General features: G+C 43.9%; 2 protein-coding genes and 1 long non-coding RNA gene across 5 annotated transcripts; 2 read left to right on the top strand and 1 right to left on the bottom strand.

Annotated features, from left to right (window-relative positions):
- Positions 1–53,814: 53,814 nt before the first annotated feature.
- Positions 53,815–379,054, top strand: LOC121535151 (ephrin type-B receptor 1). 3 transcript variants are annotated; one of them, XM_041841921.2, is made up of 16 exons: positions 53,815–54,082; positions 127,641–127,705; positions 202,842–203,523; positions 277,270–277,425; positions 296,212–296,547; positions 316,831–316,955; positions 333,367–333,529; positions 343,296–343,404; positions 344,142–344,206; positions 348,768–348,956; positions 351,118–351,365; positions 354,859–355,074; positions 372,689–372,838; positions 376,754–376,947; positions 377,078–377,233; positions 377,852–379,054. In XM_041841921.2, exons 1-16 carry the CDS (start codon positions 54,019–54,021, stop codon positions 377,964–377,966), a joined length of 3,033 nt encoding a protein of 1,010 aa, XP_041697855.2. In that variant the 5' UTR covers positions 53,815–54,018; the 3' UTR covers positions 377,967–379,054. The 3 variants fall into 3 exon arrangements, with proteins under 3 accessions (XP_041697855.2, XP_041697856.2, XP_041697857.2); XM_041841922.2 differs by having other exon boundaries at positions 348,834–348,956; XM_041841923.2 differs by lacking the exon at positions 296,212–296,547.
- On the bottom strand, positions 192,779–194,182 carry LOC121535152 (C-type lectin domain family 10 member A-like). Its single transcript, XM_041841924.2, has one exon. It carries the CDS (start codon positions 194,176–194,178, stop codon positions 193,078–193,080), a length of 1,101 nt encoding a protein of 366 aa, XP_041697858.1. The 5' UTR covers positions 194,179–194,182; the 3' UTR covers positions 192,779–193,077.
- Positions 379,055–380,525: 1,471 nt separating the features above from the next.
- LOC121535153 lies at positions 380,526–384,900 on the top strand. The gene is made up of 2 exons (XR_005994718.2): positions 380,526–381,697; positions 384,601–384,900. It is a non-coding gene; the product is annotated as an uncharacterized LOC121535153 (long non-coding RNA).
- Positions 384,901–576,716: the final 191,816 nt, after the last annotated feature.

Consider the following 576,716-nt stretch of genomic DNA (forward strand, 5'->3'; position numbering starts at 1 on the left):
GGGGTCCTGGATGATCTGGGTGTTCAGCGTGGAAAGTGGCCTTGAGAGCGGGATCCAGTATGTCCTTAGCAGGGATCCAGGACCGTTCCTCAGGTCCATATCCCTCCCAGTCCACGAGATATTCGATGCCCCCTCGTCTCCGTCTTGACTCCAGTATCTCGTGGACTGTATAGGTGGTGTCCTGTTCATCCTCCAAAGGTGGTGTAGTAGGTTGTTGAGCGATTGGGGGGTACATCGGGCTATAGTGGACAGGTTTCAACAGGGAGACGTGGAACGTAGGGTTTATCCTGTAGTGTCGAGGGAGTAACAGACGGTAGGTGACAGGGTTAATACGTCTCAGTACCTTGAAAGGCCCGATGTACCTGGGTTGGAGCTTCTTGCAGCTCCGTCGGAACCGCAGGTCTCGGGTAGACAGCCACACTCGTTGCCCGGGTTGATAAGTGGGAGTAGGTCTCCGGCGTCGGTCGGCGTAGGTCTTTTGCTGTTGTGAGGCCTGACTGAGATGTTGATGGGCCGTCTCTCCAGACCTGCGCACTCCGACGGAACCACTCGTCCCACAGCCGGTACCATCCCGGGTGCGGTATCCCACGGGAACAGGGGTGGTTGATACCCTAGAACACACTGGAAGGGCGTTAGACGTAGGGAGGTGTGAATGAGTGAGTTCTGAGCATACTCTACCCAAGGAAGGAATCGGCTCCACTCTTGCGGCTGCCGTGAACACTGTTGCCGTAGATATTTCCCAATTTCCTGGTTGAGCCGTTCTGTCTGCCCATTGGCCTGGGGATGATATCCGGAGGTGAGGCTCACCGAGATGCCCAAGCGTTCGCAGAAGGCCTTCCATACCCGGGATACAAACTGGGGTCCCCGGTCGGAAACAATATCCTCCGGAACACCAAACTGCCGGAACACCTGGTTAAACATAGTCTCAGCCATCTGAGTGGCGTTAGGTAAACGGGTCATGGGTACTAACCGGCACATCTTGGAGAATCGATCGATGACCACGAGAATTACAGTATGGCCCTCTGATTTTGGAAGATCGGTAACAAAGTCCATAGCAATGTGCGACCGGGGTCGTTGAGGAGTGGGTAATGGCATCAGCTTACCCTCCGGTAGTGCACGAGGTGCCTTGGACTGAGCACATACTGGGCAGGATAATACATAGTCTCTGACATCATCTGTGAGGGAATCCCACCAGTATTTTCGGCTGATGAGTCGTGTAGTTCGAGTGATTCCGGGATGACCAGATCCCAGCGACGTGTGGCACCATTCCATCAGTTGAGGTCGAAGCGGAGCTGGTACAAACACCTTAGACACCGGGGTTTCTGGAGGGGCTGGTTCCGCTTGTAGGCTCTCCTGAATAGTGTCATCGATAGCCCACCTCACAGGACCAGCATGGCAACTCATGGAGAGGATAGGTTCTGGTTCCACGGGTCTTTCCGCGCGCTCGAACCGTCGGGAAAGCGCGTCCGCCTTACCATTCTTGGACCCGGGGATATAAGAGACAGTGAATCGGAAACGGTTGAAGAATAAAGACCACCTTGCCTGTCGGGAGTTCAGTCGTTTAGCACTGTGAAGATACTCCAGGTTGCGGTGGTCCGTGAGCACTTGGAACGGATTATCTGCTCCCTCCAGCCAATGTCTCCACTCCTCCAGTGCTAACTTCACCGCCAGTAATTCACGATTTCCCACGTCGTAGTTCTGCTCGGCCGAATTCAGCTTCTTAGAAAAAAAAGCACAGGGTCGTGATTTAGGCGGCTCACCTTGGCGCTGGGATAGCACGGCTCCAACTCCAACCTCCGAGGCGTCCACCTCCACGATAAACGGCAAGGTAGGATCCGGCTGACATAAAATGGGAGCGGTGGTAAAGCATTGTTTCAACGTCTCAAAAGCACGCACTGCCCCCTCCGTCCAGTTTAGACCACGACCCTTGTTGCTGGTCATCGCCGACAGGGGAGCTGCGGTTGTGCTGAAATTACGCACGAACCGTCTATAGTAATTGGCAAACCCTAAGAATCTCTGGAGCTCTTTCACCGTCTGGGGTTGAGGCCAGTCTCGTACAGCTTGCACCTTGGATTCATCCAGTTTTACCCCGTCGGGAGTGAGTATGGCCCCAAGGAAGGAAATCGTAGTGACATGGAATTCACTCTTTTCGGCCTTCACAAACAGAGTGTGTTGTCGGAGTCGGTCCAGAACCTGTCGTACATGGGACACATGTTCACTCAGAGAGTTAGAGTAGATTAGGATGTCATCAATGTACACTATAACAAAGCGATCAATCAAGTCCCTGAAAATGTCATTCATGAACGCCTGGAACACAGAGGGCGCGTTGGTAAGTCCATAGGGCATGACACAATATTCGTAATGTCCTCGATGGGTGATGAAGGCGGTCTTCCATTCATCCCCTTCTCTAATGCGCACCAGATTGTACGCACTCCTGAGGTCCAGTTTACTGTAGATGGAGGCCTGCCCCACCTGCTCGAGGGCTGCTGGAATCAAAGGAAGAGGGTAACGATTTTTAATGGTAATATCGTTCAAACCTCGATAGTCTATACAAGGACGCAGTCCGCCATCCTTTTTCTTAACGAAGAAAAAACTGGATGCGGCGGGAGACGTAGATGGGCGAATGGCCCCTTGCTGTAGTGCCTCATCAATATACTTGCTCATAGATTCTCGTTCCGGCTGTGACAAAGGGTAGATTCTTCCGCGAGGAGGTGTAGCCCCGGATAGTAGATCAATTGCGCAGTCCCAGGCCCGATGCGGTGGTAACACGGTAGCCCTCTCCTTGGAGAACACCTGCGCGTAATCCTGGTACTCTGTTGGAACAACAGTAGACACCGCACCCTGCGCATCCTCCACAGTAGACGTTTTGCAAGGTAAATTGAGGCACTCTGCCCTACATACCTCACTCCAAGCAGTGATATCGCCAGATTTCCAGGAGATGACCGGATCATGGGTAACGAGCCAGGGGTGGCCGAGAACTAGCGGCTCCCGTGGAGCGGAGATGACGAACAGAATGATGTTCTCATGGTGCAGGGAGCCCACTTGTAACTTTATTTCCTCGGTACGGTGCGTAATGAACCCAGTGCCCATGGGCTCACCGTCTAGCGCGTTGACTCGCAGGGGAGGTTGAATTGGGATAAGTTGAACTCCCAATTCCTCAGCGAGACCCACATCCATAAAACTGGCAGCCGCCCCGGAATCAATAAGACCTTCCAACCTGCGCACTCTCTCTCCAACAGATAAGGTAACTGGCACATACAGTTGTTTAGATGTAATGTTGAAAACGTGAGTCTCACTCACCGGTTTGGCAGTTCCGAGGCGATATTCTGGGGTACGGTTTGGTCGTACCGGACATTGCCGAATGAAATGACCCGACTGACCACAATACAGGCATAGTCCGTCTTGCCGACGTTGTTGTCTCACCGAACCTTGTAGGGGTGACCGTCCCAGTTGCATGGGTTCCTCCTCAGATTCTCTCCTCCGCTCTGTCGATTGCTTAGGACCAGTGACCGAGGGCTCCCGGACTGTGGATACCTTGTGTTGCACTATCAGATTATCAATAGAGATGGCTATGTTGATAAACTCATGTAGCGCAGTGATATCGCCCCGACAAGCCAACTCAGTCTGTACTTCTTTGCGCAGCCCTCTTCGGAAAACGGTGAGCAAAGCAGTCTCGCTCCATCCGCTACCGGCTGCTATAGTACGGAACTCTAAAGCGTAGTCGGCTACTGTGCGACGGCCCTGCTGAAGTTCGCATAGTTGGTCTCCCACGCTACGCCCAGATACTGGGTGGTCGAACACCTCTTGGAACAGTCTCTTAAACTGAACTTCCGCATTCAACTCGGGGACCTCAGCTGCCCAAAGCGCAGTAGCCCAATCCAGTGCTCTTCCCGTTAGCAGAGAAATAATGAAATCCACCCTGCTACGGTCATCGGGAAACATAGTACGATTATAGGACATATACAGGGACATCTGGAGTAGAAACCCCTGACATTTGCCAGGTTCCCCGTCGTACCTTGTCGGTAGAGAAATCGGAGGTGCATGACGAGGACTGACCGTGCTCGGGGTGGTGCCTTCAGCCGCACCAGCGTTGAGTAGCTGCAGGAGTTCATCCATCCGTTTCTCCTGTATCTCCCATCGCCTCTGTAATTCCGCTGGATCCATGGTTGAGGCGAGGTATTCTGTAATGAATACTCGGACAGAGTGGTAAGATCCAATCGCAGAATTGCGATGCTTTATTAGAGTACAGACAAGGGAATAGCTTAATCGTGGTCGGGCGAGCTGTGGTCAAAACCGGGCCAGGCAGAGACAGGCAGAGGTACCAAGGGAGCGGGCGTAGTCGTAGTCGAGGGCACAGGCACAGGATCAGAGTACGGTAATCACTGGGATAAACAAGCAGAGGATTAAGCAATTTGGGGAGTCAAACAACGAGGCACAGGTCGGATACACTGGTAATCAAAACAACAAACTCTCTCTCTCTCTCTCTCTGAACAAAACGCTTAGCAAGTCACAATGGAACAATACCTCGCACCGACTGAACTTCTGAGCACACCTTATATTCTACACTAATTACTGACAGGTGTGCTCAGAACTCAGGTGAAACAGATCGAGTCTGATGACTCCCCCTCTCTGTAGATCGGGGAAGTGTCAGACTCTGTCTAGACCCAGCCAAACCCCGATCCCTTACAATCATTTCTTTGTCAGTGGGCAAACGTACAAAATCAGCAGGGGATCAAATACTTGTTTCCCTCACTGTATGGCATCTTGTGGGCGAGCTGTTTGCTAATGTCAACATTGTGAACGAAGTGCCCACTGGTGGCGGTGGGGTTATGGTATGGGCAGGCATAAGCTACGGACAACAAACACAATGGCATTTTATTGATTGCAATTTGAATGCACAGAGATATTGTGACGAGATCCTGAGGCCCATTGTCGTGCCATTCATCCGCCGCCATCACCTCATGTTTCAGCATGATAATGCACGGCCCAATGTCACAAGGATCTGTACACAATTCCTGGAAGCTGAAAATGTCCCAGTTCTTCCATGGCCTGCATACTCACCAGACATATCACCCATTGAACATGTTTGGGATACTCTGGATCGACGTGTACAACAGCATGTTCCAGTTCCCGCCAATATCCAGCAACTTTGCACAGCCATTGAAGAGGAGTGGGACAACATTCCACAGACCACAATCAACAGCCTGATCAACTCTATGCGAAGGAGATGTGTCGCGCTGCATGAGGCAAATGGTGGTCACACCAGATACTGACTGGTTTTCTGATTCACGCCCCTACCTTTTTTTTAAGGTATCAGTGATCAACAGATGAATATCTGTATTCCCAATCGTGAAATCAATAGATTAGGGCCTAATTAATTTATTTCAGTTGACTGATTTCCTTATATGAACGTTAACTCAGTAAAATCTTTGAAATTCTTGCATGTTGCGTTTATATTTTTGTTCAGTGTACTTCACCATCTCCTATCAGACTGGGATGAGCACTGCAGTTAATATTATAAGAGATTATTTTGCCTGTAACAGGAATCCTTAAATCCTTTCCCAACCGGTCTTTTCTCTCAGCGACTCATTACATGTCAGTGTACAGTTTCCATATCATTACAATACAGCTATTATACACCGTGTTGACAGTAAACTGGATTGGAACGCTGTGTACGTTTCACTGCCTTGGGGTGGTGAACTAATAAAACCCATACAGTCTGATTGAATGTGAAATTCGCTTTGCCATTTTGATAGCACTACAGTCCTCACCTATGAAATATTTTGATTCTGATATCTATCGTATTTACTTGAATGTAAGAGAGAGAGAGAGAATGAGAGAGATATAACACAAACAGTAGAGCTCTATGGGACATCCCAGACCTCACCACCATTTACTCCCAAATCGCCAAAAGACACGTGACCAGAGAGAGAGAGAGAGATGAAAAACTCACTGGGCACAGATGTCAGTTCAACGTCTAGTTTTGTTATACATTTGGTTGAGTTGTCAACTGAATTTAATGTGAAATCAACAAAAAAAAGTCACCATGTCATTGGATTAAGGTTAAAAGTTGGGTGAAAAAAATACGAAATGCCCTTACGTTGATTACTTTTTTCAAGTTTTCCAAGTTGATTCAACGTCATCACATAGATCTTTTGGGTTGAAATGACGTAGAAACAACGTTGATTCAACCTGTTTTGCCCAGTGGGAAGAGCGAGAGAGACAGGAACACAACACACGTCAACACATGCATCCGCTCAGTGGATGGTGTCCAAGGTGACATGTGCTATAAGGTCTGTCTGGTGAACAGGGACTAGCCGCTAGCTTTGCTGTGTGCTAAGTGGTTTGTCTTGTCTGTGTGGATGGACACTGAAGTGGCCAGTCAAGCCACTCACTTTCCGTTCATCCCCAAGGGAAGTTTTACCACATTTGACTAATCTATGATGCTCTGAGAGACTGACAAGTTCTAGTTCATAGAAAATGTCCTCTTGGTATTCCTCTGATAACCCAGGAGAAGAAAAACGGGTGCTGTTACTCATTTTAACATGGAAGAGCTTAGATACAGGTTCATGAGCATAGGTACACTGAGTAAATTTGATGAACAAATCTCTGAATGTAACCTAACCAGCTCTATATCTCCTAGTGAGAACATATCAGTGCCTCCAAGGACAGATACCAGGACAGATCCACACTGACATTGATCACAGCAAAGAAAGACATTGCTTGATGTCACATCACCAAAGGAATTTGAAAGAGCCAGACACCAGTTGACAGTCTATCTCATTCTGTGGTGTAAATAAATAATTCTAAATCCTTTACACTGAGATTTACCACACCAGCTCCATACCCTTTGGTTCATTTTCTCACAGACACATGAGACAATCAGTGTGTGACCCTGGCCAGGCCCAAGGGAAAGTAGTATACACTATTTTGTCCACAAGTAGGTGCTAGACAAGACATAGGGTTGCAAAATTGCTGTAACCTTCCAGAAATTCTCAGGTTTTCCAGAAATCCCGGTTGGAAGATTCCCAGAATCAGTAGGAAATAAGCAGGAAATCCGGAGACTTCCAACCAGGATTTCTGGAGAACCAGCAAATGTTGGGAAAGTTACCAGCATTTGCAACCCTAGACACTCATGACAGGGTCAAGCTGAGTCTTCTAAAGCCTGCATAGATTATTTGATAGGAATGCATGTCGGCTCAAACCACATTCTGCTACAAAACATGATTAACTGCAGGTTTGTTTATTAGATATAAAGATATTCAGGTACTGATAATAATACCTTCCCACTAATTCTGTCTAGCTGTATTGATTACTGACTGCATATTATGATGATTGGACATTCAGACAGGAGTACGCATTCATGAACACGTACACACACATGCACAACTGAGGCAGGTACATACGCACGCAAACACACACACACACAAACCCCACCCTCTCACACACTTTATTCTCTGCCTTGCTGAATGGACAACCTTGCCGGCAGCTTCCCCTTTCGTTCAAAGTGCTTTCATGAGTGACTGACTCACCACAGTGCTGCGGCCTTCATATCTGAAACATCAGCTCGCCAGGCCTAAACAATAAACAATAAAATCTCCACAGCTCAATACCGACTAAACTCTCTCTCTCTCTCTCTCTCTCTCTCTCTCTCTCTCTCTCTCTCTCTCTCTCTCTCTCTCTCTCTCTCTCTCTCTCTCGCTCTCTCTCTCTCACTAGCCCTCTCTAACCACAGGACCCTAGTCATGCTGATAGACTTGAGTGTACTGGAACTTCAAGAGTGGATTATACAAGTGTACAAGAGGATGAAGGATTCTACCCTATTAAATGAGCTACAGTGGGGAAAAAAAGTATTTAGTCAGCCACCAATTGTGCAAGTTCTCCCACTTAAAAAGATGAGAGAGGCCTGTAATTTTCATCATAGGTACACGTCAACTATGACAGACAAAATGAGAATATTTTTTCCCAGAAAATCACATTGTAGGATTTTTAATGAATTTATTTGCAAATTATGGTGGAAAATAAGTATTTGGTCAACAACAAAAGTTTTTCAATACTTTGTTATATACCCCTTTGTTGGCAATGACATAGGTCAAACGTTTTCTGTAAGTCTTCACAAGGTTTTCACACACTGTTGCTGGTATTTTGGCCCATTCCTCCATGCAGATCTCCTCTAGAGCAGTGATGTTTTGGGGCTGTTGCTGGGCAACACGGACTTTCAACTCCCTCCAAAGATTTTCTATGGGGTTGAGATCTGGAGACTGGCTAGGCCACTCCAGGACCTTGAAATGCTTCTTACGAAGCCACTCCTTCGTTGCCCGGGTGGTGTGTTTGGGATCATTGCCATGCTGAAAGACCCAGCCACGTTTCATCTTCAATGCCCTTGCTGATGGAAGGAGGTTTTCACTCAAAATCTCACGATACATGGCCCCATTCATTCTTTCCTTTACACGGATCAGTCGTCCTGGTCCCTTTGCAGAAAAAACAGCCCCAAAGCATGATTTTCCACCCCCATGCTTCACAGTAGGTATGGTGTTCTTTGGATGCAACTCAGCATTCTTTGTCCTCCAAACACGACGAGTTGAGTTTTTACCAAAAAGTTATATTTTGGTTTCATCTGACCATATGAAATTCTCCCAATCCTCTTCTGGATCATCCAAATGCACTCTAGCAAACTTCAGACGGGCCTGGACATGTACTGGCTTAAGCAGGGGGACACGTCTTGCACTGCAGGATTTGAGTCCCTGGCGGCGTAGTGTGTTACTGATGGTAGGCTTTGTTACTTTGGTCCCAGCGCTCTGCAGGTTATTCACTAGGTCCCCCCGTGTGGTTCTGGGATTTTTGCTCACCGTTCTTGTGATCATTTTGATCCCACGGGGTGAGATCTTGCGTGGAGCCCCAGATCGAGGGAGATTATCAGTGGTCTTGTAAGTCTTCCATTTCCTAATAATTGCTCCCACAGTTGATTTCTTCAAACCAAGCTGCTTACCTATTGCAGATTCAGTCTTCCCAGCCTGGTGCAGGTCTACAATTTTGTTTCTGGTGTCCTTTGACAGCTCTTTGGTCTTGGCCATAGTGGAGATTGGAGTGTGACTGTTTGAGGTTGTGGACAGGTGTCTTTTATACTGATAACAAGTTCAAACAGGTGCCATTAATACAGGTAACGAGTGGAGGACAGAGGAGCCTCTTAAAGAAGAAGTTACAGGTCTGTGAGATCCAGAAATCTTGCTTGTTTGTAGGTGACCAAATACTTATTTTCCACCATAATTTCCAAATAAATTCATTAAAAATCCTACAATGTGATTTCTGGAGAAAAAAATTCTCAATTTGTCTGTCATAGTTGACATGTACCTATGATGAAAATTACAGGCCTCTCTCATCTTTTTAAGTGGGAGAACTTTCACAATTGGTGGCTGACTAAATACTTTTTTTCCCCACTGTATGTAAGTGATGTTATGGAAAAAGAGGTTGATGAGGTCAGTGATTTGCGTAGGCTTCAAGTACTGCACTTTTCAAAGCAAGTTAAGTACTGTAGTCTACAATGGAGTTTCAAGATGCTGTGCCCACTTATGAACAAGCTATTCATCTCTTTCCGTCCCTCCTCAACTCAGAAGGACACTGTTACATTGTAATCATCATTGCAGTTCATTGCAACAGGTGCATGGGGGTGTGGCTACAGCTGTGACCTACAGTTGAAGTCGGAAGTTTACATACACCTTAGCCAAATACATTTAAACTCAGTTTTTCACAATTCCTGACATTTAATCCTAGTAAAAATGCCCTGTCTTAGGTCAGTTAGGATCACCACTTTATTTTAAGATTGTGAAATGTCAGAATAATAGTAGAGAGAATTATTTATTTCAGCTTTTATTTCTTTCATCACATTCCTAGTGGGTCAGAAGTTTACATACACTCAATTAGTATTTGGTAGCATTGCCTTTAAATTGTTTAACTTGGGTCAAACGTTTCGGGTAGCCTTCCACAAGCTTCCCACAATAAGTTTTCTTAGTTTTCCATTCCTACTGACAGAGCTGGTGTAACTGAGTCAGGTTTGTAGGCCTCCTTGCTCGCACATGCTTTTTCAGTTCTGCCACACATTTTCTATAGGATTGAGGTCAGGGCTTTGTGGTGGCCACTCCAATACCTTGACTTTGTTGTCCTTAAGCCATTTTGCCACAACTTTGGAAGTATGCTTGGGGTCATTGTCCATTTGGAAGACCTATTTGTGACCAAGCTTTAACTTCCTGACTGATGTCTTGAGATGTTGCTTCAATATATCCACATACATTTCCTTTGTCATGATGCCATCTATTTTGTGAAGTGCACCAATCCCTCCTGCAGCAAAGCACCCCCACAGCATGATACTGCCACCACCGTGCTTCACGGTTGGGATGGTGTTCTTCGGCTTGCAAGTGCCCCCTTTTTCCTCCAAACATTACGATGGTCATTATGGCCAAACAGTTCTATATTTGTTTAATCAGACCAGAGGACATTTCTCCAAAAAGTACGATTTATGTCCCCATGTGCAGTTGCAAACCGTAGTCTGGCTTTTTTATGGCGGTTTTGAAGCAGTGGCTTCTTCCTTGCTGAGCGGCCTTTCAGGTTATGTCGATATAGGACTCGTTTTACTGTGGATATAGATACTTTTGTACCTGTTTCCTCCAGCATCTTCACAAGGTCCTTTGCTGTTGTTCTGGGATTGATTTGCACTTTTCGCACCAAAGTACGTTCATCTCTAGGAGACAGAATGCATCTCCTTCCTGAGTGGTATGACGGCACCGTGGTCCCATGGTGTTTATACTTGCGTACTATTTTTTGTACAGGTGAACGTGGGACCTTCAGACGTTTGGAAATTGCTTCCAAGGATGAACCAGACTTGTGGAGGTCTACAATTCTTTTTCGGAGGACTTGGCTGATTTCTTTTGATTTTCCCATGACGTCAAGCAAAGAGGCACTGATTTTGAAGGTAGGCCTTGAAATACATCCACAGGTACACCTACAATTGACTAAAATGATGTCAATTAGCCTATCAGAAGCTTCTGAAGCCATGACATAATTTTCTGGAATTTCCCAAGCTGTTTAAAGGCGCAGTCAACTTAGCGTATGTAAACTTCTGATCCACTTGAATTATAAGTGAAATAATCTGTCTGTAAACAATTGTTGAAATAATTACTTGTGTCATGCACAAAGTAGATGTCCTAACCGACTTGCCAAAACGATAGTTTGTTAACAAGAAATTTGTGGAGTGGTTGAAAAACGAGTTTTAATGACTGTGTATGTAAACTTCCAACTTCAACTGTATATCAGATAAATCACTCCATCATATCTCCAATCCTCTGATGTAGGATCAGTTTTGCTTTTTGAAATCATAATGAATAAATGGGGGGGGCCTGGTCCTAGATCAGCACTCCTACTCTGAGAATGTCTGTGAATAAAGGCCCAGTGTTTGATACAGTTATGAACTCAGTTGATTGTTTCAGTCCTTCATTCACATCTGTCTTTGAGAGAGGGTTACAGTGTAAACAAACAGCCTTGAACTGTAATACCACAGATTCATTACTGACTCAGAAATCCCCTTCAAATCTCCTTTAAAACATTAACTTCTGAGTCAAGAGATAGGGACATAGATAGAGAGCCAAAGGAAGCAGTTTTGTCTGCTTTGTCTCTTGGCTCGGATGTGTGATATTTCTCCTTTAATATGTCATGTAATAAATGTTTTACGATAACACATGTTTATAGATCACATTTAGGGAATTCCAATGACTGTCTGTAGGTCATTTGGTCAGTCTGTCTGTCACACACACACACACACACACACGCACATTCTCTCTCTTTCTAGATGACACAGGTCATATCAAGCTAAGTGTTGTTGATCCAGCCCTCAGCTTAAGCTGGCGTCAGAGAATGAAAATAGCCTCATTTGTTTTCTTTATCAAAGATGTAGTTTTACTCAGTAATTAATCTCTCTGTCCTGTTCCCTAACCATGAGTCATCATTTGATCATCTATGTTTCATGTAATCAATCTACCATGCTATCTCTGTTCTCGTTTCCAAAAGAAATGCTGTTGACCTTGAGTTGTATCGTCTGGGAGGTAAATTAAATCTAGTCTATCATCAAGCCAAGATCTCTGTCCAAAACTTCCACCATATTGGATCGTAGGTTTTAAACTGTTTTAGTCCTGGTTTGAATGATAACTCCGTCAACCACATTGACACTGATGTTCTTAGCCATTTATGTACCGCCACCTTGTGGCTGTTTAAGTTCATTACAGCATCCCTGAACAGACAGAGTGTACCTTGAAGTGCCAAATACAATCAAAGCCAATGCGGGTGAAGCACGTTTTTTTAATGCATTACCGGTATGAGGGTAGGAAGGGTTCAGGGTTGAGGGGTCACACCGTGGGGGTCAGGGGTCAGACAGTGGGGTGAGGGTTGACTTTGTCCAGTCCAGACACAGCCATTTCAAAGGTGTGCATGACCAGCAAGTCATGGTGTCCTCTTCATTCTACAAAAAGAATGACAGAACTGTCATTAATGGGGCATACAGCTACTTGTAGCTGTGTTATAGCTTAGCATAGCTACATTCGTTCTACAGTAGTGCCGCCCCTTACTGAAATTCATATAAATCAGATTAAGCCGCACAACAGTACTACCTTTAATATGACAATAGTGAGGTCTCACAGGACAGTCATGTAGAACTTACAATGGTCTCTGAGACCAGTAGCTGGCACAGTCATTTGATAGTTGTCCGCTGGGACAGAATCCTTTTTCTGTTTCCTGAGTCAGAGGGAGAAAGGAGCATCATCAATACAGGACAGTGTCAAGCAATGCTTTTGTTTAATTTCTTTTACTTTCAGGTATTGAGAGGGGAGGAGGGGAGAGAGGGAAGAGAGAGGGGGGAAAGAGGGAAGAGAGAGGGGGAGAGAGGGAAGAGAGAGGGGAGGAGGGGAGAGAGGGACGAGAGAGGGGAGGGGGAGAGGGGAAGAGAGAGGGGAGGAGGGGAGAGAGGGAAGAGAGAGGGGGGAAGAGGGAAGAGAGAGGGGGGAGAGAGGGAAGAGAGAGGGGAGGAGGGGAGAGAGAGAAGAGAGAGAGAGAGAGAGAGAGAGAGAGAGAGAGAGAGAGAGAGAGAGAGAGAGAGAGAGAGAGAGAGAGAGAGAGAGAGAGACATGTATTACTGCACCAGAGGACTGTTGCCAGACACATTACTTCACTACATGGGACTGGAAGGGAAGGGGGAGAAACAGTGGGAATGATAAAAAAAAAGTGTGTGTGTGTCTGTGTGTGACTGCACACGTACACACACACATATGTAACAGTATTGCCTGCATGGTGATGTTCACAGTCCCAGCTCATACACTCATTGGTTATTCATCAGGTGACATTACCACTGGGACATGTGTGTGTCTGTCACATGCCTGTCATGTAAGTCAGCCATGCATGTTTCTGCAGGCTACAGCAACTTAATACAAAATCTGTTGTAATCCATCATATTCCTGATAATTCTGCCTCCTGTGTTTGAGCCAGTGTGTGTGTGTGTGTGTGTGTGTGTGTGTGTGTGTGTGTGTGTGTGTGTGTGTGTGTGTGTGTGTGTGTGTGTGTGTGTGTGTGTGTGCGTGTGTGCGAGTGTGCGAGTGTGCGAGTGTGCGAGTGAGCAAGTGAAGCTTATTGTGTGTGTGTGTGAGTGTGTGCACACAATGTGTGTGCATGCAGTGTGTGTGTGTGTGAGTGTCTGTCTGTCTGGGTCTCAAGTTGTTGGTGGATATCTAAAAGCAACATTTGAGGAGCCTGTGGAAGTCTCAGCCCCTCGAATAAGCTGGTCCCCAGTGGCAGTGCTCATTACTGTGTGTGTGTGTTTGTTTGTTTGTGTGCGTGTGCATGTGTGTGAGAGAGAGAGAGCAAGAGAGAGAGAGAGAGAGAGAGAGAGAGAGAGAGAGAGAACATGAGGGGTAAACTAAACAATGTCAGCAGAGAGAGTAAAAGAGAGTCTGACTTTAATGGTCAAACATTTTAACACTCAAAAAAGTCCTGACATTTCACGAAAACAAAGCTGTGTGTGTGGTGAGAGAGAGAGAGAGAGAGAGAAAGAAAGAGAGAGAGAGAGAAAGCGAGAGAGAGAGAGAGAGAGAGACCAAAAAGGTAAACCATTCCTTTAACGGTATTCCATGACAAAATGTACTGATTACTGCCCCAGGGAAGTGGCAATCTTCCCTTTCTCTCTGGGTGTTATTATCTGTAATTGCTGTAATTTCTGTTTGTCCAATTCTCAGTGAGTTTGTGCAGTGTCACCTCCTGTCCACTGGCAGGCAGTGAAGAACAGCGGGATGAGGAATGCGTCACTGCGGATGGTGCTGCAGGACTAGGGGAATCAACAGCAGAAGCAGCAGTACACAGTCTGGGCCAGGGTATTGGGGAACTCCTATATAGGACAGAGATGACGAAATACTACTATTTAGAATATTATGTTATAATATATATTATCAATATGGAAAATGGTTTGATCATATTGATGGCAGGTAGCCTAGTGGTTAAGAGTGTTGGGCCACTAACTGAAAGGTTGCTGGTTTGAATCCCCGACTAGGTGAAAAATCTGTTGATGAGCCCTTGAGCAAGGCACTTAACCCTAGTCGCTCTGGATAAGCACATCTGCTAAATAACTCAAATGTAAACATAAAAAAAGTATATTCAGTGTGTTAAACACTACAGGTATGAACAGTGAGTTGAACAGTCAGTTGAACAGAGTTGAACAGTCAGTTGAATCTTACAATACTGCATGATTATTCTCTATCATTGTACACAGGAGAGGAAAAACTACAGGTTCCACAGCAGTAGACTGTACTGCAGGGATCATTAATTAGATTCAGCCGCGGGCAGTTTTTTAAAATCTTGAGCGTATATAATACAGGATATTTTCCAACACAGATACAGTGGGGAAAAAAAGTATTTAGTCAGCCACCAATTGTGCAAGTTCTCCCGCTTAAAAAGATGAGAGAGGCCTGTAATTTTCATCATAGGTACACGTCAACTATGACAGACAAATTGAGAAGAAAAAAATCCAGAAAATCACATTGTAGGATTTTTAATGAATTTATTTGCAAATTATGGTGGAAAATAAGTATTTGGTCACCTACAAACAAGCAAGATTTCTGGCTCTCACAGACCTGTAACTTCTTCTTTAAGAGGCTCCTCTGTCCTCCACTTGTTACCTGTATTAATGGCACCTGTTTGAACTTGTTATCAGTATAAAAGACACCTGTCCACAACCTCAAACAGTCACACTCCAAACTCTACTATGGCCAAGACCAAAGAGCTGTCAAAGGACACCAGAAACAAAATTGTAGACCTGCACCAGGCTGGGAAGACTGAATCTGCAATAGGTAAGCAGCTTGGTTTGAAGAAATCAACTGTGGGAGCAATTATTAGGAAATGGAAGACTTACAAGACCACTGATAATCTCCCTCGATCTGGGGCTCCACGCAAGATCTCACCCCGTGGGGTCAAAATGATCACAAGAACGGTGAGCAAAAATCCCAGAACCACACGGGGGGGACCTAGTGAATGACCTGCAGAGAGCTGGGACCAAAGTAACAAAGCCTACCATCAGTAACACACTACGCCGCCAGGGACTCAAATCCTGCAGTGCAAGACGTGTCCCCCCTGCTTAAGCCAGTACATGTCCAGGCCCGTCTGAAGTTTGCTAGAGTGCATTTGGATGATCCAGAAGAGGATTGGGAGAATGTCATATGGTCAGATGAAACCAAAATATAACTTTTTGGTAAAAACTCAACTCATCGTGTTTGGAGGACAAAGAATGCTGAGTTGCATCCAAAGAATACCATACCTACTGTGAAGCATGGGGGTGGAAACATCATGCTTTGGGGCTGTTTTTCTGCAAAGGGACCAGGACGACTGATCCGTGTAAAGGAAAGAATGAATGGGGCCATGTATCATGAGATTTTGAGTGAAAACCTCCTTCCATCAGCAAGGGCATTGAAGATGAAATGTGGCTGGGTCTTTCAGCATGACAATGATCCCAAACACACCGCCCGGGCAACGAAGGAGTGGCTTCGTAAGAAGCATTTCAAGGTCCTGGAGTGGCCTAGCCAGTCTCCAGATCTCAACCCCATAGAAAATCTTTGGAGGAAATTGAAAGTCTGTGTTGCCCAGCGACAGCCCCAAAACATCACTGCTCTAGAGGAGATCTGCATGGAGGAATGGGCCAAAATACCAGCAACAGTGTGTGAAAACCTTGTGAAGACTTACAGAAAACGTTTGACCTGTGTCATTGCCAACAAAGGGTATATAACAAAGTATTGAGAAACTTTTGTTATTGACCAAATACTTACTGGATTTTTTTCTCTCATTTTGTCTGTCATAGTTGACGTGTACCTATGATGAAAATTACAGGCCTCTCTCATCTTTTTAAGTGGGACGAACTTGCACAATTGGTGGCTGACTAAATAATTTTTCCCCCCACTGTATAATAGTTGACTAAAATATAATCATTTTAAACCTTGATAATGATCACATATCTCTCTATTATGCGTGGGAATACTTTGGAACAGATTTCCAAAATTAAAATCATTTGGAGCTGATTTGTTGATGTTTTTACAGTCTTTTATGTCCAACAAGTAAACATTTAATAAAAACTACTCCTTCATAATTTATAAGTAGACAGGATACTTTGGAACACTACCTTGTACCTAGGCTACAGGAAATGGTTCAAATCGGTTCAAAATCCACTGTGGAATATATTGAACATTAAAATTAATTGTTAAAGAGCTACAGTGAGGGAAAAAAGTATTTCATCCCCTGCTGATTTTGTATATTTGCCCACTGACAAAGAAATGATCAGTCTATAATTTTAATGGTAGGTTTATTTGAACAGTGAGAGACAGAATAACAACAAAAAAATCCAGAAGAACGCATGTCAAAAATGTTATAAATTGATTTGCATTTTAATGAGGGAAATAAGTATTTGACCCCCTCTCAATCAGAAAGATTTCTGGCTCCCAGGTGTCTTTTATACAGGTAACGAGCTGAGATTAGGAGCACATTCTTAAAGGGAGTGCTCCTAATCTCAGCTTGTTACCTGTATAAAAGACACCTGTCCACAGAAGCAATCAATCAATCAGATTCCAAACTCTCCACCATAGCCAAGACCAAAGAGCTCTCCAAGGATGTCAGGGACAAGATTGTAGACCTACACAAGGCTGGAATGGGTTACAAGACCATCGCCAAGCAGCTTGGTGAGAAGGTGACAACAGTTGGTGCGATTATTCGCAAATGGAAGAAACACAAAAGAGCTGTCAATCTCCCTCGGCCTGGGGCTCCAAGCAAGATCTCACCTCGTGGAGTTGCAATGATCATGAGAACGGTGAGGAATCAACCCAGAACTACACGGGAGGATCTTGTCAATGATCTCAAGGCAGCTGGGACCATAGTCACCAAGAAAACAATTGGTAACACACTACGCCGTGAAGGACTGAAATCCTGCAGCGCCCGCAAGGTCCCCCTGCTCAAGAAAGCACATATACAGGCCCGTCTGAAGTTTGCCAATGAACATCTGAATGATTCAGAGGAGAACTGGGTGAAAGTGTTGTGGTCAGATGAGACCAAAATCGAGCTCTTTGGCATCAACTCAACTCGCCGTGTTTGGAGGAGGAGGAATGCTGCCTATGACCCCAAGAACACCATCCCCACCATCAAACATGGAGGTGGAAACATTATGCTTTGGGGGTGTTTTTCTGCTAAGGGGACAGGACAACTTCACCGCATCAAAGGGACGATGGACGGCGCCATGTATCGTCAAATCTTGGGTGAGAACCTCCTTCCCTCAGCCAGGGCATTGAAAATGGGTTGTGGATGGGTATTCCAGCATGACAATGACCCAAAACACACAGCCAAGGCAATAAAGGAGTGGCTCAAGAAGAAGCACATTAAGGTCCTGGAGTGGCCTAGCCAGTCTCCAGACCTTAATCCCATAGAAAATCTGTGGAGGGAGCTGAAAGTTCGAGTTGCCAAACGTCAGGCTCGAATCCTTAATGACTTGGAGAAGATCTGCAAAGAGGAGTGGGACAAAATCCCTCCTGAGATGTGTGCAAACCTGGTGGCCAACTACAAGAAACGTCTGACCTCTGTGATTGCCAACAAGGGTTTTGCCACCAAGTACTAAGTCATGTTTTGCAGAGGGGTCAAATACTTATTTCCGTCATTAAAATGCAAATCAATTTATAACATTTTTGACATGCGTTTTTCTGGATTTTTTTGTTGTTATTCTGTCTCTCACTGTTCAAATAAACCTAACATTAAAATTATAGACTGATCATGTCTTTGTCAGTGGGCAAACGTACAAAATCAGCAGGGGATCAAATACTTTTTTCCCTCACTGTATATAGCCTGAGTATAAAACTACTGTTTCAGATTCAACACAACACTCCACAATTGTCTCATAAAACCAGAGATGTTGGATAGAGCAGAAAAGACTCAAACCTATACTTAAATTCAGGAAGTCATATTTGAATAAGAGGAACTGCCTGACAGATGGGGCAGTGCTCTACCTTGTGGGCGAGTTGTGGCTGTGCCCTCACTACGTGAGTGACGATGGTAGAGAAGGCTGTGTTTGCAGGGGCACGGGCATGTCGTCTCTGAACCCTGGTTACTGATACAGCTCCACCAGCTTGGGCACGCCTTCCTCAGGCTGAGGGTTAGAGAGAGAAAGCAGATAGATACACATTATATCTCAGCGGGCTCAATTGGAAAATGATGTAATTGGGACTTCCCATGCCCACTTTGGCTTGCATTGCTATTTGAACACTAACACAAAAGACCAACATAAAATCCCATTTGAATTCTCAGTTTAATTCAATCTGTCACAAGGCTTTTGAATATGCCAGTTACATATGAGTTGAATTAAGTTTTGGGTCAGAAGGGCCGAAACCATTAATTCCATTATGTATACAGGATAACACCATTGACTAGTCAGCCTCAGGGTGCAGGCTACCAGCTCTCAATGATTATTGCTAGAAACACAATTTACATAATAGGCAGTTGACATTTGGGTTTCACAGGCGATACATCACGCCTCATCATTGTGACCTCTAACCCCTGACCTTTTCAGCTGGCATGTTGCTCAGGCGGTTCTGCAGCCACATGGAAGAGTCCTTCTGGGAGGTTAGCTGTGTGAACTTTGACCCCGCCTTGTGTTGCCTGTCTGGAGAGTGGAGAGGATTATTTAACCCTGTGCTAAACCAATAGACAAACAAAATAATGGCTAATTACCTTTGACTGTGCTTGAAACCATAAGAATGCATAAGCTTTGTTTAAAATGTCATGAACCCATAGTAAGAGGTGTAAAGAAGCTAATTACAACTACTCTTGTCACTGTAATCTAGTAACTTTCCAGAGTACTTTTTTTTCTTCAAAGTCAGTCATTTTACTTTCAAGAAAGTAACAGTCCACCCTGGTGAGTGAATGAAAGAGGGAATTTGTGAGTGAAAGAGTTTGTGTGAGAGAAAAAGGGAGTGTGTGAGTGACTCAGGGAAAGTGTGTGAATGGGTGACTGAGTTTAATGTCAGCCAGTCCCATGGACAAGTAACAAGTAACAGAGGGGTGAATGAGGGATTGAATGTGTGAAATAACATGTTTATTGAAGTATACCGAAGTCTGGCAATTTTATTTTGTATGCACTTTATTTTGTATAGCTTTTTTATTTATCAATACATTTGAATTGCTTTGATTGTTTGATTTCTTTTCAAATGTTAATAGCATATTTTTGACAAATTGTTGTTGTTTACATACAGATGTGCCTTGTTGCAACTCATAAAATAAATGAACTGTATCTTCATTTCCTTTCTTCCTTTGTCAATGTAATGGAGAAGATAATATGACTGTAAGTCGCTGTAAATGAGCTACTTTTGACATTTACTTGAGTAGTTTTTTTACACCAGTAGTTTTACTTCTACATGAGTACAATTTAATTAAAGTAAAAGTAGCCTACTTCTAACTGAATAGGATATTTCACTACTCTTTCCACCCCTGCAGCCATAGAAAGCCAAGCTTCCACACCTTGGCCCTCTGCAATAGCAGCTAGGTGAGTATGCAGCCCGTGGTCATAAAACACAGACAGCATCCAGTTCATGAAACAAATACTAACTATGAGGTGTGTGTGTGTGTGTGTGTGTGTGTGTGTGTGTGTGTGTGTGTAGCTATACACCGAATGGCTCTCAGGAGTGAAGAGAAACAGCTTGGAGGGAGCAGATCGACGGCAGTGGATGTTTAACAAAGCAACTCAGCAGCTTTCGCTGTGTCGGTGTTGTAACACAGGGGGCAAGGTGTCACATTTTGACTCAGGTAGCACACATCACACCAGGTAGCCCCCAGCAGTAGGCCCTGCTGTAGTGGAGGGAACCATTATCTCAAAGCCTCTAGTTTCCTCTAGTTCCCCTCGCAGGCACACCTTTGACTGGCAGAGGCTAACCGTGAGGTGTTTCACACAGGGAATCAAATCCAGAAGCTAATGGCTGTGTGTGTGTGTGTGTGTGTGTGTGTGTGTGTGTGTGTGTGTGTGTGTGTGTGTGTGTGTGTGTGTGTGTGTGTGTGGGTACACTCTCAGAGCTGAAGAGGGGAGGTAGACGGGCAATCCTTGTACTGAGGTTCCCCATGGAACCCACCAAACAAGCTGTCACACATCATTAAGGCAAAACACAAAGTTAAAATGTAACACTGTATTATTTCAATATTTATCAGTAATATCATAACATAACAATGAGGTAATTGGAGATAAGTGTGTGGGATAGTTTGGGACACTTGTGGACCACAGGCTAAAGTACATCACTACGATTGTGTAAACTATTTCACTTAGGCATACTGAATGTGGACACTGCATGTTTTCAATAGGCTAGGTTACTTGTACAAAGGATACCACGATGGGCGCGCACAGCTGGCTGATGTCCGCCATAGTTTACCTCTGCCACACTTGCTGCTACCTCACCTGGCACCGCCGCAGTGGACCGAGAAACACGACTGCAGTCACAAAGAATGCGCATGGCGTCGTTTCAAGTTCTCCATAAATTGCAGAATAGATGAAGACGCTTACTTTCAAATAAAATCTAGTTGTATATAGTTAATTGGGGTTTACAGAAGGGAAAATGAAGGAGGCTTTTATATATAAAATAACCTATGGGTTCCTATTGGTCAGTCTATGTCTGAACACAATTGGTCAGATTTTTGCAACTCATTCACTAATCACACTGCACATTGCTCTGCCCAGGCGTTGCTGACGCATGCCAGATCTTACAATGCCTAGAAAGGCATTTTACGTATCAGCTAACAAAATAATATGTTATTGCAATCTGGTGCCCGACGGCACAGTCCATGATGTGGCACGCAACCATTGGTTGATGCATGCAGCGTCTGAGCAGGGGAATTCCCATTGGGCGCGTTCCTCTAACCAGGCGTTGCTGACCCATGCCAGATCTTTCAACACCTAGATAGGTACTTTAGGTATCAGCTCACCACATCATGGTTGCGTTCCCATGCTCAGCCGTTGCATGCATCAACAAATGGTACAGTGCCACGTCATCGAAAGTGTCATCGACTGACAGATTGCTATAACGTCCACTAAAAAGTATTTGGACAAAAGTATGTGGACATGCCTTCAAATTTGTGGATTCGGCTATTTCAGCCACACCCGTTGCTAACAGGTATATAAAATAGAGCACACAGCCTTGAAATCTCCATGGACAAACATTGGCAGTAGAATGGCCCATACTGAAAAGCTCAGTGACTTTCAACGTGGCACCGTCATAGGATGCCACCTTTCCAACAAGTCAGTTCGTAAAATGTCTGCCCTGCTAGACCTGCCCTGGTCAACTGTATGTGTTGTTATTGTGAAGTGGAAACGTCTAGGAGCAACAACGGCTCAGCCGCAAAGTGGTAGGCCACACAAGCTCACAGAACGGTACCGCCGAGTGCTGAAGCGCGTAGCGCATAAAAGTTGTCTGTCCTTGGTTGCAACACTCACTACCAAGTTCCAATCTGCCTCTGCAAGCAACGTCAGCACAAGAACTGTTCGTCGGGAGCTTCATGAAATGGGTTTCCATGGCTGAGCAGCCGCACACAAGCCTAAGATCACCATACACAATGCCAAACGTCGGCTGGAGTAGTGTAAAGCTCGCCGCCATTGGACTCTGGAGCAGTGGAAACGCGTTCTCTGGAATTATAAATCACGCTTCACCATCTGGCAGTCAGACGGACAAATCTGGGTTTGGCGGATGCCAGGAGAAAGCTACTTGGCCGAATGCATAGTGCCAACTGTAAAGTTTAGTGGATGAGGAATAATGGTCTGAGGCTGTTTTTCATGGGTCAGGCCCCTTAGTTCCAGTGAAGGGAAATCTTAACGCTACAGCATGCAATGATATTCTAGACGATTCTGTGCTTCCACCTTTGTGGCAACAGTTTGGGGAAGGCCCTTTCCTGTTTTAGTATGACAATGCCCCCGTGCACAAAGCGAGGTCCATACAGAAATGGTTTGTCAAGATCAGTGTGGAAGAACTTGACTGGCCTGCATAGGGATGAATTGGAATGCTGACTGCGAGCAGAAAGCCTTCCCAGAAGAGTGGAGGCTGTTATAGCAGCAAAGGGGGGACAAACTCCATATTAATGGCCATGATTTTGGAATGAGATGTTCAACAAGCACGTGTCCATATACATGTGGCCACATAGTGTATGTGGTTTGCTGATACATAAAATTCCTATCCAGGCGTTGTAAGATAGGCATGTGTCAGCAACACCTGGGCAGAGGAACTTGCCCCCTATTTGTTGGAACAATCAACAGTCGATTCAAGTCACAGAACCATTGGTTGATGCATGCAACGTCTGAGCAGGGTAATGCCACCATTGTGATTGGTCCTGACCTGAACCCATAGGCCATTTAAGAAATATGCAAAAGTCTCCTTTTGTCTATCTGTAAATTCCAGGTAATACCATAAAGAATTGCTGACATGCGAGAGGAGTTTTTATCAACTTTTACAACCCTTCTGAGAGTTGCTGAATCTTACAAGATATTTAATTAACTTTTACTACACTTCAGAGAGTTGCTGAATTTCCAATACACTTTTTTAACCAAGCAAGAATGGTGCAACTAATTCCATGAAAGTTTAGCGGACGTTTATTTTGGAGAAAACAATCTGTGCAGTGCATGCGCACAGCTTGTGTGGGAAGAAAAACTACCAAGTAAACAAGTGAGGTGTTAAAAACGAATATCTATCCATTGACGATTTGTTTGATTAAAAGTTACCTGTGACATCCACCTGCCTAGCTGTACAATCCCTTTCCAATCCTACTGTCCCCTTGTCAAGTTTCCCATGGCTGTCCCTTTCCACCAGCTCGTTACAAAGAGCTCTACGTATGGAACGCACAAGCACGTTACTGAGGAAACCCTGTGACGCCATCCAACACACACACATTCTTTGTACGGACATATACTGCAGTTGTATTATACATTCAAAATGCATATATTTAGCAAAGTACATAATCAAGCACACAGGTTTAAGAAAAATAAATATATAATACAATTACAATTTTAAAAAGTAGAGGTCTTATCATATCAGGTTAGGTATGTTTCAAAGGTCCAACACAAACATTACAGAGCTTCCAAGTGACAGTGAGTAATCATTATATTTCCCATGCACACAGTGCCTTCAGAAAGTATTCATACACCTTTCTCACCCATCTACACCATTCATACCCCATAATGACAAAGTGAAAACATGTTTTTAGAAATGAAATACAGAAATATCTCATTTACATAAATATTCACACCCCTTTGCTATGACACTTCAAATTAAGCTCAGGTGCATCCAATTTCCTTTGATCATCCTTGAGATGGCACTACAACTTGATTGGAGTCCACCTGTGGCCAATTCAATTGTTTGGACATGATTTAGAAAGAAACACACCTGTCCACAGTTGAAAGTGCATGTCAGAGCAGAAACTATACCATGAAGTCAAAGGAACTGCCCGTAGATCTCCGAGATAGAATTGTGATAAGGAATATATCTGGGGAAGGGTATAAAACAATTTGTAGTGTGTTTAAAGTTTCCAAGAGCACAGTGGTCTCCATTATTGGGAAATTGGATGAATATGGAACTACCCAGACTGCATGCCTGGACTTCGCAAAAAGGCACCTGAAAGACTCCGAGATCATAAGGCAAAAGATTCTGTGGTCTGATGAGACAAAAATTGAACTCTTTGGCCTTAATGCAAAGTGCTATGTCTGGAGAAAACCAGGCACAGCTCATCACCCGTCTAACACCATTCTTACTGTGAAGCATGGTGGTGGCAGCATCAGGGGTGCTTTTCAGCAGCAGGGACTTGGAGACTGGTAAGGATAGAGGGAACATTGAATGGAGCCAAATACAGGCAAATCCTTCATGAGAACCTGCTTCAGAATGCAAACGACCTTACACTGGGGGTGGCGAAAATGTATGTTCCAGCAGGTCAATGACCCCAAGCATACAACCAAAGCAACGCTGGAATGGCTTCAGAACAAAAATGTGAAAGTCCTTGTGGGGCCCAGCCAAAGCCCAGACTTGAATCCCATTGAAAATCTGTGGAAAGATTTAAAGATTGCTTTTCACCGCCGCTCCCATCTAACTTAACAGAGCTTGAGAAAATCTTAAAGGAGAAATGGGAGAAAATCCACAAATCCAGATGTGCAAATCTGATAGACATACCCAAAGCTGTAATCGCCGCCAAAGGTGCTTCTACAAAGTATTGACTCAGGGGTGTGAATACTTACAGTATATCCTCCCTAACCAATAAAAAGTTAAGCTTCATAAATGTCTCACATCTACAGTATAGCCAGTACTTTAATTACTGCATAATTTCACCCCATTTTGTTCTCTAAAATAGCCAAATGTATCCAAAAAATAGTGATACTGAATGACTTTATTGTTTTTGTTCTCAATTCAAAATGAAACCTGTAGCTAGATAGATACATTTAGTTCCCTCTGCAGCCAGTGGTTTCCTTGGCAACCCACATTCATTTGCCATTGCCCTTGACTGTCTGTGTATCAGACATCTATTGTCTCCAGACACCTTAAATGTGGTCCTGTAGCCTACAATCTTTCACCTGTGCAGGGAACATGCTAGACATGTAATTGTTGGGGCTGAGTGGTGGTGACTGAGCTTGTGTTACACACACACACACACACACACACACACACACACACACCTCTTCTCTCATCTCCCCTTGTCCCATTAGAAGTGTCTGACAGGTAGGAGAGGGAGCTAGTCTACAGTAGCAGTGTTTTTCATCTCTAACAACAATCACCTGTACTGCAGCTGTCAGCCATTATTTTTGGAAGCAACAGTGAATGTTGGAAAACAAGTGAAGAGTTTCTTTCCAAAACGCTATATCCACACATTTTTACACATTTGTGTTTTTTCATCAGAAATGATTGCTTATCGGTACCTTCATGTGTCTGTAAAATATTACTGTTCTCAGAATTTTTATACATTGATTTTAGGTGTGTATGAATGTGTTTTTTTTTGCACAATGCTATACATCCATTGTTTAGTTGGAATGGAATGTTTGTATCCTGTATATTTGACTGTGATTGTGTTTGTCTCACCTTACTATCTTATCTGATGAATGCACTTACTGTAAGTCGCTCTGGATAAGCATCTGCTAAATGGCTAAAATGTCAAATGTAAATGTTTTACATACAGATCTCATATTACTGTATTAAATAAAAAATAAAATAAAATATTGATGTCACATATTTATTTATTTACAGTTATTTAAAAAAAAATGTATTTATTTGTTACATTTGACTGTGTAAAACCTAGCAGTACTACTTTTTTCTCTGAGAGTGAGGCGGATATATACCATTTCGCCAAAAAACATTTGTCTCTCTGAAATGAAACCATCAAGTGATAGAGTTTAAACAAATACATGTCTGTCATTGAACAACCCCATGCCATTATTAGATAGTGAAAAACCCTACCAATCTCTTTCATCATTTCTTTAAACAATAAAAGCTAATTCACCAACATTTCTGAAAATGGATACAGTATATAGCGTTTTGGAATGAAACTCTTCAAGTGTTATGCAGGAAGTGTAGAGAAGTTTTTATGTATTATATTGCATGTCTGGGAATTTTACCCCCACATAAAGTTGGTTTGTAGGCAGAGCATTTTCAATTTCAAAACTGCATTCAAAGGATGAACAGAAATGCAGATGATTTAGCCTAGTGTTGTGGTAGACTGGCCAGACGGCAGACACACCTGTGTTGCATGTCTGCCTGGGTATGTCATTTGCATTCACTAATACACTGTTTACCTTTCTGATGCCTGCAGCTGTCACCCCCCCCTGAATATTCAGAATACCTATTCTGTCCTATCCTATGGACAGGATGACACAGTTATTTTTTAAATAGTCAATCATTTGAGATTACATATTTTAAATCTCAGTATCTGCAAACATAATTGTATTAATTGCATATAAATCTTTCTAAAATAAAAATTGTTAGAAAAGAATACTACTTAAAAGACAATCTGTGAGATCTGTAAGAGATGGGTTCACATCCCCAGATGTCAAAACAGTGATCCGTCTATTCACGGATCACTGTTTTGACATTTATTGTCTGACAGGAATGGGGATGCTCAGGGCCTGTGTGTGTGTGTGTGTGTGTGTGTGTGTGTGTGTGTGTGTGTGTTATGCTGTCAGGTAGCCTGTGACACACCGATAATGGCATGAGCCATGTCCAAAGGCCATGTTTATTGATGTGATGATGCATGCTAGGAGAGACGATCGCTCTTAAAGGTCTGTGTGTGTGTGTATGTTTGGACTGAATATTATCTCTAATCTTTCCTTTTATCCCTCATGACCACATCCTTACACTTATCCATCGAAGAGCAATAATCAAACATCTCAAATTATCAACGTCAAAGAAACACCAATACCTCAATACCCCAGTAAATCAGTGCAGCTGTTAATGGGTACTATAGCTCTTTGCAGTCAGTCAAGCCCAAAGTGTTTTGTATTCAAATCTTGTCCTGATGTTTCATTTGCAGGGTTCTGCAAGATTGACTTGACCTCAGTTTCTCTCTTTCTGTCTGTTTCTCCGTCTCTCTATGCCACAGACATTTATCCCATCTATGTGAATTGGATAGGGTTGGAGTGTTCTCCACAATGCAGGTTGACTGTCAGGAGACTAGGGGTTTGTTCCACATGGCACCCTACTCCCTATGGGATTTGGTCAAAAGTAGTGCACTATATAGGGGATAGGATGCCATTTGGGACACAACTAGTAGTGAAATGTCACAGAATACAGGGGTTATAACAGGTTGATCAGACAAAAGGGATGGAGCTAGATCATGTTTAGGGGTAAACGGGTAAAGGAGAGAGATCCTAGAATATGAGATGTGAGAGGAATTTAGGATCATGTGGAAATGCTGTCGTACATCCAACATTATTCAGTAGTTGAATGAGATCCCAATTAACCTAAAGTCCATAATCATAAAAAATTATTGTGTCCTCATTATAATTATCAAGCATAAATCAGTCATCAAAAGTCATTCCTCTTCCTGATGAATGTGCGTGATGTGTAATGTCTCCCCTCCCCAGTGTTATGTGTTGGTAGTATTGATACTGCAGGGATGGTGTGTGTGTGTGTGTATGTGTGTGTGCGTGTTTGTGGACATATTTAACTATAGTAAATCAATAAAAATTAGACCAACTGGGGACATTTTGTTAGTTCCCACAAATTCGAATGCTATTTCTAGGGGGTTTAGGGTTAAGGTTAGGTTTTGGGGTTAAGGTTAGGGTTAGGGGTTAGGGAAAATGGGATTTTCAATGGGACTGAATTGTGTCCCCCCAGAAGGTTAGTTATACAAGACTGTGTACAGTGGGTACACTGCCGATTTTGCAGGTTTTCCTACTTACAGAGGTCTGTAATTTTTATCATAGGTACACTTCAACTGTGAGAGACGGAATCTAAAACAAAAATCCAGAAAATCTCATTGTATGATTTTTAAGTAATTAATTTGCATTTTATTGCATGACATAAGTATTTGATCACCTACCAACCAGTAAGAATTCCGGCTCTCACAGACCTGTTAGTTTTTCTTTAAGAAGCCCTCCTGTTCTCCACTCATTACCTGTATTAACTGCACCTGTTTGAACTTGTTACCTGTATAAAAGACACCTGTCAACACACTCAATCAAACAGACTCCAACTTCTCCACAATGGCCAAGACCAGAGAGCTGTGTAAGGACATCAGGGATAAAATTCTAGACCTGCACAAGGCTGGGATGGGCTACAGGACAATAGGCAAGCAGCTTGGTGAGAAGGCAACAACTGTTGGCGCAATTATTAGAAAATGGAAGAAGTTCAAGATGACGGTCAATCACCCTTGGTCTGGGGCTCCATGCAAGATCTCACCTCGTGGGGCATCAATGATCATGAGGAAGGTGAGGGATCAGCCCAGAACTACACGGCAGGACCTGGTCAATGACCTGAAGAGAGCTGGGACCACAGTCTCAAAGAAAACCATTAGTAACACACTACGCCGTCATGGATTAAAATCCTGCAGCGCACGCAAGGTCCCCCTGCTCAAGCCAGCGCATGTCCAGGCCCGTCTGAAGTTTGCCAATGACCATCTGGATGATCCAGAGGAGGAATGGGAGAAGGTCATGTGGTCTGATGAGACAAAAATAGAGCTTTTTGGTCTAAACTCCACTCGCCAAGTTTGGAGGAAGAAGAAGGATGAGTACAACCCCAAGAACACCATCCCAACCGTGAAGCATGGAGGTGGAAACATCATTCTTTGGGGATGGATGGGGCCATGTATCGCGAGATCTTGGTCAACAACCTCCTTCCCTGAGTAAGAGCATTGAAGATGGGTCGTGGCTGGGTCTTCCAGCATGACAACGACCCGAAACACACAGCCAGGGCAACTAAGGAGTGGCTCCGTAAGAAGCATCTCAAGGTCCTGGAGTGGCCTAGCCAGTCTCCAGACCTGAACCCAATAGGAAATCTTTGGAGGGAGCTGAAAGTCTGTATTGCCCAGCGACAGCCCCGAAACCTGAAGGATCTGGAGAAGGTCTGTATGGAGGAGTGGGCCAAAATCCCTGCTGCAGTGTGTGCAAACCTGGTCAAAACCTACAGGAAACGTATGATCTCTGTAATTGCAAACAAAGGTTTCTGTACCAAATATTAAGTTCTGCTTTTCTGATGTATCAAATACTTATGTCATGCAATAAAATGCAAATTAATTACTTAAAAATCATACAATGTGATATTCTGGATTTTTGTTTTAGATTCCGTCTCTCACAGTTGAAGTGTACCTATGATAAAAAATTACAGACCTCTACATGCTTTATAAGTAGGAAAACCTGCAAAATCGGCAGTGTATCAAATACTTGTTCTCCCCACTGTATGTGTTTGTGTAACGTGTGTGTCTGTGCGTGTGCATGCGCGCATGTTAGTAGTTTATTCTCTGTCATAACAAACCTATGGCAGCTGACTGAGTAAGGTTTGACAGAAGAGAAGAACATACACACACACACATACACACACACATATACACACACACAGCAGCCAGATAATGATGCTCGTATACATTCAGTATTGAGGAGAGAAGCTTATCTGTGTTAGCAGGTTGATTTATGGTAAGTAGATGTGGAATCTTGAAACAAATGAAAATGGGCCAATGACTTATTCATCAAACTGTGATACTACAGCAAATAATGGTGCCTCAGTCTCTGTCCAAGCATTACATTACATTCATAATAGCTGGGAGAAATGGGGGATATCTTTCACTCTCTGTCTCTCTCTCTCTCTGTCTCTCTCTCTCTCTCTCTCTCTCTCTCTCTCTCTCTCTCTCTCTCTATTTATCTCTCTCTCTCTCTCTCTGTCCTGCTCTCTCTCTCTCTCTCTCTCTCTGTCCTGCTTCTCTCTCTCTCTCTCTCTCTCTCTCTCTCTCTCTCTCTCTCTCTCTCTCTCTCTCTCTCTCTCTCTCTCTCTCTCTCTCTCTCTCTCTCTCTCTCTCTCTCTCAATTAAATTCAAAGGGGCTTTATTGGAACGGGAAACATATGTTTACGTTGCCAAAGCAAGTGAAATAAACAATCACAAATTAACAGTCAACAACATTAAACACACAAAAGTTTAAAAAGAGAAAGACGTTTGAAATGTTATATTATTAACTATGTACAGTGTTGTACAAAAGGCAAGGGGAAACAAATAATCAGATAAGTATGCCCCTTTCTTATCGCAACAGGTCACACATTTTCCTGCGATGATTGCACACTGCAGTATTTCACTTAACAGATACAGGAGCTTATCAATATTTGATTTGTTTTCAAATTATTTTGGGGTCCTTGTAATCTGAGGGAAATATGTGCCTCTTATATCATATGTGGTCCTCTGTAGCTCAGCTGGTAGAGCACGGCGCTTGTAACGCCAAGGTAGTGGGTTCGATCCCCGGGACCACCCATACACAAAAAAAACAAATTATGCACGCATGACTGTAAGTCACTTTGGATAAAAGCGTCTGCTAAATGGCTTATTATTTATCGTACGTTTGACATCTCTCTCTCTCTCTCTCTCTCTCTCTCTCTCTCTCTCTCTCTCTCTCTCTGTTTCTGTCTCTCTCTGTCTGTCTCTCTGTCTTTGTCTCTCTCTCACACACACGCTCCCTCACTCACTGACATAGACAATGTGATATAGAGAGTTAGATGAGGCTGCTCCTCTATGTCACCATCTCTGATCCCACAGAAAAATAATCCCTGTGTTTCTAGAAACAATCCAGTCTTTAGAACCAGTGGCCATAGTTCCCTCCAACCCTCTATTTTGTAGACACTGCTCTAGCCTTAGACCACATTTGTATTCAGCCCTGGCTCTAACACTGTATCATCGATGGCAAGGCCCGAGCATCCCGCTGAAGATAAATGAACAGGCCGAACAGAACCTAATAACCACTCATTCCACCGCCACAGAGGTCTGGGTACGAGCGCCATCCTCCATTCTCTGTCTTCTGAGCCTGTGTGTTTGTATATTGAGTTGGACATTTTATTTTCATGCATTCATAATGGATCTATCATCACCAGGCCAACTGGCCCTCCTGCCCAGCCCCCACCCACTCACTCACACCAGTAGCAGTGCTTTTGTTTTCTCTACTGCCACACCAGTCTGTTTAATGAATGTATTTTGTGTTGTGCAGTGTATGAACGTGACATTACCAGCAATACACAAGTATTTCCCATCTAAGGTGATATAGAATTCGTCAACATTTTTGGCCTGATCGTGTCCTCCTCAGAATACTGTCAGTCATGTTGTTTTCTGGGATTTGGTATTGGGATATTATTGTTTTATTTTTTAAAAAATGTAGGGGGTAGATCAGCTTTAATATTGCAGATAGATTGTAACTTCCATCAATGTAATTGTCTGCATCACTTCCAATCCCCCATATGTCATTTTTTCTCGCGAATATATATATATATATACACATCACTTCCAATCCCCCATATGTAATTTGCTGGGAGAAATGGGGGATACAGTGCCTTGCAAAAGTATTCATCCCCCTATGTGTTTTTCCTATTTCGTTGCAATACAACCTGTAATTTAAATGGATTTTTATTTGGATTTCATGTAATGGACACCAAATGGACACCAAATTGGAGAAGAGGAATGAAAAAAATAACTTGTTTCAGAAAATTATATAAAAACATAACGGAAAAGTGCATATGTATTCACCCCTTTGCTATGAAGCCCCTAAATAAGATCTGGTGCAACCAATTACCTTCAGAAGTCATATAATTAGTTAAATAAAGTCCACTTGTGTGCAATCTAAGTGTCACATGATCTGTCACATGATCTCAGTATATGTACACCTGTTCTGAAAGACCCCAGAGTCTGCAACACCACTAAGCAAGGGGCATCACCAAGCAAGCAGCACCATGAAGACCAAGGAGCTCTCCAAATAGGTCAGGGACAAAGTTGTGGAGAAGTACAGATCAGGGTTGGGTTATACAAAAGTATCCGAAACTTTGAACATCCCAAGGAGCACCATTAAATCAATTTTTTAAACATTGAAAGAATATGGCACCACAACAAACCTGCCAAGAGAGGGCCGCACAGCAAAACTCACGGATCAGGCAAGGAGGGCATTAATCAGAGAGGCAACAAAGAGACCAAAGAGAACCCTGAAGGAGCTGTAAAGCTCCACAGCGGAGATTGGAGAATCTGTCCATAGGACCACTTTAAGCCATACACTCCACAGAGCTGGGCTTTACGGAAGAGTGGCCAGAAAAAAACCATTGCTTAAAGAAAAAATTAAGCAAACACGTTTGGTGTTCGCCAAAAGGCATGTGGGAGACTCCCTAAACATATGGAAGAAAGTACTCTGATCAGATGAGACTAAAATGTAGCCTTTTGGCCATCAAGGAAAATGCAATGTCTGGCGCAAACACAACACCTCTCATCACCCCGAGAACACCATCGGTAGGGACTGGGAAACTGGTCAGAATTGAAGGAATGATGGATGGCGCTAAATACAGGGATATTCTTTTGAGAAACTTGTGTCAGTCTTCCAGAGATTTGAGACTGGGACGGAGGTTCACCTTCCAGCAGGACAATGACCCTAAGCATTCTGCTAAAGCAATACTTGAGTGGGTTAAGGGGAAACATTTAAATGTCTTGGAATGGCCTAGCCAAAGCCCAGACCTCAATCCAATTGAGAATCTGTGGTATGACTTAAAGATTGCTGTACACCAGCGGAACCCATCCAACTTGAAGGAGCTGGAGCAGTTTTGCCTTGAAGAATGGGCAAAAATCCCAGTGGCTAATTGTGCCAAGCTTATAGAGACATACCCCAAGAGACTTGGAGCTGTAATTGCTGCAAACAGTGGCTCTACGAAGTATTGACTTTGGGGGGGGGGGGTAAATAGTTATGCAAGCTCAAGTTTTCTGTTTTTTTGTCTTATTTCTTGTTTGTTTCACAAAAAAAAGGATTTTGCTTCTTCAAAGTGGTAGGCATGTTGTGTAAATCAAATGATACAAACCCTCCAAAAATCCATTATAATTCCAGGTTGTAAGGCAACAAAATAGGAAAAATGCCAATTGGGGTGAATACTTGATACATACACATACATACATATTCACATACATATACATAAATATATATACATATTCCTTTTTTAAATATATTTTCCTTTATTGCTTTCCAACCCCACCACCCCTACCCTAATTGGAGTAAACTAGTGAACAACAATGCTTCGGCCTCTACTTCCAGCTTATACATACTAAATACATTTTATGGACACAGTCAATTTTACAATAATTCTATTTTGTTTGTTTTTACTCCTGATCTTCCTCTACCCTCAACCTCAGCGATCATTTACATGATGTCCATCCGGTTAGCTTCTAAATGCCATATCTTTCAAACTGTGCTCTTTCACAAAAGTTCTCCACCTATAACCTATATACTTATTATGGACACAGTATGTTTTACATTATTTATTTTGTTATTATTAGTTATTAGTCCCAAACCTTCAGCTCCATTCAACCCCTCCCATCTATCTCTTAACACCATCCATATTGGATTTCTATTTGCCATTTGTTTCACAAAAGTTCTGAACCCTTCTATTCTCTTTGTTTCTACAGATTGTAAATTGAATTTTTTTTTTTGTTGCTAAAAGTATTATTATATTATTGATCGATTGACTATGACTTTTCAGATCACCCAGTAGTGCTATCTGCAGGGTTAGCTCCAGGTAAATATTGCAATCCTTCAGCCATTCCTGGACCTGTGACCAAAAGCAAGCTACAAATGGATAGTACCAAAACAAATGATCTAATGATTCTGTCTCTTTGCAGCAAAATCTGCAGAGCTGGGAAGATTGTATCAGTTCATAAACAATTTGCCATGAAATCGGTACATCAAAAATCTCTTCCCAACTATTTTGCAATCTATATGGGACAGCTGTCAATCCTTTCGTCCTTAAATGAAACTGGTATACTTTTTTATTCATCACATCACCAATTATAGTCTTAAATGCAGGGCCGACAGACAAGTTCCTTACTTTTCACCCTTCCACTTTCCTCTTCCATTTTTGCGGTAATGCTGCAATTATTTAGATGTAATTTTGGGTAGAGCAGATATTTCCACATAACTCCACCAGTCCTACCTATGATATAATTAATGAAGATTATACCTTTTTTAAACATTTTAAAAAATATATAATGTTTTTTTATCAATTAGTATATTTGAGTTTAACCACAATGTTTGTTGCATTATTTGTTCTGTCGTTTCTGGAGGATTAAATTGAAATTGCAACCAACTTTCCATGGCTTGTTTTAGAAATAGTGATATTTGGGAGATTATTTCCTTTTCAAATAACTGAAAGTGAGAGGTTTGGGTAGTTAGCCTATTGGACTTGGTAATGGTAATGGTTAGGTAGGTATGTGGTTAAGTGCAACATCAACCTCCAGCTAAACCACTGTATTGTATTCCGTCCCAGGTTTCCATGCAGAGCCGATCAACAACAACAGTGATTTTCCATCTTAGCTGACTGCAGCAGCGTTCTCTCTCATGGGTAGGTAGGAGCCAACCCAGACAAAGAACAGAACAGGTGGAATGAATGAAGAGGAATAGAAAGGTCACGGAACATTGGTCTATTTCAAAGGTGATGTGGACCGACCATGCTGATGTTTACAGGTCAAAAGAATGATAAATGTACCGCCCTCACACAAAACACACACAACACAAGATGGAATCAGTGTGGATCCCTGAACACACATCAAGGAAAAGGATTCTGTGTGTTTTGAGCTATTATTGTGGGGTTTGAATAATGATATCATGAGTTAAGCATTATATTTGCAGACAGTATGTATGTAATGGTTTATTGTACATCTAGTGCAGATGATTGTCTAGATGCATCTACTAAGCTGTAGCTTAGCAATGGAAAATAAAACCTTGACAACAAAACATTTGATTTATGGACACACACAAGCACACAAACACACACGCGTTACCTTTGTGTAAACCAATGTGTTTTTGCAGTATTGGACTCAAGCTCTTGAGCTGGAGTGGATGAGTGCTTGTGCTGCTGCTGTGTGGATCATTATCGCAATACGTAGGTGTGTGTGAGTGTTTGGTGTCATTGTGTGTGTAGCAGAAGATGTCTGTATATGTGTGTGAGTGTGTGTGTGTGTGTGTTTAGTTGAATTGTGTGTGTGGTTGTATCTACTTTATATATCCACTATATGACCAAAAGTATGTGGGCACCTGCTCATCAAACATCTCATTGCAAAATCATGGGCATTAATATGAAGTTGGTCCCCCCTTTGCTGCTATAACAGCCTCCACTCTTCTGGGAAGGCTTTCCACTAGATGTTGGAACATTGCTGTGGGGACTTGCTTCCATTCAGCCACAAGAGCATTAGTGAGGTCAGGCACTGATTAGGCCTGGCTTGCAGTCAGTGTTCCAATTCATCCCAAAGGTGTTTTATGGGGTTGAGGTCCGGGCTCTGTGCAGGCCAGTCAAGTTCTTCCACTCTGATCTCAACAAACCATTTCTGTATGGACCTCGCTTTGTACACGGAGGCATTGTCATGCTGAAACAGGAAAAGGGCCTTCCACAAACTGTTGCCACAAAGTTGAAAGCACAGAATCGTATAGAATGTCATTGTATACTGTATCATTAAGATTTCCCTTCACTGGAACTAAGGGGTCTAGCCCGAACCATGAAAAACAGCCCCATACCATTATTCCTCCTCCACCAAACTTTACAGTTGGCACTATGCATTGGGGCAGGTAGCGTTCTCCTGGCATCCACCAAACCCAGATTCGTCCGTCGGACTGCCAGATGGTGAAGCGTGATTCATCACTCCAGAGAACGCGTTTCCACTGCTCCAGATTCCAATGGTGGCGAGCTTTACACCACTCCTGCCAACGCTTGGAATTGCGCATGGTGATCTTATGCTTGTGTGCGGCTGCTCAGCCATGAAAACCCATTTAATGAAGCTCTCAACCAACAATTATTGTGCTGACGTTGCTTCCAGAGGCAGTTTTCAACTCGATAGTGAGTGTTGCAACTGAGGACAGACAATTTTTACGCACTTTAGCACTTGGTGGTCCCATTCTGTGGTCCTCTGTAGCTCAGCTGGTAGAGCACGGCGCTTGTAACGCCAAGGTAGTGGGTTCGATCCCCGGGACCACCCATACACAAAAAAAAATGTATGCACGCATGACTGTAAGTCGCTTTGGATAAAAGCGTCTGCTAAATGGCATATTATTATTATTATTATTATTCTGTGAGCTTCTGTACCACTTCGCAGCTGAGCCGTTGTTGCTCCTAGACGTTTCCACTTCACAATAACAGCATTACAGTTGACCGGGGCAGCTCTAGCAGGGCAGAAATTTGACGAACTGACTTGTTGGAAAGGTGGCATCTTATGATGGTGCCGTGTTGAAAGTCACTGAGCTCTTCATTAAGGCCATTCTACTGCCAATGTTTGTCTATAGAGATTGCATGGCCATGTGCTCGATTTTATACAACTGTCAGCAACGGGTGTGGCTGAAATAGCCAAATCCACTAATTTGAAGAGGTGTCCACATGCTTTTGTATATATAGTGTGTGTGTGTGTGTATGTGTGGATATGTGTCGCATGTCTATAATGTGGAGGAGGATGTGGTCCTGCTCCAGCAGCATCATTGTTATAGTGCCTTGCATGGAAAGGACATACACAAAATAGTCTTGTTTCAAAAAATTCAAAAAAATAAATAACGGAAAAGTGGTGCGTGCATATGTATTCACCCCCTTTGCTATGAAGTCCATAATAAGATCTCGTGCAACAAATTACCTTCAGAAGTCACATAATTAGTTAAATAAAGTCTACCTGTGTGCAATCTGTCACATGATCTCAGTATATATACACCTGTTCTGAAAGGCCCCAGAGTCTGCAACACCAATAGGCAAGGGGCACCACCAAGCAAGCAGCACCATGAAGACCAAGGAGCTCTCCAAATAGGTCAGGGACAAAGTTGTGGAGAAGTACAGATCAGGGTTGGGTTATAAAAAAAAATATCTGAAACTTTGAACATCCCACTGAGCACCATTAAATCCATTATTAAAAAATTGAAAGAATATGGCACCACAACAAACCTGCCAAGAGAGGGCCGCACAGCAAAACTCACGGATCAGGCAAGGAGGGCATTAATCAGAGAGGCAACAAAGAAACCAAAGATAACCCTGAAGGAGCTGCAAAGCTCCACAGCGGAGATTGGAGTATCTGTCCATAGGACCACTTTAAGCCGTACACTCCACAGAGCTGGGCTTTACGGAAAAGTGGCCATAAAAAAGCCATTGCTTAAAGAAAAAAATAAGAAACATGTTTGGTGTTCGCCAAAAGGCATGTGGGAGACTCCCCAAACATATGGAAGAAGGTACTCTGGTCAGATCAGACTAAAATTGAGCTTTTTGGCCATCAAGGAAAACGTTGTGTCTGGCGCAAACCCAACACCTCTCATCACCCCAATGTTTTTCATCGGCAGGGACTGGGAAACTAGTCAGAATTGAAGGAATGATGGATGCCGCTAAATACAGGGAAATTCTTGAGAGAAACCTGTTTCAGTCTTCCAGAGATTTGAGACTGGGACGGAGGTTCACCTTCCAGCAGGACAGTGACCCTAAGCATTCTGCTAAAGCAACACTCGAGTGGGTTAAGGGGAAACATTTAAATGTCTTGGAATGGCCTAGTCAAAGCCCAGACCTCAATCAAATTGAGAATCTGTGGTATGACTTAAAGATTGCTGTACACGAGCGGAACCCATCCAGCTTGAAGGAGCTGGAGCAGTTTGGCCTTGAAGAATTGGCATAAATCCCAGTGGCTAGATGTGCCAAGGTTATAGAGACATACCCCAAGAGACTTGCATCTGTAATTGCTGCAAACGGTTGCTCTACGAAGTATTTTGCTTCTTCAAAGTGGTAGGCATGTTGTGTAAATCAAATGATACAAACCCCCCAAAAATCCATTTTAATTCCAGGTTGTAAGGCAACAAAATAGGAAAAATGCCAAGGGGGGGCTGGGGGGAATACTTTCGCAAGCCACTGTACCTCTTTTCCTACTCTTCTCCTTCTCCACGGTGAGGATAATAAAAAGGGATTGATTGGATTGGGCTCCAGCCCTCCTCTGGAGCTGGCCCAGAGGGTCAGAGGTGACAGTGCTGGTACTGGGGACAGAGGCATGACAAATAAGAACTAGACAAACCTTGGAAATCCACTGTGGCGCACCTGGGCCAAGCAGTCGAGAGCTCGAGACACTGTCCCGCTCCACACCACACCATTAAAAATGACAAATGGAGCTTCTGTCGACTCTGACTCGAGAGTCATTTTATGTTGCCATGATATTTTCAAAGGGGTTCTGCTGTGTTGTACTAGCTTAGTTCATTAGAAGCATCTCAGAGGGAAAGGGAGGTTGTTAGCTGTCAAGTCTTTTTTGTATTTTATTTTTGTTTGATACAGGGTAGGAGGGAGGATAAGGGAGGGGGAAGATGGAGGTAGGAGAGATGGAGGATGGAGGGAGGGAGGGCCAAATTCAAGATATAGGGGGATGGAGTTGGAAGGCAGGTTGAAGTTAGATGAAGCAGGCCTTCCCTGGAAGACCCAGACAGAGGCAGGCTAAAGCAGCAACACTGTAGCAGCTCCACCACAGCCCTTCAACTCCCGGGGGAGCGTGCTGCCTGGACTGGAGTTGTCATTGGGCCTGAAAATTCTATTCTGGTCTTACCCAAGCCCGGTGACCTAAAGCCCGCACCCTGGTCCGACGTCACAGAAATATAATGAGCCCGAACCCAAAAAAAGACAGATTTCTAGAAACAGTAGGCTCTATATTGATTTAAACTGGTGTTGAGAACAATGTGACAAAGGCGGGTGGCAGCAGAGTGAGGAGACGAGATAACAGCCCTTGTGTTAGAAATGATAGGAGAGAGGAAAACTCTTAGTTATTATGAACTGAATTACCGAATAAAGTAGGCTAATGCAATTGAAGGCATGTACAGTTGGAAGTCGGAAGTTTACATACACCTTAGCCAAATACATTTAAACTCAGTTTTTCACAATTCCTGACATTTAATCCTAGTAAAGATTCCCTGTCTTAGGTCAGCTAGGATCACCACTTTATTTTAAAAATGTGAAATGTCAGAATAATAGTAGAGATAATGATTTATTTCAGCTTTTATTTATTTCATCACATTCCCAGTGGGTCAGAAGTTTACATACACTCAATTAGTATTTGGTGGCATTGCCTTTAAATTGTTTAACTTGGGTCAAACGTTTCAGGTAGCCTTCCACAAGCTTCCCACAATAAGTTCGGTGAATTTTGGCCCATTCCTCCTGACAGAGCTGGTGTAACTGAGTCAGGTTTGTAGGCCTCCTTGCTCGCACATGCTTTTTCAGTTCTGCCCACAAATGTTCTATAGGATTGAGGTCAGGGCTTTGTGATGGCCACTCCAATACCTTGAATTTGTTGTCCTTAAGCCATTTTGCCACAACTTTGGAAGTATGCTTGGGGTCATTGTCCATTTAGAAGAAACATTTGCGACCAAGCTTTATCTTCCTGACTGATGTCTTGAGATGTTGCTTCAATATATCCACATAATTTTCCTTCCTCATGATGCCATCTATTTTGTGAAATGCACCAGTCCCTCCTGCAGCAAAGCACCTCCACAGCATGATGCTGCCACCCCCGTTCTTCACGGTTGGGATGGTGATCTTCAGCTTGCAAGTAACCCCCTTTTTCCTCCAAACATGACGATGGTCATTATGGCCAAACAGTTCTATTTTTGTTTCATCAGACCAGAGGACATTTCTCCAAAAAGTAAGATCTTTGTCCCCATGTGCAGTTGCAAACCGTAGTCTGGCTTTTTATGGTGGTTTTGGAGCAGTGGCTTCTTCCTTGCTGAGCGGCCTTTCAGGTTATGTCGATAATGTAGGACTTGTTTTACTGTGGATATAGATACTTTTGTACCTGTTTCCTCCAGCATCTTCACAAGGTCCTTTGCTGTTGTTCTGGGATTGATTTGCACTTTTCGCACCAAAGTTCGTTCATCTCTAGGAGACAGAACGCGTCTCCTTCCTGAGTGGTATGACGGCTGCGTGGTCCCATGGTGTTTATACTTGCATACTATTGTTTGTACAGATGAAAGTGGGACCTTCAGGCGTTTGGAAATTGCTCCCAAGGATGAACCAGACTTGTGGAGGTCTACAATTTTCTTTCTGAGGTCTTGGCTGATTTCTTTTGATTTTCCCATGATGTCAAGCAAAGAGGCACTGAGTTTGAAGGTATGCCTTGAAATACATCCACAGGTACACGTCCAATTGACTCAAAGTATGTCAATTATCCTATCAGAAGCTTCTGAAGCCATGACATAATTTTCTGGAATTTTCCAAGCTGTTTAAAGGCACAGTCAATTTAGTGTATGTAAACTTCTGACCAACTGGAATTGTGATACAGTGAATTATACGTGAAATAATCTGTCTGTAAACAATTGTTCGAAAAATTACTTGTGTCATGCACGAAGTAGGTGTCCTGACCGACTTGCCAAAACTATAGTTTGTTAACAAGAAATTTGTGGAGTGGTTGAAAAACGAGTTTTAATGACTCCAACCGAAGTGTATGTAATCTTCCGACTTCAACTGTACATTATCAAATTGTTTCTTATACTGAAACTCCCAAAGTCATATCCAACTGTTATACTAAATTTAGAGCATTAGCCGTGTGTGGTCAACTAGATGATAATTTCAGCACGTTTTTTTTGTGCGATTTTATGTATTTATTTATTTTAACAATACAAACATAAACATACAAATGACATCATACAGACACTCACAAACATCCACAACATTACCCCTGCCCAGACCCACCTGCTCACACCCACATCTCCAGTGCCAGCACCGTTTTGACTGGGACAGTGCCATCGCACTGCTTTGAAACAAGCTGGGGAACTCATCTAGATAAATCAATGTCAGATTTTTGTTTTCACTTAATCCGCTTGGACATTTGGTAAGCCTACAATTAGGCTGGGAAAATGTTAGCTAAGTTGAGGTGAGTGCTCATGATCATCTTTATTTTAGTTTGCTCATATATTAGCACTGATCAGTACATTTTCTAGCATGTTACAGTATGTAGCTTAACAAGTGGATTTTGCTCTTCACTTGAGTAGTAGCCTGTCCTACTGTCGACCAAAATAAACTTTCACTGTATATCCGTCTGTATATCCGTCTGTATATCCGTCTGTATATCTGTCTGTATAGGCCTATTTGGTTAATTAATCTCTGGCTGGGCAAAGAAGTGGAGGTGGTAGCTCATTTATTTGTTTGCTCATCTATCAATGATCAGAATCATTTAGCATGCAATAATGTAGACTAAATTAAGTGTATTATTTTGCTATTTGACTTTTGACTTAATCTATCCACCATCGAGCTGTGCCTGTGTGTGCTGTTTTATCTATCTTAATGTAATTTAGCCTAGATCTGTAGAAACTATGAGAATAGAAAGGTTCAGAACTTTTGTGAAACATCACCGCACATTTGAAAAAATATGGCAAATAGAAATCAAAACTGGATGGTCTTCAGAGGTAGATGGGAGGGGTTGAGGGTAGCTGAAGGATGGGACTAAAAACAAACAAAAGATAACTATTGTAAAACATACTGTGTCCGTAAAATGTATATAGTATGTGTAAGCTGGAAGTCGAAGCCTAAGTGTTGTTGTCCATTAGTTTACTCTAATTAGAGGAGGGGTGGTTAGGGGAAAATAATAAAGGAAAATATATTTTAAAATATATATATTTTATATAGCTATTTACAAAAAAATATATGGGGGATTGGAAATGATGCAGACAATTACATTGATGGAAGCCACAATCTCTGCTATATTAAAGCTGATTTACCCCCTAAAACAAAATACAATACAAAAATACAAAAGAATACTAAAAATTCAATAATAATAATAATAATAATAATAATAATAATAATAATAAACAGAAAAAACTAACAAATTAAATAAAAACATTTTCCAGCAAAAGTACAGCAGAAATACCCAGACATCAGTGGTATAGTCGTGGTGCATGGAGAATTGGGTATACCCTAATTTTGCCAAAAATATTGCAAGACACACCAAGAAGGAGAGTGATGGAGTGCTGCATCAGATGACCTGGCCTCCACAATCCCCCGACCTCAACCCAATTGAGATGGTTAGGGATGAGTCGGACGGCAGAGTGAAGGAAAAGCAGCCAACAAGTGCTTAGCATATGTGGGAACTACTTCAAGACCGTTGGAAAAGCATTCCAGGTGAAGCTGGTTGAGTGAATCCCAAGAGTCTGCAAAGCTGTCATCCAGGCAAAGGGTGGCTATCTGAAGAATTGATTTGTTTAACACTTTTTTGGTTACTACATGATTCCATATGTGTTATATCATTGTTTTGATGTCTTCACTATTATTCTACAATGCAAAAAATAGTAAAAATAAAGAAAAACCCTTGAATGAGTAGGTGTCCAAACTTTTGACTGGTACTGTATATATTTTACCTTTTATTTTGACAGGGAAGTCATACTGAGACTAGGGCAGCATTTCTCAAACCTGGTCCTCGGGACACCAAGGGTTTTTGGTTTTTGCCCTAGCACTACACAGCTGATTCAAATAATCAACTAATCATCAAGCTTTGATCATTTGAATGAACTGTGTAGTGTTAGGGCAAAAACCAAAATATGCACTGCATAAATACATCAAACGTATATACACCATACAATATACAAAACATATTAAGAAAAACAGACACATTTATCAACATAGAGGTCTCTGATCATTTCTCTGAACTGACCCAGGGGGACCAGAACATCTAATTTTAGAGATCTCTGTAAATTGTTCCACATAAAGGGCACAAAAAAAACTAAAAGCAGCTTTACCCAACTCTGTGGAGACCGAAGGTTATCCAAGCCTGCAACTGGGTTTGGTAATTCGTAACTCTAAATTGAATTAATGATGATAGATACATAGGACATTTTTGCATGAGTGCTTTGCAAATATACATACAAAGAGGTCCAACCCACTTTTTGATACAAAACACAATGGTGAGTTCTATAATCATCACCAGTAATAAACCTAAGGGCACAATGGAAAACATAACCTAGTGGTTTAAGTGTAGATGCTGCCGCATGCATATAGATCATATCCCCATAATCGAAGTAAGTGGCCTGGACAATTTCCTTCCTATTAACAAAAGTCAGACATGCTTCGTTTCTGTAAAATAAACCAACTTTGAACTTCAATTTCTTCACCAGCTCAATGACATGTTTTTTGAAATGACAGTTTGTCATCAAGCCAGATACCAATATATTTGTAGGAAGGAAGAAACTCAAATCTGGGATATGGGACCTAGAGAATAGCATGGATTTTGTTTTGTTTGTATTTAGTACTAACTTTAGATCCAATAGTGACCTCTGCGGTGCTTGAAAATCTGATTTCAAATTTGAAAAAGCTTGGCCAACCAATGGAGCAATGGAATACTACACTGTATCATCTAATATTATTATTTTTTACAGCATTGCGAATATTATTTATATAAATTGTAAACCATAGTGGGCCGAGTATCGGACCTTGGGGCACCCCTTTATGTAACTCAAGGAACTCAGATTTGGCCTCATCTACCTTGATGGCCTGAGTTCTGTCAATGAGATAATTATGAAACCATCGGCAAGCATCAATACCCAACCCTATCAAGGACAGCTTCTTCAACAGAATAACATGGTCTATAGTATCAAAAGCTTTTGACAAGTCTACAAAGATGGCATTACAATTATTTCTATCATCTGAGACATTTGCAATATCATTTACAACAAGCATGGTAGCCGTAGTGGTACTTTGTTTAGGTCTGAATCCGGATTGATTAACATTAAGAATAACATTTACAGATAGAAAATAACGTAGCTGTTTGTTGACCAGTGATTCTAGGATTTTTGCAAGACAAAGGAACCTGGAAATGGGTCTATAATCACTACTATCCCCGCCCTTATGGAGTGGCAGCACAAAAGCTGCTTTCCACACTTTTTGAATATTTCCAGATACTAAAGTTACATTTAAAATGTGTTACTGAGCCAGCAAGGAGGGGCGCTGCATACTTAAGCAAAGACAGGTCCAAATTGTCAGTAGCTAATAAGGCAGCAAGAACTTCTGTTTCTGTGAGTTGCCAAAAAGAAAAACCCTGACTACCATTTCCAAAGTCACATGAGGTTGACTGATCAACCATTGAGGCAACTGGAGGCTGTATGTGGGAAGAACAGTCAACTGGAGGCTGTATGTAGGAAGAACAGTCAACTGACTGGCCAAGACCAGTATGACCACCATTTCTTTCAAATAAGAAACCAGCTGAGATAAAATGCTGATTAAAAGCACCACAAATCTTAACTTTTTCAGTAATGATGCAGGAGTCTAAAACTACTTGCTTAGGCAGGGAAGTAGAGGAATTGGGTCTTTCTATAAATAAAGGGGCCAATGTGTGACATCAGGGTCAACATTTCAAAATGGTTTGATATACATTTAAATATGATGTGTAGTTACAGGGATAAGAGTATAGATAGGCGTAATGAGACCATAACTCTTAGCAAATAACAAAACATCTACATGTCATTCAAAATGTCACATGAAACAAGGACACTGCCTAGTAGCCAGGTCTGTTTGTGCTTTAGTCAACTTCTCTATCATTTATAGCCATGCTAAACCTTCCAGAAGAATAACAAGATAAACAACAGCATTTATATACAGTACTGTATGTTTAAATAGTTGATATAATGATTTAATGCTATAATATAATACAATGGTTCTGTCAACAAAATCATTGAAAATAATAATAACCAATAATGAAATCATTATAATCAGTAAACTCTTCAAGCAGTGTGTGTGTGTGTGTGTGTGTGTGTGTGTTAAAACTAGACATCACATTATTGCTTCCTCTGTCCTTGTTTCCTCCACTCCTTGCCTCTCCTTGGAAGTACATTGTAGCCAGTGGGGAGGAACCTTCCCTCCTCTCCCCCAATGTGCTTTGAGAGGGAGGAGAGGAACGGAGGAAACAAGGGGAGAATCTCAATTGCATTTCCTTCATTCCATAAATCCTCTCTCCTCGCCTCCTTTTCAAAACCCATTGGATAAGAAGATGAGAGGGGAGGGACCTCTGACCCTCTCATCCAATGGGTTATGAGAAGGAGACGAGGAGAGAGTATGCAACGAATCAAGGAAATGCAATTGAGGACAGAGGAAGCAAGTATTTGACAGCTATGATTTTTTTGGGGTAGTGCCAGACTGACTGACTGACTGACTAAGCTACCATAATACCCATGGTCTGTACAGAAACAACCCCTAGCCCCTACTGCCCAGAGTCTAGACACTTGTGGAGATCAGAGAGGTATTGATGGGTGGTGACATGGTGAGAGCTCCACCTTACCCTCTGATAGGCTTGGTGGAATTTTGGCAGTATTGCTTACACCTGTCCAATTCTCTCAGATCTCCACAAGTGTCTAGGGGTTGTTTCTAGACAGGACCCCACAACCCTTTGGGTGTGTGGTGGACCTACAGCACGACACTTGAGGCATTGGTTGGATGTTTAATTCCATTGCTATACACACACAGATTTGCACAGGTGTAAGCTGGACACACCCACGGCACCCTATCAGGCTGATCAGACAGGTCTGGATAGCTGGAGACCTGCTGTAAACAGTGAAAGGATATACAGTATTTACATGTGTACTATTCACACCCTTGCTCCATTCCAGCTAGTTAGATGTGCTACCACTGACTAACCATAGCTAAGGGAATGTCTCTAGTCTAGAAATATATACTGTTGTTTTGGCTGTGTAGCCTCATTTAAGAAGATTACCAATGGTTAGCTAGGTAGCTAGGATATATCAGTCAGCTAACCATTTATAGTAACAGCAGTTCATTAATAAGTCAATACACACTAAATCTTATGCAAAAATTTAGAAATCTTACCTTATCTTGGCACTGTGGCACAGTATGTGCAACTATTAATCAATTAATCAATAGATAATAGATTAATAGAATGGAGTTAGAAGGGTGACCTCCTACTTTGAAAGGACATGAAGTGTTGGTTGTGCACTTGACCAGGCATTCCACATTTGTGACTCGATTCAGGAAACTAGGCGTATGTCGCACATCACTACTTCACAGGAGAGGCATTTGAACATAAACATTAATGTTTTTATCAAAATGTGGTTTTTGGCAGAAATGCCTTCTGGAACATGTGATCTTTCATGTGCCTTAGTAACAAACTTGTATGCCATCTGTAAATACAAATAAAATGGTTAAATTATGAGCCTAGTTGGTTTAGCCACGGAAAAAGACAGGAGCCTTCCCACTAACCATGATTGGCTGAGATAATGGGTGGGCCGGATATGCCGAGAGATTAGTTCGGATTGGTCTGCCATGTAGCATGCTTCTGTCTATAACATGAGCTGCTCAGTATGTGTAGGTAATCCTTTGTACCACAGCTTTTTTGAAAGATATCATGAAGAACTGAAAAAGTGTTGCTACTGGTCTACACTTTCTGGAGGAAGATCGTTCCATGCTGACTCTGAAAATGAATCAGACTTTTGTTATATTAAAGTTACTCTTTCTGTTTGAATCATTGAATTTTGCAATCACATACTGTACATTATTTTGGATATGTGTGCCCATGAAAACTGTTTTCACACCATAACATAGGGAGATATGAAACGTTACGAGGTTACAGTACACTTCCGAGATCTCCATACAACAAAGAGTCCATCAGCAATATCCAGGAATTTCACAGGATTAAGGTTAATGTGTAATTCAGTTGTTAAATGCTTAGTATATGATATAAATGTAAGGAAAGAAAGGTAACGTTTTATGTCACACAATTTTTGCCAAATCAGTGAAGACTCCAAGCATGAGAAAGGGTTTAAACATAGGTTTTGATTAAACTCATGAATTATATTGAATGTATCTATGCAGTGGCGATTTTTGCATGTACATCTTGGTGGGCAATCCGTATTTCCGATTAAGACATTAATGAGCGAGCTAAGATGGATGTAGTCAATATAACTATTTATTCAGCACTTCTGAAATGTACAGTGACAGAATTCAGAACATGGGCCATTCTTACAGTTTTCTCCCTGTACACCAAGTCAGAACTGTAGGATAAATAAAGGGGGCATATAAGCAGACAATGAAATCTCTTACAATATTCGATGATCACATTTCTCTAAAACAGGCTATAGGCTACATGTGCACCACCAAGTCAGAACAGTAGGCTAAGTCCTGAGGGGGAAAGGGACCAAATTATTAGGGTGAGGCACATGGGGTACTAACAGCTTACTACACAACACTTAGTATTACTTTCTTAGCTACAGTATACATGTCTCCCTGGCATAATATATCATTTATGCAGCAGCATACAATACATTTTGTTGTGCACACTTGAACAGGAAGGTGGCGTGGCGGACCATCTTGTGGGCAAATTTTGTCATCAAACTTTGTCAACAAAGTCTGGCATTCTCTGGATTTATGGGACTTTCAAAACAACTGGGAACTCAGAAAAAAACAAGGTTGAATCATGACGTCATTGATCTTCAGGTCAGAGCTCTAGAAAGAGGCCAGAGTTCCCGACTTGGAATTCCGAGTTGGATGACCGTTCAAAACGTACTTACCCAGTCGAAGATCGTTTTTTTTCAGTTCCCAGTTGTCTTGAACTCACGGAAGTCTGAGATTTCCCAATTCTGAGTTTCCACTTGTTTTGAACGCGGCAGAAGTCATGCTGGATTGACAGCATGGCCAATGTATTCAACCTTTTCTGGCCCACGGTGTTGCGTGTGAATGTTTATCCTTTTAAGCTTGGAAAAAAGCTCCTTTCAGACAGATGTTTTAAATCCTTAAACCCAGACTTGGACCACACACCCTCTCCACCGAATAGCAGGCAGGGGAAGCAAAATAGTGATCGCTTCCAAACCACTCATTGTTGAATTTGCGATTTCAAACTTGTGTGATGTTTATGTCCAATGAACGAAGAGCACCGATATGTTTTATCTATAATTTCTCTTCATATGACAAGGATTGAAAAAGATTTGCCAGTAGATTGTCGACGTGATTCATTATGATGACTTCTTGTCTAGCTTGCTAGCTAAGATTTTTTAAAGTATGATGTTGACATGATCAGTCCAATCAAAGCTACTGTAGATATAACGTGATTTGACATCATTTTGTCTGTGGCCAATGACCTTGAGCCTTCTATAGCAACACCCAAGGGGGCTTGAACTGCCTAGCTCTCCCTGTAGATACTGCGGCAACCTAGTGTCCCCATGAGTGACAGAACACTGAGGCTCTGCCCCACCTGTCCTGAATGACGGGTCACCACTGTATCTATGTTCCCCCTTTATATCTTACTGTATACACATGAAAAAAAATGGCTAATTATTATGAATGACTTCATAACAGCTCCAAACAGTTGTTGTCACGTTCGTTTAAGGACGGGTCAGACCAAGGCGCAGCGTGAAATGCGTACATGTTTATTTAAATGATAAACACACGACAAAACAACAAACCAACAAAACGTGACGTCCTAAGGCTAAGCACAAAACAAGCCTCCACACGGAACAAGATCCCACAACCCATGATTGCCAATAACCTGCCTAAGTATGATCCCCAATCAGAGACAACGAGCGACAGCTGCCTCTGATTGGGAACCACACCGGCCAACTAGATCTACACATACTAGATCATTCACATAGATATACACAACATAGAATATTCACACCCTGACTCAACATATAAGAGTTCCCTGAATCAGGGTGTGACAGTTGTCCACTACAAGAAATGTTCACTTGTACCCTAGTTTATAGAAATACCTAATTACCCCGCTTCAGTGAATTAACAGTTTTCCAGAATTTAGAGGGATGACTAACAGAGTTTGCCATAGCGCTAAGGAAGTAGTTTGATTTTGCCTGTTTAACTGAGGCAGTGCACCTATTTCTCAATTGCCAAAATAGCTGCCAATCAGCTAACGAACCAGTTTGTCTAGCCTTGGCCCAGGCTTGATTTCTTATCAAGAGGAGGTCTGAGAATACAGGAGAGTACCATGGATTAGTTCGGTTTTTGACTCTGAGTTACTTGAAAGTGGCATGTTTATCAGCCAGAGAGGTAAAAATGGATGAGAAAAATTCATGCGCCAAAACAGGGTCTGGTATGCAGCTGGTAGAAAAAGCTCTGAATAATATACTCTGAACAAAAATATAAACGCAACATGGGCCCATGTTTCATGAGCTGAAATAAAAGATCCCAGAAATGTTCTATATGTACAAAAAGCTTATTTCTCTCAAATGTTGTGCACAAATTTGTTTACATCCCTGTTAGTGAGCATTTCTCATTTGCTAAGATAATCAATTCACCTGACAGCTGTGGCATATCAAGAAGCTGATTAAACAGCATGATCATTACACAAGTGCACCTTGTGCTGGGGACAATAAAAGGCCACTCTAAAATGTGCAGTTTTGTCACACAACACAATGCCACAGATGTCTCAAGTTTTGAGGGAGCATGCAATTGGCATGCTGACTGCAGGAATGTCCATCAGAGCTGTTGCCAGAGAATGAAATGTTCATTTCTCTACCAACATCACTTTAGAGAATTGGCAGTATGTCCAACCGGCCTCACAGCCATGGACTACGTGTATGGCGTCTTGTGGGTGAGCGGTTTGCTGATGTCATCAACGTTGGCGGTGGGGTTATGGTATGGGCAGACATAAGCTACGGACAACGAACACAATTGCATTTTATCGATGGCAATTTGAATGCACAGAGATACCGTGACGAGATCCTGAAGCCCATTGTTGTGCCATTCATCCGCCGCCATGACCCCATGTCGCAAGGATCTGTACACAATTCCATGGTCGGCATGCTTACCAGACATGTCATCAACAGCCTGATCAACTCTATGCGAAGGAGATGTATCGCGCTGCATGAGGCAAATGGTGGTCACACTAGATACTCAATGTTTTTTTTCATTCACACCCGTACTTTTTTTTTAAGGTAACTGTGACCAACATATGCATATCTGTATTCCCAGTCATGTGAAATCCATAGATTAGGGCCTAATGAGTTTATATAAATGTTCCTTATTTGAACTGTAACTCAGTAAAATATTGGAAATTGTTGCATGTTGCGTATTTTTCGGGGGGTTTAGTATATTTCTATGTTAATATTACTATTCTTGTATAACTTTTCTTGGCTGTAGTCTTTGCCACATTATTTTGGTATGCCTAGGCTATTTCCTCTATATGGGGAATGGCGATCGCTACAGGATCGATTCAGGGCCCTGGCCTAAACCACATAGCCTGTCCCTAAAGTTATTCTATCGAGAAGCACAATAAAGTGGTTAAACTGTACAACTCATGAGACATGGGAATAAATTCACAAATCTCGCTGTGAATGCGAATATTAGGAGTCAGAGAACAGAGCAGAGTGCGGAGCTGTCCAGTGCTGAAATCTTGATCCGAAGTTCACGGGCTCAGCCAGCGCTGGCTAAACCGCATTACCTGCCATTGCTGAATACTATAGGCCTGTGCTATGGTTTCCCACTCGCACTTTTCAAACCCATATTGGCAATTATTTTTGTGTTTGTGTAGGCTACTTTGTGCATGATTTCTCTATTGTACTACATAATTGATAAGGCGTATACCTCCACTATACTACTTTGATATGCATCAGTGGGGATTAAGAAGATTTACGCAATGAAAAAAAGTGGGTATAAGGCATATACTGTACCTTCGTATAACCTCCATTCCCTACATACTTAAGTGAAAATTAGTGCAATCACATTGCATCATTTAACATATAACACCAGACAAGTGTGACCAAAAAACCCTTGACAAATAAGCCCTTTATTATTGCCAAGTAGGAAGCGCAAGTGCGCAACTACAGAACCGCTTACAACAACACCGCTAACAAAAAAAGTATAATGCATAATGAAATGAAATAAACAACATGTCTATCACCTACATATTCACAGAGAGAGAGAGAGAGAGAGAGAGAGAGAGAGAGAGAGAGAGAGAGAGAGAGAGAGAGAGAGAGAGAGAGAGAGAGAGAGAGAGAGAGAGAGAGAGAAATTCTACAGCAGCAGACATGTGCAGTAATCCAATGGGGAAAATGATACTGTCACAAAATAAGGATAATGGATGAAGTGTTCAGTCCGACAGTCCAACCTGATGAAATAATCAATATATTATCCGATCAGATCCCACTCAAATCAATATATTATCCGACCACTCCCACTCAAAGAAGCGACCTACAGTACAGGCTCAACAGGTGGATTCAGGACCATGGTCAGCGCATCGGCCGGACATCAGCTCTTCACTGGATCAGAATATGCGCAAACAGCTTATTGCATTATTGCACAAACAAGCAAGAAAGAATAGAAAGCCCTGAAAGTGTTTTCATTAAGCCCAAAAGTACACACTTTTTGCCATGTGAAAACAGCCACACACAATACAATATACTATATATTGAACTGTACGGCGGGTATAAAATGAATAGCTCACTTTGAATAAGCAAATGCTACTGTATAGGCAGGCATTCAGGCATGAAAACATGAAATCATTATACATAATACCACCGCTGGTATGAATACAATAGCTCACTTTGAATTAAACACATATACGCCTGTCTTATCAAGGCAGGCATGAACACATTAGGCTAAATCATAAACAAACAGTATTTAGACTTGGTGTTGAAGATGAAGATTATTTCATCATAGACCAGAGTCACTGAGTTCCATTTCAATGGACAACAGGGCTAGATTGTTGAGACGTGCAGTCAGCATGCAAGATCAGAGCGATGTTTTGATACGGCCTGTAGTGGAGAAGAGTCTCTCAACACTACATGAAGTCATAGGAAGGGTGATGATGGACCTTAGTAGTCTATTGATGTTAGGGAAAAATGCCAGGGCTGCAGCTGTCCAAAACTTCAACAAGAGATGGGAATTCCTGACCTCCCCCCACTTTCCGACGCAGTTGCTGAATAAACACGTTTTAAATGTCTGGACCCATGAGTCTAGTGTTTTTGGGCAGCTGCTCTAGAAGATTTAGAATTTTCTGATAATATTTTGAAATGAAAGTGCCCTTATTAAAGAACTCTTCGCCCTCCCTATGTCCACGTACTTCTGTGTCCTGTTTATCGCATTACACAACAATGTCCAGAACCACTTCATATTTGTTGTGCAGCAGGAATAAAACAGTCAGGTCAGAAAAGGAGATGCATGCCCTGCAATTTTATTACGATTTATGCCTAAAAGTAAATAAATATATTAGGCGACATGCTGCTATGCGATCTCCTTACCAACCAACGGCAAATGCATCTGTTGTAGTCTATCATTAGGCTTATGTTTTATTGTTTTGTTAGCCTACCATTATTATCATTCCCCCTGCATCAAACACCTCCATTTCCCCAAAAAGAAATATAATTGCTTGCAATACAGTTGATCAACCATTAGAAGTTGTGCATATGCATGGTCTGAGATTTGCGTGGAGATACGCACACTTTCAGTGTGTTCAAATGTTCAAAATGGATAAATGCCAACCTTTGCGGGAAAACTGGTGCACACAAGGTTTAGTCTTTTTTTGTGCGGATGCACCTTTGATAAATGATGCCCCTGGCGCCGCTGGTGGCTGCAGCTGCTGCTGCTGCTGAGAGCAGTAGTAAAAGGTGTGCAGACACTTCTTAATATATCGGCAAGCCAGAAACCCGCCCGGCCCAAAATCAATTCTCTGAATTTGAGTCCGGCCCATATAAGACTATCGGGCCCTGTCGGGTTCGGGCTTAGAATGAGAACTCTATGCTGGACCAACCAGCCCCAGCCAGGTGTAGGGGTTTGGGGGTTATTGATTATCACCACCCCCTCTTCCAGATCCCGGTCCCCCAGCACATTCATAGGGAAACAACCCTTTGTGTCCCCCATCTGTTGCAGCATGTGCACTCATGATCTCACAACAGGATGAGGGTGTGAGGAGAGGGGCAGGGAGAGGGAGATCTAACTACCATTAGGAGATGGCTGTGGACCTTTTGCCAAGGCTACTAAGACTAGTCTGAATGCAAATGAGGTCTGGGGTTCTGATGAAGATAACAGGGGAGGGAGACTGCCAAGGCACGCGCCGGCCGTAAGACACTGGGGTGGAGGAAGGTTCATGAGGAGCGAGGAGTGTGTGTGTGGCAGACAGAAACCCAATGCCGTTTCTCCCCCTTCTTCCTGAAATGTACATTTCACATTTGAACACTCTCCCCATTTTTATGGAATGGACTGGAGTGAGGAATGTGGGGAGAATTCCCTTTAGCAAAATGCAAACACTAATCCAATGCTTTTTAATCTTTGAAGTGAATGGGAGTGAATAAGTGTACTCTTTCATCGGAGAAAGGGGGTCAACGCATTTGGGGTAGAGAGGGGAAGATCATGGGAGAGAAGAGGAGAGAGAGAAAGCTGAGAAATGGAGGTCCTTTATATTTTTTGGGGGGAAACATTTAATGTAATATCCAATCAATACCAATTGGTGGTGCTATTCTACTTCGCTGAGGCGGCCGCGGTTTCAAACAGGTCAGGGAAAAGTTTTGTGTTTTCACAATGCAGGGAGGAGCAGACCAGTGGCGATTGGTTAGCGATTTTCACTTTTCAATCTGTGATTGGCCCTGCCGCTTTAGCGGTGTGTGAGGAGGTTGTCTCGCCCCCCTCCTCCCGTCCTCACTACCCCACTCCATCCCCTACACTCGGCGGGGTCCTACACTGGTTGTCACATACTCTTTACAACGGCTTGAAATGTGACTCTCACAACACGGGTTTACCGACTGGAATATACCGCTCTGTGACAACTGAAGGGATTTTTTGTGCGGGCAAATCCTGCGTGGTTCTCAGTGGATATAGGCTGTGTGGACTATACATTTCTGCCATGACTGTGGATTTGTTTGCGGTTTTATGGGTCATCATCACCACCACGGTTTCTGCGATGGAAGGTAGGCTAAATGATTGGAATTATCGTTGTTTTTATGGTAGGACTATGGAACGAAATTGAAAAATGCTACGCGCTGGAGCTCTCGCGCTCTCTTTCCCATGGAACGTCACATTGTATCCGTCAGAGCGAGCGCCCTGTGCTGTCAGAAAGAATACAAGGGATGCGATTCACGTGGACCCTGTCAATCCCTGTCCCGTTATTTTATTATTTGTCAGAATTGGATGGAAGAGTAGGGGTCTGTGGTGGTCTGGTTCTTCTGGGCTGCAGACAGTGCAGTTAGACCATGTCCTGTTCTCCCTTTGAATAGATGTATCCTGGCCATAATGTTTTCTTTACGCAGTTAACATGGGGAATAAATGCTATGAGGAGCCTACATTTATTTGTTTTATTGGGGCATGTTATTGTGCCATGAGAGAATTGTTCATCTTTCTAGGCTAGTCTTCACTCTTAGAAAAAATGTTCTGGATAGAACTAAAAAGGGTTATATTGCTTGCTTCATATATGGCACCCCTAAAGCTTCTATATTGAACAATTTTGTTGGGTTCTTTGATCAGAACCCCAGGGATCCTTCTTCATTGAACCAACATTGTTTCCGTTTCGAACCCTTGGGTTATGGACCCAATTTCGGTTATATATCGAACCTTAAGGGGCGCCATATATGAAGCAAGCATAGAACCCTTTTTGGTTCTATCAATAACCTTTTTTTCTAAGGTTGTACATCAGTTTTGAAACACTATCTGTGACTTAACCCTCCTGTTGTCCTAGGGTCAAAATGACCCGCCACTGTGTTGAACCAACTTTATTTAATTTTTATATTTTGGGGATCATTTGTGAGAAGGAGGCAGTGATACTTTCTTTAAAGTCTCACTGCCTCCTTCTCACAAATGATCCAAAAAATATAAAAATTAAATAAAGTTGGTTCAACACAGTGGCGGGTCATTTTGACCCTAGGACAACGGGAGGGTTAACCCGGAGAGATGCTCCTCTACCGGAAAGTGTTGGCGCCTGAGTGTAGCTCTCTCCCCTCACAAACTCCGTATGTTATTCGGGTCACGTCCTGTCATAGGCGAATAATTAGTTTTTAGCGCCCTCCGAGCAGCAGTAGGATAAATAACGGGCGATTTTAAATTGGCGGAGGGATTTGATAGATGGCTACTCAAACTGTTTAGCGACAGTAATGACTCCGCCAGATCAAACGATGCTGACTTGGTGACTATGAGGAGTGGTGGTGAGGCGGTTCCAGATCAGGACAATTAATACAATACGATCAATTTCTCTCTGTCTGTCTGGTCCTCTTTGGCACACAAATGCGCACAGACATTTGTGTGCCAAACAGACATCAGCATCAGAAGCTAATAGCCTATCTGAGCGTTTAACATACTTTCCATTTCCTGTGTAGAACCAGAGGGACCAGAGCACTAGACATCCAGAATGTGATGCATGCATATTATGGTACAGCCTATTGAATATGGAAAATCTCCCTTTGCTTTCGTTGCTCACACACTCACCAAAGCAAATGGTCTGGTGTGGTTCACTGCTTAACATAAACAAGTGGAATTAATTAAAGACTAGAACGTGAAGTGGGCGTTACATGATCATAGTATCTCTGTTTCATCTTCTTCTTTTCATAATGATTACAACTCTCAGGCTGCAAGGGTATCTCAGTGTTGCTACGTAATTCAGTGGTGGCTGACAGCTTGCTTGTTTATATTCATCGTATTCTATCACACACACACACACACACACACACACACACACACACACACACACACACACACACACACACACACACACACACGTGACCCATTGAACATCTTATCAGCTTCCCAAATCCCTGACAGTAGCTCTAAAGGTCTCTCCAGAAAGACAAAGCTGGCTATTGGGTTCAACAGATGGGTATGGGAGACACACTAGGTTACCCGGGCAACACCAGGGCTGAGAGTGATTTCCTTGTTTAGGCTGGTTAATTGAAAGGAGATTGTCTCAAGGGCAGGTTAAGATGTTAGCTGATCTGATCTCTAATATGTTGCCCTCTCTCTCTCTCTCTCTCTCTCTCTCTCTCTCTCTCTCTCTCTCTGTGTATGTGTTTGTGTGTGTGTGTGTGTGTGCGCGTGTGTGTGTGTGTGTGTGTGTGTGTTTATGTGTGTGTATGTGACAGCATATGGCCCTGGCCACATTATCACTGGCCAGATCCGTGTCACCCTTAATCTGATTATCTGCCCCGTAATCACAAACAATGTGACAGAGATCACTGTTTTTGTGTGTGTCTGGGGGGCACCACTGACCATGTGGACAGATTGGTAATGATTAATAGAGTGTAGCCCCCCAACCAGTCTGCCAAGGGGAAGGGCTACTGCTGTGTTTGGGGGTCTCCCTAAACATGTTACTATAGCTATGATAGGTTCAGGTTGGATGTCATGATGCTATATTATTGAGCTACAGCTGGACATACTTTGCTACTGCAATAGATTTCACCTATCCGACTGACTGATAAACCTCTTACTGTGGTTGTCTCTATCCCCTGTCATGCTCTGTCATCTATATGGCTGACGTCCGCTCGTATCTCTCCTCAACGGAGCGAGGGATGGAGACAAAGTGGAGGGTGAAGTGTGAATGGCTAGACAGATGGATAGTTTGAGGGCTTTGCTTAGAACACTGCTCCACCACAGTTCACAATGCTCTAGTAAGCCATGATAATACTTGATGATAGTTGATGGAAACAGCACGTTGCTTTCAATTATTTTGTTTTAAGCCTTCCCCAAACCATAGCCCTAACCTTAACCACTTGGAATTAATACCTAAACTTAACCCTTTGAGTTGTTTCTGTTTTAACCCAGTGACCATGCTGAATTAACCCTGTAACTACGCAGAATTAATGCTTCAAAAATAGACGTTCATCCATAATATGTCGAATTTCGAAGGGAAACTATGAGAACTGGTTGGATAAATCACCATGCACCTTAGCTGGGCGGAAGGAGAGAGGAGACAGGAGAGGAGACGTATTTGCATGTCATTAGAGAAAAAATACGTGCAATGTCCCATTTCTCCCCTTCCTCCCTTTCTCTCTGTGTTTATTTGTTCATTCATTTGTTTATTTGGATCCCCATTAGCTTTTGCAGAAGCAGCAGCTACTGTTCTGTGTATCTGTGTATCATTATTTACAACAGCAGTGGTCATTTTCCACCAAGTACAGAGACATCACTTATTTCTGTTTGCCCTTAAACCAATGAAGCCTGCTTAGCTGACTAGGAGAGAGAAAGGGATGGATGGAGGGAGGAGGAGAGAGTGGAGTAGATAGATGGAGGGGTAGTGAGTGAAAGAGGAGGGGAAGAGAAAGAAGAGGGGGAGAGAAAGGGATGAGGGACAGAGAGAGGACATGAGTTGGAGGGAGAGAGGAATAAGGGAGAGAGGGAGGGAGGGAGATAGACAGAAAGATGGGGAGAGAGATGGAGAAAGATCGAGAGAGACAGAAAGAGGGGGAGCAGGGGGAGAGAGAGGGAGAGATGGATGAGGTGACAGGGAAGCACCAAACCCAAACCCACTGGAACCAACCAGATCCTCCATTAACTAGCTGGGGACTGACTGCTCTGGTACAAAACACATTCATCAACTAAAGCAGGAACCAGAGAGAACAGGGAGAAGGAGAGGGAGAGACAGAGGGTGAGAGAGAGTGAGTGAAAGAGAGAGAGAGAGAGGGCAGGAGCAAAGGCAGTGAGAGAGATGAAAAAAGGAAAGAGTATGTTTGTCAAAGAACAACCATGATCATGAAGTCATCCATTTCTAAACAGGCCAGTGAGTACACGCTGAGGCTGATGATAGCACATCCAACAACCTGTGTGTGTGTGTGTGCGTGTGTGTGTGAGAGAGAGTGAAATCTCCAACCCAGAAGACAATAGGCGTGTATGTAGTAATCAGTCCCAGAGGTGTTAAATACCAGTGTTGGTGTAATGCCACCTCCCCAGTGGCACAATGGATTAGCGATTATAACAATTATTTCATGTTTATGCATAAGTAGCTAATAATGATTCGCTTCAAGCACCATAACAACTGCCAGTCAAACCAACACATATTCTGCGTCATATCAGTTCCCAGTATAACACTGACCCAATTCCCTCTACAGAGTATCTGTATGGTATCTGAATAAGAAGAGAGCAGCAATAGAGTAGATTCAGCAAACAGACAGGCTTTTGTGTAATATAATTGACTGTTTTTGTGTGTATGTGTTCGAGAGGGAGAAGAAGAGCGAGAGAGAGACTGAGAGAGAGGGAGCGAGCCCATGACCCCATCTGTGATGGAAAGAGAGAAGTCACTAATGGATGTGTAGATCAGTCCTCACCTCTCACTCCCTCTCTCCAAATGGATAACTGTAAAACAGAAAGAGAAAAACAGCCCTATTCTGTATGGAAAGGAGAGGTGAAACACAGTGGCACATGTAATGTGGTGTGTGTGTGTGCGCGAGTGTGTGTGTGTGTGAGAGAGAGAGAGTGTGTGTGTGTGTGTGTGAGTGTGTGTATGGGCCTGTATGCACCTTCGCTACAGGGCTAGTGCTGATTTGCTGACCTATAATGATGTGTGAAGTAGAATGCAATTATCTGTGTGAAAATATGTGTGAAAATATGTGTGAAAATATGTGTGAAAATAGCCCCCTAGCCTATGCTCTAGCCCTGCCACTATAGGCCTTGTGGTTATGGTCTGCCTCTAGCCCAGCCACTGTGATGACTGAGACCATGATGACTGAGACCATGATGACTGAGATCATGACTGAGACCATGACTGAGACTGTGATGACTGAGACCATGACTGAGACCATGATGACTGAGACCATGACTGAGACCATGATGTTATGGCTCAGTGGAGCCAGTCTCCCATGGCTCTGACACCCCACAGGACACACACACACATGCATGCACACACACACACAAGCACACACACGCATACACACACATACACACACACAGACACACATTTTCCCTTTCAGAGCTCACCTTACCCCAGAGACATCCGAGCCTCAAAACAGCCAGATGGTGGATAGGAGTTGGTGATGGTGGTGGTGGGGGGATGGAGTGGAATGTGATTTGTGTGTGTGTGTGTGTGGTGGTGCGTTTGTGTCCGCTTGCATGTGTGTAATTGTGTGTTTGTGTGGGAATAGAGACTCTGGTTCTTACTACATTACATGTTAATGGTCTTGTCATGACTGTCACGGGCTCCTGCGTCCTGATTCGCTGTAGAGATGCTATCTCTGTGGAATGTTGTGCTTTACTGGTCTCTTTTTACGCTCACCAGCCAGCCCTGGTGGATGACAACAAGAGATAGACCAGCCTTATATAACTAATCAACCAACTGTCATAACCAAAGGTTATGTAAACCAAAGCTTGCCCGCTCCATAGCAAGCTGCTCTATCCGCACTGATTGGTGAAGTAATTCAATGTTGAGCTAAAAGTAAAAACATTTGATTTTAGAGGTTTAAAAAGAAAATAAAGGAACTATATAAACCAGTATTTTTTGGGGTTCGAACTGGTCCAGAACTTTATTTTGCAGGTTGGAACAGTGGAACGGAAAGAAAAAAATGATGTTTCTTTTCAGAACTAAATAATTGGAAAATATTTTTGGTCCCAACCCCTAGTCATAACACTGGATAGACTGCCTTATCTAACCAATCACACGTCTTAATACTGGAAAGACCAGCTCATCTAACCAATCACATGTCCAAACATTAAAAAGACTGCCTTCTCTAACCAATTACATGTCCAAACACTGGATAGATCTAACCAATCACACATCTCAACACTCATTTGTTGCTGGACCAGCAGCATTCGTGACCTGTATGCAAAATGTATTTTCGTAGGATAGCCGGAGGCAAAGTCATGAATATTCACGAGTTATGTCGGTTGATTGGTTAGCTAGCCTCCTAAATGCAGTGGTCAGTGGATAAACTGACTATGAATTGAACATATTTGTCTGAAAACTAACTAGTCACCAGTTATTGTTGCTCATGGTGTTATCATGTCTAACAAGTTGGCTCACGAGTCTAGCTGGCGGTGTCATTTGGCGTCCACGATTAGCTAAATGTTAGCTAGCTAGTTGACTACTGCCTGGCCAGTGTGAGCCAGCATGCTAGCTAGTCACGTTTCAGTCAGTAGTTATCCTTCTAAATGCGGTTGTCACTGGATAAACTAGCTATGCTAGTTGAACATATTTAGGTGAAAACTAACTAGTAGCCAGTTGTTGTTGCCCATTGTGGAATCATATCTAACCAGCTGTAGCCTCTTCGCTATAGCCGAGGAGAGAAGAGAGAAAGAGAGAGAGAGGGAGGGAGGGAGAAAAGCAGAAAGCATTTATTATTGAGTCCTGTTTCTCCTTATTCCAACAGTGGACATACTCCTGGGGCCTCCACGCTTACAGAACAACTAGATACAGTCAGCTTCCCAACACAGCCCACCTATTTCGCAATGCTAGCTCAACAATGACCACGTTGCTGGCTTCCACTACGGCAATTTCTCTTCTCTTTCTACTATAGTTAGGCTTGTTTTTCCTTTTTTTCTGAGGAGGACATTTTCTCCTTTCTCAACCTCCAGCCTTTGAATAATTTGTTGTGTACTTCCTTCTTCCCTTCTTCCCTCCATCTCCACTGTTCTTTCTTTCTGTTAAAAATATGCAGTTGTGAAGTTTTAAAAGTTGTGTACCCCCTTCTCACCACTCCTCCCTCCTTCCCTCTTTCACTCTCGCTCTCCCTCTCCCTCAAAACTCTCTCCGTTCTTACTCCCCCAGAAGTGAAATATGAATCCGTTTGGGTATTGACACAGGCAGCGGAAACTGGCATGCCAGAGGAAGAACAGAAAAAAAAACCTGGGTATGATTGGAGTAGTGGAAGGAGGAGAGGAACAAAGGACTGCATTTATTATCCTCTTAATGAAATGGTTGTTGAAGGCAGGGCCATAATGATTTAATTTGACGGCTTAGCCCCAAGGCTTAGTCCTGGGGATCCTGGAAGGGTCCGGGGGGGATAGAGAGAGTGTTGAGGGGAAGGAGAGAGGGTAGCCTGGGGGAGTTTGGGGGGTGTTTATGGGGTATGGAGCAGAGTTGGATGTTGTTATAAAACTTGTTTTATGGGTTAGAGTGAAGATATTGTCTCTTTACATCAACTTGTCTGAGCTACAAAAATATGTTTCGCACTCCACTGATAAGTCGACTAACACACTTCACACTAGTGCACTACAGTGCTTGCGAAAGTATTCACCCTCCTTGGCATTTTTCCTATTTTGTTGCCTTACAACCTGGAATTAAAATGGATTTTTGGGGAGTTTTTATCATTTGATTTACACAACATGCCTACCACTTTGAAGATGCAAAATATTTTTTCTTGTGAAACAAACAAGAAATAAGACCCCAAAAAAAGAAAACTTGAGCGTGCATAACTATTCAACCCCCCCAAAGTCAATACTTTGTAGAGCCACCTTTTGCTGAAATTACAGCTGCAAGTCACTTCAGGTATGTCTCTATAAGCTTGGCACATCTAGCCACTGCGATTTTTGCCCATTCTTGACCAGAGTACCTTCTTCCATAGGTTTGGGGAGTCTCCCACATGGCTTTAGGCGAACACCAAATGTTTTTTCTTATTTGTTTCTTTAAGCAATGGCTTTTTTCTGGCCATTCTTCCATAAAGCCCAGCTCTGTGGAGTGTACGGCTTAAAGTGGTCCTATGGACAGATACTCCAATCTCCGCTGTGGAGCTTTGCAGCTCCTTCAAGTTATCTTTGGTCTCTTTGTTGCCTCTCTGATTAATGCCCTCCTTGCCTGGTCCGTGAGTTTTTGTGGGCGGCCCTCTCTTAGCAAAAAAAAGTATTTTCAATTTACAATCTGTAGAAACAATGAGAATAGAAGGGTTCAGAACTTTTGTGAAACATCACAGTAGAGTTGAAAAATGGCAAATAGAAATCCAATATGGATGGTGTTAAGAGATAGATGGGAGGGGTTGACTGGAGCTGAAGGTTTGGGACTAATAACTAATAATAACAAAATAAATAATGTAAAACATACTGTGTCCATAATAAGTATATAGGTTATAGGTGGAGAACTTTTGTGAAAGAGCACAGTTTGAAAGATATGGCATATAGAAGCTAACCGGATGGACATCATGTAAATGATCGCTGAGGTTGAGGGTAGAGGAAGATCAGGAGTAAAAACAAACAAAATAGAATTATTGTAAAATTGACTGTGTCCATAAAATGTATTTAGTATGTATAAGCTGTAAGTAGAGGCCGAAGCGTTGTTGTTCACTAGTTTACTCCAATTAGGGTAGGGGTGGTGGGGTTGGAAAGCAATAAAGGAAAATATATATTTTTTAAAGGAATATGTATATATATTTATGTATATGTATTTATATGTATGTATGTGAATATGTATGTATGTGTATGTATCAAGTATTCACCCCCCTTGGCATTTTTCCTATTTTGTTGCCTTACAACCTGGAATTATAATGGATTTTTTGGGGGGTTTGTATCATTTGATTTACACAACATGCCTACCACTTTGAAGAAGCAAAATCATTTTTTTTGTGAAACAAGCAAGAAATAAGACAAAAAAACAGAAAACTTGAGCTTGCATAACTATTAAACCCCCCCCCAAGTCAATACTTCGTAGAGCCACTGTTTGCAGCAATTACAGCTCCAAGTCTCTTGGGGTATGTCTCTATAAGCTTGGCACAATTAGCCACTGGGATTTTTGCCCATTCTTCAAGGCAAAACTGCTCCAGCTCCTTCAAGTTGGATGGGTTCCGCTGGTGTACAGCAATCTTTAAGTCATACCACATATTCTCAATTGGATTGAGGTCTGGGCTTTGACTAGGCCATTCCAAGACATTTAAATGTTTCCCCTTAACCCACTCAAGTATTGCTTTAGCAGAATGCTTAGGGTCATTGTCCTGCTGAAAGGTGAACCTCCGTCCCAGTCTCAAATCTCTGGAAGACTGACACAAGTTTCTCTCAAGAATTTCCCTGTATTTAGCGCCATCCATCATTCCTTCAATTCTGACCAGTTTCCCAGTCCCTACCGATGATGTTCTCGGGGTGATGAGAGGTGTTGTGTTTGCGCCAGACATTGCATTTTCCTTGATGGCCAAAAGGCTACATTGTAGTCTCATCTGATCAGAGTACCTTCTTCCATATGTTTAGGGAGTCTCCCACATGCCTTTTGGCGAATACCAAACGTGTTTGCTTAATTTTTTCTTTAAGCAATGGTTTTTTTCTGGCCACTCTTCCGTAAAGCCCAGCTCTGTGGAGTGTACGGCTTAAAGTGGTCCTATGGACAGATTCTCCAATCTCCGCTGTGGAGCTTTACAGCTCCTTCAGGGTTCTCTTTGGTCTCTTTGTTGCCTCTCTGATTAATGCCCTCCTTGCCTGATCCGTGAGTTTTGCTGTGCGGCCCTCTCTTGGCAGGTTTGTTGTGGTGCCATATTCTTTCAATGTTTAAAAAATTGATTTAATGGTGCTCCTTGGGATGTTCAAAGTTTCGGATACTTTTGTATAACCCAACCCTGATCTGTACTTCTCCACAACTTTGTCCCTGACCTGTTTGGAGAGCTCCTTGGTCTTCATGGTGCCGCTTGCTTGGTGGTGCCCCTTGCTTACTGGTGTTGCAGACTCTGGGGCCTTTCAGAACAGGTGTATATATACTGAGATCATGTGACAGATCATGTGACACTTAGATTACTGCAGGTAATTGGTTGCACCATATATTAGTTAGGGGCTTTATAGCAAAAGGGGTGAATACATATGCACGCACCACTTTTCCATTTTTTATTTCTTATAATTTTTTGAAACAAGTTATTTTTTACATTTCACTGCACCAATTTGGACTATTTTGTATATGTCCATTACATGAAATCCAAATTAAAAATAATTTTAAATTACTGGTTGTAATGCAACAAAATAGGAAAAACGCCAAGGGGGATGAATACTTTTGCTTTCTGTCTATGAAGACTTTTCCCTCCTGTCTGAAGCTATTAAAACCTCAGTCCCTATGGTCAAGGCTTCACACATTGTTAGACACCTCCTCATCTCCATACACTGCCATGAGTGTCAAGGTGGAGTGTGTAGCTGTGTGAATGTGTGCATTTGAGACATGCACTCGGTCCCTCCTTTGATGTGTGTGGGGTAATGAGTGTAGGCAGAGAGCTGATGGTCTAGTGCTGTGGCCTGTCCTATTATTAATGACTTACTGCCTACTGACTGGTCTGGGATCAGCACGTAGAGACATATTTCACCAGCACTGGACACATTTCCATGCCCTTCTCTACCCTTCTCCTTCTCACTGTAAATGTAATCTCTTATTAAAGATATGAGGATAGGCTGGGGAAGGGGAGGGAAATTAAGGTGTGTGTGTGGAGTGGGGGAGGGTTGAGCCCAATGCTGCGTGACCTTGCGCAACGCTCAAACCCTTCCCCAGGCGGACGGTGGTGCCCTGTGCTGTCCAGCAGCGTCAGGTCTGGGTGAGAAGAGAGCATTTTAGAGGTAATTAACTATCGATTCTAACCAGAAAGACTAATGAGAAATGAGTGAACACTGCCCTGATGAGACCGAGATGCCTGATTTGCCGAGCTCCAACAAGAAGAGGTACTGGGCAGGGGAGGGTAAGCAACTTCTTCTAAAGGTTAAAGGTGACTTCAGAGATTCCTTCTTTCCGTTCATTATCTTACAGTAGCAGGCAGAATAAGTGGCAACCCGTCAATCAGGGCAGGTGGGGCAGAGCCTAAACATTTGGCATTAATAAGTGTCACATATCAGTTTGCAAACAATCAAAAAGAATAATAATTAAAAAATACATTGAGTTAATAAAGCTGCATACAAACATGGTCTTTTTTGATTAAGGCATCTCCAAAATGCAGGTGTTTCAGCCTAGCTCAGTGCTTTCTGTGGTGGTGGGGCAGCCAGCGGAAAATACGGAGTGTAGGAGTTGGTAATGTTCTCTAATTGCGCCGTGATTGGCTCAGTGTTCTGTCACTCATGGGGACACTACGTCATCACCAAATCTAAGGGTAGAGCTAAAAATTCAGGCCCCTTGGGTGCTGCCATAGAGTTACATTAGAAGTGCCCATCCAAGAAGGCTCAAGGTCATTGGCCACAGATAAAATGACCTCAAATCACATTATATCTACAGTAGCTTTGATTGGACTGATCATGTCAACATCATACTTTCAAGATCTTAGCTAGCAGTCATCACCATGAATCAAGTCGACAATCTACTGGCAAATCCTTTTTAATCCTTGTCATATGTAGAGAAATAATGAAGAGAAACTATAGATAAAACGTATAGGTGCTCATCGGCCATTGGACATAAACATTACACAACAAGTTGGAAATCGCAAATTCAACAATGAGTGGTTTGGAAAGAATCAGTGGCTAACTGCAAGCATTGCAAAGCAATCACTAGCCTGCTATTCAGTGGAGTGGCTGTGTGGTCCCAAATCTGGGTTTAAGGGTCTCTTTTCCAAGCTTAAAATGATAAACATTCAACATTGGCCATGCTGTCAATCCAGTATGATTTCTGCCGCGCTCAAAACAACTGGTAACTCAGAACTGGGAAATCTGACTTCAGTGAGTTCAAGGCAACTGGGAACTCAGGAAAAAACGAGCTCTGACTGGGAACGGTCATCCAACTCTGAATTATAAATCGGGAACTCTGACCTCTTTCTACAGCTACGACCTGAAGATCACTGACGTCATCATGATTCTACCTTGTTTTTTTCTGAGTTTCCAATTGTCGTGAAAGTACCATAAATCCAGAGAATGCCAGACTTCGATGACAAAGTTTGATGACAAAATTTGCCCACGAAGGACCGCCGCACCACCTTCCTGTTCAAGTGAGCACAGCACAACAAGGTGAGTCCAAAAATGTATTGTATGCTGCTGCATAAATGATGTAATATGCCAGGGAGATATGTTTACTGTAGCTAAGAAAGTAGAACTAAGTGTATGTTGTGTAGTAAGCTGTTAGTAGCCCATGTGCCTCACCCTAATAATTTGGTCTATTTTCCCCTCTTAATTTTCGCCTACTGTTCTGACTTGGTGGTGCACATGTAGCCTATAACCTGTTTTAGAGAAATGTAATCATCGAATATTGTAAGAACTTTCATTGTCTGCTTATATGCCCCCTTTATTTATCCTACGGGTCTGACTTGGTGTACAGGGAGAACACTGTAAGAACGGCCAATGTTCTGAATTCTGTTGCTGTACATTTCAAAAGTGCTGAACAAATAGTTATATTGACTACGTCCATCCTAGCTCGCTCATGTCTTAATCAGCACAGTATGACAAGAAGCCCCTAAGGATAGTGAGTATGGAGGTCAGAAGTGGGGGGGACATAATTATATAGCTATATATGTTTTTATCCAGTCGGATAAACACTCCAAGCAGCCTACCCGACCGCTCGGAGGCGTCCGTATGGTCCTAAAGCACACCGTTGCCTTGTTTTGTATCATATTCCAATGATATAACTGGGGGAGACACAACTGCAATTTCAGAATGTTGGGGGGACATGTCCCCCCCGTCCCCAGTGAAAGTTGTGCCCCTGATAGAGGTCACATATCATCAGTCATTATCACTGTATAATGATGTTTTCTTCTACTGTACAGTACCTGTCAAATGTTGATCGTAGCAGACATTGAGACAAGCTGAACAAGGCCTGTTTCCTTTTGTTCCGAGGGAGGGGTGGGAGAATGGAGGGATGGAGGGTTGAAGGGGCCTGAGTCTTGAGTAAAATTGGCAGCTGTGCAGAAGGTAGAAAGCGAGTGAGAGGACGAGAGAGAGAAAAGGGAAGGAAAGACGAAGAAGGGAGAGAGAGGTAGAAGGACACAGAGAGAGAAACGGACGGCTTCATGTCTGCCGGCCCCCTGGTTCTCTGATAACGATGTCTGCTCAAACAGCTGTCAGCCCGCTATCAGACATGCCAGTGTGTGTGTGCTAGCCTCATCTGAATGGGAATCATCAGAGCCTCCTGACTGTGTGTGTATGTGGAGGGAGTGTGCTGTGATCAGCTCTCCACTGTCCTGCTGGGCACACAGAGATGTGAAGAAGATGGGGTGAGTGTGCTGTGATCAGCTCTCCACTGTCCTGCTGGGCACACAGAGATGTGAAGAAGATGGGGTGAGTGTGCTGTGATCAGCTCTCCACTGTCCTGCTGGGCACACAGAGATGTGAAGAAGATGGGGTGAGTGTGCTGTGATCAGCTCTCCACTGTCCTGCTGGGCACACAGAGATGTGAAGAAGATGGGGTGAGTGTGCTGTGATCAGCTCTCCACTGTCCTGCTGGGCACACAGAGATGTGAAGAAGATGGGGTGAGTGTGCTGTGATCAGCTCTCCACTGTCCTGCTGGGCACACAGAGATGTGAAGAAGATGGGGTGAGTGTGCTGTGATAAGCTCTCCACTGTCCTGCTGGGCACACAGAGATGTGAAGAAGATGGGGTGAGTGTGCTGTGATCAGCTCTCCACTGTCCTGCTGGGCACACAGAGATGTGAAGAAGATGGGGTGAGTGTGCTGTGATCAGCTCTCCACTGTCCTGCTGGGCACACAGAGACGTGAAGAAGATGGGGTGAGTGTGCTGTGATCAGCTCTCCACTGTCCTGCTGGGCACACAGAGATGTGAAGAAGATGGGGTGAGTGTGCTGTGATCAGCTCTCTACTGTCCTGCTGGGCACACAGAGATGTGAAGAAGATGGGGTGAGTGTGCTGTGATCAGCTCTCTACTGTCCTGCTGGGCACACAGAGATGTTAAAAAGATGGGGTGAGTGTGTGAAAGGAGGAGAAGAGAGGGGGCGGGGTGTTTGCAAGATGTACCTCAGGAAGAGGGAGTCCCGTGGAAATATGGGAATGTTGTAGGGTTGGGCAATATCAAGATTTTCATACCTCAATTTCTGTACCATACTGGGGTATACAGTATTACTAGAAGTGCACACAAGGGGCGCTATTTTAATGTATTATTATTTGTATTCATTTTTTTGACGCACAAAATAATTTAGGCAACAGGGATCTTGATCCACGAGGGGATTGAATGTTTCCTATCTTGGTACCAGTCATTTTAGATAACATTCCACTCCATGCCATTGCCAAAGAAACTGGCATTTCGGCAATCTCAACGATCAATATGCAGCTGGATTTACGGTGGAGTTTCTCATTGGTAGTTGGAAATAACATTAACATTTTCTGTGACAACATGTGGAGCCTCGGAAATAGAACTTGAATTATAACAAAGTCAAAAACAAACATTTAGCTGTTAGCTAGGCTAGTTGGTGTATTTGAGGCTTGAAATCAAAGCAAATAGGTTTTGTGGTTGGAATTCCAGTATGTATTTAGTTTTAGAATTTCGTTTTGAGCTAGCAATTTCAGAGCTGGATATAATGTATTTGACACATATTAGATTTCTTATAGTTATACTTAACTTATACTGTAGTTATAAGCAGTGGCGTAGCATGCACCCCTGCAGCCCCTGAAAAATCATACCGTCGGTATTTCAAAATACACCGGTATACAGTATAAACAATATATCACCCAAGCCTAGAATGGTGCCTTTGTGTTCAGTCAGCATACAAGTCTCTTGTCACAAACACACACCCACACACACACCTTCCTCACCGCCCCCGCCCACCCGCCCCTACTATGCCCCCCTCACACACACACACACACTTTAATGGGGCCAGTGAGAGTAATAAGGTCTGATGATATTTATGCGTCTCACCTCCATGCTTTCTGTCTATTAAGTATTTCTCCCTCCTGTCTGAAGCTATTACACCTCAGTCCCTTTGATCAAGGCTTCACACATTGTTAGATACCTCCTCATCTCGCTACACTGTCATGCGTGTCTAGGTGGAGTGTGTGGGTGGGTGTTTGTGTGTGTGTGTCATTGCAGACAGTTTTATAGTACAGTATCTATATCAGGTGAGCCGAGACAGCGGGTCTGCAGACATTTGCTCTTACTACAACTGAGGTGTCTGCTATTCCTGTGACGATGATATCCCTCTAATATAGTGGAGAGAAGTGGATGAATTAAACACATTTTATACTGTAGAAGTGTGTTTATAGGGGGTCTGCTCTGTTCTTGGTTCTAAGTGGGTAGAGAAGTGTAGGCTGGTTCTGTTTACTCAGTAAGAGTACCCAGTCTGTGGCCTTGTGTCTGGAGCTGTGCTCCCCCAGGCTCAAATTGTGTTTGCTGAGGCTGTTTTCCACTGTGTTACTAGAGCGTGGCTGAACGTGTGTGTGTGTGTGATTGTTTGTGTGCGTGTATGACAGGGAGTGTGTGTTATTGAAGTGTGGCCGTGTGTGTGTGTTAGAGAGAGAGTCTGTGTGTGTGTGTGAACATTAGTGGCGCAGTGGTCTATCTCCCGAGTGGCGCAGTGGTCTAAGGCACTGCATCGCAGTGCTAGTGCTAGCTGTGCCACTAGAGATCCTGGTTTGAATCCAGGCTCTGTCGTAGCTGGCCGTGACCGGGAGACCCATGGGGCCCAGCGTCGTCCAGGGTAGGGGAGGGAATGGCCAGCAGGGATGAAGCTCAGTTGGTAGAGCATGGCGTTTGCAACGCCAGGGTTGTGGGTTCGATTCCCACGGGGGGCCAACTGTAAGTCGCTCTGGATAAGAGCGTCTGCTAAATGACTAAAATGTAAAATGTAATTAACAGGTCTCCACTGGGGTAGGGTAATAACCATATAGCGGTACAGTTTCCACCACACTGAGGTTAGCCTGTCAACACTACTCCATGTCTACACTAGTCCAAGCTGGTTTGAGGTATTTAGGGAAAAGTTGGTAAAAAAAATAAAATAAAGGTAACCCTTTCCAGTCTTTTCCTTCCGAATTTCCATGAATTTCAATTTGATGTTTGAAATTTCAGTTGAAGTATCTAGGACCAGGGGTTTTACCTGAACACATGGCCTGACGAGGGAAAACTCCGGCCAAAGCCATATCCCACCTGATGGCTGTGGTACCCATGCTGTGTGATATTCAGCAACATACTACATTAAGAAATTCCAATTGATACTGGGCCAACCATATGGTGTGGGATTTGAACCACTTTTATACTGTGTTTGATTGACAAACAACAGATATGACATTCTGTTGTTTTAGTGAGTTGTGTTCTCAGATACACAGACAGACACACGGCAGATTACAAATCTACCTTCAATCTGATATATACAACCCCATCCATCACACACGCACGCACACACACACACACACACACACACACACACACACACACACACCGTCTTCTAAACAAACCACAACGTTAACGACATCCGTCACATTGCTCCCAGCTGTGATCCATGATATAATCACAGTCATACATCTGTCTGATTCATAATCAATGTCTAATATACAGAGAACGAACAGAGGAAAGATAATAAATAGATGAGAGAGAGGGAGTCAGTGAGAGAGTCAGAGAGAGGGAGAGAGAGAGGGGGGGAGGGAGCTGCAGAGAGAGAGAGAGAGAGAGAGAGAGAGAGAGAGAGAGAGAGGAGATGCAGAGAGGGAGAGGCAAAGAGAGAGAGAGAGGGATAGAGCTGCAGAGAGAGTGAGAGAGAGAGAGAGAGAGAGAGAGAGAGAGAGAGAGAGAGAGAGAGAGAGAGGGGGGGGGGATGCAGAGAGAGAGAGATGAATAGAGAGAGCGAGAGAGAGAGAGAGAGAGAGAGAGAGAGAGAGAGAGAGAGAGAGAGAGAGAGAGAGAGAGAGAGAGAGAGAGAGAGAGAGAGAGAGAGAGAGAGAGAGAGAGAGAGAGTGAGAGAGAGAGAGATGCAGAGAGAGAGAGAGAGAGAAAGAGGGAGATGCAGAGTGAGCAAGAGAGAGAGAGAGAGTGAGACAGAGAGAGAGAGAGAGAGAGAGAGAGAGAGAGATGCAGAGAGAGAGAAGGGAGATGCAGAGAGAGAGCGAGAGAGAGAGAGAGAGAGAGGGAGATGCAGAGAGAGAGAGAGAGAGAGAGAGAGAGAGAGAGAGAGAGAGAGAGAGAGAGAGAGAGAGAGAGAGATGCAGAGAGAGAGAGAGAGAGAGAGAGAGAGACAGCAACCTTGGGGAAATCCTCTGCATTATCATTCACAGCAGACTAGTTAATTTCCTCAGTGAAAACAATGTACTGAGCAAATGTCAAATTGGCTTTTTACCAAATTACTGTATGACAGACCACATATTCACCCTGCACACCCTAATTGACAAACAAACAAATGAAAACAAAGGCAAAATCTTCTCATGCTTTGTTGATTTCAAAAAAGCTTTTGACTCAATTTGGCATGAGGGTCTGCTATACAAATTGATGGAAAGCGGTGTTGGGGGAAAACATTATAAAATCCATGTACACAAACAACAAGTGTGCTGTTAAAATTGGCAAAAACACACACATTTCTTTCCACAGGGCTGTGGGGTGAGACAGGGATGCAGTTTAAGGCCCACCCTCTTCAACATATCTATCAACGAATTGGCGAGGGCACTAGAACAGTCTGCAGCACCCGGCCTCACCCTACTAGAATCTGAAGTCAAATGTCTACTGTTTGCTGATGATCTGGTGCTTATGTCCCCAACCAAGGAGGGCCTACAGCAGCACCTAGATCTTCTGCATAGATTCTGTCAGACCTGGGCCCTGACAGTAAATCTCAGTAAGACTAAAGTAATGGTGTTCCAAAAAAGGTTCAGTTGCCAGGAGCACAAATACAAATTCCGTCTAGACACCGTTGCTTAGAGCACACCAAAAACTATACATACCTCGGCCTAAACATCAGCACCACAGGTAACTTCCACAAAGCAGTGAACAATCTGAGAGACAAGGCAAGAAGGGCCTTCTATGCCATCAAAAGGAACATAAAATTCAACATACCAATTAAGATCTGGCTAAAAATACTTGAATCAGTTATAGAACCCATTGCCCTTTATGGTTGTGAGGTCTGGGGTTCGCTCACCAACCAATAATTCACAAAATGGGACAAACACCAAATTAAGACTCTACATGCAGAATTCAGCAAAAATATCCTCACTGTACAACGAAAAACACCAAATAATGCATGCAGAGCAGAATTAGGCCGATACCCGCTAATTATCAAAATCCAGAAAAGAGCCATTAAATTTTACAACCACTCAAAAGGAAGCGATTCCCAAACCTTCCATAACAAAGCCATCACCTACAGAGAGATGAACTTGGAGAAGAGTCCCCTAAGCAAGCTGGTCCTGTGGCTCTGTTAACAAACACAAACAGACCCCACAGAGCCCCAGGACAGCAACACAATTAGACCCAACCAAATGATGAGAAAACAAAAAGAGAATTACATTGACATTGGAAATAATTTACAAAAAATACAGAGCAAACTAGAATGCTGTTTGGCCCTAAACAGAGAGTACACAGTGGCAGAATACCTGACCACTGTGACTGACCAAAACTTAAGGAAATCTTTGACTATTTACAGACTCAGTGAGCATAGCCTTGCTATTGAGAAAGGCCGCCGTAGGCAGACCTGGCTCTCAAGAGAAGACAGGCTATGTGCACACTGCCCACAAAATGAGGTGGAAACTGAGCTGCACTTCCTAACTTCCTGCCAAATGTATGACCATATTAGAGACACATACTTCCCTCAGTTTACACAGACCCACAAAGAATTAGAAAACAAATCCAATTTGGATAAACTCCCATATCTATTGGGTGAAATACCACAGTGTGCAATCACAGCACCAAGATTTGTGACCTGTTGCCACAAGAAAAGGGCAACCATTGAAGAACGTACACCATTGTAAATACAACCTATATTTATGTTTAATTATTTACCTGTTTGAACTTTAACTATTTGCACATCGTTACAACAGTGTATATAGACATAATATGACACTTGAAATGTCTTTATTCTTTTTGAACTTTTGTGAGTGTAGTGTTTACTGTAAAAAAAATAATGTTTAATTCACTTTCGTTTATCATCTATTTCACTTGCTTTGGCAATATAAACATATGGTTCCCATGCCAATAAAGCCCTTAAATTGAAATTGAATTGAATTAAGAGAGAGAGACCACTTTTCACTTTTCACTTTGTTTTTCTTTTCCTTTTTCCTTTTTTCTCCTCTCCATGAGTCTGTCTATCCATAATGGTTTGGATGTGGTGTGTGATGTTTTTCAAAGGAAGCACATTTCACAACGTTACCTGAACCGCAATGCAATTGATTGAGAACATCTGCAGAGATATGCAAGGCCACTTTTCCTCACTTTAACCCATCGATATTAGTGGAGGAGAGGTATCTACTTTCATTCAATCATTGACAGGTGTCTGAAAGTCTGACAGGCCTATACTCCTTATGCCCCCCCACACACACACTTCTATGACCTTGTCCTAAGTCAACAGCATCATATGGCTAAGGACATTGTACACATCTGAAACCCTCTGTTTCACTGTGAGATCTCATGGCTTAGATAAGACCTGTATTGAGTGTCTCTATAAGTGTTTTCATCAGTGTCCATATGGTTGTATTCTAGCCTAGTTTGAAATGGAAGAGTTTTAAGAGTGATTTTGACCTCAGGGTGGATGGATGGGAGGTCTAGACAGCTTTCTGTTCAGTACATCAAAGTACTGGAGAGAAGCTGAAACCAGGTGGTCTGTTTTTAATGGAGGCCCTTTATACGTTTTATAATAGCCTCTATTGAAAGTGAAGGAGGACTCTTAAACTGTCTGTCTGGCTGGTGGTCTGTATGTCTACATACACTAGGCTCTAGTATTCTATACTCACGCCATCTCAGATCTGAGTAATCCATAGAGATGAATCTATCATCGGATGCTTTCATTGGGTTGCAAAGAAATGCAAACAAACACACAACACAAATATGAAATGGTCAACCTCCAAGAATATGCACGCAAGGAAGCGTGCTTGCACACACACACACACACACACACACACACACACACACACACACACACACACACACACACACACACACACACACACACACACACACACACACACACACACACACACACACACACACACACACACACACACACACACACACAAACACACACACACTGTTTGCTGAGGTTTAATGGTATCTGAATGGTATGATGGAAGGAAGACTACAGAAATGTTTTATTCTCTTCCCATTGGTGCTTTATTAGAGAAGGTTATTCAGTGGTATACATGCCAGGGCATATCAATGGATTGTTAGGAAGTGTTGAGTGATGGGTCTTATCCTGCCATAAGTACACTAATGCAGTAATGGGACCTTAGTGGTGGTAGGGAGGGGGTTTGTCTGTATGTGAATTTTGGCTCTCATTTGTTCACACAGTGTCTGCTATGACCAGTTTTGTGACTCCGGGTCCAGACCACCCCGATGCAGGTAAATCTAGTTTAATCTCTGTCTAAGAAATATCAAGAGCAGAAGTAGCATGTTGGGACAGTTTCTATTTACAAGAACAGGCCAATTCGATGTAAAACGTCAATAACATTCCATAAAATGAATCTTAATGTCTGAATTGAAAGTGGTCCATTGGGTTTTAGTTAAATACAATCTAAGTGGAATGATAAATTAGCACTTTTTTTGTTGATTACGTACAGTATGCATCTACACACGCACGCACGCACATGCACACACACACACACACACACACACGCACACCAGCCCTCGGACATGCACAGTAGATCAGATCATTAAAATGAACCACCATTTCCTCTCTAACTGCTTTGCATCCCGATGACATCAGCACATTTCTAATTGACACATAATTGGGTATAATCACAGGATGGGTAAGCTATCCAATTAAAGGAGCCTGCCGGCTGCAGCATGCCATTCTCTTTAAGAAGCCTGTGTTGTTATTTTCTGTTGGCCGTACTGCTCCTTTAGGAAGATAAGAGGCATGCTGGTGTAATGGGATCTCGTCTGTTTGCAAAGGAGGAAGGAAATTGTTTGGAGCAGGAATGCTGTTGATTTGTCTTGGAGTGAGTGTATGCGTGTGTCTGTGTGTTTGTGTGCAGGTGCACGCCCGTATGTGCACGAATGTGCATGTGTGTGTGGTTGACTTGTCTGGTGAGGGTCAGTAGAGGAAGCGCCTGTTTTGCTTTGAGACAGATCCACACTGAAACCTGATATTTGTATCCTCTCCATTCTACCATGAAACTACCTCTAATACCCCCCCAAAGCCCCCATTACCTCCTGCTCCCAAACAACACAATAGGCTTGATGACAGGGTCAACTGGGGAGGAAATAGCCCAGGATAGAGCCGGGATAATGGGAATATTCTGGGATAATTGGGGGAATATTCTGGGATTTTGGAAGCAGATTTAGGGAAGCAAAATTGTTTTTCTCTGCAGAGCGATGCCCTTAATTATCTCCTAATCTTCACTGTTGACTTAGGACTTTAGTTGGAAGTCCTGTGTGTGTGTGCGCAATCCTGTGAGACATTGAGGGTGTGTATGTGTTTGAGTGTGTTCAACAGCCTGTGAGACAGAGTGTTTGTGTGTGTGGTGTGGTGTGTGTGTGTGGACAGCGAGGGTGTGTGTGTGTGTGTGTGTGTACAGGGTTTCGTTGGAACCCTGTCCAGCAGGTTGTTGTGTCTCGCTAGCTTGTCAGTCAGATGACTCACTAACTGTAAGTCGCTCTGGATAAGAGCGTCTGCTAAATGACTAAAATGTAAAATGAGTTCATTAGAGGTGTCTCAGTGAAATCTGTCCCCCCTCTGGTGTGTAGGGAGGTGTCATATGTTACAGTGAAATTTGTCCCCATCTCTGGGGCATAGGGAGGTGTTAGGTGACCTGTTAATGATCCCTCTCTCATCACCCTGCCATTAGCTGTCACTGGGGGCATATGTAGGTTCCAACCATGTCCCAATGGACCATAAGCCGCATAGGACCACAGCACAGCAGATTCCTATGTACACCACCTGTACTGGCCTCTCGGCTCTGTGAAGCCAACAAAATTGCTCAGGGCAACTTTTTCAGCAAATAGAATTTCAGCAAAATTGACCTAAGATCAGAATGTGTGCAGCCTTATCCTATTACTCCTGGATCTGGGAGATGTCTCCAATCTAGCTCTGTGTGGATTCCGCTATGGTTCCATTCTAGATTCTTTCAGGCCAGTCACTGGCTTCCATACGGACGCCATCTTGGCTCCATGTTGTTCTCCAGTGCCAGGGTTGGGTAATTAGCGCTTCACCAGCTGAGAGCGACGCCGCGCCGGGTACCTGTCAGCACCGCTTCACAGTACTGTCTTTGAAGGTGTGTGGTGTGTGGTTTGTGTGGTGTGTGAGACGAGGGTAGAACAGCGAGACACCTGCTTCGCCACAGGGGGTGACACCAGGCCCCAGCGAGTGGAGTGTGTGTGTCGGTATAGTAATGGCATGTTTTCATGTCGGATCAGAGGTAGAGCAGCTTTACTAGGGATTCAGTTATTCATAAACAATGTAGCAGCATGCCTCTAGGGATATCTTCATGTATTCTAAAACTTCATTTTATGCTTAGTTGCTTACCACCAAAAACATGTAGTCAGAAAATAGGGCTATAGCACATAATACACATCTTATACCCAACTATAAAAGTATATGCAGCCTTTTGGGCCTGTATTCATAAAACATTTCCCCCTTGTCGATGTAATCTTATTTATTATGATCTACAAGGCAAAACTGATCCTAGAGCACTCCTACTCTGAGACGCATTATGAATATGGGCATTAAAAGTACAATGTTCATACCATTGGAGAAAATAACGGTAACACTTCATATGAAGGAGGAAACAAAGTACTTTAAGCATATGTTTTCGTTTCAGTCGCCTCCATCTCCTCTAACTGAAGCTAACTGTAGAGATGTTTTTTCTATTGATAATGTAAAATTAACAGCCATACAGAAAGACTCATCTGAAGGTGAAATTACAGAGGAGGAACTTCTGGATGCAATTAAAGACTTTAAGTCCTGGAAAACTCCAGGGTTGGATGGCATACCACTCGAGGTATACCAAACCTTTTTTGATATACTCAGAGGACCGTTATTAGCATGTTTTAACCACTCCTATGTAAATGGTAGCTTATCAGACACCCAAGAAGAAGGTCTGATTTAATTATTACTGAAACAGGATACAAGTGGAAAATACAAAGATCCAGTCAATTTAAAAAATTGGAGGCCCCTTACAATTCAGTGTTGTGATGCAAAAATTCTAGCAAAATAAATAGCTCATAGAGTTAATAAGGTATTGTTGGACATTATTCAGTCTAATCAGACAGGTTTTTTACATGGAAGATACATTGGAGATAATATAAGGCAAGTACTGGAAAAATAGAACACTATGAAAAATCTGGGAAACCAGGTCTGCTATTCATAGCAGACTTCGAAAAGGCATTTGATAAAGTACGACTGGGGTTTATATATAAATACCTGGAGCATTTCAATTTTGGAGAATCTCTTATAAAATGGGTTAAAATCATGTATAGTAACCCTAGGTGTAATATAGTAAATAATGGCTATTTCTCAGAAAGTTTTAAACTGTCAAGAGGAGTGAAACAAGGTTGTCCACTATCGGCATATCTATTTATTATGGCCATCGAGATGTTAGCTATTAAATTCAGATCCAACAATAATATCAAAGGATTAGAAATCCAGGGCTTAAAAACAAAAGTGTCATTGTACGCTGATGATTCATGTTTTCTTTTAAATCCACAACTTGAATCCCTCCACAGCCTCATAGAGGATCTAGATACATTTTCTAACCTCTCTGGATTACAACCAAATTATGATAAATATACTATATTACGAATTGGATCACAAAAAAATAAAAATTGTACATTACCATGTAGTTTACTAATAAAATGGTCTGATGGTGATGTGGATATACTCGGAATACATATCCCAAATGAAATAAATGATCTCACTCCAATACATTTTAATAGAAAGTTAGCAAAAATAGATAAGATCTTCCTACCATGGAAAGGTAAATACCTGTCAATTTGTGGAAAAATCACCTTGATTAACTATTTAGTATTATCCCAGTTTACCTATTTGCTAATGGTCTTGCCTACGCCTAGTGAACAGTTTTTTAAATTATATGAGAAACAAATATTCCATTTTATTTGGAATGGCAAGCCAGACAAAATTAAAAGTGCCTATTTATATAATGATTATGAATTCGGAGGACAGAAATGATTAAATATTAAAGCATTAGACCTATCACTAAAAGCTTCAGTCATACAAAAGTTATACTTAAATCCGAACTGGTTCTCTAGCAAATTAGTAAGATTGTCTCACCCAATGTTCAAGAATGGTATTTTTCCCTTTATTCAGATTACAACCTCACACTTTCAGTTATTTGAAAAGGAAATCATCTCCCAAATATCACTATTTCTAAAACAAGCCATAAAAAGTTGGTTACAATTTCAATTGAATCCTCCAGAAACGACAGAACAAAAAATGCAACAAATATTGTGGTTAAACTCAAATATACAAATAAATCCCCAAAAACTTTTTTTTGACTAAATGTTTAAAAAAGGTATAATCTTCGTAAATGATATCATCGGTAGGACTGGTGGAGTTATGTCGCACATGCAGCTAACAAAAACATATGGAAATGTCTGCTCTACCCAAAACTACAACAAAATAATTGCAACATTTTATATAATCATTTAAATTGAAAGATTATACGTTTTGTATCCGGTGTCGTTTTGCGTATCAGTTCATAAACACTATGCCATGGGATCGGTACGTCAAAAATCTCTTCCCAACTATTTTGCAATCTATATGGGACGGCTGTCAATCCGTTGGTCCTTAAATGAAACTGGTATACTTTGTTAGTTATCACAGTTTTCTTTAACCAATTATGTTCTTTAATGCAAGGCTGACAGACAAGTTCCTTACATTTTCCTCTTCCATTAAAACACAGACAAGACCATTATTAAAAACATTAATTTTTCTGTGTTTTCAAACCAGTATGGCTATAATACATTATTTATATACTATAATCTTATAAGTCATTATAGTGAATGATCTATAAAACCTCATACAAGCATTATGTATGTATGTACTTCATTGAAAGTGTTACCAAAATAACTTATAGTAAATCTCAAAAAAGATGGGCTCTTAAGTGGCATACATTGCATCAGCACTCTGATTCCACATGCATTTGATCAGTCTGAAAGGTGCTTTTATCTCCGCAGTGGGATTGATGTGACACAAAAAGGTGGACAGGGCATTGAGGCGCATGGTGAAACTGGGGATACTGTAGTTCTGTGTGCCCTCTGGGAATAGTGTCAGCTTGTCCCTGTTATCAAAGCCCCACCATGTCAGAACACCTGCGTTTGATCAAGCTTCATATTCAATGCCCTCTGGTCTCTCCCACTGTCTGAAATCCATAGTTCTTTGCTGTGAGAATGAGGATGACAGAAGGGCTGATTTGTGTGTGTGTTTGTGTGTGTGTTTGTCTGTGTATGGGGGTATGGGTTTGGGTCTTTGGAATGTTGTTTTCCTGACCCCTCCATCACACCCACTCCCTCTCTCTCTCTACCTGCCCTCTCTCCCTCTCTCTCCCTGCCCTCTCTCACCCTGCCCTTTCTCTCTCTACCTGCCCGCTCTCTCCCTGCCCCCTCTCTCCCTGCCCTCTCTCTCTCTCTCTCTCTCTCTCTCTCTCTCTCTCTCTCTCTCTCTCTCTCTCTCTCTCTCCTTCTCTCCCCTGACCCCCCCCTCTCTCTCTCTCTCTCTCTCTCTCTCTCTCTCTCTCTCTCTCTCTCTCGCGCTCTCTCGCTCTATCTCTCTCTCTCCCTGCCCTCTCTCCCCCCCTCTCTCTCTCTCTCTCCCTGCCCTCTCTCTCTCTCTCTCTCTCTCTCTCTCTCTCTCTCTCTCTCTCTCTCTCTCTCTCTCTCTCTCTCTCCCTGTCCTGTCCTCTCTCTCTCTCTCGCTCTCCCTTTCCCCTTCTACCTCGTTCTCTCCTGTACGATATCAGTCAGACAGAGTCACCAGTGTAATGTGTTGCATGTGAGCGAAGCCTCTTTACTGACGAGCAGCAGCTGATCAATCAAATGTATTTATAAAGCCCTTTTTACATCAGCAGATGTAGTGCTTATACAGAAACCCAGCCTAAAACCCCAAACAGCAAGCAATGCAGATGTAGAAGCACGGTGGCTTGGAAAGGCAGGAACCTAAGAAGAAACCTAGAGAGGAACCAGGCTCTGAGGGGTGATGACTGTTGAAAGTAGCCCACGTTGCTTAAATAAGCCCTGCTGTGTGTGTGTGTGTGGCTATGTGCTTGTGTGTAAGACTGCTAATGTATGTGAGTGTGTGTGCGCACATGCACGTGTGTGTGTGTGTCTTAGTGAGCTGATGAGTACTGACAGATGCCCATGTTGCTTAAATTAGCATCTAGCCCGGGTGCACCCTATGGATGGATGGATGGATATGGAAGCACACAGTGTGAGGCTTAGTAATCCATGTGTCTTTCCTATAGCATTTCCTATAGTTTATCCTGTCCAAGTTAATCATGAAAAATTGCTTCCCGTTTCAGCCTTTGATGTCTTGCAAAAAAAGATATGCTTTGACTGTCCTAATAGTTGAGTTTCTTCATTTATAATGGTTCGACTGGTTCTTTGTGATAGGGTGTTGTTGAGACCTGTTGAGCCCAATAGGGGTAAATTCCATTCCAGCTTCCACAGTCCAATGACTGTTCTCATTCAAACGGTTGTTTGCGAGTCTTAAGCTTCCTGTCACATGGCCGAGCTAGTGTCATTTGTCAGTTTTAATTGGTGGATCTTTTCTCTGTATTACATTGATGACATACAGTAGATCTACAATAGTGATTTCACGGGCCAGTCATTTAGGATATTCTATGCGATTGAGATATGATCTAGGCTTGCTATTTCTGTGCGGTGAACATTGGGTTGGTTTGCTGATGAGAACCAGTGCGGAGCGAGTGTGTGTGTATGTATTGGCAGAAAGAGAAGCTAATGAGTTCTTTCTCGCGCTCTCTCTCTCTCTTAATTCAATTCAATTTCAATTTAAGGGCTTTATTGGCATGGGAACCATATGTATATATTGCCAAAGCAAGTGAAATAGATGATAAACAAAAGTGAATTAAACATTTTTTTTTTTTTACAGTTAACACTACACTCACAAAAGTTCAAAAAGAATAAAGACATTTCAAGTGTCATATTATGTCTATATACACTGTTGTAATGATGTGCAAATAGTTAAAGTACAAAAAGGTAAATAAATAAACATAAATATAGGTTGTATTTACAATGGTGTATGTTCTTCAATGGTTGCCCTTTTCTTGTGGCAACAGGTCACACATCTTGGTGCTGTGATTGCACACTGTGGTATTTCACCCAATAGATATGGGAGTTTATCCAAATTGAATTTGTTTTCTAATTCTTTGTGGGTCAGTGTAATCTGAGGGAAATATGTGTCTCTAATATGGTCATACATTTGGCAGGAAGTTAGGAAGTGCAGCTCAGTTTCAACCTTATTTTGTGGGCAGTGTGCACATAGCCTGTCTTCTCTTCCTACGGCGGCCTTTCATAATAACAAGGCTATGCTCACTGAATCTGTACATAGTCAAAGATTTCCTTAATTTTGGGTCAGTCACAGTGGTCAGGTATTCTGCCACTATGTACTCTCTGTTTAGGGCCAAATAGCATTCTAGTTTTCTCTGTTTTTTTGTAAATTATTTTGTGTTTTTGTTTTCTCATGATTTGGTTGGGTCTAATTGTGTTGCTGTCCTGGGGCTCTGTGGGGTCTGTTGGTGTTTGTGAACAGAGCCCCAGGACCAGCTTGCTTAGGGGACTCTTCTCCAAGTTCATTTCTCTGTAGGTGATGGCTTTGTTATGGAAGGTTTGGGAATCGCTTCCTTTTAAATGGTTATAGAATTTAACGGCTCTTTTCTGGATTTTGATTATTAGTGGGTATCGGCCTAATTCTGCTCTGCATGCATTATTTGGTGTTTTACGTTGTACAGTGAGGATATTTTTGCAGAATTCTGCATACAGAGTCTCAATTTGGTGTTTGTCCCATTTTGTGAATTATTGGTTGGTGAGCGGACCCCAGACCTCTCAACCATAAAGGGAAATGGGTTCTATAACTGATTCAAGTATTTTTTGCCAGATCCTAATTGGTAGGTCGAATTTTATGTTCCTTTTGATGACATAGAAGGCCCTTCTTGCCTTGTCTCTCAGATCGTTCACAGCTTTGTGGAAGTTACCTGTGGCGCTGATGTTTAGGCCGAGGTATGTATCGTTTTTTGTGTGCTCTAAGCAACGGTGTCTAGATGGAATTTGTATTTGTGCTCCTGGCAACTGAACCTTTTTTGCAACACCATTATTTTTGTCTTACTGAGATTTACTGTCAGGGCCCAGATCTGACAGAATCTGTGCAGAAGATCTAGGTGCTGCTGTAGGCCCTCCATGGTTGGGGACAGAAGCACCAGATCATCAGCAAACAGTAGACATTTGACTTCCGATTCTAGTAGGGTGAGGCCGGGTGCTGCAGACTGTTCTAGTGCCCTTGACAATTCGTTGATATATATGTTGAAGAGGGTGGGGCTTAAGCTGCATCCCTGTCTCACCCCACGATCCTGAGAAAATAAATGTGTGTGTGTTTTGTCATTTTTTACTGCACACTTGTTGTTTTTGTACATGGATTTGATATTGTCGTATGTTTTTCCCCCAACACCTCTTTCCATCAATTTGTATAGCAGACCCTCATGCCAAATTGACTCAAAAGCTTTTTTGAAATCAACAAAGCGTAAGACGACTTTACCTTTGTTTTGGTTTGTTTGTCTATTAGAAGTGGTTAGAGTCTATGGATTCTTCAAATAAATTTAGCTGATTTCTGACGTGCTGTTCCTTCTTTTTCCGTATATATTTCTATATTGTTTTAGTGATTCACCATAGTGAAGGCGTAGGCTCAGGTTTTCTGGGTCTCTATGTTTTTGGTTGGATAGGTTTCTCAATTTCTTTCATAGTTTTTTTTTTTGATTTGATAGGGAAGCTGAGAGGTCAAATATACTGTTTAGGTTTTCTACTGTCAAGTTGACACCTTCACTATTACAGTGAAATGTTTTGTCCAGGAACCCCCACCTCTTTAAGGAATACCTGGGATAGGATAAAGTAATCCTTCTACCCCCCCTTACCCCACCCACCCCCCCAAAAAAAAAACATATTGTAAAGTGGTTATCCCACTGGCTATAAGGTCAATGCACCAATTTGTAAGTCACTCTGGATAAGAGCGTCCGCTAAAGCTATCTGCCGCCCCATCCATCTCCTCTATACCATGTTTCTTGTAGGATGACAATGTCTGTATTTCTGATTTCTTTGGTGAAGTCCAGGTTCCTGATCTTTAGGCCAAAGGCAGATGACCTCAGGCCTTGCATATTCCAGGATGAGATAGTGAAGGCTTTGTGCTCCATAAAGTGTCCAATGTTGTTAGTCATGTGGTTTGGCCTCAGACCAGTAGGTGAGAGCAGTAGGTGTGAGCAGAGCCTGCTGAGCATCTGGTACATGCCATTGGCTTGGGCTAGTGTTAGAGTGGGGGTTGGCCTGTTTGCCTGCTCATGGCCTGGGCGTATGTGTGAGTGGGGGGCATGGAGTGGGCAGGAGGGGCATAGGTCTGATCTGAGGGGGTCTAAATGGGGTGTAAGCATGGTTGACATGGGGGGGTGTTGATTGGTTGGGGTGGGGGTGTTGATGTGGCTGGTGGTGCTGTGGTCTGGATGTAGGTCCTTTCGGCGTGGGTCCTCTATGTGTAGGTCAGGGTGAGTGTCTCGCTGGTCTGGGCGGGGTGTTTGTTGATCTGTTGCTCCTGTGTGAGGTGTTGGGGCTGCGGTTGAGGGCAATGTCCTTTAGGGTCCGGGGCGAAGGTGGGCACTGCTGCCTTGTATAGGTGGACCTGGTCGTAAAGGCTGTTCAAGTCTAGGGTGGAGTGATGGGCCAGGTAGGCATTTGGTTTTGAGACACAGTCACGGGAAATACTTGCGTTTACCCGCTGTATGGTACTTCCCGTTTGAGTCCATAAGGAGTAATATCTGAGGCTTGTGTATGTCCTCAGTGGATGTGGGTGGGTCGTCAAGAGGGCTATCAGGGTGGCTGACGGGGGGTGCTCAGAGGGGGTGGGATCCCCTGGTCTTGGGGTTCTTCATTTGTTTGTCCGGCTGTGATGTTGAGGCTATGGTCAGGGTCTAGGGTGGACTGTTCTGCTGTGGTGTCGAGACTTTGGTTAGGATCTGAGGTGGGCTGTTCTGCTGGCTCATCCGTGGGGTAATATAATGAAGTGGTCTGGTCTGACACGCTTGGGGTGGGGGTATCTTTCTCAAGGGAGAGCTTCTCCTGCTGAGCTATTTCTTTGATTAAGTGAAAGTCCAGCTGAAACTGTTTGGGGTTGCCCTGTACCAATACTGTTCCAGACTTGTACAGATTTATATTGCCTGACTCAGAGTCCTCACTGTCTAGTATCCTGAGTTTCCACCCATCGCTAAAAGGCCTCTGCATTTGGGTGGGGTAGGCTGTGGAACTCTCCTGCCATTGTTGGGCTCAAGGACTTTGACACCTCTCGCTTCACACCTCAGTGCTAATTGAAGTTGCAGTCAGATATGTACTGTCCTAGCAAGCTTGGTAGCCTTAACTTAGTATTCAGTCTTTATAAAGTAAAATATATAATTGTAGTGTATTTTTCTTCTTGGTTGTAAAAGTAGCTTCAGACTAAACAGTACTCACTCAGTTCCAGGTTGGATGGTGTTTTCAGGTTTCTGTTGTTTGTTTGGCAGAGCATTTGCTGTATAGGATGGAAGCGTGTGTGTGTACTGTATGTACATATGCAGTTCAACTAAACTTCTCCAGATACAACTACCCGAGTCTCTCTCCAAGCCTCCATCTCTCATACAATATTGATGCCAGTTTCCTTTTATTGTGGGTCTCCAAATGCCATCATGCTAGTGTTGATGATCTCTCTCTCTCTCTCTCTCTCTCTCCCTGACCTCTCTCTCTCTCTCTCTCTCTCTCTCTTTCTCTCTCTCTGTGTGTCTGCAGGCAGTAGAAAATGAATGTGGATGTTGTTTGGAAAGGTGTTCAGTGCAGTTGCAAAACTGCCCGTGGTAAGAACAAGAGTGAGTCTATTATTATTTTCTCTCAGAGAGAGAGAGAGAGAGAGAGAGAGGAGAGGAGAGGGAGAGAGAGAGGGAGAGAGAGAGGAGAGGGAGAGTAAAGCTAGCGGCCTAGCGCTGTGGTAGCTAGCGTCAATCTGCATGTGCTGCAGTAGAGGGGTTGGGGAGAGAACTACTGTACATGCAGAGAGTTCATCATCATAACTCTAGCCGCTCCTTTGACAATGGTCAGCGGGGGAAACACACACACACACATACACACACACACAAAGGAACGCAAGCGAGAACGTGCACACAAGTGCATGCACGCAAGCATGCATGCACCACATTGACAACCTATTCTCTTCAGCAAATGCAACAGCAAGGGAAGAATAGCAGAGATTCAGCAAGAAGGAAAATATAAGGAATAAAGCATGGGCTCATCGTGCTGACTGTCTATTGCATTCAATCAAAATGAGCAGGCAATCTCTATTATATAATATAATACTGTTATAATAACATAATGAGATTTGAGCGTATATTCCATCTCATCTAGCTCCATATAGACATCCTGCTTTCTTTCTTTGTCCCAAGGCACAGACAGATTTAGGCCGCGTCCCAAATGGTACACTATTCCCTATATAGTGCACTACTTTTGACCTGAGTAGTTTGGGCCCTGGTCAAAAGTAGTGCACTATATAGGGAATAGGGTGCCATTTGGGGCAAACACAAAGATCTACTTTATCCCTATAGTCCCCTACAGAGTTCAACCATTTCTGGTTTTAATCGTGGAGTTATATGAAAGGCCCACAGGAGGTTGGTGGCACCTTAATTGGGGAGGGTGGGCTCGTGGTAATGGCTGGAGCGGAATAAGTGGATGGTATCAAATACATCAAACACATGGTTTGATGCCATTCCATTCGCGCCGTTCCAGCCATTATTATGAGCCCTCCTCCCCTCAGCAGCCTCCACTAGAAAGGCCAGACTATGAAAAGAGATGAGCTTGTATAGAGATTGTACTGTATAGAGATTTAGGGGGGATAGTGGGTCAAGTCTGACTTGGCAGGGGGCAGATAGGATTCTGGCTCTCAAAATGCTCACAACTAGATTTGTGTGACATGGAATGCTGTTGGTGGAGCCTCACGGGTCAGAGTGAGTTGACACATTCGTGGCAGAAAGCCTATTCGCTACTCTGATTTACAGTGACCTGTCCAATCAGTGGGCTTGTAAGGAAGACACACACACGTGTACACACACGCACACGTGCACTGACACAGACACCATGGCCACCCCCTCCACACAGACACGCACACACTAGAAGATCTAACAGTATTGTGAGACTGAAACTCCTGTGTCTCTGGTTACGAGTTATAGCTGCCCATCTTTGTCATATATAACTTTCCCTCCCTTTCCTCCATCCCTCCCTCCTCCCCCCTCCATCCCCGCCAGCCCTCTCTCACACCTGACACATATTTTGCCAAGAGGAAGCCATTATAGCCAATAAAACAAGTTGCTTGGCTCGGTGCCCGTGTCTCTGTATATAAGGAGGATTTATTGAGCTTTCACCATGTTCCCCCCCACCCTGCAATCAGCCAGCCCACTACACTACCATATTTCCAGATGCAAAGAGAAACAGGAAGGGGGAGGGAGGGAGGGAGAGAGAGAGAGAGAGATTCTGTCACCAACCAAGGAGGGCCTACAGCAGCACCTAGATCTTCTGCACAGATTCTGTCAGACCTGGGCCCTGACAGTAAATCTCAGTAAGACAAACATAATGGTGTTCCAAAAAAGGTCCAGTTGCCAGGAGCACAAATACAAATTCCATCTAGACACTGTTGCCCTAGAGCACACACAAAACGATACATACCTCGGCCTAAACATCAGCGCCACAGGTAACTTCCACAAAGCTGTGAACGATCTGAGAGACAAGGCAAGAAGGGCCTTCTATGCCATCAAAAGGAACATGAAATTCGACATGCCAATTAGCATCTGGCTAAAAATACTTTAATCAGTTATAGAACCCATTGCCTTTTATGGTTGTGAGGTCTGGGGTCCGCTCACCAATCAAGAATTCACAAAATGGGACCAACACCAAATTGAGACTCTGCATGCAGAAATTTGCTAAAATATCCTCTGTGTACAACGGAAAACACCAAATAATACATGCAGACCAGAATTAGGCCGATACCCGCTAATTATCAAAATCCAGACAAGAGCCGTTAAATTCTATAACCACTTAAAAGGAAGTGATTCCCAAACTTTCCATAATAAGCCATCACCTACAGAGAGATGAACTTGGAGAATAGTCCCCTAAGTATGCTGGTCCTGTGGCTCTGTTCACAAACACAAACAGACCCCACAGAGCCCCAGGACAACAACAACAACACAATTAGACCCAACCAAATCATGAGAAAAAAAAAAGAGAATTACTTGACACATTGGAAAGAATTTTCAAAAAAACAGAGCAAACTAGAATGCTATTTGGCCCTAAACAGAGAGTACACATAATTCCTGACCACTGTGACTGACCCAAATTTAAGGAAACTTTGACTATGTACAGACTCAGTGATCATAGCCTTGCTATTGAGAAAGGCCACCGTCAAGAGAAGACAGGCTATGTGCACACTGCCCACAAAATGAGGTGGAAACTGAGCTGCACTTCCTAACCTCCTGCCAAATTTATTAGAGACACATATTTCCCTCAGATTACAGAGATCCACAAAGAATTTGAAAACAAACCCAATTTTGATAAACTCCCTTATCTACTGGGTGAAATGCCACAGTGTGCCATCACAGCAGCAATATTTGTGACCTGTTGCCACAAGAAAAGGGCAACCAGTGAAGAACAAACACCACTGTAAATTCAACCCATGTTTATGTTGATTTATTTTCCCATTTGTACTTTAAGTATTTGCACATTGTTACAACACTGTATATATACATAATATGACACGTCTTTATTCTTTTGGAACTTCTGAGTGTAATGTTTACTGTTAATATTTATTGTTTATTTCACTTTTGTTTACTATCTACTTTGGCAATGTTAACATACGTTTCCCATGCCAATAAAGGCCTTACATTGAAATTGAAATTGAATTGAGAGGGAGGGAGGGAGGGAAGGAGGGAGGGGGGGAAAGAAAGATGGATAAATAGAGAGTAAAAACAGCTGGTAAATAGAGAGAGGGAGAGAGACCATTTTGTGAAACAAAGATAACATTGACAACTTTTTGAAATAAAGATTTGAGTGTTGGTGTGTGTGTGGCATGCATTTAGTCTCACAGGGAAGAAGAGAGATAGGAGAGAGAAGTGGTTCTCCAGAGATGCTGAAACTGTGCTGTCTCTGCTTAATTAGCCTTGTGTGTAAACAGAACACCCCTCTGATCTCAATTGTCTCTCACACACACACACACACACACACGTATGCATGCTCACACATAAAGCAAAACAACAGTTGATTCAATTAAACATCTCTCTCCCTTTGAGTTGTAAGGTTTGAGAGGTTCTGCCTCTCCACATCTTATTAGGATTGTAATGATTGACAACAAGCTATTTGCTTCCTCCTGATCACCCATAGTCCACTGTCCCCTTACCTTGCTCTTTGGGGATTTCAGGTCATGCTGTTAAGCACTTTGTGACAAATGCATTTGTAAGAAGCGCTAGATACAAATTACATTTGATTGACGGATTGATTGCCTGGCTCCTGGCTGCTGGCAACCTGGCTCCTCTGCATTAAGAGACTGGGGATGCTGAGCTGGCCCTCTGGCCCCAGAAAGCAATCAGAGCCCTTGGAGAGAGGAAGAGAAGAGAGAGAGAGGGGTCGGCCAGGAGGAAATTGAGGGCAGTGATTTAGCAGTAGATGAGGTGATGTCGCTATCATTGAAACACATTTATAGGTGTGAGGCGGAGGGGTGTGTGGGCACGAGAGAACGAAAGAGAGAGATGAGAGAGAAGTGTGTGTGTACTGTATGTGTGTGAGAAAAAGACAGAGAGAGAGAGAGGTGTGGGTGTGTACGCCATCTCGTGTACATGCTCTTTTCCCGCCTAAGATTAACAGACCGACGAGAGAAGTGTTTGTGTGTGAACTAGAGCATGTTGTTTTCTCTCACATTCCATTGCTCTCCATGTGGATTCAGTCTCTACAAAGTGGAGTGAGCAGCCTCTACCTGTTGCTAAGACAGAGGAGAGGGAGTAGTCTGGAATCACGGTACATCCGATGAGACGCATTAGTTAAAGCCTGAACACTGGCATAGACTAGCAGCTCACAAATCTCTCTGGTCGTTTAGGAGGCCCTGTTCACACACACACTGGCACGTATACGTACGCATGCAAGCACACACTAATCAGCCTAATTAGTGACTGAGGAATAGAAGGATATGTCTGCTTTGCTTCTGGACATCTGAGTATACGTCTGGTCGCCCCTGATGTATAGACCCCAGCCCTGCCAAGCTCACACACGCACACACACGTGCACACACACAGACACACATATACACACACGCACACAGACACACTGCCAAACTCTACGTGGTTTACGATGGAATACAGAGAAACTAGGAGTGAACCTGCTTCTTTCTAAGAAACAGTACACACACACGCACACGCACACGCGCACACACACACACACACACACTCCTCGGTAACCCATTCTATGGAGAATGGATTAGTGCTGGCAGTGGAAGCCTCATTCTAATAAATCACTCTATTATCTAAAGCGATTGGCCGATACAGCGCCTCATTTCCTGTCTCAGAGAGGCGAGGACGGACATTAAACCCACGCTTCCTGCTGTACACAATGCCCTGAGTAGTGACATGTGACAGACCCACTGTGTGTTAGTGTGTGTTTGACAGGCATAGTCAGGAAATATGCATGTTCGTCCCTGGGGGTAAAGATAGTTGGCACGCAGCACACTCCAAGAAGTCTTAGTCAGTTAGACTTATGGCACTCTCATTCAGGGCTTCACTTTCAGTCCCACAATAACACCCATATTTGTGAATCATTGCAGCCATTTTGTGCCAAACTGCCTAACCACATTCTCATCAGTCACTGTGGTGGAGACATGACGAGTTGTGAATGCCAGTTTCACTAACTCTTCTGAGCTGTGTGGTTGTGTTTAGCTGTTATGTAGAGTTGTGTAGAAACTGTACTGCATGCCAGTGGTCTTCAATTCCGGTCGTTGGGGCATGTTTTTGTTTGAGGTGTGTTAGTGCTGGGCTGGAACAAAAGCCTCCACGCCCATTAGGTTCCCAGGACCAGGATGTGGAGCAGGCTTTGCCATAATCATGTTTCTGGTGACATCACAGCGCCGCCGCCAGGAAAGTTGCTTTGGCTCAGAACACCTGTGTCCCATCACTACGACAACCGGGTCGGGGGGCCTGCATTCGGTTGATGGAACATACTCTGACAAGCCAGGTGCCCAACACACACACACACACACACACACACACACACACACACACACACACACACACACACACCCCGCTGAGGCACAGTGGGAGCAGCTCATGATTAAAAGAGCCCATAGAAATCAACATCTTCTAGTCCTGCTAGTGAATATTAGCCTGAAATAGTGTGTTTCTTGGATGGGTTCTGAAAATGGGTGTGTCTTCTGTATGTCATCTCTAGATCTGACATATGTGAGGGGATGTGGACGTTGGAGGAGAACGAGAGTTGTGATTTTAGCAGAGGAGTGAGAGTTGAAGGGAAGAGAGAGGGGGAGTGAGAGAGGAGAAAGACAGAGGGAGAGAGAAGGCAGGGGGGGGGGTAAAATGAAAAGAGGAAAGGGAGACAGAGAACATGTGCAGTGGGAATGGTAGACAGAGAAGGAGAGATAAAGGAATAGAAAGAGACAGAGAAAGACAGAAGAGAGGAAGAGTGAAAGATAGCGGAAGTGGGTTGACAAGACTGGTGTGAAGGCAAAGATTAAAGTGTGTTAAGTAATGTGTGTTTGTGTGTGTTCATGTGTGTCTCTTTGCCTGGAGTCCCTGTGCCCACTAAGGGACTGGTGATGCCAAGTGATGCCCACAATCCTCTGCCCGTCGCAACAGAGTGACTCAACACCCTGCATGTCACATTTATATAACACACGCACACACACACACACACACACACACACTCCAGAGAACACCACCCACCACTTGGCCTACAACAGAGCGGACTGGCTGTCTCAGATCTGGTTATGACAAAACCTGCTGTGACAGACATTTGGGAGGAGTGGTGTTACGTGAAAAGAGGTCCCCTCACTACCCACTAGAATAGATTATGTTGCTCTGAATACTTCAGCTCCCCTTAGGCTGATGTGGCTGGGGTGGGATAGGTAGAATACAGTGTTTAGCTTGCTATAGTTTTCATCCCTTGTGATTGCTTACACTAAAATTATACAGTGGATTATGGACTGTGGGTATTCCCAACTATTAACTGGCAACTCCAGTATATTCCATTAATCCACAAGTGTGTATCATCCCCTCACACAGAGCTATCGCAGACAATCCTGAGGCTATGGCTGAGGACAGGAACAAGTACAACAAGTCCCGCTATGACCTCTGCAGAGTCATCAAATGAGCAAAAGTACAATATAGGAATAAGGTGGAATCATTTTACACAGGCTCTGACGCCCGCCGTATGTGGCAGGGGCTACTGACCATTACAGATTATAAAGGAAGACCCAACCGTGCCTCTCTACCAGATGAACTCAATACATTTTATGCACGCTTTGACAATAAATCAGGTCAACACTCGCAATGCCGCGCGGTCGGACGGTATTCCAGGGCGTGTTCTCAGAGCATGTGCAGATCAGCTGGCAGGCATATTCATGATAATTGTCAACCTCTCCTTGTCCCAGTCTGTAATCCCCACATGTCTTAAGATGACCACCATCATTCCTGTTTCCAAGAACTCTAAGGCTTCATGCCACTATGACTACCACCCTGTAGCACTCACATCTGTAATCATGAAGTGCTTTGAAAGGCTGGTTATGGCACACATCAACTCCATCATCCCAGACCCACTCAATTTGCGTACCGCCCCAACAGATTCATAGACGACGATCTCAATTGCACTCAACACTGCCCTCACCCACCTAGATACGAGGAATACCTATGTGAGAATGCTACAGCTTCATTGACTACAGCTTAGCGTTCAACACCATTGTCCCTTCCAAGCTCATCACCAAGCTAACAAAATGACTACCCGGACTGAGTTGAACCTTTTTATTCGCATCACCTGTGAATATGTGCTCTCCGCTCTCTCTCATAGAAGCTTCTAAGTAATGGCCACTGTTCTCAGGTGAGTGTGTCTAGGTGGAACAGACTGTGCTCAGGTGGACCTTCAGGCTGAAGGGGTTTAGTCTAGGTGGTGGGGAGGAGGATTACTACCAAACCACTGTTTATGTCTCTTTACCTTTAATCCAAGGAGTCAGACACACAGACAGATAGACACACACACACACACACACACACACACAGAGACAGACAGACAGACATCTGATCCGTTAAGCAGCAGTAATCATTCAGGATGAGGATTTCATTCTGGAGATGGTGTGGTGTGAAATTATTTGTATCTCCAACTGTCTGTTAGCCTACAGTGTGTGCATGTGAAATGTGTGTGTGTTTACAGAACGTTTCAGAAGTCAGTATGAAGAACTAGTTGATGGTGTTAGCTATTAGCACTTTCAACGCTACCATACAGTACATGTACCACCCGGGCATGGCAGTCCCATAGAGCCTACCTTAATTAGACCACTCTAACCCATACACATACACACACACTTAAACTCTCTCTTCTGCTCCATTGAATAGAGTGTAGTGTGCAGTGGGTATTTAGCGAGTCAGAGAGCATCAGTCCCAGGTCTAATCCACTGGTTCCTGTTGGCGTGAAAGACAGATGAAAGACAGGGATTAACTAGCCAAGGTGAACACGGCAGGAGGCAGGAAGACAGGAAGAACACACGGAAGAAAGGGAGGAAGGAAGATAGTATTCCAGAACCCTGCAGGATTCCACCCATCTTGAAGAGAATGCAGATGAAAAGTGGTTGTATCCCATATGGCACCCTATTCCCTACATAGTGCACTACTTTTAACCAGAGCCCTATGGGTCCTGGCCTAAAGTAGTGCACTTAATAGGGAATAGGGTGCAATTTGGGACACTGCCTCCATCTTTTGTAAAGAGCTAAATCCTCTTATTGTTTCGCTTGATTAAGCACTGTCTTTTTCTCTTCATTATTCAAACTTTTCCCGAAGAAGAAACGTGTTGGAGCGATCTGTTCAAAACCAAGCCAGTTCACTGATAGGTCCAAATTACTTCCATAAAAGGGAAATAGATAAAGGATTCACTGAAATAATTTGTATTAATGAAAATACCAATGATAGTAACGGTGCCATTAATTAACGGTGCATTGGGTTTTCTTATGGCTTAGAGAGATACAAAAATATATTTCGCTACTACCTGATACCCTGTTCGCTATAGAACATGACTGTGGTGCTAACGCTAGGTAATGCTAGCTTGCCCAGCAGATAGCGACCAGACACCAGCTATCTACAGCCAGAAAGATATCTGGCTGAATTTAATGCACTGCTTAAATGCACATGCTCGATCAATAAACAATTATTTCTCTCTCTCTCTCTCTCTCTCTCTCTCTCTCTCTCTCTCTCTCTCTCTCTCTCTCTCTCTCTCTCTCTCTCTCTCTCTCTCTCTCTCTCTCTCTCTCTCTGTTGTGTAGATAAGCTAATGTTCTTTTACCCTCTACAAACACATGATATGTTTGTTTTTACAACAGACCAGTTTCATATCAGATGGCAGGCAGACAGACAGGCAGACAGAAAGACTGACTGGCAGGCAGAGGCAGGCACGCAGGCAGACAGACCTAGATAGGGCCTTAGAATTTAAGTAAAGTAGACTAAAAGCAAACCTCTTGCCCTCAATCAAAAGCCACTTCTCAGAAAACCAACCATTTTTATAACAGCTCTTTCAAAGTGGTCTATCACATTAACATCACCTCCCAGAGCTGTGAATGTATTTACTTAGCATGTGTGACAAGCTGAAGAGCTTTCCTATCAAAACAAAATTAGCCTAGTACATCAATGGAGTTCAGTGGCATGTATTCATGGAGGCCAAGGGAAGCCAGGCTTCCCCAAAACATGTACCAAGAAAAACTAAAAAACATATAAAATAATTCGCAAGAGGTTGAATATATCTCAATGGAGAAAGCATCCGAGCGAGCGAAACAGCGCCCCTCTGTCTCTGAATGTGTAGCCCATCTATCTGATGCTGTCTGGTCAAAAATAGTATGACATTGTTGCCGCCCGTAGCATTGAATGCAAGGGAAGCCAGGAAGCATTTGACCTCCCTTGAAAAAAAAAGGATAAAATAATAGCCAATCAGCGTTGAGCTAAACTGAGTGAGCTCAACTGTGAATGGTCCTGGCACACCAAGAACAAGTGTCAAGGGAAGCCACTTTGGATTTGGCTTCACACCAATCACATCACATCAAAAGCCAAACGTCATTGACAGAAAAAACTTGAATTGTTGCATCTCGTTGTGTTGTTGTCCTCCAGTGGCTAGCTAGCTAGCTAAAATTGGACTTTTACTAAATTAGCCATGGATGGAGATAGGGATTTGGACTTGTGGGTACTTAACTCTCCGTACTGGCCAATGATTATAACGGCGATTCTGATCCAACCATAAATTCATACATTGTGCCCCTGGCCTGAGAGGATGGAAATTCAATATGTAGCTAGATGTAGTAGGCTAATGTTAACTAGCTGGCTCAACGTTGCCCATGAAAGGAATTTAGGCTAGCGAGCTAGCCTTTTCGCCAGGTAGCCTACGACAACAAAAACTAAAAGCGTGTGATGTATGACCGAGCTATAGACCGTTTCGGCAACATGAAAGAGAGGAGGATGGCATTGACGTTTCTCTGTAAGTAGGCTGAATCAGCTTGTTTTTTCTACTTGCTCGAACGCACGCACACACAGAGAAATCAGAACCATGGACAGCCACATCATATTTAGCTTACATTGATTGGACCAAATCGTTTTTGGTATCTTTTAGTTGTCACTGTATTAGACTAAGTATAGGTGATTATGCTGAAATGTTGAAGTTGAAAGGGTGTTGGGATAGTACAGGCTGCTCTTGTTTTCTTTGCGACTTGCGGTAACTCTCCGTGGTTCTAAATCAATAGTTGTTTAGTAGTCCGAAAATGTTGGAAATATTAACTTGCTTGACCATGCTGTAGGTCATGTAACTGTTTGTTACATGCAATATGCTTTGTGGACTTCACCGGTTTTGTGATGAAACAAAGATGTGGTTGAATTTATTCTGCTACTGTGTCTTCTTATTGTCTCGGCCTTAGGTATATATCAGGGCATAACAGGTTACAGCGGGGGAAAAAAGTATTTAGTCAGCCACCAATTGTGCAGGTTCTCCCACTTAAAAAGATGAGAGAGGCCTGTAATTTTCATCATAGGTACACGTCAACTATGACAGACAAATTGAGAGAGAAAAAATCCAGAAAATCACATTGTAGGATTTTTAATGAATTTATTTGCAAATTATGGTGGAAAATAAGTATTTGGTCACCTACAAACAAGCAAGATTTCTGGCTCTCACAGACCTGTAACTTCTTCTTTAAGAGGCTCCTCTGTCCTCCACTCGTTACCTGTATTTATGGCACCTGTTTGAACTTGTTATCAGTATAAAAGACACCTGTCCACAACCTCAAACAGTCACACTCCAAACTCCACTATGGCCAAGACCAAAGAGCTGTCAAAGGACACCAGAAACAAAATTGTAGACCTGCACCAGGCTGGGAAGACTGAATCTGCAATAGGTAAGCAGCTTGGTTTGAAGAAATCAACTGTGGGAGCAATTATTAGGAAATGGAAGACATACAAGACCACTGATAATCTCCCTCGATCTGGGGCTCCACGCAAGATCTCACCCCGTGGGGTCAAAATAATCACAAGAACGGTGAGCAAAAATCCCAGAACCACACGGGGGGACCTAGTGAATGACCTGCAGAGAGCTGGGACCAAAGTAACAAAGCCTACCATCAGTAACACACTACGCCGCCAGGGACTCAAATCCTGCAGTGCCAGACGTGTCCCCCTGCTTAAGCCAGTACATGTCCAGGCCCGTCTGAAGTTTGCTAGAGTGCATTTGGATGATCCAGAAGAGGATTGGGAGAATGTCATATGGTCAGATGAAACCAAAATAGAACTTTTTGGTAAAAACTCAACTCGTCGTGTTTGGAGGACAAAGAATGCTTAGTTGCATCCAAAGAACACCATACCTACTGTGAAGCATGGGGGTGGAAACATCATGCTTTGGGGCTGTTTTACTGCAAAGGGACCAGGACGTCTGATCCGTGTAAAGGAAAGAATGAATGGGGCCATGTGTCGTGAGATTTTGAGTGAAAACCTCCTTCCATCAGCAAGGGCATTGAAGATGAAATGTGGCTGGGTCTTTCAGCATGACAATGATCCCAAACACACCGCCCGGGCAACGAAGGAGTGGCTTCGTAAGAAGCATTTCAAGGTCCTGGAGTGGCCTAGCCAGTCTCCAGATCTCAACCCCATAGAAAATCATTGGAGGGAGTTGAAAGTCTGTGTTGCCCAGTGACAGCCCCAAAACATCACTGCTCTAGAGGAGATCTGCATGGAGGAATGGGCCAAAATACCAGCAACAGTGTGTGAAAACCTTGTGAAGACTTACAGAAAACGTTTGACCTGTGTCATTGCCAACAAAGGGTATATAACAAAGTATTGAGAAACTTTTGTTATTGACCAAATACTTATTTTCCACCATAATTTGCAAATAAATTCATTAAAAATCCTACAATGTGATTTTCTGGATTTTTTTTTCTAATTTTGTCTGTCATAGTTGACGTGTACCTATGATGAAAATTACAGGCATCTCTCATCTTTTTAAGTGAGAGAACTTGCACAATTGGTGGCTGACTAAATACTTTTTTCCCCCACTGTATACAGCAAACAACGGAATTATCACAACACATAGGTTGTAATATGGCTTTCTTTCCAGGCTTGGCTTCCCCAGTGCTTTCACCCACGCATCGCTACTGATGGAATTTTATATAATGTATGTCAAAAGAACACACTCACTTCAAATATCCTATAATTTCTCAGTTTACAATATATATTGAGTGTATTTTTTCCAAGATACTTCAACAGTCAAGCTTTGTAGACAACAGGTGTAGACCAACAGTGAAAGGCTTATTTACGGTTCCTTTTCCAACAATGCAGAGTTAAAGATACATGTACTATTTCAAGATGGAGGGAATATACTACTGTGTCATGTGAGGACATTACCAGCACCATTACCCACATCATGAACACAATGTTCTTTTCGATGGATGTAATTTAGCCACTCCAAATGCAAAACACACACACAACAAGCAGGCAATATCCTGTGGATGTGCTTTTATTTTAAGCCAATTTAATTTGTCAAGACTTGAACAGAAATATAATTACCTTGATAGCATCGTCTTCTTGCATCTACCCATGATGCAAAGCCTGCCTTTAATATTTCTCAGATCTTCTCCAAAGGTGTTAAAATTTGCTTGTATGTGTGTGTGTACGCGCGCATGGGTGTGCACGTGGATGTGTGTCTACAGCTTGAGTGTTACTGAGGAAGATACAGCGTGACTGTTGCATGCGTTTGATGCTCATCATGCTCGTCTGCTGACATGTTGTCACGATCGTAGCATTTACTTGGCTCATCGCGCTTTAGCAACTCCTTGTGGCGGTCCGGGCACCTGCAAGCTGACCTCGGTCGTCAGTTGAACAGTGTTTCCTCCGACACATTGGTGCAACTGGCTTCCGGGTTAAGAGAGCGGGTGTTAAGACGCGCGGCTTGGTGGGTCATGTTTCAGAGGACGCATGCCTCTCCCGAGCCCATTGGGGAGTTGCAGCGATGAGCCAAGATCGCAATTGGATATCACGAAATTGAGGTGAAAAGGGGGTAACTTTTTAAAAATAAATGTACATTTGGCGTATAATTTTACAGCAAGAAATGTTTAATTCTGCAGGAGTTAATATTAAAGGTTATGTGAGAGGTTATAGACCTACAGTCAGATTTCAGTTTTCATTTAACCCATCTGAACAGTAGCCTACAGTTCCCTTGACGTGCCATTTTGAATTCCCCATCTTGTGACTGTCAAATGTGTATAGCGCCTCACAATCATCACACATAACATAGCCGGCACTGCTATCATCCTCTTTTACCACTTCACCAAATCTTTCCCAAACATTAGGCTACTGTTCTGGCCCTCCCTTCTATTTATTTTCAACTCTCCATTTCGCAGCTTTTGTCTTATTGAATTAAACTCCGACATTGTCCTTTTTGCCTCAATGGATCGATGTAAACTTTTTCTGGCGATTGGCGTGTAGACTATTTGGCCCGCGTAAAGTTAGGCCCTAAAGCTTAGGCTTACGCACTAATGCCAGATAGCCAAAAATAATGAAAGAAAAACCTCACTGTAGCCTATAGATACAATGATACATTTATGAATTTTTTTTATGCATTGTTTTGTCTTTATTCAACCCAACACAATATTTCATAACCCTAAACCCGCCCGCCCCGCGGATATAACCATGGGGACTGTAGTTTATGAGTCAACCCACGCATCACTAACGTATGGTAACTTATGATCAAAAGTCTATCTGGAGATTCGCAATTGTGTCTCTGTCTGTCTGTCTGTGTGTGTGGGATCTTGCCTGTGAGAGTGTGTGTATGATCCTGTGTGTGTGTGTGTGTGTGTGTGTGTGTGTGTGTGTGTGTGTGTGTGTGTGTGTGTGTGTGTGTGTGTGTGTGTGTGTGTGTGTGTGTGTGTGTGTGTGTGTGTGTGTGTGTGTGTGTGTGTGTGTGTGTGTGTGTGTGTAGACTGTCGCAGCCGGCCGCGACCGGGAGACTCATGGGCGGCGCACAATTGGCCCAGCGTTGTCCAGGGTAGGGGAGGGAATGGCCGGCAGGGATGTAGCTCAGTTGATAGAGCATGGCGTTTGCAACGCCAGGGTTGTGGGTTCGATTCCCACGGGGGGCCGGTATAAAAAAATATGTATTCACTAACTGTAAGTCGCTCTGGATAAGAGCGTCTGCTAAATGACTAAAATGTAAATGTAACTAATCCATGACAGCATCAGTCATGGGTGGGGGAATACCCTTGTGTTAAGTATCCTGTTACCGGGCAGATTTACCTGGAACTGTGCAAATCATGCCTGGTATTGACTGCATAAACATAAACTCCCTTTGTTCTCTAACTTCGGTGCTTATACAGGGAAATTCTTCCCCCAGTATTTAGAACACATGTCAAGATAGGCATCACAGGCATCATATATTTTCATGGACATGAGAGCCATAATGTACACAATAATTCAGTACTCTGGTTTCAACCCGCAGCCATTCCACGGTACCTTCCAATAAATGTAACGATGAGAAGAATGTTGCGTGCGTCCCAAATGACACCCTATTCCTTATATTGTGCACTGCTTTTGAACAGAGCCCAATGGGCACTGGTCAAAAGTAGTGCGCTATGTAGGGAGAAGGACCCTATTTTAGACAGACCCTTGTATTTTTCATCTGTGCTTACGTTACATACTATAAGGTATTATGTAGCATATGCTGTAAGAATGTAAAATGCAGCATGGCCAGCAGTGTATTAGAAGTTGAGCAATATACTGACATTTTTATAGGAGAGACCATAAAAGGGCCAGTAACTCAAGAAGCATAATAAACTTCATATGCTTTGATTTTTCTATATTCTTCGTAATAGGGAACATGCTTTGAGTTTCCCTCTTAGTTTTTACAATGGTGAGTGCCACTGGCACTCACATACAGTATCAATCTAATGCATCTATGTGCTCTTTGACTAAACGAGCGTCTCTTACATGGACAAGCATGAATGGGCGCACAGCAGGGACGCACACACACACTCTCAACCACACACACACTCTCTCTCTCTCTCTCGCTCACACTCACACGCACACACACACACACATCTGGCTAGCCCAGTTTCCATCATTTCACACTTTTTCACCGGCTTTCCCGTTCACCCCTGTGGCCATAGCTCTGTCTCCACCAATTCCATCCTCACCCACCCCATCCCAGCCTCTCTCCTCTTCCTGCCAAGTGTATGTCAGGGCCTAGAAAGGCCCAGCGTAGCTATGAGTTATGGCTACCCAGCCTCCAGTCCCATCCATCAGCCCTTCATTAAAATCCAAATCACTTTTTTCACACACAGTCTCCCTCTCCCTTTCCTTCTCCCCGGCTCAACAAGTGCCACGTCTCACAATTTTTCCGCCCGCACAATTTATTAGCCAGAAGCCTGTTGTTAAGAGAGTGCTGCTGTCTGTATGTAGCCCTGCTCGGATTTGAATAAACCTTTTATTAATGGTAGATTTAGCTTCCCTAGGGGTGGGGGGGTGGGAGGGGGCTCATCAGAAGGGCTGCGTTTTCTATTGTGGTTGAAGAAGAGCAAGGCAGACAGTGGGTATAGGCAATTAGGCATACACCTGAAGGAAGAGAGAGGGAGAGGGATGAGGGTGGAAGGAAGAGATAGAGGAGGGGAGAGAAGTCAGAGAAAGACTGAGGACCAGGAGAGGAGAGGAGGCAGAGAAAGGAAGAGAGAAATGTAGAGAGAGAAGGAGAGAGACACTGGTTGCCGGCACTCTCTGTCGAATTAAGCTCTTCAATGGCCTTTTCCTGTTCCTTTGTGTTGCCGCTATCTGGCTAGCCGTGTTTTTCACCAAGCACAATGGGACACAAAGAGACGTGGCCACTGCTCTTCCCGGCTCTGTCTTGTTAGTCATGTCAATCGCCGTCGGCAGATTGGAGCTGAGGCGGCGCAACTGGAATGTTCAACGGAGCCCTGGCCCCATTCTCTGCAGTGGGAAATTAGGTCTCCATTGTGGCTCAAAGGCTGCCAGTAGCTTAAAATGAACACGGCACAATGTAAAGGCCAATACCTCAGCTAAATTGCCCAATATACCCTTGTGTGTTATACAACACTCTCTCTGTTAGACTACTCTTGAAACTACTCTTCCAAAAGACTCCCATGTCATTTATTTCTCGATTAAAGCGGTGTAAGCTTTAATTGTCTTAGCGCCGGAGTGATTCTGTAGCCGTATGATTGCTGTAAGCGAATGGGACTGCCTTTATGCCGTCGATAAGCTCGATAAGCCCGTATGGTATTGATTTCTGGAACAATGCACGGTAGCTCACAGTCAATTGCTTTTCTAGTGCAGTTATTACTGTATATAATCCTACTAGCAGACTGCTTGGGGGTCATTAGGTCAATCGAGTGAATAGTGTTTATTCAAGTGGTCAAGTGGTCTTAACTCATACTCTGCCTCAAACCCATTCTTTGCCAATTTTGGAAAAAATTATAATCAGTTTTGCCCAGTTCATAACTACATTGAGTGGTTATTTTGTTATTGGTAATGGAGACCTCTTTATTTCTCCAGTTGGCTACACTCATTCCATGAAATATGACATATAACCTTTTCCTCTGGTAAATGTAATGTGTACCACAGAGACAGCAGCAGGAATGTAGGAGTCATGTGTTGACTTGTGAGAGGAGTAGGAGGCAGGCGGTGTCACTGTTATTCTTTCTTTGAATTTGACTTAGCTAATAACCCCCCAATAGACACACACACTGTACACACACAAGAGCACGCACACACACACACACTGTACACACACACTGTACACGCACACACCCCACACCCCACACATCCTCAGGAGTAGTCATTGAGAAGCAGTATATGAGGCAGTGGGTTATCCATCCCTGTGTTGGCTCAGCGCAGGATGGTGTGACTAGGAATAGGCCAGGAGGAATGAACAGAGATGGACTTAACTGGCTTTACTGAGGGAGGTGGAGAGGTAGTAGAGGAGATGAGATGTGGGGTGAGGAGAGGAGAGGAGAAATGTAAATGTAAGATGATGAGAGGAGAGTGGGTTCGGGAGAGGCAGAAGAGAGGAGAGCCAGAAGATAAGAAGAGAAAAGAAGAAAAGAGGAGAGTGGCAGAAGAGAGCTGAAGAGGAGGTGAAAGGTGGCTGGGCTGTAATTTGTTTCGGTTCTGCTCCTCATCGCTGTGTCTGGGTCAGGCTGTGGGTCAGTGTTTCTGGGCCAGGCACCCAGAGGAGAGGGCAGTTCACCTCTGGCCTATACTGCTGAGCCTACTGAGTCTAACGTTTGGTTCCAGTCCAAACACATCTACTACCTAAGCCTGTTGCCCCACCATCCCCTCCTGTGTGTGTGTGTGTGTCTGTTTGTTTGTGTGTGTCAGTTTGTTTGTGTGACGTGTGTGTGTGTATGCTTCTCCGTCCCCTACTGCATGTGTATGCCCTACCATCCGCTCGTGTGTGTGTGTGTATGTGTGTGTGTGTGTGTGTGTGCGTGCACCCCGCCATCCCTACCCGCCTCCCGCTGTTTACTAACATGACATGCCAGTTGGATGCTAGCTGCCATCACCATGACACCATCACTCCCGCTAGAATTGGTCCCCTTTGTTTGTTTGAAATCCACTCTCTGGCAACAGTTTCAGTTCCTTTTATTTTCTCCTTCATTGTAGCAGGTGACAGATCCAGTACATGGGGAGGCGTTCAACTGAATAAAGGGTAGCAAAACATTTAGCAACTGAACACGAAAACACACGTTTCATATTAGACATGTTCCACTTGTCCCTCCTTGTCTTGTTCCATTTTCTTCCGTTCAGTGCCAAAGGAACACAAGCCAGTGCTCAGTTGGAAGAAAGTTTAACAGTGAAGTTCCCTCGCTTAGCATATTTCGATTTGCATATTTGTTTTCTGATAAGCCCCGTATTGGTAGGCGGGATATTTCTCAAGGATTTGTGGCTTATGAGTGAGTCAGTGGAAATTGCCTTATTTGTGGCTTTCTACAGATTATCCGTGTGCACTCTGAGTTCAAATGGAGGGATAAAAGAGAGAAGGCATGAGAGAGAAAAGAGAGAGAAAAGAGAGAGAGAATGAAAAGGTGACTGGTGCTAGCTCATCACAGTCAGTTAGCTAGCGAACGTATTTCCTGCAGATGTCACACTGGATAAAGCCCCTGTGTGTGTGTGTTTATCATAACCACACCTGCCCACCTGCTTACACCTGCCAGAACACCTGCACAGCGCTCCCTTTGTGGGTGTGCATTTCTTTATCTCGTCGCACTGTCTCGTTGACTGATGGGTAATATGTTAAATGGAGCCTATGTTTACCTCACCTGTGGTAGACCCTCCCCACTCAGGGTGAGAGGTTGACTTGATGAGGTCATAGGTCATATAGCTGCCATGACACTGTTCACTCAGGACCCATTCAATCTGGTGGTTCAGGGTCGAGGATCAGATCATTGATTCAGTGGATTTTCAAGTTTTATTTATTGTATGCATTCTGTAGCCTTCAAAGATTATATTTCAGATTGTTGAAGTAAGAATAGTGTTTGATTCATTTCTCTGGATTCTTGATTTGATGTGTTCCAATTTTCCTGCATTCTTGATTAGATGTAAATTAATTTGCTTGATTCTTGATTGGATGCGTTCCAAGTCTCTGGATTTTCCCATTATCTATGCTGCTTTCTCTCTGATCTGTAATTCAACACACACACACACACACACACACGCACACACACCAACAAACAGACGATTTAGCTGATCAGTGTGGCCAACAGCCCCAGTAGTGCTTGAGGTCTGGCCCAGAAAACAGACCCAAATGCCACGGATGTCAACTGAGACTGCCTGTAACAAGCTGAGTTGAGCTGAGCAGCTTTCTCCCAGGCCCCTGTGGCTTACAGAGCTGTAGTCAAGCCAAGGCTAACCGCATACACTCAGGCAATATCCACAGGCACCCGTGTCGGCGGGAAGTGGGAGCCTGTAGGACCCAGCTGCTAAAACCCAGTCACAGCCATTTATTCTGACATTTATTTTATCCCTCCATTTTGTATCATTGCTGTTGTTGTTTAGCAGTCACCGGAGCACCCAATTTTTTCCATGGGGTGAGGAGAAACTGAAAAGATGAGCAGAGGAGCCGTTAGTTTCTGATTCCCTGTGTGAAACACCTCACGGTTAGCCTCTCCCAGTCAAAGGTGTGCCTGCGAGGGGAACTAGAGGAAATCAGAGAATTTGAGGTAACGGTTCCCTCCACTACAGCGGGGCCTGCTGCTGGGGGCTACCTGGTGTGATGTGTGCTACCTGAGTCAAAATGTGACACCTTGCCCCCTGTGTTACAACACCGACACAGCGAAAGCTGCTGAGCTGCTTTGTTAAACATCCACTGCCGTCGATCTGCTCCCTCCAAGCTGTTTCTCTTCACTCCTGAGAGCCATTCGGTGTATAGCTACACACACACACACACACACACACAATTGGAGTCAGGCGCAAGCACACACACACACATAAATTAATGCAGAAGCTCCCCCCCCCACACACAAATACACACACACACACACACACAGAGGCACACGCACACACCCACACACACACACACACACGCACAAATAGAGGCATACATGTACACAGACACAAAAGTTTTAAGTTTCAACGTTTATTTGTCATGTGCACAGGATAGGGAAGTGAAAGAGGATACCTAGTCAGTTGCACAACTGAATGCATTCAACCGAAATATGACTTCCACATTTAACCCGACTTCCACATTTAACCCAGACGTCGATTAAGGGGGCTGCCTTAATCGACGTCTACGTCTTCGGCGCCCGAGGAGCAGTTGTTGTTGTTGGGGGTTAACTGCCTGGCTCAACAGGTGTAAAACAGTACAGTGAACTTGCAAGTTCTTTTACAACAATGCAGGAATAAAAGTAATAATACAAAGTACCTTCAGAAAGTATTCATACCCCTTGACTTATTCCACATTTTGTGTTACAGCCTGAATTCAAAATGGATTAAATAAATGTTTTCTCACCCATCTACACACAATACCACATAATGACGAAGTAAAACTTTTTTTTAGAAATGTTTGCAAATGTATTGAAAATGAAATACTGAAATATATATAATTTACATAAGTATTCACACCTCTGAGTCAATATTTTTGAAAAAAGCACATTTGGCAGTGATTACAGCTGTGAGTCTTTCTGGGTATGTCTCTACGAGATTTACAGACATGGATTGTGCAACATTTGCCCATTATTCTTTTCAAAATTCTTCAAGCTCTGTCAAATTGGTTGTTGTTTATTGCTAGACAACCATTTCCAAGTCTTGCCACAGATTTTCGAGTAGATTTAAGTCAAAACTGTAACTCGGCCACTCAACTGTAACACTCACCGTCTTCTTGGTAAGTGACTCCAGTGTAGATTTGGCTTTGTGTTTTAGGTTATTGTCCTCTTGAAAGGTGAACTCAAATCAAATCAAATCAAATCAAATTTTATTGGTCACATGCGCCGAATACAACAGGTGCAGACATTACAGTGAAATGCTTACTTACAGCCCTTAACCAACAGTGCATTTATTTTAAACAAAAAAAGTAAGAATAAAACAACAACAAAAAAGTGTTGAGAAAAAAAGAGCAGAAGTAAAATAAAGTGACAGTAGGGAGGCTATATATACAGTAAAATAAAGTGACAGTAGGGAGGCTATATATACAGGGGGGTACCGTTGCATAGTCAATGTGCGGGGGCACCGGCTAGTTGAGGTAGTTGAGGTAATATGTACATGTGGGTAGAGTTAAAGTGACTATGCATAAATACTCATCTCCCCGTGTCTGGTGGAAAGCAGACTGAACCAGGTTTTACTCTAGGATTTTGCCTGTGCTTAGCTCCATTCTGTTTCTTTTTTATCCTGAAAAACTCCCCAGTCCTTAACGATGACAAGCATTCCCATAGCATGATGCAGCCACCACTATGCTTGAAAATATGAAGAGTGGTACTCAGTAATGTGTTGTATTGGATTTGCCCCAAGCATAACACTTTGTATTCAGGACTAAAAGTAAATTGCTTTGCCACATTTTGTGCAGTATTACTTTAGTGCCTTGCAAACAGGATGCGTGTTTTGGAATATTTGTATTCTGTACAGGCTTCCTTCTTTTCACTCTGTCATTTAGGTTAGCATTGTGGAGTAACTACAATGTTGTTGATCCATCCTCAGTTTTCTCCTGTCACAGCCATTAAACTCTTTAACTGTTTTAAAGTCACCATTGGCCTCATGGTGAAATCCCTGAGCGATTTCCTTCCTCTCGGGCAACTGAGTTAGGAAGGATGCCTTTATCTTTGTAGTGTCTGGGTGTATTGATACACCATCCAAAGAGTCATTAATAATTTCACCATGCTCAAAGGGATATTCAATGTCTGCTTTTTTTTATTTGTACCCATCTACATTTACATTACATTTTAGTCATTTAGCAGACGCTCTTATCCAGAGCGACTTACAGTTAGTGAATACATTTTTTTTTTATACTGGCCCCCAGTGGGAATCGAACCCACAACCCTGGCGTTGCAAACGCCATGCTCTATCAACTGAGCTACATCCCTGCCGGCCATTCCCTCCCCTACCCTGGACGACGCTGGGCCAATTGTGCGCCGCCCATGAGTCTCCCGGTCGCGGCCGGCTGCGACAGAGCCTGGATTCGAACCAGGATCTCTAGTGGCACAGTTAGCACTGCGATGCAGTGCCTTAGACCACTGCGCCACTCAGGAGTACTACCATTAGGTGGCCTTCTTTGCAAGGCTTTGGAAAACCTCCCTGGTCTTTGTGGTTGAATCTGTGTTTGAAATTCCCTGCTCGACTGAGGAACCTTACAGATGATTGTATGTGTGGGGTACAGAGATGAGGTAGTCATTAAAAAATCCATGCAACGTATTATATGACTTGTTAAACACATTTCTACTCCTGAACTTATTTAGGCTTGCCATAACAAAGGGGTTGAATACTTATTGACTCAAGTCATTTCAGTTTTTCATTTTTAATTAATTTGTAATAGCTTCTGAACACATAATTCCACTGTGACATTATGGGGTATGGTTTGTAGGCCAGTGACAAAAAAGCTCAATTTAATCCATTTTACATTCAGGCTGTAACACAACAGTGACTGGTAGTAGGATAAATACTAATTGTAATAATAATCAATATAATCAATATAGCAGCAGTGTAATGGTAATAATCAATATAATCAATATAGCTTGCAGTGTAATGGTAATAATCAATATAGCAGCAGTGTAATGGTATAATCAATATAGCAGCAGTGTAATGGTAATAATCAATATAATCAATATAGCAGCAGTGTAATGGTAATAATCAATATAGCAGCAGTGTAATGGTATAATCAATATAGCAGCAGTGTAATGGTAATAATCAATATAGCAGCAGTGTAATGGTATAATCAATATAATCAATATAGCAGCAGTGTAAGGGTAATAGTCAATATAGCAGCAGTGTAATGGTATAATCCCAAGAAAAATGGCTTCTAGTCCTTAGGAAACTTTGCAGTATTTTGTTTTTTTATGTATTATTTCTTACATTGTTAGCTCAGAAAATCTTAAGTGTTATTACATACACCCGGGAAGAACTATTGGATATCAGAGCTGCGTCAACTTACCAACACTACGACCAGGAATACGACTTTCCCGAAGCGGATCCTTTGTCCATACCACCCAGGGCATTGGAACTGATTCCAGAGAACGACCCAAAACAACACATCCGGAGGAGAGGCAGCCGGAGCAGTCTTCTAGTCAAATGCCGACCGTATTATCTTAAACGCTAATTCAGTGAGTGGGTTTATAAGGAAGTGTATAGGAGATGTTGTACCTACTGTGACTATTAAAACCTACCCTAACCAGAAACCGTGGATAGATGGCAGCATTTGCGAAAAACTGAAAGCAATGAACCACCACATTCAACCATGGCAAGGTGGCAGAATACAAACAGAGTGGTCATTCCCTCCGTAAGACAATCAAACAGGCAAAACGTCAATATCGAGACAAAGTGGAGTCGCAATTCAACGGCTCAGACACGAGACGTATGTGGCAAGGTTTACAGACAATCACGGACTACAATAGGAAAACCAGCCACGTTGCGGATACCGACGTCTTGCTGCCAGACAAGCTAAACAAGTTCTTTGCCCACTTTGAGGATAACACAGTGCCACTGACGCGGTCAGCTACCAAGAACTGTGGGCTCTCCTTCTCCGTGGCCGACATGAGTAAGACATTTAAACGTGTTAACCCTCGCAAGGCTGCCGGCCCAGACGGCATTCCTAGCCGCTTCCTCAGAGCATGCGCAGACCAGCTGGCTGGTGTGTTTACGAACATATTCAATCTCTCCCTATCCCAGTCTGCTGTCCCCACATGCTTCAAGATGGCCCCCATTGTTCCAGGACCCAAGAATGCAAAGGTAACTGAACTAAATTACTATCACCCCATAGCACTCACTTCTGTCATCATGAAGTGCTTTGAGAGACTAGTCAAGGATCATATCACCTCCACCTTACCTGTCACCCTAGACCCACTTGAATTTGCTTACCGCCCCAATAGGTCCACAGACGATGCAATCGCCATCACACTGCACACTGCTCTATCCCATCTGGACAAGAGGAATACCTATGTAAGTTCATTGACTATAGCTCAGCATTCAACACCATAGTACCCTCCAAGCTCATCATTAAGCTTGAGGCCCTGGGTCTCAACCCTGCCCAGTGCAATTGGGTCCTTGACTTCGTGATGGGCCGCCCCCAGGTGGTGAAGGTAGGGAACAACATCTCCACTTCACTGAGCCTCAACACTGGGGCCCCACAAGGGTGTGTGCTCAGCCCCCTCCTGTACTCCCTGTTCAACCATGACTGTGTGGCCATACACGCCTCCAACTCAATCATCAAGTTTGCAGACGACACAACAGTAGTAGGCTTGATTACCAACAACGACGAGACAGCATACAGGGAGGTGAGGGCTCTCGGAGTGTGGTGTCAGGAAAATAACCTCTCACTCAATGTCAAGAAAACAAAGGAGATGATCGTGGACTTCAGGAAACAGCAGAGGGAACACCCCCCTATCCACATTGACGGGACAGCACTGGAGAAGGTGGAAAGTTTTAAGTTCCTCAGCTTACATATCACTGACAAACTGAAATGGTCCACCCACACAGACAGTGTGGTGAAGAAGGTGCAACAGCGTCTCCTCAACCTCAGGAGGCTGAAGAACTGTGGCCTGTCACCTAAAACCCTCTCAAACTTTTACAGATTGAGAGCATCCTGTCGGGCTATGTCACCGCCTGGTACGGCAACTGCACCGCCCACAACCGCAGGGCTCTCCAGAGGGTGGTGCGGTCTGCACAACGCATCACCGGGGGAAAACTACCTGCCCTCCAGGACACCTACAGCACCCGATGTCACAAAAAGATAATCAAGGACAACTACCACCTGAGCCACTGCCTGTTCACCACGCTATCATCCAGAAGGCGAGGTCAGTACAGGTGCATCCAAGCTGGGACCGAGAGACTGGAAAACAGTTTCTATCTCAAGGCCATCAGACTGTTAAACAGTCATCACTAGCACAGAGAGGCTGCTGCCTACATACAGACTTGAAAATCACTGGCCACTTTAATAAATGGAACACTAGTCACTTTAATAATGCCACTTTAATAATGTTTCAGATGTATATACTGTATTCTATACTATCGTAATAATGTTTACATATCTTGCTTTACCCATCTCATATGTATATACTGTATTCTATACTATCTATTGCATCTTAGCCTATGCCGCTTTGACAATGACATTGCTCATCCATATATTACAGTACAATGGTATAATCAATATAGCAGCAGTGTAATGGTATAATCAATATAGCAGCAGTGTAATGGTACAATCAATATAGCAGCATTGTAAGTGTGTGTGTGTGAGTGTATGTGTGTGGCGTCAGTAGTGAGTGTGTGAGTGTGGGTGTATGTGTGAGTATGTGTAAGCGTGTTTGTAAAAGTGTTAGTGTAGGTGTGTGTGCCTGAGTAGGTGGAGACCTATCGATAAGCATAGAGTCAGTGCAGGTAGCTCTTGACAGTAGTTCAACAGTCTTATGGCCTGGGGGTAGAAGCTGTCTCGGAGCCTGTTGGTCCGAGACCCGATGCGCCGGAATCACCTGCCAGATGGGGGCAGAGAGAACAGTCCATGTCTCGGGTGACTGGAGTCTTTGTAAATTTTTCGGACCTGTCGCTTCTGTTATAGCAGGCAGGTAGTACTGTTGACTGTTGAATAACTTCTCCAGAAATTGTTGTAAGCTCCTTGGTGGGTATGAGAGAGCTCGGGTGATTTTGTGCCGGTGTCTGAGTGAACATCTACCCTCAGGAGGCCATTAGCAGACGGTGAGTGGGTGTGTGAGAGCGAGAGAAAGTGTGTGTGTGTGTGTGTGTGTGTGTGTGTGTGTGTGTGTGTGTGTGTGTGTGTGTGTGTGTGTGTGTGTGTGTGAGAGAGAGAGTTTGTGTGTGCGTGCGTGCTTGTGTGTGCATGCGTGCGTGCTTGTGTTCGTGCCTACATGTGTCTCTGTTTGTGTGTGTGTGTCTGTGTGTGAGAGAGTTTGTGCGTGCGTACGTGCATGTGTCTCTGTGTGTGTGTGTTTCTCACAGCTTGTATGTTGAGCAAATATATCACAAGGTGCTTCACATCGAGTACCATTTGCAATGTAAACAGTAGGTGGATACTACTTGTTCCCCTGGGGACTGCTTAGCCTACATCCCAGGACAGCTGGCTAGATAGAACCATGTTTAGACACAAACACAGGTAGGAAATTGCCTCTTCTTCTTCTTCTTCTCCCCATCTCTTCCTGTCTTTCTCTCTTTCTCTGCCTCTCTTTCTCTCTTATTCCCTTGCTTCTCTAGACTGGATCTACTCTATACTGTATCTATCCTACTCTCTCTCCCGTTCTATCTCTTCCTCCTTTGTGGTGCAGCATGTCCTGGAATGTTTCTGTGATGTTGTTGATTGGTCTCTGGTTGCTGCAGTCCTCTAGGACTGAGACCCTGTAGCAGAGAGATGTGTGTTGTGGTAAGGAGAGAGGTCCCTGGGGGTGATGTGTATGTCTGTGTGTGTGTGTGTGTGTGTGTGTGTGTGTTTGTGTGTGTACGTGTGTGTACGTGTGTGTGTGTGTATGGGTGTGGACTGGAGCTAACAAGCTCCCTGAGGTAGAGTGTGACACACACACACACAGACATCCACACACATCGCTAATGGTTAGGGTATCCAGGGTTTATAGTCCTTACTGTGGTCTCTCTCTCATTCACACAGTCCTAGCCACACAGTCCCACTGGTACACAGAGTGCTAAGTCTGGGAATACACAACGCCGGCCTACAGCAATTACCTTTATGTCACTTCATTGGCCAAGGGAGGGTAAAGCTAAATTGAATCCACTGAGTGCGTTGTGACTGTATGAACCCATCTCGGAGAATAACCGCGTTCTACCGATTGACTCACTCTCTCACACCTACATATTACTGTTAAATTGTCTAAGCCACACACTCAATTTGGGCTTAGCGCCTCACGGGCCCCACAAGCCATAGCGATAATTCTACTTTTATTGAAATGCAGTCTCCGCTGACGTTCAAGGTTATTAGAGGTCGTCCGTTTACTGCCTGAACAGAAATGGAAAAGGAGAGTGAAGACCCGAAGGCCAGATGCTCAAGACCTTGTTCTCAGCCAGTGGGAATTATTAAAAGAGGCTCAAGTCAATTTTGTGGTGCATCCAAACACTGTTAACAACACGGTTTAATTACATTGAATACACTACAGAGGAGGCTGCATGGCCCAATGCAACGTTTTATTGCATTCGGTGGTACATTGGTTGCCTTCTGTATTCTTGAGGGGAACGAGCTTTGACAGTAGTAATATGTATTTCGTTTTTGTAATCTGCCTGCAGATCAGTTTTATGGATTAGTTTCTGCTCTCTATCCTCTTTAAATTACTCTCGCTCTCCTTTTCACACACACTCTCTCTCTCTGTTAGTTCTCTCTCTCTCTCTCTCTCTCTCTCTCTGTTAGTTCTCTCTCTCTCTCTCTCTCTCTCTGTTAGTTCTCTCTCTCTCTGTTAGTTCTCTCTCTCTCTCTGTTAGTTCGCTCTATCTCTCTCTCTGTTAGTTCCCTCTCTCTCTCTCTCTCTCTCTCTCTCTCTCTCTCTCTCTCTCTCTCTCTCTCTCTCTCTCTCTCTCTCTCTCTCTGTTAGTTCTCTCCCTCTCTCTTTTTATTCTCTTCTCTCTCTCTGTTAATGCCATCCAATGTTTTGAGTCAGACTCAGAAGCTCTGCCAATGGAGGTGGCAGAATGAACAGCTGTGGACTGTGTGAAATCTGTAGCTAGCTCAGCTTGCGATTACACTCTGGGCCATAGCTCTGTTGTTTGTGTGTAGAGTGAGTGTCTGCTTGGAAAGTTTAGCTCAAGTGAAAAATAAGATGGGAGTCTCTCTCTCTCTCTCTCGCATGATAGTAATCTGTGTTTGGCATTGTTACTGTGTGACAGGGAAGGGCAGTTAGATGCATCTATCTCTTAACCCTCTGACCCTCTGTTTACATATATACACTGAATAAAAATATAAATGCAACATGTAAAGTGTTGGTCCCATGTTTCATGAGCTGAAATAAAATATCCCAGAAATATTCCATACGCACAGGTGTGGCATATCAAGAAGCTGATTAAACAGCATGATCATTACACAGGTGCACCTTGTGCTAGGGACAATAAAAGGCAACTCTAAAATGTGCAGTTTTGTCACACAACACAATGCTATAGATGTCTCAAGTTTTGAGGGAACGTGCAATTGGCATGCTGACTGCAGGAATGTCAACCAGAGCTGCTGCCAGAGAATGTAATGTTAAATTTTCTACCATAAGCCGTCTCCAATGTTGTTTTAAAGAATTTAGCAGTACGTCCAACCGGCCTCACAACCGCAGACCTGTGTAACCACGCCAGCCCAGGACCTCCACATCTCGCTTCTTCACCTGTGGGATAGTCTGAGACCAGCCAACCGGACAGCTGATGAAACTGAGGAGTATTTCTGTCAGTAATAAAGCCCTTTTGTGGGGAAAAACTCATTCTGATTTGCTGGGCTTGGCTCCCCAGTTGGTGGGTACTTGCCCTCGCAGGTCCACCCATGGCTGCGCCCCTGTCCAGTGAAGTGAAATCCATAGATTAGGGCCTAATGAATTTATTCAAATTGACTAATTTCCTTATGTAAACTGTAACTCAGTAAAATCGCTGAAATTGTTGCATGTTGCATTTATATCTATGGATTTCACTTGACTGGGAATACAGATATGCATTTGTTGGTCACAGATAGATACCTTAAAAAAGGTTTGGGGTGTGGATCAGAAAATCAGTCAGTATCTGGTGTGACCACCATTTGCCTCATGCAGCGCGACACATCTCCTTCGCATAGAGATGATCAGGCTGTTGATTGTGGCCTGTGGAATGTTGTCCCACGCCTCTTCAATGGCTGTGCGACGTTGCTGTCAATTGAGAGTACACGTCAATCCAGAGCATCCCAAACATGCTCAATGGGTGACATGTCTGGTGAGTATGCAGGTCATGGAAGAAATGGGAATTTTTCAGTTTTCAGGATCCTTGCAACATTGGGGCTGTGTATTATCATGCTGAAGCATGAGGTGATACCAGGGGGATGAAAGTCACGACAACAGGCCTCAGGATCTTTTCACGGTATCTCTGTGCATTCAAATTGCCATTGATAAAATGCAATTGTGTTTGTTGTCCGTAGCTTATGTCAGCCAATACCATAACCCCACCGCCACCATGGGGCACTCTGTTCACAACAGCAAATTGCTCGCCCACACAACGCCATACACGTGGTCTGCGGTTGTGAGGCCGGTTGGACGTACTGCCAAATTCTCTAAAACAACGTTTTAGTAGAGAAATGAACATTACATTCTCTGGCAACAGCTCTGGTGGACATTCCTGCAGTCAGCATGCCAATTGCACGCTCCCTCAAAGCTTGAGACATCTGTGGCATTGTGTTGTGTGACAAAACTGCACATTTTAGAGTGGCCTTTTATTGTCCCCAGCACAAGGTGCACCTGTGTAATGATCATGCCGTTGATCAGCTTCTTGATATGCCACACCTGTCCGGTGGATGGATTTTCTTGGCAAAGGAGACATGCTCACTAACAGGGATGTAAACAAATCTGTGCGCAAGATTTTAAAGAATGAACAATTTCGTGGATCTTTTATTTCAGCTCATGAAACATGGGACCAACACTTTACATGTTGCGTTTATATTTTTGTTCAGTGTATATAAAACCCAGCCAAGCGATTCACTGAGAATAATCTGAGACACACACTCATAACACACAGTCCCCCTGCCCTTTCACTTTGTCTCTCTCTCTCACATACTTTATACTCACATAGACAGACATGCTCGGTTTGCAGCATGTAATCCTCAAATTGACACACACACACACACACACACACACACACACACACACACTTCCATTACTAATGATGATCGTCATTGTTTCAATCAGAGGCCTGCAGTGAGAGGAGAGGTAATTGAGATGACATCAACATGTTTACTCAGCACTATTTCCTGCTCTGGTCGTAACAAAGACACTGTAACTCACCAAGTGTCACGAGCTGATGTGGATGTGGTGTTGGAGTCAGGCGCAGGACACAGAAGCTTAGTCAAACCGACTTTACTTGTCAAAACACGACAATACAAAATAACGGGCCTCAAAACAACGGAGGCGAGCGATTACGCATACAGTGCGTCAATACACTAAATACAAGCGATTACGAATACAGTGCGTCAATACACTAAATACATGAGAGCAATAACAAACCACCAACGGACAGGCGGACAACAACACACAACTGCAAACAAAACCAAAGGAAACTTATAGGTGACATAATCAATACATAAGACGAAACAGGTGCACCAACAAGACAAAACCAAACAAACATAGAGAACATCAAGCGGTAGTAGCTAGTACTCCAGGGACGACGAACGCCGAAGCCTGCCCGAACAAGGAGGAGGAGCAGTCTCGGCGGAATTCGTGACACCCAGGATACCCCATCAAGCACGGTTCACTGTCCCCAACAGCCTTACACAATTTTGAAATTGAAATTGTGTTTTTTACATTGAATAAAAGTATAGACTCAGAGCTAGAAAATTGTATATCATACACTGCAGTTGAGGAACAATGGGAAAGTAATTCTGCTTTGAAAGTTGTAACCCCATTTTTGAGAAAATGGCCCTTGAATGTTTTAGTACACCTAATTGAGAGCTCTTCTTTGTCTACACCCATTCAGCATTGTTCACACCCTCTTAAGCCTTAGCCCCACCCACCTCTTTAAGGATTCACATGAGGCCATGTGCTAAACAGAGTCAGTAAGGTAGTGTTGTAAACAACCAAAGATTTCAACACTAAAAGTGGTGAAAGTAGTAGCAAAAAGTAGTAGTAAAAAAGCACTATCTAGTCCTTGGCCTTTATCCTAATCTGACTTTGGTGCAGGTCATGTTGTTCTTCATATTACCATCTCTGGTAAACACACACTATATCAAACAATATGAAAGTTTATTTGTCACATGCACAGGATACAGAAGGTGTAAACAGTACATTTAAATGGTTACTTGCATAGTGGAGTCTTTTGTTTAGACATGTAGCTAGCTAGCTTGCTAAACAATGAACCATAATCGCAACCCATACTACTAGCAATATAAACTGATTGTCATAGCTAGCCACCATGCATGAATCTGCAGGTAGCTAAAGCTAACCAACTAGGTTCAATGTTAGCTAGCTAATTAACATTAGGCTATAACTAGCAATACAAATGGCTTTCTGAGATACAAATAATATTACTACACAGATCATACACGTAACATTAGCTAGTGAGCCAGCCAGCTAACAGTACACTTTAACTTGCAATGAAAATGACTTTCTGACAATAATATCTGAAAATGTAGCTAGACTTACCCGTATACATGGATGAATGCTGCTCCCTCTGTCATGGATGCCATGGTTGCCCTTAGTTTGAAAATGTAATCCGGAAACAGGTGTTTTATACGACAGCATTCTGTGTTCTATTTTCGACTCCCTCCTCATTTGCAATGATACTCTGCTTCCACCGGGCATTCCACTGATTTCAAAACTCGGTCAACTTCTTCTGTGACAACAACACTGTTGATCGCCGTTTCTTCCCGATCACTGTCATCAGAAGACTCTACAATGTCTGGTTCAATGAAAATGTTTTTACCTAAATCAGGGATTTCCTCATCGTCTGATTCATTTTCAGAGTCAGAGAGAGTGCATGATCGTCGTCCAGAAATTAGTCCTTCACAACTTTTCCTCACTGATCTTTGTCGATAGCGCCTGTTAAATTTAGGGCAGCAATGCTGAGAGCAGTAGCAACACTTTTGCAGTGTTCCATGACAGAAACAAGCTACATGGCAGACCAATACGAACTAATCTCTTGACATGTCTAGCCCATCCATTATCTCAGCCAATCATGGCTAGCGGGAAGGTTCCTGTATTTTTTCATGGCTAAACCAACTAGGCTTGAAATTTAACAATTTTATTCGTATTTACAGATGGCAGTTTGTTATTGGCAGTTTGTTACTAAGGCACATGAAAGTTCACATGTTCCAGAAGGCATTTCTGCCCAAAAACACATGTTTACATTCAAATGCCTCTTCTGTGAAATAGTGACGTGCAACATACACCTAGCTTCCTGAAATGGGTCACATATTGGAAACTGGCAAAAAATTTCAAAAGGCAATTTAATGCAATGAAGCAATGTAGGTAGCAATGTGAAACAGTTCCTTCAGGACCTTATTGCTCATGTCAAATGGATGGAATTAGATGGAATATTGATTGTGTGTATTCCTTGTTTTTGTTGTGCAGTTTCCTTTATAGTATTTTCTACAAAACCTGCTCTTGACATACGATTACTTAGAAAAGGGAGAGGGAGAAGAGGGAAGAGAGTAGTGATGTAGTGATTGATGTTGGGCGGGAAGGGAGGAAAGCGATGGGAGGAGATAGAGAAAGAGAGGACTGGAAGGCGTGAGAGAAGAGAGTTAGTGAGAGAGATTGACAGAAGGTGTGTGGGGTCTGGGAAGGAAGCCAAATACTTGAGAGCCTTGTCTTGTAAAACAGTGAACCATAGCCCATATAATCTCAAAGCTTCACTCATCAGTAGGGTTTGTGCTGTGTCCAGTCTGATAGTTGATAGTAATCATTCTACTACAGTAAATGACCAGGTACTGTACTAAACAGGCTTGCTGAGGTAATATTACTCTTAATCAGTGTTCTTATATTTTAGGGAGGATAGTTAGGCGACCATTGACTCCATCTGGAAAATAGCTAAATTGATGTTGTTTGGCCCAGCATAAGTGTAGAGAGCTTAGCTTTTCAGGGTGGCGGGTGAGAGGTGTTGAGATGTCTATCTCAATGTCAGACAGACAAAGTTGAAATGTCTCTCTCTCTCTCTCTCTCTCTCTCTCTCTCTCTCTCTCTCTCTCTCTCTCTCTCTCTCTCTCTCTCTCTCATAGTCTAAAACTGTTATTCTTGTATTGATTTTCTTGATCTGATTTAGTAGTGGGGTATTCGTTGAGTCAGACTTGAATCCACAGAATTATACCGTACCACAGCAGAAATATGTGGCAGGGACATGAAGCATTGGATTCCATTATGGTTTTCATTTAATTGTTTCTGAAGCACACTCCTCCCATTATAGCTTGCATTTTTTCAAATTTCTGCCCTGCTAGAGCTGCTCCAGTCAACTGTAAGTGCTGTTATTGTGAAGTGGAAACGTCTAGGAGCAACAACGGCTCAGCCACAAAGTCATAGGCCACACAAGCTCACAGAACGGGACCGGCGAGTCCTGAAGCGCGTAGCGCGTAAAAATCGTCTGTCCTCGGTTGCGAAGAACGTCAGCACAAGAACTGTTCGTCGGGAGCTTCATGAAATGGGTTTCAATGGCCGAGCAGCCATGGAGTGATGAATCGTGTTCCAGTTCCTGACAATATCCAGCACAGCCATTGAAGAGGAGTGGGACAACATTCCACAGGCCACAATCAACAGCCTGATCAACTCTATGCAAAGGAGATGTGTCATGCTGCATGAGGCAAATGGTGGTCACACAAGATACTGACTGGTTTTCTGATCCACGGCCCTTCCTTTTTTTTAAAGGTATCTGTGACCAACAGATGTATATCTGTATTCCCAGTCATGTGAAATCCTTAGATTAAGGCCTAATGAATTCATTTCAATTGACTGATTTCCTTATATGAACTGTAACTCTAACTGTTGCATGTTGCTTTTATATTTTTGTTATATACTGTATATGCATGCATCATGGTGAAGGAAGGACTATTTCTTTAGTTCTCTCCATGTCTCCATGTCCTGATTTAGAAATGGAATACTCGTGATACTTTTTCTGTCTTCCACTGGGAAAAAGCTTGTACAGTAACTTGCAATGGTCCGTTGAAGTTTGTGTGTGTTTCGTGTGTCTCATGTGTATAACTCAGTCTGAAACATCATTGAGCAGTGTTTATACATCCAGTGGGGATGGTGTTGCTGAAATGCTGTGTTTTGATTGGTCCCTGAGAGAACACATTAAATGATAGCCTGCTTATGGAATCTTGAAATTCCCTCAGTGGCAAACCCATTCATGCTTGGCAGACTCGGAATACCCTCTCAGAATACCCATCCAGGGGAATATCATCTTTCCTCAGCTGTGAAAGAGAGATTGATATGAAGTTTGAACAGTTTTGTCTGTACATAGAATAATATATTTTCACTACATTGTGTTCATGTGGTTTACCCTGCATAGTACCATTTCAATTTCCCTTTAATCAAACTGAGCAGCAGATTGATACAGTGAATAAGATGCTTTACTTTCTCTTATGACTCCAAAGGCCATGGAGTTTATCTGACTATTGCGTCTCATGTCAGACTGCCATTGGTGGCATGGTATCAAATCCCTTTTAGATTGTTCAATGCCACAGTAAACACCCACCCTCCTTTATAAACATCTAACAATGTGGTTCAGGGTCACAGGAAAAGATCAGTCACCGGCAGCTATGGTATGTAGCTAGCTATCGATGACTAACAAAACAACCTCCCTTCATTTGAATGGATCTTGTGTGTGTGTGTGTGTGTCTAATCTATTGTATATTGGACATATCCTCTTCTCAGTCAGGCAATGTTATGAGAATAAATAAGGACAACCCCTTATCTCCTCTTAATTTCAGTCTGTATGTGCATCCATCCAATCAATGCTCTCTTCTCATAACGATGGAATCAATGTGGCTGTAATTACACCTCCATTGATTGGTGGATTCTTTCCCTTCAGTTGAGTCACTCTACCGTCGTTGAAACCTATTGGTCTATCACACCATTATCCTCTCTGGGTGTAGAAAGGAATTGGAAACTATTACCATTGAAAGGAAGTTAGCTTCCATGTTAAGGCTAGATTGTACACAATTGAATGCAAACACAAGCAATGATCTACTCAATCAACACACAACACACACACAAACAGTGTAGACTCAGAGATGGGCGTATGCCCTGGTCTTCTCCTATAGGGCTGAGAGTGAATGTGTGTTTCTGGATGGAATGGTCATTGCTTTCTTTAAAGGTCAGGTAGTTAGCTGGAGAATGAATGTTACTAATTATGGCCTTGAAAACCAGACTGAGGCTGGAAGTCCACAGACAGGGCTGAGAGTGTGATGAAAGAAAGTGTGTGTGATAACGTGTGTGTGTAAGAGAGAGGGTGTGTGTGTTAGAGTGTGTGTGTGTGTTAATGTGTGTGAGTAAGGGAGATAGATGCCAATGAGGTATAGGCTGCCTGTCGCAGGCAGAGGACGACTGGTCTAATTGGAAGCTACATTTCATTTCTAATAAGTGCCAGAGCACAGGGTCGCTGTAGAGCCTGTCTGAGGATCAGAGACCCTCAACTGTGTGTGTGTGTGTGTGTGACAGCAAGGTGGAAGGGAAGATGGAAGACAGCAGGAAGAGGGGAAGGAGGGTAGGATGGGGGAGAAGGAGAGGCGTAGCAGAGGACAGGAGAGGGGGAGGGGGATTGCGCGAGGAGGAGGTGGGGGTGTTTGTGATGAATAAAAGATGGCACTCTCCGGCAGCAGTGTTTCTAAAGATCACTCTTTCTGCAATGTTAATGAATGCAAATTATGTGCCATCATTTCTTCTGACCAGAGAGGAAGCGGGGAAGGAGAGAGAAGGGGAGAGAAAGATAGAGAGAGAGAGAGAGAGAGAGAGAGAGAGAGAGAGAGAGAGAGAGAGAGAGAGAGAGAGAGAGAGAGAGAGAGAGAGAGGAGGAGGAATGGGTGGGGGGCAGAGAGCGGGGACAAGAGAGAGGGAGAGATAAATGAGGAAAGGAGTGAAATTCAGAGAGAGCGAGAAAGAGAGATAGATGGAGCTGGAGAAATACACAGCTCCGAGGGGGTATGTTGAGTGGTGCTGCACCGGTTGTAGAGAAGCTGATTGACCATTAGGATATGCATGAGTATCTGTCACTAGACTGTCTACTCTTGTGTAGCTACTAGCTTGTTACCTGTGTCTGGCTATAGGCTAGCTCTGTGGGAGCTGTCTTGTTCTGTGTTCTCCTGTTTTGTCCTGGCCTACAACAATTTCATCATGAGGGACATAGAGAAGTGTCTCCTCTGGCCAGGTTTTGAATAGAGAGCTTACTGCAGCATAGTATCGTTTGTTCATTGACGTCGCCAGTGTAAGTAGGGATTTGGACAAGAGTATGGAACAGGTATTTGAATAGTTGTGTTTCTACTTCAGACTCAGTCTCGGCTAGTCTCACTAACGGAGGTCTGAACACATGGGTGCCAAGCAGTGTGTGATTCCCCTGCTCCTCTCCTCCAAAGGCCCTGCTGTGTCTCTCCATCTTTCCTCTCTTACCCCTCTTTCACACCCCCAAGATTTCCCTAGCTCTCCATGGTGTGATATTGGTCACTGAGGAGTGTCCCCCTCCTGTCCTTTTCCCTTCTTCTCCCCCCATCTCTCCTTCCCTCTCCTTCTCCCTCCTATGGTGAGTCAGTCTCTCCTTTCACACTGAAAAATATATCTTTACTCAGACTCGACGATGTGTGGATGGGTCTCCCTGTACAGGGTGATAAGTGTGTGTGCGTGTGTGTGTGTGTGCGTGTGTGAGAGGTTATTCATTTAGCTGTGTCTCCTAGCTCAGTGGTGCGAGACACGTATCCCTTCACTTCCTCTCTGTCACCTAACGTCTCAAGATTATTTTCTGTTCAGATTTCAATTTATATAGATGAACCACACTGTCATAACTGTCTATTGAGAAATGAAATGAATGACAATCTGAAATATACATACTCCGAACTGAAGTTGATGGATAAGGTTGGTCAAAATAGGTATGATAGACCGTAAAATGGAAGACAGAGAGATGTAATTTGACTTGACTTTTGACCTACTGTGGTGACTCACGTTGTTATCACTGTTATCACTGCCTCTATTCTCTTTGTCCAGAAGCAGTGTTCCGACACAATCTCCCTATGTTCCACCACCATAACCCCATAAACCCAATCACTGATCCCAAATCAGCTCAAAGCGTTCACACGTAGCCACCAGGGCTCGGCTCAACTGATTCTGAAACACGATGTTGGTTTGGAATCCAATAAGAGCCCGCAAGAGCCAGGACTCTGCTGTAACGACATTTCGACCAATCACATTCTCAGATTTTAATTTCCCAGAGTGCTGTGTGTGAGTAAATGGCTTCCCCTTTGGCGGCCGTATGGCAAAGATAGACAGGGAGCCTCCGCTCCATTTGTTCAGTAAAAATCTTCCCTTGTCTCTTTTTATTTCCAATCCTTAGCATTGACATTTGATTAATATTTAAGACACATCAGTTTTCATTCCTCTTTTCCTCCTCAATTTGTTTTCAAACCCCATTTAAAATGCCTGGCTCAGCGGCACACCGACAAGGCTTCTTCATTATTGAACTAATTTCCATCCTGCTGTGTTCTCCCTCTTTTCTCGCTCATTACGCTCCTCTCCTCCCCACTCTCTCTTTCTTGCCGAAATATATCTTGATCAGCACTATTGTGCATTCTTCAGACAGTAGTAATCACATGAAGAAGGTGACCTAATGTTGGATCAGATTGTCATATTGACTCACAAAGTGCTCTCATCCTATAGTTGACAGAGAGGGGGGTTAAGGGGTGGTGTTGAGAAGGAGGGGTGGAGGGATGAGGATTCAAATATGGGTTGGGTGGGAGGGGGTGGGGGGGGTGGGGTGTAGTGTGGGCCCTCTGAGAATTCGTGGCCGTATTGACAGAGGAAGAGTGAGCAGCCGAATGCCGCCTCACCACATGTCACATCAACCCCCTCTGCATACAGCATACAGCATACAGGCATCACCACAAAGGGAGAAAATTACACTGACGGCCCCTCACTCTATCACAGACTGGTGACAATTAACCAGACAACACTCCTCAACCTGTATCTGAACACTGAACAACCCAGTGGCGTTTGTTTTTTCCTTTGTCTCTTCTGTGTTTTGTATGGGCTTTCCCTATAGGCTACCTATGTGTATAAATGGGATCCTGCAGCTCCTATTGGCAACATTTAATCATCCGTGTCCACTATAATGCATCATGCGAGCACGTGCTGACGTGTAATTGTGTGAAGAGGGCTGGAGGTATCGATCATAGATGCAGGGGCCTCATCAATGTTTCATGCAGTCGCAGTCCTCCTCCTCCCTTTCTTTGCTCTCTACCTCCCTCTCTACCTCCCTCTCTCTACCTCCCTCCTCCCTCAAAAGGGACAGCCCTTCAAATTAGTGGATTTGGCTATTTCAGCCACACCCGTTGCTGACAGGTGTATAAAATCGAGCACACAGCCATGCAATCTCCATAGACATACATTGGCAGTAGAATGGCCTTACTGAAGAGCTCAGTGACTTTCAACATGGCACCGTCATAGGATGCCACCTTTCCAACAAGTCAGTTCGTCAAATTTCTGCCCTACTAGAGCTGCTCCAGTCATCTGTAAGTGCTGTTATTGTGACGTGGAAACGCCACGAAGTGGTAGGCCACACAAGCTCACAGAACGAGACCGCCGAGTGCTGAAGCGCGTAGTGTGTAAAATTAGTCTGTCCTCGGTTGCAACACTCACTAACGAGCAACGTCAGCACAAGAACTCATGAAATGGGTTTCCATGGTCGAGCAGCCGCACACAAGCCTAAGATCACCATGCGCGATGCCAAGCATCGGCTGGAGTGGTGTAAAGCTCATCGCCATTGGACTCTGGAGCAGTGGAAACGCGTTTTCTGGAGTGATGAATCACTCTTAACCATCTGGCAGTCCGACGGACGAATCTAGGTTTGGCGGATGCCAGGAGAACGCTACCTGCCCCAATGCATAATGCCAACTGTAAAGTTTGGTGGAGGAGGAATAATGGTCTGGGGTTGTTTTTCCTGGTTCGGGCTAGGCCCCTTAGTTCCAGTGAAGGGAAATCTTAACGCTACAGCATACAATTACATTCTAGACGTTTCTGTGCTTCCAACTTTGTGGCAACAGTTTGGGGAAGGCCCTTTACTGTTTCAGCATGACAATACCCCCGTGCACAAAGCGAGTTCCATACAGAAACGGTTTGTTCGAAATCGGTGTGGAAGAACTTGACTTGCCTGCACAGAGCCCTGACCTCAACCCCATCGAACACCTTTTGGATGAATTGGAATGCAGACTGCGAGCCAGGCCTCATCGCCCAACATCAATGCCCAGCCTCACTAATGCTCTTGTGACTGAATGGAAGCCCCCGCAGCAATGTTCCAACATCTAGTGGAAAGCCTTCCCAGAAGAGTGGAGGCTGTTATAGCAGCAAAGGGGGACCAACTCCATAATAATGCCCATTATTTTGGAATGAGATGTTCGACGAGCAGGTGTCCATATACTTTAGTGTATTTGGGACTTGGTGTTGGGGCCTGGTGGCTGGGGGTTAGTGGCCATCTGACCTATGGTCACTAAGGGGTGATCGATGCAGAGGCTGCAGAATTGACACGAGGGATTGCCCTGGAGGTAAAATAGTCTGTAGTCCGTAGTTAAAGAAAACAATATTGACTGAGAAGGCACTCTGCTCTGTTCATGCTGTAGCTGTTGGTTCAAAGCCTGGCAAACGTCACAGTTCCGATCCGCAAATCAATAAAATGAAGCTGACAATTACACCAACGATAAGCATATTTTCCATATTCTACAGATAGAAATTGAATCCTCTCTCCCCTATACACACCCTAGAAGGCCCTGTTATACTGAGCAGTGATGCTGGACTGCAGCAAACCAACTGATTCCCTTTAATTGGTGTAGCGGGTTACTGTAATGAATGACACACATTGAACAAAGGACCATCCATTCCTGAATAATTCTACTATAACAAATCATCTCTCTGATCCATTCCATTCGATATGGCCTTCTGGTCTTGCTGCCAGCTCATAGCTATAATGACTTTATACTTTAAAGCCTATACCATTCTATTGTTTTGCTATGGATTTACAAGGATTCACATATTTTACAAATACAATACACTGAACAACCCAAAACACTAACGTAGCTGTATCAGTTTGTTCCAGACTGAATTGCTTAGGAATCTGCTGTTTTCAATTTATCTTCCCTACGCAGGTAATGCTGACGAGGAAAAATGTAAAATACAGGGAAACACTATCTAGCATACCCTCCAAAACGAGGACAAGATAAGCGTCCTCTTTTCTTCCACAGGGGGATTCTGGGTGCTAAGGGATGAATGGAGAGCAGGGAGGAATGGTTAGATGTGGTCAGGTCTAATTGCCGGGTGATTTTGGCTGGAAGAAAAGGGGATAAATTGTTTTATGGGGCTTTTATAGCTTTAAAACAATTAGCCTAGCGTGAAAGGACCTGGGCCAGGGACAGGGCTGGCACTGGCAGGGAATGGGGAGGTAGCTCTGGAGATCTTAGCCTTTAGGATATCCCAACAGCTTGGTAAAAGCAATATGGAAACAATTATGATTAAATATATGTCAATCCACTCACCTCATGCTGTAGTATATGAGTGGTCATGACGTAAGGAAAATAAGTGGAGTCTGGGATGCCATGTTAGAGAATTGGGACATGGGCCTTGCTACATAGGGACGGTTAGCGAGCTAGTGTGTATTAGAGCACCTTCATGCTACATTGAACATTTCCATTCAATATTCTCCATTCTCCATTATTAGATCACCTTGTCAAACCACAGAGGGATGGACAGGTGCCTGAGCTTTGGCATAATGAGGGGCGACCCTCTCTCCTCACCCCATGGGACCTCAGTCTAGCACCTCTCCTAATGTCCTAATGTGCTTTTAGCATCCCTCATTCACTCATCTGTTGCACTGATGCTAGCCACATGACACGATGGGTCCCCCCATGGGCCTTCAACCTCTCCCCCTGCCCTACCTCCCTCTGTTTCAAACCCTCAGTCTCCCCTCCTCTCTCATTTCTCTCTCCTTCCTCTCCCATGCCCGCCTTTCTCTGCCTCACTACCCTCTCTACTCACAACCCCTCCCTCTTCAAAAGGAAAGGGGAAATGGCCTTTCCAATCCCCCTGGGGTTTGACTAAAGCCTCAGTGATTTCCCCTGAGCAATCCCATGGATGCAGTCCCCATGACAGAGCCTGGTGGCTGGTGCTTAAAGCGCCATCAGTCTTGACAGACAGATAGACAGGCAGACAGGCAGACAGACAGACAGACAAAACAAGCAGACAGCGGTGACAGACCAAAGCTTTATCTGAGGGGAAATTGAAATTACCTGATGGAAACCCAGTGTGAACAAGGCTGTCAGTGCTAAAGAACATGGGAGATTGGTCTTGTGTGTGTGTGTATGTGCGTGTGTGTGTGTGTATGTGTGCGCCTGCACTACAGTAGGAGCACAGCAGAAGCGTTTAGCTGAATCACCACCAGGGCTAATTGGTTTGGTGCTCTGTGGACAGTTTCTGTCAGGAAGAGGAGATTGGCACTGAAACCACCCTCTACTGTCTTCTGCTCACCCATCAATCAGCTGCACTATGCTATTCTCACAATTTTTCACCAACAGTAGTTCACAATCAGTTAGGAGACGTGACATACCAAATGGTTTAGACTAAATAATCGTATTAGGGTTTGATGAGGTCAGTAAAATAAGTCTGATCAGTTTAAGCTGTGTTTCCATCCCTAGATCACATCTTCCTGGTATATTCTCACCCCTTTAATTTCTTCAGACAAAAACACAATCGGGGGCATGCCTTGGCAGTTGGCACAAGATATACCAAGATGGCAAACTATTATTTGGGTGACTTCCTACAAGACAAAGCATCTGGGGGCAGTGTATAAACTATCGGTTATTGGGGGAAATTAAATGTCATATAATGAATCTATCATTACCCAGCTGAAGAGTTTGTCTGGTCACAGTGCTCATCAATCTGTAGTGGGGGGGGGTACATAGGAGAGCAGTTTCTCATCCTCTCTTACCTGGAACAATATCAGCTTTTAGTGACACTGACAGTGTGCCAACGCTGCAGATATGAATCAACACGGGCTGACAAATGCCTCAGGACTGGTGCCAGGTCTATTTGTCTGCGGGGTGTCAGGGAGAGTTAGGGTGAGAGAGAGGGGGAGAGGGGGGAGGTAGTGAGTGAGGGGGGAGGTGGATACCCATCTTCCTTTTTGTAGAGCCTGAGAGAGAAGCAAAAAAAAAGTCCTCCTCTGGCTGTGCCGGGTGGGTACATGCCATTAAGGCCAGATGTGGGTGTAGGCTATTAATTTGTTTTGTAGTATTGCAAACTGATTTGACATAATGACACGTGTAGGTGAGTGGGTGTGTCTCTCTTCACCTATTGGTTGTTCTATACAAGTGGTCACAAACCCTGGTCTTTGAGACCCACAGGGTGTGCGCACTATTGTTCCAACACAGCGGTAAAGCACCACTGGGCGACCAGTGTTCTATACAGTATGTGTTGTACACTATGTGTTGAGTTTGAGTGTGTTCTCTCTGGCCAGGCTAGCAGGGTGTCAGTGCTCTGATGGTGTTCCTAAAGCAAACACGTGAGTGGAAATGGCCTGGCCGGCTGTGGAGAGCCCTCTTCAGTGATGAGAGATATCTCCCTGTGTAAACAATGGCACAAAGCGCAGCACTCAGCACACACACACACACACACACACACACACACACACACACACACACACACACACACACACACACACACACAGTGAGATAATGCTCAGCTCTCTAGTGCTAGAATGTACTGGTTCTCAACATTCCATTCTACTCTTTGTTCTCGGTCTCCCTGTTTAAAACAGAAGGGAAGTGGAAATGGAGGATAAGTCGAGCAGGTCCATTTACTTTCTGTCATCAAGTGTTCTTTTCTGGAACAGAACTCCGGTCATTTCCGCAGTAAAACTCATCAAAGTGCTCCTTCATGACTAAACTTCAACCATGGGACAGGACTGAGAATGTATGAGAACATACTTTGTTTTATAACTGACTAACCTCTCTCTCTCTCTCTCTCTCTCTCTCTCTCTCTCTCTCTCTCTCTCTCTCTCTCTCTCTCTCTCTCGTAGAAACGTTGATGGACACACGGGTGGCTACGGCTGAGCTAGGCTGGACGGCCTACCCTGCATCTGGGGTGAGTAACAGCCTAACAGGACTCCAGACAGCACCATGGAAAGTAGTTATGGGCTAGTCTGTACTGTCAATGGTTACCTTCTCTCCATGTTTATCATTTTGAATCTTCTCCGGTTCATTGTTTCCCCTCCCACTTTAGGTGTAAATGGTTTGCCCTACCATTCTAGGAGGGGTAAATGGTTATGCCATATGATAATGCAAGCCAAGGAACTGTATAACCCCAGTAAAAATACCCTTTGATTTGCCTTTGTCTCCGTAGCTCAATGAGTCGATCAATGTCATCCCCAGCATGTACAGTACTGTCTTTCCCCAGACAGATAGCCATGCCATAGAACTACAGTAGCGTAGTAGAGTAGCATGATCACTATGGCAGTATTATTTTCTCCCCATCCCATCCCCATTCATCATGACTTAATTACATAATGGGTCCACTTACAGCTTTTTTCAATTGCTTACACACTAAAATTAAAACTTTCCCACAATTAGCAAAACCTTACACTCAAGGAGCAAAACACTGGCCTAGATTTGCACAACTGTAAGCACATTGTCAGCTTCACACTTTTTGCAAAACATTATACACAGTGATTTGCAAAACACTAAACACACTTGCATTTGACACAGAAATGTATCCTGATGTCATTTCCTTGCAATTTCAAAGCAAAGGGTTTCAAATGAACACACCCATGAACCAATTGGTTAAACACAGCCACCAGGTGTGCACACACACTGGTGCTTAATTGTAGACACACCAATCAGGTTTAAGAACTATAAAAAGGCAACAGGTAAGTTCACCTGTCGTCAAAAAAAAAATGGACGGTGTCAGAGGAAGAGGAAGAGGGAGAGGGAGAGGAAGACCTGGAGGAGGGGTAGGACGTGCACAAAGAAGAAGACAACCAAATCTGTGTGACGAAATTCGTGCTGCAATTGTGGACCATGTAATAAACCACGGACTAACACTGAGGGAGGCTGGACTGAGAGTACAGTCTAACCTAAGCAGGTACACGGTGGCATCAATAGTTCGGACATTTCGTCAAGAGCACAGGTGAGAAACGTATCTTCTGTCAACAGAAAATCCATAGCTTACTGCATGTACTATATCAACAGTTTTGGTATCTATTCCTGTATCATTTTACAGTAAGCTACATGTATTTTGTTTGGCCAACATAGGAAAGAACATTGAGAACACCAAGGAGGGAGGGGCCCCATATTCACACAGGAGCAAGAGAGAGAGATCATAAACCTCATTTTGGCCAATAATGCAATCAGACTTAGAGAAATTCAAGCCCAAATTGTCAATGATCACCGAATTTTCAATAATGTCCAACAGGTCTCTCTGTCAACAATAGCCCGTATCCTTAAAAAACATCAAGTTCTGATGAAACAACTGTATAAAGTGCCATTTGAAAGGAATTCAGACAGGGTGAAAGGCCTGCGGCGTGAAAATGTGGTGGTACATTTTGTTCACTGACTGTAGTATTGTGTACTGCACACATAACCTTTTTACTGTACATGTAATTTTACTGTATAGCAGACCTACAGTAAATTGATCTACACAATGTGATCTTTTGCTGTATTTCAGAGAGTTTTGCAAATGGATGCGGAGGAAGGCTGGATTTAACCTGACAACAGTGAGAAGAAGGGGAAGAAACATAATTGGTCACAGGGCTATTGTCAATGTACCAGGGCAACGTGGGGGTAACATTACCTTTGTGCTGCCATTACACAGAATGGGGTCCTCCACCGCCATGCCAACTTGGGTCCTTACAACACTGACCTCATTCTTACATTTTTAGACAGATTACACAATATTATCACAGCAGCAAACCAAAGGGACCAGATGCAATTTCCATCGTTCTGCTCTGGTCCAAAGCTGGTTTCATCAACACCCACAATTTACAGTTCAATACCTTCCACCATACTCCCCCTTCCTAAACCCCATCGAGGAGTTCTTCTCAGCATGGCGGTGGAAGGTTTATGATCTCCGGCCCTATGTCCAGATGGCCCTCATTCAAGCTATGGTGGAAGCATGTGATCAAATTGAAGCAGCATCCATACAAGGGTGGATTCGTCACTCCAAAAGATTCTTCCCACGTTGCCTTGCAAATGAAAATATAGCCTGTGATGTTGACGAGGCCCTGTGGCCAGATCCAGCTAGGCGGAGAGATGTTTAGGTTATTTCTCTTTTTTATTCGGTACTGAACTGGATATGTAATTTATGTTACAGTATTACTGTAAGCTTACAGTACAAGGGTACGTTCAGTAATACTGTATGAAAACTGGAAAATGTTTTGTTATGAATGTTTTGTTGAAATGTTCAGTATTGACTGACTTGAGTACATGAAAATAAATACATATTTTCATTAGTCTGCACAATTGGTGTCATGTGGTGTTGGTGAATTTATTTTTACACTTTCTCTGTGTAAATGCTAAAAGTGTTTTAGGTTGAGCACAGTAGTGTTTAACTGATTCAAACAGAATCAGACCATATGATGGTTTGTGTTTATGTTATGACAACAAAATAAGGTTTTTATAAGACATTGTATAGTTTTGACAAAAGTGTTCCATTTTGCAAATGATCTGAGGTGTTTTGCTTCTTTGGTGTAGTGTTGTGCTAATTGTGTGAAGGGGTTTGAAAAACCGGGCCCTGTTTTCAAAATTGTGCTTAAGCAATTGAAAAAAAAACTGTAAGCCAGTGTAAGCCAGCCCAAATCACTTCATAGGGGATAAGACAGTTATAATGCTACAGTAATGCTTCAGTATAATGGTACAGTAAGGATACAGTATAAGGGTACAGTAATGCTTCAGTATAATGGTACAGTAAGGGTACAGTTATAATGCTACAGTAATGCTTCAGTATAATGGTACAGTAAGGTACCATGGTACAGTAAGGGTACAGTTATAATGCTACAGTAATGCTTCAGTATAATGGTACAGTAAGGGTACAGTATAAGGGTACAGTAATGCTTCAGTATAATGGTACAGTAAGGGTACAGTTATAATGCTACAGTAATGCTTCAGTATAATGGTACAGTAAGGATACAGTATAAGGGTACAGTAATGCTTCAGTATAATGGTACAGTAAGGGTACAGTTATAATGCTACAGTAATGCTTCAGTATAATGGTACAGTAAGGGTACAGTATAAGGGTACAGTAATGCTTCAGTATAATGGTACAGTAAGGATACAGTATAAGGGTACAGTAATGCTTCAGTATAATGGTACAGTAAGGGTACAGTAAGGGTACAGTTATCCAGGGGAGGAAGAGGACTAAAGAGGAGCAAGAAGGTCACTAGCGCCGGCTGTCGGCTATACAGCCGGTTACGTACTCATTTTCAGCCGGGTACTTTTTCCACTTAAATTAACTAGGCTACTTTTTTACTATTCGCAAGTCAGAGAAAAAAAGTCTGCCGAGCCCTCTCCCTCTAGAATGAACGATATGCATCTTCTAGCGATCTATTGATTGGCTAGGCGTCTGTCAGTCACAAATTGAGCGATGACAGGGCTCCCGGTACCTGGGAATGTGTGTTGTTTACGCTGTGGTTGCAGTCACATTTCTTTCCATGGAGGGAGAGAGCATGATAATATAATAATATAATATGCCATTTAGCAGACGCTTTTATCCAAAGCGACTTACAGTCGTGCGTGCATACATTTTTGTGTATGGGTGGTCCCGGGGATCGAACCCACTACCTTGGCGTTACAAGCGCCGTGCTCTACCAGCTGAGCTACAGAGGACCACTTTCTCTGTGTAAATGCTAAAAGTGTTTTAGGTTGAGCACAGTAGTGTTTAACTGATTCAAGGACCATGATGCAACAGAGGACCATGATGCTCCTACATTGTCTATGTGATTTAGGTTGAGCACAGTAGTGTTTAACTGATTCAAGGACCATGATGCAACAGAGGACCATGATGCTCCTACATTGTCTATGTGAGTCAATTTACACGTCCCATATAATATGGTAACGATGAGTCGAAATCCACTTAGCCTATTGTTTTCTGGCACATTCATTTAATTTATTTTGTGTGTTTCATATGCAGCCATGAAATGCTGGCGCATAGGCTTACTGTGATTTGATTGACGAACAGCAAGCTTGACTAGTTTATAAATGGTGTTGAACTGACTCCATTAAAAAGTTTTGGGACACTGTAAAGTCCATGGAAAATAAGAGCACTTCTTCCCAGCTGCCCACTGCACTGAGGCTAGGAAACACTATCACCACCGATAAATCTACAATAATCGAGAATTTCAACAAGCATTTTGCTACGGCTGGCCATGCTTTCCACCTGGCTACCACTACCCCGGCCACCAGCTCTGCACCCTCCGCTGCAACTTGCCCATGCCCCCCCGCTTCTCCTTCACACAAATCCAGACAGCTGATGTTCTGAAAGAGCTGCAAAATCTGGACCCCTACAAATCATCTGGGCTAGACAATCTGGACCCTTTCTTTCTGAAACTAGCCGCCAAATTGTCGCAACCCCTATTACTAGCCTGTTCAACCTCTCTTTCGTAACGTCTGAGATCCCCAGAGATTGGAAAGCTGCCGCGGTCATCCCCCTCTTCAAAGGGGGGTGACACTCTAGATCCAAACTGTTACAGACCCATATCCATCCTGCCCTGCCTTTCAAAAGTTTTTGAAAGCCAAGTCAACAAACAGATCATCGACCATTTCGAATCCCACCGTACCTTCTCCGCTATGCAATCCGGTTTCCGAGCTGGTCATGGGTGCACTTCAGCCACGCTCAAGGTCCTAAACGATATTATAACCGCGATCGATAATAGACAGTACTGTGCAGCCGTTTTCATTGACCTGGCCAAGGCTTTCGACTCTGTCAACCACCGCATTCTTATTGGCAGACTAAATTGCCTTGGTTTCTCAAATGACTGCCTCGCCTGGTTCACCAACTACTTCTCAGATAGAGTTCAATGTGTCAAATCGGAGGGCCTGTTGTCTGGACCTATGGCAGTCTCTATGGGGGTGCCACAGGGTTCAATTCTTGGCCGACTCTTTTCTCTGTGTATATCAATGACGTCGCTCTTGCTGCTGGTGACTCTCAGATCCACCTCTACGCAGACGACACCATTTTGTATACATCTGGCCCTTCATTGTACACTGTGTTAACAAACCTCCAAACGAGCTTCAATGCCATACAACACTCCTTCAGTAGCCTCCAACTGCTCTTAAACACTAGTAAAACTAAATGCATGCTCTTCAACCGAACGCTGCTTGCACCCGCCCACCCGACTAGAATCACTACTCTCGACGGGTCTGACCTAGAGTATGTGGACAACTACAAATATCTAGGTGTCTGGTTAGACTGTAAACTCTCCTTCCAGACTCACATTAAGAATCTCCAATCCAAAGTTAAATCTAGAATCGGTTTCCTATTTCGCAACAAAGCCTCCTTCACTCATGCTGCCAAACATGCCCTCGTAAAACTGACTATCCTACCGATCCTTGACTTCGGCGATGTCATTTACAAAATAGCCTCCAACACTCTACTCAGCAAATTGGATGTAGTCTATCACAGTGCCATCCGTTTTGTCTCCAAAGCCCCATATAATACCCACCACTGTGACCTGTACGCTCTTGTTGGCTGGTCCTCACTACATATTCGTCGCCAAACCCACTGGCTCCAGGCCATCTATAAATCACTGCTAGGCAAATCCCCGCCTTATCTTAGCTCATTGGTCACCATAGCAACACCCACCCGTAGTTTGCGCTCCAGCAGGTATATCTCACTGGTCATCCCCAAAGCCAACACCTCCTTTGGCTGCAATTCTTTCCAGTTCTCTGCTGCCAATGACTGGAACAAATTGCAAAAATCTCTGAAGCTGGAGACACTTATCTCCCTCACTAACTTTAAGCATCAGTTGTCAGAGCACCTTACCGATCACTGCACCTGTACACAGCCCATCTGAAATTAGCCCGCCCAACTACCTCATCCCTATATTGTTATTTATTTTGCTCATTTGTACCCCAGTATCTCTATTTGCACATCATCTCTTGCACATCTATCATTCCAGTGTTAATACTAATTGTAATTATTTTGCACTATAGCCTATTTATTGCCTTACCTCCATAACTTGCTACATTTGCACACACTGTATATATATGTATTTCTGTTGTATTTTTGACTTTGTTTTGTTTTACCCCATATGTAACTCTGTGTTGTTGTTTTTATCACACTGCTTTGCTTTATCTTGGCCAGGTCGCAGTTGTAAATGAGAACTTGTTCTCAACTGGTTTACCTGGTTAAATAAAGGTGAAATAAAATAAATAAATAAACAGGTAAACTGAAGATCTCATTGTATTTTTGATATGAAGTCCATCAGGACCTGCCAGACAGTGACTTTAAAATGAGTGACTTGTCATTAGCCTACTGAATCGCATCGATAAGAGAGACATTCATTTGGCTCCCTAATTTGCATACGGGTAGGCTTTTTGCCGATTATCTGCAGATAAATGATCAAAACATTGGATGAAGATGGTGAATTCTCCTCACTTCAGAAACAATAGGTAGGTTAGTGGAGAGATAGCCTCACTCCGGTCCAAAATATGATAAATGAAAATGGATTGAATTGTTTTAAAAGCTAATGATACTTATATGGTATTTTCTAAGATGTTGATATAGGTCAACTGATTTAATCAAAGTGTGACAATGGAGTTGTCAACTGCTGCTTTCGCTGAAGCAAAGCCCATGATTAACACCTGCTTCATTCTTCAATCATACCTCTATTGCAGATAGCTGAGAAAATGCCTCTTAAAAGGAAGCTTAAAGCCTGTGAAGTCAGCAGACTCTTACAAGATTATTTAAGAAGAAATCTGTGGGTCAGTTGTTAAACAAGCATTTTTTATCATATGGCCTGGAGGATCCTGGCTGGCTACTTTTTATTTTTGGCTGGCTACTCTATGTGCTTGTGGAAAACACTGGATTGGGTTGGATTTAACAGATTTGGACTATTGTGGGTTTCCAGCTATATCCCTTTTCTGCATGAACTGAATGCCACACTTGTTGCTTTCCTTAGCGTACTAGTACCGCCCAGACCGTAGCACAGTGAATCATGCAGCAGCTATGTTGTGTAAAACAACCAGCAACTGTGTCTAACATGAACAGGCTCTTTGGCATTTTATGAGGCGTTTTACACACACATCCAAGGAGTTTCACGCCACAAAGAGCACTACAGACAAACAGTGGGCTCGCTTCAGGCTGACACACACACGCACTGACTAATTCTGATAGCACGATAGATGGTAAGTGGCTAAACGCTGCTTTTGTCCTCCTGAATGAGCGAGTGGCCTGCTAAGAATAGGCCATGATGTAGCGCCGCAGCTGAGCTGAGGGCAGAGCTGGGCTGAGGGTGTGTCCTAGAGGAAAGATCTACGGGGTGTGGGGACTAAAAGGGAAGTCTGATGGGGAATAGTGTATGAGAGAGAATATGGTTAATACCACATGGCATTGGTTGCCCCTTGACCTAGCCCCCTCTCACCAACCATAGTCCTCAACATTCACACTACACAAAGGAGAGATGTTTGTAGTAGTCTCATTCTGTTGTACAGTTTTACAACGGAGGCGGTCAGAATTCTCAAATGCCAACAAACATTCTCCATTTCATTTCATAATTTCATTTCCAGAAAGAACTTGATGACGGTTCTAAAAAAAACTTTTTGGCCAACCTGACCAGATTCACAGAAATGTGAGTTATAGATCATTGAAAGCAAGTCAAATAAGTGGTAGATCTGTTCTATGCACAATATTTATATCCTTCCCGTTCTTAAGTTTCATTTTTGCATCTTTTACTTTCGGTTTTGTGCATCAGCTTCAAACAGCTGAAAATACAATATTTTTGGTTATTGAAAATATATTTCACAGCAGTTTATATTGTACAATGAATCTCTACACTCTGAGTGCTTGTTTTGTCACAAACTGAAATTAGGCGAACTATTAGAAACGTAGCAATCAGGAAATGGTGGAGCGATTCCTGCATATTGCAACTTTAAAAAAAAAACATTCTCACTGAAGAAGGCAGATAAAACAGTTCCGACCTGGTTACGTGACAGTTTTACCTCCTTCCTGACTGTAAACATTCCACTGTGACAGAATATGACAGAGAAATTGACTTTAGTTATAGTACAGTAGTTCCTTCAGCAACTCATGTCATCAGTCTTGAGCCACATTAACAGACATTGAAAGGTCTTAAATGTTAAGTGTTCTGCCTGGAGCATGTACATTTCTAGCAAGGAATTATGTGTCAAACACACTGTATCTCACTGTAGGGTAGTGTTAAGGCAGGTTGCCTATTCTGAATGCACTGAATGAGGTAGGAGCTGATGTAGGGTGTCTCGGTAAGAGGACAAGGATAAGGAGAGAGACTGTTTAGAGAGGTTTAGCTATCATTTATTTTCCCCAAATAATGATCCAAATCATTTCATATGTGTGTGTTAAAAATGTAAACAATATGGTAGGTTACTCACGTTGGATATTGGATGCACAGATAAAGGAAACAAAAAGTGATACATGCTGGAGAGTTCTTCTAAGGCATGAATTGTTTTGCACTGAACTAAAAGACAAAGGAACTCAGGTATTTACTGTAACTAGGTAATGGGTTGCCGTTGCGCTCAGAGCATAGAGATGTACAGTGCATTCGGAAAGTATTCAGACTCCTTCCCTTTTCCCACATTTTGTTAGGGTACAGCCTTATTCTAAAATTACTTTTTTTCCTCATCAATCTACACACAATACCCCATAATGACAACACGAAAACAGGTTTTATTAATTTAACTTATTAAAAATAAAAAACAGAAATACCTTATCTACATAAATATTCATACCCTTTGTTATGAGACTTGAAATTGAGCTCAGGTGCATCCTGTTTCCATTGATCGTCCTTGAGATGTTTCTACAACTTGATTGGAGTCCACCTGTGGTAAATGCAATTGGTTGGACATGATTTGGAAAGGCACACACCTGTCTATATAAGGTCCCACAGTTGACAGTGCAGGGCAAAGACCAAAGCCATGAGGTCGAAGGAATTGTCCGTAGAGCTCCGAGATAGGATTGTGTCGAGGCACAGATCTGGGGAATGGTACCAAAACATTTCTGCAGCATTGAAGTTCCCGAAGAACACAGTGGCCTCCATCATTCTTAAATGGAAGAAGTTTGGGACCACCAATACTCTTCCTAGAGCTGGCCGCCCGGCCAAACTGTGCAGTCGGGGGAGAAGAGCCTTGGAAGGGCCAGATGGTCACTCTGACAGAGCTCCAGACTTCATCTGTGGAGATGGTAGAACCTTCCAGAAGGACAATCATCTCTGCAGCACTCCACCAATCAGGCCTTTATGGTAGAGTGGCCAGACGGAAGCCACTCAGTAAAAGGCACATGACAGCCCGCTTGGAGTTTGCCAAAAGGCACCTAAAGGACTCTCAGACCATGAGAAACAAGATTCTCTGGTCTGATGAAACCAAGCTTGAATGATTCCAACATGGATTGTCTACTCAGGGAAAACAGGGTGATGATGGAGTCGCTACTAGATATAGAAACCCGAAGCATGCGTGAAATTGTAATATTTTCTGGGATTCCTGAGGACGCATCCAATAATCCAGAGGGGGCTATCAGAGAGTTCATGCAATCCGCCTTGAAACTTCCTCTAGAGACTGTAAACAAGGTGGCTTTCCACCGAGGGCACAGACTTGGAGCTCGGAGCGACAAGACCAAGGGTCCCCGACCTATCATCGCAAAATTTGAACACTACCAACAAAAGGAGCTGATCAAAAGCAAGGGAAGGGAGCTTAAAGGGACCAAATTCGGTCTCAATGACCAATTTCCCCGGGAGATAAACGAACGTCGCTAGAGGCTGTATCCCGTACAGAGGCAACAGAGGGAGAGGGGTAAGTGTGCCTTTCTCATTGTGGACAAAGTCTTTATAGACGGACAACTCTTCCGAGACAGCTCCATAACACCATGGCTGCACTAAATTCTATGGGAACGTCAGGTTACCGAAAAAAATAATGGGGACTGTAAAAATATCTGAACACGCGCTCAATTACACGCTCGCTTACACATACGGACACATACATACACACACAAACACACACACTTGATCTCTCTCTCTTCTCTCACTCTCTCTTTCTCTCTTCTCTCCTCTCCCTCTCTCCTCTCTCTCTGTATTGTCGAGAACTTTTCTATAATCTAATATGTTTTTTGTATGTCTATCTTTTCTATGTCTTTGTCTACATGTTTATCTATGTTTACAACAAGCAAAGGGAAAATATCAGAACAGGGACGTTGGGGAATAATAACATATTATATTTGATACATTTGTACTGTAGTGAAGCCGTCTCTATAGTAATACAAGGTCTCTTTCATAATCATGTGAAACATCAAACGCTATGGAAATGCTGGGATGTGTTTTTCTATGAAAATGATGTTTAATGTGATTATGATGCAACTATGATGCAACTATGATGGTGATACGATATGGATTACAATTATCATCCTGAATATTAAGGCTATACTCACTTCATGTTACACACATAGACACTACACCATACAAATTGGCTGGGTTATTATTTATTTGGACATCACACATTATAGTCTTACTCTTATCCAGACCTACACACTCTCACTAAATCACATCCAATATCACACACATCAACCTATGCAGATTTACTACACACATAATATCTTGACTCAATTTTCTAACATCTGTGGCATTGGCTCACAGGCAAACAGGCTAGGGAATACAACATATATTGCTAGAACCTGTTTCTTGAATTTTAAACATCAGACATTTGAAATCTCTAATTCTGACCGTCATAATACCTCTTATGGCAGTACTTTACAAGCACTAATTATGGTCAATTTAGGCTGAGAATAGTGTCTAGTTATGTTAAGGGGTGAAATAATATAACCAGTTATAAGCAGGTTATAAAAAAGAAGATCAGTCTTTATGTGGCTAAAAGAAAAGGAATATAACATATACTGTTTACAGGAAACTCACTCTACATACTTAGATGAATTTGCGTGGAAAAAGGAATGGGGTGGTGAAATAATTTTCTGTCATGGACAAAGGAACTCAAAAGGTGTGATGATATTAATTAACAAAAATGTCGATCTGAATGTGCAAATAGTCAGGAATGATTCGCAAGGAAGGTGGATCCTTTTGAACATGAAAGTGGATGAAAAACAGATTGGGCTCATTAATCTATATGGTTAAAATCAGGATGATCCATACTTCTTCGAAAGTATTTATAACAATTTATTGAACTTACAAGCAACAAACAATCAAATCATCATGGTGGGAGACTATAACACTGTGTTATGTACCTCAATGGACCGTAAAGGAAATCACTCTACAAACTATCATCACCATGCCCTTAAGGAAATCATAAATATTAAGGACACATTAGAAATAGTGGATATTTGGAGACTAAAAAACCCTGACCTAGTGAGATATACATGGATGACACTTAATCAAGTTAGTCATCTTGACTACTTTCTTTTCTCTTTCTCTCTTGCATCAAATGTTTAAAAAGTATTGATAGGAGACAGAATGCGATTAGATCATCATCTAATTGGGCTTTACATAACTCTTACAGAATTTCCAAGTGGATGGGGATATTGGACATTTAATCAAAGTCTAGTGGAGGACAATTTATTTTTAACTAAGACAAAATAATATATAACTGCATTTTTCCAGTACAATATAGGTTCAGCAAATCCCCTTATTGTTTGGGATACATTTAAATGTACCTTCAGAGGTCATTCAATTCAATATTCATCAAAAATAAAAAAGCAGTTTCTGTTTGAAGAGACTAACAAGGGAAATACATGAACTAATAGTACAGGTAGATAGCAATAAAAACGATACTACAGAAATACAAAATACTTTAGAGGAAAAACAAAAAGAACTGGAGGAACTTATTCAAGATATATCTAATGTAATCTATTCCAAAAATAAAGCAAACTGGATGGAATATGGAGAAAAATGCACCAAATTCTTCCTGAATCTCCAACACAGGAAAGCTACTAAAAATAATTAGCTACGAAAAAGATTAATCTATGATTCTCTGATTGATATTTTAAAAGAGGAAGCTAAATATTTTAAGCAGATGTTTTCTTTTCCATCTCATCACCATCTGAATGATGATTACTGTAAGGAATTCTTTCCAATTATTTATTTTTTGGGAAAATTAACAAATGTTTAAAAGAAATATCAGTGCGAAGGCCAAATTACAGAGGAATAACTTTTGAGGCTATTAAATCCTTTCAGTCTGGAAAACCCCCAGGGCTTGATGGCATACCGGTAGAGGTATATCAAGCCTTTCTTGATACAGTGGGGGAAAAAAGTATTTAGTCAGCCACCAATTGTGCAAGTTCTCCCACTTAAAAAGATGAGAGAGGCCTGTAATTTTCATCATAGGTTCACGTCAACTATGACAGACAAAATGAGAAAAAAATATCCAGAAAATCACATTGTAGGATTTTTAATGAATTTATTTGCAAATTATGGTGGAAAATAAGTATTTGGTCAATAACAAAAGTTTCTCAATACTTTGTTATATACCCTTTGTTGGCAATGACATAGGTCAAACGTTTTCTGTAAGTCTTCACAAGGTTTTCACACACTGTTGCTGGTATTTTGGCCCATTCCTCCATGCAGATCTCCTCTAGAGCAGTGATGTTTTGGGGGCTGTCGCTGGGCAACACGGACTTTCAACTCCCTCCAAAGATTTTCTATGGGGTTGAGATCTGGAGACTGGCTAGGCCACTCCAGGACCTTGAAATGCTTCTTACGAAGCCACTCCTTCGTTGCCCGGGCGGTGTGTTTGGGATCATTGTCATGCTGAAAGACCCAGCCACGTTTCACCTTCAATGCCCTTGCTGATGGAAGGAGGTTTTCACTCAAAATCTCACGATACATGGCCCCATTCATTCTTTCCTTTACACCAGGGGTGTCAAACTCATTTTAGCTCAGGGGCCACATGGAGGAAAATCTATTCCCAAGTGGGCCGGACCGGAAAAAATCATGGTATATATAACTTAAAAACAACAACTTCAGATTGTTTTCTTTGTTTTAATACGATCAACATACAACATAAAGCTGGAGCCTGAGGACAGTGTGTCCAAAATAGTACAAGCACAACATCACTATTAATCATAAAACACGTCAAGTTTATTTGAAAGTTCTAAAGAAAAAGAACACACAAACACACAATGCCTCAGTGATTAACAGAACTGTTTCACAGATCACATAACTATATCAGGGTGTCATTTCTCAGGCAGAAATGTAGATAAAAATAATGAAATCCTGTTCCCCAAACAAGTGCAAGAACCACAGAGTCAAGAATAGGTTAAATATACAAATAAAATAAAATCAATTAAAAACAATAGCACATCAACATAAAAACATATAAACATAAAGCTGGAGCCTGAAGACAGTGTCCAAAAGCACAACATCACTATTAATCATAAAACACCTCAAGTTATTTGAAAGTTCTGAGGACAAAGAACACACAAACACACAATGCCTCAGTGATTAACAGAACTGTTTCACAGATCACAGAACTATATCAGGGTGTCATTTCTCAGGCAGAAATGTAGATAAAAATAATGAAATCCTGTTCCCCAAACAAGTGCAAGAACCACAGAGTCAAGAATAGGTTAAATATACAAATAAAATAAAATCAATTAAAAACAATAGCACATCAACATAAAAACATAAACATAAAGCTGGAGCCTGAGGACAGTGTCCAAAAGCACAACATCACTATTAATCATAAAACACCTCAAGTTATTTGAAAGTTCTGAGGACAAAGAACACACAAACACACAATGCCTCAGTGATTCACAGAAGTATATCACAGATCACAGAACTATATCAGGGTGTCATTTCTCAGGCAGAAATGTAGATAAAAATAATGAAATCCTGTTCCCCAAACAAGTGCAAGAACCACAGAGTCAAGAATAGGTTAAATATACAAATAAAATAAAATCAATTAAAAACAATAGCACATCAACATAAAAACATATAAACATAAATCTGAAAGCGTTGCTCAAACTCCCGTAACAGTCCCGTTATTTTATCTTTGAACCGCTTCATGTCTGCCACATGTTGGGTCGCGCACACATTTTTCAGACAGGGGAAGTGAGCTGCATCACCACCGGCAAGTTGCGTCTCCCACAATGACAGCTTCAACTTGAAAGAACGTATGCTGTCATAATACTGCGTGACAACTTTGTTGCGCCCTTGCAGCTGTTTGTTCAAGTTATTCAGGTGCTCTGTAATATCCACCATAAATGCAAGGTCCTGCATCCATTCTGCGGAATGAAATTCTAACACTGGTTTGCCCTTTTCTTCCATGAACTGTTCAATTTCTTCTCGTAAATCAAAGAAACGCCTCAGCACAGCACCTCGGCTTAACCATCTTACCTCAGTGTGGTATGGCAGGCCATAGATGTGGTCTTTCTCTCTGAGAAGGCTGTCAAACTGACGGTGATTCAGGCTTCTGGATCGGATGAAATTAACAGTTTGGATGACCACCTTCATGACGTTATCCATCTTTAATGACTTGCAACACAAAGCCTCCTGGTGCAAAATACAGTGAAAAGTCAAAAATCACGTCCTCCATTTGCAGATTGCACTTTCTCTCTGAACTTTGTCACAACGCCTGCTTTTTTCCCGATCATTGAGGGCGCACCATCTGTAGCCAGGCTGACAGTGCGGGACCAGTCCACTCCGACCCTGTCCAGCGCGCCGACGAGTGCGGTAAAAATATCAGCTGCTGTCGTTGTATCTGTCATCGGCACCAACTCCACGAACTCCTCGGTGACGGTCAATGTGTCATCAACTCCGCGGATGAAAATGGCCAGTTGTGCAACATCTGTAATGTCCGTGCTTTCATCAATTGCAACCGAAAACGCAATAAATGACTTTACTTTTGCTTCAACTGGCTGTCCAAATCCACTGAAAGATCGGAAATCCTGTCTGCAACTGTGTTTCTTGTCAGGCTGATATTTGCAAAAGCCTGCCGCTTTTCAGGGCACACAATCTCCGCTGCCTTCATCATGCATGTTTTTACAAATTCACCCTCACTAAATGGTTTTGAAGCCACTGCGATTTCATTAGCAATGAGGTAGCTAGCTTTCACTGCAGCGTCACTGATGTCTCGGCTGTGAGTAAACACAGACTGCTGTTTCTTCAGACCCGCCAACAGTTCATTCACCTTCTCTCATCTCCGCTGTCCTTGAAAGTTGTCATATTTGTCGGCATGAAGACTCACATAGTGGCGACGAAGGTTATATTCTTTCAGCACTGCAACATGCTCTGAACACACCAAACATACAGCTTTCCCATTCAATTCCGTGAATAAATAGGATGACCATTTTTCTTGGAACACTCTGCACTCTCGTCCACTTTTCTCTTTTTTGACAGAGACATATTGGGGCAATGAGGGTGCCAAAGCACATAATGTTAAAAGTAGAAGCCGTAATAAATATCGCGGGCAAAACAAAGTAGCTCATTAGCTGCACGTGCTTGACCTACTTGCTCTGCCCCGGTATAAACAGTTTGCTTGCTTAACACAATTGCTATTGCGCCATCCAGTGGACGCAATTGGAACAGCAGTTTATTTTATTGAAAAATTGCAGCGCATTTTTATACTTTACAAAAAGTTTTTTTTAGTTTTTTTATTATGTTTTTTTTTTCAAAATCATCTCGCGGGCCGGATTAAACCCGTTTGCGGGCTTGATCCGGCCCGCGGGCCGGACGTTTGACACCCCTGCTTTACACGGATCAGTCGTCCTGGTCCCTTTGCAGAAAAACAGCCCCAAAGCATGATGTTTCCACCCCCATGCTTCACAGTAGGTATGGTGTTCTTTGGATGCAACTCAGCATTCTTTGTCCTCCAAACACGACGGGTTGAGTTTTTACCAAAAAGTTCTATTTTGGTTTCATCTGACCATATGCCATTCTCCCAATCCTCTTCTGGATCATCCAAATGCACTCTAGCAAACTTCAGACGGGCCTGGACATGTACTGGCTTAAGCAGGGGGACACGTCTGGCACTGCAGGATTTGAGTCCCTGGCGGCGTAGTGTGTTACTGATGGTAGGCTTTGTTACTTTGGTCCCAGCTCTCTGCAGGTCATTCACTAGGTCCCCCCGTGTGGTTCTGGGATTTTTGCTCACCGTTCTTGTGATCATTTTGACCCCACGGGGTGAGATCTTGCGTGGAGCCCCAGATCGAGGGAGATTATCAGTGGTCTTGTATGTCTTCCATTTCCTAATAATTGCTCCCACAGTTGATTTCTTCAAACCAAGCTGCTTATCTATTGCAGATTCAGTCTTCCCAGCCTGGTGCAGGTCTACAATTTTGTTTCTGGTGTCCTTTGACAGCTCTTTGGTCTTGGCCATAGTGGAGTTTGGAGTGTGACTGTTTGAGGTTGTGGACAGGTGTCTTTTATACTGATAACAAGTTCAAACAGGTGCCATTAATACAGGTAACGAGTGGAGGACAGAGGAGCCTCTTAAAGAAGAAGTTACAGGTCTGTGAGAGCCAGAAATCTTGCTTGTTTGTAGGTGACCAAATACTTATTTTCCACCATAATTTGCAAATAAATTCATTAAAAATCTTTCAATGTGATTTTCTGATTTTTTTTCTCAATTTGTCTGTCATAGTTGACGTGTACCTATGATGAAAATTACAGGCCTCTCTCATCTTTTTAAGTGGGAGAACTTGCACAATTGGTGTCAGAGGAAGGCCCTCAAAATTGTCAAAGACTCCAGCCACCCTAGTCATAGACTGTTCTCCCTGCTACCGCACGGCAAGCGGTACCGGAGTGCCAAGTCTAGGTCCAAAAGACTTCTCAACAGCTTCTACCCCCAAGCCATAAGACTCCTGAACAGCTAATCATGGCTACCCGGACTATTTGCACTGCCCCCCCACCCCATCCTTTTTACGCTGCTGCTACTCTGTTAATTATTTATGCATAGTCACTTTAACTCTACCCACATGTACATATTACTTCAACTATCTCAACTAGCCGGTGCCCCCGCACATTGACTCTGCACCGGTACCCCCCTGTATATATAGCCTCCCTACTGTTATTTTATTTTACTTCTGCTCTTTTTTTCTCAACACTTTTTTTGTTGTTTTATAAAAAAAAAAAAAAAAAAAAAAATGCACTGTTGGTTAAGGGCTGTAAGTAAGCATTTCACTGTAATGTCTGCACCTGTTGTATTCGGCGCATGTGACCAATAAAATTGGATTTGATTTGATTTGACTAAATACTTTTTTCCCCACTGTAGCTAACATTAGATAGTTAATCTAGAGATTCTTACCTTTGCCTCGATTTGGCAGTCTCATCCAGATCATCATAGCATTTTGTAGTTCTTTATGATAGCCACATTAGCAGCTAATTAGCGTTTCATTTTGGGGGGGGTAAATACAGGCGAATACTGTATATTGATAGAAGTCACCTTGTTCTAGAGAGATTTACACGGTTATCAAAATGTCACGCCAGGGTAAGCCTACACGAAACACAGCCCTTATTTTAAGTGTTTCTAAAATCCCCTATGGGAAAAATGAATGGTGGAAAAACAATTGGAACTATTTCCCTATTTGACCGCTAGGTTATATGGGTATTATGACTAATACTGTGGTACTCCATGGCGCTGCCCATGCTAATACAGTCTTTTGGCCACTAGGGATCTCTATACAGTGCATTCGGAAAGTATTCAGACCCCTTAACTTTTTCCACATTTTGTTACGTTATAGCCTTATTCTAAAATTGATTAAATAGTTTTTTCCCCTCATCAATCTACACACAATAGCCTATAATGACAAAGCAAGGTTTTTAGACATTTTTTTTAATTTAAAATTTTAAAACGGAAATATCACATTTATCACATTTATTCAGACCATTTACTCAGTACTTTGTTGAAGCACCTTTTGCAGCGATTACAGCCTTGAGTCGTCTTGGGTATGACGCTACAAGCTTGACAGACCTGTACTTGGGGAGTTTCTCCCATTCTTCTCTGCAGATCCTCTCAAGCTCTGTCTGGTTGGATGGGGAGAGTCGCTGCACAGCTATTTTCAGGTCTCTCCAGAGATGTTCGATCGGGTTCAAGTCTGGGCTCTGGCTGGGCCACTCAAGGACATTCAGAGACTTGTCCCGAAGCCACTCCTGCATTGTCTTGGCTGTGTGCTTAGGGTCGTTGTCCTGATGGAAGGTGAACCTTCACCCCAGTCTGAGGTCCTGAGCGCTCTGGAGCAGGTTTTCATCAAGGATTTCTCTGTACTTTGCTCCGTTCATCTTTCCCTCAATCCTGACTAGTCTCCCAGTCCCTGCCACTGACAAACATCCCCACAGCATGATGCTGCCACCAAAATGCATGCTTCACTGTAGGGATGGTGCCAGGTTTCCTCCAGATGTGACCCTTGGCATTCAGGCCAAATAATATTTTATTTTATTCTTTATATATTTTTATCATACAATCTACTTGCAGTGAAGCCACTCAACATTTACATTACATTCAGTCATCTAACAGACTCCCATCCAGAACAGAAACAACCAGGGTCAACGCCCTGCTCAAGGGCACGTCGACAGATCTCCCACAAGGTCAAAAAAATGGGAACCCGAACCAGCGACCTATCAGCCACCGGCCCAAGCTACCAACCGCCAGGCCACCAGCACTCCAAGATCCCCCCCCCTCCAAGCCCCCGTCCCCCCAAGTTCCCCCACAGTCCCCCCCCCCCCCGAGAACTATTAATAAATAATTCCATTCCCCACCCCCAAGACCCCCGCCCCCAAGACCACTGCCCCCCGTCCCCCAAAGCCCCCGTCCCACAATGCACCAACAAAATGAACAAAATAGAAAAAGAGAAAGACAAATGAAAACAGAAAACAACCATTCAAAAAACAAAAGACAAAAGACATCAAGGACAACAAAAATCATAACAGCAAGGCTAAATGAAAATATGTTTGAGTGCATGTATGTGTGAATCTGTGTGTGTGTCCGTGTATGTGCATGTGTGTGCGTTTGAATGAGAGTGTGTGTATATGCATGTGTACAAACACCTGCGCGGCATCAGCCTCAGGCAAACAGGTATTAGCTGTAACAACGTTGCCCCTCAGCGTCATTCAAACGCATGTCAAAAATGTTACAAATTGATTTACATTTTAATGAGGGAAATAAGTATTTGACCCCCTCTCAATCAGAAAGATTTCTGGCTCCCAGGTGTCTTTTATACAGGTAACGAGCTGAGATTAGGAGCACACTCTTAAAGGGAGTGCTCCTAATCTCAGCTTGTTACCTGTATAAAAGACACCTGTCCACAGAAGCAATCAATCAATCAGATTCCAAACTCTCAACCATGGCCAAGACCAAAGAGCTCTCCAAGGATGTCAGGGACAAGATTGTAGAACTACACAAGGCTGGAATGGGCTACAAGACCATCGCCAAGCAGCTTGGTGAGAAGGTGACAACAGTTGGTGCGACCTCTGTGATTGCCAACAAGGGTTTCGCCACCAAGTCATGTTTTGCAGAGGGGTCAAATACTTATTTCCTTCATTAAAATGCAAATCAATTTATAACATTTTTGACATGCGTTTTTCTGGATTTTTTGTTGTTGTTATTCTGTCTCTCCCTGTTCAAATAAACCTACCATTAAAATTATAGACTGATCATGTCTTTGTCAGTAGGCAAACGTACAAAATCAGCAGGGGATCAAATACTATTTTTCCCTCACTCTATCTCTGCTGGCCACCCTCTTCGGATTTCTACGCACCATATATCTTTTAACTATGCTGTGATGTTTAACATACAATTTGAATCTATCTAATCAAATGGAATCCACAGATTGCGAGTTGAAGATAAATACTTTTACTAAGAGTATTAGTAATTGACTGACCAGGTCTCTCCAGATCTCTCAACAATGCTATTTCTAGTGTCAATTTTAGATGAATGTTATGCTTTTTCAGCCATTCCTGAACCTGAGACCAGAAACAGGCTACTTGAGGGCAACACCAAAACAAATGGTCTATTGATTCTGTATCCTCACAACAAAATCTGCAGAGCTGCGATTATTGTATGCCCCAAATATTCAACATTTTGTTGGTGGCAAGAATTCTGTTTTTAGCTGAAAAGCACGATGTCTTGAATCTTGCGTTGTTTTATATATCAACTCATACACCCTGTACCATGGAATCGGTACATCAAAAAATCTCTTCCCAAATATTTTGCAATCTGTATGGCACAGCTGTCGATATCTTGGTCCTCAAACGAAACTGGTATACTTTCCTATTTATACAATTTTTATTCCTCCGCCAGTTTTGATCCTTTATATTGGGCGGACAGACCAGTTCCTCGGGTAATGCTGTAATCAATTGGTTGTAATCTTACAATTCTGATAACTCCATGAAAGACATAACTCTACCATTCCAATTCACAATATCATTTAAAAACGAAATACCCTTTTCAAACATATTTTCCATAAATACAGGTCTTTTATCAATCAGCACATTTGAGTTCAGCCACAATATTTGTTGTAATATTTGTTATATCTTTTCAGGGGGATGAAATTGAAATTGTAACCAGCTCTGCAATGCTTGTTTAAAAAAAAATGTTTTAAAACATTTGATGAGCTTTTCTTAGTCATCTACTTGAGAACCATTTAGGGTTTAAGTAACATTTTTATATAAGTGAAGCTTTTAGAGAGAGGTTTAGTGCTTTTATATTTAATAATCTCAACCCACCCAGTTCATATTCATTATATATATAGGCATGCTTTATCTTGTCTGGTTTAGCATCCCAGATAAAGATAAATATTTTCTGCTCATATGATTTGAAAAACAAATCATCAGGAGTAGGCAGCGCCATAAGTAAATGAGTAAACTGAGATATGACTAAGGAGTTAATCAGTGCAATTTTTCCATAAATAGACTGGTGTTTTCCTCTCCGTGGTTGCAGTATCTTGTCTATTTTTACTAGTTTTCTATTGAAATTCATTGCGGAGAGCTCATTTATATATTTTGTGATATGAATACTAAGTATGTCTACTTCACCGTCAGCCCATTTTATAGGTAAACTGCAGGGTAATCTATAAATTGTATTTGGTAAAGATCCAATACGTAATATTGTACACTTATCATAATTAGGTTTTAGTCCAGAGAGTCCAGAAAAGTTATCTAGATCTTCAATGAGACATAGCAGGGATCTAGCTTGCGGTCTTAATATAAAACTTGAGTCATCAGCATACATGAACAACTTTGTTTTCAAGCCTTGGATTTCTAATGTTGTTATTTGATCTGATTTTAATAGCTAGCATTTCGATGGCAATAACGAATAGATATGGTGACAGTGGACACCCTTGTTTAACTCCTCTTTACAATTCAAAACTCTCTGAGAAGTAGCCGCTATTTACTATTTTACACCTGGGTTTTGCTATACATTACTTTTACCCATTTTATAAGAGACTCACCAAAATTGAAAAAATCCAGGCATTCATAAATAAAATCCAGTCTTACTTTATCAAAGGCCTTTTCAAAATCCGCTATAAATACCAGGCCTGGCTTCTTAGATGTTTCATGTTGTTCTATTATTTATAGTATATTATCTCCAATGTATCGTCCATGTAAAAAACCTGTCTGATCAGGATGAACAATACCTGGTAAAACCTTTTTAATTCTGAGTGTTATGCATTTCGCTAGTATTTATGCATCACAACATTGAAATGTAAGAGGCCTCCAGTTTTTTAGATAAACAGGATCGTTATATTTGCCATCTGGGTCTTGTTTTAATAATTGTGAAATCAGAACTTCCTGCTGCGTACCTGAAAGACTACAATTTCTATAGGAGTAGTTAAAACAAGCTAATAATGCAGCTTTGAGTATACAGTGGGGGAAAAAAAGTATTTAGTCAGCCACCAATTGTGCAAGTTCTCCCACTTAAAAATATGAGAGAGGCCTGTAATAGAAAATCTTTGGAGGGAGTTGAAAGTCTGTGTTGCCCAGCGACAGCCCCAAAACATCACTGCTCTAGAGGAGATCTGCATGGAGGAATGGGCCAAAATACCAGCAACAGTGTGTGAAAACCTTGTGAAGACTTACAGAAAACGTTTGACCTGTGTCATTGCCAACAAAGGGTATATAACAAAGTATTGAGAAACTTTTGTTATTGACCAAATACTTATTTTCCACCATAATTTGCAAATAAATTCATTAAAAATCCTACAATGTGATTTTCTGGATTTTCTTTTCTCATTTTGTCTGTCATAGTTGACGTGTACCTATGATGAAAATTACAGGCCTCTCTCATCTTTTTAAGTGGGAGAACTTGCACAATTGGTGGCTGACTAAATACTTTTTTTCCCCCACTGTAAATGCAGTAATGAATAAATTGGCTAAATGTCTTTAAATTGACAATTCTGTGAACTGTTTTGTGCAAGTTTTAAATTGACACAACACCTGTTAGCAAAGGTGTCAGCTAGAGATGATGTGTAGTCTTTCATGTCTACGTTTATGCTAATTAGCTTTTTTTAATCTGAGAGTAAATAGAGCCGAATATATTGATAAAAGTCTTCTTGTCTGAGAGAGATTTAGATGGTTATCAAAACATCACACCAGGGTAAGCCTACACGAAACACAGCCCTTATTTTAAGTGTTTCTAAAATCCCCTATGGGAAAAATTAATGCTGGAAAAACAATTGGAACCATTTCCCTGTTTGACCGCTAGGTTTTATGGTTATTATGACACCTCCACTGTGGGACTCTATAGAGGACTGATGATATGCTGCTCTCTCTGTACATCGCTATGGCCCAGAGGTGCCTCCAGTTAAAAGGGACAGTTCACTAAAAGTAATAGAAAAATTAGAGCCTTTCATACAAGTAGAGTAGCCTCACAGTCTCACAGCCATTACAGAGAGCTATGCATGATGTTGGATGTCAGGTTGCCTCAGTACTAAATCAGTACTACATTGAGTGGAGCTCTCGCACCCCAGTGAGCTACATCACACACACACACACACACACACACACACACACACACACACACACACACACACACACACACACACACACACACACACACACACACACACACACACACACACACACACACACATACACATACACATACACATACACATACACATACACATACACACACACACACTCTACTGCACCTACTCTAGAATCTAGCTCCATCTACACATTCACTCAGAGCAATGAAATACTGTGTTTCTTCTGTAGGATAGTGGGTACTGCATGAAGTAGAGTAGGAGTTGTCCCTAGTCGCTGATAAAAGGTCAGTTTTCTGTTTTTCTCCTTATGGTTAAAACTAGCATCTGGGGAAGGTAAGCTGATACTGGATCTGGGTTGAAGGGCAACATATACCTGCTGGGTTTGAAGATTACATTACAAAAATATATTTGAAGAATGTCAAGGTTCTTTGTTTGTAAGATTCTTGCAGAAAAGTGTGAAGAGACAGCTAGTGTTTTTGACCCAGATTGTAATAGTAAAGACTTGAGTAGTTCTATTTCTATTTTCATTGAGGCTTGTTCAGCAAAGCAAGGCTAGGTACCAAGGAGTTACTGTCTCTTGTCTCTTCTCAGAGTTGTTTTTAAGCTGTTTTCGCTGTAAGGGTTCAGGGATTCAGCCTTGCTGCAGGGAGAATACAGCCTTTCTAGTGGAAGTTACCGGAAGAACACAGCACCCTTGCTCTGTCTGTGTGTTTATAGCGCCCGGTGCAGATCTGCTCAAGGCAATGATACGTCTGAGAGATACATTGAAAGACAAGGCTAGATCACCACACAAACATTTACAGAGCGTGAGAGGTTATAGCGATGTCAAACACAGTCGATTGCAGACGTTAGGGGGAAGTTATATACGGTAACAGCCCAAGGCTTAAAACTGCAGCATTTTGTTATAGTATCGCTGTCAAAAACATGCTTGTGTGCCTTATACAATGAGCAGAAATGGCATGAAAGCTTATACAGTATAACAAACAAAATGATCAACTAGGCATACAGCACATAGTATTAAGTCTTATATAAGGAGAATGTATGTAAAGTCACATTGATGTAATGGTCTGTATAAATACAGTAGGTTTGAAGTGGATTACATCTTCCTCCGGCCATACTCACTGTGTCCCAAATGGCACCCTATTCCCATAATAGTGCAATTCATTTGACCAGGGCCCATGGGGGGGTGTCAGTAATGGGTTAATAATTAAAATGGCAGTGCTTTGAAGTAATTAGTTACAGTGGTATAACTATGACATGTCAGTTGACCACATGTAGACATACACACTCAAACATATATGACATGTTCACATAAGAAAGTAGAAAGGGCACACAAGGCAAGCAGATGTGACTAGAGCACTTATTCAAAGCAATAATGACTCATACACACACTTACATGGTTCACCTCTCTCTCTTTGTTTTTGTATGTCTCTCTCTCGCTCCATTTCTCTCTCCTCTTTCATTCTTTCTTTCTCTCGCTCTCTGTCTCGCACGCACACACACATACGCACGCGCGCACACACACACACACACACACACACACAGTGGCTCCCGCAGAGCCGCAGAGCTGCTCAGTGATGATTAATTAAATATGGTGTCCCACAGAGGAGAGTGCCCTTTGACCTCTGCCATTCAGCCATGCAGCAGGCCGGGGGCAAGCAGGCGTGAAAGGTAATGGCTCAGACAGACACACACACTGGCCACTGTGTTCTTTGGAGTCTGGAGAAAACAGCCTCAGACGGAGAGAAGGGGAAGGGAGTGGGACGAATGTCAAGAATAGAAACAGAGGAAAAGGAGAGGGATGGAGTGGAGGTTTTTCCGTTTTGGCAACGAGAGATTAGGAGAGGTGGACAAGGAGAGGGGGAAGGAGTGAGAGGAGGGGGTGGCTTTCAGTTGAGGGAGGCAAAGGGGGGCGTGTAGGATTAGGGGAATCTCGAGCGAGTGGAGATAAAGAGAGAAAGAGGGAAATTGTGTGTGAAGAGTGAAAAAAGAGTGTGGCTGTGCATCGGTTGAGTGTGTTTGCATGAGAATGAGAATCTGGGTTAACGCATGTGACTCCACGGGTCAGGGATGGAGCACAGGCTTGAAGGATGGGGGGTAAGAGTAGAACGGGATAGGGGGTAGGGCGCTATGGGTAGGAGAGAAAGGAAGAGGACGGTGTATGGTGCTGGGGTAGGGTGCTAGGGGAGAGGGATAGTGGGTAGGACTTAGTTAGGTGGCGATTTGGGCGCTGACTGAGATTCAGATTTATGGCTGAAAGGCTACACTGTAACTGTAAGAGGATTTGGGATACAAAGTCACTGGAGTAGAGGCAAAGCAGTGGGTGTGATGGAGGGAAGGATGGAAGAGTGTGGGGAAAAGGGGGCTGGATGGGTGGAAGATGGGGTGGGAGAATGTGAAATTGGGTGGAATAAAAGGGAAGATTATGGGAAATGGAAGTGAAAGTCTTTGTCCTGGCCTATGACAGGGATGAGTTAATGGATGTCTCATGGGGTATGTGTGTTTGCGCGCGTACACACACGTGTGTGTGAGATATGATTATGACTGGTGAAATTGATGGCTGTCCCTGTCTGAGCCTGGTGAGGTGTTGATGTGCTCTCAGCATGTCTTAAAGAGGAGAGAGCCTGGCTGACCATCTGCTGGCCAGACACACAGACACTTCCATTATTCATACACACACTCACACACACACACACACACACACACACACACACACACTCACACACACACACACACACACACACACACACAGGGCAGGGCGGACTGCCAGTGGAAGAGGACGGGGTACATGGAGGTGGGGGATAAAAAATTAAAATAAATAAAAAAAATCATATATTTTTTTGATCTTTATTTAACTAGGCAAGTCAATTAAGAACAAATTCTTATTTACAATGACGGCCTACACCGGATGAATTGTGCGCCGCCCTATGGGACTCCTTTCTACTTGATAGGGCCCCTCTGCTACTTGATAGGGCCTATTTGATACTTGTAAAAGTATAGGGCCTCCTTGCACTTTGTGTTCTCTTGAGCTCTATGGGCCATATAACTCTATAGGGCCTCTATTTTCACCAAAAGGGCTCCCTTGTAACGTGACTTATCTATTCATGTCTATTTGCAAATCCCATGTCCCCCTGTGAACCATTAATGCTAGAAAACCGTAATTTAAATAAATAAACGTTATTGATTTGGCAAATGGCCCTTCAAAATGTTCCATTCATCCGTATGGAATGACCTCTGATCTCTGTGTAAAATATGAAGACTTAGTAGTAGAGACGTGCTTTGGATATGTCAACCGGGAACTAGTCCTGAAATGGTGTTTAAATAGCTTAACTGTATCTCTTTCCAAGCTCACGATATGTTCAGAAATCTACTAATAGTCCAAATCACCATACCACTTTGTGCAAAGTGAAATCTAGGCACTTCAGCCCAAGGCTTTGACCTACACTCTTCTCCTTTGCAAGGTGTTATCACTCTAGGATTTGGCTGTGGACTAATGCACTCCAGAAATACAGCCCTTAAATGCAATTAACGGAAGAGGTTGTAGGAATATTATGACAAAGTTTGAACCCTCTGACAGCATCAGATCGTGTAAAAGTGTTATCCACCAATGAAAATTGCTTTCGAACATCAGAGGGATGCACAATCATGCAATCCACTGGGTTTTTCTTTCAAATATTGACAGAAAAAAATGACCATGGAGAGAATAAGCTAGAACAATCTGATTACTAGCTACCTGGTTGATAAAAAAAAAAAAAATATTATTCTCTCCTATTTCAGATAGGGCCTCTCTGCAACTTCTCTCTAATGTAATTGCATATAAATGTAACATTTTACAATATTTAATTAAAAAATAATTTTCTAGCATTGAAAAAAGAGGAATAGAAGAATAATCATGTGTCACATAATCCAAAATGATTAGATTGATTCATTTATACATCAAACGAGAAAAGGTAACAAAGAGGCCCTGTGAGAGAGAGAGAGAGAGAGAGAGAGAGAGAGAGAGAGAGAGAGAGAGAGAGAGAGAGAGAGAGAGAGAGAGAGAGAGAGAGAGAGAGAGAGAGAGAGAGAGAGAGAGAGAGAGAGAGAGAGAGAGAGAGAGAGAGAGAGAGAGAGAGAGAGAGAGAGAGAGAGAGAGAGAGAGAGAGATTTGAGTTTTAAATAATCTTTATTGGGTCTGGGAGCCCACCACACAAATACTCATACAAAACCGTATTTACACATCAATTAAAAACACAACTCCAATTCCTCCTCCACAGTAACTGAACACAACAGCGTCTGAATGCCCCATATACTCATAAACCGATCAATATTGTTGACCAGTTTGTAATAGGCAAACTCAATTCTCAGTCTTGCTGCCAACATTCCCTCCAGCATTCCCACCACATCCACAGACCCCTGTCCCCGAATACTGTTCTTTCGGGTCTTCCATATGGCTAATTTTGCTGCCCCTAACACAAAATTAAGCAACAAAACTACAGCTTTCTGACTAAACCTGTACTTTGGCCCCAATATGTACAGTTGGGAAGAGAAAACCTCTCCCAGAGCTGAGAACCAATTAGTGATCAGGTCAATCATCCCGACCAACCTGGGACACTGTAAAAACAGATGTGCCAGAGTTTCAGGTTCAGCACAGAATGGACACTCCTCCCCAACAGTAGGATCCAGGTGTACCAGATACATGTTGGTGGCTATGGCTCCATGTATTATCCTCCATTGGAGGTCAGCTGTCCCTCTTATCAATAGGCAGTTTGTATAGTGTTCGCCAACAGCCTTTTGGGGAGGCACCTGGACCAAGCACACCCGCCCACCTCGTCGATTTTACCCCTTCCAGGGAAGAGGCATGGGACACCTTTACACATGTTCTGTACATGGCCTTCTTTCCCACCTCCTTGAACTCCCCCAGCTCCGGGGTATCGAAGGAAAGCAGCATCCCCACGTCCTCCTCGAATGCCCCCGCCGCAGCACTAACAATCAGTGCAGGGAACACATAATCCAGACCCTCCTTCCACCGATCAGAATTGGAAGTGTCAGTCACATACTGCAGATGAAGTACTGGCAAGGAATCACAGACCTCAGCGACGACCTTCCTCAGTAGGCGAGACGATCGGAACCCCGCTCTTTCTCCCAGCTCCTCCAACGACCTATTCCTGTTCCACATCAGATGACCCAGCTTAGTACACCCCACACCTAACAGGCATGAACGTAGGCTAGCTGAACCCAGAACACGGGACTGGATGGCAGTGTTGTGAAAAAGAGGCTCTTCAAAAAGCCACATCCCTGGTGGCGTGCAGGCCTTACGGGACTTGACCAGAACTCTCCAAGCCTGCATAACAGACTCATAAAATGGAGTCAGGCCAGGCAACTCACCCCCCTCCAGCTTTAAGAGGAAAAGATGCTTGTCTAAGCCCAAACAGCCCGCTCTCCTCATCAATGCGTAGGCTGTGTCAACCCAGCTAGAACCGTCACTGTACAACAGTCTCTGGGCTGCTTGAAGCCGGAAAGCCATGATCCTAGAGGAAATGTCCACCAGGCCTTGCCCACCCTCGTGCAGTGGCAGGTACAGGGCTGAAGCTTTAATCCAATGTTGTCCAGTCCAGAAGAAGTTGACAAGGGTCCTCTGAAGCTCTTGTATCAGACCCTTTGGTGGCTGTAAAATCATTAGTCTGTGCCACAGGGTAGAGGCAGCTAGGTTATTAGCTACCAGTACCCTTCCCCTATAAGACAGCTGGGGCAGCACCCATTTCCATCTTGACAGTCTGGCACACACTTTCTCCACTACACCCTCCCAGTTCTTTTTCTGAAAGACATCGGAGCCTAGAAAAACCCCCAAAGTCTTCATCCCATCTCTGCCCCACTGAAGCCCCCCTGGTAACCGTGGAGCGGACCCCATCTGAAGCTGGCCTGCCCACAGCGCTTCACTCTTTCCCCAATTGACTCTAGCTGAGGAGGCCCCCTCATACACCTTTAAGGCGTCTGAGAGAACCTTAACATCCTCATCCCCTGTAATAAAAACTGTCACGTCATCTGCATACGCAGACAGTGCTATCGTGGGACCCTTCATTACACCTGGCACAGAGAAACCAGTAAGCTTCGCTCTTAAAAAGCAAAGCATTGGTTCAATCGCCAGACTGTATAACTGCCCTGAAATTGGGCATCCCTGCCTGATGCCCCCTTTGGACAGGGATGGGACAACTCAAACCACCCCCCACCTTCACCATACACGAGGCCCCAGCATACAGTAACTTCATCCAAGACAAAAAAACATCCCCAACCCCAAAGGCTTTCATTGTTTTAAACAAGTACTGGTGGTCCACACGATCAAAAGCCTTCTCCTGATCCAAAGAAAGTAAACCCACATTTACATCAGACAGTTTACAAATGTCCAAAACATCTCTTATTAGAAACAAGTTGTCAACAATAGAGCGATCAGGTACACAGTAGGACTGGTCCTTGTGGACCAACAATCCCAGATACTCTTTCAACCTGTTTGAGAGACATTTAGAAACAATTTTATATTCTGCACACAGCAAAGCAACAGGTCTCCAATTTTTTATGAGAGCCAAATCCCCCTTTTTTGGCAACAGTGAAAGTACCGCACGTTGACAAGATACAGGAAGAGAGCCCTCATGAAAAGATTCACACACCACTTCATAAAAATCCTCCCCAATAGACCCCCAAAAGTGCTTGTAAAACTCAGATGGTAAACCATCAATGCCAGGGGCTCGGCCTGTTGAGAGCTGCATAACTGCTGTGGACAGCTCCTGCAGTGTAATGTCAGAGTCCAATGCGACTCTTTGCTCAGGTCCCAATTGAGGAAGACCGTGTAACAACTGTTCAGTACACAGAGAGTCACAATCCTCCGCCTTATAGAGGGCAGAATAGAAATCCACGGCATGTTGACGCATTTCACTGTCATCCGTGGTCACCTTCCCATCAGGGAGACGAAGGCAGACCATCTGTTTACGTTGCAATGTCGACTGTCCTAGGTTAAAAAAAAAGCACTAGGAGCATCCATATCCTTGAGGGAAGCGAAACGAGACCTAATCAAGGCACCCTTCACTCTTTCATGCAGAAACAACCTCAATTCATGTTTCTTGTCCTGTAAGTTCATGACTAGTCCGGGGTCATTCTGAGTGAGCAACTTCAATTCAATAGATTTAATGTTCTGCTCAAGGGCCCTGATAGTCTCTTTAACTTCAATTCGAGACAGAGCAGTATACTGTTGACAAAATAATCGTATTTGGGCCTTCCCAACCTCCCACCATTGTCTCAAGGACTCAAAATTCCCTTTTGTAACCCTCCATTTTTCCCAAAACAACAAAAACCTTTCACAAAACATGACATCATGTAACAATTTAACATTAAAATACCAATAAGATGATGACCTTCGTGGACAGGACAAGTGAATATCAACAGTGACAATATGATGATCAGAGAAACCCACAGGAGTAATGTCACACCTTCCAACCCTACTACAGTATTGCTCAGATACATACAACCTGTCTAACCTTGCTGCACTGACATGACCTTCATTAACTTTTAGCCATGTGTACTGCCTAACTTTTGCATTCCCTTACTCTCCACACATCAGAAAGCTCAAACTCAGTTAATAGACCAGACAGACAAATTGCTGACCGCAGGTGAGGTTCTTCAGCGGTGCGATCAACAGTAAAATCCACTGTACAGTTCCAGTCCCCCCCTAAAACCATACACCCCTCTTGGTCACACTGTCTTAAGGTTTCCTTTATTTTATCAAAAACAACAATACGCTCTGCTCCCTCATTAGGAGCATAAACATTCAAAAAAACAAACAAAAACCCCATAACATTCACCTTGACCAATAAAACCCGACCCTTGACAATCTCTGTTGTAGATACCACAGTCACCCCTAAGCCTGAAGAAAACAAGATTGCCACCCCAGCACTGAAATTAGTACCATGACTGAGTATATGCTGCCCCTCCCACCACATACCCCAGTCAGCCGCATTTCCCTCATCACTATGTGTCTCCTGTAGGAAAACTACATTAAGCCTTTTCTGTTTTATTACTTCTAATACCCAAGCCCTCTTATTCCTGTCCCTTCCTCCATTAATGTTGAGAGAACCTACCCTTAGTACCTCCATATAGAAAAGACAAAGGAAAAGCAGAAGATACCACAGAGAAACCAGACAAAGAGAATAGAACACCCTATGAGGCATAATCATCATCATTATTTAAATTTTCTCTTAACCTGACCACGTTTCCCACCACCCTTTGCTGCTGCAACAGCAGTAACAAATTTCCTCAAGCGAAACCGCTTCTTCTCACTCAACTGGTCTAACCCCACCGTCTTCTGTAACATCACAGCTGACCTCACAAACTTATCAACATCAAAATAATCTGCCAATTTGACAGATTTCCCAAAAGTCTGATCCAGAAACCCTTTTACCTCCTCTAGATCGTAAATTGAGTCCTCACCAGCTGATACCGTATCAAGAGATATCCATATCCATATCCTTCTCCTGATCCTCCTCAACTGAGGCCACAGACCACTGACTCCCCTCTACCACATCCCTTTCAACACTCCCCCACTTGCACCCCATCACTCGTACCAGGCATCTCCTCCACTGCCTGGGAGACTAGCCCCCCTGAACCCCATTACTCGTAGTGGGCATCTCCTCCACTACCTGGGAGACTAGCCCCACCTGAACCCCATTACTCTTAGTGGGCATCTCCCCCACTACCTGGGAGACTAGCCCCACCTGGACCCCATTACTCGTAGTGGGCATCTCCTCCACTACCTGGGAGACTAGCCCCCCCTGTAACCCAGCACTCATAGTGGGCATCTCCTCCACTACCTGGGAGACTAGCCCCCCCTGTACCCCAGCACTCATAGTGGGCATCTCCTCCACTACCTGGGAGATGAGCTCCACATGAACCCTCTCCTGTAACCCATTACTTTTAGTGGGCATCTCCTCCACTACCTGGGAGATTAGCTCCACATGTACCCCCTCCTGTACCACAGCACTCGTACTGGGCACCTCCTCACCAGTCTGAGGAAATGGCCCTTCAGATCCATCCTTACCTTCTACAACAATTTTTTTCTGCTGCATAACATTTCCCTCTGGTACAAGTTGCACCTCTGTGCCCTCAACACGGACAACTTGTTCCTCAGCAACAGATGCGTGTGGCTGTTCTACCACTGTCAGCCCACCTCTTCCTACATCAGTGGGCCCAGGCGTTACGAGGACCACCTGCGCCCCCTCCCTCTGCCTTCTCCCTTTTCGGGCAAGCATGTCGCTTATGACCAACATCCCCACACTCAAAACACCGTTGACTACCCGTACTAGCATAAGCCATATACAGTCTATTGTCATACTTGACTTTAAACGATAACTCCAAAGTCTGCTCCGGTGAGTCCAAAAACATAAACACCTGTCGCCGAAACGACATTACCTGTTTCAACGCCGGGTGTTTGCAACCCAATGGGACAACCTTAATTGAACTTGCAAACTTCCCAAAGCGCAATAACTCGCGCTCCAATAGCTCATTTGGAATGAACGGCGGTACATTTGAAATCGTTACCCTTGTTGACGGAGAAAAAAGCGGCGTAACTTGAATAAACATTCCTTTAAGAAGTATGCCATGCTCAACCATACGATCAACAAGGCGCTCTTCTTTAAGAAATACCACCACCGCTTTATTCATCCGTGACGCATAAGCAACATTCTCATATCCTACCTTCTCTCCAACGGCGACCAGAACCTCTTCCACCGTGACAGTAGCTTCAGTAACACACCTAAAGCCGTGTCGAAGTGACAGGGACGGCGTCCCGATTCGGGCCGCCATCCCCACCAAAATCAGGGTAATTTCGACACGAAAAACAATATACCTAATTCTACCACAACAAAAAAAATAGAAATAATAATCTTAATCATGCATAGAAGAAAAAAGGATATCACCAAGAAAAGGAAAACCCAGGATATCTAACTCTACACAACACTCGCACTTAGCACTCACTCAAACAATTCCCAGCACGCACCAAACACTCCCAGCATGCAGAGAGAGAGAGAGAGAGAGAGAGAGAGAGAGAGAGAGAGAGAGAGAGAGAGAGAGAGAGAGAGAGAGAGAGAGAGAGAGAGAGAGAGAGAGAGAGAGAGAGAGAGAGAGAGAGAGAGAGAGAGAGAGAGAGAGAGAGAGAGAGAGAGAGAGAGAGAGAGAGGTGGAAACTGAGCTGCACTTCCTAACCTCCTGTCAAATGTATGACCATATTAGAGACACATATTTCCCTCAGATTACAGCGATCCACAAAGAAAGAATTCGAAAACAAACCCAATTTTGATAAACTCCCTTATCTACTGGGTGAAAAACCACAGTGAAGAACAAACACCATTGTAAATACAACCCATATTTATGTTTATTTATTTTCCCATTTGTACTTTAACTATTTGCACATTGTTACAACACTGTATATTTACATAATATGACATTTTAAATGTCTTTATTCTTTTGGAACTTCTGAGTGCAATGTTTACTGTTAATATTTATTGTTTATTTCACATTTGTTTACTATCTACTTCACTTGTTTTGGCAATGTTAACATAAGTTTCCCATGCCAATAAAGCCCTTAAATTGAAATTGAATTGAGAGAGAGAGAGAGAGAGGTGAACTGTGACCCTGGAGTCTGGAGCTGAAATGGAAAGAGGAGAGAAAAATGACAGTGAGTCGTGCTGGCTGTGCTTCAGTGGCCATGTGAGAAGAGCACCTTAATCTCGGTGGGACACACACAACACAGTGGAGGATATAGTGTGTGTTTGCTAGGTTTGTCTGGCAGACTGGGTTGTATTTGCTCTGAGTAGACATCATCATTTATACTCAACATGGGGACAGGGATGACAGGACAGGCAATCACATGGACCAGGGACGTGTGTGTGTGTGTGTGTGTGTGTGTGTGTGTGTGTGTGTTTGTGTGTGCTTGTGAAGAAGCGTTGAGGAAGACTAGCAGTCGAAACACGTGTCAGTTGTGTGTCTTGAAATTATATATATACCATAGGCTGATCTTTCTATATTTAAATTACCTGTAAATAGTTAACTACAATGTTTCTGCATTGTACTGGCTGCCTACTTTGTTTTATTTCAAGGTAGGACCCTAACCTGCCATTTAAGGGTCTACCTTCCCACTGCCCTCATCTCACTAATAACATTTTACTTCAATACATTTATGAATACTGAAAAATATAAACATGAATATTGAAAATATACAATTTTTTATTTGGCTAATATTTGTATATATTCTTGAACATAATATACTTTACAGGGATATCAAAGTTCCAGACTGGGATGTCTGCTACTTTTAGAGTTATGATCCAATCTGTAAGCATTACCAACAGAGTGAATGTGAAAATGGATTCAAAATGGTCACCCTCTGTTAGTGATTTGCAGGATGTGCAATGATACAAGTAACAGGAGGGCTGTGATTGGTTACATTACCTGCTATGCCAATTTCTTTGTATAAAATGGGCCATAACTACAAAACTAGCAAAGATCCCACTCTGGAACTTTGATATGCCCATAGAGTATATTATGTTCAACAATATATTGAAAAGATGTTGCAAATAAAAAAAAATATATTTTTAATATTCATGTTTATAATTTTCACTATTCATAAATTAATGTAAGAAAATTGTTATTGAAATCCAAACACTACTCATATTACAGAGCTAGCGTTAAGGCATCATTTGACACCAATTCTTGCTTTGTAGCACCTACAGATAAAACATTATGACGTCAAAATGTCACAAATATTTCAACTTCAATTAATTATTTCTTAATCATGCTTTTAGATACAGATGTCAAATATATGTCAACAATCTTAACTCCAAAGGTCCATGCTATGGATTACATTTAGTGAAAACCCCAAAATCAAGGTATGTTTTTGTCCTGGTTTCATGAGGAATCATTTGTATTCATATAAGCTATGAAAGCCCCGCCTACTTCCTGGTTCAAGTCCCGTAGTGTTTTTGAATGGGCTTCAAGCTTATATCATCAAATTCATGAGAGAAAAAAAAACGTACGGGACCTGAACCATGAAATAGACAGGACTTTCAGACGGTATTTACAGATCCCATACAAGTTTGTAATTAAGTTTGCAATTATGTGCAAATTAGGCATTTCTGCCAAAAAAATACATATATATACAGTACCAGTCAAAAGTTTGGACACACCTAGTCATTTAAGGGTTTTTCTTTATTTTTACTATTTTCTACATTGTAGAATAATAGTGAAGACATCAAAACTATGAAATAACACATATGGGATCATGTAGTAACCAAAAAAGTGTTAAACAAATCAAAACATATTTTAGATTTTAGATTCTTCAAAGTAGCCACCCTTTGCCTTTATGACAGCTTTGCACCCTTTTGGCATTCTCTCAACCAGCTTCATGAGGAATGGTTTTCCAACAGTCTTGAAGGAGTTCCCACATATGTTGAGCACTTGTTGGCTGCTTTTCCTTCACTATGCGGTCCAACACATCCCAAACCATCTCAATTGGGTTGAGGTCGGGTGATTGTGGAGGCCAGGTCATCTGATGCAGCACTCCATCACTTTCCTTCTTGGTCAAATAGCCCTTACACAGCCTGGAGGTGTAATAGTCCCACTAAGTGCAAACTAGATGGGATGGCGTATCGCTGCAGAATGCTGTGGTAGCCATGCTGGTTAAGTGTGCCTTGAATTCTAAATAAATCACAGACAGTGTCACCAGCAAAGCACCATCAGACCATCACACCTCCTCCTCTATGCTTCACGGTGGGAACCACACATTCGGATATCATCCGTTCACCTACTCTGCATCTTTCTTCTTATTATTGGTGTCCTTTAGTAGTGGTTTATTTGCAGCAATTAGACCATAAAGGCCTGATTCACAAAGTGTCTGTTACTTGAGCTCAGAGAAGCATTTATTTGGGCGGCAATCTGAGGTGCAGTTAACTCTAATGAACTTATCCTCTGCAGCAGAGGTAACTCTGGGTCTTCCTTTCCTGTGGCGTTCCTCATGAGAGCCAGTTTCATCATAGCGCTTGATGTTTTATGCGACTGCATTTGAAGAAACTTTCAAAGTTCTTGAAATGTTCCAGATTGACTGACCTTCATGTCTTAAAGTAATGACGGACTGTCATTTGTTTTTGCTTATTTGAGCTGTTCTTGCCATAATATGGACTTGGTCTTTTACCAAGTAGGGCTATCTTCTGTATACCACCCCTACCTTATCACAACACAACTGATTGGCTCAAAAAGAAATTCCACAAATTAACTTTTAACAAGGCACACCTGTTAATTGAAATGCATTCCAGGTGACTACCTCATGAAACTGGTTGAGAGAATGCCAAGAGTGTGCAAAGCTGTCATCAAGGCAAAGGGTGGCTTCTTTGAAGAATCTAAAATATAACATATACTTTGATTTGTTTAACACTTTTTTGGTTACTATATTATTCCATATGTGTTATTTCATAGTTTTGATGTCTTCACTATTAGTCTACAATGTAGAAAATAGTAAAAATGAAGAAAAAAAATTGAATTAGTAGGTGTGTCCAAACTTTTGACTGGTACTGTATATATATATATATATATATATATATATATATATATATATATATATATATATATATATATATATATATATATATATATATATACAGTACCAGTCTTAATGTGTTTTTACACTCAGTATATACAGTGCATTCGGAAAGTATTCAGACCCCTTCCCTTTTTCCACATTTTGTTACGTTACAGCCTTATTCTAAATTTGATTAAATACATTTAAAAAACAATTCTAAAAACCTGTTTTCACTTTGTCATTATGGGGTATTGTGTGTAGATTGATGAGGGGGAAAACAACAATTTAATCAATTTTAGAATATGGCTGTAACGTAACAATGTGGAAAAAGTCGAGGGGTCTGAATACTTTCCTAATGCATTGTATAAATCTATTTTTTAACGGTCCTATTGTGAAGTAGTAACTAGAGTCAAACGCACCCGATCGTGTAACCAGTCACTAATATGTGCGGTCCGTGTGTGTTTAAATGTGTGTGGTCCGTGTGTATGCATTACTTCCACAGTTAGTCATCTGTTTTTCCCCATAGAATATCGCACAATTCAGGATAGATGAATTTACCTCTCTTTTCACTCTCTCTCTATCTCCAGCACGCTTCTCTTTATCTGTTCTCTTTTAATATGATCACTCCGTCAGGATGAGAACACATAGGAAAAAGCTGACTCAATTATTGATTTCCTTCTCTTAAAAATCCTTCTCTTAGAAATCCTCACAATTTTTGCATCTCTCCCAGTCACTTCTCCTATTTCACTTTGCCTGGTGTTGAGTATGACTATGTGACCATGAATAAAAGAAAAGAGAGATGAAACTAGGACACAAACAAAAGAGAAGTAGAGAATCCATCCTCCTCTTCACTTACTGGCATGACTGTGAATGGCAGAATGGTTAGATGCATTGAAAGGAGAAGTGTCCTCCAACTCAGGTCAGTCTGATCTCAACTCAGCTCAGCCTGATCTCAACTCAGGTCAGCCTGATCTCAACTCAGGTCAGCCTGATCTTAAAGTACATCCTTTTACAGCAGACCTGTGAGGTCAGCTGTAATTGCAGTGAATGTCTCGTCTCCCCTCATCAACTCTGCTCGCCTGTTGTGTTTGAATATGTCCTTCTTTGTCTTCCCTTCTCACTCTTTATCTTCTTTGTTTCCAAGTGTTTCCTATCTTTCTTTATTTCTCTCTCTTTCTTTTTATTTTCTCTCTCTTGCCCCCTCTCCCTCTCCCTCTCGCCCTGTCTCTTTGTATGTGTCCATTTCCCCTACTTTTCATCTATTTTTCTTCTCTTTATTTGTGTATTTTTCTTTTTTCTTCTCTCCATCTCTCCATCTCTCTTTTTCCTTCCCAGCCATGAGAAGCTGATATCTGTTCATCTATCCAAGCAGTCCATCCTCTCAAAGCTTTAGAACATAAAGCTGTGTAATCCTGTTGTTGTCATGAGCAGATAGATAAACCACCAGTTCTTTACTTGTGGTTCTACACAATACAGGACATAAGCCTTTCACAATAGGGCTCAAGGTAGTGTTGCTATTGAATTCTGAAGCAGTTTCAACCTTTATCTTTCAGGTATGGTGGAAACTCATTGGCTGTTGGTGAGATATAAACAAGTTATTGTAAGAGCTACAGCATTTCTTGACACTGACATTGAGCACCTTTGAAAGCACAGTGTGTCCTTATATGGTCGTGAACGTGTTGTCTTTCAGCGATTTGAATGGCAGCTCACTTTGCTTGTGGAGCAGAATAAAATGTTACTTCCTGTTGTCGAGACTGATGTTACATCAGGTTACATCAGGTGAACTAAGTTGGATTAAACTTTGCCCAAGGTCCATCTCATAGAAATATAATTAATAGAACAGGCTTGGAATGTCTAACCCTGGCAATTTGACTGGTAAACTCATGGGTACACTTTCAATGTCTGCCTGGTATTGTGATGCAATAATTTCCATGGTAATGTAGAATGTTCATTCAAATGATGCTAACATGTGGCTCATGCAATGGAATGTATTTTTTGTAATGTCAGTTGTGTTGAATCAACAAATCATAGCACATATTGATGGGTACACTTCCTGCTTTGCTCCTATGGGTAAACTCGCAATGGCCGCCAGTCCACCCATTATGCCATCATTGACTTGAATGGGGACACCCATTCTATTCATTCTATTTCTATGGTCCATCTCACCTCAGTGTGTGCAGAGGAGGCTGGTGGGAGGAGCTATAGGAGGACAGGCTCATTGTAATAGCTGGAATGGAATAAATGGAACGGTATCAAACATGGAAACCACATGTAAGATTTGTTTTAATTTATTCCGTTCCATCCATTACAATGAGCCTGTCCTCCTATAGCTCCTCCCACCAGCCTCCTCTGAGTGTTTGTGTCTGTCTATAAATATGCCATTTAGCAGACGCTTTTATCCAAAGCGATTTACAGACATGCGTGCATAATTTTTTTTGTGTATGGGTGGTCCCGGGGATCGAACCCACTACCTTGGCGTTACAAGTGCCGTGCTCTACCAGCTGAGCTACAGAGGACCACTATGAGGCGCTGTGTCACGATCGTTAGAGTGAGTGGACCAAGGCGCAGCGTTGAAGGCAAACATACTTTATTATCCAAAGTGATAATACGAACAAAACAATGACGTGACGTCCTAGGTTAAACACAACCAACACGGAACAAACCAAAAGGAACAAGATCCCACAACTATTGTGGGAAAACAGCCTGTTTAAATGTGGTTCCCAATCAGAGACAACCAGCCACAGCTGACACTCGTTGCCTCTGATTGAGAACCACACTGGCCAACATAGAAATAGAACACATAGAATATACAACACAGAACAAGAACACATAGAATCTACACACCCTGGCTCAACATATAGAGTCCCCAGAGCCAGGGTGTGACAGTACCCCCAAAGGCGCGGACTGCGACCGCGCCTCAACATAAACCAAACAGGGGAGGGCTGGGTGGGCATTCCTCCTCGGAGGCGGTTCCGGCTCCGGGCTTGCCCACCACCCTCCAATAATCCCCCGTAGCGCCCCTGGTCCGGTCTGGCCCCGCTGGCTGGAGCTGGACTGGACATCGTAGGAGCGGATTGCTTAAGCTCCGGTGTGGAGCAGCTGACCGGTACCTGACCAGGCACCGGTGACCCAGGCACGCGGTTGTGCCGGACTGACGACGCACACCCCTGGCTTGTGCGTGGAGCAGGAACGGGCCGGACCGGGCTGACGATGCGCACCCCTGGCTTGGTGCGTGGAGCAGCAACGGGCCGGACCGGGCTGACGATGCGCACCCCTGGCTTGGTGCATGGAGCAGGAACGGGCCGGACCGGGCTGACGATGCGCACCCCTGGCTTGAGTGCGTGGAGCAGCTCACGGGCCGGACCGGCTGACGATGCGCACCCCTGGCTTGATGCGTGGGCGGAACGGGCCGTACGGGCTGACGATGCGCACCCCTGGCTTGGTGCGTGGAGCAGGAAACGAGCCGGACCGGGCTGACGATGCGCACCCCTGGCTTGGTGCGTGGAGCAGCAACGGGCCGGACCGGCTGACGATCGCACCCCTGGCTTGGTGCGTGGAGCAGGAATGGGCCTTACCGGGCTGACGACTCGCACCCCTGGCTTGGTGCGTGGAGCAGGAACGGGCCTTACCGGGCTGACGACTCGCACCCCTGGCTTGGTGCGAGTGGCAGGAACAGGCCGGGCCGGGCTGGCGACGCGCACCGTAGGCTTGGTGCGAGGGGCAGGAACAGGCCGGGGCGGGCTGGCGACGCACACCGTAGGCTTGGTGCGAGTGGCAGGAACAGGCCGGGCCGGGCTGGCGACGCGCACCGTAGGCTTGGTGCGAGTGGCAGGAACAGGCCGGGCCGGGCTGGCGACGCGCACCGTAGGCTTGGTGCGAGTGGCAGGAACAGGCCGGGCCGGGCTGGCGACGCGCACTGTAGGCTTGGTGCAGTGGCAGGAACAGGCCGGGCCGGGCTGGCGACGCGCACCGTAGGCTTGGTGCGAGTGGCAGGAACAGGCCGGGCCGGGCTGGCGACGCGCACCGTAGGCTTGGTGCGAGTGGCAGGAACAGGCCGGGCCGGGCTGGCGACGCACACCTTAGGCTTGGTGCGAGTGGCAGGAACAGGCCGGGCCGGGCTGGCGACGGGCACCGTTAGCTTGGTGCGTGGAGCAGGAACAGGCCGGGCCGGGCTGGCGATGCGCACCCCTGGCTTAGTGCGAGTGGCAGGAACAGACCGGGCCGGGCTGGCGACGCGCACCGTTAGCTTGGTGCGGGGAGCAGGAACAGGCCGGGCCGGGCTGGCGACGCGCACCGTAGGCTTGGTGCGAAGGGCAGGAACAGGCCGGGCCGGGCTGGCGATGCGCACCGTAGGCTTGGTGCGAAGGGCAGGAACAGGCCGGGCCGGGCTGGCGACGCGCACCATAGGCTTGGTGCGAGGGGAAGGAACAGGCCGGGCTGGCGAAGCACACCGTAGGCTTGGTGCGAGGGGCAGGAACAGGCCGGGCCGGGCTGGCGACGCACACCGTAGGCTTGGTGCGAGGGGCAGGAACAGGCCGGGCCGGGCTGGCGACGCACACCGTAGGCTTTGTGCGAGTGGCAGGAACAGGCCGGGCCGGGCTGGCGACGCACACCGTAGGCTTGGTGCGAGTGGCAGGAACAGGCCGGGCTGGGCTGGCGACGCGCACCGGAGGCTTGGTGCGAGGAGCAGGAACAGGCCGGGCCGGGCTGTGGAGACGGATAGGAGACCTGGAGTGAAGAGCTGCCACAACCCGTCCTGGCTGAATGCCTACCTTCACACACTCTGTGTGAGGCATCAGCACAGGACGTACAGGGCTGTGTACCCGTACTGGCATAACAGCACGTGACACTGGCGCAGGATATCCGGGACCGAGGAGAGGCACTGGAGGCCACGAGCGCTGAGCGGCACACTCCGTCCTGGCTGCATGCCCACCTTCGCACGACACGTGCGGGGTGCCTCGCACAGGACGTACCGGACTATGCCGACCACTCGTGGCACAGTACGCAGCTCTGCATACCCCGGAACCTGCCCAGTCTCATGCTGCCATGCCTGAGTACGGGGAGTTGGCTCTGCTCTCCATCCAGGCTCCGCCAACCTGCCTTCTGGCCCCCCAAACCCGGTGGCCTCCTCTCCTAATCTCCCATTTCGCCCTGTGGCAGCCTCCTGCTGCCCAGTCGCCCATGCCGTGTGCCCCCCCCCTAAAAATGTTATGGGGTTGCCTCTCGTCCGTCCGACGACGACACTGTTGACGCCGTTGCTCCTCTCTCGCCAGGGCCTTAACCTTAGCCCATGGCCCTTTTCCCCCGAGCATGTCCTCCCAGGACCACAATTGGCCCACCTGGGCCATCGCCAACCTCTCCAGCTCCTTTCCCGGCGCTTCCTCCCATGTCGAGGCCGCCTGCTCCTGGACACGCTGCTTGGTCCTGGTATGGTGGGATCTTCTGTCACGATCGTTAGAGTGAGTGGACCAAGGCGCAGCGTTGAAGGCAAACATACTTTATTATCCAAAGTGATAATACGAACAAAACAATGACGTGACGTCCTAGGTTAAACACAACCAACACGGAACAAACCAAAAGGAACAAGATCCCACAACTATTGTGGGAAAACAGCCTGTTTAAATGTGGTTCCCAATCAGAGACAACCAGCCACAGCTGACACTCGTTGCCTCTGATTGAGAACCACACTGGCCAACATAGAAATAGAACACATAGAATATACAACACAGAACAAGAACACATAGAATCTACACACCCTGGCTCAACATATAGAGTCCCCAGAGCCAGGGTGTGACACGCTGTCACCTGTACTAACGTGTGAGTCATGCCTTTTATGGATTATTTACCATTTAGCGTTTTTGTTGACGTGGCTCAGCCTTCCCGCGTAAATAACACACTTGTTTTCCAACACAAAGCTCTCTCCGCCACCACCAACTAGATGATTGGACTAAATTGCCTTTCCTTCATTTGTTTTTGTTTTTCCGCTCAGACGGAGTAATAGGCATTAGGCATTTCCCCCCATCCCTCAATTCTCAACCCCCTCTCCTATCTGGAAGAGCTGCGTTTGCCAGCCTCATAACTCATATAAGGGGTGCTTTCCCTAGCAGCAGCCCACCAAAACAGCAGCCACCTGCCCTGCGGATAGGGATAGGGATGCACCTTCAAAAGAACGGTGGCGTTCACATAATTGAAAACATGAGTGTTAATAATTATGTTATAAAAGCAGGATGGTAATGGTGGAGAAAGAGAGCGAGAGAGAGAGAGAGAGAGAGAGAGAGAGAGAGAGAGAGAGAGAGAGAGAGAGAGAGAGAGAGAGAGAGAGACCAAGCTTGGATTGTTCTGCTGAATACCACAGCTTGATGCCACATTATGCACAATTCTCTCAGAACCAAAGAGAAACACATTTCAAAGTATGTGAGTGTTTAATATGGCCTAATGGCAAATATTGTATTAACGCAGCATATTTCCCACAGGAGATGAAGACGCAGGCATGCGTGCATGTGCCGTGTGTGCACACACCACACACACACACAGTTAATGAAGTCTTTCAGCCAAAACAATATAATTCAGGAATTACTCCAGGAATATATGGAACCTTTGTCTACTGTCTATATTTTGTTTTACATGCCTATACTCCTGCATGCTCTCACAGGCTAGGTTCTCCTTTCTACTTTCCTTTATTACCACTAGTTGATGGGGGACTGTATTTCCATCATAGTTTCACCTATTTAGTCTAGTATTTATCCTAGCATAAACAGTGCTATGAAAAAGTATTGGCCCCCTTTCTAATTTTCTCTACTTTTGCATATTTGTGATACTGAATGTTATCAGATCTTCAACCAAAACCTAATATTAGATAAAGGGAACATAAGTGAACAAATAACACAACAATTACATATTTATTTCATTTATTTCATAAACAAAGTTATGCAACACCCAATTCCCCTGTGTGAAAAAGTAATTGCCCCCTTACACTCAATAACTGGTTGTGCCACCTTTAGCTGCAATGACTCCAACCAAATGCTTCTTGTAGTTGTTGATCAGTCTCTCACGTTGCTGTGGAGGAAATTTGGCCCACTCTTCCATGCAGAACTGCTTTATCTCAGTGACGTGTGGGTTTTCAAGCATGAACTGCTCATTTCAAGTCCTGCCACAACATCTCAATTGGGATTAGGTCTGGACTTTGACTAGGCCATTCCAAAACTTCAAATTTGTTGCTTTTTAGCAATTTTCATGTAGACTTGATTGTGTGTTTTGGATCATTGTCTTGCTGCATGACCCATCTGCACTTCAGCTTCAGCTCACAGACAGATGGTCTGACATTCTCCTGTAGAATTCTCTGATACAGAGCATAATTCATGGTTCCTTCTATTAAGGCAAGTCGTCCAGGTCCTGAGGCAGCAAAGCATCCCCAAACCATCACACCACCACCACCATGCTTGACCTTTGGTATGATGTTCTTACTGTGGAATGCAGTGTTTGGTTTTCGCCAGGCATAATGGGACCCATCTCGTCCAAAAAGTTGACTCAAGTTTGCCAAAAAGCACCTGGATGATCATCAAGACTCTTGGAAGAACGTTCTATGGACAGATGATTCAAAAGTATAACTTTTTGGACGACATGGTTCCAGTAATGCCTGGCAAAAACCAAACTCTGCATTCCACAGTAAGAACATCATACAAAAGGTCAAGCATGATGGTGGTGGTGTGATGGTTTGAGGATGCTTTGCTGCCTCAGGACCTGGAAGACTTGCCTTAATAAAAGGAACCTTGAATTCTGCACTGTATCAGAGAATTATACAGGAGAATGTCAGACCATCCGTCTGTGAGCTGAAGCTGAAGCGCAGCTGGGTCATGCAGCAAGACAATGATCCCAAACACACAATCAAGTCTACATGAAAATTGCTAAAAAGCAACAAATTGGACGTTTTGGAATGGCCTAGTCAAAGTCCAGACCTAATCCCAATTGAGATGTTGTGGCAGGACTTGAAACGAGCAGTTCATGCTTGAAAACCCACACGTCACTGAGTTAAAACAGTTCTGCATGGAAGAGTGGGTCAAAATTCCTCCACAGCGACGTGAGAGACTGATCAACAACTACAGGAAGCATTTGGTTGGAGTCATTGCAGCTAAAGGTGGCACAACCAGTTATTGAGTGTAAGGGGGCAATTACTTTTTCACACAGGGGAATTGGGTGTTGCATAACTTTGTTTATGAAATAAATATGTAATTGTAAGTGTGATTTGTCCACTTATGTTCCCTTTATATAATATTAGGTTTTGGTTGAAGATCTGATAACATTCAGTATCACAAATATGCAAAAGTAGAGAAAATTAGAAAGGGGGCAAATACTTTTCATAACACTGTATTGAGAAATCAAGTGCGCTCTATAGGCCCTATCAGGTGGTGTGAGAGACAGTGTGTGTGTGGTAAGTGGAACTGTGTCTGTGTGGGCGGGAGTTTGTGTGTTTGCGTGTGTGTGTGCGTGCGTGCACATGTGCATGTGTGTGTAATCTGTCAGCCTGCCTGCTAGTGCCTGCCTGCATACAGTTGAAGTCGGAAGTTTACATCTTAGCCAAATACATTTAAACTCAGTTTTCCACAATTCCTGACATTTAATCCTAGTAACAATTCCCTGTCTTAGGTCAGTTAGGATCACCACTTTATTTTAAGAATGTGAAATGTCAGAATAATTTTAGAGAGAATGATTTATTTCAGCTTTTATTTCTTTCATCACATTCCCAGTGGGTCAGAAGTTTACATACACTCAATTAGTATTTGGTAGCATTGCCTTTAAATTATTTAACTTGGGTCAAACGTTTCGGGTAGCCTTCCACAAGCTTCCCACAATAAGTTGGGTGAATTTTGGTCCATTCCTCCTGACTGCTTTTTCAGTTCTGCCCACACATTTTCTATAGGATTGAGGTCAGGGCTTTGTGATGGCCACTCCAATACCTTGACTTTGTTGTCCTTAAGCCATTTTGCCACAACTTTGGAAGTATGCTTGGGGTCATTGTCCATTTGGAAGACCCATTTGCGATCAAGCTTTAACTTCCTGACTGATGTCTTGAGATGTTGCTTCAATATATCCACATAATTTTCCTTCCTCATGATGCCATCTATTTTGTGAAGTGCACCAGTCCTTCCTGCAGCAAAGCACCCCCACAGCCTGATGCTGCCACCCTCGTGCTTCACGGTTGGGATGGTGTTCTTCGGCTTGCAAGCAACCCCCTTTTTCCTCCAAACATAACGATGGTCATTATGGCCAAACAGTTGTATTTTTGTTTCATCAGACCAGAGGACATTTCTCCAAAAAGTACGATCTTTGTCGCCATGTGCAGTTGCAAACCATAGTCTGGCTTTTTTATGGCGGTTTTGGAGCAGTGGCTTCTTCCTTGCTGAGCGGCCTTTCAGGTTATGTCGATATAGGACTCGTTTTACTGTGGATATAGATACTTTTGTACCTGTTTCCTCCAGCATCTAGACAAGGTCCTTTGCTGTTGTTCTGGGATTGATTTGCACTTTTCGCACCAATGTACGTTAATCTCTAGGAGACAGAATGCGTCTCCTTCCTGAGTGGTATGACGGCTGCGTGGTCCCATGGTGTTTATACTTGCGTACTATTGTTTGTACAGATGAACGTGGTACCTTCAGGCGTTTGGAAATTGCTCCCAAAGATGAACCAGACTTGTGGAGGTCTACAAATTTTTTTCTGAGGTGTTGGCTGATTTCTTTTGATTTTCCCATGATGTCAAGCAAAGAGGCACTGAGTTTGAAGGTAGGCCTTGAAATACATTGACAGGTACACCTCCAATTGACTCAAATTATGTCAATTAGCTTATCAGAAGCTTCTAAAGCCATGACATCATTTTCTGGAATTTTCCAAGCTGTTTAAAGTCACAGTCAACTTAGTGTATGTAAACTTCTGACCCACTGGAATTGTGATACAGTTAATTATAAGTGAAATAATCTGTCTGTAAACAATTGTTGGAATAATTACTTGTGTCATGCACAAAGTAGATGTCCTAACCGACTTGCCAAAACTATAGTTTGTTAACAATACGTTTGTGGAGTGGTTGAAAAAATGAGTTTTAATGACTCCAACCTAAGTGTATGTAAACTTCCAACTTCAACTGTATGTATGTGTGATTTTTTTTGTCTGAGTGTGACGGCATTTACCACTAATATAACACCCAAGACAACTGACGAGTCCATGTGTAGAATAACTTTTTTTTAACATTAAAGTGGAACTGACAGCGTTTTAACTACTTTGCAAATATGAAACAAACAGACAATCATAATATCAGTCAAAAATATCAAATTCCCAGTTTATGCTACAAAAACAATTTCATTAAAGGTTTTAAAAATAGGTTCTATTTGACACAGCATTCGATGACGCACACTAAGGCAATGTTCGCAGAATAGATGGATGCAGTTCAATGCATGATTAATATAATTCACCAATACATTTCTTGGTAGTCCAAAAAATATTGCTATTAGGTTGTAAATCACAGCTGGCCTGGTACATTGTTTGCTGCCTCCATTCGGGATGCACTGTTTCAGTTTCAATGGCTCAATATTTTGGACAAAAATGGACGAATGTATCTAAGGCTGGTAATGTCAATACAATCAAACTAGCAAGGGCAATGATCAGCTAGCTAGCTGCTAGGATGATGTCATGTCATGCCATTAGAGGAGCCATTGGAGTGATTGATTGACTTATTCCCCTCATATCATTTTTCGGTGGCTATACACAGCTAGAGATGCAGGTGTCATTTGGTTAGCTTGCAAGAATTTGAATGACTGTTATCCAGTTAGCATATCTCTTGTGTTCTCAAATTCACTCTGGCTATCTACTCCGAGTTCAGAGCACTCTCGTCTGAGTGTGCCAGAGCGCAGAATAACTGATGAATTTACAAACGCGCAACACACGCTGAATATGAACGGTGTCAGTAAAGGTAGGCCCAAAAAATTATAGTTAGTCAAGAACGCTCTAGGTAACATGTAAACAGCCTAACCAGCTCTGCTAATGTGAGTAAAATGGTCAGAGTGAGGTGTTCTCTCATTTGTGTCTGGAAGTAGCCCAACTTTAGCCAGTTAGCTTGGGTGCTTGGTTGGGACAAGCATTCATTGGCAGGCAAGCTGCAGAAGGACGAGTGGGCTACAATTCCCCATTGTTTATCAGTGCAATTTTGACGGCCAACTAGCTGAAAAAGTTTGAGAGGGTTTATCTAATGTTCCTTTGTTAGATTTAAGCTCATCTTGCTCTGGCTAGCATTAACGTTAGTTGTTGATCTTGTTATTGTTGATGCGCATAACTGAGGGAAAGAGAGCCTACCTTTTCATGGTTGTTTGATCAATAGGACTGTAAAGTTCCCAAATGTAAGAGGACTCCCATGATGTTTACATATTTGCAGAAATCCATTCAGGTGTATTTTGTGGCTTTTGGCAAATGAGTTCTAATGGTCTAAAGTCGAGCTGTTGCAACTGCCTGTAAACACACAGTCCAGTTCAAAGAGAATGATGGCAGGCCCATGTGGCAAATGGCTTGTTTGTATAAAGGCCTACTGTAGCTCTGATTGGCTATAGTGCACCGGTCTGTGTAAACTCCGGTCCTGGACGAGACGGATGTCTTTATTAGGTTTTATTTACTGCAGTGTCTATTAATTGCCCAAACACACGGCCACTTTACCACTCTATATTGCTATAGAATTTTCACAAATGCCTTAGTATACGTAATTCCCAAACATTATAACAATTTATGAAAACGTGAAAATGACCATATCTAAGTGTTCGCTTGTCAGATTTTGGGTTTTTTAAGTGTCATATCCTTCCTGGGGGTGTATATGAACATATTTTAATGAGATTTAATGTTGATGAAATGCTGTCAGTTCCACTTTAAAGAATGCGCCCAAAGGTCCAAATGCAAATGGTTTAATTAAGTCAGAGGGATTGAGATTGCCTATGGAGAAAAAACAAATAAGCCACTAGTTTTCTTTTAATTGGGAGCTTGGAGGAGGGACTGAGAAGAGTGGCTTATAAGGTTATATAGAGTTCAGTCATTATCTCTGTTTCACACTATGTATTATATTCCAATGTCATACTAAGACCTTGGTCCTTAAATCCATGCATTAGATAAAACAGACACTTACATACATACGCATTGACACATGCATGCACACACCAACGGACGCACACACAGTGTAGTTTAGTCATAAAGTATGGATCCTATACACTCGTTTCCTCATCCAATGTTCAGTTGTCACAAATAAAGAATAGGCTCTACAAAACTCTGTTGTATGATATCTCTCTCTCTCTCTCTCTCTCTCTCTCTCTCTCTCTCTCTCTCTCTCTCTCTCTCTCTCTGTCTCTCTCTCTCTCTCTCTCTCTGTCTCTCTCTGTCTCTGTCTCTGTCTCTCTCTCTCTCTCTGTCTCTCTCTGTCTCTGTCTCTGTCTCTCTCTCTCTGTCTCTCGCTCTCTCACTCTCTCGCTCTCTCTCTCTCATATCCACCCACACATTTTCACCCTCCAGAATTTAGATTAGATTCAAGTCCCTGGGGGGAAGTGGTCACAAGCACACCAGGGAGACAGGCCTCCCATGGAGGAACAAATATGGATAAAATGATGTGCCTGCATCATATTTGGGATTGAAATAAACACAACACCACTGACCATCACTGAATCCAAAAGCGGTGCACAATATAAATGCCATTGAATCTCATAGGGGACAAATGTAACACCACTACTTTTAGGGAACAGTTTCATTGGCCATAATAGAGGTGTATTATCTTCGAGTGTTACTGTAATAAAAAGCCCCTTGACTTCACAGATTTGTGTCCTTCAGAGTGAAAAGCTCAGAGGCATATTGGGTAATGGCGGTTTTGAGTGCCATTCAGAAAAGGTTTCCAAACCCTCATCGACCATTATGGACGCGGTAGTATTTTATAAACCTCTCTGGATGGAGGTGGCCATTAAAATAATCTATACGTGTTCAGGGTACTCTGAGAGAGAAAGACGTGTGTGTGTGTGTGTTCGCGCTTACTCTCCAGGCAACCTTTAAACAGTTAAAGGGATACTTTGGGATTTTGGCAATGAGGCCCTTTATCTATTTTCCCAGAGTCAGTTGAACTCGTGAATACCATTTTTGTCTCTGTGTCCAGTATGAAGGAAATTAGAGACAGTTTCGAGCGCCAATGCTAACTAGCGTTAGCACAATGACTGGAAGTCTATGGTATCTACTAGCATGCTGTGTTAACCCTTTCTGTCCTTGTAAACAGACCTGTGTTATGGTGAAGAATAATACATTATGGTGAGTTAACCCTAAGTCCAGGCTAGTACCAGGGGTGAATGGTCCCCGTCAGTACCAGGTCAGATGGTGCCTGATGGGAGTCTGACAGCCAGCATATGGTTCCACTTCTCTGACTGCAGGTCTCCGTCCTCCCCTCTCTTTTCTCCTGTCCTATTCCTCCTCTAACTACTCGGTCTCACTCCTCTTCCTCTCCCTACACACTCTCTTCGCTTTCCTCCTCCACTCCTCCTCCTCCAAGGACAAGTGTGACTCGTTAGAATCATTATAGGTCCCCAGTCAGTGGCCACTGCTCTGCCTATGATAGTGGGTCAGCTTTGTCACTCCCGTTCTTCTCTCCCTCTCTCTGTTGGCTCTGGTTCTCTCTGAGGACAGACGCTCCCTGTCTTTACTGTCTGCGGTTTGAGTACTGTTTTTTCTGTGTTTAAAGGTAACGGCAGGAGATCGATATGATGAATGGTCTTTATGAGTGTGTCGTGTCGATGGCCTGATGGCAGCACTGGGCAGAGGAACACTACACTGAATATATTAGACTCTCTCTCTCTCTCTCTCTCTCTCTCTCTCTCTCTCTCTCTCTCCTCTCTCTCTCTCTCTCTCTCTCTCTCTCTCTCTCTCTCTCTATCTCTATCTCTTTTAGCTTCTGTCTCTATCTGTTTCTCTCTCTCTGTTTCTCTCTCTTTCCAGCTCCCTATCCCATTCCTTCCTTCCCTCCCTCTCTCCCTCCTTCTCTCTTATATCCCCTCATGCTGCCACACTTACCACTCTCTACCCCCAGGTCATTAACACCAATATTAAGTGCTCTGTGAATCCACAGCCTCTCCATCTCTCCTCTCTGCTTCCCACCCATAAAAACACAGCTACCATAATGACAAGGCCACAATTTACAATTGGGGGCAAGGGAAAGAGAAGATCAATCTCCAATATGAAGGGCAAAGCAAAGCTATTAGAGCTGAGTACAAAACCAAATGGGTTTGTGTGTTTATTTTCTTTATAGAAAGGGAAGCTATGAATGTGTTATCAGATGATTGATAGGGGAGCGTATTGTGATGCAACCCCCCTGGTGTCATTACTAACAGGGTAAACCAAAGGGAAGACAGAAAGCTACAGTGGATCAGTGAAAGAAGGATGAAGAGGGAGAGAAATTGAGTTGGAGAGGGACACAGAATGAGGGATAGAGAGATGGATAGAGAAATGGACAAAGAGAGACGGAGAGAAACAGAAAGGGAGAAAGAAACTGAGAGGGAAATAGAAAAAACAGACAGAGAGATGGTGATAGATACTAGTAGGGGTAGAGAGAGGGATAGAGAGAGCGATAGAGAGAGGGGTAGAGAGAGGGGTAGAGAGAGGGATAGAGAGAGGGATAGAGAGAGGGGTAGAGAGAGGGGTAGAGAGAGGGACAGAGAGAGGGACAGAGAGAGGGGTAGCGAGAGGGGTAGCGAGAGGAGTAGAGAGAGGGACAGAGAGAGGGGTAGAGAGAGGGGTAGAGAGAGGGACAGAGAGAGGGGTAGAGAGAGGGATAGAGAGAGCGATAGAGAGAGCGGTAGAGAGAGCGGTAGAGAGAGGGGTAGAGAGAGGGACAGAGAGAGGGGTAGAGAGAGGGATAGACAGAGGGGTAGAGAGAGGGGTTGAGAGAGGGGGTAGAGAGAGGGACAGAGAGAGGGGTAGAGAGAGGGGTAGAGAGAGGGACAGAGAGAGGGGGTAGAGAGAGGGGTAGAGAGAGGGACAGAGAGAGGGGTAGAGAGAGGGATAGAGAGAGCGGTAGAGAGAGCGGTAGAGAGAGCGGTAGAGAGAGCGGTAGAGAGAGGGGTAGAGAGAGGGATAGAGAGAGGGATAGAGAGAGGGGTAGAGAGAGGGGTTGAGAGAGGGGTAGAGAGAGGGACAGAGAAAGGGACAGAGAGAGGGATAGACAGAGGGGTAGAGAGAGGGACAGAGAGAGGGGTAGAGAGAGGGGTAGAGAGAGGGGTTGAGAGAGGGACAGAGAGAGGGATAGAGAGAGGGATAGACAGAGGGGTAGAGAGAGGGGTAGAGAGAGGGGTAGAGAGAGGGACAGAGAGAGGGGTAGAGAGAGGGGTAGAGAGAGGGACAGAGAGAGGGGTAGAGAGAGGGGTAGAGAGAGGGACAGAGAGAGGGGTAGAGAGAGGGATAGAGAGAGCGGTAGAGAGAGCGGTAGAGAGAGCGGTAGAGAGAGCAGTAGAGAGAGGGGTAGAGAGAGGGATAGAGAGAGGGATAGAGAGAGGGGTAGAGAGAGGGGTAGAGAGAGGGGTAGAGAGAGGGACAGAGAGAGGGGTAGAGAGAGGGATAGACAGAGGGGTAGAGAGAGGGACAGAGAGAGGGGTAGAGAGAGGGGTAGAGAGAGGGGTTGAGAGAGGGACAGAGAGAGGGATAGAGAGAGGGGTAGAGAGAGGGGTTGAGAGAGGGGTAGAGAGAGGGATAGACAGAGGGGTAGAGAGAGGGACAGAGAGAGGGGTAGAGAGAGGGGTAGAGAGGGGGGTAGAGAGAGGGATAGAGAGAGGGGTAGAGAGAGGGGTAGAGATAGGGATAGAGAGCGATAGCGTGAGAAACCAAACACTCCACTCCTGATCATCACAACCTGTTTACCTTGACTCTAACAAACATAATACATTCAAACAACATACAGTGAGGGAAAAACATATTTGATCCCCTGCTGATTTTGTATGTTTGCCCACTGACAAAGAAATTATCAGTCTATAATTTTAATGGTAGGTTTATTTGAACAGTGAGAGACAGAATAACAACAAAAAAATCCAGAAAAACGCATGCCAAAATGTTATAAATTGATTTGCATTTTAATGAGGGAAATAAGTATTTGACCCCCTCTCAATCAGAAAGATTTCTGGCTCCCAGGTGTATTTTATACACGTAACGAGCTGAGATTAGGAGCACACTCTTAAAGGGAGTGCTCCTAATCTCAGCGTGTTACCTGTATAAAAGACACCTGTCCACAGAAGCAATCAATCAATCAGATTCCAAACTCTCCACCATGGCCAAGACCAAAGAGCTCTCCAAGGATGTCAGGGGCAAGATTGTAGACCTACACAAGGCTGGAATGGGCTACTAGACCATCGCCAAGCAGCTTGGTGAGAAGATGACAATAGTTGGTGCGATTATTTGCAAATGGAAGAAACACAAAATAACTGTCAATCTCCCTCGGCCTGGGGATCCATGCAAGATCTCACCTCGTGGAGTTGCAATGATCATGAGAACGGTGAGGAATCAGCCCAGAACTACACGGGAGGATGTTGTCAATGATCTCAAGGCAGCTGGGACCATAGTCACCAAGAAAACAATTGGTAACACACTACGCCGTGAAGGACTGAAATCCTGCAGCGCCCGCAAAGTTCACCTGCTCAAGAAAGCACATATACAGGCCCGTCTGAAGTTTGCCAATGAACATCTGAATGATTCAGAGGAGAACTGGGTGAAAGTGTTGTGGTCAGATGAGACCAAAATCGAGCTCTTTGGCATCAACTCAACTCGCCGTGTTTGGAGGAGGAGGAATGCTGCCTATGACCCCAAGAACACCATCCCCACCGTCAAACATGGAGGTGGAAACATTATGCTTTGGGGGTGTTTTTCTGCTAAGGGGACAGGACAACTTCACCGCAACAAAGGGACGATGGACGGGGCCATGTACCGTCAAATCTTGGGTGAGAACCTCCTTCCCTCAGCCAGGGCATTGAAAATGGGTCTTGGATGGGTATTCCAGCATGACAATGACCCAAAACACACGGCCAAGTCAAGAAAGGAGTGGCTCAAGAAGAAGCACATTAAGGTCCTGGAGTGGCCTAGCCAGTCTCCAGACCTTAATCCCATAGAAAATCTGTGGAGTGAGCTGAAGGTTCGAGTTGCCAAACGTCAGCCTCGAAACCTTAATGACTTGGAGAAGATCTGCAAAGAGGAGTGGGACAAAATTCCTCCTGAGATGTGTGCAAACCTGGTGGCCAAGAAACGTCTGACCTCTGTGATTGCCAACAAGGGTTTTGCCACCAAGTACTAAGTCATGTTTCGCAGAGGGATCAAATACTTATTTCCCTAATTAAAATGCAATTCAATTTATAACATTTTTGACATGCATTTTTCTGGATTTTGTTGTTGTTATTCTGTCTCTCACTGTTCAAATAAACCTACCATTAAAATTATAGACTGATCATGTCTTTGTCAGTGGGCAAACGTACAAAATCAGCAGGGGATCAAATACTTTTTTCCCTCACTGTACGTCTGTGCTCAGACCATAACGCATGTACTAAATATACACAGCGTGGGACCTGAGACTAGAGAATTCCATTATCACCAAGGTGACAGGTGATGATTCCTTTTCTATTTGCCTCCACTCTGAGGTCAGAGGCAATGCCATGGTGGAGTGCAGGGGGCAGAGAAGATAGAATATAATAATACACTGAACAAAAATATAAACAACGTAACCGACTTCAGTGGGCTAATGCTGACCTTCGATGGCCATTGGCACACTGGAGAAGTGTGCTCTTCACAGATGAATCCCGGTTTCAACTGTACCGGCAGATGGCAGACAGCGTGTATGGCGGCGTGTGGGCGAGCAGTTTGCTGATGTCAACGTTGTGAACAGAGTGTCCCATGGTGGTGGTAGGGTTATGGTGTGGGCAGGCATAAACTATGGATAACGAACACAATTGTATTTTATCAATGGCAATTTGGAATGAACAGAGATACCGTGACGAGATCCTGAGGGCCATTGTCGTGTCACTCATTTGCCGCCATCATGTCATGTTTCAGCTTGATAATGCACGGCCCCATGTCTCAAGGATCTGTACACAATTCCTGGAAGCTGAAAATGTCCCAGTTCTTCTATGGCCTGCATACTCATCAGGCATGTCACCCGTTGAGCATGGTTGATATGCTCTGGATCAACGTGTTGGACAGCGTGTTCCAGTTCCCGCCAATATCCAGCAACTTCGCACAGCAATTGGAGAGGAGTGGGACAACATTCCACAGGCCACAATCAACAGCCTGATCATCTATGCAAAGGAGATGTGTCGTGCTGCATGAGGCAAATAGTGGTCATACCAGATACTGACTTGTTTTCTGATCCACGCCCCTACCTTTTTTTTCAGGTATCTATGGCCAACAGATTTATATCTGTATTCCCAGTCATGTGAAATCCATAGATTAGGGCCTAATAAATGTATTTCAATTGACTGATTTCCTTATATGAACTGTAACTGAGTAAAATCTTTGAAATTGTTGTGTTTATATGTTTGTTCAGTGTACTGTATATGATCTAACAGTCATAATAGGAGGAGTGTGAATGGATAGAGGAAACCTATGCTTTGTTATTGAAGCTTTGCTATTAGTAAATATATTTTCAAATCAAATCAAATCAAATTGTATTTGTCACATGCGCCGAATACAACAGGTGTAGACCTTACAGTGAAATGCTTACTTACAAGCCCTCAACCAACAATGCAGTTTTAAGAAAGAATACCCAAAAAATCACATAGAAAATACAATATAAAATAATATGAAATAAAAGTAAAAAATAATTAAAGAGCAGGAGTAGAAATAACAATAGCGAGGCTATATACAGGGGATACCGCTACCGAGTCAATGTGCGGGGGCACTGGTTAGTCGAGGTAATTTAGGTAATATGTACATGTAGGTAGAGTTATTAAAGTGACTATGCATAGATAATAAACAGAGAGTAGCATTAGCGTAAAATAGGGGTGGGGGGGTTAGGGGGCAATGCAAATAGTCTTGGTAGCCATTTGATTAGATGTTCAGGAGTCTTATGGCTTGTGGGTAGAAGCTGTTTAGAAGCCTCTTGGACCTAGACTTGGCGCTCCGGTACCGCTTACCATGCGGTAGCAGAGAGAACAGTCTATGACTAGGGTGGCTGGAATCTTTGACAATTTTTAGGGCCTTCCTCTGCCACCGCATGGTATAGAGGTCCTGGATGGCAGGAAGCTTGGCCCCAGTGATGTACTGGGCCATACGCACTACCCTCTGTAGTGCTTTGCGGTCGGAGGCCGAGCAGTTGCCATACCAGGCAGTGATGCAACCAGTCAGGATGCTCTCGATGGTGCAGCTGTAGAACCTTTTGAGGATCTGAGGACCCATGCCAAATCTTTTCAGTCTCCTTAGGGGGAATAAGTTTTGTCGTTCCCTCTTCACGACTGTCTTGGTTTGCTTGGTCCATGTTAGTTTGTTGGTGATGTGGACACCAAGGAACTTGAAGCTCTCAACCTGCTCCACTATAGACCCGTCGATGAGAATGGGGCAGTGCTCAGTCCTCTTCTTTTTCCTGTAGTCCACAATCATCTCCTTTGTCTTGATCACGTTGAGGGAGAGGTTGTTGTCCTGGCACCACACAGCCAGGTCTCTGACCTCCTCCCTATAGGCTGTCTCGTCGTTGTTGGTGATCAGACCTACCACTGTTGTGTCATCGGCAAAGTTAATCATGGTGTTGGAGTCGTGCTTGGCCATGCAGTCATGAGTGAACAGGGAGTACAGGAGGTGACTGAGCACGCACCACTGAGGGGCCCCCGTATTGAGGATCAGCATGGCGGATGTGTTGTTACCTACCCTTACCACCTGGGGGCGGCCCGTCAGGAAGTGCTGGATCCAGTTGCAGGGGGAGGTGTTTAGTCCCAGGGTCCTTAGCTTAGTGATGAACTTTGAAGGCACTATGGTGTTGAACGCTAAGCTGTAGTCAATGAATAGCATTCTCACATAGGTGTTCCTTTTGTCCAGGTGTAAAAGGGCAGTGTGGAGCGTAATAGAGATTGCATCATCTGTGGATATGTTGGGGAGGTATGCAAATTGGAGTGGGTCTAGGGTTTCTGGGATAATGGTGTTGATGTGAGCCATGACCAGCCTTTCAAAGCACTTCATGGCTAAAGACGTGAGTGCTATGGGTCGGTAGTCATTAGGCAGGTTACCTTAGTGGGCTTGGGCACAGGGACTATGGTGGTCTGCTTGAAACATGTTGGTATTACAGACTCAGACAGGGAGCGGTTGAAAATGTCAGTGAAGACACTTGCCAGTTGGTCAGCGCATCCCCGGAGTACACGTCCTGGTAATCCGTCTGACCATGCGGCCTTGTGAATGTTGACCTGTTTAAAGGTCTTACCCACATCGGCTCGGAGAGCGTGGATAGAGAGCATAGAAGTAATTTAGCTCGTCTGGTAGGCTCGTGTCAATGGGCAGCTCGCGGCTGTGCTTCCCTTTGTAGTCTGTAATAGTTTGCAAGCCCTGCCACATCCGACGAGCGTCGGAGTCGGTGTAGTACGATTCAATCTTAGTCCTTTATTGACGGTTTGCCTGTTTGATGGTTCGTCGGAGGGCATTGCGGGATTTCTTATAAGCTTCTAGGTTAGAGTCCCGCTCCTTGTTGTTATATGCTGTCATCCAGGCTTTATCAAACGACCATAGGGTGATGAACTATGTAAGGGTGGATTTTATGCTAGATGTTGAGTTTTAAAGCAATTTTCAAGGGATCAAAGGTCAAATTTGGTGTTAATGGCTGCTCTACTATATATTATTTTACATTGAAGCCTGTACATCAAAAATTATTCTGCAGGAGAGATGTTTTTGATGAAATTATGAAATTGTAAATTGAGTAAAGGGAAGGATGCGATGTTCCGTGATTCCTGGAACCTTAATCATGTCATGAAACACTTACCGCGGGGACATTCACTAAAACTGTGTGTGTGTGTGTGTGTGTTTAGCCTAGCTCTCTCATACACACTCACACACATTTTAAAAGCCATTACACACATTCCCCATACAGTAGATAAGCCTGTACACATTATTCCACAGAATGCTCATTGTTGTCTCAACCTTCTGGTGGCACAAATAAGATGCTTAACAATGGATGTCCACGTTAGTGATTAACTATTGTCTATCTAGAGCCACCTAAATGCAAAGGATATAGCCCTAAGCACCTTGATAACACATGACTACACAGTGGATCAATATGGTGCCTCTGTATCTCATCCAATAGTACACATTACAGTCTCCTTTATGGTGTGTGTGTGTGTGTGTGTGTGTGTGTGTGTGTGTGTGTGTGTGTGTGTGTGTGTGTGTGTGTGTGTCTGTGTGTGTCTGTGTGTGTGTGTACCTGTAATGAATACCAAAGTATTTATCTATTTATTCCGAGGCTAAAGGCTATACAGAAAAAGTGAAATGGTCCAATCTATATTACATTGCTTATCTCTTCCATAACATAAAAACAAGGCTACAGAGCATATTTGTGTGTCCACAGTAGATATCCACCGGCAAAACACATTTAATTCTAACATTTTATAAAACAGTGAGTTTAAGGGGATGGAAAGGTAGTGCAGATTCCAACCAGGCATTATCTGAGACGCCCACGGGCCTTTCTGGCGTGGTGAAAGATGGCGGTCATTTGGACAGACGAGGGTTGAGGATCGCCCCAGACTGTAGTGGAGTGGGGGGTGGGGGGAGGCAAGGCGAGCCCTGAACAGGCTGTAATAATGAACAAGCCGCGCTGAAAGGGACAGGTCCCTGTAATGTTGATGAATGGTCATTACTGGTTAGAGATGAGGAGAGAGGAGGATGAGAGAGAGAGAGGAATGGGAGTACGAGAGATTAGGAGTGGGGGTGACGAGGAAGAGAGAAAGAAGAAGATAGGAAGGAGTAAGCAAGGGGGAGCGACAAGGAGAGCGAGGATGAGGAGAGAGAATGCCAGAGGGCACAGCGTTGAAAAAAATGCTTTAATTTGCACCTCAGATTTCTGTAAACTCATCTATCATGTCAGCAGTGTCACGGCTCTCACCCTCCCCATCCCCCCTTTTCTCTCGTCCCTCTTTCCTCCCTCATTCTCTCTTCAGATGGATGTCTCTTTTTAAAACAGTCTTTTTAACGATTTCCACTTCTTTAAATGAGGGAGAGAGAGAGTGAGAGAGAGAGAATCGTTCTCAATATTTCTGTTTATTTTCTCTCTGTTGTGGCTGTGGGTAGGGGTAGAGGTCATCTTCTCTCCATTAGTACTGATGGAGTGCTGGGGAGGGTAAAGGTCAGGGGAAGTGAACAACCAACCCACAGACACACACCACGGAGGAGAGATATAGCTAACATACAGGAAGTGAGTATTATGAACACAAACCCACAGAGAGAGAGAGAGAGAGAGAGAGAGAGAGAGAGAGATAGAGCGAGAGAGAGAGAGATAGAGAGAGAGAGAGATAGAGAGATAGAGAGAGAGAGAGAGAGAGAGAGAGAGAGAGAGAGAGAGAGAGAGAGAGAGAGAGAGAGAGAGAGAGAGAGAGAGAGAGACTCTGCTTTACTCTCTACTCAGAAAACCAATAGGCTAATTTGTTGTTTTAGCTAGGGATCGATGTGCAATACAAAAAATGATAATGCAGATATGCTGAGCAAATAAAACTGTTCAAAATGACAGCCAGAACATCAACATCCATGTTGCAGACCTATATTCCTCATTACAATAATCACTGTGCTGATGTAAATGGCACATATCCAGCTAGTTGGCATACAGACTACGAGTATGATGACTGGAGTTTAGGGAGCTGATCCTAGATCAGCACTCCTTCTCTGAGACACTTTTTTGAATAGGTGCCCAGGCCTCTAAGTAATGTCAAATCATCTCAAATGGGGCCTCAAGGAAAACCTTGCCATCAGGCCAGCACTTGGTTGGCATGTATCAGTCTGCGGCCCAATAATTGTAATTCAATAGCACATCATCTTGAATTTGTTAGTCAGTGCCTAGTCAGGGCGGCAGGTAGCTTAGTGGTTAAGAGCGTTATGCCAGTAACCGAAAGGTCGCTGGTTCTAATCCCCGAGCCGACTAGGTGAAAAATCTGTCGATGTGCCCTTGAGCAAGGCACTTAACCCTAATTGCTCATGTAAGTCGCTCTGGATAAAAGCGTCTGCTAAATGACTGAAATGTAAATGTAGTCACACCTGAGTGAGATAGCAGTCGATGATTCTGCGTCTTCAGTAATTACTTGGTTTGTACTTACACAGGCGGCAGCTACGACTTACAGCTGTTGTGCGTGTTTGGTGATTGCGACAGAAAAGTAGTAGTTTTACAGTGCTATATTTTAACAATAAAATAATAAAGGTATTTGAATGTGCTAAGTAAGATTTGAAGACAACCAAAATGGTGCTAAGTGCACTGTAAAAACGATACACAGACCAACTCCTTTTGGAATTAAACAGTATTCAGACCCACTGACTTTTTCCACATTTTGTTATGTTACAGCCTTATTCTAAATTGATAAAATTATTTTTTCCCTCATCAATCTACACACAATACCCCATAATGACAAAGCAAAAACAGAAATACCTTATTTACATAAGTATTCAGACCCTTTGCTAAGAGACTCGAAAATTGAGCTCAGGTGCATCCTGTTTCCATTGACCATCCTTGAGATGTTTCTACAACTTGATTGGAGTCCACCTGTAGTAAATTCAATTGATTGGACATTATTTGGAAAGGCACACACCTGTCTATAGAAGGTCCCACAGTTGACAGTGCATGTCTGAGCAAAAACCAAGCCATGAGGTCGAATGAATTGTCCGTAGAGCTCCAAGATAGGATTGTGTCGAGGCACAGATCTGGGGAAGGGTACCAAAACATTTCTGCAGCATTGAAGGTCCCCAAGAACACAGTGGCCTCCATCATTCTTAAATGGAAGAAGTTTGGAACCTCCAAGACTCTTCCTAGAGCTGGCCGCCAGGCCAAAACATTTACAGGTGGCTTCGTACTCGGCCTCGTCTCTTGAGTCTAGGGAGATGATGGTATCATCATTGATATCCTCATCTCTGCTTGCTGGCCCTCTGCCACAGGAGTCACCTGAAAACATGAAGTCAATATTGGCATAGATATTCTCAGACATTTACATGATCTCCCACTGTCTCAATTACTGCTACCTGATGTTCTAGTAATGTTTGTGTATGTTGTAAGAAAGCTGTGCAGTGAGTCCGAAGCGTTCTATATGCGACGGTAACCAGGAAGCTATCATTTCAGCAAGGCGATGCAAAACAACATGTGTAATTGGCTTGTAAATGCATGGCCTCAGGAAGTCACACACTGTGGCTGTATGTGTGAAGTCCGGTGAAGTGACAATGAGATCACCTCTGCATTTGTCTCTTTGGAAAGTCTCTTCAAAGTCCATAGAGCATTTTTATAAATGTGCACAGACCCCTTAAAGGGATACCTTGAGATTTTGGTAATGAGACCCTTTATCTACTTCCACAGAGTCAGGTGAACTCATGGATACCATTTTATGTCTTTGTGTCTAGTATGAAGTTAGAGGTAGTTTCACAAGCCAATGCTAACTAGTGTTAGCACAATGACTGGAAGTCTATGGGTATCTATTAGCATGCTAAAATCCCAAAGTATCCTTTTAATACTGTATGCATCACTTCACTCTGGTACAGAGAAGTACTAGGCCTACCCGTTGTAATACTGTAGATGTGTACATAGGCCTGCTACAACCAGATTTTTCATCATGCAACAAAGACAACTGACAAGATCCATCAATCAATAGTTTCAGCCCCATTTCAGGTTTCCCGACTTTTCAGGCTACAGAAAAGGGTAACTTGGTCAACAAGACGCATCAATTAATGTAGGCCTAATCAATGGCAATCGACAAATGTCATTAGGCACACTTTTTGGTGTTTTGTAACAGTCTACTGTTTGGTTGCTGGAATTATTTTGGAGTGGACGAACATGCACAGGTAGCCTACATTCTGAAGTGATATGTTTGACAATCAGACAATAAAAGGTATACATTTTTACCATTAAATTACATCTTTACTATGAAGCCCATAATAGAGACCCAATAGAGACCCCTCCAAATGTCACAGTGTAATTCGCACTCTGGATATTATATTTATTCATGATTTTGGGGGTATAATCATCATTATTCATTATTCATTCATGATTATCCATAATAATGGTAGCATCCACATTAATGTAGAAGTGCTCAGAAACATATTCTATTCTTATTTACAATAAAATTACTCCAAAATGACACAATGCAATATACACCATTCAGTTCCTGTTGGGCAAAACATAATCCGAAAGGCAACCAAAACACACTGCAAATGCATCCAACAAGTTTGTAGTCACAAGCTTGATGTAGTCATTGTGTGCTAGCAATATGGGACCAAATGCCAAACATTTGACTACTTTAATACACTATAAGTGATTTTGTCCAAATACTTGGGGGAGGGTTAGGGAGGGGTAGATACATAAAGTGCTTTCATTTCTAAACGGTAAAACAAATACTGTATATATGAAAATACCCTCAAATAAAAGGTGACATTCTGTACTGACGCCTCATATGAAACATTTTATCTAAAATCCAAAATGCTGGAGTCCACATTTTAGCTTCACTGTCCAAATAAATACGGGAGGAAGTGTATCTATCTGATGCTGTTTTAGACATAACCACTGGTAGACAGGGAACTGTCTTTTCAGGAAGTCAGTTGATTCCACATTAAGTGCCAATGTGTCTGCCTACCCACCAGTTTGTGAACCCAAATTTTAAAGAACAGTGTTTACATTTTGGAGTAATTTCTTTGAAGCTTCTTGTCAAATTTCTAAATAATTTCCTTGCCATATCAAAATGTCATGCCGCAAAGGTTATTCAGGGACCACATCTGCAACATACACTATACACAGTGCATTTGGAAAGTATTCAGACCCCCTGACTTTTTCCACATTTTGTTATGTTACAGCCTTATTCTAAAATGTATTAAATTATTTTTTCCCTCATCAATCTAAACACAATACCCCATAATGACAAAGCGAAAACAGAAATACCTTATTTACATAAGTATTCAGACCCTTTGCTAAGAGACTAGAAAATTGAGCTCAGGTGCATCCTGTTTCCATTGACCATCCTTGAGATGTTTCTACAACTTGATTGGAGTCCACCTGTAGTAAATTCAATTGATTTGAATTCACTCAGGAGACTTCAATGCACAACACATCAGCTGTATGTGACCAGGCTGAAAAACAAAATCCAAGCCAAACCATGGCATAACCCTACATCGTTGTCCCCATATTAGCTAAGGTAATGTCCTAGTCAACATAGCTAATAAAACTAATGTGTTAGTAAATCCGCTACAATCATGCAGAAACTTTACAGTGTATAAGCAGTTAGACCGGCGGGCCCGGGTGGCAATAAATTCATAAAACCAAAAGCTTACCTTGACTTGGAAGAGTTCCAGTGTTGTGTTGGATAGTCATAGCCAGCTAGCTAACATAGCATCCCTCTGTTTGAGCCGGGTGTTTGAGTAACTAAGCTAGCCAGCTGCATTTGCTAGCTAAGTAAGTGAAACTGAAAGTGAAAAGAAATTATGACATCTCTCTCTCTCTCTCTCTCTCTCTCTCTCTCTCTCTCTCTCTCTCTCTCTCTCTCTCTCTCTTCTCCTTCATTTTTGAAGAACTTAATTTGTTGAAAACTGTTCAACTATAGTCTTTCTCTCTCTTTGAGTGAACTACTCACCATATGTTATGCACCGCAGTGCTATCCAGCAGTATCTTATGCTTTCAGTACTAGATTAATTCTCTGATCCTTTGATTGGGTGGACAACATGTCAGTTCATGCTGCAAGTGCTCTGATAGGTTGGAGGACGTCCTCCAGAAGTTGTCATAACCACTGGTAGACAGGGAACTGTCATTACAGGAATTCTGTTGAGTCCATTTAGTACTAGGCCTACTTGTTGTAATACTCTAGATGTGACATATGGCTGCTACAACCAGAGGAGTGTTCATTTTTAATGACCAAAATCTTTATTGACATTTTTGATTATGCAAAAAGCAATTGACGAAACAAATCAATCAATAGTCAAGATAAATCAATCAGATAACAACAAATTAACAATACAAGCAAGCAACCCCAAAAAGCAACAGACAAATAACCAAACTAAAGTAGATCACATCACACTGGCAGGCAGAGTAAAATCCATTACATGCATCACGATAGCAATACACATGAACAGGGGGGTATATAGGATAACATTTCAAGGACGTCTGATGTGGCTATAGGTATTTCTTCCATTTTGCATAATATTTCTCCACATGCTTGCTAAGTTTGAAATAAAAAGCCCTCGCAGGCTGCTAATGTCCTGAGCTGACAGTACCACATTGCTATATCTTTATCTGATGCTGTGTTAGACATAACCAGTGGTGGGAAAAGTACCCAATTGTCATGCTTGAGTAAAAGTAAAGATACCTTAATAGAAAATGACTCAAGTAAAAGTGAAAGTCACCAAGTAAAATCCTACTTGAGTAAAAGTCAGTTTTGTTTTAAATATACTTAAGTATCAAAAGTAAATGTAATTACCAAAATATACTTAAGTATCAAAAGTAAAAGTAAAAGTATGAATCATTTCAAATTCCTTATATTAAGCAAACCAGACTGCACACTTTTCTTGTTTTTTTTATTTAAGGATAGCCAGCACTCAGACATAATTTACAAACAAAGCATTTGTGTTTAGTGAGTCCGACAGATCAGATGCAGTAGGGATGACCAGGGATTTTCTCTTTAAGTGCATGAATTAGACAATTTTCCTGTCCTGTTAAGCATTCAAAATATAACGAGTACTTTTGGGTGTCAGGGAAATTGTATGGAGTAGAAAGTGCATTATTTTCTTTAGGAATTTAGTGGAGTAAAAGTAAAAGTAATTACTTTCAAGTAACTTTCAAAACTTTCAAAAGTTTGCACACACCTACTCATTCAAGGGTTTTTCTTTATTTTTACTATTTTTTACATTGTAGAATAATAGTGAAGACATCAAAACTATGAAATAACACATATGGAATCATGTAGTAACAAAAAAGTGTTAAAGTTCATTAGAGTTAACTGCACCTCAGATTGCCGCCCAAATAAATGCTTCACAGAGCTCAAGTAACAGACCCATCTCAACATCAACTGTTCAGAGGGGACTGTGTGGATCAGGCCTTCGTGGTTGAATTGCTGTAAAGAAACCACTACTAAAGGACACCAATAAGAAGAAGAGACTTTCTTGGGCCGAGAAACACAAGCAATGGACATTAGACTGGTGGAAATTTGTCCTTTGGTCTGGTGTCGAAATTTGAGATTTTTGGTCTTTGTGAGACGCGGTGTGGGTGAACGGATGATCACTGCAAGTGTATTTGCCACCGTAAAGCATGGAGGAGAAGGTGTTATGGTGTGGGGGTGCTTTTGACTGGTACTGTAAGTACTTTACACCACTGGACATAACCACTGGTAGACAGGGAATGGTCTGTTCAGTGAGTCAGTTGAGTCCACATTAAGTGCCAAAGTCTGCCTAACCACCAGTTTGTGAACACAAATAGGAAGGAACAGTCTTTACATTTCAGAGTAATTTCTTTTAAGCTTCTTATCAAATGACTAAAACATTTCCTTGCTCATATCAAAACTGAATGACACAAGTTCAGGGAGCACATCTGGTATATACACATGCATTAAATTATAACACTGTTAATAACCTTCTCACAGACCCAATTGAAATGATTTGCACATGAAATATCATTCCATATCCACATAATAACTATCTCAGCACAATCCTCCTCCCCATATATTGGATCCCCATTACCATTATCAGGTTGTTGTCCCGACCAATAGGCTGTGGTCAGTGGGGTACCGTCCACCCATTTCCAGGTCCCCTCTCTGTCTTTGTCAGTCAGGCCAATCCATACCCTCTTGTCCGGCATAGTGAGAAATGTCTGCTCCTCTTTGCTGTTTATAATCACCAGGTCTGCTCCTCTCTCCAAGCAGTCCTGTCTGCTCTCATCCCAGGATTTGACCTCAGAGGAGATGTAATACCAACTGGACTGAAACAGCGTCCAGCCTTTAGGCCCAGCTTGTTTTAGGTCAGAAAAGCTGGTCTGTAGCTGGTCTCTCTCCTTTTTCATGGTGTTGTAGCTGGTTTGTAGCTGGTCAGCCTCCTTAGTCATGGTGTTGAAGCTGGTCTGTAGCTGGTCTCTCTCCTTTTTCATGGTGTTGTAGCTGGTTTGTAGCTGGTCAGTCTCCTTAGTCATGGTGTTGAAGCTGGTCTGTAGCTGGTCTCTCTCCTTTTTCATGGTGTTGTAGCTGGTTTGTAGCTGGTCGGCCTCCTTAGTCATGGTGTTGAAGCTGGTCTGTAGCTGGTCTGTCTCCTTTTTCATGGTGTTGAAGCTGGTCTGTAGCTGGTCTTTTTCCTTGGTAATGTTGTTGAAGCTGATCTGTAACTGGTCTTTCATCTTAGCCAGGTTGATGTTGCTGGCTTTACAATCCTCAAACTCACTGAAGATATGCTTGTGGTGGAGACCCAGACCTACAATCCCAGCCAGTAGGAGAACACACAGCAGCCCCAGACAAACTGCAGCAGCTCTGGAGGGTCTCCTACGTGAGTTATCAGAACTTGAGGGGTTAGCTCCTGGTCTGATCTTAGAGGTGGCATCCTTCTTGGTCTTGTCTCTTGAGTCCTGAGAGGCGATGTCATCTTCATAGGCATTCTCATTTTTGCTTGCCCCTTTGTTACATAACTGGTCCAAATTGGCATACTTATCCTCTGACATCTTCATGTTCTACCACGGTCTCAATTACTATTACCAGACGATCTGCTACAGAATATGTTCTAGTATGAAGGTGTGTACTGAACATTTTATAGATGTCTTACCACCAATGGGCATGCCATATTAGGCAGACAATACAAAACTATGTATGTGATTGGCTGCTAAATAGGTGTGAAGATAAGACTTCACAAGAATGAGGAGGTGGCTGTGTTTTTGGTATTGCGGTAGCAGATCTAGAAATGAATCTTCTTCTTTATGTTGATTTGAACAAAGAACCAGATTCCTAAATGTGCTATCGCTGTATCTCTCTATCTGGAGCTGTACTCACTGCTAGACAGGGAACTGCCATTTCAGGAAGTCAGTTGAGTCCAAATTAAATGTCCATGCACCTGTTTGTGAACACATATAAAATGGATTGGTTTTTCAAAATGAATTGGTTCTGCAGCAACCAGATTCCTTTATGTTTGTTACCATTGTCCCCCTTTATCTGATGCTATTTTAGACATAACCACTGGTAGACAGGGAACTGTCATTTCAGGAAGTCAGTTTTGTTCGTTGAGTACTAGGCCTACTTGTTGTTATAATCTAGATGTGACATAGGGCTGCTACAACCAGAGGTGTGTTAATTTTTCATGTTTCATTATGCAACAAAGACAACAATTGACAAGGCAAATCAATCAATAATCAAGATAAATCAATCAGATAACAACAAATTAACAATACAAGCAAGCAACCTAAAAAAGAGAAACAAATGAAATAACAAAGCCAGTTTTGTTAGATCACATCACATTGGCAGGCAGAGAAAGATCCATTATATCATGATAACAAGACACATGGACATGGGGCTATAGCACAGAGTTTCTAAACCAAGCGGCCAATACATCCGGGGATGCCGCCAAGCAGACCAAACAGACCAGGGGTTTGGGAAGTCAATGGGAGGGAGAAATTATTCCTTAGTTGTTAATTTTCTAAATGCACAATTTAGATTGGAGACAGTGTTGTAAGTAGCTGAACATGTCATGATTACAACTTTGTGAAAGTGACAAACACACATTTTAATTATCGTCAAAAACGATATATATTTCTATATCAAAGGAGTGCCTTGATTTGACCGCTTGCACATGCACATTTCGGTGCGACACGACCGTTAGACCTGATGATACATCTATGCACATGAGCTTAGCTTGGTAATGTCGCCATGACATTGCCTACAAGTGTGATCAGAGATTTCTATTAGGGAAGCAGTTCCTCTTGGTATACTCTCATTGGTTATAGGCTTTGGGTTTCTCAGGCAAGGTAATTAATCAGCTGTGGATCTCCTGAAAGTTTGGATGTGTAAGTATTCATCCCCCTTGGTGTTTTTCCTATTTTGTTGCATTACAACCTGTTATTTAAATGGATTTTTATTTGGATTTCATGTAATGGACATACACAAAATAGTCCAAATTGGTAAAGTGAAATAAAAAAAATAACTTGTTTCAAAAAATTATACAAAATAAATAACGGAAAAGTGGTGCGTGCATATGTATTCACCCCCTTTGCTATGAAGCCCCTAAATAAGATCTGGTGCAACCAATTACCTTCAGAAGTCACATAATTAGTTAAATAAAGTCCACCTGTGTGCAATCTAAGTGTCACATGATCTGTCACATGATCTCAGTATAAATACACCTGTTCTGAAAGGCCCCAGAGTCTGCAACACCACTAAGCAAAGGGCATCATGAAGACTAAGGAGCTCTCCAAACAGGTCAGGGACAAAGTTGTGGAGAAGTACAGATCAGGGTTGGGTTATAAAAAAATATCCGGAGCGTTGAACATCCCACGGCGCACCATTAAATCCATTATTAAAAGATGGAAAGAATATGGCACCACATCAAACCTGCCAAGAGCGGGCTGCTCACCAAAACTCACGGACCAGGCAGAAAGGCAACAAAGATACCAAAGATAACCCTGCATGCGTTATGCATGAATAGTTATGCACGCTCATGTTTTCTTTTTTGTTTTGTGTTATTTCTTGTTTGTTTCACAAGAAAAAATATTTTGCATCTTCAAAGTGGTAGGCATGTTGTGTAAATCAAATGATACAAACCCCCAATAAATATATTTTAATTCCAGGTTGTAAGACAACAAAATAGCAAAAATGCCAAGTGGGGTGAATACTTTCGCAAGCCACTGTATATGTGTGAATTAACAAAATGTCCATTTATGGACATCCCTCTTTTCTAAAATAGCTAAGGCAGTTGTTGTAGTTGCTCAGTGCCCTGTCTCTTTCACCTTTCATGGCATTGTCGCCGTTCTTTATCTGGTCTTTCTCTGTCGTCAGTTTGTTGTTGTCACGGTTTCGGCCGAGGCTGCCTCTCTTCCTTGCTCGGGCAGGCTTCGGCGTTCGTCGTCTCCGGAATACTAGCTGCCACCGTTGTATGTTTCTATGTTCGTTTGTTCTGGTCTGGTATTGTACACCTGTTATCGTTTAGTGTCATTAGTGTCCTATAAGTTCTCGTTGTGTTTGTCAGGTGTTGTGTGTGATTGTTTTCCTGTCTGTTGATGTTCGACTGTTTGGGACAGACGCTAGTTTACCGTCGCACTGTTGTTCGTGCGTAGTCGGGTTTTGTATTTTACGCACTGTTGCGTATTGTTTACCTCCGGGTTAGTTTACCCGTGTATTTTTGTGCTTTGCCAGTAAAGTCAAGTTTGACTGAGCTCCTGTGTCCTGCACTTGATTCCACCACACCGTCGCATCAGAACCCTTGACAGAATCACACACAGATTCGAATGGAATCAGCAGGAGCCGCAGCAGCACAGGAGACATTGGAAGACAGGGTCCGGGAGCAGAATGACCAGATCCTGCGGATGGGGTACGCCCTGCAGGAGGGGATCACCACCCTCCAACGCTGGGAGACCCGAGGGACACCCCCAACGCCATCTTCCCTGCCCTCACCATCGGCAAGTCAGCCCATTCCCGCTCCGGAACCCAGAGGAGTTCGACTCTCGCTCCCGAGGGCCTACGATGGGACCGCTGCCGGGTGTCAGGGCTTCCTTCTCCAGGTGGAGCTTTACCTGGCGTGTCCGCCCTGATCTCCTGCCTTTCCGGCAAGGCGTTAGAATGGGCCAACGCCGAGTGGAGGAGAATAGACGCTTCCACCATCACGTAGGCTGAGTTCTCCCGCCGCTTCAGGGCGGTGTTTGACCATCCCCCGGAGGGGAAAGCGGCGGGGGAGCGTCTGTTCTGCCTCCGGCAGGGGAAGAGGAGTGCCCAGGAGTTCGCTTTGGAATTCCGTACCCTAGCGGCGGATGCAGGGTGGAATGAGCGGGCCCTCATCGATCACTACCGCTGTAGTCTACGTGAGGACGTCCGTAGGGAGCTGGCCTGTCGGGACACCAGCCTCTCGTTCGACCAGTTAGTCGACATGTCCATCAGGCTGGATACCCTGCTAGCTACCCGCGGACGTCCCGAGGGGTCCGTCCATTTCACCCTCCAGCGCCTCCGAGCCGTGCCCCATGGAGCTCGGGGCGCTGGCGCTAGAGAGAGGAGGGGTCGGAGTACGAGGGGGTCCATCTCCTGCACCAACTGTGGTCGGGGAGGACACACCGCGGCTAGGTGCTGGGGATGGCCTCCTAGGGGAGAAGACGACAGGCCCCGCACTGGGGAGTCCTTCCAGGTGAGTAGGCGCCCCACTCACCCAGAGCTCTCTGTTGCACACTTCTGTATACCTGTGCGTTTTCCACAGGTAGCACCTCATTCCCAGCATAAGGCGCTGGTAGATTCAGGCGCGGCTGGGAATTTTGTTGATAAGAAATTTTGTTTAGCCTTAGGGATTCCCCTTCTCCCTGTTGACGTCCCCTTCCCCGTTCATGCCCTAGATAGCCGTCCATTGAGTGCAGGCTTGATCAGGGAGGTCACGGCACCACTTAGGATGTGTGCGCAGGGGGGTCATCAGGAGATGATCCAGCTATTTCTGATCGACTCGCCTGCGTATCCGGTGGTGCTGGGCATGCCCTGGTTGAGTACCCATAACCCGTCTATTTCGTGGCAGGAGAGGGCTCTGATGGAGTGGTCTGCCCAGTGTGTGGGTCGATGTTTAGGCGTTTCCGTAGGGGGCTACCTCGGTGGAGAGTCCAAACCAGGTGCCCGCATTGCACGTTCCCCTGAGTATGGGGATTTGGCTATTGTGTTCAGTAAGTCAAGGGCGACGCAGTTGCCTCCCCATAGGCAGGGAGATTGTGCGATAGACCTCCAGGCAGGAGCTGCGCTCCCACGGAGCCATGTGTATCCTCTGTCTCAGGAGGAGAAGAGAGCTATGGAGACTTACATAGACGAATCTCTGATACAAGGATACATACGGCCCTCCACTTCCCCTGCGTCCTCGAGTTTCTTTTTTGTGAAGAAAAAGGATGGTGGGTTACGCCCGTGCATTGATTACCGTGGTCTCAATCAGATCACGGTGAAGTACAGTTATCCACTCCCGCTGATTGCGACCATGACGGAGTCATTGCACGGGGCGCGTTTCTTCACTAAATTAGATCTCAGGAGCGCGTACAACTTGGTGCGCATTAGGGGGCGATGAATGGAAGACAGCCTTTAGTACCACCTCGGGCCATTACGAGTATCTTGTCATGCCATACGGGTTGATGAACGCTCCTTCAGTTTTCCAATCATTCGTGGATGAGATCTTCAGGGACATGCAGGGGCAGGGGGTGGTCGTGTACATAGATGACATTCTCGTGTACTCGTCTACCCGAGTCGAGCATGTGGCCCTGGTGCGCCGAGTGTTGCGGAGGCTGTTGGAGAACGACCTGTATGTCAAGGCAGAGAAGTGTCTGTTTTTCCAGGAGTCGGTCTCCTTTTTGGGTTATCAGTTGTCTGCGTCAGGGGTGAAGATGGAGGTAGACCGGGTGTCAGCCGTGCGTAATTGGCAAATGCCAACCACTGTGAAGGAGGTGCAGCAGTTTTTGGGGTTTGCGAATTACTACCGGAGGTTTATCCGGGGTTTTGGACAGGTGGCAGCTCCCATAACGTCTCTTTTGAAGGGGGGTCCGGTGCGTCTGCAATGGTCAGCCGAGGCGGACAGGGCGTTTGGAAGGCTGAAGGACCTGTTTACCTCGGCTCCGGTGCTGGCGCATCCGGATCCCTCTTTACCATTTCAGGTAGAGGTGGACGCGTCAGAGGCCGGTATAAGAGCCGTGCTTTCGCAACGGTCCGGCACGCCACCTAAACTCCGCCCCTGTGCTTTTTATTCCAAGAAGCTCAGTCCGGCGGAGCGAAAATATGACGTAGGGGACAGGGAGCTGTTAGCCGTGGTACAGGCCCTAAAGGTGTGGAGGCACTGGCTTGAGGGGGCTCAACACCCTTTCCTCATTTTGACGGACCACCGTAACCTGGAGTACATCCGGGCAGCGAGGAGACTGAACCCTCGCCAGGCGCGGTGGAATATGTTTTTGACCCGGTTCACATTTAAAATCACGTACATCCCTGGGTCACAGAACGGTAAGGCAGACGCACTGTCTCGGCGGTATGACACGGAGGAGAGGTCCGTGGAGCCCACTCCCATACTGCCGGAGTCTTGTCTGGTGGCACCGGTAGTGTGGGAGGTCGATGCTGAACTCGAGCGGGCGTTACGCACCGACCCTAGTCCACCTCAATGCCCGGAGGGTCGGAGGTACGTTCCGCTCGAGGTTCGGGATCGATTGATCTATTGGGCTCACACTTCACCCTCCTCTGGACACCCTGGTATCGGCCGGACAGTGCACTGCCTTAGTACTAAGTACTGGTGGCCCACGTTGGCGAGGGATGTGAGGGTTTATGTTTCCTCCTGCTCGGTGTGCGCCCAGTGTAAGGAGCCTAGACATCTGCCTAGGGGTAAGTTACTACCCCTGCCCGTTCCACAACGACCATGGTCTCACCTCTCGGTGGATTTCATCACTGACCTTCCTCCTTCAAAGGGGAATACCACTATACTGGTCGGTGTGGACCGGTTTTCGAAGGCCTGTCGTTTGCTCCCTATGCCGGGCCTTCCTACTGCCCTGCAGACCGCCGAAGCGCTCTTCACCCATGTGTTCCGGCACTACGGGGTACCCGAGGATATTGTGTCTGATCGAGGTCCCCAATTTACCTCCAGAGTCTGGAGAGCTTTTATGGAGCGGTTGGGGGTCTCGGTGAGCCTCACCTCGGGTTACCACCCGGAGAGTAATGGGCAGGTGGAACGTGTGAACCAGGATGTGGGTAGGTTTCTTAGAACATACTGCCAGGACCGGCCGGAGGAGTGGGCAGAGTACGTTCCCTGGGCCGAAATGGCCCAGAATTCCCCTACGCCATTCCTCCACTAACCTAACCCCTTTCCAATGTGTGTTAGGTTACCAGCCGGTTCTGGCACCTTGGCAGCAGAGCCAGATCGAGGCTCCTGCGGTGGATGAGTGGGTGCGGCGCTCGGAGGAGACATGGAACGCTGCACACGTCCACCTGCAGCGGGCCCTCCGTCGTCAAAAGGCGAGCGCCGATCTCCACCGCAGTGAGGGACCGGTGTACGCACCTGGTGATCGAGTCTGGCTCTCTACCAGAAACCTGCCCCTCCGCCTGCCCTGTCGGAAACTGGGTCGGCGGTTTGTAGAGCCATTTAAAGTCCTGAGAAGATTGAACGAGGTGTGTTACAGATTACAACTACCTGTTGAGTATAAAAGTATTAACCCCTCGTTCCATGTGTCTCTTCTCAGGCCGGTGGTAGCTGGCCCACTCCAAGAAAATGAGATCAGGGAGACTCCTCCGCCCCCCATTGGACATCGAGGGGGCACCGCGTACTCCGTGCGGTCCATCTTGGATTCGAGACGTCGGATGGGGGTCTCAATATCTAGTGGAGTGGGAGGGGTACGGCCCGGAGGAACGGTGCTGGGTGCCGAGGAGAGACATTTTGGACCCGTCTCTCCTGGACGGAATTCCATCGTGGTCACCCGACGCACCCTGCTCCGCGTCCTACTGGTCGTCCCCGAGGCTGGAGTCGGCGCACGTCTGGAGCCGCGCTCAAGGGGGGGTACTGTCACGGTTTCGGCCGAGGCTGCCTCTCTTCCTTGCTCGGGCAGGCTTCGGCGTTCGTCGTCTCCGGAATACTAGCTGCCACCGTTGTATGTTTCTATGTTCGTTTGTTCTGGTCTGGTATTGTACACCTGTTATCGTTTAGTGTCATTAGTGTCCTATAAGTTCTTGTTGTGTTTGTCAGGTGTTGTGTGTGATTGTTTTCCTGTCTGTTGATGTTCGACTGTTTGGGACAGACGCTAGTTTACCGTCGCACTGTTGTTCGTGCGTAGTCGGGTTTTGTATTTTACGCACTGTTGCGTATTGTTTACCTCCGGGTTAGTTTACCCGTGTATTTTTGTGCTTTGCCAGTAAAGTCAAGTTTGACTGAGCTCCTGTGTCCTGCACTTGATTCCACCACACCGTCGCATCAGAACCCTTGACAGTTGTTGCTGGTCTGTAGCTCATTTTTCTCTTTAGACAGATTGTTGAAACTGACCTGTAGCTCGTCTATTTCTTTATACAGTTTTCTATAACTGGTAAGTAGGTCTTTCTCCTCTGACAGGTTCTTACTGCTGTTCTGTAGATGGTTTCTCTCTTTAGCCAGGTTTCTGTTGCTTGTCTGTAGCTGGTCTCTTTCATTCTTCACGGTGCTATAAATGTTCTGTAATTGTGACTGACTGGCTCGATTCGGTCCTTTGTAGAAAAATTTGAAATTGTGTGTTTTACATTGGATAAAAGTAGAGACTCAAAAATGGTATATCATACACTGCTGTTGAGGAACAAAAGGAAAGTAATTCTGCTTTGAAAGTTCATAAACTTGTAACCCCACTTTAGGGAAAATGGCCTTTGAATGTTTTGGAACACCAACTGGAGAGAGAGCTCTTCTTTGTCTACACTCATTCAGAATCATTCACACCCTCTTAAGCCTTAGCCCCAACCATCTCTTTAAGGGTTCACATGTGAGGCCATGTGCTAAACAGAGTGAGTAAGGTAGTGTAGTGTAATAAACAACCAAAGATTTCAAGAATAAAAGTGGTGAAAGTAGTAGCAAACATACACTTTATCTAGTCCTTGGCCTATATCCTAATCTGACTTTAGTGCAGGTCATGTTGTTCTTCATATTACCGTCTCTGGTAAACACACACTATATAAAATAAAATATATGTTTGTTGGTCACATGCACAGTATACAGTAGATGGAAATGGTACAGTGAAATGGTTACTTGCATATTAACAAAAAAAACCTTGCGAATGGGTTCCAGAGAAACTGTTTTTAGACATAACCACTGGTAGACAGGGAACTGTCATTTCAGGAAGTCAGTTGAGTCCAAATTAAGTTTCCATATCCCTGCCATAAGTTTGTCTTCAAAATTGTAAGATAATTTCTCTTCAGCTGCTTCAAATTTACTTATAGTTTCCTTGGTTATATCTAAACTTCATGTTATTTTTCCATACCTTTTGCAAAGCTGAAAAAAGTTAATATAAATACATATATGGTTTCAGAAATGTGTTTACATATAGATTTGAAGTGATACTAGCTGAGCATCCCTCTCTTTTGGCATTGCTGTGTCAAAAACTCTTCATGGCTGTGTTTGTGACTTTTCAAGATACTGTATGTTTCTAATCAAGCCCCCCTCTCTCTGGTCTCTACTCTGTTTGTCTCACAGTGGGAGGAGGTGAGCGGCTACGACGAGAACCTCAACACCATACGGACCTACCAGGTGTGCAACGTGTTCGAGCCCAGCCAGAACAACTGGCTCCTCACCACCTTCATCGACCGACGTGGAGCTCAGAGGATCTACGTGGAGATGCGCTTCACCGTGCGTGACTGCAGCTCCATCCCCAACGTCCCCGGCTCCTGCAAGGAGACCTTCAACCTTTACTACTACGAGACGGACTCTGTTATCGCCACCAAAGGAACCGCCTTCTGGATGGAAGCCCCCTACCTGAAGGTTGACACCATCGCGGCCGACGAGAGCTTCTCCCAGGTGGACTTCGGCGGACGGTTGATGAAGGTCAACACGGAGGTTCGGAGCTTTGGCCCACTCTCGAAGAATGGGTTCTACCTGGCGTTTCAGGACTATGGCGCCTGTATGTCGCTGCTCTCGGTCAGGGTGTTTTATAAGAAGTGCCCCAGTGTGGTGCAGAACTTTGCCATCTTCCCTGAGACCATGACAGGGGCTGAGAGCACCTCCCTGGTAATCGCTAGAGGGATCTGCATCCCGAATTCAGAGGAGGTGGACGTTCCCATAAAGCTGTACTGCAATGGAGATGGCGAGTGGATGGTTCCTATCGGGAGCTGCACCTGCAAGGCCGGTTTCGAGACGGATAACGGGAACGTCTGCCAAGGTAAGGAGACATCCATAACTAGGACCAGGAATTTCTTACTGACCACGTGACCAGGGAAAAAACTGTCCCTAACCATATCAAATGTTGTATTTTGAGGTGTTAGTTTTACTGTCCATCACCATTCTCACAACCCAATGGAAAGTCCCGGGAACATTGAAAGAACCATATTTGGTTTGCTGTGGAATCAATTTCCCTGGATTTATTCTGAATGACTAGCTGTTTCCGGCTTGGGAATTTGATGTGTTGAACCTCAGGCCCAAACTTGAGAGTTGTAAATAATTCATTGTCTTTCATATTTTAACGCTTCAACATGACTGACAACTTGCAGTCGATCAAATCACACAGGTTCTATGGGAATTGCTATATTTTAGGCGCGGTAGGTGCATAAGAAGACATCACCTTTATCTTTATTGTAACAGCCCACTGCCGATTTCATAGCTCTCTTTCCTGACACTGCTTTCTGAAGCGTACAGCATTGACTGTGTTTCATATATTGTAGTTCTCCTTTGATTACATACATCTCAAGCATGATAGAGAAGCACATTATCATTGATTCCTAATCTGTTGAGATGGCGAGGGCTGCTGTACTACTGATGCTGAGTGATGTACAGTAGTATATCATTCTATAAAGATGTAAAACAGCATGTTTGATTTTCCAAACCCATAATCAGACTTCCAGGCTACAGTTTGTAAGGCAAGGCTTGGTAGAAGAAGAAATGAGTCTGCGTTGCACCAAAATTATTTAGTTGTGGTAGTTTGGAGTGAACTACTGTAGGGCATCTTATTTTTCAGATTTCCTTATTTTTCAGATATTCGGTGGTAACACTTACCTCACATAACCTCTGGCTTTGGCTCTCTCCCACACACTCTCTCGGTCTCTCTCAAATCAAATCAAATCAAAGTTTATTGGTCGCGTACACAGATTTGCAGGTGTTATAGCAGGTGAAGCAAAATGCTTATGTTACTGGCTCCAACAGTGCAGTAGAATGCAAATACAATACAAATACTCAAATAATCTAAAAATCTAAAGACGAAATCAAGAAATGACAGAACGAGTCCAATTAACAATCCAAAGTAGATAGGTATATTAAAGTGAGCATGTCAGAATCCAGAATATAAATACATGGTATGTATAGACAGTATATAATTTGGTATGTACAGTAGTAGGTATATTAGGATGTATCTCTCTCTCTCTCTCTCGCTCTCTCTCTCACACACACACACACACACACACACACACACACACACCGAGTATAAAATGTGTTCAAGGTCTCTGATGAAAATATAGTATGCTCAGCCCTCCCAGCACAGTGCGTTATCGGGTCCCTCTGGAGGTGTGAGGGAGAATGTGTGGAGCGGAGATAAGATTGATTGGCGGCCATCTGCTACGATCAATAAATTGATATGAGAACAGTGTGTTTGTGTGTGTGTGTGTGTGTGGGCGTGCGCCTGCCTTTGTATTGTACGTTGCTGTCTCCTGCTCTACACGGTCCTTGGCCAAGTAAAATATGACTTTGAGCTGCTTGAACTTGCTCTTAACAACTGATACAGGATCAAATATGTGTTAATTTCACTAATGGTGAAGGTTGTAGTTCAGGATAGGATAATCAGATCCTAGATCTGTGGTGAAATGCAAGTTCTACCTCCAGTGTTTTGGTCCTATTTAAACCGTCCCTAGATCAGATCCAACCCCAGGCAAGGTCCCTCTTATCAATACAGATGCTCTGATTATGAACTTTCCTTAGTACGACTGTGTAGTCACACAGTTCTACTCTGAATATAACTCAGAAAAACAGCTCTTCCTCCACACACAAAGTTACTCTGACAACATAGTGCTGAGTGGTGACGAAGCCTGTCAAAACAACTATTCAAAAACAGGGTTCAGATCAACAGTGTGAATGAATGCGGCTTTTAAACATAAGAGTAGGGTGGATAACAATGCTTTGAATACACACCGTAGACACACATCTCCCGCTATCCCTCTACCATCTCCCTGTTCCTCATATCTCCTTCCTCTTCCATCTCTGTCTCTGTTTCTGCTATATCCTCTTCTTTCCAGAAAGTTAAAAGAAAGGCCTATTCACTTGAGCAGAACTAAAGATGCAGATAGAGACAGTGATGTCCAAAGCCTCTCCATCAGTTTATTTTAACAGACAGAGATCAAATGGGTGAGAATAACAACACAAGCCATCTGTATTAGTATTATGCTACACACAGAGCAAATGCTACACACAGAGCTTGGACAGATATACTGTACTGAATAGATTCCCTTTACATTGCTACCTCTCTCTCTGTACCTTTCTCTCTCTCTCTCTCTCTCTCCCTGTCCCTCTACATCTCTCCCTCAAAAAGTAGACTTCCTGCCGAGCTGTCTCTCAGCATCTCTCTCTCTCTCTCGCTCTCTTTGCATGTCTCTCTCTTTCTCTCTCTCTCACACTCACTCTGTCTTTGTATCTGTCTTTCTCTCCCTCTCTATCTCTCTCACTCTCTCGTCTCTTTCCTCTTTCTTTCTCTCTGCTCTATTTCTGTATTTTTCTCTGCTCGCTATCTCTCTCTCTCGCTCTCTCTCTCTCTGATTTAAAAGCACAAACTGTGGGAGGTATGAAAAACACGACCCAGGAGACTAGAGGAAGGACAATATAGGAGTGTTCATTATAGAAGGAGGGTAGACTTGGGCGGTATCCATATTGCCTTAATCCATATTGCCATACCGTCCTTGTGCCGTACCGGGATATTCGGAATTACCGGCACTGAACACAAGGGGCCCTATTTTCAAACCCCACTGAGCCGTTGTAATCTGAAGGTTAGCAATGCTAACAGGTAGGTAAAATCCCATAGAGAAAGCTAACTAAATGCTAACGAGCGCATTGGGAACATTTTATACAGTCTCTGACCTAAAGTATTTTCAGGACAGATATCCCAGCTCATAAAGTTATACAAGTAACTCAAAAATGCTACTCACAGTTTGCTGCACGCACAAAACAAATATTAGACAGCAAGGCTCTTGATCCAGGAGGGGATTCTCTGCTGTTACTAAGAGAAGCTTGATTTTGGAAGAAGCTAACCACTTAGCTAGATATCCAACTAGCTACTATTTTAGACAGTTAACTTAATAGTTATTTTTGTTGTGAATTCCATACTGTACTGCTGCACAATAGTGAGTGACTCACAAGGCTCTGATTTCTTGTCAATGTGTGCTTTTAAACAAACACCACGTGACTGGGGACAACTTGTAAGCTAACAGATTGCACAAGTTGACTGCAGGTAATTACAAAAAAAATAGCTACAAATATTAAAATGTATAAAAAGAACTTCAAAGAAATAGTTTCAATGGTATTGACAGTATTGAAAAACCATCCCGTGGCTATTTCCAAATACCCCGGTATATATGGTATATACGGGATACCACCCAAGCCTAGAGGAGAGTGTTCAGGGGCAATGTGTGAAGCTTGGTCTAAGCTGCACCCATACACACAGAGAGAGAGAGAGAGAGAGAGAGAGAGAGAGAGAGAGAGAGAGAGAGAGAGAGAGAGAGAGAGAGAGAGAGAGAGAGAGAGAGAGAGAGAGAGAGAGAGAGAGAGAGAGAGAGAGAGAGAGAGAGAGAGAGAGAGAGAGAGAGAGAGAGAGAGAGAGAGAGAGAGAGAGAGAAGCAGACATACTGTAACATATGAACACTTATCAGTCCGTTGGTCATACTGATATCCATCTGGAGACAGATAGCGTGACTAAAACAATGCTTTGAATATAGAAAGAGCAGAAGTGGTACACAGACCCACACACACACCCACGCGCGCACACACACACACACACACACACACACTCACACACAAACACACACAGATGCCGTGACAGTAGAGTAGGTGGAGTAGTCTAAGCACTTTGAACGCTCTCCATCTCCCCTAATAACCCAGTTTCTGAGGTTTGAAATAGAGGCTTGCCCATCTCCAATGTGAGTCTCTGAAACGACTCAAACGAGAGGCAATCCCTGCCTTTTATTTTTCACACAATCTACTTTCATGGATCTTGTAATCCATTATTTAAACAGGGAAATGTAACCTTAAAGTGCTTGTAGAAGCCGAGCAGTTTGGGCAGCCAATCAATTAGAGGTCAGTGAAACAAGATGGCCTCCGAATGGCGCCTGATGTAATTGCCCATTAGAGATGAGGAAAACGGAACAAAAGGAATATGAGAGCATGCAATTTCATGCTGAAATAATTCCCCTCATTGAGGGAAGCACTGAGAAGTTAGGGAGAGAAAGGAGGGCTGGGAGGGAGAGTAGGGCTGGGAAGGAGAGGTAGGGTGTATGTTGAATGCGGAATGGGCAATCAGAGATGGAAGCTAGTTGATTGTGAGAGGTGTGTTTTGTGGGAAGTGGAGTAGATTATTTCAGTTTGTGTGTGTATGCATTAAGCAGGGCAATATTGACAAAAATCCATATTGCGATAGATGTACTGTAGGGCTGTCCCCGACTAAAATAAAATCTTGGCCGACCGAAAGTCGTCTGTTCTTTTGAGCAATCAATTGCTCCAAATGTTATACTCTAGACACACCCTATATCTTTTACAGTTTTTTCCAACTGCTTACACACACAATCTTTTCATGTCACACGATTTTTTAAACCTCTCACTCAAAGTGCAAAACTACACACCAAATCTCCAAAACCATAAGCTATTTCTCAGCCTTTGACTCAGTTGTAGATTGCATAAAACACTTTTTTCAAAACACTACACACAATTCTCTACCTAAAACACAAACAATCTAACAGGAAGTGACTTGCTTTCCTTTTCCAAACACAACCAATCAAAATGCTACACTTATTCACTAGGTCACACACACACTCCTCACATGTGCAAACACTAATTGCTTAACTGATCACTAACCAATCACTGCTTTACTGTATAGGCCTATAAATAGGTCAAAGGTCAGATTACCTGTTTTGAACAATGGATGCCAACAATGGACAGAGAGCAAGAGGAGTAGGAGGGAGAGGCAGGGGACAACAACGAGGACAAATTCAAAGACGAAGAGTTGGAAGAGGAGGAGAAGGAAGGAGAGCCATCTCTGATGAGATTAGGGCAACACTTGTTGATCATGTGATCAACCACGGTTTGACCATGAGAGAGGCTGGACTGAGAATCCAGCCCAAATTGAGTCGATTTACAGTGGCGTCCATAAAATCGAACCTTCAGAAATGAGAACAGGTATGCAACTATCTAATGACTATTTTAGCATTCGAGTAATGTACTGTAAAATATGTATGACTGCATAGTATTGCATAAACATTTGTAACTCTAAGCCATCCATTTACTGCACTGCATTGAATGAATGAGGTTGGTTATCATGCTGTACTACCTTTTTTTGTACATTGTTTACAGTTCCTATGCTGAACACATACTGTGTTTGAATTCTGTACAGAGTGGAAAGGCAAAGACATCATGGAGGATGAGGACGCTTGTTTACAGATGTACAAGAGACTGCAATTATAAATATTGTTTTGACCAACAATGCAATTAGGATTCGAGAGATAAGAGAGCATATCTTGAATAATGACACCATATTTAACAACATCAGTGCTGTAAGCCTGTCAACCATACAACGCATCCTCCAACGGCACCAAGTGACGATGAAACAACTTTACAAGGTGCCATCTGAGAGAAACTCTGACAGAGTCAAGAATCTGTGACATTACTTTGTAGAGGTATGTATGCAACACTACTTCCAGTACTTCAGACATACCATATTTACTCATCTGTATATCCTTTTGTCTGTTACAGAGAGGATTGGAGATGGATGCCCATGTAATTCGCCATTAATTTATTTATGTGGATGAGGTTGGCTTCAACCTCACCAAAACCAGGTGCCGCGGAAGAAATGTAATATGACAGAGGGCAATTACCAATGTCCCTGGACAGCGTGGGGGTAATATAACTGTGCTGCCATCACTCAAAACGGGGTCCTCCATCACAATGCCACACTGGGTCTGTACAACACCGGCCATATCCTCACTTCTGGATGCAATTTACACAATGCTTGTCCCTGATCCAGATTAGGAGCCTGCTAGATTTGTGGTGATATGGGACAATGTTAGTTTTCACCGGGCTGTTCTGGTCCAAAACTGGTTTGCCACCCATCCACAATTTGTAGTTTTGTACCTACCCCCATATTCACCTTTTCTAAATCCCATAGAGGAATTATTCTCAGCCTGGCGCTGGAAAGTGTATGATCGCCAACCCTATGCCCACATGTCGCTTCTCCAGGCAATGGAGGACGCATGTGGGGACATAGAGGCTGCCTCTGTCCAAGGTTGGATATGCCATGCTAGGAGATACTTCCCTCGATGTTTGGCAAGAGAAAATGTATCTTGTGATGTGGACAAAGTATTGTGGCCAGACCCAACCCGGAGAAGAGATGAAGCGTAGCTTAGCTGGTGACTGCCCACCCCCCTACCAATTCCTGGACTGCCCCCCGGGACCCCACACGATTGTATTCTAAAGAATATACTTTTGGTTTACATATGTTTATGGTTTTGTGTGCTACTGTATACAACAGTAATGTTTGGCCTAATAAATATTTTCTGTTTCTACATTGCATTGGTGTTTACAGTGTACTTGTTACCCCTCTCAGCAGATTACTTTCACTGTAGAACATTGTATTGAAATGTAGATATAAGCCTATGAAAGACCAAAGCGCTTTAGATTTAGAACAACAGTGTTTACATGGTATATCCAAAAATTTATTATTATGAAAGATGTTTGCCATTTGATGCAAATGCTTCATTCTGACATGTGTTTATGGCATTTTGAATGCAGTGTTACATTTTGAAGGAGATGTGAGGCATTTTGTGTGTGCAGTTTTGGGAATTGTGTGTAGAGTTTTGAAAAAAGGAGACATAGTTTTGAAAACGTGTGTAAGCAGTTGGAAAAAACTGTAATAGAATCAACTATATATCTATTGAGCTTGTCTGATGCTTTAAACTTACGGTTTGATGCCTCGAGGGCACCAGAGATCTAGATAACCAGAAGAAAAAAATACGTAACCTGACCCAACTATTCTCCTCCCGCTCCTGCTGGCTTTCGCAGATTCTGCCATTACTCTCCTGAAGTTGCCGGTAATAGGCTACACGAGGAGTCGACAACCTTTCTCATGTGGAATGTCAATTTATCTTACAATTTCTACCGATCTGCGTGCCAGTTATGGTTTTCGTATGCACATCGTCGGGAAATAGTTTCATCTAATATATAATGACGTCTTCATATCTCAAAATCATTCATGTGGTTAATCAAAATTATATCAAAATGAAAATTATTCTAACCTAAAAAGTAACTTATAATGCCATTGCCAACTATGTAAAAATAGCCTACATAAAGCCAACAAATAAAAACATTGCAGCCTGCAGGTAGAAAATATCCTGATAAAAATAAATATCCTATGAATCACAACGAACTTGAAACATTGTATCAACTATTAACTTGGGTCTGGCCCTAAGCTTGCCTTAGCGAACTTGCAACATTGTATAAAATATTTCCCATGCCAGTGAGCTCGGGACAGACACAGCTGTGGGCTATTTGCACAAGGGATAAGAAGCAGTGCTTGACTTGGGCAGGATCTCTGTAGCTCAGCTGGTAGAGCACAGCTGGTAGAGCACAGCGCTTGTAACGCCAAGGTAGTGGGTTCGATCCCCGGGACCACCCATACACAAAAATGTATGCACGCATGACTGTAAGTCGCTTTGGATAAAAGCGTCTGCTAAATGGCTTATTATATTATTATTATTATCTCACCGGCGCTGAGTACCGGCACCTCAAATGTTCTACTGCTTGAGCTCCTGTTCCTCTTAAAGAACATTAGCTCAAGTGTTGTGGAACTCCTGCACCTAAATATAAACAGTACCGGAACCTATTTCAGTCTAAGTCAAGCACTGATAAGAAGCCTATTTTATGACGTTTCCACTGGATCAGAGCATTACATTTTTTCCTTCCACGTTGAGTGGTTATCAAAAGGAAGACAACTGGAAAGATTTTTCAAATACATTGAACTATTGTACTTGTCAATAGATGTAAAAACAGACTGTGTTTGCTTTCTGTTTGAGGTGAAAACATTTACTTTGAGAAGCTCCACAGGTCATTAGTGGTGGTGCGTTAAGCCAATCAGAAATACATTGATATGCCTACATTTGTGCACAGGCCAGGTAGCCTATAGGCCTACTTCTATGTGTGCAAGTTCTTACTCAACATTGACAGGAGTGTGCCAAACAAAAGACAATGACTAAATTGACAGAACTCGTAAATGGAATTAAATAAACCAAAACTTGTTTCTCACAAGTGTAGCATAGGTTGTGTACTCTGCAAACAATGTGTCCACTCTGACAATGAGAACAGGAAGACTGGAATAATAATTTTGAATGCATTAAAATACTTGACTGTAACAAACATTGTAGATTAGAAATGATAGGACTTAACGGTAAATGTACTACTGGTTATATATGTAATGGGGAACTGACTAACAATCAAATGCAAACAATTCACACAATGACGTTATGAAACAATGAATGTGCACAAATTGGCGGGAGAGAGCGCATTCTGGAGAGAGAAGTGCATTGTGCATATGGGCGCATGGTCAATCTGACGTTTGCATTGGCCATGCATCATTTACGGTGATATGGCCTCAGCAGAAGTCAGGGTAAGAATGGCCTCAGCAGAAGTCAGGGCATTCATACTGCTTGCGCTTTGTGGAGCAGTGCAGAGCTGTTGTCAAGGAAGTGAGTTTGTGTTTATACAGGATGTCCCGTCTCCACCTACCGTCAACCAATCATGTAAATGCAGAGCTATACAGAGCCCTCCGCATTGTTACAAAATTTGGGAGGTGCATGGCAATGCGGTACAGAGCTTGATTTGGCCTCTGCATGCCTATGGAGGCTCTGCAATTGCGTCACACCCTCCATATGGAGCCTCCAACCACATTATCGAATCAAGCATAAATTGGCTTTTAGTCTAGGCATCCGGAATGGATTAGTTCACTGAGATGGGAGCAAATATATATACATATACAGTGCTATGAAAAAGTATTTGCCCCCTTTCTAATTTTCTCTACGTTTGCATATTTGTGATACTGAATGTTATCAGATCTTCAACCAAAACCTAATATTAGATAAAGGGAACATAAGTGGACAAATCACACAACAATTACTTATTTATTTCATTTATTTCATAAACAAAGTTATGCAACACCCAATTCCCCTGTGTGAAAAAGTAATTGCCCCCTTACACTCAATAACTGGTTGTGCCACCTTTAGCTGCAATGACTCCAACCAAATGCTTCCTGTAGTTGTTGATCAGTCTCTCACGTCGCTGTGGAGGAATTTTGACCCACTCTTCCATGCAGAACTGCTTTAACTCAGTGACGTGTGGGTTTTCAAGCATGAACTGCTCGTTTCAAGTCCTGCCACAACATCTCAATTGGGATTAGGTCTGGACTTCGACTAGGCCATTCCAAAACTTCCAATTTGTTTCTTTTTAGCAATTGTCATGTAGACTTGATTGTGTGTTTTGGATCACTGTGAGCTGCGCTTCAGCTTCAGTTCACAGACGGATGGTCTGACATTCTCCTGTAGAATTCTCTGATACAGAGCAGAATTCATGGTTCCTTCTATTAAGGAAAGTCTTCCAGGTCCTGAGGCAGCAAAGCATCCCCAAACCATAGCACCACCACCATCATGCTTGACCTTTTGTATGATGTTCTTACTGTGGAATGCAGAGTTTGGTTTTCGCCAGGCATTACTGGAACCATGTCGTCTGGACGACTTGCCTTAATAGAAGAAACCATGAATTCTGCTCTGTATCAGAGAATTCTACAGGAGAATGTCAGACCATCTGTCTGTGAGCTGAAGCTGAAGCGCAGCTGGGTCATGCAGCAAGACAATGATCCAAAACACACAATCAAGTCTACATGAAAATTGCTAAAAAGCAACAAATTTGACGTTTTGGAATGGCCTAGTTAATGTCCAGCCATAATCCCAATTGAGATGTTGTGGCACGACTTGAAACGAGCAGTTCATGCATGAAAACCCACACGTCACTGAGTTAAAGCAGTTTTGCATGGAAGAGTGGGCCAAATTTCCTCCACAGCGACGTGAGAGACTGATCAACAACTACAGGAAGCATTTGGTTGGAGTCATTGCAGCTAAAGGTGGCACAACCAGTTATTGAGTGTAAGGGGGCAATTACTTTTTCACACAGGGGAATTGGGTGTTGCATAACTTTGTTTATGAAATAAATGAAATAAATATGTAATTGTTGTGTTATTTGTTCACTTATGTTCCCTTTATCTAATATTAGGTTTTGGTTGAAGATCTGATAACATTCAGTATCACAAATATGCAAAAGTAGAGAAAATTAGAAAGGGGGCAAATACTTTTTCATAGCACTGTATTTGTTACTCCTCGACTAAAAGAATCTCGGTCGACCAAGAGCCTAAAGACCAAACAATCGACAAGTCGACTAATTGAGGTCAGCCCTAATTTACTGAATTAAAGTGATAAAGATAAATCGAAAGATACGTTTAAATGATCCTTCGAACTACAACTTCTACTAGTTTGATGGTTGTAGCCATCAATTGTCCCATTAACAATCACCCATGTTGTGATGCAAAAATTCTAGCAAAATGTATAGCGCATAGAATTAAAAAGGTATTGTCGGACATTATTCATTCTAATCGGACAGGTTTTTTACATGGGCGATACATTGGAGATAATATAAGGCAAGTACTGGAAACAATAGAACACTATGAAAAATCTGGGAAACCAGGCCTACTATTCATAGCAGACTTCGAAAAGGCACTTGATAAAGTACGACTGGGGTTTATATAAAAATACCTGGAGCATTTCAATTTTGGTCAATCTCTTATAAATTGGGTTAAAATCATGTATAGTAACCCTAGGTGTAAAATAGTAAATAATGGCTATTTCTAAGAAAGTTTTAAACTGTCAAGAGGAGTGAAACAAGGTTGTCCACTATCGGCTTATATATTTATTATTGCGATCGCGATATTAGCTATTAAAATCAGATCCAACAATAATATCAAGGGATTAGAAATCCAGGGCTTAAAAACAAAGGTGTCATTGTACACTGATGATTCATGTTTTCTTTTAAATCCACAACTTGAATCCCTCCACAGCCTCATAGAGGATCTAGATACATTTTCGAAACTCTCTGGATTACAACCAAATTATGATAAATGTACTATATTACATATTGGATCACTAAAAAATACAATTTTTACATTATCTTGTAGTTTACCAATAAAATGGTCTGATGGTGATGTGGATATACTCGGAATACATATCCCAAATGAAATAAATGATCTCACTCCAAAAAAAAATAATAGAAAGTTAGCAAAAATAGATAAGATCTTGCTACCATGGAAAGGTAAATACCTGTCAATTTGTGGAAACATCACCCTGATTAACTCTTTAGTATTATCCCAGTTTACCTATTTGCTTATGGTCTTGCCTACGCCTAGCGAACAGTTTTTTAAATTACAGTGATCCCTCGCCACTTCGCGGTTCACTTATCGCGGATTCGCTATTTCGCGGATTTTCATAATGCATTTTTTTTTTTTTGGTGCATTGTGCTCTGCATTCTGATTCGCTAAAAACTCACTCCCGCTTCTTGTATCAAAACATGCTACGAATTGTGCTATCATTTTGTCGTCTCGTGCAGTTATGTGTACGTACATAAAACAGCTTGGCAAATTTACATTAAGTTGGCCAAATTATCTTGTAATTTCGAACATCTCCTAAACCCATAATGTCGACGAAACGGCCTGGACCGACAAAAGCACCTGCGGATGGGCCCAAACGGGCGGAAGATGCTACCTATCTCAGATAAAGTTAAACTTCTGGACATGCTAAGGGAAGGTAAAAGCTATGCAGCCGTTGCTCGCCATTACGGAATCAATGAATCTTCCGTTCGTTACATAAAGAAGGAGGAAAAAAACATAAGGACGACAGCAGCAGTCAATTTTAATACGAATGCAAAAAGGGTTGTAACTGTCCGCAACAAGACCATGGTACGGATGGAGACGGCATTAGCTCTGTGGACTAATGACTGCAGGAAAAAAACATAACCCTGGATACAAACGTTATCTGCACAAAAGCGAGAATGCTGTATGAAAACTTTGCTGTCAGTGACGGGGAAGAGGGAGAGGATGCAGCGGCCCAGTCTGAAGAGCAGTGAAACGGCCTACACGTGAGTCACTGTATTTGTATACATGTAATAGTTGCTAATTGTAAAAAAAAAAAAGTTTTCTATTTCGCGGATTTCACTTATCGCGGGTCATTTTCGGAACGTAACCCCCGCGATAAACGAGGGATTACTGTATATGAGAAAAAAATATTCCATTTTATTTGGAACGGCAAGCCAGACAAAATTAAATGGGCCTATTTAAATAATGAATATGAATTCGGAGGACAGAAATGATTAAATACTAAAGCATTAGACCTATCACTAAAAGCTACAGTCATACAAAAATTATACTTAAATCCGAACTGGTTCTCTATTAAACTAGTAAGATTGTCCCACCCAATGTTCAAGAAGGGACCTTTTCCCCTTTATTCAGATTACAACCCCTCACTTTCAGGTATTTGAAAAGGAAATAATCTCCCAAATATCACAATTTCTAAATCAAGCCATAGAAAGTTGGTTGCAATTTCAATTTAATCCTCCAGAAATGACAGAACAAATATTGCAACAAATATACAAATTTATAAAAAAAACATTATTTTTTTAGAAAATAAAAAAATAAAAAAGGTATAATCTTCGTAAATGATATTATCGGTAGGAATGGTGGAGTTATGTCGCACATGCAGCTAACAAAAACATATTGAAATGTCTGCTCTACCCAAAATTACAACCAATAATTGCAGCATTACCGCAAAAATGGAAGAGGAAAGTGGAAGGAGGAAAAAGTAAGGATCTTGTCTGTCGGCCTTGCATTAAAGAACATAATTGGTTAAAGAAAATTGTGATAAATAAAAAAGTTTACCAGTTTCATTTAAGGACCAAAAGATTGACAGCCATCCCATATAGATTGCAAAATAGTTGGGAAGAGATTTTTGACGTACCGATTCCATGGCATAGTGTTCATGAACTGATACGCAAAACGACGCCGGATTCAAAACTTAGAATTTTTCTATTTAAATTATTATATAAAATTATTGCTACCAATAGAATGTTATTTGTATGGGGGATACAATCTTCCCAGCTCTGCAGATTTGGCTGTGAAGAGACATAATCATTAGATTATTTGTTTTGGTACTGTCCATTTGTAGCTTGTTTCTGGACACAGGTCCAGGAATGGCTGAAGGATTGCAATATTTGCATGGAGCTGACCCTGCAGATAGCACTACTGGGTGATCTGAAAAGTCATAGTAAAACGATCAATAATATAATAATACTTTTAGCAAAAATGTTTATTTTCAATTCACAATCTGTAGAAACAATGATAATAGAAAGGTTCAGAACTTTTGTAAAACATCACAGTACAGTTGAAAAATATATGGCAAATAGAAATCCAATATGGATGGTGTTAAGAGATAGATGGGAGGTGTTGAATGGAGCTGAAGGATGGGACTAATAACAACAACTAATAACAACAAGATAACTTTTGTAAGACATGCTGTGTCCATAATAAGTATATAGGTTATATATTGTGAGCTTTTGTGAAAGAGCACAATTAGAAAGATATGGCATACCAGATGGACATCATGAAAATGATCGGAGGAAGTTCAGGAGTAAAAACAAACAAAATATAATTATTGACTGTGTCCATAAAATGTATAAGCATGAAGTAGAGGCCTAAGCATTGTTGGAAAGTAATAAAGGGAAATATATATATTTTTAAAGGATATGTATGTATATGCATATATGTATGTATGTGTATGAATGTGTGTGTGTATATATATATATATATATATATATATATATACAGTGGGGAAAAAAAGTATTTAGTCAGCCTGTCATGAGCACTCTCTCTCCCTGGTAGCAACATTAATTGCATTCAATTATCTTCCACTCTGCTCACCTCCCTCTCTCTACTCAGCCTAACTAGCTCCACCTGCCCTGCTCTGCTCTTGTTACCTGGCCAGCTGCACTGCATTTCCCACTCACCATCCTCACCTTGCCTCACTCTGTTCTAATTACTCTGCCAGCTGAACTGCATTTCCCCACTACCTCTCCCAGTATATCAAGCCCTGGTTTTCAGCCAAGCCCTGTCAGATCGTCTTCAAACCCGGACCAGTAACCTGCCTGTCTGCGCTCTGACTCCTGTTTGTGATACCGATCCTTTCTTGACTGCCTCCTTGTTCTACTGCCCCGTCTATCCCAACCTGCCTTCTGGACCTCGACTACTCTCCGATCTTCAGCCCCTCCGGTCTCCGACCACCAGATGAGCGTGCCCAGACGTTTCACCACCCTCAGCCCGATACGCCGCTCCATCACTGGGGAACACACACACTAAGCACTTGGACTGGACACCCCCGGACATTTGGTGACCCCCGGAGCACAGGTACCCACAGGAGGACCCTGAAAGACCCCTGACACCCCTGGGACTCCTCTTCCCGCCTGTAACCTTGAATAAAGAACTCTGAATTTGAACTTGCGCTCTTGGGTCCTCTTCTGTTCGTGACAGAACGATCTGACCATCATGGACCCAGCGCACTCCCTGACCACGATGGAGGAAGAGCCAGAGAGGACTGCCCTACAGCGACTGGAACGCTCTGAGGGAGACATAAATCGGATGGCTGGCGACATCGCTTCCCTTCTCCAGCTATTCAACCAGCAGCAACAACAGTTCCAACTGCAGCAACAACAGCTAGCCCAAGCCCTGCAACTACTCTCAAGCCCGGCTACTCCACCTGCACCCCCCCTGGTCCTTTTGTTCCTGTACCACCGATACTCCTTCATCCCTCCGCTGGAGGTCCCAATGCTGCAGGCCCGGCAGTGCTGCCACCAGATCCCCACGCTCCTGAACCAAGGATTGGGAACCCGGAACGTTTTGATGGCAACCAGAAGCAAGTAAGACCATTCTTGAGCAGCTGCCGAATCCAGTTTGCACTACAGCCCAGGACTTTCTCAACAGAGGGAGCCAAGGTGGGGTATGTCATCACACATCTCACCGGTCGAGCTCGGTTGTGGGGAACGGCGGAATTCGACCGGCAAACCCCAGCCTGTGCCTCCTTCAGTGCCTTTGAGGAGGAGATGTTAAAGGTCTTTGACCTAGGCTCGCCAACAGCCGAAGCGTCACAAGCTCTGCTCACCATCCGTCAGGGCAATCGGACAGTGGCAGACTTCTCCATTGACTTTCGTACCCTGGCCAGTCAAAGCTCGTTTAACCCAGAGGCACTGGTGCAAGCCTTCCTCCATAGCCTGGCGGACTATATCAAGGACGAGCTTGTTTCCCATGACCCGCCCTCAACGCTTGATGCCGCCATTGACCTTGCCGTTCGCATTGACCGCCGTATACAGACCCGGAGGAGGGAGAAGGGCCGTCTCAGTCAACCTGCCATCCGTACTCGGGTCGATACCGCTTCTGTCCAGCCCCTGCCTGTCAAGTCCCATAGCCAACTCAATCAGCCTGAGCCCATGGAGATTGGCCGTGCCTCTCTGACTCCCGAGGAGCGTCGGCGCCGTCTAAGCTCCAACCTTTGCCTCTACTGTGGTGGCGAGAATCACCGTGTCGCTACTTGTCCGGCAAAAGCCGCAGCTCACCAGGTGTAGGGGAGATCCGGGTGAGCTCAACAAGCCTTCAGTCTCCCTCCATCCGAAAGACCCTGCTTCATCTCCGCCTTCAGCTTTCTGACAAGACTCATACATTGGCCGCCCTTGTGGATTCCGGAGCCGAAGCAAACATCATGGACCCTGAGCTTGCACAGCAACTGGGCGTGAACCATCATCAACTGACACAACCCATTCCTGCACGAGCCCTGGATGGGCATCATCTTGGCACTGTCACTCATATCTCCGCCCCTGTGACAATCCTGCTGTCAGGAAACCACCAGGAGTCCATCCAGTTTCACCTCCTACACTCACCTGGCCAACCACTCATTCTTGGATACCCGTGGCTCCGTCAGCACAACCCCCACATCGACTGGGAGACAGGAACAGTCCGTGAGTGGGGAAGGAGTTGTCACCAGACCTGTTTAAGGGGGGCCACCCTGCCCGTTCACCGGGAAGGATCTAGCGCTACCTCCGACATATCCAATGTTCCGGCCTGTTACCACAGCCTGAAAGAGGTGTTCAACAAATCCAAGGCGACATCTCTACCCCCACACAGACCCTATGACTGCGCGATTGATCTCCTGCCTGGCACAGCACCTCCCAAGGGTCGTCTGTATTCACTGTCAGCCCCGGAAAGAAAGGCCATGGAGGACTACATTAATGACTCTCTTGCCTCCGGGATAATTAGACCGTCGTCTTCCCCCGCAGGAGCGGGATTCTTCTTTGTCGGCAAGAAGGACGGTTCTCTTCGTCCATGCATAGATTACCGGGGTCTGAACGACATCACGGTTAAGAATCGCTACCCACTGCCCTTACTTTCGTCTGCCTTCGAACTGCTGCAGGGAGCCACTGTATTCACTAAGCTGGACCTTCGCAATGCCTACCATCTGGTGCGGATGAGGGAGGGAGACGAATGGAAGACAGCGTTCAACACACCAACCGGCCACTATGAATATCTCGTCATGCCCTTCGGCCTCACCAATGCCCCAGCAGTTTTTCAAGCCCTAGTGAATGATATCCTCAGGGACATGCTAAATACGTTCGTATTTGTGTACCTTGACGATATTTTAATATTCTCAAAGACTCTGTCAGAACACACGCACCACGTCCGGTTGGTCCTGCGCCGCCTGCTGGAGAACTCTCTTTTCGTGAAGGCAGAGAAGTGCGAGTTCCATGCCAAGACCGTTTCATTCCTGGGGTATGTGGTGACCGAGGGCAGCATTCAGATGGATCTCACGAAGGTGTCGGCTGTCACTTCCTGGCCAGTTCCTGAGTCTCGGAAGAAGTTGCAACAGTTCCTGGGCTTTGCCAACTTTTATAGGAGATTCATCAGAAACTATAGCACAGTGGCTGCACCCCTCACGGCGCTAACCAGCACTAAACAACCGTACCAATGGACATCAGCTGCTGATAAGGCCTTCAATATCCTCAAGACATGTTTCACTTCTGCTCCCATCCTCCAGATGCCAGATGCAGCAAGGCAGTTTGTGGTGGAGGTAGATGCTTCGGACGTGGGAGTGGGTGCAGTGCTTTCTCAAAGAGCAGCTGAGGATGGCAAGATGCACCCCTGTGCCTTCTACTCCCGTCGGCTAACCCCTGCCGAATGCAACTACGACATTGGGAACCGCGAGCTGTTGGCTGTCAAGCTCGCCCTTGAAGAATGGCGGCACTGGTTAGAGGGGTCAAAGGAACCATTCGTAGTGTGGACAGACCACAAGAACCTGGAGTATATCCAAACAGCCAGGAGGCTGAACTCCCGTCAACAGCGGTGGTCTCTGTTCTTTACGCGCTTCAATTTCACGCTCTCCTACCGCCCGGGATCTCGCAACATCAAGCCTGATGCTCTTTCCCGGATGTTTCAGAAGGACGAGACCACCGCCATGACAGCTCCCATTCTTCCCAGCCACTTGGTCGTAGCGGCCCTCACCTGGGAGATCGAGAAGCAGGTCATGGAGGCTCTTCGGGACCAGCCAGGTCCAAGCACCAGCGCCCCCAACCGTCTGTTTGTTCCAGCAAATCTCAGGTCACCTGTGATTCAGTGGGGGCACGAATCCCGTCTGGCCTGTCATCCCGGCATCACTCGCACCCTTCATCTGGTCCGCCAGCGGTTCTGGTGGCGGGGGATGAGACGGGATGTCCGAGAATTCATCCGAGCTTGTCCCACTTGTAACCGAAACAAGACTCCCAACCAGCCTCCTGCTGGGTTGCTGCAACCCCTACTCATACCCAAGAGGCCCTGGTCCCACGTTTCACTGGACTTTGTTACGGGCCTTCCGCCCTCTGACGGACACACAGTCATCCTTACCATTGTTGACCGCTTTAGTAAGATGACCCACTTCGTGCCCCCTTCCCAAACTACCCTCTGCTAAAGAGACCTCCCAGGTGGTCCTGGAACATGTGTTTCGTATCCATGGCCTACCCCAGGATATAGTGTCAGACCGGGGCCCGCAATTCTCAGCAACCTTTTGGAAGGAGTTCTGTCATCTCCTTGGGGCCACCGCCAGCCTATCGTCTGGATTCCACCCGCAGTCAAACGGCCAGACTGAACGCATGAACCAGGAGCTGGAGAAGGCACTGAGGTGTGTGGCTTCCCAAAATCCCCGGGCCTGGGCTCAACACCTGCTCTGGGTGGAATATGCCCATAATTCACTCACCAGTTCCTCCACCGGGCTCTCCCCCCTTTCAGTGTGTCTACGGGTATCAACCTCCACTGTTTGCCAGCCAGGAGGCGGATGCCACCTGTCCGTCTGCTCTTGCGTATGCCCGCCGCTGCCGCCGCACTTGGGCCCAGGCTCGCACTGTGCTCCTGAAGTCTGGAACCAGCTACGCCGTCGGTGCCAACCGACGGAGGACCCCAGCACCTACTTACCGGGTTGGTCAGAAGGTCTGGCTGTCTGCCCGGGATCTGCCGCTGCGGGTTGTATCACGAAAGCTGGCCCCTCGCTTCATTGGTCCTTTTCCTGTGCAGAAAGTCATCAGTCCAACGGCGGTCCGACTTCAGTTGCCCGCTTCCATGCGGGTCCACCCCACCTTCCACGTCTCCAAGGTCAAGCCGGTCCATGAAAGTCCCCTGGTCCCTGCAGCTCCGGCGCCACCTCCTCCGCGCCTCGTAGATGGCGGTCCTGTCTTCACCGTCCGGCGGCTGCTCCGCTCTAGGCGAAGGGGTAGGGGTCTCCAGTACCTCGTTGATTGGGAGGGATATGGTCCAGAGGAGAGGACCTGGATCCCGGCCAGGAGGATAGTGGACCGGACCCTTATCACTGACTTCCACCGACTACATCCTGATCAGCCTGCAATCCGTAGGGGCCGTCCAAGAGGGGTTCCTAGCCGTCCGGCCCGCCCTGCTCCTGTCTCAGTGCCTGTCCTGTCTCCCGACCGTGACCCTCCAGCTCCTTCTGAGGATGAGGAGATTCACTCGGACCGCTCGGAGGAGTTCTGACCCGCCGCCTGCTCCCCTCCACCCTCCCGGCATGATGTTGTTCTTGGGACTTCTGGGGCCGTCCCTTGGAGGGGGGTCCTGTCATGAGCACTCTCTCTCCCTGGTAGCAACATTAATTGCATTCAATTATCTTCCACTCTGCTCACCTCCCTCTCTCTACTCAGCCTAACTAGCTCCACCTGCCCTGCTCTGCTCTTGTTACCTGGCCAGCTGCACTGCATTTCCCACTCACCATCCTCACCTTGCCTCACTCTGTTCTAATTACTCTGCCAGCTGAACTGCATTTCCCCACTACCTCTCCCAGTATATCAAGCCCTGGTTTTCAGCCAAGCCCTGTCAGATCGTCTTCAAACCCGGACCAGTAACCTGCCTGTCTGCGCTCTGACTCCTGTTTGTGATACCGATCCTTTCTTGACTGCCTCCTTGTTCTACTGCCCCGTCTATCCCAACCTGCCTTCTGGACCTCGACTACTCTCCGATCTTCAGCCCCTCCGGTCTCCGACCACCAGATGAGCGTGCCCAGACGTTTCACCACCCTCAGCCCGATACGCCGCTCCATCACTGGGGAACACACACACTAAGCACTTGGACTGGACACCCCCGGACATTTGGTGACCCCCGGAGCACAGGTACCCACAGGAGGACCCTGAAAGACCCCTGACACCCCTGGGACTCCTCTTCCCGCCTGTAACCTTGAATAAAGAACTCTGAATTTGAACTTGCGCTCTTGGGTCCTCTTCTGTTCGTGACACAGCCACCAATTGTGCAAGTTCTCCCACTTAAAAAGATTAGAGAGGCCTGTAATTTTCATCATAGGTACACGTCAACTATGACAGACAAAATGAGAATTTTTTTTCCAGAAAATCACATTGTAGGATTTTTAATGAATTTATTTGCAAATGATGGTGGAAAATAAGTATTTGGTCAATAACAAACGTTTCTCAATACTTTGTTATATACCCTTTGTTGGCAATGACACAGGTCAAACGTTTTCTGTAAGTCTTCACAAGGTTTTCACACACTGTTGCTGGTATTTTGGCCCATTCCTCCAAGCAGTGATGTTTTGGGGCTGTCGCTGGGCAACACAGACTTTCAACTCCCTCCAAAGATTTTCTATGGGGTTGAGATCTGGAGACTGGCTAGGCCACTCCAGGACCTTGAAATGCTTCTTACGAAGCCACTCCTTCGTTGCCCGGGCGGTGTGTTTGGGATCATTGTCATGCTGAAAGACCCAGCCACGTTTCACCTTCAATGCCCTTGCTGAAGGAGGTTTTCACTCAAAATCTCATGATACATGGCCCCATTCATTCTTTCCTTTACACGGATCAGTCATCCTGGTCCCTTTGCAGAAAAACAGCCCCAAAGCATGATGTTTCCACCCCCATGCTTCACAGTAGGTATGGTGTTCTTTGGATGCAACTCAGCATTCTTTGTCCTCCAAACACGACGAGTTGAGTTTTTACCAAAATGTTATATTTTGGTTTCATCTGACATTCTCCCAATCCTCTTCTGGATCATCCAAATGCACTCTAGCAAACTTCAGACGGGCCTGGACATGTACTGGCTTAAGCAGGGGGACACGTCTTGCACTGCAGGATTTGAGTCCCTGGCGGCGTAGTGTGTTACTGATGGTAGGCTTTGTTACTTTGGTCCCAGCTCTCTGCAGGTCATTCACTAGGTCCCCCTGTGTGGTTCTGGGATTTTTGCTCACCATTCTTGTGATCATTTTGACCTCACGGGGTGAGATCTTGCGTGGAGCCCCAGATCGAGGGAGATTATCAGTGGTCTTGTATGTCTTCCATTTCCTAATAATTGCTCCCACAGTTGATTTCTTCAAACCAAGCTGCTTACCTATTGCAGATTCAGTCTTCCCAGCCTGGTGCAGGTCTACAATTTTGTTTCTGGTGTCCTTTGACAGCTCTTTGGTCTTGGCCATAGTGGAGTTTGGAGTGTGACTGTTTGAGGTTGTGGACAGGTGTCTTTTATACTGATAACAAGTTCAAACAGTTGCCATTAATACAGGTAACGAGTGGAGGACAGAGGAGCCTCTTAAATAAGAAGTTACAGGTCTGTGAGAGCCAGAAATCTTGCTTGTTTGTAGATGACCAAATACTTATTTTCCACCATAATTTGCAAATAAATTCATTAAAAATCCTTCAATGTGATTTTCAGGAATTTATTTTCTCAATTTGTCTGTCATAGTTGACGTGTACCTATGATGAAAATTACAGGCCTCTCTCATCTTTTTAAGTGGGAGAACTTGCACAATTGGTGGCTGACTAAATACTTTTTTCCCCCACTGTATATATATGCGAGAAAAAAAAAACATATGGGGGATTGGAAGTGATGCAGACAATTACATTGATGGAAGTTACACTCTATCTGAAATATTAAAGCTGATCTACCCCCTAAAAAAAAAAAAAAATCACCCATGTTAGCAAACATATTTCATTTCAAACTTCAAATATCAGCAAAAGGCCCACAATAAATGGTCGGTATGATCGGTGTCGATAATCTTCACTTTATCGTCCCAGTTCTAGTATGCATATGTTTGTGTGTGCTGAAACAGTTCACTCTTCTCCCCAATTTTAATTATCTGACTGTGAGCAGACTGAGGTCCTGTACCCTTCTGTAACCAGCCTGTATGTAGCCAACCTGCTGTATATACCCTGTAGCCTGCCTGCTGTGTGTGAGCCGAGGGCCTGTGGAGAGGTTTAAAGATGGGTCCAGCGTGTCTCTCTCATTACCCCACGATAACTCTGACAGCTCCCATTTAGGACTCAGGGTGGGCTTTCTCTCTGCCACACACACACACACACACACACACACACACACACACACACACACACACACACACACACACACACACACACACACACACACACTCACACACACACACACACACACACACACATCCTCACCTCCCTTCACCTCGCCTCTCAGCTGTGTTAGCAATCTGCTAAATATTTGATGGCCTCCTTGTTAAAGCGAGCAAAAATGCCATTCCGAATAGCACCCTCAACTCACTAGAGTAAAGCTAATGTTTTATGTTCTGGTGTAGTAGTAAGTGTGTGTTTTGGGGTTACTGTAGCAGTTTGTGTGAGGGATATTCTCTTATGTAGAAGTTAGTGCTAAAAAGAGGTCCGTGATTTGCTTATGTGGCCATTGCTGTGAACTCCAACTGAATGACTGATTGACCAATGTGCTCTTGAGTTTGCATGTAATCCATAAGTGTTTTGTAATTTCACATGTGGTTCAGAAATAGTTCTATCTAATGCCATTCAGAATAATTATCACACTTGGTATACGGAGAGTCAGAAGTTCCATTTCATTCGGCTGTAATTGTTCTGACACCCAATGGCTTCGTTGAAGCAGCTGTCAAAATTGTGTGCATAGTTTTAAAAAATGTATAGCACTTACTTCAAGATTACAAGATCATAGATTACTGTTAAACATTTTACTACATGACCAAAAGTATGTGGACACCTACTCGTTGAACATCTCATTCCAAAATCATGGGCATTAATATGGAGTTGGTCACTTTGTGGATGAGCCGTTGTTGCTCCTAGACATTTCCATTTCACAATAACAGCACTTATAGTTGACCTGAGCAGCTCTAGCATGGCAGAAATTTGACAAACCGACTTGCTGGAAAGGTGGCATCCTATGAACGTGCCATGTTGAAAGTCACTGAGCTCTTCAGTAAGGCAATTCTACTGCCAATTTGTGACTATGGAGATTGCAACAGGTGTGGCTGAAATAGCTGAATCCACTAATTTGAAGGGGTGTCCACATACTTTTGTACATATAATGTATGTTGCAGATGTGGTCCCTGAATAACGCTTGCGGCATGACATTTTGATATGGGCAAGGAAATTATTTAGAAATTTGATAAGAACCTTCAAAGAAATTACTCCAAAATGTAAACACTGTTCTTTAAAATTTGGGTTCACAAACTGGTGGGTAGGCAGACACATTGGCACTTAATGTGGAATCAACTGATTTCCTGAAAAGACAGTTCCCTGTCTACCAGTGGTTATGTCTAAAACAGCATCAGATAGATACACTTCCTCCCGTATTTATTTGGACAGTGAAGCTAAAATGTGGACATTTGGCTCTATACTCCAGCATTTTGGATTTTAGATAAAATGTTTCATATGAGGCGACAATACAGAATGTCACCTTTTATTTGAGGATATTTTCATACATACAGTATGTTTTACTGTTTAGAAATGAAAGCACTGTATGTATCTACTCCCCCCTAACATCTCATTCCAAAATCATGGGCATTAATATGGAGTTGGTCCCCCCATTTGCTGCTATAACAGCCTCCACTCCACTAGATGTTGGAACATTGCTGCGGGGACATGCTTCCATTCAGCCACTGATGTTGGGCGATTAAGCCTGGCTCGCAGTCGGCATTTCAATTCATCCCAAAGGTGTTCGATGGGGTTGAGGTCAGGGCTCTGTGCAGGCCAGTCAAGTTCTTCCACACTGATCTCGACTAACCATTTCTGGATGGTCCTCACTTTGTGCACGGGGGCATTGTCATGCTGAAACAGGAAAGGGCCTTCTCCAAGCTGTTGCCACAAAGCTGGAAACACAGAATCGTCTAGAATATTATTGTATGTTGTAGCGTTAAGATTTCCCTTCACTGGAACTAAGGGGCCTAGCCCGAATCATTTGGCACAATGCATTGTGGCAAGTAGCATTCTCCTGGCATCCGCCACTCCAGCCGATGCTTGGCATTGCGCATGGTGATCTTAGGCTTGTGTGCGGCTGCTCTGCCATGGAAACCCATTTCACGAAGCTCCCGACGAACAGTTATTGTGCTTACGTTGCTTCCAGAGGCAGTTTGGAACTCGGTAGTGAGTGTTGCAACCGAGGACAGACAATTTTTATGTGCTATGCGCTTCAGGACTCTGGGGTCCCGTTCTGTGAGCTTGTGTGGCCTATCACTTTGTGAATGAGCCGTTGTTGCTCCTAGACATTTCCATTTCACAATAACAGCACTTATAGTTGACCGGGGCAGCTCTAGCATGGCAGAAATTTGACAAACCGACTTGCTGGAAAGGTGGCATCCTATGAACGTGCCATGTTGAAAGTCACTGAGCTCTTCAGTAAGGCCATTCTACTGCCAATTTGTGTCTATGGAGATTGCAACAGGTGTGGCTGAAATAGCTGAATCCACTAATTTGAAGGGGTGTCCACATACTTTTGTACATATAATGTATGTTGCAGATGTGGTCCCTGAATAACGCTTGCGGCATGACATTTTGATATGGGCAAGGAAATTATTTAGAAATTTGATAAGAAGCTTCAAAGAAATTACTCCAAAATGTAAACACTGTTCTTTAAAATTTGGGTTCACAAACTGGTGGGTAGGCAGACACATTGGCACTTAATGTGGAATCAACTGACTTCCTGAAAAGACAGTTCCCTGTCTACCAGTGGTTATGTCTAAAACAGCATCAGATAGATACACTTCCTCCCGTATTTATTTGGACAGTGAAGCTAAAATGTGGACATTTGGCTCTATACTCCAGCATTTTGGATTTTAGATAAAATGTTTACATTTACATTTACATTTTAGTCATTTAGCAGACGCTCTTATCCAGAGCGACTTACAGGAGCAATTAGGGTTAAGTGCCTTGCTCAAGGGCACATTTACGTCATTTAGCAGACGCTCTTATCCAGAGCGACTTACAAATTGGTGCAATCACCCTATAGCCAGTGGGATAACCACTTTACACTTTTTTTTTTTTTTTTTTTGGGGGTAGAATGATTACTTTATCCTATCCCAGGTGTTCCTTAAAGAGGTGGGGTTTCAAATGTCTCCGGAAGGTGGTGAGTGACTCCGCTGTCCTGGCGTCGTGAGGGAGCTTGTTCCACCATTGGGGTGCCAGAGCAGCGAACAGTTTTGACTGGGCTGAGCGGGAACTATGCTTCCGCAGAGGAAGGGAGCCAGCAGGCCAGAGGTGGATGAACGCAATGCCCTCGTTTGGGTGTAGGGACTGATCAGAGCCCGAAGGTACGGAGGTGCCGTTCCCCTCACTGCTCCATAGGCAAGCACCATGGTCTTGTAACGGATGCGAGCTTCAACTGGAAGCCAGTGGAGTGTACGGAGGAGGGGGGTGACGTGAGAGAACTTGGGAAGGTTGAACACCAGACGGGCTGCGGCATTCTGGATGGGTTGTAGGGGTTTAATGGCACAGGCAGGGAGGCCAGCCAACAGCGAGTTGCAGTAATCCAGACGGGAGATGACAAGTGCCTGGATTAGGACCTGCGCCGCTTCCTGTGTAAGGCAGGGTCGTACTCTCCGAATGTTGTAGAGCATGAACCTGCAGGATCGGGTCACCGCCTTGATGTTAGCGGAGAACGACAGGGTGTTGTCCAGGGTCACGCCAAGGCTCTTCGCACTCTGGGAGGAGGACACAACGGAGTTGTCAACCGTGATGGTGAGATCATGGAACGGGCAGTCCTTCCCCGGGAGGAAGAGCAGCTCCGTCTTGCCAGGGTTCAGCTTGAGGTGGTGATCCGTCATCCATACTGATATGTCTGCCAGACATGCAGAGATGCGATTCGCCACCTGGTTATCAGAAGGGGGAAAGGAGAAGATTAGTTGTGTATCGTCAGCGTAGCAATGATAGGAGAGGCCATGTGAGGATATGACAGAGCCAAGTGACTTGGTGTATAGGGAGAATAGGAGAGGGCCTAGAACTGAGCCCTGGGGGACACCAGTGGTGAGAGCACGTGGTGCGGAGACAGCTTCTCGCCACGCCACTTGGTAGGAGCGACCAGTCAGGTAGGACGCAATCCAGGAGTGAGCCGCGCCGGAGATGCCCAGCTCGGAGAGGGTGGAGAGGAGGATCTGATGGTTCACAGTATCAAAGGCAGCAGACAGGTCTAGAAGGACAAGAGCAGAGGAGAGAGAGTTAGCTTTAGCAGTGCGGAGAGCCTCCGTGACACAGAGAAGAGCAGACTCAGTTGAATGACCAGTCCTGAAACCTGACTGGTTTGGATCAAGAAGGTCATTCTGAGAGAGATAGCAAGAGAGTTGGCTAAAGACGGCACGCTCAATAGTTTTGGAAAGAAAAGAAAGAAGGGATACTGGTCTGTAGTTGTTGACATCAGTGGGATCGAGTGTTGGTTTTTTGAGAAGGGGTGCAACTCTCGCTCTCTTGAAGACGGAAGGGACATGGCCAGCGGTCAAGGATGAGTTGATCAGCGAGGTGAGGTAGGGGAGAAGGTCACCGGAGATGGTCTGGAGAAGAGAGGAGGGGATGGGGTCAAGCGGGCAGGTTGTTGGGCGGCCCGCAGTCACAAGTCGCAGGATTTTATCTGGAGAGAGAGGGGAGAAAGAAGTCAGAGCATAGGGTAGGGCAGTGTGAGTAGGACCAGCAGTGTCATTAGACTTAACAAACGAGGATCGGATGTCGTCAACCTTCTTTTTCAAAGTGGTTGACGAAGTCATCCACAGAGAGAGAGGAGGGGGGATTCAGGAGGGAGGAAAATGTGGCAAAGAGCTTCCTAGGGTTAGAGGCAGATGCTTGGAATTTAGAGTGGTAGAAAGTGGCCTTAGCAGCAGAAACAGATGAAGAGAATGTAGAGAGGAGGGAGTGAAAAGATGCCAGGTCGGCAGGGAGTTTAGTTTTCTTCCATTTCCGCTCCGCTGCCCGGAGCTCTGTTCTGTGAGCTCGCAATGAGTCATCAAGCCACGGAGCTGGAGGGGAGGACCGAGCCGGCCGGGAGGATAGGGGACACAGAGAGTCAAAGGATGCAGAAAGGGAGGAGAGGAGGGTTGAGGAGGCAGAATCAGGAGATTGGAGGGAGAAGGATTGAGCAGAGGGAAGAGATGATAGGATGGAAGAGGAGAGAGTAGTGGGAGAGAGAGAGCGAAGGTTGCGGCGGCGCATTACCATCTGTGTAGGGGCAGAGTGAGTAGTGTTGGAGGAGAGCGAGAGAGAAAAGGAAACAAAGTAGTGGTCGGAGACATGGAGGGGAGTTGCAGTGAGATTAGTAGAAGAGCAGCATCTAGTAAAGATGAGGTCAAGCGTATTGCCTGCCTTGTGAGTAGGGGGGGACGGTGAGAGGGTGAGGTCAAAAGAGGAGAGGAGTGGAAAGAAGGAGGCAGAGAGAAATTAGTCAAATGTGGACGTAGGGAGGTTGAAATCCCCCAAAACTGTGAGGGGTGAGCCATCCTCAGGAAAGGAACTTATCAAGGCGTCAAGCTCATTGATGAACTCTCCAAGGGAACCTGGAGGGCGATAGATGACAAGGATATTAAGCTTAAATGGGCTAGTGACTGTGACAGCATGGAATTCAAATGAGGAGATAGACAGATGGGTTAGGGGAAAAATTGAGAATGTCCACTTGGGAGAGATGAGGATTCCTGTGCCACCACCCCTCTGACCAGATGTTCTCGGGGTATGCGAGAACACATGGTCAGACGAGGAGAGAGCAGTAGGAGTAGCAGTGTTTTCAGTGGTAATCCATGTTTCCGTCAGCGCCAGGAAGTCGAGGGACTGGAGGTTAGCATAGGCTGGGATGAAGTCAGCTTTGTTGGCAGCAGAACGGCAGTTCCAGAGGCTGCCTGAGACCTGGAACTCCAGGTGTGGGGTGCGTGCAGGGACCACCAGGTTAGAGAGGCAGCAGCCACGCGGTGTGAGGCGTTTGTGTAGCCTGTGCAGAGAGGAGAGAACAGGGATAGGCAGAGGCATAGTTGACAGGCTGTAGCAAATGGCTACAATAATGCAGAGGAGATCGGAATGAAATGAACTAAACATCTGGGAGAGGAGAGAGCAGGGCCTCCCTCACCAAAACTTCCACCTCAGAAACTATAATTGTTTCACTGAACCACCCGAACAAAAACTCTCCCAACTTCCACCTTTAGAAATCAGAATTGTTGTGAACCACAGCGGTTCAATGTTTCAAGGAATGGACTCAACCCACTTTATTCAGCTAGCTAACTATGACACCATAGCTAACTAGCATGCTAGCATCCAATAACACACAGTTTAGCACCAACACTTGGTCACAACAAACCACCAATAGTGTGTTAACACACTAAACGGATAATTTGTGTCCGTGTCTAGTTCCTTTCATAACGCAGCAATAATTAAACGTTGGCTAGCTAGCACAAATATATTGTATTTAGCTGCCACAGTACAGCACACAATGGCTACTGTGTTGACTCTGTTCGAAAAACGGCTAGCTAGCTAGCTTCGTGCTACACCCGGCACCTCCGAAAACAATGCGAACCTACAATAACTACCCACAACAGCCCACGATGCCTAACTATGACACCATAGCTAACTAGCATGCTAGCATCCAATAACACACAGTTTAGCACCAATACTTGGTTACAACAAACTACCAATAGTGTGTTAACACACTAAACAGATAATTCGTGTCCGTGTCTAGTTCCTTTCATAACGCAGCAATAATTAAACGTTGGCTAGCTAGCACAAGTATATTGTATTTGGCTACTACAGTACAGTTAGCTGGTCGTGTTGGCTAGCTAGCAATGGCTACTGTGTTGACTTTGTTTGAAAAACGGCTAGCTAGCTAACTTCGTGCTACACCCGGCACCGCCGAAAACAATGCCGAAAACAATGCTAACCTACAATAACTACCCACAACAGCCCACGATGCCTAACTATGACGCCATAGCTAACTAAGTTAACCACAGTTGCAAAAAGTTACCAGTAGCTACCCGCTAGCTAGCTAGCTAGCTTTGTTGGTCCAAGTAGTGGGTAGGCTAGCCTCGTGCTTCGCCGGGGTCTGCCGAATACAATACTTACCTACAATAATTACCTACAATAACCTTCAATAACTACCTGAGTAAGCTACCTATAATACCAAACTACAATACCTACCTACAATCTAAATACATGGTTTAAGCTTAATTCAACACCATATAAGAAGCCAAGCTTACCTTTCATAACGCAGCAATGATTAAACGTTGGGTAGCTAGCACAAAGATATTGTATTTAGCTACTACAGTACAGCCAGCTGGTAGTGTTGGCTGGCTAGCAATGGCTGCTGTGTTGACTTTGTTAGAAAAACGGCGTCGCTGCGAACGAATGTAGCTGGCTAAAAGGATATTGTTTTTAGTTGCTACCGTTGCTAATAGCTACTCGCCAGCTAATCCAGGAGGCGTGTTAGCTAGCTAGCTTCGTGCTACACCCGGCACCGCCGAATACAAAAGTAACCTACAATAACTACACAACAGCTACCCACAACAGCCCACGATGCCTACCTATACTACTTAATAATATACAGCCCACGATGCCTACCTATAATACCTAACTACAATCTAAATACAAAGTTTAAGCCTTAGCTAGCTTTGTTGGTCCAATGAGGCTTTGTTTCATATGAGGCGACAATACAGAATGTCACCTTTTATTTGAGGATATTTTCATACATACAGTATGTTTTACTGTTTAGAAATGAAAGCACTGTATGTATCTACTCCCCCCTAACATCTCATTCCAAAATCATGGGCATTAATATGGAGTTGGTCCCCCCATTTGCTGCTATAACAGCCTCCACTCCACTAGATGTTGGAACATTGCTGCGGGGACATGCTTCCATTCAGCCACTGATGTTGGGCGATTAAGCCTGGCTCGCAGTCGGCATTTCAATTCATCCCAAAGGTGTTCGATGGGGGTTGAGGTCAGGGCTCTGTGCAGGCCAGTCAAGTTCTTCCACACTGATCTCGACTAACCATTTCTGGATGGTCCTCACTTTGTGCACGGGGGCATTGTCATGCTGAAACAGGAAAGGGCCTTCTCCAAGCTGTTGCCACAAAGCTGGAAACACAGAATCGTCTAGAATATTATTGTATGCTGTAGCGTTAAGATTTCCCTTCACTGGAACTAAGGAGCCTAGCCCGAACCATTTGGCACAATGCATTGTGGCAAGTAGCATTCTCCTGGCATCCGCCACTCCAGCCGATGCTTGGCATTGCGCATGGTGATCTTAGGCTTGTGTGCGGCTGCTCGGCCATGGAAACCCATTTCACGAAGCTCCCGACGAACAGTTATTGTGCTTACGTTGCTTCCAGAGGCAGTTTGGAACTCGGTAGTGAGTGTTGCAACCGAGGACAGACAATTTTTATGTGCTATGCGCTTCAGGACTCTGGGGTCCCGTTCTGTGAGCTTGTGTGGCCTATCACTTCGTGGATGAGCCGTTGTTGCTCCTAGACATTTCCATTTCACAATAACAGCACTTATAGTTGACCGGGGCAGCTCTAGCATGGCAGAAATTTGACACAAACCGACTTGCTGGAAAGGTGGCATCCTATGAACGTGCCATGTTGAAAGTCACTGAGCTCTTCAGTAAGGCCATTCTACTGCCAATTTGTGTCTATGGAGATTGCAACAGGTGTGGCTGAAATAGCTGAATCCACTAATTTGAAGGGGTGTCCACATACTTTTGTACATATAATGTATGTTGCAGATGTGGTCCCTGAATAACGCTTGCGGCATGACATTTTGATATGGGCAAGGAAATTATTTAGAAATTTGATAAGAAGCTTCAAAGAAATTACTCCAAAATGTAAACACTGTTCTTTAAAATTTGGGTTCACAAACTGGTGGGTAGGCAGACACATTGGCACTTAATGTGGAATCAACTGACTTCCTGAAAAGACAGTTCCCTGTCTACCAGTGGTTATGTCTAAAACAGCAACAGATAGATACACTTCCTCCCGTATTTATTTGGACAGTGAAGCTAAAATGTGGACATTTGGCTCTATACTCCAGCATTTTGGATTTTAGATAAAATGTTTCATATGAGGCGACAATACAGAATGTCACCTTTTATTTGAGGATATTTTCATACATACAGTATGTTTTACTGTTTAGAAATGAAAGCACTGTATGTATCTACTCCCCCTAACATCTCATTCCAAAATCATGGGCATTAATATGGAGTTGGTCCCCCCCATTTGCTGCTATAACAGCCTCCACTCCACTAGATGTTGGAACATTGCTGCGGGGACATGCTTCCATTCAGCCACTGATGTTGGGCGATTAAGCCTGGCTCGCAGTCGGCATTTCAATTCATCCCAAAGGTGTTCGATGGGGTTGAGGTCAGGGCTCTGTGCAGGCCAGTCAAGTTCTTCCACACTGATCTCGACTAACCATTTCTGGATGGTCCTCACTTTGTGCACGGGGGCATTGTCATGCTGAAACAGGAAAGGGCCTTCTCCAAGCTGTTGCCACAAAGCTGGAAACACAGAATCGTCTAGAATATTATTGTATGCTGTAGCGTTAAGATTTCCCTTCACTGGAACTAAGGAGCCTAGCCTGAACCATTTGGCACAATGCATTGTGGCAAGTAGCATTCTCCTGGCATCCGCCACTCCAGCCGATGCTTGGCATTGCGCATGGTGATCTTAGGCTTGTGTGCGGCTGCTCGGCCATGGAAACCCATTTCACGAAGCTCCCGACAAACAGTTATTGTGCTTACGTTGCTTCCAGAGGCAGTTTGGAACTCGGTAGTGAGTGTTGCAACCGAGGACAGACAATTTTTATGTGCTATGCGCTTCAGGACTCTGGGGTCCCGTTCTGTGAGCTTGTGTGGCCTATCACTTCGTGGATGAGCCGTTGTTGCTCCTAGACATTTCCATTTCACAATAACAGCACTTATAGTTGACCGGGGCAGCTCTAGCATGGCAGAAATTTAACAAACCGACTTGCTGGAAAGGTGGCATCCTATGAACGTGCCATGTTGAAAGTCACTGAGCTCTTCAGTAAGGCCATTCTACTGCCAATTTGTGTCTATGGAGATTGCAACAGGTGTGGCTGAAATAGCTGAATCCACTAATTTGAAGGGGTGTCCACATACTTTTGTACATATAATGTATGTTGCAGATGTGGTCCCTGAATAACGCTATGCATGACATTTTGATATGGGCAAGGAAATTATTTAGAAATTTGATAAGAAGCTTCAAAGAAATTACTCCAAAATGTAAACACTGTTCTTTAAAATTTGGGTTCACAAACTGGTGGGTAGGCAGACACATTGGCACTTAATGTGGAATCAACTGACTTCCTGAAAAGACAGTTCCCTGTCTACCAGTGGTTATGTCTAAAACAGCATCAGATAGATACACTTCCTCCCGTATTTATTTGGACAGTGAAGCTAAAATGTGGACATTTGGCTCTATACTCCAGCATTTTGGATTTTAGATAAATTGTTTCATATGAGGCGACAATACAGAATGTCACCTTTTATTTGAGGATATTTTCATACATACAGTATTTTACTGTTTAGAAATGAAAGCACTGTATGTATCTACTCCCCCCTAACCCTAACACCCCAAGTATTTGGACAAATTCACTTATAGTGTATTAAAGTAGTCCAAAGTTTGGTATTTGGTCCCATATTGCTAGCACACAATGACTACATCAAGCTTGTGACTACAAGTTTGTTGGATGCATTTGCAGTTTGTTTTCGTTGTCTTTCGGATTATGTTTTGCCCAATAGGAACTGAATGGTGAATAATGTATTGTGTCACTTTGGAGTAATTTTATTGTAAATAAGAATAGAATATGTTTCTGAACACTTCCACATTAATGTGGATGTCCATATACTTTTGTATATACAGTATAGTGTAGTTCAAGTGGATATTCAGGGAAAATAAGTCTATGTAAAATAGGCCAAATAAAAGTCCATCTGTCAAAATAAAAGTCCCCATATTAGGTGTAGGGTGCTAGGCTAAGAGGCAGACTTTCTACTCCATTGATTTATTGTAGTCTGGAGTCAATAAAGAGACCTGTCTGACTTTATGAGGCGCTGTGCTGTGGTTTTTATTATTTTGTAATTGGTTAACAGTGCTGAAAGCGTATTGCTGTGCTTGTTCCTTTTGTGTGATGACCCATTCCTATGCAAAGCACATTTCAGCACTGAGGCTGGGCACCCCAGGGGACTTGGGCCTGGAATGGACAGGGATGGGAAGACACTGAGGGCTGGGGGGATGTTTTCTCTATTGAAAATGCAGGCTGGACAGCTGGCTGATTTGACACTGTTGAAAGCTGATAGTGTGGCTCTATTGAAGAGATTGAGGGAGGAAAGTGAATGTACATCCGTCCATCCATCCATCTATCTATCCATCCACCCACGCATGCATCCATCCATCCGTCCAGTCGTTTTCCCACTACTCTGTGAATACGGGATATAGATGATGTGTATCGTCTGTTATTTTCCCTCTCTGTTCAGCATCGGCGGGCTCTTGACACATCGGCACATTAATATTACAAATATTCAAATAACTTTATTTAACGTTCGGTGGGCTGATGCTGGCGACGGGAGATTCACGGCCCATTGAGCGAGTGTGTCTCCGCAGGCCTAAGTACCGATTCATCATGGCTGCCTTATTCCTGTCTAATGGCTGCTATCATGGGCATAGGCTGAGGAGAGGACAGAGGAGGAGAGGATGTGAGGTGAGGAGAGGAAATGAGAGGAAATGAGAGGAGAGCAGAGGAGAGCAGAGCAGAAGAGAGTAGAGGAGAAAATAGGAGAGCAGAGGAGAGGAGAGCAGGTGAGAGGAGTGCAGAGCAGAGCAGAGCTTAATACTTTGCCTCAGTTTCTATTAGCATATTTATCTGTATACTGTACTGTAACATTTGCCCTGATCAGATGTTTTATCTAGTAGTATTCTGGACGTTCACACTGCTCTCTCTCTCTCTCTCTCTCTCTCTCTCTCTCTCTCTCTCTCTCTCTCTCTCTCTCTCTCTCTCTCTCTCTCTCTCTCTCTCTCTCTCTCTCTCTCTCTCTCTCTCGCTGTCTCTCTCAGTACAGTATGCTTTTAAAAGGGGTCTCTGCTCTCAGCCAGGTCACCTTACTGGGCTACAGAAAGGCCATGGTGACATGGGAGTGCGGGAGAAAGAGACAGAAAGGACAGAAGAGAGAATAAAAGAAAGACTGAAAGAGAGAATGGCCCTCTATAGGCTGAATAGAGGAAGCACGGAAGGCAGCAGTGAAAGAGTGTGACCCAAACAAAGCTAGAAAATAGAGCCCCTGACAGAGACTGTGGCCACACTTTATAATGACACACGCACACACGCACACACACACGCACACACACACACACACACACACACACACACACACACACACACACACACACACACACACACACACACACACACACACACACACACACACACACACACACACACACACACACACACACACACCTCCAGTCTGACACAATAAAAAGAAACCACACATGGAGTTGTTTTCATACTCTATGGATAGAGAGATCCTCTTCTGTCAGTTTTCTTTAATTCTCTCTCGCTCTCACACACACGTTTTCTCTGCCATGTTTCCCCTCTTCTTCCCTGACTCCCCCGTATATTTTGATTTGTTTAGCACTTTTTTGGTTACTGCATGATTCCATATGTGTTGTTTCGTGGTTTTGATGTCTTCACTGTTATTCTACAATGTAGAAAATGGTAAAGGTGGGGAAGGACTCTTGAATGAGTAGGTGTTGTAAAACTTTTGACCGGTAGTGTACATGGCACCATTTCTTCTTCTTCTTCTGTGGGGTTTATCGGCGGTTGGCATCCAACGTTATGGTGCATTACCACCACCTACCGTACTGGAGTGTGGGCCAGAGACAGGGATAAACTAAATCCTACCTGCCAACCCCGTTTCTCTTAAAAAGATAACAAAATATTTGAGACTATATCTAATGACGGTTTACTCAATATACTCTTTAAACTAATTTCCTGTATCCCCTTCTCCCTCATACTAAATCTCATCCTCTCTCTTTCCCTCTGAGCTAGTCCCCTGTGGCTCAGTTGGTAGAGCGTGGCGCTTGCGGCACCAGGGTTGTGGGTTCGTTTCCCATGGGGGGCCAGTATGGAGATGTATGCATTCACTGACTGTGGGTCGCTCTTAATGGGAGCGTCTGCTAAATGACTAAAATGTAAAAAATGATACTGCCCACACTGTAGCAATACATGATTCACAGTCTCTATTTCCTGACTATAATCACACTTTCCTGATGGATGCTTTCCTATCACGTTTAATGTCTCATTCAACTGGCTGTGTCCCACCCATAATCTTGTAAAAATAGCCTCCTCTCTTCTGTCCCCTCCCCGACTTTCCTCTGCACTTGAAATACATGCCTTCCCTTATTATCTCTATTCCACTGCTCCTGACATCTCTTCACCATCACTGTATATATCAGTCTTTTTGCCTCCTCCTTGCTCATTGACACTTCAACATCAACATCCCCACTACTAAGTGCTTGTTTAGCCTGTTCATCTACCGCCTCGTTCCCCTCCACCCCCACATGGGCTGGAACCCAAGTAAGTCTTATCTGAATACCCATCTGTTTAATCCTGCATGGCACCATTTTGTTTCTTATTGCTATTTTATTTTGATCGAAAGAGCCGACATGGTTCAAATACGGAAGTCAAGTTTCCACCTTTAGAAATTAGGAGAAGCTTATTGGTCCTTCTCAACAACACTGTTTAGTAAGCATAATTGGTCAAAAGAACATGCCAATCTAGGATAGGCAATTCAGGGTTGGACTAGCTCAATTTAGCAGAGGGAGTAATTGATAACGAGGGAACAGCGATATAGTAACCCATGACTCAACCCAGTCTCTCATTAATTCTGTACTAATAGCACAAACTCTTGGTGCATCGAACTCCATCAATGCCACGCCCCTTCTGAATCTCTTTAAACTCGATGCGCCCTGAGTTTGTGCTATTAGTACAAATAAACATAACTGCTTATTTGGTTGAAGCTAGCTAACGTTAGCTATTTTACAGTGAGAACGAGGTAAGTTATTGGACAAGAAATGACAAATAATCTAGTATTTTCTGTATTTCGGCCCGCATAATTCTAAACTCCTTTATGAAAAAATAATAATAATTTAAAAAATGTATGCACTCACTAACTGTAAGTCGCTCTGGATAAGAGCATCTGCTAAATGACTAAAATGTAAATGTAAATGTATTAATCTCAATACAGCTACTTTTTCTTTGTCCCTTTTCACTCTGCCTCTCCTTTTTTCACTCTTTCTCATCTCATCCCACTTTCTCAAGACTGCACATAGTTCATGAACCTTGCGGAAGCCAAAACGTTTCAATTTACCCCCAGTTAGACCTGTTTCCCATTCATACTATGTTTGACCAGTCCATCTCCACCATCCTTCCACTGCAATCACCATCCCTTTGCTTGACACAAAGACTAGACTCTGTTCTCACCTTGTCCCTTTCATTCTTACATGCTCTCTGACCTCTCAGCCACTCCCCTCTTATCCCCTCGTAGCCTCTCTAAGTTGTAACCTCTCTTACTCCCTGGTCTCTTACACTCATTCCTCTTTTCCCATCTTTCACCTTTCTGACACTATCTTATACCCTTACTCTGTCTCACTCTTACCCCTCTCTCTATGTCCATGGCCTTGTCACATTCCTCTCCTCCTGTCCCTGTCTTACTAATCCTAATTAGCTGACGGTGACTGTGTGCTGGCTGGCTGGGGGACAATGGCTCCAGGGGCCAGTCAGAGAGAGCGAGGGGACGGGGACAGGGTAACACAAAGGACCCCATGGATGCTCCAGATGGCTGGGGCTCCTGTCAATTTGCCTCCGTCGCCCCTGTTGTCGCCCCTGTTGTTACCCCTGTTGTCGCCCCTGTTGTTACCCCTGTTGTCGCCCCTGTTGTCGCCCCTGTTGTCGCCCCTGTTGTCGCCCCTGTTGTTACCCCTGTTGTCGCCCCTGTTGTCGCCCCTGTTGTTACCCCTGTTGTCGCCCCTGTTGTCGCCCCTGTTGTCGCCCCTGTTGTTACCCCTGTTGTTACCCCTGTTGTCGCCCCTGTTGGTACCCCTGTTGTCGCCCCTGTTGTCGCCCCTGTTGTTACCCCTGTTGTCGCCCCTGTTGTTACCCTTGTTGTCGCCCCTGTTGTCGCCCCTGTTGTTACCCCTGTTGTCGCCCCTGTTGTTACCCCTGTTGTTACCCCTGTTGTTACCCCTGTTGTCGCCCCTGTTGTTACCCCTGTTGTCGCCCCTGTTGTCGCCCCTGTTGTTACCCCTGTTGTCGCCCCTGTTGTTACCCCTGTTGTCGCCCCTGTTGTCGCCCCTGTTGTTACCCCTGTTGTCGCCCCTGTTGTCGCCCCTGTTGTCGCCCCTGTTGTCGCCCCTGTTGTTACCCCTGTTGTTACCCCTGTTGTCGCCCCTGTTGTTACCCCTGTTGTTACCCCTGTTGTCGCCCCTGTTGTTACCCCTGTTGTCGCCCCTGTTGTCGCCCCTGTTGGTGCCCCTGTTGGCGCCCCTTTTGTCGCCCCTTTTGTCGCCCCTGTTGGTGCCCCTGTTGGCGCCCCTGTTGGCGCTCCTGTTGGCGCTCCTGTTGGCGCCCTTGTTGTCGCCCCTGTTGGCGCCCCTGTTGGCGCTCCTGTTGGCGCTCCTGTTGGCGCCCTTGTTGTCGCTCCTGTTGTCACCCTTTGGGGTGTTAGCCAGTTGTTCCACAAGAGACACACACTACAGTGTCTACAGCCTCTACACAGATCTCATTACAGATGAGAGATTAGAGTGTGATAGACTCAACCACAGCCCATCACACTAGGTTTGGAGGGATTGGGGATGTCCTGTCTTCTATCTGTACCACATCGATCCTTTAAGCCTGATGTGTACTAGTGTGAACACTTTTCCCAATGTATTTGTCCAATCAGTTAAGCATAGCTCTAGTTTGTGTGGTTTGACTAGGAGTCTCTTCAGGTTTGAAGGTTAGGTTTGTATTGAGGCTAATTGTCTGAGCTTGCCTTACCTCTGTGTGATCTGAGCCTGTACGCATCACACACACACACACACACACACACACACACACACACACACACACACACACACACACACACACACACACACACACACACACACACACACACACACACACTCCCAATCACCACAGGTTGAACTATACACGTGCTCTATTTCCCTATGTAATTGTGTTTGCTGTCCCATGCACTGCTCTACAGACTTCATCATAGCACACCTCTACTTCATGCTTCTTTAGCCTGTGTGATTACCCACAGAGTGAAGAATTACATCTATATAATTCATGTCATGACACCGACCGTAATCCCGGACCAACTCGTTTCCACACTAATTGTCGAAGTCATATCTAACACAACCTCAATGCTCTATGTAATGTGGCACAATATGTAATTATACAGCAATTAGGCTTCTTCTTCTCAAGCAGACAGTGCTCACTGTGTGTAGGTTAGACTGTGTAATTGCACATTCCTGTTGATAGTAAACCTGGTCCTTAGTTTTCAGGGTGACGGCACCAGGTTTCTTGACTGGAGAAGGAGTATGTGATGTATTCATACAAAAGTGGATTGAACGGAAGGAAGGGAGGGAGGGAGGGAGGGACGGGCGGACGGAATGATGGGGAGAGAGACGGACCGATGAATGGACAGACAGGCAGACGGACGGAGGACAGGCAGACAGACAGGCGGCCAGACAGACTGACAGACAGACTGACAGACGGACAAGCCGACTGACTGGCCTGACAGACATACAGTGTATGAGGCTCTGACAAGTCCCACTGCCGTACTATTGATCAGTGCCCTGGCCTGTTCACACAGCCCTGTTCCAAGGACCCCTGCTGGGGCTGCCTTCAGAGAACGCCTGCCAGAAAAGACTGGGCTTGAATGTTGAATGGCCTTGACTCTGAGCAAGGAGGAGGAGGAAAGGAGGAGGGAAAGGGAGAGAGAGACAGAGTAATCCTCTCTTTGTAGTCTTTTGAGTGTCTTTGTGCTGACTTTGTTTACTGGGTTCCCACACTGGCTGGGATACAGCAGTTTTTCAGGGCCACACAGGAATTAGCAAGACTGCAAGTCTGTGTGTGTGTGTGTGAGTGAGTAAGTGAGTGAGTGAGTGAGTGAGTGAGTGTGTGTGTGTGTGTGTGTGTGTGTGTGTGTGTGTGTGTGTGTGTGTGTGTGTGTGTGTGTGTGTGTGTAAGTGAAGGACAGAAAATATGTTTTCCAACTTTAATGAGAGCTCTAGCCTGTCTGTCTGTCAGATAGGACCACATCAAGCCTGCTATGCTCTCAGACTTCCTATTTTGCCTACTGGTGATTTACAACAGAGTGACAACAGACACATATTCTCCTGTGTTTATCCCAGTACATTTTGCTCTTACTTGTCAGAGTCTATTTGACACCTATTTCATTTCTGTCTGTCTGAAAAGCACTACTTTGTCAGAGTGGATGCCCAGAGAAATGAATGAGATGTAATTTCAGATTGTATGACCGCAGGGATACACTCTTAGAAAAAAAAGGTGCTATCTAGAACCTAAAAGGGTTCTTCGTCTGTCCCCGTAGGAGAACCCTTTAAAGAACCCCTTTTGGTTCTAGGTAGAACCCTTTTGAGTTCCTTGTAGAACCCTTTACACAGAGGGTTCTACATGGAACCCAAAGGAGTTCTACCTGGAACCAAAAAGGGTTCTACCTGGAACCAAAAAGGGTTCTCCTATGGGACCAGTCGAAGAACCCTTTTGAAACCCTTTTTTCTAAGAGTGCAGTTAGATCAGTGTGGTTGGCAGTGGAGAATGGCATGTAATTACTGTAGTTTGAGTCTTGCTGTTGGGCATATGACAGGTCGATTTATCTGTGTAGAATCTCTCTGGAGGCCGGATTGGTTGTGGTACAGAGACACACTGCTTTTGTGTCAGTGGAGGTGTGAAGCATAGTAAAATACATTGGGGAATGAACACATACACAGACACACGTATACACACACGCACCAACACACACTCACGCACACACACACACTGTGACCTTTATCTAAGCAGACATAAAGGCTGTTGTGACATTGTGTCTTCAGTTGAAGGCTATTTAGCCTCACGACTCTGGCCGAGCCTGTTGTACTAGTCTAGCGTCATGTCACACGACTCAGACTTGCAAACAAGGCTCAGTGTTTTTAAAAGGTCAGTGTGTGTTTCTCACCCACTGTTTGACATAATAGGCTAGCAAATCCTGTATCTCTCTCTTCTCCGTTCCCTCCTCCTTCTCTGTTCTGCTCTCTCACATGTTCTTCCCAGCATCGGTATAGCAGAGATACAATAGATGTATTAAGATAATGGAGGCTTTTCCTCTGACCCACCCAGTCAATGCACTCCTCAATAGTCTAAGACTGAATGGGCTGCCACTGTGTCCACTTAAAGAAAGAGCTTCCTTCCAGGCCCCTTCGCCTCTCCCAGACTCTCTACCCCTCCTTAAACCCCATTGGCCCCTTTCGTCTCTGGCCCCTTCCACCTCACGACTGTCTCCCTAGCGACTCCCACCCTTCTGAGCTCTAATCTTAAAATGGAAAGGAAAGCGTTTTGAATGTGAGTGATTTGACAGGGAAATCTCTGCCGGACAATGGAGTCTGTCTGGGGCTGGGGTTAACCTTTTCTCCCTGGCTGTCTCCCACTCCTCCCCTTATCCTCCTGTCCTCCATGTGGAGAACCCAGGCTGTGTTGCTAATGGTGGCGTGAAGAGGGGTAACACTGCCGAAAGAGGAGAGGGGGAGGAGAGGAGGGGAAGTGGCTTACACACTCTTCTACGTCTTTGTTTTCATAGGGGGGTTTAGCGTTGAGACATTAACAGTGAGTGTTTGAGTTTTGTTTTGTTTCTGTTTATTTCCAATCAAAATCCCTTCTAGTGGGACAGCTAGACCACATAATTGTGCCCTTTCTGATATCAGAGCCATGGAGCAATACACTTTCCAACAATGTTTTAGATGTATGGTGTGTTGCAAAGTAGAAGTGAGGTTTTGAACTGAAAATGGTTGCACCAGTAACCAATCCTGGGGTCAAATGAGATTATGCTCCTGATCGAAGCTTGCATGCCTTGATCTGCAGGATTTTAGGTTAGCTGTGTGTGTGTGTGTGTGTGTGTGTGTGTGTGTGTGTGTGTGTGTGTGTGTGTGTGTGTGTGTGTGTGTGTGTGTGTGTGTGTGTGTGTGTGTGTGTGTGTGTGTGTGTGTGTGTGTGTGTGTGTGTGTGTGTGTGTGTGTGTGTGTGTGTGTGTGTGAGCATTGCAATAGAGTATGTGTGTGCTCACATGCATGCCTGTGCCTGTGTATGTGTATGTGAGTGCGTGAATGATCAGGTGGGTGTGTGTGTGTCTGTGTGTGTGTGTGTGTGTGTGTGTGTGTGTGTGTGTATTTACAGTGATATTCAATCTCTCCCTATCCCAGTCTGCCTTCCCCACTTGCTTCAAGATGTCCACCATTGTTCCTGTACCAAAGGAAGCAAAGGTAACTGAACTAAATGACTATCGCCCCGTAGCACTCACTTCTGTCATCATGAAGTGCTTTGAGAGGCTAGTTAAGGATCATATCACCTCTACCTTACCGGACACCCTAGACCCACTTCAATTTGCTTACCACCCCAATAGATCCACAGATGCAATCACCATCGCACTGCACACTGCCCTATCACATCTGGACAAGAGGAATACCTATGTAAGAATGCTGTTCACTGACTATAGGTCAGCCTTCAACACCATAGTACCCTCCAAGCTCATCATTAAGCTTGTGGCCCTGGGTCTGAACCCTGCCCTGTGCAACTGGGTCCTGGACTTCCTGACAGGCCGCCCCCAGGTGGTGAAGGTAGGTAACAACACCTCCACTTCGCTGATCCTCAATACAGGGGCCCCACAAGGGTGTGTGCTCAGCCCCCTCCTGTACTCCCTGTTCACCCATGACTGCATGTCCACGCACGCCTCCAACTCAATCATCAAGTTTGCAGACGACACAACAGTAGTAGGCCTGATTACCAACTACGACGAGACAGCATACAGGGAGGAGGTGAGGGCCCTGGCGGAGTGGTGCCAGGAAAATAACCTCTCCCTCAACGTCAACAAAATGAAGGAGCTGATCATGGACTTCAGGAAACAGCAGAGGGTGCACCCCCCTATCCACATCGATGGGACCTCAGTGGAGAAGGTGGAAAGCTTCAAGTTCCTCGGCGTACACATCACTGACAATCTGGAATGGTCCACCCACACAGACAGTGTGGTGAAGAAGGCACAACAGCCTCAGGAGGCTGAAGAAATTCAGCTTGGCCCCTAAGACCCTCACAAACAGATGCACAGTTGAGAGCATCCTGTCGGCTGTATTACCGCCTGGTACGGCAACTGCACCGCCCGCAACCGCAGGGTTTTCCAGAGGGTGGTGGGTCTGCCCAAAGCATCACCAGGGGCACACTGCCTGCCCTCCAGGACACCTACAGCACCCAATGTCACAGGAAGGCCAAAAATATCATTAAGGACATCAACCATCCGAGCCACAGCCTGTTCACCCCACTATCATCCAGAACTTTAATAATGTTTACATACTGCTTTACTCATCTCATATGTATATACTGTATTCTATTCTACTGCATGTTAGTCAATGCCACTCCGACATTGCTCGTCCTAATATTTTTTTTACTTTTAGATTTGTGTATTGTTGTGAATTGTTAGATACTACTGCACTGTTGGAGCTAGGAACACAAGCATTTCGCTACACCCGCAATAACATCTGCTAAATATGTGTATGTGACCAATAACATTTGATTTTGATTTGATTAGATGTTTTGCTTGTCCTATTCCCTGTGACACTGGGAGCATTAATGTGATTAGTAGTGTGTTAACCCTGTCCTGGTGGTACCATGCATGCTGTAAGCCCCTGTGCAGTAAAGATCTTTCTCAGTCCCCCCCCCACACACACACACCCACACTGCTCACTGCCCCATAACACCTTAATCCAGTGTGAAAGCAATTGGCTCTGGGAGCTTGGATCAATAGCCCCAGCCATGCCAGCCAGCAGGAGAGCCAGGAGCCAGGGGCAGCTAGCCAGGGGGAACATCTCTGGCCCCGGCCCAGCTACAATCAATTTAGATCCACCATTGATTCAGTGATTAAAATATAAAGAGCAGACACGCTCAAGCGTCCAGGTGTTTTAGTGTGTGTTTGGGTGTGTGAAAGAGTGAGAGAGACGAGTGAGAGACACGAAGTGTGTGTGGGAGTGGGTGGGGGGGCTGTTTGTGTGTGCGATATGATTTTTTTTTAACCATCTGTGGTAAAGTGGGAATTGCATTTAATCTAGCACCTTTGAGGAGAAGCCTAGGTAAAAAAAATTCCTAATCAAATTTGTCCTGCTTGGGGAAAAGTGTGCGCAGGTGTGTGTGTGTGTGTGTGTGTGTGTGTGTGTATGCAACAAGCTCTCACGGTCTGCAGAATTAGAAGTTCATGCACGTTCTCCAAATGTCAAATTTCGAAGTTGCTCCAAATGTCAAATTTCGAAGTGTTTTTGTTCCTTCTGCTGCTCTGTATCATTCCATTTATCCAAACGTCAAATTTCTAGGTTAAGGGTTAAGTTTAGGCTCTCATTCTGAATGGTTAAGATAAGGGTTAAGGTTTGGGATAGTGTTAAAACCAACAACAACAAAAACCCACTGTCCACAACTGGGATCGAACAGGCAACCTTCTGATCCAGAGTCATCGGATTACGTCCATCCAGTACCGCCACCGCCACCGCCACAGCAAAACCCTACTTGATGTTAATAGCGCTCACTGTTGCCCCTAGTGGCCAATATTGAAGGCATTTCCCGACAGCCTCATGGCCTCCATATTCGACGTCAATCTTGAACAACCTGGCCGGTGTTTGTGTGTGTGTGTGTGGTTGTGTTAATTTCAGGGTGTGTGTGGTTTGTTTTTGTGTGCTTGGAAGTGTGTTATTGTGCACACTGGTGTGTGTGTTTGTGTCAGCTTCTCTGTCTGTGTGTGTGTGTGTGTGTGTGTGTGTGTGTGTGTGTGTTTGTGTGTGTGTGTGTGTAAATCAAATCAAATCAAATTGTATTTGTCACATACACGTTTTTAACAGATGTTATTGCGGGTGTAGCGAAATGCTTGTGCTTCTAGCTCCGACAGTGCAGTAATATCTAACAAGTGTGTGTGTGTGTGTGTGTGTGTGTGTGTGCATGCGTGCGTGTGTTAGTGCGTGAGTGCATGCATGTTTAACATGATTGTGGGTGGCAGGTAGCCTAGTGGTTAAGAGCGTTGGGCTAGTAACCAAAAGGTCGCTGATTTGAATCCCCGAACCGACTAGGTGAAAAATCTGTTGATGTGTCCTTGAGCAAGAGCGTCTGCTAAGCGACTCAAATGTCAAAATGTTTAATGACTACCTGATCTCTTTACCCCACACATACAATTATCTGTAAGGTCCCTCAGTCGAGCAGTGAATTTCAAACACAGATTCAACCACAAAAACAAGGGAGGTTTTCCAATGCCTTGCAAAGAAGAGCACTTATTGGTAGATGGGTACAAAAAAAGCAAACATTGAATATCCCTTTGAGCATGGTGCAGTTATTAATTACACTTTGGATGGTGTATCAATACACCCAGTCACTACAAAAATACGGGCATCCTTCCTAACTCAGTTGCTGGAGAGGAAGGAAACCGCTCAGGGATATCAACATGAGGCCAATGATGACTTTAAAACAGTTACAGAGTTTAATGGCTGTGACAGGAGAAAACTGAGGACGGATCAACAACATTGTAGTTACTCCACAATACTAACCTAACTGACAGAGTTAAAAGAAGGAAGCCTGTACAGAATACAAATATTCCAAAACATGCATCCTGTTTGCAACAAGGCACTAAAGTAATACTGCAAAAAATGTGGCAAAGCAATTAACTCTTTGTCCTGAATAGAAAGTGTTATGTTTGGGGCAAATCCAATACAACACATTACTGAGTACCATTCTCTGTATTTTCAAGCATAGTGGTGGCTGCATTATGTTATGGGTATGCTTGTAATCATTAAGGAATGGGGAGTTTTTCAGGATAAAAAAGACACGTAATGGAGCTAAGCGCAGGCTAAATCCCTCCAAGTCCTCCTCCTCACTATGGCTTCAGACCCCAAGGCAGACCCAACCAGCCCTTCAGACACAACGGCTGGGCTCTGCCTGGCCAGAGAGGGGGGCATGGATACTGGAGTGGCATTCCAGGCCTGGCTTACTGTTAGGGACCACTGTAGCAAGTGTTGATGTTAGTATTAGCCTGTTCCAGGTGCCCAGGTTCCCTGAGCTGTTAAGGGTAACCACTAGAGCAAGCAATAGTTCATGGGCGGCAGGTAGCCTGGCGGTTAGGGAACATTGGGCCAGTAACCGAAAGGTTGCTGGTTTGAATCCCCGAGTTGACTAGGTGAAAAATCTGTTCATGTGCCCTTGAGCAAGGCACTTAACCCTAATTGCTCCTCGAAGTCACTCTGGATAAGAGTGTCTGCTAAATGACTAAAATGTAAAATGTAGAGGAAAACCTGGTTCAGTCTGCTTTCCACCAGACACTGGGAGATGAAATCATCTTTCAGCAGGACAATGAGCTTAAACACAAGGCCAAATCTACACCGGAGTTGGTTACCAAGAAGACAGTGAGTGGCCGAGTTACAGTTTTGACTTAAATATTCTTGAAAATCTATGGCAAGACTTGAAAATGGTTGTCTAGCAATGATCAACAACCAATTTGACAGAACTTGAAACATTTTGAAAATAATAATAGCCAAATATTGTACAATCCAGTTGTGCAAATCTCTTAGAGACTTACCCAGAAAGACTCACAGGTGTAATCGCTGCCAAAGGTGATTCTAACATGTATTGACTCAGGGGTGTGAATAGTTATGTAAATTAGATATTTCTGTATTTCATTTTCAATACATTTGCAAAAATTTCTAAAAACATATTTTCACTTTGTCATCATGGGTTATTGTCTGTAGATGGGTGAGAAAATAATCGATTTAATCAATTTGGATTCAGGCTGTAACACAACAAAATGTGGAATATGTCAAGGGGTATGAATACTTTCTGAAGGCACTGTACATGCGAGTGTGTTTTCATGTATGTGTCTATCCATATTCAATCAATCTGGGCTGTGCCATGCAGGTGTGTTTGCGTGTTGCGTGTACATCTTGTACATGCGTGTTTCTTGGTATGTGAGAGCAGATATGTTAGCGTGTTCTCAGTTATACAGTGCATTAGGAAAGTATTCAGACTACTTCACTTTTTCCACATTTTTTCACGTTACAGCCTTATTTTAAAATGGATTAAATAAAACAATTTCCTCATCAATCTACACGCAATACCCCATAATGACAAAGTGAAAACAGGTTTTTAGAAATTTTGCAAATGTATTTCAAATAAAAAACTAAACAAACTCATTTACATAAGTATTCAGACAGTTTACTATGAGACTCGAAATGGAGGTCAGGTGCATCCTGTTTCCAATGATCATCCTTTAGATGTTTCTACAACTTTATTGGAGTCCACCTGTGGTCAATTCAATTGATTGGACTTGATTTGGAAAGGCACACACCTGTGTATATAAGGTCCCACAGTGGACAGTGAATGTCAGAGCAAAAACCAAGCCATGAGGTCAAAGGAATTGTCTGTAGAGCTCCGAGACAGGATTGTGTCGAGGCACAGATCTGGGGAAGGGTACCAAAAAATGTCTGCAGCATTGAAGGTCCCCAAGAACACAGTGGCTTCTATCATTCTTAAATGGAAGAAGATTGGAACCAACAACTCTTCCTAGAGCTGGCCACCCAGCCAAACTGAGCAATCGGGGGAGAAGGGCCTTGGTCAGGGAGGTGACCAAGAACCTGATGGTCACTCTGACAGAGTTTCAGAGGTCCTCTGTGGAGATGGGAGAACCTTCCAGAAGGACAACCATCTCTGCAGCACTCCACCAATCAGGCCTTTATGGTGGAGTGGCAAGACGGGAAGCCACTCCTCAGTAAAAGGCACAACAGCCCGCTTGGAGTTTGCCAAAGGCACCTAAAGACTCTCAGACTATGATAAATAAGATTATCTGGTCTGATGAAACCAAGATTGAACTCTTTGGCCTGAATGCCAAACGTCACATCTGGAGGAAACCAGGCACCGCTCATCACCTGGCCAATATCATCCCTACGGTGAAGCATGGTGGTGGCAGCATCATGCTGTGGGGATGTTTTTCAGCAGCAGGGACTGGGAGACTAGTCAGGATTGAGGGAAAGATGTACGGAGCAAAGTACAGAGAGATCCTTGATGAAAACCTGCTCCAGAGCGCTCAGGACCTCAGACCCTAAGCACACAGCCTAGACAATGCATGAGTGGCTTCGGGACAAGTCTCTGAATATCCTTGAGTGGCCCAGCCAGAGCCCGGACGTGAACCCAATCGAACATCTCTGGAGAGACCTGCAAATAGCTGTACATCGATGCTCCCCATCCAACCTGACAGAGCTTGAGAGGATCTGCAGAGAAGAATGGGAGAAACTCCCCAAATACAGGTGTGCTAAGCTTGTAGTGTCATACCCAAGAAGAGTCAAGGCTGTAATTGCTGCCAAAGGTGCTTCAACAAAGTACTGAGTAAAGGGTCTGAATACTTATGTAAATGTCATACTTCATTTTTGTTACAGTGGGGAAAAAAAGTATTTAGTCAGCCACCAATTGTGCAAGTTCTCCCACTTAAAAAGATGAGAGAGGCCTGTAATTTTCATCATAGGTACACGTCAACTATGACAGACAAAATGAGAAAAAAATATCCAAAAAATCACATTGTAGGATTTTTAATGAATTTATTTGCAAATTATGGTGGAAAATAAGTATTTGGTCAATAACAAAAGTTTTTCAATACTTTGTTATATACCTGTTGTTGGCAATGACACAGGTCAAACGTTTTCTGTAAGTCTTCACAAGGTTTTCACACACTGTTGCTGGTATTTTGGCCCATTCCTCCATGCAGATCTCCTCTAGAGCAGTGATGTTTTGGGGCTGTCACTGGGCAACACGGACTTTCAACTCCCTCCAAAGATTTTCTATGGGGGTTGAGATCTGGAGACTGGCTAGGCCACTCCAGGACCTTGAAATGCTTCTTACGAAGCCACTCCTTCGTTGCCCAGGCGGTGTGTTTGGGATCATTGTCATGCTGAAAGACCCAGCCACGTTTCATCTTCAATGCCCTTGCTGATGGAAGGAGGTTTTCACTCAAAATCTCACGATACATGGCCCCATTCATTCTTTCCTTTACACGGATCAGTCGTCCTGGTCCCTTTACAGAAAAACAGCTCCAAAGCATGATGTTTCCACCCTCATGCTTCACAGTAGGTATGGTGTTCTTTGGATGCAACTCAGCATTCTTTGTCCTCCAAACACGACGAGTTGAGTTTTTACCAAAAAGTTATATTTTGGTTTCATCTGACCATATGACATTCTCCCAATCCTCTTCTGGATCATCCAAATGCACTCTATCAAACTTCAGACAGGCCTGGACATGTACTGCCTTAAGCAGGGGGACACGTCTGGCACTGCAGGATTTGAGTCCCTGGCGGCGTAGTGTGTTACTGATGGTAGGCTTTGTTACTTTGGTCCCAGCTCTCTGCAGGTCATTCACTAGGTCCCCCCGTGTGGTTCTGGGATTTTTGCTCACCGTTCTTGTGATCATTTTGACCCCACGGGGTGAGATCTTGCGTGGAGCCCCAGATCGAGGGAGATTATCAGTGGTCTTGTATGTCTTCCATTTCCTAATAATTGTTCCCACAGTTGATTTCTTCAAACCAAGCTGCTTACCTATTGCAGATTCAGTCTTCCCAGCCTGGTGCAGGTCTACAATTTTGTTTCTGGTGTCCTTTGACAGCTCTTTGGTCTTGGCCATAGTGGAGTTTGGAGTGTGACTGTTTGAGGTTGTGGACAGGTGTCTTTTATACTGATAACAAGTTCAAACAGGTGCCATTAATACAGGTAACAAGTGGAGGACAGAGGAGCCTCTTAAAGAAGAAGTTACAGGTCTGTGAGAGCCAGAAATCTTGCTTGTTTGTAGGTGACCAAATACTTATTTTCCACCATCATTTGCAAATAAATTCATAAAAAATCCTACAATGTGATTTTCTGGATTTTTTTTGCTCAATTTGTCTGTCATAGTTGACGTGTACCTATGATGAAAAATACAGGCCTCTCTCATCTTTTTAAGTGGGAGAACTTGCACAATTGGTGGCTGACTAAATACTTTTTTTCCCCACTGTATTTGTTTTTGCTAACCATTTGTAAAGAATACAACTGTTTTTGCTTTGTCATTATGGGGTATTGTGTGTAGATTGATGAAGGGGGAAAAAACAATTTAATCCATTTTAGAAAAAGGCTGTAACGGAACAAAATGTGGAAAAAGTCAAGGGGTCTGAATACTTTCCTAATGCACTACATGAATATTGTCCTTTTCGTGTATGTAGGTGTGTGTGTCACTGGCAGGTCAGGTCACCGTGTGGTGTATGCTGATGGGTCAGTGTGTGTAGGTGTACTTTTGTTTTTGAATTATGCATTGTGTGTGTGTGTGTGTGTGTGTGTGTGTGTGTGTGTGTGTGTGTGTGTGTGTGTGTGTGTGTGTGTGTGTATGTGTGTGTGTGTGTGTGTGTGTGTATATGTGAGAGTGAGTGAGTGAGTGAGTGTGACTCAGTACCAACTAAAAAGCACACAGATATACAGTATGGTGTGGGGAGGGAGTACTGTAATTTCTCACAGCCTTTGTATCTTCTTTCAGTTCTTCTCACTTATGCTCCTCACCCCTTTTCATGCTACACTAACCAAATTTGGTACACATATTCTGACCACCAAGGTAGCATGTTATCATTTTTCTACTAATCAGAGGAGGCTGGTAGGAGGAGCTATAGGAGGAAGTGCTCAATGTAATACCTGGAATGGAATAAATGGAACAGTATCAAACACATCAAACATGTTTGACACCATTCCATGTACTCAATTGAGCCTGTCCTCCTATAGCTCATCCCACCAGCCTCCACTGCTACTAATATGACATTTTATTACCCTGTTCCAAGAATTTCAGACTAAATGGTGCATTAAGGGAAATGAAGGGTATTTTTCTTCCACCATGGCTATAAGAGTTATTATATGGGGTGTGTGTATGTGCGCGTGCTTGCGTGCTGCTCTGTAGAGTTCCAAGCCTGTGTGCCTTGTCCCAAGGTATCATTTTATCATTGAGTAACATCAGTCTGGTCACTGGAACAACAGCCTAGAGCAGAAAGACTGTTGTTTCTCCATGTCAGAAGAATGATTGTAAAAACCTGAAGAATGTGCAGTGCACTATATAAAGGATAATTTGTCAGTTTATTATGCATTGACCCCAACCTCAGTGTTTGGAGGCCCTCCCGCTCATGAACAAACACAGACACGTCATTGAGCTTGCATACATACTTTAACCGAAACACTCCCACACCCACATACAGACATATGCTTACACATTCCTACATACACTATATATATTTACAAAAGTATGTGGACACCCCTTCAAATTAGTGGATTCAGCTATTTCAGCCACACCCGTTGCTGACCGGTGTATAAAATCGAGCACACCGCCATGCAATCTCCATAGACAAACATTGGCAGTAGAATGGCCTTACTGAAGAGCTCAGTGACTTTCAACGTGGCACCGTCATAGGATGCCAGCTTTCCAGCAAGTCAGTTCATAAAATTTCTGCCCTGCTAGAGCTGCCCCGGTCAACTGTAAGTGCTGTTATTTTGAGGTGGAAACGTCTAGGAGAAACAACGTCTCAGCCGCAAAGTGGTAGGCCATACAAGCTCACAGAACGGGACCACCGAGTGCTGAAGCGCGTAAAAATTGTCTGTCCTCGGTTGCAACACTCACTACCGAGTTCCAAACTGCCTCTGGATGCAACATCAGCACAATAACTATTAGTCGGGAGCTTAATGAAATGGGTTTCCATGGCCGAGCAGCCGCACACAAGCCTAAGATCACCATGCCTAATGCCAAGCTAGAGAGGTGTAAAGCTCGCCACCTTTGGACTCTGGAGCAGTGGAAACGCATTCTCTGGAGTGATGAATCACGCTTCACCATAAATGTTTCACCAACGCTACCTGCCCCAATGCATAGTGCCAACTGTAACATTTGGTGGAGGAAACATTTATGATCTGGGGGTGTTTTTCATGGTTCGGGCTAGGCCCCTTAGTTCCAGTGAAGGGAAATCTTAACGCTACCGCATACAATGACATTCTAGACGATTCTGTGCTTCCAACTTTGTGGCAACCGATTGGGGAAGTCCCTTTCCTGTTTCAGCCCTGTGCACAAAGTGAGGTCCATACAGAAATGGTTTGTCGAGATCGGGTTGCGAGAACTTGACTGGCCTGCACAGAGCCTTGACCTCAACCCCATCGAACACCTTTAGGATGAATTGGAACGCTGACTGTGATCCAGGCCTAATCGCCCAACATCAGTGTCCGACCTCACTAATGCTCTTGTGGCTGAATGGAAGCAAGTCCCCGCAGCAATGTTCCAACATGTAGTGGAAAGCCTTCCCAGAAGAGTGGAGGCTGTTATAGCAGCAAAGGGGGGACCAACTCAATATTAATGCCCATGATTTAGGAATGAGATGTTCGACGAGCAGGTGTCCACATACCTTTGGTCATGTAGTGTATATTCTTATACAAACATACTTATACATTCCCTTTTAACTTTGAACACATACAAACACACAAATTAGCATAACACAAACTCACACACGCAAATACACATTCACCATTCCATTAATTTAGCAACGTGCATGCCCCGCCCACCTGAGGATCTGTCTTTTTCAGCCATCTACAGTTGAAGTCGGAAGTTTACATACACTTAGGTTGGAGTCATTAAAACTCGTTTTTCAACCACTCCACAAATGTGTTGTTAACAAACTATAGTTTTGGCAAGTCGGTTAAGACATCTATTTTGTGCATGACACAAGTAATTTTTACAACAATTGTTTACAGACAGATTATTTCACTTATAATTCACTGTTTCACAATTCTAGTGGGTCAGAAGTTGACTGTGCCTTTAAACAGCTTGGGAAAATCCAGAAAATGATGTCATGGCTTTAGAAGCTTCTGATAGGATAATTGACATCATTTGAGTCAATTGGAGGTGTACCTGTGGATGTATTCAAGACCTACCTTCAAACTCGCTTGACATCATGGGAAAATCAAAAGAAATCAGCCAAGACCTCAGAAAAAAGTCTGGTTCATCCTTGGGAGCAAACGCCTGAACTTACCACGCAAGTATAAACACCATGGGACCACGCAGCCATCATACCGCTCAGGAAGGAGACGCATTCTGTCTCCTAGAGATGAACGTACTTTGGTGCGAAAAGTGCAAATCAATCCCAGAACAACAGCAAAGGACCTTGTGAAGATGCTGGAGGAAACATATACAAAAGTATCTATATGCACAGTAAAACAAGTCCTATATCCACATAACCTGAAAGGCCGCTCAGCAAGGAAGAAGCCACTGCTCCAAAACCGCCATAGAAAAGCCAGACTATGGTTTGCAACTGCACATGGGGACAAAGATCGTACTTTTTGGAGAAATGTCCTCTGGTCTGATGAAACAAAAATAGAACTGTTTGGCCATAATGACCATCGTTATGTTTGGAGGAAAACGGGAGTTGCTTGCAAGCCGAAGAACACCATCCCAACCGTGAAGCACGGGGGTGGTAGCATCATGATGTGGGGGTGCTTTGCTGCAGGAGGGACTGGTGCACTTCACAAAATAGATGGCATCATGAGGAAGGAAAATTATGTGGATATATTGAAGCAACATCTCAAGACATCAGTTAGGAAGTTAAAGCTTGGTCGCAAATGGGTCTTCCAAATTGACAATGACCCCAAGCATACTTCCAAAGTTGTGGCAAAATGTTTTAAGGACAATAAAGTCAAGGTATTGGAGTGGCCATTACAAAGCCCTGACCTCAATCCTATAGAAAATGTGTGGGCAGAACTGAAAATGTGTGTGTGAGCAAGGAAGGCTACCCGAAACGTTTGACCCAAGTTAAACAATTTAAAGGTGACGCTACCAAATACTAATTGAGTGGATGTACACTTCTGACCCACTGGGAATGTGATGAAAGAAATCATTCTCTCTCTACTATTATTCTGACATTTCACATTCTTAAAATAAAGTGATGATCCTAACTGACCTAAGACAGTTATCTAGGATTAAATGTCAGGAATTGTGAAAAACTGAGTTTAAATGTATTTGGCGAAGGTGTATGTAAACTTCTGACTTCAACTGTATTTCCTGTGTTTGAGGGGTGCAAAATCCACTTCTCACTTAAATCTCGCTGGATTTATTGCTTTCATTTTACTCTTTCATACTCTTTCTTGTCCCTTGTTTTTCACCGTTAATGTTACGACCGCGGAAATATTTTTAATGACCTGTCAAACACCACTCGGTAATGGCAGAAATGACTCAATGGAATACATTGTCTTTCTGTTGCATCTATAAGAATGCTAAAGCTTCATCTGGGATTTAACACATCATCTTGACACTTACATCAAGAAAGAGAAGAAAGAGAACATTATTTTGATGGGTGTTCATTTTTTGTAGAACTGAAAAAAGTAATAATTTGCTACAGTTAAAATCCCATTGGGCACAGACGTCAATTCAACTTCTATTCCATGTTGGTTCAATGTAATGTCATTGAAATTATGTGGATTCAATCAGTGTGCCCAGTGGGATATTTACAAATTAGATGCGCTGAAATGAAAGTATCTTCTGAAAATGTACACTGAGATTATAATAATATTATAGGTGTAATCTATAGCCAAGCCTGTTGATTTTTAATCCGAGGGTATACTGCTATTGACACACTTGTTGACTTATGCAACAGATCTTGACAAGAACAGTAATTAATGAGGCAGTCTAGACAGTGCAGGTGAGCGCAGGTAGGCCTAGACAGAGGAGGTTTATGTGGATGCAGCCCTGTTACACCCCTTTGTGTTAATATTTTCATATATGCAAAAACACCCTGTGTATTTATGCAAATTAGGCACATATAATTGTCTTTATTTTAACACAAAATATAAAATAAATACCTGATACATTAAAAAATCTATATACTGTATGAAATGAAATTTGACAATAAATTCTATACCTGAACTCCCACCAAAATCCCCGAACACCAATGTAAAAATATAAATATAATAAAATAATGTATTATTTGTCCGTGCCAGTAAAATGTTTTATGTACTATAATTCAGTCTATACCTGATTCATTTAAAAATTCAAACAGTTTGGAGTATCCTAATACATTGTGTTTCCTTGTCTGTCTGTCTCTCTCACTCTCTCTCTCTCTCTCTCTCACTCTCTCTCTCTCTCTCTCTCTCTCTCTCTCTCTCTCTCTCTCTCTCTCTCTCTCTCTCTCTCTCTCTCTCTCTCTCTCTCTCTCTATCACTGTCTCTCTCTCTGTTTTTGTATATACAGTGGGGCAAAAAAGTATTTAGTCAGCCACCAATTGTGCAAGTTCTCCCACTTAAAAAGATGAGAGAGGCCTGTAATTTTCATCATAGGTACACGTCAACTATGACAGACAAATTGAGAAAAGAAAATCCAGAAAATCACATTGTAGGATTTTTAATGAATTTATTTGCAAATTATGGTGGAAAATAAGTATTTGGTCACCTACAAACAAGCAAGATTTCTGGCTCTCACAGACCTGTAACTTCTTCTTTAAGAGGCTCCTCTGTCCTCCACTCGTTACCTGTATTAATGGCACCTGTTTGAACTTGTTATCAGTATAAAAGACACCTGTCCACAACCTCAAACAGTCACACTCCAAACTCCACTATGGCCAATACCAAAGAGCTGTCAAAGGACACCAGAAACAAAAGTGTAGACCTGCACCAGGCTGGGAAGACTGAATCTGCAATAGGTAAGCAGCTTGGTTTGAAGAAATCAACTGTGGGAGCAATTATTAGGAAATGGAAGACATACAAGACCACTGATAATCTCCCTCGATCTGGGGCTCCACGCAAGATCTCACCCCGTGGGGTCAAAATGATCACAAGAACGGTGAGCAAAAATCCCAGAACCACACGGGGGGACCTAGTGAATGACCTGCAGAGAGCTGGGACCAAAGTACAAAGCCTACCATCAGTAACACACTACGCCGCCAGGGACTCAAATCCTGCAGTGCTAGACGTGTCCCCCTGCTTAAGCCAGTACATGTCCAGGCCCGTCTGAAGTTTGCTAGAGTGCATCCAGAAGAGGATTGGGAGAATGTCATATGGTCAGATGAAACCAAAATATAACTTTTTGGTAAAAACTCAACTCGTTGTGTTTGGAGGACAAAGAATGCTGAGTTGCATCCAAAGAACACCATACCTACTGTGAAGCATGGGAGTGAAAACATCATACTTTGGGGCTGTTTTTTCTGCAAAGGGACCAGGACGACTGATCCGTGTAAAGGAAAGAATGAATGGGGCCATGTATCGTGAGATTTTGAGTGAAAACCTCCTTCCATCAGCAAGGGCATTGAAGATGAAACGTGGCTGGGTCTTTCAGCATGACAATGATCCCAAACACACCGCCCGGGCAACGAAGGAGTGGCTTCGTAAGAAGCATTTCAAGGTCCTGGAGTCTCCAGATCTCAACCCCATAGAAAATCTTTGGAGGGAGTTGAAAGTCCGTGTTGCCCAGCGACAGCCCCAAAACATCACTGCTCTAGAGGAGATCTGCATGGAGGAATGGGCCAAAATACCAGCAACAGTGTGTGAAAACCTTGTGAAGACTTACAGAAAACGTTTGACCTGTGTCATTGCCAACAAAGGGTATATAACAAAGTATTGAGAAACTTTTGTTATTGACCAAATACTTATTTTCCACCATAATTTGCAAATAAATTCATTAAAAATCCTACAATGTGATTTTCTGGATTTTTTTCCCTCATTTTGTCTGTCATAGTTGACGTGTACCTATGATGAAAATTACAGGCCTCTCTCATCTTTTTAAGTGGGAGAACTTGCACAATTGGTGGCTGACTAAATACTTTTTTTCCCCACTGTATGTCTGTCTCTCTCTCTTTGGATGTCTGTCTCTCTCTCTTTGTATGTCTCTCTCTCTATCTTTATATATCTGTCTCTCTCTCTCTCTTTGTATGTCTCTCTCTTTGTCTCTTTGTCTCTGTCTCTTGGTCTCTCTCTTCTCTCTCTCTCTCTCTCTCTCTCTCTCTCTCTCTCTCTCTCTCTCTCTCTCTGTTTTTGTATATATGTCTGTCTGTCTCTCTCTCTCTCTCTTTGTATGTATCTCACTCCAGGGACGGCTTGTTCAATAGGGCGATATGGGCGACGCACTGCCAAACGGGAAAAGGAAGGGATTTTTTTTCTAATCAATTATAAAAAAAAAAAAAAAAAAAAATTATATTTTTTTTTATAAATTTATAAAAAATTATATCACGGCAACAGCAGTTATCAGTGTTCACGTCTGATCTGCCAGCCACTAAATGTCAAATCAGGCTAAAGTCGTGCTTCAAATGGCCCCGCCCGTTTTTTGGGCGATTTCAGTCAGGTTGAAAATCGCCCAGAAGTCTCTCATAGCCTGTCATGTAAAATCTATTTTTTTCACATTTCAAAGCTTTCAATACATTCTCTATGGGTGTCTGTGTGCATGCACTTACGCGCTTTCGTCATACGTGACGTAACGTTGAACGTAACTAAGACAATGGCGGCTATCAGCGTCTATGTTGCGACCTGCAGTGTGGCGTTATTTTATGTTTTTAATTTGTAGACTTAGTTTACAAACATTCTGCAAACATTCTGCTTTGGACTGATCTTCGGTTTTGGACTGATCTTGTTGATCGTGTACATACCCGCTACTGAACGGACTAAATAATGAAAACGCTGCTGGCAGAGAGGTGGAGCCGGCCACCTTCACCCTGGTCAGAGCGGACCGCGATCCTGGTAAGAGAGCGACTGTACCCCGACATTGAACTGCTTTCTGTGTCATTGAACCTTACTATTGTTGATAAAACAAGTTTACTGGAGAACGGAGAAAAAGTAGAGACTTTTGGACAAGGTGGATAATTGTATAATATAAGGCAGTTTATTCAGAGGTAAAGATATCTGCAATCGCGTTCACGGACCCGTTCGTCAAACTCTTAGGGAGCTATAAATCAAGCCCCATTACTTACCATATCAGATAAGAGAAATTGCTGCAGCTACATATATTTTACATCCTGGCCCTACATAGTTCACTATTTGCATCACTTACCAAAATATTACATGTGGTCATATATGCTTGGAAAGTGGAGATGCCATAGAACGTCAAAAAAGTAAACATTGCTGGAGACACATTGCGTTTGCTAGCGAAGAGATTTGTTGTGGCAAATGAACTTGGGCTGGGAATTGCCAGGAACCTCACGATAAGATATATGCATCAGCATTGCGAGTCTCATGATTCTATACGTATGCGATTCGATACTGTGATTTTATTGCGCACCATATGTCTGTTGCAGAGGGATCAGAAAGCCATGAGAACGAGTTTTGATCAGTCATGGAAATAAAAGTGCTGAAAACAAATTGGCTCCCAATGTGAAAAGATTGAGAACAAGCTATGAAGGAACAATAATGGTGTTTTGGTGCAGGTACAGCCAACTAGCGCTAAAATATTGCGATATTGTCAATACAGTATATCGTAAAGTATCACTATGTAACTCGATTTCTTTCACCCCAATCCCTCAAATTAACGGTAAATAACTGAATTGTTTGCCCCACATTTAGCTAAGATGATTAGCTAGCCAGCTAAAATGTTTTATTTAGTTAGCAGTCGCATCTACAATAGTTTACTGTCAATAACATGTCTCCAAAAATGACGTGGTGTCTCCAATTGTGTTGACATTTTACAATTGCAATGCGCATCCATGAGTATCCACTTTCTGTAGCTCAGCTGGTAGAGCATGGTGCTTGTAACGCCAAGGTAGTGGGTTCGATCCCGGGACCACCCATACACAAAAATGTATGCACGCATGACTGTAAGTCGCTTTGGATAAAAGCGTCTGCTAAATGGCATATTATTATTATTATTATTATTATTCTGAAGAGAGCCCCGAAACATTGTGTGCAGACATTTTATGCAATAAATGAAGTAGGTTCAATCTAGTAGTTCTGATCTTCTGATTGGTCCTGATGAGTTGGGCGAGGTCCCCTCCAGGCTACTGTCACTGTTGCATTGGCTCTGAGTCGGGTTCTCTGTCTTCAAATGTTCAGCCTAAGAGAGGGGATTTTTGTGTGTGTGTGTGTGTGTGTTTAACAGTGATGATGTGTGTGTGTGTGTGTGTGTGTGTTTAACAGTGATGATGTGTGTGTGTGTGTGTGTTTGTGTGTGTGTGTGTCCTCAGAGCAAGAACTCGTGAGTTGGAAGAACTGAGAGGCCTATGGCGTGGGTGTTGTCCTTGGCCACCTGCTGACAAGGCTGACAAGATAGGACCCTTTTGTCCATTGTTATTGGATAGGAACATAACTTATAACCAGCTCCTGACCTAAATAGATCTTAGCACAACATTTTACTCAACATATCATATTCCATATTCACTATAACAAATATATTTACTACGACATTAGCAAGAACCGCCACATCCTCAGCCGGCTAATCCAGTGTGTGAAGTTTTGCGGAGTGTTTGAGTTAGCTTTGCGAGGCAAAGATGAAACTGAGGGCTCCACCAACCCTGGTAAGCCAACACTTTTGAGATCAGTCAATAAATGCTTCTGGTATTGACTTATATGCTGCCCCTGTCTTCATGTTGTTGCTGGACATATCTTTTTTTAAATGTGTGTAGGTCACCTAAATCATCAGAAAAATTGCCCCTCCTGAGAATTTTTTCAGGAGCCGCCACTGTCTCACTCTCTCTTTGTATGTCTCTTTATCTTTGTATCTCTCTCTCTCTCTCTCTCTCTCTCCCTCTCTCTCTCTCTCTCTCTCTCTCTCTCTCTCTCTCTCTCTCTCTCTCTCTCTCTCTCTCTCTCTCTCTCTCTCTCTCTCTCTCTCTCTCTCTCTCGCTCTCTCTCTCTCTCTCTCTCTCTCTCTCTCTCTCTCTCTCTCTCTCTCTCTCTCGCTCTCTCACACACACACATACTCACACACACACACACACACTATAAAATGCCTGCCATGCCTTTTCCTCCCTCAAACAAGTAAACAAGGGAGCAACAAGACTCCAACCCGAAACAGTGTCTTTTGATTCCTCGTAACATCGACGATGTAATAAGCACAGCCATCCATCCCTAAGCAGACAGAGAGTAAGTAGACCAGCCGTTCCTAGGGCTGTTGTGGTGACTGTATTACCGCCACACCAGCGGTCACGAGTCATGACCGCAATCAAATTCCACGCGACCATTTAGTCAAGGTAACTAGTCTTCTCCAAATCTGCGCTCTGATGCTGCTGATGGTCATTAGTAGCCTACCAATCTTGCTAACTGCCAGTCGCTAATGGCCTGGTATTCAGCACTCTATAGTACCTCTAATCACTCGGACATCAATGCAAATGTTTGAAAATCAAATGAAACACTTCATGAGAGCCCATGAGCTGATGTTGCGCAAAATCTCTATTGGCTATGCAATTGTGTGAGAAAACAGAGTTTTGATGGCCTCTATTAAAAATAGGAGGATCCCATCAGCTTTCTATAGGCTAGGCCTACTATATATTTTTCTCAACTGTCCTAATATTTAGCACATTGCTTCGCTTTACAACAGGAGTAGCCTACCTGGCTGGCATGAAAATGAACCGCGGGAAAAGCGTCCTCCATTCTCTACTTGAGTGCATAGTTGACATGTATTTTTTTCCCCTGACCCTGTTCCGACAGGTGCATGATAATGGCCCATTCTAAATCAAAGCTAATTTCACAAATATATTATTTAGAATATGTAAAGACAAGATTAAATTAAGAATAATCTGATGGGTGACAATATTATCACTTGTGAATGATTCCCAGCGTGTGCAGTAAGGCAAGAAACAGCGCATGCCTTTTTTTTTGCGACTTTTCCAAATCGTATTCGCACACATCATGTCGTCTAGACCATAGGCCTATATGTTTTCATAAGGTTTGTATCACAACTAAAGAGGCAAAATTGCTCCAAACGTAGCCTATAGGCCTAGGACTCCTGGAACACGGTTAGAAAGCCCATAGTCTGCAGAGCCTAGTGAAACGTGTTCCTATAAACCCAGTCATTGCGAAGTCGCATGTGAAAACAAAGTTTGACTGGCCATTATTTAAAAGAGGATCCAAGTTTTCTCCTGCTGCTCTATTTATTGCTCAATTCTTAAAATTAAGCACATCCATCCGGTTTACAACTGGTGTAGCGCCTAAGTTTCAAGTTTGGCTAAGATAATTTTCACCATAGAAAATGCACCTTTATAAAAAAGCATTACATGCATAATCACATTTACAGACTTATGTAATATAGCCTACTATTCGTAATGTGATGAGTAGATTGGATTGCAAAAAAAGACAGTTAAATGTATGGCTAAGCGCATATAGCATAGAATAGGCCTAGGCTACAGTGCCTTGCAAAAGTATTCATCCCCCTTGGCGTTTTTCCTATTTTGTTGCATTACAACCTGTAATTTAAATTGATTTTTATTTTGGATTTCATGTAATGGACATACACAAAATAGTCCAAATTGATGAAGTGAAGCGAAAAAAATAACTTGTAAAAAAAATTATAAAAAATAAATAACGGAAAAGTGGTACGTGCATATGTATTCACCCCCTTTGCTATGAAGCCCCTAAATAAGATATGGTGCAACCAATTATCTTCAGAAGTCTTGGAATGGACTAGTCAAAGCTCAGACCTCAATCCAATTGAGAATCTGTGGTATGACTTAAAGATTGATGTACACCAGCGGAACCCATCCAACTTGAAGGAGCTGGAGCAGTTTTGCCTTGAAGAATGGGCAAAAATCCCAGCGGCTAGATGTGCCAAGCTTATAGAGACATACCCCCCAAGTGACTTGCAGCTGTAATTGCTGCAAAAGGTGGCTCTACAAAGTATTGACTTTGGGGGGTTGAATAGTTATGCACGCTCAAGTTTTCAGTTTTTTGGTTTTGTATTATTTCTTGTTTGTTTCACAATAACAAATATGTTGCATCTTCAAAGTGGTAGGCATGTCGTGTAAATGCAATGATACAAACCCCTAAGAAATCAATTTTAATTCCAGGTTGTAAGGCAACAAAATAGGAAAAATGCCAAGGGGGGTGAATACTTTCGCAAGCCACTGATATATCAGATATGTTTCTTTTTTCTTCTTTCTTAGCCTTTAATAAACACATTTCATGCAATTCATATAGAAGATGACGTCCATCTAAACTGGAGGAGGAAATTATTGTCCAAAAACAAACGTTTAAGTAGCACTGACCCAACAATGATAAATAGTGAATATAGATATTATTATTATTATTATTATTATTATTATTATTATTATTATTATTATTATTATTATTATTATTTATTTTTTCTTAGGGGGTAGATCAGTTTTAATATTGCAGATAGATTGTGGCTTCCATCTATGTAATTGTCTGCATCATTTCCAATCCCCCCATATATATATTTTTTGGTAAATATATATATATATATATATATATATATATATATATATATATATATATATATATATATAAAAATATATATATTGTTATACATTTTCCTTTATTATTTTTCCCTCACCAGGGATATTGCAGATGCTCTCCATTGGTGCTAATAAGATAGGCTGTACTGTTGTTCGCTCAATTAAGTTGAGAATTTTGATAACTAAAAGACAGATTAGTCCTTTCATTGTCTTCTCTTTACAGCAATAACCATTTGCTTTCCAAACTATGTTTTCCCACAATTGTATTTTGAAATATTGCGATATGCCTGGCTTGGCCTCTACTTTTCACAGACAGTCACAACTCAACAATAATCTGCCCAAATTGCATGTGCTGCCTTTCCTTCTGACTATAGGCAATGCAATTGAATAAAACATTAATTTTTTTGTTGTTGATAAATATCCTCTGTGGCCAAATAATGCTGTAGTAGCCCATTTTGAATGATTTTATTTATTTATGTATAGACAGAAGTAGGCTAATTAGGCTATATAATTTTTGCAATTTATACTGAACAAAAATATAAATGCAACATGCAACAATTTCAAAGATTTTACTGAGTTACAGTTCATATAATGAAATCAGTCAATTGGATTTAAATTCATTAGGCCCTACTCTATGGATTTGACATGACTGGACAGGGGCGCAACCATGGGCGGTCCAGCCAATCAGAATTAGTTTTTCCCCACAAAAGGGTTTTATTACAGACAGAAGTACTCCTCAGTTTCAACAGCTGTCCGGGTGGCTGGTCTCAGTGATCCTGCAGGTGAAGAAGCCGGATGTGGAGGTCCGCATCAGTGGCTTGTAGGTTATGCGTGGAAGCCAGGAGATGCTAAACGTGTTTATGTTCATTAACGTTCAATTACCGTGAGACCGGCAGTTATTTGCTTGACAATCACTGGCTGACAAAATGTCATGACCGGCACAGCCCTAGGAATGCCTGTTCAATTTAAACAGGACGGATGCAGATTTATCTGCGACTGAATTTATTATTCTACGTGGTAGATTCCCCCATTGCCGTGTGACAGACTTGGAATTGGAAATAGTAACAAGGCTGTCACTTAGCATTCAATGAGCAACGACTGGGACACTGCTGCTGCAGAGGATGCAAAGACGCGAGATGATCTCTGAGCTCTCTCTCTCCCTCTCCCTTTTTCTTTCTTTATATCTCGCTCTTTTGCTCTGAGCTTCTCCCCCTCTCTCTCTCTACCTCCCTCCCTCTTCCACACTCTTTCTTTACCCCCTCCCCTATTTATCCCCTCCTCTCTCTCTCTCTCTCTCTCTCTCTCTCTCTCTCTCTCTCTCTCTCTCTCTCTCTCTCTCTCTCTCTCTCTCTCTCTCTCTCTCTCTCTCTCTCTCTCTGTCTCTCTCTCTGTCTGTCTGTCTGTCTCTCTCTCTCTCTCTCTCTCTCTCTCTCTCTCTCTCTGTGTCTCTCTGTCTCTCTCTCTCTGTCTCTCTGTCTCTCTCTCTCTCTCTCTCTCTCTCTCTCTCTCTCTCTCTCTCTCTCTCTCTCTGTCTCTCTCTCTCAGAGATGGAGTGCTGTAGTGGGTAATGTGGGTGTAGCATGGTGATGCCTCAGTCGGTACATCAACCCTTCATACCCTGACTGAAAGTGACACGTGAGGTCTTCCTGTGTGTGTGTGTGTGTGTGTGTTGGAGTGTGTGTGTGTGTGTGTGTGTGTGTGTCAGTTGGATGCATTTATCACCCTGCTGTGCAGGCTTGTCTAATGGACCCTCTCCACTCAGATGGTCTAAGGTCAGTTTGAGGGTTTTTACCCTATTGGTTGTGGTTAGGATTTGGCTAGAGATAGCTAATCCTAGATCTGTGTCTCTACCCGTAGCACTACTCAGACGTATGATGAAGCTCCTTGAAGAAGGCTATGACATCTTAGCTGAGTCATGATATGAAAGCTAGACGATATCATCAATTATGTCATAATTGACGTCATCAATAATTTCATTGCTGAGTGCTGATGCCATGGCTGTTCTGCTGTGAAGGCAGGTGAGGTCATGGGTGAATCCCTCTAAGGTACTGCTAAAGATAGAAGTGTGACAATACCAGAGTCCCTACTGAGACTCCCTGAGTGACATCTAAAGCTAAGAGTGGCTGAGAGTGGCTGCTTTCTGATACTGGGGGTTGAGTCTACTACAGCCTCAGAGACATGTAAAAAAAAAAATACAACAAAAAACAGACCTATGCTTCTCTTCTCTTTTCTTTTCCCCACTCCCTCCCTCCTCACATCTGGCTGACAGCCTCTCTGTCGAGTGTGAAAATGTCCCAGAGCCCAGAAGGCCCTCTGACATGTGATGGTGGAGTATGGGTAGGAGACGTGTCACCTCCTCCCGAGTGGCCCAGGACGCTCGACTTTGAGAAGAGAGTATAATGTCCACGTGCTGTTTTGCTGCTCCCAGATTTTTTAAATTAAGCTTAGTCATAGTTCAAAGTTTAGTTCAGGTAGTGAATTTCTGTCAGAAATACAGTCCATGTTTGAAGAAACTTTACTTAAAGCATCCAGTATAATACATTATGATGCATGCATTACAATGTCTTATATTGAAATGATTACCAAATATCACATTAAGGAACAGCGATTTACTTCTCCCTCTAGAGCTATCTTTTTGTTTATCTCATGTCCTACATTTTGGTGTGCATTACTATTAATCTGTCTTGAGCTTCTTGTCTAACCAATAAGGACACCACCCTAACACTGGCCTGTACTCAGTAAACTAGTTCTGTTTACTGCGTTATTCAACATGAAAAGTATTTTTGCTATGTTTAATCAAAGCATTTCAAAAGCAAAAGGTTTCCTTTGATCATACAGGCGCCAAACAACTCTAATTACATGAAGAGTAGGGTTTTCACGGCAGTTACCCCCACATTTCCTTTGTTGTTGTTTGTGTCTCTAACTTGCCATTGGCGGAATGACATGTTAGTTTACAGTGCTCTGAGTGACAGGTATTTTCACAGCTACAGGCACTTCTTTTAGTAGGCTAACACATTAAGCAGTTTGTTGTGAAGTGTTATTGTGCCTTATAAACATTTTATAAGAACCTTATACGCAGTCATGAACCATTATAAAGCACGAGAGACCCTTAGCTGTGATATATTGATGATATATATATATATACTTTCACATTAAGTGGTACCCTTCTTTCCTTCGATTCCCTCAACAAGGTGATTTCATCATTGATTCATTCATTAAATTGATTCATCAGGTTTTAATTATCTTTATTAGAATGATCAGCAGTAAAAAGAAAGGTGGGAGCGTGGTAAACGTCCAAGACATCATTGTTCAAGAGAAGCTCAGTGAGGCGGCGGGGGAAAAAGGGTAAGAGTAGGCAGCTTTGTCTAACTGCTAACGATTCATTGATCTACCCATGAAGTTAATGAGCTGAAGCCTTTTTAAAAGAGACACGTGCTGAGACAGATGAAGGAGAAGAAGAGTAAGGGCCTTATGGCCTCTGGAAGAAGAAGGGAAAAGCTATTTATCTCGGAACATATACTTTACTCCCCTCACATGATGGAATCTAAAGGTATTATGGGTAATTGACAGGGTCTATTGCTGTCTATTGCTGTTAGTTTTATAATATAATCTTACAGTCTTTTTTCTTTTCTTGTCATGCATTTCTACAGTAGCAATAACAGTAGGGTAGTTAGATACAGACCTGTGTCAAATGTAATTTGAAATCTATAAAATACTTTGAGTATTTGCTTTAGTCTTCCTGGAGTGGTAGAGGGGTGTTTGTAGTTTTGCAACTATTCTATTGGTTCCATTGCATCAAGCAAGCTCAAGCAAGCCTATTTTAAGTATTTGAAATTATTTCAAATAGTATTTAAACCCAGGTTTGGTTAGCTATATTCAACGAATCACTTTCACAGGCAAAGTTGGCAGAGAGTGTTAGGGATGTACTGTGAAACTGAGACAGAAGTTAAAAGTGCTTTTGAAATGCATATGTGGGAATGATATCTGCTTTCTATTGATCTTGGCCATCTGTGAGTGCAGATGGATAGGATATTCAGAGTTTATCAGTATACTGTATGACTGCCTCTTCTCTTCTCTCCTTTCCTTTCCTCTCCCTTCTCCTCTCCTCCCCTCTCCTCTTCTCCTCTACCCTCTCCTCTCCAACTCTCCTCTGCTCTCCTCTCCTCTCCTCTCCTTTCCTCTCCTCTCCTCTCCTCTCCTCGCCTCTCCTCTCCTCTCCTCTCCTCTCCTCTCCTCCCTCTCCTCTCCTCTCCTCTCCTCTCCTCTCCTCTCCTCTCCTCCTCTCTCCTCCCCTCCCATCTCCTCTCCTTCTCTCCCCTCTCCTCCAATCTCCTCCACCTCTCCTCTCCTTTCCCCTCTCCCCTCTCCTCTCCCCTACTTCTGGCATTAGACACCGGAAAGAAAAGGAGCCAGTCGTTGATAGCTTGGGTCTGATTACAGTGTAGGGGGGTTCTCTGCTTCTCTACCTCTTCGCCAGGGCTGGAGTGGCATCGGACACTGCTGGAATACCAATGAATACCAATGCTGCTACGGTCCACTTTGCTCTGGCCGCTCTCTTTAGGCTTGCCACCAAGCACCATCTTCCTGGAAATAAAATGGACCTGGTCGTGTGTGCCAGTCGCGATACGACCGTGCCAAGTGCCATGGCTCTCTGGTTATAAGGGGAAGTGGGAGGTAAAAGCTGATATGGGTCCCTTGATGTTGTGCAAACACACAGACGTGTGGATATGCACAGTCACAAAAGCATGCACGAATGAACAGAACACACACAAACACACAAACACATGCACGCGTTCACACATACATACATACACACACACACACACACCCTTTTCACCCTGCTGGTAGGGCATATTTCCCCGTAGTCAGCGCGTCTGTCGTTGGCCGGCCGTTCAAAGAGGAGCTTAACTGCCGGTACTGGACAGAGAAACACCGGCTGTGGCGTTGCCATGGTGACAGCCTGCCCGTAGGGCGTGGGCTTTGTCATCGTGTGTGTCTGTGTGTCAGTGAACATGCTCCTACTCACATATAACTCCTCTCTTCTCTTATACCCTAATGTATCCGTAAAAGAAAAGGACAATCCTTATTGACTATATGTGAAGGCTGTATTTGCTTTGTTGATTACCTGGGCTTGTTCTGCCGTGTTGTAATACACACTAATGAGCAACAGAATTCACACAGTAATGTTATTTTGTGTCAATAAAGCTGGAAATGTGGTCCTCTAGCTGCTGGGGTGCCCTCTATTGAATACAGCCAGACATGACCTGACACACAGAGAGAGGCAGACTGGAGCAGTATAGAAGTCTGTCACTCTCCAACTCTCTCATCATCTCTCTCAGATTGGACTGTAGTGTGTGTGATGTAGGGAACTGATAATGGCTAGGTCTATAGTTTGTGAAGAGGGCTGATATTGGGCTTCTGGTATGTTGAGGTAGAGCTTGTATTGGGTTCCCGAGTGTTATGTGGAGATTGTATCTTTTTGGTGCAGAAAGGTGGGATAGGGACTGTATCACGTATTGTGGAGATATTGTGTGTTTGGTACAGACTAGAGAATATACAGCACTGGCCGATGAAACAGCCAGAATAGCCATGATTAATGACCAGACCAGTGGGCTTTCAGGGGAGGGACTATTCAACTCATCAGCAGAGAGCTTTGGAGAGCAGACTAGGAGTGCTTCAGACCAGAGTCTTTGAATCCTCCCTTTATTCATTCAGAAAATGCCCCCAGTCTCAACCCTCCAGCCCTTCATTATTTTATTCCTCCCTAAATTATCTCCATCCTGTGAGAGGGAGATTGGAAGGTGCTGACAGAGGGTGCAGAGGTTCAGGAGACACACCCCTAACCAGAGGCCCCTTGTCCTCCCCCGGACCCAGCAGCTGTGGCCCCCAGGGTCCCGTCCTCACGACAATAGCGCACTGCCAAATGATGTAATCCCTGTGCACTTTGAACTCTCAATTCCCATCTAAATAGTTTCTCTGACTCTGAGGATTTGTGGTGTTTCTGTTGTGCTGGTGATGAAAATATTATCTATCAAAGGCACTTTCTGCTTTGAACAATGGCATTGTCCTTTTTTACAGTTCTCTTTGTGTAATTCTTCAGCCAATGAACACCTGGTTTTGAAAAAGTAGAAGCTCATTACATGCCTTACTGACTTGCAAATGAACAAAGATGAAGAGGAAGAGAGTGAATACAAATGAACTCCACTCTTGATTGACTTCACTTTTCTGTATTTTGCAGTTTCCGACACATTTTGTCATCATCTTTTGCAAACATATTCATTTAACTACCTTAACTTCAAAGCCTCATAGTTACATGGAAGAGAGTCTTACGTGTATGTGTTTGTATGTGAGTGTGTGTGTGTTGTGTGTGTGTGTGTGTGTGTGTGTGTGTGTGTGTGTGTGTGTGTGTGTGTGTGTGGGCATGGTTCTACAGACTGAGCTCCATCCCATGTGATAGATAGATGTGGGGTTAAAGGTTAAGGGTGTGTTTCGGGGGATAATAGTTATTCTTAAGGGTCATTAAAGATGACTTCTCTCCCTCTGACCTTCTCTGAATGTCAATCTGTCAATGTCCACTGGCCACCAGTGAGAAGTGATGGCTCTTACCTATGGGTCTGGTCAGGAACAACTCCAGGCCCTACTATTACCATATTACAGCACTTATCTTATAATTCACCACTGGTTTTGCCTTATCAATGTCAGTCACCCCATATAGTCTCCCAGATATATCTGCTTCAAATAGGTGAATCATATGATATGATATGAACCCTGTAACACACCTTAAGGAGATACCATAGGACTCACCTATTTTATTTAGCACAGGTATAAAACCCATTTTAACACACATCAGATTGGTCATATAATCCATATAATCCTTTGCCAAAGGTGTTCATTGGATACCATTTTATTTTATCTCACACACACACACACACCTGGTGATGTGGTCATGACAACCTGATATAATTCCTTCCACATTCGCACTATAAATCCCAAGTTTCCAATTACATTTAGAATCTTATGGGCCATATACATTTTAATGCAATGTGCTATACATTCTAAACACATACGCCCTCCGTGACACGTGGCTCTATCTATGATGTATGGCCTGGAGTTTGCAGTTTACCCCCAGCACTTACACTGTTTCTGCTCTTCTAGCCTCTGTATTTGTGTAGTCCGTGGTAATATCTTGGTCATAGAGTTTTTTTTTTTACAGTCTTCTCCTACCACAGGCCTTTGACTCAATGGAAGTGTGTGCTGTTACTATATATTGACTTGATTTATGGTTTGATCTTGTCAAGCTGTCTTCTAATGCTAGGTTATTGTTGGGCCTGAGCTACTCTTTCATTAAATCGCTTAGATGGGGACAGGTTCTCAGTCAAGCCATGTGTTATGATAGGAAAATGAACTATTATGCTTTGATTCATTTCAGTTGTGGTTATGTGGTGTAGACACAGTGAGATTGTGGTGGAACTGTGTGTGGGGGTTTTCTGCTGGTGAGTGAGGCAGTATAAGACAAGATAAGCTCTCATCTGCTCTGGTCACCACGCTGACTGTGACATTAGGCCAGGGCTGTCTGATAGTCATCAGTAGTCAGCGATCCACAGCGGACTATGTCAACCCTCTGCCTTAACACCAACTGTCTGGCAGAGAGAGATAGAGGGAGAGAGACGAGAGAGCAAGGAGAGAGAGAGAGAGAGGGGAAAGAGTAGGACAGAGGCAGATCAAGAGGATGTCTATGATAAGTACATGTGGCTCAAGGGGAGATGAAAGAGAGAAGTGAGAGGAGACGCATGCAGACGGAAAGCAAGAGAATGAGTCAGGGTCAGAAGGAAGAGAGGAATGTGAGACAAAATGAGACAGATATGTTGTGAAAGACAGGGGCCCCAACAGAGACCACATGAAACAGGATAATATTGTGTTTTCAGTTACCCCCTCGACGAGTGATGCATCTCTCCTCTCCTCTACTCCTTTATCCTGGCACTGACCGTACTGTGGGTTCTCCTTTTGAGGGGAGAGAAGACCCGGCATCCTTCAAACCAAATATTAATAAATCAGTGAGGAGTACCAATCGCTGTGAGTTTGACCCAACCAACCTCCTCTGTGAGGTTTAGAATGAGGCCTTTGATGTTTTTGCAACATTGCGTTTCACATTTTCGTTCACTCTCTCTCACTCTCTTGCCCTGTCTTTCTCTCTCTCTCTCTCCCTTGCTATATCTCTCTCTCTTTCCCTGTCTCCCATCCTCTCTCTCTCTCTCTCTCTCTCTCTCTCTCTCTCTCTCAATCTTTCCCTTTCCTTGTCTCCCATCCTCTCTCTCTCTCTCTCTCTCTCTCTCTCTCTCTCTCTCTCTCTCTCTCTTTCTATCTATCTCTCTTTCTCTCTCTCTCTCTTTCTCTCTCTCTCTCTCTCTCTCTCTCTCTTTATTTCTCTCTCTCTCGCTCTTTCTCTTTAACTGTCTCTTATCCTCTCTCGCTCTCTCTCTCTCTCTCTCTCTCTCTCTCTCTCTCTCTCTCTCTCTTTATTTCTCTCTCTCTCGCTCTTTCTCTCTCTCTTTCTCTCTCTTGCTCTATCACTCTGTCTTTCTCTTTCCCTGTCTCCCCATCCTCTCTCTCTCTCTCTCTCTCTCTCTCTCTCTGACAGCCCTGTGCAGCAGAGCAGCTAGTTGTTAATTAATGGGTATAATGCGGTAGCTTCAAGCACATAATATGCAAGGTCGATTAGAAAAAGGCTCAGCTCGATGCAGAGCATAGTGACGCAGACAGAGGCGGTCTTTCTCTTTCATGTGTGTGTATGTGTCTGTGTGTGAGTGTGTGTTTGTGTCTGTCTGTGTGTGAGTGTGAGTGTGTGCTTGTGCATGCATGCGTGTGTGCTGACCCCATCGTCTTGGCAGGTAGACCAGGAGGAGAATGAAATTAATCCACGTCCTGTTGAACAGACGCTAGACAATTGGCGTAAAATGTGGAAGTAGAATCTGATTTAACGGGGTCAGTGCTGTCTCTGTGTGTGTCTGTGTGTGTGTGGGTATGAGGATCTGTTTGTGTGTGTGTCTGTGTGTGTGTGTATATTTGTGTGAGGATCTGAATATGTGTGTGTGTGTGTGTGTGTGTGTGTGTGTGTGTGTGTGTGTGTGTGTGTGTGTGTGTGTGTGTGTGTGTGTGTGTGTGTGTGTGTGTGTGTGTGTGTGTGTGTGTGTGTGTGTTTAAGTCTGTACTGTATGTATATGCGTATTTGCCTGGGGCACCACTGTAGCATTGCTGACCTGAAGAGCTAATTCAGCACACAGCCTCCCCTCCAGTCTTTCTCTCCTCTTTCTCTCCTCTCCTCCTCTACTCTCGTCTTTCTGTTTATGTGGCCATAGCCTGCTGTCTGTCTGTCAGTACAGGCCTGGAGGGGAGCTGAGGCAACTCACACATACATACACTGTTAACACCTCATTAAACACACACTTTGGGACTTTTGTGGGCCCTTTCGTGATGGTCGGTGAAATGAGTTTATTGAGTGTGTGCGTGTCTGTGCTCATGTATGTGTGGTATCCATTCATGTATGGATCTATGACTATCATGAACACTTTTATATCGGCAGGAAAAGATGACGATATATTATTTTCCCTGCTTTCCATCCTAGTTGGTTGTGGATCTGTGTTTTAACTGTTAAATGCACTGAAGTCTTTTGTTGTTTAAAGGGTTATTGGTTTATAAAGGGATGGCCCAGCTGGGATTTATAATTCCCATATGGCCTGTCTAATTGTTATGAGTTTCCACACTCCTGTTTATAGTACATTCACCAGATTGAACCTCTCAGTGTGGAAGTCAATGCAGCATAATTATAGCCTACACAGCACTATATTTTATTGAACCTTTATTTTAGCAGGAAAATACCCTTTAGGTTAGAAACCTATTTCACGAGTTGGAACCTAACTGCTAGTAATGCTCATGTTAGGAGCATATGTTGATAGTGGTTGTTTCTGTCTTTTACTGCTTGGTACTTTCTTTATTGGATGTTTCTAATGTTTTACTGGGAGTTTGTGGTTGATGTGGGCAGCCTATGTGTGTTTCTACTAGTTGGTGGTACAGCTTGGTGGTTGTTGTGATATGTCGCTGTGTGTTGTGTAACCAGACATCAGGTCAGTGTGTTAGCCTCCTGTGTGTCTGTAAGGAACACTGTTGGAGCTGGGCTATATCTCACTGTCTGGGGTATAGAACCACTGATGATACTTTTGGAGTGTTTCTCTCTTCCACTGTAGCTTTGATATGCAGCAACTCTCTCTCTCTCTCTCTCTCTCTCTCTCTCTCTCTCTCTCTCTCTCTCTCTCTCTCTCTCTCTCTCTCTCTCTCTCTCTCTCTCTCTCTCTCTCTCTCTCTCTCTCTCTCTCTCTCTCTCTCTCTCTCTCTCTCTCTCTCTCTCTCTCTCTCTCTCTCTCTCTCTCTCCCTCTCGCTCTCTCTCTCTCTCTCCCCTCCACCCCTCTCTCTCTCTCGCTCTCTCTCTCTCCCTCTCTCTCCTTCTCTCCCTCTTTCCCTCCCTCTCTCATATCCCTAGTCTAACAGCCCATTAGAGATGCCAGTTGAACAGGAGGAAGGACTCGTAAAAAAGTGAAACCTGCTTATTTAACCAGACGCTTGTTCTTATATTAATGAAGCATAAAATATTTAATTCAATCTTAAAAGGTTGTTGATATAAAGGTCCAAAGGTTTCATCCACCCTCCGTGCTGTACCTCCGATCTGCATTCTTTCCTAATTGTTCATTCTGTTCATTCTGAGAGGGTGTGGAGTGATGGCTCCACACTCATTCCTGTAGGGAGTAACTCTCCATTTCTCCTTCTGCAGTGTTTCACATAGTACTGTAGTGGTAGGGTTTGTCCTTTTCCTGCAATGTGACATGACTACGGCCCCTGGTTTTAGCTTGTGTTTTTTTTTTTTTTGTAGCACCTCTTTACTCTACCCTCTTAAACCCTATGAGGAAGCCAGCTAAAATATTAGGCATTCATCACAGTTATTATAGCCTGTAAAATCCCCCTCTTTGGAGGAGAGAGACCCCTCTTTTTCCCCATCCTTTTATTCCTGCAGGATTGCGAAACGGATGTGGTTATTGCCTGAGCTTAGGGACGCAGTCATATCAGGCACAATCATCTTTGTCCTCCTCTCTCCCCGTTCCAAAGCCTCCCATTTACATTAGAGAACATAGTGGAATGAATCTGCTACTGCTACTGCTGAAGGAGGGGGAGTTATCACTGTGGAAATCAATGGGGCTGGATGTAGTCACTTATAATAAAGCAAGACAGAGGAATGGGATGAGAGATTTGGTTGAAGGGACGGTTAGAGGAAAGGAGGGAGGGAGGGCAGTGTGAGAGAGAAAGAAAGGGAAAGACGGGGACGAAAGAGAGGGAGAGAGAGAGAGAGAGAGAGAGAGAGAGAGAGGGGGAGAGAGAGAGAGAGATAGAAGAGAGAGAGAGAGAGAGAGAGAGGGGAGAGAGAGAGAGAGGGGGAGAGAGAGAGAGAGAGAGAGAGAGAGAGGGGGGAGAGAGAGAGAGAGAGAGAGAGGGGGAGAGAGAGAGGGGGGGAGAGAGAGAGAGAGGGGGGAGAGAGAGAGAGAGAGAGAGAGAGAGGGGGAGAGAGAGAGAGAGAGAGAGAGAGAGAGAGAGAGAGGGAGAGAGAGAGAGAGAGAGAGAGAGAGGAGAGACATAAATAGAGCCACACATCCATATAGCATCAGGATCACTCCGTCGGTCTATTTAATCTTCAGCCTCACTACTATACGCCCCACCACTGTTACTGTTTTTGTTGCCGAGATGAGAAGCGTCTCGCAGCATTGTAAAACAATTGTTAGCACTGTGGAAAAACAGTGTTCGGTGTTTGCAGTGACTTCTTTGTTGTTGTAATATGGCAAACGGACGTGGCTGTTTCACCATTCCAGCTTTAAACAGAAAATTGTTATTTAGCTTTGGCATTATCTAATGTGTCTTTTGATGTATTTTGTCCCTTCTCCCACTATGTAAGCCAGTGCCTCAAGTCAAGCCAGGATGCAAGGCAGTGTACTGTGTACATGTATCGGCCTAGGCCTATATCCTTTGCATTATCTTAATGTCTAATGTTGTTTGTCCTTCTCTCACCCTGTAGCCTGCCCCCCAGGGACATTCAAGTCAACCCAGGGTCCAGGCCTGTGTCTGCAGTGCCCCTCCAACAGCCGCTCTGCAGCCGAGGCCGCCACTATCTGCATCTGCCGCAACGGCTACTACCGCGGTGACGTGGACCAGCCTGACATGCCCTGCACCAGTGAGTATCTTTATGGTACTGTTCCTACTCTAACTCTGTTAGACTCTGTTTACGACTTCAGTACTGTAGTGTACAGTACATGAATACATCTTCCCGTAGTGTAGCCCACAGTCCTCATTATACTGATAAGACACAGCAGACACATCAACTAGCCTCCTCACATAGAGTACACCGGAGAGCCAATAAGCTTTTTCATGCCCTCATACTTATCTTAATACATGAAAACAATATGCTAAGCTCGTCACAAGTCCCCATTGACACACAATTATAGCAGAGAAGAACACTGAATCCCGAACACATACACACACAAACACACACACACACAAAGACATGTGCATGCACACACACACACACACACGCACACACACACTGGCCCTAATGGAGGATCTTATTCATGGTTCTCCATACTCCTCATTACTCCTCAACAGCAGCACTAGGGCTACAGTATTTGTCTGGGAATGTTTTTTATTGTATCTTGATTTATTCATGGCGCCTAAGCTAATTGGCTCAGAGACACGGTGTAGTGTCCAGTTCTGTTCCTCTGGTCTGGCTGGTGCTACCAGAGCTGTCTGTGTCTGTAGCAGCATACTGTAGCTGTATGTATGTCAACAGCCCTCTGGTCTGCAGCGTTTCGCTTCGCCTAGAGACCTTGAACGCTCCCCTAGTGCAACATCAACATGCCGCTCCTCTTTTAAGTCTTGAATGCTCCTCCAAGTGAGGCAGCCCTCTCCACATCGATGCTTTGAATGCTCCCTCAAGAATAGAACCCATTTGCACCTTGAGACTTTGAATGCTCCCCAAGTGCAGCACCCTTGTCTGCCTTGAGGCTCTGAACATTCCTCAAGTTCACCGTAGCTCTCCAGGTTTTTCAGTGATCCCTCAAGAATAGCACCACTCTCCAACTTGACTCTATGAATGTTCCCTGTAGAACACTATAGCTTTCGGCTTTGAATCTTTGAACACTCCCAAAGAGAAGCCTTTTCCACCTTAAGGCTGTTGAATGCACCCTTTCCACTATGATATCTGTTCACTCTCCTGGTGAGTCTCTTGTCTGAACGCTGCCTCGGCCCAGCATGTTGCTTTTCCCATACTACACCTAGTACAGTGGAGGCTGCTGAGGGGACAACGGCTCAGAACAATGGCTGGAACGGAGTCAATGGAGTGGTATCAAACACATCAAACACGTGGTTTCCATGTGGTTGATACCACTCCAATGACCCCATTCCAGCCATTATTTAAGTGATAATGCCAGAGAAGCCGGTGTTTGTTGGATATATTGGCACATGTGTTGTTAGGCCCGAGGGCATTATCACGTTTATACAACGGGTTACCAACATAATCAAATAATGATTGACATATTTTCACGGAAAATGTTTTATTTGTACTATTTCTTCCTTCCACAAGATATTGTCCCGACACAAATCTAGGGTTGCTAGAGACGCGACCCAGTCGTTCGTTATTTTTGTTCTGTATCTATGGACATGACCCAGACGTTCAGTCTTTTTGTTCTGTATCTATAGATGCGACCCAGTCATTCGTTCTAAATGTTCCATTGCCAACTGGCTGGCAACGTTCTTATCCCTTGCTTGCTAGCTAGCCAACTACGGCTACCTTACAGTCACGTCAAAAAGTTCCAGCAATAACAGCAAAGTAGCTGCATTTACATTTGTTTAAGCTGTTTTCTAGTGACATTTATTTGGATACATCCATAACAATGAGCTAATGTGGCGCGATTTCACCTGGCATAGAAAATGTGCTCACTCGTCAGGACACTGTTGTTCAGAGGAGCTAGCCAACAATAACACAGCTACAGTAACACAATCATTTATTTTTTAATTTAGCAGACACTCTTATCCAGAGCGACTTACAATTAATGAGTGCATACATTTTTCATACTGGCCCCCCGTGGGAATCGAACCCACAACCCTTGCAAGTGCCATGCTCTACCAACTGAGCTACAGGAGGGCCAAATCACTTCAAACTGAAGTTGGAAAGACTGCAAATTAGCTGTGTTTTGTTGTACCTTTTTTCAATTGACATTTTTTTTGTATATATCCATAAAAATGATGCCAGCTGATTCATGATTTCGACCGGCTGAGAAACGTTGTCTGCCTTTCTGTCTCGTCCCGACTCCCGACACGTTCATTACTATGGGACAGCAGGAGATCGAATTTGAATATTGAAACAATGTTGCGAATGTCGGTGAGACAGACAGCAAGGTTTATACAAATCTCCTCTGTTGAAAACTAAATGTTAGTCTAAAAGAAATGTGAGATAATGTCTAGATGCTTTTTATAGTGGAGATCAAGTTTATAACTTGCCTGACTGGGTTGATGAGACAGTGGATTGCGCAGTCAGATGGAACAGTGTAAATAGGCATTTTAACGTCATAGATTTAGCTGGTGGTAACTTGTGGAATAGACACCGGCTGGAATGCGGTTTTAACCAATCAGCATTCAGGATTAGACCCACCCATTGTATAATAGTAGTAACAGTAGTAGTAGTAGTAGTAGTAGTAGTAGTAGTAGTAGTAGTAGTAGTAGTAGTAGTAGTAGTAGTAGAAGTAGTAGTAGTAGCAGTAGTAGTAATAGCAGTAGTAGCAACAGCAGCAGTAACAGTAGTAGTATTACACTTCAGCTCGACTATAAGCATTGTGTTGCTTTGCCATCAGTGTTGCGTCAATGTGACATTCTACCTGCTACACAGAGATCATTGTTTTGAGAGCAGAGAGGAGCAGAGGGAAAGAGCGTCTTTATTCTATTTTGCCTACTGTACTGTACCATATTCATCGATAATGCGTAAGTACAAAGCTTTGGTCCAGTTATTCGCAAGTACTCGTTGTTGCTAGTCGTTGTACTTAAAGATGCACTATGCAGAATTCGCTCCGCCATTTCCTGGTTACTAAAATTCTAATAGTTTGCCTAATTTCAGTTTATGTGACAAAGGAAGCAAGTATAGCTTAGAGAATCATTGTACCACATAAACCGCTGTGAAATATATTTTCCATAACCAAAAATATTGTATTTTCAGCTGTTTGAAGCTGGTGATCTAGAATTGCTTTCAATGAGAATTACATATCTATAACTAACATTTCTATGTGAATTTGGTTGGGTTGCCCCAAAAGTTACATATTGCAGCTTTAATGATCCTCTAATTTCTTAAGTTGCTTTTGTTTACATTGTGAACCTACTGTAGCTAGTCATTATAGCTAGCTAGCTTCTTGACTTCATAAATCTTATTACAATAACCAGCAGTGTCTAGTCGAGTCAATATGCAACCAAAATCCACTTTATTTCTCATTATTTCAATTCACAAGATAGAATGAACACGCGCTTCAGCCATCAAATATTAATTTGTTGCTAGTGGTTGTACTAAATTATTCTCTATTCTCTAATTACCTAAATTGCTTTTGTTTACATTGTGAACCTAGCTAGTCAATCTAACTAGCTAGCTAATAGTAGTAGCTTCTTGACATCATAAATCAAGATCAAATGAACGCACGCGTCAGCCATCAAGAATTGAACGTTGGCAATTCTTGAGCTTGGACGCTGCCATTGGACGTGACGCAACGCAAGTGCAACACGGGAAGTGAAGCAGCTTTCATTGATTTCAAAGGAAACATTTACTCAACGGCTGATGGTAATGTCGGACGCCCGATGGCTATAGTGTAAGTAGTAGCAGTTGCAGCAGCAGCAGTAGGATTAGTATTAGTAGTAGCAGTAGTAGTAGTAGTAGTAGTAGTAGTAGTAGTAGTAGGTGCAGCAGCAGCAGTACTAGTAGTACTAGTACTAGTAGTAGCAGTAGTAGTAGTAGTAGCATCAGCAGTAGTAGTAGTAGCAGCAGCAGTAGTAGTAGTAGTAGTAGTAACAGTAGCAGTAGCAGTAGTAGCTGCAGCAGTAGTAGAGGTAGCAGTAGTAGTAGTAGTAGTAGCAGCAGCAGCAGTACTAGTAGTACTAGTAGTAGTAGTAGTAGTAGTAGTAGTAGTAGTAGTAGTAGTAGTAGTAGTAGTAGTAGTACTAGTAGTACTAGTAGTAGTACCAATAGTAGTAGTAGTAGTAGTAGTAGTAGTAGTAGTAGTAGTAGTAGTAGTAGTAGTAGTAGTAGTAGTAGTAGTAGTAGTAGTAGTAGTAGTAGTAGTAGCAGCAGCAGCAGTAGTAGTTGCAGCAGCAGGAGCCACAGCAGTAGCATCAGCAGGAGTATTAGTACTAGCAGCAGCCACACTAGTAGTAATTGCGTAACCAGGAGCAGCAGCAGCATCAGACCCTGTACTGTACTATGCTCCAGATCTCTCTCTCTGATTAACAGGGTGATGGATTGGTCATCGCCTGACAGTCTCAGCGGGGATCCCCAACTATCCCCATCTCACCATCCCCTGACCCCCCGTGGGACTCGCTGAGCCGAAGCTCCACTTCAAACAACGTCCATCTATGGGGATCTCTGTCTCCCAGCACGGGGCCCACTCCCCTCGGCTCTGCTACCTGCCATCGTAGGCTTTTGGGACGGGCTTGCACATCACCGCACTCCCATCTCCCACACCAACCCTCAGGCTTCCCCCAGCCTTTCCCCAGATCCCTCACCACGGGCTGGTCCAGGGCTGCCTGCCTGCCTGCTGGGCCCACAGGCCTCTCTCTGTGTGGGGGAGAGAGTGAGGTCATTAATTGGTGGGAGTTGGTGGGAGTGAGCCAGTGGAACTGTTGTTGATTAGTTCGTTGGGGAGAAATTAGATACAGAGTGTTTCTCAATATTTACACTACCGTACTCCGAGCACGCAAATTGGAGCACGGAACGGTCGGAGTATGAGTCCAAATTAGAAAACGACTTTCTGACAAAATTAGAAATGTGTAATATCTGAAAATGTAGCTAGCTAGACTGTCTTACCCGTATAAATGGATGGACGCTTCTCCCTCTCTGTCACAGATGCCATGGTTGCCCTTAGTTTGAAGATGTAATCCGGAGCCTTCTGTGTGTGTTCTCTTTTTGACTCCGTCTGCATATTTGCAATCAAATGGCAGAATTTTCTCCATCTCCTTAGCTATCATACACTAATTCCACTGATTTCAAAATTCTGTCCTCCAAAAAGTGGAGAGCAACACCTATGCAGGTCTACTATGTGATATATTAAAAAAAATAAGAGTTATAAACGATTACCTACACATACTGACCAGCTCATATTATAGACAGAAGCGAGCTACATGGCAGACCAATCCAAACTCATCTCTCGGCATGTCCAGCCCACTCATTATCTTAGCCAATCATGGCTAGCGGGAAGGTTGCTGTCTTTTTCCATGGCTAAACCAACTAGGCTCGTAATTTAACTATTTTATTCGTATTTACAGATGGCATACACGTTTGTTATTAAGGCACATGAAAGTTCACATGTTCCAGAAGGCATTTCTGCCAAAAAACGCATTTTGATCAATAAAAAAAATGGCACTCCTGTGAAGTAGTGACGTGCGACATACACCTAGTTTCGTGAAATGAGTCACAATTATGAAGTTACAAGCTTGCGTTTGCTTTATGTAATATATTTTTTCGGATGTAATGGTCAAAGGTAATGCAATAACACGGGAGTGTAAAGTGCATCTCAAATGTATATTTCTATGTGTTCTCCACACTCTGGTCCTCATAGAAACATACTCAAGAGAAAGTCATCAGAGAAGGAACTTGGAGCATGAGTGTGTGGAGCACGGTAGAATGCATATTGAGAAACACCTACAGAAATTCACTGTGTGAAGAGGGAGGGAAATGGAGAAATGAAGTAGCAATGAGCCCTCTCTCACCATCCCCTCACCCCCCGTGGGACTCACCAAGCCTAGGCTCCACTTCAAACAGCATCCATCTCCCCCTTTCCTCTTCGACTAGGGGGGCCGCCAAACCCTCTGTCTCCCAGCACGGGGCCCACTCCCCTCGGCTACGTTGCCCACCATTGGAGGCCTTTGGAAAGGGGTCACTCTGCACGGCGCTCCCCTCTCTCCACCGCCCCCAGGCTTTCCCCAGCCTTCCCCAGTTCCTGGACCCACAGGCCTCTCTCTGTGTTGTGGAGAAAGACTGACAGGCCTGGCCGTTAATTGGTGGGAGTCGGTAGGGGAGAAGTGTGCTGTGGCTCCACTGTGTGAAGAGGAAGGGACATTGAGAAATGAAGTAGCGTGGTTGAGTTTATGGAGAGAGAACCTCAACTCATAACTGTGGCCAAGCTTCCGGATGCTTCCTTGATCTCTGTCGCACACTGTCTGGACCTCAGGCAAGAAATCAATAAGCTTCCTAACATTCTGCACTCCAAGGACAGGCTGAGAAATATGTTTTCTCAGGCAATTTTTCTCTCCTTTTCAACCTTTCTCCTGTTCTCCTGTCCTCGTTTTCACCATATCTCCTCCTAATTTCTCTCACACACGCCTTTTCTCATGTTCGACTTGTCATGTTATTTTTTGGTCCATCTTCTCTCCTATCTTGCTCCTTCTCCTCCCCTTTCTCCTTGCTCTTTTTCCTCCTTTCTCTCCTTACCTCCAATTAGTCATTCTCTCCCTCTCTCATCTTCTCCATCTTTCCTTTCCTTTTCCTCACCTTCCCTCATCTTCCTCCTTCTCTCCTCCTCTCCTTCTGCAGTGGTAGAGTAAGTAAGCTGCTGGTTCTGCCAGTAATGCACTAGTCAACAGAGCTAAGCCAGTGTAATTGCCTGGCCTGGGATAATCCCTCCGCCTGCACTGCTGCCTGCCGAGAGAGAGATGGTGCTGTGCTTTAGACCTCAATGCACACAAGCATTCAGTCTTCTCTATCGATCTTTTTCACATACTGTGCTCCTTGTTAGGCTCTGATATTTTAGCTTTTGTCCCTCAAGCAGACCAGCTCCCCTGTGTGTGTATTAGACTTTTCATGTGATTGATATGGTGGTACATGTTCTCTCTGGTGCGGTGGTAGTCACTAATATTTCTGAGGGAAACACTTTTGTGAAACAACTTCGCTGGGCGCGCCGCCATACCAGGAATGTGGTCATAGTCGCTAAAAGCTCCAACTGTTCAAAAGCTAGAGGCTAATCCGTTGGATGTTTTTTTTTCCCTCCAAGATGCGCTAAAAAACGCTGTTACCGCTCTGTTTGTCTCAGGTGCTAATAGCGGATATCGAAGGTTACTCACGTAACAATGGTTCTATGAACTAAGCGATGCATTCAGCTGACTGAGGAAAATAATTTGCACAACACATTCGTTCATGTTATTGCTGTGAGCCACATGCATCTCGCGAGACAGGCAATGACTATGGCTGCTCTAGTCCAAGCTTAGGTCTCATAGTATCTGCCCAGAGCAAAGCATTGATGTGAAGTAATTGACATGATGGGTTTCTCTAGTGCAGATATTTCTGACATGACCTAATTGATGGGTATTGTGTAATATTTGTGAGTGACACCTGCTGTAGAAGAATTCAATGGGAGAATTAAGATGTATGTGCGTGTGAGCCACTCCGTTTAGTTCTCCATCTGAAACAAAGCAGCCAGTACCAATCCCCTTTCTTTTTCTCTTCCTTAGTCAGTCTGTGCTCCAGATTTTCACACAGGGAGTTGTAGTGAGTCCCTGAGGAGCTGTTTCCCATTGAAAAGACAAACAGCGTGAAGGAGGCCCAGCAAAGCACTGGGATTGGCTTAGAGGGCCAGGCTGGGTAAACAATGTGGTGGGCTGTTTATATTTGGGGGGCTGAAGTGCTCTTGACATCAGCAGGCAGCCCAGGGGGCAAACAAGGGTTGTGGCCTTTCTGGTCCCCTGACAATATGTGGGCTGTATACATTACTTTCTATCCACCTGTTACACAGGATTCTCTATGCCTCATCAGTTAGTTGCCACTGGGGGGGGATGAGTTTGACAGTGACACTATTGGGCATGCATGCCTACATACATAGACACACACTCATGCATGCATAGACACACACACACACCCTACCCCAACCCACCCCACCTCACTCCACACAAACTGTCGCCCCACTGTCACAAACACTCCAACCATTCTAACACATTACTAGGAGTAAACAAAACGCTTGATGATCATGCAGTCGTCTTAATTGTGGCGTGTGAGATGTAAGCAACAATCAAGGCTGACTAGTGCGGCTAAACTAATGCCAGGCGAGGAGCTCGGTAAGTAATGAACTCGACAAATTAAATCCCATGGCAAATTAAAACAGCCAAGGGCAGCCATAATAGCCTGCAAATCACCGGTTAAGTGGCAGTCACATCGGATTTCTCCATCCGTCACTGCATAGGAAAATCTATACAGCTAGCAACAGGGGCCCAGAGACGAGATGCACCGAGCCAAACACATCACATCTCTTCTCTCACAGCCATTTTGTTGTGTTGTATACATACATGAAGACAGACCGCACACAAGTATGTGAATAATGGACATGTAAACAGATAGTGTGATTACATGTCATATGTACAGTGGGGAAAAAAAGTATTTAGTCAGCCACCAATTGTGCAAGTTCTCCCACTTAAAAAGATGAGAGAGGCCTGTAATTTTCATCATAGGTACACGTCAACTATGACAGACAAATTGAGGAAGAAAATTCCAGAAAATCACATTGTAGGATTTTTTATGAATTTATTTGCAAATTATGGTCGAAAATAAGTATTTGGTCAACTACAAACAAGCAAGATTTCTGGCTCTCACAGACCTGTAACTTCTTCTTTAAGAGGCTCCTCTGTCCTCCACTCGTTACTGTTATGATTTACCAGTATTAGAACCCAAATGCAGACAAGTACACCAAGCCAGAGAAGGTTTAACAGGTTTATTTAAAATGTTCAATAGTCCAGGTTTCCAATAATAGGGGAAGAGCAAGTCCAGGTTACAGGGAGGGTAACAGATCCAGGTCAGGGCAGGTGTGGTACCGTAATGTCCTAGTGTCCGTGGTGAGTCCAAAAGAGAGGTCTGGTAGTGGAGAGCAGGATGGTGGTGGCAGGAGTGAAGCGGAGGCAGGAGTCAGGTTCCAAATATCTGTGGCACAGGAGAAAAAGTAAATAGAACAGGCCAAAACACAAAGAGCAAAAATAAACAGGTTGAGTCGGCAGCGAGACTAACATGGTCGTCTTGACTATGATCTGACGATGAGTGGTAAGTTTGACCGGGTCTTAAAGGCTGAGGTGATTATGGTGAATGAGCTGCAGCTGGAACCCTGACTCCCGCACACCAGACTTCACTCCTGCAATCAAGGACAGACAGAGGGGAGGGAGAGAGCAGAGAGAGAGCTACCTAGCAGCAGTAGGCCTAACAGTACCCCCCCTCTACGGACGCCACCTGGCGGCCGACGGGGTTTATCGGGATGTAACCTATGAAACTCTCGGACCAGAGCAGGATCCACAATGAAGCTCCTGGGCACCCAGGAACGTTCCTCAGGACCATAACCCTCCCAATCCACCAGGTACTGGAAACCACGACCCCGGCGGCGAACATCCAGAAGTCGCCGGACAGTGTAGACCGGACCCCCACCCACGATCCTGGGCGGAGGAGGGGGACGAGAGGGCGGGCACAGAGGGCTAACCGACACAGGCTTAATCTGGGAAACATGAAAGGTGGAATGAACCCGTAGGGAGGCAGGAAGCTGTAGCTTAACCGCGCAGGGGTTAACAATAGACAGTATCTTGAACGGTCCTATAAAACGAGGCGCCATCTTCTTAGACTCCACCTTCAATGGAAGGTCCCGTGACTTCAGCCATACCTCTTGACCAGGAGAGTAACCGGGAGCCTGGGACCGGTGACGGTTGGCTTGCCTCTGCATGTACGCCGAAGCTCGGGACAGAGCTACCCTGGCCTTCCTCCAGACCTTGAAGCAGCGGCGCATGTGGGACTGCACCGAGGGTACCGCCAGTTCCCTCTCTTGAGAAGGGAACAGGGGAGGTTGATAACCCAGAGCACACAGAAAAGGAGACAAACCAGAGGAAGCGTTAGTCAAGGTGTTATGAGCATATTCCACCCAGGGGAGCATGGAGCTCCATGACCCAGGGTTAGACCCTGTGACACAGCGAAGAGCGGTCTCCATCTCCTGGTTCGCTCTCTCGGCTTGCCCGTTGGTCTGGGGGTGATATCCAGAGGACAGGCTGGATGTAATGCCCAAAGCTTTACAGAAAGCTTTCCACACCTGGGAGACAAACTGGGGACCCCTGTCAGAGACAATATCCGTGGGTAGACCATGAGAGCGGAACACATGTTCAACCAAAATATCAGCCGTCTCTCTGGCAGTGAGCAGTTTAGGTAGGGCCAAAAAATGAGCGAACTTAGAAAAACGATCAATCACCGTAAGAATTACAGTCTTTCCAGACGAGGGGGAAGTCCAGTGACAAAATCCATAGCGATATGCGACCAGGGCCGGCTGGGTATAGGTAGAGGTCGTAGATGACCAGCGCTGGCCTGGGTGGAGTTCTTACTTCGTGCACATACCGTACAAGCAGCAATGAAGGCTCGAGTGTCCGCCTCCATCGTGGCCCACCAGAACTTCCGTCGCACAAAGTCAAGGGTCCGCGAAACTCCAGGGTGACAGGTAAGGGGAGACGAGTGAGCCCACTGAAGTACCTGGGAGCGAGCAGACTCAGGGACAAACATCCGGTTAGGAGGACCCCTCCCAGGGTCAGCTTGATGATGTTGAGCCTGTCTAACAATCCCCTCGATGTCACATGTGACGACCGCAATACTGCAGGTAGGAGGCAAAATGGGTTCAGGGTTACTACCAGTATCAACAGCCGAATGAACACGAGACAGGGCGTCAGGCTTGACGTTGCGTGACCCAGGACGGTAAGACAGAGAAAAATTGAATCTCCCAAAAAATAGTGCCCACCTGGCTTGACGGGGGTTGAGCTGCTTCGCTGACTGGAGGTAAGCCAGATTCTTATGATCCGTCCAAACGATGAAGGGTTGTTCCGCCCCCTCCAACCAATGTCGCCACTCCTCGAGAGCCAGCTTAACGGCGAGCAGTTCACGATTGCCAACATCATAATTCCTCTCTGCCTGAGAAAGTTTCCTTGAGAGAAAAGCACAGGGATGCAGTTTGTTATCTTCAGGAGAACGCTGTGACAACACCGCACCTACCCCAGTGTCGGATGCATCCACCTCCACGACAAACTGGCGGTCGGGGTCCGGCTGCATCAGAATGGGAGCCGAGGCGAAGCGATGTTTCAGTTCTTCGAACGCTGATTCGGCCCCTTCATTCCAAGCGAACGGTCGTGAGATGGAGGTGAGAGCGGTGAGTGGCGCCGCAATGCGGCTGTAGTCCTTGATGAACCTCCTATAGAAGTTCGCAAACCCCAGAAATCGTTGAAGTTGTTTGCGGGTAGAGGGGGCTGGCCAGTCCGTGACAGCAGAGATCTTAGCTGGGTCCATCCGCAACTCCCCCTGAGCGATGATGTAACCCAAAAAAGAGGTCTCAGACACATGAAATTCACATTTCTCCATCTTCACAAACAGTTTGTTCTCCAACAACCTTTGCAACACCTGGCGCACATGCAGTTCATGTTCCTGGGAGGACTCTGAGAAAATCAAGATATCATCCAGATAGACAAAAACAAACCGATTCAACATGTCCCGAAGGACATCATTGACTAGTGCCTGAAAAACAGCAGGGGCATTAGACAACCCAAAAGGCATAACCAGATACTCAAAATGTCCCAAGGGTGTGTTGAAGGCAGTCTTCCATTCATCACCTTTACGAATGCGCACCAGGTGATACGCATTTCGTAGATCCAGTTTCGTAAAGATGGTAGCACCATGAAGGAGGGGAAAAGCAGAATTAATCAAAGGCAGAGAATACTTGTTCTTAATGGTGATGTTGTTAAGTCCACGGTAATCAATACAGGGTCTGAGGGTCTTATCCTTCTTAGCAACAAAAAAGAATCCCGCTCCTACAGGTGACGAGGAAGGACGCATAATACCTGCCGCCAAGGAGTCCCGAATGTAATTTTCCATAGCCTCCGTCTCCGGCCGGGAGAGATTGTACAGGCGACTGCTGGGGAGCGGGGCTCCTGGCTGGAGGTCAATGGCACAGTCGTAAGGCCGGTGAGGAGGAAGAGAAGTAGCTCTGTGTTTGCAGAAAACGGATGCCAGGTCATGATACACGTCAGGAACATTAGAAAGATCCATGGACTCCAGTGGAGGTTGAGGCACAGTACTGGCAGGAGTCAGAGCAGAACACAAACAATTCACATGACAAAATGTGCTCCATGAAACAATTCTACCTGTCACCCAATCAATGTGTGGATTGTGTCTTATGAGCCAGGGGATACCAAGGACCAGAGGGGTCTGTGGGCAGTCGATAATATGGAATTGAATGTTCTCCTGATGATTTCCCGACACTCTAAGACAAACAGGAACAGTCTGATGGGTAATATGGGTCAACAATTGTCCATTCAGACCCTTAGCCTGCAGCGGACAGTCCATAGGAACAGTCTCCAAATCCATTTGTTGAGCCCACTCTCTATCCAAAAAGCTTTCGTCTGCACCAGAGTCAATCAGCGCACTAACAGAGAGATTCTGGAACTGCCACTGGAGGGATGCCTGGAGCAGAATGCGGGAGAAGAGGAAGAATCCGCTGCTCGGCTCACCAAAACTTCTCCCATTAATGATGAGCCGGCCCTTTTCCCGGACGAACTGGGCAGGAAGGAACGAAATGACCAGCTTCTCCACAATACAGGCAGACCCGAGCCTGAATGCGACGTGCACGCTCCTCTGAGGACAACCGTGCACGACCCACCTCCATGGCTTCGGGTTCAGTGCTCCTCGTATCGACTCGGGGAAGACACGGCTTTCTCCGTAGGGAAGATGCGGGGAGGAGTTTGTTGATGACAGACAGGTTGCTTGGAACTAACACTCCTCTCCCGGCGGCGCTCCCGAATCCGATTATCCAACCTGATGGTGAGTGAAATAAGATTATCCAGCGTAGGCGATTCATCATATGACACCAATTCATCTTTTAAAGTCTCAGACAAAGCATTGATGAACACTCCTTGTAATGCCTCGTCATTCCAACCACTCACTGCTGCTAAAGTCCGAAACTCCACTGCCATCTCCGCCACACTGCGAGCCCCCTGCCGAAGAGAAAACAACCGTTTCGCAGCCTCCTTGCCTCGTACGGGTGGTCAAAAACCTTCCTCATCTCAGTGGTGAAGGCAACGTAGCGTTGCAAATGTCCGACTGACTCTCCCAGACCACGGATCCCCAGGCACGAGCGGAACCGCTAGTAGAGTTGATAAGGTAGGCAATACGGGCTCTTTCTGAGGCGTAGGTGAGGGGCTGTTGTTCAAACACTAACGAGCATTGAGTCAAAAATCACCACAGGTTCCCATGTTCCCGTCATAGCGCTCTGGAGCAGGAACAAAAGGCTCTCTGATCTGGGCTGAAGGGGTAGTAAGGGCAGACACTTGATTGGTGAGTAATTGAACCTGATTAAGCAGCACCTGACTGTCCTCAGCAATCGTCTTAAACAGGGTATCATGTTGGCCAAGTAAAATGCCCTGATTGGCTATGGCAGTCCAAATTTGAGTGCACTCTGGGGTGGTATCCAAGCTACTGTCTGCTGGGTTCATGATGGTCAGATCATACTGTTATGATTTACCAGTATTAGAACCCAAATGCAGACAAGTACACCAAGCCAGAGAAGGTTTAACAGGTTTATTTAAAATGTTCAATAGTCCAGGTTTCCAATAATAGGGGAAGAGCAAGTCCAGGTTACAGGGAGGGTAACAGATCCAGGTCAGGGCAGGTGTGGTACCGTAATGTCCTAGTGTCCGTGGTGAGTCCAAAAGAGAGGTCTGGTAGTGGAGAGCAGGATGGTGGTGGCAGGAGTGAAGCGGAGGCAGGAGTCAGGTTCCAAATATCTGTGGCACAGGAGAAAAAGTAAATAGAACAGGCCAAAACACAAAGAGCAAAAATAAACAGGTTGAGTCGGCAGCGAGACTAACATGGTCGTCTTGACTATGATCTGACGATGAGTGGTAAGTTTGACCGGGTCTTAAAGGCTGAGGTGATTATGGTGAATGAGCTGCAGCTGGAACCCTGACTCCCGCACACCAGACTTCACTCCTGCAATCAAGGACAGACAGAGGGGAGGGAGAGAGCAGAGAGAGAGCTACCTAGCAGCAGTAGGCCTAACAGTTACCTGTATTAATGGCAACTGTTTGAACTTGTTATCAGAATAAAAGACACCTGTCCACAACCTCAAACAGTCACACTCCAAACTCCACTATGGCCAAGACCAAAGAGCTGTCAAAGGACACCAGAAACAAAATTGTAGACCTGCACCAGGCTGGGAAGACTGAATCTGCAATAGGTAAGCAGCTTGGTTTGAAGAAATCAACTGTGGGAGCAATTATTAGGAAATGGAAGACATACAAGACCACTGATAATCTCCCTCGATCTGGGGCTCCACGCAAGATCTCACCCCGTGGGGTCAAAATGATCACAAGAACGGTGAGCAAAAATCGCAGAACCACACGGGGGGACCTAGTGAATGACCTGCAGAGAGCTGGGACCAAAGTAACAAAGCCTACCATCAGTAACACACTACGCCGCCAGGGACTCAAAATCTGCAGTGCCAGACGTGTCCCCCTGCTTAAGCCAGTACATATCCAGGCCCATCTGAAGTTTGCTAGAGTGCATTTGGATGATCCAGAAGAGGATTGGGAGAATGTCATATGGTCAGATGAAACCAAAATAGAACTTTTTGGTAAAAACTCAACTCGTCGTGTTTGGAGGACAAAGAATGCTGAGTTGCATCCAAAGAACACCATACCTACTGTGAAGCATGGGGGTGGAAACATCATGCTTTGGGGCTGTTTTTCTGCAAAGGGACCAGGACGACTGATCCGTGTAAAGGAAAGAATGAATGGGGCCATGTATCGTGAGATTTTGAGTGAAAACCTCCTTCCATCAGCAAGGGCATTGAAGATGAAACGTGGCTGGGTCTTTCAGCATGACAATGATCCCAAACACACCGCCCGGGCAACGAAGGAGTGGCTTCGTAAAAAGCATTTCAAGGTCCTGGAGTGGCCTAGCCAGTCTCCAGATCTCAACCCCATAGAAAATCTTTGGAGGGAGTTGAAAGTCCGTGTTGCCCAGCGACAGCCCCAAAACATCACTGCTCTAGAGGAGATCTGCATGGAGGAATGGGCCAAAATACCAGCAACAGTGTGTGAAAACCTTGTGAAGACTTACAGAAAACGTTTGACCTGTGTCATTGCCAACAAAGGGTATATAACAAAGTATTGAGAAACTTTTGTTATTGACCAAATACTTATTTTCCACCATAATTTGCAAATAAATTCATTAAAAATCCTACAATGTGATTTTCTGGAGAAAAAAAATCTCATTTTGTCTGTCATAGTTGACGAGTACCTATGATGAAAATTACAGGCCTCTCTCATCTTTTTAAGTGGGAGAACTTGCACAATTGGTGGCTGACTAAATACTTTTTTTCCCCACTGTATTTGTTCCATGAGCAACCATGTATTATGTACCCTGACTGTCACATAACACATAGGCAGGGTCATTTATATCAGTTCTTACAGCAGTAGGTGTGTCATGGTGATAATATGGACTATATGTAGGTACATGTGCAGTGTATGAGCTCTGTGTGTGTGTGTGTGTGTGTGTGTGTGTGTGTGTGTGATACCCAACTCTATCTCTGGCCTATTTCTGCGAACACACACACTCTCTCCTCTCTATATTTACTCTTTCTCATCTCACTATCTAGCTCATCTCTCTCACTCTCTTAGGCTCTTGCCTCGTTCTATCTCTCTCTCTCTCGCTCTCATACGCACACCCGATAGCTCCAATGAATATGGTGCTTGTTGGTCTGTTTTTTGCATGGGAAACATCCTGATTATATGTTAACTGTAAGTGGCTTTGGGTAAAACTGCGGGCTATCTAGAGGTAATGGATTCCATCCTCTTTCTGTCCTCTCTGTGGCAAACCATAATAACCACACTGTGGAGGTCACGCTCTCCCTGTCACTGACCCTTCAGTCGTCGCCATGGCGCTGAGCCGAGGTCGCCGCGGCAACACTGCCATTCCGTCACCTCTGTGTGTTCCGCTGCTTTGTCCAAGCGCCCAAGCGCTATCCCACGTGGCTTTGCAGCAACAATGATTTATTGTGGCTGTGTTGACAGAAGCAACTGCCTGCCCTCCCCCTTGGCGATGGGAAACTAAGGGCTGTGTCCTAATACGCTAATACAGCTTCCTTCTCTTGTCTCCTTTATTTTGAACTGCGTTCCCTGAACCTCTCTGTAATGGGAAACTCAAGGGATGCATCATACTACGCTTGTACGGCTTCCTTGAATTGTATCCTTTATTTTTTAACCCAGATATATTCAGACAATACATTTTCACACACCTTTTTGTGTAGCCCATGTGCTTGAATAAGTCAAATTGAATAACTTTAACCCTTTGACGCGTACAATCACATATTTGTGATCATTGTTGAGTGGTCCCTGCAGCGTAAGATCACAAATATGTGATTGGAACAGTAGCAACATAACATACGATGCAACAAACGCATCTAAACATCATTGTTGTCTGAAAAGCATCTAAACAATGTTTTATACTGATGGGAAATAAAGGTCTTCACAATTTTATTCCTCAATTTCACCTTTTATTGTAAAAGATAAATGCGGACTTCATCATCCAAACATAACACAGAACACATCCACAGCTAAACTCATTCCATAAACCAGTCCAAATAACAGGTTGCTCTGACGAAAAACAAAACATAAGTTAGTGACCTAACAGCTAGACTTGTTTACAATGTACCACATCTCTGGTGAGCACAAGTGAGAAATTTAATATTATTGAGAAAAGAGATACGTGTCAGCTAAGATAAATTCTTTATGATGACAGCCATGTTTGTTTATGTTTGACTTGGCAAAAACTCCCTAATCTCAGAATGCCATTCACTATAAGACGCAAATAAACAAAGTAAAAGATGGCTGCGCCCATTGCCTGAAAAATATGAACTTAGTTTAGCCACTTTTCAGCATATTACAAATCTTCGATGTACTTGTTACAGTGTATACAAGAACCGAAGCACATGACTTGACAAGTCGTTTACCGTTTTTGACAAATCACAAATAAAATAAAATGGTATCACCTTACAGATCATCACACCAAATACAAGACTACTGCCTAGCCTAACCATAGCGCGAAAGCTAAACAGGAATGAAACCATTTTATGGGTGTTTGTGGGAGGGTTCATTTAATTAGTGGGGCGTTTTCAAGTCCATGGGGGTAGAAATGGGGGAGGTATCGTGGGGGAATATGATGCAGGAAATATTACTATGATGGGGGATTTCTCAATAAATGGGGGGCAAACACAGGATAAGTTTATATGCTAAATAAAAATAAAACCCCTGGAAAGGGGGGTCTGAGCTGGCAACCCTAAGGTACCAAAGTTACAATCTGATGCCGCGTTCAAAACAACTGGGTACTGGGAAATCTCCGACTTCCGACTTCAGTGCGTTCAAGACAACTGGGAACTCTGAAAAAAATGAGCTCCGACTGGGAAAAATCGTTTTGAACGGTCATCCAACTCGGAATTCCAACTCGGGAACTCGGGCCTCTTTCTAGAGCTCCGACTTTCCGACCTGAAGATCACTGATGTCATGATTTGACCTAGTATTTTTCCGAGTTCACAGTTGTCTTGAAAGCACCATAAGTCAGTCGAGTGAACTATCCCTTGTTATAACATCTTTGGTCTGACAGACGCTTACGTGACAACCAGAATGCATTGTATGATGTCAACAAACATGGCGCCACAAATAACCAGCAAATAGCTTAGCATTAGCTCATCATAATCAGTACAACCTTCAAAAAAGTATTTTACACACCTCATTTGTGACCATTACAATCTATGCAAGAATCGGAATGCATGATTTTTCACCAGTACTTGAAAACATGTGAATAAAACAGTAAATACATTATGATCCATAGATACGGTGTGCTACAGTAGAAACGACAACACAATATACAGAAAATAAGGCACTTACTTTGATTGGAACGGATTCACCTTGATTTATAAAAGACCTCAACCCCTAGTCTAACTGCGAGCTTGCGGATTAGTACAGGATAGCTGGTAGCTACAGTCCTGTAAGTCTCCCTCTCCTTAGGCTATAGCCCATTCGCTGTAGTGATGGACTATAATTAGCATATAGAGTAGCTGCTCGCTCAGCGTTGGCATGTCCAGGAACGTTCTTTAAGTGGTGAAAACTCTTCCATCAACAGAGCCGGACTCATAAAAACATTCCACTAATCACAGTTCATCTAAGCCTTACCTGTCCTCTGGGTGGATATGGAGTATGACCCATTTTCCTCTCCTTGTCGAAAAACAAGTGTGCCTAATTCACACTATAGGGCTGACCTGTACTGTGCTGGCGCTGATGTTTTCCTTTCACATTGCCCTTTCCAGCATGGTTCCAGAAATTATGGTGGATGTGTAACTAGACCAACCAAGTGCAGCTCGGCTTGGGTCGGTTCTGTTTGGCTCAGTAGTGTGAAAAGGGTATTGCCTTGTCTGTCCTATGAGGGGTCCAGGATTTGTGTTAGCTTGCTATTGTTTACATTAAAGCTACCCTCTTGGCCAGGTCTCTCTGGAAAATTGGATTATTTGAGATCTCAATGGGATCTCCTGGTTAAATAAAGGTTGAATAGAATACATAAAAACTGACAACCTTCTCATTGTGTTTGTCAATCTCAAGGTCTGTTGGCAAGAGATTCACTGAGATGTCAATGGGAAAACCTGGTTAAATAAAGGTTCCTCTCTGTGTCTGATTGTAGGCGTTCCCTCGGGCCCACGGAACGTGATATCCGTCGTGAACGAGACCTCAGTGATCCTGGAGTGGCACGCGCCCAGGGAGACAGGCGGTCGTGAGGACGTGGTCTACAACATTGTGTGTAAGAAGTGCCGGGCGGACCGCCGTACCTGTTCACACTGTGACGACAATGTGGATTTTGTGCCGAGGCAGCTGGGCCTGACGGAGACCAGAGTGTTCATCAGCAACCTGTGGGCCCACACACTCTACAGCTTCGAGATACAGGCCATCAATGGGGTGACCAACAAGAGCCCCTACCCTGCCCAGCATGTGTCTATAGACATCACCACCAATCAGGCTGGTAAGAGAATAGTGTGGGTGTGTCTGTGGGTGTGTGTGTGTGTGTGGGGGAAGGGGATTGGGGGGTTATCTGTGTGTGTTGTGTAGTCTCACTGAGAGGGGATGGTGAGTATCATTATCATTATCATCATCTGTATTCATGTACATTGTTGGCATAGTCTGCTGTTCATTGATAGTTGATATCATATTTCATCCCACATTGCTCAGCACTGGTAAACGCAAGATAATCTCTGCATTTCTGACTCCTGGCCTGTTGCTTCTCCTTTCACAATGTGAGCTGGAGAGAGGTCATTGTGCTGAACCGTGAATAATGACTTTAAGGATTTAACTGAGGGGGCAGCTGACACCAGCTTTACGTGAACTCACAAAGTGAAATATTGAAACTGTCTCTCTTCTATCGTATTATCGCCCTATTTTCTCGAATGAAAGAAGAGGCCTGCTATATAATTGAGTGTGTTGAGAATTGGGGGATTTTTCCCTTTGAAAACATGGTAAAGTTCAAAACCCCAACCCAAGACATGGCATGTTAGGATCTCTAGCGAGACCAGCATATCCCTCCCTTTGACCTATTTCTGCACCATTTGTACTTTGCTGGTTGCAATCTTCTTTTCGAATGAGTCTTTGTTTTCGTCGAGAAGCAACTCGACTTGCCTCGGCCTCTCTCTTCACGGCAGACTGAGAACAGTCTATAACACCACAGCCTAAAACACTGACGCAGTATTGAACACATCCCTGAAAAAAAACCTACCAAACACAATCCTGGCCAAAATAGCTGGAGTTTGTTTTTTATAGGGCTGAACAGGGCCAGTATTCACAAAGCATCACAGAGACTAGAAGTGGGATGTAGAATCAGGTCCCTCCTCTTATTTGTTATGATTTAAAAGGCAAAGCTGATCTGTGATCAGCACATATTTTCTGTGATTCTTTGTTAATACAGTGAGGGAAAAAAGTATTTGTTCCCCTGCTGATTTTTTACGTTTGCCCACTGACAAAGACATGATCAGTCTATAATTTTAATGCTAGGTTTATTTGAACAATGATAGACAGAATGACAACAAAAAAATCCAGAAAAACGCATGTCAAAATTGTTATAAATTGATTTGCATTTTAATGAGGGAAATAACATTTACATTTACATTTTAGTCATTTAGCAGACGCTCTTATCCAGAGCGACTTACAGGAGCAATTAGGGTTAAGTGCCTTGCTCAAGGGCACATTTACGTCATTTAGCAGACGCTCTTATCCAGAGCGACTTACAAATTGGTGCATTCACCCTATAGCCAGTGGGATAACCACTTTACACTTTTTTTTTTTTTTTCTTTTTTTTTTTTTGGGGGAGGGGTGGAAGGATTACTTTATCCTATCCCAGGTATTCTTTAAAGAGGTGGGGTTTCAAATGTCTCCGGAAGGTGGTGAGTGACTCCGCTGTCCTGGCGTCGTGAGGGAGCTTGTTCCACCATTGGGGTGCCAGACCAGCGAACAGTTTTGACTGGGCTGAGCGGGAACTATGCTTCCGCAGAGGAAGGGAGCCAGCAGGCCAGAGGTGGATGAACGCAATGCCCTCGTTTGGGTGTAGGGACTGATCAGAGCCCGAAGGTACGGAGGTGCCGTTCCCCTCACTGCTCCATAGGCAAGCACCATGGTCTTGTAACGGATGCGAGCTTCAACTGGAAGCCAGTGGAGTGTGCGGAGGAGGGGGGTGACGTGAGAGAACTTGGGAAGGTTGAACACCAGACGGGCTGCGGCATTCTGGATGAGTTGTAGGGGTTTAATGGCACAGGCAGGGAGGCCAGCCAACAGCGAGTTGCAGTAATCCAGACAGGAGATGACAAGTGCCTGGATTAGGACCTGTGCCGCTTCCTGTGTAAGGCAGGGTCGTACTCTCCGAATGTTGTAGAGCATGAACCTGCAGGATCGGGTCACCGCCTTGATGTTAGCGGAGAACGACAGGGTGTTGTCCAGGGTCACGCCAAGGCTCTTCGCACTCTGGGAGGAGGACACAACGGAGTTGTCAACCGTGATGGCGAGATCATGGAACGGGCAGTCCTTCCCCGGGAGGAAGAGCAGCTCCGTCTTGCCAGGGTTCAGCTTGAGGTGGTGATCCGTCATCCATACTGATATGTCTGCCAGACATGCAGAGATGCGATTCGCCACCCGGTTATCAGAAGGGGGAAAGGAGAAGATTAGTTGTGTATCGTCAGCGTAGCAATGATAGGAGAGGCCATGTGAGGATATGACAGAGCCAAGTGACTTGGTGTATAGGGAGAATAGGAGAGGGCCTAGAACTGAGCCCTGGGGGACACCAGTGGTGAGAGCACGTGGTGCGGAGACAGCTTCTCGCCACGCCACTTGGTAGGAGCGACCAGTCAGGTAGGACGCAATCCAGGAGTGAGCCGCGCCGGAGATGCCAAGCTCGGAGAGGGTGGAGAGGAGGATCTGATGGTTCACAGTATCAAAGGCAGCAGACAGGTCTAGAAGGACAAGAGCAGAGGAGAGAGAGTTAGCTTTAGCAGTGCGGAGAGCCTCCGTGACACAGAGAAGAGCAGTCTCAGTTGAATGACCAGTCCTGAAACCTGACTGGTTTGGATCAAGAAGGTCATTCTGAGAGAGATAGCAAGAGAGTTGGCTAAAGACGGCACGCTCAATAGTTTGGAAAGAAAAGAAAGAAGGGATACTGGTCTGTAGTTGTTGACATCAGTGGGATCGAGTGTTGGTTTTTTGAGAAGGGGTGCAACTCTCGCTCTCTTGAAGACGGAAGGGACATGGCCAGCGGTCAAGGATGAGTTGATCAGCGAGGTGATGTAGGGGAGAAGGTCACCGGAGATGGTCTGGAGAAGAGAGGAGGGGATGGGGTCAAGCGGGCAGGTTGTTGGGCGGCCTGCAGTCACAAGTCGCAGGATTTTATCTGGAGAGAGAGGGGAGAAAGAAGTCAGAGCATAGGGTAGGGCAGTGTGAGTAGGACCAGCAGTGTCATTAGACTTAACAAACGAGGATCGGATGTCGTCAACCTTCTTTTCAAAGTGGTTGACGAAGTCATCCACAGAGAGAGAAGGGGGAGGGGGGGAGGATTCAGCAGGGAGGAAAATGTGGCAAAGAGCTTCCTAGGGTTAGAGGCATATGCTTGGAATTTAGAGTGGTAGAAAGTGGCCTTAGCAGCAGAAACAGATGAAGAAAATGTAGAGAGGAGGGAGTGAAAAGATGCCAGGTCGGCAGGGAGTTTAGTTTTCTTCCATTTCCGCTCCGCTGCCCGGAGCTCTGTTCTGTGAGCTCGCAATGAGTCATCAAGCCACGGAGCTGGAGGGGAGGACCGAGCCGGCCGGGAGGATAGGGGACACAGAGAGTCAAAGGATGCAGAAAGGGAGGAGAGGAGGGTTGAGGAGGCAGAATCAGGAGATTGGAGGGAGAAGGATTGAGCAGAGGGAAGAGATGATAGGATGGAAGAGGAGAGAGTAGTGGGAGAGAGAGAGCGAAGGTTGCGGCGGCGCATTACCATCTGTGTAGGGGCAGAGTGAGTAGTGTTGGAGGAGAGCGAGAGAGAAAAGGAAACAAAGTAGTGGTCGGAGACATGGAGGGGAGTTGCAGTGAGATTAGTAGAAGAGCAGCATCTAGTAAAGATGAGGTCAAGCGTATTGCCTGCCTTGTGAGTAGGGGGGACGGTGAGAGGGTGAGGTCAAAAGAGGAGAGGAGTGGAAAGAAGGAGGCAGAGAGAAATGAGTCAAATGTGGACGTAGGGAGGTTGAAATCCCCCCAAAACTGTGAGGGGTGAGCCATCCTCAGGAAAGGAACTTATCAAGGCGTCAAGCTCATTGATGAACTCTCCAAGGGAACCTGGAGGGCAATAGATGACAAGGATATTAAGCTTAAATGGGCTAGTGACTGTGACAGCATGGAATTCAAATGAGGAGATAGACAGATGGGTTAGGGGGAAAAATTGAGAATGTCCACTTGGGAGAGATGAGGATTCCTGTGCCACCACCCCTCTGACCAGATGCTCTCGGGGGTATGCGAGAACACATGGTCAGACGAGGAGAGAGCAGTAGGAGTAGCAGTGTTTTCAGTGGTAATCCATGTTTCCGTCAGCGCCAGGAAGTCGAGGGACTGGAGGTTAGCATAGGCTGGGATGAAGTCAGCTTTGTTGGCAGCAGAACGGCAGTTCCAGAGGCTGCCTGAGACCTGGAACTCCAGGTGTGGGGTGCGTGCAGGGACCACCAGGTTAGAGAGGCAGCAGCCACGCGGTGTGAGGCGTTTGTGTAGCCTGTGCAGAGAGGAGAGAACAGGGATAGGCAGAGGCATAGTTGACAGGCTGTAGCAAATGGCTACAATAATGCAGAGGAGATCGGAATGAAATGAACTAAACATCTGGGAGAGGAGAGAGCAGGGCCTCCCTCACCAAAACTTCCACCTCAGAAACTATAATTGTTTCACTGAACCACCCGAACAAAAACTCTCCCAACTTCCACCTTTAGAAATCAGAATTGTTGTGAACCACAGCGGTTCAATGTTTCAAGGAATAGACTCAACACACTTTATTCAGCTAGCTAACTATGACACCATAGCTAACTAGCATGCTAGCATCCAATAACACACAGTTTAGCACCAACACTTGGTCACAACAAACCACCAATAGTGTGTTAACACACTAAACAGATAATTCGTGTCCGTGTCTAGTTCCTTTCATAACGCAGCAATAATTAAACGTTGGCTAGCTAGCACAAATATATTGTATTTAGCTGCCACAGTACAGCACACAATGGCTACTGTGTTGACTCTGTTCAAAAACGGCTAGCTAGCTAGCTTCCGTGCTACACCCGGCACCGCCGAAAACAATGCTAACCTACAATAACTACCCACAGCAGCCCACGATGCCTAACTATGACACCATAGCTAACTAGCATGCTAGCATCCAATAACACACAGTTTAGCACCAATACTTGGTTACAACAAACTACCAATAGTGTGTTAACACACTAAACAGATAATTCGTGTCCGTGTCTAGTTCCTTTCATAACGCAGCAATAATTAAACGTTGGCTAGCTAGCACAAGTATATTGTATTTAGCTACTACAGTACAGTTAGCTGGTCGTGTTGGCTAGCTAGCAATGGCTACTGTGTTGACTTTGTTTGAAAAACGGCTAGCTAGCTAGCTTCGTGCTACACCCGGCACCGCCGAAAACAATGCTAACCTACAATAACTACCCACAACAGCCCACGATGCCTAACTATGACGCCATAGCTAACTAGCATGCTAGCATCCAATAAAACACAGTTTAGCACCAATACTTGGTTACAACAAACTACCAATAGTGTGTTAACACACTAAACAGATAATTTGTGTCCGTGTCTAGTTCCTTTCATAACGCAGCAAAAATTAAACGTTGGCTAGCTAGCACAAATATATTGTATTTAGCTACTGCAGTACAGTTAGCTGGTCGTGTTGGCTAGCTAGCAATGGCTACTGTGTTGACTTTGTTTGAAAAACGGCTAGCTAGCTAGCTTCGTGCTGCGGGCCTATCTACAATACCTAACTACAATCTAAATACATAATTAAGCCTTACTCGACAAAGCCCAAGCTATGTATAAAGCCAAACTTACCCGACGCCAGCTAACATTTGTCTTCTGCAATCAGTAGGTGTAATTAAGTACAGTAGCTACTAACTACCTAACGTTGATGGCTCAGATAATGAGGTTAGAAAAAATAAGTATTTGACCCCCTCTCAATCAGAAAGATTTCTGGCTCCCAGGTGTCTTTTATACAGGTAACGAGCTGAGATTAGGAGCACACTCTTAAAGGGAGTTCTCCTAATCTCAGCTTGTTACCTGTATAAAAGACACCTGTCCACAGAAGCAATCAATCAATCAGATTCAAAACTCTCCACCATGGCCAAGACCAAAGAGCTCTCCAAGGATGTCAGGGACAAGATTGTAGACCTACACAAGGCTGGAATGGGCTACAAGACCATCGCCAAGCAGCTTGGTGAGAAGGTGACAACAGTTGGCGCGATTATTCGCAAATGGAAGAAACACAAAAAAACTGTCAATCTCCCTTGGCCTGGGACTCCATGCAAGATCTCACCTCGTGGATTTGCAATGATCATGAGAATGGTGAGGAATCAGCCCAGAACTACACAGGATGATCTTGTCAATGATCTCAAGGCAGCTGGGACCATAGTCACCAAGAAAACAATTGGTAACACACTACGCCGTGAAGGACTGAAATCCTGCAGCGCCCGCAAGGTCCCCCTGCTCAAGAAAGCACATATACAGGCCCGTCTAAAGTTTGCCAATGAACTTCTGAATGATTCAGAGGAGAACTGGGTGAAAGTGTTGTGGTCAGATGAGACCAAAATGGAGCTCTTTGCCATCAACTCAACTCGCTGTGTTTGGAGGAGGAGGAATGCTGCCTATGACCCCAAGAACACCATCCCCACCGTCAAACATGGAGGTGGAAACATAATGTTTTGGGGGTGTTTTTCTGCTAAGGGGACAGGACAACTTCACCGCATCAAAGGGACGATGGACGGGGCCATGTACCGTCAAATCTTGGGTGAGAACCTCCTTCCCTCAGCCAGGGCATTGAAAATGGGTTGTGGATGGGTATTCCAGCATGACAACTAACCAAAACACACGGCCGAGGCAACAAAGGAGTGGCTCAAGAAGAAGCACATTAAGGTCCTGGAGTGGCCTAGCCAGTCTCCAGACCTTAATCCCATAGAAAATCTGTGGAGGGAGCTGAAGGTTTGAGTTGCCAAACGTCAGCCTCGAAACCTTAATGACTTGGAGAAGATCTGCAAAGAGGAGTGGGACAAAATCCCTCCTGAGATGTGTGCAAACTTGGTGGCCAACTACAAGAAACGTCTGACCTCTGTGATTGCCAACAAGGGTTTTTCCACCAAGTACTAAGTCATGTTTTGCAGAGGGGTCAAATACTTATTTCCCTCATTAAAATGCAAATCAATTTATAACATTTTTGACATGAGTTTTTGTTGTTGTTTTTTTGTTGTTATTCTGTCTCTCACTGTTCAAATAAACCTACCATAAAAATTATAGACTGATCATTTCTTTGTCAGTGGGCAAACGTACAAAATCAGCAGGGGGTCAAATACTTTTTTCCCTCACTGTATATGTGGGACAGATTGCCTTCCGTTTTATGTTGAGACTGAGAGGGTTTTGTGTGTGTGTGTGTGTGTGTGTCTGTGGAGGCTAAGAGAGGATTGTTTATATGCTTCCATGTGTCTTCATGCTCGCCTGTGTGTGTACGCACTCTTTTGTGTGTGCGCACACTTGAATGTGTGTGTGTGTCTTTGAGGCTACATCAAAGAGGGCAAGGGGTTGAGAGGCGAGGTCACCCCAACATTTTTGACATGCATTTTTCTGGATTTTTTTTTTGTTATTCTGTCTCTCACTGTTCAAATAAACCTACCATTAAAATTATAGACTGCTCATGTCTTTGTCAGTGGGCAAACTTACAAAATCAGCAGGGGATCAAATACTTTTGTCCCTCACTGTACATGCCCATGCCAGTTTCTCTGCTGTTCACTGTCTTGGCAGCAGTGCTATAGCTGTTACAGAACAGGCAGTGAGACAAGAAGGGGTCTGTGTTTAGTACTACATAATGACCATGCAGACTCCTCTGTCCACGATTAGGACAGCGTGAATCAAGCCAGAGAGTTGGACGGCCGCCTCCTCATCTCTCTCCTTCACGCTCTCTCTCTCTCTCTCCTTTTCTTAAGTTGGAAGGCTTTTGCTCTCAAAGGCTCTTGCTCTCTCACTCTCTTTCTCTTTTTTTCCCTCTCCTGGTCATCCTTTCTCTTGCATCCCTCCCTCCCTCCTTCCTTCCCTCCCTCCCTCCCCCCTCCCTCACTCCCTCCCTCCCTCCCTCCCTCCATTTCTCCCTTCTATTTCTCTGGCCTTGTGATGGAATGTGAATTCAGCCACTGGAAATGACAGCTTTGGGATATTTTGTCTGCCTGGTCCTTTTCCTACAGTGTTCTTCATGCTCCTGTGGAGTTCCATCATGTACATAGTGGCACTTTTCAAGGGACCTAGAGCACAAAGTATTGACCAAGTGGAACATTTAAATGAGACCCATTTCATTTGTCTGTGTTTGCTCGTATGAGAGAGACCTCAAGAGTGTCTGCCAAATATGTGGAGTGTAGTTGTGTATTGAGTTTAGTTGTATACTCGGTTTTCGAGTGGTCATTTCGTGAGTGTGTACCATATTACAGTTTTGAGTGTATACAGCAACTTTTCTGGGATTTTCTGTGTTATAAATATTGGATATTTCTGGTACATGTTACCCCACCATAACAGCATGGTTGAAAGCAGAGCTATGGCGCTATGGAAATGTGAAAGTTGAAGTTGTGAACCCTCCAGTTTGTGCATGAGTTTATGCATTTTGATTAGCGTAGGTTAATATGTTTTTTTTTTTAATATACACAAACCTAACTCATTGTATATTGTTACCTACTAGACATTCTCAAACTATACAACCTCCCCATTCCCCGTTTCTGGAATCGAAACTCCAGTATTTAATCACAACAACCTCCAAGAAAATAACGACAGAGCGAAGAAGGGAACGCTCTCTGGCTCTGGCTCATGGCCCTTTAAGTTGTGGTGGCTGATAGTGAAGAAGAGGGAAATGAGGAGGTAAATAGCTTTGATTATTAGGGTAGCCTAATGGCTTCTGACTGTCCCATGTTTGAAAGGCTAAATAGGCCCTACATGACAGATAAATGTAGGGAAGCATTGTGCGAGCCCTGCTCTGTGTAAAGAGGTGACTGGCTGTAATTGGCTCTGCCCATGCCCAGCCCTAGGAGACTCTTTGTGGCTAGGTAATTGCAGCGCTGCTGCTTCTGACTGGAGGGTTTTCATAACAGGCAGGAAGCTAGACCGACTCGGCCGGACGTGGATATGGACTTTCAGTGTCGAGATGGATGGAAGGATCTGAGGATAATTTGGGGAGAAAAGTGTGTAAAGGCAGTCTGAGAGTGGAAGTCTGAAGAAAGTTATTCTTAGTCACACTTACCATGTGCAAACTGGACTGAACGCCAAAACCAGTTAAAAAGGACACAAAGGTGTTGGCAATCTGTTAATCAATGGACTCTCAAAGTTTCCATTGGACTCTCGAAACTGCAATATTCTTTGCTTTTCTGAAACATGGCTCTCGGACAAGATACCCCCCATGGCTATCCAACTCGATGGATTCTCCATTCACCGGTCGGACAGGACAGTGGAGTCGGGAAATCGAGGGGGGAGGGGTTTACCTCTACACCAACTCGAACTGGTCTGCTAACTCCAGCACGGTGGAAGTGTCGACCCACTGTTCACCCGCCTTGGAATACCTGATGGTCAAATGCCGACCCTTCTACCTCCCGAGGGAGTTTTCAGCTGTTATCGTGACTGTTGTATACATTCCACCTCAGGATAAGAAAAATAACAAGCTGGCACTTAACGAACTGTACAAGGCTATAAACAAGCAAGAAAACCTACATCCAGAGGCTGCTTTTCTGGTTGCCGGCAATTTTAATTCTGGTCACTAAGGCGTGTGATGCCCAACTTCCATCAACACGTCTCCAACGCCACTAGGGGCGATTAAGTCCTAGACCACTGTTATTCTACCCACAAGCAAGCATACAAGACCCTCCCTTGTCTGCCATTCGGCAAATCGGATCATTACAAGCAGAAACTCAAACAGGAAGTACCCGTGACTCGCTCCATTGAGAAATGGTCACCAGAGTCAGAGATTATGCTACAGGACTGCTTTCCCAGCGCTGATTGGAATATGTTTCGAGACTCCGCCGATATCATTGTCGAGCTAAGCACCTCCATCACCGTCTTCAGAAAAGGACAGGGCTACCGCACACAGAGCTATCGCAGACAACCCTTAGGCTACGGCCGAGGACAGGAATAAGTATAAGAAGTCCCGCTATGATCTCCACAGTCATCAAACGAGCAAAAGTACAATATAGGAATAAGGTGGAATCATTTTACACAGGCTCTGATGCCCGCCGTATGTGGCAGGGGCTACTGACCATTACAGATTATAAAGGAACCCAACCGTGATCTGCACAATGATGCCTCTCTACCAGACAAACTCAATGCATTTTATGCACGCTTTGACAACAACAACATCGTGCCGGGTGTGAGGGCCGTCACCGACCCAGATGATTTGGTGATCTCACTCTCCGAGGCCGATGTGAAAAAAGTATTTAATCAGGTCAACACCCGCAAGGCCGCAGGGCCCAATGGTATTCAATGCGCGTTCACAGAGCATGCGCAGAACAGCTTGTAGCCATATTCACGGTCATATTCTAACTCTCCTTGTCCCAGTCTTTAATCACCACGTTTTAAGATGACCACCATCATTCCTGTCCCGAAGAACTCTAAGGCTTCATGCCACAGTGACCACCGCCCTGTAGCCCTCACTTCTGTAATCATGAAGTGCTTTGAGAGGCTGATTATGGTACACATTAACTCCACCATCCCAGACACACTAGACCCACTCCAATTTGCATACCGCCCCAACAGATCCATAGATTAAGCAATCTCAATTGCTCTCCACACTGCCCTCACCCACCTAGATAAGAGGAATACCTATGTGAGAATGCTGTTCATTGACTACAGCTCAGCATTAAACACCGTTGTCCCCTCCAAGCTCAGGACTCTGGGTCTGAACACCTCCCTCTGCAACTGGATCCTGGACTTCCTGACGGGCCTACCCCAGGTGGTGAGGGTAGGCAACATCACCTCCGCCATGCTGACCCTCAACACAGGGGCCCCACAGGGGTGTGTGCTTAGTCTCCTCCTGTACTCCCTGTTTACCCACGACTATGTGGCCACGCACGACTCCAACACCATCATCAAGTTTGCTGACGACACAACGTGGTAGGCCTGATCACCGGTGATGATGAGTCAGCTTATAGGGATGAGGTCAGTGACCTGGCAGTGTGGTGCCAGAACAATAACCTCTCCCTCAACGTCAGTAAGACCAAGGAGCTGATCGTGGACTACAGGAAACAGGGGGGCGAGCATAAGCCTATTCACATCTAAGGGGCCGCAGTGGAGCAGGTCGAGAGCTTCATGTTCCATGGTGTCCAAATCACTAAAGACCTAAAATGGTCCAAACAGTGCTTCTTCTCCCTCAGGAGGTTGAAATTTTTTGTCATGGGCCCTCAAATCCTCAAAAAGTTATACAGCTGTACCGTTGCGAGCATTTTGACTGGTTGCATTACTGCCTGGTATGGCAATAGCACCGCCCTCAATCACATGGCGCTACAGAGGGTGATGCGGACAGCCCAGTACATGACTGGGGACGAGCTCCCTGCCATCCAGGACATCTACTGTATATCAGGTGGTGTGGTAGGAAGGCCCAGAAAATTGTTAAAGACTCCAACCACCCAAGCCATATACTATTCTCTCTGCTTCCACATGGCAAGTGGTACCGATGCATGAAGTCTGGCACCAACAGGCTCTTGAACAGCTTCTATCCCCAAGCAATAAGACTGATAAATAGCTAACAAAATAGCTACATTGAGGGAAAAAAGTATTTGATCCCCTGCTGATTTTGTACGTTTGCCCACTGACAATGACATGATCAGTCTATAATTTTAATGGTAGGTTTATTTGAACAGTGAGAGACAGAATAACATCAAAAAAATCCAGAAAAATGCATGTCAAAAATGTTATTAATTGATTTGCATTTTAATGAGGGAAATAAGTATTTGACCCCTCTGCAAAACATGACTTAGTACTTCGTGGCAAAACCCTTGTTGGCAATCACAGAGGTCAGACGTTTCTTGTAGTTAGCCACCAGGTTTGCACACATCTCAGGAGGAATTTTGTCCCACTCCTCTTTGCAGATCTTCTCCAAGTCATTAAGGTTTCGAGGCTGACGTTTGGCAACTCGAACCTTCAGCTCCCTCCACAGATTTTCTATGGGATTAAGGTCTGGAGACTGGCTAGGCCACTCCAGGACCTTAATGTGCTTCTTCTTGAGCCACTCCTTTGTTGCCTTGGCCGTGTGTTTTGGGTTATTGTCATGCTGGAATACCCATCCACAACCAATTTTCAATGCCCTGGCTGAGGGAAGGAGGTTCTCACCCAAGATTTGACAGTACATGGCCCCGTCCATCGTCCCTTTGATGCGGTGAAGTTGTCCTGTCCCCTTAGCAGAAAAACACCCCCTTAGCATAATGTGTCCTTCTCCATGTTTGACGGTGGGGATGGTGTTCCTGGGGTCATAGGCAGCATTCCTCCTCCTCCAAACACGGCGAGTTGAGTTGATGGCAAAGAGCTCGATTTTGGTCTCATCTGACCACAACACTTTCACCCAGTTCTCCTCTGAATCATTCAGATGTTCATTGGCAAACTTCAGACGGGCCTGTATATGTGCTTTCTTGAGCAGGGGGACCTTGCGGGCGCTGCAGGATTTCAGTCCTTCACGGCGTAGTGTTACCAATTGTTTTCTTGGTGACTATGGTCCCAGCTGCCTTGAGATCATTGACAAGATCATCCTGTGTAGTTCTGGGCTGATTCCTCACCATTCTCATGATCATTGCAACTCCATGAGGTGAGATCTTGCATGGAGCCCCAGGCCGAGGGAGATTGACAGTTCTTTTGTGTTTCTTCCATTTGCGAATAATCGCACCAACTGTTGTCACCTTCTCACCAAGCTGCTTGGCGATGGTCTTGTAGCCCATTCCAGCCTTGTGTAGGTCTACAATCTTGTCCCTGACATCCTTGGAGAGCTCTTTGGTCTTGGCCATGGTGGAGAGTTTGGAATCTGATTGATTGATTGCTTCTGTGGACAGGTGTCTTTTATACAGGTAACAAACTGAGATTAGGAGCACTCCCTTTAAGAGTGTTCTCCTAATCTCAGCTCGTTACCTGTATAAAAGACACCTGGGAGCCAGAAATCTTTCTGATTGAGAGGGGGTCAAATACTTATTTCCCTCATTAAAATACAAATCAATTTATAACAATTTTGACATGCGTTTTTCTGGATTTTTGTTGTTGTTATTCTGTCTCTCACTGTTCAAATAAACCTACCATTAAAATTATAAACTGATCATTTCTTTGTCAGTGGGCAAACATACAAAATCAGCAGGTGATCAAATACTTTTTTCCCTCACTGTACAAGTTAACCTTGTATCCTCATTGACTTTTTTATTTTGAAATGTTTGTCTCTATGCACACTCACATGGCCCTACCTGCTCTAACACACACACTCCATCTGCTCACTTACACATAATATGCACATACAGTACATTTATACTGACTCTACACACATGCACACCCACTCACATACAAGCTGCTGCTACTCTGTGTATCTTATATCCTGATGCCTAGTCACCTTACCCATATACATACTGTATCTACCTCCATCCCTCCAGTATCCCTGCACATTGTAAATATGGTTTGGTGCAGAGATGATTCAGTGTGAATCAGTGCAGAGGTCATTAAACTGTCCTAGATCCCTGTGTGTGTCTGGGATGAAGGCCTGATCAATACTCTGATTCACAGCCTGCACTAAACTGGACACACACACACACACTTCTCAGGTTATTTACTACCCTCACTCTACAGCCCAGGTTTAATCATCTTTATCTCTGTATAGTCAAAAGCTGCCATCTCCCATTTGATGTCTTTTTGGGGAACATTATGCTTTAATTCACTTAGGAGCACACCGTGTGCAGACCTGAGGGTTGTGTGGTAAATGTTAAATGTCCATTAAGATAGGTTAATGCATACTAGGGTCATTACAGTCAAGGACCAGACGATGTTTAAAAACCTCCAGAAAATGTAGGAAATGTTCTCTGAGGTAACACAATGTCCTCAACAGCATCCTTCTCTCCCTCCAACCCTCCATCCCTCCATCCAGGACACTTAACCCACATGAACAGCTGAATGACATCACTCAGAGAGGGACTTTTCTTCCCTCTTTTACTACTTTTCACTGCCTCTGTCTTTTTCTCCTGATTTGCACAACTCTGTAACCTGAGGCGAGTTCAACAAGGCTTCTGTTTGCGGTGAACATGTTGCCAGAGTAACAATTTCAGTTGAAGGATTTGAGTGAACATTCCAAAATGTTATGGTGAAACATCAAACATTTAGTTTATGTAAGGGTTACTGTGTCTTTTTAGCGACAATATTCAAACTGACAATGACTTAGCTATTCCTACTAAATATAGTAGAATGTCTACATGGCCACTTTATTCTTTTTAGCAACAGTTTAGACCCGAATCAGACACTTACATTCTCTGCACACTACCTTCTCAGAGTGTTAGCTAGTGTTATGAATATGAATATGTTAGCTTACGTTAGCCTTACGTTAGCCAACGTTTGCAAGGTATTTCCCTTGTTGAACGCACATCTAGATTCTGTGGCAACTGCCAAACCAATCACCAACCTAAACACTCCTCCCATTCCACTCCACTGCAACTGTTTTTAGAAGTACTCCCAAAATCCAAACATCTCCATCTATTCATCTTGCAGCCTTCTTTGGGCATGTGGAAACCAGCGAAACCCAGCAAGTTCATGAAAACAGTCTGCGGCTCAGCGGGATTCTAGATACAAAGAGATAGAAGTGGTTGAAGCCAAATCCAAACAACCAGACATACCAAAGGGATTTGAGCCTTTGACATTACTAAAACCAGAGGGATGTGAGGCCTGTTTGGATCCCTACTCATTATGTTTTGTGTTTACATGCTTTGAATGCCTTGAGTATTTCCATGTGTTGTTGGTGTACATGGGTTGGTTTCGAGTAGGAACAGATGAAGACACAATCATACTTTACTGTAAAAAAAAAAAAGAAATACTCACTTGAATGTATTGAATAGATTGCTCATTATTTCTTCGTTCGATTAATAGTACGTCCAATGGTTATTTCATTCATTCATCCATCCATTCATTCATTCATTCATTCATTCAATCAATCAATCTTTCAGTCAGTCAGTCAGAGTGTGATAGTGTGCAACTTTCTTCATTCTTTTTTACATGGGCTGTTGCTTTTCTCACTGCCTCAATTCGCAGCACTTGACTGACTATAAGAGGGCAGAGAGGAGCTGGGTGTCCAACCATTTCATCATCCTCTTCAGGGCTGGCTCAGGGTGTCATTTTACTTCATTTGATGCCAGTTTATCATAAATGTTGTAGCTTGTCCCTTGAATCCAGAAACTGGCAGCTAGCTGCAGGCGATCGGAGGAGAATGGCTCTGAATGCTACTGAACTCCTCAAACCTAGATTTTTTTATTTTTTTATTTTTTATTTCACCTTTATTTAACCAGGTAAGCCAGTTGAGAACAGGTTCTCATTTACAACTGCGACCTGGCCAAGATAAAGCAAAGTAGTGTAATAAAAACAACACAGAGTTACATATGGGGTAAAAAAAACATAAAGTCAGAAATACAACAGAAAATATATATACAGTGTGTGCAAATGTAGCAAGTTATGGAGGTAAGGCAATAAATAGGCTATAGTGCAGAATAATTACAATAGTATTAACACTGGAATGCTAGATGTGCAAGAGATTATGTGCAAATAGAGATACTGGGGTGCAAAAGAGCAAAATAAATAACAATATAGGGATGAGGTAGTTGGGTGGGCTAATTTCAGATGGGCTGTGTACAGGTGCAGTGATCGGTAAGGTGCTCTGACAACTGATGCTTAAAGTTATTGAGGGAGATAAGAGTCTCCAGCTTCAGAGATTTTTGCAATTCGTTCCAGTCATTGGCAGCAGAGAACTGGAAGGAATGGCGGCCAAAGGAGGTGTTGGCTTTGGGAATGACCAGTGAGATATACCTGCTGGAGCGCAGACTACGGGTGGGTGCTGCTAAGGTGACCAATGAGCTAAGATAAGGCGGGGATTTGCCTAGCAGTGATTTATAGATGGCCTGGAGCCAGTGGGTTTGACGACGAACATGTAGTGAGGACCAGCCAACAAGAGCGTACAGGTCACAGTGGTGGGTAGTGTATGGGGCTTTGGAGACAAAACGGATGGCACTGTGATAGACTACATCCAATTTGCTGAGTAGAGTGTTGGAGGCTATTTTGTAAATGACATCGCCGAAGTCAAGGATCGGTAGGATAGTCAGTTTTACGAGGGCATGTTTGGCAGCATGAGTGAAGGAGGCTTTGTTGCGAAATAGGAAGCCGATTCTAGATTTAACTTTGGATTGGAGATTCTTTATGTGAGTCTGGAAGTTGAGTTTACAGTCTAACCAGACACCTAGATATTTGTAGTTGTCCACATACTCTAGGTCAGACCCGTCGAGAGTGGTGATTCTAGTCGGGTGGGCGGGTGCTAGCAGCGTTCGATTGAAAAGCATGCATTTAGTTTTACTAGTGTTTAAGAGCAGTTGAAGGCTACTGAAGGATTGTTGTATGGCATTGAAGCTCGTTTGGAGGTTTGTTAACACAGTGTCCAATGAAGGGCCAGATGTATACAAAATGGTGTCGTCTGCGTAGAGGTGGATCTGAGAGTCACCAGCAGCAAGAGCGACATCATTGATATACACAGAGAAAAGTGTCGGCCCAAGAATTGAACCCTGTGGCACCCCCATAGAGACTGCCATAGGTCCAGACAACAGGCAACAGGCCTGGCCTCCTATAGCTCAGTTGGTAGAGCATGGCGCTTGCAACGCCAGGGTTGTGGGTACGATTCCCACGGGGGGCTAGTATGAAAAATTTATGCCCTCACTAACTGTAAGTCACTCTGGATAAGAGCGTCTGCTAAATGACTAAAATGTAAAATGTAAAAATGTAAACCTTAAAACGTCTTCATCTAGTGGGCGGCAGGTAGCTTAGTGGGTAAGAGCGTTGTGCCAGTAACCGAAAGGTCGCTGGTTCTAATCCCCGAGCTGACTAGGTGAAAAATCTGTCTGTGCCCTTAAGCAAGGCACTTAACCCTAATTGCTCCTGTAAGTCGCTCTGGATAAGAGCGTCTGCTAAATGACTAAAATGTAAATGTAAATGTACAACAGAGAAAGAGGAATCGCGTAAACCAAAAGACAAGTTGCCTTCATTACTTTCGGTCTTCGCCACTAAATCTCTCCTCTGGCCACAGTACAATATGTGATTGTGAGAAGGTTCTAAGCAAACCCACCACACTCAAAGACAATCCCATGCTCTAGTTAACTCTAGAAGGCACCAATAATGCCTATTTAACATCTACATTTCAAGAGTAGTGTCACTACTGGCATCACTGGAGTGATTCAAAAAAGTGTTAATTGGTTTCCTGAAAGAAACTAATAGAAACAGAACACAGAAAGGGACAGAACAGCACAGATCAGATCAGAGCAGAACGGAGCAGAGCAGAGCTGCCACATCCCTATGATCTGTGAGAGGGGTCCATTACCATGTAGTCACGACTGGGCAGCCCCTCTGAGCTATTGCTAATGGGGAGGCAGTGGTTAACCAGCATGCCTAGGAGGGAGAGAGAGTGACAGAGGTTGAGAGAGGGAGAGGGAGAGACTGTAAGAGCCTGGTGTTGTGGTGCTGTGGTGAGGTCTCAGTCTTAAAGGAAAAACCTGGAATTAGATTGTTCTGTGTGATGAAATGGGCCTTGGGCCTTTGGTCATCTTACCAATTATTGGGACTTTTCCGACCAATCGTCAAACTGGGAATCAGTCAAGCACATCAGGAACGTCCAGCTGGGAATTGAGGGATGAAAGCCCTGCGGAATGTGGATCATGGAATGTGAAATGTATTAAGCTTATCCCGGGAAAATCACAATGAGGGAGTTGATGCAGAGGGAGAATGGGAAGAGGTCACCCAAGTTATTTTCTGGGGGTTTGGTGAAAATGAATGAGCTTTCGTTCCCTTTTGTAAAAGATGTGTAATGGCCCTGTGCAATAGTGTGCAGGTATAGAGTCGTAAGATGTGTAATGTGATGGCCTTCTGTTAGAGTAGCAGTTTGCAGGTAAAAACCCCTTCCTCTACTGCTCTCCCTCCCCCCTCATCTCTCTCTCTCTCTCTCTCTCTCTCTCTCTCTCTCTCTCTCTCTCTCTCTCTCTCTCTCTCTCTCTCTCTCTCTCTCTCTCTTCCTTCCTTCCTTCCTTCCTTCCTTCCTTCCTTCCTTCCTTCCTTCCTTCCTTCCTTCCTTCCTTCCTTCCTTCCTTCCTTCCTTCCTTCCTTCCTTCCTTCCTTCCTTCCCTCCCTCCCTCCCTCCAATCCTCCCTCCAACCCTCCCTCCCTCCCTCCCTCCCTCCCTCCCTCCCTCCCTCCCTCCCTCCCTCCCTCCCTGGCTAGCAGCACTGGGAGGCTTGACATTGATTAATGTTAAGCCGAGTGCTGCATTAAAAGCTGGGTACAGCCACTTGGGCCAGATAAAAGTGGAACAGAGGAGCGAGCGAAGGGGGGAGGGATTGGGGGAGGAGAGAAGTGCAGGGCACAGCAACCAATCACTGTCAGCGCTGGTGTCCCCTGGTAACGGTTGGGACGCGTTTTGAGTGGATGGCATGGTTTCAGTGGGCCTGACCCTTGATCTCCAGCCAGGTACAGACGCAGCAGTCCTGATAGAAACACAGGCTCATTACATACAGGGCACTAACACACGTCTGTGTTCGCAAACACACACCCACACACAGTCCTTCAGAACGAGGACTTGGCAAACGTTTTATCCATGACCTGCAGAAGTGCTACTATTATTTAATTGGGACTTTTAGGCAGGGGGTACAGTATATTGTACTTCTTTGTGTGGAGATTTTCAAATGGGAATATTTAACACAGCAGCACACAACCAATCATTGAGACGTGATGTGAAACCATGTAGAATCACAAATGCCTGCCTGGTCTTAATATAATTGGTCAAACTGTATCTGTCTGGCTAAATACAGTCTGGGTCTTAGTCTGCGTCCCAAATGGCACCCTATTCCCTATATAGTGTAAAATCTTTTACGAGAGCCTATGGGCCGTGGTCAACAGTAGTGCATGTAGGGAATAGGGAGCGATTTTGGACTCACACTTAGTCTGTTCTGGAACACACACTCCCCTCTGCTACCCCCTTTCTACTGTAAGCTCATAATGCAGGGTAGACAGCAGCAGCATTTGGGCCTACTGGGGCTGTCAGTAACAGTGCTGTGCTGTGCCCAGGGCCGGTAATTGATAATGCGGCCCAGCAGAGCTCTGTGCACTGGAGCATGAGGCAGCCAGAGAGGAGAGAGGAGGCTTAGCCACACCAAGGTGAGGCCTGGATAGGATGAGAGTGCGTGAGCTGGAACGAGAGAGGGAAGCAGGTGGGGTGGAGGTGAGTGTCTGGGGGTTACTTGGGGATTTTGGGAGCTGAAGTGTGAGGAAAGTTCGGTGTGTTTGTGTGTATGGGAGGCAGGGGCACAGGATGTGTGAATAGTAGTGTGGGTGGTAGAATGAGATGGTGGAAGGGTTTATTTCAACAAAAGTGAGTGTGTGTAGACATATATGCCGCTGTGTGTCTATCAGTATGTTTGGGGGTCATAATACATGAGCCTCGATCTCCCAGCCTTCCACATCTCTGGAATGGATGCTGTAAAAGATAAGCAAAGAGAGAGGGAAAGCATTCCCTTCCCATATACTGGGGGCAATGTATTATTCCTGTTCAGTCACTGCTAAACGCTGGCCTTTTGCCGCTCGCCATCTCCGCCCCCACCCAGCCCAGGAAGACAGGAACGAGGAATGATGATAGAGGGATGATAGCGCGGAGGACAAAAGCAAGGGAATGAGCTGGAGATTGCTGGGGTGTTGGGTTAATTCACAGCCCATATGTGTGCGCTCAGGTGTGCTGTGTCTGAGTGGGAGAGAGAGCAGAGAGAGAGAGAGAGAGAGAGAGAGAGAGAGAGAGAGAGAGAGAGAGAGAGAGAGAGAGAGAGAGAGAGAGAGAGAGAGACAGAGAAACACAATGTATTAGGATACTCCAAACTGTTTGAATTTTTTAATGAATCAGGTATAGACTGAATTATAGTGGAGAATAGACCCACACTGTGCTCCCAGGCCGAATTTTAGATGCTCCAGTGGGCCTCATTAGGTAGTGATTTTATTCAGACCCAGCGCAGATTGTTACCTTGTTGTGTCGGAGACGGAGACGGACACAGAGAGAGAGAAATGGGGACCTTGAAGAGTGAGGACGTTTTAAAAGATGTGTTAGCTGCCCCATGACAGCTCTGACTGGTGATTTTTACTGGCATGAATTTAGAATGTGTTACATTGTGTTTTTAGTAGCTTTCAATGCTACATTCTTGCATCGTTCAGGCTACTACAAGGCACAGAGGCAATTTTGTTAATCTCAGTCTCACTTCCTGTTTCCTGTTTTCAGCCCCCTCCATCGTACCCATCATGCACCAGGTGAGCTCCACCATGAAGAGCTTCACATTGTCATGGCCACAGCCTGAACAGCCCAACGGAATCATCCTGGACTACGAGCTACGCTTCTACGAGAAGGTAGGCACAGTGTGCGTGTGTGTGGGTGTGGGTGTGTGTGTGTGCGTGTGTATAAGAGCATGTCTGCTCAAGAGCATGTTCATCTGCTTACACAATGTGTGTGTGTGTGTGTATCTGTGCATGTATCGACTTAAAAGAAACCCAACAGTAGTTTCTCTTGTGTGCCGAAGCGAAACCCCTAAACTCCCCTGGCTGTTAATATGTCATCTCAGTTCCACCTCCAGTCCATCTCTCCATCCCACTGTTGTTTGGTTTCCCTGCCTTCCCCGTCTGATGAAGTGAATGCCTTGACCTCCCCGCTCCCCTCACTGCAGTAATGCTATGCGTCTGGTGGGGCTAGCATCGACCCGTCAGCTACCGTCTGCTCCTACACAGTAGAACCTTTTTAGTAACCTATGAGCTGCCCAGAGTACAGTATCTACGGAACAGGCCTTATTGACCTGTAGACTTTTCCCAAGGCCTCGGTCTACAGGAATAATGAAATAGAGCACAGAATAGACAAGAGTCTAGAGGACACTTAAGGGGGTCAATAGGTTGGTGGGTTGGTTGGATGCAGGTTTTAGCCTTTGAAATGTGTTCACTTGTGTTCCATTTCTTAGATAAAATATTTGAATCTGTATGTTAAGGGTTTTCAAAGCAGATCGAATCCATCTATCCTGTATTTACTTACAAAGGTACAGTATGTCATTGCGAACAAGAATCTTTCACAATAGCAACCTGGTATTCTCTACATTCCCTGTTATGCCAGACTTGAATTCATGGTCACACACAATTTTGTTCATTAGTCCTTTGAAAACTTTCTACACCACATTTTAGAAAATTATTTAGCTCCACTTTGCTGCATGGGTCATGAACCAGAATCCAATATGGCCCCTGTGAAACCTTATCGCTTCACAGCTTAGTGTCATGCAAATACCGCTCATACAACCTGCTGTTTGCTCATAAATATTGATGTCATAATCCTACTGATGTCTTTGTAGCGTGTCCTTCCAAACAAATTGACCTGGGCTGCATTATTCACATATTGATTAATTAATGAAGATAAGGTTGCTAATTGCATAGGGGAAAGCAGGTGAGGGTTACCTAGAGGGCACTTTCTCCTGCTCTGTCTGTCGGTCTGTGGTTCTCTCTCTCTCTCTCTCTCTCTCTCTCTCTCTCTCTCTCTCTCTCTCTCTCTCTCTCTCTCTCTCTCTCTCTCTCTCTCTCTCTCTCTCTCTCTCCCTCTCTCTCTCTTTCTCTTTCTCTCTTCTCTCTCTCTCTCTCTCTCTCTCTCTCTCTCTGTCTCTCTGTCTCTCTGTCTGTCTGTCTGTCTGTCTGTCTGTCTGTCTGTCTGTCTGTCTGTCTGTCTGTCTGTCTGCTCTCTCTCTCTCTCTCTCTCTCTCTCTCTCTCTCTCTCTCTCTCTCTCTCTCTCTCTCTCTCTCTCTCTCTCTCTCTCTCTCTCTCTCTCTCTCTCTCTCTCTCTCTCTCTCCCCCCCATAGGAATATGATCAGGTGAGAGATGCACCATATGACCCTGTGTGTGACAGCGTGATTGCTTGGTCACATACTGTGTGCGTGGATGCGTGCGAGGGTGTGTGTGTGTGTATGATTGCCCGGTGACATACTGTGCTGCAGAAATTCCTACCTCTGTGGTCTTTTTGTGTAACACTGTATTTGAGATGTTTTGATCCTGACAGGGTCCAACATTGGCCCTAAACACAGTCATCCTCCACCAGGAGGACTGGGACATTTTGTCAACCGGTAACTGTCATGCAAATAACTAACCGGTCTCACGGTAATTGATCGTTAATTAACATAAACACATTTAGCATCTCCTGGCTTCCACGCATAGCCTACAAGCCACTGATTCAGACCTTTGGAACATCTACATTTAAAAAAGTCTAATAAATGTAATATAGCCTACACCATCACAATAAATCCATAATGTATTTTAGACAGGTCTAAAGAAACATTATGATATGAAGAAAATGTAGCCTATTTCAGAATAACAGAATAGCATATTCTGAGTCGTCCTTATGTTAGGCCCTGATCTGACTATGTCATACAGTTCCAACTCTGTTCCAGGGGTCCTAGGACTATAGGCTACGCTTAGAGTTATTTGGCCACTTTAGTTACAAACCTTATCAAAACAGTTGGTAGAGCATGGTGCTTGCAACGCCAGGGTTGTGGGTTCGATTCCCACGGGGGGCCAGTATGAAAAAATTTATGCACTCACTAACTGTACGTCGCTCTGGATAAGACCGTCTGCTAAATGACTAAAATGTAAAATGTAAATATAGGTCTATGGGCTAGGCTTAGTAGGCTACATGATGCATGCGACTATGATTTGAAAAGTAAAAGAATGCATGCGCTGTATCTTGCCATAGACTGCACACGCTGGGCATCATTCACAAGTGATGATATTCTCACCCATCAGACTAGTCTCAATTTAATCTTGACTTTACATATACTAAATAATATATTTGTGAAATTAGTTTTGATTTAGAATGGACCATTATCATGCACCTGTCAGAACAGGGGCAGGGGAAATAAATACATGTAATTCATATGCACTTGAATAGCGAATGGAGGATGCTTTTCCCGCGGTTCATTTTCATGCCAGCAAGGTAGGCTACTCCGGTTGTAAAGTGAAGCAATGTGCTTTATATTAGGAAAATTGAGAAATAAATATATAGTAGGCCTAGTCTATAGAAATCTGATGGGATCCTCTTTTTAATAGAGGTCATCAAAACTTTTCTCACGCAATTGCACAGCATAGCCTATAGAAATGTTGCGCAACATGGGTTTATAGGAACACTTATTTCATTCCATGCATCAACCATGAGGAGCTGGCTCTCATGACATGTTTGATTTGATTTTTGAAGCATTTGCATTGATGTCAGAGTGATTAGATGGACGATAGAGCGCTGAGTACCAGAGCATTAGCGACTGGCTGTTAGCAATTTTTGTAGGCTACTAATGACCATCAGAGGCATCAGAGCGTAGTTTTGGAGAAGCCTAGTTACTGTGACTCAACGGTCAAGTGGAATTTGACTGCGGTCATGACTCGTGACTGCCAGTATGGTGGTAATACGGTCACTGTAACAGCCCTATCTACTAGGTAGTCCACAATGGAAGTTGCTATTATGTGTGTGTGATTCTTCTATTGGCGACCATTTTTGTGCCAGAACGCTCACCACACATCAGCTATCTGGTGGAGAGGTGAGGAGTGATATATGCCTGCTATAGCAGGAGGAACTTCTGTACAGTCGTAAAGTGATGATGTGGTCCTTTAGAGATAAAAACCAATTACGGAGGGGTGTCTAGCTACTGGATTTGTGTCTATTACACCCTCCCCTGCACATGGCCACTCTCGCTCTCTTGCTCGCACCGTGGGAATCGTATAGCCTAGATAATGCAGCCATTAAAACCTGTTTTTTTTTAAATCAAATGTATCAAAATGGCCTTATGGGCCGTCCCTCCTGGTCTCTCAGATCATCTCTTTACGTGCCTAAGAGCCGGTGATATTAGTATTTTATGTGTCATGCAGTTATGGAGCGGTGGATGATTGTTTCAATGGACTTTCAAGCTACGCTAGTTGCACAGTCAGCTTGTCTTCAAACGCAGGGGGGGAGAAGAATTTCACAACGTAAGTCATATGCACGTCGTCTTCCCACACAGATCGGTTATACATTCATGTGTTGTTTTACTAGAGTAATAGTGGAGTTCATAGTTGCACTTTTTTGTTGGAAGGACACTAAAGTGCTCATTGTACAAGTTAAAGAGATCCCATACAGAATTTGAACCCACAACCTCCCGAGTTGTAAATGTTTCTCGGATTAGTCCAGGTGTTAGTGAGAGAGGAGAGGGGGAATTAGGACACAAAGAGACAATTAGTAGAAGGGAAACTGAAAAGAGATATCCGGAGCTCTAAAGTCTTTAGGCTTTCCACCAAACAGGCCACTACGCCCCTCTCACTACAGAGTAAGTGGTCCTGGAATCGTGTAGTTTGGCAAGTAAGTAAAAATGAATTAAAGGTCTATAGAGAAAAGTGGAATCTCATTCCCTCTCTTTCGTTATCGTTATTTATTTATTTTCTCCTAAAGTTTGGGGTGGTAGGAACTAAGTTGGAGTAGTGAAGGTCAGGGCCTCCATTAAGACTAGAGTGAAGAGCAGGGACGCTCTTAAGCTGGCTCCGGTTACTGAGTTACTGAGGTGTGTGTGTCTGTGTGTGTGCAAAGTTGTCCATTGCAAACATCACTCTTGCCCACTGTGCTTTTGCCCACTGTAATTTCCATTGCACTCAAAGCACAATCAGGGAGTTTTCAAAAGAAACACCAACTCTAAGTTTATATCATTCATTTATTCTCTCAGTTGGCCTTCAGTGAAATCTTCATCTATTATCCCAGCTCAGTATGCACACAGACATGTCATGATTTATAATGGGAACTTTTGAAAAGCTGGATTTTGATTCAAATCCCTGGCTCCCTTCTCTGTGTGCTACATTTTTCCCTTTCAGACTTTATTTCTTCTCTCTTCTCTCTTTCAGCTGCTCTCCCTCTTCTCTTCTCTCTCTGTCTTTTGTCTATGCTCCACCCAGCTCTTCTGAGCCCAGACAGTATACTCAGGTGAGCTGTAGAGACATAGTTCTAAGCCCTCTGAATGTTTGCTGAAGCCAGAAAGAAAAAGAGGAAAAATAAACTAAACGAGTCAAGGTTGCCCATTGTTGTTCCTCCTAAATCCCCTGCCTTTTTTTTTCTTTCTATTATATTCTGAGAGAGTTGTGCAGGGATTTGCGCTCCCCCAGTGAGTGATCTCAGTTAGTTGTGTGTGTGTGTTTGTGTGTGTGTGTTTGTGTGTGTGTGTGTGCGTGTTTGCCATGCATTTGTACATGTGTGTGCTTGCATGTAGGTTACACTAGGTGATATAAGTGTAGCATGCTGCTAATGGTTAGCTAGCAAAACTGTGATCATGTTTTCCCTTTCAAGAGTGGCGTTTGCTTGTGTCTTTATAGTGGGCGTGTGAAAGCAGCTGTACAGCCACTCTCCCACAGTTAATATGCACTGTTAGTGGCTTATCTTTGATGAAGGCAGTGGAAAGGTTGAAAGGAGATAGCATGCATAGTAATACTTTTTAACAGTAGGCCAAGACAATTGAATAATGCCGTATAGTACCATTATGCTATGCTTAAGGGAATACTTTTTTAAAGGACTAGCACTTAGGCTGTTTTAAAATTGTATTTGCTATATGTAATAATGCAGATACTTAATATGATTTAAAATGCCCTTTAATATCAGCTTCTAAAGGGTTATTTGAATTCATAATGAATATGGTAATTACTTGCTTATGGTTTAGTAATGTAAGCGATGGTGCCTCAATGATTGAAATTGCTTATTGATGGTATTGTTTCCTTACGCTTTTCATTCACGTCAGTAGCATTACAAATAATACATATATATAGTATCTCTAGAAATAAACGTTTTTGTTGTAAAGGAAATGATATCCCCCTATCGTTACCAATATTATACCTTCTATGTATCGTTAACCATGTAGTTAGTATGTGGGGGCGGCTCGTGCGTGTGTGTGTGTGTGTGTTTGTGTGTGTGTGTGATATGTGAAGTGGACACATGGTACCACACCAGGTCTGTCTCTCTGCCAGGTGACCATACTGTCCTTTGTTAGGAGGTTGGCACATGCCACCAGGGTGGGGGTCTGGGGAGGTACACACACACATGGGGATGCACACACACGCATGCCATGGTCCATAGTTTAAACAGGCGCCAGAAGCTGGCTCAGCTTATCTGATAGTAGGCAGCAGTAGTAGAGATTCACTTTGGGGGTTGGGGTTGTTCTGTCCATTGGAGTGTGTGTAAATGTACTGGTGCAGTCCACTGCAATTGTATTGCTCTGACAGTCTATAGGGCATAGACTCCCCTTGTATTGTTTCATTCCAAGGCAGTGCACAAAGGCTAGAATCATTAACCACGACAACAGGCATCAAAATGGTGTATTGAAACAAATTAAAGCCAAATTGTTCAAGGCTTTAGGAGAGAAGGCCGCCTTGTTATTAGTGCTAGTTGGGGGAAACTGCCTAGGGAACTGCAGCCTTCAGCCAAGAGGACACTACAGAGACCAGACGACATGCAGTGTTCCCTGTCTGTCACTGCTGGCCAGCCTCACGATTGGCTGCCCTCCCATCTGCCCTCCCACCTGCTGCTCTGTCTTTATATAGCAAGTTAGGGTGTATCTCCTCTAATCCGCATTTGACTGACAGCATGTGAGGGCCATTCACGGTGAGCAGTCTCTCCTAGCAAAGCCTTTCATTGGCTGTTGTCAAGCTGCTGTCCCGCCACCTGCTACTACACTTTAAATATGGCAGATGTAGGTGTGTCTGTGTCAAATATAATCCCCATTTGACTGACAGCGTGAAAGGGCCGCTGCCTGTTGGCGGTCTCTCCAGGGATGGTTCCCCATCGGCCTTCTGGTTGGCGGAGAAGGTCATCAGCTGTCACCTGCCCTCCATTAAGGACCTGCACGCCTCCAGGATAAGGAAGCGTGCAGGTCAGATCATCGCCGACCCTGCCCACCCCAAACACCCCATATTTCAAAGACTCTGCTCTGGCAGACGGTTTAGGTCAATCATGACCAAAACTGCCCGCCACCTGAACAGTTTCTTCCCCCATGCTGTGGCCCTCATCTACCGGCCATCGTGCTAATAGGGATTAAGTGACTTTGCATTGGGCTGATTACTGCACCTTGTCAACAATGACCTCAAATACTAATCTGCAATATGTACACCTCCCGCACAACACTGTATATGCACTGTATATATTCGCCACGGCAACATCCCTCCCTCTGCTTAGATACTGTGCCTTCAGAAAGTATTCACACCCCTTGACTTTTTCCACATTTTGTTGTGTTACAGCCTTAATTTAAAATGGATTACATTGAGATTTTGTGTTACTGATATACACACAATACCCCAAAGTAGAATTATGTTTTTAGAAATGTCTTGAGTCAAAAGGTATTCAACCCTTTTGTTTTGGCAAGCCTAAATAAGATCAGGAGTAAAAATGTGCTTAACAAGTCACATAATAAGTTGCATGGACTCACTCTGTGTGCAAAAATAGTGTTTAACATGATTTTTAAATGAATACCCCATCTCTGTACCCCACACATACAATGATCTGTAAGGTCCCTCAGTCGAGCAGTGAATTTCAAGCACAGATTCAACCACTTAGACCAGGGAGGTTTTCCAATGCTTCGCAAAGAAGGTCACCTATTGGTAGATGGGTAAAAAAAAGAAAAAACAGACATTGAATATCCCTTTGAGCATGGTACAGTTATTCATTACACTGGATGGTGTATCAATACACACAGTCACTACAAAGATACAGGCGCCTTCCTAACTCAGTTGCCGGAGAGGAAGGAAACAGCTCAGGGATTTCACCATGAGGCCAATGGTGATTTTAAAACAGTTTCAGAGTTTAATGGCTGTGATAGGAGATAACTGAGGATGGATCAACAACATTGTAGTTACTTCACAATACTAACCTAAATGACAGAGTGAAAAGAAGGAAGCCTATACAGAATAAAAATATTCCAAAACATACATCCTGTTTGCAATAAAGTAAAACTGCAAAAAATGTGGCAAAGAAATTAACTTTTTGTCCTGAATACAATGTGTTATGTTTTGGGGCAAATCCAACACAACACATCACTGAGTACCGCTCTTCATATTTTCAAGCATGGTGGTGGTTGCATTTGCTCCTGTAAGTCGCTCTGGATAAGAGCGTCTGCTAAATGACTAAAATGTAAATGTAAATGTAAAAATTATGTTATGGGTATGCTTGTCATCGGCATAGACTAGGGATTTTTTTTAGGATAAAAAGAAACTGATTAAAGCTAAGCACATGCAAAATCCTAGAGTAAAACTTGGTTCAGTCTTCTTTCCTACAGACACTGGGAGACAAATTCACCTTTCAGCAGCACAATTACCTAAAACACAAGGCCAAATATACATTGGAGTTGCTTACCAAGTCGACATTTAATGTTCTTGAGTGGCCTAGTTACCTAGTTTTGACTTAAATCGGCTTGAAAATCTATGGCAAGACTTGAAAATTGCTGTCTAGCAATGATCAACAACCAACTTGACAGAGCTTGAAGAATTGTTTTAAGAATAATGTGCAAAATGTACAATCCAGGTGTGCAAAGCTCTTAGTGACTTACCCAGAAAGACTCACAGCTGTAATCGCTGCCAAAGATGATTCTAACATGCATTGTCTCAGGGGGTTGAATAGTTATCTAATCAAGATATATTTGTGTTTTATTTTCCATTAATAAATACAAAAATGTTATACATTTCTTCCACTTTGACATTACAGAGTATTTTGTGTAGATCATTGAAAAAAATGACAATAAAATCAATTTGAATCCCACTTTGTAACACAACAAAATGTGGAAAATGTCAAGGGGTGTGAATACTGTCTGAAGGCACTGTAGATATATCCCCTCTGTAAAATGCATATTCCCACTGTAATCAGCCTATACTCTTATATTTTATGGTTAACGGTAGCTAACGTACTTTTGTACATCACGCTGTTCCGTACATTTGACCTTATTTTAGCACCCCAAAAACATAATACTTCGAGGTCAACTGTAATATGAATACCATTGTAAAGCACAATTTCTCCCCTTTCCAGCAAAATCAATGACGAGACCTTCATGCTGCCCGTCTCAGCATGATTGAAGCAATGGAGCTCCGCCGGGTCTTTTTCAAAATGGCAGGTGGGGAAGCAAAAGCTACTGCGTCATAGTGTGGGGAACCGGCTTTTTTCACCCGATTTGTCTAACTTATCACCTCTAAAATGTGAATAAAACACTAAAAGAGCTTATATAATGTCTCATTACATACCTGTTTGAAGGTTTGTGTCGAATTTGAATAGAGTTTTTAGGGTGCCGCTAAATGTATCTTCACAATTAAACTGTGGGTGTCACGATTTTTGAGAGTTATGATGGCTCGCAGTGATTGCACGAGAAATTAACAATTGATTGAATTAACTATTGATGGGTAATTAACTTTACACTCACCATTACACTCACCATTGATCATTTCTTGTTTTAAATCTGCGAGAGAAGCGCTACACCTGGTGGAAAGAGGCTGTACGTCACAGAATGAGTTGAATAATGCGTGCCGTACGTTTGTTTGTATATTGTGTATTGCTGGCAGGGGGGATCCTAGGAGACTCTGTTTGACTGACAGCAGGAATGGGCCAATCCTAACCGCAGGTGGTCAATGCTCAACCAACCATGGCCTTGCTTATGAATATGAGAGTGATGTCCCAATACTCTAATGTGGTTGCCTGGCTTCCCTTTACATGAGTTGTCTATTTTTGGACATTTATCAAATTAGTGCAATATCACTTTTACACTGTGTGATTATACAATAGGTAATGCAGACAATCTGTGGCTAATTCTAGGAATGTATGTGACTATTCACCTTCATGGTACATTACCAATAAACATATAAATACCACAAATCTAATTATCCAATGATATAACTCATAGTTAATGCTAATATCCTGTTTCCGTCTCTTTTCTCTTATGAGATTAAATGTAGGAGTAGCATTTTCCTATTAGGGCACAAGCTAACATTCGTCTTCATCACAGGAGTGAGTGTCCAATAAAGCCTAATGTGATTGGAGAGATCATTATGTGTGGGCCGAATTTCATTGCAGTGTTTACCTCATCTGGCCAATGATGGAGCTTCCTCCGTGATCTAATTACAATGATCTGATTGGGTAACGATGTCGGTGTGGGCCGCATACGGGCCTCTGCCTCTATTCTGCTATCTTCTCCTTTTTTATCCTCCTCTTTCCTCTTTCTTTCTTTATTATTTTTGTTTCTTATTAACAGTTGATATGCATATGTTTATAGATTTTGCTCCGTGATGAGCAGTGTTGTAGTACTCGAGACCGGTCGCATATTGAGTGTCTCGTTCTCGGTGTCCGATACATTAGTACTCGGTCTTGACTCCGTCTCAGATAGTGAGGGCTCATAATTTCTTCCCGAGACCAGCGGAGACATTTTTTAATAATTATCGGCTTCCATTCAATCAGCGCATAAAACCGCTTCGCCAGGCCAAATATATACACTCCGTTGTTGAAACATTCATATCTTAACAGCCTTTATATCGATTATAGACATGTTTGCGCAGTGGCGAACCTATAGGCCTTCAGTGTGTGACATGTTTGTGATTCTGAAAGGACAGCAACCGTAATACCAGCGCACTCATGTAGGAGAGTGCACTTTTTGTAAAACACAAAGGGCCAGTGGTGTAGTGGAGGGTATACGCAGGTATAAACCGTATACCAACTTTTTTTAACAGTGGTCATTGCGTATACTGACTTCTTAATCCCTAGTGATGCTTATCAAAGTAGTGTAGTGGAGGTATACGACGTATCAATTATGTAGTACAATAGAGAAATCATGCACAAAGTAGCCTACACAATCACAAAGCACGTGAAATATATTCACATGCGCACCACACACATAGCCTAGTTTAATTGGAATATCATCTGCAGGCATCTAGAGTGTGCAACTCTCAACTGGTTTTGGCATGGAGCAGCTCACAGAATTATGACATCAGTAAATGCTAACTAAGTCAACAATGGGTATGCAAACCAGGTATTGAAAAAGTTTAGTCTGAAGTGTTGGTTAGTAGGCTATTTGTGATGTGAGATTGTTATCATGCCCTGTTTGCATCAAGGGTGTAGACATGGATGGGCCTGGGTGGACAAAATGTGAGTATACCCACTTCTCCAGGTACCACTACACCACTGCAAAGGGCCGATGGAAAGACAGCAGTCACACACAGCATGATGTTAAAGGATAAGCAGTCCATAAACTCGGACATAATAAGCCAGTACAGTGCCTTGCAAAAGAATTCATCCCCCTTGGCGTTTTTCCTATTTGGTTGCATTACAACCTGTAATTTAAATGGATTTTTATTTGAATTTCATGTAATGGACATACACAAAATAGTCAAAATTGGTGAAGTGAAATGAAAAAAAGAACTGTATTCACCCCCTTTGCTATGAAGCCCCTAAATAAGATCTGGTGCAACCAATTACCTTCAGAAGTCACATAATTAGTTAAATAAAGTCCACCTGTGTACAATCTAAGTGTCACATGATCTGTCACATGATCTCAGTATTTATACACCTGTTCTGAAAAAAAGTCTGCAACACCACTAAGCAAGGGGCAACACCAAGCAAGCGGCACCATGAAGACCAAGGAGCTCTCCAAACAGGTCAGGGACAAAGTTGTGGAGAAGCACAGATCAGGGTTGGGTTATAAAAAAATATCTGAAACTTTGAACATCCCACGGAACACCATTAAATCCATTATTAAAAAATTGAAAGAATATGGCACCACAACAAACCTGCCAAGAGAGGGCCGCCCACCAAAACTCACGGACCAGGCAAGGAGGGCATTAATCAGAGAGGCAACAAAGAGACCAAAGATAACCCTGAAGGAGCTGCAAAGCTCCACAGCAGAGATTGGAGTATCTGTTCATAGGACCACTTTAAGCCGTACACTCCACAGAGCTGGGCTTTACGGAAGAGTGGCCAGAAAAAAGCCATTGCTTAAAGAAGAAAATAAGCAAACACGTTTGGTGTTCGCCAAAAGGCATGTGGGAGACTCCCCAAACATATGGAAGAAGGTACTCTGGTCAGATGAGACTAAAATTGAGCTTTTTGGCCATCAAGGAAAACGCTATGTCTGGCGCAAACCCAACACCTCTCATCAACACCGAGAACACCATCCCCACAATAAAGCATGGTGGTGGCAGCAACATGCTGTGGGGATGTTTTTCATCGACAGGGACTGGGAAACTGGTCAGAATTGAAGGAATGATGGATGGCGCTAAATACAGGGAAATTCTTGAGGGAAACCTGTTTCAGTCTTCCAGAGATTTGAGACTGGGACGGAGGTTCACCTTCCAGCAGGACAATGACCCTAAGCATACTGCCAAATCAACACTCGAGTGGTTTAAAGGGAAACATTTAAATGTCTTGGAATGGCCTAGTCAAAGCCCAGAACTCAATCCAATTGAGAATCTGTGGTAACTAGAAGGAGCTGGAACAGTTTTGCCTTGAAGACTGGGCAAAAATCCCAGTGGCTAGATGTGCCAAGCTTATAGAGACATACCCAAGAGACTTGAAGCTGTAATTGCTGCAAAAGGTGGCTCTACAAAGTATTGACTTTGGGGGGGTAAATAGTATTTCTTGTTTGTTTCACAATAAAACATATTTTGCATATTCAAAGTGGTAGGCATGTTGTGTAAATCAAATGATACAAACCCTCAAAAAATCAATTTTAATTCCAGGTTGTAAGGCAACAAAATAGGAAAAATGCCAAGGGGGGTGAATACTTTCGCAAGCCACTGTAGCTAGCTAGATTTATCACCAGCAACGAAGAAATCCTGATTGGATCTTTTTTTCTCTTTAGTGTTAACCCTTTCCTTTCCAACAAAAACTGAAGAGATTAAATCAGAACATCATTGAAAATAATAATATAATTATTATTATTATAATAATTATAATTTGTATTATTATTATTATTATTATTATTATTATTATTATTATTATTATTATTATTTTTATAAATCCTTAGCCCTTCTCTGAAGGCATAGAAGGCCCATTGTTCCCCACTGTGTTTGGTTTAGTAGTAATTTGTAGAGTGGCTCTATTTTCCCTCAGCATGCATTTTTTCCCTATTCTGAACGTCTAAAGAATGCATACATTGTTCTGAAATATGAACACAGAAATACTGGACATTTTGAACTCTTATTATGGTGGTGATTTGACAAAATTACAATCATGGTCTTGAATTGTACTCACATATTTCCGGTCTTGGTCTTGACTCGGTCTCGCTTTAGGTGGCCTCGAACACAACACTGATGATGAGGTATAGTAAGTAGTCTCTTCAGTACTTGCATACCTGAGAAACTGCAGTCAATCTGATGGTATATGGATGTGTGGCTCTATTTATATAACCTCTCTCTCACCCTCTCTCTCTCACCCTCTCTCTCTCTCTCGCTCTCTCTCTCTCTCTCTCACCCTCTCTCTCAACTTCCCTCCCTCTCTCCCTCCCCTCTCTTTCTTAGCTATATCGGCAGCCTGCAGTGGTGGCTGTAGTGTAGTGTATTGTAGGTGTGCAGCCTTATTTTCTGGCTGTTATATTCACTCTGTGTGTGGGGTGGTGACGGGACTAGCTAATTACAGTTACCCCCTCCTATCCCCATAGCAGATACTGCTCCAGAACTTCAGGACTTCAGGACCAAAGTCTTCTAGCACTAGCAGGCTGGGCCAGGTTGGTTAATTTAAGGTGGTGGAGACTGGGCCTACACACCTGCACAGATATGACACACACAAATACAACTCACAGACACGCCAGTACACAGATATGACACACACACACACACACACGCAGACTGTTAGACTTTCAGGGCACTATTTTCGGCTGCCGTTAAGCCAGCGCAATTGTCAAACGCATGCTCCTTTGCAAATTTGACCTGTTAAAGTCAGTGCTCTTTTATTTCCAAACCCTAGCTCCAGGATTGGTAATTTACCTGTCTTATATGAGCTCACTTGTGCTTAGGTGGGATGGGTGGCAATATCTGAGGTGTGTCCTTAAAAACGTTTAGTATGCGCTGGTGGGGGTATTTAAGACCAACCGAAAGCTGGTCTTAGCGTAGGTTATAGCATGGATTTTGACAACGGAAGCGCAGCCTTTCCAGCCGTGATGCACAGTGCCCATATGCACATGGAACAAGAGAGATGTGCTTTTAGTGCCCGTAAACCTCGTATTTAAAAACAATAAAAAACTAATATTTTTTTCCTGTTTTGTTTGATTAAAAACCAAGCATAGCCTCCCCTCCTTTCAATGAAGGCTGTTTTTTTGTCATGCCCAATGCGTTCGCCAAGTAGTCAAGACTATGGATAAAGGGTTTGGCTCGTGAGACCACTTTGAAATAAATGTTAATCACCAAAGCTTTATTAAAATAGTGAGCGGACATCCAGCTCCTGTTATTATTTTGGATGTGCATAAAAAACCCTCCATGTAGGCTATATGCCCATCATGGAACGAGAGATTCGATAACCCGGTGACACTCGAATTTAGAAACATTGAAGTTATTTTCCTGTAACAATTGCTTGTTTTCCGTTTTGTTTTATTAAAAAAGAAACCCTTATAGTAGGCTACCCTTACCCTACTATAACGGAAGCTGTTTCAATGTCTGGTGTCTTTCTCATCCTGGCCATGCATTAGCCATGTAGCCTATCCATAAAAGGCTTCTAAATGGTCTACTCGTGAGGCTTTTGCCAACATGCTTTTGCATTATTCAGAATTCACATAGGCCAACCTGCAGTGTATACTCCATTCGACTTGTATCCATCCCCATGCATTTCCAAAGAGTGCCTCTTGTCCGGTTACCAAAGACGTGCTCTTCTAAACATAGGCTATTCACATTTTTCACTCCTATAACACCATATCAACGGTATGCCTAGGCTATATCTTGCTTATTGAGAATGTGCCTCATACATACAATATAATTAACGGGAGCCTAGTATTTTTTATTTGAGGAGAAGTGCGATCCGTAAAGACCTATACTAGTTGAAGCCAATTACGATGTTGACTGTCAACACTCCAAACATATTGAGCAAACACTTTTTTTTTTACTGTTGCTATCACTCGTTACTATAGCCTATGCTATTTAATAAACTGTAGTATCAATCCACGATGGACTAGGATGAGAATATTCCTTGCCCCCAGCCGGATTGTAGTTGATGACAATGCAAAGACCATCAATAAACTACAGAATTTGAGACAAACCCATGCAGTATTAAGCCATGGAATGCCTTGATTGGCCAGTGAGTGGCCAAGCCCTCGTCACATCTACAACTTGTTTATTCATCAAAACCCAGCCCTTTCGCGCCACCGCCAGCTATTGTGCTCATAATAACGGCTGTGAAAATAGCAAAACAAAATCTGACACACCCCCAGACCTATAGCACTAGCGTCAGCGCTTAGATTTACCATTGTGTTAGGTTAGTTAAAATATAGCCCTCCGGGTCTAAAAAGTCTTATTGGATTAATTTATACACTTTCGTTGATCCATTTAATCCTAACTTTGACCATACCATATTCTTTTTTAATCCTTTGAACTCCCACTCTTACACAAACAAAACAAAACAGAACAAGAAAATGTCACATGAAACAATTCTCTACAAAAAGGAACTTGTAAGCGTTGCTTTGTTCCATTAAGTGACAACAAACCCATTCTGTGGGTGGAATTAATCCTCTGACATAATTAGCAGTGCGCCACTTCAGACACCACAGAACGAGAGAGACAATGTTCATCACTTCCTTTACTAATTAAAGTCTCTCTCTCTTCTAAACACTTCTGAGGCCAGCAGTAAATACAGCAGGAACAATTTTACAATGTGACTCACAGACTAATGGGCCTAATGGGCAGTGTGTGTGTGTGTGTGTGTGTGCGTGTGCGCACCAAAGCACTCCCTCTAACAATACATACTGTCATTCAACCTCGGCACTAAAGTTTCCATCTGTGGTGGTAACAGTTATGTAAGCCTGTCAAGGGCGACATAATAACAAACTAACCAGTCTCTCATAGAAAGAGAACAACAACAGCTAGAGAACACTTTAGTGCTATGATGTTGAATAGGCTTGTTACAGCATCAAAATGGCATATGACTCATCTGAACTTTAGGTTTCTATGGACAAGGAAAGTGTAGGCACATATGCCCCATCTGTCAACTTTTCTGCTTTTTGTTGCTCTTATTAACCATGTCTAAGTAATGGTTTCTCGAATTTCAATTCTCTTTCCTTTCTGTGCTAAATAAACATAAAATAAATGCTGGTGTTACCTCTGTTGTGGCAAAGGCAGCCAATGTTGCTCACTGTTGGTTGCTGACTACTGCCGCAGCATAGGGGAGACACACATGACAGTGAGGAATCTGCCAAAGGGTTTCGGACATATTATGATACCTACCTCCTTGATGATACAATGGTTTCCTTAAAGGTTCATCTTGGTACATATGTACTGTATCAAGCTTCTCAGAGTAGGAGTGCTGATCTAGGATCAGGTACTTCCTGTCCATGTGATCTTATTAATTGGGATCTAAAAGGCAACACTGATCCTAAATCAGCACTCCTACTCTGAAGTTTGATACAATATATACGGTCCAGATTTCATGGTTAATGAAACCATCGCTTGAGACATACGGCCCCTGGTCTCTTCCTCTCTGTCTCTTCCCCATTGTGTCAAGTCCTGGATTAAACACATGATCTTCTCTATCTCTCTGCAACATTAACCAGGTATCCCCTTCTCCTCTGTTCCTCCAGGACCATTCAGAGATCAACTCCACCATGTTGCGCAGTGAGATCAACACAGCCAGGGTGGAGGGCCTTCGGGCGGGCACAGTCTACGTCGTGCAGGTGCGGGCCAGGACCGTGGCTGGCTTTGGCAAATACAGTGGCAAGATGTGCTTCCAAACCCTCACAGATGGTAAGGATCAACGGGAGGAGGGGAGGCGAGGGAAGTTTGTGAGGGGTGGTGGTGGGGAGCTGTGTGTGTTTGTTTGTGTGTGTGTTTGTGTGCGTGTGTGTGTGTTTGTGAGAGAGAGTTTGTTTGAGAGAGAGAGAAACTGTAAGAGAGAAAGAGAGAGACAGAATAGGAGTGGATATAGAGTAGAGAGGAAGAAGGATTGTGAATTTGATTTGGGATCATATGATTGTGGATCACTGTGTGACAATATGTTTATTGATGTTTTTCGAATATTGTATTTCTAAATCCACTGTCTTAACCATCATGTATGAGATTGTTAAGAATGATATATTGGAGTTAAGAATGGTGGTTTTGAGCATTTGTCTTTTCTTGTGTGTAACTGACTGTGCTTGATCCAAACTGCTTAGCTAATTGGTTCTTCATTGAGCCCGTCTGTTGCTGAGGAGCTATCCCAGAATGCTTAGCTGTGATTAGTGGCTAATGTGATTAATTATTTGCCACCGGGGGTTGGATTTTTCAGGGGGGCGCAACACCTGCTACACTGGCACGCGGTGGGCGGTGGGGGGGATGTGCGTGCATGTGACAGTATGAGAGCATGTGTCCAGATGTTTGTGCGTGGGTGTACGCCACATTTCCTGTCTTCTTTCTTACGCAATATGCTGCAAGATGATTTACAAAACTCTACATGCTCCGGGTAGAAGATACCCTTTTAGGCACAGGTCTAGAAGCAGCTTACCCTCTCAGAATCCTAACCCTAACCACTGGGTGGTTCAGAAGTTTACATACACTAAGTTGACTGTGCCATTAAACAGCTTGGAAAATTCCAGAAAATGATGTCATGGCTTTAGAAGCTTCTGATAAGCTAATTGACATCATATGAGTCAATTGGAGGTGTACCTGTGGATGTACCTTCAAACTCAGTGCCTCTTTGCTTGACATCATGGGAAAATCAAAAGAAATCAGCCAAAATTAAAGACCTCCACAAGTCTGGTTCATCCTTGGGAGCAATTTCCAAACGCCTGAAGGTACCACGTTCATCTGTACAAACAATAGTACGCAAGTATAAACACCATTGGACCACGCAGCCGTCATACCGCTCAGGAAGGAGACGCGTTCTATCTCCTAGAGATGAACGTACTTTGGTGCGAAAAGTGCAAATCACTCACAGAACAACAGTAAAGGACCTTGTGAAGATGCTGGAGGAAACAGGTACAAAAGTATCTATATCCACAGTAAAACTAGTCCTATATCGACTTAACCTGAAAGGCCGCTCAGCAAGGAAGAAGCCACTGCTCCAAAACCGCCATAAAAAAAGACAGACTACGGTTTGCAACTGCACATGGGGACAAAGATCTTACTTTTTGGAGAAATGTCCTCTGGTCTGATGAAACAAAAATAGAACTGTTTGGCCATAATGACCATCGTTATGTTTGGAGGAAAAAGGGGGTTGATTGCAAGCCGAAGAACACCATCCCAACCGTGACGCACGGGGGTGGTAGCATCATGCTGTGGGGGTGCTTTGCTGCAGGAGGGACTGGTGCACTTCACAAAATAGATGGCATCATGAGGAAGGAACATTATGTGGATATATTGAAGCAACATCTCAAGACATAAGTCAGGAAGTTAAAGCTTGGTCACAAATGGGTCTTCCAAATGGACAATGACCCCAAGCATACTTCCAAAGTTGTGGCAAAATGGCTTAAGGACAACAAAGTCAAGGTATTGGAGTGGCCATCACAAAGCCCTGACCTCAATTTGTGTGCAGAACTGAAAAAGTGTGTGCGAACAAGGAGGCCTACAAACCTGACTCAGTTACACCAGCTCTGTCAGGAGGAATGGGCCAAAATTCACCCAACTTATTGTGGGAAGCTTGTGGAAGGCTACCTGAAACGTTTGACCCAAGTTAAACAATTTAAAGGCAATGCTACCAAATACTAATTGAGTGTATGTAAACTTCTGTCCCACTGGGAATGTGATGAAAGAAATAAAAGCTGAAATAAATAATTCTCTCTACTATTATTCTGACATTTCACATTCTTAAAATAAAGTGGTGATCCTAACTGACCTAAGACAGGGAATTCTTACTAGGATTAAATGTCAGGAATTGTGAAAAACTGAGTTTAAATGTATTTGGCTAAGGTGTACGTAAACTTCCGACTTCAACTGTATCTATGATCCACATCAAAGGGCAAATCTCCACTTGACATCACAAATACCCCACCTCCCCCTATTCCTCCGTCCTTTCCTCCCTCTTTCCCTTCTTCCCTCTCTCCTTCCATCCCTCCACACAGTCCTCCCTCCCTGTCAGATAGTCCAGAGGTGGATAGGTGCAGGTGTTGTTGTAATCTGTTGGAGCAGATTTAGTAGTCTTGACACAAACCCTAGTACACTACATGACCAAAAGTTTGTGGACACCTGCTCGTCGAACATCTCATTCCAAAGTCATGGGCATTAATATGGAGTTGGTCCACCCTTTGCTGCTATAACAGCCTCCACTATTCTGGGAAGGCTTTCCACTAGATGTTGGAACATTGCTGCGGGACTTGCTTCCATTCAGCCACAAGAGCATTAGTGAGGTTGGGCACTGATGTTGGGCGATTAGGCCTGGCTCGCGATCGGCGTTCCAATTAATCCCAAAGGTGTTCAATTGGGTTGAGGTCAGGGCTCTGTGCAGGAGAGTCAAGTTCTTCCACACCAATCTCAACAAACCATTTTATTTGTATTTTATAAAAAAAGAAAAAAAAGAATTGATATTTCGTGATATACAATTGATAGTTACAGTCTTGTCCCATCGCTGGAACTCCTGTATGGACTCGGGAGAGGCGAAAGTCGAGAGCCATGCGTCCTCCAAAATACGACCCACCAAGCCGCACTGCTTCTTGACACACTGCTCGCTTAACCCGGAAACCAGCCACACCAATGTGTCGGAGGAAACACTGTACAGATGGCGACCTGAAGTCAGCGTGCATGCGCACGGCCACCACAAGGAGTCGCTAGAGCGCGATGGGACAAGGACATCCCAGCCGGCCAAAACCTCCCCTAACCCGGACGACGCTGGGCCAATTGAGCGCCATCTCATGGGTCTCCCGGTCGTGGCAATGCCTTAGACCGCTGCGCCACTCAGGAGGCCCAACAAACCATTTCTGTATGGACCTCGCTTTGTGCACAGGGGCATTGTCATGCTAAAACAGGAAAGTTGAAAGCACAGAATCGTATAGAATGTCATTGTATGCTGTTGCGTTAAGATTTCCCTTCACTGGAACTAAGGGACCTAGCCCAAACCATGAAAAACAGCCCCAGACTATTATTCCCCCTCCAACAAAGTTTACAGTTGGCATTATGCATTCGGGCAGGTAGCGTTCTCCTGGCGTCCGCCAAACCCAGATTTGTCAGTTGGATTGCCAGATGGTAAAGCGTGATTCATCACTCCAGAGAGCGCATTTCCACTGCTCCAGTCCAATGGCGGCGAGCTTTACACAACTCCAGCCGACGCTTGGCATAGAGCATGGTGATCTTAGGTTTGTGTGCGGCTGCTCAGCCATGGAAACCCATTGAAGCTCTCGACGAACAGTTCTTGTGCTGACGTTGCTTCCATAGGCAGTTTGAACTCGGTAGTGAGTGTTGCAACGAGGACAGAATATTTTTACGCGCTACGTGCTTCAGCACTCGGCGGTCCCGTTCTGTGAGCTTGTGTGACCTACCACTTCGCGACTGAGCCGTTGTTGCTCCTAGACTTTTCCACTTCACAATAACAGCACTTACAGTTGACCGTGGCAGATCTAGCAGGGCAGAAATTTGACAAACTGACTTGCTGGAAAGGTGGCATCCTATGACGGTGTCGCGTTGAAAGTCACTGAGCTCTTCAGCAAGGCTATTCTACTGCCAATGTTTGTCTATGGTGATTGCATGGCTGTGTGCTCGATTTTATACACCTGTCAGCAACGGGTGTGGCTGAAGTAGCCAAATCCACTAATTTGAAGGGGTGTCCACATACTTTTATATATATAGTGTACCAGCCAGGTCGCTCAAGATCCAAGGCGAAATTCGACATCTTTCCAGGTACCCAGGACCTCGGTAGAATGCTTAAAAAACGGCAACTAGGGCCAACCGTGAGGGCTATTACCATCAAGTAGACTTGCGGTTTGCTAGGGCGTTGTGGGCGGGGATGGCGGATGGGCGTAAGCCGCAAGCTCCGGCTCCGAGGGTCACGTGTTCAATCCTAGTACTTTTTATTTTTTTGTTTTAACCCTATCCCAAACCTTAACCCCACCATTCGGAATGAATGCCTAAATTTAACCTTTGAAGTTTGACGTTTAAAGACAAACGTCAGATTCTGAAGTGAGACTGTGAGAGCTTGTTGATAAGACACCTGTCAGACTGGTAGACTAAGTTCCTCACCCTCTACAGTGTCTTCCTCCCCTGTCCTCCCCATGTCCCCCTCCTCTCACCTGCAATACCCGTGTCACCCCACCCTCCACTTGTCTCACCCCACCCTCCACTTGTCTCATCACCTTCTTCACTGTCTATCCACCTCCTGCCCTCCTCCATCCTTCTCTCTGAGTCTTTTCTTTTTCCTCTTCTCTCCCACAACCTCTCCTCTCACAGTCAACAATTCCTCATATCTGTCTGTCATCACATTGTCACACGCCTCCCACAGTTGTCTCATTACCCCCCACCCTCACCCCACTCACTCAGTCATTTGATTGACAGGTGCAATGAGGAGGAGCTGATTGGCCTATCATAGAGACTAGTTCTCTACAGCCAGGTGATGATACCTGACTGTAGGGCAGGGCGATATATCGAATTAATTAGATTAATTTGAATGTATGTTTTTGCGTGTTATTCCAAATGCCTGTATCGCAAGAATCAAGGTTTTGTTATTTTTAGTTTTTATGAGTGTTTATGTCCGCTTGTTCTCATTTTGTATTTTTGGTCTCGTCTCCTTCGCTCCTTCTGTGCTGTGTTCACCTTCTCATTTACACCAGAGATCTGTATATAATAACGAGATGCACGTCTCTACCATAACAATGGGCGTCGTTGTACCAAAGACAGGAAGGCAGGCGACAAGCTTAGGTCCAAAATAAGCACATAGAAATGCATTGGGTTTATTTTGGACAGATTTTACAAGAATGAAGCCTCTCGCTTCGCGTCTTCCTCTATGGTTTACACACACACACACACCCACACACACACACACACACACACACACACACACACACACACACACACACACCAAGCCCCTCCCCCTTAATCTCACGCCAACAATTTGAGGTTTGGTCCAACAGAATTGGTCATATAGAGACCGAAACACATTAAGACATAATTTTACTGTAATAGAGGAGATTTAAACTTTTCTAACAATACCCTTTTTATATATCAACTACTCAAATTGCGCGCAGAGCAGACACTACTAAAACGAGAGAATCAATGAACATTGATTCTGGAAAATGAATGCTCAGTTTGTCGCGCGCGGTATTGGGGTACCTCTAGCAGCATTTTAGGCAAAGACTGTTATACTAGCTGTCTAGTCTGTTTATAAATGTTCTGTAAGCATAAAACACCATTATATAAGGAATTGGCAACTTGTTCTCATTCTGAGAAATAAGGTAGGCCACTTGATTTCAATATCTGAACAAAGAGGACAGGCTAACATCTTTTTAAAACAGTTGGAGACGGACAAAGGGGTGTGTTCATAACAATTCAACTGTTCAACCTTGTTAGCTAGCAAATAGATCCAAGTTGGCTAAACTTGAAATATAAAGATTAGCTGGCTAGTCACTAGCACGTGGGCTTGAGAGATTGTTGATGAGACCTGTGTTAACTTTCTATAGCTACAAAAAGTGAGTCATTATTAGTGAAGGTGCATTATGCATGGTTCTAGTTTAATTTGTAACATAAAAGGACATTTTCATAGACAGACTTGAAAGCCAGAGAAGTGATTATTACAAAAAAAGCAAGTTAAACTATTATGATAAAATCATTAAATTATTAGTGGGTCTTATGGTTGTGGATAGCTTATATTTAGCCTAGGTATAACTTCACAAGCCCTGAATTCATTAGATTATTGCTGACTGTTTGAAATGCAGTATATTTGACCTTTAATTGTACAACAATGCTTATTTAGAGAACATAAAAAAAGACATATATATATCATGAATCCCCAAAAGTTTGAAAAAATCTAGATGTTTTTTAGGCCATATCACCCAGCCCTAACTGACTGATTGTAATGTGCTGTATTTTTATTGTTGGCTAGCACTCAGACAGTTTATTCACACTATCAAGTGTACTTTTAGTTTCTTATTTTATAGATATTTCAGATACTTTATCACCGCTCTCAAGACTTCTCCTCACTTCTCCTTTTGTCCCATTGCTGTAAAGCGAATTCATTTGGAAGCTGTCAGTTTGCCCGCAGCATGCTAAATCTTCCTAAAGAAACACTACTACAGTGGCCCTAAGTCCCTAAGACAGCCACACAAAGACACGAGATAGGACTGAGGCATTTAGTGTGTCTTTAGAAGTTATTTAGGCTACCCTCTGAACTCCAGTGCCATTCTTCCTCCTTTCGCCGCTGACTTTAAGGTAATATTTAGCTGTATTTCTTACTGTCTAAGAGCAGCTTGTGTCTGAACATTCCCGGTAGAAATTCCAAGGTGGTCTTTTATGTCTGTCAGACTGTGACCGGAGGGATTAGGAATGGCGACAGAAACACTCTATTGATCATTCTCCCTCTCTCTATCTCGCTCGTCTATGGAAATGTACAGGTGACAGTCAGCATGGCTTAACTCTATATACAGTGGGGGAAAAAAAAAAAAATTCAGCCACCAATTGTGCAAGTTCTCCCACTTAAAAAGATGAGAGAGGCCTGTAATTTTCATCATAGGTACACGTCAACTATGACAGACAAATTGAGATTTTTTTTCTCCAGAAAATCACATTGTAGGATTTTTAATGAATTTATTTGCAAATTATGGTGGAAAATAAGTATTTGGTCACCTACAAACAAGCAAGATTTCTGGCTCTCACAGACCTGTAACTTCTTCTTTAAGAGGCTCCTCTGTCCTCCACTCGTTACCTGTATTAAAGGCACCTGTTTGAACTTGTTATCAGTATAAAAGACACCTGTCCACAACCTCAAACAGTCACACTCCAAACTCCACTATGGCCAAGACCAAAGAGCTTTCAAAGGACACCAGAAACAAAATTGTAGACCTGCACCAGGCTGGGAAGACTGAATCTGCAATAGGTAAGCAGCTTGGTTTGAAGAAATCAACTGTGGGAGCAATTATTAGGAAATGGAAGACATACAAGACCACAGATAATCTCCCTCGATCTGGGGCTCCACGCAAGATCTCACCCCGTGGGGTCAAAATGATCACAAGACCGGTGAGCAAAAATCCCAGAACCACACGGGGGGACCTAGTGAATGACCTGCAGAGAGCTGGGACCAAAGTAACAAAGCCTACCATCAGTAACACACTACGCCGCCAGGGACTCAAATCCTGCAGTGCCAGACGTGTCCCCCTGCTTAAGCCAGTACATGTCCAGGCCCGTCTGAAGATTGCTAGAGTGCATTTGGATGATCCAGAAGAGGATTGGGAGAATGTCATATGGTCAAATGAAACCAAAATAGAACTTTTTGGTAAAAACTCAACTCGTCGTGTTTGGAGGACAAAGAATGCTGAGTTGCATCCAAAGAACACCATACCTACTGTGAAGCATGGGGGGTGGAAACATCATGCTTTGGGGCTGTTTTTCTGCAAAGGGACCAGGACGACTGATCCGTGTAAAGGAAAGAATGAATGGGGCCATGTATCGTGAGATTTTGAGTGAAAACCTCCTTCCATCAGCAAGGGCATTGAAGATGAAACGTGGCTGGGTCTTTCAGCATGACAATGATCCCAAACACACCGCCCGGGCAATGAAGGAGTGGCTTCGTAAGAAGCATTTCAAGGTCCTGGAGTGGCCTAGCCAGTCTCCAGATCTCAACCCCATAGAAAATCTTTGGAGGGAGTTGAAAGTCCGTGTTGCCCAGCGACAGCCCCAAAACATCACTGCTCTAGAGGAGATATGCATGGAGGAATGGGCCAAAATACCAGCAACAGTGTGTGAAAACCTTGTGAAGACTTACAGAAAACGTTTGACATGTGTCATTGCCAACAAAGGGTATATAACAAAGTATTGAGTAACTTTTGTTATTGACCAAATACTTGTTTTCCACCATAATTTGCAAATAAATTCATTAAAAATCCTACAATGTGATTTTCTGGATATTTTTTTCTCATTTTGTCTGTCATAGTTGACGTGTACCTATGATGAAAATTACAGGCCTCTCTCATCTTTTTAAGTGGGAGAACTTTCACAATTGGTGGCTGACTAAATACTTTTTTCCCCACTGTATAGGCTGTTACCAAACCATGGTGAAGCTCAATGTGTTGCACTCAACATCTCAGAGCTGAGGCACCTATACTCCCCTCCGTATTTGCTTGGACAGTGAAGCTAAAATGTTTAATTTGGCTCTATAGACGGGTGGGTTGTTAAGCAACAAAACCGATGAGTACACAAAGGTGGAGCAAAATAGTCGGGGTTGACTTAGAATCAAAGGATAGTTGACAACATGTAAACTATATTTATTGAAAACATAAATATATTTGCACACTGAGCACTTGTTGTCTCTCAAATACATTGTTTGGGGTGGCAGCTAGCTTAGTGGTTAAGAGTGTTGTGCCAGTAACCGAAAGGTCGCTGGTTCTAATCCCCGAGCCGACTAGGTGAAAAATCTGTCGATGTGCCCTTGAGCAAGGCACTTAACCCTAATTGCTCATGTAAGTCGCTCTGGATAAGAGCGTCTGCAAAATGTAAATGTAATTGTTACAGTTGTTGGTTGTTTAGCTAGGTAGCGAATTTTAGCCATATTAGCATAGACGTGAGAAGAATCAAAACACCTCAAAACAAGACATGGTATCAAGAACAAGATACAACAAGCTGAAACAAGCCACTGACGATTCCCCACATGGCAGCTTCTTGTCATTGTTGCTAGCTATCTGACTGTCCAGAATAATAACAACACACAGACTTCTGCCTCATCGACGTGAGTGCATCGTTTTCATGACATTGTCAGCTAACTCGTCTATACTCCAGCATTTTGGATTTGAGATAAAATGTTTTATATACAGAATGACACCTTTTATTTGAGGGTATTTTCATACATATCTGTTTTACTATTTGGAAATGGAAGCACTTTATGTATCTAGTCCCCCCATTTGAAGGTTTCATAAGTATTTGGACAAATTCACTTATAGTCTAAAGTCCCATATTCCTAGCACGCAATGGCTACATCCAGCTTGTGACTCTACAAACTTATTGGATGCATTTGCAGTTTATTTTGGTTGTGTTTCGGATTAAGTTGTGCAAAATAGAAATGAATGGTAAATAATGTATTGTGTCATTAGCTTCACTGTCCAAATAAATACGGAGGGGTGTGTTTGTGTTCTCTTTCTCCTCACCTGGACTAACCATCCTGTTCTTTCTGGTCCCTCCCCTTTTCTTGTTTCTTTACATTCTCTCCATACCCCTCACACCACCTCCTCTCTCTGTCCCCTTTTCACACTCTTCTCTGCCTGTCTTTACACTATACTCCCCCCCTCGGTTTCTCTCTCTCTCTATTTTTTACCTCTCTATCTCTTTCTACCTCTCTCTCTCCCTTTCTCCGTCTTTCTCTCTTTCTTTCTCACTCTCTCTCTCTCCCCTCCCCTCTCGCTGTCTGTAGATGACTATAAGTCCGAGTTGAGAGAGCAGCTTCCTCTGATCGCAGGGTCGGCTGCAGCAGGAGTGGTGTTCATCGTCTCTCTAGTGGCCATCTCCATCGTCTGCAGCAGGTACTGTACAGTCAACATGGCCATCTTGGCAGTGTTTATGTTAGACATGTCCAACAGTTGTACCTAACACACACACACCTTACACACACACACACACACCTTACACACACAAATACATGTCCAACAGGTCTGCCTCACCTACCACCAAACCGCATCACAGACAAAGGGTATACACAGAGACATTACAATAGGTCCACCAGGTATGTCACACACACACACACACACACACACACACACTTAGCCAGCAGGAGGTAAAATAAGTTTAAATGAAAAAAAAGTTCCATATCTGTATTAGTATGCTTCTCTATTAATTATCAATTTTACAGTGCACCAAAGGGTTCACGCTGCATTGATCTGAGTTAACTGACTGAAGGCAATTTCATCCAGTTTGTTACAACACATCACTACCTGCCCCTTTCCTCTCTCTTTAGAAAAATGAAAGTTGAATTTAGAATTTGCAGCAGCGCCATGTGTCACTAGTAGCAAAGCGACCATCAGACACGACAACGTCTTTGATGACGGAGGGAGCAGAGGAGAGATGGAGGAAAACAGATGAAAAGCTAAAGAGATGCTATCACATCTCTAATTAAAAACCAGCTCATTCTCATCAGACTTCAATTGGGGCGGTGCAGCTACCGCTAACCCTTAGCCACTGATTCACAGATGTAATGATTACTCTTTGCTCCTCCATTTATCCTGTCTTTTCGGGAACTTTTCTATCTCTATTTCTCATTCAGGAAACGGGTGTACACCAAGGAAGCGGTGTACAGCGATAAGTTACAGCATTACAGCACAGGAAGAGGTGAGTTCACTACTGCAGCACCATGCCGGACAAAACACGTCTGTTAATGTTCTGATATTCTGGGCAAAAACAGTCTTTCCACTTACTAAATGACATTGACTGACACTCATCTTTCAGGGTTGTAACCGTGATTGACACCACACGGGTCTATCGACCACTGTCCACATTGAGGGCAAAACAACCCCTCCATGTTCTAGCATTGATGGTAATGACACCCCTTCCTGATCCAACATAGAGGGCAAAAAGTCATCCCTTTCAAGCTCTAAGTAACATTAACTGACACGCATCTGGGCTGTTGTGTAATCTAACCATGATTGAGCCAGGGTCCTATCACGCTTTGACTGTTGATTGACACTGTAAAGTTGCCTCAGAGCAAGGCATGCATGAGAAACAGCACGCCAGGCAAAACCGAGCCTGTCGGAAGGCCGACCTAGCTGTCTAAAAGAGGGCTCACTCAAGGGAATAGAGTTTTGTCGAGACTGACACAGAAATCTTTGCTACGCGGCTCGGTTTTGTCACGGTTAAAGCAGCCGCAGCTCAGAGCTCATTAAAGAGCCAGAGAGCGGGGGATATAAAATGGCTGCTCCTTTTTCCTCCCCCAGTCAAACTCTCAGAGGAGTCAGATTTGGTTCTGTCAGAGGCTATCTTAGGGCAAGTGAATGCAATTAACATAAGTGGAGAAATAAACAAAAGATGTGAGAGAGACGCTAACAGCGGTTACAGCACTAATCATCAATTGAACAGTTTGGAGTGGAGGGGGGAAAAGCGAAAAGTGTTCCTATTCATATTGTGTTTGTTCCCTCCACTCTCTCCCGCTAACTAATACTAATACTTAGGAATAGCTTGTGTCCAATCTTTTCTCTTCCTGATTTGACTGATGTTTTTGTAATTACTGTTAATTGGAAGAAAAATAGCCACTTTGGAAGAAACAACGGCACTTTGATTATTTTTTATTGTAATCCGAAAACAGTGTTTCTGGTTTTTACCCTGGCTGTTGGGAATGGAGTCTAAAGCTGTTGATGCCTGGTGCAGTGTGTGGGAAATTAACATGCAAACCCTAAAACATTAAAGGGATAGTTTGGGGATTTGTCACGAATACAAATTAATCTATCAGGATTTGACTAAATGTGTAAAATCGCAGAACTATCCCTTTAAAGAGGTGCAGAATGACAAATAATGAACCTGAAAAACTAGAGGTCTGTAGCTGTAGTGAGTGAACCAACATGTTGTCAGTATTGACGTTATGGGGGCTACACAACATCCTCTCTCCGTGTCACCTTGACTCTTCATGCATGCACGCATGCACCCACCCACACAAACACACACACGAATACCCCCAAACACACACAAACCCTAGTTGGCAGGCTACCAGACTGGCTCTATCCCTATGCCCAGGCCTGGTGAGTGGCAGCAGGGTGTCAGTGAATGGCAATAGTATGGTAATGGGTGTCAGTGCTTAAAGACTACAAATGTTAGCACGCAGAGTCCCAGTGGATCTGGTGAATTGAGACCCAGATGGAGGGAGATTAAAGGGGGGGGGGAGAGAGAGAGGTAGAGAGGAGGAAGAAGTGGGGAGAGGAGCGACACTGTGAGTGGAGGATAGGGGAAAAGAAGGCGAGAGCAGAGAGGGAAAGAGGGAGATGTGAGGGAGTCAAAAAGAGGAAGAGAGGGGGAAATGAGGAGAGAGGTGGAAAAGGCAAGAAGGAGATGGCACACATTCAGCTTACCCTCCCTCCCTCTCTCTTTTGACATCAACTCTCGCTTGGCTGGATAGGTAAATATTCCAGTGCTGTTCATCCACACACTACTGTGTACTCAAGAGGCACAAAGTAGTTATCAACAGCCATCCATAAACATTACACACACCCACACACTTCCACAGGCTTCACACACACACATCTGCTTGCCTCCATATATGTAGGCCTACGGCACACACACACTCACACACGCATGCACGCCCACATACACCACGAGCACCTGTCACCATTTATCAGCACGCATTCACTGACATTCACAAACTCCCACGCAATACATATTTAGTACTATTTTTTTTTTTGTTGGTGTCATTTAGCAGATGCTCTTATCCAGAGCGACTTAAAGTTAGTGAGTGCATAATTTTTTTTCATACTGGCCCCCCGTGGGAATCGAACCCACAACCCTGGCGTTGCAAGCGCCATGCTCTACCAACTGAGCTACACGAAACATTCCCACATACATCCATACGCATTTATCCATATGTCACCCACATGCATACACCCACACATACACAAACACACAAACATGCACATTTTTACCTTATCCATCAACGAGTTGTCTCCGCTACTGTTGTTTGTACTCCAGCATCTGGTCTGTGCATGAATAGATAGACAGCTGACTGTATACCCACCATCTCACATAGTCACTGGGTGACAAGGGCCCAGACTCTTCTGACAGCAAAGTCTATCATTGGAAAACCAACACGGAAATGACAGATTCTTTGACGAACTGCCGTATATATTTCACTAAGAAGGTAATTGCATGCTTGATGGAGTTAGATTTACATTTACGATCCAGGCCAGCGGCGAGTTGATCCCTTATGACGTGCAGACTGTTGTGGATTTTCTCTCTATGATTTCTGCCTTAATAAGTCGCAGTGTGTGTCTGATGAATGATTTTCTGACATCAGACGCCGGCTAATTAACTGTGTTTATGGACAGAACTGAACTTGTAATGAGGAGAACGCAAGACGGAATATGAGTTTATATGTGTTGCCTGTAGCGAGTGTACATTATGGAGCTATGAAGTAGATTAGTTTAGGTGCACTTTCTCTCTTTCTCTCACTCTCTCTATCTCCCTCTCTCCCAATGGGCCTTGTTTTATAACTGGGTAAAAATAAACCTGGAGGTTTGGATGCACTTTGGCCCGCACGCACAGATCAAGGAGCCATGTAATATTAAGGCTTGGATCTATTTTTCATCTGTCCGAGTTTAACAGGGCTTTACCAGAGAGAGAGAGGAGATAAGCGGTTTGCTAATTAACTTATACATGAAAGTGGGCTCGGGTCTGTGGAATATGGAAAAAGGCAATGAATGCAAGTTTGTGTGTGCGTGCGAGCGTGCGGTATGCGCGTGCATATGTTCGCATGTGTATACCAGTGGAGGCTGCTGAGGGGACCCCGCCTCATAATAAGGGCTGGAACGTAGCGAATGGAATGCCATCATACACATGGACATTTTATAGCATTCCACTCATTCCACTCCAGCCATTACCACAAACCCGTCCTCCCCAATTAAGGTGCCACCAACCGTCTGTGGTATATACGTGTGTGCATACCTATTTGCTTGTGTGTCTACCAGGCCTCAGATTCCTGAGCTGTGTCTATCAGTATTACTGCCCTCATTTCAGCCACACACATGTCCAGAACGTCATTATAGAATGCAGAGCTCTAAACCCTCTCATTGATTATCTGTAATCCAATCTCTATGGAGTCCCTAATAAGCAATTTCACAGAGGCAGGGTTCAAGGTAATGAGTGTAATAACAAGACAGGGCTTCCAGCCAAGAGCTATAGGTAAAGTACCTTGATCCCCTAACTTGACTAGATCCTGTCCCTCTCAACCAGTCCTCAGCCACTTGAGACTCTGCTAAGCCTATGTGCTGCATGTCATGTAGATGAATGAGGTTCATGAGGAGAATATGGGTTTATTTCAATCATGGTTGGCATTATTGCAAAACCAGTCTGAGTGTCAATCAATGTCTTTGGGAGAATCAGCTCTCTGAAGTGTTGGGATGTAGTTTGGGGTCTGTCTTTAGCAGCATCTCAAATGACACCATATTCCCTATATAGTGCACCACTTTTGACCAGAGCCGTAGTATGTGGCTGTCCCATGTGGCTCTAGTCAAATGTAGTGCAAGATATAGTGGATAGGTTGGCATTTCAGACACATATTCTGTATTGTCATTGCATGTTTTGAAAATGATTCTCACTACCCCCCCAAGCCAAGTGTTCCTCCATTCCCAGACATCCCCAGACAGTGAACTGTACTCACCTATCTGAGCCGCTTGACAGCGAGGCGGTTTTATCAGTTTATGAGCTCCTATGGGGAGAGGCGGTGGGGAAATTGGTTCCTCCGCTATCAAAGGGCAGAGAGGAAGAGAGTGAGGGAGAGGAAAGAAAAAATTGGTCTCTCGCTTTCTCTCTCTCGATTTGTCTGTGTGCGTCTCTCTGTTTCTCTGTCTCTCTATCTCTCTCACTTATATAAGGAGCAAACAGTATAGCCTTAATGGACTTGTAATGTAATTCAAGTCCATTCACACATGCTTGCTTGTTCGCCTCCACCCAATGACAGATTCCTGGAAACATCATTCAGTTTACTAATGCATTTTAACCTTTTGAGAGGTTGTACTTTTTTGTTCATTGCTGTCGTATGCATCATGTGTATATCAACATATAACATACTGTGTGGACATATGGACATACTTCAATGTTCCTCCATTTCCCATTTCACCACCAAAAACACCCTCCATGTACAAAGCCTGTACTCTATTCTGGATTGTTCACTAGCCACTCTGATTGGTTCTAGAACTCTCCCTGAGAGCCGACATGTCTAACTGCCCCTCCCCACTGGGCTGCCCGACCCACTTCTCAGGCTCTCCGGGGATGAAGATCTACATCGACCCCTTTACCTACGAGGACCCCAACGAGGCCGTCCGGGAGTTCGCCAAGGAGATCGACGTGTCCACCGTAAAGATCGAAGAGGTCATTGGTGCAGGTAAATGTGGATGAATGTGTGTGTGTGTGAGTGAGTGGGTGGGTAGGGGAGTGTGGAGAGGGGGGTGCAGTTGTGTGTGGGATATCTATGTGTGTCAATATTTATTTATGTATGTAAATGTACAGTATATTGCCACTGACCTCTTCCAACCTCCTTACCCATGTTACATTGCAGGCATTTGACATGCTCGCTTGTGATGTGCCCTGTGATGCACTAGTAGCATATACTGTAGGTCAGCTGCTGTCCCCTAGCTAGATAGCACCAGAAATAGCTTTAGCCAATAGCATCCCAGTCCCTGTACCAAGCTCTCTCTATCTCTCGGGACAGGTCCTCCCTCGGTAAGCCAGGCCAGACCTTGTTGACTGTATGGAGGACATGTTGATGTGTGTTGATTCATACGGAGGCTAAAATAACACCATGCAGGCTAATGAGACAAGGACTGGAATAGACTCCCAGGGTCTGGCTGGGACACACTGCATGATCGGAAACACCGTATGAGGGAAGGATAGGGGGAGATGGAGGAGGGGAAGGATAGCGGGATGGGGTTTGCTAATTACAGAATTTTTGTTTTTTGTTTATTCGTGGTGTGGTATCTCCACGGGATGCCTGGTGGATGATGAGTAATCAAGGAATGGAAATAGTAGATATTTACTGTGAATGTGTTGGGTTGTTACTCATTTAGTTTCTATTGATGAATTTCCTGCCCAGATTCTGAGCTGCTGTGGAACAAGATAGCCCCACTGTTGATCAGTATCATAAATACAACAATTACACTATATATACAAAAGTATGTGGACAAATTAGTGGATTCGGCTATTTCAGCCACACCCATTGCTGACAGGTGTATAAAATCAAGCACACAACCATGCAATCTCCATAGACAAACATTGGCAGTAGAATGGCCTTACTGAAGAGCTCAGTGACTTTCAACGTGGCACCGTCATAGGATGCCACCTTTCTGTCAAATTTCTGCCCTGCTAGAGCTGCCCCGGTCAACTGTAATTGCTGTTATTGTGAAGTGGAAATGTCTAGGAGCAACAACGGCTCAGCTGCGAAGTGATAGGCCACACAAGCTCACAGAACGGAACTGCCAAGTGCTGAAGCACGTAGCGCGTAAAAATCGTCAGTCCTCAGTTGCACACTCACTACCGAGTTCCAAACTGTCTCAGGAAGCAACGTCAGCACAATAACTGTTCGTCGGGAGCTTCATGAAATGGGTTTCCATGGCCAAGCAGCCGCACACAAGCCTAAGTTCACCATACGCAATGCCAAGCGTTGGCAGGGGTGGTGTAAAGCTTGCCGCCATTGGACTCTGGAGCGGTGGAAACACGTTCTCTGGAGTGATGAATCACGCTTCACCATCTGGCAGTCCGACGGACAAATCTGGGTTTGGCGGATCACATGAGAACGCTACCTGCCCCAATGCATAGTGTCAACTGTAAAGTTTGATGGAGGAGGAATAATAGTCTGGGGCTGTTTATCATGGTTCGGGCTAGGCCCCTTAGTTCCAGTGAAAGGAAATATTTATGCTACAGCATACTATGACATTCTAGACGATTCTGTGCTTCCAACTTTGTGGCAACAGTTTTGAGGGGCCCTTTCCTGCTTCAGCATTACAATGCCCCCGTGCACAAAGCGAGGTCCATACAGAAATGGTTTGTTCGAGATCGGTGTGGAAGAACTTGACTGGCCTGCACAGAGCCCTGACCTCAACCCCATCGAACACCTTTGGGATGAATTGGAACGCTGACTGCGAGCCAGGCCTAATCGCCCAACATCAGTGCCCGACCTCACTAATGCTCTTGTGGCTTAATGGAAGCAAGTCCCCGCAGCAATGTTCCAACATCTAGTGGAAAGCCTTCCCAATAGAGTGGAGGCTGTTATAGCAGCAAAGGGAGGACCAACTCCATATTAATGCCCATGATTTTGGATTGAGATGTTCGACGAGCAGGTGTCCACATACTTTTGGTCATGTAGTGTAGTTTAGATTATTGAAAACACTGCTTGTGACCTCTGGTCCAACATGCACGTTAGCCAGATTTAAGGTATTGCATTAGCGCAATCGAATCGATTCCTATTTACCGAAATCTCAAGGTCTAATGTTGACTTGATCTCTCTAGACTGTTGATCTAGCGCTATAACCACACACTCTCTCCCCCAGGTGAGTTTGGTGAGGTGTACAAGGGACGTCTGAAGCTCCCAGGCAAGAGGGAGATCTACGTGGCCATTAAGACCCTGAAGGCAGGACACGTGGAGAAGCAGAGGCGGGACTTCCTGTCCGAGGCGTCAATCATGGGACAGTTCGACCACCCCAACATCATCAGGCTTGAGGGCGTGGTCACCAAGAGTCGGCCAGTCATGATCGTCACAGAGTTTATGGAGAACGGGGCCCTTGATTCCTTCCTGAGGGTGAGTTATACAGCATATATGTATCAAGGATCTTAGAGTAGGAGACCTGTACATGTAATCTTATTCATTATGATTTAAAAGGCACTTTATGAATATGGACGGTTTTCAGTCCACTATGCTTTATTAATAATTTGTTAACACAGTTTACCATCTCTTTTTTATAGTATCTTATAGTAAATGTTCTACTGTGGTAATAGTTTATTTACATTATTGGCTATTCACATATATGATAATATATGTTGCACTAAGACTGCACTGGTGCATTGCAACTTGTTTGTGGATTGACAAAACGCATATGAGTTAGAGCTGATGATATATAATGCAGAATATTTGTGACTGCAATAAACATACAAGGACACAGAATATCAGTTCATGGACCACGGCAATGTACTGTAGAGTTCTGCAACCCAGAATAGGGTTTAGGATTAGAGCACACTGAGCTTTATATTAACTAACCTAACGCAATGGTAAATCTAAGCCAGGGACATCAACTAGATTCAGCTGCGGGATTATCTTTTCTGGAGTGGATTGTAGGGGGGCCGGAACATAATGACAAATAATTTATAGACTGCAAATTCACCGCAAGAAGCTTAAACAGATATGTTTGACTAAAACATAATCATTTCAAACCTTGCTTACAGGTGTATATGATCACGTGTCTCTCTATTATGCGTGGGAATAATTGGGAACAGATTTCTTAAATTAAAATCACTTAGAGCTGATTTCCTGGTGTTTTTACAGTCATTTATGTCCAACAATGAAAATTCCACAGAAAACTTGGGGGGTCAAATAAAACCACCCACGGGCCTCCAGTTGGGGAACCGTGATCTAAGTGCTGGCGGTAGCGCTATAGGTCTGAGGGTGTGTGAGAATGTTTTTCATACAGGAATGCAGGTAGGCATATCTGTGTATGATTTAGGATGTGCAGTATAGTTTAAATTCAGACACTCTGACAAATAGACCATTTAAACACCTTTTATGTATAGACTACATTGCAAGGCCAGGATAAAAAAAGACGACGCATTGCTGTCGAACCAGCCTTAGTAGCCTAGGCCTAGGGTAAGGGCAGGCTATGGAGGGCTTGATATAAAACGGAAAACAAGCAATCTGTTTCTTAAAACAACAACAATATTTCTAAATAGGATGGGGTCAGAAGCATGATATCATAAATCGCTTCTCTCGTTCCATGGCACTGTGTTCATGTAGGCCTAAATGTCTTTACGCATAACATTCACACGTCATTACAAAATACTAGGCTCCTGTCAATTGTATCGTTGCCTACAGTATGTGCGAGGCAGATTCTCAACAAATCTGCCGTTGATATGGTATTATAGGAGGATTGAATAGTTTGGAGGAGCATGTCTTTGGTAATCAGACGAGGGGCGCGCTTTGAAAACGGGGATGAACAGCGTACTCAAACAAGTGAAATTAAGTATGCAGGTATGTGAATAATGAAAAAGCATGAGGGCAAAAACCTTCAAAATATTTAAAAGCACTCTCAGTAGACCAGTAGATTCTTAGTAGCTCTCGGTAGCACCAGTATAACTCTCAGTAGACCCCTTCATTCATAGGCTACTTGGATAATGGACAGCATAAAAAGTCACACCTATGTGAAACTGCTAAACCAGCCTTGATTTAGGGGAGGGTAGACTATGTTTGGTTTTTTATCAAATTAAATGAAATGGGGGGGAAACCAGTCGTTTTTTAAATGTTTCTAAATACGAGATTCACCAGCACAAAAGCCACATCTCTCTTCCCATGGCTGGATAGGCTGCGCTTCCGCTCTCAAAACCCATGCCATTATCAACTGCGTTACTGTTAAGACCTGCTTTTTGTGGGTCTTAAAACTTTCCTTTAGTGCTGCATGAAATTGTCACTTGTGTTTAAGGACACACCTCAAATATTGCCACCCCTACCACCTCAGCACAAGCAAGCCGATGTTACATTTACATTTTACATTTTAGTCATTTAGCAGACGCTCTTATCCAGAGCGACTTACAGTTAGTGAGGGCATACATCTTTTTTTTGTCCATACTGTTAGACAGATAAATTGCTGAACCTGCCGTTAGGGCTGGAAAATGCCATTGCGCCTCCTTCACACCAGCCAAAAAATAGAGACCTCTGTGTAACTCCAGAAGATTTGAAAATGAACCGAACACAATTCCATCTTCTCCTCATCGACGACTTCCTGAAATAGCCAACTTATGTCCTCATTTAATTTCTCCACTCATGCCCCGAGCTCTTAATGAACTATCCCCTCACTCTTTTGTAGCTGGTAAGGAACGAGCGAGTGTACAGCTTAATCAATATTCAACCCTTTTTTCCCCCCTCCTTCCCTTCTTCCTCCAGCTCATGGATTGGTTTTCCTCTTCACTTTGATCTACTGCTGGTTTAAAGGGACCCTTTGAAGTTAGCTTTGCTAGCCGCTACATCTGACTTGTGTTCCCATCGATCTTACCCTACCCTCTTATTTGTTAGTGTGTGTCGGGTTCAAAGCTCCTCTGAGGATTGGAAACGCGGGTAGGAACTAGGAAGGAGTTTGGGGACAGAGCTCCTCCATGTGTATGTGTTACCCACAGTGATGGAAGACGTACAATTTTTACTACATCCTCTAACAACTAGTTTTGATAGGATCGTGTTTGAAGAATCTAATTTGGGAATCAAAAAGAATACCGCCTCCTTTTAATGTAAAATAAGAGATGAGATGCAAGACAAGGGCTGTCTGGGACTGTGTCGATAGCTGATAGCGTTAAATTACAAATCTACAGAACAAACCACTTTAAGCGTAAGGCTTCAAGATTCAGTCACATAATCAGACACAGAAATAACCAGTATTCTGTCTTCTAGAAGTAGGTCGCGCTCAGATAGGTAGCAGGTTAGGCTGTTTGTCACACTGTGTGTGTATGGAACATTGTACATATGTCTGACGGCAGATCTTGTACCCTTGTACAAAAGTTTGCCCTTACTTCCTGGCTGTGGTGTCACAGATGCATCCGCAGGGTTTTCTAATCTGGGAACGAGATCCCAGAGGACACAAAGGGAATTTTCAGCACAGACTCTCTCCGTGTCAGGACAATTTTGGCTAGGCATGGCCTTTATATAATATGACACAGAATCTGTGGTATAGCATGCAGAATGTGCTTGTGTTAGTGTCATGTCGTTGCGGTTGTCAAATCAATTGCATTGCAATCAAATAGAACCATGCAATCGAATACAACCGTGTCTGGTCGACACAACTCAATGCCTAATACTGTCAAATAGTGTAGGAATCAGTGAAGTATTGCTTGTTTATTGTCAACATCTCGGCTGAAAGGCCTGCAAATTAAAAGTTTAATTTCAGTCCTATTTAGTTTATTTTGATATGGCCATCGTCTTCTCCTGTCTCTGTAGCAAGAGAAAATGGTGGCGATTACAATACTAACAATGATAATGACACTAACGATCCTCATTTATCTCTTTCTTTCTCTCGCTCTCCATCTCTTCTCTCCTGCAGCAAAACGACGGTCAGTTCACCGTGATCCAGCTGGTGGGCATGATGAGGGGCATCGCAGCGGGCATGAAGTACCTCTCGGACATGAATTACGTCCATAGAGACCTGGCCGCCCGCAACATCCTGGTCAACAGCAACCTGGTCTGCAAAGTGTCTGACTTCGGCCTGTCGCGCTACCTCCAGGACGATACTTCTGACCCCTCCTACACCAGCTCTCTGGTGAGTCCTACTAGCTACTTTCTGAACGAAAAAATTGTGTTTTGTTCGTATGTTGTTCTACCTTTGAAATGGATAGGCAGGACGCCAGCAACAATCAACTCGCTGAAAACAAGCAACATAGAACAGGGACACTGTGATATGTGACTCCTTTTTTGTGTGTGTGTGTGTGTGTGTGTGTGTGTGTGGTGTGTGTGTGTGTGTGTGTGTGTGTGTGTGTGTGTGTGTGTGTGTGTGTGTGTGTGTGTGTGTGTGTGTGTGTGTGTGTGTGTTTGTGTGTGTGGAGGCTAAGAGAGGATTGTCTATATGCTTGAGTACAATAGGGGTAAATGACTGCTTGAGTACAATAGGGGTAAATGGTACATCTAAAAGAACTACAACACTTCTGTCCGACCATCTCTCAGGCATTTCCTTTCAGTCCCCCTCACCACTCTCCCTTTCCTCAACTCAGCCTCTATCTCTTCTCTTTAACATTCCACAAGCCTTCTCTTCTCCTTCTTTCCGCTAGTCACGGAGCAGTACTGTCACATCTTCATTAGTGCAGAGACATGCAGACTTTGGGGAAGACCCCTCTCATTGGCATGCATAGGATGCAGGTTAACTAAAAGGGCACCCCAGCCCCTTAAACTGACAGCTTCTATTATTACTCAGGCATCATGGAAGGATTTATGCCCCTAATTAACACCACAGAGGTACAGATCTGTAATTATTAGTCGCCAACGCTAGTGTAGCCGACTCCCTCGGTTTTCGATGTAATTCACAACACACTCCCACCCTCATATTTTAATGCATTGCAGGGTTATTAGGGATTGCTGTGTGTGTGTGTGTGTGGGGGGGGGTATGAGCATGTGTGCCCTGCATTGAGTTTCATTTGAACCAGCTAATTAGTTGGGTATATGTAGTGGTTTATTATTTGGTTGTTTCTGACAGTTTGCAGGGAATACAGTCATTCTTAAGTGAGGTCAACTTTTGGAAAATGATTTATATGCACATGAGGAAAAATATATATTTCCACTGTATACGCTCTTAGAAAAAAGTGTTCCAAAAGGGTTATTCGGCTGTCCCAATAGGATAACCTATTTCGGTTACAGGTAGAACCCTTTTGGGTTCCATGTAGAACCCTCTGTGGAAAGGGTCCTACCTGGAAACAAAAGGGTTATACCTGGAAGCAAAAAGGGGTTTTCAAAGGGTTCTCCTATGGGGACAGTTGAAGAACCATTTTAGGTTTAGAGTGTATGAGTCATCAACGATCAAACACAAAAATTTTCCACATATAGAGATTCTAAGGTATCTTAACATAGGATGCATGAGTCAGGTATCAAGGTAGTACAAAAATAGGAGACTAAAATGAGTTCTTATGTATCTAAACATAGGTGTTCTTTGTGAAATCAAGGACATGACAACAACAGTACAAACCCACGTCTTCCTTCAGTCAGAAGATTATTATTATTAGAACTCAACTGTGTGTGTGTGTGTGTGCGTGGGTGCGCAGTGTGTGTCTGAGTCTGTATGTGTGTGTGTTCCTGACTGTGTGTGTGTGTCTGTGTGTCTGTCTCTGTCTGTTTGTGAACACTGAGATACCCGTAAAGGCTGTTGATTGACAGGTTGTCTTAGGTGTGAACAGGAAGTGTGACATGGGTTTGGGAAGTTAATTGCCATCTAGGAAGGAATACCTACCTAGTTCTCTGTGACCCCTGTGGTTAAGCCCTGCTGAAACAACAAAGACAAGCACACCTTCTGTTGTCAATCTCGCTGATGCCACGAAGGTGGTTAGATGTTGGGATTGGATTATGTATTATTGTTTAGTGTTCTTGATGTTTGTTTGTTTCATGTACAGTATACAAGACCCCTTGAAAATGAGATGATGCATCTCAAGGGTTTTATACTTTTGACAAGGGTTGCAAAATAGATAGTATAGGCTTTAGGATCTACCTTTTTATCCCCAAGGGGAAATGTGTTTTGGATATTAGAAAGGTACTGTACAATGACAGTACATTGCTTTTCACACCAATTGTTTTCGTGCTTAACCTTTACCCAACCCAGGTATTCCTAATGATAGGACCTATATGTCATGAGAGTTCTGCCATATAACACAGACACAGAAACTGCTATTTGCACTCCATCCAAAAGCACACCTGAGTAACACAAGTCTCTCCAAGCGTTCCGCTTGACCTTACTGTGTCTTGTCACTAGCTGGGTCCTGACCCTCCATTCTAATCCACTCTCCTTGGGAACGTTCTGGGAATATTCTCTATCCACAGGGGAGACGTTGTGGAGAGAGTCGGGGTCCTTGGGTCCCTCACATCTTCCTTTAATTAAGCCTCCACGCCGCCACGGCAGCGCCCTTCACTCGCCGACCTCCCTCCGCCGGTTACGAGGTGAACACAGAATGCCAAAGCAATCACTGAGCGAGGCCAGCGCGGCTTGTGAAAGCCGAGGGAATCAGGGAAATTAAATTCTGCCAATGTCCTATGATGTACGTCGCCATCGACCTCCTCCTCCTGCAAATTAATCACCTCATTTTCCTTCCTCTCCTTCCTTTGTGAAGTTTTCCCACTATTTCTGAGGGCACCAATTACCTGGCCTCCAGAGCGGTACTGGGGAAGGTGCTGGCGGACATGCTGTTAATTGCATAGTGTTAATGCTGGGGTTGGCACTCACACTGGGACCAAATCAAATCAAATCAAATCAAATTTTATTGGTCACATGCGCTGAATACAACAGGTGCAGACATTACAGTGAAATGCTTACTTACAGCCCTTAACCAACAGTGCATTTATTTTAAACAAAAAAAGTAAAAATAAACCAACAACAAAAAAAGTGTTGAGAAAAAAAAGAGCAGAAGAAAAATAAAGTGACAGTAGGGAGGCTATATATACAGGGGGGTACCGTTGCAGAGTCAATGTGCGGGGGCACCGGCTAGTTGAGGTAGTTGAGGTAATATGTACATGTGGGTAGAGTTAAAGTGACTATGCATAAATACTTAACAGAGTAGCAGCAGCGTAAAAAGGATGGGGTGGGGGGGGCAGTGCAAATAGTCCGGGTAGCCATGATTAGCTGTTCAGGAGTCTTATGGCTTGGGGGTAGAAGCTGTTGAGAAGTCTTTTGGACCTAGACACGGCACTCCGGTACCGCTTGCCGTGCGGTAGCAGAGAGAACAGTCTATGACTAGGGTGGCTGGAGTCTTTGACAATTGTGTACTGGGCCGTACGCACTACCCTCTGTAGTGCCTTGCGGTCGGAGGCCAAGCAGTTGCCATACCAGGCGGTGATGCAACCAGTCAGGATGCTCTCGATGGTGCAGCTGTAGAATTTTTTGAGGATCTGAGGACCCATGCCAAATCTTTTTAGTCTCCTGAGGGGGAATAGGCTATATCCACCAGAATGGATATAGGAGCAGGGGGTAGAGAAACAAGGTAAATGTCCCCTCAAATGTTTGCTGCATAGTCGCAAAAGGTAATCTCTTTATTTAGGCTTTGGTGAGACAGTTGTAATGTTTTGACCAGCACATGATTTAAGACCAAATTGCTAACTTGACTTGGTTGAACCATGTCAGTCAAACGGTCTGACCATTGTTAGGATATCACTAAAGCTCTATTAAAGATCACTTTGACGAGCATCAAACAAAACATTGAGTACAGACGTTTACAGACGTAGACTTTTACCCTCTTTCTTTTCTCTTTCGCTTCTTCTTTCTACAGCTTCAGCACTATGTTTGGTTGTATGTTATTACTCCCAGCATGCCCCTCTTCAGGATGCTCCCCTCACTGCGAGTGGAGAGGGATGACCTGTGTGACCTTACGGAGGACAGAATTGATTTTTAGACGCTCCGCGGGCCATGAATTTCACATCAGTCCATCTATCTATCCTTCTATCCATCCATCCATCTATCATTTCACTTCTTTTTTCATCACATCTTTTCCCTGGGGGACCCAGCGGCTCAAAGGAAGGACAGGCAGAGTGTCTGCATGATGTCTGATGTATTGTGTGTGTGGTTTGGTTTTACTATCCTTGTGGGGACCAGAAGTCCCCAGAAGATTCGGAGAAGTGGGGACATTTCACCGGCCCCCACAAGGAAAAATGATTTTTTAGGCTTAGGCGTTAGGTTTAGGGTTAGTGTTACAATTAGGGTTAGGTTTAGGGTTAGGGCTTTGGGGTTAGGGTAAGGGTTAGGGGTTAGGGAAAATAGGATTTTGAATGGGAATAAATGTTTTGGTCCCCACAGGGATAGTAAAACAAACGTGTGTGTGTGTGTGTGTGTGTGAAATAGGCTGAATGCTGTTTATCACCACACCATGCAGTGTTTGTTGTTAAAGATGTGAAATGTTTTAAGTGGTTAATAAAAATGTGAACGGTTTTGATGTGTAGTAACAGCACAGGTGTAGGCATCCTGATAAATAAGAATACACCCTTTTACCTTATATCCCAGCACGTGGACCAAGAAGGACGTTTTCTAATGTTGAATTGTACCTTACATGGTGAAGAATACACATTGATTTCACTGCATATCCCACCAGGGGCAAATGTTGTGTTTTTAGATAGAATTCAAGCTATATTAGATCAAATCCAGAAAGTAACTATTATTTTAGCAGGAGACCTAAATTATAGATTTGATAAGATTGACAGTACACCTGGAGATTACTATTCTCAACTAAAAAATACTAAGTAAGAAAAGCTATTCAAAAATTGACTAAAACAAAATTCTCAAACATGCACTCAACTATTTATTGGGTTAAAAAATCCATTACATAATGATATCAGATCCTTCTCCGGTATCATGCTTAATTACACCAACAGAAAATACACTTAGCGACAGAAAATGGAGAATGAACAGAGCGCATCTTCAAGACCCAACATTTATGAAATACATAAATGAAAAAATGTAAACCATTACAAATGTAGACATAGACAAAGAAAAGCCGACCCCCGATATAATTTGGGATGCTTTTAAGGCGTACATTAGGGGGATGATAATCTCATATTCGGCAAAAGTTAAATCTGAGTTCGAAATTTTAATTAAAGAAAAATACATCACTATCTTAGAAAAAGCACTTTAAAAAATCTTTACAAGGTAAAGAAGAAAATACATTTTATGAACATAAGCAGGAATATGATATTTTACTTTTGAAGAGAGCCAACAACTACAAGTCAAATAAAGCATACTTCTTAATGGTAAATAAACCTGGTAAACATCTCACAGCCCTCACAAAATGAATACACTCCAAACCAGTAATAATTTTCAAAGATAAAGATACAAATGTGTTAATTAGAAACAACAATGCGATTAATTACAGTTTTAAAAGCTTCTATGAAAATGTATATAAATTAGAATTAAACCACAGTTGGACTGATCCTACAGCCTTATTCGACTCAAAAACGGAAGCAATTATCAGCAGACAAAAAATTATCACTAAAAACAGAGATCATCCAAAAATAAATATTAGACACTGTTAAAACATTCACGTGGAGTAAAGCACCAGGAATGGACGGCTTTACCATAGAATTCTATTTAACATTTTGGGACAAAGTAGCACCCCTATTTACACAAATGACAACACATATGTCACTAAATTCAGCGCTTCCTAGTTCCATGTATCAAACAGTCATTTAAGTTATATTAAAACCAGGAAAATCTGGAAAGTCCCCTGCTGATTACAGTCCCATAAGTTTAATAAATTGAGACAATAAAATAATAACAAAGCTCATAAGCAATAGAATGGCAAAAGTATTACCAGACTTAATATATACGGTATCAATCAAACAGGGCTTATTAAAAGTAGACACAAACAAATACAAGAATATGTCTCAGTGTAATACAATACGCTTTTCTATTCGAAACTTTTGTAGCTTTCAACTTTCCCGCTGAAATAATAAATGTAATAAAAATATTATACAGTGCCTTGCAAAAGTATTCATCCTCCTTGGCGTTTTTCCAATTTTGATGAAGTGAAATGAAAAAAATAACTTGTTTCAAAAAATGCTAAAAATTAAATAACGGAAAAGTGGTGTGTGCATATGTATTCACCCCCTTTGCTATATAGCCCCTAAATAAGATCTGGTGCAACCAATTACCTTCAGAAGTCACATAATTAGTTAAATAAAGTCCACATGTGTGCAATCTAAGTGTCACATGATCTGTCACATGATCTCAGTATATATACACCTGTTCTGAAAGGCCCCAGAGTCTGTAACACCACTAAGCAAGTGGCACCGTGAAGACCAAGGAGCTCTCCAAACAGGTCAGGGACAAAGTTGTGGAGAAGTACAGATCAGGGTTGGGTTATAAAAAAATATCTGAAACTTTGAACATCCCACGGAGCACAATTAAATCCATTATTAAAAAATGGAAAGAATATGGCACCACAACAAACCTGCCAAGAGAGGGCCGCCCACCAAAAACATGGACCAGGCAAGGAGGGCATTAATCAGAGAGGCAAGAAAGAGACCAAATATAACCCTGAAGGAGATGCAAAGCTCCACAGCGGAGATTGGAGTATCTGTCCATAGGACCACTTTAAGCCGTACACTCCACAGAGCTGGGCTTTATGGAAGACTGGCCAGAAAAAAAGCCATTGCTTGAAGAAAAAAATAAGCAAACACATTTGGTGTTTGCCAAAAGCCATGCGGGAGACTCCCCAAACAAATGGAAGAAGGTACTCTGGTCAGATGAGACTAAAACTGAGCTTTTTGGCCATCAAGGAAAACACTATGTCTGGCGCAAACCCAACACCTCTCACCTGAGAACACCATCCCCACAGTGAAGCATGGTGGTGGCAGCATCATGCTGTGGGGATGTTTTTCATCGGCAGGGACTGGGAAACTGGTCAGAATTGAAGGAATGATGGATGGCGCTAAATACAGGGAAATTCTTGAGGGAAACCTGTTTCAGTCTTCCAGAGATTTGAGACTAGGACGGAGGTTCAACTTCCAGCAGGACAATGACCCTAAGCATACTGCTAAATCAACACTCAAGTGGTTTAAGGGGAAACATTTAAATGTCTTGGAATGGCCTAGTCAAAGCCCAGACCTCATTCCAATTGAGAATCTGTGGTATGACTTAAAGATTGCTGTACACCAGCGGAACCCATCCAACTTGAAGGAGCTGGAGCAGTTTTGCCTTGAAGAATGGGCAAAAATCCCAGTGGCTAGATGTGTCAAGCTTATAGAGATATACCCCAAGAGACTTGCAGCTGTAATTGCTGCAAAAGGTGGCTCTATTGTATTGACTTTGGGGGGGTGAATAGTTATGCACGCTCAAGTTTTCTGTTTTTCTGTCTTAATTCTTGTTTGTTTCACCCCAAAAAATATTTTGCATCTTCAAAGTGGTAGGCATGTTTTGTAAATCAAATGATACAAACCCCCCAAAAATCTATTTTAATTCCAGGTTGTAAGGCAACAAAATAGGAAAAATGCCACTGTATAAATGTCCTAAAGCAAAAATATACACAAGTAATACATTATCTGATGAAATTGCTCTAGAAAGTGACACAAGACATGGATGTCCTCTCTCCCCCCTCCTGTTTGTACTGGCAATTGAACCGCTTGCAGAAAAAATTAGACAGGACCCAAATGTAACAGGTATCAGTATTGGTAAACGTTAATATAAACTAAACTTACTTGAAGATGATCTCCTGATATACCTGACCTATATTGAAAACTCAATGTCCCCCTTGCTAAAAATATTTTCAGAATACTCTAAAATCTCAGGATATAAAATGAACGTGGAAAACCCCCACAATAATAATATTTAAAAAAAGAATAACTCATGATATACAGTAATCCTTTAAGCGGACCACAAAAAAATATCAAATACTTAGGATGCTTAAGTGACAACAAACAAAAAAAAGATAACTTTAACCTATTACTTAACAATATGAAAGCAGATCTAATTAGATGGAACAATCTTCCCATAAATCTTACAGAATAAACCTCTTCAGAATGGGATGGCTCCCAAGGCTTTTATATTTATTCTCGGTAATACCAATTACCCCACCAGAGACATTATTTTAAAAATTATATTCGGTCATAACAGACTATGGGCAAATAAAACTCATAGCAAGGAAAGTTTTACATCTTCCTGAGGGTGGTTTAAACCTTCCAGACTTGGAATTGTATCAACTCGCCACCCAAGGCTTTTACTTATAGACATATAGTTAAATGCACTAAAGAGGAACAATGGGTACATATTGAAGATGCGCATGCTCATCCCTAGAATCTTTTCACTTGTCTATTTTCAAATGATAAAGCTAAGAACATTAACATTAACAACTTCATAGTTAGGAAAACTATAACTATGTGGAAAAAAATGTAACCAATATCACTCCGTAAAAATAAACCCCTTTGGAGCAATCCTTGGATAGCTTTTCAGAATTCACCAATAAATTGGTCCACATGGAAAACTAAAGGCATAAAAACCGTAAATGACTTGGTAATAGGAAATACATTTATTTCCATGACATAAAAAAAAAAATGGTGACTGACCAATGTCATTTTAAAATACATGGAACTTAAAAGTTTCATATCACAACATTTGAATTTGAAATCTTTTGGACATCAGAGCAATCTTGAGGGAATCCTATTTGAGTGAGAAAAGGATATTCATATGATAGGTAAGATATACAAAACCTTGCAGAGAGACTCTCCAATTGACAGTCTCTTAGAAAAAAATATTAACCACTGGAACCAAGACTTAAAAATAACTGATATTGGCACAAGATGGAGGGAATGTTAGAACATAACTAACGAAATTAAAGTTAACGAAAATGTACGCTTAATCCAGTATAAACTAATGTATCGAATTTATTACACAAGAGACAAAATTCACAAATTCTACAGCACAACGGCAGAGTCATGTCTTAAGTGTAAAACTAACAATTACTCAATAATCCATTCCTTCTGGGAATGCTATAGTCCAAAAGTTACAGGCAGAGTTAGAAAGTTGCCTGTCAGAAGTATTACAATGTAAATGTACTTTTAATCCATCTGTCTGAATATGTCAAGACATGGCATATGAGGGTGCAATGAGATACCCGATTGGTTGGACGATACTTTTCTCGTCAATCATCTTTAAAAAAACGTATACTTAAAAACTGGAAATCAACCTATCCTCCATCGTTAACACAATGGAAAGGTCAAACACTTTATTATCTAAATATTGGAAATGCGTTGGCGACGAAGGGAAACTAAATGGTGCAGTTTGAGGCCATGTGGGGGGGGCATGTGGGTCTGGGCAGAGGGGATGTCCTGGATGTTTGTGTGCATTGTTGCCGTTTGTATGTGTGTGCTTTGTATTGTTTGAAAATAAATACAATCGTTAAAAAAAAGGTTTTAAGTGGTTATTGGTGAGAGGTTGTGTGTGTGTGGCATGTCCAGAGAAAAAGGGATTAATGTCTGGCTAGTGAAGAAAGTGCAATGCAATCACACTTTGTATTAATAGCCAATGCCCTGAGGAGTAGAGAGAGTGGGGCATTTGTGGTATTTTTTTTTATTTAACCTTTATTTAACTAGGCAAGTCAGTTAAGAACAAATTCTTATTTACAATGACGGCCTACACTGGCCAAACCTGGGCCAATTGTGCGCTGCCCTATGGGACTCCCAATCACGGCCAGTTGTGATAAAGCCAGGAATTGAACCAGGGGGTCTGTAGTGACGCCTCAAGCACTGAGATGCAGTGCCTTAGACCGCTGCGCCACTCGAGAGCCCAAGAGTTGTGGTTGTATGTGGTTGTATGTGGTTGTACAGTGAGGGAAAAAAGTATTTGATCCCCTGCTGATTTTGTACGTTTGCCCACTGACAAAGACATGATCAGTCTATCATTTTAATGGTAGGTTTCATTGAACAGTGAGAGACAGAATAAATTTAAAAAATCCAGAAAAAACGCATGTCAAAAATGTTATAAATTGATTTGCATTTTAATGAGGGAAATAAGTATTTGACCCCTCTGCAAAACATGACTAAGTACTTGGTGGCAAAAACCTTTTTGGCAATCACAGAGGTCAGATGTTCCTTGTAGTTGGCCACCAGGTTTGCACACATCTCAGGAGGGACTTTGTTCCACTCCTCTTTGCAAATCTTCTCCAAGTCATTAAGGTTTCGAGGCTGACGTTTGGCAACTCGAACCTTCAGCTCCCTCCACAGATTTTCTATGGGATTAAGGTCTGGAGACTGGCTAGGCCACTCCAGGTCCTTAATGTGCTTCTTCTTGAGCCACTCCTTTGTTGCCTTGGCCGTGTGTTTTGGGTCATTGTCATGCTGGAATACCCATCCACGACCCATTTTCAATGCCCTGGCTGAGGGAAGAAGGTTCTCACCCAAGATTTGACGGTACATGGCCCCGTCCATCGTCCCTTTGATGCGGTGAAGTTGTCCTGTCCCCTTAGCAGAAAAACACCCCCAAAGCATAATGTTTCCACCTCCATGTTTGATGGTGGGGATGGTGTTCTTGGGGTCATAGGCAGCATTCCTCCTCCTCCAAACACGACGAGTTGAGTTGATGCCAAAGAGCTCAATTTTGGTCTCATCTGACCACAACACTTTCACCCAGTTCTCCTCTGAATCATTCAGATGTTCATTGGCAAACTTCAGACGGCCCTGTATATGTGCTTTCTTGAGCAGGGGGACCTTGCGGGCGCTGCAGGATTTCAGTCCTTCACGGCATAGTGTGTTACCAATTGTTTTCTTGGTGACTATGGTCCCAGCTGCCTTGAGATCATTGACAAGATCCTCCCGTGTAGTTCTGGGCTGATTCCTCACCGTTCTCATGATCATTGCAACTCCACGAGGTGAGATCTTGCATGGAGCCCCAGGCCGAGGGAGATTGACAGTTATTTTGTGTTTCTTCCATTTGCGAATAATCTCACCAACTGTTGTCATCTTGTAGCCCATTCCAGCCTTGTGTAGGTCTACAATCTTGTCCCTGACATCCTTGGAGAGCTCTTTGGTCGTGGCCATGGTGGAGTTTGGAATCTGATTTATTGATTGCTTCTGTGGACAGGTGTCTTTTATACACTGAGATTAGGAGCACTCCCTTTAATAGTGTGCTCCTAATCTCAGCTCGTTACCTGTATAAAAGACACCTGGGAGCCAGAAATCTTTCTGATTGAGAGGGGGTCAAATACTTATTTCCCTCATTAAAATGCAAATCAATTTATAACATTTTTGACATGAGTTGCTTTTTTTGTTATTTTTTGTTATTCTGTCTCTCACTGTTCAAATAAACCTACCATAAAAATTATAGACTGATCATTTCTTTGTCAGTGGGCAAACGTACAAAATCAGCAGGGGGTCAAATACTTTTTTCCCTCACTGTATATGTGGGACAGATTGCCTTCCGTTTTATGTTGAGACTGAGAGGGTTTTGTGTGTGTGTGTGTTTGTGTGTGTGTGTCTGTGGAGGCTAAGAGAGGATTCTTTATATGCTTCCATGTGTCTTCATGCTCGCCTGTGTGTGTACGCACTCTTTTGTGTGTGCGCACACTTGAATGGGTGTGTGTGTCTTTGAGGCTGCATCAAAGAGGGCAAGGGGTTGAGAGGCGAGGTCACCCACAGCCCAGTAACATACTTCATCCATCAAACCCCCGCGACCTCACTGACATTCTTGCTCTCTCCGCTCCGCTACCTTCTATCCACCCTCTGTTTCTGTTCGTTGTTTTCTATTTGCATCCTTTCCTCCTACCCTTCTCCTACCCTTCTCTCCCTTTGGCATACCACCCAAAGCCTTTTGTGTTGTTTGTCACTGGTGTGAAATATTGATGTGGCAAAAGTTACAGGGGACTTCAGGGGAATGCATCCTTGAGTAAAGAAGTGAAAAAGAAGTGGAAAAACTCTGAGAAAAGTTGCCATTTGGTCCACCTAGACTCCTTTATCAAAGCGGGAACATGGCGTCTAGGGAAACCATGTGTTTTCATGCTTGATTTATACCTCCTGTCATGTGTGACAGATCAAGCTGCTGTCTATGACTGAGGTGGGCATTCTGTGCCTGTATGGATGCAGAGCATGATTCAGACATGGTGATCCTCTACATAGCACACTGAAGGGGGGACGAAATGTAATGTGGGAGATGGATTTTGTCACAACACTGACCTCAGTCCATAGACTGACATTGGACAATCATGGGAAGTTGCTGGCCAGTCCGTCAGTTAGTATAACTGCGAGCTACTACAGATTAAATTAGATGTCAGATTCTTCTCTAGTTTTTGCGCAATGGCTCCTCAAAGAGAGAGAGACAGAGGGTCACAGCATGCTAGTTCCTGGGAAGAGAAAACGCTGTGACACAGTTACATTATTTACAATTTAGCAGACGCTCTTATCCAGAGCGTCTTACAGTAGCAATTAGGGTTAAGTGCCTTGCTCAAGAGCACATCGACAGATTTTTCACCAAGTCGGCTCGGGGATTTGAACCAGTGACCTTTCGGTTACTGGGCCAACGCTCTTAGCTGCTATAATACCTGCCGCCCATTGACACGAGTAGAGACACATCAGTTCTTGTTTAAACAACCCAAGCAATCTGTTATGTGATTAGTCTGTGTGCTGTGAGCTGTAATTGCCTATTTTCCAACTTCTTAGAGTCATCTCAAGGGGACAGAATAAAGATGTCACCCGGTTACACAAGCCAAGGTCGTAGTCTAATATTAAACCTCTGAAAAAGCCTAACAAGGATGTGCAAAAATACATGATAATAACGTAGGATTCACGCTGGGTTTAATTTGAGGGGCCCCTGGTGGCCCCTGAGTCATCGGTGGCCCAGATAGAGGTTGCACAAGGGGAGGGGGCATTTCTATTAAGCAGAAGTGGTGTCATCGAGTTGAAGAGCTGAAGGAATATGTTAACTGCAAAAGACTACACAGACAACGTTTATCAAAGGTCGGATTTAATACCACTTTGAGACCACCTGTGTGTCATAGACTCATATGACTCCTACACTAAACTATATAATTGAAATAAATAGCAGTAGAATACTGTATGTGGGCACTTTGTGAAATGATGCCTGAAATAGTTCCATGGAGTCAAATATAACTTCCCTTGACGTTTTAACCTATTCTCCATTGCGCTTTAGACAGTGGAACTGTAGAAGGGCCCGCCTCTCCCAGACAGTCCCTGGGATGTCTGCACTCTCTCTCTCTCTCTCTCCCCCTCTCTCTCTCTCTCTTTCTCACTCTCTATCATATCCTCTCTCTCTCTCTCTCTCTCTCTCTCTCTCTCTCTCTCCCCCTCTCTCTCTCTCTCTTTCTCACTCTCTATCATATCCTCTCTCGCTCGCTCTCTCTCTCTCTCTCTCTCTCTGTCTCTCTTTCTCTCGCTCCCCCCCTCTCTCTCTCTCTCTCTCTCTCTCTCTCTCTCTCTCTCTCTCTCTCTCTCTCTCTCTCTCTTTCTCCCCCTCTCCCTCTCTCTACTCTTTTTGGGCAGACTGCCCAGCAATCGTTGCTTTCAGGACATAAACGGCAGTTGATGGAGCACTTTGCCTAGCCTAAGTAAATGTGCTCGGGACCATTTGAGTGTGCATTGTTTAGGAATGGATCACATAGACGTTTGGCCAGAGTGCTGTGTGTCTGCTGCATTACTGGGAGTTCACAGATTTGTCTTCCACCAGGGGGGAATGAATCTGCATTTGGGGACAGCTGCTACTTTAAGAAAAACATGATGGTACTCATTGATATATCTTAGAGAGATGGAGTGGCAGAGGTTGCATGCATCAGCAATGAAAAACAAAACACAGAGAGTTAGAGGATTGAGGAGTTCAGTGGGAGAAGAGCTTGCAGGGTATTTAGCCTACGTTTCCTGGGACACCAGGGCAGGGCATTGCTCCAGTTTGTTTAGAGCGATACACACTGCCATTTGACACTTTAGTTTCCCTTCAGTCTATAGATCGCCAGTGACATACTCTGTTGAATTGCTGGACACATACTGCATCTATCATAGTACACGTTACTGTAGCAATTGCAGTTGTCCCATGTTTCCCACATGTCATGTGTGTGTCGTGTGTAAGGGAGCTCCTCCAAACACACACACTCTGCACCTGTCTGTCACAAAACGCCACACCATCCACCACGTCCCATGATCCTCCTTAACCCTGACAGCACTCTGCCCGCTCTGCTCCCAGCAGGTCTACCCCAGATGTGCCACTACACCTGTCACTTTACCTGTCACAACGGGTCACGACCTGTTACAAGCTGTCACATCTAGTCAAGACCAATCACTTCGTCTCAGCTCATCTTGTTGACTTGAAGGTGATCTGGAGGTAACTTGTCTGTTTGAAGTGAGAGTCATTGTGAAACTCCTTTTCTAAGTATGGCAGGTCTGCAATAATCAAGTATATCACTGTTGTTGTTATTGTTTTGTTGTTGTTTTGTGGAGTCCCTTTGTATATATAATGTAGTTTCTAAAGGGTCGTGAGAGAACAACAATTATGCTCTCATGCTGACATTAAGATTTCTCAATGAAATGCATTATGCATATTCTTTATGTGATGAGCAGCTAGCTGAAGAGATTGATGGAGCTTGGCTGGAGGTTGTTGTATCGTTCAGCTTGTGTAGTTGTTTTACATGAAGGCATAAGTCTGTGTGTGCTCTCTAAGACTCAAGGCCACCACAGAGAACAGCATCTTCCTTTCTTACTGGCTTGTACTGTCGGCCTTGTGAATGAAATGGCTTTCTGGCTCAGACACACACACACACACATCCACACACACATTCTCTCTCCATTCTCCCAGGCTCACAAAGTGTCTGTTTGGCTGTGTTGACACTAGACCCGTTTTAATTCCCATCCTCCCTCCCCCTCTCCTCTCTTCCCCCCTCCCTCTCTCCCTCCCTGGGGTATTCTCTCTCTTTTCTCCTCCTGAGTTAATAAAGAAAAAAACATCCAATCACAGTAGGTTGGTGGCACCTTAATTGGGGAGGACGGGCTCGTGGTAATGGAGTGGAATCAGTGGAATGGCATCAAATACATCAAACACATGGTTTCCATGGTTTCCATGTGTTTAATGCCATTCCATTCGCTCCGTTCCAGCCATTATTATGAGCCGTTCTCCCCTCAGCAGCCTCCACTGCATCCAATGCTTTTATTATATATTTGCCTTCTTCTGTCTGTTTGCCTGTCCGGCTTGTTTTGTTCTGCAGCACTTTGTGTTATTAAAGTGTCGTTTTGACCTGGCTGCTAGCAGATAGCTCGCCCACAGCGATAATTACTAATGATCTGCATAGCTGCCTCGTGGACGTGGCAGCCGTGAAAATGTTATTACCTTGGCCTATCTGCTAGGACCAGTGCAAAGCGAAGCAGGGAGGCACGGAGCTCTTGTACGGCTAGCATCTTTACCCAGGTCACGGCGACGACAGAGCTCATATCCCCCCAGGGTCCCGGGGCGAGAGAGCGAGAGAACAGATGCAGAGAGAGAGAGAGAGAGAGAGAGAGAGAGAGAGAGAGAGAGAGAGAGAGAGAGAGAGAGAGAGAGAGAGAGAGAGAGAGAGAGAGAGAGAGAGAGAGAGAGAGAGAGAGAGAGAGAGAGAGAGAGAGAGAGAGAGAGAGAGAGAGAGAGAGAGAGAGAGAGAGAGGAAAAGAGGGGGATGATCAAGAGAGGCTATAATACAAAGCATTAAGATCACAGCTCTGAGAGAGGAACATGGAAGAGGCAGTGTTTTGTTATTTCATATTTAGTTATATGTATTGTAGTTCTTTTCATTTGGTGTGTCCAAGTTGAAATAGTCGCCTTGAAGCATGGCTCTGACAAAGTTAGAGATGAGAGCCTGGTCTTTATTTTCATTGGTGTGGATGGAGTTTCATGTATTTTTCTATAGCCTTGACACAGAGCTGAGACAGAACTTAGACAAGAGAAAGCCTTTTGGTGTCTGGGATCAGATACTTTAAGAAGAGATATGAGAAAAGCAGAAAAGTAATCAGACCTTAGATGGATATCACTCACTCTTCTTTTTCTCAAAGAAACACAAATACACACTTACTTCCATATGAACCCTCCAGAACCCTCTCTCTTAGATAAAATACTGTTTTCCTTTCTTAGGCACACACACACACACACTCTCATTCTCTCTCTCTCGCTCGCTCTCTCTCTCTCCCTCCCTCCCTCCCTCCCTCCCTCCCTCCCTCCCTCCCTCCCTCCCTCCCTCCCTCCCTCCCTCCCTCCCTCCCTCCCTCCCTCCACCTCCCTGTCTCTCTCTCTCTCTCTCTCTCTCTCTCTCTCTGTAACAGCTCAGGCCTGTATTCCCGGCCCATGCACCCTGACACCAGCCTTCACTGAGGTCAGAGGTTAACATCATGTTCAGGGTCAGGAGCTCCCAGAGGTCAAACACTCAGAGCTGGGCCTTAATGAGCTGAGTTTGAGTCCTCTGGATTTCTACACACACACACACACACACACACGCACGCACACACACACATACATGCACACATTCACTGATGCTTGTGCATGCACATACAGCCACACACAAGCAAAAACCAGATGACACACATGCACACATGCACACATGCACGCATCTACACACACACACACACAAAACACCTCTCGGTCCTGAGGGAAAAAGCCAGGAGAGCAGGGTGGGCCTTGTCTCGCTCTCCCGTCTCTCCTTTCAAGCCCGACTTATCTAGACATTCACAGGTTGAACTAACTGGCATTATTAAGCTGGCCTAGCCTGGCCGGATACAATGGAAACCACCAAGTGGTCCACAAACAGGTGAGTGTGTGTTGAGGGAATCTTAAACAAGCCACCCGGCAATTTCAATCAGATCCATGCATGACTCGCCCCAGGCCCAGGTAGTCCAATTACAAACAGACACGCTCAACAGGCGCACTCAAACCCCAACCAAATCCCCATTTATTCAAACTCGGAGGAGAGAGACGTGGTGTGGGTCGATGTATGAAGGGCAGATCATATTAAGAAGGGGGGCAGAGTTACAATCCCTTGCCGCTGGATCGATAGGGAGATGGGGGGAAATCGGAGTGGAGGGATGGAGGGGTTGCAGTTGTCTTTTGGTTTGGAATGATGATTTTTTATTTATGTATTGGACTAATCATGTCGTTCTCTCTCTCTACCCTCTCTCTCTCTCTCTCTCTTTCTATCCTCTCTCTCTCTCTCTCTCCATTTATTCAAACTCGGAGGAGAGAGACGTGGTGTGGGTCGATGTATGAAGGGCAGATCATATTAAGAAGGGGGGCAGAGTTACAATCCCTTGCCGCTGGATCGATAGGGAGATGGGGGGAAATCGGAGTGGAGGGATGGAGGGGTTGCAGTTGTCTTTTGGTTTGGAATGATGATTTTTTATTTATGTATTGGACTAATCATGTCGTTCTCTCTCTCTACCCTCTCTCTCTCTCTCTCTCTTTCTATCCTCTCTCTCTCTCTCTCTCTCTTTTTCTACCCTCTCTCTCTCTACTCTCTCTCTCTCTGTCTCTTTCTACCCTCTCTCTCTCTACCCTTTCTCTCTCTCTACCCTCTCTCTATCTCTCTCTACCCTCTCTCTGTCTCTCTCTACCCTCTCTCTCTCTACCCTCTCTCTCTCTCTACCCTCTCTCTATCTCTCTCTCTACCCTCTCTCTGTCACTCTCCACCCTCTCTCTCTATCCATCCCCCTTCCCCTCCCTATCCCTCCCCCTCTCTCCCCCTCTCGCTCAGGGGGGTAAGATCCCAGTGAGGTGGACAGCTCCAGAGGCCATAGCCTACAGGAAGTTCACCTCAGCTAGTGACGTGTGGAGCTACGGCATCGTCATGTGGGAGGTGATGTCATTCGGAGAGAGACCCTACTGGGACATGTCTAACCAGGATGTGAGTATTATTGTCATGTTGAACTTTTGAACTTTATTGTTTTAAGTAAATATACACATTCAGATCAATCAAATTTCAATCAATCAAATTAATTTAGAAAGCCCTTTTTACAATGTATGTGCATTCAGATAAAAGGTGAACCTTCTAGTATGTAATGTTGTGTCATAGAATGGAACCCTCTCAAACACATAACAACTCAGTTGTGTCAACATTTGTACCGTTAATATGACAATTGTGAATTCCCACTGGAAATGTCCTTGACAATGAAGAGATCCCCCCCCCAATACAAACACACACACCAATGAGCTCCATATCCACAGCCGCCAACTCTCTCTCTGGGACAGCATGCAGGCATCGACTGGTGAGACACACACTCAGGGAGGAGGCCTGGCACTGCTCACAGCATGGCCTGCTGTTCTCTTCAGTCAGGACACACACACACACATATCTGTGTACCAGGGTTTCTGTTAGCCGGCTTTTTTCAGTAAAAAAAAATTGAAAAGCTGATAAAAAAGTTGGCGCCGGCAATTGCGAAATAATGCTTTTTAGCCTATTCACTGATGGAAATACATTTGACTGGTCATGCTTATCGTTCTATAGGGACATTTGCATAATTTAGTGGAATTAAATTGCTGCGTGTACAATATATTCGTTATGTAGGCTATCTTATTTATCACACGCCTACAGCATACAGATACAGAGCCTTTGAGTGGAAAATCTGTCAGACAGCGCAAGAGCTGCTGCTGCAGCATCTTGTGGTGCTTTCAAGACAACTGGGAAATACGAGGTCAAATAATGACGTCAGTGATCTTCAGGTCGGAAAGATGGAGCTCTAGAAAGAGGCCCGAGTTCCCGAGTTGGAATTCCGAGTTGGATGACCGTTCAAAACGGTTTTTCTCAGTCGGAAGTCTGAGATTAAAGTCGGAAGTCTGAGATTTCCGAGTTCCCAGTTGTTTTGAACTCGGCATCAAACGGCAACGAAAGGCAGGCTTCATCAGTGCGTCACAAACCACTTTGCAATAAGTTGGAGGCAGTATGCATTTTGAAAACATATACCGTATTTTCCGCACTATAAGGTGCACCGGAGTATAAGCCGCAGCAGCTAAATTGAATGATATTGAATGATGTGTACATATATAAGCCGCACTGGACTATAAGCCGCAGGTGTTTTAATGTTTAATTACCATATGTAAGGGTTCGTGCACAGAGGGGATTGTCGGGAAAGAGACAAACTGTCTCGCTCTCGTAATGTCTGTCTGTCTTGCTCTCGTTCTGTCTCTCGTTCTGTCTCTCGTACCACTCTCGGTTCCACTTTTACTTTTGCGCGCTACCTGTCTCACTCTTTTCCGGCCTCCAGCTTTTCCTGCTGGAGCCCGCCGCTTAAAGGTGGGGGGCGCGGACCGGTCATAGAGCCCATAGAGTTAAAGTTGGTGGACTGTAACCTGTAAAATCCATAGATTTAGGAGGTCTTCTAGTGGCCGTTAGCTGTAAAAATCCATAGATTAGCCGCACCGTTATATAAGCCGCAGGGTCAAAAAATGGGGAAAAAGGCGCGGCTTATAGTCCGAAAATTACGGTACTTAATTGTTTGAAACCTGAACGTTTTAATACATATTTTAAGGCATGTCATACCTTGCTTCAAAGTAGCAGATAAGATCTCCTCTCTTTCTAAATGTCTAACAGATATTTTCATCTCTGTCGCATGTGCAGTGTCCTTTTGACAACGGTGTTTTCCCGGTAATTGTATTATGGAACGAACATTCGCGCTTAGCCTACTGCATTGTGCGCGTTGCTGCACTTATAATGTGAATAAATAATAGTTTATCAACATTCTGTTGCAGGATCAAGCTTTTTCATGTAGCCTAGGCCTACTGGTTGTATGTATTTGCGATCTATCGTCCTACAACTGTCCCAAAGTCTGTTTGGAATAGGCTATTTCATTCTCGATAAGCTGACTAATAGAAAAGGTAGCCTAAACTTTTCTACTATAGTAGATTGACATAGGCTAGTGATTTTCCTGTTCATTACTCATCTTGTTGGCTGAGGAAAAGTAAATGTGGACAGTTATTCTAACATCTTCAAAGTGCACATCAGAATTCGGTAATAAGGACAGCACATCGTTGCATCCTCGACTTGCATGTTCTGTTAATATGAATTACCATATCCTAAATGTGATTTCTGTCATTCTGAGCACCGTGGATGGACGCCCTAATCGGGTTACACAGCCAATACATATGGGTCCGGTACATTTCTCAAATGTCCGGTAAATTAAAATGTTGCCGGTCAATTGTGCGGAACCACATTTTCCTAACGTAAACCCTGCTGTGTACATTAATAACACACACACACACACACACACACACATACACACACACACACACACTCGCACGCACATGCAGTATGCACACAAAAGCACACACAAATGATGCACTGACATACACACAAATACACAAGTCTGTGTGCTCATACACATACATACACATGCCCACTCGCACATGCATGTACATGCACTCACATACACACACACACACACACACACACACACTTCCCCATATGCACAATTGGTCAAGATTCTGCTGAATTAAACTAGTCTCAGTGGTAGCATGGGCACCTATAGAGCATCTTCCCATTTCTGATGATAATTCATTTTCACACCCTACAATCTCTATCCCATATCGGCTTTTCCTGACTTTGCCCTGATTCAACCGTTTAATTTGAAAGATTGCTTCTACATACAAGGGTTAACAATCCATCATATGGTATACCATATTAACATGCTACTCAGCTGGTAGAGCACAACGCTTGTAACGCCAAGGTAGTGGGTTCGATCCCCGGGACCACCCATACACAAAAATTTATGCACGCATGACTGTAAGTCGCTTTGGATAAAAGCGTCTGCTAAATGGCATATTATTATTATTATTTATAGAGCGAGACAGCACTACTCTTTCCATAGTTACTGTACTGTATATGCAATCAGCCTATTCCCAAGTCACATTCCCGCAGTGTCAGATTATACAGTCATGTCCATAATTATTGGCACCCTTGATAAAGATGAGCATAAAAGACTGTATAAAATACATAATACAAATACTGAGCTATATTGTATGGTAATTTTTGTATTATTATTATTATTATTATTATATTATTATTTTATACTAATACAATTGCTCAGAGAAGGAGATTTTGTTTAACAAGTACATCATATTTTTTTCTCTCCAAAAGATAGGGGTCAACATTATACCTTTCAATACCTCACCTTGCGAGGATAAAGGTACTGAGCCTTTTTCTAAACTGTTTTATGAGATTGGAGAACACATTGGGAGGGACCTTAGACCTTAGACAACATAGGAAACATTTGAAAAATGTACATGCGAAACTTCACGTGTCCGAAAACCAGATCTTGTCCGAAAAACACTTTTTTTCACATTGTTTTTTTATATATATATTTTTTTATAAAGGAGACGCTGAGTGAATTGCTCACTAACCACTCAATAGTACAAAATGAGACGGAACAACTAGGGCCTGGCGGCACAGGGGTCTAGAGGAAGAGGGGAAAGTGAAAGGGAAACATAAAAACCTCTACAAACATCAGCTTTTTCTCACAATTCTCTGCTTTACTACATTTACATTTACATCATTTAGCAGACTACACATTATTGATCTCCTTTGATCATAAGTTTAGTGACTACCCTCAGATCTTTTCGCAATTGGCCTTCCCAATGGTCCTGTCTGGCAATGGTTTTCTACTGACCTCATCTATCTTATCGCCCTGAGCGAGATTAGACCCATATCTAGATCAACTTCTAATGACTACCTTCCACTCACCACCTACTGCCGTCTCCACAATAGTGCTGCCTAACATGACCCTGACTGACTACCTTGTGACCTTCTGCCCACCCTCTCCATCCCCAGGTGATCAATGCCATAGAGCAGGACTACCGGCTGCCCCCTCCCATGGACTGCCCCTCAGCCCTGCACCAGCTCATGCTGGACTGCTGGCAGAAGGACCGTAACGCCCGGCCACGCTTCACTGACATCGTCAACACCCTGGACAAGATGATCCGCAACCCAGCCAGTCTCAAACAAGTGGCAAGCATCCCTGCAGTGTAAGTGTAGCATACATTAATGTATATGTAGTTTATTACTTTATATAACATCAAAGTCTAAACCTCCCTGCACACCACCATCAAAGCTCTCTCTCTCTCTCTCTTACTTACTCTTCCTCTCCTCCTCCAGGCCTTCCCAGACCCTGTTGGATCATTCTATCCCAGACTTCAACACCTTCAGTTCAGTGGAGGAGTGGCTGGGAGCCATCAAGATGACCCAGTACAGAGATAACTTCCTCAACTCTGGCTTCACCTCCCTGCAACTGGTGGCACAGATTACATCTGAGTGAGTCAAACACATACACACACATGCACAGAAGTACACACACACGTGCACACATGTGAGCAAGCATGCACAGACTCATGCAGGCTCTCACACGCATGCAGTCTTGCGTACACACACACACACACACAAGCATTCACAGATGTACATGCATGCACAAACACACATACACACATACACAGACACACTTATGTGAGCAAGCATGCATGTACACACACATCTCATTTAAAACGATCCTGTCCAAATATTGGCCCTAAGAAATCTTCCTGGCTTCAAAATGTTGTTTCAAAAATGTAGCGACATGGTTTTAATTGTCAATCAAAGAGAACAAAAGCTTGATCACTGAGAGGCAGACAAAGTTAATGGAATATGTGTTTGTTGTTTTCTCCTTCACAGCCAGTGGCTAACCATCCTGAAATTAATTATTTGGGGCTTTGGTTATATATGTAAATGTATTAGAGACCAAATTAATGTTTGTTTATGTACTTGCTTCTTCAGCACACACAGTTGAGGCATTGCAGAAGCAATACTGATGTATTTCCTCTCTTGCTCTCTCTCTCTCTCCTTCTCCCTCCCTCTTCCTATCCCTCTCTTCCTGTCTCCCTCCCTCCCCATCACCAGAGACCTCCTGAGGATAGGTGTGACCCTGGCGGGCCACCAGAAGAAGATCCTCAGTAACGTCGCCTCCATGCGGGTGCAGATGAGCCAATGCCAGTCGCCCACTGCCATGGCATGACTGGAGGGGGCGCCGTGCCACGGGGCGGGCATCATTCGGGCTGGCAGGGACTACGGCAGAAAGGACTACACCCCTCACCGAATGACCCCCGACCCGTCGGAACGTGCCAGGGTCGAGACTATCATTCTCATCTAATCCCATCGAACATATAATCAAACATCATTACCCAGGAGGCCAGGGTCCAGACGAAGACTAACTATCACCTTCCACTAATCTGAGTTATACTGAGTTATGATGTAGAGTTCAATGTGTTCAGAGACAGTTTTTTTCAAATCTTAATCTGTGAGTTCTACAGTATGTAATATCATCGTACTGTACTGTAATCTAACCTCACGACAACCACAGGCTGACACAGTGATGGAGTCTTGACTGGATGATATTAGACTGGAGAGGAGGACCAAGTGGAAGCCATTTTGAAGAGGAAGTTCATTGGTGAATCCCAAACCACCCCCTCTCCCTTACCAACTCGTTCAGAGGGCCCTCCGTTGTCATGTGTTGCTGACGGAACTCAGAGGGTGACTTCCAGAGAGTGGCCAGGGGATCAATAAACCCATCAACTTCGGGACATACTCGTGACAATTCATGTTCCACTTTTAAATAATAAAACAAGCATGAAATTCAACCCACTGGGAAAAAACTGGTTGAATCAACGTTGTTTCCACGTAATTTCAACAATAAATGTGATGATGTTGAATTAACGTGGAAAACTGATTGGATTTGCAAAAGTAATCAACATAAGGGAATTCCATATTTTTTTCACCGAACTTTGAACCTAAATCCAATGTCATGGTGACATTTTTTGTTGATTTCACGTTGAATTCACGTTAGTTGAGAACAACCAAATGTAAATAAAAAAATTATGTTGAACTGACGTATGTGCCCAGTGAGAAATTTACAAATCCCCCTGGTCATTTTATAAGATATTAACCTCAGTAACAGTTACACATTTCATTTGGGAGGTATTTCATCTGTTACGTGTCTTGAAATCAGACATAAACAATTGCACGTGGCACATAGAGTTGAAGTCGGAAGTTTACATCCACCTTAGCCAAATATATTTAAACTCAGTTTTTCACAATTCCTGACATTTAATCCTAGTAAAAATCACCTGTCTTAGGTCAGTTAGGATCACCACTTTATTTTAAGAATATGAAATGTCAGAATAATAGTAGAGAGAATGATTTATTTAAGCTTTTATTTCTTTCATCACATTCCCAGTGGGTCAGAAGTTTACATACACTCAATTAGTATTTGGTAGCATTGCCTTTAAATTGTTTAACTTGGGTCAAACGTTTCGGGTAGCCTTCCACAAGCTTCCCACAATAAGTTGGGTGAATTTTGGCCCATTCCTCCTGACAGAGCTGGTGTAACTGAGTCAGGTTTGTAGGCCTCCTTGCTCGCACACGCTTTTACAGTTCTGCCCACAGATTTCCTATAGGATTGAGGTCAGGGCTTTGTCATGGCCATTCCAATACCTTGATTTTGTTGTCCTTAAGCCATTTTGCCACAACTTTGGAAGTATGCTTGGGGTCATTGTCCATTTGGAAGACCCATTTGCGACCAAGCTTTAACTTCCTGATTGATGTCTTGAGGTTGCTTCAATATATCAACATAATTTTCCTTCCTCAAGATGCCATCTATTTTGTGAAGTGCACCAGTCCCTGCTGCAGCAACGCACCCCCACAGCATGATGCTGCCACCCCTATGCTTCACGGTTGGGATGGAGTTCTTCGGCTTGAAAGCTACTTCCCTTTTCCTCCAAACATAACGATGGTCATTATGGCCAAACAGTTCTATTTTTGTTTCATCAGACCAAAAAGTAAGATCTTTGTCCCCATGTGCAGTTGCAAACCGTAGTCTGGCTTTTTTATGGCGGTTTTGGAGCAGTGGCTTCTTCCTTGCTGAGCGGCCTTTCAGGTTATGTCGATATAGGACTCGTTTTACTGTGGATATAGATACTTTTGTACATGTTTCCTCCAGCATCTTCACAAGGTCCTTTGCTGTTGTTCTGGGATTGATTTTTACTTTTCGCACCAAAATATATACATCTCTAGGAGACAGAACGCGTCTCCTTCCTGAGCGGTATGACGGCTGCGTGGTCCCATGGTGTTTATACTTCCGTACAATTGTTTGTATAAATGAACGTGGTACCATCAGGCGTTTAGAAATTGCTCCCAAGGATGAATCAGACTTGTGGATGTCAAAAAAATAAAAAAAACGGAGGTCTTGGCTGATTTCTTTTGATTTTCCCATGATGTCAAGCAAAGAGGCACTGAGTTTGAAGGTTGGCCTTGAAATACATCCACAGGTACACCTCCAATTGACTCAAATGATGTCAATTAGCCTATCAGAAGCTTCTAAAGCCATGACATCATTTTCTGGAATTTTCCAAGCTGTTTAAAGGCACAGTCAACTTCTGACCCAGTGGAATTGTGATACAGTGAATTATAAGTGAAATAATCTGTTTGTAAACAATTGTTGGAAAAATTACTTGTGTCATGCACAAAGTAGATGTCCTAACCGACTTGCCAAAACTATAGTTTGTTAACAAGAAATTTGTGGAGTGGTTGAAAATGAGTTTTAATGACTCCAACCTAAGTGTATGTAAACTTCCGACTTCAACTGTAATTAGGCACGCCTTTCCATTCTTTTGTTGTGCATATGGCGGAAGTGTGCGTGACCACTCAAATGGAGGGGCAAGGGGAAGGAGTGATTTGGCATTCAGCTCATGTCATCAGAAGGCCTCTGATTTGTCATTTGACCCAGGCCTTCTTCAAAGACTGAAATGAGGATGCATTGGTCTGTCTAGGAGCAGCGGTATGAAATGTGCGTAGATAGAAAGCAATTCAACCTCTACATACATGATCAATATACACATACGGAAAATGATACAGAGACATACAGTGGTGTATGTGTGATTTTACATTTTTCTCACGTTATATATTTTCATTTGAAACTTTGGACATTTTTGAGATCTCCTCAAGGTCGACCGAAGTTGAACTGGCTGGAAAGGAGAGCTTCTCTGACATTTTGTTGAGTTTGTATTCATTTTCTTCACCATGAAAGCAGGGAACGGACTTCTCTTCCATGTTTTCACTTTAACACTACCTGTGGATGTCTGGGCTGATGGCCTTGCCAAAGGACTAGTGAAACGGCCTCGCCCAGATTCTGAGAATATATATAAATATGTATATCTCTAACTAAATATGAATATATCTTCTGAATAAATCTTCATATTGAAGGTGACGTGTATGAATATGTATGCACAAAACTCTCTCTGCTTGCCTTTTTGGCATAGATGACGTTTTTGTGGACTGGATTGTGATGGAGATGGTCATATACTGTAGATTCTCTACAGCGCCACCTAGCCCTCTGGAGGACAAAACATAAAGACACCTTTTTGTTTCTTTCCCCAATGCTGAGGGGTCACATGGACAATCCGGAATGAATTTTGACCTGGAAGTAAATGTACAAAGGACCATGTACAAATGACTCTTTCTGTAGATGTGTATAAAACAACTTTAGGGATAAAAAAAAAAGTAACAAAACGTCCATTCTCTGGAGAGCCCATGTTAAATGTAAGTGTATTCATGCCATATCTTCCTGGTGAGCACTTACTTGTACAGACTCTGTATTTTTCTTTATTTCCTCTTGTTTGTGTTGGAGCGATTGGATCCATACAGAATGGGAAGGAGAGTGGATAGTGTCTCGTCTGCTGGCCAAGGTCTACGGTATGTATCTGCTATTGATCCTGATAGTAACTGTATTGTCATACATCCTCACAAATGTGTTTTTTGGTAAACAGTTAGAGTAATGAAAGACATCCGAAAGAGGGAGTTGCTGGAGTCAAGTTTATGATTTCAGGTCTCACAGTGGTTTGCCATTAAAAACATTGTTTTCATTTCTAGATATTCTGATTGTAGAGAGAGGCAGCCATATCGTATAAACAGCCGATGAGCTAATCAAGACATCTGACATTGGAGTGTTTCCCCACACTGTCTGGGTCTGGCTTAGCCAACAGGCGCCTCTCAAAAGCGCACAGAGGCACTACGCACACACACTAAAACAATTATAGCACCTCGAAGGAGTTCTGCTTGCACTTCAATCCCCCACACACCTGTTACCTAAAGTGGCTACTTTTACAGCTATTACTAGTACACTAAAAGCTATGTCAATTGTAAGTATTGGTAAGTGACTGCTCTACCTACTTTGGCCACTATTCATTTTTATGTCCATAACTGGGTGAATCTTAATTTCCACTTAAGTCAAATGTTCACTTAGTCGTATAGTGATGTCAATGGATGACTAAGTGAAAATTCGACTTAAGTGGAAGTTAGTATTTGCCCCAATGTCTATAAGTGGAACACACTCTATTGCAATTGGTGGAAGACAGAGGAGGCTGGTGGGAGGAGCTATAGGAGGACGAGCTCATTGTAATGGCTGGAATGGAGTTAATGGAATGGAGTCAAACGTGGTTTCCATATTTTTGATACCGTTTCATTCCAGCCATTATAATGAGCCTGTCCTCCTATAACTCCCCCCACCAGCCGCCTCTGGTGGAAGAGGTTTATTCTTGAGATAGGGGCTACTGAGGACATGGATACTATTTGAGTTAGAGCGAGAGTATTCTTCTGAAGTATGTCTGAAGATGGAGTAAATGGTGGTCTAGGAGGAGAAGCAGACATGATGAGTCTGAGGGCTTCGGTACACAGGGTTGATTGTACTACTAGCCCAGCTCTTGTGTATGCTAGAAGCCTGTGATTGCAGTGGTGTAGTCTTAGAGATGGCTGTCTGGTCTTACACCAATCACACTGAATCTCAACTATGTCTGACAGCAAGGCCAAGGAACCTGGTTGATGATGGTGGAACTGCTCTGATAAAAACAGAATTATAAATAAGTGTAGTCACCAACCTATTGAAATGTCCACTTTACTAAAGTAGGCAATCAATGCAAAGGTAACAATCCATGTTACACTGTAGATATAGCAAAATCATTATTAGCAGTGAATTAGCCATAATAATTAGGCCTTTGTTTGCCTGAGAATCCTGTTGCTTCCAGTGACAGCAGAGGGAAAATCAAGTCTGTCTATGTTTGATCATCTACAGAGTAGGCAAGTGTATAACATTGGAACACAAGACACCTTAACCAGATTTAGTCTGGTTGTAGCTCTCATTGCATCGATTTTCTTGTAACTACATCCTCAGGTGTCGGGTCATGACAAACTACTGTTTCCCCAAACACAGATATCATAGACTGCTGTTCTACTAACCACTCTGTGGAATTGGCTAGCCCTCTGCACTCCTGTGCCAAGCAATGGGTTATAATTTTAGGAGGGGTGTGGCCCCATGACTAAGACTGAGGTACCCACCTTGGGATCTGCAATTAGAAATCAATGGCAGCTCATTAACAGATTATTAAGTATCCTCAACCCCCTCACCCCTTCCTTCTCCCCTCTGTCTCACCTCCATTCACCCATCCCTCGCTCCTTCTCATGGCCAGGCTCCAGCTCATTTATCCTGGGTGTAAAAAATCTGTCTCTGGCCCAGGTCTGGGTATGGGTCTGCCCAGCTGGCTGTGGCTGAGAAATGGCTGTATCTCGGGCTCCAGTGCACTCAGGCAGGCAGGGGACCAGGCCACCTGCTGGGGCCTCGGGGCCTCAGTCTGACAGGGGTCTGATCAGCCGCGGGGACGGAGAAGGATGGGGCTGGGCCAGCATACACACACACAGGCATACACACACACACACCAAGGAGTCCTCTAGCACAGCTACTGCACGGCAGTCTGGCTCTTAATGAAGAGAGAGTGGGCCGAGACCTAACAGTGTGTGTCTGTTGGGAAAATGAGAGGGGATGAGAGAAGAGAGGGAGTGGAGAGGGGTTGTCAGACTATGAAACAGTAGCACTATACATCAAGTAAGGTGTATTGGTGTAGGTTCTAATTGTTGTAGTGCAGCTGCAGCTACAGCATATATTATATAAGGCCTACGACCACCTGAGCCGTTTGAATAAACCCTATATGACAACCTATATATTAAGCTCTTTAGGTCGAAACCTAGCTTTTAAAAAAGTCCTCTCAACATCATTCACACAAGCCCGGAGTACCCTACACATAACTATTAATTATTCGGATTAATGATGACTATTTATTCAATGGAGGGATCTAATTTCAATCCATTACGCTTCCATTCAGCCACGTCTCAAGTATTTGCCATTCAACATGCCTATCTATGAATGAGCTGACAGTCTGTAATTCGCATTTTTCTCATTTTCCATGTGCTAATGTTGGATTTATTAACATTCTGACTCTAATAGCATTCCACTTCAAACTCATGACATGAAAAAGCAATTAGCACTCTCTCCATAATAGCCATTTCAGAATTTGCTGTCATTGTCCCATTCTCTCCTCTTAAAAATAAGCATAATTTACTTCATAGATATTCATTTGTGGATTACTTTGGTATTCATTTTTACAATGCCATCTGTTTTGATTTGTTACAACTTTGTTTGAAAAGTGGGCCCGAGTGTGTCCATTCAGCTGTTGAATAAATGTCTAGTTAAATCAATGTTTCAGAAAGGGTTGATTTAGTTGAAGATGCAACTAATTCCTCTATTTTTATGTGTTCTTCTATTTCAGATATTGGACACACACATAAACAAAAACACACACACACCACACAGCAGACCCAGCATTGCTCAGGACAGCCAATAATGACGAAGACAGCAGGACAGGGACAATGACCTCACTTTGCGGTACACACAGGATATAGGAACCAAATGTGTTTGTGTGTGTGTTTGATTTCCTTTGTGTCTCTCTCTGTATAGCTACCACTTATATATTGTGATGACGAGTATGTGTCCGAGTTTGTAAGCAGTAACTTTCTGAGAACTATTGTACAAAAAATGCACTCAATAAACGCCTTGGAAAAAGAGTCAATCACCGGCGGTCCCAAACTCTGTGAAAGATTATGATTATTCCTGTTTTTTCCACTTCTATTAATATTCAATAACGCAACAGACAACAAGGCTGAGATGCAGATGGACAAGGCTTTTGTGAATAATGCTTTTCAATTATAATGGGGGGGGGGGGGATAAGCAACTCTTGTCACACACACACTCCTGTCACCATGGCACCACTGTAAAAAGCCATCAAGTCGCTCATAAACGAGACGTTACTCTAAATTAACAGAAACTTCCTAAGAAATCAACACAATATTTAGACAAATTAGCAGAAATTAGCCTCTCCTGCTCTCCCTACTCACGCCCACACTGTAGTGTGTGTTGGCAGAGACTGAGACTGGATCCTGTAGGGCTCCTACACAGATGAATGTGTTGTACTACTGTAATTATATGGTTAATGAAGTGGTTTATTGGTTGGTAATTGATTTATATTATCCTGTTAGATATTATTAGAGAGAGAAGTGCGATGATTTTGCTAGGAAAGGAAGAGGAAATGAGGAAGGGGGTGTAAAAGCAAGGTGTTACATGATGAGGCATTGAAGAAATCCTTTAATTCCAAAATGTATTGGCAATAGCTTTTGTTCTATAAAACTTAAAGGGATAGTTCAACCAAATTACAAAATTACATATTGGTTTTCTAACCCTGTAAGTACAAGTCCCATTCATGTCATGGGACCCGATATTAGCATTTTTTGCTAATATCGGTCTCATGACTTAAATGGGATTTGTGCCACAAATGCAAAAACGCTAGCATTTGGAAACAGAACCAGGGAAACTAAACCAAAGCATGGATCACTGTCATACCTTGTCCATACTGCTTACAGGGTAAAGAAACCAATATGTCATTTTGCAATTTGGGTAAACTATCCCTTTAACTTGTACCCATATATACGGGTTGAAAAAGGCAGATTTGTGCACTGATAAACACCTAAATTGGAATGCAGTGGCTGTACAGTAATATGCTATACATGACGTCAGAGCTCTGGCTCTACGCTTCACTGCGCTGTATGGGTTTTGACTGACAGCCTTTCTGAACTTGAGCACCGCACGCGACAAGAAGGTGCCCCCATCCCTCCTGCTAATTGCGTAACTTTTGCAGATTTTTGGTTGTCTGAGTGAGGGAAATGCTGTAAATTAAGAGGACTCTATGTATTTTGAAAGATGAGATGTTGAGGATTATAATAAATGCCGCTTTGATGTCGTACAAGCAAGCCAAACACCTGTGAGTCCAAATGTGCACTTCACATTTCCATATCATAATACTAATGTCATATACAGTACAGTATCAACGTTTATGATCATTATGTTTAATGTACAGTTAAAAGATGACACGGCATCATACCCTGTTTTGAACTTAATGAGCCTGTGTTTGTCTATTGTGAAGAAAATCTGCAGCGGCACACACACCTAAAGGCATTCATGACTCCTTTCAATGCGCACCAAAATTATGATCTGTTTCCCTGAATTGCATTGAGAAAGCCTAACTGTAATATTGTATTTTATAACTTAGCTAGTCATTTTGGCAATAGAACAAGCTTTCAAATGATGCCCACCTGACCCAGATTGCGATTTATAATGGACCGTTTTTAGATTGCGTAAACAACAACAGTAATTGTGTGATGGCGGGGATGCAGCGTTGTGTTCCAAACAAAACAACTACAAGTGTCCTTGCTCTAGTTCCACAACGGCACAGCTAGGAGAGCTAAAAAAAAAAAACGTATAGTTGAAGACTTCTTTGAGTCATAAAAGTGCATTGAAATTGCTCAGGAACTGTGCACACTTTGGAGGTGTATGGCCACTTGGAGACACCAGTTAGGCCTCTCACTCAAGCCCTTGTCATTTTCTTGTTTTATGTTGCACCTACCCCACATTTTCCAGGAGTAGTCTTATCATGTTACTGAATGTATCCAGAGTATTTTCAGATTTCGTTATCAACAAATGTGGCGAGAAGTTCAGTAAATGTAAATTGCACATACAATTGGATTAAGTCTTGTGTCAGGTGAACTGTTGTGTCCTCACCTTTGGTCTAATCATTTTCCCATAATCTTCAAACTGTTCCCTTTCAATTGCTGCCATGGTTAGGCATATGATTTTCAAATTGTATTCTGTAAAAAAGGTTTCAATTTAGCCCTATCCATATAGGCCAATTCCCACTAGTGTAAAGGATTAAAGAGGATTGTGCCAGCTAACACAATATCTAAGCTATTTGGTCCTAAACTGTCACAACAGTGAACCTGAATGGATTCAATCCGATCACACTTTGTCCGTAATGCGCGTTTTAAAGGTAATGTTCCCGCATTTGCGGAGACCACATTCACGGTAAATGCTGCATATGTCAGCGCAATCAGAAATTACCTCGCAGGAGCTAGGGAGGCAGTACAAAGACCCAGTATCTAAAAAAAATTGGAGGCCCCTCACCCTTCAATGTTGTGATGCAAAAATATTGGCAAAATGTATTGCTCATCGAATTAAAAAGGTCGTACCGGACATTATTCATCACAATCAGATGGGATTCTTGAAAGGAAGATATATTGGAGACAACATTAGACAACTTCTAGAAATAATGGTAAACTATGATACTAGAGGGAAACCAGGTATAATCTTTACAGCAGATTTTGAGAAAGCCTTTGATACAGTAGGTCTAGAATCTGTTTTTAAGAGCCTAGATTTCTTCAACTTTGGAGAAGTTGTAAAATAGATAGGATCTTGAAACCATGGAGAGGGAAACACCTGTCCATCTATGGGGAAATTACCCTGATTCATTCCCTATCGTAGTTTACGTATGTATTCATGGCTCTACCGACTCCAGGATAATATTTTTTCAAATATTTAATTGTATCTGGAATGGCAAACCAGACAAAGTTAAACGGGCATATTTACTGTATATAACGAACATGAGTTTGGAGGGTTAAAACTATTAAATATTAAGGCATTAAACCTCTCACTTAAAGCCTCCATTATACCAAAATCATTTTCCAGCAGGCTATTAAGAGAGGCACATCCAATGTTCAAAAAGGGGCTCTTTGCCGTTATGCAGATTAAAACTAACCATTTCTGGTGGATTGGCAATGGAACCCTGTTTAAAGTATCCTCCTTTCTAAATGAAGCGATACAGAGTTAGTTACAATTCCAATTTCATCTTCCAGATAGAGGGAAGACACATTTTCTTCAAAAAAATGTATAAGGAAGGTATCATGTTTATGAATGACATTGTAAATAATTTTGTCACCCAAGCAATTAACAAAGGTGTATGGTGATGTACAGTATGCTCAATATATTGTGGACCCCAGGAAGAGTAGCTGCTGCTTCTGCAAAAGCTAAAGGGAATCCAAATAAAGAAATAAACAAAAGTATTACCAACTCATCGCAGCTCTACAACAAAAATGAAATAGGCAATTACTCAAAAGAGAAAGGAATGAATTAGTTTGTCTGCCAATCAAAAACCATGCATGGTAAAATGTATCAGTTTCACTTAAGGTCGAGAGGTTTGACAACTATACTCCATAAAATTCAAGATAGTTGGGAACAGATGTTTGATGTCCCAATACCATGGCATCAGATTTATGAAATGATATATAAAATAACATTTGACACATCAATACATTATTTTCAATTTAAACTATTATATAAAATTCTTGCCACAAAATGAATGCTCAAAACATGGGGCATTGAACAGTCAGCCCTGTGTAGACTCTGCTACGAAGAAACAGCAGGTAGCTTAGTGGTTAAGAGCGTTGTGCCAGTAACCGAAAGGTCGCTGGTTCTAATCCCTGAGCCAACTAGGTGAAAAATCTGTCGATGTGCCCTTGAGCAAGGCACTTAACCCTAATTACTCCTGTAAGTTGCTCTGGATAAGAGTGTCTGCTAAATAATGTAAATGTAAACAGCATCAACAGATAATCTCTTTCGGTGGCTTGCTTTTGGAGTCAAGTCCAGGAATGGTTGTTGAGTCATAATGTATGTGTTCAGATGGACCTACAAAACTGGCTCATATTATTCCGAACTCTATGATGTCACCTCAGAGAGTTATATAAAGCATCCTCCCACTCCTTTCCCAAGGCTGTGATTAGCTAAGAATCTGAAGAGGTTAGAATTGCTTCACTTCATCATAGGGTAGGATATGACCCATCCTCTAACATACAGTGAGGGAATTTTGTACGTTTGCCCACTGACAAAGAAATGATCAGTCTATAATTTTAATGGTAGGTTTATTTGAACAGTGAGAGACAGAATAACAATAAAAAATCCAGAAAAATGCATGTCAAAAATGTTATAAATTGATTTGCATTTTAATGAAGGGAAATAAGTATTTGACCCCCTCTCAATCAGAAAGATTTCTGGCGCCCAGGTGTCTTTTATACAGGTAACGAGCTGAGATTAGGAGCACACTCTTAAAGGGAGTGCTCCTAATCTCAGTTTGTTACCTGTATAAAAGACACCTGTCCACAAAAGCAATCAATCAATCAGATTCCAAACTCTCCACCATGGCCAAGACCAAAGAGCTCTCCAAGGATATCAGGGACAAGATTGTAGACCTACACAAGGCTGGAATGGGCTACAAGACCATCGCCAAGCAGCTTGGTGAGAAGGTGACAACAGTTGGAAGAAACACAAAATAACTGTGAATTTGCCTCGGCCTGGGGCTCCATGGAAGATCTCACCTCGTGGAGTTGCAATGATCATGAGAACGGTGAGGAATCAGCCCAGAACTACATGGGAGGATCTTGTCAATGATCTGAAGGCAGCTGGGACCATAGTCACCAAGAAAACAATTGGTAACACACTACGCCGTGAAGGACTGAAATCCTGCAGCGCCCGCAATGTCCCCCAGCTCAAGAAAGCACATATACAGGGCCGTCTGAAGTTTGCCAATGAACATCTGAATGATTCAGAGGAGAACTGGGTGAAAGTGTTGTGGTCAGATGAGACCAAAATCAAGCTCTTTGGCATCAACTCATCTCGCCGTGTTTGGAGGAGGAGGAATGCTGCCTATGACCCCAAGAACACCATCCCCACCGTCAAACATGGAGTTGGAAACATTATGCTTTGAGGGTGTTTTTCTGCTAAGGGGACAGGACAACTTCACCGCAACAAAGGGACGATGGACGGGGCCATGTACCGTCAAATCTTGGGTGAGAACCTCCTTCCCTCAGCCAGGGCATTGAAAATGGGTCGTGGATGGGTATTCCAGCATGACAATGAACCTAAACACACGTCCAAGGCAACAAAGGAGTGGCTCAAGAAGAAGCACATTAAGGACCTGGAGTGGCCTAGCCAGTCTCCAGACCTTAATCCCATAGAAAATCTGTGGAGGGAGCTGAAGGTTCGAGTTGCCAAACGTCAGCCTCGAAACCTTAATGACTTGGAGAAGATCTGCAAAGAGGAGTGGAACAAAATCCCTCCTGAGATGTGTGCAAACCTGGTGGCCAACTACAAGAAACGTCTGACCTCTGTGATTGCCAACAAGGGTTTTGCCACCAAGTACTGAGTCATGTTTTGCAGAGGGGTCAAATAGTTATTTCCCTCATTAAATGCAAATGAATTTATAACATTTTTGACATGCGTTTTTCTGGATTTTTTTGTTGTTATTCTGTCTCTCACTGTTCAAATAAACCTACCATTAAAATCATAGACTGATCATGTCTTTGTACAGTGGGGGAAAAAAGTATTTAGTCAGCCACCAATTGTGCAAGTTCTCCCACTTAAAAAGATGAGAGAGTCCTGTAATTTTCATCATAGGTACACGTCAACTATGACAGACATATTGAAAAAAAAAAGGATTTTTAATGAATTTATTTGCAAATTATGGTGGAAAATAAGTATTTGGTCACCTACAAACAAGCACGATTTCTGGCTCTCACAGACCTGTAACTTCTTCTTTAAGAGGCTCCTCTGTCCTCCACTCGTTACCTGTATTAATGGCACCTGTTTGAACTTGTTATCAGTATAAAAGACACCTGTCCACAACCTCAAACAGTCACACTCCAAACTCCACTATGGCCAAGACCAAAGAGCTGTCAAAGGACACCAGAAACAAAAATTGTAGACCTGCACCAGGCTGGGAAGACTGAATCTGCAATAGGTAAGCAGCTTGGTTTGAAGAAATCAACGGTGGGAGCAATTATTAGGAAATGGAAGACATACAAGACCACTGATAATCTCCCTTGATCTGGGGCTCCACGCAAGATCTCACCCCGTGGGGTCAAAATGATCACAAGAACGGTGAGCAAAAATCCCAGAACCACACGGGGGGACCTAGTGAATGACCTGCAGAGAGCTGGGACCAAAGTAACAAAGCCTACCATCAGTAACACACTACGCCGCCAGGGACTCAAATCCTGCAGTGCTAGACGTGTCCCCCTGCTTAAACCAGTACATGTCCAGGCCCGTCTGAAGTTTGTTAGAGTGCATTTGGATGATCCAGAAGAGGATTGGGAGAATGTCATATGGTCAGATGAAACCAAAATAGAACTTTTTGGTAAAAACTCAACTCGTCGTGTTTGGAGGACAAAGAATGCTGAGTTGCATCCAAAGAACACCATACCTACTGTGAAGCATGGGGGTGGAAACATCATGCTTTGGGGCTGTTTTTCTGCAAAGGGACCAGGACGACTGATCCGTGTAAAGGAAAGAATGAATGGGGCCATGTATCGTGAGATTTTGAGTGAAAACCTCCTTCCATCAGCAAGGGCATTGAAGATGAAACGTGGCTGGGTCTTTCAGCATGACAATGATCCCAAACACACCGCCCGGGCATTGAAGGAGTGGCTTCGTAAGATGCATTTCAAGGTCCTGGAGTGGCCTAGCCAGTCTCCAGATCTCAACCCCATAGAAAATCTTTGGAGGGAGTTGAAAGTCCGTGTTGCCCAGCGACAGCCCCAAAACATCACTGCTCTATAGGAGATCTGCATGGAGGAATGGGCCAAAATACCAGCAACAGTGTGTGAAAACCTTGTGAAGACTTACAGAAAATGTTTGACCTGTGTCATTGCCAACAAAGGGTATATAACAAAGTATTGAGAAACTTTTGTTATTGACCAAATACTTATTTTCCACCATAATTTGCAAATAAATTCATTAAAAATCCTACAATGTGATTTTCTGGATTTTCTTTCCTCATTTTGTCTGTCATAGTTGACGTGTACCTATGATGAAAATTACAGGCCTCTCTCATCTTTTTAAGTGGGCAAACGTACAAAATCAGCAGGGGATCAAATACTTTTTTCCCTCACTGTAACACCATCCATCTCTCACAGGAAATACCAAGACCCAATGCATTGGCCGCTTAATTGCAGTTTTAGAGCTCAACTAATAGTCAATCAAACAAGTTTCATGGCTATTTCTATGGGTAATGCTTTGTGTGGAATGGCTTTTCCGAAGCCATTGTTTTTTAATTGATAATTTTTTTACTGTAGTGATTAAAGTGAGAGAAACGTAGAGACATAAACACCCTACACAAGTAGGAATACATTACATTAGACATGCATCAATAGCTTGTGTTTGTGTGTGTTTGTGTGCTTGTTGTGTGAGACGAATGGGGTGCTGACGCATACTCTTCTGCCTTTGTCAGAAAACGGCAGTTAGTCTCATCTGGGTCGTATTCATTAAGTACCAAACGGAAAAAACTGACTGAAACAGGGAGGGATACCTGAAGATAACCAATAAGAAACGCTTGTTTTTGTTTCAATTGCAAAACTGTCCAAATATCTTTAGTCAGATTCAGAGCCATCTATATTTGTGCTCTTGAAGGAATGAGAAGGTTTAGCAGCTTCATACTGTACTGTTGTACTGGTTTATAACCTCTTAATAATGTTGTGTTTGTGGACAAAACTCTGTATTGCTGATAGCTACTTTATTGAGGCAAAATGTACTTACTCTATGACTGAGATATGTGGTTGTCCCACCTAACTATCTTAAGATGAATGCTCTAACTGTAAGTCGCTCTGCTAAATGACTAAAATGTAAATGCTTGTGTGTGTTTGTGCTTGTGTGTGTTTGTGTGTGTTGTGTCTTTGAGAAATGTATTTGATCTGTGCCAGGGAGTTTATCTACAAGTGAAGGAGTCAGCTCTACTCTATTCAGTTTAAAAAGTGACTTCTCAGCAGCAAATCTTTGCCTTAATCAATATTCCCTGAGCAATCACCTGAAAAGTAAGGTATTGCTGCCCAGCAGTGGCGGGGCACTCCTGCAGAGAGGAGGAGTGGGAGGCACAGAGAGAGAGAGAGAGGGAGAGGGAGAGAAAGAAAAAATGTGAAAGAGAAAAAGAAGAGTAAAGTGTAAAAAAACTGAACAAGGACACTGAGAAAGAAGAGAGAGCGTGGATTTTAACTACACACATGGGAGAGAAGCAGCAGAGAGAGTTAAATACAGAGAGAGAGCGAGAGAGAGAGAGAGAGAGAGAGAGAGAGAGAGAGAGAGAGAGAGAAATGAGAGACTTCCCACAATGCCTTTATCCCACGGTTCCATCAAAGCCACAACTTCTTTACATTACACTCGTTATGATCAAGGCATCAGTGTATCCATAGCGAATGGTGTGTTGTCCCCGGTGACCTCACCAACCCCTGCTGGGCGGCTGCTGGGGCTCCCTGAGCTGTTGGCATATTTTGATTACAGTAGTAGGATGTAAATGTGATTTGGCTTGCTGTAGAAAGTGTTACTTTGTTTGTAGAATAATCTCTATCCTCCATGTTCCCTCACAGTGGTTCAAAGAGTACCTCTTAAGCCTTCATTGGCTGTAGCTCAGTACTGATATATTGTATCATGTATTATTCTGTTTTGTGTGTCTGCGCGAGTGAGAGGGAGCATGAGTGTATGCAAATGTGCCTGTGCTTGTGTTCGTGTGCATCCTTGTGTGTCCGCGTGTCTGTTTTTCCTTTACTACCCATCTGTGCGTGGTCCTTCTGAAACCAACCCGGTCGCCCCAGTATACTCCTTAAACTCAGCAGAGATATATTGGCCTCAGAAGCAACTGATTAGGTCAGGCAGAAGACTGTACAGTTGTCCTATATTAACAGTGGTGGGAAGCATTCAGAGGCTAAATCCCAAATGACACCCTATTCCTTATGTAGTGCACTACACTCCATGGGCCCTGGCCAAAGGTAGTGCACTATATAGGGAAGGGGTTGGCAATCATTTTGGCTTGGTCAGATCGGGGTTTAGAAATTCAGCAGAGGACCGCAGTTTATTTATTTTTGACCCATTTGTTAGTCAAAAGCAATTTGTGGGCCAGAAAAAAAGTTTTTTGAAAATATATATGCTTTCCATCTAGTTTTAGATGTTCAAGAGAGGCCTGGAGTGTTTGTTTTTTAACCCAAAATAATAATAAAATAAATAAAAAATGACTCTAACCTCCCGCAGGCGGGTTTGAAATGGGCTTGCGGGCCGTAGTTTGCCCACCACTGAAATAGGGAATAGGGTGCTCTTTGGGATGCACCCCGAGTGCTCTGACTCAAATCAAATCAAATCAAAATGTATTTGCCACATGCGCCGAATACAGCAGGTGTAGACATTACAGTGAAATGCTTACTTACAAGCCCTTAACCAACAATGCAGTTTAAAAAAAAGAAAAATGTAAAAGAAAAAAGTGTTAATTAAAGAAAAATTGAAGATTAAAGCAAATAGCTAAAGAGCAGCAGTAAAATAAAATAACAGATGGGAGGCTATATACAGGGGGGTACCGGTACAGAGTCAATGTGCGGGGGCACCGGCTAGTCAAGGTAATTGAGGTCATATGTACATGTGGGTAGAGTTAAACTGACTATGCATAAATAGTAAACAGAGTAGCAGCAGCATAAAAGAGGGGGATGGGGTGGGGTGGGGGGCAGTGCAAATAGTTCCGGGTAGCCATGATTAGCTGTTCAGGAGTCTTATGGCTTGGGGGTAGAAGCTGTTGAGAAGCCTTTTGGACCTAGACTTGGCGCTCCGGTACCACTTGCCGTGCGGTAGTTGAGAGAACAGTCTATGACTAGGGTGCTTTGAGTCTTTGACAATTGTTAGGGCCTTCCACTGACACCGCCTGGTATAGAGGTCCTGTATGGCAGGAAGCTTGGCCCCAGTGATGTACTGGGCCGTACGCACAACCCTCTGTAGTGCCTTGCGGTCGGAGGCCGAGCAGTTGCCATACCAGGCGATGATGCAACCAGTCATGATGCTCTCGATGGTGCAGCTGTATAAATGTTTGAGGATCTGAGGACCCATGCCAAATCTTTTCAGTCTCATTACATTTACATTTACATTTTAGTAATTTAGCAGACGCTCTTATCCAGAGCGACTTACAGTTAGTGAGTGCATACATTATTTTTTCATTTCTTTTCATACTGGCCCCCCATGGGAATCAAACCCACAACCCTGGCATTGCAAACGCCATGCTCTAACTGAGCTACATCCCTGCCGGCCATTCCCTCCCTTACCCTGGACGACGCTGGGCCAATTGTGCGCCGCCCCATGGGTCTCTTGAGGGGGAATAGGTTTTGTCGTGCCCACTTCACGATTGTCTTGGTGTGTTTGGACCATGATAGTTTGTTGGTGATGTGGACACCAAGGAACTTGAAGCTCTCAACCTGTTCCACTACAGCCCAGTCGATGAGAATGGGGGCGTGCTCAGTCCTCTTTTTTTTTCTGTAGTCCTCATTCATCTCCTTTGTCTTGATCATGTTGAGGGAGAGGTTGTTATCCTGGCACCACACAGCCAGGTCTCTGACCTCCTACCTATAGGCTGTCTCATCGTTGTCGGTGATCAGGCCTACCACTGTTGTGTCATCGGCAAACTTAATGATGGTGTTGGAGTCATGCCTGGCCATGCAGTCATGGGTGAACAGGAAGTACAGGAGGGGACTGAGCACACACCCCTAAGGGGCCCCCGTGTTGAGGATCAGCGTGGCAGACGTGTTGTTACCTACCCTTACCGCCTGGGGGGCGGCCCGTCAGGAAGTACGGGATCCAGTTGCAGAGGGAAGTGTTTAGTCCCAAGATCCTTAGCTTTGTGATGAGCTTTGAGGGCACTATAGTGTTGAACACTGAGCTGTAGTCAATGAATAGCATTCTCACGTAGGTGTTCCTCTTGTCCAGATGGGAAAGGGCAGTGTGGAGTGCAATAGAGATTGCATCATCTGTGGATCTGTTGGGGCGATATGCAAATTGAAGTGGGTCTAGGGTTTCTGGGATAAAGGTGTTGATGTGAGCCATGACCAGCCTTTCAAAGCACTTCATGGCTACAGACGTGAGTGCTACGGGTCGGTAGTCATTTAGGCAGGTTGTCTTATTGTCCTTGGGCACAGGGACTATGGTGGTCTGATTGAAACATGTTGGTATTACAGACTCAGTCAGGGCCATGTTGAAAATGTCAGTGAAGACACTTGCCAGTTGGTCAGCACATGCTCGGAGTACACGTCCTGGTAATCCGTCTGGCCCTGCGGCCTTGTGAATGTTGACCTGCTTAAAAGTCTTACTCACATCGGCTACGGAGAGCGTGATCACATAGTCATCCAGAACAGCTGGTGCTCTCATGCATGCTTCAGTGTTGCTTGCCTCGAAGCGAGCATAGAAGTGGTTTAGCTCATCTGGTAGGCTTGTGTCACTGGGAAGCTCGCGGCTGTGCTTCCCTTTGTAGTCTGTAATATTTTGCAAGCCCTGCCACATCCGACGAGCATCAGAGCCGGTGTAGTACGATTAAATCTTAGTCCTGTATTGACGCTTTGCCTGTTTGATGGTTCGTCGGAGGGCATAGCGGGATTTCTTACAAGCTTCCAGGTTAGAGTCCCGCTCCTTGAAAGCGGCAGCTCGACCCTTTAGCTCAGTGAGGATGTTGCCTGTAATCCATGGCTTCTGGTTGGGGTATGTACGTACGGTCACTGTGGGGACGACATCATTGATGCACTTATTGATGAAGCCAGTGACTGATGTGGTGTACTCCTCAATGCTATCTGAAGAATCCCGGAACATATTCCAGTCTGTGCTAGCAAAACAGTCCTGTAGCTTAGCATCTGCGTCATCTGACCACTTTTTTTTTGCTTCCTGCTATAGTTGTTGCTTATAAGCAGGAATCAGGAGGATAGAGTTATGGTCAGATTTGCCAGTAAAGGTGGTCTAGAGTTTTTTTTCCCGCTGGTTGCACATTTAACATGCTGATAGAAATTAGGTAGAACGGATTTAAGTTTCCCTGCATTAAAGTCCCCGGCCACTAGGAGCGCTGCCTCTGGATGAGCGTTTTCCTGTTTGTTTATGGCCTTATACAGCTAATTGAGTGCAATCTTAGTGCCTGCATCGGTTTGTGGTGGTAAATAGACAGCTACGAAAAATATAGATGAAAACTCTCTTGGTAAATAGTGTGGTCTACAGCTTATCATGAGATACTCTACCTCAGGCGAGCAAAACCTTGAGACTTCCTTAGTGTTAGATTTTGTGCACCAGCTGTTGTTTACAAATATACACAGACTGCCACCCCTTGTCTTACCGGAGTCAGCCGTTCTATCCTGTCGATGTTGCGTATAGCCCGCTAGCTGTATGTTATCAATGTCGTCGTTCAGCCACGACTCGGTGAAACATAAGATATTACAGTTTTTAATGTCCCGTTGGTAGGATAACCTTAGTCTTAGGTCATCCAATTTGTTTTCAAATGATTGAACATTGGCTAATAGGATTGATGGAAGAGGCAGTTTACTCGCTCGCTGTCGGATCCTTACAAGGAACCCCGACCTACGTCCATGATATCTCTGTCTCTTTCTCATGCGAATGACAGGGATTTGGGCCTTGTCGGGTGTCTGTAGAATATCCTTTGCGTCCGACTCGTTGAAGAAAAAATCTTCGTCCAATACGAGGTGAGTAATCGCTGTCCTGATATCCAGAAGCTCTTTTTGGTCATAAGAGACGGTGGCAGAAACATTATGTACAGAATAAATTACAAATAACGCGAAAAAACACACATAATAGTACAATTGGTTAGAGGGCTGTAAAACGGCAGCCATCTTCTCCGGCGCCATCTTTTTAATAATGATGTGTTTGGATGCTGTGTGGTCCGGCTAAGGAGGTATTGACTGTCAGCCTTTTTTGTTATTATTTTTGCTTTCTGATTGCTTGTTTATTTGTGGCTTAAGTGAAAGTTACTGCCTACAAATGAAAGACAAATGACATTTGTTCCTCTCTTTCTCTCTTTTCAAAGAGTTTTCCACAGAGGAGTAACCTTGAAGGTAGAACGTGGTAATGCTCCTCATTTTAACTCTGTATTTTCTATTATCAGAGATAGATTTTGACTTTATTTGGTGCACTGTGTAGTTAATAATGAACTATAATACATTTGGTGACTAGAAATACTCATTTCGTTTACCAAGACGACTGTTGCAGGATTTTAATTGTAGCTTCCATAATGGTGAAGATGTGTCTCCCTTTTTGAACCACAGTGCCTGGGTCAAATGAGATTTCACGTCCCAGAGGAGTTCATCAAATTTAATTATGATACATATAATTACCAAAAGCAATCTTGTGTGGGTTTGGAATAATCATTTCAGAGGGAGATGTTGGCACCTGCAGGGGTAAGGCATAATTTTGAGAGAGCGGAGGGAGGGAGAGAGAGGGAGAGACAGAGAGAGGGGGGAGAAAGAGAGAGGAGGGGGGGGGGAACGAGAGAGAGAGAGAGAGGAGCAGAGTACTCTTCTGGGAAAACTGGTAGTTGCTCCATGATGATCTGTCATTTGTCACTCAGAAAGTCATATTTTGAAGCTAAAAGATGGATTCTCAAGGTCATTCTATTGTTCACACATTCTATTCTTCAATGTTATTCTTCATTGTTCTGCTGAATTTAGGCTATAAAAGACTCGATTGAGATACATAGTTATAGGTTCTGACCATACAATCACAATAAAAGCGTATCTCCAGATGGTTATAAATGTAGGAAAAAAACAATATTCAGTATTGCTAAATGTTCGTGAAATGTCCTTGATGGGATTTGCAGTGACGGACCAGTGTAAAAAGCAGATTGCAGCAGTGGTGTAGTTGTAAAGTGAGTGAGGAGAGTGATGAGAGAGAGGTGGGTTATGAATGGGAGAAAGATCAAGGTCTGTAATTGGTTCATCTCCCATGAGGGGCACGGAGGGGGGACGTCACTCCCTCAATCCCCCCTGCTTGTAGTAATCCCTCATAGAGCTCCTTTCAGCCCCGCCCGCCTTCGATCCCCCTCCGAAAATCGATGAAATATTTTCCCACAGAAATTAAGAGGAAAAATAGGAGTGATCTGATCTGTAGTCAAGGTCTTCTTAATTAATAGTTTTTGAAAAGCCAGAGAAAGAGGAGGAGGAGGAGAATGTGGAACAATGGAAGGATCAAGGTCACCTCCTTCCTACTACCTGACTTCAAACGGAACCTTAGAACCCATGGAACATCAGAACATTCTTTGGTACAACTCTGCAACGAACTGTGTGACATCATTCTGTGTTCCGCAGTAGCCTCTGACACACCGCTACATGCCAAAACATAAAAGCCTTCATTTTGTTGTCCTGTTGTCTCAAACTCAAGTGTCGAGAAGAGAGACATGCCACTGTGGTTTATCGTCCTTTCCCAACCTTCAAAGCGTCTCCGAACTCCCAAATATTCCTGTCACCTCTCCCCATCTCACCTCAACGTCTCGGTATACCTTTATCTTCCCAAAGTGAAGACAGCAACACAAGCCTTTCCCAACACCCTCGGCTATCTCCAATCTCCAGAATGCCCTTAACTTCCCTGACCACTCAGGAAGAGAGCTACGTCTCCTAGCTGAACATGAAAGACAATAACAACCTTTCTCTCACTAATGAGGTCATAGAGATATGTAAATTCCCTCTGTCTGGCTCCTGCCTCCAGCTCTGATGTCAGAAGGGCATATCGGCAGATTGTTATCTGATGAAGGTAGCGTTATAACGGCCTGAGGCATTTAATTAGACCATTTCCCATCCTTCATTAGTTAATCGTTCATTGTTCATCACATCAACTACTCAACAAAAGGTATCCATTATCTAAATATTGTTTTATGGGATACAGTTGTATGCTAGAACGGTACACAATGTCAATGCAATATTGTATATCTGTCTGTGTTTTCATGTTTCTGCATTCTGTATGACCCAAAAATAATTTTCTCAACAGATTATTTCAACAGATTCAATTAAAGTCATCATCATCACCCTCAAAGCTGTAGAGAGAAATCCCCTCAGGCTATCTGAAGCCCATTGTTCCTATGAACCTTGGAGATACCTTACAGTATGTTTACGCTACTTCTTCAATGCAGCGATGCACAGTACAGTAAGCTACCATATAGAGAGGAAGCAAACATTCACTAATGACAGGGATGTTCAGATCCTCCTAGACATGAGAGGTACTGTATATACACACTTTTGCAAGCCTTCAGCTGCATAATGCTATTCAGTCAATGAGGAGAATGGTTACATACACATGTTCTATCGATGGGACTCTGTTCTTAACAGTGTTGCAGAGGGTTCCTTGGGAGGGTACAGCACGCATGTATCACCATTGCCTGGGTATGTGTGATGGTGAGAAGAGAAAAAACAATGCAGGCAGGGAGATGATGTCAGGCAATGACAACTCAGATCCCATCCCTCTGTGCTGTTATGTGTGTGTGTGAGGAGGGGAGGTTGTGTGTGTAGGGTAGCTGTGTGTGTGCGTGTGTTTGTATCTTACGTAGTTTAGAGGAGCAGAAGGAACAGAAAGGGGTTCAAGTATACAATGTGGGGGTGTGTTGGAAAATGTCCCTATCACTTGAGTTGATGAATGCCACTAGAAGCTGCCAAATGCTGTGATTACCGGGAGGAGGCAGCATGAAAACACTGAGTGACTTGAGGGGTCAAGACAGAGCTCTCTGCGGATACTGGGACCAGCTTCTTGAGGGGGTGTGCGGGGGGGTGGAGGTTGCCTCACAGTGTGTGTGTGTATCTTATGTGTGGATGCTCCACTGATGGGTGCAGTGTGTGGGTGAGCTGTAACTCAAGAGGTTGGATGGAGGACAGACTAAGTGCCTCTCTTGGGACAGCCATTTGGCTTCTAAATACAGTGGAGAGAAACAAGGTAAAAACGAACGCACACGCTAGAGACCAACAGAGATACATTACATGCACGTTGAACATGTCATTCCAAAATCATGGGCATTAATATGGAGTTGGTCCCCCATGCTATAACAGCCTCCATGCTTCTGGGAAGGCTTTCCACTAGATGTTGGAACATTGCTGCGGGGACTTGGTAAGCATAATTGTTTTGGACAGGCAGTGGTCTTCATGTCTCCTAACAGTTTTCTTATAACACCTCCATATAGACTTCACACGGAAACTTACGGAAACTGCACCAGTGATTCTCAATATTTTCCTGGGGAGAGGGTGCATTGTTGTTTTAACTAAGCACTAACACATCTGATTCAACAAATAAACTAATTATCAAGCCCTTGATTAATTGAATAAGATTGATTAGTTGGAATCAGATGTGATACTGCTGGGCTGTAGCAAAAATATATATCCCCGAGACTCAGGAATGAATGGACAAAAACTGGCTTATACCAGCTAAGTAAAGACATTGTGACAGAGAGAGAAAGAGAGAGAGAGAGAGAGAGAAAGAGTAATCCACAGGCATAAAGCTGGTGTTGTCATCTGGTCCGGTAATTTACCCAGCTATCTCTCTGCAGAGGATTTGTGCGGTTAGAATAGCGGCCCTACCCGGCATGCCGTTTTGCTCGGCTTTGCAAATTAACCAGTCAGCTCATGAGAATTTAATGTGGCTTCAAATGAGTTCCATTTCTCTGGCTGTCCATTATTATGGATTTTCCCAAACCCCGGCGTGCAGCTCTCCTTCTGTCGTTAGGAGTAAAGCTTTGTTCAAAATGAGATGGTGAAGCAGAAGCACATTGTCTTGTGACTACTCAAACCTCGAAGCCCTTAAGGTGTTATACTAGAGCTGGAGGTATCTACACACGTACACGTGCAGACGCACGCACGCACGCACACACCTACCCTACACTCCTCACCCCACCCTAACAACCATCTCTATCCCTATGAGGAGCTTCATCTTGATGATGAAAGGAGTAGAAGAATGCCATGATAACTCCAGTCCCAGTAGTGTGCTTCAGCAGCTCCTCAACCATGCCTGCCTCAGCCCTGTTCTCTTCACTTACATTGCCTGCCACCATGACTTTCCTCTCCTCTCCATCTCCTCTGACTCTACAGCAGCCTCAGGCCCCAGGGCTGCATGATCTCTGAGTCTCTAGCAGGAGAGATGTCATTACAAAGAGGCTTATCCTTCACCATTTTGCTCCTTAGAATTCTATCTAGTTCTCCTTAGAAGTTTGTCATATCACAAATGAAAAGTTGATTAATTAAATGCAACAGTAAGCCAAAGTTGTGCTGACAAAATGTCAGATATCAACAGTAGATATATTAACTGCACAATAACCACTGACAAAAAGGCATGAACTGTTTTCAGTGCTATATGCTTCCCACAGCTCTACCATAGTAAGTCATCTGTGTGCCTTTAGTTCATTTATGCCTTCAGATGTATGCCTTTTAAAAACCATTATGATCAGCATGTGCCCAGACAGAGTGAGTCATCCAGTGTATCATATATAGGTGATCGTGCAGCTGTGCTTGTATGCCTATGGTAACCCCTGGCCCCTGACACCAGGTCATTAGTAACACCTGTCAGTCAGAGAGGAGAGCGCCCAGCAACCCCAATCCCCCTCCCAGCCCCCCATGGAGAGGCTTTGACAGCTAATAGTGGGATGATGATGTGCCCCTAGCCTCTACACCCCCTGCTCCCATAATCATAACTCTTGGGTTGACCCCTGACCACCAACTGTTACGCTAGGGAGAGTGGGGGTATACGTGACCATGATAAAAAGGTAAGGTGGATGGATATGGAGGTTCTGCTAGGACATTGACAGTCAATTATTCACAAGCCAAACACCCAACCTTAATGGTGTTCACTTTATAACGTGTGCATACATTGAGTATAGTGTACCATGTATCACCATGAAAGCATAAAGAGAAAATGAAATAAAACATTGCCCCTAAAAGAACTGATGAAACTATGAAAATAATGTGTTAATAATGTATGTGTACTTTATGTGTAGATTATGTTAACATGCTGTATTGGGCTGATAATTGCCTATTTAGCAGTAGGCATTTACGGCTGCAGGTATGGGTATGGTTGGAGGCATGTCTAACCCACAGATACCATCTTGAATTATGCTGCATTCATAACATCTCATAAATTCGTAAATACCAGCATACGGTTGGGAAAATCTACTTCAAGCCCCCTCCAACTTGTAATTACTAGTGGAGAACTTGTCTATCATCTCTAAGCTCTGACTTCTCCCTAGCTGAACTCTGAAGTCACATCCTAAGGAAATTACCTTAATATTAAAAGCAACAACAAAACATTATTTATAAAAACTATTTGAACACTATAATTTGCTTATAAGCATGATAGCTATACTTTCAGTTTATTGTTGACACAGCTTATTTGCCATTAGCCAATCGGCGTTCTCAACCAGTTCAAAGCTTGTGAACGCACACAACTCGTTACTCCATGTTTACAAGTAGTATTCTCTGAGTTTCCCACTTATGAACGCAGCGTCTGGCCCATTGTTAGAGGAGAGACTAGCATTGTTTGCAACTAAAATGGATTTCAGGCCTCTTTTCTCTCTTATTCCACACTGGTTTGGTGGAAAATAGACATTGAATAGAGCCATCTGTTTCCATTGGACCTTTTGGATTTGTGTTGGATTATTTATTTATACCTGGGATTGCATTGGGAGGGATGATGTTTTTGGAGGGTTTTTCCTTTGGATTATACAGTGGGCAAAAAAAGTATTTAGTCAGCCACCAATTGTGCAAGTTCTCCCACTTAAAAAGATGAGCGAGGCCTGTAATTTTCATCATAGGTACATGTCAACTATGACAGACAAAATGAGAAAAATAAATCCAGAAAATCACATTGTAGGATTTTTAATGAATTTATTTGCAAATTATGGTGGAAAATAAGTATTTGGTCAATAACAAAAGTTTCTCAATACTTTGTTATATACCCTTTGTTGGCAATGACACAGGTCAAACGTTTTCTGTAAGTCTTCACAAGGTTTTCACACACTGTTGCTGGTATTTTGGCCCATTCCTCCATGCAGATCTCCTCTAGAGCAGTGATGTTTTGGGGCTGTCGCTGGGCAACACAGACTTTCAACTCCCCTCCAAAGATTTTCTTTGGGGTTGAGATCTGGAGACTGGCTAGGCCAATCCAGGACCTTGAAATGCTTCTTACGAAGCCACTCCTTCGTTGCCCGGGCGGTGTGTTTGGGATCATTGTCATGCTGAAAGACCCAGCCACGTTTCATCTTCAATGCCCTTGCTGATGGAAGGAGGTTTTCACTCAAAATCTCACGATACATGGACCCATTCATTCTTTCCTTTACACGGATCAGTCGTCCTGGTCCCTTTGCAGAAAAACAGCCCCAAAGCATGATGTTTCCACCCCCCATGCTTCACAGTAGGTATGGTGTTCTTTGGATGCAAATCAGCATTCTTTGTCCTCCAAACACGACGAGTTGAGTTTTTACCAAAAAGTTCTATTTTGGTTTCATCTGACCATATGACATTCTCCCAATCCTCTTCTGGATCATCCAAATGCACTCTAGCAAACTTCAGACGGGCCTGGACATGTACTGGCTTAAGCAGGGGGACACGTCTGGCACTGCAGGATTTGAGTCCCTGGCGGCGTAGTGTGTTACTGATGGTAGGCTTTGTTACTTTGGTCCCAGCTCTCTGCAGGTCATTCACTAGGTCCCCCCGTGTGGTTCTGGGATTTTTGCTCACCGTTCTTGTGATCATTTTGACCCCACGGGGGTGAGATCTTGCGTGGAGCCCCAGATCAAGGGAGATTATCAGTGGTCTTGTATGTCTTCCATTTCCTAATAATTGCTCCCACAGTTGATTTCTTCAAACCAAGCTGCTTACCTATTGCAGATTCAGTCTTCCCAGCCTGGTGCAGGTCTACAATTTTGTTTCTGGTGTCCTTTGACAGCTCTTTGGTCTTGGCCATAGCTGAGTTTGGAGTGTGACTGTTTGAGGTTGTGGACAGGTGTCTTTTATACTGATAACAAGTTCAAACAGGTGCCATTAATACAGGTAACGAATGGAGGACAGAGGAGCTTCCTAAAGAAGAAGTTACAGGTCTGTGAGAGCCAGAAATCTTGCTTGTTTGTAGGTGACCAAATACTTATTTTCCACCATAATTTGCAAATAAATTCATAAAAAATCCTACAATGTGATTTTCAGGAAAAAAAAATCTATATTTGTCTGTCATAGTTGACGTGTACCTATGATGAAAATTACAGGCCTCTCTCATCTTTTTAAGTGGGAGAACTTGCACAATTGGTGGCTGACTAAATACTTTTTTTCCCCACTGTAGTCCATGACCACTGATTGCACCTATGACGTAAATGCAGATACTGCACTCTGCCTTTGTATGACCTTAAACAACTGTATGGTTAATGCAAAGGCAAAGTGCAGTATCTACAATCTAAATGTATTCATCCAACTTTCTTGTTGTTTTTCTGTTTGATGGGATCAGTTTGAGCGTTCTAACTACATTCCAACTGTAATTAGTGGTGTTATGTAGTTATGTTTTCATGTTTTTAATGTTTTATTGTAGTAACTCTCAATCATTTTTTCGTAACATATTTGGCTGGACAATACACTTTAAAGCCATTTTTCTCAGTTTCACTGTTTGGGTAGTTACTGCTCTTTGCCTTTGTGTGGCAGAGTGGGTAACTGTAGTCAAAACACAGTAGAACAAAGCTAAAGTGCAGTCACTTCACTTACTGCTGTTTGCCTTGGTTTTTACTTGGATTTGATAGTTACTGCAGATTTCACACTCCATTATTTCTGAAACGGAAAATAATTGAACCAGGGCACTTTGTCACAACATAAAGCAGATACTTGTAGGATCAACTCCCCCACATGAAAAAATACCACAGTTTATTATAGAATAATATAATAATAATAATCCTGAGTGGTGCAGCGGTCAAAAGCACTGCATCACTGTACTGAGGCACCACTACAGCCTGGAGTTCGAGCCCAGGCTGTGTCACAGCCGGCCGTGACCGGGAGCCCCATAGGACGGTGCAACATTGGCCCAGTGCCGTCCGGGGTAGGGGAGGGTTTGGCCGGGGGGCTTTCCTTGGCTCATCGCGCTCTAGCGACTCCTTGTGGCAGGGCTGGGCGCCTGCAAGCTGGTCGTCAGTCGAACTGTGTTTCCTCCAACACATTGGTGCAGCTGACTTCCGTGTTAAGCGAGCAGTGTGATAAGAAGTAGCGCGACCAGGCGGGTCATGACTCGACCTTCGCCTCTCCCGAGCCCATTGGGGAGTTGCAGCGATGAGCCAAGGTCGTAACTCTGAGAGAAAATGGGTAAAAAAAAATACGCTTGTGGCCATACCACCCTGAACACGCCTGGTTAGTACATGGATGAGAAATAGCCTGGAAATACCAAGTGCTGTAAACTAAAAAAAGGTATAAGAATAATAATACTAATAATAATACAGTACTTACTATAGAATTCTGTAGTAAACTGTAGTATACCGTAGAATACTATACTACACAGTGTAGTATCCCTCTGTCATGTGTAATACTTACTATAGAATTTTGTAGTATACTGTAGAACACTATAGTAAATACTACAGTATACTACAGACTACAAAAACACTACAGTAAATACTACAGTAATATCTGCAAAAACACTACAGTATATTATAATATAGTATTTAATTTCCATATATCCTGCCCATTCCCCTCCCCCATATCCCAATTTGTGCCACCCATATATGAGAAACCTACAATTGAAGTCGGAAGTTTACATGCACTTAGGTCGGAGTCATTAAAAACCTGTTTTTCAACCACTCCACAAATTTCTTGTTAACAAACTATAGTTTTGGCAAGTCGATTAGGACATCTATTTTGTGCATGACACAAGTAATTTTTCTAACAATTGTTTACAGACAGATTATTTCACTTATAATTCACTGTATCACAATTCCAGTGTCAGAAGTTTACATACACTAAGTTGACTGTGCCTTTAAACAGCTTGGAAAATTCCAGAAAATAATGTCATGGCTTTAGAAGCTTCTTATAGGCTAATTGACATCAGTTGAGTCAATTGGAGGTGTACCTGTGGATGTATTTCAAAGCCTACCTTCAAACTCAGTACCTCTTTGCTTGACATCATGGGAAAATCAGAAGAAATCAGACAAGACCACAGAAAAAAATTTGTAGACCTCCACAAGTCTGGTTCATCCTTGGGAGCAATTTCCAAATGCCTGAAGGTACCACGTTCATCTGTACAAACAATAGTACGCAAGTATAAACACCATGGGCCCACGCAGCTGTCATACCGCTCAGGAAGGAGACGCGTTCTGTCTCCTAGAGATGAATATGCTTTGGTGCGAAAAGTGCAAGTCAATCCCAGAACAACAGCAAAGGACCTTGTGAAGATGCTGGAGGAAACAGGTACAAAAGTATCTATATCCACAGTAAAACGAGTCCTATATCGACATAACCTGAAAGCCTGCTCAGCAAGGAAGAAGCCACTGCTCCAAAACCGCCATAAAAAAGCCAGACTACGGTTTGCAACTGCACATGGGGACAAAGATCTTACTTTTGGAGAAATGTCCTCTGGTCTGATGAAACAAAAACAGAACTGTTTGGCCATAATGACCATCGTTATGTTTGGAGGAAAACAGGGGTTGCTTGCAAGCCGAAGAACACCATCCCAACCGTGAAGCACGGGGGTGGCAGCATCATGCTGTGGGGGTGCTTTGTTGCAGGAGGGACTGGTGCACTTCACAAAATAGATGGCATCATGAGGAAGGAAAATTATGTGGATATATTGAAGCAACATCTCAAGACATCAGTCAGGAAGTTAAAGCTTGGTCGCAAATGGGTCTTCCAAATGGACAATGACCCCAAGCATACTTCCAAAGTTGTGGCAAAATGGCTTAAGGACAACAAAGTCAAGGTATTGGAGTGGCCATCACAAAGCCCTGACCTCAATCCTATAGAACATTTGTGGGCAGAACTGAAAAAGCGTGTGCGAGCAAGGAGGCCTACAAACCTGACTCAGTTACACCAGCTCTGTCAGGAGGAATGGGCCAAACTTCACCCAATTTATTGTGGGAAGCTTGTGGAAGGCTACCCGAAATGTTTGACCCAAGTTAAACAATTTAAAGGCAATGCTACCAAATACTAATTGAGTTTATGTAAACTTCTGACCCACCTGGAATGTGATGAAAGAAATAAAAGCTGAAATAAATAATTCTCTCTAATATTATTCTGACATTTCACATTCTTAAAATAAAGTGGTGATCCTAACTGACCTAAGACAGGGAATTTTTACTGGGATTAAATGTCAGGAATTGTGAAAAACTGAGTTTAAATGTATTTGGCTAAGGTGAATGTAAACGTCCGACTTCAACTGTACATGCTAAGTATAGACTATATATTTTGTTCCCTACAGGTTATAGAAAAGAGCAGAAGCTCTGAACTATCCATTCAGACCTAAGTCCTACATACCTACCTACCTACCTACACACCCACTGCTATATCAAAGATAATACAACAAACACACTATAGTAAATACTACAGTAATGTCTGCAAAAACACGACAGAAAATACTACAATCCGTAAAAACACTACAGTAATTACTATAGTCTATACAAAAAAAAAATTATACAGCATTTATACTATAGTAAACTGTAAATACTACAGTATACTACAGTAATGTTCGCAACACTACATTGTATACTACAGTATACTAAAGTCTGCAAAAACACTTCAGTAAATACTACAGTATACTACAGTCCGCAAAAACACTACAGTGAATACTATAGTATTTATATCATAGTATACTATAGTATTTTTTCATGTGGGCCCCTAGCTCATACAATATAGTATTTCCTTGGTTGACCAGTTGGAATGGGTGGTCATAGGCAGATTGGATTGCTGTGTGCCCCATAGGCCACCACTCACGCAGTGAGGGTTCATACCAATGGTGAAATAGAGAACATTAACTCCCAGGCAGTTGATCCTAGTGTAATAAAACACATAATAGGCTGCATTGTTCCATAGAGGGCGGAGCTCCGTTCAGGCCAACTCGAGGGTGGAATGGGTTCAACCTGCTTGAATCTCCAGCTTACATGGACTTATTGTGTTACCTGCCGAGTTTGTAAAACAGATTTTTGAATCTTAGATCAACCGACAGCTCTGGCGGTTCGCTTGACCTGATTGTAGTGACATTCTGAAATATAAGGGTTGGCAAAGTTTCCATTCCCATGTTTGTTTGCCTGTAAGTATTATGTATTATTTTACCAGTGCAGGTTTTGTGTATTAGCATTTGTTTATTCAACAGCTCAGAATGTTGCCAGATTGATATCTTTAAAGAAGCCCTAGCAGCATACACACACACACACAATAACGATAATAGCGATGGAAATCTACATTTCCTTTCCATGCATAAAGGTCCTTTTAGCTGTAATGGCCTTATGCTGGAGTTGTTGCTGCAACTGCAGTTATTGTTGTTGATTGTTTTTCATCTTAACTCGCGGTGCGCGTCAAACAGCCTGTTCCAGACGACCCCTGGCTGTGAAACGCACAAGATAAGAGGAGTTTGTGTGTGTCTGTATGTATCTGTGTGTCTGCCTCTGTGTGTGTTCGAGTCTTAATTGTGTCCGGTTGCTGTGGGCCCCTCTATCAGACTAGAGAACTAAGCCAGACCATGTGCCGACTGCTAGTGGGGGGCTGTCGCCCATGAGAGCAGGGCCCTTTGAACCCAACACACTGTAATCTCCAGACCCAGACTGGCCCTTGGATAGGAGACTACTCTTATGGAGGCAGTGACAACACTTCAGAACAGAGGGGGGAGAGAGAGAGGGGGGACGGATAAGTGTGTGGGGGCGGAGGGTGTATGTGTGTGTTTAAGTGAATGTGTGCATGCACAATTGCCTGTGTGTATTATACCCATTTGTGATTAAACAAAGTGAGAAATTAGGGAGTGATGAGATGTCAGAGAGTGATTGCAGACAGACCAGTGGTTTGTATTTATGATGCTAATCCACTCACATTAACTTTAAAATAATGACCTGTTCAGAATGATGGAGGATGAACCTCCATGTTGTATTAGCTAATGGGTCATTTCAGAAAGCCATAACACCCACCATCTCAGATTGTTCTGAAATTGTTTCTGTAGTTCAAAACAGATACACAGATACGATTATCATTCCTGAAACATGATTTTGTTTTAATTTAATTTGATCTCTGAGAAATGAAGCTAATTGATTGCACCCAAATTGGCCATTTTAATTTATAGGATTCACATAATATTCAATAAATATAGTAACTAACATCCGATTTGGATCAAACCTCTTCCTACTATTGAGTAAGACACGAGGAATCCAATAAAATGGTCAAAAGCCACCCTTGGACAACCCACACCCCATTCCAATCCCACCCAACAATCAGTATACAGTATCAGTTGTTCATGTCTGTCTGACAAGTAGTATGGAGCTGCGGCTTGGAGTATGGCTTCTTCACCCTTTGTAATGTACATGCCCCTTGACTTATTCCACATTTTGTTGTGTTACAACCTGAATTCAAAATGGATTATTTTTATATATTTTTTCACCCGTTTAAACACACAATACCCCCATAATAACAAAGTGAAACATGTTTTTAGAAATGTTTGCTAATTTATTGAAAATGAAATACAGAAACATCTCATTTACATAACCCCTGACTCAATACATGTTAGAATCACCTTTGATTACAGCTGTGAGTCTTTGCACTGTCACGGTTTCGGCCGAGGCTGCTCCTTCTCCTTGTTCGGGCAGGCTTCGGTGGTCGTCGTCTCCGGAGTACTAGCTGCCACCGTTCTATGTTTCTATGTTTGATTGGTTTTGTCTGTTTGTTACACCTGTTCATTGTTAAGTGTTCATTATGCGTCCTATTTAGTTCTCTTGTGTTTGGTCAGGTGTTGTGTGTAATTGTTCGATGTCACGTGTAGTAGTTGGTTCGCTGTTCTGTGCTCTCTGTATTTCGTTTTGTTTGAGAGAGTCCTGCACGTTGTGCGCATTTACTTTGGTTCTTACCAGTGTGCGGATGTTTCGCCTGTGGCCTGTTGCCGTGTTTGGCTTGTATTTTCGGACTTCACTAAAGACATCTGTTTCGAATCTCTGTGTGTCCTGCGTGTGATTCCACGTTACCTCTACACTCAACCCTGACAGAATTACACACCATCTCTATGGAATCAGCAGGAGCACCCGCACCCACAGAGATCATCGAGGAGCGCCTTCGTGGACAGGAGGACAGGATCAACCAAATCGGGCACGCCCTGGACCGAGTGATGAACACCCTCCATCGATGTGAGACCAGCGGGGTACCCACACCCCCACCTACCGCACCATCACCATCGGTCAGCCCGCCTGTCCAACTTCCGGAACCCAGTGGGATTCGGCTCTCGCTCCCGAGGGCGTACGACGGCACCGCTGCCGGGTGTCAGGGGTTCCTGTTGCAAGTGGAACTCTACCTCGCCACCGTACACCCGGCACCCTCGGGACACGAGAGCGTTTCCGCCCTCATCTCCTGTCTCACCGGCAAGGCGTTGGAGTGGGCCAACGCCGAATGGAGGAGAATAGACGCCGCTACTATCACCTATGCGGAGTTCTCCCGCCGCTTCCGTGCAGTGTTTGACCATCCACCGGAAGGGAAGGCGGCGGGGGAGCGTCTATTCTACCTCCGGCAGGGGATGAGGAGCGCTCAGGAGTTTGCACTGGAGTTCCGGACTCTAGCGGCAGATGCGGGGTGGAATGAGCGGGCACTCATAGACCACTTCCGCTGCAGCCTCCGGGAGGACGTCCGCAGAGAGTTGGCGTGCAGGGATACCACGCTTTCATTTGACCAATTGGTTGACATGGCCATTCGGCTGGACACCCTGCTCGCTACCCGCGGGCGTCCCAGATGGGGGTCGCCCATTCCACCCTCCAGCACCTCCGAGCCGAGCCCTATGGAGCTCGGAGGTGCTGGCGCTAGAGGAAGGAGAAGAAGGAGCCCGAGGGGGGCCGTCCCCTGCACCAACTGTGGCCGTGGAGGGCACACCGCGGCTAGGTGCTGGGGAGGGTCTCCTGGTGGAGGAGAAGGCAAGCCACACATTGGGGAGTCCTCCCAGGTGAGTAGGCGCCCCACTTACCCAGAGCTTTCTGTCGTACACATAACCATACCTGTTTGTTTTCCACAGGTTGCACCTCGTTCCCAGCATAAGGCGCTAGTAGATTCAGGCGCAGCTGGGAATTTTGTAGATTGCAAAATCTGTGTAGAGTTAGGGATTCCCCTCCTTCCGGTAAATAATCCTTTCCCTGTACATGCCCTAGATAGTCGTCCGTTAGGATCCGGGTTGATTAGGGAGGTCACAGTGCCACTTAGGATGGAGACGCAGGGGGGTCATGAGGAGACGATTCAGCTTTATCTGATCGACTCTCCTGCGTATCCGGTGGTGCTGGGGCTTCCCTGGTTGATTACCCATGATCCTACTATTTCGTGGCGAGAGAGGGCTCTTAAGGGGTGGTCTGCTCAGTGTGAGGGGCTATGTCTGGGTGTTTCCGTAGGGGCGACCTCGGTGGAGAGTCCGAACCAAATGCCCGCATTGCACATTCCCCCCGAGTATGAGGATCTGGCACTCGTGTTTAGCAAGACGAGAGCGGCGCGGTTGCCACCTCATAGACAGGGGGATTGTGCGATAGACCTCCAGGCAGGAGCTGCGCTCCCGCGGAGCCATGTGTATCCTTTGTCACAGGAGGAGAAGAGGGCAATGGAGACATACATTGCCGAGTCTCTGAGACAGGGATACATACGGCCCTCCACTTCACCCGCGTCCTCAAGCTTCTTTTTTGTGAAGAAAAAGGATGGAGGTTTGCGCCCGTGTAGTGATTACCGCGGTCTCAATCAGATTACTGTGAAATATAGTTATCCACTCCCGCTGATTGCGACTATGACGGAGTCATTACACGGGGCACGGTTCTTCACAAAATTGGACCTCAGGAGCGCATATAACTTGGTGCGCATTAGAGAGGGCGATGAATGGAAGACAGCATTTAGTACTACCTCCGGTCATTACGAGTATCTCGTCATGCCATACGGGTTAATGAATGCTCCATCAGTCTTCCAATCCTTTGTATATGAGATTTTCCGGGACATGCAGGGGCAGGGAGTAGTTGTGTAAATAGACGATATTCTGGTGTACAGTTCTACCCGGGCCGAACATGTAGCCCTGGTGCGCCGAGTATTGAGGAGGCTGTTGGAGCATGACCTGTATGTCAAAGCCGAGAAATGTCTGTTCTTCCAGGAGTCGGTCTCCTTTTTGGGTTATCAGTTGTCTGCGTCAGGGGTGAGGATGGAGGTTGACCGTGTGTCAGCCGTGCGTAATTGGCAAACCCCAACCACGGTTAAAGAGGTGCAGCAGTTCTTGGGTTTTGCGAATTACTACCGGAGGTTTATCCGGGGTTTTGGACAGGTGGCAGCTCCCATAACGTCCCTTCTGAAGGGGGGTCCGGTGCGCTTGCGGTGGTCAGCTGAGGCGGACAGGGCTTTTGGGAGACTGAAGGACCTGTTTACCTCGGCTCCAGTGCTGGCGCACCCGGATCCCGCTTTACCATTCCAAGTGGAAGTGGACGCGTCTGAAGCCGGTATCGGGGCTGTTCTCTCACAACGGTCCGGCACACCACCTAAACTCCGCCCCTGTGCTTTTTATTCGAAAAAGCTCAGTCCGGCGGAGCGTAATTATGGCGTAGGGGACAGGGAGCTGTTAGCCGTGGTACAAGCCCTAAAGGTGTGGAGGCATTGGCTTGAGGGGGCTCAACACCCTTTTCTCATTCTGACTGACCACCGTAACCTGGAATACATTCGGGCAGCTAGGAGACTGAATCCTCGCCAGGCTCGGTGGACTATGTTTCTAGCCCGGTTCGTGTTTAAGATCACTTACATCCCTGGGTCCCAGAACGGGAAGGCAGATGCCCTGTCTCGGCGGTATGACACGGAGGAGAGGTCCGTTGAGCCCACTCCCATACTACCTAAGTCTTGTCTGGTTGCACCGGTGGTATGGGAGGTCAATACGGAGATCGAGCGGGCATTACGCACCGACCCTAGCCCTCCACAGTGTCCGGTGGGTCGGACGTCACGTCCCCGCTCGAGGTCCGGGATCGGCTCATTTATTGGGCTCACACGTCACCCTCCTCTGGGCATCCAGGTATTGGCCGGACAGTGCACTGCCTTAGCACAAAGTACTGGTGGCCTACGTTAGCCAGGGATGTGAGGATTTATGTCTCCTCCTGCTCGGTGTGTGCCCAGTGTAAGGCGCCCAGACACTTGCCCAGGGGTAAGTTACAACCCCTGCCCGTTCCACAACGACCCTGGTCTCACCTCTCGGTGGATTTTGTTACAGACCTTCCCTCCTCACAGGGGAATACCACCATCCTGGTCGTTGTGGATCGGTTCTCGAAGGCCTGTCGTCTCCTTCCCATGCCGGGTCTTCCTACTGCCCTACAGACCGCTGAGGCTCTATTTACCCACGTCTTCCGGCATTACGGGGTACCCGAGGATATAGTGTCTGATCGAGGCCCCCAGTTTACCTCCAGAGTCTGGAGAGCGTTTATGGAACGGTTGGGGGTTTCGGTGAGTCTTACCTCGGGTTACCACCCGGAGAGTAATGGGCAGGTCGAACGTGTCAACCAGGATGTGGGTAGGTTTCTGAGGTCATATTGCCAGGACCGGCCGGAGGAGTGGGCGAGATATGTTCCCTGGGCCGAGATGGCACAGAACTCTCTCCGCCACTCCTCCACTAAACTAACCCCTTTCCAGTGTGTGTTAGGGTACCAGCCGGTTCTGGCACCTTGGCATGAGAGCCAGATCGAGGCCCCTGCGGTGGATGAGTGGGTGCGGTGCTCGGAGGAGACGTGGAACGCTGCACACATCCATCTGCAGCGAGCCATCCGTCGACAGAAGACGAGCGCCGTTCTCCACCGCAGTGAGGGGCCAGTGTACGCACCTGGAGATCGAGTCTGGCTCTCAACCAGAAACCTGCCCCTACACCTGCCCTGCCGGAAGCTGGGTCGGCGGTTTGTGGGGCCTTTCAAAGTCCTGAGGAGATTGAACGAGGTGTGTTACAGGTTACAACTGCCCATTGATTACAAGAATATTAACCCCTCGTTCCATGTGTCTCTCCTCAGGCCGGTGGTAGCTGGTCCACTCCAGGACTATGAGATAGAAGAGACTCCTCCGCCCCCGTTGGACATCGAGGGGGCTCCGGCGTACACTGTTCGGTCCATCCTAGATTCGAGACGCCGGATGGGGGGTCTCCAATATCTCGTGGAGTGGGAGGGGTACGGCCCGGAGGAGCGGTGCTGGGTGCCGAGGAGGGACATCCTAGACCCGTCTCTTCTGACCGAGTTCCATCGTGGTCATCCTACGCGCCCTGCTCCGCGTCCTCCTGGTCGTCCCCGAGGCCGGGGTCGGCGCACAGCTGGAGCCGCGCGTCAAGGGGGTGGTACTGTCACGGTTTCGGCCGAGGCTGCTCCTTCTCCTTGTTCGGGCAGGCTTCGGCGGTCGTCGTCTCCGGAGTACTAGCTGCCACCGTTCTATGTTTCTATGTTTGATTGGTTTTGTCTGTTTGTTACACCTGTTCATTGTTAAGTGTTCATTATGCGTCCTATTTAGTTCTCTTGTGTTTGGTCAGGTGTTGTGTGTAATTGTTCGATGTCACGTGTAGTAGTTGGTTCGCTGTTCTGTGCTCTCTGTATTTCGTTTTGTTTGAGAGAGTCCTGCACGTTGTGCGCATTTACTTTGGTTCTTACCAGTGTGCGGATGTTTCGCCTGTGGCCTGTTGCCGTGTTTGGCTTGTATTTTCGGACTTCACTAAAGACATCTGTTTCGAATCTCTGTGTGTCCTGCGTGTGATTCCACGTTACCTCTACACTCAACCCTGACATGCACACCTGGATTGTACAATATTTTCACATTATTCTTAAAAAAATTCTTCAATCTCTGTCAAGTTGAGTGTTGATCATTGATAGACAGCCATTTTCAAGTCTTACCATAGATTTCCAAGCCGATTTAAGTCAAAAGTGTAACCAGGCCACTTAAGAACATTCAATGTCGTATTGGTAAGCAACTCCTGTGTATATTTGGCCTTGTGTTTTAGCACTGGGCGAAAAGGGTCAATATCTATATGTTATCTATATATTTCCGGATATCTGTCATTTTATTAGATGTAAGATACGCATGTCCTTAATTTCATACAGTGGGGAAAAAAAGTGTTTAGTCAGCCACCAATTGTGCAAGTTCTCCCACTTAAAAAGAAGAGAGAGGCCTGTAATTTTCATCATAGGTACACGTCAACTATGACAGACAAAATGAGAAAGAAAAATCCAGAAAATCACATTGTAGGATTTTTTATGAATTTATTTGCAAATTATGGTGGAAAATAAGTATTTGGTCAATAACAAAAGTTTCTCAATACTTTGTTATATACCATTTGTTGGCAATGACACAGGTCAAACGTTTTCACACACTGTTGCTGGTATTTTGGCCCATTCCTCCATGCAGATCTCCTTTAGAGCAGTGATGTTTTGGGGCTGTCGCTGGGCAAGACGGACTTTCAACTCCCTCCAAAGATTTTCTATGGGGTTGAGATCTGGAGACTGGCTAGGTCACTCTAGGACCTTGAAATGCTTCTTACGAAGCCACTCCTTCGTTGCCCGGGCGGTGTGTTTGGGATCATTGTCATGCTGAAAGACCCAGCCACGTTTCATCTTCAATGCCCTTGCTGATGGAAGGAGGTTTTCACTCAAAATCTCACGATACATGGCCCCATTCATTCTTTCCTTTACACGGATCAGTCGTCCTGGTCCCTTTGCAGAAAAACAGCCCCAAAGCATGATGTTTCCACCCCCCATGCTTCACAGTAGGTATGGTGTTCTTTGGATGCAACTCAGCATTCTTTGTCCTCCAAACACGACGAGTTGAGTTTTTACCAAAAAGTTATATTTTGGTTTCATCTGACCATATGACATTCTCCCAATCCTCTTCTGGATCATCCAAATGCACTCTAGCAAACTTCAGACGGGCCTGGACATGTACTGGCTTAAGCAGGGGGACACGTCTGGCACTGCAGGATTTGAGTCCCTGGCGGCGTAGTGTGTTACTGATGGTAGGCTTTGTTACTTTGGTCCCAGCTCTCTGCGGGTCATTCACTAGGTCCCCCCGTGTGGTTCTGGGATTTTTGCTCACCGTTCTTGTGATCATTTTGACCCCACGGGGTGAGATCTTGCGTGGAGCCCCAGATCGAGGGAGATTATCAGTGGTCTTGTATGTCTTCCATTTCCTAATAATTGCTCCCACAGTTGATTTCTTCAAACCAAGCTGCTTACCTATTGCAGATTCAGTCTTCCCAGCCTGGTGCAGGTCTACAATTTTGTTTCTGGTGTCCTTTGACAGCTCTTTGGTCTTGGCCATAGCTGAGTTTGGAGTGTGACTGTTTGAGGTTGTGGACAGGTGTCTTTTATACTGATAACAAGTTCAAACAGGTGCCATTAATACAGGTAACGAGTGGAGGACAGAGGAGCCTCTTAAAGAAGAAGTTACAGGTCTGTGAGAGCCAGAAATCTGGCTTGTTTGTAGGTGACCAAATACTTATTTTCCACCATAATTTGCAAATAAATTCATTAAAAATCCTACAATGTGATTTTACGGAAAATGTTTTCTCAATTTGTCTGTCATAGTTGACGTGTACCTATGATGAAAATTACAGGCCTCTCTCATCTTTTTAAGTGGGAGAACTTGCACAATTGGTGGCTGATTAAAAACTTTTTTCCCCCACTGTATATGGAGCTAGGATATTCTCAATAATGGGACAGTTTCTACATGCATCCAATCCGGACCTCAGACATTTCCCTGCTACCGTATGAGTCCAGATATCTGGGGTGAGATACGTTCAACACACGCAGCTGATGTGTATGCACCCGCTTCCATATTTGTAGAATATTCTAACTCCGGTAAGTGTACGTGTCAACATGCTGACATATCTGTCTTTATACTTAGGCAAGAACGAATCCACAGTTTCTGAAATGTATCATATCTGTAGTCATTTATGAATTGTATAAAAAAAGTATCATAATTTCAATAGATATTACATTATATGTAATATTCATCCTCGTATGTATGATCTAAAATGGGCTAAATCAGACTCATATGAAATGTCCAGCACCCAAATTATAATTTCCCATCGTTTCGTACTGAACAGAACCATATTTTTGGGGGGTTCCGTTCCACTGTTCCGACCAGCAACATAAAGTTCTGAACTTGTTCGAACACCAAAAAAAGTACCGGTTTATATTGTTCCTTTCTTTTCCTTTTTAAACCTCTGAAATATATATATGTTTTACATTAAATCACTTCACCAATGGATAGACCAGCTGCTATGGAGCGGGTAAGCTATTGGACAGATAAGTGTAGTGTAGGGTGTGACATGCGACTGACATTTTGCGGGTGAGGAGAGCGCTGGGCATGAAGCGCTGGGCATATTGTTCTTATGACATGCATTATCTGAATTAGTTCCACAGAATTATACCTACGGAGGAGCGGCTTCTATGAAGGAACTTAGAATGTCTTTGAACTTCAGAGAGTTGGCTTGACTAACGTTGGACCAGAGCTAGCCCTTGATCATGACTCTCAGTTCCATTACATTACACATAATGCCGCCTAGAGTTTTCGAGTTATACCAGAGCTAGCTAGCAAGCTTGTGTGTGCAGAGCGGCACCAGAATTAAAATAAAAACACGTCTTACCTTTTTGTAGATAATAAATCCAACATGAAACGTGATAACTATAGTATATATGTTTTTGTATTTTATCCCCCAATTTCGATCTTGTCTCATCGCTGCAACTTCCCAACGGGCTCGGGAGGTGAAGGTCGAGTCATGCGTCCTCCAAAACATGACCCACCAAACCGCGCTTCTTAACACCCGCCCGCCCGCTTAACACGGAAGCCAGCCGCACCAATGTGTCAGTGGAAACACCGTTCAACTGACGACCGAGATCAGCCTGTAGACACCCGGCCCGACACAAGGAGTCACTAGAGTGCGATGAGCCAAGTAAAGCCCTCCCCTAACCCGGATGACACTGGGCCAATTGTGCGCTGCCATATGGGACACCCAATCACGGCCGGTTGTGATACAGCCTGGGATCAAACCCAGGTCTGTAGTAATGCCTCTTGCACTGCGATGCAGTGCTTAGACCGCTGCGCCACTCGAGAGGCCCAACTATAATATCCTTAACTAGCATTGAAAAAGTTAATCCATTGTTCTCTAAAAATCACTCTCCTTAATTTCTGAATCATGCCTGTAACGTCAGTAGCTACAGTAGCCTATGCTTCGGAGGGATGGGGAGGGGCAGGTAGCCTACACACACACAGGCATATATTTTCAGCTGGCAGGCAAGCAGACACTGGAATAAGTTTCTGAGTGACAGTGAGGGCTTTGCATAGGTGCTTTGTTGCATTTTTCTGTGGGACTGAAAAAAATATGCCCAGAACGTTATTAACCGGTTACCAGGCTTTTAAAATAACAGTTCTGCTCCAGAACAGTATAGATCACTTTCGTTCTCGGTTCTGTTCCTTGAAATATGTCATTCTTTTCCAGTTTTCTGTTCTGTTCCCTGAACCGGTTCCAACCCCAGCATGAAGGTGACATATCTGAGTATACATTTGCACCATATTCAGTAGTAGGCTATACAAGGCACGGAAAGGCAAACATTGTCATATTTAATCCAAGATGCTATTTCCAAAGCACATCTCTGCTATTTCAGTTTAAAAAATGCAGCATAGCAAATCCAGACCTCCAATCGAAACACAACGTAGGCCAATCTTTGCAAATAAACAAATAAAAATGTAACAGAAAATAAAAGTTGCACACCCTAAATACCCATGACTGCCCTGTTTGTTATGGACGATGGATGCAATGGGTGCAGATTGGGTCATCAGTGGCGGTCCCTTGCAGTCCAGACCCAACATGGTGGTAGTGATGGTCTGTGATTCACTCCAAAATGACAATGCATAAATCATTAATCAAAATTGTGTCGATATTGCAAGAAAATATTGTATTTTCACATAACCATACCACAAGGTAACTACTCTAGCTGCTTCATTAATGATGAAAAAACTAACAGGAACAAGCTAGCTAGGTAGCTAAATAACAAAATAAAGAAAACAATACAATATCACCACAATAAAGAAAATGTCCTCAAAAAATAAAAGTATCTAAAACATTTATTACAGATAGCAAGGCGATGGTATAAGGCCGTAGACAGAGAGGTGTATTACAGAAGAAAAGTATAATATCAGTCACAACAATATCAATGCAAATACACTGATGATCCAATGACATTTCCCTTATGTATTCAAACCAGAGCCTCGTGCCATTTGAAAATCAAGAAACCTTTCGGGATGTACAGCTTCTGAGTTTTGCATATTTGGACAAACAGCATTGTCTTCATAAATCCGATTATCAGAGATTTGTGCCACCGCATATTGATAACACATCAACCAGGAAAAGTGTCATAAACCCGTCACTTCCTATATTAGATGCTACATACTTATATGCCTCTATCTGAAACATCCACCTTCCTGTCCCCCTCCCGGCGATATATATACAGTGGGGAGAACAAGTATTTGATACACTGCCAAGGTTTTGCAGGTTTTCCTACTAACAAAGCATGTAGAGGTCTGTAATTTTTATCATAGGTACACTTCAACTGTGAGAGACGGAATCTAAAACAAAAATCCAGAAAATCACATTGTATGATTTTTAAGTAATTAATTTGCATTTTATTGCATGACATAAGTATTTGATCACCTACCAACCAGTAAGAATTCCGGCTCTCAGAGACCTGTTAGTTTTTCTTTAAGAAGCCCTCCTGTTCTCCACTCATTACCTGTATTAACTGCACCTGTTTGAACTCGTTACCTGTATAAAAGACACCTGTCCACAAACTCAATCAAACAGACTCCAACCTCTCCACAATGGCCAAGACCAGAGAGCTGTGTAAGGACATCACGGATAAAATTGTAGACCTGCACAAGGCTGGGATGGGCTACAAGACAATAGGCAAGCAGCTTGGTGAGAAGGCAACAACTGTTGGCGCAATTATTAGAAAATGGAAGTTCAAGATGACGGTCAATCACCCTCGGTCTGGGGCTCCATGCAATATCTCACCTCGTGGGGCATCAATGATCATGAGGAAGGTGAGGGATCAGCCCAGAACTACATGGCAAGACCTGGTCAATGACCTGAAGAGAGCTGGGACCACAGTCTCAAAGAAAACCATTAGTAACGCACTACGCCGTCATGGATTAAAATCCTGCAGCGCACGCAAGGTCCCCCTGCTCAAGCCAGCGCATGTCCCGTCTGAAGTTTGCCAATGACCATCTGGATGATCCAGAGGAGGAATGGGAGAAGGTCATGTGGTCTGATGAGACAAAAATATAGCTTTTTGGTCTAAACTCCACTCGCCGTGTTTGGAGGAAGAAGAAGGATGAGTACAACCCCAAGAACACCATCCCAACCGTGAAGCATGGAGGTGGAAACATCATTCTTTGGGGATGCTTTTCTGCAAAGGGGACAGGACGACTGCACCGTATTGAGGGGAGGATGGATGGGGCCATGTATCGCGAGATCTTGGCCAACAACCTCCTTACCTCAGTAAGAGCATTGAAGATGGGTTGTGGCTGGGTCTTCCAGCATGACAACGACCCGAAACACACAGCCAGGGCAACTAAGGAGTGGCTCCGTAAGAAGCATCTCAAGGTCCTGGAGTGGCCTAGCCAGTCTCCAGACCTGAACCCAATAGAACATCTTTGGAGGGAGCTGAAAGTCCGTATTGCCCAGCGATAGCCCCGAAACCTGAAGGATCTGGAGAAGGTCTGTATGGAGGGGTGGGCCAAAATCCCTGCTGCAGTGTGTGCAAACCTGGTCAAGACCTACAGGAAACGTATGATCTCTGTAATTGCAAACAAAGGTTTCTGTACCAAATATTAAGTTCTGCTTTTCTGATGTATCAACTACTTATGTCATGCAATAAAATGCAAATTAATTACTTAAAAATTATACAATGTGATTTTCTGGATTTTTGTTTTAGATTCCGTCTCTCACAGTTGAAGTGTACCTATGATAAAAATTACAGACCTCTACATGCTTTGTTAGTAGGAAAACCTGCAAAATCGGCAGTGTATCAAATACTTGTTCTCCCCACTGTGTATATATATATATATATTGTGATGTCACGAGAGGCTGTGTCCTGGAGGGACGTTACATCCCCCTGAGGTGGCTGCAGACCCAGACAGCTATGGCTCCATCTGCTGGTATGGTCGGGAACTCCACCCCTCTATGGCCAATCTTCCCACGCAGCTGAAACAAATGAGGAGCTGATGAGCTGAAGGTTTGGGGAAGGGAAGAGACACAGTCTCCAAGCTGGGTCGCTGGAGGACAAGAGTGCTGCACGTCCACTTCCATGAGGAATATAAGGAGTTGGAGATACTTACCTTTGGGGAAATACTCACCTTTGGATATATGCACCTGTGGAAATACGTGTGGGACATTTGGAAGGACGTTTTGCTGGGTTGGCCACTAGCTGCAACGTGGAATACAGTAAGACTGGGGAAAAGTTATTTGAGCGAGTGAGAGTTATGATTTTGGATGTGGAAGAGACATCCCTGAACTGTTAACCCTTAAAGAGCCACAAGAGAACAGAATTGTGTTATACTTTCGTTAGTTTCCCAAGACCTTTAATAAAATCCTTGTTTTGATTGAACCTGGTCTCCTTGCACTACTTGAGCAATCCCGCTGAAAGCTGTGTAGCCTCTCGTGACATCACAGATGGTGGAGAATACAGGCACGCTCAAGCGTTAATAGTGCATGTCAGAGGAGGATACCGAAGGTTTGATCACCCAGTTTTCCAAGTTGGCCGTAGGCTCCCCGCCGACTGAAATGGAGGACATATTGAAAGCCCTTGTTGCTGGCCAGCAAGCCCAGATGCAAGCAAACGTGGCTCTCTTGGAGGAGCAAAAGAAAGCCAACCTTCTGAAGGCAGAGGAATTGCAGTTGCAGAGACAGAGGGTTGTCCAAAATACCCGCCCAATAAAGGCAAGTGACTTTATATCTAAGATGGGAGCTACCGATGACATTGAGGCATACCTGCATGCATTTGAGGCCACGGCCACTAGGGAAGCCTGGCCCAAGCAACAGTGGGTTGGTCTGTTAGCCCCCTTTCTAACCGGGGAATCGCTGAATGCTGTCCGGGACCTGGGCCCTGACCAGGTTACTGACTATGATGCCCTGAAGTCTGAGATCCTCAGCAGATATGGACTCACAAAGTTTGGTATGGCCCAGCGCTTTCACAGCTGGACCTTCCAACCAGACCAACCTCCTCGGGCGCAGATGCATGAACTTGTCCGAATCGCAAGGAAATGGCTGGATCCGCAGAGGAATACAGCAGCGGCGGTGGTGGAGGCCGTTGTGGTGGATCGTTACCTACGTGCCCTGCCTTATGAGGCAAAACGGTTCATCAGTCAACAGGCCTTGACCACGGCTGATCTGACCGTGGAAGCTGTGGAAAAGTACCAGGCCACAGCGGAGATGCTGAATGCTTCCCGAAAAGACCCCAGGAGTGCGGCCCCACCACAAATGGGAAGAACCCGTCCAAAGGACCCCAAGGTCTCGAACCCAGCCACGTCAGGACTTATCCCGGCTCCAGGGGGAGCCAGAAACCAGGCGGGTCCAAGAAGAGTACACCAGGAGGGGGAAACTCGACAGTGTTACCGGTGTGGGGAGATGGGACATATCTCCTGGCAGTGTGGGAAACCAGCCGATGAACCTATGCCCACTGCGGAGTCCTCCAGCTCAGCACCCACACACCGTGTTGCCTCGCTCTTGGGAGTCGTAGATGGCGGCCCAGATCGACCCCCCCACCTGCCCGGTAACTGTGAATCACCATGATGTGGAGGCCTTACTGGATTCTGGTAGCCGGGCCACCCTGGTGCGTAAGGATTTGGTGGGCCCAACGTGTCTGACCCCGGGGAAAGTCCTCCCAGTTTCCTGTGTCCATGGGGACACCAGAGAATACCCCATTACTGAACTTACAATGACCAGCACACGGGGAACCATACACACGACGGCGGGGGTGGTTGATTCCCTCCCCGTCCCTGTCCTAATTGGACGAGACTGCCCAGCCTTTTACCCACTCTGGAGAGAGTCTCAGGAGAGGATAACCCGAGTACCTCGGAAATGGAGAGGCAAGACTCATCCTGGGAAGGCTCCGGTGCAATCCTCCGAGTTACTCACTCCCGCCCCGGGCTCTGATAGGGATGGCAGGTGCCCAGACCGACACAGAGACGGAGCTACAGAATCTGGACAAAGAACTGTCTGGTCTGAAGGGGACCGCTGAGAGGTATCGTTTGTTAAAGCAACAGTTAGACATGAAGACAGAAGAGTTAGATATCCTCCAGGCTAAACTCCAACAGAGCTCCTTCCCTAAGCAACAGGAGGAGCTGGAGAGGCTGCGCAGGACCATCGAGGAGTGTGAGGAGACCCTGCGCAGTAGTAAGGAGGTCCAGAAGAAGGCAGAGGAGAAGTACAAGGTGTTGGAGAACAAGATGAAGAATGCGGAGGCAGAGAGAGAGAAGGAACTGAAAGCTGCTCAACAGAAGCTAAACTCTGCTAAAACCAAGGCGGATGCGTTCAGTAAGAAACTCAAGGAGAGACAACAGGAGGCTGAGTCCCGGGTCCTAGAGGTGGAGGAGTTGAAGAGAGAGCAGTCTGGGAAGCACCACGGCAATGCGGACGCCCTCTCCCGGCGTGATGCCTTCTTCGCTGCCTTTACCCCGACGAGGACGTCGGTCCCGAGGAGGGGGATGTGTGATGTCACGAGAGGCTGTGTCCTGGAGGGACGTTACATCCCCCTGAGGTGGCTGCAGACCCAGACAGCTATGGCTCCATCTGCTGGTATGGTCGGGAACTCCACCCCTCTATGGCCAATCTTCCCACGCAGCTGAAACAAATGAGGAGCTGATGAGCTGAAGGTTTGGGGAAGGGAAGAGACACAGTCTCCAAGCTGGGTCGCTGGAGGACAAGAGTGCTGCACGTCCACTTCCATGAGGAATATAAGGAGTTGGAGATACTTACCTTTGGGGAAATACTCACCTTTGGATATATGCACCTGTGGAAATACGTGTGGGACATTTGGAAGGACGTTTTGCTGGGTTGGCCACTAGCTGCAACGTGGAATACAGTAAGACTGGGGAAAAGTTATTTGAGCGAGTGAGAGTTATGATTTTGGATGTGGAAGAGACATCCCTGAACTGTTAACCCTTAAAGAGCCACAAGAGAACAGAATTGTGTTATACTTTCGTTAGTTTCCCAAGACCTTTAATAAAATCCTTGTTTTGATTGAACCTGGTCTCCTTGCACTACTTGAGCAATCCCGCTGAAAGCTGTGTAGCCTCTCGTGACATCACAATATATATATATATATATATATATATATATATATATATATATATATATATATATATATATGTACAGTGCATTTGGAAAGTATTCAGACCCCTTAACCTTTTTTACGTTACAGCCTTCTTCTGAAATAGATAAAATAGTTTTTTTCCCCTCGTCAATCTACACACAATACCCCATAATGACACAGCAAAAACAGGTTTGTAGAAATGTATTTGTCACGATCGTTCATCGACGGGACAGACCAAGGCGCAGCGTGATATGCGTACATGTTTATTTTAACTTAATAAACAACACGACAAAACAACAAACGAAACGAAACGTGAAGTCCAAGGTAGAAACACAAAACATACCTTACACGGAACATGATCCCACAACCCACTAGAGCCCATAGGCTGCCTAAGTATGGTCCCCAATCAGAGACAACGAGCTACAGCTGCCTCTGATTGGGAACCACACCGGCCAACATAGATCTACACATAATAGAACCTATAACATAGAACATCACAACTTAGAATATACACACCCTGACTCAACAAATAGGAGTCCCCAGAGTCAGGGCGTGACAGTATTAAAAATAAAAAACTTAAATTTCACATTTACATAAGTATTCAGACCCTTTACTCAGTACTTTGTTGAAGCACCTTTGGCAGCGATTACAGCCTTGAGTCTTCTTGGGTATGACGCTACAAATTTGGCACACCTGTATTTGGGGAGTTTCTCTCATTCTTCTCTGCAGATGCTCTCAAACTCTGTCAGGTTGGATGGGGAGCGCCACTGCACAGCTATTTGCAGGTCTCTCCAGAGATGTTAGATCGGGTTCAAGTCCGGGCTCTGGCTGGGCCACTCAAGGACATTCAGAGACTTGTCCCAAAGCCACTCCTGCATTGTCGTGTCTGTGTGCTTAGGGTTGTTGTCCTGTTGGAAGGTGAACGTCCACCCCAGTCTGAGGTCCTGAGCGCTGTGGAGCAGGTTTTCATCAAGGATCTCTCTGTACTTTGCTCCGTTCATCTTTCCCTTGATCCTGACTAGTCTCCCAAACTGACTAGTCTCTGAAAAACATTCCCACAGCATGATACTGCCACCACCATGCTTCACCGTAGGGGTGGTGCCAGGTTTCCTCCAAAGGTGAGGCTTGGCATTCAGGCTAAAGTGTACAATCATGGTTTCATCAGACCAGAGAATCTTGTTTATCATGGTCTGAGAGTCTTTAGGTGCCTTTTGGCAAACTCCAAGCTGGCTTTCATGAGCCTTTTACTGAGGAGTGGCTTCCGCCTGGCCACTCTACCATGAAGGCCTGATTGGTGGAGTCCTGCAAAGACGTTGTCCTTCTGGAAGGTTCTCTCATCTCCACAGTGGAACTCTAGAGCTCTGTCAGAGTGACAATCGGGTTCTTGGTCACCTCCCTGACGAAGGCCCTTCTCCCTCGATTGCTCAGTTTGGCCGGGCTGCCAACTCTAAGAAGAGTCTTGGTGGTTCCAAACCTTCAATGCTGCAGAAATGTTTTGATACCCTTCCCCAGATCTGTCTCGGAGCTCTACGGATAATTCCTTCAACCTCATAGCTTGGTTTTGCTCTGACAGGCACTGTCAACTGTGGGACAGGTGTGTGCCTTTCCAAATCATGTCCAATCAATTGAATTTACCACAGGTGGACTGCAATCAAGTTCTATAAACATCTCAAGGAGGGTCAATGGAAACAGGATGCATCTGAGCTCAATTTCGAGTCTCATAGCAAAGGGTCTGAATACTTATGTAAATAAGGTATTTCTGTTTTTTATGGGGTATTGTGTGTAGATTGATGAGGAATTGTTTTTATTTACGGCTGTAACGTAACAAAATGTGGAAAAAGTCAAGAGGTCTGAATACTTTCCGAATGCACTGTATGTATGTATGTACAGTGGGGAAAAAAAGTATTTAGTCAGCCACCAATTGTGCAAGTTCTCCCACTTAAAAAGATGAGAGAGGCCTGTAATTGTCATCATAGGTACACGTCAACTATGACAGACAAAATGAGAAAAAGTATTCCAGAAAATCACATTGTAGGATTTTTAATGAATTTATTTGCAAATTATGGTAGAAAATGAGTATTTGGTCACCTACAAACAAGCAAGATTTCTGGCTCTCACAGACCTGTAACTTCTTCTTTAAGAGGCTCCTCTGTCCTCCACTCGTTACCTGTATTAATGGCACCTGTTTGAACTTGTTATCAGTATAAAAGACACCTGTCCACAACCTCAAACAGTCACACTCCAAACTCCACTATGGCCAAGACCAAAGAGCTGTCAAAGGACACCAGAAACAAAATTGTAGACCTGCACCAGGCTGGGAAGACTGAATCTGCAATAGGTAAGCAGCTTGGTTTGAAGAAATCAACTGTGGGAGCAATTATTAGGAAATGGAAGACATACAAGACCACTGATAATCTCCCTCGATCTGGGGCTCCACGCAAGATCTCACCCCGTGGGGTCAAAATGATCACAAGAACGGTGAGCAAAAATCCCAGAACCACATGGGGGGACCTAGTGAATGACCTGCAGAGAGCTGGGACCAAAGTAACAAAGCCTACCATCAGTAACACACTACGCCGCCAGGGACTCAAATCCTGCAGTGCCAGACGTGTCCCCCTGCTTAAGCCAGTACATGTCCAGGCCCGTCTGAAGTTTGCTAGAGTGCATTTGGATGATCCAGAAGAGGATTGGGAGAATGTCATATGGTCAGATTAAACCAAAATATAACTTTTTGGTAAAAACTCAACTCGTCGTGTTTGGAGGACAAAGAATGCTGAGTTGCATCCAAAGAACACCATACCTACTGTGAAGCATGGGGGTGGAAACATCATGCTTTGGGGCTGTTTTTCTGCAACGGGACCAGGACGACTGATCCGTGTAAAGGAAAGAATGAATGGGGCCATGTATTGTGACATTTTGAGTGAAAACCTCCTTCCATCAGCAAGGGCATTGAAGATGAAACGTGGCTGGGTCTTTCAGCATGACAATGATCCCAAACACACCGTCCGGGCAACGAAGGAGTGGCTTCGTAAGAAGCATTTCAAGGTCCTAGAGTGACCTAGCCAGTCTCCAGATCTCAACCCCATAGAAAATCTTTGGAGGGAGTTGAAAGTCCGTGTTGCCCAGCGACAGCCCCAAAACATCACTGCTCTAGAGGAGATCTGCATGGAGGAATGGGCCAAAATACCAGCAACAGTGTGTGAAAACCTTGTGAAGACTTACAGAAAACGTTTGACCTGTGTCATTGCCAACAAAGGGTATATAACAAAGTATTGAGAAACTTTTGTTATTGACCAAATACTTATTTTCCACCATAATTTGCAAATAAATTCATAAAAAATCCTACAATGTGATTTTCTGGATTTCTTTTTCTCATTTTGTCTGTCATAGTTGACGTGTACCTATGATGAAAATTACAGGCCTCTCTCATCTTTTTAAGTGGGAGAACTTGCACAATTGGTGGCTGACTAAATACTTTTTTTCCCCACTGTATGTATGTATATGTATGTATATATGTATATACACTACCGGTCAAAAGTTTGGACACACCTACTCATTCAAGGGTTTTTCTTCATTTTTACAATTTTTTACATTGTAGATTAATAGTGAAGACATGATGATGATGATGTAGTAACCAAAAAAGTGTTAAACAAATCAAAACATGTTTTATATTTGAGATCCTTCAAGTAGCCACCATTTACCTTGATGACAGCTTTGCACACTCTTGGCATTCGCTTAACCAGCTTCACATGGAATGCTTTTCCAACAGTCTTGAAGGAGATCCCACATATAATGAGCATTTGTTGGCTGCTTTTCCTTCACTCTGCCGTCCGACTCATCCCAAACCATCTCAATTGGGTTGAGGTCGGGGGATTGTGGAGGCCAGGTCATCTGATGCAGCACTTCATCATTCTCCTTCTTGGTAAAATAGCCCTTACACAGCCTGGAGGTGTGTTTGGTCATTGTCCTGTTGAAAAACAAATGATAGCCCCACTAAGCCCAAACCAGATGGGATGGTGTATCGTTGCAGAATGCTGTGGTAGACATGCTGTTTAAGTGTGCCTTAACTTCTAAATAAATCACAGACAGTGTCACCAGCAAAGCACCCCCACACCATAACACCTCCTCCTCCATGCTTTACGGTGGGAACTACAAATGTGGAGATCATCCGTTCACCCACACCGCATCTCACAAAGACACAGTGGTTTGAACAAAGAATCTCAAATTTGGACTCCAGACCATAGGACACATTTTCACCGGTCTAATGTCCATTGCTCGTGTTTCTTGGCCCAAGCAGGTCTCTTCTTCTTATTGGTGTCCTTTAGTAGTGGTTTCTTTGCAGCAATTTGACCATGAAGGCCTGATTCACACAGTCCCCTCTGAACAGTTGATGTTGAGATGTGTCTGTTACTTGAACTCTGTGAAGCATTTATTTGGGCTGCAATTTCTGAGGCTGGTAACTCTAATTAACTTATCCTTTGCAGCAGAGGTAACTCCGGTTCTCCCATTCCTGTGGTGGTCCTCATGAGAGCCAGTTTCATCATAGCGCTTGATGGTTTTTGTGACTGCACTTTAAGAAACTTTCAAAGTTCTTGAAATGTTCAGTATTGACTGACCTTCATGTCTTAAAGTAATGATGGACTGTCGTTTCTCTTTGCTTATTTGAGCTGTTCTTGCCATAATATGGACTTGGTCTTTTACCAAATAGGGCTATCTTCTCTATAACCCCCCCCCCCCAACCTTGTCACAACACAACTGATTGGCTCAAACGCATTAAGAAGGAAATAAATTCCACAAATTAACTTTTAAGAAGGCACACCTGTTAATTGAAATGAATTCCAGGTGACTACCTCATGAAGCTGGTTGAGAGAATGCCAAGAGTGTGCAAAGCTGTCATCAAGGCAAAGGGTGGCTATTTGAAGAATCTCAAATATAAAATATATTTTGATTTGTTTAACACTTTTTTGGTTACTATATGATTCCATATGTGTTATTTCATAGTTTTGATGTCTTCACTATTATTATACAATGTAAAAAATTCTATAAATAAAGAAAAACCCTTGAATGAGTAGGTGTGTCCAAACTTTTGACTGGTAGTATATATACAGTGAGGGAAAAAGTATTTGATCCCCTGCTGATTTTGTACGTTTGCCCACTGACAAAGAAAGGATCAGTCTATAATTTTAATGGTAGGTTTATTTGAACAGTGAGAGACAGAATAACAACATAAAAATCCAGAAAAACGCATGTCAAAAATGTTATAAATTGATTTGCATTTTAATGAGGGAAATAATTATTTGACCCCCTCTCAATCAGAAAGATTTCTGGCTCCCAGGTGTCTTTTATACAGGTAACAAGCTGAGATTAGGAGAACACTCTTAATAGGAGTGCTCCAAATCTCAGTTTGTTACCTGTATAAAAGACACCTGTCCACAGAAGCAATCAATCAATCAGATTCCAAACTCTTCACCATGGCCAAGACCAAAGAGCTCTCCAAGGATGTCAGGGACAAGATTGTAGACCTACACAAGGCTGGAATGGGCTACAAGACCATCGCCAAGCAGCTTGGTGAGAAGGTGACAACAGTTGGTGCGATTATTCGCAAATGGAAGAAACACAAAAGACCTGTCAATCTCCCTCGACCTGGGGCTCCATGCAAGATCTCACCTCGTGGAGTCAGCCCAGAACTAAACGGGAGGATCTTGTCAATGATCTCAAGGCAGATGGGACCATAGTCAACAAGAAAACAATTGGTAACACACTACGCCGTGAAGGACTGAAATCCTGCAGCGCCCGCAAGGTCCCCCTGCTCAAGAAAGCACATATACAGGGCTGTCTGAAGTTTGCCAATGAACATCTGAATGATTCAGAGGAGAACTGGGTGAAAGTGTTGTGGTCAGATGAGACCAAAATGGAGCTCTTTGGCATCAACTCAACTCGCCGTGTTTGGAGAAGGAGGAATGCTGCCTATGACCCCAAGAACACCATCCCCATCGTCAAACATGGAGGTGGAAACATTATGCTTTGGGGGTGTTTTTCTGCTAAGGGGACAGGACAACTTCACCGCATCAAAGGGACGATGGATGGGGCCATGTATCGTCAAATCTTGGGTGAGAACCTCCTTCCCTCAGCCAGGGCATTGAAAATGTGTCAGACTGGGGTGATGTGTATGCGGCAGTGAAGTCAGGCGCAGGACACAGAGGATCAGGAATGACTACTTTATTTCCAGTAATACGCACAAAAAGAAAAGTCTCCAACATTAGAGGAGTAACACGCGGAGTGCATAAAATAACGAGCTAGCAATGCCAAACATATGACAGGACAAAAAGGACAATAACACACAAAGGCAAACATAAAACAAGGGAACTTATATGTTACATAATCAATACAAAATAAGAAACAGGTGTACAAACTAGACAACACAAGACACACACCGAAACATCAATCGGCAGTAGCTAGTACTCCGGGGACGACGAACGCCGAAGCCTGCCCGAGCAAGGAGGAGGAGCAGCCTCGGCGGCATCCGTGACAAAATGGGTCGTGGATGGGTATTCCAGCATGACAATGACCCAACACACACGGCCAAGGTAACAAAGGAGTAGCTCAAGAAGAAGCACATTAAGGTCCTGGAGTGGCCTAGCCAGTCTCCAGACCTTAATCCCATAGAAAATCTGTGGAGGGAGCTGAAGGTTCGAGTTGCCAAACGTCAGCCTCGAAACCTTAATGACTTGGAGAAGATCTGCAAAGAGGAGTGGGACAAAATCTCTCCTGAGATGTGTGCAAACCTGGTGGCCAACTACAAGAAACGTCTGACCTCTGTGATTGCCAACAAGGGTTTTGCCACCAAGTACTAAGTCATGTTTTGCAGAGGGGTCAAATACTTATTTCCCTCATTAAAATGCAAATCAATTCATAACATTTTTGACATGCGTTTTTCTGGATTTTTTGTTGTTGTTATTCTGTCTCTCACTGTTCAAATAAACCTACCATTAAAATTATAGACTGATCATGTCTTTGTCAGTGGGCAAACGTACAAAATCAGCAGGGGATCAAATACTTTTTTTCCCTCACTTTTTTCCCATTCTTGTTCTCTACATTGGGGAGAACAAGTATTTGATACACTGCTGATTTTTCAGGTTTTCCTACTTACAAAGCATGTAGAGGTCTGTAATTTTTTATCATAGGTACACTTCAACTGTGAGAGACGGAATCTAAAACAAAAATCCAGAAAAGCACATTGTATGATTTTTAAGTAATTAATTTGCATTTTATTGCATGACATAAGTATTTGATACGTCAGAAAAGCAGAACTTAATATTTGGTACAGAAACCTTTGTTTGCAATTACAGAGATCATACGTTTACTGTAGGTCTTGACCAGGTTTGCACACACTGCAGCAGGGATTTTGGCCCACTCCTCCATACAGACCTTCTCCAGATCCTTCAGGTTTCGGGGCTGTCGCTGGGCAATACGGACTTTCAGCTCCCTCCAAAGATTTTCTATTGGGTTCAGGTCTGGAGACTGGCTAGGCCACTCCAGGACCTTGAGATGCTTCTTACAGAGCCACTCCTTAGTTGCCCTGGCTGTTTCGGGTCGTTGTTATGCTGGAAGACCCAGCCACGACCCATCTTCTATGCTCTTACTGAGGGAAGGAGGTTGTTGGCCAAGATCTCGCGATACATGGCCCCATCCATCCTCCCCTCAATACGGTGCAGTCGTCCTGTCCCCTTTGCAGAAAAGCATCCCCAAAGAATGATGTTTCCACCTCCATGCTTCACGGTTGGGATGGTGTTCTTGGGGTTGTACTCATCCTTCTTCTTCCTCCAAACACGGCGAGTGGAGTTTAGACCAAAAAGCTATATTTTTGTCTCATCAGACCACATGACCTTCTCCCATTCCTCCTCTGGATCATCCAGATGGTCATTGGCAAACTTCAGACGGGCCTGGACATGCGCTGGCTTGAGCAGGGGGACCTTGCGTGCGCTGCAGGATTTTAATCCATGACGGCGTAGTGTGTTACTAATGGTTTTCTTTGAGACTGTGGTCCCAGCTCTCTTCAGGTCATTGAACAGGTCCTGCCGTGTAGTTCTGGGCTGATCCCTCACCTTCCTCATGATCATTGATGCCCCACAGGGTGAGATTTTGCATGGAGCCCCAGACCGAGGGTGATTGACCGTCATCTTGAACTTCTTCCATTTTCTAATATTTGCACCAACAGTTGTTGCCTTCTCACCAAGCTGCTTGCCTATTGTCCTGTAGCCCATCCCAGCCTTGTGCAGGTCTACAATTTTATCCCTGATGTCCTTACACAGCTCTCTGGTCTTGGCTATTGTGGAGAGGTTGGAGTCTGTTTGATTGAGTGTGTGGACAGGTGTCTTTTATACAGGTAACGAGTTCAAACAGGTACAGTTAATACAGGTAATGAGTGGAGAACAGGAGGGCTTCTTAAAGAAAAACTAACAGGTCTGTGAGAGCCGGTATTCTTACTGGTTGGTAGGTGATCAAATACTTATGTCATGCAATAAAATGCAAATTAATTACTTAAAAATCATACAATGTGATTTTCTGGATTTTTGTTTTAGATTCCGTCTCTCACAGTTGAAGTGTACCTATGATAAAAATGACAGACCTCTACATACTTTGTAAGTAGGAAAACCTGCAAAATCGGCAGTGTATCAAATACTTGTTCTCCCCACTGTATATATATTATGTGTTGGGCTTTAAAGATTGTTTATTTGTGTCGGGATGAGATTATTCTTTACAGAGTCAAGTACATTTGGCCAGGCCTCAATTCTTCCTTGACTAGCACTTCTCATTCTCACTGTCGATAATTCTAATGTTATAACTTCTAGTAGTAACTGTATCCACTGGCAAATTGGGAGAGAGTGAGGCGATTGCCATTTAAGAGCCAACATCTTTTTTTGCCTCAGTGCTGCCTGCCAGCAGTAATCGTCTCTTATTAATTGAGAGATTCAAGGTGCTATCATCTTATCAAGTAACATAGTAGAAGCAAAGCATTAAAATAATTAAAGGCCACTCTAAATTGTGTAGTTTTGTCACACAATGCCACAGTTTTGAGGGAGCGTGCAATTGGCATGCTGACTGCAGGAATGTCCACCAGAGCTGTTGCCAGAGAATTGAATGTTAATTTCTCTACCATAAGCCACCTCCAACATTGTTTTAGATAATTTGTCAGCACGTCCGACCGGTATCACATCTGCAGACCACGTGTAACCACGCCAGCCCAGGATCTCCACATCCGGCTTCTTCACCTGCGGGATCATCTGAGACCAGCCACCTGGACAGCTGATGAAACTGAGGAGTATTTCTGTCTGTAATAAAGCCCTTTTGTGGGGAAAAACTCATTCTGATTGGCTGGGCTTGCCTCCCCGGTGGGTGGGCCTTGCTCCCAAGTGGGTGGGCCTATGCCCAGTCATGTGACATCCATAGGGCCTAATTAATTTATTTCAATTGACTGATTTCCTTATATGAACTCTGACTCAGTAAAATCGTTGGAATTGTTACATGTTGCATTTATAGTTTTGTTCAGTATACATTCATGCACTTCAAAATGAATTTTGTAACTTTGTCTCAGAAGCATTTAACTGCAGGGCACTCCCACATCATATGTAGGAATGTGCCTACCTGATTTATAGGGAAGCAGTAAACATTTGGGATTTGGGGCAAATTTCATCGTAAAAAGTTTCCTTGATGTTGAATACAGTCTGTGAACAAACTTAAAATGTATAAGTGTCCCGGGTCTTCTGATCACTGAAGGGAACCTGGAGATATACAAAGACAGATCCATCTATGTGTCCTAAGCCTGGTGATTTTATGCAGTTAAGATGAGAAAAGTGACAGCGCATATGCAGCCACTCCCTAGACTACAGATTGTGTCAATACACGTGTCAGAGAAGGGAGGTAATGAAGCTGTTGTTTTAAGAGCAGATACATCAAATTAACCAATCAGATTTTAATGAAGGATTTCACCTTTTCAATTCCAAACTGAAATAAAAGGATATAACTGTCATTTTCGTTTAATCCGTCCTACCGTGAAAATATTAATCTTAGCACTTATCGGAGATTGGTGTGTCCTGACTGACGAACTGTGGGGATGATTTAATATAAGATTTCTAATTTAAAAAGAGTATGTTATTCGGAAACTTAATGAGCTATTTTTATCGAGAACATTATAATCCTGGAAAATGTCTTCCCTGGGAACAGCCGCAGGTTGACGTTTATTGGGATGAGTCTTGCCCTTAAGGCAGAACTGAGCGATTTCCGCTAGATTGGCCAGGTGCAAAATCAAAATTGGCTATATTGTAAAAAATAAAAGTTAAAAAAAATGTGGGTTAGCAGTGTGGTTACATTTAGGGTTATGTTTAAAATCAGATTTTATAACTTTGTGGCTGTGCCAGCTAGTGACCACTCTGCAGAGCTGCCGTCAGAACAAGATTCATGACAAAAACATAAGAGGACAGATGTGCAGTGCATACTGATTAAGATGTGCCTAGATTACTGTTTCCTAGAAGCAAAAGAATGTACAGAGAGGAGAGGAGACATTTATAGAGAAGATAATAGTAAAGGAACTAAGAGATGGAGAGAGGAGAGACAAGAAGAGAGTACTATAGAGTATCTGGATGCGTTAGATAAGAGTGTGTCTGCACACCCTGGCCAGATAAGACAGCACAAGATGGATGAGGTGTGCAAATATGCTCACGCTCATCCCATCACGCATAATGGCCACTGGGATGATAACATCCTCAGTGTGTGTGTGTGTGTGTGTGTGTGTGCATGTCTGTGTTTGTTGGAATGATGAGTTAATGGACCCAGGTAGTTTGTTTTCTAATTTCTATCCTCAATACCACCTGAATGCCATGGAGAATACAGATAGATACAGCGCTTCTTCCTTACGCCTTATCAACAGATGTGGCAGTATGACAATAATGACTTGACAGCACTCTGAATTCCGGCAATACTATTGTTGAACCCTCTTTCAATACTGAAAGTATTCATTTTGTCAAACAGGTGTACCCATATAAAGTTGTTTTGTTTTCCCTTCTCCCACTTTGCCAAAATCTTGGTGTGGAACACGGAAATTAAAGAATGATGTCAGAATAGAGGTCTTACAGATGCTGCACCTATCCACATAACATTCTTCCTGCCATTACATGTCTCCTTCTGGTTTGGGGGAAATTACCTGTATTTACCCCTCTCTCTGTGTTCACAACAAATTGTTTGGTTTGTGTTTTCCTTTTGGGAGTAAAAAGAAGTCCATCAAAGTTAGCCCTTTCTGTTTCTTCACATCTATGTATAGATCACAGAGTAGCTTCAGAAGCTCTTTGTATGATACATCTGAAGATGTGTAGGTAAACAGTGGTAACAGTGGGGGGTAGGGACTCAAACATGCTACTGAGGTGTTTCTGGGAATAAGGTGTTGTTTATTTCTGTATCAAAAGCACACGAAAACAGCACATGTTGATGTACGCAATGTCTCTGTGACCTGATAAGTGTAAACATGCAACTAGTGTCATAATTCATAACCAAAGTAAAGTAGGGCAACTGGAGGATATAGTGCCTTGCAAAAGTATTCATCCCCCTTTCCATTTTTCCTATTTTGTTGCATTACAACCTGTAATTTAAATTGATTTTTATTTAGATTTCATGTAATGGACATACACAAAATAGTCCAAATTGGTGAAGTGAAATGAAAAAAAGAACTTGTTTCAAAAAATTCTAAAAAATAAATAACGGAAAGGTGGTGCGTGCATACGCATTCACTCACCGCCTTTGCTATGTAGCCCCTAAATAAGATCTGGTGCAACCAATTATCTTCAGAAGTCCAATAATTAGTTAAATAAAGTCCATCTGTGTGCAATCTAAGTGTCACATGATCTGTCACATGATCTCAGTATATATTCACCTGTTCTGAAAGGCCCCAGAGTCTGCAACACCACTTAGCAAGGGGCAACACCAAGCAAGCGGTACCATGAAGACCAAGGAGCTCTCCAAACAGGTCAGGGACAAAGTTGTGGAGAAGTACAGATCAGGGTTGGGTTATAAAAAAATATCAGAAACTTTGAACATCCCACGGAGCACCATTAAATCCATTATTAAAAAATGGAAAGAATATGGCACCACAACAAACCTGCCAAGAGAGGGCCGCCCACCAAAACTCATGGACCAGGCAAGGAGGTCATTAATCAGAGAGGCAACAAAGAGACCAAAGATAACCCTGAAGGAGCTGCAAAGCTCCACAGCGGAGATTGGAGTATCTGTCCATAGGAACACTTTAAGCCGTACACTCCACAGAGATGGGCTTTACGGAAGAGTGGCTAGAAAAAAGCCATTGCTTAAAGAAAAAAATAATTCAACACATTTGGTGTTCGCCAAAAGGCATGTGGAAGACTCCCCAAACATATGGAAGAAGGTACTCTGGTCAGATGAGACTAAAACTGAGCTTTTTGGTCATCAAGGAAAACGCTATGTCTGGCGCAAACCCAACACCTCTCATCACTCCGAGAACACCATCCCCATGGTGGTGGCAGCATCATGCTGTGGGGATGTTTTTCATCGGCAGGGACTGGGTAACTGGTCAGAATTGAAGGAATGATGGATGGCGCTAAATACAGGGAAATTGTTGAGGGAAACCTGTTTCAGGCTTCCAGAGATTTGAGACTGGGACGGAGGTTCACCTTCCAGCAGGACAATGACCCTACGCATACTGCTAAAGCAACACTCAAGTGGTGTAAGGGGAAACATTTAAATGTCTTGGAATGGCCTAGTCAAAGCCCAGACCTCAATCCAATTGAGAATCTGTGGTATGACTTAAAGATTGCTGTACACCAGCGGAACCCATCCAACTTGATGGAGCTGGAGCAGTTTTGCCTTGAAGAATGGGCAAAAATCCCAGTGTCTAGATGTTCCAAGCTTATAGAGACATACCCCAAGAGACTTGCAGTTGTAATGGCTGCAAAAGGTGGCTCTACAAAGTATTGACTTTAGGGGGGTGAATAGTTATGCACACTCAAGTTTTCAGTTTTTTTGTCTTATTTCTTGTTTGTTTCACAATAAAACATATTTTGCATCTTCAAAGTGGTAGGCATGTTGTGTAAATCAAATGATACAAACCCCCCAAAAATCTATTTTAATTCCAGGTTGTAAGGCAACTGTGACACTCTGGCTCTAGGACTTGTGTATGTGAGCTAGAGTGTATGTTGTTTTGTTGGGACTTGGGTGTATTTCTATGTTGGTTAGTCTAGGTTGTTTGTTTCTATGTTTGGTCATTGACTCCCAATCGGAGGTAACGAGTGTCAGCTGTCGGCTCGTTATCTCTGATTGGGAGCCATATTTATACTGTTGTGTTTCACTGTTTGTTTGTGGGTTTTTGTTCCAGGTTCAGTATTTTGTCTGTTGGACTTCACTATCGTCTTTTGTTGTTTTTCCGTGGTTGCTTTAATTAATAAAGTCATCATGTTCACTCGCAACGCTGCGCATTGGTCTGCTCATTTCCAAGACGATCGTGACAGCAACAAAATAGGAAAAATGCCAAGGGGGGTGAATACTTTCGCAAGCCACTGTACTTTTCTTTAGCTGATAACTTGCATTTCTGTAGGGCTTTGCTCAATATCAAAGTGCTTTATATTATCGGGGTGACTCGGATCTTCGATCTACAAGTCAGTATATCAGGACCAAAGATCAAAGGTTAGGATTCAGCCCTAAATGACTTGAAAGAGACCCCAAATCCACATAAAAAAGTTAAAAGAAAAGCAGCGAGCGCATCATCTGAAGCAGTAAACTGACCAGCTAGGTGCCCAGCTCCAGTTTTTCTCTCACCAGGACACAGCGTATCTTTATGCAGTCAGTTCTTTGAAGTTCATACTTCAAAGTACAACAACCTTGCTAACTATTCTCCAAGGATTTATCCTTCATTCCTTGCACAATTTACAGCCTATTTTGCATGAACGGAAACAGATACAAGAAGGCAACATATGTGCTTTTGCCTCTTTTTCCTTCCGGTGACGTGTTTGTATTTTCATGCTAATCTGAGATTTTGGGCTAAACCCAGTACTGTTCAACTTATCCTGATGTTACTTATTTATGTATTTTTCTTGCTCTCGCTCTCCTCTCTCTCTCTTCTATTGGTGAATGGTCGTTCGCGAACAAACGGTTCTTTATGAACAGATCTTTATGGTGAACGTCGGGAACCGAATCGTATCGGTGAAAGTGCTGTTCATTTGACTCCCTGATTTTTGTATACTGCTACTACTGGTTTTCAAGCTCAAAACAACGTTTTTCTGCAAATAAGTTACAAAATAATTCTCTCAAGAGGGTGAATCGTCACTGCAGAAACAATAAATAGTGAGGAGAGCACGTCAATCTGGTCCACGCAGATTTTTTCAGTGTGTAAAAAAATGACCGTTCTTTTTTTGCAGGCCTTCTAATAATTTGGCCAGGTAAAAATGTATTTCAACGTGCATTTCATGATTTGACATAATGGTGGCCTACATTTTGGCCTTGAAATTGGTAGACCAGCATGCTTCATACTTAGACGGTACAGACCATATCTGAGATGCAGTCGACATATTGAGAATCTGACAGCAGGCTGAGGTGAATTTCTTCCCAACTTAATGGCTACTATACCAGCGAAACCGACTTTTGCATCACTTTCTATTCCCCAAAATGTAACAGTAATTTGATGTGAGTGTTACTGCCTGGCATCTCACCGTGAATAGACAGGAGTGCAGAATTAAATCCCTGATAAATGAACTGAGAATCATACTGAGTTGCGGAGGGGAAAACACAAGAGAACAGAACATTGATGAGCTTTTTTCATTATTTTTTCATTCTCTACCAAAAACCTCTTCACTTCACACTCATCTTTCGTTAATTGGCTTTAACGCCGCAGAGTGCAGGTCTAGATGTTTATTTTCCTTCAAATGTTGAGCGCCACTGTTGATGACAAGTTAAAAGCCCTGCCAAAGAAGATATGCAAATTATTCGGCTTTCTCATTTCGTTCCACTGCCAGGTGGAGTTCTCGACATGTCGTTGAAACAGAGGGTTGCCTCCCTCCGCCACAGAGCCTAAACAATGTATAATTGAAATGTATCTGAAATGGTTCCCATTGTCAGCCTTCATTGAGCCCCCGACATTAAAGGGGTTCATGGCCCATCATTCTGACAAGCACCCAAATACCTGTGTTTTAATATGCCTGGCTCTCCAACATATTAAACTACGCTTTTTCAGATTTGAAATAACAAAGATCGTTCAATCAAAGGAAATATGGCACCCCGTAAAAAGTGGGTAGCACTTTATAATAAATCCACGTAATAAAGCATTTATAATGGATGAGTAAATAGTTATTTATAATTGATTAACCATTTCTCCATTCATAAGATGTTTAATATAGGTCCTTATAAACCATTTACTAATCATTAGTTAAGTGTTGTTGCGTGGCCTCATCTAAAGTGTGGGCTATTTATACTTTATAACTGTTTTGAGTGACCAGCGGCATACCACCCTGCATCCCACTGCTGGGTTGCCTCTGAAGCTTAGCAGGGTTGGTCCTGTTCGGTCCCTGGATGGGAGACCAGATGCTGCTAGAAGTGGTGTTGGAGGGCCAGTAGAAGGAACTCTTTCCTCTGATCTATAAATAAAATATCCCAATGCCCCAGTGCAGTGATTGGGAACATTGCCCTGTGTAGGGTGCCATCTTTCGGATGGGATGTTAAACGGGTGTCCTGACTCTCTGTGGTCCTCTGTAGCTCAGCTGGTAGAGCACGGCGCTTGTAACGCCAAGGTAGTGGGTTCGATCCCCGGGACCACCCATACACAAATTATTATTATTTTTAAATAAAAAACAAATGTATGCACGCATGACTGTAAGTCGCTTTGGATAAAAGCGTCTGCTAAATGGCATATTATTAAAAATTAAGATCCCATGGCACTTATCGTAAGAGTAGGGGTGTTCACGCCGGTGTCCTGGCTAAATTCCCAGTCTGGCCCTCATACCATCATGGCTACCTAATCATCCCCAGCTGCCAATTGGCTCATTCCTCTCCCCTGTAACTATTCCCCAGGTTTTTAAGTAGATTAGTACATGGTTTATAAGGACATTTATTAAACATCTTATGAATTATCATATAAATATTATTAAACACTTTAAAAGTTGTTCATAAATGTGTGAATAACTAGGTTATTCATATTTACAAATGTGTGAGTAATGATGAATAAATGATTAATAAACTATTTACTAATCCATTATAAATGCTTTATTACGTGGAGTTATTATAAAGTGCTATCAAACAGTGTGTAGGCCAGATTGGTCACGTGCACATGGTACAGTGAAACACTTGCGAAGTGAAAAATAAAGTGCACATTGTTCTGAGAGGGCTGTTTGTTCGCTTTTAGAATCCCCAAATGAAACATTGAAATGAGAAATACACTTAGCTGAAATTGCAATCCTTGGCAGGTCTATAAATGTGTCTATTTCAGGTCAGAGGGAGGCTAACACATAAACACAGGATGAACAATGAGACCTACTTCCTATCACCCTAATCCAATCCTTTCTAAATGCCTTATAAGAAAATGTGATGTCCCTGTGTGATGGAGGGTGTGTAAGAACCAGAGATAACATCAATGTATTTACATGAGCGCAAATTACAACTGTCTCTTCTCTCCTCACAGACAAAGCGCTAGCATTTTCCACTCATCTGAAGTCTGACCACTTTTGTATGTCCCGTCACTGTTATAAATAGCTCCCTTGATGACACTATAGTGCATTAAAATCCCACTGGCTGTCATGTAAATCTCCAGCCAACACTAGACATGGAGACCCACCAGTAAGTGCTGAGGAGGAAGTGTAATTCTTTCAGAGGGTACAGGAAGGATGGCGTGTTCCTGACAGCTTTGAGTGTTCTCTTTATTTACACACCGCTGCTTGGACCACCTGCTACAAAAACAGCTCTGGAGAGCCTGGTCCTATAATGGACGTGCACACACACACACACACACAATTCACCAAACAGAGGAATCCATTGTACATTTGACAATTCTGTTCTGACACAGAATAGGCCATTTGTATCTGTTCATTTGCTAGAAGGCTTTGCCCTGTTAATGGGCTGTTCACTTACTTATCATACTTTCAGGTATAATCTGTTTATAGAGAGAGATAGATACAATATACCCTGTGTGTGCGGGTGCATGCATGCGCTCGGCCACATACACATTCTTGTGACAGTGTTTCAGCGGTGGGATGGCTGCACTACGGATGACAATGATGAATGTTAACAGAGTGCACCTCCAAGGCTCTTTATCTTTGTAGGTATATCACATCACCTCCTGCTCAGCTTTAAATGTGAGCTCAGCATTAAACGAGTATGTAACAGCTTTCAGAGGCTAGTCTGACAGCGATAGAGAGAGCAGAGAAAGAGAGTGAGAGCAAAGAGATATGGCGAGAGAGACCAGATGAAAGATAAAATATGCGGCCAGGTAATGTAACACAGAAGCTGAAGCTCAGTTCACTAGAGAGGTAGAGTACTGACAAGAGGCAGAGCACGTGCAGCCTGTCATTGAATCAATATTGTGACCATTAAATAATTATTGAATCAAATATCCCTCTGTGTAACATACTCTCTTGCATTCTGAACTTCTCCATACCAGAAACTCATCATAACAGTATATGATTGGGAGATGTCTTTTTGAGAATCTGTGATGAGAAGTGAAGAATGAACAAAATAACATTTTGTATTTTCTGAAATAGTTTCCTTTGTCATGTAATGAACAGTTGCCTTGTGGTCCTTTGTAGCTCAGTTTGTAGAGCATGGCACTTGTAATGCCAGGATAGTGGGTTTGATTCCCGGGACCACCCATACATAAAATGTATGCAACCATGACGGTACAGTAAGTCGCTTTAGATAAAAGCGTCTGCATATATTATGTACTCAATGAGAGAGAGTCATTGATGTAAGCACAAAGGTGTAGGCCTATGCATATGTGTGTTATTGTGTATGCATATGAGAGAGAACTGGAATGCTAAACCAATGGAGGACAGAAAAATAATGAGAGGAGAGAGACAGAAAATATATAAAGAGAAAGAGAGAAAGAAGCGAAAACAGAGTATGGTCAGTATGTGTCATCCCACTGAGTACAAAGGCCCTGCCAGTATGACGTCCCCATCTCTCTTAGTGTGCCACCTGACTACTCTCTGGGACGCGTGGTGCCAGGGCCCACCAGGTCACCCTCACCCACAATACCCCATCATAACAACCACCGTTGCCATGGGTGACAAAAGCCAAGCCTAAATGGCCTTCTAAAAGAGCCCAGAAAGGTATGCTTGTGTGTGTAAGGCAGTGTGGTAGGATAACACTGTTAACATACACCAACATAGTCGTGAAGAAGGCATTAACCAAATAGCTAGCCGGACTATCTGCATTGACCCCCCTTTGCACTAACTCTGACTCATCACATACGCTGCTGCTACTGCTTATTATCTATCCTGTTGCCTAGTCCCCCCTACTTCCCGCGGCTATGCATTCACAATCACAACTGAGCTGCCTTCCCATTGGCAATGCACAGGTGTAGTGGCACAATACATCCCCGTGCTTCCCTGTGCTCTATAGATTCTAGAGAGGCGGGAGTCCACAGGATATGCTGGATCACATATGGCCATTAAAGGCTGTAGCCTGCCTGTGCAGTGGCCTGTGTGTGAGAGGGATCAGGGGGAGAGCTGGGCCCCTGCGTACTTAATTGTCTGTTTTATAAGGAACATCATTGTCCATGTCACCGTGGGGGAGTCGCTGGCTGAGCCATTAGAGCTTCATCTGGCCTTGACTAATTGTGCCTGCACATCTCTCCTCTACTCCTCAACCTTCACCAGCTAAATAGAGGGAGAGAGGAGAAGAGGGAGAGAGACGTGAAAGGGAAAGACAAACATGGAAAATGACTGTGAAAGAGTGTGATCGAAAGGGAGTGAGGGACGGAGGGAGAGAGAGAAATGGAAGCACAGTGTGAGATGAATGATGACTAAGAAGGTGCTGTTACAAAGCGCACCTCAAGTCCAGTCAAGGTGAACTTTTGAACTATTGTATTCTCCCTCTAGTTTTAGCTTTAATGAAAGACAGATGTGTGTGCTAATGCTTCCTTTCTACTGTGATCAGCCCCTGAGAATTAGAGAGGGATGGCACAAGGGAGGAAAAGATGAGAGAAAAAGAGGAGGCTATGTGAGAGAGTGGACATCAGACCTCTGACACTCATCCCTTTATTTCTCCCTCTTTATTTTCCTTCCTTTGTTTGATTTTGTCTTTTTTTAAATTTTCTTAACTGATTAGTGTGGACCTGTTAACACCTGCCATATTTCTCTGACGAGGCGTTTGTTGGTTATTAAGCGGCCAGACAAATTTGCTTTTAATTGATTAACGGGGCCCACTCTGGGATGTGTTTGTGCAGAGCTGAGTAGCTTTTTAATTAAGACTATTAAGTAAACAGGTTTCCAGTACGGACAAATGGTGTGTCCCAAATAGCACCCTATTTCCTATATAGTGCAATATTTTTGACCAGAGCCATATGGGCCCTGGTCAAAAGTAGTGCACTACATAGGAAATATGGTTCAATTTGGGATGACTCCACGGAAGAAGAATTAGCAGCTCTATTCTGGCGGTTCCCTGGCTTTGAACTGTTAGTAATGAGTGTATTGTCTGAGGATTATGATTCTACTGGCTCACTGTCAATCAAATTAAATTTCCAACATGTATGCTACCCACACAGAGCTCTCAAATGGCTCATTTGAAGATTTCATTAAACAAATGGTCTTTCACATCTCCAGTCAGGTGTAAAATGTGCAAATGAACTAATATTCTGTTTTTGTGATTCAATAGTGATTGGTTCCAGGACTGGGGTCAATTCAAATTGAAGGCAGTCAATTCAGGAAGTAAACTTAAATAACAATTCAAAATAGGAAAAAACTGCATCTATTTTCAATTACTTCTACACAAACTGAGGAGTGCAAGCTATTTATTTAAAAAATATTTAAATTTTTGAATTGTTTATTAAAATCACTTCCTGAAATGACTGCCTTCAATTTGAATTGACCCCTGAATGGTTTCTTGGGCATAATCCAAAGAATGAAACATAAAACATAAACATTTCCCAAATGAAGTAATTAATTTACTAGACTTGTACTCGCATAATTTCCTTTGAATAATCTTTCTTTTGCATATGCTGCATAGGAAGTTGGGGCAGTAATTAGGTACCCTGATTCCTGGTCATGTGATCAGAAAAAACTCTGGGCCACTCGTACAACCAAACAAACAGAGAACAACTGTCTCAAACTCTTCTACTCTCCAGGAACTGACATGGGTAATGTGTAAATAGATAATAGCCATATTAAAGAGGGCTTGTAAAATCTTTATCTAGGTTATCATTAGCATGGGCTGAGCGCTCAGCCTCAGTCGGAGTTTCATAAATTCTTTATTCATGACAAGATGTAATGAAATCTTTCTTGTAATTTGCCCCATCAATAATTTGGGAGGCCTTGTCGAATGCCTTTCAGAGTCTATGTAAATGGTGGCCGACTAGAAATCCTACACTATACATTTTGCATGCTGCTCTGTTAGGCTGATTTAACAAGGGCAGGTATTTAATGAGCTGATCGCCCTCCGAATGGTCAATATTTAATCTGCTATATTACCTCTATGATGCAATTAAATACACATGTAAGCCCCTGCAAACAAAATCCTATCCAAAAAATGTCCACTCTAAGGCTGGTCAACCCATTGGACCCTACAGTGGACCTCTCCCTGCCTAGACTCCCTGTCCCTAAGCATCAACGAAATAAACAAAAACATCTAAGATCCCCACATGTATTCAATAACATCAAATATCATTCTACAAAAATTAATACCTAAGAATATGACACAAATTATGTATTACACATGCAAATATGTCTATATTTCATTGCAGACACTGGAATGTAGTCCACTACACTTCATCTCCCCCGTAGTCTCGACTTCCAATGGATTGTTGATGATGGAATGGGAACCTTTCCACACCCTCCTTGTTTCATCTCCTCCAGTCATTGTCCTTTCACATTGTCCCTTCATATTGTCCTTGTTTGAGTATTTCAATCTCCACATATTCCCCCAAATGCTTCTGGAAGAAAAGAAAAGACCAAACAGTATCTTTTGCAAAACAACACTTTCAAATTAAACATCAATATCAACTAAGAATATAAAAATTATATATAAATGATATCAACTAAGAATATAAAAATTATATATAAATGATGTATGAATCACATTATCCTATTCCCCCCTTTGATTCATAAAATCATACTAAAAATCACACTAATATTGAAAAAAAAAATGAAAAATGATCAAATAATCAAAAAGGATATTTATCCATTAGTACTCCATCCAGACCCCCTTGTCCATCTTCATCCAGATCAGGAACAGTCAACAACGGCATCTGAGTGTTGTCTCCAGGCATCACAACACCAACCCATCTTAAAATCATAGCTTTCGCAAAGGTCAGTAACAAAGTACAAAAGCAAAACATCACACACAACGCTATCAGAGCTGCAACTAAAATCTGAACCATCACTGCTCCTATTGGGCCTAACTGATCTTGCAACCAAGACTTCGCTGACCATCCAGCTCCTTCAGATCTACCAAATGCATCCCTTATATTCTTCAACGCATCTATAACACTCGTGATATTATCGGAACTATCTGGGATCAAAGTATAACAATCATCCCCCGTCAGATTCATAGCCAGACATAAGCCACCTTGTTTTGCCAAAATATAGTCAAGAGCCATGTCATGTTTCAACAGCGTCAGTCTGTGACTTCTTTGAGTATTTGACAGAAGGTTAAACCCTCTTATTGTTTCATTCGCAAACCCCTGCAAAGTATATGTAATATTATCAATATGATCTGCCAAAAATGTTACACCATACCATGGAAAAAGACAGAGTCCCCACTTCTCTCCCAGACTTATTCTCCAATGGTAGGCTTCAAGACTATGAAATGTAGCCATGTCTCTTTTCACCCTATTTTCAACTCTAGTTTCAGATTGATCTGTGTTCGGTGCTACCCCTCTTTTAATGGTAAAAGCCTCATATGGAAGCTTCAACGTTGACATGTAACAACATCCTGTCCATCCATAGGGTAAGAATATATATGCTTTATCACCACAAACCCACCAAATATCTCTAAAATTCCCAATAGTTACATTGCCAGGCAAAAGTTGATCTTTCACCATCAAAGTCCTGCTCTTCTTACTACCTGGTACATAAAAAGTTACATTCTATTTGTCATCTCTAATCTTATGTTCATGCTTATCCAAAGTCATCATATAATCATCACAATCTGATATTCCCATGAACATACCCTTTACATCATATGTTTTATTAGAACAAAAACAACTTTTAGCCCTCACGGCTTTCACCTCAAATGCTTCAGGGTTCGCTGTTACCTGACTTTCCTTACCATCCAACAAATTCACATAGGGTAATTCATTTAACCAAGAACACCTAAACCTAGGCTTAAACAAATGTTTTGACAACGACATTACTTTATCTGTCAATGCTCGTTGCTGATACAACAGCCATGACAACGCATAAGACTGACACACACTTGATAGCGGTTGAGCGACCGTCTCTAAAATGGAACCCCACGTCTCTGGTGCTGGAATTCTCAACAGACATGGACCCTCAAGATTCCTCACTGATCTTACAGAATGAGTTAACTGCTGGAACCAAAGATTTCTCCCTGCCCATTCATCTTTAATCTTCAAAACAGACGAATCAAATCCATATGCTTTCCATTTAGCTTCTCTTTTCCCTAACGAGCGGTATTGATCAGATGTATCTTCTGATGTTATGTTGAACCCAAAGAACTCATCCTGTACCTCCATGATATTATCCTGTACTATTTCAGATGAACTTATATCGTTCTCTACCACTATTTGCTGAGTCATTCCTGCTACATCCTTTAATTTCAGAAAAGTTGTTGTCGGTGTCGGTGTCATATTTCCTACATTTGTTATTGCCGTCGTACCATTAATTCCTTCCAAAGTTACCATTAAAGTAGTTGATTTAGTTGATGAATTAACACCCTTAATTACTTCTAGTGGGAAAGTTACCGATACTCTCTGTGTATTATTCATTGTTGGAGTGACTACTGTAATAAACTTATCCTGAACTCCTTTGATGACCGTGGAGGCTACAACAGACCTCAACTCTTCCATTATAAGCGTTACTTTACGAATTACATAGCCTTTTAACCAATAATTCTTAACCGGAACAAATTTTAATGCTTGCACTAGATAAGTACACATATATTCTCCCTGATCTTTCTCTGTAACATTACGCAAAATAAGTGAACAATCACTCATAACCCTCTTCCCCTCCATATTGTTGTACAAAATATACTTCCTTTGACTAGGGGGCACCGCTTCTACATCTGGTCCTGATAACAATACTTCTTCTCCATAATTATCTCTCCATGTGGGAGGAACGTCCCCTCCCCCACTCCATCTCTCACAGCTACACGGAAGATGAGCTGTCTCACCCCTCCTAACCTTAATAACAGTATTTTCTTCTAAAATTGGTGCTGGAGCTATTGGTTCCCTTGTAATCGAATGCGATATATTTATGGCTTTAATAACTGTCAATGTTGAAAGAGTTAAATTGCTTCCCACTGTTGTTATAACAGACTGAAGTGTTGATGTTATTGTTGTTACTTCATCCCTAGTTTTCGTAACGTTTTGGTCTGACTTTTCTCCTAACTGGTCTAGGCCTACTTTGTCTAACTGAATCACTAGCTTCTCCTGTAACAGAGTTGCCCTTGGTGGTCTCTGCTGCTTCACTTTCCACTGAAATATTCCCTGTTGCTTCTGGGACGTATTGGAAATCAATTTCCCCAAATCCCCTTTCCTTTCCATCCCCTGCATAGTCATCTCTGGCATCATCAGAAGTGTCACCATTATCAACGTTATCCCCAACATTGACAATCTCTCCCTCTTCCTGTTCTCCCCTATCTCCATCCTCTCTCTCTGCGTGTGGCACCTCTTCTGTAGGCGCTTTAACACAATGTGACAAATGATACCACGTAGGAGACCCCTTAACCTGGACAGCTGTTCCAGTACTACGAACCACTTCAAATGGTCCTTCACGACGTTCGTTATACCACTTCCTTCTGAATACCTTTATGAATACTTTGTCTCCCGGTTGTACTGTATTCCTCTTATCCTCCTCAAGCGCCTTCTGCACCTCTTCTTGTCTTTGCCTGTCAGAAACATATGTGGACAACTTTTTATGAAAATTGGCCATATATGTAACGTACGCTCTCATTTCATCTTCCAACAGAGCCAAGCTTGGACCCTTTCCGCTTGTTCGCAAACAAGGCGTAGGCATCCGTCTTCCTGTTACCAACTCATGGGGTGTCATACGTAGATCACGTAACTCACTTGAGCGACACACCATTAGTGCTAAAGGAAGCGCCGCTATCCAGTTTAGACCTGTATGTTGACAAATTTTCACAATGCGATTTTTCAAGACACCGTTCATTCTTTCACACATCCCTTGACTTTGTGGGTGATAAACTGCTCCAAGACGTTGCTTAATTCCCAATTTTTGCAACATCAATTTAACTGATTTATCCACAAATTCCCTTCCATTGTCTGAGGATATTCGATCGGGTAATCCCCACCTGCTTATGACTTCTTTACACAAGAACTTGGCAACCGACTGAGCATCCTTACGCTTGGTTGGACAAGCTTCCGTCCATCGTGAAAATCTATCTACAACCACCAACATGTATCTTTTCCCATCAACTGGTTTTATCATATCAACAAAGTCAATAACCAACTCACGCATAGGGACCCCTTGGTGTAGGAATGTAACCCGGATGAACAGTTATCCCTCTTCGAACATTATTTTTAAGACAGATAGTGCACCTTCCTATCATATAATCAATTTGTTCAAACAAATATGGAGCCCAAAAACCATATTCCTTTGTGATCTTTCTGTTAACCTCCCCCCTCACAACATGAGCTAACCCATGTGCTTCCTGAATCATCAGACCTAAGAGGTCTAGAGGCGCTACTATCAACCCCTCATGGTTTCTCCACAGACCAGTAGCATATTTGACCGCTCCTCGGTCTAGCCATAGCTGTTTGTCGATCATAGAAGCAGCTTCTTGCATCAAAATTACATCCCAAAGCGTAATTTTGTCTTCCAAGTCCACTACATGAGTGACCAGAAAAACTTTTCCCAATTTATCCGCTCCTGCGACGGCTTTTGCAGCTTCATCAGCAGCTTTGTTCCCTTGTGTCACTCTTGACATATCTGTCTTGTGAGCTGCACACTTAGCTATCGCTATCTCTTTAGGCTTCATCATAGCATGCAACAGTTTCATTATTTGCGCATGATGTTGTATCGGAGAACCATCCGTTTTCTTAAACCCTCGACCTTTCCATACTGCCCCAAACAAATGACATACACTATGTGCATATGCTGAATCAGTGTATATGGTTACTCGCTTTCCTTCTGCTAACAAACATGCTTCTGTTAGCCCCACAAGTTCAGCAAGTTGTGCAGACGCAGGCTGTGGTATTACTTCAGCCTTTTCCACAACAAATCCCGTTCCTCTGCCTCTAACTACTGCATAACCAGCACATAATTTCTCTCCCACCCGATAACAAGACCCATCAGTCCAATACTCCAGGTCTGCCTCACGTAATGGAAAGGCTTGTAAATCTGATCTAAGTCTCGAATATCTCTCTGCTTCCTGGACACAATCATGTGGCTCACCATCCTCTGAAGTTGGTAAACTCTCGGCTGGATTTACTGTATCACACCTCACTAGGGTGACATCTTCCTGCTCTAAGAGCCTATGATAGTCTCTGAGCCTAGGCATAGTCAATGTATATTTCCCATAGTTCAGAAGATTTCTGAGACTATGATGGGTAAGAATTGTTACTGGGTAGCCCATCGTGACCGATGATGCTTTGTCATACATTGAATATACTCCCACCATTGCTCTGTAGCACAGTGGTAACCCTAGTTCTACCTCTGAATAAGCAGTAGAGTAGTAGGAAATAGGCTGAGGATTCGTCCCCGTGCCTGTCGGTTGACAAAGAACCGCACACGCATATCTACCTCCAGTAGAAGTAGACACATATAGCAAAAAGTTCTTCGAGTAATCTGGTAGTGTAAGTGCAGGTGCCTCCTGCAACCTCTGTTTGATCGTTTCAAATGCCACATGGCCTTCCTGTGTCCAGGAAAGATTGCTATGGAGTTGACCACTCTCAGTACCCCTAACCATAGCTCTCAAAGGTGCCATCAAACTATTATAATCCTCTACCCAAGCTGAGGAATAACCAGCAATACCCAGAAATGTCATCATCTCTCTGACCGTTCTAGGCTTCGGAGCCTTACGAATAGTTTCCACTTGCCTGTCCGAAATGTTTCTGTGGCCATGAGTTATGTTTTGACCTAAATATACAACTTTCTCCTGGCAATATTGCAGCTTTTTCTGTGAAACCTTATGCCCCCTTTCTGCCAATACCTGTAGTCATTTAATTGAGTCTCTATGACAGGTTTCCTTATTTTGTGAGCAAACCATTATATCATCCACGTACTGAATGACAGTGCTCTGCAATATCTGATCTATCCCTACCAAATCCTCCTTCAGTACTTTATTGAAGATATGAGGAGAATGCCGGTACCCCTGTGGCATTCTACTGTACTCATAGAATTGTCCCTTATATGTGAACCCAAATAAATTCTGACTCTCTACACTAAGTGGAACACTGAAAAATGCTCCACATAAGTCTAGTACTGTAAAATGTGTCGCATCAGGAGGAACTTGGGCTAACAAGGTATGAGGGTCTGGCACTTCTGCTGGAAAGTCAGTCACTACCTCATTTACTGCTCTCAAATCATGAGCCACACGATAAGTTCCATCTGGTTTTTCCACAGGCCACAAAGGCGTGTTACTCAGAGGGTTTTTTGTTGTCCTTAAAACACCTGCTTTCGAAAGTCCTTCAATTTGTGGTTCAATCCCTTGGATTGCTTCATCTTTCAATGGATACTGATTTTTCCATGGAGGTCTGGCTCCTGGTCGAAGTTCAACTTTCACAGGCTGGGCTGATTTCACAAGTCCAATATCGGTACTATGTTGAGACCACAACCCTTCTGGAACTTGTTGCAACATCTCCTCTTTCATAGAGTCTGAATCCATCTTCATATTGCAAATAGATTCATGTGTCATTCCTACAGCCTGTGGCTCTCCTTGTCCTTGAGCCGAAATCATTATTTTAAGAAATCGTTGATCTTCACTTCTCCAGATCGCCAAATTCTCTTTCATTGGTCTGAAACTAAGTTTCTCTGCTTCTGTCATCATTTCTCCTATTTGCTTTTGCTCATAGCCTTCCGAAACCAACAAGGTAACATGTGGCACACTCTTCTCAATCTCAAATTCTTTATTCAGATAATCGTCTGTGTTTATCTTCATAGCTGCTCCTTGTGGTCCTAAAATAATGCAACTTGAGCTAAGTTGAACATTCTTCGGTTGATGACTCAACCATTCCTCTGAGTGTGGTTGGGCAGCCTTCTTGAAATACTTGAGCGTACAATGGAATGGATATTCCAGAAGCTTCGCATCCGGCATATTTGCAACAATAAATCTCTCCCATATCTTAGCCTGCTTCATAAAATCTTCACTGAGATTTCCAATCCAGAATACTGAAGACGAATCCATCTCTGTCATCATCGACAATTGGTAAACCTTTTCCTTTGGCATTTCTATCAGACAGCCGTCTGGTGTACATCTTATTGTACAGTTCAACTTACACAATGCATCTCTTCCCAATAATGCAACAGGTGTATGTTCTGATACCAGTATGGGTATTGTAATTTTCTGATCTTTATAGCAGAGCTCAATTGGTTCCGTAAGAGGAATCAGCTGTTTTACTCCCTCAAATCCGATTGTCCTAATGAGTTGATTGGACATAGGGAGATGTGTAGCATCTTCAGGCCGAACACAGGTGAACGCAGCTCCGCTATCCGCCATCACTTCCAATGGTCGGTTGTTTATTTTCACCTCAATTGTTGGGTCTTTTTCCGGTCCTGATGCTACCAGCTGACACCCCCCTTTCGGATCATCTAGGCACCTCTAGAATCCTTGCTCCGGACCCCTGTAGGGGTTCACCGGTCCTCCAGATGATCTTGACTGGCCCCTGTATCTTCCTCTAAAATTCCCTCAGATTTTTCCTCCTGACCAATTGCAGTCCCGGGCATAGTGACCACCCTGTCCACAATTATAACACACCTCTTGAGATTGCTGGAAGTGTGGCTGAAACCTTCCTCTTCCTTCGAAGCCTTCTCGTCCTCTTCCTCTCCAATTCTGTGTCTGTCCAGAAATTGGCTGTGGATATGAAACAACTGGTGCCGCCATTGGTGGCTGGTACAATTGCGGTTGGACCTGTTCTGGTTGAAGCTGTGGCAGTGATTGTTGATTTGGTGCACACTGATTCTGCATAACCAAAGCTTGTTTCTTATCCTTTTATTCTCCCCCAGTTGTATTTGATTGAGTTTTCTGAGAATTTCTTCGTCCTGTTCTTTCTGATTGTGTTCCTTTTTCCTGTACAGATCCACTTGATGGGCTATATGATCGGTATAGACGCCTTTTGTCATGCTTCCAAGTCCAACCACTTCTGCAAGTTTGATTCTTACTGGTGAGGGCAGTCCCATTTGCAGTTTAGCTCTCAAAATTGACTGCTCAATTTGACTCACATCTGGATCATTTCCAGTAATATTTCTCCACACTTGATGAACTCTTGACACATAGGCTCTCGGATTTTCTTGTTGTCCTAGTGGGTCAATCAGAATATTATCAGGATGCACATTTGTTGGAAATGTATCTTTCAATGCTCTCCACAGACGATTCCTACTTGCAGCCAACAATTCAGGATCGTTCACTGCAGTCCCTACATATCTAATGAGTCCAGCTCTCTGAAAGACTTCTTCCATATCTGGAATCCCAATGAGATTAGCCAACAGTCTCTTAACGTCTCCTATGGCTGACTGTGTTCCCACCGTAATTTCTTCCAATTTCGAAATCCAAGGATAGGCCCCATTTTGAAGAATAGGCAGCTTCTCAAGTATATTTGACATATCGGTATTTTGCAACGGCTTATATTCAAAGTTTTGACCTCGAATGATAACTGGTATCATTTTACTCGTGGTCTCTTTCCTTGGCCTTAATGCATATTTTGTCTCACCTTCTTTCTTTTTTCAGCTGTTTCTCCTTCTGTATCCTCAGCGTCTGGAGTTCTTCCTCTAGCTCTCTTACCTCTCCTAAAGTCCTCGCGTTCTCCAGTTCTGATAAGCATCGGTCTATATCTCCTTCTATTTCTTCTGTGCCAGTCCTTGTAGGATAAACTCCTTTTGAATACACAGCACCTTTAGTCTCCTCTTTATCGCTTTCTTCATCTTTGCTTTCATCAGAACTTGAATATATTGTATCCTTCTTCTTCAAACCTTCCTCAGCACTGTAATATATTGTATCCTTCTTCTTCAAACCTTCCTCAGCCCTGGAATATCTTGTATCCTTCTTCTTCAAACCTTCCTCACCCCTTCTCTCCGTTCTGGCCAACCTCCGTTTGATCACAGGATCATATCCACCCATGATCCCCTCTAAATCACTCTGATCATCATCGTCCTCATCCAGTTTCATCCTACTTAACCTCATTCCACCCTTAGTTTCCAGACTTCTCGTTTTCTTTTTTACTTTTGGAGCTTGGATGCATTTTTATGGTCGTTTCTGCTTGTCCTCTCTCTATTATTCGTTCATCTTCATCTCTGATGCAATAATCACCCTGCTGGAGGATCACTGGAAGCTGAGGATAAGCATCCCTAAGCTCTACTTCCTTCTCATAAGGTGGGGGTCTTTTCGCTGAATCCGTATGTGAGAAAGGTATACTGACTTCTACCCTTAGTTTCTCTGTCGACTTCTCTTCCTTTAGCCTTTTCTCCATACCTTTGCTTCTCTTATCGTTGGTATCTTTCATCAGTTTTTGTCCTTCATCTTCAAACAGCTTAAGAACACCCAGCTCCCTTTGTCTCTTTTCTTTACGTCGTTCCTTTTGGTTTCCCTTCTTCTGATCTGCCTTGTAAATTGACAGAAGCACTTTCATGATGTTGATGACGTCAGGGTTAAGAGTCCCTTCCACTGGCCATGGTTGTTCAATGTCAGGCCAACGTTTGTTCCATTTGCCGGATAACCTCGCAATACCCTTAACTAAAGGATTACTATGTTCAACTATATCAACCGGTGTAATGACTTTCATAGCCTTGCTGTCCTTTCTCCCCATTGTAACTACTCTTTTATATTCCTTTATTGTGAAATATTTAATTTTAGCCTATATAGCCTATGGCTTCCCCCCTTTAATTATTAATATAACCTAAACAACCCCAATTTTTATTTTTATTTTTATTTATTTTTTAATAATAATCAATAAAAATATGAATATTAAAAAATTCAATTAAACATTTTATTCAAAAAAAAATTCTAATTAAAATAAAAAATCAATTAAAAAATCAATTAAAAATTATTTAAAAATTATGAATAATTAAAACCAATCTTTTATTTATATATCCTATCTTACCAATTTATCAATTAGTGGCCCACTTACCATAACCCATCCGGAAAGTGAATACAAGTAGTCAACTTCACAGCAATCCCAAAAACCAACGACTTCCAATCTACAACCCTACCACACTCATAAATTCCATTGTTTAATATGCACCCAAGTATCTTAATTTCACAGAATAATGTCAGTACCTGCTTTCCAACCGAACCCCTAATCAAGCCAAGTAATGCACAGAGACTCCAAAATGCAAATTTTATTCAAATGATCAGTCTGTTGCCAAGTGTCTGAGAAATTGTCATAACATCAAACATCCTGTAGGGGAAGATTTGTAAACAAAAAAGCACTGGCCTGATTTTGACTGATCCTTGCCTGCGTCACACCTTGTCACGTGACGCACGTCCGCCCCTCCTCTCTCTCTCCTCTGCTCTCGTCCTATCGCCTCTCATATGACAAGGGAACAAAACGGGACAGACAAGCATTTAAAGTTTATACACTTAACTAAGTTATCCACATTCAATATTCCCCCACTCATATTCGCTATAAGACTTAATTCAGGACTAAATAGCTCAATAACATTTTTATTTAATTTGTATTTATTTTAATCGTCTTTTAATTTAATTTATTATAATCCGTCAACATATATCTAATTTATAAATTCACTACATCTCAACAAATAGTTTCATTTTCGAACAACAGTCACTTTAACGATTAGAAGATTCGTGTCCAAATCTCTCTTGTCTGTGGCTATTTCTCTGTCTCCCCCTGCAGCGCGCAGCCCCACAGAAATATGACACTTTACCCACAATCCCGTGTTGTAGTTTTAGCAAATCCCTTCGTGTTGTAGTTTTAGCGCCGTAAAATCAAGCGCATGCGCAAATCCATTTAACAATACGATTGCCAAACAATAGAACGCCAGCATTCTACCTCAGTTCTCTATTTTACACTTATAGTCAGACAATAACACTTAACAGAGCTCACATTTGCGTAGAACTCTGAATTCCACACACACAAACACATTTAAGAGGGTTATCCCATCGCAATGGGACCTCTAAGGACACCCGTTAGCATGTAGCACGCAACACAAATAGCATTTAGCCTTAGCATTTAGCATTAGCCTTTATGTACAATGTGGCCTGAACCAGCATTTAGCATTAGCATTAGCATTAGCCTTTAGCTAACTGTGGCCTACCCCACACAACAAGCATCCTGCACTGCCCTTTTCTTTTGACTTATTTTTCTACCGTTTGTGCTACCGTGGATTTAATGACAATCTACTGAGAAATTACACCCAAGCGGACCCCCCGTCGGATGAAAGTCGAGCAATAATCACAAATCAGATAAATTCCATCAACCCGAGTTTTCTTTAAAACACACCGACTGCACATTCTAACGCGCAACCGGATTTGTCGGGCCATTCTAAATGGCCCCCCTGGGGTCTTACGCGGTACAGTGCTCTAATGTATACGCATATCTGCCTTATTGTACATCTGCCAATCCATTGTTCTAGACTTCCTATTATTTACCGTTTACCAATGCAACCACATTTTAGAATAATTATTACAGACTCCTAGTCGACAGCAATAGCACCACATCCGCACAATCCCGAGTAATTTACATGGTACACCTTCACCAGCGCACATTCACAAGCCAGCCAAACAACTAATGCCCAATAATTTGTGAGTAATCTCACCTTTTTTTAGCCGGCTTGAGCGGTAGTCACCTCGCTGCTTATGAATGAACCAAAGGGAAGTTGCAGGCCAATCTCAGCGGAGCCTCCATTCTATCGTGTCCCGTCGGATATTGGTGGCTATTGCTGTCAAACAAAGAGTCCGCTTAGGCTGCACCTTGATTAGAAGCTTTTATTAATATCACAAGTTTACAGCATAAGTTACAGACCCGCGGTGTCTGGAGAAGCACCGTCCCAAATTAATCTGAATGCTTCTGCCGCCTCTTTGTCTAGCTCATACTTATAAACAATGGCAAAAATGGGTTGCTCCCTCTTTCGTCCAATCACCGGTCTCCCCTGGGGCGTCACCCTACAAACGGCTACATTTGAACTAAGATAAACATCCTCTGGTTCCATTAAGAAAGTCATAATCTTTAATACACTACACCTCATTCGATTTAGAGGGGTTAGTAACTTCGCAAACCCCAAATCCTCTCCACCCGTGGGGCAGAACGTTCATTGACTTGACAGTTGGAGGGGTGAAGAGGGAGAAGGAGAGAAGTTGGATCTCTGGTGAAAAGTTTGTAGAGATGCTTACGATGTGGAATCTGACGATGAATTTAAAGCTAAAAAGAAAGGCTCTAGAAAAGTGACCCAGTATGGTTCAGGTGATTCAATACAATTACAACACCTTATGGACATTTTTATACAGCAGTCCATCATAAGTGCTCATTAGTGCAGCATTACATCTAGACCCACTTACGTACAGAACCACTCGATAGTTCACTGTAGAACTCTTTCATTTTTCTTCTGCGTATTAATCAACTCTCTCCTACTACTTACTCAGTGCGAAGTGTATATTATGCACTGTGTGAAGAGTGAGTAACAGTTCCAAGTATTGGTAACTAGCTGTGTTGGGCCCAGGGGCGTCATGCACCGCCAAAATCTGAAGGGGCACAAAGTATGTGAGGTTGGCTGGGGGGTATGCCCTCCATCCGGAAGTTGGAGAATTTAGCATTTTTCAAACACCTGAAACAGCTTTTTCCTACAATCCAGAGCCATAATCATTATGCTTAATTCTATGTAAAAAAAATATGTATATTTTTCTGCATATCTAAGCATACCTCTTGAGCTTTCTGTATCCTCCTGATTGCTGTTTCTGCTAAAATCTGGATAAAAGATTGAAAGGAATGTGATTCTTATTCAGTACATAAAGGTTGGGTTTACACAGGCAGCCCAATTCTGATCTTTTTTACACTAATTGGTCTTTTGACCAATCTCCTCAGATCTTGTAACATCAGATATTTTTCAGAACTGATCTGATTGGGCAAAATACCAATTAGTGAAAAAATGATTAGAATTGGGCTGCCTGTCTAAATCTAAGCTTAGTTATTGCTTGCTTTTCTAAAGTCTTCCAAACTTGCCAGCAGGCATGCCAGCTAAGATAGTTAGACAAGCTAGCTACTAACTTGGATTGATAGCCTGAAATGGCTTCTTGGTAGCTACAGTAGTTATGAGGTTGGGAACCTATCTGGGCTAGCTAAAGCCAACTTTATACAATTGCTAGGTGACTAGTAGTATTACTGAGAAATAGCAACAATTTAAAGAGTGCCTTCAGAAAGTGTTCATACCCCTTGACTTTTCCCACATTTTGTTACGTTACAGCCTTATTCTAAAATATAATATTTTTTTTATCCTCAGCAATCTACAATGGAACCACCAAGAGCTGGCAGCCCGGCCAAACTGAGCAATAGGGGGAGAAGGGCTTTGGTCAGGGAGGTGACCAAGAACCCGATGGTCACTCTGACAGAGCTCTAGAGTTCATCTGTGGAGATGGGAGAACCTTACAGAAGGACAACCATCTCTGCAGTACTCCACCAATCAGGCCTTTATTGTAGAGTGGCCAGACGGAAGCCACTCCTCAGTAAAAGGCACATGACAGCCCGCTTGAAGTTTGCCAAAAGGCACCTAAAGACTCTCAGACCATGAGAAAATTAATTATCTGGTCTGAAGAAACCAAGATTCAACTCTTTGGCCTAAATACCAAGTGCCACGTCTGGGGGAAACCTGGCACCATCCCTACGGTGAAGCATGGAGGTGGCAGCATCATGCTGTGGGGGTGTTTTTCAGCGGCAGGGACTGGGAGACTAGTCAGGATCGAGGCAAAGGTGAACGGAGCAAAGTACAGTGAGATCCTTGATGGAAACCTGCTCCAGAGCACGCAGGACCTCAGACTGGGGCGAAGGTTCACCTTCCAACAGCACAACGACCCTAAGGACACAGCCACGACAAGTCTCTGAATATCCTTGAGTGGCCCAGCCAGAGCCCGGACTTGAACCTGATCGAACATCTCTGGAGAGACCTGAAATAGCTGTGCAGCAACGCTCCCCATCCAACCTGACAGAGCTTGAGAGGATCTACAGAGAAGAATGGGAGAAACTCCCCAAGCTTGTAGCATCATACTCAAGAAGACTCAAGGCTGTAATTGCTGCCAAAGGTGCTTCAACAAGGGTCTGAATACTTATGTAAATGTAATATTTCTGTTTTTTCTATTTTGAATAAATTAGCAAACATTTCTAAAAACCTGTTTTTGCTTTGACATTATGGGGTATTGTGTGTAGATTGATGAGAAAAAAAAGAACTTTAATACATTTTAGAATAAAGCTGTAACCTAACAAAATGTGGAAAAAGTCAAGGGGTCTGAATACTTTCCAAAGGCACTGTATATATTTTTAAACAGGACAAATCTGAGGGGGCACGTGCCCCTGTAACCCCTATGGGCATCACACCTCTGGTTGGGCCTTCTAACTCCTCTTCACTCCATGTTAATGGCACCATTTGTTCATCAAGCCGAGTCCACCTACACACTACTAATGGTACTGCGAGAGAGCAAAGTCATGAATATGCATCCTCCTCACCTCTGCTGATAGTTTTTCAAAAGCCCAGGCCGCAGAAATAGTAAAAAGGAACAACAAATATCTCGCTGTAATTGGCCGTCTGGCAAGGTAATATGCAAATATTTGCTCTTTAGTGAGGCCTTTGTAGTGCGTGGAGAGTTTTTGAAGCATGGAAATAGAGGTACTAGGACTTGATTAGAGTGTTCATTAGCATTGGGCTGGTGGACACTCCCTGTGGTAACAATTTATTGTACTGAAGAATGTTCTCTCGTGTACAAATGCTGTCTTTATAAAACAAAATATTTGTACTTATTCCGCTGATTATAACAAGTGAGGTCATATTGTTGCTGTTGTTTTTAAGTGCTACCCAAAGCTGTAACAATACATTTAAAAAGCAGGCTGCATAATACATTATAGCAAATGTGGATTATTCTATTGTTTACTGCACTTTATAACATTATGTGGACTTAAATGCACCCATTTTACTGATGCCAATATTAATATGATTACATCTAGAACTTAATTTGTTTGATGGATCTTCAAACTATAAATTTCTGTCAAGTGAGAGATGGAAACCAATAAATATGTCAGCATTTATTTGACAAGTTGACAGCAGCTGTCTTGCTTTTGCCTGACATCACACAGATCAATGCAGTTTAATCTACTGTGGGTATTTTGACTGTAATTAAATGAACACACATTATGATGGTAAACAGATGAACAATGAGCAGTCAGTTGATATTGCATCATCTCTAGGGCCTACCTCATATACTGTTTGTGACAGGTTCCTCACCATTCATACTGTTCTGTTTGTTTAGTCTTGGGAGTGCAATGTACAGTAGTTGTCTGATGAGCATATTGAAGATATTCTTGGAATGGTTATTTTGGTGTTGCCAAGGGTTGGCTTTATTCATGGATGAGAGATTGTTTGGTTCATTCAGACTGATGAAATGTTAGTGAATAAATGGATGGTTAGCTTAGTTTTCTATTAGTTGTCTCATAGTTTTCATAATTTCTTCTCTAATTGATAAAGAGAAAGACAGCTGCTCCATCACTGATTAAGTGAGTGCTCTGACTGCCTCAAACACTCACATCCCCACTCTCCAAATGCCCAGGACCTTGACTCCGACTCTCCAAACGTCATGGTGATTCACACAGTCGAGGGCGGGGTACACAGGGTTCCTCATCTGCATATCCATGGCTCTGCATTTCTCCTCGTTTTCCACATTAAAGAGTCGCCACACACTAATTAGACTTCCTGGGTCAGAGGTCAGGGAGCTGGAGGAGAGAGAAAGAGATGGAGCTCATCCCTCTATCCTCTAGGGAGGAAAGGAATATGTGTCTTTCCGAAGGCTTCTGAAGGTCTTTGTTTTTTTCAGACATCAGGGCTTGGTTGTGTGGAAAGCAGCATGCTGACAACTCGATCTCTCCTTGGGGACTGTTGTTTGAGTCTCTGTGCATAGGCCTACTGTACGTGTGCTGATGTGTACTGTGTATCTCTAGGTGCAGAGTATGTGGGTAGACGTGCTTGAGTAGGAATTGGTGAAGTGTATGATAAACTTGTCGGAAATAGCAAGGAAAAACGGTCTGTAGTTTGTAGTACAACCATAGCCCTATCAACATCATAGACATTAAAACCAGTATATAGTGATAGGAATGCGTGGATGAAGTCAGCGCTATGGAAAACCCGATGATGCATGAATCCGGAAGTATTTGAATTTGAAGAGCACAATATTGCTGAATGGGGCTGAATGGCACCATGAAATTGATCATGGTGAAAGTGGCCGTAATTAGCAAAGGTCAATGTAGTCGTTTTTATCCTGCCTGAGAGAGTCAACCTTAATGTCTATGACATGAGGACGTGAGCCTCCTCGTAGCCTGCCGGCACGTGATTGGTCTGTGTCATCGCGTGGCCCTGTGTGATAACAAATGTAGTAGTCGGAATGGATCACTATTTAATTAAATATCTCGATTTGTAGCGAACTTGAAAATAATTCACTGTGTGGATCGAACCATCATAATAATTTTTTTGGTGCCCATTCTTCCGATTGTAATTTACATAGGCTTTCTAGGGGAGACCAGGGCTTTTGGCACCACTAGGTTTCTACGCATTAACAGGGCTTGTGACTTCACGCTCCAGACCGGACACTGGGGGCCTGATCCCCCTACATAAAGACATTAATCATTTTAAAAAGCAGTACACATTTGAACATTTGAAAGCCAATCGAAGGAGGCTCTCCTTTGGTTTTCAGACCTCTACTGTTTTGTTTTAAGATGCTACTGTAGCTACTCCAAAACACATAATCAATTACCAGCATGTGTCACTTTGATTCAGAAGTGTTCCATGAGTGATATCCTCACACACAGACAGCCCCTTCATCATCTTCAATAACAGCAATGGGACATCTGTGCACAATAGGCCCTCGTACACACACACGCGCATCCACACGAGTCAGACACACACACACACACACACAAATGCAAGCGTGCACAGTGCACACACACTTGCAGATGCACACATACAGTACACTTATGCAAACACACATACACACACACTAACACACTCACACGCACAGACATTCAGACATTTCTGCTATGAACCCCATGGTATAACACAGTACTGCTGACATCAGTATACCACAGTCAGTCTGCCTGAGAGTAAAAATGATGATTTTAACAGTGTGTCTTACAGGACCATACATGCGCAGCCAGGCTAGGGCTACAATCAGACAACTAGGGAACTGAGATGAAATACAGCTTCAAGGCAAAACCCAAACTCACAGTGCTTGGCTGACACAGCCTTAAATAAAATATTCTGAGCTCTACCAGTAATTGCATTATCCAATTCACATTTATAGCACTAAGGGATAATAAAAGGAGCAAATGTGAACGTAAATGCATTGCACAGACACTGTAGGTAATTGCACCATTAATTGCTTGTTTTTATCCAAGTGGTAGTTGTTCTAGGGCTAGGATCTCCCTGAAGTTTTCCCTATAGGGGATGTTCTACTCTCCTCTTTTTCTGGCTCAGCTATTCCTCTTCTCTCCTCTTTCCTTCCCTCTTCTCTCTGTCCTGCATCTCCCTTATGACCATGTGTGTTTATGTACTCAGGGCAGAATACAGCTGTCTCATCAGCATCATTTGGATGAGAGATGGAGTCATCCGTGGAGTCCCGTTGCCGCCGACACCCCAGCTGCAATTGCTGCAATTCGGTGGGTGATGGAGAGGGTCGTGATGCTATGACAAATGCATGAAGTTGGTCAAAACTGAGTGAGGCCAGAAGAGCCCATAAAAACAGAGGGGTTGTTGTGCATTACTGCTCAGATATCACAGGCACACACACACACACAGATAGCAAACGTATACAAATGCATGCGCACACACACATCAAAGCCTACACTTCTATGCTCGCTTCGAGGCAAGCAACACTGAAGCATGCATGAGAGAATCGGCTGTTCTGGATGACTATGTGATCACGCTCTCCGTAGCCGATGTGAGTAAGACTTTTAAGCAGGTCAACATTCACAAGGCCGCAGGGCCAGACGGATTACCAGGACGTGTACTCCGAGCATGCGCTGACCAACTGGCAAGTGTCTTCACTGACATTTTCAACATGTCCCTGACTGAGTCTGTAAAGGTTTCAAGCAGACCACCATATTCCCTGTGCCCAAGAACACTAAGATAACCTGCCTAAATGACTACCGACCCGTAGCACTCATGTCTGTAGCCATGCAGTGCTTTGAAAGGCTGGTCATGGTGCACATCAACACCATTATCCCAGAAACCCTAGACCCACTCCAATTTGCATACTGCCCCAACAGATCCACAGATGATGCAATCTCTATTGCACTCCACACTGCCCTTTCCCACCTGGACAAGAGGAACACCTACGTGAGAATGCTATTCATTGACTACAACTCAGCGTTCAACACCATAGTGCCCTCAAAGCTCATCACTAAGCTAAGGACCCTGGGGCTAAACACCTCCCTCTGCAACTGCATTTGACTCATTTCTCTCTGCCTCCTTCTTTCCACTCCTCTCCTCTTTTGACCTCACCCTCTCACCGTCCCCCCCTACTCACAAGGCAGGCAATACGCTTGACCTCATCTTCACTAGATGCTGCTCCTCTACTAATCTCACTGCAACTCCCCTCCATGTCTCCGACCACTACTTTGTTTCCTTTTCTCTCTCGCTCTCCTCCCACACTACTCACTCTGCCCCTACACAGATGGTAATGCGCCGCCGCAACCTTCGCTCTCTCTCTCCCACTACTCTCTCCTCTTCCATCCTATCATCTCTTCCCTCTGCTCAATCCTTCTCCCTCCAATCTCCTGATTCTGCCTCCTCAACCCTCCTCTCCTCCCCTTTCTGCATCCTTTGACTCTCTGTGTCCCCTATCCTCCCGGCCGGCTCGGTCCTCCCCTCCAGCTCCGTGGCTTGATGACTCATTGCGAGCTCACAGAACAGAGCTCCGGGCAGCGGGAGCGGAAATGGAAGAAAACTAAACTCCCTGCCGACCTGGCATCTTTTCACTCCCTCCTCTCTACATTTTCTTCATCTGTTTCTGCTGCTAAGGCCACCTTCTACCACTCTAAATTCCAAGCATCTGCCTCTAACCCTAGGAAGCTCTTTTGCCACATTTTCCTCCCTCCTGAATCCTCCCCCCCTCCTCTCTCTGTGGATGACTTCGTCAACCACTTTGAAAAGAAGGTTGACGACATCCGATCCTCGTTTGTTAAGTCTAATGACACTGCTGGTCCTGCTCACACTGCCCTACCCTATGCTTTGACTTCTTTCTCCCTCTCTCTCCAGATAAAATCCTGCGACTTGTGACTGCAGGCCGCCCAACAACCTGCCCGCTTGACCCCATCCCCTCCTCTCTTCTCCAGACCATCTCCGGTGACCTTCTCCCCTACCTCACCTCGCTGATCAACTCATCCTTGACCGCTGGCCATGTCCCTTCCGTCTTCAAGAGAGCGAGAGTTGCTCCCCTTCTCAAAAAACCAACACTCGACCCCACTGATGTCAACAACTACAGACCAGTATCCCTTCTTTCTTTTCTTTCCAAAACTATTGAGCGTGCCGTCTTTAGCCAACTCTCTTGCTATCTCTCTCAGAATGACCTTCTTGATCCAAACCAATCAGGTTTCAGGACTGGTCATTCAACTGAGACTGCTCTTCTCTGTGTCACGGAGGCTCTCCGCACTGCTAAAGCTAACTCTCTCTCCTCTGCTCTTGTCCTTCTAGACCTGTCTGCTGCCTTTGATACTGTGAACCATCAGATCCTCCTCTCCACCCTCTCCGAGCTGGGCATCTCCGGCGCGGCTCACTCCTGGATTGCGTCCCTACCTGACCGGTCGCTCCTACCAAGTGGCGTGGCAGAAGCTGTCTCCGCACCACGTGCTCTCACCACTGGTGTCCCCCAGGGCTCAGTTCTAGGCCCTCTCCTTTTCTCCCTATACACCAAGTCACTTGGCTCTGTCATATCCTCACACGGCCTCTCCTATCATTGCTACGCTGACGATACACAACTAATCTTCTCCTTTCCCCCTTCTGATAACCAGGTGGCGAATCGCATCTCTGCATGTCTGGCAGACATATCAGTATGGATGACGGATCACCACCTCAAGCTGAACCCTGGCAAGACGGAGCTGCTCTTCCTCCCGGGGAAGGACTGCCCGTTCCATGATCTCGCCATCACGGTTGACAACTCCGTTGTGTCCTCCTCCCAGAGTGCGAAGAGCCTTGGCGTGACCCTGGACAACACCCTGTCGTTCTCCGCTAACATCAAGGCGGTGACCCGCTCCTGCAGGTTCATGCTCTACAACATTCGGAGAGTACGACCCTGCCTTACACAGGAAGCGGCACAGGTCCTAATCCAGGCACTTGTCATCTCCCGTCTGGATTACTGCAACTCGCTGTTGGCTGGCCTCCCTGCATGTGCCATTAAACCCCTACAACTCATCCAGAATGCCGCAGCCCGTCTGGTGTTCAACCTTCCCAAGTTCTCTCACGTCACCCCCCTCCTCCGCACACTCCACTGGCTTCCAGTTGAAGCTTCGCATCCGTTACAAGACCATGGTGCTTGCCTTTGGAGCAGCGAGGGGAACGGCACCTCTGTACCTTCGGGCTCTGATCAGTCCCTACACCCAAACGAGGGCATTGCGTTCATCCACCTCTGGCCTGCTGGCTCCCTTCCTCTGCGGAAGCATAGTTCCCGCTCAGCCCAGTCAAAACTGTTCGCTGCTCTGGCACCCCAATGGTGGAACAAGCTCCCTCACGACGCCAGGACAGCGGAGTCACTCACCACCTTCCGGAGACATTTGAAACCCCACCTCTTTAAGGAATACCTGGGATAGGATAAAGCAATCCTTCTACCCCCCACACACACACAGCGGAGTCGCTCACCACCTTCCGGAGATATTTGAAACCCCACCTCTTTAAGGAATACCTGGGATAGGATAAAGTAATCCTTCTACCCCCCCACACACAGCGGAGTCGCTCACCACCTTCCGGAGACATTTGAAACCCCACCTCTTTAAGGAATACCTGGGATAGGATAAAGTAATCCTTCTACCCCCCCAAAAAAAAAATTGTAAAGTGGTTATCCCACTGGCTATAGGGTGAATGCATCAATTTGTGAGTCGCTCTGGACTAGAGCGTCTGCTAAATGACGTAAATGTGCCCTTGAGCAAGGCACTTAACCCTAATTGCTCCTGTAAGTCGCTCTGGATAAGAGCGTCTGCTAAATGACTAAAATGTAAATGTAAACTGGATCCTGGACTTCCTGACGGGTCGCCCCCAGGTGGTAAGGGTAGGTAACAACACATCTACCACGCTGATCCTCAACACGGGGGCCCCTCAGGGGTGCGTGCTCAGTCCCCTCCTGTACTCCCTGTTCACACATGACTGCATGGCCAGGCACAACTCCAACACCATTCATTAAGTTTGCCGACGACACAACAGTGGTAGGCCTGATCACCGACAACGTTGAGACAGCCTATAGGGTGGAGATTTGGCATGGGTCCTCAGATCCTCAAAAAGTTATACAGCTGCACCATCGAGAGCATCCTGACTGGTTACATCACCGCCTGGTATGGCAACTGCTCGGTCTCCGACCGCAAGGCACTACAGAGGGTAGTGCGTACGGCCCAGTACATCACTGGGGCCAAGCTTCCTGCCATCCAGGACCTCTATACCAGGCGGTGTCAGAGGAAGGCCCTAAAAATTGTCAAAGACTCCAGCCACCCTAGTCATAGACTGTTCTCTCTACTACCACACGGCAAGCGGTACCGGAGCGCCAAGTCTAGGTCCAAAAGGCTTCTTAACAGCTTCTACCCTCAAGCCATAATACTCCTGAACAGCTAATCATGGCTTCCTGGACTATTTGCATTGCCCCCCCACCCCACCCCACCCCAAGCCCCTCTTTTATGCTGCTGCTACTCTATTTATGCATAGTCACTTTAACTCTACCCACATGTACATATTACCTCAATTACCTCGACTAACCGGTGCCCCCGCACATTGACTCTGTACCAGTACCCCCTGTATATAGCCTCCCTACTGTTGTTTTATTTTACTGCTGCTCTTTAATGATTTGCTATTTTTTATTTGTTACTTATCCATTTTTTACTTAACTTTTTTTTATTTTCTTAAAAACTGCATTGTTGGTTAAGGGCTTGTAAGTAAGCATTTCACTGTAAGGTCTACACCTGTTGTATTCGGCGCATGTGGCAAATACAATTTGATTTGATTTGATTTACCCCATTCAATAGCATTGGTTTTGTGGGCCATCCAACCCCTCCTTATTACAAACAAATAGGCCTCTCCTTCCTCCCATCCTTATTAGCCCCATTCCATAACAATAACAGCAGCTATAAGAGATAATAATTATGCTGAAACAATGCCAACTCCTAGAGAAACCTAGTCTCAAAGCCAACTTCCTAATATAGGCAAAGGGTGGGCTGGAGGGTGTAACATATATAAAGCTCGGAGCTTTATAGCCAATGAGGCTAAATTATCAGACAATAGTAAACCAATATTGAAAGCACCATCTATTTTGTGAGTCTCTGACACATAATCCATGATTTGACATTTTAAAAAGTGTCTTCCCTTTCTTATCATCCGGCTTCCCATTCGCTTTGCCCCTCTGAAAGGCACGGTGGCGGTAATTTGTTAGATTGTAGATGGAGAGCTAATATATAGCGGAGCTAGCGGCTCACACAAACCATTCATCGTGACCTTTTATTTCAGACAAAATCAATTTGCCATTAATATGCCTGTAATAAGGATACAGCTTTTATTTGCTTGGCTCTCAAAGTGCATTGATGTTTTTAGCGATGTCTGTGGCAACTGGTGAGGAATGGAAGAGTTGCATTTTGATTTGTTTACTGAGAATTGATAACCACTTAGCAACGACCTCTCGGAGGCAGTACAAATGAAGAAAGTGACACCTAAAATAGCACCAACAGTTGCCTGATGACTCAAATTGAATTCTTCCACTGCTCTATGTTTGCTACATACTTCAGTCATTGAAGTTGTTTGTGGTGACTTCAAAATGAGGGGTGTTGTACAAAACAAAGTCATAAGCGATTGGATCATCTCTAACCAATCAGAGTGTCAAAGCCAATTACTAATTTTCGAAACGCCTCTTTACCCACGTGTTCTGGCTCTGGACCAACTCATCGGTTTCTGGGACCAATCAGAACGGTTAGAATGTGTTTGCATTCTAGAAATCGTCGGGGAGGTACTCAAATCCAGACTCATTGCGGAGAAACTAACGTCTGTGGGCGTGGCATAGAGTTTGGCCGGAGCAAGGAGTTTGGGAAGCCAGGCAATGAAAACAGTAGTTACTCACTAGATGTACTTATTGGATTATAAAACTGTAGGCCTATATACTTGATTGTGTTTCTGTGCGTTTTGTTTTGTTGATTTTCTTCCCCAAAATGTGTGTTCTGCATTGCTGATTGAGGTATGAAGAACAAACACATTGTCACGATCGTTTACGGATGAGACGGACCAAGGCGCAGCGTGATAAGCGTACATATTTATTTAGTACTGAACACAAACAAAACAACAAACAAACGATACGTGAAGTCCAAGGTAGACTAATAACATACCTATACGGAACAAGATCCCACACAGACTGGTGCCAAACGGCTGCCTAAGTATTGTCCCCAATCAGAGACAACGAGCTACAGCTGCCTCTGATTGGGAACCACCCTGGCCAACATAGATCTACACGATCTAGAAACTCAAACATAGAAAACTAAACATAGAAACTACACACCCTGGCTCAACATTTAAGAGTCCCCAGAGCCAGGGCGTGACACACATTGGCATAAGAGAGACTTCAATTTATGTTTGCTAGATCTCTAGTGCTGAGCGATTAACAGAAATTCTGGTTATTTTCCTTTTTTAAAACAACTAATTGACCTAGGTCGGTTCAATTATTTGAATTCCATTTTGTTCGTTTTTTTACTGTGAGCTCAATGCACACATTGAGCAGTTTCTCTAGAGATAAATCAGATCAACGTGCGATGTAGTAGGGCAGGGTTTCCCAAACTCGGTCCTCTGGACCCCAAGGGGTGCACGTTCTGGTTTTTACCCAAGCACTACACAGCTGATTCAAATGATCAACTAATCATCAAGCGTTGATAATTTCAATCAGCTGTGTAGTGTTAGGGCAAAAACCAAAACGTGCACCCCTTGGTGTCCTGAGGACCGAGTTTTGGGAAACGCTGCAGTAGGGAGTTGCAGTTTCATACAGGCCAATATTCTACATAGTTTAGTGCAGAAAACATGTTAATTAACTACAATGACCATAATCCATTGCACACCTAATTGTCCGGTCTGTGTTTCTTTTACGCCTGCTATGTAAAATAGACAGAAGAATGCGTGATCGAGAGGGAGTTGCTTCGCGAGGTACTGTATCTCTAGAAAAGACAATATTTAAGTGATTGATAGTTGGTATTCAGCAGTCAAAAGTATGCCTTATTTACTTAGAATAACTACTTAAATAGATATTTTGTCAAACAGCATAGGCAGCAGCTCTATAAAGATGATGTCTTGGGATGAAATAATAAAGTCATCAAATAAAACAAACATAATATACATAACAACTGAAATATTTTATTAAAGTTTATGGTAAATAAGCGATAAGCAGTAATGGGCAGTCACTACCATCATGGGACTTTTATTAATTATTTTATTCTGGGTTGTTACAGCCACATAATGCATAGTGCATTTAACGTTTAAAAAAAGTATTGAATCCGAAATTGAAAACCGTGATTATTATTTTTTAAATAGAACCAAAACCTAACCGACCTCAAAAAGCACTAATTGCTCAGCACTATAGATCTCAGAAAGACATCTAGTCTAAATCGGATTCACCATTTAATCCAGTTGTACAGGTCTTGCACTAATATGATAAACTTACCTCAATGAGATCCACATCTGTTAAAGACTATAATAAAACAGAAATGGTGGGTTCAATAGATGACTACTTTGATCTCCGAGGTCAATAGACTGAATAGAAGAACACACAACAGGTTACTCCATATTCATTTCTCAGACGAACAATCAGGGTATGTATTTTAGACAATGAAGTTGGAGCGCATCTGCGTCCCTCGTCTGGGCTGACAGGCCTGTGATTGGTCTAAACATAATCTTGCCCACCAGCTGGCTCTTACTCTGTCAAACTGTCTGGTTTCACAGCTCCTCAGAATGGAACTTGAATGAAAGCCTATGGCAGGAGCGGATGAAACAACCGCTGGTTTTAATTGGCTGATCTCTCAGTCCATCACCATCTAGCACAGGGGTTCCTTAATTTTTTTGGGCCCTTGACTCCATTTTCATATCCAAAGAATTTCGAGACCCCACCATGTAATAAAAGTTATGTAATCAACGGCCAACAAATACTTTTTTAATTTGGGCTATTACAGTCCATTACAAATCAGTCTGACAGTATTTTTGACATTATTTAAACATAAAGACACTATGGTTTGAGGTGACTGAAATGCATCAGAAAGGTATTGGGAAGTTCAGAAGATCATCAGGCAATAATGTTGTATGATATGTGTAGAAAAGAACATCATCATTGATGTTCTTTTTCCCCCAGTCTGATTTAGTGCCTAGTCTTGTCCACTCGGTTCTAACGGCTTGTGGGCATAGTAGAGGGAAACAGTACGTACAGTACATACGTGTTCCTGAGAATCTTATCTTTCAGTGATGGGGTTATAATATTTTGTAGCTTAAACAATTCAAAAGATGGAGCCACATGTGTTTTGTTAGACTTCAGTGCGTCTTTTGACATTATCGATCATAGTCCGCTGCTGGAAAAACGTATGTGTTATGGTTTTACACCCCCTGCTATAATGTGGATAAAGAGTTACTTGTCTAACAGAACACAGAGGGTGTTCTTTAATGAAAGCCTCTCAAACATAATCTAGGTAGAATCAGGAATTTCCCAGGGCAGCTTTATAGGCCCCTTGCTTTTTTCCATCTTTACTAACAACATGCCACTGGCTTTGAGTAAAGCCAGCGTGTCTATGTATGCAGATGACTCAATAGTATACACGTCAGCTACTACAGCAACTGAAATAACTGCAACACTTAACAAAGAGTTGCAGTTAGTTTCGGAATATGTGGCAAGGAATAAGTTAGTCCTGAATATTTCCAAAACTAAAAGCATTGTATTTGGGTCAAATCATTCACTAAACCCTAAACCTCAACTACATCCCGTAATGAATAATGTGGAAATTGAGCAAGTTGAGGTGACTAAACTGCTTGGAGTAACCCTGGATTGTAGACTGTCATGGTCAAAGTATATTGATACAACAGTAGCTAAGATGGGGAGAAGTATGTGCATAATTAAGCACTGCTCTGCCTTCTTAACAACACTATCAACAAGGCAGGTCCTACAGGCCCTAGTTTTGTCACCCCTAGACTACTGTTCAGTAGTGTGGTCAGGTGCCACAAAGAGGGACTTGGGAACATTGCAGTTGGCTCAGAACAGGGCAGCATGGCTGGCCCTTAAAAGTACACGGAGAGCTAACATTGATGACATGCATGTCAGTCTCTCCTGGCTCAGAGTGGAAGAGAGATTGACTTAATCACTGCTTGTTTTTGTGAGAGGTGTCGACGAGCTGAATGTACCGAGTTGTCTATTTGGAATACTGGCACAGAGCTCGGACACCCATGCATACCCCACAAGACATGCCACCAGAGGTCTCATCACAGTCCTCAAGTCCAGAGCGGACTATGGGAGGTGCACAGTACTACATAGAGCCATGACTACATGGAACTCTATTCCACATCAGGTAACTGATGCAAACAGTAGAATCAGATTTTTAAAAACAGGTAAAAATACACCTTGTGGAACAGCGGGGACTGTGAAGAGACACACACACACAGGTACATACACACATACATATAGACACTCACTCTACACACACGTACACATGGATGTTGTATTGTAAATATGTGATAGTGGAGTAGTGGCCTGAGGGAACACACTAAATGTATTGGGTAAAGTGTTATGAAATATAATGTCATGTAATATTTTTAATTGTATATAACTGCCTTAATGTTGCAGGACACCAGGAAGAGTTGCTGCTGCCTTGGCAGCAGCTAATGGGTATCCTTAATAAATACAAATACAAATGTGTAGGAAGATAGCAGAAACTGCTCTGTTTATTACAACCGAATCTAGTGGCTACCAGAGGATACTGACGTAACCCCGGTTCTATGAACCAAGCGTGAATTTTCTCTCGAGACCCAATTTACAAATCAGGCAACCCCACATGGGGCCGCGACCCCTAGTTTGGGAAACCCTGATCTAGCATAATCCTTAGATTAACCTCCCCCTACATTGTGGACTTTGGTGCACGAGCAGTGCAGGTGATTTAAACAAGGAAGTGCATTCAGAAAATGTGAAAGTACGCATCTTAGAAATAGTTTTCCCATTCCCGAATTCAGAATTAATTGGGCTTCCCAAAAATAATATTGTCAATGTGATAGTACGTTTATCAAAATCCCATCTTTTACAACTGTAGCACGCTCGCTCCCATTCCCGCCTCGATTTTAACCACACCCCTTTCAAGTTCCACTTTGAAGCACAGTGTTACCAGGCTCTATAATTATGACCGTGGTCCTCTGTAGCTCAGCTGGTAGAGCATGGCGCTTGTAACGCCAAGGTAGTGGGTTCGATCCCCGGGACCACCCATACGTAAAAATGTATGCACGCATGACTGTAAGTCGCTTTGGATAAAAGCGTCTGCTAAATGGCATATTATTATTATTATGATGGTCCCATACTGGATGGCCACTGTTTTGTAAGCTCACAACTTTGCTATTTTGTGATTCTTATGTAGTTTATTTTTACTTCATTTTCACAATGTATTCCGCTATCATTTCTTACAACCGACAATAACTTTTAAACATCAGATCAACAGTTACTTACCTCCATTTCGGCTTCAACTTCGACTCATCTGCCCTAGGCTCTTTTTGAAGTTCTGACCCAATTTTTGACTGCCCAAGAATTTATATAAAAAACACACAAAAAAAACTCTGACGTTACAGAGACAAGCGAGGCGAGATTAAAGAGAAAACTGGCCAACTCTTCCCTACAGTCACTTGGTAATAAGATGGATGGCTGACCTCCGATCGCAGATTTGCTACTAACGGGATTCTCGAACTGCAAAATTCTCTGCTTTTCTGAAACATGGCTCTTGGACAGGATACCCCCAGCTCAATGGATTCTACATTCACCATGCAGACAGGCCAGTGGAGTCAGAGAGGGGGAGGGGTTTGCCTCTTCATGGACAACAACTGGTGTGCTGACTCAAGTGCGGTGGACGTGTTGACCCACTGTTTACCCATGGTCAAATGCCGACCCTTCTACTTCCCGAGGGAGTTTTCAGCTGTTATTGTGACTGATGTATACATTCCAACTCAAGACAAGAAACATAACAAGCTGGCACTTAACGAACTGTATGAGGCAATAAACAAGCAGGAAAACTTACATCCGGAGGCTGCTTTCTGGTGGCCGGTGATTTTAATTCTGCGTCATTAAGACACGTGATCACCAACTTCCATCAACACGTCTCCTTCGCCATTAGGGGTGATAAAGTCCCCCTAGTGGCGAATGAGACGTGTTGATGGAAGTTGGGCATCACGTGTCTACCCACAAACAAGCATACAAGGCCCTCCATCATCCGCCATTCAGCAAATCAGATCATGACTCTGTACTCCTGCTTCCTGTTTACAAGCAGAAGTTCAACAGTACCCGTGACTCGCTCCATTGAGAAATGGTCCCCAGAATCAGAGATTATACTACAGGACTGCTTTGCTAGCGCTGATTGGAATATGTTTTGAGACTCCGGCGATAACATCGACGAGCTAACCACCTCCGTCACAGGCTTCATTAGGAAATGCATTGATGGCGTTGTCCCCACAGTGAAGGTTCGCTGCTTCCCCAATCACAAGCCCTAGATGAACACAGAGGTTGGCGCTAAACTAAAGGACAGGGCTATCGCTGAGGACAGGAACAAATACAACAAGTCCTGCTATGACCTCTGCAGAGTCATCAAACGAGCAAAATGACAATATAGAAGTAAAGTGGAAACATATTACACAGGCCCTGCCGCATGTGGCAGGGGCTACAGTCCATTACGGATTACTAAGGAAGACCAGCCGTGATCTGCCCAATGATGCCTCTGTACCAGACAAACTCAATGCATTTTATGCACACTTCGACAATTGCAACATCATGTCAGGTGTGAGGGCTGTCACCGACCCACAGGACTGGGTGATCTCGCTCTCCGAGGCCGACGTGAAAAAGGTATTTAATCAGGTCAACACCTGCAAGGCCGAGGGGCCTGACAGTATTCCAGGGTGCGTTCTCAGAGCATGCGCAGAACAGCTGCCAGGTATATTCACGGTAATTTTCAACCTCTCCTTGTCCCAGTCTACAATTCCCACATGTTTTAAGATGACCACCATCATTCCTGTCCCGAAGAACTCTAAGGCTTCATGCTACAATGACTATCAAACTGTAGCACTCACATCTGTAATCATGAAGTGCTTTGAGAGGCTGGTTATAGCACACATCAACTCCATCATCCCAGACACCCTAGACCCACTCCAATTTGAATACCGCCCCAAAAGATCCATAGACAATCCAATCTCAATTGCACTCTACACAGCCCTCATCCACCTAGATAAGAGATATACCTATGTGAGAATGCTGTTTATTGACAAGTCAGCATTCAACACCATTGTCCCTTCCAAGCTCATCACCGAGCTTAGGACCCTGGGACTGAACACCTCCCTCTGCAGCTGGATCCTGGACTTCATGACGGGCCGCCCCCAGGTGGCGAGGGTAGGCAACATCACCTCTGCCACGCTGACCCTCAACACAGGGGCCCCCAGGGGTATGTGCTTAGTCCCGTCCTGCACTCCCTGCTCACCCACGACTGCGTGGCCATGCACGACTCCATCACCGTCATCAATTTTGCTGACGACACGACGGTGGTAGGCCTGATCACCGGCAACAATGAGACAGCCTAAAGGGAGTTGGTCAGTGACCTGGCAGTGTGGTGCCGGAAACAACAACCTCTCCCTCAACATCAGTAAGACCAAGGAGGTGATCATGGACTACAGGAAACAGGGGCTAACAAGCACCCATCCACATCGACTGGGCTGCAGTGGAGTGGGTCAAGAGCTTCAAGTTCCTATGTGTCCAAATCACTAAGGACTTAAAATGGTCCACACACGCGCACAGTCGTGAAGAAAGCGCAAGAGCGCCTCTTCCCCTTCAGGAGGTTGAAAAGGTTTGGTATGGGCCCTCAAATCCTCAAAACATTCTACAGCTGCACCATTAAGAGCATCTTGACTAGCTGCATCACTGCTTGGTATGGCAATAGCACCGCCCTCGATCACATGGCGCTACAGAGGGTGGTGTGGACAGCCTAGTACATCACTGGGGCTGAGATCCCTGCCATCCAGGACCTTTATATCAGGCGTGTGAAAGGAAGGCCTGGAAAATCGTTAAAGACTCCAGCCACCCAAGCCATACTGTTCTCTCTGCTTCCATACGGCAAGCGGTACCAGTGCATGAAGTCTGACACCAACAGGCTCCTGAACAGCTTCTATCCCCAAGCCATAAGATTGCTAAATAGCTAACAAAATGGCTAGACGGACAGAGTTGACCCTTGTTTTTTATTTTATGCACACTCACAGGGCCCTACACACTCACACACACTGACACTCCAACACACAGACAAACACTCACTTCATCATTTGCTCACACACACATACATTTATACGGACTCTCCACACACACACCCACTCACATACAATCATCATATATGCTGCTTCTACTCTGTTTACCATTATCTTGATGCCTAGTCACCTTCCCCTATACATATCTACCGCTATCACTCCAGTATCCCTGCACATTGTAAATATGGTAGTGGAACTAACTGACCCTATAGATAGTATGTTTACTTACTTTCTTCTGTGTTTTTGTTCTACCTTATGTTATTTTTTGTATTAAATTATTGATTACTGCATTGTTGGGTTTACAGCTTGTAAGAAAGGCATTTCACTGTACTTGTGCACATGACATTAAAACTTGAATATATATGCGGTAGCTATTGAGCCTGGGGACGAGGTTAGTCTAAGCACGACCTGGTTAATCTCCAGGGGATTGAGGTGAAGACATACATCAGTAGGCCCATTTCTCGCTATTGTCTTCAAGTGATTTATTTCCCACCTCTCCCGAGAGAATCCCAGAGTAAGCCAGCCAGGGTGCCAGGGATAAGGGAGGGCTGTGATGCTGCATTATGGAGATTTGAACCTCCGATACATTTCAGCAAACATGCCTCAAGATCACAACTGCCAGTCTCGCTCGCAGCACAAAACCTTGTATTGTCAGCCCGCTCTCCCCCTCCTTACCCTTTTTCCCCCTCTTGCTTACCTCCACTTCCCAATTTATATGTAAATTAGTCTTCCCTAAACAATTCTATACCCATGTCTTTCGGAGAGTGGCGGAGGTCCAAAAGCTAGAATAAACAAGGCTGAGCCCTTGCTTTCCAAGGCAGCACTATGAATTATGTTTTTTTCGTGTTTTTAACGGTGACCTTCTGCGAACACCTATGATGATACACTAATTGAGCGTGCCTTTTTCTTTCATAGCAGACATGTAGTGCTTCGATGTTTCAGCCTAACAAGCCCACAAAACACAAGCAGAGAAAGTACTCAGTGGAGGGAGGGAGAGAGAGAGAGGAGGGATGGTGAGTCGGGTGAGGCAGCCTCACCGCTGCTCCCTCCCTCCCTTCCTTCAGACTGACATATGCAGGCCATCAGTACCGTAAAAAAAAATTCAAATAATTATGCTCACTCAGCTGTGCCTCACAAGTAATACAACAAGTGATATAACCAGTGTGATCATATACCACATTTTGAAAAATATGACCGACCGGCTCGATTCAGTCATATGTAGCAAAACATTGGATAAAAGTAGAGACTCAGAGCTAGAAAATGGTATACCATAAACTACAGTTGAGGAACAATGGGAAAGTAATTCTGCTTTGAAAGTTGATAAACTTGTAACCTCACTTTTGAGAAAATGGCCCTTGAATGTTTTGGTAAACCTACTGGAGAGCTCTTCTTTGTCTACACCCATTCAGCATCGTTCACAGCCTCTTAAGCCTTAGCCCACCCATCTCTTTAAGGATTCGCATGTGAGGCCATGTACTAAACAACCAAAGATTTCAAGACTAAAGGCTGGTTTATACTACGGCTGTGTTCGTAAATTCAACGTGGAGTGCTTGAGCGTTCGTAATCTCAGAGCGTTGTCAGATTGTACGTTCGTAAATTCTGAGCGATTTGCTCTCGGAGCGTTCAGAGCGCACACTGGACGCTCTGGCCAAGGACTAGGGTTGATCTGAACGTTCTGACCTAACAACAGCAGTCAAGCACCCCAGCTAACGTTGGCTAGCTTGCTAGGTACTTCCAGACACAAATGAGAGAACAGCTCACTCTGACCATTTTACTCGCCCTAGCAGAGCTGGTTAGGCTGTTTTTATGTTATTTACATTTTAGTCATTTAGCAGACACTTTTATCCAGAGCAACTTACAGTTAGTGAGTGCATACATTATTTTTTTCATACTGGCCCCCTGTGGGAAACAAACCCACAACCCTGGCGTTGCAAACGCCATGCTCTACCAGTTGAGTTACAGCCCTGCCGGCCATTCCTTCCCCTACCCTGGACGACGCTGGGCCAATTGTGCACCGCCCCATGGGTCTCCCGGTCACGGCCGGCTACGACAGAGCCTGGATTCGAACCAGGATCTCTAGTGGCACAGCTAGCACTGCCTTAGACCACTGCACCACTCGGGAGACACCAAGAGCGTTGTTATCCATTGTTATCCAGAGCGTTGGTGACTGCAACTGTGCTGCTGGCAACAATTTAATTACGCTTTTTTGCCAACGTTTACTGACACCGGCCATATTCAACGGGTGTTGAGCGTTCGTAAATTTGTCAGTTATTCTGCGCTCTGGCACACTCAGACAAGAGTGCTCTGAAATTGGCGTAGATAGCCAGAGGGAATTTCCTAGCTACGTCTATCGACAGCTGTCGCAGTGACATCATGAATATTCTATTGAAATGGTTACTTGCATAGTGGAGTCTTTGTTTAGACATGTAGCTAGCTAGCAAAACAATGAACCATAATCCCAACTCATAACGTTACTACCCTGCATGAATCTGCAGGTAGCTAACCAACCAGGGTCAATGTTAGCTAGCTAGCTAACATTAGGCTATAACTAGCAATGCAAACTTGAAATGAAAACGACTTTCTGACAAAATTAGAAATGTGTTATATCTGAAAATGTAGCTTGCTAGACTATCTTACCCATATACATGGATGGACGTTTCTCCCTCTCTGTCACGCATGCCATGGTTGCCTTTAGTTTGAAGATGTAATCCGGAGACAGGTGTTTTATACAATAGCCTTCTGTGTGTTCTCTTTTCGACTCCCTCTGCATATTTGCAATCAAACGCCAGAATTTTCTCCATCTCCTATCATACTATAATTCCACTGATTTCAAAACTCGGTCCGCCAGAAAGTGGAGACCAACACTTTCGCAGTTCTACTACTTGATATCTTTCAAAAAAGCCACGTTAGAAAGGATTACCTACACATACTAACCAGCTCATGTTACAGACAGAAGCGTGTTACATGGCAGACCAATCCAAACTCATCTCTCGGCATATCCAGCCCATCCATTATCTCAGCCAATCATGGCTAGCGGGAAGGTTCCTGTCTTTTTCCGTGGCTAAACCAACTAGGCTCGTAATTTAACAATTGCATTCACATACAAGTTTGTTATTAAGGCACATGAAAGATCACATGTTCCAGAAGGCATTTCTGCCCAAAAACACATTTAGATTAAAAAAAAAAAAGTTTACGTTCAAATGGCACGCCTAGTTTCCTGAAACGAGTCACAAATATAATTTCAAAATGGTCTGAGAAGAACAACATTGGCAGGGCAATTCAAGCGTAGCCAATATGCAGTGAAAATGTATTGGGCCTATAGCCTACTGCACAAACCTCATTGCTACAGAACTGTTTTTAATTGGTTAATGTTGCATAGGCTTATGATTTTAAAGTCATGTTTAAAAAAAAATCTGAGTGGTAGATCTCAGCTTGCATTTTGACCCAGAAAGAGATCTTGACTCAGAAAAGGTTGGTGACCACTGATTTAACCGAAACCGACCTCAAAAAACACAAATCGCTCAGCACTAAAACAGGGACAGTTTTGACAATGTCTTAGCACTGCCAGAACATATTCAGAAACTTGTTCTCTAAAACACAAGGGTATTCTAAAACTACAAAACCGATTTAGAATGTCTCAATTTAGAATTTTTGGAATGGTTCCATCCCAAAACTGACAGGTGTAGTAGTTGTTAGTGTTCTCAGCTGCCAGACAGTGATGTCTGGGGGGGTACCAGTGTTGGTGCATCGTCTTTGATCAGTTGTAGTTGCTGAGACTACCTCCTACTGTGAGCGTGAGAATAGAGACAGCGATCACACGTCACCAGACTTGTCAACTTTGTGAGTTGTGCTACATGGGTGGAGCTGAGGATAAGAATCTGGCAACAACTTTAACAAGATAATTGATGCACAAAAAGGGACTTATACAGTTACATCTCAAATTCTTATCTACCATGTGATTTGAAAAACAGAAGCTTAAAGAGTGACTGCCCCTAAAAAGCAACTTCTCATTTTTGTGGCATTGATATGTGTCAGAAACATTTATTCTAGTGTTAAAATTTACTACAAAGTGTAAATAGGATAATTTTGGTCATAAAGTAATTTGCGAGCTGAAAAAATTGTATGTCACGGAATGAAGGGTAGTGTAACAGTTTTCCTTAGATTGGGTTTATTTCAATCATAGCCGCCAGTAAACGTGTGGCGAGACAGCATTTGCTCCAGTACTTTTCAATCTTTTCAAAGCAGCAGCACCAAACGTGTTTACCAGACATTCATTAGTTCACGTAATAGAAAAAAAACGTTTTCCAACTGAAAAGAAAGCAGGTGTTTCTTATCGGACAAGCTGACATAGTACCTCCACCAATTTCAGCCCTTTTCCCTCTGTTTTGTCTAGTGAATACAACCCTGTCCCTGGGATTTCACGCGGTAACCCTAACACTCACAGTGGTCTCCTAGCTACAGCCTACAGAGCCTCATGAACCACGCCTCTCAACAACTACGTTTGATTTCACCAGCACCTCATTGTTTGACTCTGCACTTGGTTTCTTTCTTCACTCACGCTCCTCTCTGGTCTGTGGAATCTGACTTTGTGGCTGTGTTATCTAGTGGAAACCCTCCTCTCCTGCATGCCTGCTTGCCTCATGAGAGAGCGAACACAAATGTTCTTGGAAAACAGGGTATGTGTTAAAGCTGCAATATGTAACTTTTTAGGCGACCCGACCAAATTCACATAAAAATGTGAGTTATAGATCTGTAATTGTCATCGAAAGCAAGTCTAAGAAGCGGTAGATCTGTTCAATCTGTTATTTTTATGCTTCCAGTTCTTAAGTTTCGTTTTTGCGTCTTTTACTTTCGGTTTTGTACACCAACATAAACAGCTGAAAATACTATATTTTTGGTTATGGAAAATATATTTCACAGCGGTTAAGATGGTACAATGATTCTCTACACTATACTTTCTTGTTTTGTGAAATAAACAGAAATTAGGCAAACTAATAGAATTTGAGCAAGCAGGAAATGGTGGAGTGATTTCTGCATAGTGCATCTTTAATAAAAGCAGTTAATAAAAGCAGTTTAGTTGTCCTCTAAATGTTGCTAAAATGATCCAATCTATAGCTAGCTAATAAAACTAATGTTAGGTTTAGAGTAGCTTAGCTAGATAGCTAGCTAGGTTGATGCCATCATGCAGACAGCAGCTAACTTTAATAATTTAGACTCACTGAATATATGTGTTTGGCACAGAATAAAGAAGATGAAACGATCTACTGCTGCTACACAAGGCCATGAGAAACTGCAGTTCCAGAAGAAGTTAGTCAGCTATTGTGTTAGTCCAGTAATGTTCGTTGGCATATTATTTTATTTCCACTGTGATTATTTGCAAATGTTTGGTGCAAATTTCCCTGTATTAAAAGTAAAAATAAACTACATTCCGCCACAGAGCAGTCTACACAGACAATATGAACATACAGTATTTGTCCAAACTGTCACGCCCTGACTCTGGGGACTCTTATTTGTTGAGTCAGGGTGTGATTTTCTATGTTGTATTTTCTATGTTTGTGATCTAGGTTTTGTAGTTCTATGTTTGGCCGGGTGTGTTTCCCAATCAGAGGCAGCTGTCGCTCGTTGTCTCTGATTGGGGAGCATACTTAGGCAGCCTATTGGCAATTAGGTGTTGTGGGATCTTGTTCCGTGTGAGGTTTGTTGTGTGTTACCTTTGGACGTCACGTTTCACGCATATCACGCTGCGCCTTGGTCTGACCCGTCTATGAACGAACGTGACAGAAGATCCCACCAAACGAGGACCAAGCAGCGTGTCCAGGAGCAGACAGCCTGGACATGGGAGGAGATCCTGGAAGGAAAGGGTTCCTGGACATGGGAGGAGATTCAGGCCGGGATGGATCGCCGTCCTTGGGAGGAGACAGTGGAGGCGCGGTATAGAGAGGAGCAGCGGCAACGCAGAAGGCGCCGGCCGAGGAAGAAGCCCGAGAGACAGCCACAATATTTTTTTTTGGGGGGGGCTAAAAGGGTGGTTGGCGGAGCCTAGTGTTAGAGCAGAGCCAACTCTCCGTACTCACGCGAGGAAGCGTGTTACTGGGCAGGCTCCGTGTTATGTGGAGCTACGTACTGTGTCGCCAGTGTGCCGGCACAGTCCTGTACGTCCTGTGCTAGCACCACGCACGTGTCGTGCGAAGATGGGCATCCAGCCAGGACGGGGTGTGCCGGCTCAACGCTCCTGGTCTCCAGTACCCCTCCTCGGTCCCGCATATCCTGCGCCGGTTCTACGTACTGTATCGCCAGTGCGCGTGCACAGCCCTGTGCGTCCTGTGCTAATGCCTCACACATACTGTGCGGAAGTAGGCATCCAGCCAGGACGGGTTGTGCCAGCTCTCCGCTTCAGACCTCCAGTCCGCCTCCACAGTCCGGTACGGCCCGTGCCTGCTCCCCGCACCAAACCAGTGGTGCATGTTCCCAGCCCGGCCCGGCCTGTTCCTGCTCCTCGCACCAAACCAGTGGTGCGCGTCGCCAGCCCGGCCCGGCCTGTTCCTGCTCCTCGCACCAAGCCAGTGGTGCGCGTCGCCAGCCCGGCCTGTTCCTGCTCCTTGCACCAAGCCAGTGGTGCGCGTCGCCAGTCTGGCCCGGCCTGTTCCTGCTCCTCGCATCAAACCAGTGGTGCGTGTTCCCAGCCCGGCCCGGCCTGTTCCTACTCCTCGCACCAAGCCAGTGGTGCGCGTCGCCAGTCCGGCCCGGCCTGTTCCTGCTCCTCGCATCAACCTAGTGGTGCGCGTCGCCAGTCCGGCCCGGCCTGTTCCTGCTCCTCGCATCAACCTAGTGGTGCGTGTCGCCAGTCCGGCCTGGACTGTTCCTGCTCCTCGCACCAAGCCAGTGGTGCGTGTGTCGCCAGTCCGACCCGGCCCGTTCCTGCTCCTCGCACCAAGCCAGTGGTGCATGTTCCTAGTCTGGTTCGGCCCGTGCCTGCTCCTCGCACCAGACCAGTGGTGCGTGTGTCCAGTCCGGCACGGCCCGTGCCCGTTCCACTGGTGCCTGGTCCGGCACCAGTCAGCAGCTCCAGTCCGGAGCCAGAGCAGTCCGCTCCACCGGTGCCTGATCCAGCTCCGGTCAGCTGCTCCAGTCCGGAGCCAGAGCAGTCCGCTCCACCGGTGCCTGATCCAGCTCCGGTCAGCTGCTCCACTCCGGAGCCAGAGCAGTCCACTCCACCGGGGCCCAGTCCAGCTCCAGTCAGCGGCTCCACTCCGGAGCCTGAGCAGTCCGCTCCACCGGTGCCTAGTCCAGCTCCGGTCAGCGGCTCCAGTCCAGACCCAGACGTCAGCCCCTCTCCAGGTTCGGGGTCTCCCACACCAGGGTCCAGACAGGGCTTGGAGTATAGTGTGAGGAAGGAGAGGGGAAGCAGCGCGCCGAGGTCCAGACCAGACCAGGAGCCGAATCCGCCCGGAGCCGGATCCGCCTCCGAGGCGGAATGACCACCCGGCCCCTACCCTGTTAAGTAAAGGTTGTGCGGTCGGAGTCCGCACCTTTGGGGGGTACTGTCACGCCCTGACTCTGGGGACTCTTATTTGTTGAGTCAGGGTGTGATTTTCTATGTTGTATTTTCTATGTTTGTGATCTAGGTTTTGTAGTTCTATGTTTGGCCGGGTGTGTTTCCCAATCAGAGGCAGCTGTCGCTCGTTGTCTCTGATTGGGGAGCATACTTAGGCAGCCTATTGGCAATTAGGTGTTGTGGGATCTTGTTCCGTGTGAGGTTTGTTGTGTGTTACCTTTGGACGTCACGTTTCGTTGGTTTATTGTTTTGTCGTTGTTTATGAAGTTTATAATAAACATGTATGCATATCACGCTGCACCTTGGTCTGACCCGTCTATGAACGAACGTGACACAAACATAACAGATGGATAGATGCATACAGCAAGAGAACATTTATGGATTCTAGCACCACCATAACTTTCACAGATAGTGCATAGTGACACCTACTGATATGAACTGGTAATGCAGGTTTGGTTACTATAGAGTGCAATAGAATTAGTGACATTCAATAAAATCTACATCATGACAAGGGGAATATTATTTCAATAATAATGTTGAAAGTAGTTGATTTAATTATTTAATATATGGATTTTACAAGTAACCAATTCCTACAGTGAGTGCCAGGGAACGAACCTCTGGTGGGCCAAATGGAGTACAGGACAACAACACAAGGTTAAGAGTTCCCTTTCAGTCAATGAACTTCGGTACAACATAATATGGGGAGTCGCACTCATGTGACTTAGGTTGAAGGACCTACAATCATGCCTGACAAGGCCAATGAAATCCGCACCTCGCTGGAAACCCCGCCTTCCACAGGTGATAAATGTGAGGCTCGGATTCATTCCTTCAATTATTCCACTCTTCACCTCGATGTGAACAGGAATGATTCACGCTATTAAAACAAACAATTGTAAAACAAGACTGTCTTACGCTGCGCCAACTAAACTGTCCCATAGTGATAGAGCGTGCTCACCCCCTAGAAGTTGTATGATGAAGGTTTTACTTGTTCTCATCACAAACAATTAGTTATTCTTCAATTTGCTGGTACAATGAGTAAGAGGGCTAAAAAAACTAACGAGATCACGACGGCTGCCTGACCCAACCTGGCTCCTGTGCGCTCTGTCGCCAGTTACGGGAGGCTACTCGAAAAGAGATGCCGGCCAGGTTGGGTGGGAATCCCCCGCCGCCTGTGTCTGCCTCAGACAAGCACCACTTGCCTCTCTTCCCAGACTTGTTGATGAAGGGTCCGGTCCCACCTCATTGATCTGGTCCTACATGGGCTTCCGAAACCGGGCTAGCTAAACGAGCGCTGCATAGCGTGCCAGCCAGGTTGGCTAACTTGCAGAGGCAAACTAGCTATTCCTGCCTCCCCAAAGTGGAGTTGCTGGGGTAGCTCTCTTGTTTAGTATAAGTAGCGTTAAGTCGCTTGGTTATTCTAAATGGCCATGCTGCGATCAGAGGCTAGCTAGCCTTGCTTAGGCCAAAAAAGGCCTCCCGGTGAGTGAAACCTACTAGCTTTCCTCCGGCGTTATGGCAAGCCCATTCCTATTTTCAGTTCCTGGAGTTCCTGGCCCCCAAGCACCTGGCTGGGGTAACCCCTGTAGCGATGGGCTTTGGCACGGGTCTGAGTGACCATTGTGCCCCTCCGTAAAACCATTACAATGACAACAGCGCCCCTACATTTGGCAAACAGGGTACTACGTCAGCCATTGCCAGAGCCTACTGTGCCTGTAAAGGGACCGGGCTTCATGGAGGCTATACAGTCTCATGGAAGCACAACTTATGCTGCCCCCCTCTGTTAACCCATGTTACATGGTGTTCACAGGGTTCAAGGGGTATATCAATCTCCCCAGGGTGAGTGACAAGTTGGCCATAAGGGGGCGCACCTCCCCCATAGGTGGCTCATTACTGGGATTCATTGCTGATTCCTGCCTGTAGCTCACTAGTCGCTATGAGGTGTCTCCCGAGTGGCGCAGTGGTCTAAGGCAATGCATCGCAGTGCTAGCTGTGCCACTAGAGATCCTGGTTCGAATCCAGGCTCTGTCGTAGCCGGCCGCAACCGGGAGACCCATAGGGCGGTGCACAATTGGCCCAGGGTAGGGGAGGGAATGGCCGGCAGGGATGTAGCTCAGTTGGTAGAGCATGGCGTTTGCAATGCCAGGATTGTGGGTTCGATTCCCACGGGGGGCCAGTATGAAAAATAAATAAAAAAATACAAAAAATCATGTATGCACTCACTAACTGTAAGTCGCTCTGGATAAGAGTGTCTGCTAAATGACTCAAATGTGAAATGTAGTGATACAGGTTATAGGCTCTACAATCGATTAGTTGTTGATAGCGGAGTCGAGGGAACGAGCAGAGTTGGACACTGCCATGCTATTATCCCACATGCAGACTCTGTGGTTCATATGAGCCCCCAGCTCAACGCATTTTATTCCTGGTGTATTAGATTAAATTACGGATCGCCCCCGTCTGTTACAACAGAAGGGGTCCATTTTTTAAAGCTGTCTGTCCCATTCCCAGCTAGGTTACAAGGCGCTTTGTCGCCAGTACATATGACTGGTCAGTAGGGTAACCTCCATGATAACGTTTTTTTCCCTTGGTCTATTTTTGCGGTCCAGTGCTAGGTGCCAGACGGTTACCGGAGCGCATCGTACCGCCTAAACCGAGTGAGGCTCGTTGTGACAACAGTACCCCCAAGTGGCACGGCCAATCGGGGTACGTCACCGATCGATGGAGCCTGTATACCCAAGGTGGGCCGGGCATTAGGCAAACCTTGGCACATAAACACAGTTTTTCACGGGTGTTAAAAGTGTTGTCTCCCATATGTGAGTTCGATGATGTTTTCCTTCTCCATGTTCAGACACATGGTTGTCAAAAGTGCTGCAATTGGAAGAAGAACCAATCTCTCCCAGTCCACAAAGTGGTGTCCCGCCCCTTCAAATGGCACTTCTCGCTGTCTGCTCCAACTAATGGCACGCATGCACAGTGTTCCCCTGGATCATGCGAACAGTGACATCAGGGTACAGGCTACAATTTGTTGTGTATCCCCCACACTTCTGCAGCATCATCATGTCGACTGTTCCTGAGGCCTCAGCGCCCGTTTTGATCGAGGAAATATCCTCCTTTCTCAATCCGAGTGGTTCCTATGTCGAAGATTTGGAACGGCTGGTACAGCCGTTATTTCCTGGTTACGAAAAGGAAAGGAACGTTGAGTCCCATTCTAGACCTACGTGCCCTCAGCAAGCACTTCAGACTCTACAAACTCAGAATGCTCAAGAGCCGCCAGCTATATACAGCGATTGACTGATGGCGGCGGAGTCGATGGGGCAAGCAGTGTTTCGTCTGGGTCACAGTGCGTTTTCGCCAGTGCCTATGACTACTGGAGATGATGGCTTCTGTGATGGAAATTGTTCCCATGGGGACCTCCACGCGTTAGCGGTACACCCTTCCTGTACTCAGTTCGCCCCAGGTGACTCTAAGGTGACGCTGCATCCAAATGTGGCCTTCACCCCGAAAGTCATGGCTATGTCCTACAGGTCCTTAGCTTTTAAATGATTTCCCTTTTCGCCTCCTCCTTTTGCTTCTGAAGAGCAACAGAGGTTACATGCCCTGTGTCATGTAAAAATATTCCCAGCGTGAATTGTTCCCAATCGTTCTGATCGTGTTGTGATTGTGACGTCATGTTGTAAAATTTCTCACAGCGTGAAAATGTTCCCAGTTCAATAATTGCATGCGCATCTCTTTATGTGGATGGCTAAGCTCGTGCGGATGCCTCCCTCTCACACCCTCGTGCGTATGCCTCCCTCTCAGATGCTTCACACATCTGCCAATCAATGGTGGCCAGGAGTATTGACACTTACCAATCAGAAGCTTGTTGAGGCGTGAGGTCAGCATATAAATACCCGGACTCGCGCATCAAAGTGCTGAGGGTTGATGTGAGAAGATATTTTTTGCGATTGCAAAGACTTGGGAACTACTTTTTTGATTGACAGTGCATATATTTGTTAGTTAGTTAGCTAGCTAAATCAAGGGCGAGGAAGGGTGTGAGAGAAACATCTGCACGAGCTCAGCCATCCACATAAAGAGACACACGTGCAATTATTGAACTGGGAACATTTTCACAACATGACGTCACAATCAACTATTTCACGCTCACCTTGACTGGCAGTTTTTTGAAAACGCCTATGTCAAGCGACATGGAAGCAGTGATGCTGTGAGATTATCTCAAGCTAATTTGATGATACAGAAAGCAACTCAAACAACATTGAAATTGCATGTAACATCCAATCCTGTCATACACCACTTCATGGTTTTACAATTGATTTGTTTATCCAACTGTTTGGCTATTGTATAAACATCAATATAGAGAAAATGTCTGCTTTATAATTTAGCTAGCTAGCCCAAATGTAATTGTTAGCACTGTTTATCAAGATAGTTAGCTAGTTCATTTTGGACAATTTCAGTTGCAACTTTACAGGGTGAGGTCTGGGTACATCTAATTAAATATACAGTGCATTCGGAAAGTATTCAGACCCCTTCCCCTTTTCCACATTTTGTTACGTTACAGCCTTATTCTAAAATTGATTAAATATATTTTTTCCTCATCAATACCCCATAATGACAAAGTGAAAACAGGTTCTTAGAATAGTTTTGCAAATGTATTAAAAATAAAAAACAAAAATAGCTTATTTACATAAGTATTCAGATCCTTTGCTATGAGATTCGAAATTGAGCTCAGTTACATCATGTTTCCATTGCTCATCCTTGAGATGTTTCTACAACTTGATTGGAGTCCACCTGTGGTACATTCTATTAATTGACATGATTTGGAAAGGCACACACCTGTCAATATAAGGTCCCACTGTTGACCGTGCATGTCAGAGCAAAAACCAAGCCATGAGGTCGAAGGAATTGTCCGTAGAGATCCGAGACAGGATTGTTTCGAGGCACAGATCTGGGGAAGGGTACCAAAAAATGTCTGCAGCATTGAAGGTCCCCAAGAACACAGTGGCCTCCATCATTCTTAAATGGAAGAAGTTTGGAACTACCAAGACTCTTCCTAGAGCTGCCAGCCCGGTCAAACTGAGCAATCGGAGCAGAAGGGCCTTGGTCAGGGAGGTGACCAAGAACCCAATGGTCACTCTGACAGAGCGCCAGAGTTCCTCTGTGGAGATGGGAGAACCTTCCAGAAGGACAACCATCTCTGCAGCACTCCACCAATCAGGCCTTTATGGTAGAGTGGCAAGACGGAAGCCACTCCACTTGAAGTTTGCCAAAAGGCACCTAAAGGACTCTCAGACCATGAGAAACAAGATTCTCTGGTTTGATGAAACCAAGATTGAACTCTTTAGCCTGAATGCCAAGCGTCACGTCTGGAGGAAACCTGGCACCATCCCTACTGTGAAGCATGGTGGTGGCAGCATCATGCTGTGTGAATGTTTTTCAGTGACAGGGACTGAGACTAGTCAGGATCGAGGGAAAGATGAATGGAGCAAAGTTCAGAGAGATCCTTGATGAAAACTTGCTCCACAGCGCTCAGGACCTCAGACTGGGGCAAAGGTTCACCTTCCAACAGGACAATGACCCTAAGTACACAGCCAAGACAACGCAGGAGTGGCTTTAGGACAAGTCTCTGAATGTCCTTGAGTGTCCCAGCCAGAGCCCAGACTTGAACCCAATCGAACATCTCTGGAGAGACCTGAAAATAGCCGTGCAGCGACACTCCCCATCCAACCTGACAAAGCTTGAGAGGATCTGCAGTGAACAATGGGAGAAACTCCCCAAATACAGGTGTGCCAAGCTTGTAGCGTCATACCAAAGAAGACTTGAGGCTGTAATCACTGCCAAAGGTGCATCAACAAAGTACTGAGTAAAAGGTCTGAATACTTATGTAAATGTGATATTTCAGTTTGATTAATTTATTTATAAATTAGCAACACAAAAAAAAGGGTATTGTGTGTAGATTGATGAGGGGGAAAATATGTAATAAATGTTAGAATAAGGCCGTGGCAGTCACATGGCCGTGGCTTGTTATGTAAAGCAGGCATACAGGCATCGAGACATTCAGTTACTGTTTCATTGAACGTTAGAATGGGCAAAACTAGTGACCTAAGCGACTTTGACCGTGGTATGATCAGTAGCAGGCGCACCGGTTCCAGTATCTCAGAAACGGCCAGCCTCCTGGGCTTTTCACGCACAACAGTGTCTAGGGTTTACCGAGAATGGTGGAACAAACAAAAAACATCCAAAACATTGTTGATGAGAGAAGTTGAAGGAGAATGGCAAGAATCGTGCAAGCTAACAGGCGGGCCACAAACAGGCAAATAACGGCACAGTACAACAGTGGTGTGCAGAACGGCATCTCGGAACGCACAACTCGTCGGTCCTCGTCATGGATGGGCTATTTCAGCAGATGACCACACCAGGTTCCACTCCTATCAGCTAAACACAAGAAGAAGCAGCTCCAGTGGGCACGCGATCACCAACACTGGACAATTGAGGAGTGGAAAAACATTGCCTGGTCCGACGAATCCCACTTCCTGTTGCGTCATGCTGACGGCAGAGTCAGGAATTGGCTTAAGCAACATAGATCCATGGCACCATCCTGCCTGGTGTCAACGGTACAGGCTGGTGGTGGTGGTGAAATGGTGTGGGGAAGGTTTTCCTGGCACCTGTTAGGTCCCTTGATACCAATTGAGCAACGTTTGAAAGCCACACCTTGTAGAATCCATACCCAAAGAATTCAGGCTGTTCTGAAGGCAAAGGGGGGTCTGTCCCGGTACTAGATGGGTGTACCTAATAAAACTGACAACTGTGTGTATCAAGACTATCAACAATGTCAAGAAGTTTGTTTGAATTTTATGTTTGGCATGTCTCTTGATGTAATGACATGACAACCGCTTCCCGGGTTTTGGACAACCCTCCCCCCGTTTTTGTTCCATGCTGGCTGAAGATCTAGTTAGCCAGTTACTAGCTAACACCAGACACAGATGAAATCGGAAACCGATGAGTATCTTTGCCTTAGATGAATAGGGGAAACCTCTAATTATATTTGCTGACATGCTGTAGTCAAATTTTTACTAGCTACCTAGCTATGTAATCCATGCCCCTCTGCAAACACTCCTTCTGCAACGTTGGTTACAAGGCAGTACTTATTTAAATTAGGTAAGAGAATAAGACATTACCATTGGTGTATTAAAATCACAAAAAGCCCTTAATGACCATTGATGAAAACAAGGCCAAATCAGCAAGTTCAGGCCCCCTTTAACCCTCTAGACCTCATATGGCTGTGAACGGCAGTTCTACATTCTACTGCAGCGTCCAGCACTGTCATTCAGTTATAAAACATGTAATACTAAAAATAGTGCTTAGTAAAATTACTTCTGTGAAAACTAAGCTTAGTTTAGACAACTAGTAATCTGCAGCAGTGTTCTAGAATACTTTTGGGGTCTAAAGGGTTGCCAATTTCCCAATACCCATTATTTTTGCCCTCCCAGGAGTACTACGCATAATGATCATTTATTGATGTGTTAATTAAACATTTATCAACATTAACTAAGGGCTCTATTCAATCCGTATCGCAGAAGTTCAGCATTACAGAATTATTGAAATTTAAAGGCAATGGTCCCGGGTTAGCGGAGACCGCATACACGGTAAACGCTGTATGTCAGCTCAATTGGAAATTACCTTTACATTTCTATTGCGCAAACTGTAACACTTCAGCGATACAGATTGAATAGGGCCCTAATTGTCATTTGCAAGCTTTTAATGATTAATGACTCTAAATTAATATGAATCCTTGTTACCCTAGTTTTTTTGGCACTAGTGCAATGGCACCTGTTAAAGGGATTATCTGGTACTTTTGTATACTTTTTAGCCAGTAGCTCTGAAAGTAGCAATCACGAGCCAAAAGTGGTCCACTAAAATTGCGTACTGCGTCACTTATGTGCAGATGCAGTATGTGCACCACGTCATTGGTCTCTCTCTTTCTCTCTGCTGTGTGTGCATGATGTGCCTCTTGCTAGCTGTCACTCATATGGTGAAGGGCTGAAACTCATTGGTATTCACCAAAGTTCCAGAGCATGTCTTTAATATTTGATTTCAATAATGAGCAATTATGTGTGTTCATATTTCATTAATAACTCTTCAGTATAACGTATACAATTCCACATTGTGTACATTCCATATTGTGTACATTCATATTCAATTAATACTGTACATCTTAATTTCATTATAGTAGGTGGTGTAGTGGAAGGTCAATGCACGTAAACACCTTTTTTTATTTTGCACTAGCGCACCAATTTTTTTACCACTACATCTCTGATTATAATGTATAAAACTCTGCAAACATTCCATAACACAATTGTGCAGTGCACACATTTGTTCTTCGTTCTAATGCCTACTAAGGTAGATAACTAATCATTTTTGGAGAGTCAGGAGTTTCAACTTTCAACCTCATCAGTCTGGCAGCCAGACCATCCCAAGGGTAGTCTAACTGGTGTCTGCCAACAGCAGGTGGTCAGAAGAAAGGCAAAGATTCATAAAACAATAACACTCCTATATTTAATATTACGTTTTTAAGAGGGAACCGGTTAATACTCCACTAAACCCAGCTGAAATTACATTTGTCTGAAGATATTCTTTGAGCCTGGGTTTGAGGGAGGAGTAAGTTTAGTATTTGTGATTTGATAAACAGTTCTGATTGAGACTGGTGGTTCATTTTCATCACAAATCCGCCTCACTAACCAACTAAAAACAATAAACACATTATCACACACATAACAATGCTATATATTTAGAATTTTGAATTATAGAGATAAGTGACTGTGAGAAAGCAAGACGCTCTACCGAGCGTTAAACAGTGGTGTGGTGTGTTGTGTTGAGCTAATACCATTTGTTTTCTGTTCCTCTGCTGCTTTGCCACACTGGATTAGCTTTCCGTTTATCCCTCTGACTCCACCTGAGAAAGGCCAACCCAGAGCCCACACCCCTCCCAACAGGGGAGAGGAGACCAGGCTTGGGTTTAAGAGACCGCAAGTCTTCCTCCAGGAAGGCTGTGGCTGGTCTATGGTGTCGCCCTGGACAGTACCATGCCTCATTAACACCCTAAGGTCGATATCCGCTCTAATTAGCATAATAATAAAACAATCTGTCCGTTTAAGCTAGAGATATATATTTTTTTTGCATTGGATGCGTATCAATCAACCGCATCCGCCTATGTCACACTTCCGCATCTGCGGTGAAAGGTGACAGACCATGAAACATCGTGAAAATCGGTCTTCTCACAAAATCGTCTGCAGCATCCAAACGGTATGCTGGAAAGGGAGCCTGAGTGAAAAAGTTTGGGAATCCCTGATGTAGAGAAGAGTGTGGACAGTCCAAAGGAAGGGGGTAATGTAGTGACCTTAACCGAACACCTAGCGACCTCGTCAAGAGGTTCAGGCCTTTTGGCGCAATGGTTAAGGTGTTGACTTGACAGTCACTGGACCCGGGTTTGAGGGACTACCCCTTGAATTTACTACAATATGTACATACAGAGTGTAATACATACAGATCATGAAATTGGGAATTATTTGTTGATCATTTGAAACAAACATACTTTTCATTCGGAAAGTATTCTGACCCCTTCACTTTTTCCACATTTTGTTAAGTTACAGCCTTATTCTAAAATTGATTTAATTGTTTTTCCCCCCTCATCAATCTACACACAATATATCATAATGACAAAGCAAAAACAGGTTTGTAGATTTATTTGCACATTTATAAAAAATAAAGAACTTTAATATAACATTTACATAGGTATTCAGACCCTTAACTCAGTACTTTGTTGAAGCACATTTGGCAGCGATTACAGCCTCTAGTCTTATTGGGTATAACGCTACAAGCTTGGCACACCTGTATTTGGTGAGTTTCTCCCATTCTTCTCTGCAGATCCTCTCAAGCTCTGTCAGGTTGGACGGTGAACGTCGCTGCACAGCTATTTTCAGGTCTCTCCAGAGATGTTCAATCGGGTTCAAGTCCGGGCTCTGGCTGGGCCACTCAAGGACATTCAGAGACTTGTCCCGAAGCCACTCCTGCGTTGTCTTGGCTGTGTGCTTAGGGTTGTTGTCCTGTTGGAAGGTGAATCTTCAACCCAGTCTGAGGTCCTGAGTGCTCTGTACTTTGCTCCATTCATCTTTCCCTCGATCCTGACTAGTCTTCCAGTCCCTGCCGCTGAAAAACACCCCAACAGTATGATGCTGCCACCACCATGCTTCACCGTAGGGATGGTATTGGCCAGATGATGAGCGGTGCCTGGTTTCCTCCAGCTGTGACGCTTGTCATTCAGGCCAAAGAGTTCAATCTTGGTTTCGTCAGACCAGAGAATCTTGTTTCTCATGGTCTGAGAGTCCTTTAGGTCCTTTGGCAAACTCCAAGCGGGCTGTCATGTGCCTTTTACTGAGGAGTGGCTTCCTTCTGGCCACTCTACCATAAAGGCCTGATTGGTGGAGCGCTGCAGAGATCGTTGTCCTTCTGGAAGGTTCTCCCATCTCCACAGAGGAACTCTGGCGCTCTGTCAGAGTGACCATCGGGTTCTTGGTCACCTCCCTGACCAAGGCCCTTCTCCCCCGATTGCTCAGTTTGATTGGGCGGCCAGCTCTAGGAAAAGTCTTGGTGGTTCCAAACGTCTTCCATTTAAGAATGATGGAGGCCACTGTGTTCTTGGGGACCTTCAATGCTGCAGTAATGTTTTGGTACCCTTCCACCGATCTGTGCCTCGACATAATCCTGTCTCGGAGCTCTACAGACAATTCCTTCGACCTCATGGCTTGGTTTTTGCTCTGACATGCACTGTCAACTGTGGGACCTTGTATTGACAGGTGTGTGCTTTTCCAAATAATGTCCAATCAATTGAATTTACGACAGGTGGAACCGGTCGGTCAGAAATGTGGAAAAAGTGAAGGTGTCTGAATATTTTCCAAATGCACTGTTTATGGTCTCACTCATATGGTTTACATTATAGCTTACATACGTGTTTGTTTTTACAGATCGAGAAATGTCCATTGCTGTCTCGTGGACAGACAACTCTTTTCAAAGAGGTTCATGGCTGCAACTGTGGTTTCCACTCTCAAAAGGTGACCAAATATGTCTAGCCCAATATTAAACATGCCATTGTACATACCAAACACATTTTTGTGACCAACTTTTTATTTAGTTGTTTAAAAAAAGAGTTGCAGCGATGAGACAAGATCGAAATTGGGGAGAAAAAGGGGGTAAAAAAACACAAAAAAATCAGAGGGGGGTGGGGTTACAGGGACAAAAACAATCAAAGAAATGTATACAAAGATTACCCACACCATCCACAGCACCAGTCACTCTGTTGTCCCCAGTGCCAGTCAGTCTGCCATCACCAGCGCCAGTCAGTCCGCCGTCACCAGCGCCAGTCAGTCTGCCATCACCAGTGCAAATCAGTCTGCCAACACCAGTCACTCTGCGGTCCCCAGTGCCAGTCACTCTGCCGTTACCAGTGCCTGTCAGTCTGCCATCACCAGTTCCAGTCTGCCATCACTAGTGTGCCATCACAAGTGCCAGTCAGTCTGCCATCACCAGTGCCAGTCAGTCTGCCATCACCAGCGCCAGTCAGTGTACCAGCATCAGTCCCAGTCACTGCCGTCACAGATTGTCAGATTGTGATGCCCCAACCCTGCCTGCTGAAAACATACATTTACAGGAGCTGGTCTCAACAAAAAATTGTGGCAGGTTCTGGACACTAATGGTTTTTACCACCTGGTAACAGAAACCCTCACATGCAACAAATGCCGTGGTAACCATCTGTCTTGAAGTCAGACGTGCTGGACCAGCTGGACATAGCTCACTGGTTTCCAGTTCTGTGCCACTCTTACACGGAAGTAAGTTTCCTTTATATTTCAAACGGGGAATGAATTGGGCAATATTTGTTTTGCTACTACTATTTGCATTGCTCATATACTGTATGCTCCTATATTTACTGACTTGATGTGGTAAAACCAAACATTAATACAATACCAACTTGTTTTCCTAGGTTTGCATGTGATGTGCAGGTGATAAAGCCGTTGCATGACCGCACCCTGGGCATCCCTAGCCGTGTCCTCAGAGCATGCGCAGACCAGCTGGCTGGTGTGTTTATGGACATATTCAATCTCTCCCTTTCCCAGTCTGCTGTTCCCACATGCTTCAAGATGGCCACCATTTTTCCTGTACCCAAGAAAGCAAAGGTAACTGAACTAAATGACTATCACCCTGTAGCACTCACCTCTGTCATCATGAAGTGCTTTGAGAGACTAGTCAAAGATCATATCACCTCTACCTTACCTGTCACCCTAGACCCACTTCAATTTGCTTACCGCCCCAATAGATCCACAGACGATGCAATCACCATCACACTGCACACTGCCCTATCCCATTTGGACAAGAGGAATACCTATGTAAGAATGCTGTTCATTGACTATAGCTCAGCATTCAACACCATAGTACCCTCCAAGCTCATCATTAAGCTTGAGGCCATGGGTCTGAACCCCGCCCAGTGCAACTGGGTCCTAGACTTTCTGACGGGCCGCCCCCAGGTGGTGAAGATAGGAAACAACATCTCCACTTCGCTGATCCTCAACACTGGGGCCCCACAAGGGTGCATGCTCAGCCCCCTCCTGTACTCCCTGTTCACCCATGACTGCATGGCCTAGCATGCCTCCAACTCAATCATCAAGTTTGCAGACGACACAACAGTAGTAGGCTTGATTACCAACAATGACGAGACCGCCTACAGGGAGGAGGTGAGGGCTCTGGGAGTGTGGTGCCAGGAAAATAACCTCTCACTCAACATCAACAAAACAAAGGAGATGATTGTGGACTTCAGGAAACAGCAGAGGGTGCACCCCCCTATCCACATCGATGGGACCGCAGTGGAGAAGGTGGAAAGCTTCAAGTTCCTTGGCGTACACATCACCGACAAACTGAAATGGTCCACCCACACAGACAGTGTGGTGAAGAAGGCACAACAGAGCCTCTTCAACCTCAGGAGGCTGAAGAAATTTGGCTTATGTTAGATTAATTTGGATTTTAAGAATAATGACTAAAGAATTTCACCCCAAACACAGTATAAATGTTAGAATTATCATGTAGTGTCAACCCACTAACAGAGGGGGCGGTACTAACCATTCAAGGGGGAAGGCGGGAACTGTTTTAAGAAAGCCACCTAAAGGTGGGAGGAGCATAGTGCCTTTGTTTGTCAAGAAGTATAAAAACAGTGTGTATGTGTTTTTAGCGGCAGAGCTCTCTCCATGAATAAATATACAGATAGTACTTGTTGGTTGTGGACCTTGAATCATTGATGATTAAAACCAGAGCCTTACAACCACTGGTAATGATTCAAGCTTAGGTTGAATTAGAGATAGAAATTCACATGACAGATTGATCCTTCGAAGCGGAGCTTAATACATCTTTATCGTTCTAAAGACACCGAAATCCGTGCACGGGCGGGTGATCGCATCCGTAAAAGAGTCCTGGCCTTCGACGTTAAGGTTATAAACAGGCCGGTGATTACTCTTTATGAACGATAAAGACGTTAACAAGTTTGAAAAAGCATTTTAATCCAGACTGCGAGGAAAAGGTCAGTAATTTTTATTCATGGATTTTGGTAAAATGATTTGAACTTGTATGAGAATAAGTGATTCTTGTATGAGGGCAGATAATAGTTACCAAAGTCAAAGGAAGTAATAATTATTATGAAACAGGGAGGGTCCGCAATTTACCCTAGGTAAATAGCTATTACCAGAATAATCTAGTCCGAAATGACAAGGGGTGAAGGCCATCACCAATGTAAACTAGTTTTTTATTGAGACTGTATTGGGTACAGTACTACGATAAACAGGGAAAGGGATGATTTTCGTCGTGTGCTATAGATAAAACGGGTCAAAAGTCGCGTATACAACTGGGGATTTGCTAGAACTCTGTGTGTTTCATGAAACTAGAGCAGTTACGACCTCTAGGTTACAAATAGGTTTAGCAAATGACTGTATAATGTTATGTACGTGTGAGACTTGAGTATCCATCAGTATACGTGATAATTATTTATAGGAAGGAGCTAAAAAATTAGGTTGCGTGAGAAAAAATGGTTATCGACCCCTTTCATGAAACCGGAGTTTTAAATAAAAGCTCTGGGTTAGGGGTTAAATAATTTTAAATGGTTAATTACAAAAGCAAATCATACGTTGGCTCAAAAGACGCACTAAAATAATAGCTCCTAGAACAATAATTCTGGGAATTATTACGAAAGGGAGGAATTTCTTATTGTTCCACCATGGGAAAGACATCTTCTGAAGAAATATGTTTTATGGATCCATTTGGGAGAAGAGGTATGGATTTATTGGGCATCTCGATGTTGCAAAGTTAGAAAATATGATTACGCAAATGCATATCAACTGTGGAGCAAATTTTAAAAAAAACAGCGAAAGGAGGGGCTGGAGACAGCGAGTGTGTTTTTTTAAGCGCGAAATTGCTTTAACGGTAACAAAGGAATATTTAACCATCGTGACTGCATGGGTAAAGAAAAGGAGGAGGACAGTCAATTTTTGGTTCAACGGGTAAAATGTTTGAAAAAATGATTTGTGTCAATTAAGAATTGGCTAAAAACACCACAAAGCGATTATTTGAGAGGTACCTATAAAGTCCAACGATGCTAGTGGTCCTCTGTAGCTCAACTGGTAGAGCACGGTGCTTGTAACTCCAAGGTAGTGGGTTCGATCCCCGGGACCACCCATGCACAAAAAAAAAATGTATGCACGCATGACTGTAAGTCGCTTTGGATAGGAGCGTCTGCTAAATGGCATATTATGTGTATGAACTTTCGCACTCAAACGTAATGAGTGAGAAAGTAGAGAATATTTGCATTTTTGGTCAGTTGGCGGACGCTCTGGTCCGGAGCGACTTGAAAAACCAATAGAGAGTTGCATTGAACTATTCTGTCGTGTTGGGCATTTGAATGGCATAAGGTGAAATATGTGTGTATGAGGGAATTAAACGGCGGGTATGAATGATAACCGGATACTACTTAGTATTTGGTTGGTTAAATGCTGAATAAAAGATTTGAGGCGTGGTTATGGGGTAACTAGGAAGACGCACTTATTCAATAGAGAATGGGTGGAGAGAGAGAGTTTTTTTACGTGTATTAAAAGTTGCATGAGATAGGTCTATGAAAATATGTTACAAGTACGAATGACATTATTTCCTAAGAAGGAAGATTGTAGGGAAGTTTCGACGCCTCCCCCATAATGTAGGAAGGAGCAGGAGAGGGGGGGAGACAGTAAATAAGTTCAGATGGTAGGAATGTCATGTATGCTGATCAACGATATCAAGCATTTGTTTTATTGATTGGGGGCCGAATCAGAGAGAACTGTTAAAGATATTGAATAGCGAACTGAAATGGGTTAGCGGGAAAATACAAATAGTTGGAACATTTTAGAACGATAATTTATTTTCGTTACAGGGAAGCAAGTGGCATTGGCTGTTGTGCTGGGGGAATAGCGCCAGCCTGTGGTGGGTTCTGGATTTGTTATAAATAACTTTATATTTCAAACTAAAGTGATGGAATAGACTACAATTATAACATTAGAAAAAGGACAATATAATTCGTAATAGTTATTATAATTATTATTGATAGTTATTGCAGTTATTATTATCCTGAGTGGAGCAGTGGTCTAAGGCACTGCATCGCAGGGCTAACTGTGCCACTAGAGATCCTGGTTCGGATCCAGGCTCTGTCGCAGCCGGCAGTGACCGGGAGACTCATGGGCGGCGCACAATTGGCCCAGCGTCGTCCAGGGGAGGGGGGTATGGCCGGCAGGGATGTAGCTCAGTTGATAGAGCATGGTCTTTGCAACGGCAGGGTTGTGGGTTCGATTCCCACGGGGGGAGGCCAGTAAAAAAAAAATATATATATATATATAAAAATGTATTCACTAGGTCGCTCTGGATAGGAGCGTCTGCTGGGTGACTAGAATGTAAATGTATTATCATTGATTCAGTAATGATAGGAGGGAAGTAGCGATAGAGCTGTGAGGGTTGAGTTGAGGACAAGGAGAATGATTTGTAGCTCTGGTTGGCGGGAAAAAGGAGAGGCAGAGACAGACTTAGAGAGACAGAGGAAGTTAGAGAGGAAGGACAAAATAAAAAATTATTAGAGATGCAAAGAGAAAGGGGCAGAAAAAAAAGAAGTTTCAGGGCCCCCCCAGAGCAAAGAACAGAGAGGTTATATCCAGAGTTGGTAGAGCAAGCTTGGAAAGAAAGCCCAGATGATACCGTTGTCATGTGTAGGAGAAGATTAGGGGTGATCCCCGTCCCTCCCCCACCATATGACGGCCAAGCCGGAATGTTGGAAGGGCAAGAAGAGGGGGGGCAGAGTAAAGAGGCCAGTAAAGAAATAAAAGAAGGGGCAAGCAAGATAATCGGGGTGGAAAAAGAGAGAGGGCCTACAAACACCCATCACCCAGTTCCGGTAGGGAGGAAGAGGAAGATAAGGCATGACTAAAACAAGGGGAAGATAGTAGTACAGATAGTGGAGGAGAGGGGTCAGAGGAACCCAGTGATATGGGGTGTGAAGTGTTTGAGTTGGAAACAATTGAATTGGCGCTGCAGCAAGAACAGAAACCATACCTCACCTTAACAATATTGGGGAAAAATATTAAATTCTTGTGTGACACAGGGGCATGTCGCACAGCGATCTGTGTAGCCGACATACCCAAAGGAATTAGAATTAATGGGGAAAAAATCATGGTACGCTCGGCCTCGGGCCATCAATTTATAGAGCGATTATCGGCCCCTGTGACTTTAAAACATGAAGATTCAGGGGGAGAGGTATGCATACCTGTACTTGTATCAAGCCTGTGTCCAGTCAATTTGCTAGGAAGGGATGCCATGACTCAGTTGAACGTAGCTGTAAAGCCGACGCTGAGGGGTATGAAGGCATATGTCGTAAGGGATAATATGGTATTGAGCGGGGAGGGAAAACCATGCTATTGGTATAGCCAGGATCTGCTAAGAGGGGGACTTACAGACATACCGAAATCACTAATAGACCTAAGTAATGAGTTAGTGATTGGATCAACCAAGATGACAGTATACGACTTACACTGTACATTATGGTGTAATGAGCACCCAGGCCCTAACCCAGATTATGAGGAAGAATTGTTAAAAACCACAGAAAAAACAATTGGGTTAAAATGGGTTCACTATGATAAAAAACGGGCAGCTGTAGAGGTGGAGTTAGGACCACAAAGCCAGAGACTGTACAGAGAGAGGTGGAGCCCCCATGTTTCCCTAGTGAAAGAACCTTCAGAGGAAGGGTTATCACTAGGTCAATGGGTAAAACAGGGGAAAAACATCACTGACTGGCAAAATACACCAAATGGGGATCAGTATAGCCACTCCACGGGGAGATATAGAAGAAAATTGAATTGGAGAGCAAAAACCCAGCCCGGGTCCACCTGGAGACAAATTTTAACGGATGACAGGAAGAGATTTTCTTAACTCAGGAACAGGAGGATGAGTTGGCAGCAATTCCGTTCAAATTATGGTCACAAGGACCAGCCGATGTGGGACTAATTAAGGGGGTAGCTCCAGTACAAGTGATTCCTCGATCCGATCATAGACCATACCAAAAGCAAAACCCTATGAAACCAGAAGCAATAAAAGGGATAACACCTACATTTGAACATTTACTTAAGGGAGGGGTGATAATTCCTGGAGATGAGGCACAATGCAACTCTCCAGTATTTCCTGTTAAAAAGGCGGCACCTAGTGCCGACTGGAGGATGGTAATGGACTTGCAGGGGGTTAATAGAAATATCATTCCCAGAGCTCCATGTGTACCAGATCCACATACATTGCTGAACCAATTGAAACCAGAGTCAGATAGATTTTACTAGGGGGTGGATCAAATAATTGATAATGGATCATTTGAAATGAGATCACATGTAGCAGATTTAGAGTAATCAATTAAATAATAATTGTATACTCGAGGAATTTTGAGGGATTTTATGAAGTTAGGCAGTATTTGGGTCATAAGAGGGAGCTACCAAATTAAGTTGAGCCTAACTATCTTTGATTGTTATTTTTCAATTGGGTTTTTCAAATAAAATAAAAAACACACCCAGCATGATGTTTATAAAGGGTTGTTATGTTGAATTTAGGGGATTTTCAACAGTTCATAGGGGATTTTACTATGCTGTGGGATGGAACGGTTTATTGGGTGATATTTGAAACTAAAATTAATGGAATAAGCTGCAGTAATCAGAGGAATGTACAATCTAAGGCGAGACAACTATTGCCTAGATCATTGATTTAGCAATAGGATCAGGTAGATAAGGACTAGAAGAAAAAAAAATTTTAGATGAAGAATGATGAACTTTTTGGTAAGGATAGACTGCTGTAAAGCTTGGGTACTCATTATCTACTGCATACGGGTAAATTAAGTGATCTTATCTATGGGAAGGCAATGGCAGCCCATGGTAAAATCATTTGGAACTCTGAGGAGGAAGAACAGGTTATGTTGTTGCTCTCTTCCCAAACAGTCTTAGCTTTTCATACATATATCAGGGATGTTACCCAAATAGTAGAGAGTAAAGAGGGATATGACATTGGTCGTGATTAAGATGATGTTTTTTTTTTGGTGGGCTATTAGAGATAACTGGGTTAATCACGAACATAGAGGTTTTTATTCTTTGTTGCTAGGCAGAACACTTAGGTGACCTAAAAATGGAATTGTCAGGTCCAACAATCAGTCTTCAGGTCAAGCCCGGGAGAGCCGGGGTAGAACAGAGGTTGAACTAAACATAAGTGTTTTTACAAGATAAGAGATTGTTTGATTGGATTACTAATTGATTCTGAACTGAATGAAAGTCGAATTTAGCCGCCATAAAGACAAAGGAAGTGGGAGGAGCAATAAAGAAGCAAAAGACAATCTCAAAAATGAAAGGCATGGCAATTGGTTGATAAATTACCTAAGGGAATGTTTAGGAAGGTGGAAAAAAAATTGACACATAAGCAGAACTATGTGTCAAGAGGGGGGAAGAGGCTAATTGTAGGATTAAATAATATACGAAGGAGAGGACAAAATACTTTTAAAAAAAAAACATTTTTTTAGATACAGTCTAAAAAGAGAATGCAGTCAGAAATTGTTACATTAATCTGAACATGTGTGAAGATAGTTTATTAACCACACCCGTATGTCAGAGGTTTTGTGCCCCACAGGTGAACTAAAGGAGAACGTGACCCACTATCTAACCAGGTGACTGGTGAGCATCCAGTCACTAGAAGGAAAACTGGAAGCAGGCCTGTTGGGAAGGGCCCTATCAGGTTATGTTGGTAACCACCTTGGCCATTAGAATAGCAGAGAGATGAACCTGGGTCCATGTTACCCACTGCAAGAAGGTAAGACCACATACAAGCACCGCTTAGCACACGCAGAGTTGATGAGCGGAACTGGGCCACAGGGTCCGGGGGTCACCTCTGTCAACGAAGATCTCCTACCCAGACCTATCATCACTGTAGTGTGTTCCTAGGTTGTGAGTATGGAGTGGTACCGAGCAGAAGGACTCAAGACAGGAGAGGGTTGGTGGTTTTTGGGAATATGGGTGACCCTGAGCTGCATCATAGTCTCGACAATAGTCGTGGTAGGTCAAGATCCACCACCACCTCGCACCAATTACGCTATGGCCTTACCATTATTAAGAAATAAAAGGGAAGCGACCCGACATACTGACCGTCAAGGGTGAGTGATCTACAAAATAGGAGTCAGAGAGGGGTGGGGAGTAAGATTCAAAATTAGGATTAGGGATCTTATCAGAGCGGATAAGCAAGCAACATGGGATTATAAGATCCCGTTGTATTTATGTTCAGCTCCCTCGGCAGATTGTTCCTGGGCTCAGGTATTTAGATATACTGGGGGAAGGAGATATGAGACGGGGGGGGGGGCTGGACGTCCAGATGGAGGATAAGAAGGTATAACGACATCCCCACGGAAATGGTAGTAACGATAGTAAAAGTCACTAAAGAGGACATGAAAAGAACTTACTGGGCTTGCGCGGACGTATACGGACGGGATACTTGTCTAAGATTATATTTGATGGAGTCAAAAGATATAGAGGGAGCAGGTACTGTCATTAATCCACTAACAGCAAGAGACCGAGTAAATCAGTCAAGGGATGACGGAGTCAATTTGACTAACCCGTCCACTATGAAAGATTTTCTCCTCCAAGAATGGAACAATGGGGAAGTGGAGGGGGTCCCTGATGAGAATCTCTGGTTAAAGTGGATGAAATACACCGCTAGGGCCTTGGGGGAGACCAATTGTTATGCATGCTCCATTGGGCGACCGACAATGTTGACCGCCCCAATGCCAAAGGCAATGTTTCCCTGTGTATTAGACCTGGGGTCCAATCAAAAAGAGCCAAATTGCACAGGGATTGGGCTGGCAAAATTGACATACTGGGCCAGCCCACCTAGATTCACTTTAACTCCTGGCGAATACCAGTGTTACAGACATAGAAATGGCACCCGTAACTTGGGTGATTTTGATGGCTGTAAGGAGATAATTAATGTGACTGATTTAGATAAGGAAGGGAGGAAAAAAAATTAGGAGCCTAACCATCCCTCTGACTGATGTGTAGTGGGCATGCACTAACAAAGGGAGCATTCGGCAGACATTACCAGAGGGATGGGTGGGTACTTGTGCACCAGTATTGTTGGTCCAACCTGTAAGAATTGGTCATCAAAGACCAGTGACAGGAAGAATAATTAGGAGAAAAAGAAATATAAGTCAGGAAGGAAATAGCCCAATTTGGATAGATGGTATAGGCATCCCCAGGGGTGTTCCAAACGAATACAAAGCTATAAATCAAAAAAAAATCCAAGATGGCGTAGCAGTGCGGTCGCTTTTATTTTTCGTCCTGTGTAAATATCCCGTTTCTTGTTTTTTGTCTATATTTCTCAATTTTTTACTTTCATTCTTTAACTAAACCCGCCTCACCCAACGTGGAAAGGATTCTATTATTTCTTTATAACTTTCATCAAGAACCGTAAGCTGAAAATAGTGGCTACCTGTTATTAGTCACCGTTAGCCTCTTCACCATTGTCCGTGGCCTACACTATCCACCAGCCAGCTCTAGCTCTAGCCTGGACAATTCGTCGGCCAGTCTGCACAGCGTGCTATCGACCCAGCGTGCTATCGACCCAGAGCTTATTTGACTTTCTGCCGGAATCACTGGACCCTAGCGCCGGATCATCACAACCAGCTAGCTAGCTGCAAACTGTTGTTGGCTGATTACCATTACCATTGCCCTATAGCAAGCACCAGTTAGCCTTGAGCTAGCCTCAGGCCCATCTCCCGGCTATCTACCTCTCTGTCAACCGGACGGGACCTCCTAGTGTTGACACTGAGCCCCGCCGATCCAACACGACTGGTTTGCCGACGAAATAGTCTGATGTGGTTTCAACAGGCTTCCCGTTGCGACGACCACGAAGATCCATCTGCCAGCCCCGGCCCGCTAGCACACGCAAACTACAACTGTGCTCCCTGCTAGCTGTGCTGAAGCACCAATTTGAACTGCTCTCGGACTCACATATTGCTGTTCACTGGACCTTATGATCACTCAGCTGCACAGCTGATGCCTGCTGGACTGTTCCTTTACACGGTACCCTGTCCTGTTTATTCTGTTTAGTCTTAGCCCAAACGTTATCGCTATTTCCAGTTGTGTCTTAGCTCTCTCTAATAACACATGTGACTGCTTTATGCCTCTCTCCCATGTCAATTATGCCTTGCCTATTGCTGTTTGGGTTAGTTCTTATTATACAATTTCAATGTAGAACCCCTAGTCCCTCTCAAACTGCCTCATATAGTTCCTTTGTTCCTCCCCCCATACACGCCGAGACCGGCTCAATCGATGCCTCCAATGACGCTATCTCTTTCATTGTTACCCAACGCTTAGGGTTACCTGAACTGTACTCATATCCTTCCATAGACAGTACTGTGCAGCCGTTTTCATTGACCTGGCCAAGGCTTTCGACTCTGTCAACCACCGCATTCTTATTGGCAGACTAAATAGCCTTGGTTTCTCAAATGACTGCCTCGCCTGGTTCACCAACTACTTCTCAGATAGAGTTCAATGTGTCAAATCGGAGGGCCTGTTGTCTGGACCTATGGCAGTCTCTATGGGGGTGCCACAGGGTTCAATTCTTGGGCCAACTCTTTTCTCTGTGTATATCAATGACGTCACTCTTGCTGCTGGTGACTCTCAGATCCACCTCTACGCAGACGACACCATTTTGTATACATCTGGCCCTTCATTGGACACTGTGTTAACAAACCTCCAAACGAGCTTCAATTCCATACAACACTCCTTCAGTAGCCTCCAACTGCTCTTAAACACTAGTAAAACTAAATGCATGCTCTTCAACCGAACGCTGCTTGCACCCGCCCACCCGACTAGAATCACTACTCTAGACGGGTCTGACCTAGAGTATGTGGACAACTACAAATATCTAGGTGTCTGGTTAGACTGTAAACTCTCCTTCCAGACTCACATTAAGAATCTCCAATCCAAAGTTAAATCTAGAATCGGTTTCCTATTTCGCAACAAAGCCTCCTTCACTCATGCTGCCAAACATGCCCTCGTAAAACTGACTATCCTACCGATCCTTGACTTCGGCGATGTCATTTACAAAATAGCCTCCAACACTCTACTCAGCAAATTGGATGTTGTCTATCACAGTGCCATCCGTTTTGTCTCCAAAGCCCCATATAATACCCACCACTGTGACCTGTACGCTCTTGTTGGCTGGTCCTCACTACATATTCGTCGCCAAACCCACTGGCTCCAGGCCATCTATAAATCACTGCTAGGCAAATCCCCGCCTTATCTTAGCTCATTGGTCACCATAGCAACACCCACCCGTAGTCTGCGCTCCAGCGGGTATATCTCACTGGTCATCCCCAAAGCCAACACCTCCTTTGGCCGCAATTCCTTCCAGTTCTCTGCTGCCAATGACTGGAACAAATTGCAAAAATCTCTGAAGCTGGAGACACTTATCTCCCTCACTAACTTTAAGCATCAGTTGTCAGAGCACCCTTACCGATCACTGCACCTGTACACAGCCCATCTGAAATTAGCCCGCCCAACTACCTCATCCCTATATTGTTATTTATTTTGCTCATTTGTACCCCAGTATCTCTATTTGCACATCATCTCTTGCACATCATTCCAGTGTTAATACTAAATTGTAATTATTTTGCACTATAGCCTATTTTATTGCCTTACCTCCATAACTTGCTAAATTTGCACACTGTATATTATATGTATTTCTGTTGTATTTTTGACTTAGTTTTGTTTTACCCCATATGTAACTCTGTGTTGTTGTTTTTATCGCACTGCTTTGCTTTATCTTGGCCAGGTCGCAGTTGTAAATGAGAACTTGTTCTCAACTGGTTTACCTGGTTAAATAAAGGTGAAATAAAAAAAAATAAAAAAAATATGGGAGAGTTTTACTACAAAAAATTTCTGGTGGGTGACAATAAACAAAAATATGGATTGGATAAATTATATCTATTACGACCAACAACGATTTATTGACCAGACTAGAGATGCAGTAAAGGGGATCTCTGAGCGATTATCCGCCATCCTGCTCATAACTTAGTAGAGGTTGGTTCTAGATCAGGCAGAAAGGGCCGGTGTCTATAGAAAGATAAGCCATTGTTGCACATTTATCCCTAACAACACCACACTGGATGGGACAGTCACCAGAGCTCTTACAGATTTAACTGCACTAAGTGAAGGATGAACTGAACTCAGAAGTTAGTACATTGTGGATAGATGGTTTGATGAAATATTTGGTAAATGGAAAACCATAGCAGCCACCATCTTAGGAGCGATCAGTGTTTGTATGGGTATTCTTGTATTATGTGGTTGTTGTCTTGTTCCCTGTGTCCGAGGATTGGTGAGTCAGGCGTTGGTGAAATGCAGTATCTAAACAATGATGAGAGATGGACTGACTCCGGACTCTGACCAGGGGAATGTGAAAAACGATCCCCCAGGCTTGGTGGATGACGAGGATTTGGACCCTGAAAGACCGCAATTGGATGAAATGTTTATTAGTTCTGATGTGATCTCTGAGATTAATCATGCTTGTAAAATACATTTATCCTGAATGTGGGAATATTTAGTCAAAGGGGTGGATTGTTAGATTAATTTGGATTTTAAGAATAATGACTAAAGAATTTCACCCCAAACACAGTATAAATGTTAGAATTATCATGTAGTGTCAACCCACTAACAGAGGGGGCGGTACTAACCATTCAAGGGGGAAGGCGGGAACTGTTTTAAGAAAGCCACCTAAAGGTGGGAGGAGCATAGTGCCTTTGTTTGTCAAGAAGTATAAAAACAGTGTGTATGTGTTTTTAGCGGCAGAGCTCTCTCCATGAATAAATATACAGATAGTACTTGTTGGTTGTGGACCTTGAATCATTGATGATTAAAACCAGAGCCTTACAACCTCTGGTAATGATTCAAGCTTAGGTTGAATTAGAGATAGAAATTCACATGACAGCTTAGCACCTAAAACCCTCACAAACTTTTACAGATGCACAATTGAGAGCATCCTGTCAGGCTGTATTACCGCCTGGTACGTCAACTGCACCGCCCACAACCGCAGGGCTCTCCAGAGGGTGGTGCGGTCTGCCGAATGCATTACCGGGGGCAAACTACCCGCCCTCCATGACACATACAGCACCCGATGTCACAGGAAGGCCAAAAAGATAATCAAGGACATCAACCACCCGAGCCACTGCCTGTTCACCCCGCTATCATCCAGAAGGCGAGGTCAGTACAGGTACATCAAAGCTGGGACCGAGAGAATGAAAAACAGCTTCTATCTCAAGGCCATCAGACTGTTAAATAGCCATCACTAGCACATTAGAGTCTGCTGCTGCCTATTGAAATCACTGGCCACTTTAAGAAATGGAACACTAGTCACTTTAATAATGTTGACATATCTTGGACTACTCATCTCATATGTATATACTGCATTCTATTCTATAACATTCTACTGTATCTTAGTCCATGCCACTCTGTCATTGCTTGTCCATATATGTATATATTCTTAAATCCCATTCCTTACTAGTTTTGTGTGTTTTGGGTATAAGTTGTGAAATTGTTAGATATTACTTGTTACATATTACTGCACTGTTGGAGCTAGAAGCACAAGCATTTCGCTACACCCGCTATAACATCTGCTAAACATGTGTATGTGACAAATACATTTTTATTTTATTTTATTTGGGCAACAGCCTCACCTGGTTCATGAAAGAGCTGCAAGAGAACCACATCAAGGATTGGCTGAAGCGCGCTGCATGTTACCTCAGTGAGTGTGCCCAGTTCATAGACCATCCCAGCATCACTCCCCTGGTCTTCAAGAATCCACTAGAACCTGTGCCAGGGCCATCCTACAAGTGGATTATGACTGTTTATGGCCTCGACATCATGGGGAGACTAGATGACATCAAGGCCAAGATCACATCTACACTTGGATCCATCTTGAAAATGGATTACACCAAGAAGGTGAGAAAACACATTATTGCTGTTGAATGGACATTTGACATTTAATTATTGATTGTAACCATTATACCCCAAAATATTAGGTAGTTTTTGTATGTTTGTAGATAATTTGTCAACAATGTATTGGTAAAAAATATATTTACTGTGTTCTGGGATCACACAAACATAGTTGAAGTTATTTGTTTGTTATTAAGTCCTGTGTTATTCTTCTGTGTATTTTCAGATTGTCAGAAAACTTGCTGGGACATCAAAGGGGACTGTACTCTGGCTCACTTCAGTCAGCAATGAAGTAGGTCAGGTGCTCATCAGTGTTTTGACCGCCCAGGAGGGTTCAGGTTCGGACAACATGGCTTCCGACCTCATCAAGCGGTACACCAATACTGGTGTAGGTCCATCCACCTGTCATACTCTACGTGGATAGTGGCTGATGTTCTGAAGCTGGGAGGACCAAGCTGTCAATCAGGTTCAGTGGGTTGCAAGATCTTGTTATCAGGCTCGACATCTGGCACTTCATGAGGAGGATTGCTGTGGGATGCACTACTGATGCCCATCAGCACTACGCAAAATTGAACAGGTGCTGACAGAGTCTGATAGACATAAGGGGCTGGACTCACTCAGTTTTCCTCTCATCGACTCTGAGCGAATGCAGACCATCTGGCGCACACAAAAGCAGCATGTTAAGTGCATCCAGGCTCTTCCTGGTGTTGCACTTAACACGGAGACTGGCACCCTCACAAAGGCATCGTACTGAAAAAGAACAGGTGTGCCAAAGGCTCCACAACTCTCAAGTAATTCGACCTTCATCTGAACAGATTTATCCCAGGTTTGTCTATTAAAATGTTTATTATATTTACCTTATCTTATAAACACATTCAGATTGGGAAGGATTTTGTTGATGCTTATATTAAGTGTTTTCTATGTATAGGAACCAGAGCCAACAGCCTCAATTTCCAGCTCTACCCTCCTCGAAGGACTGGAGGAACCAAGAACGGGCTACTGAAGCTTTGGCAGTGGAACCATCAACTCTCTGCAGCTACACTGGTGGTTTGGTTCACTATGTGAACCAGTTGGGTGATAAGGTTCTGCACCGAAGGATGTTTCCTTCTTTCCACCCCCCAGCCAAGTACACTGGTAAGTCATTATTAACTATTGGATAACTGTTTTTATTTTTTGGGGTCAATGTGTTTTACTTATTTGTGTATTCTATAATGTTTTGAATGTTCTATATGTTTCCTTCCAGGAGACCTCATAGGTATTCAGTACCTGTACAACCAGACCGGCCAGCCCCTCCAGAATATGCATGCAGACACGGAGGCGGCCAACGAGATGCCGGAGGACATCACTCTGGAGGAAGATCTTCAGGGACGGCACAGAGGATGGCGCTGTTGGTGCTCTGTAGCTCTCTGACATCATCCCAGAGATATCTGGTGACTACATCCCAGATGACATCACTGCAGAGATGCTTGAGTCCATCCCATATGACACTACAGAAGTCACTGATGAGGTAGATGCTAGTTCACCATTTCAGGGGTTGGGCTGTTGATTGGGTTGAAGACATGATTTACATTTCATCACAGCACTTACAACTTTCTGTATTCACAGGCTGTGGATCCGGAAGGCCTCACTGGCATGGCCCACGTTGACAAGCTGGCAAAGTACCTGGTATAGCTGCGTAATACTTCTGGCCTCACTCTATCAAACCAGCAAGCTGCCACTATAATATCCTTGTGGAAGAAGCTGAGCCAGCATGACAAGGACCGGATTGTTTATGCTGCCTGTCACCAAGACAGGCTGGTGATTGGTCGCTTCTGGTCACAAAAAAAGAAGACCTGTATCCCTGGAGTGCAGAGCACAAGGAGGTGCACTCTAGTGTGCGGGGGTACATCTGCCCAGTGGCCTGACTGCTGACGTGTGGTAGAGACCATGTTCACCCGACTGTGTAGCATCTACCCTAGGCCACAGAAGAAGTGGAAGGGGGCTCTGACAAGGTGGACCCTCATTCTGTGGGACGACAAGCTGGTGGTGACCAACGGGCTGGTCATGCAGCATACCACACTGCAGCTGTATGAAGTGAACCAGACCACCTTAGTGCAGTGCCACAACAGCAGGCAGAAAACCCAGGATGTGTCTGTGCTCCTCCAGGCATGCAGCTCCCTCCCCATGCCCACAAGCCACAGAGCCTCTGCAGCCTGCAAAAGCCTGCCCTGCTGCTGCCCCTCAGTTCAACTAAGAAGAGCATGTCTACCACCTACCTCCTAACACAGCAGAGCAGGCTAAAACTAAACGCAGAGCCCCAGTTGGACCACCTTCAATCATGCTAAAGATTCCTGCACAGAGGCAGCTATTCATCGAAGCACCAGCTGACCAGTGGTGGACTGGCTTTTAAAGTCCTGAACTGCCCTGGACAGTGCTTCATGCCATTTGTTCCCCAAGTGACGTTCTGGACAACAACGGCATCCACAGCAGCTTCATTCGTTATCTTTACTCACCCACACAAAGCGGGCCTACAAATGGATTGTCAAAGGCAATACACACGCAAAAAATGTGGTCAGTTCAAGGACAAGCAGACTGGGCACAGCCTTTATAAATGCAGTGTTTACTGCCCCAATGCATAGACTCTCCAAAAGACCAGGCAGCAGCAGTGAGAAAGACTCCCTATTTATGCAGTTCACGTTATAGTTTTCTCATAACATTTCCATGTATGTGTTTAACTCTTTTAATTATCGTACATAACGTACTTCTTTTCAATAAGAGGGCAAATGTAATTTAGGCCTGAAACCTCTACCAGTGTTAAAATTAAAAGACACCATAATAACGGGGACCTGCTCATTGTGGTTGTTGTAGAAAACATCCCCCAGTCTCCACCCCTGCTCCAGCTACGTCCACAACTCCTAGACAGAAACACACACACACACACACACACACACACACACACACACACATACCTGAAAGATGCTTTGAACAGCTTAATGCAGTCGTGCCCACACTGTGGGAGGAACTATTGCCCACTAATCATTAGGGTGCTTGGCTTTACCCACGTCAACATGAACAACAGGAACATACTCTTTTGCTGTAATGTGTAAGCAATACTTCACCAGATTAGGGCCTGCTAAAATTGAATGTGATGAGACCTCTCATCTTTTGACTGTACACAAATGTTTTATTCAGTTTATGTTAACCTGATATGGGTTAGAGCAGTACTTCCCAACCACTGAGGTATACCCACAGTGCTAAAAAAGTATTAAAATGTATGCACTCACTACTGTAAGTCGTTCTGGATAAGAGCATCTGCTAAATGACTAAAATGTCAATGTAAAATGCTAAGTGAACTTCAGTATCCAATCCCCCTCTTCTCCAGCTACATCCCAAGCTCCTACACACACATACACATTCAGCTAATGGTTTGTACATGTTTACCTTCATAATTAATGACTGCAAAGCACTCAGGCAAGCCCTCAAGGAGGTGTTTCCACAAAGTGTCCAGCTGCTATGTGTGTTTCACATGCTGCAGGGAATGTGGAGGTGGCTGGGGACAAGACCGGCAGTACCTCCTTGAGCTGTTTAAGAGCCTGGTGTATGCAGATGATGCCACATCCGTTGACATCCTCTACGTGAAGATAGCATTCAGAAAGTATTTGGACCCCTTGACTTTTTCCAGATTTTGTTACGTTACAGCCTTATTCTAAAATGGATTCAATTGTTTTTCCCCCTCATCAATCTACACACAATACCCCATAATGACAAAGCAAAAACAGGTTTTTATAACATTTTGGAAATGTATAAAAAATTAAAAACAGAAATATAACATTTACATAAGTATTCAGACCCTTTACTCAGTACTTTGTTGGAGCACCTTTTGCAGCGATTACAGCCTTAAGTCTTCTTGGGTATGACGCTACAAGCTTGGCACACCTGTATTTGAGGAGTTTATCCAATTTTTCTCTGCAGATCCTCTCAAGCTTTGTCAGGTTGGATGAGGAGCGTCGCTGCACAGATATTTTCAGGTTTCTCCAGAGATGTTAGATCGGGTTAAAGTCCGGGCTCTGGCTGGGCTACTCAAGGACATTCAGACACTTCTCTTGAAGCCACTCCTGCGTTGTCTTGGCTGTGTACTTAGGGTTGTTGTCCTGTTAGAATGTGAACCTTCACCACAGTCTGAGGTCCTGAGCGCTCTGGAGCAGGTTTTCATCAAGGATCTCTCTGAACTTTGCTCCGTTCATCTTTCCCTCGATCCTGACTAATCTACCAGTCCCTGCTGCTGAAAAACATCCTCACAGAATGATGCTGCCATCACCATGCTTCACCGTAGGGATGGTATTGGCCAGGTGATGAGCGGTGCCTGGTTTCCTCCAGACATGACGTTTGGCATTCAGGCCAAAGAGTTTGATCTTGGTTTCATCAGACCAGAGAATCTTGTTTATCATGGTCTGAGAGTCCTTTAGGTGCCTTTTGACAAACTCCAAGCGGGCTGTCATGTGCCTTTTACTGAGGAGTGGCTTCCGTCTGGCCACTCTACCATAAAGGCCTGATTGGTGGAGTGCCACAGAGATGGTTGTCCTTCTGGAAGGTTCTCCCATCTCGATAGAATAACTCTGGAGCTCTGTCAGAGTGACCATCGAGTTCTTGGTCACCTCCCTGACCAAGGCCCTTCTCTCCCGATTGCTCAGTTTGGCGGGCGGCCAGCTCTAGGAAGTTTTGGAGGTTCCATACGTATTCTATTTAAGAACGATGGAGGCCACTGTTCTTGGGGACCTTTAATGTTGCAGAAATGTTTCGGTACCCTTGGCTTGGTTTTTTCTTCTGACATGCAGTGTCAACTGTGGGACCTTATATAGACAGGTGTGTGCCTTTCCAAATCATGTCCAATCAATTGAATTTACCACAGGTGGACTCCAATCAAATTGTAGCAACATCTCAAGGATGATCAATGGAAACAGGGATGCACCTGAGCTCAATTTCGATTCTCAAAGCAAAGGGTTTGAATACTTATGTAAATAAGGTATTTCTCTGTTTTATTTGTAATACATTTGAAAAAAATATAAAAACCTGTTTTTGCTTTGCTTTGTCATTATGGGGTATTGTGTGTAGATTGGTGAGAGAGAAAAAATATGTAATCAATTTTAGAATAAGGCTGTAATGTAACAAAATGTGGAAAAAGTTAAGGGGTCTGAATACTTTCTGAATGCACTGTAGATGTTGGCAAAATACCTCTCTGCACATGGTCACTGCAAAAAAGCTCCATATTAGGAGCAGCGCACGGAGGGGTGTGTCTCTTTATCCTCAACTGGCAGCGGGCAGCCAAGTCAGAATGCGCATCAGCATTTCGTATTTTTTACCTACCCTTGCCCCACTTGTTAAATATTATGCACATTGATAGCTTGATAGCAAATGTCCTCACCATGCAATTGATCAGTAGCAGGCAGCAGCAGCAACCGAAAATATGCGAGGAAAACTGATCGGGTGAATTTATGAAGCGAGTGAAGGAGAAATACAGCCTCACTCTATCCAATAAGAGTAGCAGGATCAACATACAGCCCACCCTTCTCTTTACAGACAGCCAGTTGAGTTATTTAGACCACGTAGATTCTTTCCCATGACTGACTGACATGAGAAAGATGCGTTCTGGCACCCAAAAACATTATTTTTTCCCGATCATGGATAATTACGAAAAATACTCAGACCATAATCGTAATTGCCCATATCCGTTACGATACCCGTTTTGTCTGACTACTCGGCACACCCCAAGTAGCTGTGCATTAAGTAATTGATCTAGTTCCAAAGTGGATGCATGGTTCTATGAGGCTCTGGTGAAGTAGTCTTTCAAGTTTCCATTAAGGTTGTATTATTATTGGTTAGATGACAATGGTTAGAAGACTTACAGTAGATGCTGTTTTAAACAGGGTCAATGAAAATCAGTGTTTTTTTGCCAAAGCTGTCCCCTCACTCTCTAAATGGAATTTCTCAAAGTCACTAAAGTTTTACTTACCCTCAAACTTTGGAACCAAAGAGGCTAGGTTCCACTCATTCAGATTATCTTTTAGAAAGCCATTTATTGGAATGGACCTCTGCATTTAAGTACATAAATATATGTTAGAATCATAGCTACAGTGGGGGAAAAAAGTATTTAGTCAGCCACCAATTGTGCAAGTTCTCCCACTTAAAAAGATGAGAGAGGCCTGTAATTTTCATCATAGGTACACGTCAACTATGACGGAGAAATTGAGGGAAAAAAATCCAAAAAATCACATTGTAGGATTTTTTATGAATTTATTTGCAAATTATGGTGGAAAATAAGTATTTGGTCACCTACAAACAAGCAAGATTTCTGGCTCTCACAGACCTGTAACTTCTTCTTTAAGAGGCTCCTCTGTCTTCCACTCGTTACCTGTATTAATGGCACCTGTTTGAACTTGTTATCAGTATAAAAGACACCTGTCCACAACCTCAAACAGTCACACTCCAAACTCCACTATGGCCAAGACCAAAGAGCTGTCAAAGGACACCAGAAACAAAATTGTAGACCTGCACCAGGCTGGGAAGACTGAATCTGCAATAGGTAAGCAGCTTGGTTTGAAGAAATCAACTGTGGGAGCAATTATTAGGAAATGGAAGACATACAAGACCACTGATAATCTCCCTCGATCTGGGGCTCCACGCAAGATCTCACCCCGTGGGGTCAAAATGATCACAAGAACGGTGAGCAAAAATCCCAGAACCACACGGGGGACCTAGTGAATGACCTGCAGAGAGCTGGGACCAAAGTAACAAAGCCTACCATCAGTAACACACTACGCCGCCAGGGACTCAAATCCTGCAGTGCTAGACGTGTCCCCCTGCTTAAGCCAGTACATGTCCAGGCCCGTCTGAAGTTTGTTAGAGTGCATTTGGATGATCCAGAAGTGGATTGGGAGAATGTCATATGGTCAGATGAAACCAAAATAGAACTTTTTGGTAAAAACTCAACTCGTCGTGTTTGGAGGACAAAGAATGCTGAGTTGCATCCAAAGAACACCATACCTACTGTGAAGCATGGGGGTGGAAACATCATGCTTTGGGGCTGTTTTTCTGCAAAGGGACCAGGACGACTGATCCGTGTAAAGGAAAGAATGAATGGGGCCATGTATCGTGAGATTTTGAGTGAAAACCTCCTTCCATCAGCAAGAGCATTGAAGATGAAACGTGGCTGGGTCTTTCAGCATGACAATGATCCCAAACACACCGCCCGGGCAACGAAGGAGTGGCTTCGTAAGAAGCATTTCAAGGTCCTGGAGTGGCCTAGCCAGTCTCCAGATCTCAACCCCATAGAAAATCTTTGGAGGGAGTTGAAAGTCCGTGTTGCCCAGCGACAACCCCAAAACATCACTGCTCTAGAGGAGATCTGCATGGAGGAATGGGCCAAAATACCAGCAACAGTGTGTGAAAACCTTGTGAAGACTTACAGAAAACATTTGACCTGTGTCATTGCCAACAAGGGTATACAACAAAGTATTGAGAAACTTTTGTTATTGACCAAACACTTATTTTCCACCATAATTTGCAAATAAAATCATTAAAAATCTTACAATGTGATTTTCTGGAATTATTTTTCTCATTTTGTCTGTCATAGTTGACGTGTACCTATGATGAAAATTACAGGCCTCTCTCATCTTTTTAAGTGGGAGAACTTGCACAATTGGTGGCTGACTAAATACTTTTTTCCCCCACTGTATACTAACTTTGCTACATCAAATTTAAGGTCAACTCTAACATTATCATAATTTTCATCCATCCTACTCAACTTCACAAGTCTGACTAAAGCTGCCACTGTCAGAAACCATTGAAAACCAGTACAGTAATGTTAGCTAGCTAACTCAATCACCATGAAAGCACGAGATAAGCCTACCAAATAGCCTGGTTAAATTAACCCATATGGAGAATAAGTAAATTCTAGCTATGCTAGCCAACGAGTGAAACAGTGTCCGGCACAGTTCAGAAGAAGTGTCAGACTTAGCTAGCTAGCTAAAGTTATTTACAGTCATTGACATACAGTGGTTTAGGAAAGTATTCACCCCCCTTGGCATTTTTCCTATTTTGTTGCCTTACAACCTATAATTAAAATGGATTTTTGGGGGGTTTATATCATTTGATTTACACAACATGCCTACCACTTTGAAGATGCAACATATTTTTTCTCGTGAAACAAACAAGAAATAAGACAAAAAACAGAAAACTTGAGCGTGCATAAATATTCACCCCCCCAAAGTCAATACTTTGTAGAGCCACCTTTTGCAGCAATTACAGCTGCAAGTCTCTATAAGCTTGGCACTTCTAGCCACTGGGATTTCTGCCCATTCTTCAAGGCAAAACTGCTCCAGCTCCTTCAAGTTGGATGGGTTCTGCTGGTGTACAGCAATCTTTAAGTCATACCACAGATTCTCAATTGGATTGAGGTCTGGACTTTGACTAGGCCATTCCAAGACATTTAATTGTTTCCCCTTAAACCACTCAAGTGTTGCTTTAGCAGTATGCTTAGGGTCATTGTCCTGCTGGAAACAGTCTGAAATCTCTGGAAGACTGAAACAGGTTTCCCTCAAAAATGTCCCTGTATTTAGCGCCATCCATCATTTCTTCAATTCTGACCAGTTTCCCAGTCCCTGCCGATGAAAAACATCCCACAGCATGATGCTGCCACCTCCATGCTTCACTGTGATGATGGTGTTCTCGGGGTGATGAGAGGTGTTGGGTTTGCGCCAGACATAGCGTTTTCCTTGATGGCCAAAAAGCTCAATTTTTGTCTCATCTGACCAGAGTACCTTCTTCCATATGTTTGGGGAGTCACATGCCTTTTGGCGGACACCAAACGTGTTTGCTTATTTTTTTCTTCAAGCAATGGCTTTTTTCTGGCCACTCTTCCGTAAAGCCCAGCTCTGTGGAGTGTACGGCTTAAAGTGGTCCTATGGACAGATACTCCAATCTCCGCTGTGGAGCTTTGCAGCTCCTTCAGGGTTATCTTTGGTCTCTTTGTTGCCTCTCTGATTAATGCACTCCTTGCCTGGTCCGTGAGTTTTGGTGGGCGGCTCTCTCTTGGCAGGTTTGTTGTGGTGCTATATTCTTTCCATGTATTAATAATGGATTTAATGGTGCAACGTGGGATGTTCAAAGTTTCAGATACTTTTTTATAACCCAACCCTGATCTGTACTTCTCCACAACTTTGTCCCTGACCTGTTTGGAGAGCTCCTTGGTCTTCATGGTGCCGCTTGCTTGGTGGTGTTGCAGACTCTGGGGCCTTTCAGAACAGGTGTATATATACTGAGATCATGTGACAGATCATGTGACACTTAGATTGCACACAGGTGGACTTTATTTACTAATTATGTGACTTCTGAAGGTAATTGGTTGCACCAGATCTTATTTAGGGGCTTCATAGCAAAGGGGGTGAATAAATATGCACGCACCACTTTTCCGTTATTTATTTTTTAGAATTTTTTGAAACAAGTTATTTTTTCATTTCACTTCACCAATTTGGACTATTTTGTGTATGTTCATTACATGAAATCCAAATAAAAATCCATTTAAATTACAGGTTGTAATGCAACAAAATAGGAAAAACACCAAGGGGGATGAATACTTTTGCAAGGCACTGTAGCTAGCTAACCAAACGTTGACAAAAACCTTACATTTAGCTATATTCCACGACAACATGTAAAGTAAGCATTAACATTGAGTTAACAGTAAACTCCAGTAAGCTAGCTAGCTAACAATACCACAGCACAGAACAATAGCTAATGCTCGTGCTAGCAGACAAGAAAGTGTCATTAACTGAGATAACATGTAGCTAATTATGATAGGACAACCTATTTAACCTGAATGACCATCAAATTAATAATTAGTAACGTTTGTTACTTACCGTTTTCATGGTTTCCAGTCAGCCAAAACACAGTTTGTCTATCTAAATAACATTAGCAATTTTCCACTAAGTCACTAAGTTGCACTAGAAGACTTGCCACCGTCTTGACACTTGACCATGCACTGGTGGACACTTGCTCAACCTTAATAACCCTAGCCTGACGACTCAAACAACATTATTCCGCTGCTCTGTCGTTCGCTACATACTTTAGTCTGAGACTGCCATCATTGAAGTCGTTTGTGGTGATGAAGGGACATTGTACAAAACAAAGTCATCAGTGATTGGATCATCTCTAACAAATCAGAGTATCAAAGCCAATGACGAATTTTCTCTCCACACAATATAGCTGGGTCGCCCAGTCCTGTCCCTAGGGGTCCACCACCCTACAGCTTTAGGATCTTAGTGAAACATTCATTTATTGGTTTTGGGTGAGTTAGGCCAAGGCCAGAGTGACAACCCATAAGACGCCAGACCCCTAGAGCCAGGACTGAGAAGTCCAGCAGCTACGGGATTGCCTAAATAGGTGTCTCCCCTGACGTGGGCATGTTTTCAATACACTCCTTATATTCCATATAAGGCATCCAGACCTTATGAAAGTTGCCCAGTATACCCTTACTCTTGTAATAAATCAAATCTAGTGATACATAACTTGACATTGTGGGAGGATAACCAACCTTCCTATTAATGGCAATGCATTTCTTAGCCACTATAAATGCTTGGTTACACAGTTTCTTCAGATAACAGTCTCCATTATCAACATTTCCAAGCAAACAAAAACAAGAGAAGGGAGAATCTGTAGACATGCTGAGAAAAAATAATATACTCTTTACCAGAATTCAGCCATCCTTCACAAGACCATAACATATGCAAATATGTACACTTTTGTGTTTTACACCTCCAGCAGAGGAATTACATTTCTGAGTGCATGTACAGCTGAAGTCGAAAGTTTACATACACTTAGGTTGGAGTCATTAAAACTCGTTTTTCAACCTCTCCACAAATTTCTTGTTAACAAACTATAGTTTTGGCAAGTCGGTTAGGACATCTACTTTGTGCATGACACAAGTAATTTGTGTCAATTGTTTACAGACAGATTATTTCACTTATAATTCACTGTATAACAATTCCAGTTGGTCAGAAGTTTACATACACTAAGTTGACTGTGCCTTTAAACAGCTTGGAAAATTCCAGAAAATGATGTCATGGCTTTAGAAGCTTCTGATAGGCTAATTGACATAGTTTTAGTCAATTTGAGGTGTACCTGTGGATGTATTTCAAGGCCTACCTTCAAACTCAGTGCCTCATTGCTTGACATCATGGGAAAATCAAAAGAAATCAGCCAAGACCTCAGAAAAAAAATTGTAGACCTCCACAAGTCTGGTTCATCCTTGGGAGCAATTTCTAAACGCCTGAAAGTACCACATTCATCTGTACAAACAATAGTACGCAAGTATAAACACCATGGGACCATGCAGCCTTCATACCACTCAGGAAGGAGACGCATTCTGTCTCCTAGAGATAAACATACTTTGGTGCAAAAAGTGCAAATCAATCCCAGAACAACACCAAAGGAACTTGTGAAGATGCTGGAGGAAACGGGTACAAAAGTATCTATATCCACAGTAAAACAAGTCCTATATCGACATAACCTGAAAGGCCTCTCAGCAAGGAAGAAGCCACTGCTCCAAAACCGCCATAAAAAAGCCAGGCTACGGTTTGCAACTGCACATTTGGACAAAGATCGTACTTTTTTGAGAAATGTCCTCTGGTCTGATTAAACAAAAATAGAACTGTTTGGCCATAATGACTATCGTTATGTTTGGAGGAAAAAAAGGGGGGCTTGCAAGCCGAAGAACACCATCCCAACCGTGAAGCACAGGGGTGGCAGCATCATGCTGTGGGGGTGCTTTGCTGCAGGAGGGACTGGTGCACTTCACAAAATAGATGGCATCATGAGGAAGGGAAATTATGTGGATATATTGAAGCAACATCTCAAGACATCAGTCAGGAAGTTAAAGCTTGGTCACAAATGGGTCTTCCAAATGGACAATGACCCCAAGCATACTTCCAAAGTTGTGGCAAAATGGCTTAAGGACAACAATTCAAGGTATTGGAGTGGCCATCACAAAGCCCTGACCTCAATCCTATTGAACATTTGTGGGCAGAACTGAAAAAGCGTGTGATAGCAAGGAGGCCTACAAACCTGACTCAGTTACACCAGCTCTGTCAGGAGGAATGGGCCAAGATTCACCCAACTTATTGTGGGAAGCTTGTGGAAGGCTACCCAAAACGTTTCACCCAAGTTAAACAATTTAAAGACAATGCTACCAAATACTAATTGAGTGTATGTAAACTTCTGTCCCACTGGGGATGTGATGAAAGAAATAAAAGCTGAAATAAATCATTCTCACTTGCTATTATTCTGACATTTCACATTCTTAAAATAAAGTGGTGATCCTAACTGGCCTAAAACAGGGAATTTTTACTAGGATTAAATGTCAGGAATTGTGAAAAACTGAGTTTAAATGTAGTTGGCTAAGTTGTATTTCACTGGCATATAGTACATTCTATGGATGGTCTTAAACTGCAGTAATATGTGACCGACCGCCTTGATTCGGTCTTATGTAGCAAAATTTGAAATTGTGTTTTTTACACAGGATAAAAGCAGAGACACAGAGCTACAAAATGGTATATCATACACTGCATTTAAGGGAACAATGGGAAAGTAATTCTGCTTTGAAAGTTGATAAACTTGTAATCTCACTTTTGAGAAAATGGCCTTTGAATGTTTTGGTACCTACTGAAGAGCTCTTCTTTGTCTACACCCATTCAGCATCGTTCACACCCTCTTAAGCTTTGGCCCCACCCATCTCATTTCGCTCTCGGAGCGTTCAGAGCGCACACTTGACGCTCTGGCCGATGCGTAGGGTTGATCCGAGCTTTCTGACCTCACAACGGCAATCAAGCACCCAAGCTAACTGGCTAACATTGGCTAGCTTGCTAGCTATTTCCAGACACAAAATTGGGATTATGGTTCATTGTTTACCTCTGGATAACATGAAAACAGCCTAACCAGCACCCAACTGACCATTTCACTCGCCCTAACAGAGCTGGTTAGGCTGTTTTCATGTTATCCAGAGCGTTGGTGACAGTAACTGTGCTGCTGGCAACAATTTAATTACTCTTTTTTGCCGACGTTTACTGACACTGGCCATATTCAACGGATGTTGTGTGTTTGTAAATTCATCAGTTATTCTGCGCTCTGGCATACTCAGACTGAATTTATGAACCCACCCGAAATGGTTACTTGCATAGTGGAGTCTTTTGTTAAGACATGTAGCTAGCTAGCTAGGTAAACAATGAACCATAATCCCAACTCATGACGTTACTACCCTGCATGAATCTGCAGGTAGCTAACCAACCAGGTTCAATGTTAGCTAGCTAACATTAGGCTATAACTAGCCAATCAAATGGCTCTGAGATACGAATAATAAGATCATACATGTAACGTTAGCTAGCAAGCCAGCCAGCTAACGTTAGCTAGCTAGCTAAACAATGAACCATAATCCCAACTCATGACGTTACTACCCTGCATGAATCTGCAGATAGCTAACCAACCAGGTTCAAAGTTAGCTAGCTAACATTAGGCTATAACTAGCCAAGCAAATGGCTCTGAGATACGAATAATAAGATCATACATGTAACGTTAGCTAGCGAGCCAGCCAGCTAACGTTAGCTGTCTAGTGTGGTAGAATTACAACATTGTGTTAATCACATTACTTTTATATTAGAATGTATTCCTATTATTACTTTCACAATGTCTGTTTTACAGAGAGGAGCCTCTGAGGCTTAACGCTGACAGTCAATTTATGATGGCTTTGCGATAAGAAAACACTCCATTCCATTGGTAGTGTGAAATGCTGGTCTGTCTGCCAGGGTGAGGAGAACCCTCCCTACAGATTATTAATGAACACTGGACTTCATAAATTAAGGGAAGGACCTAGTGTCCCATGTTGCAGTAGTATTTATGTATAAACAAGTAGTAAATGAACTACAGACAGATATTTGGCACCATGTAAATCTTGCTGTCTGTTGCATGAGAGCACAATGTACCTTTGTATAATTTCACATATCTGTTCTTCGTCAAAAGGACTCAGAAAGACTATAGAAAGTTGTAACCTAACCCTGCTTATTTAGGGCTTAACTCTACACCATTGGGTGACCGTTAATGTTCCATTACTGCAGTAATTAGATAATAAAGTTAAATTGTCATGAAGAAATCTAAATGTCTCTCATTTGATTAGAATAATTACCACGACACTAGTTAAACAATTAACCATAATCCCAACTAATGACTTTACTACCCGGCATGAATCTGCAGGTAGCTAACCAACCAGGTTCAATGTTAGCAAGCAAATGGCTCTGAGATACGAATAATAAGATCATACATGTAACATTAGCTAGCACGCCAGCCAGCTAATGTTAGCTAGCTAGCTAACAGTACACTTTAACTTGAAATGAAACACTTTCTGTCAAAATTAGAAACGTGTAATATCTGAAAATGTAGCTAGCTAGACTATTTTACCCATATACATCATGGGTGGACATGTCTCCCTGTCACGGATGTCATGGTTGCCCTTAGTTTGAAGATGTAATCCGGAGACAGGAGTTTTCTCCATCTCTTTAGCTATCATACTCTAATTCCACTGATTTCAAAACTCGATCCTCCAGAAAGTGGAGAGCAACACTTATGCAGCTCCACTACACGATAATTTAAAAAAAAAGCCGCGTTAGACAGGATTACCTACACATACTGACCAGCTCAAATAGATTGAAGCGTGCTATATGGCAGACCAATCCGAACTCCTCTCTCGGCATGTCCAGCCCACTCATTATCTCAGCCAATCATGGCTAGTGGGAAGGTTGCTGTCTTTTTTTGTGGCTTAACCAACTAAGGTCGTAATTTAACAATTTTAGTCGTATTTACAGATGGCATACAAGTTTGTTATTAAGGCACATTAAAGTTCACATGTTCCAGAAGCCAAAAAACACATTTAGATTTTTAAAAAAAAGTTTACGTTCAAATGGCTCTCCTGTGAAGTAGTGACCCACGACACACGCCTAGTTTCCTGAAATGAGTCACATTTATGTCTGAGATTATATGAACATGACTGGGCATTCAAACATATATGTATCCATTCATCATCATCAATAGCTTCTACCAGGTCTTCCTCAAATGTTTGTTTTACATGTTTTGTGTCATCAGGAAAAGCCTCCATCAACCCTTGATAAAGTTAGGAAATTAACTGGTTTGTTAGACGGCCTTAAAATAGCATCTGGCTTGTCCAGTGTTTGCTGCACAGAGAGAATAAAGTGCCGTGTCTGCAAAAATACACCACAACACCGTCAGACTGGTCTTCCCTGACTGCTTGACACTGCTGAGAGCCCTGTCACCATCTGATCCTGCTAACGGCCCGTGTACACTACTGACAGTGCCTCGCGGTGAAACACTGCTTCCCATTCATTTTCAATGGAAGGAAAGTGGTGAGAAGCGGAGTGGGGGGGGACCGCTGGGTGGTGCGAACATGGCGTGGGAGGCGGTAAAAAAGTTAAGCATTTCCCAACTTTATGCAAATCAACAGTGTCGACCGCTGATCAAATTTGACGCTATGCGACCCAATATTGGAGACTTTCTTCAGCAAAGAAGGCTGACAGAAATTATAGGATGGAAGCAAATGTAAGTAATTATAACGTCATAACGAATCATGCAAAAACTGTACATTTGAGAGGAATATGTTAGTTAATGTAGATACAAACCATTATGCATATTTTTTTGTCATAAAGTTAATTTACAAAAATCGCTATTTCGCAAGCTAGCTGGCTAGCTAACATTAGCCAGCTAGCTTTATGGGTGTTGTGACATGAGTATGAAATTGTAATTCATGTTGTTGAATGTTTTAGGGACTCCTGAGAAAACCAACAAACCAGGCTGTCATCTTGTGAAACACTGGATGGAAATAATCTAGCTAGCTAAAGCATTTACTGCAAATTGAATGTACAATTTTGTAAGCTTGCCTTGCTGATATTTGCCATGCAATGCAGCTGAAGTAACATAGCTAGCTAACTATTTTCTTGCTTATTGTGTAGTGGAGGATAAAAAATACCTAGCTATGTAGCCGATCTGTGTATTGACACTAAAACATTTGGTATAAATATTAGTTCAGAACCTAGCTATGAACCACAGCTATCATAGCCGGTTGCATTGACTTCAAAACAGTCTGAATGGCATCAATGAAGCCTATGGATTGAGTAGAATATAATATAACTTTATTGTGCCAAGGATGCAAGTTGTATATACATGTAGTTACTAACAAGCATGAGATCCCCACATTGTAGCCTGTACATTGAATATATTCACTGATCATGTACTCTACATTGGCAAATAAAGGTGCAGGTCCGGTATGAATGTCTGTGAGACATTATTTTTCAGTCATATCCAATACCAGGAGTATCAAACTCCAGTCTTTGAATGATGCTGTGTATGTATTACAATTATACACTTCATCAGTGTTAACCAATCCTGGTCCTGGGACATCAATGGTTACACATTGTAACTATGCAATAGACTAGAACACATGATTTAACTAGTTAAATGCTGATTTGTAATTCAAATATACAGATTTTTATTTTAAGAACAGTACACTACACTTCCTATGCATCATGTAAATACTCTAAAACAGTTTCATCTCAATATCCAATTTCCTTCATCTGCACTGATCTGAGGACACAGGATAGATGTAGTATTTCATCAAATGACACTTAATTTCAACCAGTAGAGAATGTGAACCAATTCCAGTAGAGAATGTGAAACGCTTTATTGAAAGTTCATTATCCAAGTGTTATAAATACATAATACATGCATTATAAATATTATAATTGTAATATTATATTATCAAGTTCAATCTGTACTTCAATGCACATCTGGTGTGCATTATAAAAACAGAGGAAGAAAGAGGAGGTGTGAGAAAGAGTGTAAAATACAGAAAGGGAAAGAGGTAAGAACAGAGGAGCAGGGAAGACAGCATTTGATTAATTAATTACAGTGCTACTAAACTTCATATTCTCTCAGTTCATCACAATTACATAATAGTGTTTCTAGCGGTGTCTCCTAACAAGTCTTGGGCCCCAATTTGTCCCGAAGGTTATCTTAAGAGCGGGTGAGGTGGCGATGACAGAACTGGGGGTTGGCATCCTCTCTCACATCAAAACATACCTGCGGACGAGAGATAGATTGAGAGAGAGATAGAATTTTAAAAAACACAAAGCTTAAATTATGCTAACACTGTCATTCATCATAATCATCAGGAGGTGAAATGCAAAACTGACCTTGGATCATTAACTCTGGGACTACTACATCTCTCTGTATTTCAATGTAAAGCATCTCTTTAATAATACTTCCTGTTGACCTGACCAAGTGACCTCTAACCTCTGATCATGCTGTGCCCTCTATGTGTCAGCCAGTTCAGATGCAGGAGGGGTTCACCGACACAGCTGATATATCCTAGAGGATTTAGGGAGAAGGGTGGAGAGGGGAGAGGGATGAAGTGAAGGAGAGAGACTGTTATTGAAAAGATAATGTAGTTAAAGAGACAGTGTTCAACAGGAATCTGTGTATGGCCTCACCTGGTGCACACACTAAGTGGCTGCAGAGTACTTTATACTGAAAAACATGCACAGACACACGAGGACAAACAATATAGCGTAGTTATATAAATATAAATAATGAAGTGTCTTATTATTCTCCATGGTTGGTCCTCTTGCCTATTCTTTGAAGGTGGAATGAGCCACAGTTATACACCTGAGCCTGCTGACTGCACAACACAATCAGATTGATACACGAGTGTGTAGGTGTGAGTTATAGGGTGTCTAATTGTTCTACATTTTTTCAATATGGGTGACTCTTAAAAGAGCCTGTTTTGTTTTTGTACAGACATCACCCTTACCTAAACAGCACCCTCACCTGAGAAGTAGAAATCAAAGGGAGAGAAACTGGGAATTGAATAACTGCAGTTGACATAGCTAAGTAAATGGAAGAATACTCTTATTGCAATGTGGATGTCTCTTAAAAGAGCGGTTGTGCATAGTGTAGTCTATGGTGTTGCCAGGGAACAGCACCCTCTTCAAAGAAGTAGGAGGTGAAGAGCTCCCACACATGGATTGCCTCCCGTTCTGTGTTGTTGGCCCCCATCCTTGAAACATCCTGCAGAGCAGCAGACCTCTCCTCTGGCACACGGCGGCGATCTGCAGATCCCCTCCTGGTCCTCGTGTCCATCCTCATGAAGTTATGCAGGACACAGCTAGCCTTCACACATGCCTGAATTCCCCAACGAGGCAGTCCCAGGTGGCCCCGGTCACCCAACCGTGCAGTGCCCTACACGGTAACTGTAGGCAATGAAGTTGTAAGGTATCTGTAGGAATATGGAAGATAATGTCATTATTAGACTTTTACATCATCAGGTCATTGTGGATTACTAAAGTATAATATCTCTTATAACAAATCATGATAACATTGGATAGATAGATAGATAGATAGATAGATAGATAGATAGATAGATAGATAGATAGATAGATAGATGCATGTGCACACACGTGCATGTGTAGCATGTGACAACAGCAGGATCATATCAAGGATAGCATCACAAATGAATACATAAATGATGCTTGAAGCTTGATGATGAATTGATCATTTGAAGTCAGATGTGTAGTGCTAAGGCAAAAAAAAAGTGCACCCCTTTGAGTCCCAAGGACCAGGACTGAGAACCACTGCTCTTCATTGGGACCGCTTCATCTGCAGACAGGCTTTCACAACTCTCTGTATCTGAGGACAGAAAACATCACAAGAAACAGACTTCATTATACTCAAATTAGACAGCACTGAATATTATGTTACTATTATATCTCTCCTCACTTCTAGGGACTGGAACTACGCAAAAGTACCTGCCCTATCCAGAATAGACTACTCTCTCCCTTCTTTGACAGTTGGGGCTGCTATCCTTTCACCCTCCTCCATGGCTGTTAGCTAGCTACCTACAAATACTTACAATGATAAATACATCAAGATAGCTAGCTCATATGAAGTTAGGTAGCTGGTGATATTTAATTCACTTAGCTAGCTATTCAGTATATAAAGTTGGCTAGATAGCTAGCTAGCTATGTTAGCAGCTCATTTGAGTTAACCTGCACTGTAGCTAGTTAGCTAATAATACATTTTTACATTTTCAAAATGTATTTACTTACTTGAATAGGTTCTCCCAGCCATGTGGACGATTGGAAACAGGGCAGCAAAGTTTTTTTTTCACCTATTGTATTAAAAGCACATATTTTTTGCATTATTCACAAACTCAGAATTCGCTGCTTCAACTTCAGTAGCCTACCTCTCCTAGTTTGGCGTGAGAGTTCATGTGCGCCTACTATATGTGGTCTCATTGAAATAGAGTAGGCTGCAGGTAGCCTAGTGGTTAAGAGCGTTGGTTCGAATCCCTGATCCGACTAGGTGAAACATCTGTCGTTGTGCCCTTGAGCAAGGCACTTAACCCTAATTGCGCCTGTTAGTCGCTCTGGATAAGAGTGTCTGCTAAATAACTAAAATGTCAAAATATGCATACATGAGCGGAGAATCACGTGGCAGTTAACTTAAATATGAACTTAAATTTGATTAGACTGTAGTTCACAACAGTGTCTGTAAATAAATAGGCTATTGATAATGGAAAGAAGTGGATGGCACTCAACCAACGTGAGTCGAAGTGCAATCAAAAAATGCTATCATTTTAAAGAAAAAGGCACAACACGCACAACTTACTATGGTGAGCAAGCGTTTTGCCTTTTCCTTTTCAATAAGTATTGATTACGCATTTATTTTTCTATGCCTATAAATCATCTTCCTAAAAGTTAGGCTATATCTTATAGCCCTATGCAAAACGTAGCAAGTGTCGCTATCATCATTCTTGCTGCTTCTAGTTCAGTAGCCATATCTGCGAGATCAGGTGTGCGTGTGGTCTCAATTAAATAGAGTGGGCTATAGCCTATGCATGGGCGGAGAAGCACGGGGCAGCTATCTTTCCAAGGCAATATACTTCCTAAATTGGTTACTACATTGCCTAGAAATAGGCCTAAATATTGATCAACCATATTTCTCCGTCTGAAAATCTTCCCACTCCTAAAAGGTAGGCTATAAAAATAGCTCAAGAGAAAGTGCATGTCTCTCCTACTCTGCTCTCTTCAAACTACATCTAGCATATTTTCTGATATAGCCCAGTAATACAGATAGCCTAATATATGGGCCATGTGAGAATCTCTGGTAATTTAAACTATTTCTGAAGTTATTTTTGCGCATTAAATATTGCCTATAGGGCGCAAAATTGCTGGGACCATGGCTGGCAAGTGAGCTGGGACCATGGCTGGCAAGTGAGCTGGGACCATGGCTGGCAAGTGAGCTGCTTCATATACACCTAAAATAACATTGCGGGATTGTGGTTGGGTTTGGGACCAGTTCTTGTGGTAAGGAGTCAGACAGAAAGCCAGAGGGTGCTGGGCGGGGGTGCTGTATGAAAAGCTGCAGATGCGGGCCGGAGCAGGATGAAGAAATCAGTCCCACACAGACCTCTACTGTGCCCCATGACAGTGAAGCTTGTAATGTTAGAGCTGTCTGGGTCTAAATGAATATGAATTTATATTACCAAACAGTGAAAGAAGTTTAAAGTCAATAGTGGTAGTAGAGAAGAACATCTTGCTTGTAATTGCCAGTCTAGCTTTTAAACCAATAATATCCTAACTAGCCTGTAACCCCATACACGAGGAAGAAAAACAGCCTCACACTTGATCACTAACCTTTTGAACAATGAGTTAGCTATACAGTCTTCAAGTATACAAGACCAAGACAGCCATCAATAGTATTGTGGCAGGTAGACTTTCAGTTAACGTTTTGGGTCAGTAACCGAAAGGTTGCTAGTTCAAATCACCTAGCCCACAAGGTGAAAAATCTCTCTATGTGCCCATGAGTAAGGCAATTAATCATAACTGCTCCTGTTAGTCGTTCTGGATAAGAGCGTCTACTATATTACCTAAATGTAACTGTATTGTGCCACTATCAATACGGCTTATAAATGAATATGCTAAATGATCCCTGAGCCTGTTATATTTTCTGTTGTATAGGCCTAGGCCTATTTATTTTCTTGATTATTGTATATAACATTGTCATGTATTTATTTTCTGTCTCTCTAGACAATACAGAATGGTCTCTTATCAGATCACCCTGGAGTGGATGCTGAGGGGAGAACATCTAGGTTGAGGCCAGTGACGGGTACTCCCAGCCTCTGTGGTGGCAACAATTACATCCAACTACCCTGACCCCAACAGCAGCTACATTAGATTCCAGGAAGTTGAGGAGGCTCATAGCGTCTTTTACGAATAACATTTTCAAGAAATAACATTGTAGTAAAATAATGTTGATCAACAATTTAATGTTATAATAAAACATATAAAACAACAATTACAGAGTTACTATGTCACACTGTCACTCAGCTTAGTTAGACCAGGGATTTACAAAGATATTCCTGGAGAGCAACCGTAAAACAGGTGAGCTTGATTGGGGTTGGGTTGGATTGAAAACCTATAGGACGGTAGCTCTCTAGGTACAAGTTTTGAGAACCGTGGGGTTATGTAAAACACAGGAAAGATCCCAATTGCGTACTCTTTGCGTCCTCGATCCTTCTCAAAACACATTGGATGAGAAAGCCAGAGCTCATCCAACGTGTTCTGAGAAGGAGACGAGGAGAGAGGACGCGAGGAGTATGCAATTTAGATCTTCCCACAGAATCCTACTCATTACTCCATGTGCTGGCTCACGCCTGGGAGGCAGCCCGGTTCCAAAATGTCTCCCGGGCCAGATTAATCGAATCCCCTCATTGAATAGAACAGGTATTCCTTTTCAAGACAATGATGGCATAATGGGTGGACTGCCAGCCATTGTACCCATAGGAGCAAAGCAGGAAGTAAAAGCAGGAAGTGTACCCATTAATCTGTGCTGTCAACTGACATTACAAAAAAATACATTCAATATCTTGAGCCACATCAGTTAGCATCATTTGAATGAACTTTCTTCATTACCATGGAAATGATTGCATCACACACGCTAAGAGGTACCGAGGCGCCAAGTCTAGAACCAACAGGACCATACCCCCAAGCCATAAGACTGCTAAATAGTTAACAAATCTGCTTCTTTTTTTTTTACCAACTTTTTTGACTCATAACATATGCTGCTGTTACTGTTTATTATCTGTCACTTTATTCCTAGTTATATGCACATATCTACCTCAATTACCTCGTACCCATGCACATCAAGTGTACCCATGAGCTGACCAGTCAAACTGCCAGGGTTAGAGGTTCCAAGCCTGTTCTATTCATTCTGATTTCTATGCCCATGAGTTTACCGGAGTGAATACAACCCTGAGGTAGAGAATGGTGCTGTTCCAGGTAGTCTACATAGCAGTCACACTGCACACAGTCACCAATGATTGCATGACATGTTATTGATGGCATTCCACAACATCACACTGCCATCTTTAGGCTAGCTAAAGTTAGTTGCAAAGTTAGGCTGAAAAGTTTTGCCACCAGCTCCTCCTTGGTTGGTTTTTCATGGGAGGTAGGTCTGGTGTGTCAACTTTGAAGTCTGGTTCATCTTCCCACAATCTGCTGGACCAATCGGGTTCTATGTCTTCTGTTCATACACTCTTCTCTACCCAGTCCTTGGCCTGTATGGAATACGCCACACGGTTTCTCAGATCTCCTGAAAGATGTGTAACAGAATAACCAAAACTAGAAATTAGTCCCAATTAGTCTTTATTTGCATCCTCCTGAAAAGTTATTGGAGGAGGCATGAGTGGAGGAACATTGGGTCCCCTCTTTGAAAAGGGTGTGAAAAGGATACAAAGATAGAAGATGTGAGAACAAAGATAACGTTACAGTAGTGGCTAAGATAAAAAAATACCACAAACTAGTTCAAGGAATGGCAAACAAATAACATTATAAATGACTTTGTGGTGACTAGCTACAGGTGTTAGCAACTTAACTAGCTAGCAGCATACCTTGAATGGTTGGAGCTTTCCTGTCCATGGTGGAAAGACGGTGGGAACATAACCCGGTTTCAACCGTTCTCCATTGTAGTCAGTGGTCACAAAGTGATCACTGGACACAGTCAACTACAGCTGGTGAATGACTTCAGGTGTCGAATCGACACCATAAGCAGCATGTCAGATGGCCTGCAGCCATGCCTGACACAAAGCTCCATCGCCGTCAGGAAAAGAGTGGAAATGTGTAGTGTATTTGTATCTGGCCGGAACATTATTGCACTCATTTTGGCCAATGTCACTCAGCTACTACTCGAATACTAACGTTATTCGCCTAGTCTTACTTTACTTCAGAGATGACCAACCGCTAGCCTAGTTAGCTACCATCTCTTTCTTTAAATCCGTTCGTTCTGATTTCCTTTATTGAAGACCAATAGTAAGACGCTCCTTCGTCCCGCCTCCTGTAATTATCAATTTTAGAACCATGAAGAAGAGTATATACCGGATTGCAGACTATATGGAAGACCTTTGCTCTAGCCCAAAGTAGGTATTTGTTTTTTATACTTTTTACATTAAACAACACATGTATTTCGCAATTCAATGCCGAGACACAAATCGTTGTTAATGTAACAATAAATACATAGTTTTTAATGCATTTCAGGTAATTCCCGGAAATTCAGCGTTTTTATATAAAAATACAGAAATCTGGACAATGGACCTAAGAGCAATCCGGGGGATTGACAAACAGCCAGGCAAGTGCTATAAAGGGCACAGAAGTGTTTTTGGTTTAACTTCCCCTTTAATTGACATGTCACTGTTTGGAACTGGGAGTTGCTTGCACCTGTTCTTTATTTAAGGTGAACGCCAGAAGCAGCACGCTGTCGATGTGAGCTGGGAGCAGAGCATGTGAGCAGAGTTGAGCAGTTGGAAATTCCGCTTATCGCTCATGGAGCGGTGCGCGCTCCGCTCCATGTCCTTTCCAACCCCCAGCTAAAAACCGCTCAGCGCTCACAGGAAAAAAAAAACTGCCATTCCAAATTCGCTCCATTCATTAAAATCACAATTTAACCAACACCCATCTATTTTTGTGACTAACTGGACCTACCATTTGGTTTTGAAGTATTGAAACCAAACCGTATGGATGAAAAGTATCTGAATAAACATGAAAAGGTGAATGTAAAAAGCGCACATCATTTAAAAAAAAAAAGGCTACATGTCATATTAAACAGCATATAAACACTCTAAATAGGTCAGGAGCCAGAGAGGGAGGAGCCTAAGGAGGAATGAAAATGAATTATTTAGGCTATATTATTTCAATTATTTCAAGGCTATAGCCTACAAAGAAATACATCGTGAAGCATTTGTGAGTGTGACACACTAGGCTGGTAGGGACATAAAGGGCTCAGCATTTAAACAACATTTCATAAATTGTGCATATAGGCAGTGACTTACTTAGAATTAAATACAAATTAAATAAAAAATGACTTATTAGTGCCTTTGAATTCATTTTTAGAATTCATTTTTAGAAACACGAGTTTGGCCTGTCTGTGGCTTCAGGCTCATGCAATTGTGCCTGGAGAGCAGGCCAGCGGCGGAGAATATCCTCTCCTCACTTGCAGAGCCACTGGGGATGCTAAACACCCCTTTGGCAACTCTTGCCAGGCTGGGCAGAGATGCATTTTCTTTTTAAATAGCTAGGCCTAAAGGTTTTTAGGCAAAATAACCCAATCAAACAGAAAGCTCCTTGAACTTGGGATATGCCAGGCCTATTGGGATGAAATCAACGATGGCCTATTGTATAGATAATAGAACAAAAATGAACGAAAAGTTTAAGAGATCAGATTTATTGTTTATAAATACTTTGCTACAATGACACACTTAGTTATCTACCCACCTCGTTCCTTTCTTTGAGCATGTGCACGTAGTAAGTACTGTACACCATCATGCTTTTGGGATACTTGTCTTTTCAGATTCCACAATGATTATTTAGTCGTGGACACTACATCACACTCCCTCTCTTGCTCTTTGTTCTCATCTTTGCAAGTCACCTTGATTTAGCACCTGTGTGTTCTATCAGTTTCTTTATGAAAATATTTTGTGAACTCCATGACAGTAGCTAAAGCAAGGGGCTATAGCAGCACACAAGTAGACTACAAATGCATGCTGGGCCGGGCATGGAGTTCAGTGAAAATTGGAGCGGGCGAGAAGGCCAACAGTCCAGACTTTGGGAATCTCGCTCTGCACTCCAGTCAAATTGGGCACGCTCCGCTCCTCAAGCCAGCTCCGCTCGTTCACCCTTTAATTACTCCCGTGATCAACAGGGGTAAGAGTTACCACGGGCAAAGGATGTATACACCTTATATTTGAATTAGATTCTGGGCATATAATTCAATGTATGGGGGCAGCTTCTAATAGATTCATAGTCACCTCCGTGACATACCTTTCATCACCAAAGCCCTGTTACTATTTACTATTCATGTTGCTGAACAATCCAACTATTTTGTTAGTGGCAACGATATAAATGGGGAATTCACACAATATTACAACAACAGCTTTCTTACTGGTCACCACATTCTGAAATTGCATTTTTATCGCCCCCAGTTTAATCATTGCACTGTGATACAAAACGCGGCACTGGACCATGTGGACGCCTCAGAGAGTGGTTTTCCGGTTTCAGCCAGCTGGATTTAGGGCCACACGGACACCACAGAGCAGAGCGTGTGGACAGGCTGTGTGAAGGCAAAGCTTCTGAAAGGCTGCCGTATAGGACCAGCATGGGAGAGATGAACGGAGACAGCTGCTGTCTGTGTTGCGCTTTTTCTCCGAGTTTTAAAAGCAAGCAGAGCAGAAACTGGCTACTCTTTAGTTGACTTATCTAGCTGGCACGGTAATTGCTGTTTGACCAACCATTTACATTTTTTAATTCCCAATGCTGAGCTTGTAGTGTAACTGACATGTTACGTTAGCTATTGTTCCATCCCCTCTCAACTGAAGTGAATGAACTACTAGCAGCTAGTAGCTACCACAGCCAGTTCAGCTCTAGCTAACCTCTAGCTATCTGTCAGGTAGCAGTATCTAACAGCTGTTGTGTGTATGGAAATGTATTGTAGCCTTTGTTTTATCCAATTTCAACAGAAATACATTTGATGAAGTACCATTGTACAATTAGCTAGAGCTAGCCAAAAGTTGGCAAACTTTAGCTAGCTAGCTCACTAACTTAAGGTATTCTTTTCGCCTCAATCACACTAGACCTGAATCAAATGATGAAACCAGCAGCCAAACAATTGAAGACCGACTTTCGGACATTTTTTCAGCACAATGTGAGTTTTAATTTGTCAGTATAGCAATGTAACGTTATTGATCTGTCAATTACACTGTATAACCATATGGGACAGTTGAGCTAACGTGCGCTAATGTGATTAGCATGACTGTTGTAAGTAACAGCAAACTTTCCAGGACATAGACATGTCTTATATGGGCAGAAAGCTTAAATTCTTGTTAATTTAACTGCACTCTCCAATTTACAGTAGCTATTACAGTGAAAAAAGACCATGCTATTGTTTGAGGAGAGTGCACAACAACAAAAAACATATCACGGCAACCGGTTTGATACATTCACCTCTAAATAATGTACTTACATTCAGTAATCTTGCTCTGATTTGTCATCCTAAGGGTCCCAGAGATCAAATGTAGGATAGTTTTGTTTGATAAAATCAATTTTTATATTCAAATGTAGGAACTGGGTTCTACAGTTTGAACCCCTGAAGTCTCTGGCTCCACACCCACCCCGCCCGGCCATCTAGATGTGTGAAAGTTAGTGTATGAGCTAATAATCCATCATGTATGACATTCCTGGGAGTGTGTAATCTTACATTTTGTATTACCATATCATTTTTGTATGTTCTCTATAGTTATGTACAATTTGGCACATTTGGGCAGACTTGATACAAAATAGTCCAGTATTGCAACGCTTCACTGGATCAAACTTTGCACACACACTGCTGCCATCTAGTGGCCCAAATCTAAATTGTGCCTAAACTGCAATATTATATTGTGGCCTTTCTCTTGCATTTCAAAGATGCTGAAAAAAAAATGAAATAAATTGAAAACGCATGTTTTTTTGTTTGTATTATCTTTTACCAGATCTAATGTGTTATATTCTCCTACATGAATTTCACATTTCCACAAACTTCAAAGTGTGTCCCTTCAAATGGTATCAAGAATATGCATATCCTTGCTTCAGGTCCTGAGCTACAGGCAGTTAGATTTGGGTATGTCATTTTAGGCGAAAATTGAAAAAAAGGGTCCGATCCTTAAGAGGATAAACAGCTCTACAGAGTTCACTGTCATGGTGCACAGTCTGTACACAACACTATGCTCATCATGTCAGGATCAAATCCCCAAATTGTTTTATTGGTCACATACACATATTTGGCAGATGTTATTGCGGGTGTAGCGAAATGCTTGTGTTCCTAGCTCCAACAGTGCAGTAGTATCTAACAACTCACAACAATACACAAATCTAAAAGTAAAATAATGGAATTAAGAAATATATAAATATTAGGGCGACCATTGCCGGAGTGGCATTGACTAAAATACAGTAGAATAGAATACAGTATATACATATGAGATGAGTAAAGCAGTATGTAAAAATTATTAAAGTGACTAGTGTTCCATTATTAAAAGTGGCCAGTGATTCCATGTCAATGTATATAGGGCAGCAGCCTCTAAGGTGCAGGATTGAGTAACCGGGTGGCAGCCGGCTAGTAAATGGCTATTTAACAGTCTGATGGCCTTGAGATAGAAGCTGTTTTTCAGTCTCTCGGTCCCAGCTTTGATGCACCTGCACTGACCTCGCCTTCTGGATGATAGCGGGGTGAACAGGCCCTGGTTTGGGTGGTTGATGTCCTTGATGATCTTTTTGGCCTTCTTGTGAGATCGGGTGCTGTAGGTGTCCTGGAGGGCAGGTAGTGTGCCCCCGGTGATGTGTTGGGCAGACTTCACCACCCTCTGGAGAGTCCTAAGGTTGCGGGCGGTGCAGTTGCCATACAGCCCGACAGGATGCTCTCAATTGTGCATCTGTAAAAGTTTGTGAGGGTCTTAAGGGCCAAGCCGAATTTCTTCAGTTCTTTCAGATTGTCAGTGATGTGTACGCAGAGGAACCTGAAGCTTTCCACCTTCTCCACTGAGGTCCCATCGATGTGGATGAGGGCGTGCTCCCTCTGCTGCTTCCTGAAATACACGATCAGCTCCTTCGTTATGTTGACGTTGAGGGAGTGGTTATTTTCCTGGCACCACTCCGCCAGGTCCCTCACCTCCTCCCTGTAGGCTGTCTCGTCACTGTTGGTAATCAGGCCTACTACTGTTGTGTCGTCTGCAAACTTGATGATTGAGTTGGAGGCATGCGTGGCCACGCAGCCATGGGTGAACAGGGAGTACAGGAGGGGGCTGAGCACACACCCTTGTGGGGCCCCTGTGTTGAGGATCAGCGAAGTGGAGGTGTTGTTTCATAGCTTCACCACCTGGGGGTGGCCTGTCAGGAAGCCCAGGACCCAGTTGCACAGGGTGGGGTTCAGACCCAGGGCCCCGAGCTTAATGATGAGCTTGGAGGGTACTATGGTGTTGAAGCCTGAGCTATAGTCAATGAACAGCATTCTTACGTAGGTATTCCTCTTGTCCAGATGGGATAGGGCAGTGTGCAGTCCGATGGCGATTGCATCGTCTGTGGATCTATTGGGGCGGTAAGCAAATTGAAGTGGTTATAGGGTGTCAGGTAAGGTAGAGGTGATATGATCCTTAACTACCTCTCAAAGCAATTCATGATGACAGAAGTGAGTGCTACGGGTTAATAGTCATTTAGTTCAGTTACCTTTGCTTTCTTGGGTACAGGAACAATGGTGGACATCTTGAAGCAAGTGGGGACAGCAGACTGGGATAGGGAGAGATTGAATATGTCCGTAAACACTCCAGCCAGCTGGTCTGCGTATGCTCTGAGGATGTGGCTAGGGATGCCATCTGGGCTGGCAGCCTTGCGAGGGTTAATACACTTAAATGTCTTACTCACATTGGCCACGGAGAACGAGAGCCCACAGTCCTTGGGAGCGGGCCGCGTCGGTAGCACTGTGTTATCCTCAAAGCGGGCGAAGAAGCTATTTAGCTTGTCCGGGAAAGAGACGTCGGCGTCCGTGACGTGGCTGGTTTTCTCTTTGTAATCCGTGATTGTCTGTAGACCCTGCCACATACGTCTCATGTCTGAGCCTTGAATTGCGACTCCACTTTGTTTCTGTACTGATGTTTTGCTTGTTTGATTGCCTTACCGAGGGAATAACTACACTGTTTGTATTCAACCACTGTCACGGTTTACTAAGCCAGAACCCAGAAGCAGACCAGGACAAGGTAAATTGAAACAAAGGTGAGTGTTTATTTAGTAGATCCACGAGTGAGGCTGAATAATCCAGGGAACAGAGCGGGTGGCGTGGATGGGTTGTTGAGGGTGCAGTGGTAGGTCCAGTAATGGCTCGGCAGCCGCCGACCATCAGGCAGAGGTTGGGTGAAGGTTCCGGGTGAGTGACTGCAGATAGAACAAAACGGAGGTAAGTATACAGCAAGTCAAAAAGGTGCAAAACAACAAAACTAACGCTAGAAGTTCCAAGGCTGATACACGGACAAACATACTGTTCATGGCTAACGATCCGGCAGGGAATGGATGTTAGGACAGAGCCTAAGAAGGGTGATGATCAGGACCAGGTGTGCAGATTGCTAATGGGATGCAGGTGCGGAAATCAAGAGAGCTCCCGCCTAGCAACGTTGCCCGGCAACCAGGCAGGGAGCGTTCCAGAACCCTCGGGAAACTGGAGATCCCGAGCAGAAAAACTAATACCCAGACAGAAAACCAACTCAGACTGCAGGGATCGTTACAGTACCCCCCCTCCGACGAACGCCACCGGGCGGACTCCCCGGAGCGCCAGGATGGAGGCGGTAGAAGTCACGAATGAGGTCAGCATCTAGGATCTGTCGCCGCGGAATCCAACTCCTCTCTTCAGGACCATACCCTCCCAGTCCACGAGATACTGGAAACCCCGGCCCCGCCGTCTGGAATCCATGATGCGTCGCACCGTGTAGGCAGGACCACCTCCGATCATCCGAGGAGGAGGAGGAGGAGGCGGAGGAGGCAACAGAGGACTGAGGAGAACAGGCTTGAGGCAGGAGACATGAAAGGTGGGATGGACTCTGAGCGTCCTCGGTAGTTTGAGTCGAACTGCCACCGGATTGATCACCTTCTCCACCACAAACGGACCAATGAACTTCGGGTAACAACTTCCTAGACTCAGTCCGTAAAGGAAGATCCCGTGTGGCCAACCAGACCCTATCTCCGATGGTATAGGTGGGAGCGGGGATCCGGCGACGATTCGCCTGGAGCTGATACCGGTCCGAAACTCTGAGGAGTGCCTTTCTGGCCCGATGCCAGGTCCGGTGGCAACGACGAATATGGGCCTGAACAGAGGGCACTGAGAGCTCCTTCTCCTGAGAAGGGAACAAGGGAGGTTGGTAGCCATACAGGCACTGGAAGGGAGACATCCCAGTGGCAGATGTAGGGAGAGTATTGTGGGCATACTCAACCCAAGGCAACTGAGAGACCCAGGAGGTGGGGGTTGGAGGAGACAAGGCAGCGTAGCGTGGATTCCATCTTCTGGTTGGCTCTCTCCGCCTGACCATTAGATTGGGGGTGAAAACCAGATGTGAGGCTGACTGTAGCTCCAATGGCCAAACAGAAGGACTTCCAGACAGCAGAGGTAAACTGAGGGCCACGGTCGGAAACGATATCACTGGGCAAACCGTGGACCCTGAAAACCTCCCTAACCAGGATCTCGGACGTCTCCGAGGCAGAGGAAGCTTGGCAATAGGCACAAAGTGGGCGAACTTGCTGAATCTGTCCACGATAGTCAGAACGACCGTGTTTCCCTCAGAAGCGGGCAACCCAGTGACAAAGTCCAGGGCCAGATGCGACCATGGTCGCCGGGGAATAGGAAGGGGGTGAAGTAGTCCAGAGCTGGGCCGATTGGTACTCTTATTCTGCGCACACACTGGACAGGCAGCAACATAACCCCGAGTATCCTCGGCCATCGGCAGGCCACCAAAACGTCTGCGAAGAAACGCCATCGTCCGAGCCACGCCAGGGTGACAAGCCATCTTGCTGGCGTGGGACCATTTGAGGACAGCAGGACGAACCGACTCAGGCACAAACAACCGACCGGGTGGACCGTTACCGGGACCGGGCTGCGTCCGAAGGGCCGCCATCACCTCCTCCTCAATCTTCCACCTAACAGCTCCCACGACGCAGTTCCGGGGAGAATTGTCTCGGTCTTGGACCCACTCTCCTCCGTCTTGGAGAACATCCGGGACAAGGCGTCCCGCCTTGCCGTTCTTAGATCCAGGTCGGAACGTCAGGGAAAAATTGAATCGTCCGAAAAACAACGCCCACCTGGCCTGACGGGAGTTGAGACGTCTAGCCGATTGCACGTAAGCAAGATTCTTGTGGTCAGTCCAGACAATAAACGGTTGCTCCGCCCCCTCCAACCAGTGGCGCCACTCCTCCAAGGCAAGTTTCACCGCGAGAAGCTCCCGGTTACCCACATCGTAATTCCTCTCCGCAGGCGAAAGGCGACGAGAGTAGTAGGCGCGGGGATGGAGTTTACTGTCCGTGGAGCATCGCTGCGACAGGATGGCGCCAACTCCCACATCAGACGCGTCCACTTCAACGACGAACTGACGGGCCGTGTCCGGTTGAGAGAGAATCGGTGCATTGGTGAATCGCCTCTTCAAATCCAGAAACGCTCGATCCGCCTCCGGATTCCACTTGAAGATCCTGATACTGGAAGTCAAGGCAGTTAACTGGAGCGGCCACACGGCTGTAATCCCGGATGAATCTGGCGGTAGAAATTCGCAAACCCCAAAAATCTCTGGAGCTGCAATCTCGTACCGGGCTGGGCCCATTCCAGAACCGCTCTAACCTTCTCCTGGTCCATCCTAATCTCTCCCCTGGAGATGATGTACCCGAGAAAGGATGTCGTGTGGGCGTGAAACTCGCACTTCTCGGCCTTCACGAACAGGCGATTCTCCAACAATCGCTGCAGAACCTGCCGGACATGCTGGACGTGGTCGGAAGGTTCCTTCGAGAAGATCAGAATGTCATCCAGGTAAACAAACACAAAGAGACCGATCATATCTCTCAGGACGTCGTTCACCATACTCTGGAATACCGCTGGAGCATTGGTCAGTCCAAACGGCATCACCTGATACTCGAAGTGACCCATCGGTGTATTGAAACCCGTCAACCACTCGTCCCCCTCTCTGATCCGGGACCATGTGATACGCATTGCGTAGGTCTAGCTTGGTGAACACCGTAGCACCCTGTAAGGAGTCGAAGGCAGAACTCATCAAGGGCAGGGGATACTTGTTCTTGACCGTGATGTCATTCAACCCCCGATAATCAATACACGGTCGAAGAGAGCCATCCTTCTTACCCACAAAGAAGAATCCTGCCCCCAGGGGTGATGACGAGGGACGAACGAGACCAGCAGCTAGGGACTCCTTGATGTAGGTCTCCAAAGCCTCACGTTCAGGTCGGGAGATACTGTATAACCTTCCCTTGGGGTAGACAGCTCCAGGGAACAGGTTGATGGCACAATCATATGGTCGGTGGGGAGGGAGTGACAGAGCCTTCTGCTTACTGAACACTTCCCCCAAATCGTGATATGTCTCGGGAACCAGGGACAAATCTGGGGTTTAGCCTCAATCACCTGACTGGGAACCGAATGGGGACAGGCAGTCTTGAGACAGTTAGCATGACAATCAAGGCTCCAACTCGTTACCTTGCCCGTCACCCAATCGAACGTGGGATTGTGTTCCTTCAGCCAGGGGTATCCAAGGACCAGAGGAACATGGGAAGACGGCAGAATGAAGAATGAAATCATCTCCGAATGATTCCCCGACAACAGCATCTTAACCGGTTCAGTCCTCATCGTGATACGTGCCAGACTACTGCCGTTCAGAGTGGTCGCTTCAATGGCTTCCGGCAATTGCTCCTTGGAAAGCCCCAGCTGTTCCACCAACTCGGCATCAAGAAAGCTTCCATCGGCACCTGAATCGATAAAAGCGTTAATCGCTAAGCTCTGATTCCTGTTCATAAGGGTAGCCGGGAAACGGGGTCTGACAGAGGTATTGAGAGGTCGAAACTGGCTCGCTAAAAGTCCTCCCAACTTTAGCGAGCCGCGCAGTTTGACGACCGCCGGGAACAGGTGGCGAGGTAATGTCCCGAACCACCACAGTAGAGGCAACAGTTAGTCCTACGTCTGAGTTGGCGTTCCTCCTTGGTTAACCCGTGCCGCCCTACTTGCATTGGTTCAGAATCGGGAGACAGGACCTCTCCACTAATCCTGTGTGGTGGACGATGATCGACGTATTCTGGTCCAATCCCCGACCCGACTGGAACCTGAGAAGCTGATCGATTGGACGGAACCCATTGCTTCTCCCTCCTTCGGCTCTCGGACTCGATTATCCACCCGAATAGACAAGGCTACCAAGCTGTCCAGGTCACTAGGCTCCGGATAGGAGATCAACTCATCCTTGAGCTGCTCCGACAGACCCTGGTAAAGGCCGCTTGCAGAGACTCCCTCATTCCACCCACTCTCCACAGCCAACGTCTTGAACTCGATCACGAAGTCGGCCACGCTGCAGTTCCTTGGTGAAGCGAAAACAGGCGCCTAGCTGCGTCCCCTCCTCGGACGGAATGGTCGAAGAGCTTCCTCATCTCGGCCGTGAACCCCTGGTATGAAGCCATGCAGGGGTCTTGTCGTTCCCAAACGGCTGAAGCCCACTCCAGCGCTCGACCACGCAGCAACTCAATCACAAAGGCTATCCTAGCCTTGTCTGTGGCATAAGAGTAGGGCTGTAGATCGAACACTAACCCACACTGCATAAGGAAAGAACGGCATCTTCCCAGTTCCCCCTCATATTTATCCGGCGCCGGAACCTTGGGCTCACGGAAGGACACAGCTCCAGAAGCGGCAGGCGAGATGGGTGAAACCGGTAGTGGATCCTCCACCGGAAACTTGCGCTGGTTCTGGACCTCCGTCAGACCGGTAGAAAGGTTCCCGAACTGCCAACGCGATCTCCTGTAGCTCCGTGCTATGATGGCCCAACATCTTCTCCTGATGGGTAATGGCATGGCGAACAGAGTCCAGGTCCGCTGGGTTCATTACTGGCCGGATCGTTCTGTCACGGTTTACTAAGCCAGAACCCAGAAGCAGACCAGGACAAGGTAAATTGAAACAAAGGTGAGTGTTTATTTAGTAGATCCACGAGTGAGGCTGAATAATCCAGGGAACAGAGCGGGTGGCGTGGATGGGTTGTTGAGGGTGCAGTGGTAGGTCCAGTAATGGCTCGGCAGCCGCCACCATCAGGCAGAGGTTGGGTGAAGGTTCCGGGTGAGTGACTGCAGATAGAACAAAACGGAGGTAAGTATACAGCAAGTCAAAAAGGTGCAAAACAACAAAACTAACGCTAGAAGTTCCAAGGCTGATACACGGACAAACATACTGTTCATGGCTACCGATCCGGCAGGGGAATGGATGTTAGGACAGAGCCTAAGAAGGGTGATGATCAGGACCAGGTGTGCAGATTGCTGATGGGATGCAGGTGCGGAAATCAAGAGAGCTCCCCGCCTAGCACGTTGCCCGGCAACCAGGCAGGAGCGTTCCAGAACCCTCGGGAAACTGGAGATCCCGAGCAGAAAAACTAATACCCAGACAGAAAACCAACTCAGACTGCAGGGATCGTTACAACCACATTCCCAGTCACCTTGTCATGGTTAAATGCAGTGGTTTGCGCTTTCAGTTTTGCGCGAATGCTGCCATCTATCCACGGTTTCTGGTTTGGGTAGGTTTTAATAGTCACCGTGGGAACAACATCCCCTATACACTTCCTGATGAACTCAGTCACCATGTCCGTGTATACGACAATGTTATTCTCAGAGGCTACCCAGAACATATCCCAGTCCGCATGATGAAAACAATCTTGAAGCATCGGTTCCGATTGGTCAGACCAGCGTTGAATAGACCTTAGCATGGGTACTTCCTGTTTGAGTTTCTGCCTATAGGAAGGTAGGAGCAAAATGGAGTCGTGATCTGATTTGCCGAAGGGAGGGTGGGGGAGGGCCTTGTAGGCATCTCGAAAGGGGGAGTAGCAGTGGTCTACTGTTTTTCCAGAGCGAGTACTACAGTCAATGTGTTGATAGAACTTCGGTAGTGTTCTCAGTTTGCATAAAGTCTACATTTACATTTTACATTTTAGTCATTTAGCAGACGCTCTTATCCAGAGCGACTTACTATTAGTGAGTGCATACATTTTCCATACTGGCCCCCCGTGTAGTTCCTTGAAGGCCGTCATGTTACTGGCTTGAGGGGTAATATACACGGCTGTGACTATAACCAAAGAGAATTTTCTTGGGAGGTAATATGGTCTGCGTTTGATTGTGAGGTATTCTAGGCCGGGTGAACAAAAGGACTTAAGTTTCTGTTTGCTATCACAATCACACCATGAGTAGTTAATCATGAAACATACACCACCGCCTTTCTTCTTCCTGGGGAGTTCTTTATTCCTGTCTGTGTGATGAACTGAGAACCCAGCTGGCTGTATGGATGGGGACAGTATATCCCGAGAGAGCCATGATCCCGTGAAACAGAGTATGTTACAGTCCCTGATGTCTCTCTGGAAGGAGATCCTCGACCTGAGGTCGTCTACTTTATTGTCCAGAGACTGAACATTAGCGAGTAATATACTCAGAAGCGATGGATGGTGTGCACTCCGAATACCTCTTCTCCGCCGGCGGCGTCTTGGAGCAGCCTCTGGGATAAGTTAAATTACCCTGGGGGATACAAACAAAGGATCCAATTTGGGAAAGTCGTATTCTTGGTCGTAATGCTGGTAAGTTACCGCCTCTCTGATAACCAAAAGTTATTTCTGGCTGTATGTAATAACACAAAAAAATGTTCTGGGCTAATAATGTAAGAAATAACATACAAGAAAACAAAATACTGAAAAGTTGCTTCGGAGCTAGAAGCAGAGCTGCCATGTCTGTAGGCACCATCTTAACAGCTAGATGGTGACAGGTGTCTCTGCAGTGTCAGACAGCCAGGGAAGACCAGTCTACAGAGCTCAGATGAATTTTGCAGTATATTATAAAAATCAGTGAATGGAAACAAAGTTCCATCTTGAGTTGATTGGTAGGCTACAGTCTGGGATCTGGGATTAATGGTCATTGCAATTATTGAACCATTGATTATATTCATGGATAATATAATGTATAAATGTACATCAAGGTAATTCTTTGTCATGCCTCATCTGAGCAGGATCAGATGATGACAGGGGTCTCATTAGGGTCAGGCAGCCAGGGAAGACCAGTCTGTGATAGCGCAACGTTGAACCTTTGCAGATACAACACTTTATTGTCTCTGTGCAGCAAACACTGGACAAGCAAGAAGCTTCAAAGATTAAAAACTATTTTAAGACAGCCTAACAAACCTCTAAAGTTGATTTCCAAACTATCAAGGGTTGATAGAGGCTTTTCCCGATGACACACAACATGTAAAACAAAAATGTGAGGAAGACCTGGGAGATGCTATTGATGATGATGAATGGATACAGATATGTTTGAATGCCCAGTCATGTTCATATCATCGCAGACATAAATGACTGCAATTTAAGACCATCCATAGATCGTACTATATGCCAGTGAAACTGAATATCATGCTCTCAGAAATGTAACTATATTGCTGGAGGTGTACAACACAAAAGGGGACATATTTGCATATGTTATGGTCTTTTGAAGGCTGGCTAAGTATGCTATTTTATCTCAGCATGTCTACAGATTCTCCCTTCTCCCTGTTTTTGTTTGCTTGATCCTGGAGACTTATCAGAAGAAACTCTGTAACCTAGCATTTATAGCGGCTAAGAAATGCATTGTAATTAATTGGAAGGTTGGTTATCCTCCCACAATGGATGGAAGATAGGTCAAGTTATGCATCACTAGATTTTATTACAAGATTAAGGGCAACTTTCATAAGGTCTGGATGCCTTATATGGAATATTGTACTACAAAAGGAGTCTATATTGAAAACATGCCCACGTCAGGGGAGTTACCTATTTAGGCAATCCCGTAGCTGCTGGGCTGCTCAGTCCTGGCCCTGTGGGTCTGCCGTACTGTTGGTTGTCACTCTGGCCTTGGCCTAACACACCTGAAAGCAATAATGAATGTTTCACTAAGATCCTAAATCTGAGTGAGGTGTGTTGGGTTAAGGCGCTGCAGGGCCGTGGACACACAGGGGCAGGACGGGGTGACCCAGCTATATTGTGTGCAAGTAGAAAGAGCTCTACAGTACTATTAGGCCTTTGATATTAATTATAAGGAGGGTTTACTGTTTCTGTGTGTTTATGTGTAGGCGTATGTGTATTTTTATTAATCTTTTGTTTTCCAAACCTTTCCCTTGGGACATAAAAAAAAAGATGGGAAGGAAGTTGTGTTGGGGAGAGAGTTGAGTTATTGACTAGACTGGTGGGGGTCGGGCGTGCAGGCGGCTCGGGCTGGCTGGGCAGGCTGGCTGAAATTTGATAGAGGATGTCTTAATAAAGACAATCAAAAGTATTTGTACTTTATTTGTAAGAGTTGTTAATTTGTTAGGCTATTGGTTAAAGGTGCAACACAATGTTGATTATTGAATTATCATTGATCTATACTGAACAAAAATATAAACACAACATGCAACAATTTCACTGAGTTACAGTTCATATAAGGAAATCAGTCAATTGAAATAACTTCATTAGGCCCTAGTCTATAGATTTCACATAACTGGGCAGGGGTGCAGCCATGGGTGGGCTTGGGAGGGCATAGGCACACCCACTGGGGAGCCAGGCCCAGCCAATCAGAATTTGTTTTTCCCCACAAAAGGGCTTTATTACAGACAGAAATACTCTTCAGTTTCAACAGCTGTCCAGGTGGCTGGTCTCAGACGATCCTGCAGGTGAAGAAGCCGGATGTGGAGGTCCTGGGCTGGCGTGGTTACACGTGGTCTGCGGTGGTGAGGCCGGTTGGCCATACTGCCAAATTCTCTAAAACGACGTTGGAGGCAACTTATGGTAGGGAAATGAACATTCAATTCTCTGGCAACAGCTCTGGTGGATATTCCTGCAGTCAGCATGCCAATTGCACGCTCCCTGAAATCTTGAGACATCTGTGGCATTGTGTTGTGTGACAAAACTGCACATTTTAGAGTGGCCTTTTATTGTCCTCAGCACAAGGTGCACTTGTGTAATGATCATGCTGTTTAATCAGCTTCTTGATATGCCACACCTGTCAGGTGGATGGATTATCTTGGCAAAGGAGAACTGCTCACTAACAGGGATGTAAAGAAATGTGTGCACAAAATTTGAGAGATAAGCTTTTTGTGCGTATGGAATATTTCTGGGATCTTTTATTTCAGCTCATGAAACATGGGACCAACACTTTACATGTTGGGTTTATATTGTTGTTCAGTATAGTTCAGTCTTATCAATCACTTAAACATATTTAATAATGATCTCTTACCTAACTTGATGACTGTAGGCATTTTTGCTTACTTTTTGTTGTTCTAAATAGACTGCTAGAAGGGCCATGGGTCATATTAGATTGTGTAGAAATGCAGGAAATTAGCTTTAAATGCCCCCAAAAATGCGAGGACCCCCTGCCAAGTTATACCCCCCCACTTCTAAAACCAAAGTTGCGCCCTTGAGTGAAACACTTATGTGTACATGTACAAGCCTATTCTTTATCAGCCAAATTGTCCCAAAACAGCCTCTTTGCTAATTTTCCAGTTACCAATTCATCAATAAACAGTCAGGGGAACTAGCAAACTCGTTTGGTAAAAAGTGTTCAATAGTCAGTAGCAAGTCTTTAAAATATATCTAGCAAATAAAGTTTTTATTTTCTAAAATCATTAGCTAGCAACATTGATGAACTCTGATGGTGGTTGTTAGCTCTTCCCTAGCAGTTTCAACCTAGCTAGCTAGCTCATCCAACAGGCTTAAGCTACAGTGAAACAGAGACCAGACCAGACAGCCTGACCCTGATCCTACTGTGTTTAAGGTAGTTAGCTATCTATTGGCTTTTTTATAATCTTTATAAATAATATAAATATATTTGTTTTCCTCTCGCATCTAGAGCTGCCTAATATAGCAAGCCAGTTGATAGTACAGTAGCTACGATTAATACAATGTGTGAAATTAGGAGCTATATCAAAGATTTCTTTCTCATTGTTATGTGGCTATATGGCCAGGTGACATTAGATAACTGAGTGATATTAAATCCGAAGGAATGACTGATCACATCAGAAAAAGGATAGCTAAACTGGAATTACAGAGTCTACCATTCCAGATATCCACTGGCAAATCTTTACATAAATGGTATTAGGCTGAAATGGCTAGCTAGCTTTCTTACCTGAGAAGCTAGGATTCCGCATGTTGCAATGTGGCTACTGGCTAGAAATATTGGGATGTAAACATCATGGTGTATGGGTCCCGCCTTCCATTTAGCTAGCCAATCAATTGCATTGTAACATAAAGCAGTGCTATGATTGGTCAATAAGGCTGCCAGTCATATTTGAGTAACATGTCATTGTAGATTTGCGAGCACACAGATCATATCGCGCAAGCACAGGTGAATTTCGAGAGAGCGCAGGCAAGGATACACAAGTTTTTGAGCCGTTTCCGCTCTACTTCCTGAACTCCTCCCGTCGATGCAATCCACTTCCGTTCTGCCGGGCTGGGTTTGTTTTGCTAGCTAGCTCCGTTGTGCCGACAAAGCACTGATATCGCAGTGACAAAGAGGATATAAAAATTACAATTACAACATGAAAAAAAGTGGTTCGGGAACGACGTGTGCGGTAGTTGGTTGCAAAAACTCGAGAAAGCACCTGAACGAGTGGTTAGATAGAGAGTGCTACGACCACAAACCAGCTATGAAGAGGCAATGTCCATGCGCTCCATTGTTTACATTTTTTCGCAAGCCTGATACCGACTCGGAATCAAGGACCTGGCTGAAGGCATTGAATCTAAAGAAACCACCCCTCAACGTTTTTGTTTGTTCCTATCACTTTGTTGACCAAAAACCTACCAAGGATAATCCTTTCCCAGAGTTGTGGTTGGGATACAATCGCCCTCCCCAGCCAAAGAGGCGTCAACTCACCCAGCGGACCACTGCCTCCCCCCAGATAAAGAAACGCAGACTTGAATCTGAGGGTAAGTTCAGCAACTTTAGCTATGAAGCTGACAATACTGTTAATTATGAAGAAGTTGTCATACATTAACATTGCTACCGGTATTTTGCTAAGGCAGTTGATTGTTTTGGAGATGGGACAAACAATGCCCACGATAGCTACATCATTAATTGTGTGTGTGTGTGTGTGTGCCTGCCTGCCTGCGTGTGCCTTAGTCTACATCATAAATGCTGCTATAGCATAACAGTGCTCATCATGGTTTAGGAGATGGAGGTGTGGACATGGTGTTGGCTCGGTGATGGAGGAGGTATTAGCATTAAAGCAGAGCTGCAGGAGGCTATTCCCAGGGCAATTGAAAAGTGCTGCCATTGGTGAGGCAAGTGCGTTCTTCCTCCACTCTTCATGAGTCCTAAAGAGTGTCACCTCCTGTGCCGGTTCTGGAGTGGTAGAGGGTGGCGGCTGGTAGAGATCCTTGCTGTTGTGTCGTTTGAAGCGGACATACTTCATCTTCCTCTGACCAGCATTTCTTTTAGACCCAGCATTCCACTGGTTTTGTCCGTCTGTGCAGGCACGCCCGGTTTTCCCCTGTCTCACAGCATTTTCTACCTAGAGAGATATAGTAAAAACAGTGCATAGATATTATAATGGGTTCACTGCACACATGTCATATGATGTAACACGAATATGAAGAAAATGCGTTATTATCATAATTCAATTCAATTATGAGCGCGCTTATCTAAACGGCACCTAAAAGCTGTCTCAAAGAACCAGCAAAAGTAATGATTATGAATATGTAAAATATTGCAATGAGACATTTTAATTGTTTATTCATAAACAAGTGTTCGGTTCATGCATAAGCTCCAGTTCAGGCCGGAGCCTTATGTTGTCATTATCTATTGTCTGTCTGCTATATTTATTTTTTATTTATTAAATCCAGGAATTTGGTTAATGAAACATTTATTAAAATTAAGATACAATTAATACAAAACGAAATTCGCTTTAAAGGCTTTGTTCTTTCTGTTTTGAGGTGTCTGTGAAAGTTTGAAAGTCTTTAGTGCCGCTTTCAGAGCGCTCACGTCCGTAATGGAGAACTGTCGTAGGCCTAACATTGTTTTTCCCTCATAAATGCAAACACGAAAATTAAAACACAAAATAGTTTTTTTTTTAAATAACAAATTGATGGATTTATAGCGTTTTGAAAAGAAGACATAGGCCTAGGCTACAATGGTCAAATAATTACCTTCCACAGGATCGCAGCTGAGTGGAAACAAGATCTCCCTGGTCCAGCAACACACGTACATCCCGCAGTTTTGACTTCTCCAGCTTCAGTTACCAGCACCCAATCATTATGCCATGCATTGTTCAAACACTGGCTAGGCTCTACATTTGCTTTCAGATAAACAAAATGATCATGTTTGTATGACATGACACAACCGACTTTGTTGCTGTGCAGATATTGATATGCCTCGGAGGCTTTCAGATTGTCCATTGCTTTTCCATCTATTGCCATGGATTGCACGAAGTAGGAGCAAATCTTGCTGTACGTTATGTTGGGCCACGTCGTCATGTTATCCTCCCAGTTCTGCACTGAATTCGGGTGGAGGAGAGTAGCGCCATCTCCAGTCAAAGTAGTAGAACCGTGTTCCCAAGCTAGCGTCGACATCGCTGTGTTTACACCGGCAGACGTTGTGCAAACAACTTCCGGCGGAAATGAAATGCATTTGTGTAGAGTTATGGCGCCAACCGGGATACAGCACGTAAACTTGTGTATACAATGAGCAGGGTGATGCTTGCGCAACACTTAATTTATTGCTCTCAATTCCACTTTCTGGGCACGCAACATTTTTCTCTGAGCTCTCAACTATCTCTCAGCTCCTCAACATGAACCTCTGTGCCTAGAATTTTTTTTAAAATCTCAATTCTCTCCACACGCGCTCAACATTATTCTCTGCGTTTTCAACATGCCCCCCTGCTTCTTTGAATTGTGAGATGGAATGGACGCCATAGGTTTCTCGATTCATACCCTCAGTTTTAGAAGGGATTGCGTGATGATTAGCTTAGCAACTGCATGACGCAGCATGACAACGTGAACACGATTGGTCAACAGTCTGCTGGGTGGGGCGTTATACGTTTCTCCATTCATTGGCCAATGAGTTTCCCCTTTCCTCATTTATCAAAGTATTTCTGGAGAGGGAGAATTGCAGAGGCAGGTAGGTTGTGAAAACTGAGATAAAAGATGAAGGTAAAAGCCAGTCAGAATGAAGTAGATGAGTAGAGCCTGTACTCTATGAAGCCAGGGAGGCATGGCAGACAGGAGGTAGCATGGGAACCTGCAGAGGTCAGTCATTTTCCTGTGTTTGTTTGTGTGTGTTTGTGTGTGTGTATATCTCTGAGGAGAGGCTGTGTCATGGATGGCAGGGGGTTAATGGATTAGGCTATTTCAGCCACACCCGTTGCTGACAGGTGTATATAATCGAGCGCACAGCCATGCAATCTCCATAGACAAACATTGGCAGTAGAATGGCCTTACTGAAGAGCTCAATGACTTTCAACCTGGCACCGTCATAGGATGCCAACTTTCCAGCAAGTCTGTGATAAATAAAAAAGTATATCAGTTTCACTTAAGGACCAAAGGATTGACATCCGTCCCATATAGATTGCAAAATAGTTGGGAAGAGATCTTTGACGTACCGATCCCATGGCATAGTGTTTATGAACTGACATGCAAAACGACACCGGATTCAAAAATTAGAATCTTTCAATTTAAATTATTATATAAAATTCTTGCTACCAATAGAATGTTATTTATATGGGGGATACAATCTTCCCAGCTCTGCAGATTTTGCTGTGAAGAGACAGAATCATTAGATCATTTGTTTTAGTTCTGTCCATTTGTAGCTTGTTTTTGGACACAGGTCCAGGAATGGCTAAAGGATTGCAATATTTACCTGGAACTAACCTTGCAGATAGCATTACTGGGTGATCTGAAAAGTCATAGTCAATCAATCAATAATATAATAATACTTTTAGCAAAAATGTTTATTTTTAATTCACAATCTGTAGAAGCAATGAGAATAGAAAGGTTCAGAACTTTTGTAAAACATCACAGTACGGTTGAAATATATATGGCAAATATAAATCCTATATGGATGGTGTTAAGAGATAGATGGGAGGTATTGAATAGAGTTGAAGGATGGGACTAATAACAAATAACAACAAATAATAACAAAGATAGCTAATAATGTAAGCATACTGTGTCCATAATAAGTATATAGGTTGGGTGCTTTTGGGAAAGAGCACAGTTAGAAAGATATGGCATATAGAAGCAAACCGGATGGACATCATGAAAATGATCGGAGAGGTTGAGAGTAGAAGAAGTTCAGGAGCAATAAAAAAAAATATATATATATATATATATAATAGAATTATTGTAAAATTAACTCTGTCCATAAGGTGTAGATAGTAAGTATAGACCGGAAGTAGAGGCCTGGGCATTGTTGTTCACTAATTTACTCCAAGTAGGGGAAAGGATGGTGGGGTTGAAAAGTAATAAAGGGGAGTATATATATATAAAAAAAAACATGGGGATTGGAAGTGATGCAGACAATTACATTGATAGAAGATACAATCTATCTGCAATATTAAGCTGATCCATTCCCCCAAAAAAAAAAAAAATAAATAAATAAAAGATAAACATCAAATTAAAATAAAAAAATGACAAATGATAAATAAAATAAAATAAAATTTAAAAAAAACTTTCCAGCAAGTCAGTTCGTCAAATGTATGCCCTACAAGAGCTGCCCTGGTCAACTAAGTCCTGTTATTGTGATGTGGAAACTTCAAGGAGCAACAACGGCTCAGCCGCAAAGTAGTAGGTCACACAAGCTCACAGAACGGGACCGCCGAGTGCTGAAGCGCGTTAAAATCATCTGTCCTCGATTGCAACACTCACTACCGATTTCCAAACTGCCTCTGGAAGCAACGTCAGCACAATAACTGTTCGTCGGGAGCTTCATATAATGGGTTTCCATTGCCGAGCAGCCGCATACATCACCATGCACAATACCAAGAGTCGGCTAGTGTGGTGTAAAGCTCGCCGCCAATGGACTCTGGAGCAGTGGAAACGCGTTCTCTGGAGTGATGACTCACGTTTCACCATCTGGCAGTCCGACGAATGAATCTGAGTTTGGAGGATGCCAGGAGAACGCTACCTGCCCCAATGCATAGTGCCAACCGTAAAGTTTGGTGGAGGAGGAATAATGGTCTAGGGCTGTTTTTCATGGTTCGGGCTAGATGATTCTGTGCTTCCAACTTTTAGGCAATAGTTTGGGGAAGACCCTTTCCTGTTTCAGCATGACAATGCCCCCTTGCACAAAGCGAGGTCCATACAGAAATAGTTTGTGTGGAAGAACTTGACTGGCCTGCACAGAGCCCTGACCTCTACCCTATCAAACACCTTTGGGATGAATTGGAACGCCGACTGCGAGCCAGGCCTAATCGCCAAACATCAATGTCCAACCTCACTAATGCTCTTGTGGCTGAATGGATGCAAGTCCCCGCAGCAATGTTCCAACATCTAGTGGAAAGCCTTCCCAGAAGAGCGGAGGCTGTTAAAGTAGCAAAGGGGGGACCAACTCCATATTAATGCCTATAATTTTGTAATGAGATGTTCGACGAGCAGGTGTCCACATACTTTTGGTCATGTAGTGTAGGCGCTACACTCCCTCGTAAGTGTTTGTTTGTGTTTGCCTTCTATCCTCAGGTGCATGAGGCTGGGGCCTTATTGCTGGCAGTGTTGAATTATAACCACAACAGATCAGCCATGCAGAACTCAAAATGATGTAGTTTCCCTCATCTGTTGGGTGTAATATTATATCACTTAATTAAATGCAATCAGAACACCATGCAACAAAACTATTGCTCACTCAAGGCAAAATTCCAAAGGAAACTGTTATTGTAATGAAGGTTTTTACTTTCCTTGATTCAAACATATTTGTTGAAATATTCATTATCTTCTTTGTCCAGAAGACAAAGGGTCTATGCATTGAATAGAAAAGAGCAACTTCCACACCCCAGACCTCCAAAGAGGTTGTTTGGGGGAGCCAGCTAATATCTGATCAGGGGATGTCAAGAAGAAGCCAAAGAGGTTGTTTGGGGGAGCCAGCTAATATCTGATCAGGGGATGTCAAGAAGAAGCCTAAGCGTGGTAACCGAACCTATGCCAAACACAGGAGAACTACTGCCACACTGCACAACATAAATGTCACTCGCAGGATAGGATGGGAAGACTGTCATGTTACTGCTACCATAGAAAATAAATAAATAGTCAGAAATACTAGGATGTTGAGTTGTGGGTGGTGAGTAGTGATCAGTGGTGTAAAGTACTTAAGTAAAAATACTTTAAATCACTACTTAAATTGATTTTTCGTCCTCAGTGTGACCTGCTGGCTGCATTGAGTCCTACAGCAGGATTGATACATGCTCCTCCAGCTCAGCAGCTCCAGAGACGTGCTCCGACCAACAACTGTCTGTCATATGCGCACAGGAAAATAGATCGTGCTGCAGGCAGCATAGAGAAGAAAAATAAATGTTTACAACTAATAATTGATCGCATGGTGCAAGAATGAATTCAATTAATTGATTATTGAATGTTACGATGGACACAGCTTGGTAGAACCAAAACATAAACCGCATCTGCTCAACAAACTCTAGAAAGAGTTGTTTGGGGGGCTGCAGTTGGCGAACGATATTGTGCTTATCACCCTCACGACAGTCAGCCAGTGCATTCCGCCAAGAGTCGTTCACAATCTAGTCCGATTACGGCCACAATTAAACCTTGTTTAAAATGGTTCAAGATATAATCTTATTTGTATGCCTAGCAATCAACAAATGTACATTGTTTAAAGCAGTGATTCTCAACTGGGAGGTTTTGAATGGGTCGCGAGTGTCTGAGTAAAACAAACAAACAAACAAACAAAAATCATGAAAAAAACCAGTCTGAACTTAAACAACTAAAACCAGGTAGAAAGTGTGTAGAAATTATAATGAAACTATATACAGTACGAGTCAAAAGTTTGGACACACCTACTCATTCAAGGGTTTTTCTATATTTTTACTATTTTTTTACATTGTAGAATAATAGTGAAGACATCAAAACTATGAAATAACACATATGTAGTATGTATAGCCACCCTTTGCCTTTATGACAGCAGAGCCCCACCTGTTTTGCATGTTATTTTGACATTCATTCATGTCACATATCAGTTTGCAAACAATGTAAAAAATTTAAAATAAAGTTAATAAAGCCACATACAAACATTATTTTCTTTCTTGAGTAAGGCAGCTCCAAACTGCAGGTGTTTCAGCCTAGCTCAGTGCTTTCTGTGGTGGAGGGGCAGCCAGCGGAATATACAGAGTGTAGGAGTTGGTAATCTTCTCTAGTTGCGCCGTGATTGGCTCAGTGTTCTGTCACTCATGGGGACACTATGTCACCGCAGAATCTACAGGGAGAGCTAGACAGTTCAAGCCCCCTTGGGTGCTGCCATAGATTTTAATATGAAGTGCCCATCCAAGAAGGCTGAAGGTCATTGGCCACAGATAAAATGACAAATTATTTTAGATCCTTGTCATATGAAGATAAATTATAGATAAAGGTATCAGTGCTCATCAGCCATTGGACATAAACATTACACTACAAGTCGGAAATCGCAAATTCAACAATGAGTGGTTTGGAAGGAATCAGTGGCTAACTGCAAGCGTTGCAAAGCAATCACTATTTTGCTTCCCTTGCCTGCTATTAGGTGGAGATAGTGTGTGGGTTTAAGGATAAAAAAAGTATATCTGCAATTGTCTCTTTTCCAAGCTTAAAATGATAAACATTCACTCGCAACACCATGGGCCAGAAATGTTGAATACATTGGCCATGCTGTCAATCCAGCATGACTTCTGACGCGTTCAAAACTGCTGGAAACTCGGAACTGGGATATCTCAGACCTCAGTGAGTTCAAGAAAACTGTGACAGCTCAGACTGGGAAAATAAGTTTTGAATGTTCATCCAACTCGGAATTCCAAGTTGGGAACTCGGGCCTCTTTCTAGAGCTCTGACCTGAAGATTACTGACGTCATGATCCAACCTTGTTTTTTTCAGAGTTCCCAGTTGTCTTGAAAGCATCTTTGATGACAAAATGTGCCTACAAGAAGGACCACCGCGCCACCTTCCTGTTCAAGTGAGCACAACAATGGTGTGTCTAAAAATGTATTGTATGCTGCTGCTTAAATTAGCTTATGTGCTTTTCTTCACGAGGAGGGGATACTATATAATGTTGTTGGGTCTGTAACCATGTTTGCTAGTGACAGTCTCTTCTTATTCAAATATTTGTTTTCAGCAAAAAGTTCAGTAATAGACCCATCTAAATCCAGTTGATACTGCAAGGGTTGTTTTGTTTGCGCAATGCGCTGTCTGTGAGTCGGTATATTGTCTATAAAAGTGGATCCTCGTATTTTCCTTTCTTTTTAGACTACATAGGCCTATAAATACTTCAAATGGTAGGCTAACCGCGTCTCTCTTTCTCTCTCTCTTTGTGTGTGGTGACTTAAAGAAGAGTAAAGTTAAGGCCTCAACATCTTGCTGAATTTATCTGAACTAACATCTATCTGAATTTCTGTCAGTGTCCATTTTGAAAGTGCTGAACGAATAGGCCTACCTCGTCACAGCTTGTTTGCTTGCACTTGCTTATACTTAGAGCTATGTGTTAATGATATAAGAATAAACATTATGAATTTACTGAACATAAATGTAATAATGTTTGTGTATGGTTCAAAAGTCAAATTCATCTTGGCGTACGTTATTATTGAAGGACAATGCGGTTCTTATCAACTTACACAAATCCACAAGTAGTCAGTAGAAACCACATTTGTTTAAGCAAGTCAGCCATATCAACTATTGTTTTAAAAAGTTAGTAAATGAGGCCAAATGAACTGTTCCGCTGCCAGACGAGGCTCCGCTGATAGCCAGGTGTAGTGGTGGTAAGGATTCACTCCATGGTGCTGAAAGGAAAGCTCTGCTGTCGGGACAGCTTTATGTAGGCCTGAATAGTTTGTGGTCACCGTTATAGTGCAATTCATGTGTTGTTTAGTGTTGTGTTGTGACTTTTCTGGCATGCATCTAAACACAATTTTTGAGTTTGCCCCACCAAGATCTCAATACTAAAATAGCCACTGGTTTTGACCAAAGTTCTAAATAAATCAGCTTTGGTTTTACTCGCTAATGTTCTTAAGATGTTGCTAAATCACCAATTACCAACTAAGCAATCCCTGCTATATTATGGATAAATAGTTACCAGTCTAACAGAACACAGAGGGTGTTCTTTAATGGAAGCCTCTCCAACATAATCCAGGTAGAATCAGGAATTCCCCAGGGCAGCTGTCTAGGCCCCTTACTTTTTTCAATCTCAACTAACGACATGCCACTGGCTTTGAGTAAAGCCAGTGTGTCTATGTATGCGGATTAATTAACACTATACACGTCAGCTACTACAGTGACTGAAATGACTGCAACACTTAACAAAGAGCTGCAGTTAGTTTCAGAATGGGTGGCAAGGAATAAGTTATTCCTAAATATTTCAAAAATTAAAAGCATTGTATTTGGGACAAATAATTCACTAAACCCTAAACCTCAATTAAATCTTGTAATTAATAATGTGGAAATTGAACAAGTTGAGGTGACTAAACTGCATTGAGTAACCCTGGATTGTAAACTGTCATCTCAAAAAATGTTGATACAACAGTAGCTAAGATGGGGAGAAGTTTGTCCATAATAAAGTGCAGCTCTGCCTTCTTAACAACACTATCAAGAAGGCAGGTCCTACAGGCCCTAGTTTTGTCACACCTGGACTACTGTTCAGTTGTGTGGTCAGGTGCCACAAAGAGGGACTTCGGAAAATTACAATTGGCTCAGAACAGGGCAGCACGGCTGGCCCTTAAATGTACACAGAGAGCTAACATTAATGATATGCATGTCAATCTCTCATGGCTCAAAGTGGAGGAGAGATTGACTTCATCACTACTTGTTTTTGTAAGAAGTGTTGACAAGCTGAAACCACCGACCTGTCTGTTTAAAATACAAATACAAGGTTGAAATTCTACTGTAAAAATACATGGTTTATTTGTCGCTACAATCAACTCTGCTCCACGGGAGTCTAAACATTTTCGTCTGTCCTCCATCAAACGGTGAGTCTATGCAATTCTGAGCAGGCACTCCGACAGACAGCCCTGTCAGTCTAGCACGCTCATAGCATATGGTGCATGAGATAAAGGGTGTTCAAGTGCAGTCATGCAATTACTCTCACTGCCACCGGCGTCGATTTAAAATGGAAATTGATAACACAGCCTAGGCCTAAAATATTTTATAGGATTTTCTTTCTTTAGGCTAGACTGTGACACAGAAGTGGCAGAGGTAGGTGGCATAACCTTTGGTGCATTCTTCGTGTGCCCACTTCTGACAGGAAGAGCACTTCACCCTCTTCACAGGCCAGACAAGGACAGATCTCCCCTGCCTGGTCAGTGTTGTTGTTCTTCTCTTTTTCTCTTTCTTGCCAAGTTTTTCCCTTGCCTTTGGCACCACCTTCTTCTTTCTCTCCTCTGCTTCCTCCTCCAGGGCACATTTGACCAGGGTGTCAGTGAGAATGGCAGTTAATTTCTTCTTCCTCCTCTTCGTGGCAACCTTCCTTGGCGCAGCCTTTGGTAAAGGCCTGACAGCCACAGGGCTGAAACCATCAGCAGAGGTTGATGGGAACAAGAGCGTAACTTTGTGTTGCATATTGGGGGGTTCAGAGTAAAATTTTTACAGTGTCAACACCCCTCTTGGGAGTCCGGGGGCATGTCCCCCCCAGTGATGAAAATAAATAGCTGTGAAATTGTTGTTTCTGGTAAATTCTGAAGGGCAAATACATCCAAAAATGTCCTGATAATTTGATCAATATACTCCAATCACAACATAAATACTACTTTTCTATATTACTTTAAACTGTGTTCTTACTCCTAACAGTTCAGAAAATCACCTCCACACCCCTTCTTTAACTACATTTAACCTCTACGGGATCGGTGTCCCGTATACGGGACGGTTGAGCTAACGTGTGCTAATGTGATTAGCATGACTGTTGTAAGTAACAGCAAACTTTCCAAGACATAGACATGTCTTATATGGGCAGAAAGCTTAAATTCATGTTAATCTAACTGCACTGTCCAATTTACAGTAGCTATTACAGTGAATAAATACCATGCTATTGTTTGAGGAGAGTGCACAACAAAAATTATCACGGCAACTGGTTTGATACATTCACATCTGAAGGTAAATAATGTACTTACATTCAGTAATCTTGCTCTGATTTGTCATCCTAAGGGTCCCTGAGATCAAATGTAGTATAGTTTTGTATGATAAAATCCATTTTTATATTCAAATGTAGGAACTGGGTTCTACAGTTTGAACCCCTGCTGTCTCTGGCTCCACACCCACCCCTCCCGGCCATCTAGATGTGTGAAAGTTAGTGTATAAGCTAATGATCCATCATGTATGACATTCCTGGGAGTGTGTAAACTTCCATTTTGTATTACCATATAATTTTTGTATGTTCTCTATAGTTATGTACTTGAAAATGTATCAATTGACCAATTCGGCACATTTGGGCAGACTTGATACAAAATAGTCCAGTATTGCAATGCTTCACTGAATCAATCTGAAACGTTGCACACACACTGCTACCATCTAGTGGCCAAAATCTAAATTGCGCCTAAACTGCAATATTATATTGTGGCCTTTCTCTTGCATTTCAAAGATGATTAAAATAAAATAGAAAATTGATGTTTTTTGGTTTGTATTATGTTTTACCAGTTCTAATGTGTTATATTCTCCTACATGAATATCACATTTCCACAAACTTCAAAGTGTTTCCTTTCAAATGGCACCCGCCCACCCGACTACAATCACTACTCTCGGCGGGTCTAACCTAGAGTATGTGGACAACTACAAATACCTAGGTGTCTGGTTAGACTGTAAACTATCCTTCCAGACTGACATTAAGAATCTCCAATCCAAAGTTACATCTAGAATCGGCTTCCTATTTCGCAACAAAGCCTCCTTCACTCATGCTGCCAAACATGCCCTCGTTTGACTATCCTACCGATCCTTGACTTCGGCAATGTCATTTACAAAATAGCTTCCAACACTCTACTCAGCAAATTGGATGTAGTCTACCACAGTGCCATCCGTTTTGTCACCAAAGCCCCATATACTTCCCACCACTGTGACCTGTACGCTCTTGTTGGCTGGTCCTCACTACATATTCGTTGCCAAACCCACTGGCTCCAGGTCATCTATAAATCACTGCTAGGCAAATCCCCGCCTTTTCTTAGCTCATTGGTCACCATAGCAACACCCACCCGTAGTATGCGCTCCAGCAGGAATATCTCACTGGTCATCCCCAAAGCCAACACCTCCTTTGGCCGCCATTCCTTCCAGTTCTCTGCTGCCAATGACTGGAACGAACTGCAAAAATCTCTGAAGCTGGAGACTCTTATCTCCCTCACTAACTTTAAGCATCAGTTGTCAGAGCACCTTACCGATCACTGCACCTGTACACAGCCCATCTGAAATTAGCCCACTCAACTACCTCATCCCCATATTGTTATTTATTTTGCTCATTTGCACCCCAGTATCTCTATTTGCACATCATCTCTTGCACATCTATCATTCCAGTGTTAATACTAAATTGTAATTATTTTGCACTATGGCCTATTTATTGCCTTACCTCCATAACTTGCTACATTTGCACACACTGTATATATATTTTCTGTTGTATTTTTGACTTTATGTTTTGTTTACCCCATATGTAACTCTGTGTTGTTGTTTTTTATCGCACTGCTTTGCTTTATCTTGGCCAGGTCGCAGTTGTAAATGAGAACTTGTTCTCAACTGGCTTACCTGGTTAAATAAAGATGAAATAAATAACTAAATAAAAATAATATGCATATCCTTGCTTCAGGTCCTGAGCTACAGGCAGTTAGATTTGGGTATGTCATTTTAGGCGAAAATTTAAAATAAGGATCAGATCCTTAAGAGGTTAAATGTCAAAACCCATTTTTATATGTGTATACCCTTTACCACGCTTGGCTAGTAGATGGTCTTGAAAAACACATTTATTATACACAATTAACTTAAAAGGAGTCGAGGCAATCTGAGTCCAGAAACTTCATACATGGTTACACAATTTAAATTCAGTATTAATTCATAAAATAATTAAGTGACAGTCAAAATATAACTCTTCAATATGGCTTCATGCTCAAGCAATAGACTTCAAAAATGCATAGCAACAACTCATTGTCATTCACCATCAAGTAAAAAAAAAAAACACATTCAATAACAGTCAATAATTGGTTGCAACCTTATACAAAGGTGGGCATATAGTGGTACAGAGAGGGGTCAGATATTCAGTCTGAATTAACTAAAAGGGATACTTCGGGATTTAGGCAATGATGCCCTTTATCCACTTCCCAGACTCAGATGAACTTGTAGATACCATTTGTATGTCTCTATGTCCAGTATGAAGGATATCCACTAGAAAGTATCCCTTTAAATGCTCCAAAATATCTGTGTATGCCTGTCACTGCCAGCAATACAATTCTGGCATATTCTTTTCCTATCTATGGTATCCAGCTTCTCCTGTGATGTTTTGGAAAACTGACTAATCGGAAGAGATTGGCCAATACCATCCGATCTTCTAATTATGTCATAGCTCATTAAGTTAAGAATCTCATTCTGTATCTTAGGGCTAGTGTAATCATGGTTGCGCGTCTTTTTCTATCTGCGAAGGACTGCGTCATCTTCGGCCTTGTCTTTTTAAAACTTGGTTCAGATTTCTGGACCTCTTAAGGCCTCACCCTTTCTTGCTGAGTACTTCCTCTTGTCTGGCTAAAGCAGTAGGTAACTATGAGTCCAAAGGGCTTGATTATTGTGCGCTCACTGTAACTGAGTGGCAGTGGGAGTGACATTTAGCATGAGCTGAAAACTTCTCAATAGCCTTCCAATTTCGAAAGCATGTGCTAGCAAATGCAGGGTCTGATTATGTGCCTAAGGGTGATCTCTTATTCAGAAAAACTTTATTGCAATAGAAGCATAAAACCCCCTTTAAAGAGGCACTGTAATTGGGGCCAGGGGAACTCTTGAAACCACTTCTCTTGAAATGACAGAACTCTGTCAGCTCACTTCTGGATAACAATAAACTTGGGATGTGGTTGATTTGGCTTTGTGCTGGTGCTGATGTTGATATCTTCTATTTGTCCTGAGGCTCTGTCCCTGTCATCTGTGCTCAACTGGTCCCTGACTTGTGGCTCGGCCCCTTACTACAAACATGACAAAAAACATTATCTTACTTTCTATTGCACAAAACAGAAGGGCCTTTCTATTGCCAAAATATGATGAAACCTAAACAATAATACATCTACATGATATGTCTTAGGACTACACTTAAAGGTTGAATAGGGCCGTTACGGTGACTGTATTACCGCCACACCGGCAGAGTCATGACCGCAGTCAAACTCCACGTGACCGTTGAGTCACGGTAACTACGCTTCTCCAAAACTGCTCTCTGATGCTGATGGTCATTAGTAGCCTGCCAAACTTGCTAACGGCCAGTCGCTAATGGCCGGTAATCAGCACTCTGCAGTCTGCAGGGCCGTGGGGAGACCGGGCAGAGGAAGGAGGCGGCAGGAATTGGAGAAGTGGTCCACAACGACCAGGATGGTGGTGTTACCTTGGGAGAGGGGAAGATCAGTCAATAAATCAATACTAAGGTGAGACCATGGTCGTTGTGGAACTGGTAAAGGTTGTAACTTACCCGCTGGGAGGTGCCTAGGTGCCTTACTCTGGGCGCACACCGAGCAGGAGGAGACGTACACCCTCACGTCCTTAGCCAAAGTAGGCCACTAGTACTTTCTGATCAGGCAGCGCACTGTACGACCGATACCTGGGTGACCAGAGGAGGGTGACATGTGTGCCCAGAAGATCAGCAGATCACGGATAAAAGCATGCACGTACCGCAGCCACTGGACACTGAGGTGGAGATGGATCTGTGCGTAATGTCTACTCTATATCCGCGTCCATCGCCCATGCTACTGGCGCCACAATGCAGGAGGCAGAGAGTATGGGGGTGTTGTCTCTGGGCCTCTCCTCTGTGTCATACAGACGGGACAGTGCGTCTGCCTTCACGTTTTCGTATGACAGTGTAAAATCAAACCGGGTGAAGAATAGGGCCCACCTGGCCTGGCGAGGATTCAGCCTCCTCGCTGCCCGGATGAGGAAAGGGTCCAGACGAGGAAAGGGTGTTTCGCCACTTCGAGCCAATGCCTCCACACGGTCAATGCTCGGACAACAGCCAACAGCTCCCGATCACCAACGTCATAGTTCTGCTCCGCCGGGCTGAGCTTCTTAGAGAAGAAGGCACAGGGGTGGAGCTTTGGTGGCGTGCCCGAGCGTTGGGATAGGACAGCGCCTATCCCTACCTCGGACGCATCCACCTCCACTACGAACGGTAGTGATGGATCGGGGTGGGACAGTACCGGGGCTGAGGTGAACAGACCCTGCAGTCTCCTGAAGGCCAGGTCAGCCTCAGCAGACCGGCGGAGCCGGGATGGCCCATCCTTCAACAGGGAGGTAATGGGAGCTGCGACCTTGCCAAAGCCCTGGATAAACCTCTGATAGTAGTTGGCAAATCCAAGGAAGCGCTGCACCTCCTTAACCGTGGTTGGAGTCGGCCAATTACTCATGGCTGAAATGCGATCTCCCTCCAACTCCACACTTGAGGTGGTAATGTGGTATCCGAGGAAGGAGATGGACTGCTGGAAAAACATACACTTCTCTGCCTTGGCATAAAGGTCATTTTCCAACAGTCGGGCCAGCACTTTGCGAACCAGGGACACATGCTCGGCACGCGTAGCGGAATACACCAGGATGTCATCGATGTAGACCACTACACCGCGACCAAGCATGTCCCGAACACCTCATTCACAAAGGACTGGAAGACAGATGGAGCATTCATCAAACCGTAGGGCATCACCAGGTATTCATAATGCCCCGTGGTTGTACTAAATGCTGTCATCCATTCATCCCCCTCCCGAACACGCACCAGGGTGTATGCACTCCTGAGATCTAGTTTAGTGCGCCCCATGCATTGACTCAATCACTGAAGGAATGAGGGGGAGAGGATAACTAAATCTAATCGTCTCCTTGTTCAGTGATCGATAATCAATGCACGGGCGCAGACCGGCGTCTTTCTTCTTCACAAAGAAGAAACTTGAGGAGGCGGGTGAAGTGGAAGGACGTATATACCCCTGGCCCAGGGACTCGTGACGTATGTTTCCATAGCCTCCGTTTCAGCCTGCGACAGGGGGTACACATGACTGCTGGGAGGTACAGCGTCTACCCGAAGGTTTATCGCGCAATCCCCCGCCTGATGAGGTGGTAATTTAGTCCCAAATCGAGGTATTCGGGGGGAATGCGCACGGTGGAGGTACCGTCTGGACTTTCCACCGTGCTTGCACCAACGGAAACACCTAGACACCTACCCTGACACTCTCGCGACCACCCCGTGAGAGCCCTCATGAGAAGGTTGGGTTGTGGAGTGCTAGCCAAGGGATACCTAATACCACAGGGAAAGCAGGAGACTCGACAATCGAAAATATTACCTGCTCACAATGAGTCTCCTGGGTGATCATGGTGACTGGTATAGTGACTTCCGTAACAAACCCGGACCCTAATGGTTGACTATCAAGTGCTCTGATGGGGAATGGAATGGATAGGGGAACAAATGAAATGCCTTGACTACGTGTGAATGCCCTGTCCATAAAGTTCCCAGCTGCGCCTGAATCGACTAGCGCCTTACACTGGGGAACTACCATGTGATTGGGAAAGTGCATAGGTAGGCTACAGTGCGCAGCAGAGGGCTCTGAATAAGTGTGGGTGTTCGAAACCTGGGGTGATGCGAGAGTGCCCTGCCTGCCGCCTCCAGGCCCAAAAGAACGTTGACTACGACGTGTGGTGTGCTGTCCCTTCGTGCCACCAGAGTGGCACTGTCGCTGTCTTCCTCCGCTCTCTCGGACGGCGGCTCCACCCAGCTCCATCAGCTCGGGATCCGAGTCGTCCGATGTGGAAACGGGCAGACCTCTACCAGGACGTCCTCTGGCTGCCAGCAGGTTGTCCAAATGAATGTCCACCAGTTTTGTGAAGGACAACATGGTGTCCTTGCAGGCTAGCTCCTGTCGGACGTCCTCCCGCAGATGGCACCGGAAATGGTCGATCAGGGCCCGCTCGTTCCACCTGGACCCCACTGCCAGAGTCCGAAACTCCAACGCAAAGTCCAGCGCGGTCCTCGTCCCCTGTCTTAGGTGGACCAGCCGCTCGCCCGCCTCTCGACCCTCGGGCAGGTGATCGAAGACCGCCCGGAAGAGGCGAGCGAACTCCCCGTAGTCCTCCAACGCGGCTCCTCCTTCATTCCACACCGCGTTGGCCTACTTCAGGGCTTTCCCACAGAGGCAGGAAACGAGGACAGATACCTTTTCCCGCTCCGATGGCGCCGGCCTGATGCTGGAGAAGTAAAGCTCTAGTTGGAGGAGGAATCCTTGGCAGAACGCCGCCGTCCCATCGAACGCCCGTGGTCGGGATATCTGGATCCCTCCGGGTGCTGGGGTGTAGGTGGCTGGATCCGGTTGGCCAGCTGTTCTCGACAGATCGGGTCCTCTCCTCTCCAGGCGTTGGATGACCTGAAGAACCCGATCCATCGCTTCCCCCAAGCTGGCCAGCATCGTGGAATGCTCCTGGACTCGTGCCACGACTCCAGGCATGCGCTCTTCTCCCGCTGACTCCATAGCGAGAGGTGGATGATTCTGTGATGAGTGTGATGGAAGGAGTTAGGCGCTGGAGGGTAATCACTGAATACAGGGTTTATTCCATCTTTACACACAAATGCGCTGGAATAGTGACAAACGAAACAGGCACAGGGGAAACTATCATCCCTAGCAATACACTGTAACGGTAGATCCAACAATACATAGGCACAGGGGAAATATCTACCCTGGCAACAAAATGTTACGAGTAGCTCCACCGAGCTACACTACTCTCACAATTAAACAATCACAAGGACAAGGGGGCAGAGGGAACACTTATACACGGACTAACGAGGGGATAAGAACAAGGTGTTTGTAATGACAAGACAAGACGAATGGAATGATGAATATAGGAGCGGCAGTGGTTAGTAAGCCGGCGACGACGACTGCCCGAACAAGGACGGGGGGCAGCCTCGGCAGAAGTCGTGACATCATCATTAGAGTCGCATCATGCAGAATGTATTAGAAATCCAAACATACAGTATAGCCTAACGTTTGTATCACAACAAAAGTTGCCTAAATAACTCTAAATTAAGCATATAAACTCAGCAAAAAAAGAAACGTCCCTTTTTCAGGACCCTGTCTTTCAAAGATAATTCGTAAAAATCCAAATAACTTCACAGATATTCATTGTAAAGGGTTTAAACACTGTTTCCCATGCTTGTTCAATGAACCATAAACAATTAATGAACATGCACCTGTGGAACGGTCGTTAAGAAACTAACAGCTTACAGACGGTAGGCAATTAAGGTCACAGTTATGAAAACTTAGGACACTAAAGAGGCCTTTCTACTGACTCTGAAAAACACCAAAAGAAAGATGCCCAGGGTCCCTGCTCATCTGCGTGAACGTGCCTTAGGCATGCTGAAAGTAGGACTGCAGATGTGGCCAGGGCAATAAATTGCAATGTCCGTACTGTGAGACACCTAAGACAGTGCTACAGGGGGACAGGACGGACAGCTGATCGTCCTCGCAGTGGCAGACCATGTGTAACAACACCTGCACAGGATCGGTACATCCGAACATCACACCTGCGGGACAGGTACAGGATGGCAACAACAACTGCCCGAGTTACACCAGGAACGCACAATCCCTCCATCAGTGCTCAGACTGTCCGCAATAGGCTGAGAGAGGCTGGACTGAGGGCTTGTAGGCCTGTTGTAAGGCAGGTCCTCACCAGACATCACCGGCAACAACGTCGCCTATGGGCACAAACCCACCATCGCTGGACCAGACAGGACTGGCAAAAAGTGCTCTTCACTGACGAGTTGCGGTTTTGTCTCACCAGGGGCGATGGTCGGATTCATGTTCATCGTCAAAGGAATGAGCGTTACACCGAGGCCTGTACTCTGGAGCGGGATCGATTTGGAGGTGGAGGGTCAGTCGTGGTCTGGGGCGGTTGTCACAGCATCATTGGACTGAGCTTGTTGTCATTGCAGGCAATCTCAACGCTGTGCACTACAGGGAAGATATCCTCCTCCTTCATGTGGTACCCGTCCTGCAGGCTCATCCTGACATGACCCTCCAGCATGACAATGCCACCAGCCATACTGCTTGTTCTGTGTGAGATTTCTTGCAAGACAGGAATGTCAGTGTTCTGCCATGGCCAGCGAAGAGCCCGGATCTCAATTCCATTGAGCACGTCTGGGACCTGTAGATCGGAGGGTGAGGGCCTGTTAAATGAATTAGTGTAGCCCACAGCCACATGGCATAGCTAGATCAGGGCCTAACATACAGTAAGGAAGACTTAGAATATGCTATTCTGTTCTTCTGAAATAGTCTACATTTTCTTCATATCATAATGTTTCTTTAGACCTGCCTAAAATAAATAATGGATTTATTGTGATAGTGTAGGCTATATTAAATAGATATATTAAACTTTTTAAAATGTTGATGTTCCAAAGGTCTGCATCAGTGGCTTGTAGGCTGTGTGGAAGCCGGAGATGCTGAACGTGTTTATGTTAATTAACTGTCAATTATTGTGAGACCGCCAACATTTGCATAACAATCACGGGCTGTCAAAATTTCACAACTGCCACATCCCTAAGGTAGACTCAGCAATATTATGTAGATGCAGAAAGTAAACTGCATAGTGGGTCAATTTCCGCAACAACTAGCTAAGAGCATTCAAGCGCAAGGCTCAACTTCTCTGCTGTTTTGGTGCCCTGGCTACCACGCTCTAACAGCCTGAAGCGAACCCATGCACAGATACTGTGTGTGTGACTGTGCGAGGGCAAAGCCTTACATCTTGCTCATCTCAATATCTGCAGTGCTGCTTGTGGCAACGTAAAAGTATACCTTTAAATATTCAAATGTGTGTGTTCGCCATTGTTTCCTCACCGCTACATTCCAAATTCTCAGCTGATGACCTGTTCGCCCTCTCCCTGCCTCAACATGCGCAGTGCTCTCCCTCTCGCTCTCTCCACTGACTGTCTCTGACCCCTGCCATGACAAGCAAATGAAATCAGAATGTAGGGAACAACTGTTTTGTTATAGCACTTGGGCTACAGTCAGCAAAGATAAGGAGTTGAACTGATAGTTCCAATCTGTGTACAATGTAAAGTGCTGTGCAAAGTGCTTTACCAGACTGCATTAGAACTCAAATTCCAAATTCGCTCCTGATGATCTGTTTGTCCTCTCCCTGCCTCAACATAGCTGGTGTTCTCCCTCTTCTGACTGTCCTGGACCCCTGCCATGACAACCAAATGAAATCAGAATGCAGGCAACAACTGTTTTGTTACATCACTTGGGCTAGAGTCAGCAAAGATGAGGAGTTGAACTAATAGTGCCTTTTAACTCAAATTCTCAACTGACTTCACAATGCTCAAAGGTATATTCAATGTTAGCTTATTATTTTTTATTTTTTTACCCATCTACAGTGGGGAAAAAAAGTATTTAGTCAGCCACCAATTGTGCAAGTTCTCCCCCTTAAAAAGATGAGAGGCCTGTAATTTTCATCATAGGTACACGTCAACTATGACAGACAAATTGAGAAAAAAAATCCAGAAAATCACATGTAGGATTTTTTATGAATTTATTTGCAAATTATGGTGGAAAATAAGTATTTGGTCACCTACAAACAAGCAAGATTTCTGGCTCTCACAGACCTGTAACTTCTTCTTTAAGAGGCTCCTCTGTCCTCCACTCGTTACCTTTATTAATGGCACCTGTTTGAACTTATTATCAGTATAAAAGACACCTGTCCACAATCTCAAACAGTCACACACCAAACTCCACTATGGCCAAGACCAAAGAGCTGTCAAAGGACACCAGAAACAAAATTGTAGACCTGCACCAGGCTGGGAAGACTGAATCTGCAATAGGTAAGCAGCTTGGTTTGAAGAAATCAACTGTGGGAGCAATTATTAGGAAATGGAAGACATACAAGACCACTGATAATCTCCCTCGATCTGGGGCTCCACGCAAGATCTCACCCAGTGGGGTCAAAATGATCACAAGAACGGTGAGCAAAAATCCCAGAACCACACGGGGGGACCTAGTGAATGACCTGCAGAGACCTGGGACCAAAGTAACTAAGCCTACCATCAGTAACACACTACGCCGCCAGGGACTCAAATCCTGCAGTGCCAGACGTGTCCCCCTGCTTAAGCCAGTACATGTCCAGGCCCGTCTGAAGTTTGCTAGAGTGCATTTGGATGATCCAGAAGAGGATTGGGAGAATGTCATATGGTCAGATGAAACCAAAATAGAACTTTTTGGTAAAAACTCAACTCGTCGTGTTTGGAGGACAAAGAATGCTGAGTTGCATCCAAAGAACACCATACCTACTGTGAAGCATGGGGGTGGAAACATCATGCTTTGGGGCTGTTTTTCTGCAAAGGGACCAGGACGACTGATCCGTGTAAAGGAAAGAATGAATGGGGCCATGTATCGTGAGATTTTGAGTGAAAACCTCCTTCCATCAGCAAGGGCATTGAAGATGAAACGTGGCTGGGTCTTTCAGCGTGACAATGATCCCAAACACACCGCCCGGGCAACGAAGGAGTGGCTTCGTAAGAAGCATTTCAAGGTCCTGGAGTGGCCTAGCCAGTCTCCAGATCTCAACCCCATAGAAAATCTTTGGAGGGAGTTGAAAGTCTGTGTTGCCCAGCGACAGCCCCAAAACATCACTGCACTAGAGGAGATCTGTATGGAGGAATGGGCCAAAATACCAGCAACAGTGTGTGAAAACCTTGTGAAGACTTACAGAAAACGTTTGACCTGTGTCATTGCCAACAAAGGGTATATAACAAAGTATTGAGAAACTTTTGTTATTGACCAAATACTTATTTTCCACCATATTTTGCAAATAAATTCATTAAAAATCCTACAATGTGATTTTCTGGATTTTGTTTCCTCATTTTGTCTGTCATAGTTGACGTGTACCTATGATGAAAATTACAGGCCTCTCTCATCTTTTTAAGTGGGAGAACTTGCACAATTGGTGGCTGACTAAATACTTTTTTCCCCCACTGTACCAATAGGGGCCCTCCTTTGCGAGGCATTGGAAAACCTCCTTGGTCTTTGTGGTTGAATCTGTGTTTGAAATTCACTGCTCGACTGAGGGACCTTACAGATAATTGTATGTGTGGGGTACAGAGATGAGGTAGTCATTTAAAAAATCATGTTAAACACTATTATTGCACTCAGTGAGTCCATGCAACTTACAGACTACCACAATATGAGTCATAATACCCATAAAACCTAGCGGTCAAATAGGGAAATGGTTCCAATCATTTTCCCACCATTTTTTTTTCCCATAGGGGATTTTAGAAACACTTAAATTAAGGGCTGTGTTTCGTGTAGGCTTACCCTGGCGTGACGTTTTGATAACCGTGTAAATCTCTCTCGGACAAGGTGACTTTTATCAATATATTCGCCTGTATTTAGGTAAGAATCTCTGGATTAACTATCTAATGTTAGGTAAATGTAATAATTAATAAATTGGCTAAATGCCTTCAAATTGGCAATTCTGTGGACTGTCTTGTGCAAGTTTTAAATGGACACAATACCTGTCAATCAGCTAGAGATGATGGGGGGATTTGTAGCCTTGCATGATGTCTGCTTTGATGTTTATTAGCATTTGAAATTCAGGCTGTAACACAACAAAATATGGAAAAAGTCAAGGGGTATGAATACTTTCTGAAAGCAGTGTATATAGGATGAGACATGACTAGAATACAGTATATACTGAACACATAAAGTGGGCAAGACAATATGTAAACATTGTTAAAGTGACCAGTATTCAATGTCTCTATATACATGGGGCAGCAGGGCAGAGTAACAGGCGATAGCCTGCTACTGACATTGTCTAAGGTGCAGGGCAGAGTACCGGGCGATGGCCGGCTAGTGATGGCTGTTCAACAGTCTGATGGCCTGGAGATAAAAGCTGTTTTTCAGTCTCTCTTTGATACACCTGTGCTGTCTGTCTGCTAGATGGTAGCAGGGTGAACAGGCCGTGGCTCTGGTGGCTGAGGTCGATGATTTTCTTGGCCTTCCTATGACACCGGGTGCTGTAGATGTCCTGGAGGGCAGGCAGTGTACCCCTGGTGATGCGTTGGGCTGACCGCACCACCCTCTGGAGAACCATGCGGTTGCGGGCGGTGCACTTGCAATACCAGGCACTGATGCAGCCCGACAGAATGCTCTCGATGGTGCATCTGTAGAAGTTTGTGAGGGTCTTAGGGGCCATGCACAATTTGTTCAGCCTCCTTAGGTTGAAGAGGCTCTGTTGCGCCTTATCAACCTAGTGTGTGGGGTACTGTATACTGTATAGAGTACCTGATACAGAAGATTGTATTTTCAGTAAGGGGCTGTATATTTAATGCTTTACACTGGATCTTTACATTGCATAGTCACGTAGCCATACCTCCAAAATCACATTGTTGTCACGCCTCCTTTGGAGGTCTGGATAATTTTGTATTAGCCGAAACGGCTAGAATGGTCCGCTACATATTGATTGGTTGTTACATTTCAAGAACCCTCCCCCCACATGCCCGTAGAAATGCAGCTTGTGTATTATGTTTGTCACTGTTTTCCGAGTCGATGAAGGCATTACAACTCTTCTGCTTGTACACATCAACAAAAAACAGACGTTGTGGCATGTCTACCTACAGACTATGGTTACATTTAGTGTATGAAGTGTGGCCGACAGTCTGCGATTTATTGAAATTGAAAGTCTCCACAAACATGGCATACAAATACATCAACATATTTTGATGGGGTTTTAATGGCCATCTTAACGGACTGTTCCCAGCAAACGGGACATCCTGAGGACATTTGTCGACGTTCCCATTGGGTCCCTTAAGGGTTTCAGCGCAACGTTATTCCACTGACGTTTTGAGAACGTTCTAAGAACGTGTCGTGATGGTCCTCAAGGGAACATTCTCTGGGGGACCTTTGTCTAGTTCCCTGTACATTCCCAGGACGTCACTGAGGACCATGTCAGGACCTTTTTAGGACATTCTCAGGACTTTCATTTTACTAAGCTGCCGCTTTCAAGGAGCGGGACTCTAACCCGGACGCTTATAAGAAATCCCGCTATGCCCTCCGACGAACCATCAAACAGGCAAAGCGTCAATACAGGACTAAGATTGAATCGTCCTACACCGGCTCCGACCCTCGTCGGATGTGGCAGGGCTTGCAAACTATTACAGACTACAAAGGGAAGCACAGTCGCGAGCTGCCCAGTGACACAAGCCTACCAGATGAGCTAAATTACTTCTATGTTCGCTTTGAGTCAAGCAACACTGAAGCATGCATGAGAGTATCAGCTGTTCCGGACAACTGTGTGATCACACTCTCCATAGCCGATGTGAGTAAGACCTTTAAACATGTCAACATTCACAAGGCCGCAGGGTACTCCGAGCATGCGCTGACCAACTTGCAAGCTCCACTGACATTTTCAACCTGTCCATGACTGAGTCTGTAATACCAACATGTTTCAAGCAGACCACCATAGTCCCTGTGCCCAAGAACACTAAGGTAACCTGCCTAAATGACTACAGACCCGTAGCACTCACGTCTGTAGCCATGAAGTGCTTTGAAAGGCTGGTCATGGCTCACACCAACACCATTATCCCAGAAACCCTAGACCCACTCCAATTTGCATACCGCCCCAACAGGTCCACAGATGATGCAATCTCTATTGCACTCCACACTGCCCTTTCCCAACTGGACAAAAGGAACACCTATGTGAGAATGCTATTCATTGACTACAGCTCAGCGTTCAACACCATAGTTCCCTCAAAGCTCATCACTAAGCTAAGGACCCTGGGACAAAACACCTCCATCTGCAACTGGATCCTGGACTTCCTGAAGTGCCGCCCCCAGGTGGTAAAGGTAGGTAACAACACATCTGCCACGCTGATCCTCAACACGGGGGCCCCTCCTGTACTCCCTGTTCACCCATGACTGCATGGCCAGGCACGACTCCAACACCATCATTTAAGTTTGCCGACAACAAAACAGTGGTAGGCCTGATCACTGATAACGATGAGACAGCCTATAGGGAGCAGGTTAGAGACCTGGCCGTGTGGTGCCAGGATAACAACCTCTCCCTCAATATGATCAAGACAAAGGAGATGATTGTGGACTACACGAAAAGTAGGACCGAGCACGCCCCCATTGTCATCGACGGGGCTGTAGTGGAGCAGGTTGAGAGCTTCAAGTTCCTTTGTGTCCACATCACCAACAAACTATCATGGTCCAAACACACCAAGACAGTCGTGAAGAGGGCATGACAAAGCCTATTCCCCCTCAGGAGAATGAAAATATTTGGCATGGGTCCTCAGATACTCAGAGTTCTACAGCTGCACCGTCGAGAGCATCCTGACTGGTTGCATCACTGCCTGGTATAGTAAATGCTCGGTCTCCGACTGCAAGGCACTACAGAGGGTAGTGCGTACGGCCCAGTTCATCACTGGGGCCAAGCTTCCTGCCATCCAGGACCTCTATACCAGGCAGTGTCAGAGGAAGGCCCTAAAAATTGTCAAAGACTCCAGCCACCCTTGTCATAGACTGTTCTGTCTGCTACCGCACGGCAAGCGGTACCGGATCGCCAAGTCTAGGTCCAAAAGGATTCTTAACAGCTTCTACCCCAAAGCCATAAGACTCCTGAAAAGTGAATAAAATAGCTACCCGGACTATTTGCATTGTCCATTCCCCCACCCACCACCCCCTCTTTTATGCTGCTGCCACACTCTGTTTATTATCTATGCATAGTCACTTTAACTCTACCTACATGTACATATTACCTCAATTACCTTGACTAACCTGTGCCTCCGCACATTGACTCTGTGCCGGTAACCCCTGTATATAGCTTCGCTACTGTTATTTTACTGCTGCTCTTTAATTATTTATTTCTTTTTATTTGTTATTTTTTACTTAATACTTATTTTTCTTAAAAGTGCATTGTTGGTTAAGGGCTTGTAAGTAAGCATTTCACTGTAAGGCCTACACCTGTTGTATTCGGCGCATGTGACAAATTCAATTTTATTTTATTTTATTTAAACTCACAACCTCTGGATTTATGGTATGCTGATCTGTCTGCTGTACCACAAAGTCTGTAGAATTTCGGAAGTCAGTACCATCTGTATTGCTATTATAGTTATCAGTTAATTTGACTTCTGTCATTGATTTCATTAAATTATTTCAGCAATTTGATTTTTCAGTATGCTTGTCTAATGTTGGTGGGGCATATTATTATGTTTTAATGTTACTCCTGCATGATAAATATAATAGATTGTCTTCAGTGTATTTTTAACAGAGTTGAGATTTACTTTGAAGTGTAGGATTAGGCCTACAGGTGAAATCAGTCATTCAAACAGACATTGTTCTGTGTATTATTATTATTATTATTAATAATAACAATAATAATAAAAATGGGGGGGTAGTTCAAAAATGAACCCCAAAAGGTTCTTCAGAAGGTTCTTCGAGGAACCATTAAAAAGGTGTTCCCCTACAGTTTCAATTTAAAGAAGCCCTAAAGGACACTCCAGGAACCATTTCTTTTTAGAGTGTATGGCACTAGTGGGCACCTTTTTGAGCTCTGCCCAAGTAAGGCATTTGATTGGTTTGATGTGTTGCGAGATGTCACTGGTTTCCACTTCTTTGTAGCTACTTTCTGCCATGGACTTTCCCGATTAGGGAAGCCTGGTTCTCGACGAGGCTATATTGTGTGAGAGTCTGTATGGTGATAATGTGAATGTTTGTTCATACTGTAGGTGAAACATTGTTATAGATGGTTTCACTAAGAGGCTTTTACAG

Source organism: Coregonus clupeaformis, chromosome 21 (genome assembly GCF_020615455.1).
Source record: "Coregonus clupeaformis isolate EN_2021a chromosome 21, ASM2061545v1, whole genome shotgun sequence".
Classification (NCBI taxonomy): Eukaryota; Metazoa; Chordata; class Actinopteri; order Salmoniformes; family Salmonidae; genus Coregonus; species Coregonus clupeaformis.

Coding starts and splice junctions, on each gene's coding strand:
- LOC121535151 (XM_041841921.2), top strand. CDS start 54,019: ATGACTGTGGATTTGTTTGCGGTTTTATGGGTCATCATCACCACCACG. Junction 344,207..348,767: donor GCATTACAGCACAGGAAGAG/GTGAGTTCACTA, acceptor GATTGGTTCTAG/AACTCTCCCTGAGAGCCGAC. Junction 377,234..377,851: donor GTGGCACAGATTACATCTGA/GTGAGTCAAACA, acceptor CCCCATCACCAG/AGACCTCCTGAGGATAGGTG.
- LOC121535152 (XM_041841924.2), bottom strand. CDS start 194,178: ATGAAGATGTCAGAGGATAAGTATGCCAATTTGGACCAGTTATGTAAC.